The 576,716-nt window shown below is 43.0% G+C and overlaps 7 protein-coding genes across 14 annotated transcripts; 4 read left to right on the forward strand and 3 right to left on the reverse strand.

Moving 5' to 3' along the window:
* The first annotated feature begins 402 nt into the window (after positions 1-402).
* MAP2 (microtubule associated protein 2) lies at positions 403-71,347 on the forward strand. The gene is made up of 14 exons (XM_075710521.1): positions 403-664; positions 23,361-23,474; positions 25,854-25,931; positions 35,413-35,670; positions 38,034-40,462; positions 40,493-41,837; positions 42,085-42,291; positions 42,692-42,826; positions 47,087-47,148; positions 52,662-52,815; positions 55,091-55,434; positions 69,731-69,812; positions 70,325-70,437; positions 71,132-71,347. Exons 1-14 carry the CDS (start codon positions 403-405, stop codon positions 71,345-71,347), a joined length of 5,799 nt encoding a protein of 1,932 aa, XP_075566636.1.
* An 11,839-nt stretch (positions 71,348-83,186) lies between these two features.
* On the forward strand, positions 83,187-216,522 carry UNC80 (unc-80 subunit of NALCN channel complex). Of its 3 annotated transcripts, XM_075710649.1 has the most exons (65): positions 83,187-83,278; positions 84,572-84,620; positions 92,256-92,412; positions 93,273-93,571; positions 96,179-96,302; positions 98,127-98,200; positions 98,642-98,781; positions 102,725-102,986; positions 108,397-108,531; positions 109,156-109,378; positions 110,781-110,921; positions 113,894-114,162; positions 114,794-115,162; positions 115,945-116,091; positions 118,047-118,194; positions 119,565-119,713; positions 121,555-121,721; positions 122,430-122,531; positions 124,451-124,659; positions 125,198-125,304; positions 125,813-125,912; positions 130,730-130,902; positions 136,993-137,205; positions 141,538-141,673; positions 144,214-144,347; positions 148,511-148,676; positions 152,225-152,428; positions 153,940-154,040; positions 157,018-157,215; positions 159,317-159,424; positions 160,161-160,299; positions 163,736-163,917; positions 164,294-164,425; positions 164,940-165,126; positions 165,969-166,100; positions 166,628-166,771; positions 168,288-168,388; positions 169,825-169,911; positions 170,706-170,889; positions 171,577-171,671; positions 172,596-172,685; positions 173,087-173,188; positions 175,584-175,764; positions 176,700-176,968; positions 179,662-179,796; positions 180,570-180,708; positions 182,358-182,454; positions 183,162-183,332; positions 183,532-183,624; positions 186,136-186,171; positions 186,511-186,729; positions 190,908-191,108; positions 193,545-193,668; positions 195,993-196,118; positions 197,986-198,109; positions 198,845-199,051; positions 200,579-200,763; positions 201,660-201,825; positions 202,741-202,920; positions 204,928-205,066; positions 207,098-207,154; positions 213,303-213,384; positions 213,892-214,003; positions 215,202-215,413; positions 216,253-216,522. In XM_075710649.1, exons 1-65 carry the CDS (start codon positions 83,187-83,189, stop codon positions 216,520-216,522), a joined length of 9,996 nt encoding a protein of 3,331 aa, XP_075566764.1. The 3 variants fall into 3 exon arrangements, with proteins under 3 accessions (XP_075566764.1, XP_075566765.1, XP_075566766.1); XM_075710650.1 differs by lacking the exon at positions 152,225-152,428 and having other exon boundaries at positions 124,451-124,665; XM_075710651.1 differs by lacking the exons at positions 152,225-152,428; positions 207,098-207,154 and having other exon boundaries at positions 115,945-116,076; positions 124,451-124,665.
* Positions 216,523-220,397: 3,875 nt separating this feature from the next.
* On the forward strand, positions 220,398-223,469 carry RPE (ribulose-5-phosphate-3-epimerase). 2 transcript variants are annotated; one of them, XM_075711038.1, is made up of 6 exons: positions 220,398-220,519; positions 220,665-220,744; positions 220,986-221,125; positions 221,443-221,577; positions 221,733-221,819; positions 222,272-223,469. In XM_075711038.1, the coding sequence occupies exons 1-6, from the start codon at positions 220,398-220,400 to the stop codon at positions 222,392-222,394; spliced, it is 687 nt and encodes a 228-aa protein (XP_075567153.1). In that variant the 3' UTR covers positions 222,395-223,469. The 2 variants fall into 2 exon arrangements, with proteins under 2 accessions (XP_075567153.1, XP_075567154.1); XM_075711039.1 differs by lacking the exon at positions 221,733-221,819.
* Positions 223,470-226,758: 3,289 nt separating this feature from the next.
* LOC104034009 (long-chain specific acyl-CoA dehydrogenase, mitochondrial) lies at positions 226,759-317,082 on the reverse strand. 5 transcript variants are annotated; one of them, XM_075711033.1, is made up of 19 exons: positions 306,483-306,508; positions 305,880-306,044; positions 304,805-304,871; positions 303,352-303,516; positions 302,581-302,682; positions 285,207-286,324; positions 269,541-269,682; positions 265,554-265,751; positions 262,671-262,792; positions 257,809-258,010; positions 246,962-247,124; positions 242,751-242,861; positions 242,199-242,336; positions 239,693-239,817; positions 238,153-238,277; positions 237,176-237,230; positions 231,409-231,521; positions 229,701-229,881; positions 226,759-229,062 (listed from the first exon to the last, which is right to left on the reverse strand). In XM_075711033.1, the coding sequence occupies exons 2-19, from the start codon at positions 306,041-306,043 to the stop codon at positions 228,814-228,816; spliced, it is 3,540 nt and encodes a 1,179-aa protein (XP_075567148.1). In that variant the 5' UTR covers position 306,044; positions 306,483-306,508; the 3' UTR covers positions 226,759-228,813. The 5 variants fall into 5 exon arrangements, with proteins under 5 accessions (XP_075567148.1, XP_075567149.1, XP_075567150.1 ...); XM_075711034.1 differs by lacking the exon at positions 265,554-265,751; XM_075711035.1 differs by lacking the exons at positions 226,759-229,062; positions 229,701-229,881; positions 237,176-237,230 and having other exon boundaries at positions 231,507-231,521.
* A 15,423-nt stretch (positions 317,083-332,505) lies between these two features.
* On the reverse strand, positions 332,506-351,168 carry MYL1 (myosin light chain 1). Its single transcript, XM_009493493.2, has 6 exons — positions 351,043-351,168; positions 339,191-339,218; positions 335,820-335,963; positions 334,008-334,181; positions 333,068-333,145; positions 332,506-332,534 (listed from the first exon to the last, which is right to left on the reverse strand). Exons 1-6 carry the CDS (start codon positions 351,166-351,168, stop codon positions 332,506-332,508), a joined length of 579 nt encoding a protein of 192 aa, XP_009491768.2.
* A 23,685-nt stretch (positions 351,169-374,853) lies between these two features.
* On the reverse strand, positions 374,854-392,286 carry LANCL1 (LanC like glutathione S-transferase 1). The gene is made up of 9 exons (XM_075710917.1): positions 392,203-392,286; positions 391,771-391,888; positions 383,725-383,932; positions 379,440-379,575; positions 378,962-379,108; positions 376,789-376,971; positions 376,187-376,363; positions 375,829-375,901; positions 374,854-374,930 (listed from the first exon to the last, which is right to left on the reverse strand). Exons 1-9 carry the CDS (start codon positions 392,284-392,286, stop codon positions 374,854-374,856), a joined length of 1,203 nt encoding a protein of 400 aa, XP_075567032.1.
* Positions 392,287-417,359: 25,073 nt separating this feature from the next.
* On the forward strand, positions 417,360-510,679 carry CPS1 (carbamoyl-phosphate synthase 1). The gene is made up of 38 exons (XM_009481893.2): positions 417,360-417,485; positions 425,786-425,895; positions 429,962-430,106; positions 431,195-431,284; positions 431,992-432,048; positions 433,476-433,568; positions 437,769-437,858; positions 438,928-439,056; positions 439,642-439,748; positions 440,153-440,294; positions 442,907-442,984; positions 444,511-444,609; positions 445,313-445,408; positions 449,515-449,704; positions 450,838-450,995; positions 451,777-451,905; positions 454,492-454,636; positions 455,030-455,240; positions 456,336-456,534; positions 458,503-458,679; positions 463,364-463,482; positions 473,951-474,092; positions 475,922-475,987; positions 476,553-476,616; positions 480,098-480,279; positions 486,155-486,349; positions 486,923-486,990; positions 489,237-489,312; positions 492,824-492,901; positions 493,925-494,032; positions 495,263-495,352; positions 496,771-496,941; positions 499,603-499,677; positions 502,657-502,755; positions 507,489-507,548; positions 508,515-508,627; positions 509,176-509,305; positions 510,581-510,679. The coding sequence occupies exons 1-38, from the start codon at positions 417,360-417,362 to the stop codon at positions 510,677-510,679; spliced, it is 4,506 nt and encodes a 1,501-aa protein (XP_009480168.1).
* The last annotated feature ends 66,037 nt before the right edge of the window (positions 510,680-576,716 follow it).

A 576,716-nucleotide genomic window follows, 5' to 3' on the forward strand; every position in this document is an offset into this window, starting at 1 on the left:
GATGTTGCGTTACGACGACCAATTCACTTGTCGTTAAGTGGGTCGACATTTAACTGTAATTAATGAGTTAAAATCAGATTAACGAAAGGGCAGCCCTCAAGAAACTGGTGCTAATAATTGCAAAGCATATGGGAGTCAGGGAGGACTTGACGCATAGTTTTTACCACTTGTGGTTTGTTTTGGTTTTAAAGCAGTTCACTCACGCCCAGGACAGACAAGCAGAGATGCTTCTGCATTTAAACCCTCTCTCATCTGCCAGACGTGAGTTTCCCTGGCAGCATGGCTGATGACGTGCCTGTGCTGCACCCGGCCGCTGCCTGCTGGCCAGGGGCACGGTCACCTGCTTGGAGCTGATCTCTCCTGCTAATGTCGTTACAGGCCAAGTGGTGAAGGCAAGGAAACATGGCAGAGGATAGGAAAGACGAAGCCAAGACACCGCACTGGACTTCAGGTCAGCTAACAGAGGCTTCTTCACACCCACATTCACCTGAAATTAAGGAACAGGGTGGTGCAGGTGCTGGACTGGTCAGAAGTGCCAATGGATTTCCCTACCGAGAGGACGAGGAGCCGGGACTGGGCAGCCACGAGCAGCCGGGGACATATGCTCAGACCAAAGAGAACGGGATCAATGGAGAGCTGTCAGCAGGGGACAGAGAGACCGCAGGTAATGCACCTTGATGCCCCGCCACGAAACACAGGGGCTCTGCAGACCACTGGATGACGTTTCTCCGAGGGGAAACGTTAGCTGGAGCCAAGCATGCCCCAGAGCACAGGGGAGCTGACATGAGGGAGCATGTGCCTTGGAAGGGCACTAGCTCTTCACAGCAAGGGCTGCATCTTCATCTGGGTTTGCACGGCTTGCATCCTTACCCAGGATCCCGGGCAGTTCTCTGAGAAGACTTCAGGAAAGGCATGACGGTGCCTTAGCGCGTCTTGATAGATGGAACAGGGTCACCTCCCTGGGGATGAGAGAGCAGGCTGGTGTAGAACAGCCACTCAGCTCCTCTGGGCTGGAAGGGAGTAGGAAACTGCCCAGCTGTTGTGCACGGGTAGCTCATGTTGCTCTTGCGTGCATTTGTGTGTGCATGAAGGATGGGTTTTCCTGTTACTGCTAATAAGTAACACCACCTTCTTGGAACCAATAACTATTTGCAGAATAACGTGTTGCTCAATCTGACCAGGAATACCACAATTCAGCATCAGCATTTATTCATCCTTGTCCAGGCATATGTTATGGTTTAACCCCAGCCGGCAACTAAGCACTACACAGCCGCTCACTCGCTCCCTCCTGGTGGGATCGGGGAGAGAATCAGAAGGGTAAAAGTGAGAAAACTCATGGGTTGAGGTAAAGACAGTTTAATTGGTAAAGCAAAAGCCGCATACACAAGCAAAGCAAAACAAGGAATTCATTCACTGCTTCTCATCAGCAGGCAGGTGTTCGGCCATCTCCAGGAAAGCAGGGCTCCATCACATGTAATGGTTACTTGGGAAGACAAAATGCCATCGCTCCAAATGTCCCCCCCTTCCTCCGTCTTCCTCCAGCTTTATATGCTGAGCATGACGTCATATGGTATGGAATATCCCTTTGGTCAGCTGGGGTCAGCTGTCCCAGCTGTGTCCCCTCCCAACTTGTGCACCCCCAGCCTCCTCGCTGGTGGGGTGGTGCAGGGAGCAGAAAAGGCCTTGACTCTGTGTCAAGCAGTTAGTTACTGCTCAGCTGTAACTAAAACATCCTTGTATTATCAGCGCTGTTTTCAGCACAAATCCAAAACATAGCCCCATACTAACTACTATGAAGAAAATTAACTCTACCCCAGCCAAAACCAGCACAGCATATTTCACAGGATACTCACTGGGACTTTGTCTATTTGTAAACTATGTTAGAATTTTAGGATTCAGCTTGTTATTTGGGAGGCGGCGGGGGGGGGGGGGGTGGGGGTGGCGGGGAAGCATGACTGTCGAAATGAAACATGCAAAGCAAGCCTCCTGTTTTAGAAATAAATGTTAATTCTCTCTGTGCACAGTTCCCACTGTAAACCCCAAATGCACACTGCAAGAGGAATTTCTCTTGTACAGACACAACTGCCCTTGATGCATCCATCCATGCATGCTAAAGAGATCTTTCTAGCAATGTTTGTTGGCTGTTGACAGCACTTGGAGATGCCATCCATGATTTCTCAGCAGCTGGAGAATTTTAAGGCTCTTGGACCCTACAGTGATTTCATAAGCAATTGTGCTGGAAATGGATCTCTCTGCTAGAAGTAAATGGATTTAGATTTTAAGAGTCTCTTCTTGTGGATAGCCAAAACTTGAAAACCAAAGGTAAAAGAAATCCTGTGTGAGCATTCAGGTGAACACGCTGTTGATGATTGTTTTGGGGGGGATGATAACAAGGTCTTGTCTCTTTGTTGTAACCCAACTTTGTGCTATGCTTAGCCAGCAAATAAGCAGGAGCAGATGTACAGGAATCACAGAGGTAAGATGCTGCAGTTCTTAGGGGTTGGTGTGGGCCGTGGGAAGACTGAGCGCATTTCTCTTTGCCACAGATTTTTCATACAATCTTGGACAAGTCCCACCCATACACATGGAGAAGTGGGAATAATTTTAGAGCATGAAGAGGAATTTATTCTCCCTAGAAAGGGAGAAGTGCTCTTCTCAGGCTTTCTCAAGCTCAGGTTCTGAGCAGTTATCAGTGTCTGAGAGAGACCTGAATGTTTAATTGAGAAGTTTGCAGCTAATGGGTGAGAGGAGGTGGGAACCCACTGCTGTCCATCAGCAGGCATTGTAGTAGTGCATTTTCATGTTGCTTTTTAAGGCAAGGGTTAAACAGCAGAACAAGTAAAAATGAGGCAGTATAGTCTAGAGGAGGCAGTGAGACTGGGGACATACACTTGCCAAGGGAAGTGTATGACTTATGACTGCTCTCGATCACGGCGAAGTTCACTTCAGCCACCACTCTGTGGCCTCATTTCCTCCTCCCCTGCTTTTTTCTCACTGTCTGCTTAGAATGCAAGGTCTCTGGTGTGGGGACTTACTGTCAATACATACAGTTTTTGTTTGGGAGTCTTAATACAGCTTATCTTATGGCATCTTTATCATTGAACACTAGAAACCTCCCTAAAACTGCTTGCCTTCATGTATGAATTCCTAGCTCTCTGGAAACTTGTACACTGCACACTCATACACTGGCTAAGCTCGTATTTAATTAGTGCAGCGTAAACCATCTTAGGATACTTAAGATATATTTTTAATCATTTTTCTCTTTTTGAAAGAGAAACCTGTTGGCAACTTACTGTGGTGATAGAAAGGGACCAGGGCATGTGTTGCCATTTTACGCTAGTATGTACTAGCTGGATGTGCTTAATGCATTGTGAAGCAGGAATTTTAGAGGTGTATTTTTGGTGTTTGATTCAGAGTTTGATCTTGAAATCAGGATTGCCATTCACCACCAGATTCAGTCATCTTTATGTGCTTGTAAATTTTAACTGTTGTATCAGGTCGGGGTTTTAAATGCCACTCTGAAACACATAATTACCAATAATGTGAATCATTTAATCATTTGTAGTAGCTTACTGACTCCAAACAGCTGAGGAGAAAATGCACAGGAAGCCAAGGTCAACTGAGATAATTAAGCCAAACTGTGGGTTTGAGTGGATTTACAGGGATTTTCTTTTCCCTGGTGCAAGTCCAGCACCATAACCTAGGAAAATCTCTGGCTTCTCAGCCTTCGTGTCGGAATCCATAAATCCCCAGCAACTGCAATAACCAGCTCATCCGCAGTGGAGCACTAGTATAAACAGGGCATTTCCCAGGCAGCTGCCCATTGCTCCATCCCTGCTGATGAGAGCTCAGTTATATTTTGAGGTGTTTTGCCTAAGGAAGCTCTCCAGAACCTGACTGACCCAGGAGCTGGGATTTAGTTATGAAATGGCCCTCTCCGAGGAAGAGGTATTCTGCAGCAGTGCAATAGTCCCTTTGGGGCACAGCAAAGCAGCAGGGCACCCATTTGCAGGGCTCGTGCTGTAAAATCTGAGGCCTGTGTTAAGAGGAGGGTTAGACTCAGGCCACCAGGACAAAGGCACCTTATGCCAACACTGACGCAGAGGCGAGGGGTGGTAATGGGGGGAGGAAATAACGGTTCTTGCCAAAACGCATCCAATCCATCACTGCAAGTGACATTTTTAGGTTTGCACAGTTAAAATTTGCCTTCCTGTATATATGTGTGCCTCTCTCTTGGCATCTGTCTAAGAGTTAGTGAGTCTGACCTCAATTTTGGAATCCTCTGAATCTGGCTGTTGTGTTGCCTTTGATTGATCTGTCTCAGTATCGTGCTGGTAATGGCTGCATTATGGAGACACATCAATGCCCTCCTTTCAAATGGACCGATGGGAATGTGGGAGAGTGCACAGCGCTGTGGACAGGGCAGCCTCAGGGCCTGATCCGGTGTCCACTGAAGTCGAAGGCAAATACATGTGAGAGAGTAGGCCGGGATTTTTGGCATAGCCCATAGGAAGCTGTTATGGCTGTGATACAAGTAAGGGTGGTAAAGCAGCTATTCCTTTTTGTATGTATTTGTGTATATATATTTGTATATATACTTGGGCTGCCCCTGGCAGACCAGCTTAGCCCCCCTCCATCCTCAGCCCCATGCCTCTGCCAGCCACACCGCTCCCAAGGAGCTCCTGAAGACACCTTGCCCTTGGGAAGGTCTGCAGCACCCCACAGCCTGAGATCTCCTAAGTTTTAATGTGTTCTCCCTGATCCATGCCTGTCCATGTACTTTCTCACCTGCATACACACACAGCATCTTTGGTGAGGATTTTGGAAGTACTAAGAGGCAAGGATGATGTCTGTAGCTCTTGTCAAGCCAAACATTTTCACGTCACATGCTGCAAAGGAGGCATGATAGCATAATCTTCTTTGCCTCTGTCTTTAATAGCCAGACCAGTCATCCCCAGGGTACTCAGCCCCCTGAGCTGCAAGACAGGGACGGGGAGCAGAATGGAGTCCTCATAGTCCAGGAAGAAGCAGTTAATGACCTGCTATGCCGCCTGGATGCTCACAAGTCTATGGGGCCGGATGGGATCCACCCGAGAGTACTGAGGGACAAGCCACTTTCCATCATCTATCAGCAGTCCTGGTTAACAGGGGAGGTCCCTGATGACTGGAGGCTTGCCAATGTGACGCCCATCTACAAGAAGGGCTGGAAGGAGGACCCGGGAACTACAGGCCTGTCAGCCTGACCTCAGTGCCGGGAAAGGTTATGGAGCAGTTCATATTGAGTGAATTCAACAGGCAAGTGCAGGTCAACCAGGGGATCAGGCCTGGACAGCATGGGTTCATGAAAGGCAGGTCCTACTTGACCAACCTGATCTCTTTTTATGATCTGTTGACCCGCCTGGTGGATGAAGGAAAGGCTGTGGATGTCATCTACGTGGACTTTAGCAAAGCTTTTGACACCGTCTCCCATAGCATTCTCCTTAGGAAGCTGGCAGCTCATGGCTTGGACAGGCATACTCTTCACTGGGTAAAAAACTGGTTGGGTGGCCAAGCCCAGAGAGTAGTGGTGAATGGAGTTAAGTCCAGTTGGCAGCCAGTCACGAGCAGTGTTCCCCAGGGCTCTGTTTTGGGGCCAGCCTTGTTTAATATCTTCATCAATGATCTGGATGAGGGGATTGAGTGCACCCTCAGTAAGTTTGCAGATGACACCAAACTGGGTGGGAGTGTCGATCTGCTGGAGGATAGGATGGCCCTGCAGAGGGACCTGGACAGGCTGGAGCGAGGGGCCGAGGCCAACTGTATGAGGTTCAACAAGGGCAAGTGCCGGGTCCTGCACTTGGGTCACAACAACCCCATGCAACGCTACAGGCTTGGGGAAGAGTGGCTGGAAAGCTGCCTGGCGGAAAAGGACCTGGGGGTATTGGTAGACAGCCGGCTGAACATGAGCCAGCAGTGTGCCCAGGTGGCCAAGAAGGCCAACAGCATCCTGGCCTGTATCAGGAATAGTGTGGCCAGCAGGAGCAGGGAGGTGATTGTGCCACTGTACTCGGTGCTGGTGAGGCCGCACGTGGAATACTGTGTCCAGTTTTGGGCCTCTCAGTACAAGAAAGACATTGAGGTGCTGGAGCGTGTTCAGAAAAGGGCAACAAGGCTGGTGAAGGGTCTGGAGCACAGGCCTTATGAGGAGTGGCTGAGGGAACTGGGATTGTTTAGCCTAGAGAAGAGGAAGCCGAGGGGAGACCTTATTGCTCTCTACAACTACCTGAAAGGAGGTTGTAGTGAGGTGGGTGATGGTCTCTTCTCCCAAGTAGTTAGCGATAGGATGAGAGGAAATGGACTCAAGCTGCACGAGGGGAGGTTTAGATTAGATATTAGGAAAAATTTCTTCATGGAAAGGGTAGTCAAGCATTGGAAGAGGCTGCCCAGAGATGTGGTGGAGTCACCATCCCTGGAAGTGTTCAAAAAACGGGTAGACATTGCACTTTGGGACATGGTTTAGTGGGCATGGTGGTGTTGGGTTGATGATTGGAATGATGATCTTAGAGGTCCTTTCCAACCTTACTGATTCTTAGTTTTTACTTTCATTATAAATAATCCAGCCACCAAGCCAGGAAACATGAAATTACTACTTTACCCTTAATTGGTTTAGTGGTGGACTTGGTAATGTTAGGTTACTGGTTGGACTGGATGATCTTAGAGGTCTTTTCCAACCTAAATGATTCTATGATTCTATGATTCTGTAATCTTCAGAAACTCACTCTGAAGTGGGCTGATGTGGAAAGCTTTGGATTGGACCCCATGGTAGAGCACAGGATGTGTTTGACTTCTAATGAAATATGAGAGTGTCAGCCTTTTCTTGGCTTACTGAAAAGTCGTGGTCAGCTAGCTGGGAGGAAGCGCAGAGGAGCAGTACAAATGTGCTGCAGTGTTCCCTGGGAACCAGCAATTCAACACAATCTATCGTATTTGACTTGCAAGGAACATCAGGCTGCAAAGGTTTGGTTTTCTTACACTTAAAATGCATTTATTTTTCTTTCCAGTAATATAATGACTAACCTGTCAAATTTATATAATTGGGGTAAAAGTAGTTAGGTGTATTGTGAAGCATCTTCTACAATATGTCTTTATGTACAGTGACTCAGCTGATTGAGTGCTTTCTTCATTATATGCCAAACTCAGGTTTATAATCGGAGGGGGTTTGGATTACCCACACAGTTATTTGATGAATTATTTTTTTGACAGATGAAGGGAAAGCATTTCCTGAAATCCTATTACCAGAGCCTCAGGACAGTGGCTCTGTCCTGGTGTCAGTAAATGTTAAGGACAGTAATGCATCCTGCCAGAGTGATGAACAGAGCTCTTGATTAATTGGCAGGGTACCCAAACCATGTGGGATGCAAAGAGACTGCTGGAAAATTGTAGCAGACTTCCTGACACAGCACAGTGGATCGGCCACAGGTTGAGCGCTTCTGCCTTGTTTTTCAGAGCCCTTGAGTCATAGGAAAGGTTGGGTGAGAGGGAGCTTATGACAGATAAATGAGAGAGGACAGGATTTTTGGTGGCTGGGGGGACCCACAGACTGGTATGTGTTAGTCTATAAGTGGAACAGAAAGAGGGGGGAGCCCTAGACCTGTGAAGAGGAATGAAGAAGTGGCAGCATTGAGCTGAGGGTTGAGTGAGGGGCTGAGGAAGGGCAGGGGAGCAGACCCAGCGGTGGGAGGGCGAGGAGAGGCAAAGGGCTGAGAGCTGGTGAGATGAAAGCAAAGCAGGGGTGGGAAGTGGCAGGGAAAGAAGGAAAAACTGAAAATAAGGTAAGGACAATAAAAAGAGGTTCAGTTTTATCTGTTCATCCACAGCCAACACAGCTTTTGCCTGACGGCAGATACTACCCCAGAGAGGGGGGGATTTAGACAGCAGGAATAGCGCAGTCTGCAGGGAACAACTGAGGAGAAAAGTGGCAAGGGGCAATTCATGTTACAGCCCTGAATGTAATTTATCCTAATTCAGCCATTTGTCTGGCTTTGTTCAGCCAGACTAAATGGGCATCTGCAACAAATCTATTCCTGTGATCAGTTGCTCTTTAAATAAGCGTGTTTAAATAAGCTGCAGGGAATGTCAGCCTGAAAGACTGCCTGGTCATGGCCAGTAAATACTTCAGCAGAGGTGGGGAGTCCCTTTAGGTTGGCTATGCAAAAAAGCCACAGTGAAGATAGGGATAGTGGTTTCAGCCACCTGTCAGTGTGTCAAGGAAAGAGTCTGTATCCCGTCATCTTTCCTAGCCTTGCCTTATAGTAGCCACTCTCCAGGTAAAGAGGATCTTGTTCATGGCCCTCACCACCACTGTGCTGTTAGAAAATCACCATGATGCCTAGTTCTGCCAGCTCGGGCTGCTCAGCCCACGAGGGCCAGGACTGGAGCTGCAGTGGCAGGTTGTGCAGGGCAGGATTGCAGCTCTGTGCAAGGGATCACAACAGCCTCTCCAGGCTGAAACTGCACCAAGTCACTGCTTGGTCCCATGGTGTGTTAATGGTTTTTCCCCCTCTAGTGACTTCCCATTTAATCTTCTTTTCCTTTGTGTGTCTTTCTCTTTCTCTCTCTCTTGCCATACAAGTGATAATACTCAGATGGCACTGCCAGTAAACATACAAACAGGCCTTCTTTGTACGGAGGCCTTTTTAGTCTTTTTTATCCAACAGGACTGCTTTGTCAGAGCTTTCCTTTTCATTTGGCTGTTTGCACTGGCCATTCTGCTGCTGCCCAAGCCCTCCTAGAGTTACCAGAGCCCCCCCCCCAGGCTCTCTGAATGCCTGTTCCCCAAAGGTGCCTCTCAGCCTTTGTGTCAGATGTACATTTTCAGCAAGCATCATGTCTCGAGCAACACAGACAAAATGCACGGAAGGATGCAAAATCAATGATGCTCAAAGACTAATGTGATTGCTGTGTTTGTCCCGTTTCAGTTGTTTATTTTACAAACCTGTAAGAATGTATCTTGCCATGTCATTGATGGCTCCCATGGGAAAGAAGCTGTTAATTAGGCACTTTGATCTCCCTCCTTTTGTGCAGGAAATGTGACAGTAATTACTGTGCACCATCATCTTTGCCAATTTAGATACAGGCAAACATACCAGACTTCTGAACCTTTTCTTCTCTGTGTTAAGAGTAATATAAGTGTCATTTTCAGGGACACATTATTGGAATATTTTAGACATGTTCAAATTATGTTGCTGGAGGGAGCATAGACAGAGGCAGCAGAACATTTTTGGGTATTTGTAGAAAATGGGGGTTTTTTTACCATTCTCTGTTAAGCTTGCTGTAGAGGTCCTCTCAGCTGTTCCTCTGCAGAGGATGGGGAATGAGGCCAGAGAAACTTCATCTCTTCCCAAGCATCTCCCACCCCCAGCTATCCTCCCCCTGATTCTGAATATTCACTAACTGCTGCAGAGACCAGTCTCTGCAGGTTTTTCTGTGGCTGGCACTACCGGTCGCTAAATCCAGTTAAGACATAGCATTTTGTCTAACCCTAATCTCTCTGAGGGACTGGATCTGCCCTCCCACCTCCTCTTGGGACTTCAGAAATCAGTCAGTCAGTGACTGAAATTTACTGGTAGGAGCTGGAGGCTCTGGCACGGTTTTGGGCAGTGCAAGCATGCAAAAATTATTGCCTGAAAGGGAGTGGGGTGAGGTAACCCAGTGTGCAGGTGACGTTGACTCCCATGGCTGGGAGTCAGACACCTGGAGAAGTTCAGCCACAATTCTCTTTTATCCCTAAAGCTCTTCTGAAAATGTCAGCATGTGGTTCAGATTCACTTTTGAAAACCATACCTCAAACCAGGTGCAGTAACACCATTAGAGTCAACTGCTGCGTTGTGCCATGTCAGCGTTGAGTCTGGCCAGGAGAAGGCAGCAACCAGACATTTCCTTTGGGCTCCCTGTTGGTATTTTGATTCACTTTGGTGTTCTCTTGTTACGGTATGAGCATCGTAAGAGGGAATTGCATAAGCAGCTTCCTTAAGGAGTAAGAGCGAAACGCCTGTGAGTGTGTTGGCCTGGCAACCAGTACTCACTTGGTGCCATCAATGTTCCCAGAAAATGCAATCAATAACAACCTTGGAGATGCAACGCAGAGCAATGAGGCCAGGATATGGAGGAAATATCTTTCGTAACGTGTTGTTCCAATCACACCGGTAATTCAGGCTATATGCCACAAGCGCCGTTTGATGAAGGTGCCTTTTGAAAATGTCTGCAGCTGTTCTTTGGGGGCTGCTGTAGCCAGGATAGCTATTGCTGCTGCAGGATGAATATCCCATCAAATACAGAACACAACCCGGGAGTTAAATTTTTGCCCTTGTCTCCCGTTTTTGTGGACAAAAATTTGCCCTTTGTCTATTTGCCTCTGCCCTGCCTCCCCACCATCCATGTTTGACTGCCTGCTCTGATGGGGGCTGTAAATCCTGACTTTGCTGTTTCCGTGGGCCAGATCTTGACCCTCCAGCACTGGCTAATGTTAGCTGAGTGACTGGTGGGGCAGTTGTGTCCAGAGGCCACATTCCGAATCGTGGCCCATTGTGCTGGAGTCCTTTTCAGCGTATTGGAGGAGGCAGCTTGTGCATTTACGAATTACGTAAAGTAGACAAGGCTTGTAAAAGCCAGGAGAAAAGGCAGACAGGTGTGGAGAGCTACTCCAGGTCACACAGGAGGGCTGCGGCAGAGCCATGGGCAGGCAGCACGGCCCTGGCCAGGGCTGCCCGCTGCCTCTCTGCAGGCTCCTGCCCTCTGGGCTTGGCTCAGCTCTGCACCTTGCAGAGAGGTGAAGGTGGAGTGCTTCAATGGTTCCTCCCTGTCATGTCTGAAGGGAAGCCATCACGGTCTCCATCCCCAGGAAGGCAGCATGAAGGACATGCAGGAATACTGGGCAATATTTGGCAGCGGGCAGTGGTCTTTGCGATTGCAGCTGGAAGGTGGTATTGCTGGAGACTGTGCCAGCGTATAATTTTCCATTCCAGTTTTGATCTGAGGGCAGGAGGATTTGGAGGAAGGTTCATTACCAAACAACAGAGTCTTGTTTTGCAGACACACAGCTGCTCTTGTTTTCAGGCAGAGCTGAAATGGCATCTTCTTCTCTGAAGTCACCTTGAAAAAGCAGCAGGTTCTTAGCTGACAGCCCAGGACATGCTGGTGGGCATCGTCTGTCTCATCTCCTGGTCCCTCGCCCTGTGCGCAGGCAATTAGCAGCAGTCAGGGTCTCACACACTGTGGAGCAGAAGAGCCCGGAGCCACGGTCATTAACACGCTCACCCTCACGCTTTGCAAATCCCATCCTCCCCTTTCCCCGTTACAGACGCTCATGTGTGTGGCGTGGTGTGCTTTTCAGCCCCAGCTAACCAGAGCTAGCCCAGCGCAAGGCACAGCTCCCCGCCGTCCCCAGGTGCTTCTGATGGAGGCAGGTCCTCCTGGCGCACGGGCTGGACGTCTGCCCTTCCACATGCAGCCGGGCGCAGGTTTAACCTTGGGCGGCGAGGAGGTAGGTACCATCGGATCACTTACAAAAATGAGTCGCACAAACAGTCTGCTGCTCCTGCAAGGAGTGCCAGGCGTTGCTGATTTCTTTTTTCCCCGTTGCCATGCCAACACGTCCCTGTGCGGAGTGAGATCTCTTTTTAAGCTCCGCCGAGAGAAAGTATGTAGCCTGGGAGCTTATTTAGCATTCAGGAGTGCACAGCCTCTCTGTAACAGCTCTGAGCCACAGCCAGGCTGTCTGACAAAGGCAAGGAGGATTTCATTTTTTTTTTTCCTTTTCCTCTAGTGTTTGCTTCTCAAGGTTAAGGGAGATGGGGTAGATGGGGAGAGAGACTGAGAGCACTTTGCAGTGCGGACCTCACTCTGCTGTCCTCACAGGGGCACGACTTTCATGGAAATGAAAAGGCAGTATTACTTTGGGGTGTATTTACAGTGCAGAATACATGTGTGAAAGATTATACATATGCAAATTTCTTGTTTCGACTAGCCCTGATGAGCTACTCTGTATTAAAATTGGAAAGCAAAGGCAATCTGGGTTTTAATCAGTGAGGAACTCAAAGGAAACATTAGAAGGAAGCCAGAGACAAATGTCCTGTCTTTGTCTTCCCTGCTGCCTTAGTCTGTGAGGTTACAATATAGAGAAAGAAATCATCTTTTCTCATGCTATATTCATGTCCTGAGTAAGGACAGCAAAACCTAACGGGTACTGGTGTTTTGGTTTGGGTTTTCTCCATTTTGTGAGGTCGCTAGCAGTAGATTAACTGCTTACTTGAAATTAAATCCTTATAATGATCATTAATACAGATTTGCTTGCCTTTGCCAGCTGAAGGGATGGCAATCAACATAAAGCGGCTGGCATTATCTGGCAGATGAGCACTGATGATCCAGTGCCTGTCTGTACCAGCTGTGAAAATGTTGATGTGGAAATTCAAAGGCAAGACTCAAAGTGAGAGGGCTACGTGCTGGTTTTGACTCTGTCATTTGTTCCTTGGGAGACGCTGAGCAAAACATTTACATTTTCCTGTGCTGTTTCACAGACCGACTGCAGAGCAGAGTCAGTGGAGCTTGGACCCATTCTGAGGTGATGGTTTAGAAATGCAGTCTTGGTTGTTTCGGGGGGTTTTGTTATTACTGAGGCATTCCTCATGACATGCAAAAAGTGCAGGAAACTCAAGGCACCTCAGCTGTGTACATTAGATCATGTGAGTGAGCCCTTCTTCGTGTGGAAAATACCTGGTCAAAACTTTAATATTTCATTTTAGCTGCATGCAGTATATGGAAAATAAGTGTGAGATATCATTATCTCCAAGGCAGGAAAACCTGTTAGCTGCTTCTCAGAGAGTCATTTTCATTCAGGATTGAGTAGATTGCATATTTCATGGAAATCAGTTTCACTTGGAGGCACTATAGATTTAGGGAGGCAAAAATAAATCCCAGGTATTTCACTTTTTTGTTCCTATTTCTTTCCTTGAGACTAATTCATAGTGATATATGATGAGTTTGGTACAGCTTCCAGCAACCCATATAGCCTATGGTAGTTATGATAAAACTAATTTACAGTCTGATCCTCCATCCCTGCAGCCCATGCATCTGGCGAGACAGATACGTTAATAAAGAGGAGCAGAAGTATCAGCTGCCAGTGCTGCGTAGATGTGGCAGTCTTGCTGACGTACCCAAACTGTTTTCATCCGTAGCCTTGCACCACATATGAGAGAAGGAAATGGCTTCAGCTGCGACTATTGCTTTTTGGCCCAAATTCAGAGTATGTGCCAAATCCAGGGTAACGCAGCCTGCACAGGTTGTTGGTGAGCTGTAAAGGGAACTAATCCTTAGCTGTTCCTGTCCATGAGTTGCTTTCCTTTCGCTGTCATCCTTTCTATTTGAGAATATATTGTCCTTCTGAACAATTGCTCTGTCAGCTCTTCCTTCTTTTCCTCTTTTTTCACTTATGTTGCCTCTGGCTTTTTTTTTTTTTTTTCCTTTCTTGTTCTCTCTGTGTACTCCCAGCTTTGTCCCAGCCATCCAGTGTAGCTTCTCTGTGACCTTGAATTTCCACAGCCGCTTCTCATTTTCTGCACACTCGAGAGCCTTTGGATGCAGACCTCTCCCAGTGGCTGCAGTGACCCCAACCCTGGTCTCAGCTCTCCCCATAGCACCCAGATGGTTGCCATCACCGTGGCTGCAGAAGCTTGCAGGTGTTTAAATGCCCAGAGAAGACAGGTCTGTCAGAAGAAGTGCCAAGAGGTAGTTCAGAAGGTGCACTGAGGGCTTTTATGTGCGTGTCTCGCACCTTCTTTCTGCAAGAGTAGGTGCACATTTCTCTTTCCTAATCGCTTCGCACGCTTAGAGGTGTGGGCCAGTGGTCTCCAAGGGTGGGCAGGCAGTGGACGGGAGCAGTCAGGGATGAGTCCCAGTCAGAGGCGGTGGCCTGGCAGAGACGGGACTCCCTTCTGCTGGGCCAGTGCCAGAACAGAGGGGGAGAGATGGTAGAACTGCTGAGCCGGGCTGAGAGCTGCTCTGAAAATCCACCCACGTCATGACCTCTGCGGCACTTGGCTAATTTGTGTGTGGCACGGGACCTGTTCTGCTCCGCCTGTCTGTGGGAACGCTCACACGCTCATTTTTAAGTACGCAGCACCGTTCCTCACGGTCGGCAGGAGAAAGACATCTGGCTTGGTAGAGGCGTGGGGCGAGGCTGGGAAGCAGAGCTGGGAAGAGATCAGCCGTGCAGCTGTTGCTGCATTGCAGAGCTGGCTGGTTAAGCAGCGTTGGGCTGGCAGCGTGTGAGCCCTAGGGTGAACAGGGCACGGTATTGCTGCGTTTTATGTGTCACCGTATGCCCTGGCGGGATGAGCCAAAATTCTGTTGCACTGACAGAATGATTTTTAGTCCTTCTGACCAGGCATGACTAGAAATCCCACACAACGTGTGCACAGGTTAATGTTAATTTTAAACTTACGTTCAGCGGAGTTCATGTAGCATACTTTGAATTCTTTTGTAAAAATATCACAGGAAATACTGTAAAAAGTGTTTAAAATCAGTCCAAAAGGAGCTAAAAGTTAACTTTAAGGGACATGTCACCTACTGCTGTAGGTGGCTGAAGCTCCATTGACTTCTATGGGTGGTTCTCCCATTTATATTAAAAGACGGTTAGTTCTTAAAAGTCTGTTTATTTAAAATCTTAACATGTACTCAAGTTCAAAACAAATATTGATTTAAAAGCAAGTTACCTGTTACGTGTATTTACCCACACTCAAAGGATTAAGTACCTGGTTCTTTCTTTTGAAGCCAAAGTGGTTTCTTCTGCATGAGTCCTAAGGAGTCCATGTTTTAAAGAAAGATAGATATAGCTGCTTTGTTGTGCAAGTGGTGTTTTTAGCTGATACCAAGTCCTAGGAAAGGCAGTGGGACCTCGCTGCAATTGCCCTGGCTGAGAGTCTGCTGTTGTCTGCTTCAGTATTGCATGTTAGCTGTAAATTGTGTTGCCAATGCATCACACAAAACAGAACCGATTAGCTTTTCCCGCCTTTGACTTGGCTGAGAAATGCTGACAGCAGTAAATACTTTGTTCCAGGCAGCAGACTTAAGAAGATACAACTCAGGGGAATGCACAGGGAGCAAGTATTTGCAGTAATGAAGGCTCATTTTTAAAGCATTGCTTTATTGTACTGACATTTGTATGACTCCTTTTTAACAGACTTGTATTTCAAGGCGAGGTGGCGTGTGGGGACTGATCCCTTGGTGTTTTATTTTACAGCTGCTAGACAGCATGGCAGAGGCCACTGGACGTGCACCGGGGTGTGCTGGGGAGCCGGAGGAGAGGGCTCACTGGAACTTTCTGAATTGCTCCTGGCTCCTAGCATGAGTTGCTTTGCATTTTGCCACTTGTGTGCCTTGAGATTTGGACTATCTGTCCAACTCTCTTGCTGAAGAAGGTGATCAGGAAAATGCAATCGGGGCAGTGGAGGTGAAGTATGCGCAGAACATGTGGAAGCAGTCCAAGGACAGGCAGCCCACGGCCTGGGCCACTGCTTCCCCAAATGCTGCAGAGGCGCACAGGAAAGCCACCCTCCAGCCTCCTGTTTGTAGCAGAGCACAACCGGTCCGGCATAGCTCAGCTGCAGCCAGGACACCAGTTTTGCACCAGATTTACTCTGCTATGAAGCAGATATATTAAGGGGCTGGATAATGGTGATTCAGATTTACAATCTTGAGTTTAAGGAGAAGGTAGGAGGGGCTGTTGAATAGCTGAAGTACCCCAAAACACGGAGGCGTAAACCATTTGCTGTGGGGCTCAGCAGGGTGTGAAGCTGCTGTGTCAGGTATCCAGCTGTAGCTCCCCTGTACATGCTCTTCTCACATGGTCACTACAATACATCTTTTCCCCAAAGACAGTCTGAATGTTCATACCTTTGGGGTTCAATGCATTAAACAATCAAAGCTCTTTCCCAAAACACAAGCCTTTTCTGACCTGTTCAGTTGGTTAGCTGGTGAATTGTGGTGATTAAATGAATCTGTCACTATCCTCATTGATGCTACAGTAGCTTAAAGTCAACGAGTTTATTAGAGAAATGATACTTGTCAGTTGTGTTGTGGTTTCATTTAATTTAAAAGCTGATGTTCCCATTATTTGCCTTCATATCTCCTGCCAATTACTGTTAATATTGCCAACATCCAGATCAAGGACCTACTTACAGCAAAATATTTACACTCACGAAAGCCATTTGAGAGCAAATATTTGAATTCTGTAAAGCTATGTTACTGCTTTTTTCTTCAATCGCAAGCACTAATCTGTTGGCATTATTCGGGTTTTATATAACTTACTCATGCTGCTTTGATTGCTGCTGTGTATTTCTCTTTGAATCCGAGTGCAAAAGGCAGTACAGAGTTGTCACAATCCCAAGCCCAAGACGAGTCTTTGGGTTTTCCATCAGGAATATCACTGGGTGAAGCCCAGGTCTTTTTCCCTCAGCGTTTCAGCGGTCTTCACTGAAATGAGTCGTCCACCAGCTTCCAGGAGAGCTGAGCGTGAACTCAGGACCTGTCCTTAGGGGACTGGCTAATGCCTCTAAACAAATCGAATAGCTATTTGGTTTGTAGTCCTGCTGCACTTTGAATTGTAGTACCCCAGGCGGGGAAAAAAATCCATAGGTCCTGTTTGCTTTTCAAATTGTCAAAGATAGCAAATAGCCACTTTGTATCTTTCCTTTCTGCAGGAATATATTTGGGGTATTTTGCCTCACTAAGCAGCGCAGGTTGCTCTGTGCTTTTGTTGTTGACTCGTTTCCCTGTGCCAACAATTAGTGCTGGTTACCTTGGAAACTGCTCTGTACCCCGCTGGGGATTTTGACAGGCACATTTTGGCTGAAATTGCTTTGTTTTCCCAATTCTGAAAGCACACATGTAGCTAATCCTTTTGCTGTGCTCTGCCTGTGTTCCTTCCCTAAAATGTAGCAAAATTAAAGAAACATATTATTTTATCCTTTCCATCTGTTTGCATCTTTCTTTATCTCTGTTTTAGCCTCAGTGCTCCAGCAGTGTTAATTACCCTTTGCTTTAACTGAGCTCACTGTTAATTTTCTTGGTAGGTGTCTGAGGGGTGACATTGTGAATGCATGTGAAGTTTTGACACAATTTTCAGTCTCCTCCTCTCCGTCCCTCCTTCCTGTCATCCCTTTCCTTCGGTTTTCTCCTGGAGCATTTGTTGTGCTGTGCGGTTCCAGCATGTTAAACTTTGTTTATGCCTTAAACAAGTTCTGCTTTACAGAGACCAGATGGCATCTTCCATGGCTACAGCAAACTCAAGATCCGCTGCTACCATAGTGGTATCAGAGTTGCTGCTAGAAAGAGCCAGGGGTGATGCTGCTCCAGTCTGGGAAGAGTGTCCTGGTGAAATTGTGGGGACATAACATGCTTTTTCTTTTTAGGAGGAGCTCTCCCTATTGCTGTGAAATGGGTGCTCAGGTGGGAAGAAATGATAGATAGGTAGGCTGAGCGAACTGGCTGAATGGCACTAATGAAACCCAAGTGACTACAGTTGGGGAAGGAGAAGAAGAGCTGAGGAGACAAACTGTGGTCTGACGGGGGCAACCCTGGCCTGAGAAATCACTGACAGTGTTATGTGAGCTGACGAGCTGGCTGCTCCCCGGGGAGAGCTGTGCCAGCCCTGGTTCCTCTGCCGGCAGGATCCCTGCATCCGCGCCAGGGCACGTACCTGCCAGGCAGGAAGATGCCGTGAGCCCTGCCCATAGGAAGTTTCTCCTGTCAAAAACAATCCTCAGAATAACAATACAGCATTGCATAGAGTGGTAGGAGGGAGAGAGAAGATAAAAGGTACTGCTGGATGAGGGCTGTCAGAGGCAAATATGTGAGCCTGAGCAGTTTCACCTAGGAAGTGGTGTTTATAGCAAACTCAGCTCCTCAGTGGAGCCTGAGGTTATGGTAGCTCGGAAGAGGAAAAAGTGCCTGAGTCTGAAGGAAAGCCATTAAAAGAGGCACAAAGGGAGCAGACACCACACATCACTGTGGAGATGTGTCACAGATCTAATTTTTGCTCTTGCCACTATAGTTGCCAATTATTTTTAACAGTTTTCTGGAAATATTTGGTGAAAGCTCAGATACCTTTTTTTAAAGACTCTTGCCACCATCTGTACCTCTGTCTCTGGGGCTGCTAAACCTGTCTGTTAAAAAACTTAATGGACTGGAAAGGTTTCCTGGGAAATGAAAATAATGTAGGTAATGGATTCAGATGCCAGTGGAGACATCTGCAGTCCATTGGCAACTGCAGCAGCGTCAATAAGAAATGAAGGAGGGCTTTGAAATGACATCTTGGTCTTGTACAGTATCTGATCCCAGATCTTTGGCTCTGCTGTAGCCATGCTTTGGCATGTAATCTCGCTTAACAGCCCCTGGATGAGTCTCTGTCAGGGAAGGGGGGCTCTTGCAGGTGTCTGGAGGGAGTGTCTGGATGATGCCTACTGCAGTTTAAACATCGGTGCCAGAACAAGCTGGGGTGGCGATTGGTCAGCTGTTGTGCCCTTGGGTGTGCTTATGAGGGCAGCAGCAGTTTTCGGAGGCACCAGGCCTTCTAAACCCAGCAAAGAGAGAAGGTGCGGGCTCCCCATACCATCAGCAGCTGGTTCAGCATCCCCTGTGCATCCCAGTGCTCTGAAAGGGTTTGTGTCCCTGAGTTATCTGTGGGGCAGGGAGATTGCAGATGTCCTGATTTAGTGTGCTGGGGGCTGGGATTTGTAGAAGAATTGGGCTGACTTCCAAAACCAGGAACGGAGAGTGGTGACTCGTTTGAGTTTTAACTTTTTAAAATTAGCGTAGTGCCCAAGACAGGTGCCTGCCCTCTCAGCAGGGCAGAGTCCTCTGTTCCTGCCAGAGAGCAGACATGGCACTGGTAGAAACTGGGCAGATTTGGCCTGACAGCCCCGTCGGAGCTTGGTCAGAAGTGACAACCTTTAAGGGAGAGGTAGAATTACTGTCCCTGTGTGGTTACCTCCTGGCCTCTCGGCTCAGCCTGCTCATTGTCAGGGGGCTTTTGCAAGCTTGTGCTGACGATCTTTCACAATGTCTCCTCTCCATTATGGACATCACATTTGAGGACAACCTGTACTTTTGGGTACCACATTCCCTGAAATCAAACTGGGAGACAGTCTGTGTCTTATATCATGAGCAGCTGACATCTTGGATGTCTCTGCAAAATGCAAAGGAAAGCCATGTTGCCGTTCTTTCTTGTGCTGGAGTCTTATGTGAAGCCAAGGTCCTTGTTGCCTTTAAGAAACATACATTTGGTGTTACTTGTCATTTGTTAGTGCCGTTTTTGTGGCACAGAGTAGAGTCAGAGAATGTCTACCTGCTTAAAGAGAGGGAAAATCAATCTCTACAAGCAAAACTATCTCTAATGAATCCAGAGCTTTTAGGCTGTGAAGAATTTGCCTGGCATCCAGGCTGGCTAACTCTCCTTTTTCTTTTTTTGTTCTTTATCATTAGGCTTCCTTGAACTTTAACTGAACCATGAGGAAACTATGAAGAGTCTCAATAGCTGCCCTGTGAGGATTTGACTTACCCATTGGATCTGCTATTTATAGTGTCCATTAGTACAAAAATGTCTGTCCTTTTGCAGCAGTCATGTATAGCAAAAGTACTGCTCTTCTGGCGAACTGCCTGTGCCTCCTGTGTCACCCAAAATATCCATCAACAGAGTGTTCAGAAGTGAGCCTTTCTTGATTTAAAAAACCCAGCCAAACAAGCACACAACCCCCAACATAAAACCAAAACCCAGAGGCCATTTGTATTTTTACTTACTTACTTTGCATAGCCTGAAATTGAAATTTCCATTTTTCAGGAGGTGACCTTTCAACCCCAGTCATATCTCCCTGTAGAACATAATCTTTGTCCCAAGCAAATTAAATCAGGAAGAGAGCTGAGAGGATGGGAACTGTCTTCCAGCCTTGGAGAGCCCATTTGCACCCCAGAACCAGGCTGAATGTGAACAAGTATAAATTTTGTAACAAAGGAGACCACTTTTAATAGGGATTTGTCTTACCTTGCTGGGAGGAGGCTTGCAGTAGCTTGGGTGATGGAGAGCAGGTGACCAAGTGGGTTTCCTTTGGATATGCTCTGGGGTACTAAATCTGGTATACATTTGCATATTCTATATCTGAAAAATTAATTGGAATCTTTTCTTAAAATTTTCATGTGAAAATAAGCTTAAAAAATTGATTCTCCTAACAGTACAGACTTGATGACATTACTTTTGTCAGTAGTGTTGTGATTAGTAGATTCATGGAAATTTTGACAAAAGGGTCACGTGTCACATCGTCCAGGCGTAAAGTGGTGGTGGCAATCAGCACGGGTTCTTCTGGAGCTGTGGTAGCCTGCAAAGCTCTCTGCCATTCTCCATGCTCACCAAAGCTGTCGGGGTGATGCTCTTTCTGTTCTGAAAGAGCAGAAATCTGAACAGGGATATACCAAGTATCAAAGGACACTTCATGGAAGAGCGGTTTGTTTCCTTGAGCATGTCCCACCCACGCAAGGTGCTGCAGCATGCCGGCTGCATGGCGTGCCATGGGAGAGGGCACCACATGTCTGCAGGAAGAGGATGGCCCAAGCCACAGGTTCATTCTCCCAGTTTTCTCTGATGTCGCTTGTCCTTTGTAGTCTGCGTGCGCCTCACAACACGGAGAATTGACCTATAATGATTCCAAGGGACTGTTTGTGTCCAGTCCACTGCTCTGCAGCAGCGGCACCACGTGACAGTCTGGGAGGTTCTGTGAGGTATCTGTTCCATGTTTCTCACAAGAGGAAGAAACCAAGAGGTGCCAGGAAGCACCCCCAGCATCCAACAGGCATGGAAGCAGGAGAAATTAGAAAAGCCCCAAAATGAGGTGCAGGCCCCTGAAAGGCAGCTGGAAAGATTGATGGGCTTTAAATCAACATCCTTCTTCTTTGGTCCACATGCATGACGATTTATGGTGCTCGATTCGATCTACTTAACAACAAAGTGGAGTTTCATCTCGTACTAGGGGCACATTGTTGAATAGAGGGACAGAGAACTAGAGCTGCCATTCACAGTCTCCTGCTCATACAGGCATCTGTATCATATGTAGTCCCTTTCGTAAATATATCGAGCTTCATCTCAAAACCAGTTGAGTTGTTCCCTGCTGTGTGGAAGACTGCCAGAACTTCACACCCCTGACAGTAGGAAAGCAGTATCTTCAGATTCCTAGTCTGAATTTATCCTTGGCAAGTTTATACTCATGTATTCTTGGACTAACAGTTTTTTAAATCAGGGTTGTTTTTTTTTTGTTGCTTGGTAGTTGTTCTGATATACTCATCCATCTACTCTTGCTATTGGCTGCAGCCAATAAAACTATTGCAATCACTGCCCTCCTGGCGACCAGTCGGGGGGGAAGTGAATTGTAAGGTATAAATACCAACAATTATGAGTGTTCTTTGCCAGTGGGTGGGTTTTTTTAATATCTAATTACACAGTTGTGCAAAAGAGAGATTAACATAGCACTTTGTTTTTAGACAAACACGACTGTGAAAGTCATGTAATTCACATCTATGCTTTCTGCGAGAAAAAAAATTAGTTTTTCTAAAGGACAAAAGAAGAGGAATAACTTTACATTGAAAGTACAAAGGAATTCTGTAAGAGTACTAACTGTGAGACAAAATCATCATTATTAATCTAACAGACAGCGTCCCTTGTTAGGGTGGTTGTTGTAAAGTTACATGTAGGGCATTAATTAAATATACTTCCCTTCCTAGCCGGTCCTTGCCTGAAGGATGCAGTAATGGGTGAGCAGAGAGCTTTTATTTCTGCCCTCGGGATGGTGATTAATGGGGGCTCTGCAAGCATCTCGTGGCAGGAGCAGGGTGTATTGCCATCTGCCATTAGAAACCTCTGTCTCCACAGGGTTGGAGCAGCACTGAAATTCTTCCTGTTTTCAGATGTGTGCCCAGCTGTGCAGCTGGTGAACCCACATCTGTGCAGCTTGTTGCCTTCCCTAGGGCTCAGCTCCATGTTGGGTCCCGGCACCCTGCATTTGAAACAGCTCTCAGCCAGCACTCAGAAATAGCTGGAGAGTGAAGGGGTTTATTTCCACTGAGTTTGGCTATGAGAGGGAGGAATATGTTGATTAATGAGTAAGGGAGAGTGGGCTGATACACAGATAAGAAAATGAAACCATTTTTCTCTGAATTCTTTTGTAGATGGTTCTGCTGGACCAACCCTTAAGTCCTTGATTTGCTAGATCAAAGGTTCCTGAACTGCTCTTAGGGCCGGAAACGTCTCTGGTTACTTCCACATGCAGTTGTGTGCCCGCTGACATTTCACTGCACCTTTGAGTGGGTCTAGAGCAGAGATGAGATACAATTTCTCAGTTTGGAAGTATTTACTCCCTAAGTGGTACCACCGCCATCCTCCGCTCACCAGAGCACCTGGTTCCTCAGCCCCTCTCGGACATGCCACAAGTTGAGAGTGGTGGGGAAGAGCGAAGCAGGGGTCCTGGGGCACCTGGGTCTGTCAAGCGTGTGATGCCTCAGCCAGCTCCACGCGAGTCCCCCTTCCCTGCGCCGAGCACAGCGAGAGCGAGCAGCCGGGAGCCAAGCCTGTGTCCGAGACCAGGGCCTGAGAGCCTGTCCCACCCACCAAGCAAACGTTATCCTCTGCAATCCCTCTGCATGGTATTCGACCTACTGTTCAAATAAAGCTTTGTGTTGCAGTCTTAAAAGGCGTGAGGAGGACAAAGTGTACATTTTAATCATACGGAAATGTTATTTAGCCCTTCCTTTTCAAGTCCTTCATCAGCATAGAAGTCTGTCTGGGAAGTGCCTTTAATGCATACTAACTATGTGCTGATGAGGAGGAAATATCATCCAAAGTGCATGTTAAGAATGCAGCTAATTCCATATATTAAATGTCAAGAAATCCCATTATTCAGCTGGCCATTCTACCCCTGTTTGCAAAACAGTACCTGCAAAAAAAATTTCTAGACATAAAATAAATGATCATCCTGAAATTTTGCAGTTGCTGTATATTGTCCCTAACAGAAAGAGCATTTAATAATGATGCTTTGTGCATCTTCCTGTAAAGGTTGGGGTCCTGACTTTTATAAATACTTAGCATTTTCCACTGAGATCTTTGGAATATCTAGTCCTCCTATTTTATTTTTAATGACTTGCTTGTGTTTCAGGAAAAAATATTACCTTTTAAAAATGCATTAAGTCAGCCTGCGTTTTTTATTGTTTAAGCTAATCTTTATAATTTTAAAACATCGTTCTCATTAGCATACTTTTCTTCATTTTTTCTAACTTTGCTGCTGCCACAGAAGAAGTGTCTGCGAGGATAGTACAAGTAGTAACAGCTGAAGCTGTAGCAGTCCTGAAAGGCGAACAGGAAAAGGAAGCCCAGCACAAAGATCAGCCTGGACCACTACCTTTAGGTAAAACGAGACAAAGAATGTTCAAAGTATCCTCGTGTCTGCAAATGTTATATGTATGTATATTACAAAAAACAGTTACAGCTGTGTATTCACATCGGTTATGGTCACGGGTAGACTGCAGCACCACTGGGTAAACGCTGGAACCACATAATAATAGCAGCATCCGTGTTGCCCCAGTTCTTCACAGCCCTGTGACTGTCTCATTCACTGTTTGCTCTAACAGCAGTTCTCCACCTGGTTCCTGACTCCTGAGCGGCACAGCTGCAGACGTAGTTGGTGGTAGTGGTTTTGTCGTCATGTTTGGTGGGACCCTGCAGCGCTCGGAGCCTCTTTGTGTTCAGCCACGTACAACGTGAGAGGGAAAGATTAATGGCTGAAGAGGCAAAAATTAGAGGAGAGGCATATAAAAAGAAAGTGAGGCTTTGCTGGTTGGGTGGTAGCTACTCAAAAAGATGGAGGAAGAACACCTCATCAGGAAGCAGAGAGGAATGGGGCACACTGGGTGAGGGTGGGAGAGGTGTTAGCAGCCGGGCAGGGTGAGGGGCGGTCATGGGAGAGGGAGTTACATGTGGTGGAAGTAAATGCCAGTGGTCTAGACCAGGAATGGTACCACTGCCACTGGTCCATGCTGTGCTCCCATCCTCCTGCTGGCTCCTTTGTGAAATGTCTCTCTGAAATACAAGTGTGTGTGTGTATAGATATAGATACATATATATATATATATTAAAAAAAAAAATAAAAAAGTAAGTGTACAGCCATGTGTACCTACAGTGCTTCCTCCCTGCCAGAAAACTTCCACACTAGCTCAAAACATGTACACCAGAGGCCAGAGAAAGGCCATACTGTGTCCTGAGGTAGGGCAAGTCTTGCAAGCCTGCCCCAGGATAAGTTCTGCTGAGTGCATGTACGCTGTGATCAAATCAAATCAATGCCTTGTGGTATTTTTCCCACAGGCACTCTGCTTTGTTTGGTACAGTGGCTGGACCCTGCTTAGGAATGAATTAAAGTCAATGAGTAATTTAGAATATTAGTTGGAAGTTTGGTTCCCAAGGTCTTTTGCTTCCTTGAGCTAATTTTGAAATGCAGCAGAGAGATGTGTTGCTTGGTAATTCCCTTCTTTACAGAGACCCAATTTTACATGGAAGACCCCAATTCTGCAAAACACTTCATACATATTTAAGCACAGATTGCTTCAGTGGGGCCTGAGTGAGGCAAAACGGATGTTCAGTTCCATCTAGTCAGATAAGACATTTTAAAAATATTTTGAGAAGTATGTCTTCAGTTAGCAACTGTTGGTGTTACAGTTCCTGTGGTCAGTGACTGTTAAGTAAGTGCAGGTAGAATTGCATTGTAATGAAGATATAAATAGTCTGTCCCTGGACAGCACATCTTAAGGATGAGTCACATAAGGGTCTCTTCCAAACCACACGGAAATCAATAGGAGGAGGCCTTGCAACTTCTGCTAGGGCTTTGAAACTGGCCTTTCGATGCTTGGGAAGAAGCCCTGCATCAGAAACTGAGATCTCCCTGTTGACAGGTGCCACTTATGAGACAGATCTGTTAAACAGATTTGTTACTACTTTTTTTTTAAATATTAGTTAAACCCCAGTAGTGGATCTGTTTTTAAAGAAAAAAATTCTCAAAGTGATTGGTAGGAAAATATATGCAGAGGTTATACTGAATTCATTTAAGAAGCTGTTTAGGATTTCATCATAGTTGAAATAATTGAAAAAACAACATGTGGTTTCAGCATCTAGTCTCGTGACTGGGAATGAATCTAAAAACCTAGTCTAAGTGCATCTCATATTTCACTGTGCCTTGCTCAGCTGAATCACTATTATGTCATGGCTGACGTAAGTTCCTATGCTGATGTCTTTTGCATTTAGACAAGCAATACTTGCATGTATTCTGTGATTAAGCTTGAACTTAGCAGAAGGGAAAAAAAAACCCAAAACATGCAGAATGTTTTTTGTTCATGTACTCAAGGTAAATTGAAGAGATTGGATGCCAGTTTCTGATAGTCAGTGTGAATTTATAAAATCTCTCATGCTCATATGCTTTATTGTTGTTGCCTTGTGTGATTGAAGGTTTTCTAAGTGGCAATACTGGTTTAAAAGATAATTTCATACTTGATTTTTGTATTGTACTCTATGACCAGAATGTTGAAAATTATTCATACCATCTGAAAAGAAAAAAATCCTTTTATTATAACTTTAAAAATCCATGTATTCTGAAAGGGTCTATCTGAAAACCCACTAGGCACAAGTCCCTGTGGAATAATTCTCTCAGCTGGGCGGAACAAGTTGACTGAAGCTTGTAGCAAGCATTGGTCTCCTGGGAATTAATTGCTGTATCTCATTTTCTGTGTTCCATTTCCAGCAGTCGAAGAGTCAGCCAACTTGCCTCCTTCCCCACCTCCATCGCCAGCTTCCGAGCAGACTGGAGCTCTGGAGGAAGGTAAGGGTCTCCTGGACGTTGCAGTGCACAGCTGTCAGCAGAGGGATGAGACATGAATCTAAAGGATGGGGGAATCAGAAAATGGAGATACTTTCTGCAGCTTCATGTGAAAAGATAAGGCATTCCCCATCTGCAAACCAACTGCAATGCATGGATGAGGTAGACACATATGCACAGAGGTAACTGACAGGATATATTAAGTACATCCATATTAAACAAAAAAAGATGGTGATGCTCACCTTTTTATATGTTATGTGCAATATGAGCCAAGATGTCTGCTGTCCCAATGTGGTCACCAAAACTATGATTCAATATGGGCCATCTTTATTTTCTTTGGATTTGTTTGGCTGCTTTTTTTAATTACCATTAGCTTTGGTTTTGGAATCTTAAATGCATGAAAGCAAGGAGATTCAGAGTTGGATCGCTTTTTTGGTCTTTGACCTGTAATTCATGCTTCAATGCCTACGTGTATTGGGGTTTCTGTACACAGAGCGCAGGAGTCAAATTCTAGTCTCACAAAGCAAATTTCTACTCTGTTCCGCACCATGAATGTTCAATTTCAGTAGCCCATGATCACTACATTTTCCTCCTGCTAAAATCCCCTCCAGCAAAGAGCTTAAGCATTGGCTTAATTTTAAGCAGAGGTCTAAATCCCAGTGAAGTTGTCACAATGGTAAGCATGTGCGTCAGTGCTCTGTTCAACAGAAGACGACCGCTGCATCAAGGCTGTCAGTATAGGGAGACAGCAATACGTTAAAACCGAGCCATACCATGTGGATATGAGGGAAGGATTTAGGTTCAGAATCTCTAGGAGACCATCAGTTGAACTCTGCCATGTCAATAGTGGTTTTACGTGTCCATTTATTTCCTTCTTGGATTTTCTTTTAGCATTTTTTCTTTCTTTTTGTTAAATAAGTGCATGAAAATAATTTCTTGTCATCTGCTGAACAAAATTTGTTGGTATTTTAACACAGAGCCTCTGTTAATTTTGCAAGTGGATGGTTCCTATTTCATGTGCTAACATAATCTGACTCTCAGTTATCAGGACTCTGCAATTAGGCATGTTCCATCCTGCAGTCATTTTTAAGATAATGCAATTACAGGCTGTGTTAACAAAAACATTTGTCAGTCTACTGTGCTGGAAATACTTACTGCATGCGGTTAGTAACCAATATCAAAAAAATTGATTAACCATTTTTTTTTTTTTAAAAAAACATCTGCACATTGTTTGTTTAAAAAAATAGTACAACAGCTCCTAGACTCATCACCCAGAGGTAGTGGCAATCAAAACTACTAACTGAAAAGGAAGCTAGTAGGGCATTAGCAAAGGCTTTTAGAATTGTTACCAGGGTTTTACTACTATTTTTTTAATATATAGTTCACTTGACTAGTTCAGCATATGCTTTTTGATTTTTTTTATATCACAATAAAGAGCTTGTTCTTCTGCTTCAGGCCAATGTCAAGGTTCTTACATCATACATCCTTAGTTGAGGATTAGCTTTGCATACTGTTTCTATCAGCAGTATTATTTACATGCATTTTAGGATTTTGTAAAGTACTTATATTGATTAATTGACAGGAGGTTGTAGATTGCCCCCTAAGCAAATGGAAACCATTTTGCTAGTTGTATTAACACAAGAAGGTGGCAAAACACTATACAACTCGAGGTTATTATGGACTACCAGACTGTGCTGTTCCCAGCTGTGCATATGACTCACCAAGTCACTTAATGTTGTTTTTCTCTTTCCTTGCATGTAGAATTGAGTTAATATAATAGCACTTACTTACCTACCCCACAGGGGTGATTGCAGGGACTAAAAGGTCAGTGTCTGGGAGATGTTCTGATGATGATTTACACAGTGCCACAGGTTTTTAAAACATTCAAATAGTTTCCTTTAACATTAGTCAAAAGAGACTTTTCCATGACAAGATTTTGATTCAACTCTTCTTGTTTCAGAGCAGATGGCCTGTATAAATCCTGAAAGTGTAGGTTTGTAAGGGAAGTATGGACAGAAATGATGTGCTGAATCATTAGTGCACTGTGCTGGAATCTTCTTGTTTGTCTGGTTCTGAAACTGGAACTCACAGTAGAGTTGGTTGATGAACAGAAGGAACTCTTGAAAAACATTTCACCAGAAGTATATTATGTTGCTTTTTCCCAAGATATCAGTGTTGTCCATTCAATGTAGTTAAGGGTAGTAAAAATCTTGTGTTTTGCTCTGTGTTAGAAGATGTGGTCCTTATTTTCTGTGGGTAAGTTGAGCTTTTGCTGACTTGAGTGAGCCAGACCTGTCATTTTCATTCAGGCAAAGCTCCCATTCAGAAGAGGTTTGCCTCAGTAAGGTTTGACCCAATTTTACTGTACTTGTTTAAACCTTCGGTTCCTTATACCATCTGGCTATCCATCCTCATGCACCTTTACATTGTCTGTCTGTCTTTCTGCTCAGTAGAATACAATTTATGAATTTAACCCAATTCTACAGTTGTTGAGCAAAAACGATGAGCACTTGGTGTGTGTATCTACCTCAGACCTCCTTTTTTCCCCTTCTCTTAGAACATTTTCCTAATGCGCTTGTCAGTGTGCGTTGCATTGCTCTGAATCCAAGAGAGACTTCCTTCAGTCATAGTAGGAAGGAAATCACTGTTGTAGACATGACAAAGGTGGATGTGGCCAGCCATGCAGCAAACACAAATTTAAAAAAAAAAAAAAAAAAAAGGTAGAAAAGACAGAGAGGTTTGTGGGTCAAGTGTATTTCATGAGAGAAAGGAGTCAGTGGATGTAGGTTTCTTTCTTTCATTTGGCTGCAGAAAAACGTTCAAATGAGCCTGCCCCTTTTTACTGCTGCAGAAGGTAAGATAACTGATTTGCCTTACTGAAATGATTTCATTTATTTCAACTATAGTAACATAATTTTGCTCAGGAAATGAAATTTTCCCTAGCACCATCTAATCCTTTTATCAGTTGTATCTGGTCATGCAGGGCTGATGCGATATTCTCTTGCCAACTTGGCATTTCTTTTGTGCTCTGTATCTTTTGACAATCGTCAACAACGTCTTCATGTAAAAATTTTTCTAAATGTTAGAAGGATGACTTTGATGGACTGTCTTCCATTTTGAAATAGGCATTTTAGGTTAAGCTTTATATAACAAGAATATTTTGCAAACTGAAAGGAACCAAGTGTCCTATAAAAATGGATCTATTTACAGTGAAAATTACTTCTTGAAAGGCATTTTCAAGAGATACCTGGAAGCTAAAGCAGAATTAGCCTTTGTGAGAAGTTATTTTAATCTTGGACTTTAGAATACATTTGGGATATTTCCCATGCCTTGAGATGGAAAAGAACTATTAGAAGGGACTAAAATAACAAAGAAAGGATTTTTCTTGTTGCTGAAATAAAAGCATATCCTCCTTTAAAGACATCATTATCCTGTTAATGAAATTATCTGCAGTAATTTTGAAAATATCTTTATTAAAACTGATAAATAAACAATGTAAATCTGTAACAGCTACAGACATAACAGCCCCAAACAATACTAGACTTTGCACTCCTAATGATTTTGCACCATCACAATAATACATATTAAGCATTTTTAGTTAGTTCCTGTAGTTTTAAGGAGCAGAGGCACGGCCTGTATTTTCTTGCCTACAATCCATTCAGAGCCTATAAAGAAGAAATTTTCAGCCTTGTTTGCATCAGTATAGAGAAGTCGCAGGCTGTCATCATCTTCACTCTTGTTGATGTATTTTACTTCTGAAGTGTCCCTGGATAAATATGACCCACAGCTGGAAGGAGAACCTTTTGCACATCCTCCTTCTCCGTCTTCTGCTTCTGACCATATCAACCTTCTGTTTTTTCTCCACAATGTCCCAGTTGAAGCAGAAGAGATGGCAACTGCGTCAATCCTTTCCACACTTGTCCACAGTAATACATAGACTAGTGTGAGGGCACCCCGCAAAGAAGCGGAGTTGCAGTTTTGAATCTTGTCAGGTTTAGGAGGGAGTTGATTCCTGGTCTCTCACATCCTGACATGTGTCCTCACCCCCTGTAACTACCCTTTTGCAAATGGTGAGCTCCCTCAAATCTGTCAGTGAATTTTGTAGAAGCTTCTATGGAGAAGAAATCCACAGGTTCTGCATTGCAAGTGGATCAAGATGCTTCCCTGCAACCTTGCTGCTGGCTCTTAAGTACTAGGGAAAGTGGGAAGCTCAGGTTGATCCCTATGTTTGGCATTTCCTATTGCAGTGCTCTGCAGAGCTTCCTACTTGGCAGAGGCAGGTTGCCAGCTTATCTTTCCACACCTACCTCTTTTAAGCGTGCATAAACCCCTGAATCTGGGGTTTGGATTCAACTACAAGAGTGAAGCAACTAAACTATCAGTGGTTCAGGCACTCTTTGTGCCCTGGAAGAAATTGTGAGAACGGTTCTCTTAAACTAAGTTCTATGGGTGGCATTTGTTATATGTGCCTAGGTGCACATAGCATACCTTCAGTCCTGGCCAGCCTCAGGACTGTCACAGAATCTTAAACATGGATATCTTCTTTTTGCAGCACAATGATACATATTGGAGCTACTAATAGTGCCATCGATTAATAATTTTTCTTCCTTTTTGTGGGTGATTGAGGCTGAATGGGTTGATACTACAGCATTCTTTTCTCAGGTGGAAGAAATATGTGTCATTACATTACAGGACACTTGCTGTGATGTTGCTGCAGAAAGCAGAGGGTACTTTTTTTAAAGACACAGATGTTGTCTCATCATGGTGTGCTATAGAAAGAAACTTAAAACTTACTGTTATTTGCCAGGAAGAAGCTTAGAGCCCTTATAGATGGAATTGGTTTGGTCAAAATATGTCATCAGATGATATGGATGGGTAAAAATTGCATTCCAAGACTTGGGTAATGGTAGTTACAGCAGCATTCATGAGCTGTCTTGTTTTCAGGTCAAACACGGAGACCTGGTTATTATCTGTTATGCTGCCTGTTGTTACAGCCTTGCTTTCCGACTCTGTTTTGGATCTAAGAGGAAAGTTTTGGAAGCTCTGGGGAAACTCTTTAAGTTGTAATTGCCTAGAGAAAGGCCAAGAATGCTAGGATTGGACTTGTTCTTGAAGCTAATAGGAAATCCAACGGGATAGCTGCTGAAGGCAGCCTATGAATGTAGTGTTCATCAAACTGCCAGTTGTCATACACAGAGAATGGACTTAAACATATTTTCTCTAGTTCTAGATGTTTAGGTTTTCATAGCTTTATTCATGGTGAGAGGGCACCTTAGCCTACAGAAGTCTCAAGTATGGAGAAGTCTCAAGTTTGTATGGATCGGATGGTAGGCCGATCTTTTTTTTTTTCATTGGGCTGTATTATTTTTCTTTGTCTTGCAAAACCAAACCCAAGCTCCCCCTCCCTGTAGCTGTCAGTAGCTGGTGTAGTCCTGAGATGATTATGTGATTATCTGCAATGCTACAGTGATGGGTGAGTAAAGCTGTCATTCCAAAGCATTGGCAAACGGCAAGGTGGAAGCTAGTTCACCCACAGAAACATGACACAACAGTGTAAAATACAGGACTAACAGAGATTGCTGTGAGCAGCTTTATGTGGCCTTTATCAGGAAAAAAGGTAGCTAGCAATTTGGGGAAGCGTTTTTTCCTTCTTTGTTAAATGTTAGGTATTTCTAGGGAAGGGAAGAAAGTAGGGAAGTTTGAAATAGACACAAATGAGAAATAAAACCACCATTGACTGAAGTGTAAGCTGGTTTGCTTTTTAATTAAAGGACTTTTTAAAATTTACACCTTCAAGTATTTCACCTGATGACTCCAAAGGATACAACTGTGTCAGGATACCTCAGAGGTTTTTAATACAGTCAGTCAGCTGTGTAATACGTATGAGTATCAGTCAAGTTGTGAGATGTGGTTTGTGTACAATACGTATTCCTCTAAACAATGAGTGTATAGTTTTGAAATGCACTTACTCCAACGGTTGGTTTCCGGTGTTCGTAAACTCTGTAGGAAACGCCATATACATGGCCCATGTGTTAAAATGCACAGCTGCCTCATTCCTCCATCCTGCATTAACCTGTAGCCTGGCTGACTTCATCCACTCTGCAGTATGACATGGTGGCTGGTGTTGCTAGTGCATGAGTCCATCCTGTCTTGTCTTTTCTTTGTCTGTCTGTCTGTCCTGCAGTTTTTGTCTGTGTGTGTCTATTTGTAGATGAAGGGGCGGAGGATAAGGTGGGACCGCTACAGCACTGCCCAGGCTGTGGGCCTGCTGCCGGCAGGGAGTGGCGTAAACACCTGGCCCCCTCCATTTCAGTGTCTGTGCCTGATGATGAGCCCTACAATTCGGACGAGGAGTACTATGAACACCCTTTGTTCAGCTCAGAGTGGACTGGCTCTAGTACACGTCCCAGTGCCACAGTGAAGAGCACAGAGGTCTTGTTGGGCCATGATGAAGGTGAACTGAGCATGGTCCCATTTTGTTCCTCTTCCCCTGTACCCACCTGCCATCCATTCCATTATATATGTGCCTGGGATTGCAGCTTTCTGGGGAGGGAAACCTAGTTGTGTTTTCTCCCCACATGGAAGTGATGCCCCTGCAGAGTCTCTCCATCTCAAAATGAAGCTGCAGCATGAGCAATGAATGCAGCTTTGGGGGCAGTGAAACCATGGTCCCTGCTTAAATCAGGGCTCTTGTTCTACTGGCCTGGCTTATAGCAGAAGCAAAAGGAGCAGCCAGTTAAAAGACGCATAAGCTAGTTTGTTCTTTGTGCCAGAGAATCACTGCCAAGAACAGTGTGCAAAATAAGACAAAAGATTGTTACTGGAGGTAAGTCAGTTGTTAACACAATGGGGAAAAAACCCATTCCTATACCAAAGATGGCAGTGGAAGGTCTTTAATTCTCTAGTAGGCAAAGGAAATCAATTTTACCCCAGTATACACAGGTGACTTCAGGCAGTATTGGGTCATGTTTTGTTTTGTGGATATACCCAGTTAACATTGTGTCAGCTGACTGCAAACAAGGAGAAAAAAAAAAAGTTTAATGTTACTGTGTTTCTGTACCCCCTTTTTCTATGGCCTGAGCACATCAGTAAGTATTATGTTATCAGTGGGAGTTACATAAAAGTGGAATGGCTTTTGAGGAATCAAGGGAGAATCTATTTCAGTGACTAACAGGAATGCTGACTTCTTTTCCAAGGCAAAATAGATCACGCTTCATCTCACAGTATTTGACTTAATCAATATTGGGACACAGGAGCTGAAGTTAAAAACAGTACTGAATCATCTAAAGGTTTGTGTGTCAGGAAGATGGATGTGTATACCTGAAATTGCTCACTGGGTCATTTCAAGAAAACCAGAGTTGTTCAGAATTAACAGGATAATATAGCCTGATACTGCAACAGCACCAGAAGGAGATCAATGCTAATAACTGAAGATTGTTAATGTCAGCACGTCTGCCTGAAGCTAGGGGAGACGGAAAATCACAGGAGTATCCTTACTATAGCTGGGTGCCTATAGCTGTATTTACAGCACTCCTGGATTGGTTAATTTATGGGCAGCTTCCTTTTCGGTCATATGCATCTACCTCTGGTGAAAGTGTAAGATCTCAGGACATCTATGAGGAAAAACAAAGGGGAATAAGCTGGATCATCAGTGAAAAGATAGGCATTATGAAACAGCCCTCCTCACTTGCTGCCTGTAAGCAAGCAGCATAAAGGTGTTTGGCGTAAAAGAGTCTGCTGCACAAAGGGAGTCTGCAGGATTCCTTCGTTAAGTCAGGGATAACTTTCTACTTTGGTGAGTAGTTAGTTTTAATCATGTGGCATTGTGTGAAGTGTCTCAGGAAATGGAGATGTGTATCTGAAATTGCTCAGAGTAAAATGAGAGGCTTTCCTTAAAAATTTTTAATTGAAAGGGATGCACATACAGAACTACATAAAATTGGAAAAAGCAAAGTAAAGCAAGTTATTCAAGGCCCTGATGGCCTGTTGTAGCTGGACACCTGCTGTTCTGCCAGGCTGCTTTTACAGTCTGCCCATGTGTAAATACCCCTGTAACACTCAGGCATCGGTCCAGTTCTGATTCTGAATCTTCTGGCTTCTGTTCATTTAAGATATAGTATCTAACCTTAATTACATTTTTCTATGTTATTAATAATGTGTTGTACTTTACATGGTGATATTTTCTCAGCCTCAAATAGTGTTTGTGTTCCTTAAATCTTTTTAAAGGCTGTAACTGAAGTGGGTGGTTGATTATCTGGTTTTAACCAGGCCAATCTCAGGAGAAAAATCAAGCCCTTGTAAAGAGGTTTTACTTTAATACCAAGAGGCTGGATACAGCCATTTCCAGATTCGAAAACACCTTGTTCTAAGCCTGATTCAGCAAAGTCCTTAAATGTGAGACACACTTTAAACCCAGGGGGGCCATCAGGTTGACCGCAGCATGGCTGCTGGTCAGCTGCTTAAGTATGTTGCTGAATCAAAGGTTTCACACTTAATCCTGACTTCTTATCAGAAGGGATACTAATAGAGCACAGTAATATTCTGTCTGAGTAGCAATGGCAGGAGTACAGTCCAGAATGGAAACTTTGCTAATCATTCTTCTGCCATGGCATGAGTAAAGACTGCTCTTGATACTACTATACTGATCCTAACAGCCCATAGGCTGAGTGAAGTATTTTAGAAATACAGATGAACAAATAGTTATATTGCTCTTGTTGGTTTCTTTGACTTAACTGGTGACAAGGAGCCTGGGGGCTAGTGGGGAAACAGAAAAGAAAATGAAGAGTCCTTGTGTTAAATCTGTGATTTTCACATACAATGTTCAGATGTCAGGTAGCCTAAGGGAGAAACTGTTTATAAACATATTCAGTGTAGGAATCTTGGCTGAATTCTTGCAAAATCGTTAGTTATCAGCTACACACATGGCTTCTTGAGACTATGGAAGTGGCTCCAAATTTTGCCAAATCCAGGATCCATGTGATAGATTGACTGGCTGGCATTTAGCAGTCAGTATTGCCAAGGTCAGTGGAAAGAAATTAATGCCTCGTGCCTTCCTCCACCTCAATTGAATATCTTGTACTGGATTAAACAGCACATTTATCAGAAAAGTATCAGTGTACTTTGAGCTCATTGATGCATTGGTGTTGTCAGAGCCATCCATCATTCAATACCATCTCCATTTGCAATGAATATTTGATCCACAGTCATCTTTGGGAGAGGTATACCTGTGAAACACTTTCAGCTCTCATCTTACAGCATAAACATGCTTCTCTGGAGGAGACAGGTTTTTTGTTTTGATTTGGGTTTTTCCCTAAGGAAAATTCAGTTCCACAGTGACTAAAACAGGCTGGATGCTAGCAGTCCTTTGACACACTTAAATCTAAAATGTTCGGAGCTGAAAGTGTTATGCAAAAGGAGTCCTGTTGAGCTGTGTGCTTGGCGTTTACTGTTGGTGTTGATGTCGCCTCCTTTTTCCATCCCCAAGAAGAAGAACCAGTAGAGAGTCCAATGTCTGTGGAAGCGAAACCTGCTGCTCTTCCTGGGAAGCAACTGGGGAAAGAGCACGGGCCCACTGAGCCTTCGGACCAGGCAAAGAGCCTCTGTGAGGGTCAGTTGGATGCGGGTTTGGAGGCCAAAGTGTGTCGTGAAGACAAAGTGCCAAGCGTGGCATCCAGCAGGGAGAGTGTAACCGTTGTGGCGGAAACGCCTCTGAAAGACACATCCCCTTCCTCGGCTGAGGAAGGTGTGTCCTCCTTAGGTTTGCATGTTTGCTCCCAGTGAATCCTTCTCCAGCTTTCTCCAGTGCTTTCCAAGGCTGCTTCATTTCCTGTTCTTCCCATTTATTAGTATGACTGCTCTTGTTATTATGCTTGAAGAGTGTGTAGCAGATAATATGATTGCATAGGTGCTGTATGACAACATGGTTTCCCACCACTGCGGCTGATTCCTGATTTTTTACTTTGCCATGAAAAAATACGCTTTGCAGCTAAGCTGATTCCTCTGCGTAAGCCTTTTTCCCTCATCTCAGATGTGTTTGCCAGTCACATTGCTAATCTATGTATATTTTTTTCTTTTTGGTGCAGAGATTCATCTGCTTTTCTTTCAAAAAGTAGATTTATTGACTTTGACTATGACATAAAGAGGCTTAAACTGTAGAAATGTTTTTATTTGCAGTGTGCAGGTTTTTTGTTTGGTATTTTTTTGTGTGTGTGTGCTTCAGTGCATTCTGGTTTAGCTTCCCTAAAGCTATTGCTTCTTATGTCATAACCTTGCCATTCATTGCCGTGCACCCTTCCTCTCCTTGATCATTGCTAGAACTCTGATTTTTTGTGTGTCTTACGTTATTACAAATGTTTAACCCTGCTGGAGTGCCTTGGTCAGGCAAAACCTCCATCACTTCCACTGGCATGTTTGCCTTCATAGTGAAGTTTAGGACTGGGTGCATAGGGTCAAGTTCTGATCTGCTTACTGAACAAAGTAACTGATGTACTGCAATCAATTGTCTTTCAGTATCTAAGAACTAGGCTTCAGGATTTTTCTTTTAATGGTATTTCTCTTCAGCCAGTGCAACAAGGTGTAAAGACACATTGTATGGAACAGTGATGTACCCATTCACTATCTGGCTATGAAATGCTGCATTTGGGAGGCTGGTGTTCTCGCTGCCCCAGCTAAGGAATATTAAATTCCTTTGGCAGTCAGAATATGTTTTGATGCCATTGGTATCGTTCATTTGCACTACAGTAAGAGGCACACTAGGATACATAAAGAAAGTCAGTATCTAATTTATGTGAAATGAGGATGGCATCAGCTCAATGGCCATGTTTTCATACTTCATAGAGTTTGCAAGTAAGTCACCAAATGTAAAAACATAAAGAAGCAAAATTACTGTAGTAGTAGAACTCTCGTTTTTCTACCTGTAGAGTTTAGAATGGCAGTTGCTTTTTTGACTAAATGTTAACATATGCAAATATTTAAAGAATGACCAATACTTTGATACTAATTGTTCTAAAAAATTCAGATTCATCCGAGCAAAAAGATGGCCCCATGGACTTTAAATCAGAGATGAGGAGATACAGAGTTGGCCCAGTGCTTGTTGTAACAAGCTTTAGAAAAAACTCATAAAACTTTTTTTACAAATTACTGCAGAAAGTTCTGCCACATTCTGCAGTATCTCTCATCATATTTTCCATGATAGGAAGATTTCCATGTGATAGGAATCATTACTTTCCATAGGATATTAAACAAGAACAAGCTATTAATGATTAACAGAGCATGTATAAAAAAATCTTAACTAGGTATTACTCCCTAAAAATATAGTGGCAGACTGTAAGAGTAGCATTTTTAGTTTCAAATTAACTTAATTAGGGCCTGATCTAAAGTCATTGAAACATGCCAAGTATTCTTTGACTTCAGATACAGTTGAAGGTGGCTGGCCATTTTGAAGACCAGACCTTCAAGATCTGGGACTATTAATAGCTCTGTTACTGATCTACACATACTGGTTTCATGACAGCAGTGAGATTTTTGTCATTTGCCAAAGAGTAAATGTCAAAAGTTGGTACAATTAAAAAACCAGCCTCTTCTGACACTTGCAAAACCTTTTATACGCGTTATTTCTTTAGTTTAGGCTGCATGTAGAAGAAAAATGTAACATAGATATAAAAATGTATAACTATGTATGTTTTAAATGTCAGCAACACACAAAGATACTACTGATTGGACTTAACCTTGCAGACTTCACTAACTCAAAAATAACACAAGTTACAGAGTCCAGCAAAGCACACCAATGAAGTGAGAATTACTTGTGGTTTTACTGTTGTATACAAACCATGAAGATGAAGAATTCACATGAAACCATCTCATTTCAGTGGTCACATATTTATATGTGTACAACTCATATTTTCACTATAAAACCTCATATATTGAAAGGAAACTAGGGTTTAACACTTTAAAGCAGATTTCTAGGTGGATGGCCTTGCTGCATGTTTGCATCTTCCTCCCTCTCCTTTCCATCATTCATACCAAGATGTTGTTGTAAGCCACATGACTGCCTGCCTGTAAGTGCTTTAAATAATTTTGTTATAAAACCCAAACAAACTACTTCAGATTTACTTGCAGCCACGAAGATGGAATTCCGTGTCCAGGAGGGCGCACGCCCTTTCACAGCAGAACCATTAGACACAAAGCAACATGAATCTGGGAAAGACAGTAAGACTGGTGAGCAACCTAAACATGATGCCTTAGTTCCACAGCCAGCAAAAACAGAGGCTATAGATAAAAAAGATTCACAGAGCAAAGACAAAGAAAAAATGCCTTCACCTGTATCAGAACAGATCTTGGAAACTGATTCCCAAAAGAAAGAGGAAGTCAGTTTTGCAGAACCTGCTGCCAAGCCTCCTGCTTCTCAAGAACAAAAGGACTTGTCCTCTGAACTGCCTAAAGGGAGCAAAACAGAAGAAAGGACTGCAGATGTGCCCTCATCATCCAGCCAAGTTATATCTGTGAAATTTAAAGATGACCTTAAAGATTTTGCCATCAGCCACGGTGAAAGTTCTCTGTTGCTATCAGAACCCAAGGCAGAAGCAGCCAAAAGTGAACTTCCTCCAGGTCCATCTCCCGCTGCCCCCCAGGAGCTTCCACTCAAAGACAGTTCCAAAGCAAAACAGGAACCCACTGACCAACTGTTTGCCAAAGATCTTATGAAAGATGAACAGATCCACAGAGACAGGACACTAGCTCTGCAAGAAGTCTCAGCAGTAACTGTAGATGGCCTGAAAACGCCAAGCACCCAGAAAATCCCTGCATGGGGGGAGGAAAAGGATATGACCAAGGATGAGAGTGATGAGGAAGAAAGGTATGACTTCTATGATAAAGGGGAGGCTCGAATATTAGATGATGGTAAATTTACCACAAAACCTGAAGTTATGACACTTTCCCTAGACAAAGCAGACTTTCAAAAGGATGACGAAGCTAAAAAGTCACCTGATATTCTCAAAGCAGAAAAAGTAGTGGACCAAAGTGGGTTCCCAGCAACAGTAGATGTGAAAGAAGAGGTCCAGCCAAGCACACAGGTACCCCCAGCCAAGTTAAGCCATGAACTGACCCTTGAGAAAACAGCAGAGCACCCTGATACCACTCAGTTATCCAGAATAACAGAGAAAGCCCCTGAGGCACCAAGTTTAACCACTGACAAGACCCCTACTCTAGAACCTCCTCAAGAGAAAGATGTTAAAAAAGATACCGAGGAAGACAAGACAAGTGTTTCAGCTCCTCATCAAATGAAAGAAGAGGAGGATCGATCGGGAATGTCGAAGTATTTTGAAACCTCTGCTCTGAAAGAGGAAGCCTTCAAAGCAGACGCTCTGAAACAAGGCAGCGATTACTATGAGCTAAGTGACACTAAAGAGAGTGTGCATGAGCCTTATCAGACAGATCATTTAATACCTGAAGACAAAGAGGAAGAGGAGGAAGAATTACAGACAGAATTGGATCAGCAGCAGAGTGGGCCTGCTCATGAAATAGGGTACAGTACCCTGGCTCAGAGCTTTACACCAGACAAATCTGAAGAACCAAGTTCCCCAACAGAAAGAATGTTCACTATTGACCCCAAAGTCTATGGGGATAAGAGAGAACTCCACAGTAAAAATAAAGATGACCTAACTCTGAGCAGGAGCCTGGGACTTGGGGGAAGATCTGCAATTGAACAGAGAAGTATGTCTATTAACTTGCCCATGTCCTGCCTGGATTCAATAGCTCTAGGATTTAGCTTTGGTCGTGCACATGATCTTTCTCCCCTCGCTTCAGATATTCTAACTAACACTAGTGGAAGTATGGATGAAGGTGATGACTACTTGCCAGCAACCACACCAGCCTTGGAGAAGGCCCCCTGCTTCCCCATTGATAGTAGAGAGGAAGATGAGCACATTGAAGAAGAAAAAGCAATGGCAGAAGAAAAAGTCCAGCCTGAGACCTTGGTCGAATCACCTTTCCTGGCCAAAGAATATTACAAAAATGGAGCTGTCCTGGCTCCTGACCTGCCTGAAATGTTAGACTTAGCAGGAACAAGATCTAGATTAGCCTCCGTGAGTGCAGATGCCGAGATGGCACAAAAGAAGTCAGTTCCTTCTGACACTGTTGTGGAAGACAGCAGCACAGCCCTGCCACCTGTGACAGATGAAAACCATGTAACTCTAAAAGCTGAAAGTCAGCTAGAAGACTTGGGCTACTGTGTTTTCAACAAGTACACAGTCCCACTCCCTTCTCCAGTTCAGGACAGTGAAAATCTAACAAGCGAAACCTGTCCCTTTTATGAAGGCACAGATGAAAAACTAAGACGTGGCCTGGCTCCTGACCTGTCTTTAATAGAAGTGAAGCTGGCAGCAGCTGAAAAATCAAAAGAAGAATTCCTCAGTGAAAAAGACTTAGGTCAGCATGCCACTGGTGAATCCATTCTGGCAAGGGACTTTGAGCAGGAGAAAAAAGAGAAGCTGGATACTGTGCTAGAAAAAAGTGAAGACCAAGTTGACTCTAAAGAGGTCTATCCCATCAAAGGTGCAGAGCCAGAGAAGGCAAGACCTGAGGCAATCTTAGAAATGAAAGAGGAAAGTGTGGCTGATAAAGTTCATGTAACCGATGATACCAGGTATGACAGAATATCAGCTTCAGAGATAGCAATAGAAAAGGATGCTGTTTCTTTGTTGATGGAGAAGGAGGAGAAGACTCTTAGTGTTGTTCCTGAAATAGCTGAGATTGAAGCTCCAATAAAACCAGATTACAATGCTATAAAGCATGATTTGGAAGTGGCTGCAAGGAGAGCTGACCAAGAATATCAGAGTCAGTTAGATGGTAAGATCAGCGAGGTTGTTTCCCTCCCTTCAGGGAAGGACAAAGTCTCTGTTAAAAGAACAGAGCCTGAACCCAAAGACGCTCAACAGAAAGATCAGACCATCTTGTCCAGAGAAGCAAAAGATGCAGATGTACTTTCCAAGACCGAGCCTAGTTACGTGAAGGACAGCACCAAACTGTCTGAAACAGAAATTAAGGAAAAAGTAACTAAGCCCGATCTGGTACATCAAGAGGCAGTTGATAAAGAGGAATCTTATGAATCTAGTGGAGAGCATGATCAAGGCCAAGAAGGTTTGAATGGAGAATCCTTGAAACCAGAGGATATCAAAGCAGAACTTCCAAAACCTCCCGTGTCTGGAGAAGAGACGCCTGCACAGTTACCAGCAAAGGAGCCTTCTATGGAGCAGCTCCTTCCAAAAGCTGAGCCTCTCCAGGAAGAGCCTGCTGAGATTCAAATGGAGAGCATACCACAGCCTGCAGAAGGAACTGAAAAGATGCCTGATACACCTATGGAAACTGAAAAGTTGCTGCCATGTGAAGTGACAGCTGGTGCTACAAAAGGGGAAGAACATGAGGAAGAAGAGGTAGAAGTAGGGCAAGAAGAAAAAGAAGAGGATAAACAGCATCTTATATCAGAAATTTCCCCAGAAATAGACTTTGGGAAACCTACTGCTGAAGAAATGCTGGCCACAGGTAGCCCAGAAGCACTGCCTGAACTGAAAGGCATTATTGAATCAGTGGTGACAGTAGAGGATGACTTTATCACAGTGGTGCAAACAACAGTTGATGAGGGTGAATCTGCTTCTCATAGTGTGCGCTTTGCTGCTACTCAGCAGGAAGACATCGAAACAGGGGATTCCCAGGCTGAAGAGGAGCTGGAGATTGAGGAAGTGGCTGACATGCAAGTTGAGCCCAAGGAGGGCTCCCCAGAAGCTCCTGCTTCACCCCAGAGAGAAGAAATCCTGCTCACCGACTACAAGACAGAGACGTGTGATGATTACAAAGATGAAACAACAATCGATGACTCCATCATGGACACAGACAGTCTCTGGGCAGATACTCAAGGTGTGCATTATCCTTTCTGTTTTGTCTGTTAAATATTTTTGCTTCAAAATCATAATGATCAAAAAGCAAAATTATTATAGTTGTAATAGTAATCTTAGCATGTTTCAGAAAAATGGTAAAATAGTCTGCCTTTTTTAATTAATCCGTCTGCTCTGTCTTCAACTATTTTTTCCCTGCTCCACCGCAGTATTGTTAACATTTGTTACTAATCTTCTGTTTGTTGTTATAATTTGCTCTGATCCTACAGATGATGATAGGAGCATCATGACTGAACAGTTAGAGACTGTTCCTAAAGAGGAGAAGGCAGAGAGAGAATTGCGAAGATCATCTCTCGATAAGCATAAAAAAGAGAAACCTTTTAAAACTGGGAGAGGCAGGATTTCTACTCCTGAAAGGAAAATAGCTAAAAAGGAACCTAGCACACTCTCCAGAGATGAAGTGAGAAGGAAAAAAGGTTCATTTAACACTCCCTATTACAATATATACTTTTTTTTTTTTACTATTGTATAGTACTATCCAGTTACTCTGTTGTAGATGATGTGCACCTTAACAGTATTAACAGTAGTGCTTTTTAATGAGACATTGTACGACTATATGAAAAGCCATGTGCAAGGCTCACTGCTCCACCGGTCCCGTTTCATTGCAGGCATCCCAGCTGATCACTGGGTAACACATCTGAGGTTAATGCACCAGTGCTCCCCCTCTTCCGACTTAGGATTTGTTCACCCCAATAGAAGCGACGCATCGGGTTGGAGTTGTGGAGCAGTGGGCCTGCCACTTGATATATCATGTCATATGAAACTGTTTGCTGGTTTTTTTCCTGATTATATGTTTTTGTGTTTTCTTGTCCATAGCAGTGTATAAGAAAGCTGAACTTGCTAAAAAAACTGAAGTTCAGGCCCACTCTCCTTCCAGGAAAATCATTTTAAAACCTGCTATCAAATATACTAGACCAACTCATCTCTCCTGTGTTAAACGGAAGCAGACAGGTGACTGCGTTCTGTTCAGTTATGCAATGTGGCTGGCAAACATAGACATTTTTTTTTTTGTAAATCTCATGGCTGTAGCAGCTTCTCTATTTTTTTTATTTTTTCCTCCAAGAATATCAGTCTTCACAAATAGTATTGCTTTTTTTAGTGTTTTGTATCATTTTTCTTTTCTTCTTTCATTCCTGGTATTTGTTTGTTTATTTAATGGAGGCCATGATCATGTATGCTTGTCATTGCTTGGACCTCCAAGTGCTGTGGTTGTAACTTGGCATTGTGCTTATAGTGTGGTGTTGTAGGAATCTCTACTCATCGTTTTGTTCTTTTTTCTTTTTTTTTATTACACTTTTTTTGTGTTTTTTTCCTGGTGGGAAAATGTTGACAGCTTAAACCATGGTATGCATTTCCATTATTTTGCTTTTTTACTCTCATGCATAATAAGAAGTGTTTCAGACTTATATTTTGTTGATTGATGTTATCTGCATTGACACTTCCCAATCTGTCACTGATGTTTATGCTGTACAGTCAAAATCCACAGGGGGAATCCAGCCACATGCAGCATGAAGCTGAGAGAGAAGAAATCTGGGCTCATACTACGAATGCATTCCAAGCAAAAATCTTGATATTTGGTAGAGGACGATGAAAGGATGAAACACATGATTCCCATTACATCTTGATAGGTGTACCATTGTTTAAAGGACCAAAAATAACACTTCCAGCATTTTCATCATGTTACTTGTTACTGTGAGTTCAGGGTGGAAAGATGAACATCTTGACTTTTCTGGTGATCTTAAAAAAAAAAAAAAAAAAAAAAGAATTGCTAAAAGAGGCCAGGTTTTCTGTCATATAACATAGCCACATGCTGCAGTGCAGTTTTTCATGAGTGAAACTAGGGCTCTTAAGAGAAGAACAATGCACAACAATGCAGAACTACATAGGTGTCTTCTCATGGCTTAGAAATTAAGAACAGGATTTATTATCCATGCTATAGTTAAACAGTGCAATACCAAAAGTGTTCCTAATAAGTCGCTCCCATCCAGTTTTGCACCAATCAGTCACTCCTGTTCTAAATTTAGACCAGTTGCAGTATGGAGGCCTAACTAGTGAAAATACAGTAAAAGGATAGTTATGTGAGGGTAGCTTTAATATCATGCCTCAACTGTATGAAGTGTGTATTGTCTCCTGGTTGTATTCTATTAGGACAATGGAACTAAATAACTCTGTGCCATCGCCTTGCTCCTGTGAGGGAATCTGGTGCATTTACCACCCGCCCCCCCCCGCTTCCCCCTGAGAAATAAAGCCAGGGAAAGACAGGCTGGTCCAGGCCCCTCTGTGTTGCAGCGATGGCTGCTCCTCAGTTCGCAGTCTCTAGGCCATCCTAACTTGCACTCTGGGCCAGAACTACCCAAAAGTGAGGAATTTTAAAAAAGGATTAAAACAACTCTTCTTGCTACCTCTTGCTGTTTGCCGAAGCCCAGCTTGATCAGCTCAGAAGTTACGACCCATAATTTACGTATTCATTCAAAAGACCCAGGGGATTCAATAAGCAGTGGAAATGGGGGGGGGAAAGTGTTGGCTTTGTAGTGTTCTCAACTTTGTCTACACTTCTACAGCCGTGTGGTCAGTGCTGTCTTGCCCTCAGATAGTCTACCACTAACTCCTCCGAACTCTTCTGGCCCAGTAGTGTCCTGGAGAGGCCCGAGTCATACCAATAGACTCGCATGAGGAAATCTGCCCAGTGCCTTAAATGTGTGCTGTCTGGCAACAGACAGAGCTTTTTCTCTCTCACTCTAACACCTAGTGAAGCAGATATATCAGTCAAAGTGAAAAAATGTAATACAAAAATGACCTCCCAGTACATTTAAGTCCTGAGATGGAGAGCAACGAAAATAGTGGACCCAGACTGATCATAAAATTTTCAGTGGTGTGTGTTGAACTTCAGGGTTTGGGCTCTAAAGCAGAGTAGCTTGAACCATACCACAAAGTGAACAAAAATATCTCTTAGAATGCTTCACCGCACTCAGTGTTGCTGGAAAATTCAGTGTCCCTTATTTTCTTCTACCTCACCTTTTTATACTTACTGATGGGACTTGAGGCAAGGTCATGTGAAAGGATATCACATAGCACTGCGCTCTAAGAGTGTAGGGGGCCATATGTTAACCTACATATCCCTAAGCCTGAAACAGTCATCCAGCTCTTTCCAGGATCTGGAATTTAGAGGGACATTGTCTATCTCACCTTTTTCCTTTTACATAAAATATAGCACTGTTTTTTGAAGCCATTTTCAATTGTCAGCGTGTCCTATTTGGAATGGTCTTGTCAGCTTTAGTGATACCTGGCCAATGGAGCCCCACCAAAAGTCCCTCGGCAGCGTAGTCTATGAAACTTTCAGTGTATTGCAGTCAGTTAAAACCTCCATGTTGCATTTACTGTGACTTTAAACTGAAACATGCCGAGTCGTGTCTACCAAAAAAAGTTAGTATTTGCTTGTATTTTCTGCATAGTGGCCTGGGAAATGATGTCTTTCTCATATTTTAGCCTCAATACCAGAAAAAAAATTCCCATGTCACTGTGAGATAAGCCCTGGCAAATACTGGTAACTTACAGTGCCATATCCACAAGGGTGAGACTGCTTTTTAAGAGACTCATCCTTGCCATTTAAAAAAGAAACTGCACAGCCAATTCTGAAGAAAGAGTTGTGAAGTCTTTGCCTTGACTGATGTAGTTCGTGCGTGAAACCTCAGTCTGACTCGAATTGTTAGTGGCTGTGAGACGCCGCTGCCATTGTGCCATCAAAGGAGTGTTTACGGTGGCAAGGCCAGGACAATTACCTGGCTATGAGCGAGAGTCACTATGTGATACGCTTCTGTTCCTTGTCTTCAATTCTGGGGTCATCCCCGAGGTAAAACACATTTGTTGTGTATTTAAAATGGCAGCAGAGCCTGTAGAGATCTTTTGTTCAGATGAAGAAGATGTGGTGCTTTCAGGTAAGTGAGCACAAGCAGCACAGCTGTTCTTCCCACTTCTTAGTGGTGGCTGGTTAGGGTTCAATACCAAGGGAAGGACAAAGGAAGATATTTGTGATTATTTAGAAGAGATGCAAAACAGACCAAAACCAGCAGCAACAGATGTGGTAAAATGTGATTCAGGAGGGCTGTGCTGTACTTATCCCTGTTACAAATTCAGAAGAACTGAAGTACACGGTTACAGATTCTTTTCCTCCTCACAAGTTTTCTCTCCTACTCCTTCAATTTAAAAAAACAGTAATGAAAGTATATTAAGAGGGCAGAACTAGAGTGGGAAGTGTGGCAGAAAACCAGGGATCTCCTCACCATGCCTGGGAACTGCACAGGGAAAGGAGAAAATTAATTGGTTCTGTCCTGTACGATGTGTTAGCATTGGGTTTACAGTTGGAAGACAGTTGGGTTTACAGCAAAAGGTTGTCATCTGTGACCACTGTCCTGCTTCTGCATTTACTAAGGGCATCCTGGCACAGATGCCAAAAGGTTTCACATCTAGTTTTTGTGTGGCAAAACACTTCCTGAACAACAGTGTTAAGGTGAAACTAATAACCTGCTTTCCAAAAAGCTGCCCCATTCCAAAACTTTTCATAAGGATGGAATCTAAGTCAGAGAGAAAAATCTTGCCTCAAACCATGTTGTATCAGATAAATGAAATACTGAATTAACATACTTGATGTCCCAGATATAATTTGAATTGCTAAAGTCTGAGGGCTTAGTTGACCCACGGCACGCTGACCTTGTTGATGCAACTAGGATGATAATTCAGCAGTGAATCTCTCTCTCTTTCCATCAAGAACGTTTGCTAATATTTTGAAAAGTGGTGATTTCAGGGGCCTCTCTTAAAATTTTCATTGTAGATTACTTTAAAGGAGCCTGATTTCTAGAGGACAGTCCTGAAAATCAGGATGCTAAGGTGTCTGAGGATTGACATTCAGAACTAGAACCTCATAGTTGTCAACTATTTCTTGAACTTTTTACTGTAGTTTCTAGGCTTCTAGGAACATGAGTGCAAAATTTCCATTTGTTTGAAATGTGTAGAATGCCATATTACCTCAAGTATGATGAATATAGGACATTTTTAAGGCAGGTACATTTCTGCATGCAGTTCGCTGAGTGTAATTCACAAAGTAATTGCTTTGCACACCAGTTCCAAGGCATTTAATTGTTCTAATAAGTGTACTAAGTGGAAACGCTTATTATTTTTGTTTTTAACTATCAAGTCTTTCTTTGGGTCTCTCAGCAGCAGGTGGTGAAACAAACCAGGCTCCTGGTGTATTTAAACAAGCAAAGGAAAAACTCTCAGTGAGTAAAATCATCTTATTGTTCATCTTTATAATCTTATTTCAGATCTTTTTGTGTTAATTCAGTAAGTAATTGTGTGTTCCATTTAGAATTTGTTTGCCATATTCATTATTCAGTTAAAAAGGGTAATTAAAACCACCTTTCCTGAATAACCTGTGAATTACAGTCCCTGGTAGTAGATGATGACAGTTTGCAGATCCATGGGGGGCACACAGACTCCAAACTGCAGGAACTGGGGGGGTGTTCAGCATTGTTAGCCAGGTCAACCTCTGGGATAAACTGTGTACCTTGGCCCTTCCTGTAGCACCTGTCTTGTACTGCCACCTTGCTCGATTGCTATGCAGGCAGAAACCCTCCCCCAGGACTCACTGGATGTCTTCTGATGCACCATTACATAGCCATGCATTCTGCAGAGGTCATATCTGTATAAAAAATTATTGGCCAGTAGCATTTTATATGCAATTAAGTGCTTTTTGACTGGCCATTTCCTGGACCACTGATTTCTGTCTGTGTTTTAACCTGACAGTTACGTGCCCTGCCTTCAGCAGCGTTGCCTGCAGCCTGTTCTGCTCCTTGTGTCTGGCTCTCCTCTGCTGAGTTTCCCTTCAGCAAATACTGCAGTGCCTCTCTGCCCTGCTCTCATGCTGACCCTACGCTCTTCCTGTCCCACCACTCCAAAATCCCCAGGAAACCAACCTCCTTTCACTGCCCCCTCTGCAACTATTTTTTACATGACACTGACACATACTAATTTACATCTGCAGCACAACAATACTTTGTCATTGTTAGCCATGACTAACAATGAAGAAGTTTCTTAGGATTCCTCTAAATTTCCTAACGTATTCCATGGCTGATTTGTTTCATCTGTCTAACCAGATCGTCAGTTCTTTGGGGAACAAAAAACTCTGTTTTATAAAGTGCTGCACGTTATTTATGAATGGTAAGAAATTGTTAATGATGATAGCATCATAACTGATTGGAGGCTTTGGAGGAGCTGAATTCAGCCATGGATTCTGGGATTTCATGTGGATTTTCAGGTCTGACCCATTTCAGCTCGTAAGTGGGAAACTGACAGAGCTACTTTACTAGTACAGTAAGAAATATCTGGACAGGTTTCTAGTCTGAGTCAACAGTATAGGTTATTACTGTCTCTTCTTGGGGTGTCATCAACACTTATGCAAAAGAAGTCAATACTAGCCCATTTTCAGAGTCATCTGTGTTCATGGAATGCTCTAAGTACAAGCACTGCAAAATCATTCTCTGAAATTATCTGCTTTCTATACACCTTTCTTATTCCTGTCCCTTACATTATGGCAAAGATCAGAAGTCGGTCCCCTGCTTACTTTCTCTCCGTGTTGCCTCACTTCTCTGATTGCCACACTCATGCATCTCTTGGACATTTCTCCTCTGTGCCTTGGCTTCACCTCTGCTTTTATAAAGATCTCTCCTTTTTTGTTGTTGTGTTTCTTCTTGATTTTCAGCATTTATGTCCTTCAAGTGCAGCCTTTTCCTCTCTACTGGTAATGTTAGATCATCCAACCCGGTCAGTTTTGTTATCCATCTTCAAACTACAGTTTACATACTGCTTTGCAGAACACGCTCAGGAAAGGCTAAGCAGTTCCATCTGCTGGAAGGAGCTGTGTACCTGCGGTAGCAAGATGCTGAGAACATCGGTCATGTGTTAGGAACACCTCTGAAATAAAGTGAGGTTTCTGCATCCCAACTTCATCAATCCCTGAGTCTTAGTAAGGGTTACATAGATCTTTGTCCTGTGGACAGCTGGTACTTCCAGCAACACGAATTATAACAGAGGTCAAAAGTAATGTGTTGCTAACAGAGAATAAGAGCAGTTTTCTGGGTAAAGCACCGGCAGGAATTGAGGCATTTGGTTTCTTTGCTTGCTCTACCAGCCTTGAGCATGTCACTGAAATCTGTTTGGGCCAGATTCTGCTGCTGTTACTGATGCTAAAAAGTGCCTTGCTCCCTAAATAACACTGAGGGGATCTAGACTGTGATAATCTCAGAGCAGTGCATTGGCTCAACGTCATGCCTTTTCCCCAGCTCTTCCATGGAAAGTTCTCAGTCTCGTCCATCTTTAGCATCTCCAGTAGAGGCCATCTTCACAGAGGACACTATATGCGATATGAGTGAAAAGGATGAGTTCTCTACATTGTGCCTAGAATCTTAATCTGTAAGAGTTTTCCAGTCTCATTAGGGGAAACATTTTGCGTGACCCACAAGTTGAAAAAGGCAAAAACTACTGAATGAACATTTGGGCCTCAAACTGTGCATGCTTAGTTATATCTCAAGTTCAGAAAACCAGGTGAAAGGTGTTTGCAGAATGTCTGCTTCTTGGAGCCACCCAACATAGATACCCTGCTTCCACAGAGTTTCAGCATCAATAAATACCTTAGTGGATTTCTAAATAGGGCCCAAAGTTTCATAAGTGGATGAGACCTCTAAGCTGAACTATGACAAATCAGTCAAAATCTGGAAAAGCCTTTGATGTGACAGAAACACATATTGTTCAGTTTCTGTTTAAAATAATTATTCACTGATTTTGTTCTGTGTATTCTCAGACAGTGAAATAAGTATTAAAAGAAGAGACATAAATATGTTGCAAAAGTCATTCTAGGAATGAGTTACATAGCAATATATTCTTGCTAGTAAAGCATTTCCATCGTTTGAAATAATTTCTTGTCTTGCTCAGTAGAGCTACTTGATATGGATGATGATACCAAATAGAAGTCTTCTCAGCTGTGTTGTAGGACTGGAATTGTTTGTTACACAGTTCTGCAACTCTTAATCATGTTGATGATGTCATAGACAACATTCAGCACAACAGCCTCAGTTTTCTGTAGGCTGGGTATGTAGCCTAAGCCAGATGCCTGTCAGCAGAGAGTTGATAATCCATTCTTTTCTCATTTTCTAACAAAGACAACTTAAGGAGTAATTCAGACACCTTTTCTGAACATCGAGAGAGTCTAGGTCACTGACTTAGATCAAATGCCAAATTTTTCATGGCTAAAGTTCTGTACCAATCCCATGATTACAGGCCCATTGGGATTGGTCCTATGTGTAACTTCATGCTTGTGTGAATACAGAGAGAATCAGGACTACATTGCCAAGATAACAGCCTTGCAATTGCAATTGTTCTTTGTAGTACCAGTTATACCCATGGGAGGAAAAAAAAGTGTAGTTTAAGCAAGTAGCCCTGTTCTCTTTCAAGGAAATTCCTTTTTGCAAAGCAGTTAGGTGCTCCTAAGTGTCAACAAAGACTTTTCAGTCTGTCCTATTGATGTTTAATTGTTCTTTCAATGGGGTATTATCATTATTCAGAATCAGACAAGTATCTGATCACAGTGACATATCATGTTAGCCTTTCAACCATATACGGGTTTCTTCATCCCAGACTCCACACTGTCACTCTGTAGTGACACCAAATGCACAGAATGCAGTGTCTGGGGTGCATTAGGGATTTTGTGTGTACACAGTGGCACAAGAAGCAATACTGTCATGTTATTCTGCCATTGTGGGAATACTGGTGTAACTTTGCTTTTACAGTTCCTACTGTTTATTCTTGACTGTAGCCTGGAGCGATATATTTCAAATGTAAAACTTAGTTTTAAAGGACTAGGATCTCTTGGTGCTCCTGTAGTTTTGCACTTGCTTCTAATGCAGCCAACCAGCAATTGTACGAGTTAAATGCCATACCTGGCACCAGTTTTGTCCTATTAACACACAACAAAAATAGCAGCTGCAGAAAAAGGCACTTCCTAGAATCAGTAACTCTGTCCAGACCCAGCTGGTTTCAGTCAAACAACACAGAACTAAAATTTTCATGCATGTCAGAACTGCATAGACACCATTACCAGACATAGGAAAAGTATTAATTCATAGCTTGGCATTTTTTTTTTTTGGTCCATGTTGCATGTGTTTTCCTTTTGTCCAGCTTCATGTTGTGTTTTCTTTTGTTTGTTTTCTCATGACTAGACTGCCTCTTTGTCAAAGATTCCTGCCTCAAAGTCTAGAGCAAAGTCATTGCTTCCTGCAAGACCCAGCTCAGCTTGCTCATTAACTACTAAAAGGGCCACTTTTCTCGATACAGACAGTTATTATGTACGGCCCTCCTCAGCAGGCCCAAGAGACTGCTTGCCCTACTCAAAATCAGATGTTAAGGTAAGGTAGCAGAGTTGGTAGAGAGAGTTAGCTTGGAGATGTGTAGGTGAATTCCATGGATCACATTCTCTCCCCACTGAATTTGAGTAATTCTCTGTGAAGCTTACATGGGATTACTTACATCCAGTGGCCGGAAAACTGATTATCAGGCTACAAGATTTGTGCTACAAAATGGATAAAACCAAAGGAGATTCTCCAGCGGAAACATAAGTGAAATAAGTTATAACTAGAAGGACATACCTTCTTTCTATTGATGATATGGATGTTGCTTCACTGACTGCTCAGAAGTTGCACCCATTTGCACGTGGGTAAGTGGCAAAGAAAGCAGTACTAATTTGCCTTCCAAGTTTAAAAAATGTAATTTTCACACCAGTTAATATTCTCAGAAAACAAATTCAATCCCAGTGTAGGAGGGTGCAGTTCTAATCACCAGCAGTAAGGGAGGAAGCCAAATGCTCTGGGAACCTAATTTGGTCTGTGCATGTGAGATGTTTGAGATGTTTGGCAGTCCATCCTAGCTTCCTCATGTTTACATTTCAGTTGTGTTTCAAATCTACTTGATGCTGAGTTGATGACTATCCCCATTTAAAAACTGTTTTCGCTGTTAACTTCCATTTTCTGTGTAACGCTATGCTTGGTGTGTCTTTTACCGGTTGGGACCATCATCATATTTGCCTTTGGGAGGACTATCTGCTTATGCAAGACTGTCTTTGGCTGCCCATCCCATGAGTTCAAAAATATTGTAACGTACACGTCCATTGCTCTAACCCTGTTAAAAAGAAAGATGAGTATGGAAGGAAATAAGAGAAGAAACCAGGATTAATAGTCCTGCACTCAAAAAATAAGCTGTAGCTAAAAATTTTTCTCCATAAGAAAAATTACAAGTTAGTGTTTGAAAATGCAAAAATCATCACCTAACAATGTCGTGTAGGGTGTGTTCTGACCACCAGTACTGCAGTTACTTTACAGGTAAATTTACATAAGAATTTCACATCTGAGCTCTGGAGAATTTTTTTTACTTTCAACTTTCACTAAAAAAAAATTGTTCCTTATTAAGAAACAAATGTGGAATCCATCCATATTTAGATGCGAGAGTATCTGTATCTGTCTTAAGTAGCTCAAAAGATGACTATTGGGTGTTTTGATGCAGTAAAGAAGCACCAGGGAGCTAAGCAGAGCATGGGAGGTGGCTGGATCCCCACAGCTTCCTTTGTGAGTAGTAAACTGGGCCCAGAGGATGAAGTTTCCCTCTCTGTGTATAGGTTGAGAGAAATCACAGCCCAGAGAGTGAGTTTTGAAAACTAAACCTTTCTTTTTTATTTTGCTACTATTAGGATGGAGTAAGCAAGAGTCCCGAAAAGCGTTCCTCTCTACCAAGACCTTCCTCTATCCTTCCTCCTCGAAGAGGTGTATCAGGAGACCGAGACAGAGAGGAGAACTCTCTCTCCCTCACAGCTTCCCTTTCATCTTCAGTACGACGGACCACCCGTATGTTTTTTGCATATTAAGCCTCTCCTACTGCTGTGAATGTCTCCATCCTTGTTAGATTTGTCACATTGCCGTAGTATCGTGTGCCCTTATCTTTTACACAGAGGGGTAGGTCTGGGGTATGCTGTTGGAAGTCAGAGCCCCACAGACTGTTTTTGTTCAGATACCAAGTGCTGAGCACCAAGGGCTTGAAACCAGGGACAAGATGCACCCTTTCCATAGTCTGCAATGCCCAGAGCTAGGACTGCTGTTCCGACTAATCACTAATATTAGAAGATGCCTTTGCAGGGAACTCAGAGCTAGGTAAGATATTTAACAGAGGACATTTACAAACAGCAGCAAGAAAAATGAGACAAACCTGAAGGAGGCAATATAAAATATTCTGAAGGATCTTGGAAAAGTGAGCCTAATATTACAGTAATTAACTTGCTGTTTCACAGTAATGATCTCCCTGTGCTCTAATCCTAGGGTAAAAACTGCTGAGAATTGAGATGTTAGCTAGTGGAGTGACTCATTGGGGGAGGTTAGGATAGTAAACCAGCAAGGTGCTTTTATGAGGACCAATGTTATCAAATCACAAGCCAAAAAAAAAAAAAAAAATTACAAGACAAAGAGAATTTTACCAAATACCCACAGAACTTTTAGATAGATTTGCATTCAGCCCAGGCCTCAGAACCTGGATGTGGCTCCCTGCTTTCCAATAGGAATTCTTCTAGTTTCTCTCTTTAGAAACCAATCTCAGCCACTTTTAAGACAGCTTAAGGAAAGTAGATTATTAAATTCTACAAAAAAAGTCCTTTGAAATTCTTGGGTGATGCTCCAAGGGTAAAACAGAGACCCTTTGTAAGCAGAGTGACTCCCAGCTGGCACAGCAGCCCATTGTGCTGACTAGGAGTGAGAGACCATTGAGCATTTGCCAATGTGGTAAAGGGCTGAGGGAATAAAAAATAAATATACCAAAGCTGCAGGGAGCTGGAAAAAAAATATCATTCCCTTTCTGTCTCAGTTGGTATAGTGAGAAGGTTCTGATTTAGGGCTGGTTTGGAAAGAAAGAAACCATTCAGGGAAACTGGAGGTGAGAGTTTCAAGTATGTTGAGAGTATGTTCAATCTATCTAACAAGTCATGTAGAGCAAAGAGTTTCTCCTGGACCCCAGGGGCAGCAGTGCATCGGATTTGGTTAAATTAAATAAACAGAATGATTAACAAATAGTTTAAATAAGATTTTGATTAGTCCCACTGGAAGCTCTAGAGAGGCCCCTTGGATTTATAATTCCTGAATTTTTTAAAGGTGAAAACATGTATGCACCCATTCAGCACTGGGGTTCTCAGGCTTTGAGGGTTGGTTTGGTCTTTCTCTCCCTGAGTATTCCCAGCAAAGCTTTGCTTTAAGCAGCATATGGAGGTGCATCGGCTTCTGTTCATTTGTGTGTGAGTTACCAGTAGAGCTGGCTGCAGAAAGCACAATGCCACTACTAAACTGATTCTTGTGCTCACTGAAAAGAACTGGCAATGCCGTAAACACTGAATGGAGCCGCTACAAAATGTTACAGTATTTATTTATTTTTAACTTGCGTGCAGATGTAACTAGAATGTGACTTTTAATCAAGGTTGCCTTCTGTAATTGCTTTCTTTCACCACACTAATAAAAAATAGCAATTGAACGTGAGGGACATCTGCCCATCCACACAACAGAGCTATGACTTGTTCATCAGCTGAATACTCACCCAGGGTTCAGCTGCAGACACCAGATTACCAGCAGTGGTATGTGACCAGCAGCAGCCAGCCACTGAGTCTCTAGTTTCAGGATTACAATCAGAATTTTCCCCACTCTCTTAGTTTTAAACACCCAAATCCATTGAAATTGGTGACAACATTCTTACTGGCTAGTCAGGTTGTCAGATCAAGTCCCAAAAGTTAGATTCCAAGGGTGCTTCTAGTCCTTTCCCCAAGACAGAAATCAGTGTGATATTGTGCCTTGTTCAGCGAGCTTTGCAGGAAGCACAGGTGTTGTGGGAAGCACACCTGTGTTACCGAGCGGAGAGCTCAGTCACCACGTGGGAAATCTACCAGCTCAGCCACACGTGACAAGGTAACTCCTGGCAGGTTGATTAGCAAAATAAGACGCGAAGACAGACATCCAGCTGTTCCAGCACTAGCACAGCCATCTTAGAGCTGTATCTTGCTTGGCACACAGGGATGCAGTCTTGGGAGATACAGAGGGAAGAAGAGCTGTATTTTGGTGGGTCTAATGATGGTTATTTTCTTGCATGTAGGATCAGAGCCAATTCGTAGCAGAACAGGAAAAAGTGGAACTTCTACCCCGACTACTCCTGGCTCCACTGCCATCACTCCAGGGACACCACCAAGCTATGCCTCCCGTACCCCAGGCACTCCAGGGACACCCAGCTACTCGAGAACCCCACACACTCCTGGGACCCCCAAATCTGCCATACTGGTACCTACTGAGAAAAAAGTTGCCATAATTCGCACTCCTCCTAAATCTCCAGCCACTCCGAAGCAGCTACGAGTTATTAATCAGCCTCTACCTGACCTCAAGAATGTCAGGTCCAAAATTGGATCAACAGATAACATCAAATACCAGCCCAAAGGGGGGCAGGTAAGGATTCCACTCTTTATGTTAATCCATATGTGATTTAGTCTTACATGTGCACCTTTGGGATAGGTATGGGATGGGACCCATTTTGAGTTGCCTTGCAAATGCTGCTTCTATTGTCCATATACATTGGTTAAGTGATGTGAAATGGCGGGGGCCAGGACAATCTTCAGAAAAGTATTTTGTTACCTGAAAACTACCAGTGCCTCACTGACATCAGTTGAAAATTTGAAACAAGAGTTTGCTCTCCATGCCATAGATATGTTTCAGCCTGAGTCTCAGCAGTTGCTGCTTACTTAGTTTTCATCAACACCAGCAAATGAAAGAGATTTGTTTTAATTCAAGGAAGTTCAAATTCAACCTAGATAGATGTTAGCAGGATTACACAGCCCTATGACCTTTTCCTGTGTCATATTACATGACATGTGCATTGTGTTGGGTGATATTAATGAGGGTTGCAGCCTCCAACCTGGTAAGTCCACCCCAAGCTGAAGATGATGGGAGGGGATAGATATTAGACTTAAACGTTTTTCTTGCTGCAGGGTTTGAATAAGCAGGAATAGAGCTTAAATTGTATGAACTGAAGAATATATATAAAAAAAGAAAAAGTGAATGTGTAAGAAGGCAGATCAGGATTTTCTGTTTTCACTTTTTGAAAGAACAAAAATTCAGGGACATGTTGATGCAATTAAAATCTGAAAAAAAGATATTTTTTTTCATACCTTGCAGAGTTGTGCAATGAAGCACATTGTCATGAGGATTGCTTTTGTCTAAAGACTGAACATGCATGTAGGGTAGAAAAATCCCCTGTTACTACAGACAGAACTTACCAAAATTTGGAAAGGACAGTAAACATGTCAGCTTTTAAGCTAAGCAGAAGCTTTTGGAGACTGAGGAAAGATCAGGTAGGAATTACCATAAATCTTCCTGAGGTATGGTGTTCATACCTTCCTCTGAAGAGCCTCTGCTTGATGCCCTACCAAGCAGAGCTATGGCCAGAGCTGGAATAGTCTTCTCTCATTTTTGGGCAATGCAGAAATGGTAACATAGATGTCATTAAAAGCCAAAATTATGTCCACGCAATTTGTTTGTGTCTCTGTTTGAAAGAACTGTTGCTCTAGCTTACAGGATGAAGCAGTGCATTTTATTAATGTTTAAAGAGTTATAAAACCATTTATAACCTAAAAGAAATCCTATTTTGTTTAGAAACAAAGAGGCTAAATGAATGTAGCTTATCGACATTTATGCTAAAAATACGGGCAACTCAGTCTTGTGGGTGTAAACAATTATGTTGATTTATTCTTTGTAAAAAGCACCTGTGCATTTCATATTGATTCTGGACACAACCCCGTGATGAAAACACCCAGTGCCCCCAGCTCCCTTTTACTTCCCTGAGATCGCTGAGTTGCAGCAGTGGCAGTGTGAGTGCTTTATGAAAGGTTCACTTCTGAACTACCTCCAGGGACAGGACATCAGGGTGGATAACATGCTCCCCCATTCAGCTGTCCTGAAAACAAGACATTCCAGAAAGCTGGGTTGCATGGTGTTTCCAGATCAGATACTTATATATATATATCTGATTTTTGGAATACAGAGTGGAACATACAGAACAGTGAGGTTTGCCTAATGCTGTCTCAGAAAAAAAATAATAAAGTGGATCAAAACTTAACACTGCAACCCTATGCCTACTGCAAGTCTTCTGGAGAAAAAACAAACAGGCTCATGTATTAAACAGTAAGGTATCTCTTAGGCGTTGATCCTGTTTTCATGGTAAATTAACGCATTCAGTGCTTTCCAGGATTTGGACAGTAGCCAGTTACTCAGATGAACTCAAGAAGATAATGCCTCAGCAAAGGTTCTTCTGCCTTTATTTTGACAAGTGTCTGTGTAGTTATTTTGTATGGGAGTTCAACTCCCATTTGCCATATTGCATAGCAGATGGTCAGGGTGTGCAGGGGTTCCAGGAGGCTTGGAACACAAGTTCAGACTGTGCATCTGGATTAGCATTCCTCATAACAAGCCCAGCTGCTGGACACGGGGCTCAAAACCAGCAGCATGTTAACCTGTCCTCCTCCTCCCTGTTACTCTCTGTGGACTGTAACAACCGTACAAGACCAGGGGGCCTCAGCAAATTGTATTTCATTGTAAACACCATGCCTAGACAGCTGTATTTCCTTAGCAGTTCTACCGAGTTGCACAGGGTCTTTGCTGAGTAGTGAAGAATGGCACAGCAGTTGGCATTTCACTCTTTCAGGGATCACAGGGGAAATCTGCTGGATGGACATAATGTCACTGACGCTAAAGCATTTTTTAATTCCCAGTGGTATGTGGCTACTATGCTCTGGATTGGGCAAAGAGACACTGGCTGAGTTTTTCCTTTATGTCTCCTTTACGCCATAGTTGCTCAGTCTAGACAAGAGGTTTTAGGATTAATTCTTTTCCAGTTTTGGCAGTTGAATTTTATAGGGTCTGTGAGAGGAACACGTGAAAGCTAATTTCATTTCCTTGTGTCTGCTCACTTCTTTAATGTCTGGTGGCAGATATTGCACTGGCTCAAATGAGCTGTTATCTGCTATCTGCTTTTAGTGATGATTCATGAAACAAACAGAAAGCTGCTCAAGTTTTATAACCTGAATTGGAAGTGCTGATAGCAATAACCACAGGAAAAACAAGCAGACAAAAAGCCAGCATATATCTGGGCAAGTTAAGTACATAAACAGGACACGCAAATCGCTAAAGGAATACAGATATGCAGCCCAAAAGTGTCATTTGGAGACAGACTATCCTTTTACCCAGAGGCATATCTGAACCTAGCACAAGGTCTTTTCTTAGCTTACAGCTGTCCTAGAGAAAGCAGCCGCGCTCTGAAACTGCCAGAGGCTGAGGTGTAGAAATGAAGAAGCAGGGGATGTTTGAATGCTAAATAAATCAAGAAATGCAGTGCTTCAGCCTTGAATTTCATCAAAAACTCATCAGACAGCAGACTGATTTTACTTCAGCTCTGACTTGCCAGGTACAGAAACAAAGAAAAGGAAAGCAATTGCTCCACCTGACAGGGAAAAAAGGAAAAAAAAAAAAGCTTCTAGGGGAAGAAGCAAGCTAACTTTGCACCGCATTAAGCTCCTATTAGGAATAGATGGCTTGAGATGTGTTTAATTGGTATTCAGCAGTTGGAGAAATGAGGGCTTCTCTGCTCTGTGATGCGGCCAATAGGTGGTTGTCTGGTTTTCTCTTCATAGTAGAGTATGGTGAAATGTATCATTCTTGGCAAAGCTCAGAGGCGACTTGCTCATGGGTATGTCTGCTGGGCTTCAGATGGATTTTCGCACTGCATCAGCTGTGGAGGAAATGCTGTGCTTTCAGAAGTAACCCATTTGCATCTGTTATTTCTCAGACAGCCCAAGGGAAGCATGGGGGAACTGGGGGAAGGGGTTGGAAATCTGTTTCAGATGCCAAGAATGGGTTTTTTCTTTTCTGTTATGACTTTTTTTTCTTCTTGAAATTCTCTCTATGGGTGTGGTTTGTACCATGTCGGAATACAAAAGTGCACCAATTGAATCTTTTCATTACTGACCAGGCAGAGTATTTATAAAGCATCATAGGCCAGCAACCAAGGATAAAGCCAACCTAGATATCTTTTAATTTAATCTTAAAATGTATACGTCAAAACTCAGCCATAGGCAAGAACTTCAGTGGATGTGGATCAGCATAGCTTCATCAAAGTGAATGGAGCTGTACAGGCTAGAATGGCATGCATAAGGTTTAAAATATCACTAACTATAGTAACAGCCAGGCACCTTGTAAGAAGTAAGCTGACACATAGAAAAATGAAATACTTAAGCCATGTTGAAGAATGAAGTGTTCCTTGAAGGTTTTTAGGAAGATTAAGAGAGAACTTCACCATCTTCCCTAAACTGTAGAAAGTAAAGTGCATTTAGTCATGGGTCAGAATGTCTAAATAAACTGATGACACAGCTATTCGGTAGAACCTGTCCAGAAACCACAAAAATTCTGGCAAGGAGACTAGGCATCTGCATTAAATGATAAAAGAGACCAGCACAGGGGAGGATAAGACATCTCAGAGCGGGGTGGAGGAGGCAGCTTGGATCGATATCTGTTGTCGTCTTTGCACAGCTTTTTGTTAGCTTCAAAATAAGTTTGGATGTCAGCAGAGATTCCCCCACAGCACACCCCTACACCCCACCCCCTCCACCCCCAGCCTTCATCACAATTTACGACCCAGTCTGCAGAGAACAGTAGGCTCCTGAAGTGTTCCCTGCCTCAGCTACAGCTTTCCAGGATGCAAAGTCAGTGCAGAGACAGACAGGTCTGGTGGCCCACCAAGAGCTGATTACCTCCTGGGAGAACAGCAGGTCAGAAGGGTATTCAGCAAGTTCCCCTTGAGACGGCATCTTATAACTCCTCTTCCTCCTGTTTCACATGTCTTTGCACCATGTTACAGACAGTGATGACAGCCCAAAAATCAATCTGAAGATCTAGATTATATGCTGTTGTTGCACTGGTTGATGAGGAGTGTCCTGCAAGGTAGTGGAGAATATAGGCTTAACGAAAAGCGCGATCGGAATTGTTACTGGGTTCCATTCTGTCTCCCATCTCCTTCTGGAACATCATGCACTTTTTCTCCAATCCATTGTGATCTGCAACATAAGCAAGCCAACACTTTGAGAATGTCCCTGCTTAGGACAGCAATGACCATAAATGAGCTATAAGGTTCAAGCGCTGGTGCTTTCCCAAACCAGGGCCACAGGAGGCAGCTGTTTAGGGTGTATTGCTGTTGTAACATGGCTGTTGTTAAAGTGCTTAGCTAATGAGAGACTGCAAGCCAATTGTTTCCACACTGTTAGCTGCATTCATTGGAATAAGTTTGTGCATTTACCAAGTCAACAGTTCATAACTGTAAGATAAATTAATCTGTCAGCCTGCTTTTGTTTCCTTTATACATTCTCGGGTTTGTGGATTTACAAGATGTTTGAAGGGCTTTGTTCTGGACTGAAAACTAGAAACTATTTCATCCCTTGTTAATTGCAGATCTGCTAATGCAAAGAGAAATTAGAAGTTTCAGGCACAACTTCAAAACTCTGTCACCACTCAAAACCATAATTTTTAAATTTTTGAAACCTAGAATTTTGGCTGATCATTGCAGATTGTACAGAAATAACATCTTGCAGCTCCTGTGTTCAGACTGCACTCATTTAATGGACGGCTTGCCTGAGTACAGTCTGTACAGTTAAGCCTTGAATTATTCTGGATAAAAAGCAAGATCCTTCTTCCTGACTCATATTTTAGAAAAAATGAAGCAATTGTTGCCAGGTTTTAGCAAGTTTCAGAAAGTTTCTTTGAGGAAAGGTGTTTCATTGGTAGAATTGAGCAGGGAATTGGGAGTTTCTATCCAGATCTGACATTCCCTTTCTGTGTGGCTGGGACAGAGTAACATCACTGCTGTGCCTCAACCATCTGTAAAATATGCATCATCCTCATTGAGGACAAACTGTGAACCACAGTCAGGAGGGTCATAAGCTGTCTCAGGCTCTAGCCAGTAACAAAACTTCCACCGACTACAGTAGCCATGAGTCGATGCTTCTCCCTCTTTTGAAGGCAGTTAGCAGCAGTGCACTGATTTCTGCCAGTCGGATGGGGTGTGCTTGATCTGTCTAGCTAGAGTTGAAGGTATCACTTTCTGGAGGATTCAGTATCTTTCCACCGACTACAGTGGCAGCTTAAGCAACCAGTTCCAGCTCTTAGCTGGCTAATATTAGAGGAGACAAATCCAATCCGTGATGTACCATACGCTGTTGGTCTCTTGTTAAGGGCAAGGGGAGAAGCTGTATTTTTTCCAAGAGTAAATTGAAATTACCAGGACATAAATTCCTGTGAAAGTCTGAGTCATCCCAGCAGCAAGTTCAGCAGAGGAGGCATTTTCAGATGAGCTCTAACTAGTCTAGATTTTGGCAATAAAATGGGGAAGGTTGTTCTTTTGGGAAAAATGTTCAGGCAATACATAATCTAGGTCAGTGCTGTTTAGTCATATAATAGTGTTCTGTCTTGCATGGAAAGGTGAGAAAAAGAATTTATTTTGCTAGATGGGAAAGGGAAGGAAAGGAAAGGATAAAACCTTTTGTTTTTATCTTGGAAATTTGGATTTGAACAATGAAAAGAGATGCTAAGGGGCATAGCTGCTGAGCTTTGGGAAAGCCAGCTCACACAAAGAGGTAAACATAAGATTTTTCTTTTTTTGAGCTTGAAGTGAACAACTTAATTTTCTCTGTTATGCTGAAGTAAAGAAAAGCCAGGCATAGTGACTCAAAACTCATCCCTTCTTAAAGATAAGGAAACGTATTTGAAAATTGTGATGCTTGATGCTCAACACTTGATATTTGAAGCTATTAGTACTCTTTCCATGAGTAGGGACTGTTGCCTCTAAAATTTAAGTATCAAACTGTAGTTTGGTTGTTTTTTTGTTTGAGGGAGTACTAAAACAAGGAATCCTATGTTTTAGCTGAATTAATTGAGCTCCTAGGATCTTTTTTTATTTGGTGTGCGTGAATCTCCTTCAATTTCTTTCACTATTCTTTTGATCAGCTCCCCAGATTTAGTGAGGAGTATGATTACAGAACACATTACAGTTCATCTGATGTGGATCTTGCACTTCCTTGAGCTGCCTTTAAATTCAGATGTTGTCTCTTGACTGTAAACTCTTTGGCATGGGAAGTGGTCATTTTGTTTTGCATTTCCCAGCACAATTATTCAAACCTCTCAGTGTTTCTCTGTAGGCCTTTCTCCCTTTATTGATAGGGACATGCCTAGTTCGGTGTGGCCACCTTATTAATTAGATGAATACAGTGATTGCAAATAGGTAGAAAGAAGCTTGTAAATCAGCCATCGTTGTCCTGTATGCAAGTATTAAAGGAATGGCTGATTGCAAGACATCTCCTCTATTTTACTGATACTTCCCATTGAAAGTACCTATTTTCAGTTGTTTGTAATTGTTTCACAGTTTAACTGTTCAGGCTGAAATATTACATGCTCAGCGTCTGCCTCTGGGTACATTTTTAAAAGTCAGAAATAAACCTATCTTGCTCACCCTTTGCATTATTTTGCCTATGCTCTGTCCAGCACAGCCTTTTATTTTGAATCTCACTAGCTTGTAGGCCGGCAGCTTCACTAGCGTGTGTATCCAGTGATTTCAGGAGTGCGAAGGCTGAACATGATCACAAGCTCTATTTGTAGATATGGAAAGTCTGAGGCACAGTCTTTCTCTTCAAGGGCTTTGCTAGGCCAAATAAATACCTTCCCCCTCCCGTTCCTCTACCTGTAGTCTCTGCCAGGAGCATGAAAACTGTAGTATCATCTGTCCTTGGCAGCATATCGATTTGGAAGCAGTTAGAACCGCCTCTTGATTCTAATCAGGTTTTAACCTTAACCTTGCTTCCTATGCAAGACCAATTCTTGTCTCACTCAATCCCTGTGTTAACGAGGAGACCAAACACTGAAATAATGTCTAGTTCCTGGGAGGCAGCTGTGTCAAATCACTGTGATGCTGTGGTAAGTGCAAAGAACCTGCCCTCTTTAATAAGTTGTTAGGAGTCTGGGAGCTTTTCCCAGTATCTCAGCCCCACAGCATGTTCAAATGGCAAGTGGAGGCAAGCTAGAGTATTTTTAAATGCTTTAGGCACAGTGTTTGTGGTAGAGCCTCTTGGAGGCCATAATTGCAAAATTCTTGGAAAATATATTCAGAGCCTCTAATTTTATCAGCATCACAATTTTTGTTCTTTGAGAATCTTTTTTTTCTTTGAGTATCTTTGTTTTGCTGTGTATCAGGGTAGTAAGCTGTTTATGGATTCTCTGCCCAAATGCTGATAAATTAGGGGCTTTCCCTCTTGTTGTGAAAAGCAGCTGAACTGAATGATTCTGGGCAACAATGGAACATAATTCTTCCTCTTTCGTAAGCACTTTTCAGTCATTGATGTTGTCTTCAGCAGTGAGGCACAACTGAAGTAAATTCTCTCTTGTGTTTCTTTGCCTTCCACTCAATGTTTCTACAAGTGTTTGCTCATCTTGAACACAGTGGTGCAGTACTGACAGAGGACAGTCTGCTCCAGGTCCCTGGACTGGAGACTGTTGTATATGGAGACTTTGAAATCCAAATTCACTTTCTGTGAACAGCCATAGGGAGGCATATATCTAACTGGGAGATTCACAGGTATTGCCAGCTTCCCATGTCTCCTCACGTTAGGCAGCGTAACCCAAAACATCCCCTCTGATCTAGTGTAGATGTTGCCCTCGGACCACAGCCCCGTCGTGTTTAGATTGCCAGTCAGGCCACTACATATAGGAAGAGAGTTAGAGTTTACTCTGCTGGGTGCTGATCAATATATGCCTCATCTAAACGAACTCTGAGAAAAATACCTTCAACACTTGGTTTCCTAGCAGGCTACCCATAAATGCCCTCCATCTCTTGATGCTTTGACAGGCAGCATTCAACCAGCACAGAAGGTGTTGGAGCACAGTGTCTGATTCTTGCTGGGGACTACCTAGAAGTAGTGTGAGTCAGTGAGGCTGTACTGTGTGTACATCAGCAGTCTGCCCTGGACTTCATTTCTGGACTACTGCTGAGGAGTCATCAGAGGACAGAGTGGGGGTAAGGTTTGTAAGACTTCTAGGGCTTCAGACAGAAGCCATTTTTATCCTTAGGCAACATGGGTTTGTGGAATAAACTCGGCATTGTCTATAAGGCTTAATTTTTCCACTGTGGTTTAACTTCACATGGATATGACAAATGCCGAAGAATCTCAGCTTGGTGCTGATCAAAATACTAACTTCCAGGCCCTGTCCAGCATACCTGGGCAAACCAGCATCTGATCAGAAGAAAATGCACACATTTCAGACCGGCAGGTCAGCGCAAGGGTTATGAGGGAGCCTGTCAGGACTTTATCTTGTTGGGATGTTTAGTGAGTGTGAATAGAAAGCAGTCCTGTTTCTGCCACAGACTAAAATGTTCCCTTGCCTGAATGAGAGCATGAGCAGGCTTGATCTTTCATTTAATGTGGAACACAACTGAAGCGCATATATGTACATCCCTACCACACCTCCACCCCCACACAAGATGTACATATGCATTCAGGAACACAGAGACCTTCCTAGTGAGTCATGGTGTTCATGCTATCTCTATCACAGGCAGCTGCATCATCTAATTCCTTTCATCAATTGCCATCATAAAAGTTTACCATTTTCTTGTCATAGCTCTGTTCCCTTGGAAGGCAGTTCCAGAGCCTCACTGCTCCGATCGTTAGAAATTTCCCTCTAGATTCCAGCTTCAAATAATTCACAGTCAGTACACATTCTTTGTTTGCAAGCCAAGTTTCTCTTTAGCCTAAATAGTTCCTGTCCCTCTCTGGTACTCTCCCTGTGATGTTTATAGTCTGATTTCTCAAAGGAAACAAAGCTCGTGTAGTCATGCTGTCTGGCTGGCAGTCTCAGCCTTCCCCAACCCATTTGTAACTTGTTGGCCCATTTCAGCCAGTGCTGGCACGGGAGCAGTGGTTAGAAACACAGGCTTTCCCTCCAAGTTGGGTGATAGTTGTTGACTGGATACGAAACAGAGAGTCAGCAAAACACTGTCGCTGGGGGAAAGGCAGTGATAACTCAGCTGCTTCTCCACAATCAGAGACAACAAACAGCTGGCCAGTTGTGTATTGGACTCTATTTGCCCAGTCTAGCAGACCTGGGAGAAAGCTTGGGATATATTGCTGGCAAGAGGGGATAGGGCTTGCTGAAGAATATAGGATGGAGGAATTAAGCAGTTTAAAGCCTTAATCTATAGGAAACAAGGCTCCATTAGTTTGTGGAACACTTAGTTATAGAGGGAAGTCATGATTTAAATATGTGCAGGGGTATTGATATATTCCAGGAAAGGGAGAAACAGATCATCAAGGAAAACGTAGATCAGTACAGTTCCTCCCTGTGCCAGATGACCAGCAGAATACATCCACATCACTCAGCTCACTTCAGCCCTCAGCATAGGACATAAATGATACATAGGTCTCCTGCTGGCCCATCTACACAGGGGCACATTTCACCCAGTGAGACAGAGAGAATAATTGAGGTGATTGGTCCTTTACATATCTGCTAGCCAGGTCCATGGGCCATGAGACTCATAAACTGTCAGACTTCTGGGTGCAAATCAACCTTTAGGCACTTGATCAAAGGCACCCTCTCAACTTATCACCTTGCTTTGGCTCCATTTTTAAGCTACAGGCCCCCAGTGCACAGCACTGAGGTCTTGTCATGACCCCTAAGTCAGCATTTTCAGAGCAAATGCACCCCTGTGGCCATTGCTAAGAGGTGTTGCTGATCCATTGCTGAGATGTGTTCGGAAAGTGCTAGGAAGGCTTTCTGTTTTGCCCAGTTGTGTCTGGCCTGAAGCGCTCTGGGAGCCAGATCTGACTGCACATCTGACATGTGTTTCTGTAACTGATGTGACACCTGTCTTGTATAGTACTGGGGTACATTTTTAAGCAAATAGTATATTGAAAGAGAGCACAAGCGTAAAACTCTAAAGGCATTTGCCTTCATGTTTCAGTGTACATTGGTTTACTTGGACAGATTAAGCAGATAGGAGAGAGAAAGACAGAAGTCAGTTTGCCTGCTGAAGATGCCCTTCTGAAGGTGACCTACCAGTTGTGGAGTTTTCTGGTGCTGTTATCACCCTTATTGCTGAGCATGCCATCACCATGGATCTTTACCTATTAAAGCAAGAGAACACTTAACATCCTGATGGTATGACTGATGTAGTGGTTACATTATATGTAATGAGGGGGACCCATGAAACAGCTTGCTGTGAAGAAATTCTTCACATTAGCTGCAAAGTGTGGCCCTCTGAAAATTTCTTCTTGGAGTTTACTGGGCTTAAGTCAAGAGCGCACCCCAGGTGCTCAGTGCCAGAGGATTCCACTCATTATCTAAAATGTGACATTATCCCCCCTGCAGGAGCCAAGAGCTGCAAAATCTGATATCCCCGTAAGTGGGCAAATAGTCTTTTCCTAGTTTGGAGAGGTGAGGCACAGAGGGAGTGATTTGTCTCAGATTTATCAGGGAGCCTGGGGCAGTTTGAGGACCTGAAGCCATGAAGCAGAAACTGCACAGGGTTCTTCTTCCTTCCACTGACCACTTCAGCTAGTTTGCAGCTGCTTTGCGCTTCTGGAGTGGTAAAAAGCCGCAGTAAGGTACCCCAGTGTATCTGTCCCTCTCTCTTATGTCAATATTGGTTAGCTGCTGTAGGTTTACCTACGACAGCAGCCAACAGGACTGTTCTAAGTAATATGTCAGCAAAGGCTCTGCAAGTGCCATTTAGCAAAATGAATACATAATGCCCAAAATTCTGTGGCTTTCTGTAAATTCATATTGTATATTAATAACACAGAGATAATTAAAATCTAATGTAACATTTGAATAAAGACTTCATATTTAACCCAGAGAAAGAATATGTTGGTGCAAAGATGGTAGGTGCAGCCTTGGCCAGAAACACCTTCTCACACACCTGAAAAGCCTAACACTAGTGAGCACAATTGCCTGCCCTTGCTCAGAAAGAAGTCTGGAAGTGGTGTTACTCAGGTGTGTGCCCTGTGCCCAGTTGTCCCTGCCTACTGGTAACTGCCGTCCAGCAGCACATCATTCCCTGGGAGGACAATCATTGGTGGCACCTGAGTTCTGCCAGGTGGAGGAACTGCTTTGACGTGGGGGTCAAGCATGGGACAGCTTGGCCTTCCCTTCACAGAGTTCACCTCCAGGCACTGTCAGTACAGCTGTGGCTAAGGTAATACAGAAAAAAATGTGGGCTCCTGGCATCTGTAAGGGAGGCTGGCACCATCAAGGGTAAGTCGGGTACTTGTTCTGCCAGAAACAAAGAGCACAGGGAAGAAGCACAGTGCTGCTAGCACCAGAAGGCTGTTGTGACCAACTTTATGGCTGGCACCAGAAATCAAGAAGCAGTGATTGCAGCTGTAGGTTTCCAGATGCTGTTGTTATCTATGTTGCCCTTTAGTAAAGGACAGTAAAGAGAGAGAGCAGAGCTCTGACTTCAGTTTAATTAATTTTGTCAGTCCCCTTTCACAGGACACTCAGAGGTCTGTTACATGAATGTAGCTGCTGTTACGGCTGTATGGCAGACGGAGGGGCAAAATATCTCAGGATTTCAATGCGTGCCTGAGCTGGCTGGATCTGGGATTTCTGCATTAAAGGCTGGAGTGCTGAGCTGTGGGAAGGAGGGTTTCCGTCTTCTCCTTGTGGCCAGTTCAGCAGAAACACTGGCCATCACTCAAAGAGTGCCTAGGACAGTCTGTCTAAGGACTGTGTCCAGTCCATCCAGGCAAGGAGTTATTTGAGCTTTTCAGGGAAAAGCAGCCTCTCGTGTTTCCCAGTATAAAAACTTTCCCCTTCATATTTCACCACCACTTCGTGAGGCAGAAAATAGAGCAGCGTAGTACATTTACATATGCTGTGTTAACATACTAAGCATAGAGATTGGCGTGGTTTACTTTCTCACATTTCAATACAAGTGTCAGAAGAAGGAGTCACAGCAGGAGGAAAAATTACTCTGGCTCCCTTGTCCTGTGCCCCAGTGGAGTGTGTGTATGGTATATAGTAAGTTACTTCCGATTCCTTTTAGGTTAGGATTTTAAACAAGAAGATCGATTTTAGCGATATTCAGTCCCGGTGTGGTTCCAGAGATAACATCAAACATTCTGCAGGGGGAGGAAATGTAAGTAGTACAGACACCCTGTGCACAGGCATCTCCACTGTGGTGACCTACCTTGCACAGCCAGACCCATCTGTCTCCTTTCCTCTGAGCACTACTTTCCTTCTTGCTACTGTTTCACATGTGAGTCTGGTCTGGTAGTCCTGTGAGCCCTGTGTATGCACTGGTGGCCTCCTGATCTTTCTCCACAGAGCACATCACGTTTCCAGAACTTGGACAGGAAAAGGAAATGAGAAAAGAAGGGTTCTCTCTAAATGCCCAAGGGTGCTGACAGTAGAAGTCCAGTGCGAGCCAAAATGGTTCAGTGCCTTTCATGGGAGCGGCCCAAGAAAGTAATTTCCAGAAAGAGACTCCAGCTCACAGTTGGGCATCTTCCAGTGTGTCGATCCTTCCTTAGCTAATGTGAGAGGAAGAAAAATAAAACCTAAGGACAAAGAAAGCTCAGAGAGAGGGTGTGATCAGCCAGCGTGCTGAGTGCTAACACTAATGCCACAGCATTATTCCAGTATAACAAACTGAGGTTGCTCAGGGTTTGACCAGATACCTGTTAGTTCTAGCAGTCATGCTGGAATAGCTTAAGGCGGCTCTGACCCCTCTGATGGAAATGATCAGATGGAAGAGCTGACAGTCTGGGCATGTCTGATCCAAACAGTCTCAGTGCAGCCACCAGCGCTGGCTTAAGTCATTGGTGGTGATGTGAGCAAACCAGTGGCTTTGCAGTCATCCTGGAGCTCCTGTCTGGCCTGGAGGGGCTGCAACTTCTTAAGACCCACTAACACAGTCGCTGTGATTGTGGGCCGCATCTGGGAGCTAGTTGGGAGCGCAGCAAGGCAGGAGTGTCTCTCTGTGGCTGTTCCCAAGCTGGGATCAGCACAGTCATGGCAACGTGGCCGGTAGCAGGGCACGGAGCAGCAGGAAGAGGGAGGGCACCTGTGCTGCTGCCAGGCTGAGCAGAGCCATGCCACCGCTATCCGGTGAGCACCACCCAGCCGGCTGCCTGAACGCCAACCAGCTCAGGTACAGCTGCAGCAGTCACATTTGTAGACTCATCAGACTCTCCGTAGTGGATTGAGCTGAAATGCCTACCATATTTAGATGCAGAAAAATATGAACCAGATGGTAGAGAAACAAAATAGTCACCGAAATATTCGTAGTTGATAGGATGCACATTCAAGAGCAGAAGCAAACGGGGTGGGTCCTGCTGCATGCCAGCCTTCAGAGCATCCACCCTGAGAGGAGGCTCAGAAACATTTTAGAAAGAACCCACAAGCTGACTGCTTTGTCCTCCTCTTTGTTTTGCTAATAGTAAAGCTTAATCCAGCTCTGTCATTTCACTAGGTGGGAAGGAAGCTTACTGTATTAATCCAGGTGTTTCCTCCTTTGTGGCATGGTCTGTCTTCTACTAACCATCTCTTCTTTTCCAGTGGTTTGTAGAGGCTTGGGCTTTTCCTCTGCAGGGCTTGGCTTTTTATTTATTTTATTCTTTTCATTCCTGTAATTTGCATGTGTGTGTGCTTTTGACAGGTACAAATTGTAACCAAGAAGATCGACTTGAGTCATGTGACTTCCAAGTGTGGCTCACTCAAGAATATCCACCACAAGCCAGGTATCGTAGGAATTTCTGGGATGTGGGACAAAGCAAAGACCTAATCCTGTTATGTGAAGGAGAAATCATGGATGATACCATTCTCTTTTATAGTCCAAGAGAAAGTAAATATACTTTGGTAATAAAAATAATATTCTTAACTAAATATATGAAGACATAAAGATATGGGACCACCTAGTTTGGAGAGTCGATGGAAAAGCAATGCAGAAGGATGCTGCTGTGGCATAATGTCAGTTTGATAAGATACGGAAATGTAGACTGAAGTCAGCAAAATACTTAAGCCTGTGCTTAAATCCTATGGAAATCAGTAGGGCTGCAGCATGTGCTTACAGTTTGAATATGTGTTGAAGATTTCATATTTTACTGAACATGCAGCATGATATTCTGTGCTTCTCTAAAACCATTAGATCTCAACTAAAAAGGAAGTAACATGAGTGCAGCCGTGTGCATCAGGTCAGGCTTTCCCCTGAGCCATTTCAGCTTCTTAACCTGTATTTCCTTTTTCTGTGTAGGAGGTGGGCGTGTGAAAATTGAGAGTGTGAAACTGGATTTCAAAGAAAAAGCTCAGGCTAAAGTTGGTTCACTGGAAAATGCCCACCACGTACCTGGCGGTGGTAACGTCAAGGTAAGGGGACAGCCGTCAGAGAAAAGGCTACCGCTGGGCTCCTGGCCTAGTGAAATTACTAGAGCTGTGTGTGAATTCAGCGATGGCTCTGAATTGAGTAGGAAACATCTGTTTGTCCTCCTTCAAGCACGCTCATGTGCTATTTGCTCCCTTTGGAATTTGGAATGACCAATTTCACATCCACATTCAAGCTGAGAGTGAATCTTAAAGTGAAACATCCTGTAGTTTGCACACTGGCTTTCCCCTAAAGATAAACCTTGTCTGGGACTGTTGTACAGTATAGGTATGATCTAGTAAGTTTGTAGTATGGGTATCACAGAGGATCAGGACTGCTTTGTGAAACAGGAGGAAGACATCTTGAAAGTAAGATCACTCCACAAACATTTGAAAAAACAGATTTTAGAAACAAATTGCAATGCCCATAAAATGTGTTAAATTCATACAGCTAGGAACAATGGTACTGCTCATTAAGGCATCCATTAGAGACAGAAATAGTAAGACACTGTAACATAGTAAGCCAATGTATATTAAACAAGGTGAAAAAAATCTTCTTTTCAATTATTCTAAGGAGTGAAGAAGCTTTAATCCCTGTAAGAGTTCTTAAAAGTAGACAAAATGAGACCCAAATGATGATCTAGAATGAAATGATTTGGTGAATATATATTGTGTTAAATTCTTTGCTTTCCTGGAGCAGATTGACAGCCAGAAGCTAAACTTCAGAGAGCACGCTAAAGCCCGTGTCGATCACGGGGCTGAGATCATCACGCAGTCACCAGGCAGGTCCAGCGTGGCTTCGCCACGCAGACTCAGCAACGTCTCGTCCTCTGGAAGCATCAACCTGCTTGAATCGCCCCAGCTTGCTACCCTCGCTGAAGATGTCACGGCGGCCCTCGCTAAGCAGGGCTTATGAATTTGCTCATTTCGCATTGTATGAAGTAATAATATTTAGGCATGAGCTCTTGGCAGGAATGGGCTCAGAGCAGGTGTTACATTCATTCTTTACCATGTCTAAAACTAAGTCACATCCCAAGACTTGTAGTTACCATACAGTTAAAAAAACAGAAAAAAAAAATATTAAATAGATGCAGAAATTGGCCTGATCTCCATTTACAACAGGAAGACACTGGCTTTATATGGGTATACAACTGCAGTATGTTACATTGGACAATTATTGTTGCTCTGCTCTGTCTTGCATGGAGTACCGTACTATGATAAAATGCATTTTTACCTTTCACGTGCCTGAAGGCCATCCACCTCTTTCTGAAGAGCCTTGTTAATATCCCAAGTTGCTCATTTCACTGTTCTGTTGATAGATGGGGAAATGAAAAAAGAAAAGCTACCCATTGTAAGTTATTACAGGTTAAATTAACAGTCTGCTTACCAGAAGGAAGGGCATATAGAGAAATTCAAGTTTAATTAAAAAAGAAGTGTTATTTTGTATAAATGAGTAGAACAAGAGTTGAATTAAGTTATTAACATTTTTTTGGACCTGGTTAATTATGTCGGTGTATAGCTGAAAAGCCAATAAATTATTTAACTAATAACTAAAAATAGCAGTTGAAAACATTTGAACAGTGCTTGAGGAAGTGACGTAAAAAAGCTGTTGAAAGCAAGCACTTCCACCCCAATGGACTTGTGTCTGATTAGAAAGTTGGTTAAGCGGCTAGATTTGTGTACGCACCACCGGTTTCACATCCTTTCCATCTGTTTGATACAGTATTATAGATATATATATTTCTCTGTGGCCATTTGTGATACACCCTCCTCATATACTTGAATATTCTACTTCTTTATTCACAGTATCTGTGTCTCTTGCACCCTTTGGTGTTGCAATTTTAGGTATGTAAAAGTAGATGTTAGCAGGGTTTTTTTCCCCTATTCGTAAGAATACATTTAAAAAAGATGAAAATTTTAGCATGAAGTTGCTTTCTGTAACAACTAAAAGCCGTGACCCTGTTTTAGTGCCAGATGCAAGTCTCTTCTGTGATGCTAGAAAAAGGATTCCTTCCCTCTTCCCTTCCCTCCTTTTCTTCTCAAAGGTATGATTTTTGTGGGGTCCAGATGTTTGTAAAAGGGTCTCCAAAGATGGCTGAGTTTGGATTCTGGATTTTTAAAAAATCCACAATAGTTTGTTCTGGCTTTTTTTCTTTCTTTTTCTTTTTTTTTTTTTTTCTAAACACCTGTAGTAACAGTGAATGTTAGATTTATTTATTTTTTTCTTTTGCTAAAGTTGAAACACAGAAAAAAGTATTGAGACGTTGTTTCCACTCCTTCAGTGATGTCTTATGTGTACACTCAGGCACTCAGATAACAGTGGTAAACATAACAGAGATGCCTGTAAATTATAATATGTGAATAAATAAAATGAGCTCCCTAGACTGGGTTGCCATCGCGATTCATCAATAAATAGAGCGTCTTAAAATCTGGTCAAAGTGGGGTTATATCGACTATAAAAAGTGTAAGAAAAAGCGTGCATAAAAGCTAAAAGGCAGAGATATATAAACAACCGATCTAACGGAGTTACCTGTGTGAACTCCGACACTATCTTACGGACACTAAGAGAACACTGAAGGTCATATGGTAGTATTGCTCATCAGTGGATAATAATCTGCTGATACTATATGTACAGTAGACATTATGAAATGACCAGTTTACATTCTTGCAGATTCTTTGATCTTTTCCTTTTGAAATCTCTTAACTAAACTTTGCACTGTCAGTTGAGCTATACTTGATACATGTATTAGGTTAACATTGTGTGTTGGAAGCTTTTGATCTGTTCTTTTCTTAATTTGTATGTGTGCGTGTGTGTGCTGGGGTTTGATCTGAAAAGACTCATAAAGAAGATTTTTATGTCTGTGGAGAAGGATTCTAATAATAGCACAGGATTCCCCATCATTAAATTCAGGTAGTAATTGCACAGTTGCTAGACAGTAAATGTTCAGTGGACCAAAGGGGGATTTTGGCTAAGCTGTCACAGCAGTACAAAGACCAAACAAAATGGTTACATCTCTAAAAATTTTACGAAAGGTGAACTCCTAACAGCCCCACACACGACATTTCAGCTCTGCAAAAAAGCTTTTTCACACTATAAAGTACCTAATACTGTTTGTAAGTCGGTTGTTTTATACAAAGGACAGTGAGTTTAGAACCATGCTAAGTGCATCTGGAGGATTCTGGTTTCTGCCTTGTGTTTGTTATACTTTTGCTTAGAGTAATCCTAAGAATTCACATGGAAACAGTGTCAAGTGAGGTGCATTAAAAGCCTCTTCCCATTTTTCCAGAAAAACAACAGACAGAAAGAAAAAAACAACAAAACAGTGTTTAGATCACATTGCTCTGATCATACTATCAATTAATATGAATTAGCCTTGCAGTGGTTTGGGGTTTGTTTTTTTTTTTTTTAATGCCTTTTGCCAGTGTGGGAGAGAGTCTCTGGTACTACTGAACCTCAGCTTCTCTGAAGCTCAACACCAGCTAGTGAGGACAGTGTTAACCTGAGACTCAAGTTTTTTTATTCTGCTTTTAAAATTGACATACTCTAGAAAATGAAGCTTAGTTAATACACCTATGAATCCAAAGTTAGAGTGGTGTAACACACCAAGTCATTTATTTCATACATTAAAATGAGCTTTCTTGTCTTGATTCAAGCAAAGACCTTTGTAATTGTAATCATCCTTCCATTGAAAGAATCCTAGAATGCTGTGGAGTTAGATGAAAGGAAATCAAGAGTTTTGTGCTGTTACATTAAAAAAAAAAACCAAACAAGTTATGTTACATGACTCTAGATGTTCACTGAAAAAGCTCATATTAATCTTAATTTCTCAAGAAGAGTGTTGGTTTTAAAAACAACGGTTTTGTAAATATGTAATGCCCACTAAAGAAGATAGAGCCAGCTTCCTGGAAACTGCATCCGTTGTGTTTCTTTTCCACAGGCGTGTTGAGCCAGCAGGTATGTTGCATGCCTGAGACTCAACTCTGTAACAAAGCAGAGATAATCCAGACCAAATGAATGGTGAAACCTTGTTTGGATAGCTAGGGGAGAGCCCCAAACTAATAATCCATCAAGTTGTAGAGACAAAAGAAAAAGTGCTTCTGCCTCATCTGCAGGGTTCTGTTTCTATGTAACCACAAGCAGAAAGAAATCAAAGTTGAGCAAACATCTGTCCAGCAACAGTAAAGGAAAAACTAATACTGATGAGGGAAATTGTGTGCCCACAAGGGCTATGTATATTTTCACTGTACAGCAGTAAATGGTATTATCCATTCAATGCTCTGCTACGGTACAGTAGTGACCTCATCGTGACTGCTTGCAAATCTAAGTTTGCCTATATACATGACCCAAAGGGAGTCGAAAGGCAGCCTGTGTGGACTGCCACACTTGAGCAGAAGTTTTTCCCATGCTGGACCAAATACTGTTTGAAACCCAAGTACAAATGTCCCTTCGAAGGCCAACGCCTCGAAGAGTAGATCACGTTTGCTATGAAAATTGACGCAGGTAGATTTCTAGCCTAGGTGTGTGTCGAGTTCACTCACTAGTCAGATTGCTAAAGCAACTCCCTCTGCAACTCCAGCAATTCCCACTGCAGGAAGGTAAATTAGTTTCACAGTTGGAAAAGTCAAGCGCATAAAAGCCACTTCAACTTTAGCAAAGAGAAAAAGCCAACAAATAAAACATGCTGTATGCTGGGATGTCAAGGAATACAGTCTGCTGTTACAAACCTGTGTTTTTTCTGATAACTCTAGAGCCTGTTACCATAAAAGAGGCATTTCTTGAATGGCTGGTGGTAGGTAGTTCATGTTTTTCAATCCGATTTGCAATTGTATTTGTTGCTGTATAGTGATTGTTTTGCAAAATAAAATCGCTTGTCATCTAATTGCTTGTGTTGGTTTCCATTGTTTTTGATAGAGCTCCTCTGCATTCAACCACTGTGCATCGCTGCCCTGCATGGAAAAAAGTATCATACACCTGCTGGTATTGCATAGGCAGTCTTGCCAGGAGAAGTCAGAGCGGATTAAGTCTTATTTTGCAGCCAGTGTCTGTTACTTCTTGCCAAAAGAATCAGTTTTTACAGCTAGCGTTCTCTTCTGTGGGGTGCGTGCGCTCTGGCGGGCTATAAGGACCACCGAGCAGCTGTTGGTTTGGCATCGTGAGGGGTCTCCCTCCCCTCATAGCCGTAGGGAGCACCCTCACCCAGCCGGCAGTGATGGATGAGCGCCGTCGGGGCCGGCTCCCTGGAGCCTGTTGAGGACGGTGGGGTTGTGTGGACCAAAGGTGACGGGAGCTGTGGGTGATGAGCTATTGGGGTCATCCTGGAAACTAACAGGGAAACAGCGTGAAGTCTGAGGGCTGCTTGAAGTAGTTTGTTATTTTAGATCCGTTGGTGGGTGCTTAAACCCCCGCCTTAGCTCGGGTCAGGGAGGAAGTGCAGCTCTGTGTTGCAGGTGGAACAAAGAAATACTCCGGAAAATGTTTGTGTGCTGGCCCAAGCCGCCTGTGTGGACCAGGTGCCTTCTCAGCACGGGGCTGTGGTGTGGGGAAACAGGGAAGCTTCACCTCTTCAGCTTTCCTGCCCTTGCCCTGCCCACTCTGGACCTGCTCAAGCAAGGCTGGTTCTGATGCCTCCTCCTGCTCTGACGCCTGCCCTGGAGGGATTTCAAGCCTGTGCCATGCAGATGTAGATGCAATGGCACAGGTGAAATGAGAGCTTCAGTATGAGCTACAGTGTGAGCTCTGCAGATTCTGCCGAGTTGGGTAGCAGCAGTGGGACTTGCTAACAGAAGAATCCTCTCAACATGGCTGGGAGCCTGAGCAGCAGGAGGGAGACACAACTGTGTAGAACTGCCTTAAGTTTCCCAGCCCCTGAGCAAGCTGGACTTTTCACATAATGCTGCAATATTCATAAATAAATGCAGTCAAACTACCTGGAGGAATAATTAAGTGCTGTTAATTATCCATTAGAAGCATCCTCCTAAGGGTGCTTAGGCACAAGGCAGAACTAATGTATCATCTGCTAAAAGGAAAAGGATTAAGAGGTTGAGAACAAAAGGGTAAATCCTGATTTAAGCATTCACAGCTACAGCAATGGTTGAGGACAGCTGGTAAGAACCTGTTTCCTCCTTTCAAACCAAACGATGAAGAGGTGATATTTCTATGATTGTTGTGCTTATCAGCAGCACATGGTAGGTATGAGGTATTTTATAGTTTGCTAGCAAATGGTGATGTTGGAGCACTGAGGTGAGTACAACCTGTGAATAAAATCTTGATTAACTACAGTCTTATCGCAAGTGAGGGAAGCCCAGGAATCTTCTGCAATGCTTGCTAGATGTACGGAGGATCTGTCCATCCCATGCCTATCGCAGCTCATGGGGTCTTCCTTGCGTTGTACAGGAACATGGTAGAAAAAACAGGTGGGTGAGTCGGAGAAATGGATCAAGTAAGAGTGGCAGGCAGAAGGCCTTTCACCTAGAGGTGTGTGGCCATGCAGAACTCCCGGTTGCTTCTCTGAGGATAGAAGACAGTGTAGCCCTGATGGAGGGACTCCCAAACCTGGCCTGTGTGAGTGCTCTTGTTCTGGAAGGAGAACACGTGGTGGAGGCAGTTCTCAGCTCTCTTCTGAGCAATGGAGAGGAAGATGTGTTTGGTAGCTCAGTGGAACAAGAGATCCCCACTTCTCCAAGAAGAAGGTGAAAAAGGTGTTTGGGTGGGGTGGGGTTTGGGGGGAGGAGGTTTGTTGTATTTTTCCCAAAAGGAAGTAAAAGTTTTGCAGCTACTACCGAAGCAGTCACATCCCAGAGCTTGGAGAGTCCTGATCCAAGGGCTGGTATGATACCCTGACAGTGAAAGCTGGATTTTTTTTTTCCCTCAGTCTTTCCAGAGACCCCCTGATGTCATCTCTAGGATTTTTGTTTCGTCTCTCCCTGCCTTACCTAGCTGGAGCATAACCTGCACCTATTATGCATTTAATTGCAATGAAATGGCTCTGTGAATACGATTTGTTGCTTGAACATTATGCAAAGGCAATAACTCTCTTTCTGCGGTGGCTGTGGAGGATCTGTGTCTCTGCTCTGTTTCAAAATACGGTTCTCAGATGCATGAGTGCTATGCCACTCCTACTGATTCCAGCTAAATGTGGCCCAAGGATAAAACATCTGATTGTCTCTATGGAATCTGATCCAGCTTGACTACAGTCTTTTCCTGCCCAAATTCATATAGCAACAGCAGCAAACCTGGTAGTTTTAGGGGTTCATTTATCCTTGTTTCTGAATGCATAGTTGTGTTGTGTTTGAGCAGGGCTGGCAAGAATAGCTGTGAATAAGACTTCTGGAAAACCTTATTTGAAATGTTTTCATGCTGAGTTTAAAAGCCCTTAAAGAAAAACCAGCTTTCCTAGGTTTCTTTAATTTTTACAAAACACCTGTGAAGGAGAGAATCAGGCCTTTTTTTTTCAACTCCCCTATCCTTCTAGCTTGTTTAGTTCATGATAGTGCAAAGAGGATGCATACAGTTGCCATGCCAAAAGAGCAGCCTTTGACCCGCTCTTTACACTGATGTGACAGCATATACAATACTGCCAATGAAGTAGCCCTCTGTGCCTGCTCTCTGCTGATGCTCCTCCTGTGTTCTAGTGTAGTAACTTAACAAGGTCCAAAGACTCCCTAGGAAGAGAAATGGATAAATGAAGGACAGACCCATATGAGAAGGGGTAAAATGAGTGGCATCCATCAGTGCTGACTTTCTGTGACCAGTTGTCCCAAGAGAGAAAGGGTCTCCAGCATGGGTCCCTTTCAGCCAAGGACAGAAGCCTGCTGGCAGCTTATGGAAGACTAAGCTCTCAGGAGCGTGCCAAACAATTGTCTTTGTTCTCTGCTCTGGGGTGTACAATTAGGAGCTGTTTACAGCTTTGCTCTTGGAAAGGCTGCTGCGCAATAGAATGGCTCAAGAGACTGCTGAAAGTTTGGATTCTGGCTCTTTCTGCACAAAGAGAATAACAGATAAATCGAAGGTATGAATACTTAGGAGCATGTGTGGCACGGACTGAGGCTGGAGACTTGGAGAGCATCAGCATGAAAACAAGTGCAAGGCAGTGAGGTTTAGAGCGGTTCCCTGCTCTGGGCACTCCTGTATAGAGTGGGGGCTGCAGGCTCAGGCTCTCTGCTCAGTGTTCCTACTCTGTGGCATGCTGCCACCTTTGACTGCTTCTGGATCAAGACTGGATCCTGCTGTGATGGATGTGTAAACGCAAGCGTGAAATGAGTAAAGCAGTGATCAAGCAGAATCATGTGATTTGGGGGGATGTGAGACTGATGCTGCCTGTAGTAAGAGAAGAAGCGGAAAAATAGTGTCATGGGCATCTTTTGCGCCGAAGCACTTGGGTGGGCTGGGAATTGCTGGAGTACAGCAGAGCTAATGATGCCATCCCCGCTCTTCCCCACGCCTGAAAGCAGCGACTTCTCGCACTAGTCTTGATCTTTTTGCAGGCAGACAGACCTGCATTCTGTGCCAGCCCCAGATCTCAGTGTAGCCTAGTGAACAGAGCAGAGGTGAATTTTCAGGACACCTTGCTCTTGTCCTACTATAATGACCTCCCAGAAGAGTTTGTTTGCTTCCTCTCTATGCCCACTGTAAGGGAAAGCGGGGGACTGATTTGGAGGGTTTTCTCTTTGCAGCACCCACTGCAGTGTTAGTATTTAGGTACAGTCAAATGCTGACCGAAAATCTGAAAGTCTCTGCTGCAAGCAGAAGTTCAGTATAGAGATAAGTAAAATCTCTTACATGTGCGATTCCCAAGTTGCAGTTGTGGTGGGGTGGGTGCATGTTGTCTCCAAAATGAGGCAAGAACAAAATTGGTCTCTAGCCACTGTCAAACTGATATAAACCACCTTTGCCACCTGTCACACTAATATAAACCACCTTTGCCACCTCCTGAGTTTAGTGCTGGTCACAGCCTGGCTGGATTGGAGGATCTGCACCTTTGTGACTGCAGCTCTTTGACAGTGCCAGCTGTTGGTAATCTTTTCTTTGCTCTCTGGTTCATTTTGCATCAGAAGTTCTGTAACTTCAAACCTCTGTACAAACAGAGGGATTTAGGTGTCTTTTATGGCTGCATGTTGGTGGAGAGCAATATTCTGGACTCAAAATGACAAGTTTGCCTAGAACTGCAATTTGCAGTTACATTTTCAATTACTACAAAGTAGTAGCTATGAAGTTTCCTCTCGGTATCTGTTGGGCTACCTGAGCTCCAGTTGCTAATGGCTGTGTGTCAGAGCAAGGTGCTGGCTCTGCACAAAAAGAAAGTAAGGAGAACACTGCACTTCAACGCTATTTGTTTCTCCTAAGTCCTTCAAGGATGTAACAGAAAGCCAGGTAGAGGTACTAGCACATTGCCCTCCTGCTTTCTGAGCGATAGTTAACACTGACAGATGTGGTGCGAGCGTGCAGTTGCCTCATGTGTGCTCCACTCCTGCTCCTCCTCTGACTGAAGAGAGGACGTTTGGATTCCCCTTTGAAGGCTCAGTGAAGTGCTGCTGGTGAGCTTCCAAACTCGGCTCTCTAGGACTGCCTCTGTTCAGGGGCAGCAATGATGTTTACCTGGCGTAGGTTTGAAACCAATGAATGCCATTGTTTTCTTATGAAACTTCATTTGTTTGTGGAGCTCTGTGTTCATGTTTTTATCCCTGCCTGTTTACCCCGAAGCAGCTGCCCTCAGCTGACCACTCCAAGTGCCCCTGGTGTCCCTGTCGATCAGGAGAATTCATAGGAGATTTCGGCTGTGGTCTGCGAGCAAGCTGTAGAGTTCTTTATTGCTCTTGTGTTTCCTGTTGTGTAGCAGAGCATGGGAATAAAAAGCTTAGGCTTAGAGCAGCAAACTGGAAGCTATTGCAAATGACTGCTTCTTGAATGCAGGAATAAGGAGAGATACCCATTTAAAAAAAAAAACAAAACACAACCCCCCCAAAAAAAAACCCCAAAACCCCAAACACACCACATCTGAACTGTGCTTACCCATTACTGAGAGAATGCAAGTGTCTTAAACTCAAACCAGTTCAACATTATAACTGACTAAAACACCTGATGGCACTAATTTTGAGGGTGAGACTATATGATACTTAAAATAACATCCACATAAACCATCCTTAGCCTGCACCCCTCATCCCTGGCTGAGGTTTACCAATCCTCTCAACTGTGGTGAAACTACAAGTTCTAGTTATTCATATTGTGAATGTTCCTGAAGAAGACACTGACCTTGCGCTTTCTGAGGCCTTAACAGATCAATTCAGTTTGGTTTTTTTTTTTTTTCTTTAATTGCAAATAACATTAAAACCTTCTTTAGTCCTCATACTTTCCTTGGAAGAAGAGTGGTTCCCCTGCTTGATAATTACTAAAACTCCAAATAAAATTAGACTTCAGATTTGTTGCTAACTGAGGTTATGCTTTACTCAATAATTTCATAACACATTACAGGACTGGCAAAAACCAATTATTTAAAAAATAAGTTTATCACTCCTACTGCATTGTGTTTCACTTCCGACTGTCAAGAGGCATGCTGGCAGGAATTAAAACTCAAATTTGCTTTCCAAACAAAATTACTTTGTATAAAAAGTCCTGGATCCATTCAGGGGATCTGGAGTAGGGAAACTTCTTTAATACATACCTTGTGTTTAGAAGCAATTTGTTTTAACCATCTTCTTTCTGTAGTTAGTTCTCATAAGATTTTAGAAATCAGGATTTTTTTTTTTCCTGTCTGACCTCATTTGACTGAAGGAAAGAAAATAGCAACTAAAAATCTTCCCTGTGTGAGCAAGCTCATCCTCTGAATAAACAGGCCTTACTTCTATGCACCAGCAGAAAAAGTTACTGCTAGCCAAAAACCTGACCAAACAAGACAAACAAAACCAACTAGTTTAAAATTTCAGCACTCAGGTAGATTAGTGGTTCTAATTATTTAAAACATTTTGGTTGTAAACACATTGTTTAGGTTTTATTTAACAGATTACCTCCTAATTAACTGTCTTAATACTCCTTTTGTGCAAGAGGGGGATTTTTAGCAAAATGTAGACCACATAGGGTCCTGGTCTCCATGAATAGAGATCAAGACCAGCCTAAGTCACTGCAAGGAAGTATTGGGTTGGGCACCAGAAAAAACTGTATCCCAAGAGGGAGTAAATGAAGATTATCAAAGTAGTTGCACTGGGTTTTCAGAAAACCTGTTTCTCAAAGTGCCCATAAGGAAGGGAATGGGTGGTGTTGGTTAGTTCAGCTCCTGTTCCAGGAAGGAATGACCTTGGTGAGTCTTTAAGTGCCTAATACTAAGTAGGAGGATTGAAAGACAGGAAGAAATATGGCCTTGGCTTGTTGGAGCATCTCTCTTTAAACTTGCAATCTTTTTATATAAGCAGTGGAATATCACAATTTTTTATGTGAAAAATTAACCGATAAGGGTGGACTTCCATTGGTCTTTCATTTTCTTCTATTAATTATTTGTAGTAGTATACAATCTTCTGATATCCTTAGGTATGTAAGGAGAGCTAATCTAGCAGTGACCAAGAAACATTTCCAGCAAAGCTGACTCAAATATATCTTTCTATTAGTCAAATCATTCTGGTGCCTGGTTGGAAACCCAAGTAAGTCTGCTTTGGCACGCACCTTCCTCTCCACCTTTGCTTGTCTCAACTCTTTCTGCGTAAGAAAAACCCATGGAATAACTACCCCAAACTTCCCCTGCTCCTACCGCCTACCTTCACTCTCAGAGGGGGTTTATTAGTTGCTTCCCTTCTCTCCCCACTCTTGAGCTAAACAAGTATCTCCCCGTTCAACAGCCTTGCTCTGTGCTGTATCGGACGCTTCGGGGGCTCCTGCCTGTGTAGATCCCAGGGCAGGCACTTAGAATCATAGAATCATTTAGGTTGGAAAAGACCTTTAAGATCACTCAGTCCAACCATTATCCTACACTACCAAGTCCACTCTAAACCAATCAAGGGTAGACTAGACTAAACCATGTCCCCAAGTGCTACATCTACCCGTTTTTTGAACACTTGGCCTTGGAAACTCTGGATGAGCTCCCCAGCCCCTCCACAAGCCCTCTTTCGACTCTGCTCCTCTGCGGCTGTGGGGGAGCTGGGGCAGGCTCCACCCGGCTTGCCGGAGCAGCCTGTTTGAACCTCTCCCCGCTGCCGGCGGGAGGGAGGGAGGGAAGGAGGGAGGGAAGGAGACGCCGCCTGATGCCTCGGCTGCCCCGCATCTCCCACTCGCTGCGGGTTGGCGCGGCTCGGAAAGTTTCCCGCGGCGCGCAGAGAGGCAGCAGAGGCCCTGTTGCTGCGGGGCCGGCGGGAGGAGCAGCCCCGCGCCCCTTCCCGGGCGCTGGAAGTTCTGCGGGAGGCCCAGGGGGCGGCGGGGCGGGGCCCGGAGGGGCGGGGCCTGGAGGGGCGTGGCCGGCCCCGCCCCGCCCTCCCCTGTCCCCGCCCGCCGGCGCGGCCCTGGGTGCTGGGAGCTGTCCACAGAGGGAGGTGCTGAAGGCAGGGAGGGAGCAGAGGGACGCGGACATCTTCGCTCCCCTAATTTCCTCCCTGCCTTCTGCAGCCATTTTGCACCGGCAAAGCTGAAGGGAGGTGTGAGAGGGGAGGGAGGGGGTGGGCTGCAGGGGATGAAGGGAAGAGGGTAAAGAGTTAGGGAGAGCAAAGAGGCAGCCATGGGAGAACCCGGCTGGTATGCCTGCTAAGGCTGGCTCACGGCAGCAGCTGTCATCAGCATCATGGTGAAAAGGAAAAGCTCGGAGGGCCAGGAGCAGGAGAGCGGCCGTGGCATCCCTCTGCCCATCCAGACCTTCCTATGGAGGCAAACCAGGTGAGAGCAGCAAGCCCTGGGTACTTGGGATACAGCTGCAACAGGGCAGTGGAAGTGGGGGGCGGGGGGGGGGGGGGGGCAGGCCAGCTGCTGCCCAGTGGCGGGGAGGAAGCGGTTACTGCAGCTGCGACGTGAAGGCGTGAAACAAGCTGCTCTCTTTGCACTCAACAGAGAGCAATCTGTGTGTATCGGGGATGGCGGAAGGACCGGAGGCAGCTTAACCTAGTGGCAGTCCCAGGCAGCTTCTTGATTTGACTTTAAAACATCCATGTGTATGTGTGTCTATGCACCTCTCCCCTCCTCCTTCTTGTCCGTCCCCCCACCCCCACTTCAGCCCCCACTTTTAAGAGGACTCCTGGTGCTCTGGTACCAGAAGCAGCATCCCTCAGTGCTGCACCAGACTTGCAGCTTTGCTTGTAGCTGTATTTGCAGCCGTTCTGGAAATGTAATCTATGCTTTGGGACATCAGCATGCAAACAGATATGTCAAAGTCTCACCTTATTTCATTGGATCGGAGAGTAATGATGTGTGAGGGGCAGGCTGAATGTATGGCTCGGGCTTTATGTTCCTTGTGAATCCTGTCTTAAGAGAATTCTAAACTGAAAACATTGTGGGGCTGTTGGGGGGAGATTGCAAGGTTTGAAGGTTGTGGCTCTAATTTAAGGCCTCAGTCACAAAACCCCTTTATTCCACAGTTTCAGTGTCCTCAAAAAAAAAAAAAAAAAAAAGCTTTAATATGGCAACCTGATTAATTTTTTTAATATTTAACTCTGATCCCATTCTGGAAGGGAATGACAGTAGAGGGTGGGTGTTCTCTACCTGCAGGGTACAGGCCTGCATTTCATCATAAGCCTTCCACATCAGCAGTTGTGGAGGAAAATACTTAATACAAAACTGGCAAATGGATCTCTGGCTTAAAATAGAGGCAAGGCAAAGTACAGTAATATTTAACATATTTAGAACAGAACATATTGCAAATATGTCACTGAGGTAAAATGGCTGAAAACTGTCTGATGGAAGATTTTATCCATGGGGAACAGGACTCTTCTTGAGGGTGGATTAACTACCTCTTGGCATATCAGTGTGGGTACTTTTGTCTTCTAGAAACGGTAACAGCATTCTGTTAGATGTCATCAACAGGTATCTGAACATTGTTTTGGCCTTATGTCTTCCTTTACATTAAGTTTCTCAGCCTTTTGCCAGCCTTCTGACATGAAAAAAATCCTAAAAATAACCAAGCAAAATCCACACTTGAAGTACGGGGTCTCTAACGCTTTTTCTCCCTTCCTTCAGTGCATTTTTAAGACCTAAACTGGGGAAACAATATGAAGCTTCCTGTGTGGTATGTACATGTCTCTCTTTTTCAACTCTTACTAGTAACTAACTTTTCATGCAACTTGATCTGACCATGGTGGCTGATCAGCAAGCTTCTCAGCTTATGCCAGAAGTGGATTTAGTCCATTCAGCTTAATTTTGTACTTTTATCACAGGAAGGATTTGAAACATTTTCCCATCTACAGAATTTCGATATCATTTGCATTTCTAGACACAACAAAAACGTATTGATTTGGATATTAGTAACTGAACTAATTAGTAATTAAATAGAGTTAATAATGGTATGGGCGGACTGAGCTACAACAATCTGTGTCTAAACTTACAGTTCATCATGTGTGTATGTGCTTTCAGACGAGATTGATGTCATTTCAGTTTGCAATTACTGGAGTTTTTTCAGACTTAAAATATTGAAAACCTAAACATTACTAACAGGCTTTAAACAATACTTTTACCTTTGTGCAAGATGAAAATACCTCCTCTACTGGAAAATAGAGGGACCATGTCTTAGCAGCATCATTAAAGAGAGGTTATTATGCAGATACTAATAGTTCTTATTTCTAACTGTATTTCAAATGAAACGTCAATCTACTGCCTAAAGGGAGGAGAAAGGGAAGGCATGCAGCAAGTTCAAATAAGATGGGTGTCTAGGGAATTTCAGAATTCCTTGAGCTGTTGCTGATCTTTGGATGACTTAAAGTACATTAAGCAGTTGCAGCCAGACTTGACAGACTGGAAAAACTTGCTCTGGACATGTATCTTGGTAGTTTAAAGTACTTAGGTCTCTCTGCAGCAATTTTCTGACTTCCTTCTCACAAGACATTAAGCTCGAGAAGCCCTAGCCACTGCTGACTAATTTTCTTCTAAGAAATCCATAAATTTTTCAGGGTTATTGCTAGATACCAAATACTGATAGAGGACTGCTTGCTTAGTGTGTTGATGAGTAAAACAAGGGACAGAGCTTCCTTCTCTGTGCATTCTCCATGATGTCCCTATCTGTCTGTGACTTCCTTGTGCTTCATGCTGTGCTGTTGGCATCAGGTCTTCCCCTGTGTCCCCCAGGCTGATTCTAAAGCACCTTTCTTCTATGAGCACATATCAGAAAAACAAGACAAACCAAAAAAAAAAAACCCCAAACCAACTGCCAGACAAATGACATGTTGCAGCTAAGGGAAAGGGAGCTCTGGAAAAATGCATTTCATGAAGATCCAATCCATTTCCACCCCTTGGATGAAGGAGAACTTGATTCTTCTCTAATTCTTAACATAATCATTAAATTATGGTAGAAAGCTTTCGAAGGCAGGGCTTAGTTTTCAGCAATTGTTGGGATACCACCTGAGCTGCTGCGTCTGCCACCTTCTTTTGCTCATCAGTTTTCTAACCCTGCCAATGCACAGCAAAGTCACATCAACTCCTTCCATGTTATCCAGTGGGGTAGCAGAGTGCTGTGTGCATGGGTAAGACAGGGTTTCTGGAACATGACAGGTAGTTGGCTTGTCTTCTGAAACACCAAGCTGACTATCTAACAGCACTGTATTGACTAGTGTGCCTAAAAATACTGTGCACCTGTTATATGATCTGTCCTTTTAAAATTCTTTAGCCAGAATTGTTCTAGGCATGTCGATGGCTGTTAACTGCCTGCCAATGCATCCGACATGACATTGTGCAGTATTCTATTATTATTCTTGGCTCTGAACTTGCTGCAGTAGAATTTGCTGCATATTGTGCATTGAAGAAGCAGATGCTGGAGGCCTAGATTCAGTGAGTACAGCATCTGGTCGGCAAGAGCAGATTGCATTGCTTCTTTGAGCTTTGTTTTATACTTTAATACTTGAGGAAAAACCTGGCCCTTTCATAGCCTTGTTTTCCTTACCTGACCAATCACTGACTTCAATTGGTCTATGAATAATAGCCTTTAATCTGAAGATAGATACCCACCCCCACATAGTCTTACACTGCCTAAATGCTCTTGTGCTTCAGTACGGATTTAGTGTTCTTCCTTCTCCCCATTCTGCAGTTCTTCTGCCCTGACACAATGTCATTCCTGATGTGCATGAGTCAAAGCTGTAAATGATCTCACAGGAACATATGTGAGTGCTGTACAAAGCCAACACATTTTTAAATTCTTTTACCCTGGACGACATTGGGTGTGGAAAAACCCAAACGTTTTCTGGAGGGTCCTGCAAATTCATGGTTTACCTCTTCTCTGTTTTTTTGCTTATTTTTGCAAATGTAGTAATATGTGAAGGGCTGGTGAAGGGTCTGGAGAACAAGTCTTATGAGGAGCGGCTGAGGGAACTGGGGTTGTTTAGCCTGGAGAAGAGGAGGCTGAGGGGAGACCTTATCGCTCTCTACAACTACCTGAAAAGAGGTAGTAGTGAGGTGGGTGTTGGTCTCTTCTCCCAAGTAGCTAGCGATAGGACGAGAGGAAATGGGCTCAAGCTGTGCCAGGGGAGGTTTAGGCTGGAAATTAGGAAAAATTTCTTTACGGAAAGGGTGGTCAAGCATTGGAAGAGGCTGGCCAGAGAGGTGGTGGAGTCCCCATCCCTGGAAGTGTTCAAAAAACGGGTAGATGTGGCACTTCGGGATATGGTTTAGTCTAGTCTACCCTTGATTGGTTTAGGTGGGCTTGGTAATGTAGGTTAATGGTTGGACTGGATGATCTTAAAGGTCTTTTCCAACCTAGACGATTCTATGATTCTATGATTCTATGTTTTGTTGTTAGGAATGATTAAAGGATAGATATGGAACAAAGTTTAAAAAGATGCCATCTTTATTTTATCTAGCCAATGGACGTGGTTGCAGAAAATTGAGTTTTTGAACATGGGATTTTTCTGTAAAGAAAGTGCTTGGCATCTGTGTTTCGTTGCTTGTCAATGTTTGTGCTATAACTATGTTTAGTAAACAATGGAGCTTTACCATCCTTTGTGCTATGAAATCCTAGATTGTTTTAGATCTTTCTAGGAATTCTTCCTTACTCAGAGGACCTTCCCCAGACTGACAATACTGTCTGCCTGCATTTCAAGTTCTTTCCAGTCAGTCTGAAGTGACTTTAGCAATGGCCTCTGCTTTCCACCATGATGCAGCCTGTGCTTTGGAAGAACAGGGCAGTAAGGTTCTCTCCAAGGACAGAAGTCTGGTTCAAGAAACACTAATAGTTTCTCCATGTCTCTGCAAGGGTCTTGTTCATCCTGTTCATTCATTAGCTAAGCACTGGGCCCTGCTCTCCCAGCTTACTGCTTTTTTTCTTTTTTTTTTTTCTTTTTCCCAAATGAGATCCTCTAGGGCTACTTCCCTGGAGGAGACCTGCAGCTCATCTGGCACTCCTGAGAGGATGGAACGGGGGGGTGCTGAGCTTCCCAAGGTCCTCCTGGCTGTCTAGTGGGGGCTAGGGGCCTGGCTGAGCTGCAGGTACAGCTCTCCTGGGCTTAGAGCAGGGGAATTTCATGCAGCTCAAGCAAAGTTGTATAGGAAACCATGGCAAAGCCCAACCAGAATCTGGTCTGTCCTGTACTGCTTGTCTAGGCTTCTTCAGGCTGCCTGTTCCTGTTCCAGCAGCAAAGTGACACACAAGCTGACCCTTGTCACAAGGTATTTGACAGTCCCTTTGGTTCTTGGTGAAGAAGAAGGTAAAAGGAGAACAGGAGCAGTGGGAAGGCAGCCAGATGAGACTGACCGCCACTCCCTGTGAAAACAGATGGCATCACCAGGCTAAAAGGAAAAATGCTTGTGTAAGTGGCCCTGAGGGAGCTGAACACACACACCCAGAGCACCACTGAAAGGGGCTGCCCTTTCTCCAGCCAAGGCATGACACTGATTTCCCTCACTACTCCCTTGGTAGATGTTCTTTATCCTCCTTTGGCACGCAGGATATTGCAGGCATAGACAAGCGTGCTGTAAGCAGGTAACTGTTTTCTTAGCCAAGCAGCAGCCCTGAGGCTGCAGCTCCAGACATACCCATAGCATGACAATATATCTCCTCTGATTGACTTACAGGGAGCTTATTTCAGACATTCTCACTCAGCCTTCTTATTGAAGCATGTAGCTGTAGCAGCAGTTGCTTAGTTCATGTGGGGTAAAAATTAGGTCTTTCATCTTAACATCTGTATATTCTCTGTAACAGGTCCTGAAAGTCAGAGTAGAGCCATAGCAGACCGAACAGGAGGCTCTACAGGAGCAAATGTTAAGCCAGGGCCTTGTGTCTTAGTTAGCAATAGGACGAGAGGAAATGGGCTTAAGCTGCGCCAGGGGAGGTTTAGGTTGGAAATTAGGAAAAATTTCTTTACGGAAAGGGTGGTCAAGAATTGGAACAGGCTGCCCAGAGAGGTGGTGGAGTCACCAGCCCTGGAAGTGTTTAAAAAACTGGTAGACGTGGCACTTTGGGACATGGTTTAGTCTAGTCTACCCTTGATTGGCTTAGAGTAGACTTGGTAGTGTAGGTTAATGGTTGGACTGGATGATCTTAAAGGTCTTTTCCAACCTAAACGATTCTATGATTCTATGATTCTATGATTCTATGAATGTCTGGTGTAGACAGAAGCTGCTGTGAGTTAGACTTCTATGGAGAACTCAGGCAAATCCCATGGAAACATTTGTCCAAAGAACTGCATGTTCTTGTTGGGCTGCTTGTTACAGTTATCAGTGTGGGGACTGATGCCAACCAGGTCCCGTGCTGACAGTACATGCACAGTGGCAACTGGATACCAGCCAGTGCCTGCAGCACACAGGGACACTCAGTGGTTTCCATCCAGTAGCCTTTGTGTTAGCATTTTTCTGACAACATACAGTACTTCCATCTCAGATGCTTGTGATGACATATGCTGTTCTGGAAGCTTTCTGAAATATATTTAACTTTCTGCTCAGGCCAGGAAAGAACAGAGGAATCTGGTGGCTAACCATGTAGGAAAAGCTTCATGTGGCTCAGAAACCCAAAGTGTTGAGGTGAATACAAGCCTAATTTAAAGACATAATTGCATACTCCTTGACTTCCTCTTGAGTTTCTGAAGTATGCAGAATGTGGGCCAGAGCTTCCAGAAGGCAGTTGTTGGAAGACTTTCTCCCTGATGCCATGAATGAAACTGCAAATGGAAAGCCAGAGACCAACAATGTTGTTTTCCATCACACTTCATCACACTTCAGAATACTGTTGCTGCTCAGTGATTTTTTTGTTTTGTTTTGTTTTCCTCCCCTTGCTCTGTAACTGAATAGCTTTGTCACTCTGCTGAAGTGTGAGCTTATGGTTTGGCTTTTCTACTGGGGTGAGAAGGTAATTTCTTTTAATAAGCCTAGGTCACTAGTGGTGCTTGGCAGGCCTTTCAGTGAGCTAATTCAGCTCACTAAACAGGTAGAAACTACTTACCTCTATGCTGAGCTTCATTCTGGGTTGTGTAGAGGCTTGACTTGGCTGAATGAAGGCCTCAGTGAGCCCCAGAACTGATGCATGAGTAGAGATGGGGGTGTGTGGCTGGAGCTACAAATAGGGAGTGTCACCCTGTCTGTTTTTGACAAAAATAAATAAAATCTCATATTTTTCACTGGCTCTTTCAGACTTTGTGTTGTTTGTAACAATGCATTAACCCTGCACCTCTTGTCTTGCTTCTGGACGATACTTTACTACTTTGTTCCCCCATTTTGTTAGGTAACCTTCTCTGGGATAGTTGTTCTAGATTTTTCTTGTCTTTATACTAATGTGCTCTCAACTGCTACTGTGGTTCGACGACTTCATAGTTCCTGAATGGAACAAAATACTCAGACCTTGCAATGAGTACTTTGCTCCCATGCCTGCAAAGGCTTTCCAAGCATCTGCCATCCCTTCATGTTCTCCCCATTCCTGAACTGATAGGCATGAGTGGCAGGAGACCGTTTCCCTTTGTAGACAGTGTGGCCCCCAACCGATAGCTGTAAGAGTGATTTGAGGCATCCTTTCCCTGGTAGACATGTTATCACATTCTGGTGCTAAGAAATACACATTGCTGACAACCTAATTCATAGCACATTATTTTTGACTAATGCCCAGGAAGTCGGCATTTCTGTCCATGTATTACAACTAATGCCCTCCAATTTCAGCCATTGCTCCATAAAGAAAGTCTATTGAGTTTTCTGACTAGAACGTGGAGGTTCTAGTAGGTTGGCAGTGTGAATTTCTACACACTTATGTTTGTTGGATGCTCTGATGTTTATTGTCAGTATTTTCTCAGGTTCAACTTGTGTTGCTACAGGCTTAGTCCTCTATAAGCACACTCAGTTCTGAATAACCCCCCAAATACATCTGTGTAAATCATACAGTCCATCTCCCCTTCTCTTTGTCTATGCCTGGCGCTATTGGGGAGTTCCTGTCTTAGGTTGTAAGTACAAATAGATGTGTGTTTCTCGGCCTCTGTGCTGGCCAGAGCAGATCTGTTATGAGGATGCTGTAAACACATGATGGTGTGGCACTATGCTTGCACCAGGGCAACCTGCCTCTCGATGGAGCAGCTCATGCCTGCCCACACATGCGGATGCGGCCACCACCTGAGAGAACAAATGTGCACAGCTGCTGGAGTATGCAGAAGTGTGCACATTACCATGCCTGGGAGTGGCTTGTCATTTAGGAGAGCTAGGTTACGACTGCTGCCCTTTTTGCTTTTCTTCTTTGTGATTAAGTCTATTCTTATTACCACCACCACCACCCCACCCCCCCCCCCACCCCCCCATTTTACAGGAAAAATCAGTATGACTAGTGTTGAAGGAACGCTTACGAATCTGGAATGAGGGCATCTGAAGCATCCGTTAGGTCATAAATGCCAACAGTTACTTATTTGCCCAGAGCCTGATAAAATTCGTGAAACAGCTTGTGAACAAATAGGTAGCCAGGAGGCTAAGCGGGTATATGGCAAGGACATGCATTATCAGTAACGTATTTCTTCACTTTAGGAACTTCAGTGAAGGAATATAACTGCTTTTGTGACCTATAATGAGATCTTTGTATCTGGTCAGAGGAAGAACTTACTGAAATGGTTGGAGCAACTAGCAATAAGGAACTTCCTTACGGATTTCAAAGGCAGATAGTCTTATTTTGTGTTGCTTGAGGTGGAAATAATGAACTTGCTGCAGCCATCAGCTCTTTTAAATGTTCATCATGGCTCAACAAAAAATTTGTACATGGATTATTTTTTGTGGCAGGGTGTGAAAACATTTCCTAAGGCCCATATACATTTAAAGGGTTGCCCTTTATGTTACACTAAACTGAAAGAGTGTGTGTGTGTGTGCGAGAAGAATATCCAGCTCTCAGCTCCATAAATACAGGCTTCATTAGCTCCTGTGACTTCCAACAGGATTACTGGCGTTGCCAGATTAATACCCAGCACAACTGTAAGTCTGGCTTCATGTCGGCACTTGCTAATATAGACATGATACTTGCTTTAATTCTTTTTTATTACAGAAAATATATTGAGCGGCCCATTCATTTCTTAGCCAGGTATGTCCGTATGTCTGGTGAGCTTTAGCTACAGTCTGTGTCTTTCAGGAAAAATATTCTAAGGTGTGTTTTAGTTATAGAATGAAAACTTAAGAGATTACAGGTTCTTAAAAGAGAATGCTGTATGTACTAGAAGGTATGTGCAGAAATAGATATACAGTGTCTTTTTTTCTTTGTTCCTACTTCTAGTCTTTTGAAAGAGTTTTAGTAGAGAACAAGCTGCATGGCCTTTCTCCAGCTCTTTCTGAAGCCATCCAGAGCATTTCTCGCTGGGAACTTGTCCAAGCTGCGCTCCCGCATGTGCTGCACTGTACTGCAACATTGCTCTCCAACCGAAATAAGCTAGGTAAGTGCTCATGTGAGTTTGTGTTTTTGTTACTGGTGTTATCAGTCAAAATACAACAGATTGGTGCTCAGGGTGCTAACATATTCTAAATCCTAAAATCACAGTTAGTTCATTCTGTGGATTGCCTTTCTTGATCTGTTCTCATTTATAGCAGGGTAACCTGTGAGAGCTTCCCCAGTGAAGTTAATGGTCTGATGAGCTGAAGAGTCGAAGTAGTTCAATAATATTTTGCTAGTTACTTTCCAGAGATAATAGAACCAGCTGTAGCAAAAGTGTTACCACCCAGCAGACATGGGTTCCTTGAAAAAATACATATTTCTTTCAAGGCATGGTGCAGTGCCCAGTTGCACCGAGTACTTTTAATATCTTCAGGTCTTTTTTTTTTATTCCTTCTTCTTTTTGTTTTTATTCAGACTAATGCATTTGATTCTTAGCAAGTAAGTTAATCAGATAATAAGGATAGGACTAGGTCCAAATCTAACTTACTTTTACTAGTCTTTTACTGATTTCAGCAGTGATTTCAGCAGGAATTTGCTTCATGAGACATGCCATTCAATAGAGTCAAACAGACAAGGCTGTCAAGATGGCATCTTTTAAGAGCACTCTGTGTCCGTGCATTCAGTTGCGCTGCAACTGATATTTCAGGGGCTGAACTGCAAATGCTGTGAAGTAAATGGAGACGGGTGAATTAGGAGCTTTCAAACATAATGAAACAGAATGCTGATACTTCTAATGGTAGAATTTTAATTTTGAAATGCTTATCAGGACATTGGATGCCCAGTTTCCTGTGCGGCTCTGAAAGTCTCAACAGTACCGTTAATGGAAACCCTCTGAGATACTGTATGCATTTTTCCATCCAGGACATCAGGATAAGCTTGGAGTAGCTGAAACAAAGCTTCTTCACACTCTTCACTGGATGCTTCTGGAGGCCCCTCAGGACTGCAGCAATGACCGATTTGGAGGAGACAGAGGCTCTAGTTGGGGAGGGAGCAGTAGCGCCTTTATCCACCAGGCTGAAAACCAGGGATCACCAGGACATCCCCGGCCCAGCACCACGAATGATGAGGAGGAGACTAACAGAAGGAAGTTCTTCCAAAACTCCATGGCCACAGTGGAGCTTTTTGTGTTCCTTTTTGCTCCCCTTGTCCACAGGATTAAAGTAAGTGGAACACTGGTGGGGTACTTGTGTGGAGACACCTTTGAGCAGGAAAGGAATGGTTCTGCCTTTGTCATTGTTAATTAATTCAGCCTACAGTGCACACTGGGTGGCCACTGGAAACATTTTAACAAGCTGGCAGAATACCACTGCCATCAGGAAGAAATACTTCCAGTGATATGAACAATCGCCACAGCATCAGGCAGACACAAAGGGAAATAAATCTGAAGTGAGCCATTTTCAGCCCTTCAGAATGTCAAAGATCTGTGGCCCTTGTGAAGACTTTGGGACCCTGGAACCTGCAGAAAGGATTGCAAGCTTTAGCTTGCTCCAGTGATTCTCAAGCATTGTTCAGAAGGGCCTTGCTAGCTTTCCAGGAATTCCACCATGGGGCTGCCACTGGGATTTGTTGTTGTCATTACAATCACCTGGATGCTAATTACCAGGAATGCATGATAGTGGTATGAGCATGGCGGTGGCAAAGGCAATTGAGCATTCCTTTCTTCTGAAGCTGGGAGCAGGCTTCAGGCTTCCTGCCTGCCAAGGTCCCTCTGTTGGTTTTATGCTGAGTGCGTCAGCTTTGCAGAGCAGTGTGATGAGGAGACATTTTCTGCATGCTCTGAATCCTGCCTCTTGTCTTTAATCTCTCTGGAGGGCTGCTGTTTAGCCTTTATGTTTCCAGCTAGGCCTTGGAAGAGAAACTGGCTCTGCAGAGTAGGTGCTTGGAAAAGATCTATAAAGTCATGAAGTGATGGAGGCTGTTATCTCTTCCAAGCCAGCCTTGTATTCTGCAACAGTTGAAGATAAGACAGTACAGGAGATAAAGGATAATCTTTTGGTTAAGGCAGGTGAAAGCAGGTCTGGAGAGCTAGATTCTTTCCCTCCTTCTGCTACTGAGTTCCTGTACAGTATTGCTCAACTTATTTAGCCCAAATTTTTTGTACTTGATTACTAGTTCCACATTTTCTCTGTAAGCTATTGGGACACGACAGGAAGAAATGCTGAATTCTTCCCAGTGCTACACACACAAATGTGGGCTGCCCTTTGAATAAATGAAATGAAACTGGAGGTAGACCCTGGCTATTAGAGATTAGGTTTCCAATTTTTTTTATATTAACCTTTCTGGGATGTAGTTTCCCATTTACAAGATGGGGTTACTAACAATATCTCAGGTTTACCTTGAAGATCTCTGAGATACTGTAGTGATGAACATTGAAAAGCCCTTGAAAACATGCATGTTTCTGTCATCAAAGCAAAGCTCAAAAAAGGTGCGGTAAATGAAGCATGTAACTGGCTCACTATGTCAGCATTGTCCCTTCCGTGTTTCACAGAGGCAGAGGTCTCAGGGGAAGGATACTATCTGATCAGATAACCAAAGTAATGCATGTGCTCAAGGAAGATGATACATGCTTGCACAGGCAGACCTAAATGATGGAATTCCTAACTTCTGAGAGGATTTGTGTATTTAACAATGTGTTTTAAATGAGGCTTTTGGGGGGTGAGGGGGATGCAAGTAATCCTGTAACTTAACATCTGTAGGTGAAAGTGTTGGCATGTCACCAAAAGCTAGCAGCACAAAGTAAAAATGCAACACATTACTGCTGCCACTCCCAAAGGCCTTGCAAGGTCCTTTTACTTTTACAAGGTTGCAATTACTAAAAATAGTAATTAAAAACAAGCTTAGTTTATAACAAGCCTTGCGAGCTCATGATGACGAGACGGCACTAAGAGTAGGGAATAGAAGGGCTGAAGAGCTATAAGCAGTCAGCTCCTGCTGTTCCTTTGGCTCTGTCTGCAGCATCAATTTCAACCGCTGAGGCATGTGGCGCTATGTCAACAAGAGACAGTGGTGCAGCTATAATTATGCTTCCAAACCTGCTATTACCATGTTTTTTTGCCTTATGGGGATAGCCAGACTATACCAGCATCAGTGTCTCCTTATGTAGATCCAACCTTAGGTCAAGTAGGTGCATACCTGCACCTTCATCCTGCTAAGATTTACTTGTGTACTAATTTACCTGATTTCAGCTACTTGCATATGTAAAACAACACATTGACATAGCTCAGGTCCTAACAGTGCTAATAATAATAGCTACTGTATACTGCTATTTCATAGTAATTTGTTACATGTCATGTTTCCTCAATTTCTAAGTAATGTTTTAATATTTAGTATTCTTATTCTTTTGGGGGAAGAATTTGAAGTCTCAGAATGTAAATCCTAACGTCGAGATTGAATACTAAATATGATGTGGTTATATATGGTCAGAAGGGGTGCTTTCTGACACAGGAATGGCCTTTTCTTTTATAGCTTAACGTCCTGGAAAAAACAGAGTTCATTAACTAGTATAGAAATTTCATTTGGAAAAAGCTTCTTGTATATTTTGTATTGAGAATTCCCTATTATTTTTTAATAGCTATACTTGAAATGTATTAATGTCTGCTGAGGAGTGTCAGTGGCCTCTGAGTTAGCATATACTGACCACAAAACTGCACACGGTATCACTCATTTCTTGTAAGATCTGTGCATCAGAGAAACGACAATACTTCTAGACTAGAAACAACATTCTTTTCTGTGAGCTTGTGTGATACAACCTCTCTTTGTCTTTCTAGGAGTCTGACCTGACATTTCGGTTGGCCAGTGGCCTTGTTATTTGGCAGCCTATGTGGGAACACAGACAGCCTGAAGTTTCTGCCTTCAACGCCCTTGTAAAACCAATCAGGAACATCGTTACAGGTCTGTGACTTTCCTGGGGTAATGTCGCTCCTGAGAGCTGGGAAACTTTTCCTTTGTTTGCCTGATGCTGCCTTACGTTCTCTAGCCGTCGTATTTGAAGCAATATGTTAATCCTGCAGGAACTAGTCAAATCTTTGAGAGTAGTTTAAAGATGTTTCCCCTCAGAGTCAACCGACATTTGCATAATAATTAAATAGGAGATGAAAGAGAAATCACAAATAGGAAATGAGAAACTCTTCAGTAAAGTTATCATTTCCTGTCAGCCTCATATCTCTGTTTCACCATATCTTCCTTAGTTGCTAAGAAGGGCAAAGGCAGTATCTAGCAGCAGCCTGACACCTGTGGGGAAGGCTTTCCCAGACTGGCACCAGACAAAAATTAACACTGAAGAGCACAGAGTTGGCAGTGTAGGTTCTCCTCCTATCTAAAATTTGAATTTTTCCATGTTATGAAATTAAACAAAGTAGTTTCAAGAAGCTCTAAAGAAGACTTAGGTTGTGAATTTGCTTTTGCATGCTGGAAGGGGTTGTTCCTCCTTTGTACTTCAGCCATAATGAGACTGGAGTTGGGTGCTTGGGCTTCCAAGCCTTTGTGTCTGGCCTAGTTCTAAAAAACCTTTTTTACTTCTATGTATTTAGACAATAGTTTTGCATAATTCCTACAAGGTAGTGAGTTGACAGTGTGCTAGGTATATCGCTGTAGCATTGCTTGCTCATTCTCAAAAGCATGGAACTGTAATTTTCACAGTAGTGAAAATGTAGTTCACTAAGATTTTTCTGACGACAAGTAATTTTGGATGTCATATTTTGTTCTGAAGGCTTTGTAGACCTTTGGGACAGTCCAGAATTGAAAAGATTCAAGTCTTTCAAATTATTTAAAACCATCTTTGACATCTAGTTCTTCCTCCATCTTCTTCAACTTCTGGAATTAAAAAATAGGATTTCAGCCCTGGAACTAACAAAAGGAATTAGTCCTATGTTTTCTTTGACTGTTGGAATTGTTTCCACAGGTCTGGAGTGTGGTCAGAAAATCCCTAAAGAATAACTTCAGGAGTCTGAAATGAAAATACTCTTTTGTGTTTTGAAAATGTTTTCAGCAGAACGGAAATAGAAATTGGAATGAGGTTCTTTATATCAAGGAAGATTCTGCTATCTTAGCATTGTAGTATCAAATTGGGACAAAAAAGTGAAATTTACTTAAATTTTCCTTCAAATAACAAATTAAAAAAATCTACTGAAGAAGCTTTGCAATGTTTTGTTTGGAGTCAGTCTGATACTGTCACATCTGAATAGCTCGCGAGGTGACAATTCCAAGAATTGTCATCCTAGTCTTTGTGATGCCCTTGTTCTTCATACAGTATCGTCGATCAAACTTTCTGTATGACATCCGTGTGTTTCCTGTGATGAAGGCATTTGTCAAATTGGAAGTCACAATACATTGAGTGATGTAACCTAGAAAAGGAACTGAATACATGCAAGAAATATAGGAAGAGGAAGAGCTCTGAAATAAAAGGCACTAGTGTGCACAGGAAAACACAATTTGATGCCAAATGGATTTAGGATAAAATTTATATTCAAATTTAATTTTAAAGAAAAAGCAACTTCCAGTAGGCAATGTTGTTGACAATACAACTGAAAGAATTGTGCAAAAATGAAAACAGTCCTTTTTTCTTTTTCTTTTTATGGCTGTGGCTAATGCTTAGGAAGTCTGCAGCAGAGAGATGCTGCTTTGGGTTTGGTTTTGTTTTCTGGTTTTTCCTTTCAGTGGTACATTTTAATGTTAGAGGTGATTCCTGAAATGTCCTCCTTTGACTTCTTTTCTCAGCTAAGAGAAGTTCTCCTACCAACAATCAGAGCATGACTTGTGAATCCCCCAATCTGGACAGTGGACATACTGAGGTAAGCTCTATGCTAAGGTTAGACAAACTTAAATAAGGAGCTGAGGGAGGGGGGAAATTAATATTGAAACAGCGCTTGCAGTTACCACCCTAAAGTATGCTATCTCCAGAAATCACAGTTCTTCACAGTTCTTCCGAAGGCTCCCAACCTTGTCTGCAGTGGAACTAAAGGGTATTGAGTATAGTTGTCAGGATCTCCTTGGCCTTATAGGACAAAAGCCTGATCTTATGTATTTTCTTGGGCAAGAGCCCTGTCTTACCTTTTGCCTGTACAATGCCTAGTACTGAGAAGCCCCAGACTTGATCAGTTTCTCCATGGTATTACCATGGTATTATGGTATGAGTAATAGTCGTGTCTAAGCACAAATTGCAGTAAGAAAACTAATATGGGAGAGATAAATACGTTTATATACCTATTTCCTTTTATTAAAACTATTCAAAGGGACTACAGGTGGTCTGTGAGACAACCCAGCCAGATTCTGTACCTCCAAAGGCCACTGTTTCAGCATGTCACCGTGGAAATTCCTTGGATGGAAGCGTATCCTCCCAAACCTCTCAGGAGAGAGGTACTGCACATCCCAGGTACAAAACCCTTCAGCAGAAAGTTAGGCTAGTGTGACTCAATGGCAGAGGTCACAGAAGTCATTTACGTTGAACCTGCTGTTGTCTGTACACACCAAGGGTGCTGGATGTTTATCTCAAACTCTTAATTCAACAAATCTCAGTGCTGGGTGATGAACAGGTGGGGATACTTGATATTCAATGCCACTTTCATTGGACAAATCTCTAGCTGGCCTGTTGGGACAGTTTCTTTGGTCTTTCCTAATGTGTTGGTTTCTTATAATTAAAGACACTAACGAATAACCTGCAGGTTCAACCCTCCTTAGCTAGATTCAGCCTCAGGCAGCTGGTATCTTTTCTGGCTTCCTTTTGATCAAATTTTCATTGCCTTTAGCAAAGGATATTTGCAAGCCTCTCTCCATTGCCTTCATTATGCCTTCTCTGCATCCTGCTGCTTTGCTTGCTTTAGACTACTGGCCCAAAGGAACAGACTAACAAAGAAGCGCAGCCATGCAAACATCCTCCCAGCTTGCCCTGCTGGAGCTCAGGCCATGGTTTTCCAGCATGGTGCTGATGAATTAACTTCTTTCAATCTAGATTTGGGCATGTAAAGATAGAACTAGATTTTCAGTAGTGCTGGGCACTCAGTAGTGCCATAGAGTAAATAAAGCTGAGGAGTGTCTTCAGGGGGTGGAGAGGGAGGGAAGCCTAGCTATATTTTTAGGTCTCTATGGATCTAGGAGCATCACTTAAACTCCTCCTAAAAATTTTGGTCCTGTTGCTAATCTCTTTTGGGAAATGTCATATCCAAAACACTGTAGTGTTTTAAGAAATTGCTTCATTACAGAGACAGAAGAAATACGGGATGGAGTGGGTTTCTGGATATAATCTAGGAACGGCTCTGATTTCTCAAAATGGAGTTTGATGCACTCTTTCACTGGTGGAAAGGGCAAAAATCCAGGGTTCTGATCCTATCAGGAGGCTTCCCTTGGGATTTTGTATCGAGCCTGCTGACAGTTCTGGGTCTTTATTTAATTTGTATTAATGTGAGCCAGTAAAACTGAAGTTGGGGATAGAACTGCCTTTCTATGTGTGAACACTACTGCTCAGAGAGTGCACAGCCATAAAAAAATAAGCAGCCTTTTGAGAAGACAGCATCAGGTGATCAATTTGTCAAGCTGGGTCTGGTGGTTGCTATGGGGATAAAGCTTCAGACAGGCTTTGAAGAGAGCATCATTATGTCTCCTCATTTGCAGGACTCATTGATCAGTTAAAACTGTACAGGGAGCTTTGGTTGCCAAGCAACAGACAACTGGGGAACAAATGTTGTTTACTCTACTTACCAACAGCCGCAGTATTCCTTTGTCCTTGGGCCCGGGTTGAAGGAAGGCTGCCTTTCCACTCTCCCTGCAGTCTCAGGCAACCAAGAGCTGGTCATACAAACCCTAGGTTCCTTCTAAATGAAGCACAGAATTTCATTTCTGCTTCCTCAGACTCATCTTGAGCAAATGGCTTGTTCCTCAGATGCTGGCTCATTATCCCTGCTCCACTCAGTGAAATTCTCCGTTTACAGATGACACAGTTTAACACTGAAGCAAATAAAGCCACAGCCCTTCAGCCAGCTGCTGTCTTGAACAGACTGCCTGGGAAATAGACTTTGCAGGAAGGACTTCAGTGACAAATATTTCATAAGGAGAACATCCCTTGCTCCAAGCTGTGTTGTGCCTTGGGTTTGCCTATGCTGCATTCAGGGGAGCATGAAAGACTGGTTAGAGTCAGACACTGATCTGGGTCCTGCAAAGTGACCAGGGAGCAATGCATCATCCTTTACATTTGCTGTTGAGGTGATGGGCTTTATTTCCTTTGCTGGGATGCTTTGAGTATCCCAGCTATCCTTACGGTTTTTTACAGGTGGCATCTATGTGACACAATCTTGACTGTGACAGGCAGCCTTCACATCAGGTTTATGGGGAAAACTTTATAACTTACTGCCATTTATAATTATTTTGCCCTTCCTAATTCAGTTTTTCAGGTTTTCGTAACAGCTCATTTTAAAGTAGTCAAACTTGTAACATTTTTATCTTGAATACAGCACTAGGGGAGAAGCTATAGATTGCATATAGTGACATATGCTGACACAGATGGGCTGGTCTGCAGTCACCAAGTGCCTTCAACATTGGCCTGTGGGGCTGGCAGCAAACCAGCTCCTGCAGGTTTGAGTTCTAGATATGCGCATTGCTCCAAGCCCAGCCTTGCCACCTGCCCCCCATTTCCAAGTGTGTAATATGGAGCAGGGTTCACGTGATTCCAAGTGGTGTCAACATTCACTGCACACTTCTTTCTCCTTTGCCAGCCCCATAACTGCCTTGGATGCACAGGGCAGCTTTGTGGCACTGGGCAGCAATCCAGAAAAGCACTTTAAGCACGCACTTCACTTTAAGCACTTAGAGGTTCCACTGGGCAGTATTGCCGCTTGTTCCCTAATGCTTTGCTGGACTTTGGTGTTGGACGCCTCTGTTCAGAATGTGGTGGTACCCAGCTGGAGATGGGGGTGTCCTGCCAATGCTGTTTGCATGTTGTTTAGCAGAATTGATAATATAAATGGTTTGAAAAGATATATATATGTTTGATATTCTTGTGATGATTCTCAAATGCCTGAGAAATACAATTAATGGAAGTGCTGTTGATTTTTATAGAATCCAAAAATCACAGAAGTACTCAGTTCACGGAGCTGTGTTTCTAAGATACTGAGCAGAAACATTCAAATTGTGTACTTCTGCAGGCAACCCCCCCCCTCCCAAGATCTCCAGAGTTCCTGCCCCACCCCAGCATTTCACACCTTCTTTTGCCAGCCATGTGATTCTCATTCCTCTGACTCCCTTTCTCTGCTTCTTTTCTGACAGAATGTCTCGTAACAGCTAGTGACTGTACAGAGGGTAGATCAGGCCAGTTGTACTCTGCTGGGAGAGAATTGGTGTAAAAAACAAATAATAAAAAAGTTGGGGCATTTTATTGCAATAAGATCGGCTCTGAAAACAGATATCATCCCTTTGAGATCTGAAATCTCTTCAGTCTTATATCTGAGGCTTACTACAGACATCTTGGTTTTGCATGCAGTAAGTTCTACAATACTTAGGACATTCTGTACTAAAACCCATCAGGAAATGACACCACCTGAAAGGCAGGAAATCATAATGAAGGCTAAAAATGGTCCTTTTCTCTAGCACACCTTGGCAAAGAGTGTCTGTAACAGTAAGTTTTACTTGTATAAGAATCAATTAAATTGGCTTAAAGGGTTAACTAACTTAGCTGCCCTGCCTGCTTCTTCTTAAGTAAGGCCTGATGTGTACAAATGTAAACCATTCCTAAATATATATTACTAGTATCTGAAGAGCAGATCCTCAAGGGTTGTCTGTTTCCAGCTGAACAAATTATTCAGTTAGCACAGGTGCTGGAGGCTTATCTCCAAACCACAGTTTAAGAAAGCAACCCTATCCAAGAAAACACTTCACAAAGCATATACTTGAGTCCTCTAGGGAGCTGAAAGCTAAATATTGCTTGCGTGTCTTGGGTAATGCTTTCCTCAGTCAGGGCCTTAGTCCCGAAGGGTCAGTGTCAAATGACCCTGCAAGCTCAAGCAGGCACAGCTGTGTGCACATCCTGGCGACTTCTGCAGATGGCAGGAGAATGAGAATGGCTTACAGCTCTTGATGAGTGGCTAAATTCTAGGCCTCTTAGTAGAGCTTTTGGGTCTTTTGGGGTGGACCAGCACGTATGCTAGGACAGAACTGGTTTCCAGTTATCGAAGAAAACTTTGTGATATCAAGAGTGACCCCCTTAAGAACAGATGAACATAGAAACTTGACAGATCATCATTGAGTGGTTCTTTATTCAGAGAGCTGAGTATCTAAGAAAGGCTAAAGAGCCTGATGACTAACATTTCTACTCCTACTTTTTGGAGCAGGGTGTCCTTGGTGATCCCACCATGCCAGAAGTCTCGCTATGCCACTTACTTTGATGTGGCAGTGCTGCGCTGCCTGCTGCAGCCACATTGGTCTGAGGAGGGCACGCAGTGGTCACTAATGTACTACCTGCAGAGGCTGAGGCATATGCTACAGGAAAAGCCGGAGAAACCACCTGAGCCAGAGATCACCCCGTTACCAAGACCTCGCAGCAGCTCCATGGTGGCTGCTGCACCCTCTCTGGTGAATACCCACAAAACTCAGGTAAGAAGTTGCCATCAATAAGAAAATAGCAACTGTTGTGGTGATGCTGGGGAGTGATGGCTGGACAACTAGCGAAAAGCACAGCTTTGGTGTTGGTTAGGCTGCCCGGAGGCCAGATGTGTGCATCGATTCAGAAAGAGACCCCGAGAACGATGAGGGTTTTGGAGGCAGAATCTGATGCAGAGTCAGAGCTGGTGCCTGCTGAAAGCTTGAGGGTTGATTTGGGATAATTAATCTAGGGTGAACTGTGATAACATTATTTTTTAATGTGAGAATATACTAATGTAGTTGTCAGAAGAAATCAGACTGCCTTTGCATTACAGTGTAATGCTCAGGACTCACTGAGCTTCTTTGGTGTAACCCCTCAAAAGAGAGAAAAGGAATTGCACTTGGTACAGCACTGCATACTCCAGGCAAACACTTGGGTTAAAATATTGGAGTAGACGTTGCAAACAGTGGCAGTGAGCAGAAGCCCTCCATGTTGTTACCTCTTTTCCTCCTGTTACTCATATTGCCTAACTCTTACCTTTATATTTGCCAACAAAACCTCAGTAGACAAACTGTCCTAATAGGTGTCAAGACTTGCTCCCTGTTTTGCTGGAAAAGGAACCCCAGACTCCTGACCTTGGTGCAGTAAAGATCTTTGTGTTAGAGCTTCAATATTTTTTCTTTTGGGTAGCTCACTGTTGTTCCAGGGATAAAAAGGGGATGCTGCTGCAGTTGCAGTTAATCTCCTTGTTGATTTGTGCTACTTTTAGGTGGTGCACTCTTTTCCTGTCATGTGGGCTTTTAACAGCAAATGCTGATTTGATGAAACTGCCTCACAAAATTTAATACAGGTTCTACTTTTGCAATCCAATTTTATGACACACTTCAAGTAAAAGGCTCTATCTTCCATTAATCTTGCTGTCAAATGTCTGTTTTGAGTCAGAACTCTCAGAATTTTTTGGTGTTTTTTCTTAAAAATCCTTGCTTTCAGTATTGTAGAGCTCTGGCAGTTTTTTACCTGTTATTTTATAAGGGAGAAGGGTGAAATATCTTTTCTCCTGTACAGCCCAGATGCTCATAAGCCAGAAGACAAGCATAAACAACATAAACATTAGTACTATTCTTTTTAAATCTCAGGATTGTGTAGACATTCTTACGATTTTTATGAGGGCTGGTGGTTACTTGTGGTTTTAAGGGCTCAGGAGCAGCAATATTGTTTAACCTGTATTACACTTTAGTGTCATTTCTATAAAATGTTGCCTGTTTCATCCTTGTAAAAGCTTGACATATCTCCACAAAGGCCAGGTGATATGAATTACTATTCAGTCTTAATCTGCCTTTGCATGGGGATTTTATAAGATTGCTGTGCATGTACAGAAAATCCTCCTTAATATCATCTCCTGGAGGGAGAACTAGAAGATACTGCTATCGGTGTGGTTCACTGTTTCCATGCATGTACTGTCCCTTTGCCTTTGCTCATAACAACCCAGTTGTTTTGCACTTTAACAAGTTTAGCTACTAGTGCAACAGGGAGTGCAGTCAGTGGTTCTCAGCACAGTGGCAGCATGAATGGGGTTGTCCTCCATAGGCACCATTTGCACTAGTATTGTGCTGGTTCTTCTCTATACGGTGAAACACTCCTCTCCTTTCACACACTTGGCTATTCTTGCTTTTCCAGGCTGTTTCTCTTGCAGAAGATTCCTTTGCTCAGTTGCTCTTCACTAACATTTTTCTGTTAAATCCATTTGGCAATTCCACAGGGTACATTCTAGCTGTTAATGTGAGGACTCTGTCCAGGGCATTCTTCCCTCCAGGGCCAGGTTTGATTGCTTTTGGTAACCTCTGTGTCAGTCCTGTGTGTTTTTACCGTACTTCATCAAATTGGAATCCTGTTTAAAAAGGTTTCCAATTTGTTACGCGGAACAGCTGTGATGGAGGAGGTGAAACGGTCTTCCATGCAGGAGAAGTTTCAGCTCATGCCCCTCTTTATAACTCTGAGGGCTGAAATCTGTGCAACGCACACAGACAGGCTCCGTTTCATCCCAGCCAGCTGTAGGGACTTAACTGCTGTTCTTAAATTCAGAGTCTCATCACTTAAGGCTCTCTGCTTGTCAGAGGAGAGAATGCCACCTCCAGAGGGCTAAGATTTGTCATTTCTTTCTATCAATGCAAGGGGTTGTATGCTGAGACTTGAGCAGCTCATTGGACACAGGGATATGCTCAAAGCCTGCTTTTTCAGTCTAGATCTTAAATTCCTGACATAATGTCATCATTTCTGCTCACAGGTTGATCAATAAGTTCTCAAAAATATTGTCACTCTGTGTTTCAGCAGGATAGATTTAAAGTGACAGGCAGAAACTGATTAAAGACAAAAACAGCTGCCTGCAAATCACATCAGGGACCGGTAGATTTTTCTGGTAAATCCACATTCTTTCTATTGTTTCGCAGTATATCAGGGTAACTTCCTGCATCTCCCTAAGCCTCAGCAAAATTCTCACACTTCTCGTTGGTTTCTGTGTGCCGGAAATAACATTTCAAATATAAGCTTGGGCTAAAGCAGTTGGGATCGAGAGAACATGAGAAACATCTTCCATGGATTACCTAGTAAACTGAACAGTGAAGTAGAAAAAGATGCAACACAGCATGCCAGCACTCCTTGTTGCATAGGGAAAGGGGTACTGGATGGAGTGTGAATAAAATGAATACTAGCTTGCTCTAGAAAGTGACTTTAGTCTAAGCATATTTCAGACTTGGCAGCATGTGATAAAGGAAGCCTGCACTGCATCTGTATGCAGTGAATTCAGTATAAGGACAGGTCTAGGAAATGAAATCTTCAGAGGCTCACAAACCTCTACAGTCTTGCACTAACATTGCAGGGGCAAAGAGCCAAAGCTTAAATTAAGCACAAGACCAATGCAGCTGTAGTGCTCGCTGCGGTGCTAATATAAAGCCAAGAGTCTCAAGTGTAATATCTTGAGAGTTGAGAGAAGTACTAATGAGCTGGTAGCCATACAGTCATGCAGAAGGAAGGCAATAGAAAACAGAAACAACAAAATCTAGAGTAGCAGCCCCAAAACTATTTTGCTTTCTTATCCATCTTGTGCAATATCATAATTGCCACATAGCCTCCTGCGCAGAATAGCCACTTTTTTAATCCGTCTTCAACAGGAGTGCTCGCTTGATTCGTTAAAGTACATCATATACTACACTGTACATTTAAGGTGATTCTGTAATTTGGTGTTCTAGTGTTGTTTGCTTGACACCTACCCTAAGCGCATTTCAGAACTGGGACTGTGTCTTTCTATGTGTTTGTATGGCTTGTATCACGGCAGGCCCTGATCCTCATTCTCTCCTTTTGGTGACCATAAGCCACCTAATAAAACACTGATTTAGTAACTAATGGACAAAGATAATGAATCTGAAATAAATTCATACAATGTTTTCCAGCCAGAAGAGGCCAGAGAGCTGTAAAAGCTGAGAACTAAGCCATATGAAATACTTGCTAGCCTTGCTGTTGAGAATACCTAGGGTTGAATCCTGATTTGCTGTCTACTGGATTTTATGTATGGCTCCTCCCCTAAATCTTTAATCATGTATGCAAAATGGTTTAAAAACATACCTTGACTGAATGTGACTGAAAACAACTGTGAAGAGGAATCTTTCTGTTGTGTGTCTCCTACATTCTTGTGTTGATAAAATGCATAGAAAGGATTCAGGGGTAGTCTTTGATTAGTCTGAAAATTCTCTGAAGAATATGTGGTCCCTGGTAGCCCAGTACTACAAACACTGTAACTGGTGCTTAAGGCTTCAGCTGCAGAGACCGTCACCAGCTTCTGCTGGACTTTCATATGCATAAAACTGCATACTTGCGCAATCTGGCTAGCCAGAATCTAAACCTCCTATACCATAGGAGTCGCTTCATCTATCATTGGCATATGGCTATCTGGATTGAAAGTGAAAAGGTGCTTTGACATGACCCAGTTGTTTAGCAGAACCTTTCTGATGGGGAAACAAGGGAAAAGAGCATCTCCATTGGAAACAAGCTGATATTTAGGCAGAAGAAAATTATCCTGAGGGAATTTGGTCAGGTCAGCTGCACAAACATCTCATGAAAAGTGGCATCAGATCTTTAGTCAGAACAGATGGCCAGGAGCTGAGCTTATGCCACCTTTTGTAGCAAAGCCTTTCTTTACAGCAGGCAGTTGTATGTGTGTGGCTCAGTGCAGAAGGGAAGTCGAGTGCCCTCTACTGAACTGTCAATAAATGAGTCTCAACGTTTTCACTGTCGTGGGACGTTCTGTGTTATAGCTCTAGGGGCTTTCACAGGTAGGAACTACGATGAGAACTATGATGGACAGGTCTTGGAGCACTGCTATGACAAGTGAAGGATGCTTGCTGATGTAGAAGTCTTAGGTTTCTTTAACAAGTAAGTTTTGGGCCTCTCAATACAAGAAAGACATTGAGGTGTCCGAGTGTGTCCAGAGAAGGGCAATGAAGCTGGTGAAGGTTCTGGAGCACAGGCCTTATGAGGAGCGGCTGAGGGAACTGGGGTTGTTTAGCCTGGAGAAGAGGAGGCTGAGGGGTGACCTTAATGCTCTCTACAACTACCTGAAAGGAGATTGTAGTGAGGTGGGTGATGGTCTCTTCTCCCAAGTAGTTAGCGATAGAACGAGAGGAAATGGGCTCAAGCTGCACCGGGGGAGGTTTAGGTTGGATATTAGGAAAAATTTCTTCATGGAAAGGGTAGTCAAGCATTGGAACAGGCTGCCCAGAGAGGTGGTGGAGTCACCAGCCCTGGAAGCGTTCAAAAACCGGGTAGACATGGCACTCTGGGACATGGTTTAGTCTAGTCTACTCTTGATTGGTTTAGTGTGGACTTGGTGGTGTAGGTTAATGGTTGGACTGGATGATCTTAAAGGTCTTTTCCAACCTAAACGATTCTATGATTCTATGTTTAAGGGCATATGTTATTAAGGGCATATTCTCTTACATATTAAATAAAACACTTCAAAAAGGGTAGCCATTGTGATTGCTCATAAATGTAAGCCAAGGCCTCAAGAAGATTGTTGGCTACCCCAAGTCATACCTAGAATCAGAATCAGAGTATAACAGAACACAAGTCTTCCATGCCACCAGACCAAGCTGACAGCCACGCCTGAGGCTTTCTGTGGAAGCACAACGTGCTGTACTTTTTTTCTGTGGTGACAGAAATGATAGACAAGGTCAATAATTCTGGGAGTTTCTAAATTTTGTTTGTTTGTTCATTTGTTTTTCTTTAAATGTGTGAACAGTGTTTTGTGTAATGAATTGAAGGTCCTTTTGCTCTACAGTGGTCCTATGACAGCTCTTGGAAGTAGCTTTTTTTTAAGCTGATTACCCTCTATTTCTCCTTGTGCTTATTGTCTTCTTCTGGGAACTGCAGGATCTTACAATGAAATGTAATGAGGAAGAAAAATCACTAAGCACAGAGGCATTTTCCAAGGTTTCACTGACCAACCTGCGTAGACCAGCAGTTCCAGATCTCTCCACAGACCTGGGGATGAACATCTTCAAAAAGGTGAGTGGAAGAAAATTGTACTTTAAATTACCTATGTTCTGCTAAGTGGCAGCTGAAGGTCTGCTTGGACTATATATATTCATGCCATATGTGAGATTGACATCTCTTTTAATTGGAAGTGTTTCTGTGTGTTATTAAATAGGTTTTTTATATGCACATTGCAAACACAGTACTGAAATCTTTATACAAATAACTGTCCTGCTGAACCGGCATGAGGGGAGGGTACTCAAACAGTACTGATTTTTAAGCGCTGGCGCTCACTGTAGTTCCAGCTAATTCAGTGAGCTTTTCTGATGTTTTTATTTCATGAAGCTCTGGGTTTGCAACCATCCAAGACACTTAGCAGGGTTTTGTGGATTCTATGAATCTAGCTCATGGTCTGAGAATGTCACAAAATTATACAAGGGCATCCATCCAGGCCTAGGGCAAGACTGAGTTCCTTTACATACTCATACAGTCCCAGAGTGCAGACAGTTGCTATCAGGGTAAATGGCCAAAATAAAAAGCTCAGGGTGGAAGGTTACACTTGGGCCAATATCTGTGTTATCTTTTTCCCTCAAATGGTAGTTTGCCATTCTTCAAAGCCTCTATCTGCTCTCGTATTTGCTCCTCTTCTTCCTGCAGTTTAAGAGCCGCAAAGAGGACAGGGAGCGTGAGCGCAAAGGGTCAATTCCTTTCCACCATACTGGGAAGAAGCGGCAACGAAGGATGGGGGTGCCCTTCCTCCTCCATGAGGATCATTTGGATGTCTCGCCCACTCGCAGCACTTTCTCCTTTGGCAGTTTCTCTGGAATCGGAGAGGACCGGCGTGGCATTGAGAGAGGAGGATGGCAAACTGCCATATTAGGTGAGATATTATCTCTGCCCCAGGTTCTGTGTCATTCCTGTCCTGAACATTCAGAGAACAACAGAGGCTCTTTATTTCTTCATCCATCCTATTGCCACCTTATGTCCTTGGCTCTGTTTACAGCATTACACACCTGTTTGTAGAATTGGCAACTGTGCTGACAGCAGACCTTGAACGACTTATGCTTTAGTTCACTTTTTCTCTGAAAACTACCATCTTTACTGGAATAATAGCTACTGTAGCACTCTGTAGTCATGTCTGTACCACTCAGTATGCTTTCCTTGAGTGGTAGCAAGCATTGCACAACTGCAGCTTAAAATAGATTCAAGTAATGGTTGCATCCTCTTCTTTTAAGAGAAATCTGTGGAGAAGCAGCAATATGGTCATTGGGAGTGTGGCAAAAAATATTCACAGTCTTCCTCAAGTGGGTACAAAATAAATACGGTATTGTCTCAGATAGTGAGGCTTACACTGTCTTGATATTACAAAGATACAGTGTTTAAATCTAAATATTGGCTCCTTCAAGCTTCCAGGTTCACTGAACAGTGTCTAGGCATTGTTTCTGTTTCACAAACTTACTCCTAATGTCACAGATTTTCATCCTGGCACCCTTTTGTGGAGATGAAGGGCAGCAAAATGATTGCCTAAGGCCATGCCAGAGCCTTCTCTTTTTCACCGGCTTAGATGGCATCATTTGGTAAGCTCTCCATTGTAAGCTCTCCATTGTAAACATACCCCTCTTTGGGGCACACAACAATGAGGTTAGCCAAGTGTATTCTTAAAGATTCCCATGTGTTTTGTCAACTGTTAATACACAAACACTTACAGATTTGTACAAGAATAGCAAACTTGGTATCCAAATTCTCTTTCCCATATCTTCAGTAGCTCAAGAAGTTTGTTAAATTTTGATCTCAGGGGCTCCAGATTCTTGTCGTGGCTTAACCTACAGGTCTTTCATTCTGATGTCTCGGTGAAATTATGTATTTCAGATCCAATGGTCAACAGACCCTTTGCTTTAGCACTCCCCATCCTAAAATACCTATTTATTTTGGACAAGGAGAGAAGAAACCAAATTCCTGTAACTTGCTCCAAAGGGTGAAGTCTTTCAGTGCTGACCAATCTTATTTTCCTGAAGCTGCTGGAGGGTGACAGTGTGAGCGTCAGCTAAATCAGCATGTGCCGAAGGGAAGAGCCTTGCAGAGAGTTTGTAGATTCGATCTTTATGCCAATGAACCCCCAGGAGATATCCTACTATAATGTTTGGTTCTGCTTCACAGGGTCCTTGAAGGCCTTGACTTTTGCTGACTCCAATCCTTCAATTTCTAACCTTAGTTACTGTCGCTTGCCTCCAAGCACCTCTCAGATGAGTAGACTGAATAGCCTTTTCTTGTCTTCGCCCTAGGAAAGTTTACCAGACGGGGGAGCTCTGACACAGCAACGGAGATGGAGAGCCTGAGCGCTAGGCATTCGCACTCCCATCACACGCTGGTCTCTGATCTGCCGGACCACTCAAACAGCCATGGAGAGAACACAGTCAAAGAAGGTAAATTTAACACATCAGGAAAGAAACGTTTCACTGAAATATCAACTCCAAGAAGCTGAGGAAGCGTTACTGTTTCCATGTATGAGTATATGACTAATTGCTTCTCCCCTTCCCACCCACCCCCTCCCCCCCCCCCCCCCGCACCTCTTGAGGGTTTGTTTTGTTCTGTGTAGAAAAATGTTCAAACCTTTCATGTTTATCTGGTGCAGTTTGTCAAAAAAATTGGCAGCCGTCAGCGGGGAGAAGGGAGGGGTTGGGGTTTCTTTCATCTTACCACAACACAGCACAGAAGTTTGGGCAGAAACTTGGTATTGCTAATTTTAGTGGTTTCATGGGGAATCTTGTGGTATTTAATGTCCCTTTGCAGTCCCCAGCTGCTGGATTGTGCTCAGAGTCACAGTTTTTTCTTAATTCCCCTGGTTCCGAATAGAAGCCTGGCTTTTAAATTTACTTGAAATGTCCCTGGGGCCCATCTGTCTTGGAGCCCTCTGCAGAAATGGCAATGCCAGTGTGACCACGACGGGTGAGCCTCTGGTGGGATGAAGTCTGCTCCAGAAGGAAGACTCCTTCTACTGGCAGGGCAACACCACCTTTGTCAAACAATGTTAGCCAAGCAGAGGAAGGCTCTCTTCTGTCAGCAGGGCTGTCTGCACCAGAGCGCTTTGCTGGCACCGCTCCTACTGCCTAAACACAGTGAATTTGTTTTCTCCCTCGTGTGTAGTGCTACTGGCAAAACCTGGTCATAGAGATTGGGCATCAACTGTGGCAAGGGCAACCTTAAACCTTGATGAGGGAACAGGATAACACACACCCCATGGAGCAGGGCACAGTCTGTCTCTGCACAAGCTGTCAGGCAGCATACCTAGGAGGCTACAGATGCACCCACATGATATGTGCTGTAGTCTTGGAGCTCTCAAAGATCCATGCTCTTTTCGCACAGCAAATCTGAACAGTCTGAGAGAGGATGAATTTGCATCAGTGCTAATCCAGCGTGGGTACATCTCCTTCATCTCTGCTCTGTGCCTCCTGGGCAAAGCTCTTCTCCTGGACCAATTTTCTGCCTTCCCAACCTGCATTTGTTCTATAGGACAGTAATCCCACTCACTACACCAGCTTCCTAGCCAAATATTTTCTAAATGGTAGCCATATGCAATGCTTGTTTTTCTAGTTGTACCCCAGGTACAATTGTGTAGCAACTATATGAATAATAGTATGATTTTGTAACTAAATTTCATGCTATTTCTAGTGGTAGTCTATGACTTTGAATGAACCGTTCTGTAGTTAGACAATAAGTACAAATATTACATATTTCTTTTGTTTTGTGTGACCAACCAAATCCAAGCATACTGGTCATTCATAATTTCCCATCTGTTGTCTACTTTCCTTGGCCAGGAGACATTTCCTAATAAACTCACTTCTTCTGGCTTACACACTGAAAAGCAGAGATAAAAAATTAGTTATATCCTAGGTAGCTGCTCAAGCAGGCATGCATGGATGTACATGAAGAGTCCTCAGTCCTCCTTCCCTGCCTCTGTAATTCCCATCCAGCAGTCAGTACTATCAGTGACAATGAAATAAAGATACAACACAGGAGACGTTACTTTATGTAGGATTTGGATATGGATTGTTGTTACCCATTTCAAAACAAACTAAACAAAACCCTACTGAAACAGAGAATAGCTACCCTTGGATAATCATCAAACTTGGTAGCCCAGGAACAAAATTTCCTAATTCCATCTTTATATTGTTATCTTCACCATGCAAATTTCAGTGAATGCCATTAAGAAGTCACACTTGCCAGCAAGTAATCCTGTGATTACAGGCAGCTAATTCCTGATCTTTCACCAAATTGTAGCCTAGTTCAAGGTACTGCCATAGGCCTTAGAACATTTCTCGTAATAAATAGTGCTAGTTCGATGCTGGCAGGGTTGCACAGGCTATGAGGAAATGTAGTCACCACTCTGGCAAGTTGCTATTTGCACAATATAACCAGTCCATCACTGAGTCAGTGCTTGAACATTTTTATTAGATGTATGTTATTTTATTCATTAGAATACATTAAATAGCCTTAGGTAGAGGTTCTTTGTTATTCCATAGCCCTGTTACTGTACTGTCTGGCAGAAGGTGGTCCAATCGACACCATGGGACATATAGGGTCTTTCTACAGGGTGTGTAAACCTACTTACAAAGTACCAAGTGTGGGAAATCACTAACATCGCAGCCTGGAGTTCAGCATGAGTTGTAAAACTGTGGCGAATCCTTGATAAAAATTGGCCTGTGTAGCAAAATGTTGTCACTACCTGAGCTAACCAATTTAAAGTTAAGCTTGGCTGTGTCATGAGGTCCCTTCTCTGAGCACTGTGAAGTTAGACGCCACATTGCCTTTCTCAACAGTCAGCTTTGTATTTTGGAGATGGTTTAGACTGTCACAGGTACTATTAGAAACATGGTGCTCCATTTTTTTCAACTGGTGAGATGAAATATTTCAAAGGGGTGTGACTTAGAAAGCTGCTCCAAATTGGTGCTTCTGTTTCCCTACCTTGACTCCTGCATCCAACTGCAGAGTCCTTCCTCTTCCCCTTGTAGGGCCAGTGCTGCTTTTAAGACCAGGCACTGGACCAATACAGGGAGCAACGCTAGCCAAAATCTAATCCCCCTTTTGGATTAGATTTAGGCTGGCTGAGCTCCCTGATCTACTTAACTGCCCAGTTGACTAAGATCCACTTAAGCTGCCATGGAACTATACTGCTAGAGCAAGCTTGGCGTTGTTCTAATTTACACTGGCTTAAAGGAAGAAATTAATCTATGCTTTCATCCCTGTACCCATGATAGGAATTAGGAACCTGTCTTGTCTTCCAGCATTACAAGCTGCATTAAGAGTTGCTCCCTTCTTGTAAACAAGGACAGCCTCAATTTGCTATTTCATAACTCTAGAGATGGAAATTTACAGGTAGCCATTTTCCTCCCTGCAGTGCGGTCCCAGATCTCCACCATCACTGTGGCCACCTTCAACACTACCCTGGCCTCATTCAATGTGGGCTACGCCGATTTCTTCAGTGAGCACATGAGGAAGCTTTGCAACCAGGTGCCTATCCCTGAGATGCCCCATGAGCCGCTTGCCTGTGCCAACCTCCCACGGAGCCTGACAGACTCCTGCATCAATTACAGTTGTTTGGAGGATACAGATCACATTGATGGAACCAACAACTTTGTCCACAAGAACGGCATGCTGGATCTCTCGGTAATTGGCAAGGAATGAGGAAAGCCAGGTCCCTCTTCTCTCAATATAGCTGTACCATTGAGATCAGGGTTTTGATGGGCTTTTCCTCCACCTCTTTATATGACTTCTCTCAGCAGTACGTAAAGGTCAGTCAGATACATTTGTGCATAACCTAAAAGTCTCCTCTGAGATACTGCAACTCCTATTACTCCTTGCAAGGAACGCATGTGCATGTGGAATGCACACATCAAATCTTCAGTGATATTATTTAATGGCTGTGTTCCTGGGCATGCACCAAGTTCCCTATAAAATAGTATAAAACTGAATAGCACCTTTATTCTAATGGCACCTTAAAACTCACCTTTTCTGCATTCCCCTGAATGACTTGACAGATCATGGTGCACTGAAGCAGTGTTCTCAGGCTCACAGATGTCATCTCATGGTTTCCTTTTCTGCCTGACTGTGCCCAGCCTGTGGTTTCTTGTCTTACACCTAGACTGTAGGCTCTTGGGGTTGAAGGTTGTGTGTACTTCATTCTGAGTTTGTACTGTGCCTGCTATAATGAGTCTCTGGTCTGTGACTAGAATTTCCAGGCACTAAATAGTACTAGGAGAGAAAATAAGTCTGACTTTACAATGTTTGAATCTCCCAGGTGGTCCTGAAGGCTGTTTACTTGGTCCTGAACCATGACATCAGTTCCCGGATTTGTGATGTGGCACTGAACATTGTGGAGTGCTTACTTCAGCTTGGAGTGGTGCCCTGTGTAGAGAAGGTTCGGAGGAAGAGTGAGAACAAAGAAAATGAGGCCCCTGAAAAGAGACCAAGTGAAGGATCCTTCCAGCTCAAAGGTGCTGCTTCTGGTGGTTCAACTTGTGGATTTGGGCCTCCCCCAGTTAGTGGAGCTGGAGATGGAGGAGAAGAAGGAGGTGGTGGAAGTGGTGGAGGAGGTGGAGGTGGAAGTGATGGAGGTGGTGGAGGAGGAGGAGGGCCATATGAGAAGAATGACAAAAAACAAGAAAAGGTTTGTCCTGCTTCCCTTTACACAATTTCTGAATGTACTGTAATGTTTGTTAAGATTGAGTATGTATGTGTATGCAACTGCCCTGCTGTTTTCCCTCCTTTTTTTTTTGTACTACAATCACAAATTAATTTGTTTTGCTGTGGTACTCACTTTGGGTTCCACTGAAGAAACACGATTAGAAATTCAAGCACTGTAATTACTCCAGCAAAGCAGCTGCCAAAAGCAGAGTTTGTGAGCCTTGCATGGACATTTTCAATATCTTCTCAAAGTGCCTGAAACCCTCAACCACAATAATTTTTTTCAGGTTTATGATTCATAACTTATAAGGAAAAGCAGAACCCAGTGTGTGAGCACAGTTAGGTTTTTTTGATGGTAAGAAAGCATAAATTTTTCAGTATTGCTATGAGAATTGGCCAAGAGATGCTGTTGCTGACCTCCAAAGTTGCAATTCCTGCATAAAACCTAAGATGTTTTTAAAAGCTTGTTTTTCTGCTTCGACAAGCCAGCTCTCTGTTTTTCGGGCACAATTTTTTGAAGTGCTGAGTGGTATTCATAGCAGCATGTAGGGGGCTTTGCATTTATAGGATGACTTTTTGAGAGGAGCTGAAAGGGAGGGGGCTGGTCCCTACACTTGAAAAGTAATTGGAGTAAACATTTCAAGAATAACAACTCAGTAATGGAGTGTCTGAGAGGAGAAGTGGACAGCAATTTGTTAAAAGTGCTAACAAAATGCCAGTGGTTGTGCCAGAGTTTCACACCATCTTTCCCTCTGTGACTCTCAGGATGAAGGCCCATCTGTCAGCACCCATAGGCTGGCACTCACAATGCTGATCAAAATTGTGAAGTCCCTGGGTTGTGCCTATGGTTGTGGAGAAGGACACCGAGGGCTCTCCGGAGACCGCCTGAGACACCAGGTATTCCGGGAGAATGTAAGAGAATTAAAGCTCATTAAAGCGTCCCCCTTGTACTTTTGACATCAGCTGCTGAGATTGCTGTCTGCCCCCTCTGTAGCTTTCTCTGTATTGACAGTAAATGTGTTGCTCTTTGCCCCAGTTCACAGACTGTGTTGCAGCCCAGCCGTAGCAGATTTTCAGCTATCGTGTTACCTTCCAGCCCCTGGGGCTTGCTAAGAGCGCACTTGAGGCCCAGGGTTCTTTTTGAGTACCCCAATGGATGGGTTGTCTGGGAAGGGACAAATACATGGGAGCAAATCCCCTGTTTGAGCTGGCGTAAGTAATTTTTCATGCTGATGGTACCCCAACAGAGTACACTATTTACAAGAGGTGCAACTATCTTGGGTTGCTTATCTGAATCCAGAAGTCTAAGGTGTAGTTATGTCCACCTTTCCTAATGGTGATTATGACTGGTTGCTGCTGGGCTGCTCCATCAGCTCCCAACAATTGGAGTACACTGTGCTTGCAGGCATGTTAGTGTGCTGCAAGGAAGTAGAAAACTCATGCGCTGTTGAAGGGCAGGGTGGATGGTCATTGTTGATTCCTTATATTTTTGGTTCTGCCCAAGTTGAAGCAGTGGAAAGTGCCCAGGATATAGCCCAGACATCTGACTTCATCCAGAAGAGTTTGACTCTCTGAGATCAGTCCAATGCCCTGTCAAATATGAGCCTTTCAAAGGCTTTCTCTAGCACATGCCTCCTCCTTGCTTCCTGTGCTTACAGCAGAGAGTATTTTTGATGACTGTAATGAGAATTTACACTGTGCCCATCCACGGTGTGGGTGGGAGCCAGGTGTTCTCCATGGCTTTGGTTAGCCTGAGCTATGTCAACAGAGTTACAATTTGGTTCTGGGATCTGAGCGAGATGGCTCAGAGATGGATTGCCTGCCTCTGTATCACGCAGCGCTCTTCTGTTAGCTAGACTCCCGGGTACTAAGAAGACTGCAGCAGTAACATTAGTTCTGGACACAATGGGACAAATGGGGTAAGAGAGTCCCAGCGGTAACAATAAAAAGGTTCTGCACAGAGCACTGGTTGAACATACACCATATCCATCAAAATGTCAGTTAGGCTTTTATGTTGTGTTGGAGCTAAGCCAGCAAAACATTTAGGCCTATGCATAACATTAAGCATAAATGAATAGGTCTCTTGGAGCCAAGGTTCTTATCAGACTCATTGAATTGAGGTCTTTATGGGAAGAGATTTTCCTACACGTCTAAGTCTGCTGTGTTTTCTGTGCATTTGTCTGGCCAAACTGCTTTGCATGCACCATTTGTGTTGACTGCATGGACGATTACATGTCTGAGTTCACTGGAAAGTTAAGCACCCTATTGTAGGTAGCAGGAGAGTTCATGTTTCCCATAGAGCTGATATTTCAGATTCTCTAACTCCAGCCTGCATGGGGTTCTGGTAGGGTGGATACTTTCGTGATAAGAAGTTGACAATAGCTTTTAAGTAAAAAGCTAATGTTTTGCATGATATAAATTGGTCAATGGGTACAGGTGCATCAAATGGTTTGGGTCTGAGACAGAGGCTGAAAATCAGATGCCTGAGGCTAAGAACCTGTTTCACCAAGGCAATAAGCCTTGACTGAGGTGGTACATTCCTACTTCATTCATATTCAGTGAGATTTTACCTTCAGGCTGGGGAGAGGAAGAGAGGCCTTGAGACTTGGCTGGCAGTGACCACCACCACCTCCAAACAGTGGCACCCATACTGGTGCACTGTCTCCTTGTGCTGAACTTCTTGTTTGCTTCAGAGGTGAACCTCTCTTCTGTTACAGGACCTGAACCTTCTGGCTCCTAGGGAAGGTTACTTTAGACAGCACAGCAGAGCACTGGCTAAGCAAGAGCAAAAAATACCTGATCCTGTTAGCAAAATTCAAACACATACTTTGATGTAATGCGATGTGATTTGATGGATATCGTTGCAGGCTCAGAACTGCCTCACAAAGCTGTACAAACTGGATAAGATGCAGTTCCGGCAGACCATGAGAGATTATGTGAACAGGGATTCTCTCAATAATGTGGTGGATTTCCTGCATGCTTTACTGGGATTCTGCATGGAGCCAGTCACTGACAGTAAGTATAGCTGGCATCAGAAACTCTCACTTGAATATTCCTAAACTGTACCATCAGAAAGAACCCATGCTTTTTTCTTTTCCTTTAAAAAAGAAAAAAATGGTGAATTACTATCCTGAGAATATACAGACCAGACCGTATCCTCAGTCAGTGTGAGTCAGGGGAGTTGGATCTCTTCTGATTTGACCACCCAGTGACCTCACCTAGTGGTCTTGCATCACTCAGTACATCTGAAATTGAAGGCCTCTCTGTTCACAGCTCTTCAAAGAAAACATTTTCATTCAACTATGCCTCAGGCAGGAAGTTTTCTGCTTCATGACATGACCAGGCGCCAGCTGGAATGGCCTGTTTAATCCAGGGTTTATTCTGAATGGCGATATAATTGAGCATTAAAACCCTCTGTGGTGCCTCAGGTGAGGCAGTAAATAGCAAGAACAGATTCAATAAACAAGAACAGGAACACACAGATGCACATGCCTACAGTTACAAGCGTGTGTGCATGTGTGTCTATGTATATCTATATATGTTTTCTTTTTTTTTTTTGAAGTTAGGAAAATTATTGCAGGTACTATTAGAATGACCACACATTTATGCTTGGTCACTGAATGCAACAACAGTTAACAATGATTGTTTACAGAGCAGGAACGGCTGCTCTGAAGCACTCAGGGAGTCTGACTAGTCTGTTAGCCTACCTCTGATCCCAGGCATTTCAGAGAAAGCATCAAAAAATATTATATAGTAGGCTTTTGTGAAGAAGATGCCCATAGGAAGTTTCCCCAAGTATTCATCAATTATTGACTGGCTCATGCTTTGAAGCATGGCAGCTCGTGCAGCTTTTGAAAGTCTTTTCTCTCACCTAAAGCAACTGGGATGTTTCTTGTAATTCATATAAATGTGTAAATTTTTTTGACTCTTTCTGAGACCTTGGTCTTCTTGTGCACCTTGCAAGAACAGCATTCCTGTAGTTCAAAAGATTTTCTTTTCATGGGTGTTGTCACTTTTCAGTTTAATCAAACATCTCTTGTCCTTTAGAACAGTAAATAAAAAAGCTGGAGGTATCGTTCAAATTTTATGCCTTATCCTGTACATCTCTAAATGAGAGATGTGAATAAAAGGAAACCAGAGTCATCCCGATCTTTTCAATCCTTTTTCATACTACAACTATTTCTGGGAAGATTTCATCCTTCTCATTTATTTTACCCTTCCCTTCTGCTTTATTTTTCTGGGGTGGGATTGTGAGAAATGAGCATAGGATATTAGGTGGGGACTTGTCCTTGTCTCATGCGTCTGAATCCCTTTACGTGTGTCTTTAAGCCATCTTTTTTAAACCGTTCCTAACAAGGGGGCTTGCTTGTACTTGTACTTCACAGACAAGGCTGGATTTGGGAATAACTTCACCACAATGGACAACAAGTCTACAGCCCAGAGTGTAGAAGGTATTATTGTGAGTGCCATGTTCAAATCATTGATCACTCGTTGTGCTTCTACTACACATGAGCTGCACAGCCCGGAAAACCTGGTAAGCACTTGATTTCATGTTAACAAAGTTACTTTTTCACTTGGGTGTCACCAGTGAGGCTTTACAGTGAAGAATTAATTCAGTTTAGCCAAATCCTTTGAGCGTAGCAAGCTATGCAGTCACAGTTGAAACATGATATAAATGTGATGCCTTCCTTGCATGCCTGCCTTGGAATCTGGGGACTTAGCCAGGATAAAAGTTGTGCACTCTGAATTGTATTTTCCTCTCTGTTCAAGCAGCTTCTGTGTTTGGTCCCCCCACCCCCACCCCCAATGGATTAATAGCATAGTCTGGAACAAGGGAATAATGAACAGGACCACAGCCAGCAAAAATCAACTTTCAGCAAAGTTAAAGCCAGTTTACTTGGTTAAGGACGTAGCCCACCCATGGCAGAGTACGTGAATTACTGCACGGCAATTTGGTAGATCTTTCCAAGGTTTAGATAAACATTCAATTTACCAAACACCTGGAGGAAAGTAAGGTGCTGCTGGTTGCTGCTTACGTGCTATCTCCCCAGAGCAGCCAGTAGAATGGATGACATGAGCTCTCTTCTTCCAAACTGGTGCATAATCTAGCAGCTAATCTTAAACCACCTCCTTTATTATCAGAAATTAGAATTTTTCATGGAAGCAACCAAGAAGCACTCTTGTGCTCCATCTTTACGGCAGAGCTGTAGAGGCACTGAAGTCCAGCTAATGGGGCAGTAATCCTCTGTGAAGGGAGGGGACAGCGAGAAGGGAAACCACAGTAACATCTTAAACCAGCAGAGCGGTCTGCCTATGTCCAAGTCCTCTTGTTCTTATGGATATTCCTCCTTATGGAATGTTTCTCAGCAGAGATTAAGTGGTGGGATGCCGAAAAACATGCACCATTGTTGGACCTAGATTAGGATCACCAAGTGTAAATTTTCCTTATAAATTGTATGTTTTCTGGACAGTATTTCAGCTAGTATGTAAGGTGAAACTTATCTTTAAGTGTAGCACCATTAGCTGTGCCTGTATGGAGAATATAGTACGCAGAGTATATATGAGAATTTCCTGTTGCATCACTCTTTAAAGTCGATTCTGTGTTCAATATCTTATGAAAAGAGCCTTTATCAGTATACAAATCCAACTATTTGTTTGTTTGGGTTTTTTTTGTTGAAATCTGGTTGTGCAGTTCCTAGCTGGGAATTTTCAGAATAATCCAAGATCTTTCAGGACAGTTCACAGATCAAAAATCAGGTCTTGTAAAACTGTTCCCTCCATCCCCTTGCCGTCAGATATAGAGGTGATTTGTCACATCACAGATGTGTATGAATGTTCAGAACTAAAAAAAGCCTTGAGTGTAGGAGTAGCTTGGGGAATGAGTCATTCCTCTCTCTTCCCATGATGTAAAGCTCTAAAATAATTAAGAAAAATCCCAAGACACCCACTGGCTTTGAAACAAAACATGCAATTTTTTGCACTCTACTTCCCCCCTGCCGCCCCTTCATTTAGCTTTTTCATGCCTTTTAAGATTCTGGGCTAGATGAATGGGATAAAACAGGCTTTAAGTCATCTTTGCAGCTCCCCCATCTTGCAGCTGTTTTAGCCTCTGATACCTCTACATCTGCTTTAGCCCATTGCAGAGCATGTTCCATAATAATCCTCCTCATTTTCTGCTGCTTCTGAGTGCACTAAATGGAGTTTCCAGCTTTTGATCCCAGCCAGAAGACACAAACCCTATATGTGGAAATTATATCAGGCAACAGGCAGAGGAAGCAATGGCCTGCTGAAGTACCTTAGATACCATTGATTCTCACTGCTTCTTCACAAACTGCAGACTGAATTCTTTCATTTTCATGATGTCTTGCTACTCAGGGCTTGTACTGCGATATCCGACAGCTGGTGCAGTTTATCAAGGAGGCTCATGGCAATGTCTTTCGGAGAGTGGCACTCAGTGCCCTCTTAGACAGCGCTGAAAAGTTAATACCAGGAAAAAAACAAGAGGAAATGGAGCAAGAGCCAAAACCTTCTGGGAGCAAAAGGTGGGTGTCTAGGAGGCAGAAGGCAAATGACTGATTTGCATATGGCTGTATGACTACATGCACTGAACACAAATGTAGACAGTCCAAAGGCTTGTGTGTTTTATCTTGATAGTGTATGTCAGTTCCCAATGTACAGATTTGTACTGTGGTGGCAGTCTCCTTTAAAATTTAATGAACTGAGACAGTAATAGATTTGCAACACAAAGTGTTAACCCTCTCATACAAGAGGCCTAAGAGAACAGTGAAATGGAAACACTGGGAGGAGGAAAGGTTAAGAGACATAAGCAGCATAGTGTCAGTCCCAAGACAGTGTGTGGACATATCTTTTAATGTGCATCACATCCTTAGTGTTGTTTATCTGAGAAGTAAACCCTGGTATACAAAACACGTCCCAGAAGAAATTTAATCCTGACATGCTTCTTTATCAAAAAGAAATTTTCTCTAGTGCTTTGAGGCTTGTCATATTAAAATGTTGGTAGAAGGATTAAGAAAGTTGAAAAACTCCTAAAAACCTTGGCTTTGCTTCTAAGAGCTGATGCCTTTTTCATGAATTATATATATAGGGGCAGTAAGTTCCTAAAGAGAGGGTACATCTCTAAAGCTCCTTTGTTGCTCAGCAGTGCTGGTTTCTATTGTCATGTAGCTATGTGATGACCACGAGATGGGCCATTCATTCGCTTTAGCTGATTATTTATTTTGTCTGTACAGATCCGAGGTGGGAAGCGTCATCATTGACAAAGGCCAGGCATCAGCTGCCCCTGATGAATGCCGTAGTTACATCTCAAGCCGCCCAATGCAAACTCCAGAACAGTAAGCAAATATTGAATTGTTTCACACCTTGTTGCCAACAGCTTCCTTCTAGGATTAGTACAAATGGGCAGGACAGCAAGGACTTATATCTCACTTATCTCTTTGGATAGTACAACAAAGGTGTTGAGCGTTCAGGAGCTGCTGATAACACCCAGGTAATACCTATTTTCAATGCTGCCAACTGGACCCACTCTGATTTTGATGGGGAACTACCAGAAATTGTCAAATGACAGTGCAATAGATTTGTCAATATCGCATACTACCATATCCATGAATAGAGTGTTAATTCCTCAGAGATGTCATCACAGCTGTTCTTCATGCTTTCTTTGTACTTCTGGGGGATGATTCTATTAATTTTCAACTTCCAAGTTGTTGCTAAGGGTCATTAATCCTTTAATGCCTCCCAAGAGCCAGCCCATTCCTGACCTATCTTGGGGATGGAGTCTCCGAAGATTGTTGCATTTCCCTTATCAGCACAGGTGCTCTACCAGTTTTCTTAATGAGCAAATCAACCCACTGTTAGGGACTGCATGTTTGAAGTCTCTATTGTCCACACAATTCTGCCATTTAATATTGAAGTAAATTTAATCAATACTCTTAAGAATTTTAGCAAGTTTTATAAATGGCCACTGGTCCCTAAGTAACTTTGGACAAGTCATTTAACTTTGCTGTGCCTCTGAATACCCATCTGTCTTGTTGAAGTGCTTTGAGATGCACTGTACAAAGACATTGCTTGCACAAGGGCCCAGAGCTCTGTATTATGCATTCTTCCACATTAACTGGGCCTGCAAAATCTCACTGTTGCTGAGACTGCAAGGATAACACAAAGCCTTTTACTGCTTTGCAGAATTGCAGCAAGCTGTTCTGCTCTGAGCCCTGCCACAGCCATGGGAGTTCTTGACAGCATAGCAAAATATGCTGTCCCCATTCCAATACGTTAATGAGAACTGTGACTCCAGAAGGTTCACAAATGGCTATCATGATGTCCAAAAGCTCTCCAGCACATATGCTTGTAGAAAGCACCAGTGTAGTCTTCTCAGTATGGGTCATTTTGACCTAAAGAAGATGATTTATTTTTCACGTGTAGGAACTAAAAATTGGAATGACCTGTTCAGTGGACAAGCTCCTCAGGTAGTGTTGTGGTTTAGCCCCAGCCAGCAACTCAGCACCACGCAGCTGCTCGCTCACTCCCCCTACCCCGATGGGATGGGGGAGAGAATCGGAGGAGTAAGAGTGAGAAACACTCCTGGGTTGAGATAAGAACAGTTTAATAATTGAAATAAAGTAAAATAGTAATGATAATAATAACAATATAATAATGATGATAATAATAATAACATACAAAGCAAGTGATGCACAATGCAATTGCTCACCACCCGCCGACCGATACCCAGACAGCTCCCGAGCAGCGATCACTGCTCCCCGGCCAACCCCCCCCAGTTTATATGCTGAGCATGACGTCATATGGTATGGAATAGCCCTTTGGTCAGTTTGGATCAACTATTCTGGCTGTGCCCCCTCCCAGTTTCTTGTGCCCCTGGCAGAGCATGGGAAGCTGAAAAAGTCCTTGACTAGCATAAGCAGTACTTAGCAACAACTAAAACATCAGTGTGTTATCAGCATTCTTCTCCTACTAAATCCAAAACACAGCACTATGCCTGCTATTAGGAAGAAAATTAACTCTATCCCAGCCGAAACCAGGACAGGTAGAAAAGATGGTTATTCTGTGCCTTGAACAATATTGAGCATGTTTTCAAACTTGAGTATGTCCCACTGAGAAGGGTATGTTTGGAATTCAAAATGGAACAATCTCAAAGAACAGAGAGGTCAGGAGGGGGTTGTGGGAGGGAGGCCTCATTCCCCTGAGCATTCAAACCTCACTGAAATGCAGTTCATGCTCTGTATCCCTTTTCTTCCAGTGATGAGCAAATCCAAGGGGCTGTTCTGGGACGCAAGGACTTCTGGCGAAAGATGTTCAAGTCACAGAGTGCAGCAAGTGATACCAGTAGTCAGTCTGAGCAGGACACATCTGAGTGCACCACTGCTCACTCCGGGACCACCACAGACAGGCGCTCCCGCTCCCGTTCCCGACGAATCTCCCTTCGAAAGAAACTCAAACTCCCCATAGGTAAATGTATGTCTCTTCCTGTTCTGTATACATATTGCATGTGCAGAGAAACACAGATAGATATATCTGTCTTAAGAAATATTGCAACACAGTTCCTTATTGTCCAAGTATATTGTATATTCTCCCAAGGGAAGCGGGGAAATGCTGCTCTCTCCATTTTACAGATGGGAACTGAGGCAAAGGGAAACGTAAGCAATTTGCCAAAGGTAACAGAGGATATATGTGGCAAAATAGAGTATTGAATCCGTGTCTCCAAAGTAGTAGGCTAGTATCTTAATCTCACAGGCAGTGTTCCTCTCTGTAGAAGAGCAATATTCCAAATAGCATTTGATAGACAAATATATATCCTTTACAAGTCCCAACACCCAGCCTTGCATGGTAGTTAATGCATGTAACATGAAAAGGTTGCCTTCCCCTTCCCCCCCATTTTCCCATACCCTGGCATGGCCACTTTGGAGAAATATGCTGCAATTGCTAATAAATAGATTCTGCTTGGAAGTGTTTTCAGAATTGTCCTGAGTGGCTTATTCTGCAACAGGGAACTGGCTGAAGCGCTCCTCCCTCTCTGGCCTGGCTGATGGGGTGGAAGATCTCCTAGATATCAGCTCTGTCGACCGTCTGTCTTTCATCAGGCAGAGTTCCAAGGTAAATGTGTCAGGCGGGATTGCAGAGAGCTTGGAAGGACAGGATCTGGCTGGTTTTAGCTGTTCAGGGAAACATTCTACTCAATATGGGCATGGCAGCCAATGAGACTCGATCACAGAAGTCTTCAGAGTAGAGTACTGTGGGAATTTGATACTGGACTTTTGCGGCTCACAGTGAGGGTTAGGTTAAACCTACACTGTACTTGTCAGTCTGCCATGGTTCACTGAGAGAGAAATGCAGGCTCTGTCAACACACTTAAGGTTTAATTGTTGGTCACACTTCTACTTCCTTCTTTGTGCCTTTACAGCCTCTTGCAAAAGACCAATCCCTTAAGCAGAAAGCTTAAAAGATGAAGTGCTTCAGCGTACACAAATCTGTGCAGACCCACTTGTATTGCTATGGTGATCCACTGTGTTACAGCCTTTCTGTAGATGCTTTATGTCTAAGCAAGGAAGACCAAGAGATAGGGGTACGGCGCAGCCTGACCTGGCCCTCTGTCTTTGCGCAGGTGAAGTTTACCAGCGCGGTGAAGCTGTCAGAAGGAGGGGGGCCAGGAGGTGGCCTGGACAATGGGCGAGATGAAGAGGAGAATTTCTTCAAGCGTCTTGGTAAATGGCGCACCTGCCGAAGACACCCATCCAAGCTTCATCACACAGAAGAAAAAGATGGTTAGAAATCAGGGTTCTCGTCTCCTTTTTTCTTTCTTTTTATCTTTTTTTCTTTTAACTCTTTCTTTCTGTATTTTAGCCCTTTCCCTTTTTTTCCTGCTTTCTCTGTAGTTTTTGTATCCATTCTAGCCTTCTCCAACTTTTTAGTCTTTGTAACTGTTTTCTTTCCCTTCCTTCTTTCTTTTGTTTTGATTTAGAAAAAAACTCTTGTAAAGTCGATTTTTTAAAAAAATCAAGACTACCCAAATAAATTATGCAAATACAACATTTGGGCTTTTTAAATCAAATTGAATTTGATCAACACACTTGAAAAAATTAATGCTTGCTTCAAAGCACTTAGTTCAAAATTAGGTGTGTAAATCTTTTGTTGCCTAATATATCAATGGGTGTTCCATCAGTTTTTTTGTTTGTTTGTTTGTTTGTTTTTTTCCAATTTGTGACCATTTGACAGTTTTAGCAAAGATCAGCACTGATGAAATGGAAAACCCTGCACAAACCTTGTTATAATTATCTCTTTTCTTCTGTGTTTGCATGTCTAGTGTCTGCATACCATTCGTTAGGGATGCTGTCCCTTTTTCTTAGCACACAACATAATAACAACAACACTACTTTTCCTTTCCACGAAAGTATATTTAATTGCAATGCATTTTCAAAATCAGCAATGTTTGAGAAGTGCCTTTATGAATAATACAAGGTCATGATATATTCTGTTTTAAAATGTCATGCAGTCATTCACATGCTCATGTCCTCAGCTCAGAGCTCATCCTTGTTGTCAGGGAGACAACCTTGTATCTTGAAGTTCTGTTACTGTTTTTTTTCAAGAAAACCCAACCCGACTCCCAAAAACACACAAAAAGGAGTAGATTTTCTTTCTCACCATGATTTCTGTGGCTTTATAGTATGTTACATTCTCTGGCGTTATGTTTTTGTTTTCTGACATTACACTTTGACACTGCATTGCATGTATTTCACCATCATCTGTCCCAGACCTGCAGTGTAATGCATGTAAAGCATTGTTCAGGCAAGTGATACTAGCAAAGTATGAGCATATCTCACCAGTGTAAACCGGTCCTCATTCTACCACTGCAGAAACACTGGTGGTGGTTTTCAACTAGCTCCTAGATGAAAAGTATCGCTCTTTTAGAAAGAGAATGCATCGGCCCAGCAGCTTGTTGTAGCTTGGTAGCTGAAGGTGAATACCCCCACAATGGAAGGAACTGCATTGTTTTCTTCATCCGCTACTTTGTGCTGAAGTAGGTGTGAAATACTTCCACCACGTTTTCTCCCAGCTCTTACTGGGAACAAACAACTGAGGGGCAGTGAGATCTTTACAGACTGCCACAGCTGTTTCTACAGTGCTCGTGTGAGATGTCCTTCAATATTTTCTTGTAGGAAAATTTGTTTTCATCTTTCTTGCTAATGTTGATTTTATGCTGCTGCGAGTTTGCTTCTGCCTAGAGTGCCCATATTATTGATTTAATAGCACAGATTTAGTCTTGGCCCTGTGAGCATCAAAAGCCTTGTTCAGCGTGTGTGGCACATCTTATGTCTATACAAAACTCAGATGACGCATTAGTATTGGCTTTTTGAACTTTGGCAGTGTTGTCCATACTTCAGCCTTCTGTGAGTAACATCAGAATTTATGTAATTAATGAAGAGAACTTGAAAGTCTTTCACATGCCTGTGAGAGATGTACATGACACATGCTTGGTTTTGACATATGTATGCACTAGAAATACCAAAAGTGATGCAATGGGTTAAAGACAGAGACCCTTGCATGTTAGTATGAGAAACAGGCAAATTGTCCAGTGATGTTGATGGGGAGGGTTGGGCTGTTGCCTGATCTCTAACTGAAGAAAGGCAGGGTATTTAAAGTTTATAAGGCAAAGCGTGACAGTTAAGGAACTTCTATCACCATGTTCACAAGGTTCTCTGGTATGCAATGAAAGGCACATACCATTAGCAAAAATATTAGCGTAGCTGTACATGCCTGCGTGTGTATGGACTTGTATGTGGGTAGTGAAATCAACATGAGGCCTTTTCAGGGTGGGATGGTTTATTACACAGTAGAACAGCAACGTTACAGAGGGCCTTCAAATTCCAGTGCTTCTGTATCTTTCATAAGGTCGGCTAGTTTTATGTGCTTATGCAGAAGAGAATAAAAGCCTGTTGAAGGCGGATGGGCGTGCTATTAATTCCCTCAAGATGTGACCCTAAAGCATCATTTTGGAACCTATTTCTGCCTACCCATTCTTGTCATTCATGATGCTATACCATTACTTTGCTCATGCTTTTTCCATGTGGTGTTTCCTCTTGTGTTTTTGGGTTTTTTAACATAGTAGACCAAATTTAAAAGAAAACAGACATAAGAGAAATACATTACAGTAAAAAAATAATAACAAAATGTAGAATAATTTGTCATATCATTTATGAATTGTAATCTTCATTGTGATATATCATCTAGACCACTGGCAATTCTGTGTTGGATATGTATGTAAGCATACATATGTGTGTGTGTGTATATCTGTATGTGTGCATATGTATCCACATATATACACAGAAATATACGCACACTCATGCATAACAGAATGTTTATTTTAATGATCTTTCTACCTATACTAAGAACACAGCATATATACTGAAGTGAGTTACAGTATGTTTACATGCATGAGACCTTTAACATTCCTTCAGGCACTTACTGGAGACATTGTAAGTGACCATAGAAGTTGCCAGGGTGTTTAAAGCATACAGCACAGGTGAACCACAGCACATCCTTGCTCTGAGGGGTGATCTCGCATTTGCACAGGAAGCAACTGTGGGGGCGGGAGCTTGGGCATCTGGTGTTCTCCTATGTTAGGAAATGGTCTCGGCTCACTGGGTGAGATTTTCAGCAGGCTTGAGTCACATTAACATTAAGCCAGTGAGGGCTCCCCTGCTTACAGTAAGGCTGCTCCAGGATGGGCATAGTGGAGGACAGTCATCAGCTGCCTCTGAAGGATTCTTTTGCAAAACTTCAACAAAGTGCAAGGCTGGGACTGCAAAGGGCTGTAGTGACAGACTGTAGGTAGTACCACTGAGCCCAGGTGGACAAAGCCTCTGCTAGATCTTTACAGTGGGGGTTAGGCAGATGCCTTAGGCATGCCTTTCTGTACCAGAAACTCAAGTTTCTGTTCTTTATCTCATACAGGCACAGCCCTAACAGGGCCCTGAATAGGAAACATTTGTTTGTACCTCAAATGAGTTAGTGTTACAACAGCCATAGCAGGAAGGCTCAGATAGCATGCTACAGGCTATAAGGAAACAGGAGGAGTTGGAAGAAAAGGGTATTTGTGCCTGCTCATTTCTGTAAGTGTTCTGCCTGTTCTTTCTACTTTCTTTGTTTGTTTGTTCCATTTTGATGAAATATTTCCCAACATAGGAATATTTTGTTTACTGGAAAACTATGTGCAGCTTCACTGGAGAGAGAAAAGCCACAGATGTCGTAAAGTCTCTTGAAATTCGATATACCACTGTCTTCAGGGGAAAAGTTAAGATCTACATTGTCATTTTCTGTTGTGACTATTGTTTGTGGTATATAAGTGCTTTCCAAGTAATTGTGGGGAGTGTGATCTCAAAGGGACTTTGAGTTTCAGCCATTCTTCCTTCCTGAGGGAGGAGAAGTCACAAAGTCCTGTAGAGCTGACGTTTTGCCTCTTGTCTTTCAAATCCATGTTTAAAGCCAGTCTTGAATTCTCCACTCAGTGTTCTCTTCTTCAGTGCTTTATCCTTCAGTATTCTGTAAACTTTTGTACATTCGCATGTAAACAGGAAGAGTATTATGGATAAAGAAAAAAAGCCCAGAAGCTGACTATTCTTGTTTTGACCAGCCACCTTGGCCTTGAAACTACTTTCCTGATTTCTCATCTGTGTCTTTCTGCCACTCTCTCAACTGTGGGTACTGACTGCATAATGATCTTCTGCATTCAGAAGTGTTCATTCCAATCAGCAATGGGATTAGTTGATTTATCATGTGAAGCCTATACATGGAGTTTAAAATCGTGCTTGAAAGAAGCCCTGGAGGGGGGTGCTAGCTTCATTTTCAAAAGGAAGTCTTATTAGGGAGCTTTCCGTCCCAAAGAGTGCAAGACACTTCAAGGGAGAGAGTCTGGCATGATGATGGTACCTAGCAATTTAGTCCAGTCTTACTTTGGGTGTTCTGCTAATTTTAGAAGATGTATGCCTAAAAAAAGGACAGTACTTGATTTCCACATAGAACATTTCCAATATTTGCTATTGATTTTTCTGTCCTAGTAGAATATATATATTACTGGACTGATACATAAGGAATAAGATTTATGCATGCTCCACTTTAAGGTAAACTTAGAGGCAATAGAGAATTAAGATAAGAGATTATTCAGGAAAAACAGACAGTAAGCATGATCTTCTGTGTTAAAGAGGTGGGGAGGAAGGGCCATATTCTGGTTCACCTATGCTGGAGTAGATCCTGGGCTTCCACACTGAGTATGGTGAAATTGTTTTGGGCAGACATCAGTATGTCCAAGACCAGAATCTGGCTTGCTGTACACCTATTTCACAGAAGTCATGAATATTGTAAAAATGCTCCTGTTATCTTCAAGATAGTGCATCAAGGTGAGGAAGGGATTTAGACCATGACTGTACTCATCAGGGGTTTTGTATCACTTTTTTTATTGGTGAGAGACTGTATTCCCTTCTCCCTACCCCTCCCTGCATCCCTTCTGTACTCTCTACCTCTTTAGGTTGCCATAGCTTTGATGATCACTTGACCTCCAACCAAGAAGGAGGAAAATCCAAGAACGTTGTGAACCTGGGAGCAATCCGCCAAGGCATGAAGCGCTTTCAGTTTCTCCTGAACTGCTGTGAACCAGGCACTATCCCCGATGCCTCCATTTTGGCAGCAGCCCTAGATCTTGTAAGTCGTTCACTGGTGTATTTTTACCTGCTGAGTGAGAGCATGTGCATACGTGGTGGTCCGTTGTCATTCACTAATGCTGTTCATGCCCGCACAGAAAGCAGGTAAAGCATCACAGCAATGCCAGCTGGTGTTGCTGTTATTAGGTGGAGTTCTAGCATCTGTGACTGAATGACCCTGCAGACAAAATGGATCTTTTTTTATTACATGGCTCCCCATAACTAGATTATTGCCAGTGCAAGCTTTTATTGTCAGACTTCAAAATTTGCTCACAGCCGTTCTGCTTCTGCTCCTAGCATCAATAATAACCTACAGACTAAGGATTGAAGACTGGATAACTACCTGGAGAGGCATAGTAATTCCACTCAGGAGTTCTGACAGAGTTATAAATACATTAGGCAACACTGAACTATTAGTCACCAGAGCCAGTCAGTGGAAAAAACTTCAAATGTCAGAGCGTGCATGCTTTTAAATGCAGATATTGCTTATTTGCAGATCCAAATCACAGAAATGATACAACTCAATCCCTCCTTCCTGACACTGAGTGCCTCTTCTGTACCTCCCTCCTTCCTTTCCTTGCAGTTGCTGGTTTTTTAACAGTGTCTTCCATTTCTAAAGCGGTGGCCTTCAGCCTGTGGTTCATGGGCCAGTGGGGCTCTGTGAGATGCTTAGGTGACAAGCACAAGAGTGCGACAAAGACAGCTATGAAAAGCCAGCCAATTATTAATAACTCCTCAGCACAGTGCTCTTCTATTTCCTTCCGTAAGTGTTTAGATGTCCGCAACCTTAAAAAGATTGAAAGCCACTGCTCTCAAAGCATCCACATCCCCTCTATCCCTTTGTCTTCCCACCCCTCGCCACTCGCCTCTTTGACTGTCATGCCATTTGTGCTTATATTCAGCTTTTTTACTTGCTGCTGGAGCTGTCAGGCTCATGGACTCTCCCATTCTGCTAGTGCTGTGCCCTGAGCTGTGCTGCTTTGTCTGCTCCATAGTTGTAGGGATGACACACTCTGTGCACCAGGCCTTTATATGCTCTTCTTAATCTTGCATCCTTAGGCTGCAGATTCAAGCAAGTCTGAATTAACATTGGCCAAAAGTTGCTGTTGCTATCAGTTCACATCTAGCTCTACTGTTTGGACTGGTCCCTGTCCATCTTCCAGTAGACAGGTGTTTTCTTCACTAGTTCCCACTCTTCCCGTTGGAGATTGTTGGCCCTCTGGCCTGAAGCTATGGAAGCAGTGGCTGATGGGGAAGCCTGTCTCATGCTCTCACAGTCAGAAGGGGTTCCTGCCAGTCAGGGTTGCAGTGAACTCAGAAGGTGGCTTGGGGAGATAGTCACTCCTGCCATGTCTGCTGCACAAAGACAACTTCATTCTTCAAGGCTGCCACCCTACTGCGAATTCTAAATTAACACAGGGAATGTAAGGTGCGTGGGCAGGGAGGAGCTCATTGCTGTCAAGTATGTCATTACGATCCTTCTGGGGATGCGCTACTCTGTGTGCTAATAAATCAGATGATAAAACAGGGGTTTGGCAATTATGTCCCTATTGCCTGTAAGTGTCTTATTTTGTGAATTTGCCAGATGCTTAAGCCACAGACCAGCTTACTGTGTGCCCGTGTATGAAGTCAACTGAAAACTACTGGTCAGAGCGAACTGTTTGGAGATGCCTGTTCTGACTCCCAGAGCTAGCTTTTACAAAATAGAGTTTGACTCTCTTTCTTTTCCGCTGAATGATGCAGAAGGCTTTGGTATCAGAATTCCCAGAGGATCTGCAGCTAAAGATGAAAGAATCCTTGTTCTAATTACAGACTAGGGAGACTTCTTACAAGTACCTGCCTGGCTGGCATTTTGTCTATGAAGTATTGGAGATAAATGGAAGTTAAGAAGTCACAGGCACTGCAGGTTTCAAAAGATGACAGCTTGTCATCTCACTACATCGCTTAATGGCAATGTATGCTGTTATGGAAAATTCCCACATTTTATGTCAATGGAGAACACCCAACAGAAAACATTCTGGGTTTTTAACTTCTGTTTTCAGGCTTTTGAAGTAATAGTTTGAATCAGGTTTGATGCAAATTAAAAGCTTCTTAAGTCATTTTATCCAGCCTAGTTGCTATGGCAACCTTTAAAAAATTAAAGGCAAACCGCTCTGGTTTCAGTTCTTGCATAAACTTTTTCAGCATGCTTTTTCATGCAGATTTTTGAAATTCCATTCTTATACTGACTTCAAGATATTTGATCAGCCTGGATGTTTATACAGGTTTGCCACAGTGATTTAAAGAAATTAGAACAATGAAACAAAGGCTGCATCCTTATGGAGGTAACGATTTATTTATATATTAAATTGAGTGTTGCCTTAGTTTTAGAAACTACATAGTTAACACATTTTCCCAGAGGCAGCATCCATCCTTGACTGAATTTTATAAAACTACAGTCAATCTGTGGCTTTGCAAACATTCAATGACAATTGATAATATGTGGCAGGCAAGTTCATCCTTATGTCACCAGCTTAAATCCAGACTTGGCAATAATAAAATTGATTTTCTTTCCCTTTTTAAGAAACTTTGGAAGTTGAAAGGCAAGTGATATGATATTTCAGTCTGTGGTCAAGTTTCTGCATAGGGTTCCAATAAATGACTGTCTAGAATTTCATAAAGATGTTACCTAAAGTATCCTAATTAGACTAGTGTAAATGACTCAGGTGGAGAAATACAAGTTTTCCTTTGACCAGTTTAGCAATGTGTGACACCTATCACTTCTCCAATAAGATGTGTGAGCTGATCAGTTCTAACATGTCAATCTCTTATCCTTGTTGAAATGCCATAATGGCACTGCTTTATGGCAGGGTTGTGTTAGAGAGGACCTGCCGAGTATTGAGTGGGCAGAAGCAAGGTCTAAACTGCAAGAATACTTGCCAGTATCCTGACTCCATGTCACCAAGGGTTTTAGGTAGGCTCTGTTGTTCCCATGTCCCTGTTTCCATCGGAGAAATTTGTCCATAGGAGGGCATATGACCTGGAAGGAAATCAGAGATTGCTCCAGACAGGTCCCCAGAATAGATGACTGGGAACAGAAACAAAGAACTGTTTCATGGATTGTGCTTGACAATTTTTAGATATAATCAGAGATTTGAACTAACATTTTTGAGGCAATTCTCCTAGACATTGGTTAATAATTTACTCACCTGTCTTCATATACCTGCCAAGCTACTTCTCATGCCAGACTTATCCTGTGGCTAGACAAAGCAGAGCTATCCAGTCAGCATCTTTTGCCAGTACTTGAATTTACTTTATTTACTCTAAAAGTAGATTGTTGCTGTTTTGCCACTTTTTTTTTTTTTTTCCCCTTGAAGAGACCAGTGGAAATGAATTTTTGCTCAAAGTGCCTTGCAGAGTATAAGAAAGGGCACAAGAAAATTACCACTGGTTGATTAGTCTTGTAAAATTCATTGTCCTTGAAAACAAAACTGAACCTAAACACCCTGCAGACATAAAAGTCTGCAGAATCAGCTGTACTTGAACAGTAATGTGATGCTGTAAATTCCAAATCCACTCTGTATTTGCTTCCCTCCCACCCAGGTCATTGCTTTTGCTGTTATTAGTACAAATCAGGGTATCTGTTGAAAAGCTCCAATAGGAGTACTTGAAATTTTGTTAAGAAAATGGTGGATTCTTATTCATGTCAATTTGTACAGTACAAGAACAATTTTCAAAAGGCAAAGTGATATAGTAGGTCTAATGTTAAAAGTGGACTTGTGAACAATTTCACAGGCATGGGCAGGCTTGTGAGAGTATTGCTGCTGTGTTAAGTTTTGACAGTGACCATGGTAACTTGTGTTCTTTTCAGCTATGCATCGCCTGCCTGATTCATTTCTCTCCATTTGTGATGTGTTTCTCTGTGGTGTGAATCCATCCTTGTCCATTCTGTCACATCTTCATCTTTCTCTTGCTGCTGCTTCAGGTTTCTCTGAGCCTCAGGTAAGCAATCACAGGGAGCTTGCGCCCCGTGATGTTCAGAAAGCCCTCCTTCATGCAGGAGGTCTTTTCAGTGATTTTTAATTTGGAACTCCTGCTCCAGGACATGGTCCTCCTCCTCCTCAGCCCCCCATCCTATATGTCCTCCTTTAGTTATAGTAGTTGAGTGCTTCTATAACGTTTACAACATGTATCTTTACAAGATTCCTATATGCTAAGAAAATGTGACTTTACCGGTGGTGAATTAAAACAGGAGGAGACTAAGGCTGGGGCTTCATCTTTTCATGTATGTCTCCATGGTTAAGGTGTTACTCTGCAAGAATAAAAGAATAAAATCCTCACCTATTCTGTGTTCCATATTGCATGTGGGCAACAAGTAATTTGTAACGTTTTTTCCAGGTGCTAGATATTAGTTTTGTTTCTGGTTGTCAATGACTGTCTGGCTTCAGATTTCTGCCTTCCTCATCAGAACACTAGGCCAGCTTTAATGTTATCATTCAAGAGAATTGCTAAAAGGTTGCTATTTTCTTACAACTTTTGAATAAAATATGAGCAAAAAGCTGCAACAGGATGTTGTGTCAGGAAGCAATTAACATGTGTTTTCTTGTTAATGTAGACAAAACATAATCGTTTTGTTTTGGTTTTTGGTTGGGGTTTTTTTTTTTTTTTTTTTGCCAGTCACCTAAAAGGCATGACTTTTTTCATTCCTGTTGGTAGTAATTTCTGGCTGTAAGTTTAGCTGCAGTACAGAATTTCTTAAATCAATTCCCAAACTTTTGGAGCGGTCGTCCAAAATTTCTTGCTTTCAACTTTTGATTAAAGCACTATTGGAGGCACTATTTAATGATGTTCCACAGACCGTCTTCCATGGTCTCAGGGCCCGTCTGTTATATATGGACCACAGATGAGGAACCTCCCGTTATAAGTAGATGCTGATCTGTTTAATTTATCTCCTTAAAGCTGTCAGCATCTGAATGTGTGGAATACACATGTTTGTGCTCTGCAAAATCCCTGTTAGGGAACCTTTCAAAGCCAGCTTGTAAACTGTGGGCTTTGTTGTATTCTTAGTTTTACAACCTGCTGGCCACAGGAGTTTTTGCTTGTGAAAATTGCAGGAAGAGAGGGGGGAAATTAAATGGAAATGAGGACAACCATTTGCTTTTAGTCACTTTCCAGGTTTGTAAAGATGTTATTTTTGCAGAGTTGTAGACTGCTGGGAAGAAATCTCCTTCCTGAGTCTAAGCTACCCTTTAGGAAACAAATTACAGTGTCCATTTTTGAACATATTTGAGAGTTTCATAAGTATTTTTTATTGGTCTAACATGGATCCTGCTGGGCAATTTAATACAAACTAAGATAAACTCAATATAATTTCTTCCATTAAAGAAAAGTGCTCTTCCAAGCTGGGTGCAGGAGGATTTTCCTCTGGAAAATAGTCAATCACTTCAAAACTCAGCCGCCTGATGTTAAGTTTCAGTACTAAATTGTCTGATGCTTGCTAAGGCCATTGAAGTTAGGCCAGCGAAATTTTGTTGACTTACGCCAGTAATGGATTTTGCTCCCCATATCTGCTTGTTTTAAGTGCAAAATAGCACTCTTCCTAGTTTCAGCAAGTCTCCATTCATGCTTACACCCCCAAGATGCGCAAGCAGAACTTCACATGACAAATGCTAGGATTCACGTGGCCATGCTGCCATTTGCGCTTGCAATATTTGCAGCCTTACTAGCGAAGGTGAAAAGAAAACTTGACTCATTCCTCCAGTAAAAGTGTCAGGTGCATGCTTCTGCTTTTTGGCAGTTACATGGTTTCTGAAAGGATTACAGAGGGGGACTGAAACAAGGTGGTTTCTACGTTTATAACGCGGCTCTTTCTGCCCCTCTAGTGGTTGGACTAAGCAAAACTGTTCAGTGTTGATAAGCCTTGGTTTTATTAGCTCAAGAGGTGTGACTCAAGGCAGAGATCTGGGTTTCAGATTCTGATGGAGAGATTGCTCAATCTGCGTGACTCCATGGCAAACTTGCGAAGCAATTGATTAAAGCACAAAATCCTCTAATGTTCAGAGAGTTTTTCCAATGTATTTGTATTTAAGGTGATTTTTTGCAAACATTTCAGGAAGCTCCTGTAGTGGCGAGAGCAGCCCTGTTCCTCGAGTGCGCACGCTTCGTTCACCGCTGTAATCGTGGCAACTGGCCCGAGTGGATGAAGGGCCACCATGTGAACATTACTAAGAAAGGCCTGTCGCGGGGGCGTTCTCCTGTCGTGGGCAACAAAAGGAACCAGAAGCTGCAGTGGAATGCAGCTAAGCTCTTCTACCAATGGGGAGATGTAAGTGTTTGCTTCTCTTCTACTTACATTAAAAAATATACCAAAGCGTAAAGGTAACTGGATACTATGCAGAATTTCAGTTCCAGTAAAATGGGTGCTCTTAAGCCTCGCTTCCAACTTGCACTTCACAGCCTGCCAGGATCAGCTCTTCTCCTAATGGAAACGGACTTTGTTAGGACATAACGGTGTCCCCTTCCTTCTCCTCCCCCTGCCGTGTCCACTCTCCTGTTTCCAGCACTTGTCGTATGTGAATGCCTAAGGAAGAGTAAGAGCAGGGTGTGTGATACTACTTGCTTTTTTCTAGCTTCCAAATATTTTTATCCCAGGGCTGCTTGAGCTACATGTGGTGCTGTATGTTTAGTAATGGATTTCTTTTTGATGTACTTGTTCAGTCTCTCTTTCTACCCATACAAACTGTTAGCGCTCATCATTCTTTGGCAAGGAATTCTACAGGGCTACTACATGTCATGTAAAGAACTGTCTCTGTTTGTTTTGAACTTGGCTCCTTCAAGTTTTATTTGATCGTGATTTCTTACCATACATGAACTAGGCAATTGCCCTGGCTGGCCCTGTCAGTGCAATTTCTTTGGAAGCTCACCAGGGTATACCTGCTGAAGATCTGACACTTATTGCAAGTCATTTCACACAACTCAAAACAGTGGGAGAAGTTCCTTTGACCTCTAAGATGCCTGTTACATGTATCTATCTGGAAGTGAGCTTTGTGCTTCTCACGTCTTTTCACAAAACCAGACATTTTTACAGTGAGCATCATGATCAAAGAAAAAAAAAAAGACATAAAATCCAAAGCTCAGGGGAATTTTGAAAACCATGTATTCTGCAAACTTATATAAGCCATGCCAGAAAAGCCTTGCTGACCCACATTCTCCTAGGTTAAACCAACGCATGCTTCTCAGCGGAGCACATTGTAGAGAATCTTGAGCTAGTGCTGACTATGTCAGTACATTCCCACCGCAAAACACAGCCCAGGGTGAGAACCTAGCTTGGGTCTGAGTGCCCAAGCTGATAAGCTTTGTCTCTTCACAGCTCTCCTCCTTCTATTTCTGAAGGTAATTCAGGGAATGCTACCTGGGCACCCTACTCTCTGTTATGTCTCAAACACAGGTGACTATCTTAATAACAGCACAGATACATACCAAAGTTCCTTGAAAAAGTACATAGTGTGAATGTATTTCCTTCTATAGTCCATGAGGTCACCACCTTAGCCTAACCCCTTTGAGGAATCCTTCCAAGTGGAGAACATACGATTACATAGTCTTTGTATTTTTGAATGCATTGCTGACAGTCAGGACTATCCATCTGTTAGTGGAGTCTTTGCCTCTAGACATTCCTTTTCTTCAGATTCTGACAAAACGGGAGCAAGCAGGTCAGGAAGCATTAGAAGTCAGTTAGATTCCCCATCAGCTGCCGTTTTTAGAAACTGTAATAGCCTGACCTGGAAAAAGTCCAGGAAGGTTTTCTTTTAGAAATGTTGAAGTACTACCATATGATGCAACGTCACAAGAAAGGAACCAGAGAAATCTGATGGTAAGGGACTTAGCATCCTTCTCTTCCCCTTAACTTAAATGGCATCATAAGGTGTACCTGGATGCATTCTCCATGCTAGGGATAGCATGTGTTTGCTAGCTGCTTAGGAACATCCCAGGAGGGAAAAGCATTACTTTTACTTTACTGTAAGGCAGGAGAAGATTTGCAGAATAGTCTTTACCATGCAAATTTCTTCTCTTTTTACTGCAAGGTGTCCTGCCATCCATGAATATTTCTATTTCTTCTCACTGGAGGCTAGGACAGTACAGTTACCCACAGCATCACTGGCCCCCAAATAGACTCATGCTTTAGGATTGGTCTGCACCTAGCACTGCTGAGGTGCAGTTCCTTTATGTCCTTTATGTTTAATGCTGGGCAAGGCTGGTCCTCTGGCACTGCTTTTACCTGCCAGAAGCTTGTTCAGATGAAGGTGGCTGCAAGCATAAGCAGCAGCCACCAGCCAAGCCTGTAGGGCTTGGGACCCTGCAAGCTGTGCTCCTCAGATGGCTGCTTTTGTTGGATCTGACCAGATTCCAACCAGATAGGCTGAACTGTAAGGAGAAACAGCTTTCTGTCGCTGTAGTACAGGCTCCTGCTGCAGAACATGCTGTCATTTCTGTGTGTTAACCTGCCCATTTCACCGCAGGCAATATCAGCATGAAGGGCGGAATGACTGTGCACTCACATAGCTCCTAAGCAGCTCCAGTACCACGAAGATGGGATACCTCCCCCAGCCCATCTCTGCCTCCGTGCTACCAGATCCCTGTCAACACTAGAGCACACCATCCTTACTACTTGGTGGCAGCAGGGCTGCTGCTCTGGAAGGAAGATCCTTGGACTAAGAGAAAAGAATGTAGTAGTCTCTGAATGCACTGGGGCCTTTTTCTGTTTTGTTTTGTTTTGTTTGTTTTTTTCTTGCAGTAAGTAAGGCTGGAAATTTGTGCTAATTATGGATCCTTGCTTGTCTGTCGTTGCTCACTAAATGCGATATACAGTGTTATTGTCAAAGTTTAGTGAGACCAAGGATGAATGTAAAACTTTTTTTCTCCACCCAACTCCTTTAATTCAGCCTCCCTAACAGCCATCAGAGGATAACAGTGGTAAACCCTTTCCACATGAGGTGGGATTTGGACTGCCTGTAACAGTGATGAACCTACTGAATCATGCAACATCACTTGTTATGCTGTATTTTTGAATAATATGATGTTAAATCTATTCTGATCAGGTTAGTCTGTCATTTCCTTTGGCTTCTTCTGTTAAGAGGCATTTTCTTTTAAAGTGTGGCATGCTCTCTGCTTGCTAGGAAAACCAAGGATAATTCATGCAGACAATACATGTTAGGAATTCTGTGTTCATCAGTTAGGATGCTGTAGGATTATGTATGATTACTTTAATATTAGGGTAGACAACACAATACAAATAATATGGGATAAGTTACTGCTTTGTGGAGAGGCAAGCAGAACATTTCTTCCTTTAAATGCCTGAAACGTGAAAGGGGAAAAAAAATTGTGAGAGATGTGGAGTTTATTTAGCAGCCTGCAGGCTCACAGATAGCTGAGATTGGCAACTATTCACATCAGCTTGCAAACCACACCACCACCACCTTATTCTCTTCATGTAGCAGAATCTATGCTCTTCATTGTTGCTGGATTTCACAGGCACTGCTTAGTAGCAAGGAAGAAGAGCTGTACTAATACCTGTTTGTGAATGTTTATCTATTTCTGCTTTGCTTCAGACGAGACAGGAAAATTATGTAGTGCTGGCATGACCATCAGTGCTGACTTGTAGAAGACTCAGAGATCCTCTATAGTATCTGTCTCTGAAACTGTCCCAAAACCACGGAGGCCAAATGGCAAGTGCTGATGAAAACCCAGTAACTAAACACATTTCCTCCCTCGCAAATTGATGATATCACAGCATAAAGTTTTACATACTTGTCTGTGGTTTCTTCACCTATCTACAGCAAAGAAAATTAAGAAAATCCTTAAGAGCTCTGAAGTGTCTTAGCAGGAAAGCATTCTTCTTGCTAAGTTACCCTCATCTGTAGCTTTGCTGACAGCACTATGAGGGCTGTTTACATGCTGATAATGATGCTGGCAAACAGCCACGAATAAACGGTCAATGCCTTTCTGGAGAATGCAACATTATTCAGTGGAAATCTGTCTGTCTGTGTTCTCTACATGAATCCCCTCTACACCACTACCCATGCACCTTCCCAGCTTTTATATGCATATTGTCAGCTCATTTTTGGGAAGTGCATCAGGCAGTCTTTCCTTTAAAGATGGAAGCAGGCTTTCCCATAGGCATTCCACACTTTTGTGGAGGAAACAGGGACTATAACTGGGTTCCCAAGTCACGGGATAGTTTCTTAAACAGAGTTTAAGTTCTGAAACAATTTCTTAAATATTCTTGGTACTCTCAGACTTAGCAAAAATCTGGCATACAAGGGGAGAAAGAAAAGTGGAAGAAATTCATACAAAATAATGACCTATTCTCCTCCTGCCTATCATGTGCCAGTTTGGGCTTTTTTTTTTTTTTTGTTATTTAACCAAATCAGCAAAACTTTTTGATCCTGAAAAAAGGGGGGTAATAAATTATGGGTTTGGTAGCAATTAATATTCTATCACCCCTTTCTTTACTGAATTTCGCAGACAATAAAAATAAAGCCAGGACATTCTGTTCGGGCTGGAACTTCTCCACAGCCTGCATGGGGCACAGCCCTTGACCACCAGTGGGTTGGGCTGAAATTCTCACCTCCTTGTGCTCTCTCTTTCTCCCTGGCTGCAGGCAATCGGTGTCCGCCTCAACGAGCTGTGCCATGCTGAGAGTGAGAGCCCTGCCAACCTGCTGGGCCTCATTTATGATGAGGAGACCAAGAGGCACCTGAGAAAGGAGGATGAGGAAGAAGACTTTTTAGATGACAGTAAGGAGACTCCCTTTACTACAAGAACCCCCGCTTGTAAGAACCTCTGCTTTAGGAGCACTTAATTTTTCTTCTCTTTTCATCCTTTTGCCACCCAGCTGTATTTCCCAGTCCCTCACCTTCACCCCAGCTTTCTCCCCTGTTCTTTCTGTGCCTGGATGTACAACATGACAGATGGGTAGCAGCACTGAGAGTCTTTGAAGGAAAAGCAGGTGAAACCAGGCAGTGAGTTGCAATTCCTGTATCCTGGCTACGCAATTATAAGCAGGGTACTAGCTTCTTGAGTCTTGCTGTCACCTGAATGCCAAAAGTGGTTCAGACTCCCATTCTTCCCAGTTATTTCTGCCAAATTATTTGCATAAGATCAGCTGCTTTCCTGTTTCTTAACATTGAAGAGTCATCTCCTCACCTGATGTGAATTGGCACAGCTCTACCAAAGGCTTTTAAATATTGAGTTCAGTATATTGGCTTGATTCTCAGGCAGAAACATAGCACAGTGGTATAAAAAGTATCATTAAAAACCTGTATAACAAGATGACTAGAACACGTGCTTTGTGCGTGTGTGTACATAAGGGGGCGGGGTGTCACAGATCACTGATTCTGAAAGCCTAGATAGCTATGCAAATTATAACACACCCTGTGAACCAAAATAAATTAAATCAAAACACATACTGTTGTGTAGGTGAAGGTGGTAACAAACATTATGTCCTCTCCAGACACCATTTGTATATACATGTGTGCTGTAATGTACTGGTTCCTGTGTACATGTACTGTTGTTCACCATTGGATGTAGTGTGCTAGCACTGTTTATGTATCTTCTGGTTTCTTTTTCTGTGGTTCTGGGTTTGTTCTTATCACTGCATAAAGGCCAGCTCTGGAGTAGAAAGGAGTAGGTGGGAGCAGTGAAATGGCATTTGTGGAAAATTATCTCAAGAGAAGGTATTGGCCCTAAGCTAGACCTTCAAATGTGTCACTATGTGGTATGCCAGAGCCAGGAGCTACATGAATGTGGGTGGCTGTTCTGGATATTTCATTGGCCCTTTAAGAGGTATATCCAAAGCAGGAGAGTGCACCCAAATTTTTCCCTCTCCTGCACCATGAATGACTTTTGAAAGGTGAACAATAACTGCATTCCCATGACCAAGTGACAGAATAGTCTTTCTTGTCCCTGTTCAGCCACTGATAAGGCACTCATAAGGGGATGCAGAGCTGCTTTAAAACGGTGGTCTAAGACAAGCAAACAGAGAGAACAGGTTGTGGTCTAGAAAGCCATGTAAAAGCTCAAGAACTCTCCTGATAGCCAGGGTCTGAAAATAACAGATCTGCATTCTTGCTGAAGGCAGAGATTTTTCAAAAACCACCCTGTATGCTGTAAGGAGTAGACGGAGGAGCATGAAATATGCAGTTGGATATTCCATTACACTGTACGTCTCATCTGTATTTGATAGTTTAGGTTATTTTAGTCCCTACAAAGTCCATAATACGTTACTGGTAATGTGTACAGAGGAATTAGCAAGCATCACAGAATTAATGTGGTTTTATCTGATCCCTGCAGCATCCTCTCACTTGTTTGGTTTGGACTGTTTCTTTGCAAAAAGTGATTAGATCATACATGGGGGAAAGCAAGTGAAAACATAAATCTCTCTGAAATGTATGTAGAAGGCAATATCGGGCATTATTAAAAAATGGGTGTGGTTAGTTGTTGTCACAACTAATTTTTTAATTTACTTTTTTTGCTGTCTGTTATCCTAAATAGTGTTTTTCAAATTGATCAAGTACTGAAGAATCCTTCATAATTTTCAAGCTTTGAATGGCATTAGATGGGTTACAAAGTGTAGGGCTTTTGAAGCTGATTGCTAGACTCAGTTGAGACAAAACTTCAAGTATTTCAATAATCCACCTTCCCTTTCCCCCTTTGTTTTAGGTTAAGCATTTGAATGTATAACTTGATTAAGCAGTTTGATTTTTTTTTCTTGATTATCTCTAAATAGCACTTGGATTCTGTGCACAAATAAAGATGCCTGACTTCAAAGGAGGCTGTCTTTTCCAGTTATCAGGGTAGTAATTAACAATAGGCATAGTACCTTTCTGCTGACTAGTCGTAACTCCATGTATTTTGAGAAATTTTCCTATATTTTACAATGGTTCTTTTCTAGGACTACAGAAGATTTGGCTGAATGCAAAACTGTAAAGGGGAAGAAGGGTGTCTACTTCTTAACCTGTATTTACTTTAAATGAGGTGTATGCAAAATGCTCTAAGATCATGTTAGTTTAGTAGATACTTCACCATAATATACTATACTATATACTGTAGTACACTATAGTGTGTTAGTACTATCGCATGTGCGGGTACACACATGGATTGATATTTGTTTGACTATGTTCCTGTTAGTGTAGGAAAAGTCGCATAGGTAGAAGTCTGGGTTTTCCTCTTTTTTTAGTGTAGCTTGCATTGTGCACCATACGTGAAAATGTCCATCACCTCTTGGTTCCAGATTTTGTATCATATCCTTGCTCACCATAGAAATATTTTTTCCTAGGCACTGTGAATCCTACCAAATGTTGTTGTCCTTTTGCACTGAAAATGGCAGCCTGTCAGCTTCTCCTGGAGATAACCACCTTCCTTCGAGAGACCTTTCCCTACATGCCCAGGCCACGTACTGAGCCTCTTGTGGTAAGTGGACAATACACGTTGGAGAGGGAGCCATGTCCACAGAAGTCACTGGGCTCTGTGCCTGTCTGAGGAGAGGTAGGGTGGGGTAATAATTCAAGTGGATCTCTGATGCAGGGAGAAAGGAGATGTTGTCTGCTGAATAGAAGATGGACAGGGCACATCAAATGGGTTGATTAAGAAGATAAGACTGAGGAAGCACAACATCTGCTGGAAGTTTCAAAACAGAGAAGAGGGCAGCAGATGACCTAAGAAACTGACTGTGGGGGAGCTGAGAGGTGTGGTACATGGACTGCAGGAGGTGACAGCTCGCATGCTACCTAGCTGATTAGGAGGGCCAGTTGACAGAGAACTGAACAGGGCAGTTCGGAGAAAGGGGAGAGGATGGTTTATAGAGAATTTTCTGGAGCTTAAAAGTTGCAGATTTTTGGCTTGGGTTAGATAATGGAATTGAAGGGACTGGGGGAAGAAAGGAAAGAAACAGAGACAAAGAAGCAAGGAAAGAAATAAACCTCCATGAGACTGAGAGGGGCACAGGCAAATCCTGGCATGAATAGTAAGCTAAATGACCGATTAAGTGACAACTGATTTTGGGAATAACAGAACCCAGGAAACCTGATTTACAGTGGTTCAGTCTTGTGTGAATTCTCTTATGTCTAATAATGCAGTTTAACATTGCCTTCAGTCTGTTTCACAAAATACACAAGCACTCAGTTATCTGTTGTCAAATTGGGTTGAAGGTGACCATCAGCTTCAGAGGTGGTTGACATGTAATGAGATGAGAATTGAATGGCAGACACAGAGTTTCATCTTTCAACCCCAATTTCTTTAGGAAATCAGGATGAAAATTATAAAGAAAGAATGAGAAGTTTCCAAGTGAACACGAAGGATTTAGCCCTACTATTCTGTTTTTTGTTAATGACAGGCTGAGATCAAATTTTGCTGATGACAATTGTGTTTGACAGGCTGATTTGGCTGAGCATTATTGTAACTAGATTCTGAAATTGGTTTCAAAGGCTGCAGATGACCTATTGTCGTGGTTTAGCCCCAGCCAGCAACTAAGCACCACGCAGCCGCTCGCTCACTCCCCCTACCCCGATGGGATGGGGGAGAGAATCGGAGGAGTAAGAGTGAGAAACACTCCTGGGTTGAGATAAGAACAGTTTAATAATTGAAATAAAGTAAAATAGTAATGATAATAGTAACAGTATAATAATGATAATACTAATAATGATACACGAAGCAAGTGATGCACAATGCAATTGCTCACCACCCACCGACCGATACCCATCCAGTTCCCGAGCAGCGATCGCTGCTCCCTGGCCACCCCCCCCCAGTTTATATACTGAGCATGACGTCATATGGTATGGAATAGCCCTTTGGCCAGTTTGGATCAACTCTTCTGGCTGTGCCCCCTCCCAGTTTCTTGTGTGCCTGGCAGAGCATGGGAAGCTGAAAAAGTCCTTGACTAGCATAAGCAGTACTCAGCAACAACTAAAAACATCAGCATGTTATCAACATTCTTCTCCTACTAAATCCAAAACACAGCACTATGCCTGCTGCTAGGAAGAAAATTAACTCTATCCCAGCCAAAACCAGGACACCTATGATGAAGTGATTCAGCCCCCAGGTTATGCAAGAAGGGCAATTTTAAAAAACAGGGATAAATTCAGCAGGAGTCTTCCTAAACACTTTGTTGATATTTTTACCATGTAATAAATGACTGCATCCAAAGGCAGGATAATACCAGGGTTTAGAATTCATCTCAGTAAAGTAGTTAGGCTTGGAACTAAGAATATGTTGGGTAATGAAGGTCAACAGAAATCTGTGCTTTTGTGCCAGATAGAAATGCAACTGATTAATAGCTTTTCAGACTTGTATGTGGGAGAGAAGGAGGAGGAATTATTCTGTGATGTGTAGGCAGAAGAAACCTTAAGGTCACGTTATGCAAGAGGCTATTAGAGAAAATGGTCATAGAGTGCTACTTTTAAAATTGAATGGGGGACAGGGGGAAAGACAACAACAGTCCAGATTAAAATAGTAAGTCTCTGTATTTATGGAGTGATCCTTCCTTTCCAAGAGAATCAGATATATAATGTTATAGTCCGTAAAGCTGAAATTCCAGTAGAGTAAATCTCACTTCCTTTGGTGCTTGCAGGCATACCTGTTCCATAGATATGAGCACAGACTTAGCAGCCTTGAAGAACTGAAGCATTTGCAGCTGAACTAGTTGTAGTGAACCAGTTTAACTACCTGCAGTCCATCCAGACTTACCAGGCTGAGGGCATAAGCACCTATGTTTGAGTGAGGTAGGCAGTCCTGACTGAAGTTCCAATCGAAGCCTTTTACCGAAGCTGGTGGTGTAGATACAAGCTCACTTTGCAAATGGCTGGGAGTGGTGAAGACATTCTCTTGAAGCCTACTGCTGCCACAGGAGAGCCAGAGAACTGGAACTTGTCATTTGCTGTGGTGGAAAGTCATTCATTTTAGCTTAGCTGTTGCGGAAGATAGAGTCAGACTAACTGTGTGCTAAGAGGATGAGTTTCATTCTGTCAGTTAATTTGTGGGGGCAGCAATCTGCAATGTAAGCATGTTGACAAACAGCTGGGAGGAGTCATGTGTTTAAACACTCTAAAGAGGCAAACTCTGTCCATGCCCTAGGAATATACCTGGACTACAATCATGGCTCAGCTTATGCATGCTAATTTATGAAGCTGCTGTAATTCAGATTTGATCACAGATTTTTATCCTGAAATGCTTCAGCCTTTGTTTCATATCTGAAACTGTGTTAGATACATTTTAAACTATTTACATGGAAGTTTTCAATGCTAGAGATTCTACAAATCATTACCTTAGGCACCCACCTTTTTATATCCCAGGCTTTGTTACTGAGCAAAGTAAAAATATTTCCCTTATGGCAACCAACTGTTATCTTTTCTGACAGTCACTTATGATAATTTTCCCTGGAGATGCAAAGCTGACTGCAAATGGTTTGGGACCTTTGGCTGGTGTTAGATAGGCTAGTTAACCCATTTCAGCACAGCTCAGTCTAGAACATATGTTTGAGAAAACCTTTTATCTTTCACCCCAACTCTTAGAGTAGTAGACTTTGTCACTATCCAAGTAGCTCCCAGTAACTTCTATAGGAATTTTACAGGCAAACTCCTGTATGAGGTCTCTTAGGTCTACAGAATTTTATCCAGAATAACTATCTTGGATAATTTCAGTGATGTTATCATTCACATTCATCAGCTGTTCACTCACAGCAAGGAGCATTGTGTCATCTTGGATTTCAGCTACTTACGTTTTGGGTGAGGAGATCTCAAAGCTGATGACATCCCCAGTCAAAAGGCACAAATGATGTTCTTAAAGAGCCCACCATTTCAACTGTGTCTGCCAGTGTGGGAGTTCACAGTCTCTCTTTCACTTTTTCTAGCTGTGGTTAGAGAAAGCGGATGATAATCTATAGCTTATGAAATCTCAGGACTTTTGCTTTTTTGGCCCAAATCGGTAGCCAGTAGATGGCACAAATGTTGCCGTTTCTGTTAATAGGAGAAAACGATGGTGCAAACTCACTTTTCTCTGGTGCAGTGCTGTTTATTTTCCAGAATCTAAGTGCAGCCAACATTTTTATTACTCCCTGTTTTCCACTGTGTCCTTTCAGCCTGATCTGCACGCAGAAAGCTTGCTCTGGGCCATGCCATCATGGCTGTCACACTGTCAGCTGGCTTTCTCTCAGCTTTTCTGCCTCTGATGAGTACAGCAGCAATGTTTTCCCTAATCAACCACAAGGAGTCTTTTGGAGTAGAGACCTAACTATCCACCCAACATCGTGGCCACCAGCCACTTTTTATTGCCACCTATCCATTAGGGACCACTTATGTGTTTTCCCCCTCATGAGCCTGCAGACAGGGTGCCAATTCACTCAGCAGCGTTAACCAGAAATGTGTGTTAACACCTGTTAACTCTTCCATTCTGACAGCGTGGCTCAGCATGCTGCAAGCCCAAAGAGTAGCTGGATTAGAAAGTGTCAGGGTAGATGGAGAACTGCGTGACAGAGATAAATTCCCATCTGAATTAGTCCTTCCTGAAGCTTCTATGGCTGCAGTGAAAAGCATGGGGGCTCATACTGCTTACACATCTGTGTGGTCTACATTCTGCTACAGGATCTGGAGAGCTGCAGGCTGCGTCTGGACCCTGAGATGGACCGGCACAGGTATGAAAGAAAGATCAGCTTTGCTGGGGTTCTGGATGAAAATGAAGATTCAAAGGATTCCCTGCACAGCAGCAGCCACACCCTCAAATCTGAGGCTGGCTTCGAGGAGAAAAAAGGTTTGTCAGCACAATAAGGCTTTTGTATACTCGGGGCTTGTGAAGTGGCGCTTGATTTTATGTTTTCATTTGCATAGACTGTGTCAAAAAGCAGGCAGCCATGGAGTCACGTGGCTTTGAATCATTTCTGAGACGCTTCTGGCCTTCAGGGTTCAATATAACAAATGTGAGAAGCAAAGATGTTAAATTTTATAAAACACTGCTATGACTGAAACCAATTGAGAGTATTGCAAGATTTCTAAAAAGGAGGATGCCTTGTTTGAAACTGTCTCTCAGTGGGATGCTGAGATAAGCATCACTATTTGATTCACTTTAAAAATAAAGATCAAAAGTGTTCTTGTTTGGTTTTTATTCTGATTACAATCTCTCATTTTGGGAAAACCACAGATAGGAGGGAAGATTGGGATCTTTCTGTGAAAATCTGTACTGGTTTGGAAGTCATGGCATCTCACAGAATTAGTGGTTGATCTCTTGATTGCTTGAATTCTTTGCTACCACATGAAAAACACACACCTATGTGGCTTTTGATGGCCAGCAAATTAATGTTACCAACATACTGTATACTGTACAAGCAAACCTCAAGCTCACTGTGTTTGCTGAGAACAGCAGATTGTTTCCATTTTTGAGCCATCTCATGCAAAACTCACATACTATCTGATGGTACAAGTGTTGCAATACAATATACAGTCATCGTGCGTATTTGCAATTAGAGGCTAAACTGCCAGACAGTTACCTGTAAATGATTCTCCCTCTAACAAGTTTTCTCAAACTGTTTAAATTCTGTCTCATAATAGCTATATAAAGGTGCAGATGTTTGAATGATAATTCCGATGATTGTTTGAAAAGGATGAATGTTTGATGATTGTTTGAAAAGGATGGAGTCTGTGGCTGGTTATCCTCTAGGAACTGTAATGCGTATTAATGATTCAGAGGAGCTTTTACTGACTTCAGGGGGCTTTGGATAAATTTTGCGTTGTCTTCAGCTGTGACCCTGCCACAATTGCTGGAGAAAATATCAGAACTGCTTCCAAGACTTACATGGTGTAATACTGCCTCCACAATTGTGTCAGGTGGGACAGTTACTCCTGTGAAGACAGCTAGGTATCCACCTAAGAAATGTGAGCTGGATAAATTCATGCTCAACCTCATTTTTTGTACCCTTGGCATACTGGCAGCCCAGAGAAGCACACAGCCTTATGGTCTGTCTGATAGTCTAAGATCAGTGGGATAAGATGTCTCTAACGAATTTGATGAAGAAAAGCTTGGGTTTGGGCTTTTTTGAAGATAGTTATGCTAATTACTTGAAGCCACTTTTCAGCCTCTCAGGCAGCAGTCCCGTCCACTGGGATGTTACCTGAGTGGGAGAATGTCTACAAGCATGCAGTCCTGCTGGCAAATGCTGGTGGCCAGTCTCTAACTACGCTAGCTTTCTTGGAGACAATGCTGACTTAGGTTTTCCTTCATGTGTTACTGTGCTAGCTACAGGCATGACACAGAATTGAGTTATTTTTGCAAAGATAGTACTAACTTTCTGCATCCTTGACTCTGTTAAACTACATTTTCCCTGCAGTTTCAGTTGGTTTGTTTTTTTTTTCCCATTCTCCCTTTTCCCTTAGCTGTCATGTAGTAACCCTGTACTAAAGCTGCCTCTTCACTACATTTTAGAGATGGGAAAAGTGGCTATGGTAGGGAGGCTGAATCCTAATATACCAATATACTCTAGAAAAAATGTATTTGCAGTATTTTGCAAGCTAAATAAATGCAAGATAATGTTATATTTTAAAATTATGATAATTATGTTCTTTTCTCTGGCCACAGCACATTCTTCTGGGGATCCACCTGAGCCAAACATAACAGATGCAGAGGCATCTTTTGTAATCTACACTTTTCTAGATAAGAAAATGTTGTTGTGTGAATGTAACTAAATTTTTCTCACCTGCAGTGACAGGTTTCTTTATCTCAACCTCTTTGATGAGTACTAATCTGTTTCCTTTCATTTTTTCCGGAGTGTTAAAAACTTTGCTCTCATTGCTCACCCCAGACGTGGCTTAACATCTATCCAAAAGCTACGAGTTTACTGTATAGAATCTGCTCCAGGTAGGTCTGAAATACAGACACATAAAGCTAGGTAGGTGCAGGCTCTCAGAGGATCAAATGGGTGCTAAAATGGGATTCTGCAGATTTCGTGAAAGCAGTTACAAGTGCTTAAATGGTTTGGTGTTCAGGGGAACAGAGGCGCTGTATTGAGGCTGATCTGAACAGAATTCAAGCAGTAGTGATTGCTAAGGAACTCAGCATGGTCACTTGGAGGGAGATTCTCTGGTCACTCAACAGTGATTTGCCCAGCTGATTCATGAGGACTGAAGAGTAGCTCTCAAAACCCATCCAGCTGTCTTCGTCCAGGACATTAGCCACTGGAAATGGGAGTGGGAATTGGGTTCTGGAGGAATTAGGGGCATTCTCAGGAGTAAAGGTGTGTTTGGTTTTTCCTGAAGCCAAAATACAATTCTATTAAAATATTTTGCCTCCCTGTGGTATCCAAAAAGCTGTATCCTGTTCATTCTCAACAACACACCAAAAGGTAATCGATCACACATGGCCTTGCCTGATTAGATCTGCAGTAAAATGACTGAGTGTTGCAACATTTGGACTGACATACTGCCATGTACTGCCTTTGAACTAAGAGGAGAATGAAAGCGCAAACGGTTGGTGCTTTGAACATTGAACCATTTCATGTCTGTGCTCATCAAAAATGCAGAGTGTCAATGGATGTTGTTAATGCCTGAAAGCTGCTGATTTGTCTGAAGGAGAGGATCTACGTGCTCCCGTTTCCTCTAAAGCATTCTAATGATGAAGAGTAACATGCAGAGACACGGATTTATGCAAATCTTACTTCAAAGAAGTCTTGCGTGCTAACCTCATGAAGCAGACTACCCTTCTGCAGTCACACGTGCTGTATGAATAAATAATTGATCCTACTGCAGAGCTCAGTGAGGTTTACAGAACCCTGGCCCACAGGAAAATAGGTTTGTCCATGGTGCCTTGTTCATGCTTGGGATTCAGCCATCTATCCCTAGCAAGAGGCGATTCTGCACTAATGTAAACCCCAAGGGCTGGCAAAGAAAACTGCAATTTACATCCATTGGGCCCATCCTGTTTCCTGGCAGGAATTGATTCAAATTGGTGTGAATCGTAGGTTTTCCTTGTCCATGTTTTGGGTTTCTGTTAGAGCAGCTGACTCTACTTGCTGGTGGTTGAACAAGGGCTAATTCCAAATACAGACAAGGCCTGAGGTGACGTACCAGGTCTCCAGGAAATGAGGTGCTGAACACATTTCCGTAAAGCATCTTTACTGCCTGATTGACAGAGCTGCATTGGCGGTGGCTTTGGAGGGAGCCTCTGGCCCCACATTCCTTGGTAGAAGAAAAGACGCTGCAGTACAGGCTGGCAGCAAAGGGTCGGGAGGGAGGGGAGGGCCAGGATATCTTTCTTTTTTAAATGGGGAAAAATTAAGGGGAAAAAAGTCCTCTCTTATTCTTTCAATACAGTTCCCAGCAGGAAGATCAGGATAGGAGGCTCCCGCTTGCTCCAGATTAAAGGAACCCGCAGTTTCCGGGTGAAGAAGGGGGGTTCCCTTTCCAGCATTCGCCGGGCCGGCAGCCTAAAGAGCACCAAGTTATCACGGCAGGACTCAGAGTCTGAGAATGAGGAGCTGCAGCTGTCCCACAGCAGGGACACTGTCACTGATATAGGTAACTTAGACGAGTGGGTGGAAAGGGAGGGGACAACAGGCAGGACCTAAACTCTTGACGTGATTGCAGCAGAGGTAGAAATGACAAGAGACCCCCCACCCCAGCAGGCTAGGCAAAACCTAGAGTCCTCTTCAGGGACTGCCTGAACTAGAGCCTGGGAGGAACACGGTTCAAATCCTAGGTGCAGCGTTGGCTCCATGCACAGGTTGTCGATTCAGAGCTCCGTGTTAGAGCATGAACTCTTGGAATGCTGGTGCCTGCCAGCTAAACGCTTGCTGTCTTTAGGGGAGCACATGCACGTGTGTATATGCACATACACACATCCCTAAATCATATGATATAATGAATACGTGAGGTCATATGCATATATGATATTTTATTGTCCATATTAACAGAGAGGATATATATGTACAGACATGCACTTCATATTCTATGTAACATATGATGTCATAGGCATGTCATATGACATGTAATATATGTACTCCTATATGTAGAACATAGCATGTACATGCTACATACTCTATTTCTACATATTGGCATATACATATATTTTTACAGTTTACAGATGCCTGCCTCAGTCTTCAAAAGATGGGTCCCCATATGTTTATCTTGTGGAAACCAAATGTGCATCCTGCCATGAGAAATATCCATCACAGTTGAACTAAAGGGGCTCCCTCTGCTAGGGGTGTTAACCAAAAACTACTGCTTGGGTATATTTGGAGCGGAAATAACCTCCCAAGCTTAATGGTCATTCTTATGTTGCCCAAAAGATGCTTCGGTAGGTGAACGCGGAGAGTGGGATTTCCTGTTCCGTAGACTTTGGCAAGTCACAGTTCACTTAAAGAGGAGAAAGAAAGGATTAACCAGAGTTCATCCCCAGCCATCTCTTAACAGCACTAATGTTAGTATTATAGGAGGCCCATAGGTTATAAAATGGCTAGAGGAAACATAGGGATCAGTGAAGTTCCCAGAGAAATCTCTCCCTTGCCTGAGTTCTTTAGAACTAGTGTGCTAGAATCAGGATTTTTTTCCCCTTTCATCCCCATGACATTAGCAGTTTCCATGGGCAATTAGCAGTGACTTTGCCCATTGGCATTTCCAGTTGGATGCCACTTCTGGTTGGATTTTTGTTGACATTTTTAACCACAGAGCCCAGTCAATGCAGATCACTAAACCAACCATTTGCAGCATCTGAATGGTGGAAAGAATTTGTTTCTGATATTTTTTGTTTAGCTTCTCCCCTTCCATTAAAGAAAAAAGTGGTGAGGGAGCAGTGTTTGCTACTGACAAGATGGCCTGTGAGCCAAGTCTAAATGGTTCTTGTAATTGTCAAGCCAGCATGATACAAGGATTGGGGAGGGGTGTCCAAATGCAGTCTTTCCAGTGTGGCATATTCTGTGTACTCTGGTCTGTTCCCAAAAGGCTGGCCTGGCTTACAAGTGCTGTCCCTAGTCTTTAAGCACATAGGGAGCAATAAAAACAACCACCTTTTGGGTATTTTTCTTTTGAAGAAGGGAGCCCTTGGAGTGCGAGTGAACCTAGCATTGAGCCCGAGGTGCTGAGCAACACAGGCACGGAGGAGAACTATCATCGGAACATGTCGTGGCTGCATGTAAGTATGAGTTGCTGGCAGTGCTCTCAAGGATGGCATTTTCAGTAGGAAAACCTTTGTGCTGGCAATAACCAGGTCACAATCTGTGCTTTCTCCATGTAGCATCAAGGATCTCAAGTGTAAGTAAGCTGCAACCTTCGGAAATCATCTGTTTGCCATTTCTAAAATGGACTAAAACCAGAAAGTTTTTGTCTTGCTCCGTCCGTCCATTTCATATATTTAGTTTGTAAGGGAAAAGGGACTATTTCTCTCTAGGTGTGCAGGGACAGCCATGCTACCTTATCTGAAAAATCCATTAGCTCAGTATCTTATCTCCAGCATGGCTAGTAGTGGGTAGTTCAGGAAGAGTAACAGAATGGGCTACAGCATGAGCTGTGTCCCACCTTCTGGGAAATGGCATTTTAGAAGCTACTTGAGCTGGAGGTTCTGTTGTGACCACTATGTTTACTAACTACCAGCAGATTTTTCCTCAGGGATTTTTTCCAACCCCTTTTTTAGCCAATTTATATATTTTTGTCTCCATTAACTCGATGGCAATAAGCTTAATTATGCACCTTGTGGGGAAAAAATACTTTTGGAACATTTTCTTTGATTCCATTAGATGCATTCTATCACAATGTCTAACCCAACAGGGCCTTGTGTAGTTTTGACTCCATCCAGCAGTCGGGGAGTACAACAGTGCAAATGTGTTTTGGTCATGGAGGGCCTAAGACATCCATTTTGGTGATCTCTGTACCCATGATTTAGACATGCCAAAAGTCAGTTGGGCAAGTCTACACCGTTCAATCCATTGACATCCAAGGGCTGTACACATCTACCTCTGTTGCCTCATGACACTGTGTGATGATGCAGTATGGTCAGTGTGCCCATGTGCACATTTCAGAAAAGTTGGATTGACTCCCTGTGCACAAATGGATTGTATCCTGCACGAGTGTATGAGGACAGATGCCTTTTGACTTCTGAGTTGCCTCTGGGAAAGACAGCTGCCAATAATGAGTTGATATCCCCCTCTTTCCCCCAAGTCTTTCACACAGTCTGCTCTCAACTTCCCCATTCCTATGGGGTGTGGTCAAGAACAAGGTTAATCTAATACTATGATGTCAGAAGCAGTTCCTGGTTTGAAAAGCAGTCTTTTTTGGAAGAGGGTGGCAGGGCAGGGAACTTGAATGTCATGTCTTCCAAGCTAGTATCTCAATCCTTGGACTACCCTGCTTCTCTGCCAGATTTAGAAATTCCATTGTACTAAACTGAGTATGTTAGACATGAGAGTGTGTACTAGGCGATGAACTGCTAGAGGATAAAGGCATCTCCCTAGCTAGTGGCTTAGCGGTGCCTTTGCTCAATGTGGGAGGATGCATGGACTCATAAATACTAGGCATAAACTGCAGGGAACTTGGAATGTTTGTCTCCTTTTACATGTGATTAGCTTGCATAGGAGAAAGGAAGATTTGAAAAATCACCTGTTCCAGTTAATGCCACGCAAGTACCAATATGGTGTGAGAACTTTCTCTTTTTGTTTGTTGGAAGGAAGGTGTGGGCAGACGGTGACTAAAACTACAGGCAAAACAAAATCCTGCTTTACTTAATGGTCATGAGAAAACCACTCAAAAGGCGGTTCCAGTTACTTCTATGCATGCACCAGCATTTCCTTTACCTGTCCTTTATGGCAGCCCGGAGCATGATGTCCTCACTGTACGTCAGTGTACCGTAACTACAAGCTATAACAGTAGACGAGAGGCTGGGTAGAGGCTATACATTGCTGATCAGATTTATACCATTTGCATATTGATACGCCACTAGTGGCTTGAGTTATTCCCGATTGACTCCAAAATAACGTGAGGCCAGAACAGGCAGGCAAAGACAAGAATCCCACACATGCAGCACAGATTTGTTTTATATTAAGGTCCTGACTTTTTGGAAGCCTAAATATTTGAGGGTTGAGAGTGACGTGGCTGCCTTACATGAGAGAGCTGGCAGATTGCAACTACACAGACAATAAATGCATGGAAAAGGTGCAATAGGCTCTTTCTGGTAGTTCTGGGTATTTCTGTACTAAGTTGGGGGATGAAGAGGAGGATTCACAAAGGCCAGTTCTGACCTACAGTGTGAATGGCTTGGGGATGCCTGTGTGTTTTCCTCAGCGTGCTACTAAGTGGCTGGGTTTGTGTGTGACATGAAGACCAATGTACAAAGAGCTGCTGGACTGAGCTCTGCTCCTCCAGGAAGAAACCCTCTGAGTTACACTTCCACAATGAAGTGTAGACTTACCCAAGGCTGTCTTTAATTAATTAGTTTAGGGACTAATAGCAGTGTTGCTGCAGCAAAGCAGGGCTCAGAATAGCTAAATGCCCAAATATTTACTCTGTTTCTTAGACAGGCTTTACAGCTCCTTGTTGCCATATGGCAACACCGTAGAAATAGTAACTGAGCCAGCTAACATAAAGCTAGGCTGGATGGGCTTACCCAAGCACAGTGAGGGAAGCATATGCGTAACAACTGGCACAGTTCATTCCTACTTGAGAACATACTGAGACATTTCCTTTCCCATTCCTTGAAGGAAACTAACCCCTGACCCTGGTGGGTATGCAGCTTTAATGATGATTGAGTAGTTGACAATTTCCAGTCTAAGCCCTCTCAGACTGCCAGTACAACAGCTTTACTGCAAACTGAGAGAGTGCTGTTTTCCTCAGACTTAATCTTGCCACCAGCCAGACGTACACACCTACAGCAGCTCTGTCTCTTTGCTTTGTTAACACTGATGTTTCTTCAGCCATGCCTAGCTAGTTTTTAAATCACTTGCAAGTATGGAGCTCTGCACAGACACACGTACCTTTTCAAAAAGCTGTGTTGAGCTTCACGCCTCACCAGCTAGGCTGTGGAAAAGTTAGTTTGACTGTCCCCATCACTGGCTGCCCTGTGCCGTTCTCTGTGTAACTCCCTCTTCTATAAGTAACTATTCTCTTTTTTTCTTTTCAAGGTTATGATCCTATTATGCAACCAGCAAAGTTTCATATGTACCCACATTGACTACTGTCACCCACACTGTTACCTCCATCACAGCCGGTCCTGTGCTCGCCTTGTCCGGGCCATCAAACTCCTGTATGGAGACACAGTGGACTCTCTGCGTGAAAACAGCACATTAAACAGTGTGGCAAGAGGCAAAAAGCAAAAGGAAGTGAGTAGATGGAAAAAGTAGAATGTTTTGAGGTTTGTCCGGGCAGGTCATAATTACCTTCAAGGACTGCATAATGTATTCAAATAGTTCTTCCATAACAAAATGAACACAGCCCTTCCCAAACACAGCTCTGCTGTAAAAAAACCCTATTAAGTAATTTATCATTATAGAAAGAACATAATCTGTATTAATTGGGAAGAATCTTAGTTGCTGATAACGTTATTTAAAAGCTTACAACCTGACTTTAATTTTAACGTTCTTTTATGGCCTCTACTTATCAGCCCCTGGAGTCCAGTCTCTTTTTTCATGTTTCTTCTCATCTGTTAATAAGAACCACCCTTGAAGTTCTTGTAAATTCTCGCATAATTTCTTTCTTTTAGCTCTGAGCTCTCAGACCTGTTCCAAGAATTGTATACATTAGTCTCTAATGTTACAGTCTCTTTAGTGACACGCTTTCAATGACCAGTTCAGCAGGATAGTCAAACAAGATTGTGCCTTTTTATCCATATAAGTGGTGCCTTTAACTTCAGTGGAAATACATTTCTGCTTTCAATAAAGTGCCCACGCAACTACCAACTGAATCATGTCAACAGTTGGTTAATACTTTCATATTCCCGATCACAACAGACAGACTAGTTATTCTGAATACTTGTAATGGCGGACTCATTCAACTACTTTGCAGTAACATTGAAAACAAAAGTGTTCATGAAACTCTCACATCAAGATTTTGGTTGGGTAAAGAGCCTATCATCCCTATAAGTGGAAAACGAAAGAGTAAGAGACAAGTCCAAAATGTTTCTTCATCAGCTAGTAGATTGTTTCCTGCCAAGTTAGAAAATTGAAGAGTATTTGCATGGAACAAAGCACAGAGCAGATGAAACAACAGATAATGATTCTCTTTTCCTGGATACTATAACCCCCATATGTTTTCTCTGACACAGAAAAGTAGTGTATCAGTTATTTCGGAAGAGAGGCAGTCATTTCCTCTGCAGAAGGCAGGCTTGAGATGAGCAGCTGGCAGTGTTCATGAAAGGTAGCAAAAGAACACCGTGCATTACTATGTGTTGTTTCATCTCCAGCTTTAAATTGCAAGGCAAAGTGATACACATTTCATCATCCATCAAACCATCAAAGCCTTTAAGCAACAGCAAGGAAAAAAGAGGTTGGGGGACAATAAGGTTTCCTACAAACACATGCACTGTGTTTGTACAGACCTCACTGCAGGAGAGCAACTGATAACTTTTGAATTTTATGTGACAGCAGACTTTTCATCCCGGTTCCTCATGCTCTGGTATTCTTCAAGTGGTGTTCTCTGACTGCATGGGCACCATTTCCACATTTATCTGGGTTCCAGAGGAACCTCTCTTTTACTCTTACAGCTTGCAGAATGCAAGGCTGGAGGTAGCTGCAACGTGCAGACCTGGCTATGTGCTCCACAGGGCTTGTGAGCTCTCTGATAAACAAGGACCTCTGTGTTAATCAGCAGGCTACTAGCTAGAGGAGAAGAGTCTGTGGCAACCTGGCATTCTGGGAAAAGTCCCTGGTATTGTGAATAATGAACATAAAAAGGACTTGTCATTATCACTGTCATTGGCAATCTGCTAGGGACAACCCTCAGGTAGGCATGAGCTCAAGCCCTGATGTGTTGTCACTTACGCTTTCTGAGGAAGAAGAGAAGATAAATGTAGCTGAGAGGCGTCAGTGTTGTACACAGTAAACACCTCCATTGGTAATTTTTTAGAGGGAAGCTATAGACTTTTTACCTCTAACCTGCTAAAAGTACTTTTCTCCTGAAATACATGGGTGTACCACCTGTGAAGATTACACAGAGCACATTCACATTCCTCATTTGGTTTACTGGCTTCTGCCTTAAGCTTTTATTGGGAAAAGTATTGATAAAAAGAGAAGAAAATTGGATGAGATATGTCAGCTCACTGATACTAGGCCTGTTGTCAGCACAGGAGAAGGCTTTGTGCTACAGCTCTGGTACTAGACAGCTTCTAGTGTACGGAAACTCCTCTTGTACATGATCTCCTCCCTTTCCACTTTTTGAGAAATCTAAATGTGCACTCCACTTTTTTTTTTTTTTTTCCCCTTTCAGTGCTCAGACAAGTCATGCTTGAGAACTCCTTCTCTAAAAAAGAGAGTGATCGATATCAACTTGGAAGGGAAGAAGGACTCTGGAATGTTAAAATACATCAGGCACCAGGTACTGACTAGGCCATACACTAGTGAGGGGGGCTGATACATAGATGTCAGGTTAGACTGCAACAAGAAGGAAAATGTATACAGATCTCTAAGCCCCTGTGAAGAACTGTTGTTCCTGAATATCAATCAAGTCAGCCCTGCATGTTTTCCCCAGCTGAGTAATGCTAAATGTAAGCCTCTTAAGATAACCCCATCAAAGAATCCTTTAAACACATAGCTCCATTAAATCACAGTCTGTATCTCTGGTTTCCCATAGTGACACATGCATCAAAACTGGGGATAAAAAAAAAAAAAAAAAAATTTAAACTTCCACAAATGTGTTTCAATACAGCCTGTCAGTTTACAGCAATAGTTTTCTTTGTTTTCTTGTTCAGTGTTCCTGAAAAAGCAACAGGCTCTTCACAGACCTGTTCTTGGCAGTCTGTGAGATTTTCATGAGTCTGTATTGCTGTTTGTGCACCACCTTGGGAGAGTCTGGCTTTCCTTTTGTCCTCTTTATTAGTGTTTTGGTGACATGAGTGACTAGCAACAGACTCAAGGAACTAGCTTGCAAACACTGCTCTTTCAGTGTAGGCTGAAAGCAATGTTCTTCTGTAGAGCATTACCTGAAGTAGCTGAAACTAGTGGTTATCAGTGGGTAATCTGCAGACCAAAACTAGGGTAAAATTGCCGAGTGTGTTGTTCACTGTGGATAGTTTGCACAGCTCAACTGTAAGGCATGGCTTGGTTTTTTGCAGGTAATGAGCCTCTCCCCTGCACCTTTGTCACTGCTAATCAAGGCAGCTCCTATCCTCACGGAAGAGATGTACGGGGACATCCAGCCAGCAGCGTGGGAGCTCCTGCTCAGTGTGGATGAGCACATGGCTGGAGCAGCAGGTAAGAGAACAAAAATACTTAGTATGGCTACCCTGGCTGCACAACTCACAGTAGATCACAGGGCCTTGCAAGACGGCTTTGTAGTGGAGGAGTCTTAAAGACACCAAGGGTTTCTTGGGGACTGTTTGGTTTTCATAGACCTTCATGCGTTTTTGTGCTCTGTACAAAAGAGGTGGTCAGAGGATCAGGAAGGCAATCTCTCAGACCCTGGTTGTGGTGGATGATTAGAGAGCATCAAAACTAGTTTCTGTTTTTAGCTGGGTTTCAAAGCAGAGGAAACACAGTGCTTTAAACTGTCCGAAGTTTACTGAAGCATTTTGTATGTTGCCTCATGGAAATTGTTAGTGCAAGGTGAGGGCTGCTGCAAAAACTGAGAAAAGGGGTGAGAGTGGAACTGTCATAGATCCTCCATTGTGCTGAAAGGAAAATTTTCATGTTGCATGGACACAGCAGCATTGGTCAATAAGTAGTCTTATGGTATGTTATTTATCTAAATTTTCCATTTCCACTTGGTATTAAATTGTGCAGATGACATTTGCTGATGACACATAGTTGAGAGGCATCTTTAAGAAAGGAAAAGATTAGAACATCATACACCTGTGAGAGTATTACCTTGAAAAAGGAATTCCAGGTATGGGATGAAATTTATTACTACAAAGTGTAACATTATGTCCCTGCAAACTAATAAGAACTGTTCTGTTATGAGCTTGGATCTTCTCCCATGGAATTGATACAGGTATGGAGGAATTCAGAGTATATCAGCTGGCCAGAAGATGACTGACTGACCGAGTAGAATTCAGTTATGGAAACAATAAATACAGTCAGGATGTGTCAGAAGAGGTATTTTATTAGAAACTCAAAGTATTAATGCTGTTGTAAAGCACATTGTACAATTATCTTGAAGACAGCACACCCATGCACAATTCCAGTCACTGAAAAAAGAGACATTTACATGGGACAGGTACAATGAAAGACTGTTAGGACAGGAGAAAGAATGAAGAGCCTCTATGATAAGGACATTTATTTAATGGATTCAGGTGAAGACTGAGAGGGGATACTGTTGCTGTCCATAAATACAGCAGACCAGACAAAGAGGAAAAATTATTTAAGCCATGGTAGCATAAAGATGAGCATGAATTTTTTATGACTTTTATCTGGAAAACAGAATATCTCTAACCACCAGAAAAGAGAGCAAATGCTCTTAGGTTTAAGAGTTTGTGAAAGGGATTAGATGATGTGACTCAGGAGGTCCTTTCTAGTCCTATTGTCCTGTCCAAACACTCATAGCCAGTGTGTGCTAGTGGCAGATGTTCAGAAATCATGAGCCACAACCCTAGGAACTGTAAACATCCCTCACACACAACACACAGATAGCTTAAATAAAGCATAAATAAAGCAATCAAATTTGTTTGTAAGCCAATATCCCACAACTTTCAAATTCTACCTTTCTCCTCACCCAGCACCCAAAGAAATGGCTTAAAGATCGCCATCTTCTCCAGATTTGCGCACCTAAGGGAGCCATCACGGGTGTTCTTACACTGAAGATTAAATTACAGGCATTTTTATCAAAAGCTGCTAACAACGCAAGTGTTTTGAAGTGCCCCTCAGACATCACTCCCCTTTTCATCACACTTCATTCTTGCTTACCAGTCCTTCATTTTCCAGAGCTGGCAATGAATTTTGCCCTGAAGTCCATTGTTTGACTCCACATCTCATATTCTTCATGCTTCTCTCAGTTTCCATCTGCTCCACCAGTGCACTGTGCACTTCTTCAGCCCACAGGTCTTCTCTGTGCTCTCCCCTTCACCTTTACGTTTCCCGGGTCAGATGTGCAGACAGGAAGAGAAAGGAGCAAAATAAAGAAGAGAAACCAGCTGTCTGAAACTGCACTCCTTCCTCCCCTTGAAGTCCCTTTCTGGGGGAATAATTTTGGATACTCTTTCTCCCTTATCAAAAACTTGCCATGGCTCACAGGGAAGGGAACAAAGCTTTGCTGCGCTTCATGAGGAGTGCTAGCTGGCTGCTCCTCCAAAGCAGCCTCTGAGATACATCTTCCTCCTTCTCCCCTTCCTGAAGGGAGGATAAAAATCCATTTCAGGGTCTGTAGTAGCTTGTTTAGTAGCGAATGATTTTAGTAGCCTCAGCATAAATTACATTCATCAAGGTAAAAACCTGAAAACTCAAAACGTTGCTGTTCTCAGGCTGGATAAAAAGAACTCCTGTGTCAGTGTACAACAGCACCATCTACTGACCTCTTCCAAAGGTTTGTTCCTTTTTTTAGTTAGTTCAGTATGAGCTCACACTTTGAAATCAGTCCTACTAAGACTTGACATAGTTACATTGAAAACATCAACAAGTAGAAAGTTCTCTGAGCTGGTGAAACTGGAAGGTCCTTACAGATTTGGAGCAGGGCTTTGGAGCAGGAACGGGCGCCTTCGCAGTGCAAGGCAGGACCTAGGCAGTCGAAGAGCAGCCTTGTTTTTCTGCAGATGTTCAGACTGCCTCCCGTCAGCACAGCTCTCATGCCCGGCACCTTCTGAATAAGTGCTGAGGGAAACACGATGGCAAGTGTCCTCTTTCTACTGTGGAGGAACAGCCACCAAATCTAAAGAAATTTCCTCCAGTGATCTGTGGTGAGCTACTGGTCAAAGAAGCTATGGACTCTGTGACACCCACTGAACTCCCACAGCAACACTTCCCCCTGCTTTTGTTTCCTGCTCAGCACCCCTCAGATACCCATCCAAATTAATTGGCCTCCATCGGTCTGGAGTTGGACTATGTCTGTCTATATTCAAATATGCTCCAGTGAAACAACTATAGGCCAGCTCAGCTTCTATTGTGCTGTTTCCCATTGGGATATGGTCCTTTGTCTCCCAATTTATAGCAAATCCATTTTCTCTTGGAAGCAGACTGTGATCATTGCATGGTGCCCATTTAACTAAGAACATTTCTTTCTGGTTTTATCCATGAAAATAGACAGGTGAGACCTCTACTGGGGCACTGCCTCCTACTCTGAGGGGAAGGCTGAGCTTCTATTAAACCAGCCTTCATTAATCATCACAGAAATCATTTGGAAGTGGAATCTTTGAAAGCCAAACTGAATTAGCCCTGTTACTTCAAGAGATGTTTCTTATTTTAAACCAGTTATGGCTGATATTTTAGTGAGAAGAGCAAAACTGTGTTTTAGTTTAAAAGCAGGTTTTCCAGAACCTTTTACAAGCATCACACAGAATGCTGTGTGGCTCCAAAAGGTGGAATCACACATACTTGGTTTCATGAAGCAGTACAATTTTCGCTAGGTCTCGTAGACTGCTGATCTTATTTCTGGAGCCAAGATTAGTTTTCTTTTGGTGGGGGTTTGTACGGCCGCAGTTTTTCTCTGCCAGATAAACACATTATTAAGGAAAACAGATGATCAGATGTTCTCTCCCTGCAGCTGCCATGTTCCTGCTGTGTGCTGTGAAAGTGCCAGATGCTGTTTCTGACATGCTGATGTCCGAATTTCATCACCCAGAGACAGTGCAAAGACTGAATGCCATTCTCAAATTTCACACGCTCTGGAGGTTTAGGTATCAAGTCTGGCCAAGGATGGAAGAGGGAGCACAGCAGATCTTTAAGGTAGATAGGACACATGAAACACAATGTTACCATTTACCGCTTGCCTTGTGGGATAGATGTGTAATGACACGCTGCCATGAAATTGCCTGAAAATCTGTTTAGAGAAAAAAATGGTCGTGTAAGTCACGCTAGTGGGGGTGGTGATGTGTAGAACTCCTGTATAAAATGAGGAGTGTAACAGGGACACAGGTCAGGAAAAACATTGGAGAAAGAAAGGAATCTGTGTCACATACGGTATTACAGTGTAGTGAGATATGGAGCTGGGAAAAATTTGCAGAGGTAATTAATATCTTGGGGACTTGTGCTCACATTTAATTAGCAGTACCAACATTAATAATGGTCTACTGTAACACAATGTCTTTTGTGTCTTTGTTAGATCCCTCCTCCAAGTATAAACTTCACTCTGCCTTCTCCTGTCCTGGGGATGCCATCCGTGCCAATGTTTGACCCCCCCTGGGTCCCTCAGTGCAGCGGGAGTGTCCAGGATCCTATAAATGAAGATCAGTCGGTAAGCAGAGACATTGTGAGGGTAAGCACGGTTTTTATTCCACAGTGGCATAGGGAAAGCTAAAGCCAAAAGATGTGGGCTGAACTCTGAGTTTTCTTGTCTTCCTCAGCTGGGAAAAATCTAGTACACTGTCCATGTAGGGCACACGGAATTTCCTACATGGGCATAAGGCTTTTCTGATTGTTCACTGAGGTACTATACTGCATATCATATCCCTGTGAAGGACAGTAACTCAGATCTTAGGAGCCCACAGCTGTTCTCTCTCCAAGAGAAGATTAGTTCACTTGAACTGTCTGACAGACCATTTTCTCTACACTGGTTCATGTGGCATCTTTTGAGAGAAGTCTGCACCAAGGCTTATTGTAGACATAGCTCCAAGAGTCTCCTGGTGAATCTCTGTTCAGCGAGCACTAGTCTGATTTGTATGTCACTGAGGTCTCTGGCAGAAAACACAGGATGTGTGCATCTTAACTAACAGCTTCAGGCTGTGTTTCTTCTCTTTTCTTTCTGACAGAAGTCATTTTCAGCCAGAGCTGTGTCGCGTTCTCATCAGCGAGCGGAGCACATCCTGAAGAACCTACAGCAGGAGGAAGAGAAGAAGCGACTGGGCCGGGAAGCCAGTCTCATTACTGCCATCCCCATCACTCAGGAGGCCTGCTATGAGCCAACCTGCACACCAAGCTCAGAGCAGGAAGAAGAAGGTGTGCTGCAGGGCCAGGAACTGCATTCCAGGAACCCGAGAGCACCTGCCACCAATATAGAGCACTGCTTAGGGGTGTGATGTCCAAGAACATTGATTACTAGTGTTAGGAAAGTCCCTGCTTTGGTGTGCTCAGGAATGAAATTTGTCTTTCCTAACTTTAACCCTTTAGTAATTGAAGGGTGGGAGGAATCACCCTTTGACAGTATCTGTCTTAGGAGTCTTAAGACACATAGCTTAGGATAGGCTGAATTCCCTGAACTCCAGGGACACCTGGAGTTTTCTACCTTTATGGGAACTAGTGGGGGAGCCTAGATGACCAGCTCAACGTCAGTACCAAACTTTCAGATGGCCAAAGTTACATGACATGACTCATGAAACGCTTAGTCTTTGAGTAAGGATTTTCATTGGTCCAGGCCAACAGAGCACAAAGATTTCATTAAAGGCATTCCAAGGTATGTGCCATTAGGTGAGGACAGTGATTTTCAGATCTAAACATACATTGGGAAATCTGTGAGCAGAAATCCCATTTCTTAGGAAAAACTAAGCACCAGCGACCATGATGGTTAACAGGATGTAGGTGAAAAGAAGTATAGAGCTGATTCAGTTACAACATGACTCACCAAAGCACTGAACACTCTTATAGAACAATGCTCTGCTGGTTCCTAAAGCATGAGCAAATTACTTATTTGACTGATCTTTATAGATTTTAAATTGTGCCTTTTGAGTGTTACCTCACTTGAATTTTCAATGTTCCCATTTGGTTGTAAGTGCTGTCCTTCAGAAAGTTCCCTAAAGTCTCTCAGTTGGATCTGGATTGACATTTCCCATTCTCTTTGTCAGTAGAAGAAGTTGCCAACCTGGCCTCCCGCCGTCTCTCTGTGAGTCCTTCCTGCACCTCCAGTACATCTCATAGGAACTATTCTTTCCGTCGTGGCTCTGTCTGGTCAGTGCGGTCAGCAGTCAGTGCAGAAGGTGGGTTGACTTCACTCTGCAGTATCCTTTCCTAGGATTTCATCCACTGGCCTTTCCTGTTGACCCATAAAGCTGGTAGCATTTTTCTTTCACTGAATGTATTCCCAAGCTTGAGCCACTTTATAATATATTACTGCCCTGCATTACTTTATTCATTCCTGCTGTCACATCGTCTTCCCTTACCTCTCATGTTTCATTCACAGAGTAGTGCCATGGAGAGCACTCTGGCTGCAAAATGGTAATGAAATGGGATTTCATCAAAAAGAAAATGGGTTCTGTACATGAAGAGAAACGTGAATTGAATAAAAACATATATTTACAATGAAAATTCTTGATCAGGAAGTTGGCTGGAAGCTCAGTTTCTTCTTGGAGATAGCAGTAAACCTACCATGCTTGCACAGTGATCAGACAGCCTATCATTTTGTTGTGTTTGTACAGCACCTAACATAAATGTGTACCTTAACCTGCCTGGATAATACCATGGCTTATTCACTAACACTCACCTTCTACTCTTCTTACTGTTGCAGATGAAGAACACACTACAGAGCATACTCCAAACCATCATGTGCCACAACCACCTCAAGCTGTGTTTCCAGCATGCATTTGTGCAGCAGTGCTCCCCATTGTTCATTTGATGGAAGATGGAGAAGTCCGGGAGGATGGAGTAGCTGGTACTGACCTAGATTAAATTTCATGTGATTCTTGCCACCCTTGGGTGGCAGAACCTGCCAGCAATTTGAACAATGGCTTACATTTGTTAGGTGCCATAACTGAAGTGGAAAGGAGGTGTAACACAACCTTGTATTCACAGTTCATGTTTCCTAGAAGTAGCATGTGCTATATACTGCTATGGGTATATATGTTTCTTAAAAAAGCTTATGAATAATATATTAAATCTTCACAAGCTACTTGAAAGTAGATTCACAACAGAAATGTGACTTCGTAGGGTTTTTCCTTTTTTCCTCCATTATTTGTGTTTGGTTTTGAGGGTTTTTTGCTCTTTTGGGGCCCTAAAAAAGCTCCCAATTCAAAAAAGATGTTGAGAAGCTGGAAAGGGTCTAGTGGGGGGATACCAGAGTGGTAAGAGTCCTAAAATAGGTGTTCTGTGAGAAGTGATTGCAGAAGCTGGGCTTGTTTGGTGTGATATAAAGGGAACAAAGAGTTAGAGGAACTCTAACTTAGAGGTTGCAGCGGGGAGGTTCAAGTTAGAAATTTGGAAGGAAATTCATAACCAGGAGCATAGTCCAATCTCTGTGGATACCCTGTCCACAGCAGTTATTAAGCCTTGGCTAGTCAAAGCCATGGTTGACATAATCTGATGTTGGTGACAGTCCTGCTCCAAGCAGGGCATGGACTAGAGACCTCCAAGAGGTCTATTCCCACCCACATTTCTTTGATCCTATGACAAATGGAAAGCCACCTATACACAGCTTGAACATTTTGTTTCTGGTCTGTGATCTATTTGTAAAGTCATAATGCATTTTTTTCTGTATTTGTTTCTCTAAAATATTTCTAGGTGGTGGACTGTTGCTGTTCCTTCCTTTCTCATCACTCATCATGTTACCTGACTGCATATTTAACTTTCTGTTACATTTTGTATTCAGTTTTGGGTGGGTGTAGTCAGCCACCTAGACAATGTATTTGTCATTTTGTGATCAGGGACTGAGTACTGAAGAAAAAAATGAACATTTCTCTGTCGTTGTTAATCTTCACAGGATTGCAATTAATTACACTGAGGAGTTTATCATCAACACAATTCCCTGCTGACTATCTAATACTGTTCAGCAGTACCAGATAAAATCACCCAATGAATCACCATGAAATTTAATTTCTATGCATGTACAAAAAAGTATATGAATTTATGTTTTTTAATGGCCAGATTTGTCCATCTGGAGTTGTGAATCCAAACAGTTATTTCTTTATTATTCCTCTGAATACAGTGGTGAAGTGCTTCTTGCCATATCCCCAGTAGCTAGGGAAGGTTCAACCATTAGACCTATCATTATTGCTTGAGATGACTGCACTGGTGACTAGGAATCCTACTGCCTCATAGAGGCTCCTGTGTGTTTCAGTACAAAATGCCAATTGTGGTAGAAGGAACTTTTCGGAACTTTTGCGTCTAAATGTACCAGTTCAAGGCTTTTCCAAGGGAGACGGTTTTGACTTTGTTTTCTTTCTCTTTTATAGTAAGCGCTGTTGCTCAGCAAGTCCTGTGGAACTGCTTAATTGAAGACCCTTCTACAGTTCTGCGCCATTTCCTTGAGAAGCTCACAATCAGCAACCGACAGGTAAACTCTTCTTCTCCACAGTGGGTGTATGTATTGCTTAGAGCAGGGGAGCACAGCTGCAAGCAGAATCACTCTGTAGGCATCACTGGAGAAGAACATTTGCTATTATAACATAGCTCAAAGTCTTTTAGGCCATATCATCAGTTGGCTTCAATCTCTGTCCGCTAATGTAAATGGGACATAGCTGATTTACCACAACTAAGGATCTGACTTGCTCTAAGCCAAGCTTTGAACAGCTGCTTAACGAAGCACAACCCTTTCCATCTAACACAGGCAATATTGCCTCACTCGTGCCACTCTGTTCAGCTGTCTCTGAAAGATGGGGGTGGCCTTGTCTCTCCCTGGCTTATTAGGCTGTTTTCTAGTGCCATGGCTAAGCTTTATGGAAGAAAGGCATACCAGTTCTGACTGGATGAAAGGCAGCGAGACTCTCCATACCACTTTCTCAAGTGCCACTCAGTGTACAATATCAATAATATCACTGTCCTCATCTTCCAAGCTACCCCTAAGAGCTGACTACAAAATGAATATCAAACCTCAAGAAAGGCCAGGAAAGGCTGCTTTTTGTTTTCTTGAGTAATCAGGTCTCAGTGGCCTCACTATTCCTGAGACTTCTCAGCCATAGTCCCCAAAGCTTCCATTTAAGTTCAGAGGGTTGCTTTGTTTGTTAAGTATCTTTGAAAAGGAAGCTATATGCTGTCCAGCCTCAGCGGCCTCTGAGCTAGCACAGGCTGCTGGTTTACCACCTCTTCATAAGCCTACTACAACCATGAGTACAGAACACAGAGAACAGGTGTATTTCCTTGGAAGCTTTCAGTAGATGTATCATTGGCATGGGTTGTCCTACGCATATTCATGCCCCTAACAACAGCTCAAATCTGCTGTGGGTTAAGATGATGAGGGCCATGGAAGAAATTTATGATACGGTCTGTCTGTCCTTAGCTGACAGTGAGATTCCTTCCCCACTACACCCCCTTCCCACCATAAGAAATGTATTCGTCTACATTTAAAGCAGGCAGCCTCTAAAGGAAGAAAAGTTAGATTCTGTCCCCACCTCCTACTCAGCAGCCACAGCTATTGAGTTGAGCTGAACTAGATTTCACAGATCATCTAGGTAGTCATTTGTTGTGATAAGAAACACAGGGATTATCACAGGGAGAGGGGTGCAGAATCAGGATGCTACAGTCAGTACAAATTGCAATAGGATGCATTGGCCTCTCTCAGATAAGAAAGACTGCCCTGAGTGCTGTGCCTGGGGCCTTATTTTGGGAAATGTGGGAGCAGTCACAAGCATATAGTTCTAATTTATGCACCAAGAGACAGAGCTGAACAAGGGACTATGGAAAAATGGGAAGAAACTAAACCAGGGAGGACAAAAGGGAGAAATCCATTCTCCATTTTGTGAGGGAAAGAAAAACCATTTGATCTTCTTCCAGGATGAGCTGATGTATATGTTAAGGAAGCTTCTGTTGAACATTGGAGACTTCCCTGCCCAGACATCTCATATCCTCTTTAACTACTTGGTGAGTAGCTTGTGGATCCACTGTACAGCCCAGAATCTCACCTCTTGCCTGTATGTGTCCTAAGAAGTTAATGTCACAATCTGCAAGGAAATAAATGCTCTTAACTTTTCTTTTATAGCTCATACCTGCTTCTGGCTGTGAGTGCAAGTCACCAGGCATACAGCAGCCTTTCATTCCTTCTAGGAAGAGGAAAAGGAACCTTTAACTTTTTATTAAGCAACCTGTCAAGGATTTCTGAATTGAACCATGGACAACGAGTTGTAGACCAACAGAAGGATCCCAGTGCCAGAAACCTTTAATTATTTTACTTAATTTTGATTCAGAAAGTTCTTTGGTCTTGGACAGTCAATAGGAGCAAATCTAGTAACTTCTTTCTAGACTGTGGAAAATGCATTTGCTGCAGTTCTTTCAGTTAGGAGATGAAAAAATAGGCAAGATGTATGCTACTCCAGGAGCCCTCTGTTGTTTGTGAGTTGTCTAAGTGGTGGCACATCAGAGCAGAAGGCATAGGAATTCTCTTACTACAGAGGTTCTCCCTTTTCCTCATCTTCAATGGCTTTTAAGGCTGGGCTGCAACAGTACTTTTTGCCCCCACCCCTCATCCTCTCTAGAAAAAGGAAGAATAGTACAGGCAGATTGTTCTGTAGTATGTATAAACTTTCAGGATGCAAGTTTAATGAATTTATCCCTCTGAGTGAAGAAAGGCAGAAGAACAATGTTCTTGTTCTGTGTTTTTGCTATGCTCTGCACAGTTAAAAGTGTGTATAACCTGATATTCCTCTTACTACCTGCAGGTGGGACTGATCATGTATTTTGTACGCACCCCGTGTGAATGGGGAATGGATGCCATTTCTGCCACACTTACCTTCCTTTGGGAAGTGGTGGGTTATGTAGAAGGACTGTTCTTCAAGGATCTCAAACAGACTATGAAGAAGGAACAATGTGAAGTGAAGCTGCTGGTGACTGCCTCAATGCCAGGTATAAGAAATGAGTCTTTAAATCTCCTTCACTTCCAAGTTCACAACCCCTTCTACCAAAAAGGAGATCCATCAGAACTGGATCAGAAAAAGACCTGCTACAAATGGCTGCATATTCTAAATCAGTTTTCCTTGAGTTGAGGATTCAGTCAGTAAAATCCACCTCTAATTCCCTAAGATTTAGAAACCCACTTTAAGAGCTCTAAAAGAAGCAAACAGAAAGTGAATTAGAACAATCTTTTCAACCCAGAGCTTTGTGCCAGTTGGGCTGTGAAAGGCTGTCAGGATGATCATTGTAAGACTGTACCATTCAGACTCAGTTTGATTTGATGCAACCTCTCATTTAAGTCTTGAGAGGGCCCAAGAAGAGCATGCTGTGAGCCTAGGATGTCACAAGTCAGGCAAGAGATACCTTGCTGAAAAACAGATGTGACCTTTTAGGTTTGTTCCTTCCTCAGAGTGGCAGTTGCTCCTAAAGCCAGCTCAGTCCTTCAGGAACAGATCGATTTCTCATTAACTGTAGAAGTGTGAGACTATGCTAACACTACCTAATGGATTCCAGACAGGACCAGCATTGTCTATCTGCTCAGGAATGAATTTTAACTATCACTTTTCCTCCGTGAGCAATCTTTAGAAATTGAGTTAGTTAAAGAGGCTAGGGAGAATGTAACTCCTTTTCTTCCTTTAGGCACAAAGACCCTTGTCGTGCATGGACAGAATGAGTGCGACATCCCAACTCAGTTACCAGTCCATGAGGACACACAGTTTGAGGCTCTCCTGAAGGTAGGAGTGAGGTTTTGAACCAGAAAAACTGCTTAATAGTACCTTTACCTGCCACACCTGTATGCCAGCAATACATTCTGCCTGATCGTCCTGTTTCAGTGTGGGAGAGATAAGTTTTGCTGTAACAGCCATTTCTGTCTCCATATGAGGAGAGCTTGGCTGCAAGAAACAGGATCCCATATTAAACATAATAGAAATGACCTGACCTTACAGACAGCCAAACCGCACAACTGCAACTACATTTGAAGACACTGCAGTTTGTTGGGCATTTGCTGTATACTATCCTTTGGATAAATACATAAATAATTTAAATGTTTGGTTTTATCAACATTAAAGACTAAACAGAATGATCAAGATCAGAGCAGAAATGATGGCTTAGTAGCCACGATGATATCTTGGGATCTGGGAGATGTGAGGTCTGTTCCCCCTTCTGCCAAAGATTTCCTGGATGGCTTTAACTGAGCCACATAGGAAACAGATTTGTGAAAGCCTTCAGTTTGTCCAACTGTGTTACATTTTAATGGGAATCACACATCTCAGTGCTTCGAAGCATCTGAACTTTAGTGTCTCTGTATATCACCTACCACTAAAGCTTGATAAATATGTAGTATGGAAATGGAAGGTACAATACTCATGTGGCTCATATAACCAGACAAATATGTGCGATATGAAGACATCGAAATAACTAGTATCAGTCTTCAGGACTGTGATATCAGCATGTCCTGTTTATCACAAACATATCCATGTACTTCATGATTTAAAAAAGAAATTAAAAATTAATGCCAGAAGAGTGTACCAGCCTGACTGAAGCATGCATGTTTGTGCCTTTATACATTATTAGCTGGATATTCTTCTTTTGGATGTTGTGGTCTTTGTACAAGACAGCTAATAAGTAACAGGATGTTTTTCTTTCTTCCTTTTCAGGAGTGTTTGGAGTTTTTTAACATACCTGAAACACAGTCTTCTCATTACTTTTTAATGGATAAGAGATGGAATCTTATTCATTACAACAAGGTAAGGCAAAGGTCAGGTCCAGATGACTTTGTTCTTTCCATCTCATCCCTTTTTAAACATCGGGGTTACCTAAAGGAGAACAAGCAGCCCATAAACAGACAGAATTCTGTTGTGCGGGCACTGCATCTTGGGTGTTTAGTTATGTGTGGTGAAAGATTGGAGTCCGACAGAAGAGGGAAGAAGCAGAAGTGGAATCCCTTGCTCTTAAGTCATTAATGTCTAGCTTTCTTAGAAAAGAGCAAATTTATCTTCTGTTTATGCTCTTCCATGATGCCTGACACTATCTGAAAGCCCTTATTCAAAAGCTTCAGAAAGGGCTAAAGGGCATTTTATTGAGTTCTGTTGAGTGATGATGTTACAATTGCATTTGTTTAAAATACACTTGTTCCCTTTCCTGGCAGACCTACGTCCGTGACATTTATCCTTTCCGGAGGTCAGTTTCTCCCCAGCTCAACCTGGTGCAGATGCATCCAGAAAAAGGTCAAGAGCTCATCCAGAAGCAGGTATCTTACTGTTACCAAACACCTCTGCCCAGAAACAAACCCTGTAAATAAACCTTTCTTTTTCCTTTAAAGGCCTTTACTCATGCTGCATGCAGATAGAGAGCTTTGCTGGAGAAGTAGCAATTGGCTTGAAATCTGCCCTGGTCCTATTGGACAGGTGTACGGTATTTTAAGAAGAGTCAAAGAATGCAATGTGAATTGCTTCCCACTCCCTCCAGCCACCTTCTTTTAGGCAGATCATCTTGCATTCTCCTACACTTGGCCAGAAGAGCTTCAGATGCCTCAGCTTCAAAAGTTGCTTATTCCTTTCTTTAACATGACCTCTGGCTCTTTAGAAACCCATTTAAGACCTTTTCCTCTCAAGTCTGTCTGACTGTGGAGCAGGAATTACCTGTTCTACCTTCCTCTCTGTCCTCTCACTGTAAAGAATGCTACCTGCCTCTCTTCCTTGTCCTGCTTTCAGATGCTAGTCTTACCACAGCTACTCCCAGAGGCACAGCAGGAGCGATTGTTTTGTCAGGGGAATATCTGCCCTCAGAAGAGCACTGTCCTCCCTATCTTCCAGCCTTGTGACCTGATAATCTGTCCAATCCTGCTAATGTTCTGCAGCTCCCAGGAGCTCTCCCTTTGGAACTAAACCCTAACTAAAGTGGCAGGGCAGTGTCTTTAATCTGCTGCAAACCCCTTCAAGTATAATTTCTTAAGACAGTAAGATAATGGCATTGAGCTCACTCTACCTGTAGAAACCACTTTTTGTTTTCCACAAAAGCAAATTTGTCTCAGGGGCACAGCGTTGAGTGTTTAGGGAAGAGTTGCTCTAGCTGTATCTGCAAAGGATGACAATAAGTAGGAAATAAAAAGGAGGGAGAATGTGGTTAAACTGTATGCGTTTGGTATTAACAGTTGTATTATTCTAGCCAAAAAGCAGCTACTGTAGTTGTGTCCCTGGTAATGTGAGTGCAGGGACAGAAAAACATCATCAGGAATGGTTATAAAAAGCAGCTATAAAGCTGCTTAAGAGGAACCAGCAGCTAAAATAATGGAGAATATAGTTAATGCTCTCTCATATGTGTACCGTACAGAACAGGGAAATATTTCATGTGCTGCATCTGTCAGTAGAACATCTAAAAAAATCTGAAATCACTTGGGATCATTTTGGTTGCTCCTCTGGCAGAAATTATTCTCATTGTGGTTCTAGGAGATGTCCCCCACATATCAAATAAATAAGTCTCATATGCCCTACATGACCCCAAAAGATTAAAATGGCCTGTCCAGGTTTGTCAGGGTGTTATTTTACACTCCACATTTTGATATTTAGAATACTTACAGGCCAAAATATTTCTAAGGTAAAACTTAAATCAAGCATCTACCAGCCTCTCTGTAGTCATGCTAGAAGTTGCTGGACAGCATCCAGCTTCAGCAAAGAAAACAGCACTGTGGAGTCTACCCACAGAGCAGCAAGCCGTGGAAAAGTACTTTCTTTAGTGTTGATTGACTGAGCACCCAATTCTAAGCTGAGTGCACTTCAGAGCAAGGTCATAGCAACTGCAGGACGTGGGAAGCTGAGCTTTGTCACATGTTAAGCCACATGCTCCAAGTTTTGGCTTCCTCCCAGTAGCTACGAGCTGTCTTGAAACTGCTTCCAAAGACAGTCGCTTCTACTACTGAGCATCACTCTGCCTTATGGTTACTTTTAGTATCAAAATAAAATAGCTAGACTGACTAGTCCTACCAGTCAGAAGTTCAAAGGAGGCTGGTAGAATGCAACTCGGTTTCCTAGTTGGTATAAACCAGAAGCGATAATCTCAAATCAGCAGGACTTTGCTTGTTTACAGTAACTCAGAATCTGGTCTGCTTTGTTTTATTGACTGCTTTTCTTTTGCAACTATACATACACTTTCTATGTCCAGCCATGAGCCAGCGTCAACCCAGAAGGTGGATAACCATTCCAACCTCACGTTGACTATAGTCTAAGACCTTGCAAAGAGCAACTGCAACTGTACGGCTTTCAGTTTGGAGGTGGTTTTCCTCTGACCGCCTTGGGGCTCACACTGGCAAAGCTTACATTAATCTACAAAAGACCACATGGCACAATTGCAAAGTGCTTGACAACCACTCCGGGTCCTCCACAAGACTGAAATAGGAGGTGTTGTTAAAAACCTCTTTTACAAACGCGATCCATCTTTGCTGAGTTGGGCTGAAGAACAGTGGTCACACAAATTCTAGCAAAAGGGTGCAGGACTGGCCCTGTGAATTTCAGCAGGCTCCTCTGGGCCATGAGTGCAGCACTCCTCCCATCAGAAAAAGCCATGGAAGCTAATCTAGAAAAGTGCATATATGTTGTAAAGAACTTCTTGATCACACTGATTCTGATCCTTGTCTCTTTTTCTCTCAGGTGTTCACCCGCAAGCTAGAAGAGGTGGGGCGGGTGTTGTTCCTCATATCGCTGACACAGAAAATCCCTACTGCACACAAGCAGTCCCATGTATCTATGCTCCAGGAAGACCTCCTCCGCTTGCCTTCATTTCCCCGAAGCGCCATTGATGCCGAGTTCTCACTCTTCAGCGATCCCCAAGGTATGGCCTTTTGATAGCTTTCTCTGGTGGTTGTACAGGGCCCAGAAGGTTTCTGTGAAGCGCTTCATTTGCCTCAGAAACATGCAGGCTTGTAGTGTTACTGAAAGCTGATCTTTCCTAGGGAAAATGATACATAGCTGTTGGTTTGTAAGCATAACAGCAGAAAGGGCTTTGCTGTTAGACGTCTCCAGACTCCAGACAAAGCTACTTTCTTTGTACCCAGATGAGAATAAGTTATAACTATGTATTAAAATTATGCATGAAACTACAGCTGGAATACTGTGTCCAGTAGCATAACTGCACCTAAAAAGGATTGCTCAGAGTCCTTTGCCATCCACTTTGAGGAAGCAATGGGCTTTCAATGAAGATTGGGCAAATTCTGCAGCAGGGATATAGAAACAGCCCTCTTTTTAGCAACTTTGCTCTGAAAGCCAAGTAGGGTTTCCAGCCTGACTTGGGGATTAAACAGGCTGCTGTTGCAGGATGGTAAGCATTGGCAAGTTCTGTAATAGGCCCTAACGGCACTTGATTTCAGAAGCATGATTGTAACTCTGCATCAATGTCTTGTAATGCGTGGGACACCTGAAGGATAAAAATTCAGCATAAATCCACACAGCCATTCAGGTTGTGCGGGGCAGATCATGCACATACAAGCTCAGATCTGCTTTCACTTTTTAAGAGGAGAATTTCCAACCAGTGGTGAGCAGAGTGAATGAGCTGTGTGATATTCATCATTCTTCGTCTTCATGTGTATTGGTTTCAGTAAAGATTTGCTCAAACCCTGTGGGCACTTCCGGAAGTACAGGATTTTAAAAAGGCAGAACGATGGTCAGTGTTGTGGAATGGTCCTTTGGAGAGGCCTTTGGCCTCTGGGAATGTTGTGAGGCTGGCTGCGGTGGACAGAGTTGATTGCTGTTGCCTCTTCTCCCCCGCAGCTGGGAAAGAGCTCTTTGGTCTGGACACTCTTCAGAAAAGCTTGTGGATTAAGCTGCTGGAGGAGATGTTCCTTGGCATGCCCAGCGAGTTCCCCTGGGGGGATGAGATCATGCTGTTCTTGAACGTCTTCAACGGTGCCCTGATCCTGCACCCTGAGGACAGTGCCCTGTTGAGGCAGTACGCTGCCACAGTCATCAACACAGCTGTGCACTTTAACCACCTCTTCTCCCTCAGCGGGTACCAGTGGGTCCTCCCCAGCATGTTGCAGGTGAGCCATTTCCATGAACAATACGAGGGAAGACTTCAGAGCAAGCACTTTGTTACAGAACTGACTATTAATGAGGAAACTTTACACTGCAGAGTCCTGGTGAGGTCACAGATTTGGGGGGCCCCAAGAGGACAAACAACAGATCAGGGTGGGATGGGCCAAATTAGCACTCCTGAGACTACATTCCCTTTTCTTCTTGAGTAAATGACTACATTTTCTTTTCTTCTTTATGTTAAATAAATTAATGTCTGTTTCCCTTACTTTGCACTTCCACACAGAAATGTGAAATTTCTGGAAAATTTTTGGACCTTGGGTCTCCCTTGGTGTTTTTTCCTCCAGGGATGGCTGAAATTTGAGGAATAGTCAAAATATCTGGATTTGCTACTTGCTGCTTGAAACTAAATTATATTCACTTCTTTAAGTATGATAATTGCATTATCTGCAATTTAAATAGCAACAGAAAATAACACTGTTTATGAAAAGCTCTTGTCTTTTCACGTGAGTGATGACAACCATTGCAAGTATTAGAGGTGGAGTTTCTCTCTACTTTGAGGTGTACAAGTATGCCTTTTTTCCTGTTGACATTTGGGAAAAATCAGATACTGAAAATAAAAAAAACCCAATATAGTTCTTTTACAGACAGAAAGATTATTTCTGCAGGGCTCAAAGACAGTATCTAAATAGAGATTTAGAATTACAATGCAAATATAGAAAAAACTATTGTTTCTGTAATAGAAGCAATGACCACAACATCCCTATGTATGTTCATTTTAACATAGTTAACAGAGCACAATAATTAGGAACAGTGATGAATGTAGCTAGCTAAACAAACTCTCTAGTAACTAGAAACTATAATATAATGCCTTACACTGTTAGGTAAGTATGTATTGGATCCAGGTGTGCAGTGCATGGGTTTATTCATTAGAAACAAGACATTTTGAAATAAAATAACGTAGTAACTTAATTTGAAGTACTTGGCAGTAACCATTCAGTTCCGTGAAGGCCTCTCCCTTCATCTTCACTTTTCATACTGAGACAAATTAGTTTTGTAATTCTTTCCTCTTTCCCCCCTTACCAATTATCGCCAACTACTGAATTAATAAAATTCCACTCATGGGAGTCAAAAAAGCAATTCCAAAAGAAAAACCAAGTGTCGCTAAGTGTTATTTGTTTTTGCAGACCCTCACATCTCCGTTCCAGGCACCCAAGGTCAGCTGGTCTGTTTGTGGTCATCTACCACTTCTGGGCTTGAACCAGCCATTAATAGCTTAATGCCTGATGCATACATGCACATACCCCCTCCAGGGCTCTTTTTGTTGCAAGTTTTTCCACTTTCCTGGGTGAAATGCATATACAGTTAATTATTTCCCTTTTCTCAAGTAAATGAGACATTGCAAGTGTAACAGGCCGTGGTGATTGACTGTCCTCATAAGCACGCTAGAGGCTTCTGATTGTTCTAAAGACATCCTCATCTCTTCAGCCTACTAGGCTACCAAGGAATGAATACATCTCTGCAGAGATCTTGCACACTAATAATTTTTTAGAAACCTTCAAGTGCCCTGTGCTGTAATGTGAATTTTGCACTACCGTAAAATCTCAGTATTACCTGTTGCCAGCAAATAGCAAGAAAATCCTTCCCATCCCAACCCCAAACCTCCCACAGGCTTGTACTAGTAGAGAAGTGTAGACAGACAATTGAAATGGACAGAAGAAGGAAGCACAGTGAAGTTGTTCCTAGCAGCTTATACTATTTACATAACTGAGAAACAAATCCCACATCTTTGGCAACACATTGGCTGCATGGTTCAGTGGCCAGCCCTGAAGGAAATGCCACTCTAAAAACCCTAAAATATCTTAAAAGTGGGTGGAACTGTCAGTGTGTTGGAGGACAGGCTAAGAGTTCAAATTATCTTGACAAACTGGAGATGCAGTCTGAAAAAAAGAAAAAAAACCAGATTATGTTGATCAGGTTGGACAAGCATAGGGCCTTACTTATGTAAAATTAGCCATATAAATATGGAAGGGAAAGTAGCTGATTCAGTACTTTTGCAGAACAGAATATTGGAGTTGTTATAGATCTGAACCTAAACATGAATCAACAGTGTCCTTCTGTTGAAGGATAAAAAAGAAAAACATCTCAAATGCCATTCTGGGGTGACTATACAGATTCCTATCTTGTGAAAGAAACATGGAATAATTCAGCTGCTCCCTTCAGCAGCACTGCTGACTTGAAGTGCTGGCTCTGTCCAGCTGTGGGCACTGCACAAAAAAATATCAGTTAACTGAAAAGACTGCAGACTGGAACAGGGATGTATGTCTAGAAAACATGTAATATGAGAAAGGACTAAAAGAGCCAGGATTTGATTAACTGAAGAAGATGAAGATTGAGGAAGAAAGCACTAACTGGCTTCACACAAGTGCTCCTAGGAAGGAGAGGGGAGGAGTTATATAGGACAAAAAATAATGGACTAAAGCTGCGACAAAGAAGGTTCAAGAGTGACAAGCAAACCTTATTTCTAAGGATATTTTGTCCCAGAAATGCCTTGCCAAGGAGAGCAGACAAGTCTCCATCTTTAAAAATGTTAGGTAAACATATCAGGAATGACAAGGCTGTAGATGATTCAATCTGGGGTTAGGAGATGAAGAGCCCTTTAAGTGGAATAATACTTCCACGTCCTTTTTAATTTGCTCAGGTATATGCTGACTATGAAAGCAACCCACAGTTACGCCAAGCGATTGAGTTCGCGTGCCGCCAGTTCTACGTTCTGCATCGCAAGCCCTTTATTCTGCAGCTGTTTGCAAGTGTGGCCCCTCTCCTGGAGTTCCCTGTGAGTAAAAGCCATTCCCTAGTCTCAGCGTGGGGAAGCCTGTGTATGCAGCCAGCCCCCATCAGAGATCACGAAGAGAAAACAGCTGGAGCAGCAGCACGGTTCTTACTGAACATGTGCTTCCTGCAGTTGGTGCTGCATGGAACCAGTTCCTCAACTTATTTCTGCATGCTTCTGTTCATCAGGTGATTGAGCAGGATGCTGAGGGAATGGGCCACCGGTATCCAAGCCAGTAAATGTGGTCTCACTTTAAATTTCTGCATATAAATAGGTTGTAAAAGGAAAATAATGATTTGTAACTCTTTAAATGCAAATCCTTTCTTAGAATCCAGCAATAGGAACTAAGAGCTTAATGCCAAGTTTTAGTACATGTGACCTATAAGACTGGATTAGCAATGTTTTGAAATATTCACTGATTACTCTTTAACAATTTACTGAGTTAAAACAAGTTAATGGAATTTTAATTTGAAGTGGGACCGCCAAATCTAATTGCACATACACTGTAAGCACCCACATCTTCCTCCTTCACAGGGCAGCAAAGATCTGCTGTTTCTGGGAAGTAAAGCTGAGTGCAGTTTTCAAATCATGGTTCCACTGTAGCATCAATCTGTTGAATCAGGCAAGGCTTATTGTTTCCTAGCAGTAAGGTCTTGAACTCCATGTGGGCCCTTTGTCAAAAAAAAAAAAAAGGTTGCCCACACCTGCAGATAAAGATTCCTGGAATGCACACAGGCCCTCAGATAATCAACCACAAATGTCTGTTGTCGAAACAGGATGCTACAAACAATGGAACCAGCAAAGGAGTGTCAGCTCAGTGCCTGTTTGACCTGCTGCAGTCTTTAGAGGGAGATACTCCAGACATTTTGGACATCTTAGAGCTGGTGAAAGCCGAAAAGCCTCTCAAGTCATTAGGTAACAGCAAGCACCCTTTATTCAGTAATTCTGGTTTGTTGTTTATTGATTCAACATGCATTTGGTGCAGGATGATTTGTTCAGGGCCCTTTTCTTCTCCCAGAATGCAGTCATATCTGTTTCTTATGCCTCATGAGGCTTTCAAGGTTGGCTTTATCACCACCATCCTTTTGATATTTTCTGCAGGAGGGGAACTATTAATTTATTTTATTCCAAAGCCACTTTTTCTGCACTGAGTTTGCTAGTCTGAGACCAGCCCCTGGCATTTTGAATTCTATCATGTGTGGGCGAAGCATAAAAATGCCTAATACACTGTATCATGCTGACAAGATCAGTGTCATCCTCTCCTCTGCTGCATGTGGGCAGGAAACAAAAGCATCCTCTCCTGTGGGCAGACTGTGACTAGCAAATGATGGATGCCATTCAGACATTCAGCAGTGCTGAGTTCTGGGGGGGTTGTTGATTTATCACAAAGCAGAATATATACGGCTGTATGATGTATCCAGGACACTGTGTCTCTTGATAATTATCCATGCAATGCAGCATTTAAGAATTTGGCTCCTTTGTGATTTGCAGGGAAGTAATTTTTGCTGATTTTTATAAGGCTCTTCAACTTACTTTCCAAATTTGCACTTCCCTTAAATACTACTGATTTTGATGGACTGTGAAACCCGTCTAGCCTTAGACTTAAAGCGTCATTACGTGTTGGGATTTTATGATGTCATGTTGCACAATTATACCACAAGTTATAATATAAAATCGTACAGAAATGGAAGATATTTTTTCCTCTTTGTGGATTGTAGTAAACATTTATTTAAAAGATTTGGGTTTTCTGTGGGGGGGTTATGCAAAGGCATCTCTGAAAATTCCAAGTGTGTGTCGATGATGATACTACTGTAGATTAGTATGTTGTGTACCTGGTATTTTCCATATGAAGATCAGAATTATGTAAAACATCTGACTTCCAAGTTCCATTGTTCAAAGTGAATTACACACTTTGGGACCTTAACTTTGACTTGGGCTCCTGTATACCGATGTCCCTTCTGAAAATGGGACTATAGTTGTATTACAAATATTATTTTTGGATACTTCAGTTTCTTGGTGCCTGGCACTAATTATCCCCAAAGTAATATTTTTAGTATGGGTCTTAAATGCTTTCAAAAACTTTTTCTCAAATCATTAGCAAACCAGACTCACTTTTGTGCTGGCGCCCACGTGGCTACCAGTAAGAGGCTTGATTTTTTAGAAGTAAAACTACCTTCTGCCATCAGCGGTGTATCAGCACCATTTTTAGTGCAGTGGAAACATCTAGGAAAAAGCAGAGGGAGCATAAAAATTGTCATTAAGTTGACACATGTCATTGAAATGTAGGAGCTTAAGATTTTGCTTGTGATGGGTGATGTTTGAAACGGGACTCCAGTAGCAGCTGTAGGCCTTAAGCTCAGCAGTGATTTGACCTACTGAGAACTGTTTCTCACTTACAGAGCTCTTGGATGGCAGGATTTTTTTGTCAGAGATCAAGAGCCTATTGGGGATTGTTAAAATGAGAAGCAAGCAATTGAAGAGGGGAAAAAGGAAGGAGTGTGCTAGCTCTTTTCGTATTCAGTATGTTTGTGTGATAGTCTTCTCATATTGCTTTACTCCCTTAGACTTCTGCTATGGGAATGAAGACTTGACCTTTTCGATCAGTGAAGCCATCAAGCTGTGTGTGACAGTGGTGGCCTATGCTCCTGAATCATTCAGAAGGTGCTAATCTGTTTTCTTGGTTTGTGCAGACTCAGAAAAGGCATAAAAGCTGCATATAGCATGCGAAAGCAAGGCTGACAAATGGAGGCAGAGGATATAGAAATGCATCCCAAGCACAGGGCTTCTCTGTGAGGCCAAGCCTCTGCCTGTTGACACCTTTCCTCGGGCACCGGCTCCAAATCCTGCCAGCCGCCAGCTGCAGCACTAAGCTGGATGGCATCCTGAGCAGCAACACGTAAGCTGTATTTCCAAGTGGGGATCACACTGTGTTCTGCAGGTTTCTGTTGTCAGAGAAGCAATGGAGAGGGAACTGGAGGGGAGAAACAGGCAGCTGGAAAGAACAGGAAGATACAGAGAGAGGGGAGGTAAACTGGTAAAGCAAAAAGGTTAGTTTCCAAGACGGAACCAGAGAAGAAAGGAGTCTTTGGAAGGGAAAATGAATGACTGCAAATGGATGACATATTCAGAAGATACCCAGAAGTTCAGGTTGGTTTTATTATTATTGATTCATGCATCAGCTAATTTTCCCCCTGAAGTCCCTGATCCAAGAGTTTCTTTGGCCCAGGACTGCTTATCTAGTGAGAAGCAATGAAATCACAAGGCTAGTGAGAGATCATGGGGTCTTCAGATAGAAACTTAAGCCTCTGCCTGACGCGAGTTTCAGGATTGACAAAATAAAACAGACCAAGTATTGGTTATTTTTCCAGCCTCCAGATGCTGATGGTCTTGGAAGCGCTGGTTCCCTGTTACTTGCAGAAACTGAAGCGACAAACCTCTCAAGTGGAGACGGTGACAGCAGCTCGCGAGGAGATTGCTGCCATGGCTGCCCTTGCCACCTCGTTGCAGGCCCTCTTGTACAGTGTAGAAGTTCTCACCAGGTAACCCACACGGTTCAAAGGTCTGAGCCTGCGTTTGGTTGTCAGGGTGGGGAGACAGAATGCACAGGAGGTCACGGTATGCAGCTTAGCTTGAATAATGGTGGAGTTTTCGACACGGTAAAATTACTGCCAGATTTCACAAGCTTCAGTGCGCTTGTTAGATTTAGTCTTTAGTGTGATTTTGCCTTCCCTTTGCCAGGCCTATGACAGCCCCACAGATGAGTCGATGTGACCAAGGCCATAAAGGGACCACAACAGCAAACCACACCATGTCAGCAGGTGTGAACACCAGGTAAGTCAGTGGGCTTTTCTTTCTTTTTCATTTTTCTGAACAGGTTTTTTTTTCTTTTTTTCTTTTTTTTTTGAGTAATGTAACATCTCATTGCTCAGAGTGCTTGCAGTATTTCCTTAGCTGTCTGAGGAAGTACTCTAGGTACTGTGAGAGAAAACAGTCAGCTAAAAAGAGCACATAGCCCAGGACTGCATTTCTGACAGTAACCAAAATCCCCAAGACTAGAACTTCTAGTTTAAAACCATGTGACTAAATAGAAGAGCAGGATATCAAAATGGAGGACACCCATCCTAAATGTTGTTTTCTTTGTTTCCCTTTTCACACTGTAGAAGTATACTGACAAAGCAACCACATCCCTCAGTTCTCTGCTTTGATTCCTTCTGAGTCCACTGTCAAAGTGACCACTGGGCAGAGCATACTTGGATAGCAGAAGGGTCAGATCCTTCTGGCCTTGTTTTGAGAGACTGAACAGCAGTATGAGCTCAAACTGCATGTCATAGAATCATAGAATCATAGAACGCTTTGGGTTGGAAGGGACCTTTAGAGGTCATCTAGCCCAACCCCCCTGCAGTGAGCAGGGACAGCTTTAACCAGATCAGGTTGCTCAGAGCCCCGTCCAACCTGACCTTGAATGTTTCTAGGGATGGGGCCTCCACTACCTCTCTGGGCAACCTGTTCCAGTGCTTCGCCACCCTCACTGTAAAAAATTTCTTCCTTATATCCAGTCTAAATCTACCCTCCTTTAGTTTAAAACCATTACTCCTTGAGTTTAAAACCATTACTCCTTGGTAATGTCAGCTGAGACTCACAGAGACAGGAACCTCCTCTAGTGTTCTTTTCTTCCCTTTCCCGTTTCCTTTTAGTTTTCCTATGGTCTCTTTCTATCGCCTTTACCTCCACATTGGTCTGGGGTTTTTTTTGCAGTTACAGACAGCAAAGGAGTGGGTGGCAGAGAATTTGAGAGAAAGGGAAGAATGGCTGGGAATATTTTTGTCCTTCTTAAAAAAAACACACACAAAAAAACTTTACATGAAAGAAGGAAATAAGGAAGGAGATGGTGCCAGCAGACTGTAATACTGCTCCTTGGCCATATTGGCCATTCCAATTAGGCAGCTGCAAATTAGACAAGGCCACTGGACAATTTACTCAGTCATAGGGCAAGGGCTTCAGAAATCTTATTACACAATCCACCCACAAGCATTTGGGATTATGAAGGTTTTCTTTGCAGTACTGATTACTCTTCTGGGCAGCCCTGCTTTCTCCTGGCCAGGCTATGCCTTACTATGCTTAAAATCTGAATGTTTGTGCTGACCTGGAAAGGGAATTGTACCCTAGCAAAAGCTGGAGTAGCTGTTCTTCCAGAGCAGAGTATTTCCTCTGGATTTCTCTTCTGTCTGTAACAACTGATAGTAAGTCTGTGCACAGCCAATAGTCTAATACAGTATAGGCTGTATAGGACTGTACATCAGGAACACCCTTCTGGCAGGACATGCTTTCCTACTTACTCCCTGTCTTTTTTTTGTATTGAAGGGAGATAGAAATCACTCTGTGCATGGATCATCAAGGGCTATTATGTCAATCTATAGATGTGTAGTGTACACATCTTGGTTGGTAACTCCTGGAATCAGTCTGTTATTCTTTAAGACCAATTCAGGCATGGATGAAACACAGCTTTGACTTTCAGTCCTGGATCTGAGCAGCAGATAAACCCCTTCATGCCCAAGTCTGAAGTGGATATATGCCATTTACTTCCATTGCAAGATTGCCCAGTCTAAGGAAAATAAGGTGTAATAGAAAGTAGTGCTTTATTATTTGTCTGCTGATTTTGGCGAGTAGTTAATATGTATCTGCTGACAGGCAATGTAGAGACTCCTGATGCAGTGTGACTCAGACATCTTGGTTTACATTTCTAGATCTTTCTGATTATCAAACGTTCGGTCTCTGATCCAAAATATTTTTGCACTGCTCCAGGTTTTCTGCCTTTATTTCTTCTGTTGTGTTATCATTGCAACAGACATCTGCTAGCAACAGCAGGAGTCTTGTGATGGTAGAATGATCACTGTTCCAGCCTTGGACGTGTTAGCCAAGTGGTGCAGGGTATGTTAATGCTTTCTCAACAAGAAGTGGCAAGACAAAATTACAATAAAACAAAAAAACACACTGAGGTATTCTTTCCACTAGGTGAGCTCTGGCTTCATGAAACAGACCGAGCGCTGGGGTGAAAATCAGTAAAAGAAATTGCTTGAAAGAGGGCTATGGTTTATAAGCCTGAATTTTTCCTTTCATAACAAGGGCAATAACTATAGGAATCTCTTGTTTGCTGCCAGTTGGGAGGTAAAGGCTATTCAATGTTGTCACTAACTATGTGTAGCCATTGTTCCAGTGACACAAGATCCCATCCTACCCATGGTGAGTATACCTCTGGGCTAGAACAGTGTCGCCTTCTTTCAGAAAGACAGTTTAGGCATTACTAAGTTGCTGTTTACAGCCGCACTGTTTCTGTTTTCCCAGGTACCCAGAACAGGGAGCCAAACTACACTTTATCAGGTACAGTAAAATCTTTGCCCAATCTTCCCTGACACATGACGAACTGTTCCCAGCAGTTTCCAGGTTCACTGGGTCCCACCCAATGTTGCTGTGTCAGGCAGCCTTTTTTCAGGGCAGGGTACCAAAGGATAGTTCATACAGAAAATATTTACATTTTTAACAAGAGTTTGCAGGTTATAATTTCCCCTTTTTTTTTTTATTGCAGATGCAACTATTTTTCTTTTCAATTGCAGTGGAAAGCATCTGTTGCAAAAACAAGTTGGAGAGGTGGTTATAATCTATCTGTGCTGTTCCACTGCATATAACACTTCCTACTTCTTCTCATTTTATATCCTCCAGGGAGAACCTTCACTTACTGGAGGAGGGCCAGGGTCTTCCCCGAGAGGAGCTGGATGAACGAATCGCCAGAGAGGAGTTCAGGAGACCACGAGAGTCATTGCTGAATATCTGCACAGAGTTTTACAAGCACTGTGGTCCAAGGCTGAAGATTTTGCAGAATCTGGCTGGTGAGCCCCGAGTGACTTCTCTGGAGCTGCTGGATGTAAAGTCCCACATGAGGTATTCCACAGGCATTCTGCTTTTACTTGTTCATTTTAGGGGGATTCCTTTCTTTTAGCTCTTAATTTTTCATAATAGCAGATGGAATCACTATTTGGTAGTGTAGTTGCATGTTGCTGTCTGAAACATGCAGAGCTTGTTTTGGATGTTCCTTAGATTGTATCTGATGCTGCTTGTGTACAGGCAAGGTTTCATATGCTCTCCTCTGGTCTTATTCAGACCCTCATCTCCAGTAGATGAAATAGCTCCGTGGAAGCCCATCTTATACATCAGACTAAGATGCAGTGAGGAGCAGAGCAGATAAGGCTGCCTCTGCAGGGCAAGGGGTGGGGAAGCTGCCTAGCTGGCTGAATATGACCTTTATCCTCTCCTGTGACACTGTGCATCAGAACCACCTGCTAACAAGCAAGAAGGGTGGAGCAACCATTGCACTGTGTTGCATAAATGCGTGAGATCACAGAATCATAGAATGCTTTAGGTTGGACCTTGAGAGATCATCAAGCCCAACCCCCCCTGCAGTGAGCAGGGATTGAACCTGTGAACTTGGTGTTATTAGCACCATGCTCTAACCAACTATGGGGGATGATGGGGCAGGAGGCATTTGCAGGACGACCGCCTCAGCGTGCTACGCAGCAGGTGCACAAGTCTTTTATTAAGGTGCAGCACTGAGCCCAGCTTGCTAGTTGGATGCTCACTGCAAACCATTTCTCATGGCGCTGACCTAGAAGAAGTTGGGGGTAGGGCCTTCTAAGCACTTTAGACCTGATTCTCTTCTCTGTGTTTGCTGTTCATGGTAAACACAAAACAGCAGAAATTTCTACTGAGAAGTTTGTCCACATATAAAAGACAATAAAAACTGGGAAAAAAGGGAATAGACCTGATTCTGTTGTCAGTTTTTCATTCATTTTCAGGGGAAACCCCTTGCTCACATTGTATTTCCTCAGGAAACATAAACTATTTAGAGTTGTTTCATGGTAAGATGTGTCGCCATAAAAACAGCACAGATATTCTCTGAGTGAGCCACAGTTAGCACTGTTCTGACTGGCACTCGTCTGAAGGACACTGGGATTAATATGAAACGGTCACCCCTCCCCCTTGGCAGGGGGGGTCACGGGGAGACAGCTATCTGAATTCTTTTATGAGACAGAGAAATACTTCAAGATCATTCTTTGAATACAGAAGAGGTAAATACCAAGAGCGTTTTTTTATGGCCTAAGCCAAACGGTGCCCAGTAAAGTATTAAAGTAAATAGGAAAGATAGCAAAGATATCTTAAACTGTTTGGGACTGGCCTCAGACATGAATCAGAGCCACCTTAACAGTAATTTATGTTGCTCCCTGAACCCCAAGAGGCCATTCTGGCTGTGAATTATTCCTCTCTTCAAGTGCTATACTTTTTTCCTCAGGAATACCCTGTAAAGGAAGTTGAAGAGTGACAGATCCTAGCAATGCACTGAGCTAGCTCTCTTCCTGCCCCTGGACCAAGGAAAACCTTCTAAAAGTTCTTCTACCTTTTACATGCATGCTCTGAAAAAAATGGCAAAGCCCCTTAGCTGGCAGATTCTCTCACAATTAGAGATCTTTGGATTCAGGCTGTCTCTATAGAACACAAAATTGTGTTTGACGTTAATTTAGGTTGTTTAACAAATGCCCTGAATTCCTTTGGGAATTGGGAAGTGGTTTTTGTTTGGTTTGTGTGTTTGCATATGAATTGAATGTTGCTATTCCCCGCCTCTGTCAACTGTTTAATAATTTAGAGGATAATTTTAAACAAGAGATGCCTGTTTCCACAGATGCATGTCATTCTTGTGTAGTGCTTGGCTGGAAACTGAAAACCTGATGGACGTGGCTGCTTTTGCAGTGCCACCTTTACATTTTTTCCAAGGGACACAAGCCTCAGAAATCAATACATCTGTTTAGCTGCATTACAAACTCCATGACTTTTAGCAACAGAAGCCTGAGATAAGAACTTTAATCTTGTTAGAAACAAAGGTGAGATTCTCAGGACAGATTATATCCTTGGTTAGACATGTTGGGCTTTTATTTATTACTTCAGTGGGAGTGAGGAACATACGTCTGACGAATGAACTTTATTTAGTGCAATAAAGTAAGGGGCTTGCTTCTTTTTACTATCCTAGTCTTACATTTGTATGTAACGCAAGAATGCTCTAGTGTACTACCCAGAAGTATTTGCAGTTTAGCACTAATGTGGGAACTTTATTTCTACATGTTTTTATATTCCAGAGTAATTGAGTTTAAATTGTTCTTAAACTATTTTATGTCCCTCTCTTAAAAGACGAGTTTAACAAACTTAAATCCGTATGTACAGAAGGTGTTACTGCTATACTGTCTGGAAAGACACTTTATTGTGAGAAGATTTCCATGAAGCAGAGTCACAGTACACAGTAGTAGCTGGCAAATACTGCATTCTTCTCAAGAGAGAAGGTCTTTCATGGTCAAAGGTTACAGCAGTAAAACTAAGGGATTGATGTGCAGAAGATAATGAGTTGTGCTCTGATTCTCTTATCTCTCCTCGAAAGTGCTAGAAGTAACTGCTTTATTGGGGTTGGCACCTGAATTGCTTTATCATAGTTAGTCCTAAATAAAAGCGAACATCATCTTGATTCTCACATAAATTCATTTCATAAGTATCAGTGAAATGACTGACAGGATTTAATTTTTGTAGGGAAAAAAAACTTTTCTAAGTAGACAGCAGATTTACCAGAATGTGATGTGACAGCCATGGTCTTGGGAGGCTGACAGATGCCATTTCAGAGACTTCAGAAAACCAGATAATATGCTAGCCACTTCAGACAGGATTAATCTCACCCAATATTTGCTATTAGAAAGTTAAATGTTTAGTCTGCAAAAGTCATAAAGATCTTTTTGAACCCAATGAAAAGGGAGATGCACATCCAATGAGCTGTTTATCCCAGTATTTCAGGAAGGTAAGAATTTCCCAGGTTGTTTACTTCTGCATGAACAGAGCTAGAAGACTAATTGAGATTGATGTCTCAAGTTGGATGAGATGAATCTCTCACTTCATAATGCATAAGGAGGTTTTAATATACCATTATGTGCCACTGATATTGTATTGCCAGAAAGAATCATAATGATAATTTTGATAATTTAAATTATTAATTATGATAATTTAAATTTCACAGTGTTTAAGAAAACAGACCTACTCCATAGTAGGACAATGTAGTTGCAAAAAGTAATGATAAAGAAATACTGGATAAAGAAACACTTTTATAGCACTTTTGGTTAATCTGAGGAACTCGTTGCCCTTGATATTGCTAGGCAAATTTTAAAGAGAATAGAAATATGTTCCATTGGTTGAAGGCATTTCAGAAGAAGCCCCCACAATACAAATAGGATTGTACTGTAATAGTCCACTACAAAGTCTATTGATGTTTCAGGGAGCATACATGTTTTTATCCCTTTTATTAGTAGATGCAGCTTTATTACTTGTCTTTATCTACTGCAAATATTCAAGTATTTCAGTAGGTCTTTGTCAAACTGCAAGTGCAAGTTAAATGTTGCCATGGTATTTCACAGTCAATGCAGAAAATGCCATCAGTGAGGCCATCTGGGAGGGTTAGAAGAAGCAACAGCAACACAATCTGTAGAGGTGTTAGGAGAAACAAATCAAAGCTGCAGGGAGAAATAGTACAAAGTACATGTTGTGTAAAGCTATGGGATGGCACATTATTTTTAAAATTCAACACCTGAAAATTGCACAGTGAGACCTCTTAAAGTGGTGACACTGAAAAACAAGCACAAAACTAAACCAAATCACTTATTAATTGACATACAGGTGATGTCATGTCTGTGTTTCACAGGCATTTGCAATGTTGTAATTTTACTAACAGCTCAGGTACTTTGTTTTTAGCTACACAGATCCATGATTCCTGATGTTCCTTTGATGCATTTAATATCAATGTAAAAATATTCTTTAGACCATTCACGTGTACATAAATATAAACAGCAATTCCAGCAAAAGAATCTTAACAGACCAGGAACTGTGGTATCGGGTCTAAGAGTTTAAATAGCAGCACATTTGACTTTTGCATCTTTTTCTTTTTACTAGGCTACTGAAGATTTGTCTGTTAGTTCATTGGCATGTGTGGAGAAATGCAAGTTGTATTTGATGTTCCTCTTAACAAACCCTGCTTTTAGATTGGCAGAAATCGCACATTCCCTGCTGAAACTGGCACCTTATGACACGCAGACGATGGAAAGCCGAGGTCTCCGGCGCTACATCATGGAGATGCTGCCCATCACTGACTGGACAGCTGAGGCGGTGAGACCTGCCCTTATCCTCATCTTAAAGAGATTGGATCGTATGTTCAATAAAATTCACAAGATGCCTACTCTGAGGTGAGCAGGTATAATGGAAACCCTCTGGGGTCCGTTTCTGATGTTGCAAGCCTTGAAGTGTGGGTATGTCATCTACCTAAAACTGTCATGTTGCAGTGAACCTTTACAACATATCACAAAATGAACAGATGTTTTTATCTCTGTAAGTGTGCATTTATGTTGACATTTTTGTTGTGTCTTCTGGTAGCAAGAGAAGAAATGCACGGTTATTAAGAACTAAAGACAGAACTTCCAGAAATCTCATTTTTCTTTCTCCAAAATGTCTTCAGATTTGTACTATCTCACTACCCCCTTTATTTGAGCTGTAAGTTGAGATTAATTTTATTTTGTAATGGATAGTTAAACTGTAGTAAGAGTATTTCTAGCATGACTTCACATGAAGATACTGTTATGTTCTCTGTAAAGATAAAAATAGTCTTGAGCTATGCAGTAGCTTCTGAATGCTCCTTAGTAAAGGGAACAGAACTGCATCAATTGCATTTAGTCAGTGGCTAGTGAAAGCCTGGTGCATCACATAGTAGCATTATGGTGCAGGCTTTGGCAACTTCAAGAAGTATTCAATACTGAGCATTCCCAAGAAGTATTCAATACTGAGCATTCCCACCTTGGAGGCAGTGATACAAATCCAGTCTGGGTAGTGTAATATCTCTCAGCCCTGTGGATTTTCCAGTGATCTGAGTAAAAAGACTCATTGGTCTCAGTCACCCTCATGGGCATATGTCCTCAACCACTTGAATCAGTCACTTTGTTGGCAGTCTCAGCTGAGAAGCCAAATTATGTCTGAGAACATCAGAATTTAGGATTCAGACACAAAACTTTAGGTCCCAGTGGGAAATCATATGTACCCAACTAAGATCGGTACATAATAGGGAGGTGATCTCTTCTTTCTGGTATCACTACCTATCACTTTCCTTTGGCTAACAATCTGCTTTAAGAAGCTCCTGCCCTTGTAGGAATTTAGAAGCAGAAATTTTGATGCTTCTCCTTCCTGTTGGTTTGATTCTTTGCCATGTCTTGCCTGCTTCTCACTTATTCTTTCTTTTCTCGCTCATACTTTCTTCTGCCTCAAAGGCAGCTTAGGGGTCTTCCTCCTTGTGTAAGCTGAATGAATGCTCATAAATTAAAATTCCCTTCGTATTATCTCTGTCTGTGCCTGTACCTATGCCTGGCTGAAACTGCTCTTCTGTACTCAAAAGGACAGAGACAGCAAAGCCACTGGACCAAATGCAACAACTACATTTAAGAGTCATCGGGCCAAGAAGCCTCTCGGAGACGGGGCTGGGTGTCCAGCCCTAGGAGCCATCCATTGGGGTACTCACATCACAATCTTACACGTTGCCTCCTGTGAGCACCCTGCTCCAAAACCAGTGTCTGATGGGAGTAGTATATGTGCAAGAACAAATACAAGAACAAACTACTGTTCTGGAGATTTAGGAACAGCATATGCTGAAAGATGAGATGTATGTCGGTCTATATAAGAGCTTACATAGTGAACACTCGATCCCCCGTGTGTCTCTAAGAAGTCTACGGAGGAGCTTGACTAGGATATTGTTTAGTCTTGAGCTAAGAAGTTATCCAAGCCTTGTCTTTCTGTCCCAATAAGTGCACAGTCAGATGTTGGCTTGAGAACTATACTAACTCCAAAGAGTCAGGCCCTGAGATGAAGGATGTGAACCACTTTGATGTTACCTAATCTGTGTCTGCTTACAGTTAGGAAGGACTCAATTCAGGATCTGTCATAAGCCCTGAAAGCTGTGTTGGAGAAAAAAGCAAAGTGTCAGGGAAGAAAGGATCCTGGAATGAAGGACTTTGGTGCTGGTCGGGAATGAATCAGCCCTCCTGTACAGTGTGAGGAAGGTAAAGATGGTACTGCTGGGCCAGTTTAAGTTTAGGGCAGACTCTGTCTGGGAGTCACTCTGGCAGAGCAGACTGGACCACAAAGTAGCTTACAGAGGGCACTCACAGCGGGTGTGGTTTGCTCCCTTCCGTGAGAACACCCACAAGCCACAAGAGATGGAGGAGTCGCTCTCGGTTGGGAGCATGGCACAGCAGACCGCTTTCCCCACAGAGGCACACCTGAAAGGGCTGTCTGGTGGCTCCCTCTCATTCACCATCTGCTGGAGGGAAGCGTCAGGGAGTGAAACACAGCTCATCCACCACTGCTGTTGTGAGGGGGTTTGTGTCGCCAGCGCAGACAGACCCCTCCGCTACGTTTCTCGTCTTTCTCAAACGCCCAGTGTGCTCTGTGGCTCCGTGCTTTCCTGAGCTGCGTGGGTAAAACCTTTTCTCTGTTGCGCACTTTGTGCTCATCTTGGACGTCGTTGCTGTCTGAAACGTTTCCTCTGTGGGCGTCACTGTGTGTCGGTCGCCGTGTTTGCGAGCATCTGGTGGGGGGCAGGAGGCCCGCGGCTAACGGCACCTACTGTTGTATTGCAGGCGCCAGGTTGAGTGGGAGCCTGCCAGCAATTTGATTGAAGGGGTTTGTTTGACACTTCAGAGGCAGCCAATCATATCCTTCCTGCCTCACCTTAGGTCTCTGATCAATGTGTGTGTCAATCTGGTGAGTAGCCGAGCGGCAACCCCGTGAACCTTTGCTAAACCTCCCCCCGCTGTTCACTTCTCTGGACTGAAGATGACAGTTCATTCCCATTCCTGTCATTTTACCTGTTCCCCTTACCCCTCGCAAGGGGACTTCGCAAGTGACACTAGAGATAGCAAGGTTCATTTTTGAAGTGGTGCATGGGGAGATACAGTGACCAGTAGCGGTGGTCAAGCGATTTATTTCCGTTGCTTCCCACGCACCACTTTGAAGATCCACCTTTGCCAGATTGAGCTGAGAGTTGAGGGCTGCAAGTTGGAGAGTGGGGTGGTGGAGACTGCACACACCTGGTAGAGACGGGGAGAGGGTGGCACTGGGGATACCTACCATCTCCAGTGGGGAAGGACCCTGATGGCTCTGTCAGAGGCCATCAGGTGTTGGCTAGTTAGAAGGGTTTACATGGGTGGATTCACTCCAATGTTTGCAATGTCCCTGGCTTGATCTAGTACAGGTTTGCGCTGTACAATGTTCAGATCCCACTCTTAGTAGAATTCATGCTCCTGAGTGTGTTACAACAGAGAGATGATACAGAAAGAGCCTGTCTTGGTCACTCAGTGATAGACTATAGTGTTTCTGCAGCTGTGACACTGGGGGCATACCCTCAATTTGATATCAGTGTAACTCCAGCCATTTGGACAAACATGCATGCTTACATTCCATGTGGAAAAAATACAAATAAAGGGGGAAAGGCTGTACGAGCTTTGTTATTGTTATTGGGTTTTATAACATTTTCTTCTTAGAATGTAAATGTTGTAACTTTTTCTAGCAGTAACAGAAAACCTCCAAGGGTTGACCAGTGCTCTGAGGAGCTTTAAAAACAATGATCATCAGTTAAAATGCAACATAAATTTTTGCCAGGCTCCTGTCCTTCAAGTCCATATGCCACTCATCACTGCAAGGGCAGGGAAGCTCCAACCTGTCAGAGTCTGTAAGACTTCTCCCTTGTCCAAGCAGCAGTAGCTACTCGGAGGCACTACAAATCTGGACCCTCAGACAACTTAGGGTTGCTACATGGGGAGGTTGCTACAGAGTTAGCTCAAATACAAGTTTAGAATGGCCTTGCAGTTTGGCAAACAGGCATGGCAGAGCGAATCACACCAGCAAGCTCTCCAAAGGGCCTACACTAAGAATTAGCTGGTGCTCTAAAAATAGCGGAAAGCTCCGCAGTGCTGAAGTGCAGTCATCATGCTTACATTCAGCTGACTGGGAACATCAGGGAGAGCTACCAGGAAAAGATGTGCTCTTACTGTTAAGAGTATTTTACCTTTAGCTGTCAGAACTACGGCCACTGTGAGCTGTGGGAGCACCCCTGACTGCATGCTGTACCATGTGTAGACCAGTTGCATCACAAAGCTCAAAAAGAGATCAGCCAGGAAGGCAGGGAAATGTCTAAATGATAATCCATGGTGATATAAAGAAAGGGCTCTGCTTCTTCCCCTTCTAAATTTTCCTTTGTTTTTCTGACAGAAAACTGGTTACTGCCTTTCTCCCCAGGCTGAATTTGGAAAAACAGAGTGCATTCATCTCCCCTAAGCTGAGGCGCCTGCCAGGTAGCTTCTCCCTGTTCCCGTAATCTAGGTGTGTCTAGCCATGGAGGGAAACAGGCATATGCAGGCCTGTGATTTACTTCCTCCTGAGGGACACATCCAAAATGGTTCAAATAACTCTCCCCGAGAAGTGCTATTTGCTTGTACTGATATTTCAAGGAGTTCCAGACACCCAGGTCACATGCGTGTGACTCTGCTTCAGACAACTGGGGTCAGGTGAGATGAATCATACTTAGAGTTCCTAAAAACAGACTGTGTTTGAGAGGAATCTGAACATTGTACAAAACCCGGCTTGGGTCAGACTTAGGACATTATTTTTTCGAGTAGATCAGCAAGAGAAGGGAAAAGATGTCCAGTTTCAATGCAGACTTTTTGCTGTGATGACATATTTTTATTTGTTACAGTCGTTACATGACATATCCTCCAACTCTAATTGTTCCACCAGTCCAGTGCTGGTCATTCAGGGCTGGCACTGGGTACATTTATAAATGTACCAGGTTACCTGTGCACTCCTCCCATCCTTGCTGGTTCCCTCTTTTCCCCTCCCTTTCCCTGCTAGAACTCCTTCTCCTCACTGGCCCCAGCTCCTGCAAGGACCACTGAGGGGGCTGGTTCTCCTAGAACCACCCCAACTCAGTGCTCAATGGAAGGTCCCTCCATTTCACTGACGTTGGAGGATATGGCATGGATCAAACTGCAAGTAGTCAGTTGTGGTGATGTGCTCTGTTTGTATTGCAGGTGATGGGAGTGGTAGGACCCTCCAGTGTGGCTGACGGATTACCCCTTCTTCATCTCAGCCCTTATCTCTCGCCACCTCTGCCCTTCAGCACAGCTGTTGTCCGGCTTGTAGCATTGCAGATACAGGTGTGTCTGCCCTGGCCTGTGGCCGGGCCTGTTATAACTTCTGGTTGAGACACCAACTCATCGGTGCTCTGTTTTCTTTCTGCAAAAGCTGGGCAAAACCTGTGGAACACACACCAAAAATGAAAGAGAAGCAACACGTAAATTATCCCTTCTTTCTGAAGGCTTGAGCTGAGCTCAGAATTCACCTGTTGGGGCCAAGTCCACAGCAAGCATCCATCAGCTTAACATTGCCATTGAAGTCCAGGGAGTTCGGCTGATTGATGCTGTTTAAGGCTCTGACAAGCATGTTAGGATTCTCTGCAGGATCTAAGGAGTTATCATAAGTCTCCTGCCACAGGGAGATGGGCCCTGGCCTGGGTCACATCCATGCCATCACCTCTTTTCCTGTGGGACCATGTGTGTAACTGGGAGTGGAGTTTGTGCTCTTCTGCTCTTCCCTGAGCTGGTCACACACTGTGCCAGCTCAAAAAAGCAGGGCAACTTTGCTTTTCAGCTGCTGACTCAATAGCATCCTTGTTGTCCAGAATAAAAAAAAAACATCCTGGACTTTTTGGAGAATTCATCATTATTCCTCTCTCATAGCAGTGCCATAACTAGTACAGAGTCTTCTGCCTCTGTATCCCATTCCGCCCCCATTGGCACGAAATCAGACAGAATTGGGACCAAGGAAGGGACAAATTTCCTAATCTAGCTCCAACTTGCATTTTTAAATATGCATTGGCACATCCAGTTGAATACTTCAGCAGGTATCTCTGAGCAGTGGGGTGGCTTGGGAAGGAGGGCTTATAGGGACCAAAACACAGTGCTGCCCGTCAGAGCATGAGGCATAAAAGGACTTTTTGGTACCAACTGACACAGAAAGAGGAGAGATTTCTTCCAGCTCTGAGATAATGGTTTTTCAATCAAAGCAAAAAAAGGGCCACCTTCACCTTCTCTGAAATCTATTCTCTTTTTTAAAACCAGATACCAAATTAATAATTTTTTTAAAGTATTGGGAGTTTTTACTTTTATTATCCTCTGCTCCCTGTTCACTCATTCTTTTCATGGGCTTTAAATGTAATGAAAACCAAGCTTGTCAGAAAAACACAGGTAGTCATATTCCTAATACTTCCAGCAGGATATGAAACAGAAGTACTTCACACCCCATCAGAAAACATCTTCTCCTGGAATTTCTCAGCCCAGATCTGCAAGCTTGAGGGGTTGCAAGGTTCAGTTGCATTTCACAGCTAAGTCTGTAGCAACTGGGAAGCTGCAAATGAGCAGAGTTCTACTGACAGTCATTTGTATTACCTCCTCTAAAGATGAAAGACCTTTCAATTTAGGCTTGACTATGCGTCAAGAAGTAAATGTGCATTTTGTTTATTTTTCAGGAGTTCATTCTTTGCGTTAGGGAGGATGATAGGGCAGCACAAAGTGAGGCAGAACAAAAAAATGAGTTCAGGAATAACCTCCATGTTTGGACAGAAGAATATTTAGATCATGTCATTTGTGCAATTTCCTCTGTTCGGTTTTTTTATTCCTCGTAGTATGGGTCAGATCCTGATGCCGTTCACAGTAGTGCAGAGTTTACGACTAACACTCAGCTGACCCCTGTGGGATACATCTGATTTTGGTAATGATATCTATGGGTTAGGAATCTGGGCTTCTTACCTCTTGGCTATGACAGGAGCAGGTGACACCTATGTTACTCTGTGAATTCCTTTTACTCCTGACTAAGTGGTCTCAGGGCTTCTAATTCAATCAGGACATCAATGACAGTGTCGTACTGTGTAAACAGGATGCCCAGGGGATCGTCATTCCCTGCAGTAACTTGTGTGCGTGATCTGCTGACGAAATCATTTAATCCTTTCTTATTATTACTGCACAGGCTTTGAAAGAAGATTTCCCCCTAAGCCATGTCGTCTCCCCATTCACCAATCAGGAAAGAAGGGAAGGAATGCTTTTAAACCTACTGATTCCATTTGTGCTCACAGTAGGATCTGGAAGCAAAGGTCTGATTAATTTAACAAAAAGAATTTTTCTCCCCCTTTTCTGACAAGCGATGTTTGCACTTTCCCTGCTTTCTGTTGATTTTTTATTTTTATTTTTTAATTTGGTTTTCTGTCACTGGCAGTGTGTCAGCTAAGTGCCCTTTGGGTCCAAGACTGAAAAGAGCCCCACTGGGAGAAGTTGTTGTTTCTTCTCTTTGTTTCAGCTGTGCCATGGTTCTTGAGTCAGGTGTTACACAGATGTGCTCCTTCTTTTGAAACTGGAGTGCAGGGCAAGACAAACCTGTTGTAGCAGAAGCCACAGAGGGGAGCAGAGGTCACAGAAATTGTGTGCCCCTGTGGATCAGTCTGCCCAATCCATGCCACTTGTCTGGCACAAGTGCTGCTCCTTGCTTTCTTCTATACAGGGCGATCACTGGTAAATCCCTAAACGAAAGCAAAGAGTAAAGGGAGAGGGGAATGTCAAAAGGAAATGAGATTATGAGACCACTGAATGGGACATTTCTTTGTGCTGTGTAGCTCTGTGTTTGTGTGTGTTTGTGTTGGTGCTAAAATAAACTTTGCCTTTGCTTGCAGGAGGAGAAGCAGCATAACAAGGTGTGGGGGACAGAGTTTTGGCTTAGGGGACATTTGAGGTTGCACCCCATTTTGGAACTGAACAGGGTCTGGATCTTTTGGGTGTCTTGGATGGGATGTAGCCTGATATGTCTCTCTCTCTCCCCTCCCAATGCATCTCAGACAGTCCCTGGCTGGAGCAGCCTGAGGTCCTGCTGCTGCTCCAGACTGTTATCAATATCCTCCTGCCACCTCGCATCATCAGCACTTCCCGCAGCAAGAATTTTATGCTGGAGAGCTCCCCTGCCCATTGCTCCACCCCAGGGGATGCGGGGAAGGACCTGCGGCGGGAAGGGCTCGCAGAGTCCACCAGCCAGGCTGCCTACCTGGGTGAGTGATGGCTTCTGCTCACCAGTGGGAAGAGACAGAGATAAAATGGAGCGTTCAAGACTGTAGATAGCACCAAAGAAAACCACCTCAGGCAGGTTTGAGCTCTTTAGAGCTGCTTTAGGTCTTGTCCTGAACAGGGGACCAGGCCACAGCGTGAAGCCAGGAGTATCTCTGCAATGTATTGCAATGTGAGCAGTGTCTGCACTGCAGCTGGAGGAGATTGCAGCACAGCTAGAAGTTGCTCAGTTTTCATACTGCCAGGATATAGCAGTGAAGCCACAAAAGGCAAGCCAGCCTGCCTACTGGCCCCTAGTATCACAGCTGCACCAGCCCTTGGCTAGCTAGAGTGAAACATGACGCAGTCTATCTGCCTGCTGGCCGTGCGCACATACGTTCCTTACTGACTGATATTCCCTCTGCTCACTGTATGCTGCTGCAAGGTAGTACTATATTTTCTCACGTATGACCCACAGCTGAAAGGAAAGAAAAAATAATCAAACTGGAGATGCAGCAGCAGTGCAGATTATCAGGGCTATATGGGGAGAGTTTTGTCTCAAAGCTCTCACTCCTTCAAACAGCTCCTCTGTTTCTGATTTTGTAAGGGCAAAGAAGACTTATATTCAGGTCTTTCTTAACCCATATCTAAGGAATGGGGTAACACTGATGAAAAAATGGTAATTCACCACTGATTTCGCCCCCCACCCCAACAAACCTGGATACAGATGTGTGATGGCTGAGACATCTTGGCCATCCTCTCAAGAAAGACGGAGTAGTCAGCCTTCCCCCAACAATTCTCAGGCCACCCTGTTTGTTCCAGACCAGGGGAGCATGGGAAGGGGGAGATTCCTTGTCTCTCCTGTAAGCTAACTGCTGGTCACTGCCCACTTTAATATAGAGAATTGTTTTGGACTTCATGACTGTTCATCCCCATTTGTAATGCAGTGCCCTTGTGAATTACGGCCCTTGGCTTACTGGACTGTATTTTTAGTTAGATTACAGTTTGGCTGTGACTTATGCAGCTGCACTGCTAGAAAGGTTCTTTTCATTACCCCGTAAATAACCTGGAGGTTATTGTGCTCACAGAGTGACTCTTTGTGTGGATATGCTTGATCAAGATTTTTGAGGTTGTCTGATCAGCCAGAGCTATAATCCCCCCCTGAGCTGCTTTCAAAATATCTGAATTCCAGGAAGACAAAAGAACTCTACAGGGAGGGAGAGGGGAAGCTAGAGCAAGAAAATACAGAGGAACTTAGGTGTGAAGTAGGAAAATTTCTCTGGAAATGGGACTCTCAGTCCAGATCCTGAGGCCTTTATTATAAGAAGGTTGCCCTCCTTCCCAGCAGCATTTGGAGACTGAGAGAAAAGACACTTGTGACTCTGAGGTGTGTGGGTGTGCATGTGCACGTGCATGCATGCATGCCTGTGTAGGTTTGTGCCCACTGTGGCCCCCCGATTCCTCCCTCAATGTTTGCAAGGGACACTGATAACACCTCTGACTGCCATTTGCTGGTGTGTGTTCCCCTGTAGCCCTGAAGGTGATCCTTGTTTGCTTTGAACGCCAACTGGACAGCCAGTGGTACTGGCTGAGCCTGCAAGTCAAAGAGATGGCACTGCGGAAGGTGGGAGGGCTGGCCCTGTGGGATTTCCTCGACTTTATCGTACGAACACGGATCCCTATCTTTGTGCTCCTTCGGCCCTTCATCCAGTGCAAGGTAACAGTTGCTTTGGCTCCTGCTAGAACACTCCCTGAAGGCAAGATATCCTTTATTCCCCTGCTGAGAACAGAGGAACGGCATTCCTGGAAGAACTGTGTGTTTACATAGGGAGTGACTTTTCAGAAGTTAGTAGGCCTGTGAACCCTATGAAACTAAATCAATCACAGGGCTTTTTCCTAGACAACACTAAAGTGCATGCCAGTCATACAGGAGCTCTGATCCACAGAGTACAGCTAGTCTTAGTTCCCCTGGGTGGGAGAGTGCTATCAGGCTCAACCAAGAGGGTTTGCATGTGGACTTAGTTTTGCAAGACAGACACTCAAAGCACTTGGAAGTAGTGTGGATGCTCTGAACCTAGGAGGGGGTTGGTAGAAATCTTCCAGAAATCTCTCTTCTGTACAGAGCTAGGCAATACAGCTAACAGCCAGGAATGACCACTCCACCTTCCATCTCTTGGGTGAAGGTTCTGACAGCACTCTTGTGGACGCACAGACAGCTGCTAGGCTGGGGCGGCCAGGGCTTAAGTTAATCACGGCTCTTCCCTGCTTACCAGGTAGACTAGCGCATGGTACTCCATCTTATTTAGCCTGCCACGTCTCACCACTTGGACAGACTAAATCCTCTTGGAGGAAGGAGCTGTCTCATGTCTGAGGGTAGAGCTTAGCATAAGGAAGGCCTCATCCCCATGTACCAATGTTAGTGAGGTTTTGATATCTGTTAGGTCAAATATAACATTGTCCCTGAAAGACAGGTGGACACCTCATAGCTGGAGTCAAAACCTCATGCCTACAAAGAGGACAGTCTGCTGGCTGCAGGCTCATGCTGGTCTGGAGACTAGTCCCAGTTCCCTGGGCATCATTTGCCTGCAATGCTAACGTGTCCCAATTTTGCAGCTGCTGGCCCAGCCAGCTGAGAACCACGAGGAGCTGACTGCCCGACAGCACATTGCCGACCAGCTGGAGAGACGGTTCATACCGCGCCCGCTCTGCAAGAGCTCCCTCATCGCCGAATTCAATAACGAGCTGAAGATCCTGAAGGAGGCAGTGCACAGCGGGTCTGGTAAGGAGGAGAGGGGAGAGCGAAGGGCCATCAGCCCAATCTGGCCAGCTGGCTCATCCGTAAATTAACTTGTGAGGCAGACCTGCCCGCTGCCTAGGAAGGGGATGGGGTAATCCACCCACACCCCGACAGCCTGCCCCTGCATCAGGCCCTATGCCCAGCCCAGCCTTGCCACTGGACAGCCAACAGAAGTCCAGGTTAGTTGTGAAACGCACCTTGTCCTGCCCTTTTTTTTCCACCAAGTCTGTGTCCCATTTCCCAGCAGCCGCCTGTCACTGTCACAGCTGGCTTGTGCAGCCCCAAGCCACAACGCAGCGAAGTGCTGCCTACATCTCTGTAAATCCAAAGCTGCTCGTGTAGAAACGTCTGTCTGTCAGCAGCAGATCTGTCTCCTCATTTCTCCTCTTGGTCTCTTCTTGATTTTTCTCCGCTCCTACCAACGCGGTGCAGATCAGCATCCCCAAGCTGAGGGTGCACTGAATTCTCTCTTGCACGAGGGGACACTTTTCTCCTGTAACAGTCACCATTGTTGCCACGAGATGGCAGCCACTGCTTACACACAGCAAGAGATTTTATGTGCTTTGTTCTTGAGACAGGAGAACAAATTCAAAATAAAATGCCTCAGCCTTTTTTTTTTCCTTGGTAATAATTTGACTTGTTCTTAAATGTTGAAGCTGATCTGGAAAATACGGCACTAAGACTGAGGGAGAAAACCAGACTGTATAAGAAAAACAGACAGAGATTTTGGAGAGATGAGGTGAGCCAGGGCAGCTGTGTCTGTTTTATCACCCCTGCCAAGCCCTGCCCCACTAGTCCAGGCAGAATCAGGTGCCCGACGCGACAGGAATGCTTGGCTGGTTATTGATTTCCCATGCCATCACTGACTTGGCTTCGGTTTTTCCGACTCTCGCGCAGCTTACCAAGGCAAGACGTCCGTCAGCACCGTGGGCACCTCCACCTCCGCTTACCGCCTGAGCCTGGCCACCATGTCCCGCTCCAACACCGGCACTGGCACGGTCTGGGAGCAGGACAGCGAGCCTTCCCAGCAGGCCTCACAGGACACACTGAGCCGCACAGATGAGGAGGATGAAGAAAGTACGTGGCTACTGATTCGAGCTAAGCCCGCAGTACTGAAGGTGTTTTCTTGATGCCCCGGAGGATGGCTGGGAGGGGAAGACAGTTGTCCCTGTCCCAGTGTGAACAAAAGGCCCACAGGGGCACGAGGCTGAGTTGTTGGTGTGGTTGCTGCACAGATCATGGTGTGAAAGCTTGGGTGGTTACATACCTCCTCACTCCCTCCTGAGCTCTGGGCAGGGAAAAGGGAAGGGCATAGGCAGATTTGTAGTGTATGAGACCTCAGCTGACACGCCACCCTCAGAGCGCTGACAAGGCATTTGGCAATCAGTCCTCCCTTTGGCCTTCATCATGACAGTAGGCAGGGCTGTGGCTGGCTCTGCAGTTAGGATCCTGTTCCTGCAGGATCTCAGTACTTCCTGCTCATCACTTCTGTCCAGGCGCTCCACCGTGGAATATGTTGTCCTTGTGCTGCATGGGATCCAGCTGTGGCTCTCTGCAGGGTGGAATGTCTGTGTGCTTGTGTCACCCGATTAACAAAGAGGAAATTAAGCTTTAAACCTACTGACGACAAAAGCTTGATCTCCCTTTTGGGCAGCTGGCAGGTTCTGGGGTTGCCAGGCTTTCTGGTGCCAGTTTAGAAGGAATGGGATGGTGAATCTTTTGGGGACTAACTTGCAATGACCTGAATGTTGCTTTGTCATTTCAGCTGAGTTTCATGTTATTCTTGGAATTTTGCCTTCTGTCTGCTTCTGAGCTGTCCATCTGCTTCTGAGTTGTCCATCACTGAAAGCCAGGGTAGAAAACTCTGCTCATATGTCATCAGGCTTGGGCTTTCCCCACTTTAGCAGGGATACTGTCTTCTGGTGCTGCAATGGTTGGTTGCCTCAACGCCTCAGTGCCTGAAACTCAGGCGCTTTCCTTCTGTATTTGAGGACTGCTGGCTATTCCCCAAAGATGTTAAACAAAAGGAGTGAAAATGGGTGGCTCAAAGAAAGGCCTGTGTAGTTAGGGCAGAATTGCCTTTTGGGAAAGAACAGTTAGCCTTAAACTTTCCAGGCTCAGCCCAACTTTATTTTAGCTGGGTTCATCACTAAACATTGTATAATCCACCCAGTATTGTACTGCTGATACATACGTTGCTCAGATACTCACTGTGGCAAACTCTGGTTTCAGCCTCAGATTAATTATGAGCCGCTATGTGAAACAATGAGTTCTATCTTCCTATTTGCTTGCGGCAGTGCTACCTCAGCCCTGCCTTGGCTTAATGCAGCCATAAAAGATTTCAGTTTATCAAAATTGGAAAAGGTCAAAAAGAAAAGAGAAAATTACACAAAACTTCCCCTTTGTTTTATTTGTTTATTTGTAATTAGAAGTTGTTGTGGTAAAAACCACAACAGAGCCATTTCTTTCCAGGTACTTTACATAATTTGAAACAGCACTGAAAATTTCAAGCAGTCCTGATCACAATCCAACTGTCTGCATAATTCAGTTGCAGTAGGATGTATCTGAGTCAATTTATCAGATTTTTTGGTGACATTTTAAAATGCACATCCCAAAGGGTGTTAAAAGGTGTCAGTTCTGCATTTTGCTGTTACGCGTTTTATCTGTTGTAACAGCGCTTTGCTATATCATAGCAGCAGTTTATTTCACATCAGCAAAATGTCTAGTTACAACTTTTATGCTGGAAAACACTGTATATTAACAAACAATCTATTAATCACAGGAATTAAGCCCTAGTGGAATTCCCCAAACACGTTCTCCTGAGAGCCACATAAGCTGAAAGCATACATAAATCCCTGCCCCATGTGTGCTGGGCTCCTCATCCTGCAGGGTTTTATGCATATGTCTTTCTGAACTGTGACTGTAAAATCTAATGGCAGTATTCAAATTTGCAGGCTTGGGGTCTTGGTAAGTAAATGCTGGGTACACCTTTGGCATCCTGTTACTTCTTGACAACTGTAAATATGTAGGTGGGGTTTGGGGTGGTTGTTTCCTCTCCTTTCCTGTTTTTTTCTTTCTTTCTAGATGACTCCTTGAGCATGCCCAGTGTGGTAAGTGAACAAGAAGCATACCTTATGGGTGCCATTGGGAGGAGGCGGTTCTCCAGCCATCTCTCCAGCGTGTCTGCACCTCAGGCTGAGGTGGGCATGTTACCCAGCCAAAGGTAACAACATGGGCTTTTCACCTTTCCCATTATATTCATGACAGCAGAATTGGCGCAGGTATATTATGTGTACATCAGAGATGTAGGACAGTAGAATCAGTGCCAGCATAGTGATGCTAAACTTACTCACCCTGAAATAGTGTTGGACCAAGGGTGCAGGGTTGGAAATAAAGATTTTCCAGGATGATCTGTGTTGTATAAGGTCCATAAGAACAAGCTGTCATCCATAGAAACCTTCCTCTTAAACAGTTTCAGAAACCCTCAGCACTATTATTTTGCTCTGCTACTATCATGGATAGCAAAAAGAAAACAGATGATTTGGGGGTTGTGCATTGAAGCAGGGGACCATGCACAATCTGTGTAGGGAGTGGGGAGGAATCCTGAGAAGCTGGGAAGGGCATCCTGTTTGATTTACTTTGTTTTCTTCCATGTAGTCTTTGTCCTTCCTAGAACAGTAACTAGCTCACCACAGAAACTGAATGTCAAGTTCAAAGATGGGATTTAATACTGTTTAAAACCAGAAATATACTTGTTTATAGAAATAACTTTGAATGCCTTATTCCTGGGTAACATGGAGTGGTGAGAAAGAGATTGGAATTTGGGAAAAGTACCTCTTTAGAAATTGTAGAGAGAAGTTTTGCATTTAAATGTGATTTTTTTTTTCCTAAGTAAGCAATGTTTATTGTTTTATTTGTCTGTGACATAGTTATCCAAGGATATCTGACAATGGACAGATTAATTTATGTTACTTCCTTTGAACCTTTAAAGAATAAATTCTACATTATCTCTTGACCAGCCTTGTAAAATCAAACAACACTGTTCCCTCCCCAGTCTTGTTTGGAATTAAAGAAATAACCTTGATACATGAAGGAAAAGTAACAGCTGTGGTACATACCAGCAGAGATAGAAGTGATTTACAAGAGAGAAGTTACACAGATTTTATCTGGGAGTTTTCACAAAAGGCCTTACAGGAACTCATTCGACTTTTGAACTCCATTGATTCCGTCCCTTTGTTTCTTTAAAAATTAATATGCAAGAGTGCATTTTCCTCAATCTTTCACTACCATCTTCAATGCATAAACTTCAGAAGAGTCACAGCTGACTGATAGCAATGTTTGGTTTGTGCAATCCCAAGTCATGGTGATGCTGAGAAAAAAAGACTTTCATTACAACAGAGCTTTGCTCTCTGCTTTTTAAGTACATGGTATATGAGGAGAATCGCTTTTCATCTGTGTAGGGGAAGTACAAGCTCAGCAAGCATAATCGTAGTCCACACCATCATGCCCTTTTTAGTTATGGATGGTCTCTGGGCTTTCAGACTGCCTCACAAATGTAAACTAATTAATGTTAAGTAATATTATTATTGCTTTCCTGCTGGTAATCCAGCAGACTGCTTTCTTTCTTTCATGTTTTTCCTATGGGCTGAGAAGGCTGCTCCTGCCCCAATGGCTGAAGTGTAGAAAAGCAATGTGATTGTGTACTCGTTTGTCAGGATCCAAGCCAGCTGTTTACTTACAGTTTCACTGCACTACGAGACCTTGTTTTCCAGACGTTTGTCCTTAGAGTTGTACCAGAAGGAGAGTGGTCTATAGCTCATGGGAGATAGATTAGCCCTCCCTCAGGAAGAAGTGGCTCATGGGTAAGGGGGAAGAAAAAGCTTCCTATGAAGCTGGAAGTAAATAGAACCAAAATAAATTAAAATGCTGCAGGAAAATGGCTTTGAAAACAGTTCCCTGCCCTTATTTCCTGTGGAAACACATCCTACAGAACTTCTCAGCTCCCCAATTCTCAGCAGAGATGTAGAAGTCTCCATGTAGTGTAAACTCCCTCTAAGACTGCTCCTGTTATCAGATGTTCTTTCAGCTCCGAGTCATATATGTGCTGTTGAGCGTGCGAGGCCAATTAAAATGTTACCGTCTTTTTTTTCCTTTTTTATTCCATTGATATTTTTTCCCTTGAAAACAGAGACAATCGCATGCTTTTTTTGCATTTTCTTTCCCTAAATTCTTAATCTCCCTGCCCCTCCTGCAGTGAACCTAATGTCCTCGATGACTCCCCGAGCCTGGCCACTGAGGGCAGCCTCTCTAGGTACAGTGTTAACACTACCTGTCTGTCAGTGTGTGTGCTGGGAAACGAGCCGTTTCCAATCTCCTCTGTCTCTTCCCCTCACCTTTTGTCGCTCTTTCCATCTCTGTCTCTTGTGGCTCATTGATATTCAGGCCTGCGAGTCAAAGGTGTAGCAACCCACCTTCAGTTTTCAGCTTTGATTGCCAGTAACTTTGAGGAGGCTAAGGGGAAGGGGAAAGAAAAAGCTGTAGCAAGTGAAATAGTGGTCTGGCTGGCTAGCCTCGGGGTTCTCCCCTTGTTTAGCAATTGCTTGAAAGGCATGAGAAAGATTATCCATGAGGCATTAGCTGTAGCCTGTTATAAGCATTAGTCTGGAGGCTTATATAAACCAGAGACATCTGTTTTTCCATTCATCTCACAGTGCTGTCACCACAAAAGACTTAATAGCAATATCAAGCTGTGTTCTTTAACAATCACTAATAAAACTAATTATGATAACTCCTGTGGAATATAGTTCTCTGTAGATGCTTTACAGTAATTCTCATTATTTTTACAAAGTGTTTCCAATTCTCACATGACAGCTTTAGAAAGCTTGCAGGTGAGCATCATTAATACATATTTAAAATTGCTCTGTCAGTGCCAGAGTTCAGGTCTAGCTGTTCCCCATTACCCGTGGACAGGGGAGTTTGTGTGCAAACACTGTTACGGCCGTGCCTGTCAAATGGGTCACGAGTGAGCTTAGAAGGGAGGTCTGCACCTTTAATGGCCAGCTCAGTCCTGTTAATCATCCTTACTGTCCTGCTGCTGTGCTCACACCTCTCAACCCATCCTCGCGAGGTTGGAGAGCTGTCGTTAGTCCCAAGAGCATCTCTGTTTCCTTCCAGAAGAACACGGCCCCTTATGTTGGCAACATGGAGGGTAGCATGCTATTTCATTACTTCATCACGCCAGTTGAAGATGTGGATATGTTGAGAGGCGTTTGTGTGAATGGTTTTTATTTTGTTAGCTTGGTTTTAGACATCAGTAGTGGCTTTTTGGGGTGGGGACAGGCTGCTTCATTCATTTGCTCATTCTTCTCAGCTGACAAAAATGAGAGTTTATCATTGGTGGTGTCACTGAGATCATCCCATGATTCATGGTGTCCTTTGTGTGCGTGAATCCTGATTTGGCAGATTGGTTTCTAATTGGTGCTACCACAAGACTGGCATTAGGAAAGGACATTGGCTTGTTGGCAGAGGCAGGAATATTGTTATCTCTTTTTGTGATAAAGCAAAATGGATGGCATGGACATCTGAGCATGTTTTGGGGCCTAAAGAGAGCAGAAGTCATTCAACCAAAGAAGTTAAAAGTGCTATCCCTTAAGCAGAGCTAAAAACTCACCACAGTTAAGGAGGATGAGGAAGGAGAAGGTCTGTATCTGAGTTAAAGCCATAATGACCTGATTACATCAGTGTTGAATTCAAAATGTTTTGATCTTGTTAAGTGGGGGGAGTCACTCCTAATAATGATGGTGAGGCTGAGGAATATGAGACAGCTAAGTCAACAGATGAGCTCAAATGTAATAATTTATTTTGAACCCTGAAATGTAATCAGCTGTACAGGGGGTTCCTACTAATTTCTGTCACACCAACTTTCGCAAGGGACCAGGACACTGTATCCTCCACTCTGCTCTATGGTACAGAGATTTCCTTAGGCAAAGAGGTTAACAGAGGTACTTGGGAGTCAGTTCTGTTGAGGTTTATTATTCTGTTCAAGGAGCAGGCACTAGCATCTGAAGGAGAGGCATCAGGGCTGCAAAACCTTAGAAAGAATGAAGACAGGGAAATACTGCAAATTCTTATAAAAAAGGCTAGGTTACAGTTCTGTAAGGAAGAAAAGATGTTTCAACTGCATTGTTAAATGTGCAAATTGGATTCCTCCTCTAAAGGACAGAAGTAATAAAGCAGACGTTGTAGGAGCTTATCATGCTGTGGGGATCATAGGACAGAATAAATGTGGTTTTATATTCAGGAACATTAGTTTTGAATAAAGCAGGCTTGAGTTTTTCTTACATAACTTAGATTTCCGCTGGAGCACAATGATAACAACTGTTTAGGATTGCCTTCTGAATTCAAAAGCTGATGTTTAGTCATAATTGACACAAAGAAATAAATCATATGTAGACTAGACCCTTATGGAAGGTAGGAGTTTTAAATAAATTAAATAAATAGTGACAAACACAAAAAAGAATAAAGTCTGTTTCCCTTTGTTCTATAGCAATTACAGCCAGCCATGTAGAAAAGCAGGGAAGACAGGAAGGGGATAGCGTTTAAGTGCTCAGAAATAAACAGATAGCATGGGGTACAGGGCTGAGGAGCATATGTGTCCAGCATCGTGATTTGTTGTGGTTATAATCTGAGAGGAGAGGATGTTTTCCCAAATCAGAAAGGAAGAAGAATGAAAAGCTGCTGTAATGGAAATCTGTTGCACAAACACATTTCTCTTTAATGTTTGTCATTATGCCCATCTTAGCTTAATGGTGCCTAATAGGGAAAATCAGAGTGAATTCACATTGCCAGGGCAAGTGTAGCAGATCTAACACTAACAGGGCTAGGATGTGTCTGGGAATACAAGAGCTGGAGTTCATCTACATTTTAACCCATTCTCCACTGGCCTTTGTCCACTGACCCTCTCATTCAGATGTCTTGGGACACAAAGTGTGTATGTTCTACCATAATGGCGTGGCAAGTATGTACACCTTTTTAATAGACATTTAAACTCCTTGCTTCCTTTGTCTCTGTTTGTTTTCTTCTTTTTTCTTTCTTTTGTTCTTTTTTTGGCTGCATGGTTTCTTGTAATTCATGAACATCACTTATTACAATTGCCAACCTGATACAAGTTTCTTTTAGCCCCTACTGTGTGACTGCACTGGCTGTCGTTTCTTGTACTGCTGGCAACATGCTTCCACAAAGCTGGGTTTGTTTGATCTTTTGCTCACCTGTCTCTGCCCTAACTATATAATGGGAGTAACATTATTGTGAAGAAAAAACCCCTGACAGAGATACTCAGAGAGTGACAGAGCATCTTTGTGATGGGCAGGAAAAAATTCTGTTTTGTTATTCCCAAATAAATCTGGTTTATGTACTGCAGAAAAACCCTTCTTATTGATCACATTGACACAGGAGGCAAACGTACTGTCAGCTGAAATGGCATTTGATTCATTGTTCCTTGATTGGGTCCCACGGGCTGCCAGAAAAACAGTATACTCCTGGTCAGGTCTGGTAAACAAGGGGAGACAGAAAAGGAGGGAGGGAGGGAGGGCTACACAGAGCCAACAGCTACACAGAGCCTGCCACACTAATTTTCACGGAAACAAGATCAGTAGTGCTGTTCTTTGATGTGAAAAGAAACCCTCACAAACCAAGTGAAAGGTTATATCTGAACATTCAGTCACTCATCTGAAATTTGCAGTCATTATGATTCTCTCTCTCTTTCCTTTCCTTCTTCAAAATTTGGGGATAGAAGGCAAAAAGACAGCCACAGCAGGACTGTGCTGTGCGCAGGCAGCTCTGCAAGACTTGGCTTCTCTCTGGTCCACCATTTTCCTGCAATAGATACCTGCAATTTCAGCTCATAAGATGATCCCAAATTATACCAATTTGTGTAATGATTCAGTGCTGGAAATAAATGTCCACCAGCTCACTAAACTCATTTCATATATGATATAAGCCAGGCTGAAAATCCCAGACTCCAGCAGGAAGACACAAAATCCAGCCTTTCCTTTGCTCACCTATTGTTTGTCTGTAGTGCACAGATTACTCCATGGGAATAGTTTTTTTCCTCATGTATAGCCTCTGTGCCCTCATGCAGTCCATGTACTCCCTTTATCGAATGACTTTTTCAAAGTGTTTTCATGATGCATGTGAAATGAGTTTGTTTCACCACTATAAACAGTGTTTTGTACTGAATATAACTGTAGTCTTTCTGCTACAGACATTTATGTCTCCTCACTCATAGAACTAAGAGTTACCATTCCTTCATCAGAAATTGTAACAGTATTCTCAAAAGCTAGTCCAATAGAAAATTATTTTCTCAAGACCTAATTCCTACTTAATTCACATACTGGTAATTACTCTAAAAACTTCTTAAAATTCAGAGGAATAAGTTTTTATGTAATCCTAGAAACAGAAGATAAAGGAAATTCTTCAAGCTGTAATTTTGGGTAGTCTGGATCACAAATCTAAAGACTAATTAAAGTGCAGTCTCTTTGCTTTAAGAAGGAATGATGCGTTGCTTCTGGACCTACCAGTCTTATGTGCTGCAGTCATTGTCTGGGTCAAGAACACAGTCTTAATAACAGGAAGTCACTGGGGACTCTGCTTATTCATAGGCGGGTGTTTGCATGATGTTTAGGATGCTTTGTATGTAAATCATGTCAATACCCTACGTAAAAGCTGGAAAATACGTTCCAGAGACTGGTGATCTCATTTGGAAGAGCTGTCGGAGGGAGAAAAGGACTCAAATATATCTTGTTTGTTCTGGCTTTGAGCTTGCAGAAGCTTTTCCTTTTTTTCCAAACCACTGCAGCTGTGGTGAGATTGCCAAGGGCATGCCTAGGATTATTAGGCTGTGGTCAGACAATCAGGAGAGAAACAGCTTCAGGGGTCTTAAGATGTCTGTCTCCTTGAAGTTGCCCATTGTCTCCCCAGTAGAGCTGGTAGAAACGCACGCATATGGTTTAGTGCAAAGTCTGGCTTTAGTTAAAACTGGTAAGGAATAGGACTTTCAGGTCAGGTAATCAGACTTTGACCTGAAGCAGACCAGGAAGCTCTCATGTTCTGTTCCACCAAACCTTCTAAGAGCAGTACCTTCTGTTAAAACGAAGAATGAGCTGTTCAGGAGACAGAACTTTTTAAGCCTCTCCACAGACATCCTCCATGTCTTGTCTGACCACGTCCTCAGGTTTGTCTTCTTCCTCCACTCCTGTAAGGTCAGGCGATAAACCTTCACTCTGTTGGTGGTACTGAGCTCCTCCAGGGAGATCCAAGGAAAACATCTAGAGAAAAGAATGTTGTTTTCCTTTAGATTAATGCAGGCCAAAGGCAAAACGGATTGTAATACTGAATCTTCAACAATGCATACCAGATATAGCTGGAAGTTGCTTAAATAGGACATGTGGATTCCAGTCTGTCCCAAATAAGCAGCTGCCTGATTTAAAAGAAGTCAATCTTAAATTTTAGTTGCTATTGTAACCATATGTCTCTCAGACATAGTTCATTCAGCTAAAATGTTTTGTGACCGCTGTCTGCTAAATGACCAATTTTTAACTGTTTGGAGGAATACAGTTCTTTGACAAAAATGAGGGGAGGCTGGTATTTTTATATTGAGTAGATTAAATGGTCAGCTGAATGGTAGAATGAGATGGTATGTAGCTGAGTACATTTTATTGCTAAAGATTCTTTTACTGCAGATTTTTCAGATATTTTGTGCCAAGACATAAAAAAACTAAAAAGCTGTGTTTATATATATATATACATATAAAATTTATGTTTACTTGTCTTTTTTGTTTGTTAGCCACAAAAAGACTTAAGGCTGCAAGTGTTGAGTGTGGGGCCTTGTTCACATAACTCATGCATCCATTATGTGAATGGATCCTTTGTCACTTTGTGTTTGTTTTTTGTTTGTTGACTTAAATTGAAATTAAAACCAGATGACAAAATTGTGATGAGGCTGTGGAGTCTACTTGGGAGGAAAAAAAATAGCTTTTACAACATTGTCCTTGAAAAAGGAAAAGCAAACAAGAAGGCTTTTGAGCTAGGAAGCTGATATTCTTGCCTTTATTGATGTGGCAAAGGATGCAGAGAAGTGAGTGTTGCTCAGTGGGATGCATCAATCAATGACTGAAAACTGAAATCTGCAGTTATTTATATTTGGATGCTACCTGTGCGTGGCCAAGTCCTGAATGCCATGACTCCACCTCCCACCCTCTCCTAAGCCCCGGAAGCCACAACCCAACAGACACGTCCCCCCATCCTTCAAAGACAGTATTGCTCTTTGAAGTGATTGTGCCATTAGTGGTCGATTTATTTATTTATTTATTTATTTATTTATTTTAGTCACAATTGCCAGGACACCCACTAGTTATACAGGGTGCTTCTGTGCTTGGCCTAATGCTGTCAACATCTAACAGGGTGGCAAGCGTGCAGAGCGAGCCAGGACAGCAGAACCTTCTTCTGCAGCAGCCCCTGGGGCGGAAGAGAGGCCTACGGCAGGTGAGAACACGGCGAGTGAACAAACCTTCTCTCCAAGCTGGTTTGGGTTTTCTCATCTGTGTCTGTTTTGAAATGATTCGTGGATGTGGCATCTCCCTTTTACCTGATTTGTGATATACTAGCACAGTCCATTGAGTTAGCAGGAACCACAGCACAAGTCGTAGCTGTGAAGCCTGACAAATCCCTAAGAGAGGAGGTGCACTTTGTTTTGAATTCCCCAATCTTTTCCTCTGCAGGGTGTTGTTTTATTTTTTTTTTTTTATCAAACAATAATGGTCACACAATCTGCATTGCCTTACATTTAGTATTGAAACTGAAAAGGCACAAAACCTAGAAGTTCATATGAAGGAGATGTCTGAGCCATGGAAACCTTAAAACATGTATCTGCTAGAAGCAGAGTGAATGGACATCTAAAGGAATAGACAATGATGATCTGTTCTCCTTACGGAGGAGAAGTTGTGTAATATGTGAACATACATCAGCCTAACACTTTCTTCCAACGTTTAGCTTCGACGACCACTGCTGTCACGTCAGAAAACTCAAACCGAACCTCGTAGCCGTCATGGAGCTCGACTTTCAACCACGCGGCGGAGCATCCAGCCCAAACCGAAACCTAGCGGTAGGGCAGTGATGCATTTCCAGAACTAGCACTTCATATTTGAAAGTAGAAAATACTATGTTGTTGTTTTAGCTTAAAGGAAAAGTTAGTATGTTGTTAATAGCCTATATTAAAGTGAAGTCCCAGCAGTTTTATCCTTTTTCCTAGTAAGTGGATATCCTATCAGGAAAATCACCTCCTCAAAACACTTTGACGGTTTCTCCAAAGGCTTTCAAGGTGACACTGGATGTGGACAGTGAATTATCATGTCTCCTATAGGTGTGGAGAACTTACGGGACAGGTGTCCTCTATTCAGGATGCCTTGTCCAAAACCTCCAGATGTGCACATTTTGAAGCTGCTATTGAGAGTAGTAGAAAGAGGGAAATTTCCCATCATTTGCAAGCTTAGCAGTGCAGAGCTTTAAGGGCTGTATATGGACATGAACATAGGACTGTTCTAGTCCATGCCGTATGTTTCCAGGAGTCAGCACTGCCAAGCAGAGCAGGTGGCTGTATTCTGTACCATCTGAAGTGAGCAGTTAACTTTGGAGGAAACACCTGGAAGAGCAAAGGTTGCTTGCGAACTTCCTGGGTTTCTAACCACTCAGCCAGGACTGTGCTGGGGCAACAGCACTGCTGGAAATGTTTGAAACTTAAAAGTTGGCCCAAAATAATTAGAAGCAGGAGCAGGGATATCAGTTTTACTGTTAAGTTTTAGTCTAGCTGTCTTCACTCTGTGCTGTTCTGTTGTTCCCAGATAGTGGACTTGGTCTGCAGGAATGCGGGGCAATCATCTGCCCTCTTTCTTTTCTCACATTTCCTGCAAAACCTTGGGCAATTCCCTTAAAAATTTGTGTGTCAGTTTTCTTTCTTTAGTTGAGGGCAGAAATGCCTAACTCACATGGGAATTCAATTCAGTATATTCTTCTGGGATGGAAAGGTGTTATGGATGGCATTTATCTCACCAAACCATGACAGAGATAGGTAGGGTGACTAGTCTTCAGGAGATGCCTGACTCTTGCTGTGGTTTTAGAGGAAGCCTAGGGTAAAAGGCTTTTAGATTAGACTCCAATTAGATGGCTTATAAAGATGGAATGAATCACGAATCCTGTCTTAGTTGTAAAAACTCTAAGGATTCTCTCTCTCCTTTTCTTGTTGTGTTTTCCTTCCCAAATCATAGCATTTTAATACTCAATTTTCTGGGCTTTGTACCTTTCAGCGGAGCAGAAGCGGTCGGTGACTTTCACTGAAGCCCAGCCTGAGACAACAACAGCCTCCCCAGGCGACCCGTCGGCTCCAGCAGCCCAGCAGCAGGGCTGCAGCCGCAGCAGCCCCCAGGCCAGCAGCAAGCAGGAACCGCTAAGTAAACCTGTGCTGACTTCCTCACCTGCCATCGTCGTAGCTGATCTCCATAGCCAAACCACTGGCCAGGTAACATGACTGACGGTTTTATCACGCGCGTCTGTCTGCTGCTTCATCAAAGTTGCAGGGCAAACGTATAGGGAAATGCCTGACGCATTGCAGCGCTGTAACGAAAGCTGGCGGGTGAGTGAAGACAGCAGGATCTTCTGTGTCTGTTCCTTAGGCTGAGTTTGCTGTCCAACCCCCTACTTTTGTAAACCATTCACTTCTAGATCTATGCAATGATTCTTAAGTTGCAAATGTATTTCCTGCATCTTCCCTTTCCATCTTCCTGTCACATATAGTAGTCCCTCTGGACCTGCTCACGAGTGCAAGTTTTCATCAACAGGTTTTTACAGCTTGCTGTCTGAGAAATGCGTCCTTAAGGAAGGACTCCTTCAAAACCTCAGGACTGTTTTAGCAAAAGCATCACATTTCAAAAGAAATTTCTGTGTTGGACACCGCTGAGGACAGTGCAGGGACAATCACAGTCATCCCTCCAACACATCAGTGACACTGAGATCACTTTATACACTCAGACATCTAGTGTCTTTTGCGGGTTATGTCCTTTGCCGTGAACAAATGAAAGACACCTGACTTGAGAATACATTAAAAAAAAAATGAAATGACGAAGTGTTAGTGACTGAAATCAGATAACTTTTCTGATCATTGCTACAAAATTGATTCACCAGCAAAAATGTATCACTGTTAGGGCAAAATTTTAGGAATTTATAATCTGCAAGGGCCCAGCCCTTTATGGTAAAAAGTATTTCCAAATAAGAAAATATTTTATAGATGTTCCCTTGCTTTTTACCCCCCTCTCCCTCCCACTTTCTCTAAGCCTGACCACTGTCTCTCCTCAACTGCAGAGCGAGGCACTTTCTGCTGAGAAGGAGAAGGAAAAAGAGGAGGGCTTGGAGTCCCGGCCAACAGCAGCACAAAGCACCCCACCCACACAGCTCTCCGACACCGAGGACTACGCTGGCCTCGAGACCACCAGCCTGCTGCAGCACGGGGACACTGTCCTTCACATCAGCGAGGACAACGGGATGGAGAACCCCTTGCTGGCCACTCACTTCAGCTTCACGCATGTGGAGCTGGGGGAGACCGACGTCGATCTAGATGAATCTCATGTTTAACTCTTGGGGAAGTGCAGTAGCGGGAGGAGGAAGAGAAACTGTACCTTCTCCTTTGAGTTCCCTGGTAACTAGTAACTAATGAAAACAAGAGCACTTTATTATCCGAAAGGAGAAAATAGTTAACAGCCAGTTGCTATAGACTGGCAAATTTCTGTTTGAGAAATCTATTTCAGTTTCAGGGCAAGACCGCAGGAACAGAGAATTTTTACAAAATTCTCAGGGTAGGGGTGTGTGGGCAAATATGTGGTCCATAAAACCTTGATCTGGCAGCCATGTACTGTGATCAGCGGCCTCGTTGGGTAAGCGGGCTGTTGTACTGTATGAGGCAGAGTAGGAGAAGCCTCTTTTGAGATTGTGCCCAAGATTTATTTTTGTAGCTTTTTTGAGAGGAGGGCTATATATAGTAGCTGAATCCAAGGCTCTTACACCTTGGTACTGACAGCGAAAACACTGACAAAAAGTACCAATCTAACGCTTGATTTTCACAAGCCTGGGACCATTGTTTCTAACTTGCAGAGCAATGATAAGCACCGTGGAGCAATTAGACTTTTTTTGGGTTTTTTTGGCACTGCAGACTTTAGTTGAGTTTACTTTTGTCTGTTGGTTTCATTCCACTCTGTAAGATATTGCCCTTGTGCTACAAAAATATTTGCTCTGTAAAACTAAATACAGTACATACCGTAAGAAGGAATGCACGTGCTGTGCACAGATGTAGATGGGCAGGGGGTGAGTGGTCTGCAGATGGTATAAATAGCCCACGCTGTCTTGCTTAAATGTACCGAGTAATTCATCTCCACAGCTTAAAAAAACCCCAAGAAACCGCATCTGGAATGCGTGGACCTTCCGGTACCTAGCAACTGCTCCACTGATGCTGTCGTATGTACTTAGATATAGGGATTTAAAGCAAATATTTATATATGGTATTTTCATGTTCCTATATATATGAGTATAAATATGTATGTACATTGTAAACAAAAGATGGATATTGCAGGGCAGAGACTTGATGAAAGAATCTATTTTTGGCATGTTGAGATTGTATTTAAAAAGGTTCCATTTTATGTATGTAATGTTCATGGCCGCAAGTATTAGAGTTATATCTATGTAACATTTATACGTAGGTGGAGATCCCTGTGGGGGATCAGCTGAAGTCACAGCTGAGTTATGGGCTGTGCTGCAGCATCATGGAATTACACTGAAATGTGAATTTAGCCATTAGCTGCTTACAGGCAAACTGCAAACCAGCTGTGAAACAAACCATGAAATCATAAGCAACGCCCAAAGTTACCCTGTGCTTTGGGAATCATATACTGCCTTTTTTCAGCTTACGTTAGAAGAAGTAGAGTTTATAATCATGGCATTATTGTGCAGAGGAAAATGTTTTAGATCATCCTGAGAGTCTCTAAAATGTGCTAATTACCAGTTTGGCTCCTGAGTGCTTGTAATTTGGACGCACACATGGTTAAAACAGCCTTACTGGGGAGACAGAACGATATCCTCCTATCCATCTCCAAAGAAAGGACTCGCATCTCTCTTCAGCAGCTCTGAAATAGCTGTTTAAAATACTGCCATACAAACGACGGCCTCACTGCTGTAGTGCAGCATGCAGTTTTTACTGTTGCATGGAAAATTAACCATATACCTGACAGCAGGTTTCAGCCTGCTGAAACCCATGGAGCCTTCAGGCTGTCTTGCCTGGTATCTGCCAAATGCTCAAATTTGACGGGAGCTGTGCACACTAGTCTGAAGAGGGAACTCACGCACGTTAAACCTCTGAAGACAGCAAAAGCCATCCCTCTCCCAGGCTCATGGGTGTTGAGCATGCTCTGCTCCCACTGCTTTGGTGAGAGAGAGAGACTCTCAGCACCTCTTGGGAAAAGCAGGGCTAAAAAGGCAAATATTTTTGTAGTGTACCAGCTATATCACCACATACATAGATATAGGTGATATAGGTGGTGCACTAACGCAGCTTTAAAGTGTACACAGTTCTGTAAGAGAGATGGTTGGGTGAAGATGGCAGTGTCTCAATCTGCTGCTCAGCGGGCGTCCTGAACGACAAACTGCTTACTCTGCTGACCAAAACATGCTGTACCGCTTCTTATCTCCTCAGCGGACAGGAGCCAGCACCAGCTACCTATAGGAGACTGCTTTGGATTAGCTCCTAGCTTGGAGGTCACTCAAAGAATTGCTAAATTCCAGATGCCAAGTTTTATTATTAACAGTGACGCACAAATGAGAAAAAACACAGCTTCACTTTCAAATCCCAAGGTAGGCTGGGTTACTGGCAGTCGGGTGTGGGAGGAGAGTTTTAGATGCGAGCTGAGTAAACGTCCAGGACACAACGCATACAGAATTCATGGTGCATTTTACAGAGTGACCTTTTCTGCTGAAAATGAGAAGGAAGCATCTTCCTTACTGAAAAGTACATGCCTCACCATGGCACTCTAATGACGAGAAAACAACTGTGATTTACTTCATTTAATTCAGTATATGTAATAAATGTTTCCATTCAGGTTTCACACTGTCACCGATGAATCCACAGTAGTAAGCCATAGCAAGGACTAAAATGCCTCTTTTTTAATGTCTACCCTGCTAGAAATCAATGCAGCTTATAAATGACATAATCCGTAATTTAGTTTTATTCAGGTGGCCGGGCAGATGGCTTCGATTTTGTTGGCTGGTTGTTGAGAGATGAACGGACAGGCAGACCAGTCAGTCTGTTTCCTCACGTGTTTTACTTTCATATTGGTTGCACTTAATACTGTACTAATGAGGTGCATACAACGTACTTTAGCTGATTTTGTGCTTTCCTCCAGTATCTCTGTAACAGACCTGGTATACTTCTGCTGTGAAGACAAACAATGCTGCTTGGTGTTAGAGGCCTTAAGTGCATGTCATGTTCAACAGGCGTCTGGGCTGTGCGAGTCTTGTCAGTGTGTCGGTCCCGTTGCCTCAGCATTTTATGCAAACGTTGTCCCGAGGACCAAATACAGAGGAGTCTGACGGCAAAAGGACAGAGTTGTGTGTTTAAGCCTCTTGCGTAACACCGTGCGGGTCTTCCTTTCCAGAAGGCTTTGATACGCTGCCATTTGAGACTGTTTTGCTCCAGGATACAGACAGCATTTGTTAAAATTGACCCATCTGCTTTCAGTGGGTGCCTCGCCCTCGCTCGCCCGACGCCTGCCGCCCCTGCCTCGCGCAGAGGGTGCGGCTGGCGAGGCGTGGGCTGCGGGCCCCGACCCCGGCCCTGCGCGCACCCCCGGCGGGAGGACGCAGCAGGGCAGCCGGTAGCGCTGCTGCCTCAACTGTGCTTCAGGGCCAGCAAAATAGTCTTTGTTGGGAACTTAAAAAAAAGAATAAGTCTGTCAAAACCAGCTTTTTTTTCCAGCCTCCCCTCCCAGTTTAGGCCCTTGGCCCGAGGGTGGCTGTTCAGAGGGGCCTGTGCCCCCCCCAAGCGCCGAAGGGGCCTTGCTCGGGCACCTGGGGAACAAGCCTGAAGGTCTGTCCGTACCGGGGGGGGGAGGGCAGGCGGGGCCCCTGTACCGGCCCTTGAGCCTGTTCCCCCGGCAGACGGCTGTCAGAAGCCCCGGCGCCGGGAGGGCTGCTCCCCGCGCCCGGACGCGCAGCTCGCGGGGCGCCGGTAACAGCCTCAAGCTGCGCCCCTTCCTCCGCCTCAGCACCGCGCGGCTCACGGGGCAGGCGGGAGCCGCCGGACCCCCTCGGCCTCCCCTGGAGCCGCCGCCGCCGCCGCGCCCCGGCCCCGCACCCAAAATGGCGGAGGGCGCCGCGGGGCGGGGCGGGGCGGGGCGGTGGCGCGCGCCCGTCCCGGCAGGCAGCGCGGCGGCGCAGGCGCGGGGCGGCGGGCGGCAGCGGCAGCCATGGCGTCGGGGTGCCGGATCGGGCCGTCCGTCCTCAACAGCGACCTGGCGGCGCTGGGCGCCGAGTGCAGCCGCATGCTGGACTGCGGCGCCGACTATCTCCACCTGGATGTAATGGACGGGTAACGGCCGGGGGCGGGCGGGGCCGGGGGCGCGGGGGGGCGGCCGCCCCGAGGGTGCGGGCGGGCGGGCGGCCGGCCGGCCTGCCCCGCCGCGCCCGGCCGGGTGTAACCTGCGGGCGGGCGGGTCTCTCTCTTCGGTCCCAAGACACTTCGTCCCGAACATCACCTTCGGCCACCCCGTCGTGGAGAGCCTGCGCAAGCAGCTGGGCCAGGAGCCCTTCTTCGGTAAGGGGGCGGCGGGCGCGGGGCTGCGGCCGGGCGGGAGGCGGGTCGCGCTTTCGGGGCGCTGCGGGAGCGGCTCCGGCCGGCCCCCGCGCTCGCCGCCCGGCTGGCAGCGGGCCCGCGGCGGGGGCCGGCCTGCGCTGCGGCCCCCGGCGCTGCGGCCCCCGGCGCTGCGGCCCCCGGCGCTGCGGCCCCCGGCGCTGCCCGCTCGCTTACGGCTCTTCGCTCTGCTCCCCTCTTCCAGACATGCACATGATGGTTGCCAGACCAGAGCAGTGGGTGAAACCGATGGCTGTCGCGGGCGCAAACCAATACACCTTTCATCTAGAAGCTACGGACAATCCAGGGGCGTTGATAAAAGACATTCGGGAGAATGGGATGAAGGTGAGGGGAGCGTAAGCTTGGAGTCGCACGCTGCGCTCCGCTTAACTAACCGCCGCGGTTCTGGCAACAGAGCACCCATCGTTGTGGTTTTGGGCGGTCAGCGATTGGCGCATGCAGCCCTAACGCGCCTAGTGCACAAAGTCAGTCTTCAGTTTTAGTTTAAGAAAATCAGGAATCTTTATTTAAAGCAGCCTGCTCTTACTGCACTTACACAGACACATAATTGTTTTCCTAGGAGTTGGTACCCAGCCCCAGCCAATCTTGCTGCATTTGTGTCATCCTAAGGCACACTTGGATTTGTCTTGCCTCTCCTGCAGGTTGGCTTGGCGATCAAGCCTGGCACTACAGTTGAACACTTGGCACCTTGGGCCAATCAGATAGACATGGCTTTGGTGATGACGGTAGAACCTGGATTCGGAGGGCAGAAATTTATGGAAGACATGATGCCAAAGGTAAACCAAGTTTCTCTTTCCTTATTCATTGAGCTTAAAGCTAATTAACAGTATGGAGTATAGTGGTGAAGCGAATAAACCTTGTCTGGGTGCGTAAGAAGCTGTACGTAGCTGAGTGTGGATCCCTGTGCCGACCTTTTTATACCGTTTCTCAGGTTCAGTGGCTGAGGACACAGTTTCCCTCGTTGGATATTGAAGTGGATGGAGGAGTGGGGCCTGACACCATCCATAAGTGCGCAGAGGTAAGAGGCTGAAGTGGAGCAGCATTCTCAGTCACTGTGCTAAGAGACTTAATCGTCCCTCAGAAAATTAAACTTAGGAGGAATTGCGTTTTAGTTTTCAGAAGGAACAGTAAAGCACACTTAATACCAAAAGCTACTTGAGGTCTAATCTTGTGCCGTTCTTAGTAGTGGCTACTGAAGCCTCCCCTAAGCTAGAGAAGCTGTTTGTTTCTTGTATGTTTGGGTAAACAGGAGCAATGATGAAGAAATTACCTCTTTGGGAAAGAGCTGTCTTTTCTGAACTTGATTTGAGGTTATAGTTAGAGGTATGTTATCCGTGTCCCACAAATAGCGCTTGTTTGCCCACCAGCCTAGAATTCACTACCTCCTTACGTGTTTTACAGCAAGAAAACTCTTCAAGTTAAAAAGTGGATCTGTTCCGTGTTATTGAGTGGGTGTTTAATATCTTTCAGGCAGGCGCAAATATGATTGTATCTGGCAGTGCTATTATGAAGAGCGCAGATCCAAGATCTGTGATCAATCTTCTAAGGAATGTGTGTTCAGAAGCAGCTCAAAAGCGCTGTCTGGATCGATGAGACCTCCCCGAGCAGTGTTCAAGAAGGCTCTGTGCGTGCAGGAGAACCCTTGTTTCTCGTGCGTATGGGAGGGCTGGATGAACATTAATTACAGAAACTTGTTGCTGCTGAACAGAGGAATCATTCCTTCGCTGCAATGAAGCAAGCAGCAGTGAAAAACATTCTGGCTGTCTTTCAGGGTTGGAAATGCAATGGTGTGAACCCGTCTCTTGATTCTGTGGAGGCTAATTTTACGGCACAACCTATAACGCTGACTGGATTGAACTAAACTTCAGTCAGTTTTTTGCTTGCTAGAAGAGTGTAGCATCACCACAAACAATCTTTCTTGTGGAAGACTCTAATCAAACTGCCTTCTGCTGTCTGTGTTTTGTCATTTGATCTGTGCATTCCTACCAAACTTTTCCAGTATCTGCATTAAACACCCCTCCCTTGGTGTGGTAAGTCTCCTTTAAGCTGACTGTCAAAAATGAGTGGTTTGGGGAGTAAGTCTGGGAAAAAATGCAATTTAAGAGGGCTAAAAAAAAAACCTCATGGATGCTAGATGTTTTGCTTTTACTGCATAGAAGTACTTGACCGACGTAAGTCAAGCATCAGACAAGTCAGTGCAACATCTTTACCAGGTCACAAACTGGGAAATATCTTCTCATTTACCTTTCAAATAGCCAGTTAAGACAGCTGTGTCTGAAATTCCTGGAAATGACAGAATTCTACAGAAGAATGTTGCTTTAAAACCCTACAGATAGTGAAAAAACTTTATCTTGACCCACAGCCTCCTTGGTTTGTAGATATGCCTGAGTAAACAATTAAGATAGCGACCTACAGGGATGTTATCTACTGAAGTGATTTCAGTGTATGTAGGCTGAAATGCACTGCATGGAGATGGCTCTGTAAAACGACTTAACGCTCCTCTTGGTAATGAAGTCAAATAGTTCTCATACCTTCAGTTTGCTTGTGCCGACTTCCCAGCCTGGCCTGTTTGGGCATGTGAGAGGTGAGAGTTATAACCCACTAGAGGAAGACCCGAGCAGGTCATTTTAGATAGGCCTGCCTCCCCTGGCTCTATTTAGTATTGGTGACTGCTTTAATATTTCATGGTATTCTGCATGTTTTGTTTTTTTTTTTTCCCCCTTTAAGTTGTAATTACAGAAGGGTTGCAAACGTTCTGCTGCCCCAGGGGAACAGGCCGGAAGGCTCAACAGCTGCAGCCAGTCCATTTCTACAAGGCCAAAGTCAAATCTGTTGTCCTTGCAGCAAAGCTGGGCACATGTCACCTACCAAATGCAGAGGCAGTGCTAGAGCTGACGCACCCTATTCTTCTAAGCCTGGGACCTGCGAGGTGTCCCTGGTGGGCCTCTGCTCGCTGGCTGTGGAATGTGACAGCTGCGGTTACAGCGTGGGTCACTGCTATTGTTAAGTGGGAGGAGCTAGGGCTAGTTCAAACAATCCAGAGAAGTGTCTGAAATGCCTAAACTACTACTTTCTCCCATGTGGTTAATTGTGGTTTAGGTGAACAAATGTCTTTGCTTCCTGGTTCTACTTGCAACCCCATTTGAGACCTAGCAAAAGAAAAATGGAGTCATCTGGACCTACTGCACTGAAGACATCTTTCAGAAGAGGTTTGCCAAAAGAAAGCTTGGCTAGGAAAGGTAATAGTCCAAATGGCTGTTAGATTTGTTAAAGCAGCTTGTTTGTGCTTCTGGAAAGAACCTGCGTAGAGTCCAATATCATGTGCATAGAGAAACAGTCACGGCTCTGGTATGTAAAATGCAGGCCAAGCATCCACAAACGGGCTATGAAAATGTTAGCTTAGGATTTGGAAGTGTGGCTTTTCATGCTATTGAAAGCAGTAGGACAACAGTTGTAGTATCCTTGCCTCCTGCAGTTGACCTTAAGCTGGTTTGAAAGGGTAATCAAACTATTTCTGCTTTTTTTTCTAATTAATTTGGGGAGGATGAACATCCCAAAGTCATGCTAGTTAATTGACTAGCTGTGCTTTGTTCTGAGCGTGGAACCATATGGTATGTTTTTTTTCACAGGCTGCAGTCACTGTCATTGTTTTAAATCTGGTAGTTTGCACTTCTGTTGACTCTCAGGTTAGGAGTGGTGTGGGAGAGAGAAAATTACACACAGAGTAAAATTACTCAATTGCTTCTTTCTGTATAAATCCCACCCAGCTGGGTTTATGCAGCTGGCTACTACTGCAGCAGCTAAGGTTAAAGCTATTAGTGACTACAGAGCATCCATGGAACTAATAGCTATGATACCTGTTCTTTTAATGCTGAAGACTGTTCCAGTTTCTTGCCTCTATTCATTAACAGCAGTAATGTTAGGCTCTATTTAGGCCTGTCCTCCTGTACTCGGTAACGTAACCCCACAGCAGAAGTGCCACAGCCACAGGACTTGAACCGAACACTGACATGGAAACCAAAAGAGCTGCTTGCATGATATCCATGGGGCCAAATAAACCCCAGGACCGTTAAGTGTTGCAATACTCTGATAAAGCAAAGTTTCAGCAACAAGGGAGAGTACAGTCTGGTGACACTTAAGTCACATGGTCTCGAGCAGTCCAGGGTGATCTGACAGAGCAAAGGCTCTGCACTGGAAAACAGGATAAAAGAAACTCTGACATAGCCGAGTAAGGCTGGGCTTGGACATGTGCTCTGCAGGGATGGTACAGCACATATCCCTGAGCAAGATTAAAAAACTGCAGTAGACACACACAGAGCTTAATTTTAATAGGGCTTAGAAGTTTGTATTTGTACTTGCAGTCCATTAAGGTCCTGGATGCAGAGATGAAGTGTTTAAACCCTCTTAGCAGCAGGGAGCAGAACATAAGTGGCCTTAAAAAAAGTCTCAACTGAAAATAGTAAAGTGTAAGGGAAATGGCTTGCTTTGTGAAGCTGCAACACACCAGTTTCATGCGTGGGGGACCTTGCTGTATTATGTTTAAGTTGGTATTTCACAGTCAGCCTTTGTAATACCTTCAGCCACAACATTAGGAGCAGTGCTGACAGCTGTTTTCATAGCTTAACAGCCAAAAGACAAACAGGTTGGGTTTTTTTTTTTTTTTTTCCTTTCCTGTTGTTTAAAACTTTGAAAAGGAAAGAAAACAAGCAGGGGTTTCTTACACATTTATGGCTTCAAGCATGAGCCTGGCTCTGAGCTCTCAGCCTGTTCCTACCACCAGCAGCTTCCTCATGACCCCAACATTCATGCAAAAACTGAACTGTCTGGAGGTGGGGGTCCAGCTCTGCAGGGAAAAGGGCTGCAGGCAATAAATGAGAGTACTAGTGGTGATCTCAGCTGCATGCAGCACAGGGAAAGAAAATGAAAGGAGGGGGCTGGTCCTGTGACCAAGTTCAGTCAAGCAAGTTTTCTGACCTTGTCCTAGCAATGAAATGGGGCTACAGAAAAATCGGGTGCCTCACTAGCTGGAGCAAAGATGCACAGTGTAGAGACAGAGACAGCGGGGCACAGCACCTGGTCTGCTGCCAGAAGGTGGTAAATAATTAGAGGTGCTGTGGGTGAAGAGCAGCCTGGGGCTTTCCAAAAAGCATCTTGCTTGACACACAGCATTCCCCATCTGCCCCCTGCCAGATGAAGGGCTGCTGGAGGTATGCAGGTGATGCGAGAGGAGCAAATGCAGCCAGTTCTTGGTCACCCCTCCCCACTGGTCTTTGCCTGCCACACTCGCATGTGCTGCTCACCTGATGGCAGAAACCTGCGCACCACTAACACTTGGGAAGCAGCCTCATGGCAGGGACATACGGAGGAAGAAATGCTGTGGCACTGTTCTCCGGCCATTCAGTTGCTCAGGCAGCTCTTTGTATGAAGGCAGTTGCAGTTTGCTGTCACAGGTCTAGCCAGCTGAGAGGCAGATGTTGGAGAGAAAACTTCTGATGGTGCTGGGGTGGGGTTATGACCAAACAGACATTTTTTTAGTTTCTCCAGGGATTTCTTTTCAGTCTCCTGGCTGCCCAGCCTTTCTTTGGCTAGCCTTTTTATTGCTGCCTTGTGAGGCACTAGCTGGTTCCCACAATGACTGACGAGTATCTAAAGAGGGGACAAAGAAAATGTGCTTACCCTTGCTTGTATCAATAACCACTTGTGCAGCCCCTGCAGCTGGCAAGGTAACAAGCAGCTGCTTTAGGCCAGCACACTGGAGACTGACCCAAAAGCAACACAATGGTTCAACAGGATACCACAGCTGGGAACTGAACAGCAGTGCAGGAACAGCTTTACAGTCTGCCAGGCTGACCAAACTTGGTTAATCCAGCTCCTTTCGCCCAGGTTTTTTGGGGCTTATTTTAACACCCTTCCCTTCCCACCCCCCAATCTAGAAAAACACTCTCCTTGTGCTCCTTCCTGTAAAATGCTGGATTGCAATTTCCAGTTCCTGACGGCACCTTCAGGACATGTGAGGTGGCTAGCTGGCTGGATTACTTGGTCTGTCCCATCTCTTAAATTGCAGAAACTCCTCTCACTGCGCCAGGGATCAGACAGAGCAGGAAGCCCTGACCTTACACCAAAGCTGGGTGAGACCGGTCAGATCAGATGTCTTAATGAACGGATATGGGTATGGAAAAGACCTGCAAAGCATTTGAGACATATGACTTTCAGAAACATTTCCCCAGCAGCAGATACACATGCAGGGGAAGAGAGATGGAAAAATCCACCTCTCTATTCAGACGCTGGGGGGACCTTAGCCTCACAGCACCAGCGTAGCTTCAGTACAACAGCAAAGCTTAGCGCCGCTGCCGCTTCAGTGCGTTTGCAAAGCCATTCTTGGGCCAAGCAGGTCTCTGCAAAGAGGAAGCATTACTGCTATTTCTTCAATTCCAAAAGGCCATGAAATTCAGACTATATACAACACATATAGAAATAACTTTTAATTAAAAAAACAACCTTGCATCAAAGATTATTGTATCAGACATTGAGGCAAGATTCAAGTTTAAGACAAACCAGTGTTAAAAAAGTGTTTGAAAAAATAATCAGAATGTGCAATAAACTACAATGTAGCAATAGGTTGTAGTGTGAAACTTTACTGAACTGTTTTCAGATGCCCAGTGCATAATTCCTGTCATTTTGACCAAAAAAAAAAAAAAAAAAAAATTTGAAGCTAAAACTGGGTCATCTGTCCAGTGCCATTCCAGATATTACACATGGAAGAAAATTTTGCACAAAACCAGACTCCTATAAAATTGCCTTCAACTGTCCTACACAGAAAAACTTCCTGTTGATGGATTATACCTACATTCAATGTTTAATCTTTGTTAATACCTCTTGAGATTTTAGATACATTCCAAACTATGCTATTTAGATGCAAGTTTAAACAACTTGCTTTTGTTTCCTCCCTCACTGTGAACTTGCTGGGAAATTAAAAAAATCTATCTGGGAATCACAATGGAAAGCTTTGGGGCTTTCTTCTTTATTGGTCTTCTAGACATCAATCATCTTTTCCTTTTCAGCTAGTCACCAAATGTTGGCATACTTACGAGACTCTTACAAGGCACTGTACAGAAATTTGAACAAGACTTTGTCTTTTAACGTACTAAAGCAAAATATTATGAGCCTCATTAGCTACTGAAGGACTAAGGAATTAAGATGACCCAAAACCACAATATTCAAAGAGCTGCATCACTGATTGGACTCGACTCCTGTTTCCTTCCTTTTCTTTATACCCACACAACTGAAGCAGAAACCCTACTTTCTGAGTAGCAGATATATCGACTATTGAAATGCAGTGGTCTATTTCTATCTTATTGCTTGAGGACATCTATATGAAACATGCCCTGGCACTAATGAGAGCTGAGTACAGATTTTAAGCTAGATGCAAGGCTTCCAGAATGCCTGCTCTGAAACTGCAGGTTCTCACCTACCCTTATCTTATGCATGTGTTACACAAATGCATTTAGAGAGGCAGATTTTTGCCCCATGGTCATGCCACACAGGAAAATAATCTGAGGCTATTGCTTCTTCCCACTATTTTTTCAAGTAGTTTTTCTGTGTTCAGTTGAAGTTGTTGGTTAAGGTAGACAGCATATCCTGCTGCACCAGAATCCACTAGAACCAGAAACGCATTTGAAAACAAACAAAACAGAAAAGGATGATTATTAACAATTGTGGCAATACGACAACAGAAAGTGAATGGTGCCAGCAATTTATGTGCGCCCACTCCCGACACTGGGAATATTAGACTTCCAGCTTGAAATAATTACTTTCTCTTGGGGTTCAGGAAGAAGAAAGTGTTGTCTTTGGGATTTATCCTGCCTGTTACAAAGCAAGAAAGAAAATATATTATATGCAGCTAAGGTACAGGTTTTGAATTGTGCTGTCATATGCTGTGTGAACAAGAGAGATTTTACCTTACACTTTTCTCCACCTTAATTGGCTTTCTTAATGAACCACATTATTCCCTGTCACCTTTGCTTTCTTGTATTGTTGATTCCCAGGCAAACATTTTCGCAGTCTTCTGACTCTTCGGTAGATTGTTTTCTTGGTGGATGGCCATTGTCTGGCAAACCAATGGGTGTGCATGAAGTACAGAGAGAGTCGCTGGGAAAAGCTGCACTTGACATTTCAGTCTGATTTGTTATTTGATCTTGGCACAGTAAAGCTTCCACCTCTTCATCTTTTAGTGGAAAAACTCGAAGTTCCCACAGCCCAGACTGAAAGGAATCAGAAGGGTAGGAGTGAGGGTGGAAAAAGAGAAAAGAGGGGAAAAAGGGATTTCAGTTGAGTCTGAACTGATTAGCTATGTGCAGAATGATCTGCTATCAAGTAACAAATGAGTGTCTTTCTTTACAATGTTTGCAGGGCTCTTCAGATAAAGAATACGACACTGCTAGGCACCAGCTGTCAATGTAAGCTGGCTTCATAAGGTTTTGAACTAGTAACAGAGCTACAATTGAACGCACAGTACAGGAAGGGGGAAGCTCTTTTCCATGGTGCCAGACCGTCAGGATACCTGACCCCATAATGATCAGCCCCATCTGGAATGCTGGCCAGCACCCCTGAGAAAAGATCCATCGTCCATCCCTGAACCCAGGCCTGCCATACTTGCCTTTAAAACATGTGCCATGTGTGCTGAGCAATGAAATTTTTACCTGTTGACAAATCTTGGGCTTAATTCATAAAGCATAGCAATCTAGCTCTAAACAGGAGCGCTACATTCAGTCTACACAAACTAGGGCAACAGCCTGAGAGACTGATCAGGGAGACAGGAGAGTTCAGGTTCTTTGTTTTAGGTTAGAGATAGTGGTCACTGAAGACCTGACCAGACCCGGAAGCTATTGGAAGCACCCACCTTTGCTTCCTGGCTCTCCCTGCAGCGTTGTGCAATCCCTGAACAAACAGAGCTGTGGGCTTCCGAAGTCAAGTCGGGAACAGGTTCAGTGGTGCAATGCAGCGAAGCACAGGAGCTGCCGTGGTGGTCTTTCTGCACCACATCTTGGCTGTGTCGTCCATCAGCATTTTTGCTGTAAGATCTAGTGCAGGATAAGAGATGAGAGTCTTAGGAACTAGCCCCTGCCCTTTCACATCACCAGGAACAGTTCAGATTTTCTTTTCAAAGTGGTCACTTTCTCCATACATGCTACCTATATTCTACTTAAATCAAAAAAGCAGATGAAAACACACATGGTTCTTGACAACCTCGCTGTCACAAGCCAAAGCAAAGAGTGCTATGTGGAGGAGCTAACTGGATAAACCAGGGCTGGAACAGGCACGCTCTGGCTGCAGAACAGCTAGTGGCTGGTCCCACTCCTGCACCTTGCTTCACACACTCACCAGAACTGCAATTTTGGATGGAAGTCAGTGAGCTGTGGGCTGTTCCCACTCAGGGGAACATGGCATCATTCACAGGAGCCTGTGGAGTCCAAACTGCACTGTCAGCAGACTGTGCCAATGTAACTCGAGAAAAAACAGCAGGTCCTTGGGCTCCCCCCTTCCCACCTCTGCTCTGGACTCATCTCCAAAGTAGTCAAAATAATTTAGTAAGATTAAAAATTTTGACCTCGCCTTTAACGCAAATTTGAACTAGATATGAAATACTGGCACGCGTCTTAAATGCCAGGTGGAAGTCTGACCTTGCTCATGTCAACAGCAGTTTTACTTCTGAATTCAGATAGCACTAAGATTTCACCAAGGAGTTCGTGGAGTTTCAAAATTAAGGGTACATACAGAACTTCTATTTTTCAGTACACTTTCTAAAGCGTTTTTATGTTGAAAATGGCTTAAAATATATTTCCTTAATATGGTTTAGCTCTAATTTTATTCTGCATTTAAAAAAAGGTATCTTTGCATATATATTCAGTGTCATGGTTCACTTTCAGCCAAGAGCAGACACAAGCATATGATAAATAGCAGAAAAAGTTATCCACCGTTTATAGGATGCTTTTTGTCGTGGCAGATTCTGAAGCAATTTATGGGAATCATTTTCCCAGAGCCAAAATGCAGATACAGCTTTATGATGTTTGCTCTTATGTTCACTACTTTTTGCAAGACTTTTAGGGGTTATATTTAATTCTGATGAGTTTTGCATCAGACAGCAAGCCTATGATAATTTAACTTTTTCACACAATGACTTTTTAAAACACAAGGTCCCTGGCACAGCCCAGGACCCTGCACTAACACGTCTCTGAAGGCAGTGGACTTTCATCTAAGTCAGGTGAGTGAAGAAGGGCTCATGTTATGCACTTGGTGGCTAAAGTCGTAATAATGGGGAGTGGCACAAACTAGCAGAGCTGTGTGTTCAGTATGGGGGTAAGATTTTTATTCACTAATGCCAGGTCACTAACATGCCGAATTTCTGTAAGTATGCATGCTTCAGAACTGCACGGCCTTCCCTTTTCAGCCACAAAACCAAACATACCTGGTACTGTCCCTGATGAGTTAATTAATGAGGAATGCCCTCATTTTCAGAGTTCTCTGTGACAGCATTTCTGAAACTGCTGCACCAACAGCAGACACCAGTGGTTCAATAGGAACGCTCTTATCAAAGTCAATACACCTGCCTGCTATTCCTTCTGGGCCAGCGGCTCTGCTCCCACAGCGACCACCTTGCTCGCTCTCTTTTTTCATACTTTGTATGACGTACGGAAAAAACTTCATCTGACAGATCTTCTATCTGTAACGAAATACAGGGATAGCTGCTGCCATAATTATGAACATCACTAGAAACAAAGGCAGCCAGTATTATATATAATTCTCTGAAGGTCTGTTCACCAAACAAGAGGAGGCAACACAATGCATGCTTGCAGTATAAAGGCGCATCAAAATACATGCATTCAGCTTACACTCACTAGAGCTCTAGTATATGGAATGCTGTCACTTTTACTTCATTTCTTTACATGTCTGTGGTTGATCTGAATGGATATAGAAATTATACCCCCCATGCAACTAACACGTTTTTCTCTGTGGTGAGAGGCAGAAAATCAAGACGACAAGTATTCATTTGCAAATCAAGGCAGTATTAAAAGCAAATAATAAAGACAAGCAAAAATTCCAGGAGTTTCCAGAGACTGCTTTAGGAGGAGGCTGGGAAGCAGCAGATTTACCAGGTGCTCTTTAAGCACGGAGAAATAGGTCTGAGATCACCAAGGACTTTGATAGCTCCACACTGAGAGGAACTCAGCAAACCTGAGGTGCCGCATTCCTGCTACAAAACCAAGCAGAAAATGGTTTCTGCTTTGAAGAGACTATTTCTTAGCAAATTATTTGCATGACCCCAGTACAGCTTAAAACGGTCCTAATATGAGTACTTTAACTGCTCATAGTCAAACAAGAGCCAGCTTTTTAGGCAAAACTCCTCAGATGTACCTACTGCATCCGACCTTCACCTCAAAAGAGCCATCTTCATTTTTCTGTTGGCAGCACACCATGAAATTTGCTCCTTAGACATGGCTGGGCGAGGAGCACTTTGCTGCCCTTCCCCCTCATTCCCCAGATGGCGGGGCGAGCTCCCCTCCAGCACAGCTCAGAGTTATTTCAAAGTGCTCCAAACCATTCAGCCTCTTCAAAGTTCACCTAAAAAGCTAAAGTTGGTGAGAGGATACGAGTGCTGCAGCCATGGATTTTATGCCAGCCACTCCCAACTCAAAACCAGAGAAATTCTAGGAAAGAACAATTCCTGGTCATAGAAGCTGTGAAGCTGCACTGCCAGATCAGTCCTGGACAAGAATTATACCAATAATCAGGGGGTCATGGAAAATAAATTGAATTTTTTCTGTAAATCAGAATCCTCAGTGGTGTTATACAAATAACACCATTTATCTTCCACCCGAGTCTGATAAAATACAGACCTAAATGCAGAGTCCTCACTACAGTGCCAGATAGAGCCATACAATATAGGTTACATTGTCAGCTGGAAGTACTCCACTCCAGACTACTAACGGCCCTGAGGCTTCTGTAGAAGCCATTCTTTGTATCAAGTCTTGCAGCTCTGAGGTAGTTCATGACCATTACGGGTACAAATGCAAAGTATTACAATGCATTCATGCTGCTGTAAGCATACCTGATAGTGGCACTCCGTTTGCCAGAGAGCACATTTCCAACCTAGGCAGCTGGTCATGAATTACAGCTCCACAATGAAATTTAACTGGGCCAATGAAAACGATCCCAAAGACTTCAGTGCAATCTGAAATGGCCACATGCCCTGCTTGCTAAAACTAGCTGCTCAGTTCCTCCTCAACCCAGCACTCAACAGGAACCTTCAGACAAACAGGCCTGCTTTGTTTGCCCATCTCATGACTGCTTTTTGAAGACTCCTCATTGCCTTTATTTATTTATGTTAAACACAAACCACTTTGTTAGCTGCTGGTTTCCTTTCATGCAAGCCAACTTAATACGTTTCCTCCTCTCTCTGGAATTCACCAGCTCTGTCACTTGGATGGCATCAGTACGGGGCCGCATCTCAGTTCAGATTCTGTCTTTCCAAGGTCAGTGATGTATAGCGTGAAAGTGAGAATTTTATGAACTACAAAAGTGCTATTCCCTCAGGGAAAATTCAGAATTTTCCTGTGTGCTCAGATTTCCTTTGAAGTGGAAACAAAAGATAATTTTGAAAGAAAAACTTAAGACTTTGAAAATACTTTTCTTAGCAAATTGCCAAAACTTTTCATGCTGGGAAGAAACTTCATTTTTAACAAGCTTCCTTTCAAAAATCAAAGTCCACATTCCTCTCCAAGTGAAGAGTTTTGAAAAATACAGAAATAAGCCTTACTGTTCCTTTTCCGTAGCTGATGACAGCAGATTTAACTACTTGTTTACTTAAAATGAGTTTTACCCTATTCCACTGAAGACTAACAAGTAATACGTTTTCTCATTTAAAAATTATTCTTTGTTCTATGGATAAAATCACATTACCTCAGAGTAAAAGGTCTCTACTTGGTTCAGTACAGCCCCTGCCCCTCTCCAGCTCTGTAACACTTTATATTCCACCACAAACTTTAGCTTAATTTAAAGTTGCTATAACTGGAGAAATTTGGTATTTCCGCCCCCTCCCCCCCCCGGTTAGTTTGAAAAAGGGCAAAAGAACTGTCATTCCTCAGTGGACAGATCTGGCAGTGATGTTGAGAGAAAAGACTATTAGGAAGGCCTGTTTGCAAGGCACATCTAATTGTTCACTCAAAGAAAAAGACTTAAAACGAACTAAGATTTGAATCCCCCCCATCGCATCTAGTTAAGCTACAAGACACCATGCACTAAATGTTGAATAGCACCAGAAATATTTCTGAAAGGTTCTCAAAACAACAAAGTCTGCGTTTCAGTCTTTGGCTTCACGGGAAACACTGAGTCATAAGCCATGAAAACACTTATACAAAACTAATTACACACAGAATTATTCCAAAGTGTTTGTCATTACTAAAACAACTACAAAATAAACTTGAACATTACTTTACAACCATGCCCTGCCAGCAACTTTAACCTGGACAAAACAAATTAAACCCAAAATAAAACAGGAAAAGCCGTGCCACACCCTCCCATGCCTTAAAGCAGCAACAGACTGCAAATTCATACATGCAAACCAGGAAAATCAAATGCTCTATTTCCAAAAACTAAGTATTTTTAGAGCAAGTAATAGAGCAGACCTAGATAGCAGATTAACTTTTGCATTGCCCAACTGTTAATGTTTGTCCTTGTAAGGCAAAATTTCCAGAAACAAAAATCAGGCACCCAAAAAAGGTAAGCTTTTTGTACTCAAATAAAGGCACGGTGAATAGGCCTAATTTTCAGAAAGTGCTGAGTCCCCATCCTTGGAAGTGTGGCTCCTGTAGAACATGACAAATTTCGGACCCCACATTTTTTTGTAATTTGTGGAAACTTTGGGTCCAAGTCTATTGCATGGACACCAGCTGTTGCATTGAAGGTCTTTAGATGAAGAAGAGAAGGAAAAAAAAAAAAAAAGACAAGTGGAAGAAATCCCTAACTGCTGGTTGACACAAAGCCAACTCCAGAAATTTTAAATTTAGCCATGCAGAAGATAGGCAGGAAAAAAACTATTATACGGTACCACCACAGGCTGCTATGCAGTGGAAAGCAAAGAAAAAGCTTACTTTATATAAAAGCAGAAAGTACATTTTGCCCTCTCTCTTGTCCTTCACAAATGATCTACTGAAGCTTGCCTTGATTTCAGTATAAGGAACAATATCAAGAGTGTCAGAGTGTGAGTGCAGAAAATGTGAAACGGTAATGCTGCTGTTTTCTCATGTCTTTTTTCAAGCTTACTCAGTAACAAATCTTACTCGGCCTAAAACCTAAAGCAAGGAAGTGGAAGAATTATGATCAGACAACCACCTTTACTCAGTACCCTGAAAAACATCCAAACCAATTAACATGATCCTAAAAGAAAGGGGGAGAATTGGCAAAGGATGATTTAGACAAACAAGATCTTTAGCATTTTTCTCTTGTCTGACATCTCTCTCTCTCATTCTACCCAGCAGCTGACAGACAATACAGAAGCACTGGACCACAGCAGGAGGCAAAGCTGCTTTATTGTTAACTCCAGTTATTTCCTGGCCAAAGGATGAATCATACAGGATCATCTAGTCATGCCAAATACAAATGTACTGGGAGGGCTACTAAAGGAGTGATTAGCCCATGAACTTCACAGAGAGATACCTTGAAGTCCATTCAGCAAAATACATTAAAAGTACGTAAGACGAGTCATCTGTATGGGATCTGAAATCTAAACAAGAAATCCCCTGAGCCCTCCAAGCAAGTCCCTTGAAGCCCTGGAGGCAAATCACTGTTGAAATTCTTTTCCCCCCCCCCCCCCCAGATACCAGGACAAAAGAGAGAGAGCAATGAACAGTAGGTTCTCAAGGGACTGTGTGCCCTTACTGCCTTATTAGTTATTCTCCAAATGGTTTAATTAAATATCCTTGCAGGAGAGTTCTGTCTATGTAATTTGACCTTCACACTATAAAAGATCAGGCATCTTTCCTGCTAGCAGAAACGGTACCAAACCAAAAGGCAGGAGTGGAGGTGACATAAATCTGACCACCAGATTTCACAAGAATTTCTCAAGTCCGTAAGAAAAGGCAGGGACAGAGTAAGGTATTTTTTTCTCTTCCTTCCGACCCAAGAGTATGGTGCCAAATGAGTGCAACTACACCAGGCAGGGAGCTGAGACCATGACGTCTCCAAAAGGAAAGGTTCATTTCCATGGAGCAGACAGCTACAAACCTGGTAAAAACCCTGAAAAAGCTAGCGCCTTTGTGGAGAGTGTATTTTCTATCCCAAGCGAGTGGCATAATGATTTGTTTACTGTGTTCAGCATAACCTTCTGTACTGCTACCCAAATGCAATCTTTTTCTACTACTAAAGCACTTAAACCCCGATTGTAGACATTCTCTGAAAAAGGACCTCAAGAACAGATATTGTGGATGCAGGTACAAATACAATTCCTACATCACAACAGTGGATAGTGACCTACACCAGAGACTAGAGATGCCAAACAGAGAGCAAAACTGGCAGGTTTCTGGAAAAGGAGCCACAAAGATTGGAAGGACAGAAAACCAGCCTAGAGACCAGACCTGCTGGTATGTTCAACACTGGGGTTAGGAAATGCCTTGAACCTCTGATTAGGGGAGAAGGGAACCCCCTGCTGCAAAGTCCACGGCCATTCCCTGGAAAAAAATGGTAGATTCTTACGGCTGGAGGAAGCAACAGTAGCACATGAAGTGCAAACTCAGCTCAACAGGCAAGCAGGAAATGCTGAAGGTTACGTTGTTCCTGACAAAGCAGAAGAAAAGTTTGCTCCCAACAGGAGGGCTGCAGGAAAATGAACACTGAGAAAAAAACTGAGGAAACCTGCTGGGCCCACAGGCAAAATGCCATATTACCTCCTGAAGAGCAACAGGCCATGGGAACTGGCCATGAAAGAAGAGGATGAGAGAGGACAGACAGTATAGCACAGGTAGCCCCGAAGAGACAAGTCACACTGGGAGACCCAGCACCACAGTGCCCAGGAGCAGGGGAAGTGGAGGCCTGACCAAAGGGACCCTTTGGGAGCGCTGACTGTGCCAACAGCAAGGGACAGAAGAGCCAAATGAACAACTCAACAATAGTTATTAATGGAGATACTTACATTTCTGTCATCCACCATAGGGTTGAGTAGGGTGGGATAAGACACGTTTTCGCAGTCTGATACTTAATACTTTATTTTTGAAACTTGAAACTTACCAGGATTTGCATGAAGTCAGTGACTTTTGGAAATCTATACTGATTATCCCAATTATATCTAATTAAAAACTGGTAGTTAATTAAAATACAGCCTACCTCTTCTTCATCTGTATGAGATCTTTCTAAAGGTTGAAATTCAACAACTCTCCAGCTAGAAATGAGACAAGGAAAGTCAAATTAATTTACCTAAATGCTGTTTCATTATATTGTTAGTTACTCCTTCTTCAACACTGTTTGTGCCTCGAAATTTCTTTCAAATAAAATAAGTTCAAATTTGAGGTGCTGATTACAGATGCCCGAAATTCAGATTTTCCTTTCCAAACCCAATACCTAACCTTTCCTTTTCCCAACACAGTCTTTAAGCTATTCAATAGAGTCTTAATAATATTTTTAGCTTTAAAGACAATATAAAAGCAAATACAAATTAAAGATTTAAAATACGGAACAACTGCATTTAGCTATTTCAGGCAATTTGCTAGTAAGCCACTGAATTACAGCACAGGAGATCAATTACCCTGTTTTAGCAATCCAAATATGTTATTTTTCTTAAAAAAAAAGAAGTCTAGAATCATGGATTTTAGGTTTAGACTGTGCAGAAAAAATTAAGCTTATTCTACTGTATCAAATGGATAAATTTTAAAAATATATGCTAAAACCACTTCTGTTTAATTCACTGAAAATAGTTAACTATTGTGTTATGAACCATAACACACAAAAACCACAGCAACCTCCAAATAACCATTCAGAGCACGTCAGCCTAATGGCACATTTAAGGCCACGAATATCACTACAATTAAGACAATATAAACCCACTTCTATTTTTAGCCAGTCTGTGCATCTGTCATCTCCCTGTGTGTATCAGACTATTTCCCCTCTGGTATCAGCTGTCCAGTCTTCCCACCACTCCAGTGACACGACACAAATTCAAGTGCACAAAAAAAAAACCCCACCCCCTGAGCACATGAAAAGATCATCTTAATATTATAAAATTATCTAACTATATGTTAATATTCTTAGTTAACATTCGCATGTTCATTTTGGTATCTTTGCAACTAAGGAGGTCATGAACAAACCTTGGGGTAAGGATTTCTTTGTACTGTAGTTTCTCCAACTTTGATGGTGCCACCAGCGACATTGGAATAACAATGTTGTCTATATCATAGGAGCTCTCACTTCTCAACCTCCTCCTGGAGTTATGCTGTATAATATAATCAATACAAGAGGAGATTCATCAGCTCAAATCACAGGAACTACATGTTAGCTGAGAAACATAAGAACTGCACGAGGAGAGAGCCTGTAACTTGAACACATTTTCTAGTGGCTTAATGACTTCCGACTTCAACCCCCCTTCGATGGAATCTCAACAAATCTTAAAACTATCTCATCTCTGAGATTTACTTCTTGCTGGCCTAACTCTTACTGAAATCAGTGGGAGTTTCCCTTCCTTGACTTCAGTAACAGTTAATTCTGAATACTTATGGGAACTCTGAAGGTAATGTTGCCTTCTTCATAATGTTCAGTCGACAAAAGACGAACTTCTATAATCTACTAACCCGTAACCCAAGTGGTTCTTCAGTGTGATACAATTAAGAATTCCAAAGAATGAAGCTACATTTAGCAGTGAAGAACAGCCTATATGGAAAGTGGTTTTCTGAAAGAAGTGCAAAAGACAGAAACTGAATTTCTTTGCTGTGATCACAGTAGGATTCCTGATGGTGTCCTCTGCATGGAACCTACCTGGGTCAAAAACTGAAGTTCCTAGATTACAGGAGAAAGTTTAGTTTTAAATCATAATACATTCCATATTTCACGATCTCAATTTCAAGCTGAACATTAATGGAAGAAGACTATTCTAAAATGCTCACTTAGGTGTCTTACAATGGTCTGCTCAAGCAAGGGAAAAAAAGAGGAGCATGCACTGTCAACACTGCATTGGGGACGCAGATTTAAACTCTGCTCTCCAGGAATCATCACCAGATTGAAACATGATGACTTACAGAGCACCAGTATACCACTAGGCTTAGCAGAACTTTGGGACTGAAATCTGAATATTATTATGAAATTCTCAATGAATTCCAATAAAACAAAGTATGTTTCTGCAGGGACTTCACTGAACCAGAGCTGTGCTGCTCCTCAGCAGATTTATGTACCAGAGACTTTGCCTGTAGTTCTGCACAAAAGGTTTTAAATAGTGAAGCTGAGAGTTAACAAATTCTGTGACTATATTTGCACTGTGAGACCATTTTACGTAGCTGCACCAAGAAAAAAGGGTCATAAGAGCCCTTGTGTAAAATTGGGAACATAAGTCACAGTATATTTAATGAAATTTGGGAAAAAAAGAAAAAAAATGAAAGGCCCAATGCCAATAAACTAAACTTACACTCCAGTTACACGATCTGCAAAATTCTTTTAAAAGTAAGTATCTGTTTTAGGAACACCACATACTCAATCTGGAATAAATTACTTAATGTAATCCACTTAATTCACTGTAAAAATGCTCTGTACTGTAATTTAACACTAAATGAGATGTAAAAGGCATGTGTTTTTGGATTATTAATTTGCACAATTCTCTGTTGATATTTCAGTTAAGACAGCGATACATTTTTGGTTTACCTGTGATGAAGTGCTGTGAGTGGGCCTAGACATCGCATTGACATTGGTCACAGCAGCAAAACTGCTATGGGATTCTGGTTCTGCATGTTGAAAGGAGTATGTCTCAAACCTAGTGTTACGTTCGCCTGTTACAAAAAATAATAATAAAAAATGCATACCAGCTGTTGTCTATTAGACTAAAGATATTTTTCCATACAGTAATAGTAAAGCCATTTCTAGAAGCCCACAGCTAACCACTCACGATATAACGAATACTAAAAAAAACCATCTAAATAAACACTTGTTACTCATCCTGTCATTGTTGTTCCACAAAACTCATCCCTCTCCTCCTACGAAGGATTTCTTCTCGTGGAACCAGCTTCATATGGGCAAATCCCGCTCCTTTTTTCAGAAGCTGCCATAGACTACACAAACAGCAAATGCAATCAGACTTGGAGGAACGCTCCTCAGCGTTCCTTAACAGTGCTTCCCTAAGTGGGCTGCTTCTCACTAACCTACCTGTTCACTAAGCCCTCACTGATGGTTTCTTCCCTTGATAAAACAAAACTGCCAGCAAGGGTAACAAATAAAATTAGTTTCTAGATCTCCATGTGGTCCACTGCTCCAGACAAATCAGAATTCTTGTTTACTCTTATCCAGTCCCAGTGTAAGCAGCATTTAGGGGGATTCAGAATTTAACCAACTGTGTTCTGCTTTCCTTCTACCTTAATTTCCAGTAAGGAAAGAGAACTCAGATTTAATATACCAACTAATAAAAAGAATCAGTGTATTCCAACATGGAAAAAGAGGTAAGACTGATCCTAAAGACTGTTGCGCAGGCTGGGTCAAGGACATGAACTCTCATCTCCCAGGCAGCTCTGCAACTCCCTGGCACACAGCTTTTATTTTTGGCCTTGTTCATCAGGCTGACCTTCCCCATGGATAATTTCTCCTAGACAGAGCCCAAATTAGGAATAAATATGTAGTACTACACCCGTAGCACTAATAAGCTAGAACTTCTGCTGCTGCTCACAAATATACCACATAGCAGTTTTCTGGCATTGGGAAACTATGGTCCTCATGATAAAAGATTGCTTTTTTTCCTTCCATTAACTCAGAGAACTAAATACTATTGGCAGAAGCCTAATTGTAACTTCAAAAGGTTTATAGCGAGAAGTTTTCTCTCTTACTAGTGCTCCCAAGTAACTCCAATTGTTGATCTCAGTGTGCCTGACTGGACACTTAGGGAAACAACGTGGATGCAAGAAGCACTGTGTCAGTAACTGCCCTCTAGGGACCAGGGACTGGTTAGGGGAGCAGGTGGCATGGAGAAAAGGATCACTGATGGTGAGAGGGAACAGTGCATAGCACCCCCCCGCCGCTGCAGAGACAGGCATGGAGCATAAGAGAACACTGTACAGCAAAGGGGAGGACTGTAATGCACAAGGGGAACGGTACAGAGAACAACTTCATCTAAATCAGAGACAGTTTTCAGTCTGTCCAAAAACACCTTTTACTCTCTCCTGTAACTTTCTAAGCAATAGGGTTTTTTGGTTTGGGATTGTGGTTTGGTTGTGGGGTTTTTTTGTTTTTAAATTATAACTTTTTGTTAAATCATCTCCATCTCTACTGCAAGATTACACCAGCAGTTTTACCTGGATATGCAACAGAAGTGTATTTTTCCACAATGTTAACTGATCATTTATATCTTTTAATTCTTTCTTAGGGGAAATTTTAAACTAACATAGTTTGTCCTCCTACTCAGTGATTTTCTTCAACTGTCTTGTGAGGAATTTTGCCAAAGGTTTTCCAAAAGTTCACACAAATGAATCTGTAACAGAATCTGTTAGGTTTTATATTCTAGTATCTGGAGAAGTAAGATGCTATTTATCCTTACAATGGTACAGTGAATTTTTTGTCCCTAAATTATCATATTATTCTACAGAACTTTCAGGGCACTTTCTATTAACTTATCAAGTGCTGAGGTAGGCTTAAAATATTATAAAGATAAAAGGATGAAAACACTAATTATAAGCACTGGCTACCCACAAGTCCTCTTAACAGTCTGGAAGGAAACCAGAACCACAAATGACAGTATACAACAAATGAAACATAGCTGACCAAAGATGCCGGGAATAGTAAATGTTTGGTTGGGCACATGATTTGACAAATAACTTTGCAATTCAGTCTGTTTCACTGACTACTATAAAAAAACCCCTTCATATTAAAAATAATGACACCCAGTATTAGAAAAACACAGCTGGACTGCTGAGCAGTCTCCTTTAAGAGTATTCCAAAAATAAAATACAGAAGCTTGTCTCACTCAAGAAGAAAGAGAAAGATTACTATGCTTTAAAATAGCACATTATTTTCATGGTGTCATAAGTCCATTTCTTCACTCCTGTAAAGCTTCATACAGTATCATTTTTGGAGACAACTTAAAATTAATTCTCAAAGCCCAGTAATTTATACAGTACATATTTTTAAAGAAGTAGTGCCATCTTAAATAATACCATTTTCCTCTTACCTACTGCTGTCTCACTTAGATGTCTTTTCTTCCTTCCTTCCGACAGCTGGTCAGATGTTCCTGACACTGACTGAGATTTGGAATTAGCTAAACAGCCACTGCTCCATTGTTTGACAGAAACATTATGTTGATTATAGTCTACAACAGAAAAAGAATGTATCAAGTTGAAAACTTATTTTCCATTGGTGCAATTTACAGGCAATCTCAACTGCTGAACTATTTACAATGGAAGAAAACAGACTTCTGTCAGGAAGCCAAATAGTAAACAGTACTGCAGTCAGGCACCTGTGTCTGCAGAGAACCCATGGTCCAAACTCCCCTGACTTGTATTACTGCCCTCCTATGGCTCTGACAGGATCATTTCAGTGCAACAGAGAACCTGACGCTGTGGTCTGGGAAGAGATTCCTCTTCCACCTAAAGCCTTAGCTAGTTACCTTCTCTGATAACCTGCTTTATGGTAAGTTTATAAATTGAACCTCTTCAGGGCAGGAAGTTCTGGCAAATGAATGAAAAATGGTCTTGCAAATACTAAAATATTTTGCTTTACATACCATTGTCTGGAGATACTTTAAACTCTGCTCCCAAAGATGAGGCATCAACAGGTTCTGCTTTGATGTCATCCTTCCTTAATAAGGTTTCAAAGTATATGTTAAGAGGAATATCTAATAAAAAAAAGAAATCCAAAGGGAATACAGTCTGTATCAGAAAGATAGCAACCTATGAGCCAATGAATTATGGATCATTACTAAAGGTCTAGCAATCGATAATACAACACTGTGTAATATAATCTATGAACAATATTGCTGCCTTGGGTCTTTAACTCATGAAGAACGGCAGTGCTGAGTGACTCCTGTGATGATCAGTTGCTTGTCTATGTAGCTGAAGACAACGTAGGAAAACACGCCCCGAAACTAGTGAGAGCCAAAGGAAAACTCAATGACAATATCCCAAAAAAGTCCAGCCAGACATTTCAAAGAAGTGATTTTTGTGTGAGTAAATAAGAAAATTTGAGGCAAGGTAATTCTCAGCAAGATAGTTATTGTAAATGAGTGCTATCCTCCACTACAGGCAAAGACCTGTAGTCTTTTCTATCAGTTATCTAATTAGTATACAAGATAATCTCCAGTAATTGCCTGGAGGTAAGATCTCAAGGTACCTATCTTTCTATTAACGGGAAGTGAGAGTTATGCTACGGTAAAAACAAACCCATTTTTAGCTGTGAAGCTACGCTGCCGTATGTGCCGACCAAGGCGGTATGCTTAAGTGGTTCCAAGCTCTCCAGCACCAAGAGCTTCCAAGGGCTGACAAGACAATTCAGATCAAGGTAGGACTCAAACCTAAGGAATGCTCCTGAACAAATCCCAGTGCAGGCACACACACTTAGTGGATTAACACCACTTTTTTTCGGTGTTCAAAGTCAAAGTAAGAAAGAGCAAGGTTGTCTTACTCTGGAATAAACTATGTCCATACCTGCAATTACCCCAGAATTGTTCTTCACAAAAACAAGGAAGGTATCAAGTGAGAGTAAGACTGGGGTCTTCCCCTCTTTACTAACTCCTGCACAAACCCCTGCACAGTGGGAGCACACAGTGCACTTATCCTGTAATCTGAAAAGCCTTCAGTTCAGCCTTTTGGGTACAGGTAATTAATGCTTTTGGAAATTGTTACTGCTGGGAGCCTAGAGGTAATTTCAAGGTACATGCCTTCTTTCTCTCTCTGGCAAAGGCTACAGCAGGGCAATGTAATTCATTTCCCAAGGGAGTTCTCACCAAGAATTAGTCTGCAAAACATCTCAAGTGGTAAGGAATTTACCGACTGTTGTAAGGCAGGAAGGCTTTAGAAAAATAGGTCTCTGTCTGAAAAGCCTTTCCGGAAACAACATTACCAGAAAGAAGATAAATTAAGTAGAAAGAAATATGTCAACATCAGAAGCAGGCTTGACAGCTATTACGTTCAGAATGAGAAGAGGCCTGAGGGCAGGGCCAAAGGGTGGGCATTAAACTTTTTATTTACATACAACCTTAGCCTCGTGCCATCAGGACTTGCCTGGACAGAAACTTTCAACGTATTTTGCTAACAAAAAAGAATAATTTATTTCAGTTTGATACGGATCTAACTAGATATTTGTCAAAGACTAAAGATGACCCGTAAAAGGTTGTTTCCCCCGCAAGGTTTTTGCTTTGTTTCCTATTTGAGTAAAACATAAAGTAGGTCTGAAAGGTTTATTAGTCACAACATTTAAGTAAAGAAATAAACAAAACATTTCTCCTGTTTTTTTTCCTGGGGAACCACCTGGATGTCTCAGAGATTTTTTTATTATGTGCTCCTGTATCTTAACTAAAGGGCAGGGGTGTTTGTTCCAGTTTATCCGTAGGCTAGGTGGAGAAATACCAGAAACCCGAAGTTCTTAGATGCAAACTACAATTTTGCAGTTATCGGGGTGCAGGTTTAAAGAGGCGCTTTTATGCTCAAGGGATGCTGCAACCACTGACACACTTCTGGTCAAGAGCCTTGGTAATACGGAAACTCTGCTGAAGGCAAGACTTAAAACCGTAAGGACAATTATACTTCCGGAAGCTTGTACACTAGTGAGCCAAGTCCCACTGAACTATTACTACGTTGCTTGCAAACTATGATTCTTCTCTGAAAGTAAAAAATAGGTACAAGAGAGAACAAGATCTTAATCTTGAATTTGAATCCCTCCTTACACACTGAAAATCCCAGAGTTTCAAAATGGAACACATACCAATAATATTAAACCAAGAACCTTCTCTTCTACACTGCTGAAAAACTTTTTTTATTCAGAAAAAAGTGGCAAAAGATGTGGGCACACCACAAGTAGTATTTTAAGAAAAGTTTTCCCTCTGGAAAGGGATAACTAAAGCAGCTGCAAAGAAAACATGAAACTGAATCAGGCTACCTGACCAAGTTGGAAAATTTCTAGCATGCATTTATTCACGATAATTCTTTTGTATGAAAGAAAATGACATAGACTAGTGGTATGCATGAGGAGGCAGAGACACAAAGCACAGACTAGACCATGAATCTAACCTCCCTCAAAAGCAAGGACTGCATCTGAGCAGGAGATAGTAGGTCTAGCACTTCCTTCCCTGTCTCAACTGTTATTAGTAAGGCTAAGACTGCTTGAAAAGAGAATAAATATTCCTCAAAAGAAAGATGATCTTGGTATTGGAATAAAGCTAAAATAACATTTTTCTTCCTCCATCCTGGCAAAGTGACCAACAGTAGCCATGATGCAATCCAGAGCCTTTTAGTTTTTTTCCTTCCATGATGATTAGAGTAGTCTTTTTTCAAGGAAAGAATATTTCAATATTCTTGTTAAACTTCCTATGGGGTTTCCCTCAAAAGTAAGGTAGGAATAAATGCAAGGGGTGTGCCCTTATATGACTATCCTTGAACAGACTTATAAAGAAACACTTAACCACCCGCAAACATGTAACCTGTGGTACAGTGAACCTTGCATAGTAGCAGAAGCAAGGAAACAATCCGATTAGCGAGACAAGCTGGCAGTCACCCAGGAAGTGTGTGGGGACAGCTCTCTGCAGGTATTTGGGATCTACCGTCTAATCCTCCGACTCCTGCCCAGCGGGGCTGTCAGAGTCACAGGGTAAGTGATGGAGAGCATGTGTAAAGAAGAAAGATTTAAGAAGTGTTTTTCTCTCCTCTCCGCAAGAGTCCTGCTGACTGGGATGTTTGCTTTGCACTCCTGGAGTGAGTGTTTTCTTCCCCCTATCTGCTCCTCAAAATAAACTCCTCTTTATCCCATACATGGGATGTAAACCCTCGTAAACCTGCAAGAGCTGAGACTTTCTCAAGATTCCATGTCCACACTTGGGTCTTCTCTACTGGCCAGTGATGAGTTCTCCAAACCCACGACTTTAATCTTTGACTTCCTAATACTAGGCTGGAGCGTATACACTGTCATTCTGGGAAGACAGCGGGTTTTATTAAAGACTCAAGCAGTTCCATGGAAGTCCCAGCCTCGTGTTCAGGATTATTTTGTGGCAAAGCAGCCCCCCAGAACAGCAGAATTCCTGTGCTGGTCAGCAACTACCTGGCAATAGGTTTTTCCTAAAATAATACCACCAAAACCTAATAGTATCTGCTGGTATCCAATCCTGTCTGCTAACAGCAGCACTTAGCATGCTATTTTGAAGCACAAAGTGCTGTCAAGTTGCACCTGCACTAGTTTCAGAGCTAATAAGAGTCAGAAAAAACAACATCCGCATTATTGTTCAAAAAGATTAAAGAATCGGATGACAGAAACCATAAACTTCAAAGATCACCAAAAAGGCTGACTATCACAAAAACAATTAGAAAAACTAAATAAAGCTTTTTGGGCCTAGTCCAAAGGGCCTGAACTGAAGGTTGCTCATGAAAACAACACAACCAAGATATGGTAGTGTGTTGGCAAAAGCACCATCTAAAGAACTAACGCTGACTCAATTAGATACACCATGAAACACACAAAAAACACCTTAAGCAAAAATGTTCCCCTCACCAGTTTTTCTTCGTTGTAATCATGTTACTGGTATGGGAAATCTAGAAGTTGTATTTTTCAAATGTCAGGATGAAGTTAAGATTTTTATTTAGTCTAAACTCATATATTTTGCCAGTGCGAGGTTTTCTTTAAGAGAACTAAGTTCTAAAAAGCGCTCAAAAGAAAAGTTAGTCCATAAACTCTACAGCTCTCACAAGCACAACCACCCTCCGTTACAGGCATTGCATTTGAGTTGCTTACCTGAAGGGAATGATAACACCGGATGGAAGGAAGAGTCCAGCTCTTGCACATAATCGAGTATTTTAGATTCTGCACTGTACTCGCTACTGCTGAAAGCGGAGGCTGGCACCATACACGGTAACTGAGTTTTATATGGAAAGGAGGTATCTCTAGATGGCAAAGTCTGCAAGGATACACAGAAACAAAGGTTAACTTCTCCTTTACTTACTTCTTCAAATTAGACCAGAAGGAAAAAAAGCCATAATCTGAGTGACACTCTTCAATATAAGAAGGGGAAAAAAATTCCTACAAACTTCAGATAGTTAAGTTATGACTTACCTCCACTTATCATGTACTATGGTGCACAATACAAAGAATACAAAAATATCCTTCAATTAGGGCCAGGAAACAGTTGTAGAAGTTTCCAGAGAAAATGTAACTGTTTCCAATAATTATTCTGATATATACTATGACAAACAAACACCCCTTAAAATTCCATTCCAGCACAATAGGCATGATATAGATACACAAAGAAAACTAACACCAGACTAAATACAGGGGTCTCCTCAATTCATCCCCTTAGTCTTAGTAAGAATCTTAGTATCGATATCGCTAGGCAGTTTGAACTTACACATTTTAATGCAAGACACAATATTAAATATTTTGAGCACACCATGTACTTACACAAAGCAAGACAGCAAAGTCCTTACCAGCAACACAAACAAAAGAAGATACAAAGCAATAAATACAGAGAGGGATGCATTGAGGACTGATTAATAGGTAGTAAAAGCAATTACTAGAAAGATTAATTTAGCTGCTTATTTGCAAAGCTTGTTAAAGTATGGAAGGTAAAATGATGGATTGCACAGAACTGGTAGGCATGAGGTAACAGGACACTAAGGCAAAAGGCCTGGTGATAATGGGCAGGAATAAACAGCAGAGTGCAGGCAATATACTGAGCTCTGAAAGACAGAAGGAGAGAACTGAATGTGATACTACAGGGCAGCAGTCAACAGTATTCTGTGCTTCAGAATAAGCTACAAAAACACTGCAGGGAAATAGTCTGTTTATGCCACTTTCAGCCTTACTAGTTGACTAGGTACTGACATTTTTAAGAGCTTCCATTGGTTTTTGATAACTCTGCCAAATGCTGCAGAATCCTTCAAAGTGGAAGGGTGGGAAGGGGGGCACTGGGGTAATTTGAGGTTCTCAGCCTAATGCTGTGCAAACTGCCACATTTATCATCTCCTGGAAAAGGATTTCAACATTGAAAAAAACCTGTAAGAATGAATATAACAGTGGTCGTCTTCATTTTCTTATGACTTGTCATGGAATGAAAGGAAAACATCTAGCAGTTGCATCAGAGGCAAGATGATCAAACAAACATTACTTGTATTTTTAGTACTTTTACTTTCTGAATCCAAGAAATCTCTTTCTGCTGTTTCCTCCTGTCTAAAACATTCCAGGCTGTATTCTAGCAGTGTCACTCATCTGTTAGTGATGCAGTGATTATGTCCACCACATAAAATCCCCCTCCACAGAAATCAGTCCTTCTGTCAGGTGGCATCAGCATTCACAACCCACACTAAGGCAGAAAATATCCCATTAAAAAGTTTGCCTTTCCATCTCTTCCCTTCTTCTCAACTGACAAATCCCCTATGCTGGTATTATATTGCAGTAACTATTAAAATCAAGTAAGTATGTTATGATGCTGAAACAGAGGAGACACTGTGGTAGGAGTGGTGGGGTTGCTGTATTTCACATTTTTTTTTTCCCCAGGAAAACATTAACAGTCCTAAATCCACCTTGATCTCCATACACAGGTGTATGCAGAAGTACTTTCAACTTAATCTGGAAAAAATTCTGTTCTAGCCCAGGACTCCTTCAAATCAATGTTCTTTCCTCTGACAGACATATGGGACTCTTCATCTGTTAAACATCCATGAAGTGTTGGCAGAACTGGGACCTGCGTTTGGAAACACTAGAGGGATAAATGTTAAAGAAAATTTAATGTTTCCCATTATATGGACCATTAAACTAAAGCCTAAAGAGGTAGCTGCTCTACCTTTGATGCAATTAAAGGGCTTGCTTTTCAAAGATGTACGAAAGCACATTTCCTCTTGATACTTGGGTTTTAGAAATGAACTAGTTTCCTGAATCTCCACTATTTAAGCTGCCACTGCACACCCTCTGCTTGCATTTTTTTCCTACACAAATGAATCCACATTACAGTAAATGATAAATACCTATTTCTTTAAAAAGAAATCCCCAAACACTGACCAGTAAAATTACGTAGAAAATATATAGGTAAGACCAACACATACAGACATCCGGTCCTTTAGTCCTGACTCGCTTTTTCTTGCTTTAATTCACTTTAGTCCCAAACATATTTAGAATATAGCTTAAAGCTAAACCTGCTCAAAAACATGCATACATGGTCAAATAACCTCCACAACCTCAATCATTTTGAAACAGTATTAAAATCCAGTTGCCAACACTGGTAAATGCCAAATTCTTTTCCTCATCTTGTCTGTGGTGGGAGTTACAAAACCTTATGCCTGTATTTGTCCATTATTTCCTTGAATGCTCTGGCATCAACACCTAAATAATTAAATCTTTTATTAAGTCAGTTCATAACTCAAAAGAAAATAAGGACTAATATAGAAGCAACAGTAAATTTATTTAAATGCTTGTGAAGCTACTAGAAAAAAAGCTAAAAAATCTGGCAGTGTCTGTGTTCCTAGCTACTAGATCTGGTTTAAATTTCTGATGGAATAGTTTTCCACTGGAAAATGCTGAATTACTGAAATCATGATGTTTGTCAGGAATGTTGACTGAAGCAACTCTTGATGAAAAAATTTCTGAAGCCCTTCATTCTGGAATGAAAGCATGTTGCTCAGTCAAAGAAAGTGCTTCAACCTTATTAAAACAAAACTGAAGAACTGTTTATTGAAAAACTAAACTCTCCCTCCTTCCAATTCAGTACTGAACAGAATCTACAACCTCACTGGCTTTTCCAGCAGTTAATTATTGATGTTGTAACACAACAACAACAACAAAAAAAATCCACCAAAACTCATCTGAACACAACCCCACAAATACGACCATTCAGCCACAGCAATGACAAGTGGTTTCATGAAAACCAAGGCGTACAGCTTTTAGAAGAGAGGCCTCTATAGCAAGCCTGACTACAATGCCAACCCCTTCAGAAAGTGAGAGATTACTAAATTCTTATCAATTTTCCCCCTGCTCTACTATTCCTCACACATCTCCTGAAACATTTTTCTTCATTACTGAAATACAAAACCTCATGCTTCCTGAGCTTAAGTAGATATGAAGAATAACATTACATTAAATTGATTCTATTAAGGAAAAGAAAATACACTGTATTTAAGAGGAAATAAAAAATGTGCGAGCTTTAAATCTTCAACTAAAATAGCAGCTCTGTTTTAAACTTCATAAGAAATGGTGTCACCAACAGAATCTAATTTTCTAGAGTATTATTAATATTAATCTTCTTGGAGGTTTTTTTTTTTTTTTTTCCTTAGTTCTGTTTTACTGGGTCACATAAAATCTAGTGAGCAATTTGCTTTGATATCCAAAACAATTCTTGCACTTGGCTTGTGATAAATTGATGCATTAGATAAAGCATGACTGGCTCATGCTTCTGTTCTGGAAGGGTCAGAAGGCTGAACAGTACCGGCCAACCATCCTTCTGCAGAGAAAAAGGTTTGAGTTTATGAAGCGTGCCATAATTGAGAAGAAAAACGTTTTGTGCTCCCAGTTAAAAATTCTGAAGTCAATACTCGCTTCATGGTTTCAGCTTCTGATCACTAAACTCCTACCATTTTTGGAAACATGCCTCAGTGTAACAGCACAGAGCGCCACAGTTCAGTTACACCAATGTGTACAAATCCAGTAAGTTAATTAAGTTAGCTCAAATACACTCTGCTGAATACCTGTCACGTCTGCTTCTGATTGCTCTTGCAAGCCCGAAAAAGGCAAGGAAAAAGCATTTATTCTCCCTACACACGCACTCAGAACTTTTCAACAGTATCAAAGAAGAGATATCCCCCTCAATATTAAAAGCTGCCCTTCAGTAAATGAGTAGCCAGGTAAATTGCAGAGACTTAAGTGTGGGATCCAAGAGAAGAACCACCATGTGGGTGGCTGATGCCTCCTCTTTGAACACCAAACACACTGCTAACTTTTAATCCTCCAGAAGCGCTATGTACAGCTCAAACCAACAGAGCAACGTGTTACCTGCTTGCTTCTGTGCTTTGGTATCTGCCTTAAAGGCCAGCCCAATACTCCATGGCCTCCCGCTTCTGCACACGATGATCTGCTCTGAGCAGAGCTATGCCCCTCTGGCAGAACATACAGTTCAATCAAATGTCTTATTTCACAAGCTAAACATCAGGAGTTCCCTAAGCAAGGCTTCACTGCAGAGTGCTTTTACGAAACGTACAATACACAGATAGTGAAAGGTTAATCTGAAAGCCCCAAAGACCTTCTCTCTTAGTGGAGGAGAAGGTGGGTAAAGCATCTAAGACATCCCTACACAGGAAGGTGTATAATAGATGGTGCTGATGATACATACTACATGACAGACCCTCCCTTCCAGATGAGGTTCCTATAGATGTCAAATGGACAGACCTTTCCCATACACTAGCCTACAATCCATACGCAGGTCAGATAAAGCAAAGCAAACTGCCCTGGGATGTAAATGAATTTGTCCGCCTCTGGCCCCTCTGAAGCTGTCGATAAGGATAAAGTGGCAGATCCTGTGACAGAGACCAGTTTTTCCAGGAACAGAACTGAGGCTTTCATAAAACACTAACAACAACTTACTCAGCATCTGGCTTGTCTCAAATTCAGATTTTTGGTCAGTGTCATAAAAGGAGTGGTAGCTTCTACTGTTCTCAGAGACCACCCACCTCTCGTAAGTATACATGGAGTTTAGTTTCTTTAATCCTGTTATAAGCCAATGGGAGATGGACTTTCACCTGTTCTGTGGGAAATGTATGCTGTTCTCAACATCCTGAAACAAAGAGCTTTTGTTCATCTAGCAAATCAATTGAAAAATCAAGGTTAGTGCTTAATCTTTGACCAGTTAAACCAAAAGAAGGAAAGACATGTTAACCCACAGGGATATCTTTTCAAAAATGCCATGTAGAAATTAAGAGTAGATGTGATCAGTAAAACACTACAGAAATGTCGTAATAAGCTAAAGGTGCAGGACTGTGAAAAGTTAAAAAATAAGGTCTTTTATTAGTTAAAAATTGGCAAAACCTGAATGGGAAAAAAAGAGAAGTATTCCTATGCATTCAGCTATTCTGAGTGTGTGACAAGACTGCTGTCTACAGGGGAGGAGGGAGGGGACGATATCTTTAGCTTTGCAATACGGTGATACTGCCAGGGGAACTAAATCTAAATGCATCCCGTGTGAGGTTTATGGCAAGCCAGTTAGCCCGTGAATTCTTCTTTTCCAGAATAAAAAACCTGAAGTTTTTCTAGGAAGCAGGTGTTCAAATATTCGTCCCTATGCAAACATATCACCTGGCAGAAAAACAGGGTACAACTTCCACACTATATGCAATATTCTGATTAAGCAGCTTGTCTGTACACACCCCCTTCTCCCTGTCCCTTATTCTCCTTTCCTCCTAGCTACAGACCACTTGCAGACAGCAGACATTTAGCAAGTAAGACAAAGGCTCTGCACGCTGGGTATAATACAAACTATAGAAGTGTGTACATATATACTCTTCCCTAAAAACTGAAAATTAACAAGAGTTACTAAAAGACCCATATGTATTTATCAAGTGGATCTACAAAAAGTATCACAGGCCCTAAGCATGCACTGGGAAAACAGCAGGACACAAAAATCACAGCACTGGTATGAGAACTAGAGTAAAATAAGAAACCCAAACCCTAGAATTTAAATACTTTGTTCCTGTCTGTTTTGGAGCCTTCTGGAGCAGCACTCGTGCTCCCCCCGCCCCCTTTTTTTTCTTTTAAAACCACTAAACGAAAGCAGATATTCTTCTGCTCTCACTTAACTCCCATTCGAGACTTAAGAGAAAAAATGTGGCAATATGCAACTACAAGAGCTAGCAACATTATACCAATTGTTTGCTTGTGATATCTAAAATGTAAGCTTTTGCACCTCATTTCTCAACTTTCAGGGTGTTGGCACATTTGCAAATTTGAATTCTAGTTTTCCCCATGTGCCTCAGTCCACACAACCACCTCTTCCTCCAGCAGGCAGAAATACAAATACAGTAAGAATTTTCAGGTTAAAACAACCCCACTGTGCTCTACAACCCTGCCAAGAAATGGACAGGACCAAAATTTATAATACTCAGATCTCACTCCTCTATGGTCTCTTACCCTTATTAATAGCTGTATAAAGTTTTAATAGATTAATACACTACGTAGGCTCGATATCTCTTGTCAAAGCATGAATTGACAAAAAGAAGTGAAACTAATGTCATTAGTTAGGATGTTAAATGAGAAACTAACAAAATGTACTGGCAAAACAAATTCCTTGTTACTAAAAAACCCCTGCAATAATCCACACGGATAAAATACTAGAAAAGAAAACATCAGGACATGTCAAGCTAAGCAAAGACCTCTCTGAAAGTACCTGACTAGTAACACCACTTGTCTGCTTTTCAACAAACTTAACAGAACTTTTGGTATCTCACCCATAATTAAGTTCATTCAAGTTTAGGCAAAAAATAGCCAGAGAATGAAATACTATAGCTCCTCACTGTAGGAAAAGCATTTGCAGGAGCACCTAGGCATTAGACTTTGGAGAATCTGGGGGTGGGCGAGGGAAGCAGTTATAAATGCGACAACCACTGGGAAAAGATTCAATTGGAGCTCATGTCTTAAAAGTCCTGACACGATCTGGTTCTTACAGGCTTTCTTGGGTTTGATGTTTTGATACTCTTTGCCTTCTTTCTTAATGTTAAAACTACATTATGTGCATTTCACAGGAGGAGACAATGACCTAGAGGCTGTTTGACTTGCCAGCCATAACAACTCAAATGAATGGCAGATCCAGCGTTTTGGACGAAGCACTCTTAGACTTCCAACCCCTGCCCTCAAGCATGTGTCCTCCTGCTAGACCACGCCTGCAGTTTACTCCTTTGTGCTACCCTGCATACAAGTTTTAATATTCATTCAAAAATCATGCTGAAGAAATGCACCACTACAATCACATCCTCTAGCACAGACTGCAATCCAAGGGTTTATTGCGCATGTGGATTATTCCAAGTGGCTTGCGCACTGACTCACAATCAAGAAACGGCCTAAGCTCTTACCAAGCTATTTAGATAATGAAAGAAGAAAGATACAAAACAGATTCCATGGCCAAAAGATGACTCACAGATCATCTGTGGTACTTAGCCATTCTGAATTAGGGGACAAGCGGATTTGGCCCCAAAGGATGTTTCAAGTTCCTGAGGATACTGGATGGTGACAGATAAACCAAACACCCGGCATCCTGTTTTATTTATCCCCACTGCAGTCTTAACTATCTTGCAGATCTGGCAGGTCTTCTAGAGTTTCACAGAGTTCTGTGTTTTCTTTTACACACTACTCTGTGTAAGCATTACTTAAATACCAGAGAAGGGGAAGATGTAGTCCTCTTCAGAAAAGAAATACAGCAAAGCAGAGGACAATACAGGGCATCTCTCAACAGGCACTGGAAGGCTACTAGGTCACTAAATACTCAAACTTTTGACAGCATTGTGAATGTATGTGGCATGGCAGCAGATAAGAGAAAAAATGTGGCTGTCTTCCCAGTGACCTTATGGACTGACAGATGGGACAGCAGTTCACAGTTTCATACTTTGCTTTCCCTAACATGGATGTTGGGAGAAGGCAGAGGGGATGAGCTTCCCAAAAGAATCTTAAGAGATGTGAAGGACAACACTCTGAATGCCATTCCATGCACAAAGGGTCCAACCAGTCATTCCAAAAAAGCCAAATTCCTCAAAATTATCCCAGCATTTCTTAACCTCCTACACATGGGAAGTCTGCATTTTGCTGGGATTCTCTGGTCAGAATTCTTTAGTCATCGTCTGCTCAGATTACTCTGCAGAGTGGCATCGCCCATCAGGCACTGCGATGTTCGGAAGATTCAATCTTCTCACGCTTTGGCAAGCTGGTCTCTGTTAACTCCACATCTGCTGCAGGGAGGTGGCAGCAAGCCGTCCCTAGCTCCAGCTTGCTCTCAGGTCAGTGACCTTAAGGAAATGGGGGTCCTCACAGACCATAGTACCAGGGGCTATATAAGTATGTAAAACTTGAAGAAATATGGGAGAAGCACTTGCTAGAGATACCACAGTAACATTACATTAAAAATCCAACTATTTTCTATGCTGCTAAATAGTAACTCCTTTTTCTATGAAAGGCCAAAGGAAATTTGCTGGATTACTATTGGGAATATAAATGCATTTTCAAAGAAAACTAGGTATCAATCCCAGAGGCCATTCCCCATTTTGCATCCTTACCCTTAGACATCTGCCTAATCTAATCAGTCAGCCTGGGCTGATAGCCAGTGTTCTTCCATTACAAGTTGAGCAATCTTATCAACAGCTGGGTAACCAAGTGTAGCAAATGCAGGACTAAGAAAGTGACAGGGCCTGTTTCTTGAATGAAAAGATACACTGATGACGGCTCTTAATTCAGAGACTGGATACCCATTTAGGCTTGATTGTCAGAATATGCTGGAAATGTCCAGTCCAATTTTATCACTTACTTCCCCAGCAGGATCCCTGACACACTGTTTTTAACCAACACTGTGTAAGAGGCTTTGTTCACTGCTTTATCTTAATTTTGAAAACTTTAATTGAGTTTGGCACGTACATGAAGTCTGAAGCTGACAGCTTGATTGCTGCCACCACCTTGTATTTTCTCCAGGAACATGAGCAGAATCTATCTGTAGCACATAATGCAGTTCTCCACATGGCCTCTCGGCTAACTTCCCCATGGAGAGGACATTAGAAAGCAGAGTCTAGACACAGGTTTTTGAGCTGAGAGCTGCAGTAAGCATAAACAGCATTCCCCACAGGGCTTTTTACCACACTGTCTTTGGGACATCTCTGCACTTTCGGTACAGAGACATTGGAGCTGGGTTAGTATACGGTAACCCAGCACTAGAAATGTCAAGAGCGTGAAGCAGACACACAGTTGCACCAGCTCCAATATTTGAAGCCTTAACTAGTAACTTAAAAATGCACTTTTTGATTGCAGTCTACAATCAAAGGTAAACTACAAATTTATCTTTTTGGTCTACAAGTCAAGGTAAACTATTGAGCATGCAAAGCACCTCAGCTCTACGGCTGGTTGAAGATAAAAATGTAGACTCTGCTTTGAACTCCTGCTGCCCGGCTGCAGAAACAAAGTTTCTGTTCACAAGCTTCTACTGTTACTCTCTGAACTGCACTAACTCCGGCCCAGTTTTCAAAGGACAGAGACATAGGCAGTACTCGTAGATATTAAAGATATTTGAGTCTGCAAGGTGCAGGAGCATAGAAGAGCCTTATTTAGAAATTGCATCTGGAGGGGGGGAAGCTCCTCATGTTTAACTAGAGGGAAGGGAAAGCCTGGGAGTCTCTTGCTGAGGAGCAATCTCCACAGCTGCAAGAAGCACTTGTGGCATTGGAGGCATCAGTTGGAGAATGAGGCCTCCAACCTCTTTATCAGGACACAGACTGGACTGAATGGGAAACAAGGAAATCCAAGTCAGCAACAGTCTCCTTGGTTAATGCAAGGAAGATGAAAAGTCTAATTGTCTAGGAGGTAGAATTCCCAAACTGTAACCCTCCGCCCCCATCCCCCACCATCAACCCTCCATGCAGGCTGCCAAGTCTTTAAGCCCCACTGCCAGGAAGCTGAGAAGTCAAGCTAATAAGAAACTGAACAGTTTTTCAATAAAATATCTTGCTAAAACTAGGACACTTCTGCAATTTTGTAGAGGATGCTGAATCAGCACACTAACACAGAACATCCTTGCAGGGGAAATTTCTCCCCAGACCACTGGTACACTTAGTAAATCCTAGACAGTTAGCCGACAAGACAGGGAGATTTCTCTCAATATAACACAGTTTTAAAAGGCAAAGTAAAATCAAGAAATTAAAACCGCTTGGGATTAACACTGCTCTAAAGAATGAGTTCATACCATCTCTGCTCCCAAATTAGACTGTTACTTTAAGCACTACAGCTAAACTCATTATATATTCTTACCAGCAATATGCTATTAATATCAGACATGAACATCAGCCTTGCCTTGCACAACAGACAATGGGGTTTTTTTCCATTTTAGAATATTAATTCCTTTGTAATGCAGAAAATTTTAAGACTTTTAAAGCATTCATAAAGTGTCATGAAAAAAGCAATATAACTAATCAGGAACAGCAAAAACGGAAACAAGATTAAGATACTGCAATTTAATTTCCTAGAAAATAATGTGCCACCAGCTGTGTAAACTTTCTTGTAGCTAAAACAAATATTCTGAAAACAAGCAGGCAGCTGATTTACACTGCACCATGTTTCCTCACCAGTCAAGCCTCCCAAGGAAGCTCTCGAGTTGTCTCTTAGACTGTACAAAGGCTTTAAAGACAGCCATACAACAAACTGATTTGATAAGCAGGATTCTGAGCAATCTTTATGTTCAGCTCATTAACTCTGAGCTCCTGCTGACACATCTAGTACTCCCGCCACATATACTGTATGCTCCCTGAACATAACAAATAACCAGCACAGCATGCACTATTCTTCTGACATACCAGACACATGCAGACTCTAGCAGCTGGACTCTTTGGTTTTCTCTCCTGAAGAGAGAGGCAACGGCCTACCTGCTGATTCCAGTAACAGGCACCATGCATTCTGTAGAGTTTCCTCTTCTGGAAAGTATGAAGTGGCCTTGTTCGGGCAGATGTGCTCACATTAGCCATGGAGAGAGATCTTAGTCTTGTCCTGTCTCTCCTCCTTTTCTTGATGTGCTGATGATCAAGCAACCAGCTGCTCGAAGAGGATACCTCTCTGTTGTCTGAAGCTCTGCAATTTCATGATTAATGGGGGGAGGAAATAGAAAAAGTTACATATGCTCCACATGCACAAGCCAAGATTTCATACATCGGTGAGCATTCTAAGAGAATTTTATAAACACTAAAATGTTTCAGCAGGCTGTTTCAGGAAACCATGTATGTGCTTTGTTTGCTCTTTGATTAATTCTATGTTAGGTCATGAAAGGAAGTTTATCGTTCTTGTTCACTTTTCTGCTCACGGAAGCAAGTGTCAAAATGAAGTTAAGCCATCAGGCATATAATGATTTTTGGTTTTTCCAAATTCAAGAACTCTAACACTTCTAACACCTATGTGTTTTAAGTTACAATTAATATTTCCCTACAAACTTACATTCCATTCATGACAGCAGTCACGCTAACACAAAGGAGACCTAGAATCCTGCCCTAATACTTTTGAGATTTTCTAGTTTTGTTCAAGGACTGAAACTTAAGTAAAGCTTTACAAACAATGTCCATTCAGCGCAGGGGTTGCAACTCACTGTGAAGAATTGTATTGAAATTAGGAACTCTGCACACTTAACTTAAACCAACACAAAGCCACTGAACTTCACTTCCAGGGACGTGCCAGTAGAGCTCTCCAATAAAGCCCAGGCCCAGCCTGGGAGAAGCTCTCGGGGAGGAGGGAAAGCCTAGCCTGTTTGTCTGTCTTTAAGACCTGGAAGCTGGTTAGACACAGACGAGTTGGCAGAATGCAAGCTCAGCTCCAGTCACAGTGTGACAGGGTCTACATGGACTCATGGAAAGCTTTGTTTTAACATTAAATCTCAATCTTATCTGCATTTCCCCAAGTCTATCCCTTTCAAATCCCCCTCAATGTTATACCATCATCCCTCCACAACCTTACCTACACACACGCTTGCTGTACTCATGTCCTTGGTAATACATTATGCAATCACAAAAGTTATGTGACAACACAGGGCCAAGAGCAGTAGAAAACCCTATACGTATAACAACCTTGGATCACTGTCACCAATCTACAGCCTGTCTGCTCACCAGAACAGGGAACACTACATGGTTAAGAATTCAAAACACCCTCCATTCGGGTGGGAATGACTCAATGGGAAGAATGCACTTCATTTTTATAGGTATCCTGATCTTATTTTGTTGCCTGCAAAGCTGAAGGCTTGTTGCAAAAAGCACTCAAGCATGGATTTATTTTTACAATACTGAAGACCTTGACTACAATACTGAAGACCCTCTAAACTGCCTGAGAAGTGCAAGTCTACGGGATATTTTGGCCTTGGTTCATAACAGGTCATCTATCTGCACAAATCATTATTTGCTCTCATGAACTTTATCTGGCAAGTCACAGCCTTATTAGTAAAGTTACAACACCCAAGAAAACATGAAAATGAATTTATTACAAGGCCATTTATCAATCTTTTTTGACATGTAGTATTCTCCTAACAGTACATTTTATTAAATAGAAGTGCTTGTTATGAGAGTATGATTAAACACCATCCCATGCTGTGCTGGTGTGGTAATAAGGCATAATGGGCACGAATTAGATGGCACAACGTATTTAAAGGAACGTTAGTAAGTGCCAAGAAAAAGCCCCAAAGTACTGAAGTGTTACATTCTTAATGCTAACACCAAATTTTTAAGACTTGAGAAAGAAATAAAATGTTTAAAGTCTATACAAAAGTTTTCTTAAAATACTTTCTCTGAATTCTCAAAAACAGTTTCTCTGTAATTATGTGCCTCAAAGTCAGATGGGGCCAAGCTCAACTTCTGGAATTCCACATACCTCCCTCTTACATGAAAGACAACTTGGACAGGTAAATTAGAACAAAGAGCCCTTCAGTCTGGCTCTTCAACTTCTGTGATTCCTGCCTTTGTTCTGGTGGTCTGCCCTGGTCCTTGATAACCTCTCTTCAGTCTCTGCCAGCTGCTCTGTTTACCCTCCTGTGCCTCACAGTTACGCACAGCTCCATTTTCAGATGAAGCAGAGATCTAGCTCTGTGGTTGGACCTCCCGTACACAGCAGCATGGTTTTCCTGCCACTTGTGTAAATAGGCTTCCCAGTCAAGGTTTGAGTTATTTGTTTATTTTGATGTTAGTTTGGGTGTTTTTCAAAATGTGGTTCTACAGAAGAGCAGAGATGAACCATCACCAGATGTAAAATTCACAAATTTGCTGAAACACTCCTTTCAAAGCTCATAGGTTGGCCTTTCTTGCACTGTAGCCTAGCTAAAGAGCAGAGACCTTACTCACAGATACACACATGCACAGCAAGCCATCAGACAGGCACTATCTGTACTGAAATAATGAACTTTTTCATTCTTCTCTCCTGATAAGAAAGTGGTTATCACTAGCTTAAGGAACTGCTTCTATGAGCATTTACCTTCAATGCATCTGGCTAATCTTGGCATCTAGATTAAATTGAACAAAGTAAAGCTACATAGAAAAAGGAAGCCACTAATTAAATGAGACCTTGACAAATGGCAATTCAAGGTTACCCACATTTCATCAGCCAGGAACCGTACATGCACCACCACTTCCACTGGGTATAGCCCAAGTAACCAACTGTACTGCAACCCCATGATTACCAACCTCAAAGCATCTCACGCTTAGACCTACTTTAAACATGGACTATTAGATCTTTCACATCAAGAGCTTACAACCAATTTCAAGAATTTACTTAAGTAAAAGGTGCTATCATCCGTTTTTTTCCCTCTTCAAAAACAAAAAATCACCTTACTTTCCATTTGATTTTGATTTCTACCTTCTCAAGTACTTAATAGTCAGAGTGAGCTCTAGAAGGAGTGAGGGGAGAAGCAGCCAAGAAACAAAGTTAACTGTATTACGTAACTGTCTCAATTAATTGCACACAAAACTACAACAACAACAAAATACAACAAAAAAACTGAAACACACTCAAAAAAACAAGAAGTAGGAGGCAGTGAATTTCCCTCCGGGATTCTCATGATAACCACTCTATATAGTGCTTAATTACCATCTTTAATCAACAGTACTTTTTTGCAGATTTCAAAACACTTCACAAGAAGCAAAAAATTAACTATTTAACTGATTTTTAAAATGACATAGTCTAGAAAGGTCTCAAGTCTCTCAGATTCCCTTCCAACACCTAACTCACCAACTCCAGTTTAGAGCTACACCACTGAGAAAATCTTCCAAGTCTTCCCATTCTTCTTTGGGCTTTTATAGGTCATGAGTCAAAACCAACCAGCCTTAGAGTACTCCATGAGCAAACAACTGTGTTGCTCATAAAATGGAAACAGGACTGATTTTGGACAGTGTCTGATAAATCAGAAGAGAAGTGGCTCAGAGTTACATCATTAGAGTCCCTCATCATGAAGTCAACTTCATACACTCCTAAAAACATTAAAAGCAGGAGCCCTTCCTCAACTGTTCTGTGAAGAAGTCACAGATTCAAGACACAGCCTTCTAACAAACTAAATTTCTCTCTTCTTCCACATACCCATCTCTATTAGCAACTCCTATTTCAGGGCTATTTTTATTCCAAAACTCAGAGGAATCTTCTGATTTTCCCCCACATTATTTGTAAACAACTGATACATCAGGAGCATGAATGCTACATGACAGGACCCCTTCATCCTTAAATTTAGGCCACAGTCACACAATCGCTTTGGAACAGAGGGCAGTTAAAGAAGCTGCCCATCCAAGCTGCTCATTATAATCTCTTTGTGGGAGGCACAGCCTCTGCAGCAAAGCTGCTGAAACAGACAGCGTGGCCAGCTCTTCTTGGAGCCGAGAGACAGGGAATTACGTTCTGCTGCAGACACTGCCATAAACCCCACAACTCTAGTAGGGAACACTTTCTTCATCCACCTGGTCTTAATTAAGACCTATGAATAACAGCAACCCCTCCATCCTCAAAAATCACATTACCAGTATCTCAGGAGATATATATTACATACCTAGGTCTTTTGTAAGCAGGACTGTAGTCAATTACCTTAACGCTGTTTTGAGATTAATACTGATTGCAGCCTGTGCTATATTTTAAAATCTTTGAGTAAAAGATGCAATTACTAAGAAGTATGGAGTAGTACTAAGAAACATTTTTCTACAATACTAATTCGAGCTGCTGTAGTAATCCTGGAAGGTATACCCATCCAGAACAAAAGACCACAAATGGAAAAATATTATCTTCAAATTCATGAAGAAGTAGCTGGCAAATATAAATTTGGCCTTTTATTGAAGACTGATGTGCTTAAAATTAATGAAGCTGCCACAAAAGTCTAACACTGACCCATGCTGAGGCACAGGTGGCATTGCTTATGTATTCTACTAATCTAGTAAAGTCTAGTTCGTCACTTTTCCAGAAATAAAGCTGCACTCATGATGATGGAATGTCAGTCTGAAATAATCAGTAGTGTGTTATTTACTGTACCCTTCCACTACTTTGTAGATATATAGATTTTCCCAGTACTTAAATGTACTTACAGTGACTGCATAATTTTATGATGTCTTCAAGAACAATACAAAACCCTACTCCTTTCAGCCTTACAAGCGAGACCTGACTTTTCCTGAAGCTTGCAGAAAGCAGCTCTCTTTTCCGCATTTACTACTGTAATGATTATCAGTTCCACCTACATAACTTTATCAAAAGCTATTTAAAAAAAAAAAGCTATCGTACTTTCACCTACCTGAAAGAGATGCCATTGACCAGCTGTCTGTGCCTACAGGTCTTGGATGAAAGTGATGAAGAAGCTGGAGACAGATTGAGTGGAGCAATTAGGCTGCTGATGATTTCACTCAGTTGTGCACTCTGGAAAAAAAAAAATATAAAAGGTAGTCAGACTTTGTTATACAGACTCAACAGCTCACAGGTCCTGGGTTTTTGTTGTTTTCCTACTTAGGATTCCAGTCACACACATCATGGAATAATCATATTTAGTTTTTTCTTGTGAATAATCAAGAGTGGCATGTTTTTTCTTTCACAATTATTATGTTGAACTATACAGGAAAAAAAAAACCCAAACAAAAAAACAACACAACCCTGAACAATCAGCCAAGGACATTGTTTATACATTTGAATAAGTAGCACACAAAACACATTAGTGATTTTAGTATTTTAAACAAAGGTTTTTAAAAAGGCAAAAGAAGCCAGAACACTTTACAGCTGATGTTATAACAGCTGCAGCCCAGAGTTGCTAACTGGACATTCAACAAGCATTTCAACAGGGGGGTGGAAAAAAGTCTACTGTCTAGTCATTGTACATTTTGTTCACTCAAAGTATTTTTCTTGTTAAAAGAATCATCTGCATTGCTCACTGTAGTTTGACAAAAGTGTTCTTACAAAAGGAAGCGTAACTACAGGAGGGCTATTTTAACTACAGACAGAATGGCTAAAATCTTCCGGTATCCTCAAAAATAGCAACAAGAAGCCCCCACCCCACCAAAATGCAGACTTTCAGAACTGCCCCAAAACAAATGCAGCTAATTTATTAAGACTAAGAACTTATAAAGCAATGAATTGTGGACTGACTCCAGATAACATTTCACAACGATTTTTTTGTTTTAAATGTCAAACCTTAAAGGCTATTCTGACAATAAACGTAGCTTTCTTAGAGGAAACTGTGTGCTGCACACTAAACAGAAATGAAATGTATCTGAAATGGCATACAATTTTTTTTAAATTATTTTGTAGGATTTTCATTCAGAACTAAGAATGCTTAAAACAAGAATCGCTAAAGATTACCCAGTAAGTTTTGTTTACATTTTGAGGCACTACCATTTATGCAGAAAGAGGCAGGAAAAAAAATTTTCCATTTTATTACAACTCATGTCTTTCCTGTTAATGTTTAAGTGATGCAGTCGGGTAAAAATTTCATGCCAGAATAAAATATTCAGGGATGGATATCAAAGCACATAGCAAGTTAATTATAAAAGGTCTATACAAAGCAAACAAAATGCCAGTAAAGTATTTAGCAGATTGAATTCTGTTGAGATTTTAAAATCAATCTGTAAGGAGCAAAGTCTCTACTGAATATAAAAGCACCAAAATAGTGGCAGACTTCCAAAACACAAGGAAAAACATACATGTTTTTAAAACATTGCACAGCTATGAAAAGGACTTGAGAACAGTATTAATAAAACCTGCGAGGCTCAGTCACTTTGTATTCTTTATGGTTGTTTTTTGGTTGTTCACAAGTAAAATTATTTATTTTTAACAAAGAAATAATTTAACACAGGACTGAAGAATTCTGTGGGAATATCTGTGGATGTACTTCAGCCTACAGCATTGCTACTCCTGACACTGAACATGAAGAAACTCAGACCTTCAGAGTTAAGGTTGATTTACAGAGCTGATAGCCAAAAAGCAAATCAAACCCCAAAACTTTTTGTGGTGTAAAGGGAAGAAATCTGATGTAATCTGTGAGATGCATTAAATGAAGAACACCTTTACTTCCAAGTGATCTTCAGACCGTCAAAGTTCTTGGACCTCTGTTTGTAGCTACTCAGGGACCAGGAAACACGGTACTATTACTTTAATTGTCAAATGTCTTACTGAAAAGTGCGTTTAATTCTCCAAGTAATCACTTAAAGAGGGGACATTCACCACATTCTAAAAATGCTCTTTGGTTTACCTTGTGTAATTGCCAGCACTGAGCATATAAATTTCCTGTTTCATTGCTTCCTCACTCCTGTCTGTTGTGGATAAGATCTATCAAACAGGGGAAGCATTTTAAGAACAGGAAAGTATGACTATCAAATAAGAAAAATTGGCACAGAGATTCAGACACAGGCATTAGTACCTAAAGCTACTTTTACCCCATTTAAAAAACATGTGTATGACCAAGAATTTATGTACAGCAGCAGAGCAACATATTAATGCACCATACTGCCTTTGTCAGGTTTGCTTTATGCTAACTGCATAAATTTATCTTGAAAACAAATTTCCTGTATCTCCTTCAGCACATTCTTTATGTACTTCCTAGCAAAAGAAAACCCTGCTGGAGCCTGTATCGTATTTCCTGGAATTAACCTTGGAAATGACTGTTTTGAACACCATGAACTGAAACTCTGCTCACAGCTACGCCTACGCCATGCTTGTTAAGTACCTGGAATTCCTCAGCTCCTAACTGGAGTCCTATGATGCTTGAAAAGGCAGACCAACAATTATATTGTGTCGGGGCGTTTCCTTTTTTTTTGTTGTTGTTTCAAGTGCAACATACCTCCATCTTCAGCTGTACTCTTTCATCTCACATAAGTATTTCCTGAAACAGTCTGTGGCAACTCTACATTGAACCTAACTATAAAGGAGAAGCAGGTTTGTGGATAGCTATTAGAAGTGATTATGTGGCCGCTTTGATGGAAACAAAGCGGTAACACAGACACGTCAGAAATAAAAGCTTAATTTGTAAAGCTGGTGTACAATGTAGTTATTGAAGCTCTCCAATTCATCAGCACCCACTCTTGGGACTGTGAAATATCTTCCTTTTTGGAAGCCATCACCATGGAACCTGCCCTATTTCTGAAGTAAATCATTTGGCTCCATTGACCGTTCAGTTCTTATTTTACTTTACCTGTTTTTCTATGTTTCGTAAAAGCAGGGTAGGACTGCTGGGTGACATTTCAAAGTCATGCTCCGGCAAAGAATCCTGTCTCTCAACGGCAGCTTGCGAATTCCCTGTGGCGTTTAATAAAGCTTCTTGGTCTGTCAATTGTATTTGCTTCTTCAAAATGTCTTTTGGAAATGGGAATTCTTCTAAGATCACCATCCCCTAGACAACAGCAATTGAACAGAGTTGGTTGACAACAGATTAACCCTCCTAAATAATTTTTAAGGGGCAGTTGAACCTGGTACATCCCTCTTAAATCCTCCCAGCAATTCCTTGAGGCACTTAAACTACATTGTAAACACTTAACAGCTAAAATATAGAAATAGTAGGTATTTTCATTAATGAAAAACTGCACCATTTATGCTACTCCTTATAACAGCAATCGTTCTAGTGTTACACCACTGCTTAAACATCTGTGCCAAAATTCAAATCAGAAATTCATACTTATTAGAACAACTATATGATCATTTGCCTGCTGATTTGAGAAGAGGTTTTTCTGTAAAAAACAACCACCCTTTGATTTGAAGTTGGTTATAGTCTTTGCAGAGGCATTTTAAAGCGCTCTGTTTTTGTTATTCCTATCCATGTTCTAAGCAAAACATCAAGGTTGTTATTTTTTATGTAACAGAGATGGATACAATTCAAAACAAAAGCCTTTTACAATTTAATAATTTTTTTTTTTTTAAGGTGAGCATTTTTAGAGTTTCATAATTACAGAGGTAACTATCCTAAATATTCTAGCAATCACATTGCTTTTCAGTACAATCTGCACAAATGTGGTATCAGACATAGTCTATCATCTAGAATGTCACCTAACAAGATAAATATTACTTTATATGGTAGGGAAATAACAGTTTCATAAATGGAACTAGGAAAAGAATACCCCCATTGTGTTTTCCACATAACAGATTAGAAAAATAAAAGTGTCAAATACAATCCTAGGTAACATCTCAGTTGGTTTAACAACTTAAAATGTTAAACAAAATAATAAGCAAAATAACTTTGTAACAGTCAAAACAGTTCCTCAGATAGTCCCTTAATTTGTCATTATCTTGAGCAAGTAAGTTTAATACTTAGAAAAGGCTATCAAACCTCTGCAGGCTCTTTCCGAAAAGCAAAGGCAATAACTTACTTGCTTTTAATCAAGTTACTCAAATATCAAGCAGATATTGAAAGAACAGGACCATTCAATTACACTGCTTCAAATTTTTCTTTTTAGTGAGAATATCCCACTAAAAAGCAAGGGAAGATTGTCATCATATGAACACAAGGAACCCCTGTATTATTTCTTTTAGCAAGACAAACTTCACCTAGGTTGTGGCTGTGGAAAATTAAGGATCCTAGTTTTACTCACACCTTGACTCCTGCCTCAGCAGCAACTTGCCCTAAAACACAAAAGCAAGTCTCAAAGAGACTTCAAAGAGGAGACTAGGAGAAAACGTAAAATTGTCCTGTTCTCATTGTGTCTCTTATTCCCATTTGAGTTATAAATTCAAAGCTGAGAACAAAGATATTCCCTAAAACCAAACGTAGGTGCTTGAAAACTTGCTTTAGTGCCCCAAAGGGTCACAGAGAATCTGAATTTCCACACAGTCAACACTAAATTTTACACATTCGTTATCAGGTAGTAGCCCAGAATCCGTGCTTTTCCATTTACAGCAGATGGAAACGAATCCAGACAGTATCATACTATAATCTATAGACCAACAGCAGTTACAAAGTAGGCAGTATGTTCAAGGAAATTCGAGTATAGATCTAATTTTTATGTGCCACAACAGGAGGACAAGCTAGCTCAATACCTTTAGACTCTTTAGATCTTTTTAGTAAAAGAATCATAGGTCATGACCACAGCAAGAGCAAAAAAAAAACCAACCCACAAATTCTGAAGTCAGAGGAATAGGAAGACATACAGGAAGAGTGGTGAAAAGAGGGGGGGACACTCCCCCCCCGGAATTTTATGTTTTTTAAGTTGCAGAATCCTGTTGACAAGCACGGAAGAGGAAAGCAGAAAAGCAAGGAGAAAATTGACAGACTGTATGAAAAGGTAGAGATGGAATAGGCACAGAAGAAAAGAGGAAAAGTAAAGAATTAGAAGACTTAATACTGACATGTAGAAATTATAAGTTAAATGGGTTATAACCAGTAGGTTTTGGCAATAAACTCCCTCCTCCCCCCTCTTTAAATGGAATTGTTTTGTTTTGCAGATACCCATTTTTTTAAATGGAAGGACTCTCAAAGACCCAGAGCTGCTCCTTCTGTGCACATACAGATGGAGAAGACACATTGCAGTAGGGCAGGAAACGGCCCACAGGTTAATCATCTCCCTTCCTATTGCATTATGGTGTTAGAGGAGTGGCATTTTGCTTGAAATCGTTGCTCACTGGCTATAAATCACATTTTTTTTCCACTCAAGACACATGAAAAACACTCTCAAACCATTAAACACAGCACACAAATCCTAATGATACTGTGTAACTACTTTGCAGCCACTAAATGAAAACGAAGAGCTCTTCTATCAGCCCACGTGTCCTTCCGTAGCTGCTGCACTGGTGTACTACAAACATGTATACCAAAAAATCACAGCTGAAGAAAATACGTGTCTGCCTTCACTATGGGACACAATGCAAAATACTGAATACCACAGCTGGTAAAATGGGCATGAAGTTTGCAAAAAGGAATGTCACTAAAGATCTCCAGCAGGAAGATGACTAGGCTCCAAGCCAACATACCACCTAATGTGAAGAAAATGCATGACTAAAAGAATGTTTTTTCTCTCATTTCTCTGTTATTTCTTTCTCAGTATTCTGCAGCTCATGAGACCTATGCCACCCTACAGGCTGATAGCTTTCGGGTGTAACAGTGTGCATGTACATGGTATTTAGGACAACACTAAAATACGGGCATTCTCACCCTTCACCAAAATACAAAATCTCCTTCCACTTTCAGGGGCACAGAGGCAGGGCAGACCCTCAAACAAAGGCTCTTCAATTATTTTTTAAAGAAAAACCTGACTGGGGAAAATTTGTGAGCAGGAGACAAAAAGTTGGATATGAAAAGAAGGGCTCTGAGGGCAAAAGGAGAAGCAGGAATAATTTTTCTGTATGTGATCAGAGGGAAATGCTCTCTGGGGTGATTTCCCCCTCCTTTTTCACTCCCTCTGAGTCTCATGTTCAGCCACATAAAGTCTAAAGCATCTTCTGGCTCCTCTCCATCTGTGCTTGTCGGACCCCAGCACAGATCAGACAACCCACATGAGGCTCATCAACCCAGAGTCAAAGAGCCCTCTCCTAAAACACCTTACTATCATATCACCAGAATTATCACAGGTTTTGGCATCTTGCACATGAGAATGACCTGGGGAACCCATTAAATTGATAGATAGATTACTAATGTTTTAGGAATGTGAGTTTCCCACTGTCTAGCCAGTTTGATTTACAAAAACTAGTACATGAGTTACACACATCGGAATTTTAGTAATAATTAATCCTTGACCTGTTCAAAGTGCCGTACAAACATTAACTAGCTAATCCTCAGAATAAACATGCACTGTAAATAACAAAAAAACCCACCCTGAAACCCCACAACACAAAAATGAATAAACAACCACCCCACCTGAAAAGGAAATCTTGCCTCTTCTGCAAAGGGAAAAACTAGTGTGGTAAATGCAGTACCTTCTGCTGGGCCTCTGAAAGTCACTAACAAAGTCACTATCTATCACAGATAGGAAGGCAAGAGTTCCCAACTCCCAGTCCTGTACTGATGCCTCTAGGGTACAATCCTTTTTAGCTCCTGATGTCTTTCTCATTAACCTTTGCATGTGATAGCCTGCATGGATACAAGAACTCTAGGGCAAAACAAACAACAACAACGACAACCCAAATAAATAAATAATACAAGAAACACCGTCAAAAGATTATTTGAAAAGCCCATTTATGAGCTTACAGACAATACCTTGGTGGCACGTATCTGCCTGTGAAGGTCAGTTAGTTGTTGGATTTTGTATTCTAGTTCTGAAATCTGGGCTTGAAGCCATGTCCAACGGCTGCCAATTCTAGCTCTGTCTGCAAGCCACTTCCATTCAGAAGTATAGCTGCTGTGAAGACAAAATGCTGGTTAGTCCAAAAATAAAGATAACCACATTTGCACAAGAACATTTTTGACAGCTGCTCTGCCTCATGTTGCAAGCATCTCAGTTGCTTTCAGAAGATATCTGATTATACCCATCCAGTTTCACATCAGCTTATTTGTGTAACTACAGAACTTGCCCAAACCAGTACAATCAGTGTTCACTGGCTATTCCCAGGCTAAGCTAGTTTTCTGTTCTGTATTATAAAACCCAGAGCTGGAGAAACTACCAAACTATATCAGTTAATGCAGATTACAGATTTGTAAAGAATTCCAGTAACTCCACCAGCAAGAATCCAAATTCTTACACCACACTTCCTCCCACAAGCTTCCACGAATATCGTTTGCTAACAACTGGAATCTAATAAAACACCATCCAGCAATTACCAGCTAGATATCAAGTCACTGCCCAAAAAAACAGCTAGGTAGTTTAGATTTCTTTTATTCAAGCTATTTTATAAATATAGCTGTGTCAGCATAGTAGTTAGGTCACTCTTGCTGTTTACCAATAGGTGTATTTTGTAAGACAAACGATATGCCGCCCGGTACTTGACATTGTGATTAGCTTAACTTTATTATGCTAAATTCATCACTGGTATTAGCAAACTTTACTCAACCTACATATTAAATAAATGTATGACGTAACAGTACTGCTCAACAAATAATCTTAATATCCAGTAAGTTTAAGGAACAGAGACAACACAATGCAGTATTTTAGTATGCAACTTTCACTAGTATCCTACCATTAACTGAATTTATTTATTGAAATAAATTGACCAGTGTTTTTTTCCTACTGAAGTTGTCAAGCAGTTTGCCATGGCTAACTTAACTGTAAAACCAAAATCAAACTTCTTCTGGAAAAGAAATGTTTTTACGCAAGTTATTGGGATAACTACTGGATCTAAATCCTGGATGACAGCGTATGGTAAGTTTTGCACAGCCAGAGTATGTGATCCCCTGGTTCCCCAGGCAATGAAGAGTACTGAAGTATCACAAAAGATACAAGAAAAAGCAGATGCCAGTGAATCGGCATAGGAACATCACAAGTGCCATTGTTTCATGCAGAATTGTGTGTCAACTATCTCAACCACAAAAGAAAGGTAATACATCATGCTGCAGAAGATGCTAGACGTTTCCTGGCACGAGTAGAGAATCACCAAATTTGAGAATCCTAGTATTTTCAGGGCAAAGGTTATAAAACATTATAACTCAAGATTCTCAGAACTTTCCGTCTACTTCAGCTATCATAAATAGTAAGAACAGACACAGTCTCTGGTAGGTTACCTCTAAAATACATAATTTCCCCCCTTTTAACATAAATTATCTGCCCACATAATTTACAACCAGCTTAAATTCTCTCCTACACAGACGACACGAACAGATGAAATTAGACAGGAGATTGAAATGTCCTGTTGAAATCCAAATTCTATGTGCAAGCAAATAAAGTGGATTGTCATCAGAAAGAAACTCAAAGAAACTCTATAAATATATAGTGTTACAAATTGTTTACATCTTATATATTCTATTAGTAATTTTGTCCTAGGAAAAAAGGCATATTAAGTCATCTTGTGAATATCCATTTTCCTGACAACCCCTTATTTCTCTTTGTTTTCCCATTATCACCAGCACATAGTAAACAGCCCTGGTTACTTATGCTTTAACCAGGTCTTCTTGCTGAGAACGTCTCTGGGATTGACAGTGTTTGCACATTTGTGCTTCTAGAAGTCATGAAATGCAGTTTGCGGGGAAAGGGGGATCCGAATTCCTAGTTGGCCCAAGTCAGAGTTCAATTAAATAATGTGTTCACACAAGCACGGTGGCTGAAAGAGCTGCTTAATGAGGCTGTAACAAATCCCATAGTTAATCATTTTAACAAAAGAAGTTAAATAGGAATAAAAAGGATAACTGGGAAAAACCCAACAGGAGTGTTGAGGTGCTTATTTCTATTCCTTTCTCAAAAGACAAATGAACAAACAAAAAACAAAACCCCACAAACCAGGACATCATAACAAGAAAGCCCAGGTGAAAGAAAATAAATCACACTGACAGAATTACCTCCCAAGCTAGATGCAACAGTTTGGGGAGAAAGGTGAGCTATCCTCAAACAGACCAAGGAGGAAGGGGGAGCAAATGAGAAAAATAAAAACTGCCCATACAGCTGGGAAACAAGAAGCAGAATGGAAAGGGACAGAGCTGGTCTTATGTCACATACACTGTATGAAATCAGCATGTCAGTAAGGGAATCCATAATCAATACCAAACCACAGCAGATAACAGAAGAACAGTTAAATACTGTAACCTTAAGACAATCAAATCGTATCCTCTGTACATTGCTGTCTTACATATTAAAAAAAAAAAAAATCCTCTGCAAAGTTACATCAAGTTATTTTTCAAAAACGTGTATGCAGGTTTTTTTCCTTAAACACAGTATTAAATTCTGAATTAATTGCATTCACTGTTAAATATATTATGTATATTTTTGCTTCATTCTAAAATACTATGCAAGTATTTCTCAAGGCTTTAAAGTGTACTATATAATTAAACTAACAGGATTTAATTACACTGTAATAATGATGTCCTTAGGCTGCTCTGTAAGGAAGAGTTTCCACCGAACTAAGCACAAACATTTTAAGCTCACGCCAGAGGAAGCAATTTTAGCTTCTCTCGTCTGCCAGCCCAGGCTGCCCCATGCCCAGCTCCTGCACAAGCACTTGAGCAGCTACACGGTAACATGGATTAAAGAGTTGCTCATGGTTAATTTTAACTTCAGAGGCAGGGTGAATGAAGCAAGTTTAAGTCTAGATCCCTTCCCCAGTTTTGATGGCTTGCAGACAGACAGACACACGCTGTTGCACTGCCACAAGGGAAGGGGCAGGAAGCTCAGGGCAAGGCTGTGAGTGCAAACTCACATTTATGGGATAGGTGAGAGCACTGCTAAATTCTGTTCCTGTCTCTGTCACTCGCATTTGTTTGATCTTGCATTATTTATTTACCATTTTTGCCTCTAAGTCTACTTCTCTACAAACTATTTAGTAAAGCTCGTAATTTCTCAGAGGAAGATAAAATCACTATAAGCTATCCTCACACTCCTAAAGCGAGCTGTTTCCATGCAAAGTAGTATGGTCACTCAAGTGACAAATGATAACATACTATTGCAACTAAAAAATAAAAAAATCTGTAAATCTGTTCCTGGGATGCTAGAGAGTAGAGCATAACATTCACTCAATAAGGAAAGCTGTTTCAAGGTGACACCAGCAAATTCATTAATTCTGCAAATCCACAGAAGGAAAAAAACCCCACCCAAACCCACAACCATAAAGGGTTACAAAAATAACCAGGCCTGTTACTGAAGGAGGAAGTTGGAGCAGGTGCTGAAGTAGAAGCTCCTGCTTTGGTTCTCTGTTGGGAATGAGAAAAGAAAAAAAAAAGTTTCTGTCTGTCCCGCTTCCTGTGTGCTCCTTTTGCAAAGCATCTTTACTTGGTTTCCGTGCTTTTGACTCTAACATCATACATCCTCCACAGGAATTTCAAATTCGTTCTTCTGCTGGCAACTCAATATAAACCACGTTACATTTGCAAAAGTTTCTAATGTTCAGTACTGTACTACAGTGAAATATTAAACTTACATATAAATTTAGTGCTCTTGCAATGACTTTAAATCTGCAGATGACCTCCTGCACTCATCCAGGACTATTAGAAGAGAACAGAGAAATACTGACTTTGTATGAATAAAACATCTCATTTAAATTTCCCTAGGAAAACATGCTGGAATTGCATCAGAGGCAAAATTTGTTTCCATGTGAGATACTGGCTTGCATTTCCCCTGGTTTGATTGAACTGCAGGAGGTCAGTCCTGCAAAACTTGCAAGAGAAGAAAGAAAGAAATGCAGAAGAACAAACAAGCCACAAGGAGCACAGACACAAATGCAGACAGTCAAAGTATGATCAAAAATATAACTAGGAAGCAGACGTACAGGCTGTGCTGTGTCACCCCAAAGTATGGGAAGGAATTCAGCTGGGGATCATCAGCACCAGCAGAGGCAGTATAAGCATTTCATCAAAGCTACTTGCTTTTGCTGAGACTGAAGACGCAAATGAAGAGTGCTAAATAATACATTGCTATTACAGTCAGTACTATTGCTTGAACTGAAAGAAGGTTTTAGCTGTGATCTATGGACAGAATATATGGATGAACCTCTCAGCACTCTCACCTTCCCCAAAAGAGAAAAGACAACTGGGAACAAACCATGGTTTTACGTAACCAAGCCAACATCAGAAAATGCAACAGGACTATGAGAAGATTTCCAGTGCTTCCATTATGTTGTGGGTTAGATTTATGTTTTCCCAATAGTTAAGATCAGTCTGTCCCAAAAACCAAAACCAGGCAACCTAACTGAGTGCAAAGGGGAACTGCTAACCAAAATAGTATTGCTGTGCTAGACACGTGCTGTTGTTTGGGTTTTGTGCGTGGGTTTGGGGTTTTTTTTTGTTTACAGGGGAGGAGAAGGGGTGGAATTTAAACCTTTTTATAAGCAAAGAAAACAAGAAGACTGAAAAACAGTTCATAAATAATGAAGGAGAAACACAGTGGTCTTTAAAATTAATAAAAAATACAGAACCTGGGATTGATAGCAAGTACCCAGGAAGGTTGGCTCAGGTAGGTAAGGTGAGCACAGGAGAAAGTATTTTAGAGCATGCAGCCCTATGCCCAAGGCAAGATTCTCTACAAGTATCTTATATCCTGAAAATTAAAAGGGAAGTGAGGCCTTCCAGCCTTGTAACGCCCAGTGAGAGCAAGTAACATGCCCCTACCATCACACGTCTACAGGGACAATGACAGGATGCTTCCTACTGAACAGGAAAGAAGGATGCTTGCAACAGACCCACATCAAAACTCCAAAACGCAGGTTTGCCAACTCAATACAGCCTCCTTCCAAAAGGTTTGTTTCAAAGAACACCAATGTTTTCAAGTTACAACATTCTTAAACACGAACAAGCCAGAGAGCAAAGCACCCATGTAGTGCGGGTGGGAAAAACTTCTCCAATTCCAAAATTCTGCATTAAACATAAGAACTGCAGTTGTTCCTGGCATCCCCTCGCACTTACATTTCCGCTGTTTCCTAACATGGTGTATTCTGCTCTTTCTGCCAGGCCATGTCCCCTTCAGTTTAATCCACATTGTTCTGGCATCCAGTTTTCAGATGATTTAGTCCTAAAGTGACTCCGTGATCCTGACCTCAGCCATTCCTGATGGTTCATCTCCTCCTCTCGCTGGGAGCTCCTGGGCTATCAGAGGTCTACTGCCAATCATGCAACAGTGAAGTATTTGGGAGCAAGAAGCAGCTCATAAACTAGACTGATTAACCTCAGGATGAAGAGTTAATCACCCTCCTTGGTGGGAGTCACTGAAAACAACGGCAGAAGTTTATAATTTTGATGAAGCACTCGACTCCAGAAACTGAAAAGCAAAAAATCAGAAAGTTCTCGAGATCTTTAAATCCCATCCAGGTATCATATGACTCACGACGAAATTCATGAGACTTAACACACACGGGGTGGGGGGGGAGGAAATCACACAACCACCAATTCTCTTGGGAAGCTTACTCAGTTGTACAAAAACACACAACAGTTCACATTCACCACATGGCACTCTATCACAAATGCTTAACAGCACACTAACATGGTGGGGGTGCCCCAGGACCGGAGCTGCAAGCCTGTGAACTTCCTGAACTGGCCCTAATTTTACACGAGCATTACAGCCAGTTTTCCTGTAACTACCCATGACAATGCTCAAAAAGCAGCTGGCCCGAATACAAGCATTTTCTTGCAAGCCATTAAAGTAAGCACAGGGCTTCTGCTACGTTCTGACAACACACTGGTGAGATGTCCATTTTTCTTCTCTCTGCTGACACTGACAGTTAATAAAAGATTACCTATGAAAACTAGGAGATGGTATCATACAAAACATTTAAATTAGGTGAATACAGATATGTAGTGCATGTATTTTAGATAATCTTATCTAGATTTTACTCATGAGGTAAAAATGCCCACTCCCAACAAAAACGTCCAACACTTGTAATGGCTGAACAAACATGTCTAACTATGAAATGACCCGTAAATGCTTTCTCAAGGACTAATGCTTCCAGCACACCTACTTAATGTTTGTTTTCAGGATGAACTAACTGCAGTTGCTGTTGAAGTATTAATTTCCCTGGACCAGTTAACTGTTAAATCCATAATAACCATATAATTAAAAAAACAGCAAGTGCTGTTTTATGAACTCAATCTCTTCTATGCATTCCAGAGTGCAAACAAGATTGAAACAAACTGCAACACATATCGTCCTCTGGTATCATATCCAATCAACACTGCACAACAAAACACTATTTACTCTGACAGTTCACTATCAGCCTTTGCTCAGATCATCCAGATGCAATCATTGCAGAGAGCAATATGCTGCTGTTTTGTGACAACCAGCACCAAACCAAGCTACGCACCAAGGAGAGAGGGAAAAATAAATAATAATAATAATAAAAAAAAAAAATCAATCAAGGGAAGCTCTCTGCTACTCAAAATTATACTGCAGTCTGCAAAGATCTGCAATCAGGTCATTCTTCTGGAGCCTCTGGGGTTGCTATCTTCTCTGGTGTTTAACAGAAATTTTTACCTGGCAGAGATTTCCCTCTGAAACACTCCATGGCTTCAGAACAGATGGGTTACAGTTCTCCCCGTCATCTACAGACATCGGCAACTGCTTATCACAACAATTTCTGGCACCCACGCCTGGTCCCTGACACACCGTTGCCATTTAATACTTTCAGAATTGCATCCAATAATATATGTTGATACTAACACATAATACATATCTTATCTTCCCAAACAAAAAAACTTTATCCAGCCGAGCATTTCTGCTAAGCCACAAGGCCTGAGGAATTCATGCAGTAACACCTGAATCTATCAGCCATAGCTGTGCTTTTCCCTTGAAGAGAAAATTCATGGTACAGACCTAGAGTAGGGGAAAAAAAATTACCTAACAGAGTAAGATTTTTACATCTTCCACAAATAAGTTTCAAAGGGACAGTGGGAAGGGGAGAAGAGGAAAATCAATATTCAGGAAAAAAAGGCTATAGAAGAAAGCTGAAAATATAAAAAGGAAACATCTCTAAGCTTGGATACCCTAGCAAAGGAGAAATTTCATAAGAATTTCACACTGGAGCTCTATATGCTCCCTCATCTGAGAAATCACATCTTCCAAACTGATGAGATGCCACAGCCAGTACTTGCCTGCCACATGGTTCCTGAAAAGCATCACACTATTACTCCAGGTTTTTTATCAGAAACTGAACTGTTACACTTGCACTGAATTGTTAACTCAATTTAGGGATCAACAAAAAAAAAATTAAAAATTCAGCTTCTTAAAGTAGTGTCGTCTGTTATAGTGCCAAACTTTTCCAATGCTGGCTTCACAACCTGGTAGGTACTTTTCATCTTTAATTCTGTTTACATTATTCTTTAGAGCTGTTAATGCTAAAAGGCTAAATTGGTTGGTGGACGTGTGGTCAGTTAGAATATTAACTGCCCAAGAAGTAAAAACCTGCAAAAGGTAAACAAACAGCACCATTTCCTCTTTAAAAAAAAAAAAACCAAAAAACAGTGCAAAATGTGTATCTGCTAATGCCTTTTGTTAAAAATATTTTTAAATGGATTTTTAAGATTCCATTGGCTTCCCCAGCACACCAGCTTCTTCCACTAAACCTCAGCATACTATAGATCAGAGCAACATGGAACAGAGAAGCAAGTAGTACTAACATGCAAAGAAACTTCAGGAACACCAGGGCTGCCTGGAAACAAGCTTCTTTTCTTGCCTTTGAAATAGCACAACATCAATAGACTAACAACAAAACACCAGGAACAGAGGCCTAGAAATTCTCTGTAAGTATTACACAACTGCCCTTGAAAAAGAAATCAAGAAAGTAGAGCTATGTCTGGATCCCATGCTCAACATAAGATAAAGCTTACAATATATTCCTTTAAAGATACGTGCAAATAGAACATTATTACAGCATACAAGCAGCATAGCAATGCTGTCCAGCCACTGAAGTCAGTCCCAAAATTTGTACATACTTTCTTACAAGGAATAGGTGGGTATGGTACATCTAACTCCAGTTTATAACTAATTTCATTCTAGCTGTATATAGTATCAGATGTCAATGTAAAAACAGATACAAAGCATGTTCTTTTTTGGGACTTTTTGGATAGACAACTAACAGGTGATCCAGAACTTGCATGCTAGATGCACTGGAAATCATCAGCAGGTTTGTGGTAGTGGAGGGGCTGCAGCCCTGCACAACAGGGAAAAACTGCCCAGGCAGGAACTGAGAGAAGACTCAGAAGGGGCTGTGGCTGGTGGGGAAGCCCACAGCAGAGCGATCAGGTGAGAAACGAGGAGCAGCAGCAGCAAAGGTGCCACCAACCACTGCCCTCCACCTCCGCCACCCCTTGCCTCACCGAAGGCCACATGCCTTGCTGTAAAGCGGCCTGAGCAGCGCGCCCACCAGGTATGGGGGATGCTGTGGGGAATGGGCTAAGAGGAGAGCTGGAAGGACCCCACAGCACTCCCCCAGGTGGGACAGGTCCCACTTACAAGCCCCGAGGCCTGACCCCAGCCCACTTGTGGAACGCAAAGGAAGCTGCAGGGGGGCTGTGCTGAGCATGAAACCCCGGGGGGATGAGCCCCTAGCAGCGCTGTCACAGGGTGGCCCGAGAGCTGCCCCAGCGCAGACCCCAGCACCTGCCCTAGGGACACAGGACACCCCGGCACATCAGAAACCGAGTCCTTTGGGCCCCCCGCAGTTGCTTTAAGCATGCTGTGATTAAGTAATAGCAGAGTAACCGAACAGTACTTCGCTGGCTGCTTTGGAGGGCAGGGACAGAGTTTATTACAAGGTTAAACCTTACAGTTAAACCTGCAGGGACAAGGGGTGGAGAATGTAATGAACGTAGGTTTGAACAGTTGCAACCTTCTTGGTTTACGTGTTTTGTAGGAGCTTGGGGTAAAGTTTCACTGAGTTTTATTGCTGCCCGGTCCACCCCCATGGGCTGGGAGGTAGGGGAGTTTATAATGCACATATATTCAGACATGCGTGTTCAGGTTTATTTGTTTTCGGTATCAGAAGCAGTAATTAAAAGTTTGCTAACTGGAAATTAAATTTATTTAAATTCCCCAACAGACAACTTTTTCTCACTCATAACAGCTAGGTAAAATGTTTGGATGAAAACAAAAAAACATTTACAGCTATTTCAGTTCCAATAAAAAAGAGCACAGGTCAATAAATTTAAATCCATCTAAAGTTACATTCCTAACCCATATTTAACAGTATGAATGAAACCCTGTTACAGGAGACCATTCCTATTTGGGGAAATCTTTATGCACACTTTTTATTTCATGTGAAAAGGAAAGCATTTAAATGATTTCCTGTATCAGGGGCCCAAGTATGCTGATTTTCAAAGGCACTGGATGTATCCCTTTGAAGTAGATTCCTATGAAATCAATGTTATCTATAAAATGAAATAATGCTGCCCTCACTTCACAAGATGTTAATAAAGACAGTTCGTTGTTGTTTGTAAACTATTTTAATTAAACACACTTCACAGCTTAGCAAAAGAAAAAAAGCTAGCCATAAAACACTGATTAATCAGCAGCTGACATGAAGCACCAAAGTCTTCTTGATCTACCATTTAATTAAGCATGCGAGGTTATCATGTATACACATGTGTCTGATTATTAGCTTTTCTATTCTACCATACTATGTTCAGTGCGTATTAAACTGTCATTCAGAAGATTAATGCCAAGTTTATTTAATATGCATTCAACGCCTATCTAACTCAAAAGCTTTGACATTCCCGGCTCTGAGATTCCCTTGCAGGTTACAACTCGTCAAACTTTCTGCCTTTCATTAAAACCTTTCAGTCTGCTTTCAGCAGCTCCAAAAATATTAATGTAATTACAGGTTAGAAATCAGGATCCTCACTCACAAGAACATTACTCTGGTATTGTGAGAAGGAAGTCTTGCTCAAAGCAAGTTGTTATTGCTGTACATCAGATTTCTAAAGAAAAACAGTAGATGCATGTGGGACCCTAAAGAAGTTGTAAAGCCATCTTATAGAATATATTCAACCTCACTTGGTTGGATTTCTGAAATAATACACGTATCCCCTAGAGTGAAAACAGAAGGTAATACAAAGCTAGCTGTTCTTTCATTCCCTGGTAACAATTCTCCTCCCACATCCTAGTGACAGGGGCCAAGAACTGAGAATGGAATTCATGGAAAAAGCAATTTATAAATCATTTTGAAAACAGCGTATTATTAGCACCTATGAATTTATACTTATTCAGAACCCCTCACATTAATCGTCTATGCAAATAAGACATTTCCCAGACTTGTAAACTAAAAAGGTCTGAGAAACTGGAAACAATTGGGGTTTGTGCTTAAGAAAAATGGAGAGCAGTATTTAGTCCTGGCAGACTCTCTTCCACCCCTTCCCAAAACCAGAATTCAGTTCTGATACCAGGTGTGAAGCAAAACTACAGCTCAGAGCAGAAAATCAGGACCTGATCTTGCAAAAACAAACAGCTTCCCCTTACAACGTGTCCCAAAGACATGCAATAAACCCCAGCCCTTAGCAGTGCCTTCTATAGTGAGGCCTGCAGAACTGCATTGATGTTGCTCAATTAGCCATGAGAAAAAATGCTAGGAAAAATGGAAAATAATCTAGAACAAACAGATTAGATCTGGAGATACTAGTCATAATATTTGCTTCCTTCCTGTCTTCTCTCCGCCTTAGTGCTCCCCTCCCCACCAAGTATTTGTTGTAAAAGCAGATTTCCCATCTTCTCTTTCCAACTAGCAATCTAAGGGGAAAAAGACAGGGGGGTGGACGGGGGGAAGAGAAAGATTTCCTATCTCTGCACATTCATTGTAAAAGTTTCCAGGCACAATAAACCCTGTGGGCATGGAAAAATACATCAGTGCTTCTTCGTCAGGCTTGAGGTTGCTGGAGGATAATCAGTAAAACATGTCTTTCAAAAATCAGAGGAAAAGCATGAAAACATTTCAGAAGGAAAAAATCCCACCAAATGATGCAAAAGGACTGTATTCAGAAGGAGGGAAGGAGGACCGGGGAAACAAGGTGCAGGACTTTTCATGAGTAGACAGAGCTACTTATTTTGCAGAAAAATCTATTGTAAGCAGCTTTTCTCTCTAATCAATTAGGTACATGCATTACTATCAGATGGAGTGAGCAGCTGTGCCTTCAAAGAACCCCAGTGATGTATCTTTCGATTCTGGAAGATAATTCATATAGTGCATGGAGAAGAAAAACTCTGTACCCTGCAACTTTAATCTTTTCCCAAATAACCACCTCAGCATCAGGCTTCTTTGACGTACACTGTAAACCGCCAGAACTTCTAACCACATCAGGTACACACACAAAATACATACGTAAGGATGTAGAGTTGGCCTAGAAGGATATAATAATGCATAGCTCCTAGAGCAGAGCTGTGTTATTGAACTTCAAGCTCACATCCTCCCCCAAATCACCTTGTTTGAAATCTGTGACCATTTCTGCGGATAATCTTCCATCTTTGTGAACTGCAAAGAAGATCAGCAAGTTCCAAGTAAACTCAGCCAGTGAAATATCGTCTATGTTGCATTTCAAGTGGTTGATGTTAGTTGTGAATTCCTGAAGGAATTACTTAGGCTCAGCTTTGTGATGTCCTCCTTGGGCCCTTCATCCACTTTGGCTGCTAATGCCTAACGGAGCTAGCGAAGAGCACCTAACGTCTGCCTTTCAGAGACCAGAGAGAAGTACTACCATATCCCCTGTGCTGCGTCTCAGGAACTTCCTACACCCAAAGGCTGGAAGGGTACTAGAATACACTACAAATTACTGATGGAAATTTGGTGCTTTGCCTAAGAAACCTTTCCTGAAAACTGACAGGTTAAAGACACTCATGAGCTGACACTAGCAGCAAAATGACAAAGTTCCTGAAGAGAGCCAACTGTTTTTTCATATTTTTTTTTTTTTTAGAAAATACTCAAAGGACCAAATGTTTTTTGATTAAGCTCTTGAAATAGGATGAGGCTTTCCAATTACTCTAGGAACTACAGAAGTTCAATAAGCACTGTGAATTGTCAACTAGAAGAACTGCCTTCACCAGCACACCAAGGATCTTGTCTTGAGGAGAGCACCTATGTAATGCACAAGGGATGAACAATGGTCTAAATATCTTATAACAGTTATTTACACCTAAACAACAAAGGTATTGAAATAGATAAAGACAATCTTACTCAAGACACAAAGCATTGAGATGCAGCTCAGAAGAGCTTATGTCAACACTCATTGGACACAACTCTTTTCAGGATAACAAGAATCAACAGGTTCAAAATGCTAAAAATAGCTCGTTTTTTTCCTACTGTGAAGAACTGGAGCCGGACTCAACCTCTCCCCCCTCCTGATGGGAAACAGACTGTTCTCAGGTAAACACAGTTAACTGCAGGTTCCTCCCACCTTGCACAATGGATTGACACCTCCTCCCCCCCAAAAAAAGGATAAGAAGCACTGCAGTCCTGACAATGACCAGCCACCAGTGTCATTATACCCCCAAGTTAAATGCAATCAATCTACTGTGACATAGGCAAAACCAAAACTTTTTTCCCCATTCATCACTGCATTAATAGAATCTTATGACATCTACAGTTAAGTATTATGAAGAATATCACAGAGGAAGAGTCTTTCCAGGTCAGTAAAAGTCTTCACTATGAAAAATAAGTCACAGGCAAGGAAATGAGTATTCTCTCACCCACATGATCACGTTATTTCTGGAAAGCACTAAGAGTCAATTCCCTAGGAGAAAGGCATTTCAAAGAATGTAAATCCACTTAGCAGAAATAAAAATGGATGTTAACTTTGTTTGTTTCTTTTGTCCAGGTGAAAGGCAATCCAGAGAGCCTTAAAGTGGTAAAGCTCAGGAAACATCAAATCTCAGCAGCTGCACTGGTGAATAACTGATTTACTTTTGTCACCTAGAAGAGAAAGTGCAGCCCTTTAGCCACAAAGACAAATCTTAGGAAAGTTGGAGAAATGAAGAAAACCATTCCAAGCTGAAAATAATGATAAATTCAAATAAGAGACAGCCTGTCCTCACTGCAATGTTAATTCAAGCACTGCCTCAGCTGTGACAGAGACAAGAATCTTCTGCTTAAATTAGGTAGTACCTTAACTCTAAGCTTGCTGGCCCAGCAGCACAGTTCAACCACCAGTGATTCTTGCACTGCCAATAACAGCAAGGCCTTAGCTAATGCACATCGCTAACCTCGTCACAGCTGCTGCTTGACTGCTGTTCAGCAGTAAGAACACAAAAAAGGGAGGAAAAAACCTCAACCCTCAAATAAAGGGTTGCACTGAGTCAGACTATAGATGATCTACCCAGTCTCCTGCCTCTTAGCAGTGGCCAAGATAACAGTCTTACAACAGGGCAGGCATGGTGGGAGCAGTGCTTCTCCTGAGTACTCCCTTCAGCTGCCAGCAACAGCAGCTTGGGGATTTCCTGAGCCAAAGGTGGTGTCTTTGTACTTAATAATCTTCTGTGGATTTTTCTGTCAGTGCAACAAAACAAACTGAGTAAGTCTTAAGTGGAAAGATAACTTAAGGAATTCAAATGCCACAAGAAAAAATAAAGGTAAAGGACTGGCAAGCAGAGTTAGAAACTCGACTGTCCCTGGCAAGAAGAAAAAAGAAAACCCTTGCACAGAACTTCAGTCCAAGTTTTATGTTATCCACTACCCTTTGAGAATCAAGAGTTTCCCATCAGTTTTTCTTTTTGAGTTCATGTAATCACAAGATAAGAATCCTAGAGGCAGAGCTATTACTCAGAAGTTCAAACATATCAGCTAGGAGAAGAATGCAGATTCTCCTACGCTGGCAAGAGACAAAAATGCTGTTTTTTTCATTAAAATATTTCAAAAGGAGAGTAATTCTTTTGCAAACTGAAATATTTAAGGTGATCCTAACTTAGTTGGCAAGTCATTATGCTTGGGTTGGACTTTAGTACAGTATTTACCATTCTGACAATACGTAAAAGAAAATGAAAACTAGTTTTTACTTTGCACTTTTTTCCCCTGTTTTCCAGGCCTACAGAGTTTAACGAAAGACAGCAGCGATTTGATACAACTGTGCTATATAGAAGCTTCCCTAACTGAAGCTATAAACATGTAACAGGGGACAGCTCTTTTCCAATTTAAGACGAAGCTTCCTTGATTTCTTCCAAACGTTATACTTTTCAAGAAACAGACCAAGAAGTGTATGTTTTAAAATATTTATTTTTCCTCAGACATCATTGTCACTCTTAATGCTTTCTAGACACTCCTTAACAGCAGAGACTAGAAGAAGAGATCAGGAAGCACAAAACCAGCACTGACTTCAAGTGCTAGAAATCTAGGTGCCATGAAGCTCCTACCAAGCTGCTGTGTTTGTGTGAAGCGCTATTCCACGTGTCACTCTCCTGACTATCACATCCTAACAGACTTTAAGACATACTCTGTTCTCTCCAGCTGTAGGAAGGGGAAAGCAGCCGTCCTTTCATCGCTTTCTCAAATTTCTTGACCAAAGAGATTGTGCTAATAGTGTGTGTGTGTGTCGGGGGGGGGGGGGGGGGGGCAGGGAGGCAGAACAAGGAAAAAAAAAAGAGGCTGTACCACCAATCAGGGAACAATTTTCCTATCTACTTCTCTTACCCACCACTGATTTCCAAAGCTACAATAATTTGTATTGACAGTATCCTTGTCAATTCAAGACAGTACTAGTTAATGATATTAATTTCCCTCTGGTTCTTCTTGAAAAAGATACCAGCAACAATGAAAACAGCTCTGCTAGCTTCATTCACAGTAGCAGAACAACTTCAGTAAGTAAATTAACACTTTTTAAATTATAATTCAAAGAACCAAGCTTTTTCAATATACAACCCCCAAATACTGGATGGCTTGACAGCTGCATCAGATGATCATTTTTACTCTTTATCACATCACAGTGAATTTCAAGATCCTAACATTGGCTAATTCTTAATAATTGCAGAATAAAATTATTTTCACACCGGCCAGAAATATTATTTACAGCACTGCTACCACTATTTGACTTACAACACCATCTGAATATTGAATAATTAGCAGTACTGATGTAACTGCAAACTGATAGAGTGCAGTACAAGACCTAGCTCTCTACAGTCTAGTAAAGTAACTGTTCCTTAAATACTGTCATTAGTTCTTACTTTCAGTCAGGCCCCTGCCAAACCTAGCTCACACAGGCAGTCCTGCTGATTTCAGGACTATCTACTGAGTGAGGTTACTCCCACAAGAAGGAATCTGCAGGTCTAGACCCTTCCATCTTGATTTATAAGCATGTAGCACATGAGTCTAGCAGGAATTTAACACTTACGCTTCCACAGTTGTTCTTACAGTCTGTTCCTCACCATCTTCATCTGAGCTGCTACATGTTGCATCAGAGTCCAGATCCTTCTCCACACGAGACAGCAGCCCTCCAGTAGAAAGTGCAAACCCCCGGATTTCACCTGGTGCAACGCTAACTCCATTCTGTACATCCGTACTCAAACTACTCTCCAAAGTAGTTGCGCTGTTTTCTGGCCAACCTTCAGTGCACCTGAGGGAGCTACTGCTCAAAAACCTGGTTGGCTCATGGAAAACCTTCATTCTTTGTAGCTGATGTTTCACGAAGCATTTCAGCTGCTGATCACAGTGTTTGATAACGTGCTTTGCCAGGAGCATTTGTAAACGTTTCTGAGTTCTTTTGGCGCGACTGATTTCCATTTGTTGCTTAGTGACACACTGGAGTAAGCGAGCATACACCTCCTCCGGGGTGCAGCTCAAAATCCCTTCTGAAGGCCCGTGAAGAATTTGGTGTAATAAATCCCCTTTTATTGTTTCAGCGCAGACTTCCAAAGCCCTACCCAAAAAACCATTCTTCTTGTACCATTTACCATTTAAAAGCTGCATTTCTTCTGCATTACTGGATTCAGTTACATTTGAATCCAAAAGTCTCTGCGTTTCTGCCAAATTCGGAGATGCGGTCTCTGAAAATGTTTCCCTTTTGACCTGTTCCTCAGGTTCTGAATGACTAATCTGACCAAATGATGTGTCAGCACCATTATGTAATGAATTTCTCATCTTGGAGCAGTCGGGCTCTCCTGCTTTCGTTTGCTTACCGGTCTTGTTGCTAAACGCAGAATTTGTACTCATTAACAAGACAGACTGATAGCGCTTGGAGGATGGTGGAGAACCAAAATGCTGCACACTGAAGATATCATTCCTGAGGTTGGGCTCAGCAGTGGGGAACCCCAGGACTGAGCAAGTAATCTGTGCGATGGAGTCCTCTTTTATCTTCTCTTCCACTGCTCTGGAATTTTCCATGCACAAAGCTGTATCAGACTCCATAGCTCTAGAGGACAAAGAAGGTGACAAGTGGATACCATGACCTTTTGTTGCTGCCTCTCTGAGGGCTGGTGTCATTATAGCTACGGTAGGTAGTTTACAGCAAACCTGAAAATAACATGGGCCACGTAAATTTTCTCATTTTCATGACACGGTACAAAAACAACAACTCTGTCAGATATTTCAGTCTTTCAACATTTCAACATTATTCAAAGATTCCATAAAAAAAAGAACATTATCTAAAGAACACAGACAGACTACACTCCCCCCTGCCCCCCAAGTCAAACAAGAACACTCTTCCTGGTTTTTCTTTATTTCATTCAGAGGTTGTTCCATGTGCAATGAAAGCCTTTACCTCTCAGGGGAGTAAGTGTTCATACCTCATTGCATTTCTGATCTTATCAGTCTGAGAAATAAGACTCACAAAGTTCAAGACTGTCACCTAGCCTTGCCCAAACTGAAAAACATGACCACAGGCCACGTGACTGGAAGGATGCATTTTAAAATACGTGTGCGAGTGTATGTATATGCACACAGAGACACAGATCTACACATTCCCACCCCAGAACTCTGGCTGGATTTTATTTTAATCTGCTCTAGAGATAAGTTACTTTTTGAGTTGCATTTGGTTTTTGTTCAGGTATTTTTTTTTTTTTATACTCAAATGAGTCAACATCAACAGTATCACAGAAATGGGAGCTATGCAGCTACCTATTACAAGTTCAGCAAAGCAGAACACCTATCACATGATTAAACACTCTGAAATAAATTCAGAGCCACTATTGGGAGAAATATATTTAATGTAAATCATATAAAACAAGCATTTGATTATATATTCTCACAAATACACTGTAGAAACCAATCATCAAGGCTAATGCTTTAAAAACAGAGAACTAAGTTCTAAATGTTTCCTTAAAATCTTTCCTGTGTCTTTGTATCCAGTTCTTCCTTATTCATCAGGCACTGCCTGCATAATACAAACAAATATTCTTTGATAACAATTTGAGTAAAGACAGGTTTTCCTTCGCAAACCCTTTTGCCTGTGGCTTGCCATAGCTTGGACGAAGGGTTGCCAAACTTTGGGATCAAAAGACCGCTGTCAACCTTCACCACTTCTTGTCAGCAGCTGTGCTGCCATGTCATACTGTATCTATTCCACAGCCTACAGAGCAGGAATCACTGCCTTACACTGTACTTTCAGCTTTGTTTAGGAGATGGTTAAATAAACCCAATGAAAGATTTAATTGAACATGGCCTGCAGAAGCCTGAAAGATAAGCTACTGTCAGTTCTTCATTAAGAAGCTAGAGACAAAACCAGAAACAGTAAGAATAGCAACAGAAGTGAGTGTAGCACAGTACTTCCACAGCAAATTCTCTGTTTAACCAGTGTACTAGTTGAGCAGCATTTCCATTGCCCTCCTTTTAATGTCTTCAGTGTCTTTGATCTCCACAGCAACTGCCTAGCTCAGCAATTTTCAACGCACAGATCCCATAAGGGGTCAATGATTCTGAGCCTGCCACATATGGATTTTAAGAAAAGCAAACTCCCTGTCTGAAGCCTTAGCTTGTTTATAACTACAGGTTTTACGCTGAAGCTGCAAACATTAAAGGGAGATATGGAAACCTAAAGAGCTGAGAAGTACCAGTCTAGATACTTTCTCCTTAACCCTCAAAACACGAAGAAAAACATAAAGAGCCACAGGCTCCAGTACTGCCTTAACACTCTCCATATGCCTTATTCACCTTTCATTGCTCCATGTATACTTCAACCATGAGGTTTTCATCTCTGTACATCACCTACCCAGCATCACAGGGACCAGGTTTGGTGGTCCGAATGCTAATACTAAACAATACTATTGAAATCCCCAGGATTTTAGATTTTATCAACGAGCTAATAACTTCAGACTATACAGGAATTCAGCACAAAGTCCTCCCCAGTATACAGCCATTCAGTAAGAGCCCCATTACTAGGATCAGACAGGGAAATGCACTGATGAGAGCTGGACCCCCACATTGCAAAGGCTCTGGTGACTCGACAATGCTCTCAGCATCTGGCTGACTCATGGCTTTGTGTCTTTCCACTCTTGTTAAGAGCTAGCAGGCACAAGAATTTTTAAATGCAAAGAAGTGTGGATTCAGACACCTATGCTCCCCCCCCCCCCCCCCAGCATTTGGCAAATAACTATAGTAAGTCAAAGTGATTTAGCATGGCTAAAACATAAGGGGGAGAGAACTGAAGCCCACACTTTCTCTGTGTGGTTACTATGATCTCAAGGGAGTCCCCATGTTAGAGCTGTCCTTGGAACTCCACGAAGCACTCTCAGAAGAGCGCTGTCAGCCCGATATCTACGTACACTGAGCAATGAGTTTATAACTGTTCCAACTTTACTATCTCCCTTCCTTAGCCCAAGTGGTTTAACAGTCATAGATTGCTACTCCTGAGAGCCAGGAAACATCCACACACAGTAGAGCTGCTGCTCAAGCAAACAAAACGTTTGGAGATGCGTATCTCATACCTATATGAAGATGGAGGCTATTAAAAAAACTGGTAGCACAAAATTTTCAGAGTGCTGATTTTTAACTTGACCATATTCCCTCAAATACTACATACCCTTCTGGTACAGTTTCAAATTTCCTAAATTGCAATGAATACCATTAGCAAATTACTTTAAGGGTTTTTTTGAGTTTGGGGGACTTTTTTTCCCCCTCTTTTAGGGGAAAGAGGGAAGAAATCAAAGTACCCTCAAACATTAAACTAAAGAGCAAGAACAGACCACTAATTAGGAATTTCTGACAGAAGATGCTTAAACTACAATATAGCTAAAAAAAATTAAAATGCTTTTGAAGAGAGAAATCACTCAATTAACCCCTTATCCAGCAACTTGCAAACTTCACACTACGTTTCTGCCCTGAAGACAGTCATGTGAGACACTTCAGGTGTGTTCCTCTCATTTCAGTGACATCAAAAAGACTTTATAAAAGCTGGTACTGTCCCAGTCTCCACTCCTTGGCATTTCTCCAGGAAGTTCACACACACACACAAAGTCATTGGTATATTAGCAAAACAAAGTATCAGCTGCAAAAAGATTAAAACCAAATTTTACTACAAGTACTTGGCTCGACAAGAATTGTGCAATTTTCATTTTGACACACTTTATTTCATTTTGGCAGAAAGCAGCAAAAATAATTTCACTCCACCCTTATTGGAAGCAAGCTTCCAGAGCCAAATGTATTATCTGCTTGGGGGGGGGAAAAGTGCAGAGGGAGGGAAGAGAAGTACTGCAACATGGTATTCCGGAAGAGCCTGTATTTTCATTCTGGGAAAAGCTTTTTTGTCATAGGTAAACCATTTCAAGGATTTTTTTTTTTTTTTTCCATTGTGTACTACTTGAGGTTTCAAAACCAGAAGAGCTGAAATGCTACTAAACTGGCAAACAGTTTGCTTTTCATGTGCTGAATACGGACTCCACTTGAAAGACTAAAAAGTATTGTAAAAGGAAAAGCTGACGTAAAATAAGTACCGGGGAAGGGAAGAAATAAGCACCAGACACGCAGAGTACAGCAGCTGATGTTTAGAGTGACTTTATGCTTATCCTCCCCTAATGCCTTAATTACCCAGGAGGACACAGCCAGGAATTGCAGTTTACCACAGCCCAAGCACTCCCCCGACCAGCACCCTGTTCCCTTCTCTTACCACAGCTAGGCGTCCCTAATCCCCCAATGACCCCTGCTCCTCTAAGGCTCCTCTCCCCCCCGCTACCTCTGCTTATTTCTTAGTCCTTACTCGACATTCCCATGTTATACCCTTCTTTACCAGGCTCACCTCAACGGAATTTGTCTAAATCCTGAAACTAGTGTCCTCACGTTGGTAATTAGCAGCACCCTATTAAAATAAACCCAACAAAACCCAACCACAAACCTGCCTGCACACAGGGTGGCATTCTCTTCCCAGCTTTTGTTTATAGTCCTTTCACTTTTTGACTCTTTCCCTGCCTTACATAACACTATCACTTTTGTTACACAACACTGCAGACAATGTTTTGGGGGATTTTTGCTTGGGGGGAGGATTGCTTTGTCTTTTAGTGGGTTTTTTGTTTGTGATCTTTTTGTTCGCAATGACAATAAAACTCCATTTGCATGAGGGTTTGTAAGGCTCCCCTGTACCAGCCTTCTCTCCTTGTAAACTCATCCCAAACACCTGAAACCTTCTTGCTAATAATGAGATTCCTGGAGACCAGGAGAAGATTTTTACATTTACTATTTCTTTTTTGCTTTCAAATTCAGAGGCCTACAAGTAACATTTCAAATTAATACAGCTGTTTCCAGTTTATTCACAGATTAACAGTGTTTCAGATAAGTGAACTTCCCATGTTTATTCCCTGTCTAAAAGGTGTTTCAAAAGCAAAGCAAAGTCAATGGCAGCAGACAGCATCTGGTGAAACACCCAAAATTAAGCTCAGCAAGAATGTTCAAAAATACTGTATTTCAAACTGACAAGAGCTGCTTTAAAGCCTCTCAGAGAAAACCTGCAGAAGAGATGGCAGCTACATGAGCAAGCTTGATCTGCCTACAACACAACTGACAAAACCTGGTTTCCTACAGCTTTGTGTTGTTTGCCCTGTAATCCCTAGCTCCTCTTGGACAGCCTTCCTTATAATCGCTGGACAAAAATAAAGCAGTGCTCTGGCAGACAGGCACTACTGCGGCACTGCCTTAGCCGTGCTGCCAGGACTGAGAGCCACCACCGAGCTGAGCGAGCAGGAGCTGACTTTGGCCAGCTCCTCCAAGCCTTGCCTGGTGGGAGGCATCCACTTGGGTACGCTTTACCTACCTCTGCCAATTCTCACAATTTTCACTTACAGGACCGTAGTAATTTCTAAGAATAGAGAGAACAGCTCAATAGCATAATCTGCGTTTTCTCACAGAATAGTTTGCAGCAATGACCGCAAAAGAGATATTGGTCCCACTGGGTATGTCCTGGTTGGGAGTATGAAAGAAAAAGGAACAAAGCCCACATTTAACACACCTGGGACTAGGCTTTAAGAAAAAAAAAAAAAAAAATCATCTCAGTAGGCAGCTTTTGTTTTCAGTTCAAAAGCAGCCCAGTTACTCATGACGAGTATTTAAGCATTTTAGTATTTTGTTCTATTAATAGATTGGGGGGGGAGGGGGGAACCAACCCAAACAGGATTATGTGGGGAGTCTCAGCTTTCAGCAGCACTCACTGTGCAGGCAGTACTATATAGATAAAACTGCAAACTCCAGTGTTTTGCACTCCCCAGAAGACATAAGCACAAATTCCTCTTTTGAAAAAAACAAAAAAAACCCAACAAAACACATGCACACCTAAAAAGGATCTCTCCTTGAACAGTAAGAGAATTCAATTTAAGACAGACCACCCAAACAGTTTTAATCATAAAAAAAAAAAGACATACTTCAAGTGGCACTCATTAGTATTCATTTATGATAAAATCCATGACTCATTAAAATCTCTGAACAGGGTTGTTTTTCTCCTTGTTCATAACTGCCTCTGAACAGAGAATCATATATTATTTCCAAGTTTATTACCATGCCATCAACTAATTCCTGTTCAGTCTATAGTATCATATATTTGTAACATAACATCTGAAGTAGTTTTTAACATATGCTAAACACTTTTTGTTGTACATGACAGGTGCCCCTCTAAGTAGGTTATACATATGTCTGTAGTATCTGCAATGCTTTTAGATCTATTGTAAGGTCCATATCAACATCTCAGTTATCCTTTTGAATTTCAGCCTTTGAAGAGAGGGCCATAAAACCTGGTCTTAAACAAGACCCATTCAGCTCTTAGACACTGATTAAGATGACTGGAATTTAAACTCCCCAAAACATTTACAGGATTTCACAATGTGGGCCAAAAAGGAAGGAGAGTCCTAAGGCACACAAACTAGCTCTCTGAGTTGGTGCACCTACTAGCACTATAATCATGCTTTATCCAGTTTAATTTTTAATATTTCCTTCTTGTTAAATTAAGCACAAAAAGGAAATATCTACCCTCTGACAAACAGCAGACTTTAGTTACTTGGATTTTCTTTTTTTTTTTAAATTGGTTACTTTGCTTCCCATTGCTGAGGAGTATCAAGTACCTCAGTCACCACTACATTTTATTTTGGGAAACGCTTCAGCACTTTGCAACCAGGGAGCTGATGCGCAAAGTGGATTGAAAGACTTGCTCGAGACCCTACAGGAAATCTCAGCAAAGGCTGAGGGACGCACCTGGAGCCGAGCTGCTGTCCAGAGCTTTGCTATCTACTTTATCTAAAGTATTCAGTTTCACCAATGAGTAAGTGGTCTGTAGTCTGGAAGCCAACTTGGTCAGGGTCACTTGAAGGCAAAGGAACCTGCAGCAATCTGTTCAGCTTGATTATCAGAGGGAAGTTTTAACCCAGGAATTGAAAAAAAAAAAAAAAAAAACCCCACACATGAAAATGCAGGCTAAAGCTTTCCACCCATCTACTGACCCAAACATTAAAAATAAAAGAACAAGGCAGCACAACGCTATGCAGCGACTGGGCAGCGCTGCTGCGAAGCCAGCGATACCACGCACCCCGCCGGCGCTGCACAAGCAGCCCGCGCCCGCAGGCCGCCCGCCACCCCGGGGCAAGGCGGGGCGGGGCGGGGCCGGCCGGGCAGCACCGCGGCCAGAGGCCGAGGCCGAGGCCGAGGCCGGGCAGGCAGAACGCGGCGCTCACACACGGCGCGGGGGGAGGACGCGAGAACCCCCGTGGAGCCACACGGGGAGCCGGCGGAGGGAGGCGGCGCGGCCCTGCCCGCCAGCTCCCGCCCCAGGCGCCCGGCTCCGGCTCCCGCCCCCGCCTCAGCCACCCCGGCCCCGGCCCCGCCCCGCGCCCAGACCGTTAGCCCCCCCGCCCCGCCCCCACCCCAGTCTCCTCCTCGCGCATGCGCGCCAGCGCTCGGCGGCGCCACCGCCGCTCCCGCCGCGGGAACCAACCGCCGCCCGGCCCCGCTTCCCCCCCCCCCCCCCCCCCGCCCCTCACCGCGCCTCAGCGCGGCGCTCCCCGCTGGCGCGCAGCGGCGGCCTCGCCGCCCGCCCCCGGCTGCCCCGCTTAGCCCCGCGCTTGCCTCTGCCCGCCGGCTTCTCCACAGCGGCGCTGCCGCCTCCAGCCCGCGCGGCGCGGCGCCCGGCGCGGCTCCCACTGCCGCTGTTGAACAGTCCGCGCCCAGCTAAAGCGCAGCCCGGCGGGCGGGGCGGGGCCTCCCCGCAGAGGGGGAGGAGGCCGCGCCGCTCAGGGGAGGAGCGCGGCCAATCCGCCGCGCCCGGGGGCGGGGCTCGGCGCGGGAGCGGCCGCCCGCCATTGGCGGGGCGCCTGACGCGGGGAATGGCCCTCCTGGCGCGCGCGCGCGCCCGCGCGCCTCCGCGGGGCGCGGCGGGAGGGGGAGGGCGGCGCGCGGGGGCGCGTCCCCTGCCCCGGGCGGGGCGGTGAGGGGGTCGGCGCGAGCGCCCCGGGCAGCGCAGCGCCCTGCCTCAGGGCACGGGAGGCTGTAAGCCCCGGTATGCATAAATAATAATTTAAAAAAAAATATATATTTTTTTTAGCATTTTTATTGGGGATAAGCACTCGAAAGTATTGGAAAATACTGCCCAGCATTGCCTTCCCTTTCTCGAAACTCTCCATCAAAGCCCTGAGGTGAATCCTGGCGCCGGGGTTACTGTCCCGGTTCTCCCTGGGGCTTTTAAGCAATGCAGACAACCACCGGAGTGCATAGAAATGCTTTATTGGTCAAATAAATATAAAGTAATTAAAATAAGGCATTCTGGGTTACATGTAAACGCAGAGGTCAGTCATACCTTCACTCTTGCTGCAGCGGGTGGCTGTGGCGCAGTAAGCAGGTGTATGGTAACGGTAGCAAAAGTTTCGAGTTCTACTTTGACACAGTGGTATTTGTCAAGTGGCAATACAAATTCAAAGTTGTATTAACATTTAACTTTTGTTTATTTGTTAAGAACGTGGCTTCTCTGGAGAAGAGAGCCAACTCTGAAAAGCAAATATAATGGCATCAAATCTGAAAGACTGAGCTACATGTAAAGTTCCAGACACAAATTGCCTTTCACTACCAGAATTTCTGGAACTCAGAGAATTACTCTGTGTTGTCCAAATATATTTAAACTGAGAGTTCATTAAATATTAGATATCCTGCATGCGAGCATACTGTTATTACTAATACTTTTCAAAATAGTGTCACTTCCTTGAAAGAATATGATATACCACATTTATTTTACTTACATTCTGATGTCTGATTTTATGCCATATATTAATATAAAACAATTCTGGAAGACTCTCCGAAGTAGTAAGCATCTGCCCTACCTGTCACTGACAATGTCTCTAGCAATAAGCTCTTTCATTATTTCATTGGTACCACCATAGATTGGCTGAACACGGGCATCCACGAAAGCTCTGAGGGAGAGAGGGGGAGGAGGGGAGGAAAAAAGAAAGAAAGATTAAAAACAACTCCTCAGAGTGGACATACAATCGAAAGAAAAAGATACCAAGTTTTATCTTCAAAGATCCCTCTTTTCAAACTATGCTATTCCCACTTTTAAAGAGGTTTCAACTACCTAAAATACTTCACCTTTCCAAGGTACTGTGCCAAACTAGGAACTTGGTCAGTGTCCCCTCCCTGTTTTTTTGTTTACATTGTAAAGCCCCCACTCTCTCCCCTTAATTAAACAAAAATAAAATACAGCTCTATAAAACTAGACTCTTATCACTTCCCCCTGCAGTTCTTGTTCCCTCCTTTCCTCACATCACCTGAGCGTCAACTCAGCTCGGGACACCAAAGCCCCCAATTCACCCACCACACATCCTGCAGAACAGCCCGCCTGCGTGAACTGCAAGACCCAGGTGCCTCATTGTTGTGAAAAAAAAAACCCAACTCCTGCAGAGCCAAACTGCTAGTTATCACGGTAATTTGCTCTAATGCCCTGGCTTGTCTGATCCTGTCAAGAGGCCTGCTAACAGTGCTGTCAGTTCTTTCTCTGAGGTGGGACTCAAACACTTTGGGAGGAAAAGAAAGTGCCAAGTGGTTTCACATCAGCTGGCTACAGCCTCCTACTGACACGGGCTCCAGCTCCATTTGGGCCAGCAGCCGGAAAGCTGCGCGCAGCCAAACCATCTCCACCCCCATGCTGGAACTGGCCCCAGCACATGCACAGCTGGTGACAGCACACGGGACGACGACAGCGTGCTTTTCCATCTTAATTCTGCTTCATTATACAGAGAACAGCCCAGGAGCAATGCGGCATTCTCTGGAAACATGCATGTTGCTGAACCACGGGGATAATAAAACCCTGTATGGACAACTACTGCACACACAGATAAGCAGGGGTTCGAGGACACCCTGAACAGGGCTTGCTGGCCTTCCTCTTTAGTAAGATAGGGTGCAGAAGACTCAAAAGTTGCACTCATTAAAAACATGCAGGAAAAAGTTATTTTAAAGCAACATTTCATACTCTTAACCTATTTAGAATAAAAAAAAAATCTAAACCTAGTCCGTTAAAAAAAAAAGTTTCAGTTATCTGCTTACAACAACTGCACAGCAGTCCTGTTTTTGCTATTTCTACTATCAGATTACCCCCTTTTTTAAAACAAACACCAAAAGCTCTACTTATATTAGTGTGGCAAATGGCATGTACACAAAAGGAAACAAATCTTCACAGATAATATACAAGGAAATATAAAAAAACCACTCCATAAATATCCCTAAATTCATAAAGTAAACAAAAAATTTGGAATGGCAAATTCCGCTCTACGTATAAATCTCCTAGCTTTTTCATTTAAAAAGGTGTAAAAAGCTGAATGTAGCCAGTCATGCTCTTGATTAGGCAATTTGCTATTTTGGGGTATTATAAAAGATTTAGGCAGACCAACATGTTTTCTTTCCTTCATATGCATGCATTTAATTTCAGATAAAACGCACAAACTAGCTCCCCTCATTTTTATTTTTACATTGCCTCTCTGGTTTTTCAATTAACATTCTTCTAGAAAAGCAACTTCTATTTTGTGGAAAATAAGTAATAATTGCTCAACAGCTTATGAATTATTTGGAGAATCAAAACAAAGCCTTCCTGCAGATATCTGTACAGTGGATTGCCTTTCAATAAACATGATGGGAAAAGGAACAGTAAATCAGTACTAACACAAAACAACTGACAGACATAAAGGAAGTGCCTCATTTGACTTCGCTGGTAATCCTTCACCATTCAAGTCTGCAATGCTACACTTACTTTGCAATTGGATACTCCCACAAGTACCCCCATCCTCCGTGCAGTTGCACACACTGAGTAGCTATGCTGTTTTGGAGATCAGAAGACCTTAAATGGTCAAAAAGAAAATTGTTTTTTAGAAGGATGTTATGCTGTGAAACATTACTAGAGATACAGATAAGTTAGTAAGACAAAAATATAACGAAACTTTTTAGCATACCTAGCTGATCTTAAATGATGGTCATTAAAATACTTCATCTTATAAGGGACTTTTGTTCTTCCTGCATGATTGGTAAGAAATTGATACAATAAATTGAACAGTATTTAAGATTTGTTCTCCTTATGGAAGAGCTTTCAGAGAAGGAAAGCTTTCAAAACAGACAAGCTTGTTTACCTTTCTCACAGGCCAAGAGATTTCTTTTGTAAAGCACGTTGATATAGCCTCTTTTCTTATCAAATCCTCCAGCCGCGTCATAAAAATTAACAGCATCACAGGCTTTCCCCCACACACTAGCAACACACCAGGATGCTCTTTGAATAAAACCATCACCTGGGGATAATTTATTTTCCTCAATGGATTTTATAGTTTTCAATTCTAAGAATTACAGTAATTCTTAAGCAGGATTGCCCCCTGCAAAATATTCAATTATTTCATGATCTTAAAAAAAAAAATCTTTAAAAGCATTTTGTTTTCTGAACCTTCCCTCTAGAACGTGACAGATAACATGCCATTTACAGTTGATGTCCTGTATCTCAGCTTTTGGAAACCTACATACTTGATGTTATTTCAAACACTCGATGAAAATTAGATGAAGAAACCCATAGGATTTTAACTGCACTGGAAGTTCAGGCTAAAGTTGAAAAACATGAAAACCGCCTTGTAAGCATACAACTTTCAGAGTGGCAACAGAAGTAAAGAAAATGATGATTCAAGTCAATTGCTTCTCATGGAATAGTGTAAGAGTCCTTTTCTCCAAACCACCCCCCGTCCCTGTCCAGTTAAATCCTTACTGTTTATTAAGCCAACTTTAAATCTGCAATGGTGAGTTACTAGAACTGGCTTTTGTAAATATATTTTCAGATTAATTTAGCTACATAATACCACCTGTCACTACAAAAATAAAACCTACAGACCTTTCATCAGATAGCAGAAAAAAGATGCATAAACTAAGTTTTAAAATTCTTCAAAGTTCAACTCAAGTCATTGACTGTACAAAAGGTTTGAAGCAAAATTAACCAGAGATCATCTCCTGAAACAGTAGGGAATAAACCAATTCTACGTTTAAGCTTTTTCTATACGATGTCAGAGAGTTTTATGGAAGGGAGCCACAAGGACACCATTAGGGAAAGGGGAAGTCCACAGCAAAGTGTGGCACTAACATTTGAGAGGGTGGGTGAGTTTCAGATGCTTTGGAAAATTGTTGAGGAAGTAAGTCTACATCTGAGCTGGCACTAGTTGTTTCCTCCTCCTCAAAACAGAACGCCTCTGATTATGTACCTGGTACTTCTAGGTAATCAGTGCCAGGAATAGCACTCAATCAAAATCCTTCCTTTCACTGTAAATATTCTCTCTGGATTCCCTTAGTATGCTCTGCTCTTCCTCTATACTTATTTTTAAAAGTCTACAATCTGTAAACCTGTGCATCTTCCATAAAAGTATTTATTCATGTCTGATGTGCTTTTGCTCTCCCATCTTTGCAAGCAAAATAAACCTATACAAATTCACGTGCCACTGTCTTAGATGCTTCTACTCATCCAGCTTTCTCTAGTTAAACTTAACAGATAACACCACCAAGTACCAGGAGAGGGAGGAGGAGTTCTGGCCAATAAAGGAAAGCACTGTTTAGTCTCAGTTACAGCAACAGCTGCAGCCAACTATTTCTTCCCAAAACCAGATACCTTCAAAAACTGGCTGGGCCAAACAGCTATTGCTAAGTAACATTAACTAAAAAGTATCATATGAGCTTCAAATAAACCTATGCTTTAAAAAAACAACCAACCAACCAAACCCCACCCACCATTTCAAAAACCAAACCAACCAAAACAAACCCAAACCTACACCCAACAACAATTTGCTCCAGTAAAGTGCAAATGTTTGTCTAAATACCAATGAAGTACTCACTCTTACTTAAGCTAAAGCTGAGTCCTGATCTTCTTACTAATGGAAGCCTATTTTAAAAGCATGCTATTATTTTGAAATTGATCTGTTTAACCAACACTGATTTTCAATGTAACTAAGATTTTTGCTGACTACATGATTAAAGCTAGTGGTCTCTATTAGAAGCTGACAATGTTATTATTCATCAGACAGTAATTTTATCTTTTCATTAGATCTGAACAGTTCAGTTTTTTTTATCATTAGACTCCTGTCAAGATCATGCAAGTAACACTTTCAAATTACTTTAACCACATACCAATACTTTGCCATAGAAGCTGTGGCGGTGTCCAGACGTTTATCTGCATGCAGCTGCAAACAGTTGTCCACAAAAGCTCGGCCCACACAAATCTGTGTTTTCATCTCTGCCAACTTGTGCTGTACCGTCTTATTTTGCAAGTGGATAGAGGAGGCAGAGGAAAGAAAGAGCAGAAGTAGTAGTTTTTAAGTGATATTTGAAGTTGAAAATGGAGCGTTTTCTAAAAGGATTTCTGTTAGAAATCACCATTTCAAACAACTTTGGCTCTGTACATCAGATGACAACTTACTTTCCATACAATTATATCTTTACCAATCTTATTACAGTAAATTACTGCCCTTTACTTCTCAAACCAACTCAAAACATGACCTTAGGAGAAAAACGCAAGAGCCTGAAAACATAAATTCCTAGAGAGCACCACGTAGGAGGCCCTGGGTACTCTGTAGCTCTCGGCTCCCCCTTGTGGGGGAATGTCCTTTCACTCTGTGGAGCCACTAATTTTCCCAGTTATTAATAACATTTCATCATCTATTGGATGCATTTTTCTATGCATTCAGTTCTTCAAAGTTTAAGTGATATGCGAAGAGACACAAGCGAAACCAAAGGAAATTTTAGACTAACTATCAGAAAGTTTTCCAGCACTGAGTTCTGTCACATTGGAAAAGTTTCTAGACAGAAGAGGTAAAATCCATTGCTAAGGTTATATAAAACAAGACCAGGCAAGCATTCAACTGTCGTCTTGTATTTCTGGTAAGGAGGGGATAAAAAAAAACACCCAGAAACAAAAGTTTTTTCTGATCTCACAGTTCTAAAATTTTATATACAAAGTCTTCTTGCCTCTCTTGACAATAAATATAAATGACTGGTCTACTATTATTACAAAGAAAAGATTTGATTTCAAACACTGTACTGTGGCATGACTAAATGAATTAGGCAAGGCAGAGCTCTAATTAGAAAGGATTTTTGATTATATGCACATTCTAGTTAGACATCAGCAACAAAAAGGAAACTGAAAAGGTATGCAAGAATGGATTACTTTGGCAAAAATAACATACTTTACGAAGTTTACTGGCCACCTGGTGGTTGGCAGTGGGTTAGCCTAAAAAGAGATTATTTTGGCAGTCTCTGCACAGTGAACTACTACAATTAGGAAGCATCCCTTACCTACATGAAAAAAAGCAAAATGTATTTCTTTTGTTAAAGCTGCACACTACACACACTAAATTCCCTCTGGAATTACAGATTTCTGAATGTTAACTTTAAAAAACAGATGAAGATCATAATTTCCTGAAAGATACCTAGCATACCAGCCTCTAAAGGGCCCAATTCTGCTGCTACTCACAGCTAAAGATTTGATTTTGACAAACGACATCTCAAGACTTTGAAATGGATTTGGGTTTTTTTAATTATTTCAAAAGTATATATTTTAAAAAAAAAAAAAAAAAGAGGCAGCCAACATCCTCTAACCCATATGAGTCACTTTATCCTACAAACCAAACATGCAGGAGCTTGGTCTGCTTCAGCCCTAACAGCTAATGTGGTTTTCAGGAGAACTGTAACATTGCAATACTGCGGAAAGCAACAGTTGTTTTATGACTGCAACTAAAGAGTGTAGGCATAAACGTCTCAAAACACAATTAACTACCACTGTCAGGAGTGAGGTATGCTCACAGAAAATGACCAAACAGTTTTATATGCAGTCACTTAAATACTCAACTAGCTGGTAGCTGAGGAAGCTCATTCCAATACCCATAAAGCTGAATACAAACACCTCTGCAAGCATTCAGGCAGCAAGGTCACCACCCAGGAGCCCCCACTAGCATCAACCTCAGAGTTCATTTTTCTGCAATGCATTATGTGCAGAGGAACACAGTACCTACACATGCACCAAGCTCTTCTGCAGTCTGCAGGATTCCAGGCAGATACAGAAATACACGCAGGTGTAATAGACCCTGTGATTAGGACCTCTGACAGTATAATGCAAGTCTGAGAGCAACAAGATACTTTTTCTTCATCAGCAGCAAAACACCAGTATAGTTTCTGCCTGTGTATTTCACTTCCAAAAGCAGCACTGCTGGGAGGTATCTAACGGAATTGTACAATACATACATTAAGGCCTTTGTGGTGTGTTTTTTATTATTGTTTTTCAAAAATGAACGATGGGCATGGCGGCAAACAACAGCCACGGTCCAACAGTGAAACCTGTGCAAATAGTCCTCTGAAAACAGCCCAGTGACTTTCGTTTGCTCACTATTTCACATACACAGATGTAAAGCAAATGCACACTGGAATCTGTGTACAAGTCTCTCAGTTCAAACTCACCTGCAAGTGTGCAACTGTCTTCCCAAAAGCTTTTCTTTGCTTCACATAATTCCTCGTTTCTTCAAACATGAATTCACAACTGGCAAGAGCTATATCAGCAATTAACAGTCTTTCCTTTTGAAACACAAATTACAGAATCCAGTTGAATTAGTCCTACATTTCTCCGTATCAGATGCACAATTAGGACACAGATGTTCAGTGTTATTCATTAAGGGAGGGGGGCAGAAGTCACACTAAGTATCAAACCAGACACACTGCATTACTGAAATTAATGAGTGGGATAAATGCCTTGCTGCCTGAAGATCACTTTTAAGTCTTTCCCAGGGTAATGCTCTATTCACAACAGTGACTCAAAAATAGCTACAAATCAACCACAGGACTCTTACTGACTGAAAAATTCACATTGACTTCTGTTTCAATTATTGGTTTTCAGTGCTTGGTTTAAACAACAACTGTATTTAGCAATTTCAGTAGGACACCTCTAGAAGACCAAAACCTACAAAAAAACCTGGCTGTTTTTTCCTTCCTCATAACATGTTGAAAAAAAAGAAACTAGGTATAGAACAATTACTTCTAGCACCATCGAAATCATCTGATGAATCACACTGAACCTGTTCATGAGCGCATCTATTTCTTTAAAGCAGTAAAAGATTTCCTTTGATCAGGTTTCGTATTTACTCACAGTATAAAACTAAATAAACATGATCCCTCCCAGATGAGGCAAACACATAGTTTTGACAAAGCACAGTCATGCTTTGAAAAACCACATTGCCTTTTTGTCATCCCAAATAATTCTAAAACTTCGTAAACTAAGTCATAAACTGTTATTTCCACTAGCAAGGTATTTTGGCAACTAAACAACTTCTTTACTTTGCTGTATGGACAGAGTTCCTTAACTCTCTAATACGCTTCTACTGGTAGAAGAGCTAGGAACAGCAGTGCTTGCTTGTTTCTTTAAAGAGAATGCCAAATGCACCACAGACCTCCAGCCTATATTTAATTTACTAAGCAAAGTGGTTCCATGGTAGTATACAAGAAAACTGAGGTACGTTCTTTTAAATACACTACCCTAAGTTCAGGTTCTTCAGTAGCTGGGTTGTTGATTAAGAGGTCTGACTTTGAGCTGGTGGGGTAACAACATTTTTACCAATGCCCAAAGAATTGCACTTTTAGCACTGGAAACTGTGTACTGCAGTTAAAAAGCAGCAGTATCAACACAACGTTGTGTACAGACATCCCAATTCTGAGCCCAAGGTGGCTCCCCACAACACATAATCTTCAAGACTAAGGCATATTCTTACAATGACAAGAATTGTCTCTGTGTTCTTCCTACAGACGGCAAACACTCACATTCCTCTTACCTGAGGGAGCTCTGCCATCAAATAATAGAAGCCTTTGTTCTCTTTTCCAAGCAAGGCACTGGCTGGCAACCGCACATCTTCGAAAAACAGCTCTGCTGTGTCCTAAGAGGATTTTAAATGCAACAGTTCATAGCCTGACACTCTAATCTCTTCATTCCATTTCTTTTGCCCCATTTTTTTCTTGCTATTGTACACTTTAACTTGAAATCGTAGAATCATTTAGGTTGGAAGGGTCCTCCAGAGGTCATCGAGTTTATCTCCTACTCAAAGCAGCTCCAGCAAAGCAAGTAGCTGAGGGCCTTGTCCAGTTATGCATTCCAAAGTTCCACAACCTCTCTGGGCCCCTGTTCCAGTATCTGATCACTTTTATGGTGAATTTTTTCTTCTTAATATCTACTTAGAATTTTCCTTAATGTAACTTGTGTCCCTTGCCACTCTCTCTTTCCCTGTGCTCCTCTAAGAAGAATCTGGCTCCGCCATCCCTACAGCCAACCATTAGGTAGGTAAAGACACCAATAAGATCCTATCCTTCTAGGCTTCTTCAGAGTGAACAAATCCAGCTTCCTCAGCCTTTCCTTGCACATCACATGCTTCAGACTTCCACAGGCAAATTCAGCATACATAGTTTGCATGTACATCATTTGTGCTCTAAAGCCTAAGAATCAGAATAGCACCACAGTTCCGTTTTATATTTATTTAGCTAATGCCAGGCATTAAGTGGTTTTAGACTTCCTCCAAGTCTATTACGTGTTAGGGGTTGTATGAACTCACTTGAGCTTTCAGGCCAATTTTGTTCAGCTTGTGTCCTTTGATGAAACCTTTTGTTCCATCTTCCACCAGAAAAAGGCTGATCCCATGAGCAGCAGATCGAGCCTCCCGGTTTGTAACTGCAACCACAACCACGACATCGCTCATCCAACCATTAGAGATGAATACCTGTAAAAAAATGCAACTTGGAATAAAGCAACGAGCTAGCTGGATCAAAGTTAGAGATCACCAAGCAGCAGAAAAAAAAATTGCACCGACACTTTCACAGGTGAACTAAAAGGCAAGGTTTAAGTGTCCAGAAGAATTTTAAGCTTTAAGCTTTCTGAATTAGGTGTTTTGGAACAAGGTCTATTAAAGTAGGAATTAGTTTGAGTAGTACAGGGGTCAGAAGTGTGAAGTTAAAGAATACACAGATCTGTTTCGTTTGTCCCATGATAAAGAAGGAATATGGTATCAAATGTAGATATTAAATGAACAAAGAGGTTCTCTGTTCTTGAAATTAAATTAGCAAGGTATAACATGCAAAACTATCAACGGCTTCTTGTCACAACTGCTTACTATCACCTGTAAAATGATGCATGAACCTGTCAAAATGATCCACTTTAACTCCAGCAAAAGAAATGAGCTATCTGTCCTGCTTGGCTTCAACTGTGCAGCATGAGCAAGTATCCCTTTAGACACCTCTACATACATATTTCCTTGCACTCTTTCTCACCACTTGAAATTCTAAGGCCAGAAGTCTCTATCAGTACCATGTTATCAGCAGGAGTACAAAAGAAGAGGGGGAGAAAGGAGATTGAGACATTTCGTAAGTTTAAAAAAAAAAAACCCTGTTGAACCCACACTTCCATTTGAACACTTTATTTCTGCCTTCTTGCTTTTTCATTATGGCAACAAAAGAAGAAGTTAATGCTGCCAGCATTGCAACAGCTTGACAACACACACAGAGCATGTGATGCAGTTGGTTTTTTTTCCTCCTAACATGACCAGCAGGCTCCTGAATAAAGATTCCACAGCTTGCATTGTGGCAACACAAGTTTTTATTCAGGCCACAGAAGACTTCACAGTGGTAGTATATATATTTTGTTGTTCAACCTCAGTACTAAAGAACAGCCCTGGTCCTGCTTATGCTATGCAGGACTTCTGTTTTTTCCCCTTTTCTTCCCAGTTTAACCGAAAAGAGGCCTTTTGATAGAGTTATTTAAAAGCTACAGAAAGAACCTACTCAAGCCGTTTCATAAATTGGTCTGTAAATTGTCAGCAACAGAAATATCTTAAGTCCTATTAAAACAAAAAGCAACTGGGACACCCCCCCCCCACCCCCCCCAAAGTTAACCCACAAAAAAACAAAAGTGAAAGGACTGGGGGAAGATACTAACAGTGGTGTACATCCTTCACTGTCTAAATGCATTCAGTTCCCAAAGCCTATGAGTGGCATATATGTCTATTCACTTACCTTACTCCCATTAAGAATCCAGTCACTTCCATCCTTTTTTGCATATGTTCGTATTCCCTGCAAGTCACTAAAACAAAATTCAAAAGGTCCTTCAAGAAACCATTCCAGAAGCTGCAATTTTTCTCTTGAATTCTACCCAGTACAAAAAAAGGTAGATTTTACACAGGCCAGGCATGGGCTGAGTGAAAATGCATACAAGGATAATGAAACATGGTGAAAAGGCTGAGAGCGTAACAGAAACCATAAGCATCCTGTAGCAATGAATGATAAATACATGCAATTGTACAAGAGCATGAGGTCCCATTTTAACGTATCTGCTTGTGGAAGGCGGTGTAATACAAACACTGACACCAACAGCTCAGCATCCCCTTATGTCAGCATGTCTTAGATGACAAATGCCAGACAAAAACACATCCTCTAAGCAGGCTCAACCCTCATGAGGGGGCTCTGTAAAAAGCAACTGGCAACATCTACTATCTGTAGAATCACAGAATGGTCTGGGTTGGAAGGACCTTAAAGATGATCTAGAAGCATGACACCAACAAGTTTTGCTCTTCACCTGTCCCTCTCTGCTTTGGAAACTGGCCAGATCAGCTCTGTCTACTCCAAACATGTGCTGTCTGCCCTTCAATAATGATGGGCAAGGAGGGACATTTCTCTGTTTGAAAGGATTCAGAGGAAAGAAAATAAGGTGTTCTGTTCCACAACAAATGCTAATAGTGAAGTCAAGCCTCTTTACTGAGGTATGCAATTGTCTCCTGACTACGTTTCATATTAAAGGTATGTTCACATGACAAGCAAGTTAGTAACTATAAACTCGGACCATAAAAGCAAATACAAAGCATATTTGCCCACAGTGGGATGATATTGAAATGAATTCTGAGCAAGTATCTTGAAATTACAAAGCTGTAATAAAGTAATCTAAAAGTAACAGTTGTTTTTGAGGTACTACCTAATGCAGGATACTGTCTAGTCAGTAAGGCAACCATACAACCAGGCGGGTCAGGAATTTTTTCACTGAGAACATTATGTGCTGTCTACTGATTTAAAACCATTGTTCTAGTATTTAGCTTACCTGCCAGCCCCGGGTTCTGTCATGGCGATAGCTCCAATACACTTGCCTGCAACCATTTCAGGGATAAAGCGTTTAATCTGTTCTTCAGAGCCATAGTTTGCAATGTAGGGCATGACTATATCTGAATGAAGGCTGAATCCTGGGCCAGTACAGTTAACATACATCCTTGGCGAGAGGGCGGAAAAAGAAGAAAGTTCAAACAGAAGTACTACAAAGATTTAAACACTGAACTTACACAGTTACAACAGATCCAACAATGAAGAAAGCCCCACCACACAGATGTCTCGGGCATAATCTGAGTTTGTGGCACTTTTACTGTTATTTATAGAATGCACTTTCACAGCCAAATGAGTGTATAAGCTACCAGACTAACTAAAATGCCTCCCCGAGTCACAAAGTCCTAACAGGGGAGCACAATGCCATTTGTTACTTAAACAATCATCCGGAACGCTTAAAACAGGAGGGATTTACATATATCTAAACTATCATTTCCATGAGAAAGATAACACCATTTTCTGTAAGCAAATGAGGACATCTTATAGAAAAAACATACAGTCTCTCGATAATATCACTGAAATTCTTCCTGAAGTACCTAGTACTTACTGTTCTTCGCAGACCACAGCTGAAGAGAGAATATCCGCTCCGATGCCTCCATGTTTTTCAGCAATAGCAACACCCAGCAAACCCTGCTGTCCAGCCTTTTCCCAGACCTCCCTGCTCACCTGGCCGTCCTTCTCCCATCTGCAAAATGAACACAAGAACAGAGTCACACATCAAATCCCCCATGTGCTACTGTTTATTTATGGCTGCTGCTTCTCACTAGAGCACCTGCAGCCAGATTTCACTGCGTAGGAAAAGATTTTTCAGTCTCCCCAACATACAATGTGTAGGGTACATAGACAACTATATTTCCCAGCTAAGACGTGGCAGCTTAATACTAGGTTTATTGTTCAAGTCTACAGATGCTACTGATATGTGGTGGTTTGACCCTGGCTGGATGTCAAGTGCCCACCAAAGCCGCTCTATCACTCCCCTTCTCAACTGGACAGGGGAGAGAAAATATAATGAAAAAGCTCATGGGTCGAGATAAGCACAGGGAGATCACTCAGCAGTTACCGTCATTGGCAAAACAGACTCGACTTGGGGAAAATCGGTTTAATTTATTGCCAATCAAAACTTGAGTAGGGTAATCAGAAATAAAACCCATTCTTAAAACACCTTCCCCCTACCCCTCCCTTCTTCCCAGGCTCAACTTCCCTCCCAATTTTTCTCTACCTTCCTCCCCCCGAGCTGCGCAGGGGCACAGGGAATGTGGGTTGCAGTCAGTTCATCACACATCATCTCTGCTGCTCCTTCCTCCTCAGGGGAGGACTCCTCACACTCTTCCCCTGCTCCAGCGTGGGGTCCCTCCCACAGGAGACAGTCCTCCACAAACTTCTCCAACGTGGGTCCTTCCCATGGGCTACAGTTCTTCATGAACTGCCCCAGCATGGGTCCCCCACATGGTCACAAGTCCTGCCAGCAAACCTGCTCCAGCATGGGCTCCTCTCTCTCCACAGGGCAACAGGTCCTGCCAGGAGCCTGCTCCAGCATGGGTTTCCCACAGGGTCACAGCCTCCTTCAGGCACATCCACCTGCTCCGGGTGCAGGGTCCTCCCAGGGCTGCAGGTGGATATCTGCTCCACCATGGACCTCCATGGGCTGCAGGGGCACAGCCTGCCTCACCATGGTCTTCACCACGGGCTGCAGGGGAATCTCCGCTCCGGTGCCTGGAGCACCTCCTCCCCCTCCTTCACTGACCTTGGTGTCTGCAGTCGTTCCTCTCACAAATTCTCACTTCTCACTCCAGCTGCAGTTTGTCTCCCCATGTTTTGGATTTTTTTTTCCCTCTTCTTAAACATGTTAACCCAGAGGCGCTACCACTGCCACTGATTGGCTTGGCCTTGGCCCGCAGCGGGTCCGTCTTGGAGCTGGCTGGCATTGGCTCTATGGGACACAGGGGAAGTTTCTAGCAGCTTCTCACAGAAGCCACCCCTGTAGCCCCCCTCTACTGAAACCTTCCCACACAAACCCAATACATGGTATTACAGGGGCACCAACTGTGTAACAAGTTTGAACTCCTGCTTCCAACATATAACCTGACATCTTGTGACCAAAGGGTTCCAGTATCCTCCCCCCACTAGGATGTAGGCAGGGTCTTAAAGGGAAGCAGCAAGTGGAAACACGTCCACAATCAGGGCAGCAAGCGATCGCTTTCCTTGCCCACCATGAATCCCCAGGTGCCTCTGCACAATAAGTATGAGGCTCTAGATGTGGAGGACCAGTTAGTGGATGATGTGGGTGGCAATCCATCTACACCAGGGGAATTACCAAGACCAGAAAGACCTACCCCCCATATTACTACCACCTCCACAAAGAAAAAAAGATAGGTCATAGCTGTAGGAGACTCCCTTCTCAGGGGAACGGAGTGTCCAATATGCTGGACAGACTCTCCTCAGAGGAGTGTGCTGCCTCCCAGGAGCCTGGGTCAGAGATATCACCAGGAGAGTTCCCAGCCTGGTACGGCCCTCAGACTACTACCCATTACTGCTCTTCCACGTGGGCGGTGACGAAGTTGCAGTGTGTAGCCCAAGGGTGATTAAAAGAGACTTCAGGGCCTTGGGATGGTTAGTGAGGGAATCGGGGGCACAGGTTATTTTTTTCCTCCCTCCTTCCAGTTGTGGGCAGTGACACTGGAAGGAACAGGTGGACCCAATCTATTAATACATGGCTCCGTGGCTGGTGCCACCATGACAACTTTGGGTTTTTTGACAATGGGATGGCCTACACAGCACCAGGCTTGCTGGCGTCAAATGGGAGCCACCTTTCTCAAAGGGGAAAGAGGGTCTTTGCACAGGAGCTTGTGGGGCTCATTGACAGGGCTTTAAACTAGATGTGAAGGGGGAGGGGGAACACATCAGGCTTGCCTGTGACAAGCTGTGGGATGGTACACAATGGTTAGAGGGACGGGGTGCTACTATGAGCCCTCAACCTGTTACCCAGAGGCATGCTGGGGACACTGCAGCACAGTCGAAGTCTTATGGAGATGAGCTGGGGGCTCCTGAGGTAGTTAGAGCTCACAAGGAAACCTCCGTGAAACACCTCAAGGGAAACAAGGGATGTTCCACTAAGAAGGTGACACGGCCAACAGCCAGATGAAATGCCTCTACATGAACGCACACAGCATGGGGAACAAACAGGAGGAGCTGGAAGCTACTGTGCTGCTAGAAAGCTATGACCTGATTGCCATTACTGAAACTTGGTAGGACGAATCCCATGACTGGAATGTGGCTATCGATGGCTACAGGCTGTTCAGAAGGGACAGGCGAGGAAGGAGGGGCAGAGTCATTGCCCTCTACGTAAAAAAATCGATACAGTGTGAAGAGCTGTCCTTGAAGAATAGCCATGAGCAGGTCAAAAGCTTATGGGTAAGAATCAGAGACAGAGGCAACAAAGGGAACCTTGTGGTTTGTGTCTACTACAGGCCGCCTGATCAAGGGGAGCCTACTGACAAAGCCTTCTTCCTCCAGCTCCAGAAGGCTTTGCGCTCGCAGACTCTCATCTTACTGGGGTACTTCAACCACCCTGACATTTGCTTGAAAAGCAACACGGTGAGCTGTAGGCAATCCAGGAGATTCCTAGAATGCATTGAGGATAACTTCCTAAGCGAGGTAATAGACACCCTTATCCAAGGAGATGCAGTACTGGACCTGATGGTCACCAATGCAAGCGAGCTCATCGGTGACATCAAGACTGGAGGCAGACTGGGCTGCAGTGATCACACATTCAGTTCACCCTCCTGAGGGATATGGGAAAAGCAAGGAATATAGTCAGGACCTTAAATTTTAGGAAAGCAAAACTCCAGGTCTTCAAGGAGTTAGTCAGAAAGACCCCCTGGGAAATGGCCTTCAGGGACAGGGAACAGAGCTAGCAGATCTTTAAGGATACCTTCCACAGAGCACAAGAGCTCTCAGTCCCCAGGTGAAAGAAATCAGACAAGAAGGGAAGAGACCAGCACAGCTGAGTTGAAACATGCTGGTCAAACTAAAAAGCAAGAGGGAACTGCACAGGCAGTGGAAGCAGGGACAGGTAGCCTGGGAAGAGTACAGGGAAGCTGCCTGGTTGTGTAGGGATGGGGTCAGGAGGCCAAGGAACAGCTGGAGCTGAATTTGGCAAGGGATGTAAAGAATAACAGGAAGAGCTTCTACAGGTATGTCAACCAGAAAAGGAAGGTTAAAGAAAGCGTACCCCCCCCGATGAACAAGAATGTCAACCCATCTAGCATCAACAGATGAGGAGAAGGCTGAGGTACTCAACAACCTTTTTAGAATCATAGAATTGTTTAGGTTGGAAGAAACCTTTAAGATCATCCAGTCCAACCATTAACCTAACATTACCAAGTCCATCACTAAACTAATTAAGGGTAGAGTAGCAATTTCATGTTTTGCCTTAGTCTTCACTGGCAACCTCTCTCCTCACCCCTCCCGAGTCAATGGACTGCAAGATGGGGACCAGAGGGGTAAAACCCCTCCACTGTAAGGGAACATCAGGTTTGAGACCACCTGAAGAACCTGAATGTACACAAGTCTATGGGACCTGATGAGATGCATCCCAGAGTCCTGAGGGAACTGACTGATGCAGTTGCCAAGCCACTCTCCATATTTGAAGTCATGGCAGTCAGGTGAAGTCCCTGGGGACTGTGTCCTGGTTTCGGCTGGGATAGAGTTAATTTTCTTCCTAGCAGCAGGCATAGTGCTGTGTTTTGGATTTAGTAGGAGAAGAATGTTGATAACATGCTGATGTTTTTAGTTGTTGCTGAGTACTGCTTATGCTAGTCAAGGACTTTTTCAGCTTCCCATGCTCTGCCAGGCGCACAAGAAACTGGGAGGGGGCACAGCCAGAATAGTTGATCCAAACTGGCCAAAGGGCTATTCCATACCATATGACGTCATGCTCAGTAGATAAACTGGGGGGGGGTGGCCAGGGAGCAGCGATTGCTGCTCGGGAACTGTCTGGGTATCGGTCGGCGGGTGGTGAGCAATTGCATTGTGCATCACTTGCTTCGTGTATCATCATTATTATTATTATTATACTGTTACTATTAGCATTACTATTTTACTTTATTTCAATTATTAAACTGTTGTTATCTCAACCCAGGAGTATTTCTCACTCTTACTCCTCCGATTCTCTCCCCCATCCCATCAGGGTAGGGGGAGTGAGCGAGCGGCTGCGTGGTGCTTAGTTGCTGGCTGGGGCTAAACCACGACAGGCTGGAAGAAGGGAAACACTGTGCCCATTTTTAAGAAGGGAAGAAGGGAGGACCCTGGGAACTACTGATCTGTCAGCCTTACCTCTGTGCCTGGGAAGATCATGGAACAGATCCTCCTAGAAGCTACGCTAAAGCACATGGAAGACAGGGAGGTGATTCGAGACAGCCAGCACGGATTCACCAAGCGCAAGTCCTGCCTGACCAACCTAGTGGCTTTCTATGAGGGAGTGACTGCATCAGTGGACAAGGGAAAAGCAACAGATGTCATCTGTTTGGACCTCTGTAAATCCTTCGACACGGTCCCCCACAACATCATTCTTTCTAAATTGGGGAGCTATGGATTTGATGGGTGGACTGTTTGATGGATAAAGAATTGGTTGGATGGTCGCATCCAGAGGGTAGCGGTCAACGGCTCAATGTCCAAATGGAGACTGGTGACAAGTGGTGTCCCTCAGGGGTCCGTACTGCAACCAGTGCTGTTTAATATCTTCACCAATGACACAGACAGAGGGATTGAGTGCACCTTCAGCAAGTTTGCAGATGACACCAAGCTGAGTGGTGCAGTTGACATGCTAGAAGGATGAGATGTCATCCAAAGGGACCTGGACAAGCTGGAGAGGTGAGCCCATGTGAACCTCATGAGGTTCAACAAGGCCAAGGGCAAGGTCCTGCACCTGGGTCGCGGCAACCCCCAATATCAATACAGGCTGGGGGATGAAGGGATTGAGAGCAGCCTTGGAGAGAAGGACTTGGGGGTACTGGTGGATGAAAAGCTGGACATGAGCCAACAATGGGTGCTTGCACCCTGGAAAGCCAACCAAATCCTGGGCTGCATCACAAGAAGCGTGGCCAGCAGGTCGAGGGAGGTGATTCTGCCCCTCTACTCTGCTCTGGTGAGACCTCATCTGGAGTAGTGCATCCAGCTCTGGAGCCCTCAGCACAAGAAAGACATCGACCTGTTGGAGCGGGTCCCGAGGAGGGCCACAAAAATGATCCGAGGGCTGGAGCACCTCTCCTACGAGGACAGGCTGAGGGAGCTGGGGTTGTTCAGCCTGGAGAAGAGAAGGCTGCAAGGAGACCTTACTGCGGCCTTTCAGGACTTAAAGGGGGCCTATAGGAAAGATGGGGACAATCTTTTTACCAAGGCCATTTGTGACAGGACAAGGAGTAATGGTTTTAAACTAAAGGAGGATAGATTTAGACTGGATATAGGGAAGAAACTTTTTACAGTGAGGGTGGTGAAGCACTGGAACAGGTTGCCCAGAGAGGTAGTGGAAGCCCCATCCCTGGAAACATTCAAGGTCAGGTTGGATGGGGCTCTGAGCAACCTGATCTAGTTAAAGCTGTCCCTGCTCACTGCAGGGGGGTTGGGCTAGATGATCTCTAAAGGTCCCTTCCAACCCAAAGCATTCTATGATTCTATGATCTCTTTAAGCCTTGTTTTGAAAGGCAGTGCTGCCTATTGGTCTGAGTACCAGACCAGGATTTAGGAGATTTAGCCACAACCATCTGTATAATTACAAGTAGGTGTTTATCTTCCTGACATTCCATTTTCCCCACATACAAAATGGGTGTAACACATCAGTATCTCATGTGAAAGATTTCAACTCTAACAATAACTGCTTTATAAGAACCAAGCATGAACACATTAGTAGCTTTTACATAAAAATCAGTCCCTGTGCACTTATTACAGGTTAGTACTATATCTTGGTAAATTACTGCTGTAAGGTGTTTTCAAGTTTGTAAATAGATAGTTGAGGCTTATCTGCTGACAGTTTGCAGGCTTTAAGACCACAGGAATCACTTATTCTTGGAAAAATAGTACCTCTTTATGGAGTTTGCCAACTCAACAGAAAGTTGGATGGCCATTAATGGCACAGCATAGCTTTTTTTTAAATTTCTCTTAAAATTGTGGTTTAAAACAGTTACATGGTAGACAGATTAGATCAGACACACTCCTCTGACACCTGTGTGCAGAGCTATACCATAGCACTTTATCCACAGAATCTTATCCTTATCCTACACATTTAAGCTCACTCCCAGAGCTTTCACTCCTACACTGGAAGTCTTAAACAAATCTCTCTCATGACTGTCGTTGCCTCCTTCCCCCCGCTTTCAGCACCATTCCTGTCTACTTCACCCATCACAAAAGCTTCTCCTCACAATAACTCACAACTGCATTCACTGATGCCACACTTGTCTCTTCACATCAGCCCAACCAATTAATACACTATGCCTGAAGCCTGTTTACTTGAAAGGTTTGAGAACAGAATGGTTCATAGGTCACTGAAGTGATGCAAGAACACAAGTCCAAATTGTTCCAGACTCTGTTGAAAATAGTTTTGTCAGCAAGCTAGCAAACAGGATCTTCAGTAACCTTGAGCAGACCCAGTACCTGTTCACAAACCTGCACTAGAAATCATTCTAAAAGATGAGGGAAAACATCTGGTTTTGCAGACAGAATATGATTGTACAGTGGAAAAGCATACTACTTTGAGGTCACGGTTTAAGGATCAAAAAAATAGTTGGCAACAACCCTGATGTAAGGTGTTGCCTTTGCCTCCTGCTATTCATTCCTGCCCCAGAGCCACAACACCCCACCCACTCAATTATGCCATCTCAACTCTTCGTGGATACTCACTGTGAACTGCATCAGGAAACTTACCTAGCAGCGTGATTTAAGAATAAGCTCTTCACTACCCCCCGATGTTTTTGCAGGAATGTTTTTCAAGTAAAATAAAAATTGTTGAAGACACTACTGCAACTTAACACTTTCTGTTCAAACACATGTTCCGAGTTCATTTATTTTCTTTCTCCAACTGTAATGTGATTGGATATAGCTAAAATAAGAGTGAAAAACACCCACCAGCTCTGATTCAATGGAAGCATGACACTTCTACTTTGTGCAGAAGACCACATGTATTTCCACAGAAGCAAAAAAAGACATAAATTTAAACAAAGATATTTTGTGCAAGCTTCTTGGTAATACATAATCCAGCTTACCATCCTGTGTGTACTGTACTTACAAAATCTACTGCAACGTAACCTAGGCACAGTGTTACATGTTTTTTGGATGACAGCAGTACAATAGTGTGGCAACTGAATTGTCTCCCTAACTCTGCCCCCAAGACATTGGTGTCAGAGTTAATACCTACAAGCAGGGACACTTTCGCTGCAACTCTGTAAACTGCATTTGTCTGCTTATAGGCCTAAGACGATGATGCTAGATTGCCTACACTGGAGCTCAAAGAATGCAATGATTATGTGTGATTTTTTTCACATACAATTTTCATAGGCAGGCTTGTTTTAATTGAGTAAATTTGAAATATAAAGGTTGTAAATGACAACAAAAAGGTATCCTACTCTGTGTGAAAAGGCAGCACTTCTTCCTGAAAGAACTTCCTGACACTCTCCCTGAAGATATCATGATCTGACGAGAAGATCCTTCGAGTTCCTATATCAATCAAACTTTTAGCAGAAGACGGCTCTGGGCGCTTTGTGCCATTCTGTTCAGTTTGCAGAGGACTAAAAAAAGACAAGCAAAAGCATCTGTTAGGACAGAGGCACCCCCATTTACATAACCCTTTTAAAAGAAAAGAAAGACCTGTGTTGTTAAACATAGCTCACATCCCAAGTGTAGCACATTGTTAGGTCCGAAGGATACCCACGATAAATATATAAGACCTAAGATACACTGTACTTCACTGGGCTGTGAAAGGAGGTAAACCAAGACTTGTTTGTCCTTAATGCTTCAAATAAATTAAAAACAGTAATAATACATACATAGGTAAGAGGATAAAGTTTCTGTTCATTAGAGATGCTAAAAATCATAACTGCGTTCTCCCTCCCACCACACAACCTCCAAAATGCAATTCAGCTCAATTGAAACTGAGGAGGTAACTTTTTCAACAAGTAAACTTTTTTGTGGGTTTTGTTCATTCTGTACTGCCCCCAAAAGCCCCAATTTTGCAAATCCATGACACTGAAAATTCACACACTCAAAATAAAAGCAAGTACAACATGGATTTGCATGCTCTGAGGGCTATATTATACTCTGCATTATCACATATATCTGCATAGTTCTAACCTTGAAAATAATACTTTCTAATTCCTTCTAACTTTCAGTATTTTTGTTGTGCAGGAAGGCTAATCCTTCTAAAACTCCAATAAAAACATATGCAAAAATAAAATGCTTCTTTAACAAAAAATAAAAACTGAAACAGTGGTAAATATCATTAGTTGAAACCACACAAGGGAAGTATAATTATGAAATAACAAGGAAGGGTTTAAAGCTTTTGTAGGGGTTTAGAATGTCAAGGACAACATACTACTTTAGGGCTGAAATGAAAATTTACTTGTTACATTTGTGCATTGGTTTCTTTGACTTGCTTTTATTTTATTGCCACAAAACATCAGAAATTATAAATACAGAGCTGAGCTTTATTGAGAAAGGAACAGCGAATGCCTTTTCCATTTAAACTATTTTGTTCATCTCTCCTCGGTTCCTCAGCACCAGTTTCCCAGCACAGCACAGTAATTGCGTGTACTCCCACAGAACTAAGCTGAGCTGAGCGTACACTTATTTACCCCATTACCAAGACAAAGGTCTTTATTTACTGCTGCATAAAGTTACTCATGCTCTTCCTGGTGCAAAGGATTAAATGCCCCTGAAACACAGACTCTGTTTACTTCTCATGATATCTGGAAGAAATGAGCTACTGCAACTTGCTTGTTCAGTATTTTTTTTTTGTATATATATATATTTTGTACTCTCAAACACAGGCTTCCTGTGTTAGGCACACAGTGACTCTCCCAAAACCTCCACCTTATTTTTAAAGCTGTTTAAGATGACATTGAGCTTTATTTAAGACCACCCTTTTGTTTAATTGCCAGCTCACAGCCCACATAGTGCACAGGGAAGGGGCCGGGCTGCTCCTTCACACCAACCACAGCCCTAGGTGGACGCAACTCGAAGGTCAGAGGAGGTGTGAGCACACTCCTGCATTTCTGCTCCCCAAAAACCCCCTTCCCTGAGCCCAAGCACCCTGCTGCCACAGGCCTACGGGTGACCAAGGTGCCGGGGCAAGGCCGTGTCGGGCCCATCACCTGCTGCCACCATGGCACTCGGCGTCCCCCAAGCGCAGACAGGAAGCGGAGCAAAGGTCGGCCCCGTCACGGGGACACACGGGGGCTCCCAAACCTGCTGGGCACATGGTGTTCAGCAGGCTCCCAGACCTGTTAGGCCTAGGCCGCACCCCAGGGTGCTCGGAGGGGCTCCCAAACCTGCCGGGCACAGGGGACTCAGCAGGCTCGCAGACCTGCGGAGCCCAGGTCACCGCTCAGGGCCCTTGGGGGCTCCCAAACCTGCCGGGGACCAGCTGCTCACCCAGATGCCAGCTGCCCCCTGCAATGGGGGCACAGGTGCACACATATACACACACCCCTCTATATACATGTATGCCTGCGCCTCTAACCTTCCTGCCACACATGTACAAGGCACACATCCATACCCCTCCCAATATATACATAGGTGCGTACACCCACCGCATATATATTCATACATATATGCATGTGTGTGTACACACAGCACGCGCAACCCCACCAACACGTACACGCCCAGCCCCACGCAGACGGGCAAGTACAGACATCCCGCTCACGCCCCCGCCGCCCTCACGGTGCGCTCCAGCGGGGCCCGCAGACACAGGCCCCCGGGTACCCCCCGCCCTGCCCTGCCCTGCCCTGCCCTGCCCGGTCCGGCGCACACCCGCCTCCCCAGCCGCGCCGGCCATGCCCACCAACGCCGACCCCGCGCCCCGCTCACCTGGCCTGGGAAGAGAAGGGCCGGGGGCCGGCTGCCCGCCACAAGCCGCGCAGGCGGAGCAGCCGCGACGCCATTTTGTGGCGGGGCGGAGCGGGGCGGCGCGGCCGTTCAAACCCGCGGCGGCGGCAGGCGGCGAGCTCCTCGCTCCGTTGCAACGCTTGCGGGTTGCTTATATTTATTTATTATTGTTGTTTTCTTTTCGTGTCGTTTGGCGGCAGCTTCTCGGTTCCGTCAGCATTGCTTCTCCCCTCGCCCTTTATGGCGAGTGGCAGGATTTCTGCTGCCCGAAGCCTCTCGCAACACGCACCCCTGTAGGCATCCCCGTTCCCACCTTCCTACAGTTATAAATCCCTTCTAATACATCTGGGCTTACAACAGGCTTATGATGAAACATCTGTATTGTTGTCCAAAATAGGGCTCGCTTACCCGGTGTGCAATAAGCCACTCTTCACATACTGAGACGAGATACTGTTTATTCACAAAGTTGCGCAAGTTTGGGTGCTAGGTGGCTTTCTGCACAGCTAGTGCACTGAATTGTCAAGTCAATATCTGTTTATGCACGTTCATTACTTATTTATACCAGTATATTTAATTCCCTAATACATATGCAGTGCTACGATTGGTTCCAATCTCTTTGCCTAGTACGTGAGTGAGTGAGCGTGCTCAGCTGCCCTTCAGTTTGAGTCTGGGGCGTCATTGTGGCAGGGGGCTCGTGAGTTGGTGGTAGCCACCGTGTGTGTGTGTGTGTGTGTGTGTGTCCCCAACATTACTTTTCCCCTCATATCCTTCTTGGCAGATCTCAAGCAACCTCTCACGGTGCACTGATCAAGTCAGTAATACATCACCTAGGCCGCTCCCGCACAACCTGTTCACTAAACAAAAGCACAGTTAGGGTAGGGCCTTGCAATGGGCATCTATAGCAGCAACAGTTTTGGACAACAGCATAACTACTATTTTTCTAATGCAGTTTTGAACTCACGTTACAGAGGGGAGTGGGAGCAAAGGCGGCTCCAGCATACCCAGGAAGGGTGAGATGGCCTCCGGGGCGAAGGGGATTGTGTGTGGGATTGCGCTGGGTGTGAGGCGCTCCCAGCTTTTCCACGGCTCCATCCTCCTGCCTTAGGGGCAGCAGCAGCGGGGGCGTCCCCTCAGGGATGGGGCTGTCACCCCTCCCCAGGCTGGTGGGCTGGCAGGCCGGCTTTTGGGGGCCCTGATGCCCCCAGCCCTGGCGAGGAACCGAGGGGGGGAACCTGAGCCCCTCAGGGCAGCTCCAGGAGGTGAGGAAGGGGAAGGCAGCGGCCCTGAGGGTCCATTTTGGCAGCAGGGTGGGTGCTCGCTGCCTCTATGGTGGCCACTCCCCCGGAGAAAACTACCCCACGGCCTCCTGATGTTGGCGGGTTTTAATTTGCGGAACCTGCACACCAAAATCTTTTAGCACTCTTTTTTGTTTTTCCTCCCAAAAAATTGTAAGCAAAAAGTGACTTTTGAGCCTTGATGTTTGTTGAGAAATAAAACAAAAGCTGAAAAGCAAGATTGTAATGGCTCAAAACACAAAGCAGCTTGGCCCAGAAGATATTTTTCAAAATCTTGTCATTTTAAAACTAATAATTTACTGGGCGGTGAATTGTGCATGATCTGTTGAGATAATTCCTGTGGTTCGGGTATTTCTGTATATTGATCCATAGTCTAAACATGTTGTAATGTTTTTTAACAAATTAAAAATTATCTTTCTTTTGATTAATTCCACTTTCAGCTGTAGTGTTCCTACACCCTAAGCCAGAAGATGGCACTACAGGAATAGCTATTCCTGTAGATGGGCCTGCCTGAAAGGAGTCTTGCCTCTTGAAGGGTGTATGTGTTTTCAGTGTGACATACTGGTAATGCAGGGAGCTGTCTGTCTGTCTGTTTGTACTTACAGCCAGAAGGACCCATGTTACAAAACCCATTGCAGCCTGAAAACTTGTAGTATTTTTTTCATTTGGGAGTCTGATCTCATATCAGAGTAGGCAGGAGGGAACCATGCAGGGGCAGTTGACAGGACAGAAGTAAACCAGAGCTTGGTGGAAATTACTGAATCTGGGTGCCCAGAGGTAAGGTTTGGGCATATCTATGAGGTCCCATCGGGTAGAGCCTCCTAGGGAGTGCCCTCCTTGGGCTGGTGTAGGCTCCAGGGTGAGACCAGCACCTTGGTCTCGGGTCTGTTAGCAGGCAGGAGGCTGACAGGGAGATTCGCATTCCCCGGGATGCCCTGGTTACCCAGTTTACAGTCTTGGCAGTTTTGTTGCAGCAAGAAGATCTGGCAGGACATACCCCATCACCCACGCACAAGGTAAAATGATAAGGGAGCTGAGAGATCCTGCCCTAAGCCACAGAAAAGCAAACTTTGTCCGGGTTTCAAGTATCAGTTCCTGGGATCAGGAAATGCCTCAAACAGACAGCGGCAAACAGATTGACAGTTTTCATACCAGTTTTCTGGGGAAGAAGGATGGTTGTAAAAAAATTGGACATTAAGAACAATGATTTTTTTTTTTTTTGCATGTGCTTGCAGAAAACAGAGTACTGCAGCAGGGCAGAGAGTGCAAATGCAGTGTTGGCCTCCTTCTAGATGCTGTTTCCAGTTTGGGATTGTGCTTTTCTTACAGCAGCCTAATGGGACTTTACAGAGACACAGCATAGCCAGGGTTGACAGTGGCGTATGCCTTCCTAGTGCAGTCTGGTCCCTGCACCTCCATTCCTCATGTGGGCATAGTCCCAGCGTGAGTCTCTAATTCTGATTTTCCCCCTCCTCATGGTGATGCTTTCTCTTTGTTATGGTCATCTCCCATACCAGTAAATGGCTTGTTCATCCTTCCTGACCTCTGGTGTGGATGGCTTAGGAGAGGGATACAGTTTGCCTTATGTTATTGGGTGTAAATTCTCTTGAATTAGTAGCTCTCCGGCTCTCATATTGTGTGGTTAGTGGTAGACTTTTTCCTTTGAGACTCCAAACTGCTAGAGATCTCTGTGTTATACTAGTAAACACTGTATCCCCCAGTCATCCCAGCACTAGCAATATCCACCCCTCTCATATTAGAAGTGTTGCCAGGGTCAAGTAAAGACACCAAGTCAGTGGGCTCCTGTACGGTGTGTTACTGCCCTGTCCTGACTCTGTGACATTTGGGCTTTGTTACAAATTCGTTTGGTTGAACAGTCTCTTTTGAGTCACCCATTTATGTTCTTTTTTTTATGATTTCCAGTGTTAAGAGGTCATTGCTACAGCTGGAAAGGACCTGTATTCTCTTCAGTGCCTGCTTTGTTCGGAACAATGTCTAATGTGTTTACTACAGTGAATGTAATTTAAAACATTATGTTGCTGAAAAAAAATGCACATGGCCTTGCAAGACATAAAGTTAGCAAATAAGGGAGTTGTAGGTTACCTGGAGAAAAAGTGTTCAAGTGAAGCTCTGTGGGTAAGACAGGTTGAAATTAAATTTGGTTTGGTTTTGGTCAAGCTCAATGTTCCTGTTGTTCATCTGAGGAGTACCTGTTCTCCAGACATGAAGACTGTACAAATATATTCAGGTCAGAACAGTCATATAAAAGGAATTATCTTTTTTTTAGAAGAGATATTCTTTGCTGTCTTTCATTCCCACTGCAAGTAAAAGAAGTTTTAAAGGAATTTAGCAAACAAATCTCATTGCATGCATTTTTTCTGTCAAATAAGTCATCTACAACTTTCCACTGTATTCCTGAGCTGGGACATCGTTAGTTCTATTATGTCTGCAGCAGTGTTTGTTGCTGTGGAAGAGTGTTCTCCTCCAGGGCTAGGTGTGTTGGATTTGGTTTTGGTAACAGACAAGTTAATGCAGAGAACTACCAGTTAATGCAGCCCTTGGATGCAAAAGTCCTAATTTTTGTGAGAGCTTTTCCTGTGCCATTGGCATGTACTTGGCTTTTAAATTATCTGTGATATCCAAGGTACAAATCTGAAGTGGAAGAACTGCTTATAGGTATGTTCTTCTTGGCTGATCAGTCATTCAAGAGAGATCTTCTGACAGCTGGTAAACACCATGTACAAGCCCTGAAGGTGATTTCTGCCTGATGGCTGCCTATGTATTTGAATAATAGAGACTCCTGTTAAAAGAGCTATGGTTATGTGTATTCCTCTGTCTTTTGCTACATGTGATGGTGATACTGTCTAAAAGCCAAGCTGCAGGATCTGACCAGAAGTTTTGAAAACACAGCAAGGGACAGCACTGACCCCTCTCACAAAGCACTTTATCCCCTTTTTAGAGTTTCAGTCTGTGTTGCAAAGAGTATGTCCAGCTATTCATGTCTGATATGAATAGCTTAGAGGATTGGTTTCTGAGTAGGTTATTTAAAGCTTATGTGCTGTCTTCTTTCAAGAAGAACGCAGGTGCCAGTTTAGCACGTCTGCCCATCAGGGGACCTGCATGTTCTTCATCCAATTTTTTTATGTTGGCATTATAGTGCAGGGCAAGCTGGAATAAGATGCAGAGCTCTCAGCTTACTTCTCCCTTGATATGTGACTCTCCTTAGTGTGCCTTTGCATGGGGTCACACAGTGTTAGTCATGCGAGTGCGAGACGATGTGACAGAGAGAGACGGGCTGCAGCTGATGCCCATGCCTTCAAGTGGGCCTCGTCAGGGCATGGGCCCCTGGTAACCAGCTCTCATTCCTTCATCCTGGTGGAGCACCACAATTGCACTCTTGCTTTCTGACCACGTGGCATATAGGCACACCGCTGCCAGGAGAGCCAGCTCCTTCAGTGTGTGCCTTGCAGCACCAAAGAGATGCCATGGCCCTCCAAGACCTGCGTGTGAGGTCCAGTGATAGCTGGGTATTGGCAGGGAAAGGGACATGGGAGTCAAGTGTGTGAGTCTCATGACCTGAGAAAGTGACTTGTCAGGCCTGAAAATGATGGTGGCAGATGATCTCTCACCATGGGACAAGGTTTTGTTTTCCCCATGTCTTTTAACATTAAACTTCAAACTACCATGTTTAAAAAGGGTTGCCAATCTAGGATGCTGGCCTGAAGTCTGTGCTGGCACGTCTTTGTTAGTTCGATAGCTGTCAGCAGTTTTCAGCATGTGGCAGTACTGATTTGGAGCAGGACTGTATGAGTTGCTCAGTAAATTATTCCAAAATGACTTCTACCAAAGCTCAAGAAAAGCAGCCATTTCACAGTGCACTCCCAGTGAAGATGGAAGTTACAGACTGAAGTCCTGGTTTCCTCTGTATGGAGAATTTAAGTCTGTTACCAAAAAAGGAAACTTCAGGAACTCAGGTGTTCATCAATCTGTGTTCACTTTAGCACGCAGCACAGGATAAAAGTTCTCAAAGATGGCTATGAAGAATTCAAAACTTCAGCAAAGTTTGTCTCTTGATTAGAGCTGTTGTCATATGTAAATCAACTGCAGACCATTAAAATGCACTTAATTTTCAAGGAAAATAGATCAGAGCAGCAGGTTGTGAATATAAAAGGCACATAAAGGCATTTGCTGAACACAGCAGACATTAATATACTTAAGGTATTGCTGAAGGTTGAAAGTATTGTGTGAAACAGGGCATCATCTCCCAGAACAGGGCTACTCCCGGCATGTGTACTCAGTATTGTGTTTGTATAAGGATGAAAAAATACTTCTTTACTTTTTATTGTATCAGAATCAAAATGAGTGACATCCTGTGTGGTGGCAATAAGCACTTCCAATAGTGTTTTAAAGCGTCTCTGTTCAAGCAATATCAATGCTTAGTTTCAGACTTCATGTTCGTTATTTGTTTGGCATTTGGGAGAAAGCTGCTCCATTTGGCTGGTTTAATAGAACTCAAATGATAAAGATAACACTGACATCCATCCTCATGAATGACTCTTTCTTTATAAATGCCAAGTAACTTTGATGCTAGGGTTTCCTAATCCTAAATTCTGTACCTTTTCTGCTCTTTCAACATAGTTTTTATGTGCAGAATACATATGTATCATTTCAACATTTTTTTCCTGTTAAGTCACTGGGTGTTTGGATGCAGTAGCTCTAATGAGCTGCTCACCATTTTCTCCACAGGTCTTCAGCTGAAATCCAGCCTAACTCGGCCATTAACCACAAACATTCTCATCAATTTAGTGTTGGTGTTGTGAAAGGGGCTTGAGAGGTCTCGGTTTCAGCTTGTGGTATGAACTCATTCCCAATGCTTTATGCTAACAGTGTTAGACACAGAGACCAGGAGCTGTTGATCAGCCATGGCTGTACCTATTAGTCCAGGCAAATAGAAAAGTAGATTTTCTTATCCCCAGTTTAGCAAGGGGCTGGGAGAGAATTGGTCTGTAGTGATTAGCAAGGCTGCCTTGTGATTGTAGGGCTGTACTCTGAGCTTGTGTACATAGTGGCCTGTCCTCCTTGCATGGCTTGTTTCATAACATTAGCAAGCTTGCCAAGAAGGTAGATAAGTCCTGCTCTTCTGAAAATGTGTTCTTGCTATGCGTGTATGGCCTGTATGGGTTCAACTAATTGCTGGGTTTTATTCCGTCAGGGATGTGCAAGAGATACAGTAATAACATCAACCCTTGCTCAGAAGATTAGATACATGCCTGAATGACTAAGGAACAGACCAGAGGAAACCTTGTAAGTTACACAAAAGCAGAGGTGTTTAATTTGTTGTCTTCTAAAAACAAACTTCACTTTTCAGATATACAGAAATGTTACAGACGAGAAACTCTGAATTGAAACCACTTTTTAAATTAATGAGGCAGTTAATAAGCACTGTCATTTGCATGTAGGAGAACAACTTGAAAAATGGTAGTGTTCAGTATAGCATGGAGTAAAAAATGGATCCGTTTTTTGTCTCACAAAGAGCCAAAGAAAATGCCTTCCTGAGTGTCGTGGTTTAATCCCAGGCAGCAACTAAGCACCACACAGCAACTCGCTCACTCCCCCTGCCCTGGTGGGATGGGGGAGAGAATCAGAGGAGTAAGAGTGAGAAACACTCCTGGGTTGAGATAAGAACACTTTAATAATTGAAATAAAGTGAAATAATAGTAGTAATAATAACAATATAATAATAACAGTAATAATAATATACAAAGCAAGTGATGCACAATGCAATTGCTCACCACCCGCTGGCTGATACCCAGCCAGTTCCTGAGCAGCAATCCTGCTCTCCAGCCAACTCCCCGCGGCTTATATACTGAGCATGATGTCATATGGTATGGAATAGCCCTTTGGTCAGTATGGATCAACTATTCTGGCTGTGCCCCCTCCCAGTTTCTTGTGCACCTGGCAGAGCATGGGAAGCTGAAATGTCCTTGACTAGCATAAGCAGTATTTAGCAACAACTAAATCATCAGTGTGTTATCAACATTCTTCTCCTACTAAATCCAAAACACAGCACTATGCCCCCTACTAGGAAGAAAATTTAACTCTATCCCAGCTGAAACCAGGACACTGAGCAAACAGTCTGGAGAGCTGATATTTGGAAAGATAAAAGAGAAAACTTATTTTGGTTTTGTGTCTCTGAATTGATAGAGCTGAGGTGTGTAATAGCCTAAGGAGTGAGCAGAAAATGCCCATCCCCAATTTCCCCTGGGGTACCAGGTGTATATGGCGTGTTAATATACACAATGTTCATGTTGTTCCTTGAATGATACCCAGTTTCAGATATGGACATCTTCTGTAACAAGAGTGTAGGAAGCTATTAATCCCTTTTACCCAGAAGGAGGTGTAGCTTTCTCTTATTTTTGCCGGGGCTTTTGGGGTTCAGCAGAGCATGTGTTTGAGCCCTGAAAAAGAGTATAGTTAATGGGGGCTGAGAGCCTGGAAAGAGGAGCTTCCCCTCAGAGAAAAGAGACCTTTTATGAGCCCTGAGCACCAGGAACACTGGAAAACAGTCTAGAAACTTTGTTTGCTTACTTTGGGAAATAGATCTTTATACTATTCTGCACTTTAATGGTGGGGTGGATGGCAATTTCTTTTTTAGTAGCTATTTTAAGGCCTTATTCTGTCATAATTTCTTGTAAGGCTTTAAAACTGACCCACAGGCACTCTGTAGCCTCTCTCTAAGCATTTAACAGTATGTGGTGTCCCCAGACACGCTAAACCTACTGCAGGGTGGATGAGGGTTATGTTGTTATGACTAGCTAATTAGCTAGGTTGTAGGAAACTAAATACCACCGTCCTGACTGTAGCTGTGGGCAGAGACGATCGCTGTCATGCTTCTTTGAAGCGTACGCAGGAGATATGAAATGAAGGACACATCTGATAGGGGGTTTTGTGATAATAAATTTTAACTTTTGAGGTTGTGAACGCTGTGCTATACTGACCTTCCTACAAGCTATACCTGACTGCAGGGTTTCTTCAGTATTTTGTCTTTCTTTACATCTTGCTGTGGAAAGTTAAGTGTGGCTATGCTGTAGAGATTTTTAAATGAAACTCATGCAACTGTGGCAGTTCCAGAAAGGGCTTTGAATTAAATAATACTTTTATTCTGAAAAGGAACTTTTTTTTTAATTGTTCTTATCACAAGGCTCCTTCCCTGCAGTACAAGCATTCTGTGGCTCCCAACTGCAAGTCTACACAAAGTGTGAATTGAGTTTCAAGTCCAAAACCCCCAAATGTGATTGGCTTAAAGACACGAGACTTGTTTTTTCCCCAAATGTAATGAATTATGGGTGCTTTGTTTCTTCACCTTCTCACTTCTAAGCCTGCTTCACAAGTTTCATGGCAACCATGAGAGAGAGAGATTTACTCTTCTTATTCCATGTGATGCCTGGGGTTCACTGGTGATCTCTTGGTCCTTGTAGACCCCTGGGAAAATAACTTCAAGTGTGGCCAGACTTGGTGAGGTGTTATGTACTCCTCCTTGCTTCTGATTCTCTTAAGGATCTGCCTTCATGGAAAATGGGTGTGACCTCTACTACATAGCACTGTCCTGCTAGGTATGCTCAAAAGAGGTTGGAAATTGTTCAAACCTGCGTGCTCTGATGTAGACCAGAGGCACAGCGGTCTGTCCCTTTTCCTGCCTGGCATACAACAGGGAGGTGAGAAAGGAAAAGGTCAGCACAGAGAACAGTGCACCAAGGAGAAATGCTCCAGATGGCTGTAGGGAACATAATTGAGGAGCCACCATGAGGTGCTGCTTTTGTCATTGGCTTTCTCAAGACTTTGTGCTGTCCACCTGTCCTGGTCCCTCTCTTAACATGCTCCTCATTGCCCAGTTTCACTCCTGAGACTATGGAGAGGCCAAGTGAGCTTCAGTGGATGTTTGTGAGGTTGGGCAGGAGCTGAATTCCCTCGGAGCCGTGCCGCTGGCTGAAATTCGCCCTGTGACATTTGTCTGTGCTGAAATGCCCTTCATCCAGCAGAAGACTGTGCACCCTTAAGGGAATAAACAATGTATGTAAACTACGGAGACACAGTAAAAATGAATGTGTCTGTTTAAAAGTATAATGGCAAATACAAATTATCATCACTGTTTCTTTTCACCAGCATGCACAATCCCTCTTGAAATACTTCTCATGCTGCTGAGGAAATACACATGTGCATTTTTATTGCTTTTTTCAACACATGTGCATTTTTATTCCTTTTATCAATCTCTTTCATTCATTTCTTAGGGCAAGACCTTTCCAGAGGATTGTCAATAGCCTTTCTTTTACAACAAACAGTTTGATTTAGAAGTGTTGCTACCCATCATTGCTACGTTGGTGGAGAAATGAAATGTTTATGAACTAATCCATACTGTCTTCCCAAACCATAGATTTTGGTAATGGAAAGTTCAGTTTAATGCTCTAATAAACTGTGGTCTGGTATGTATTGTGCCAATTAATCTAGAAGGTAGACGTGAGAGTGAAATTTTATATTTTCAGCAACATTTCAGATTTCATTTTGAAGTAAATGTAAGTGTCTGGGTAAATGAGAAAGTATTGCATTTTTCATTATAAAATAAATGAGAAATAGGTTACTAAGGAAGCATCTTTTCTTCATTACACATTTGAGCACTTCCTTGTAAAAGTCAGCCTCGCCAGCATAAGAAGGGTGTAGATTTAAAGCTGCAGCAGGACTGCAGGGACAATGAGATAGTACTTGGAAGAAGACTGTTTGAATGTGTCATGTTTGAAGTTCAAGATTTGGTTGAAAACCTGCTGAAGTAGAACAATTCTTCTTGTAATAATGATATAAATACCATAAGAGGGGAGCTATGTGAAAAAGGAAAATATTTCATTGTGGAAGCAAGTTTATATTACTGGAGGGGTTACCTTTGTGGAGTTTGTTCAGACAGGAGTGTTGTACATACTGTGGCTTTTTAATACTCAGTACTAATGTAGAGAAGATGGATCTGAAGGCCGAGAGGGCTTAGTGATGTGAGTAGCCAAGTTTGCCTGCCAGAAAGAGGACTTCTGCCAAACTTTTGCTCCTCGGGTTTGCCATCATGGCATGAGGATTGGGGCTAGCAGATCTGTGTGAAGGACCCAGGTCATGTTACATAGTGATATCAGGCACCTCAGTAATAGGAAATAATCACATATATTGCTGTTGTGTAAAAGTGTTGGAGATGTCTCCAAACAGATGGCAAATCTTCAGAGCCTTGGGCTGATGCTATGAGGTGGCAGTGAGTATATACGCTGGCTCCTGCAGTGTTAGGGTCAATTAGCACACTTTCTGTTCCTTATTGCTCTAGAGAAGAGTGACACAGCTGTTGTTGTGCTTCCTTGGTTTCTTCGTAGGTGGGAGGGAGAAATGACCAGTGTCTAGCAGCTCCTGGGAGTGAGAAAAGAAAGCTACACAGAGAGGGTTGTGAGGAGACATGTCTGAACAACCTTTGCCCAAATGAGTTTGGGGCAGTGGGTGGAGCATGCTGTGTACAACACTCAGGTGCTGTAAGACCAGTAAATAAATAACTCCTGACACATCAGGCATGCCTGACTGCTGTGCTTGGCTGCCCTGAATAAATGCCCCTTTCTGTCCATCTGGTCTCTGTCTCCACACAGAACAGCACCAACCACTGTCTGGAGACTATTCTTCTAAAACAAATTAAAATCTAGTCCAAGACTAGGGAGAACATTGATGGAGTGCAGAAACAATTGTTCCTTTTAAGAGCCCAGTGTCCATATTTTTGACACTCAACTCCTGCGTGCAAGAGGAAAGCACTTGTAATGTGAGTGGGGCGATGGGGACAGGAGGCTGTGCCTGACAGTCTGTTTGGTGGGTGTTGATACTGTGGATGTCTGTGCAAGCCCATTTGGGTCTGGGTTATCCAAAGCAAAGCACCATGAGTAGTACAGAGCAGTCTCTGCCTTTTCCTAGCCGAGATCTGGACCCTCGAGCAGTGCTAGACAGAAGGGTGCTGCTGCTCTTGCAGTTCCCTGCTCTCTGAAATCCATCCTGCCCAGTGCATACGAATCTCCCTCTTGCAGGGGCTTCTTGGCTATCCCTGGCCTGGCACAGACAGCTGTGGAGGTGTCTTTGCTCATACGTGTGGTGGTAGCCCACTCTCAATGAATGCAGCCTGTGTCAAGAGCAGAATTACATTCTTGGGCTCGGTGACCACCTCTCCTCAATCGTTCTGACCTTTCTGCCTTGGTTTTGTAGGATGCCTGTTCCACAGTGCTGGTCACCCTGTCTCGTGCTGTGTTTTGCAGCTTGACCTTTCTCTGGGGATTTAGTCCTGCTCCCAAGGAGTTAAACTGTCAATTGCATTGAGTAATGGAAAGTATGTTCATTAACAATGTTCTATTTAAAATACAAAGCAAATGTAATGATGGCAAGAGGTGTCGGATGACAGGGACTGAGAATTACTTTTTCCATTCAGAGCCTGAGCAGATGCAGGGCAGCCTTCCCCAGCTGCCAGGGTCTTCAGTCTCTCTCTGCGGGTAAAGGAGGAGCTTGGTCGTGGTGCATCATGTGCTGTACGGGAGTGCAGTGGTACTTCTTGTGTGGAGTATTTCTTTCCTTAGGTGTACAAAAAATATAAGAGGAAGCAGCTTTTTTTGAGGAGCATTCCCCAGGATCAGAGCTCTGAGTGATGCTTGTGTTACTAGTATGGAGGCAGTAGGTTGAAACATGTTCAACCTTTAAATGGTTTGAGGCAAAGTAGGCTGTTTCCCTGCTCTACCAAAGATGAGGCACCAGAGCTGTTTAGGCATTTGCAAACTGTGGTTTCGGGTTGGGTATCTTTTGGATGGGATTTATTGATGAAATTAAAGCTGACTGTAAGAGAGGGTTTGGTGTGTTTCTCTATTAAAAAAAACCCAACGTATAATTAAATTTCCAAACCATCTTGTTTCTATATTTTCAAAGTAAATAACAAAAAAATTTGGTTTATGTTGAAGTTATCACTAACTGAAAGAGCCTAGTATGTAAGGAGTTTCCCATTCTTTATGAATGACTGAATTATTTAAGATTACCCCAAAATATTTTTCTCTTATAAGAACATGAACATTTTTTTCAGATACTTGTCTGTCTAAATTTGGGGTGGGGAATTTTTGAAATTACTAAAACATTTGGATAGCATAAAAAACCACTCCCTATGCAGCTCTATGAAATACTTTGAGACTCAGTCTCAGTTTAATGGAAGAGCAGTATTCTCTTTGTTTTCATCTGTTTTGTCTGTAAAAATTATTTCTGCTTTAATTTTTGAGGACTGAGAGTAGTGTAGGAAATGTTACCTTGATTCCTTGCAATTAAAATTCAGAGAAATACTGTCAGGCTGGTTATGTCTCATAATCTGGCATTTTGTTTTAAATGAAAATATGTATGTGAGTTTTTAAAAATGGGTTGCTTAAAAATCTGTCTACTTCTGCACTGATGAGGAGTCATCCCATTTTGTTAGTCATCCAGGCTTGGGCCTCAAATATTTTAGAAATTAATAAAACTTGCAATTTCAGAAAGGAAAATATGATGGAAATTTCAGCTTTTCCTTTAGGGTTGCATCCAACCTTGGACTAGGCTGGTTCTGTGCCTACATGTCAATGCAGTGTGACAGGGCAATGTAAAAAGGATTCTGACAGCATATATGGTGAAGTGTTGTTTTGTTTTTTGTTTGTTTGCTTTCCCAGCAACTGAGATCCGCAGTTTCTTGGAAAAAGGAACTGCATGGAGCAAGTGTGTATGGGCAGTACGTTGAGGAACAGTAGGGTATCTAGCAGTCCCTTGAGAAACGCCCTCCAGGCTGAGTCCCTATAAATAACTTGCTTTAATGTATCTCACACTCTTTTCGTTGCCTTTTTAGGATAAGATTAAATAATAACTTAACAACTTCCTTCCTCCCCCACCCCTTCCTTTAATCAAGGGTTTTTCCCGTTGTGCATATAGCAACAGCAAACCCCTGTAAACTACCTACTGGCATAAGTCTCTGGGCAGAATATAATTCAGAGATTCATTTGGCCCTGTCTATAAGCATGGCAAGGGTTTAAGTGGGAGATTTTTTTTGGGAAGGCTCAGAAAAGAGGCAGCTGCTATTTCAATGGCTGTAGTTTATTCTGGTGCCAGTCGCCCCCGCTGTGCCCTGCTGCACCTGTTGGCACTTGAATTATGGTCATTTGGTGCATAGTAACTTAATAAGGCGAAGTTGGATTTTAATAGAACAAGCTGACACTCAGATGGGGATTAAGGCAGTTTCATGAACGCTTAAGGAAAAGAGAGAGGGGCTACATTTAAGGGCAGGGATGTACAGGTAACAATACTTCCCTGAGCAATGGCTATTCCCACTGTCATTGCAGAAGAGGTAATTGGACTCCTCTTGCCATGGCCCAGGGAATGACTGCCCCAGGGCTGGTTCCCAGATACAGAACCTTTTGGGGTGGCTGATATTTCTGATGGCTTTTTCTAGTTGTCCATAAAGCTATAAATACAGGCAGTAGCTAGGATCCCTTCCTAACAGTGTTGTGGACCTGCTGTTGCAGCATTACGGAGGAGATTTTGCTGGGAAGAGTGGTTCTGCGTGCCTCCCACAGCAGGGCCACCCTGGCTGGTTTTGGGTCTTGCCTGGTGTGCCAGGGCAGTTGCCACCTTGGGAGCTGTTCTGACACCAGCTACTAGGCCTCCTTCTCCCAAAAATGTTTAAGTGCTAATATAGGTGGTAGTTCCCTAATTACTCCTTCTCCCAGTCCCCAAAGAAAACACTTTTCATTCAGATTAAGGAGAGTGACCTCCCGGAGATGTCTTTTTTTTTTTTTTTTTCATAAAACTTTATTTTGTGAAATACAATATACAGAGAAAATAAATTAAGTGCTGAGTGCTGCTTTGAGTGGGATTGAACAGCTTTAGAGGAAAAAAAGACTTTATAGCCACAAAGTGACCAGAGGGATTTATTGTTGCTTTGTTTTCCAAGAGATTACAATGTTTCAATACAACATGGAAAGAGATGCTTGTGATGGATGGATCCTGGATGGTAACAGTTTATTCCATCTAGCTTGCCTTGGTAAAAGTTCAGGTTTTTTAAATGAAAATGTAGTGACCCAGAGGTGATACCTATGGACGCACTGGTAAAAAGTGGTGGGATTGGAGGCACATCATCCAGTTCTATGCAGTTTCCATGTTGATGGTGACAGTCAGAGCAAGAATCTCAGGCAAATCTCGAGTGCCATCTGGTCTTTCTGAATTTGACTTGTTCTGGGAAGGAATGGGAGAGTTGGACTTGAAGTCAACGTTGGCTGAAGAAACACTTGCAAAATGAAAACCTGAGCCCTTTATTTCTATTTTGAGGTGTTTGTTGTTTCATACAGGAGTTGGGAATGTGTCTTTCCTGGGCCAGAGTAACTAGCAGTTCAAATAAGTCCATAGACCTATGATATTCTATGTTTGCATTTTAAAGACAGCTGCTGGGTTTTTCTTTGGACAAAATAGCAGCATATCAAGGTTGTGGGTTTTTTTCTTGGTTTTTTCTGCTACTTGTAGAAGAACTGCTAAATGATTGGGTACTTTTGAAGCCCTCATTGGCTATTGATCACAACTGTTAGAATACTGTTTTTCAGATGATTATTTTGTTTGAAGAGCTGTTCTCAGTAATTCACACAAGTATTCAGGCTACTCTGTCTTTACAGAAATCTACAAATTATCAGAAAGTGTTGCTTTGATTTCCTTTTTTTTAAAAAAGAAAAGCTCAACATGCTTATAGGATAAATGTCTCAGGCTGTTAGTTTGCACAGCTTAAACTCTAATTTTCTATGACAACAGAGGTCTAGGGTGATAGTTAATCCTGAGCATTTCCATGCTCATAAATAAACTGAGCATTTCTTTTCACAGATTGAGTATGTTTTAAAAATCTAATAAACACAGTTTTCAACCAGTTATAGAGCTGTGAACAAGACCCAGGAATCTGCACTCCCGTTTTCTTTGCTCTTGGACAACAGTCTCATTTTGTTCTATTTGTACCATTGGGGAGATAGTGGCACGTTGGTTTTGTAGCCTATGTCTGGCCATGGGCATGTAGAAGCCTTTAAGCATAGCAAACAGACAAGGTTAAGTGTGCAAATGAGAAGAACATACCGTTTGGTATCTGGGGAAGTCCACTTAGACAGACAAGATGTGCTTTACAAATGCTGTGGAAAAATACAGATATGCTAGTTAGAAGGAGCAGCAAAAGTTAGTTTGGGAAATACCTTTAAAAATAACAGCTGTTCATGAGCTGATAGCATTAAAAACACACATTCCTGATCAGATTTGACCCAACATTGTGATAGAAATTTCTAAGTGTTTAATGTTGTACAAACCAAATTCTCTTCCTGCTTAAGTGTGGTAAGACTAAATATATGATGAGTAGAGCACTTTGTCTAAGCATTAGCTGCAGGATTGGTTCCAATCACTGCAACTGCTCTACAGAAAGTCAGAGAGTCTAGAGAACTGGCATTGACTGAAGTAGCCTTCTCTGTTGTGGCTGAATCTAGTCTTTTGAGTAGTATGACTGCAGGCTAAGCATACTGCAACTGTCCTTTTCATGCATAAGCCTTTCAGCCTAAATCAGCTGTAGCTTTGTCTAACTGATTTGCTAGAGAAGCTAAAAGCCAACCGCAATGAAACTCTGCAAGAGAGAGAAGAAATGTAGGATGAGAGGATGTTGAACCCTTGCACCTACCCTCATAGTTGATGCAGCCGTTGGAGTCTTCCTGACCTTTCATGAGTTCGTCTACTTCCTCTTCTGTCATCTTCTCACCTGGAGAGTGGAAAGAGCTCGCTTAATTCTTCCACACATGCAACTGAGGCTGAACCCTACAAGCTTTTTCAAAGGCTTTCCTTATTTTCTGAGTTAGTAACAAAAAGACCTATAACTGAACTGAGTTTTATTACTTTTAACTTTCTTTAGAAGTTTCACACATGCATATAGACACAGGGATTCTAGTTATCCCTACAGAGTGAAGAAACTATGCAACAAGTCCTCTATCTTTGTCCCTATGCTTTACGTCACTGAGGCATACAGCCTTTTCTATAAAAATTCTTTACAACTTCCTCAAGAAAGGCAGAGGACAGGGAGGTGCTGGTCTTTCTCTGGTGACCAGTGATAAGACATGAGGAAATGGTATGAAGCTGCATCAGGGGAAGTTCAGGCTGGACATTAGGAAAATGTTCTTCACTGGGAGGGTGGTTGGTCACTGGAACAGGCTCCCTGGCAAAGTGGTCGCAGCACCAACCCTGACAGAGTTCAAGGTGTGTCTGGATGATATTCTTAGTTTTATGGTTTAGTTTCAGGTAGTCCTGTGAGGAGCAGGGAGTTGGACTCGATCCTTATGGGTCCCTTCCAACTCAGAGATATTCCATGATTCTCTCTATTCCTCAAACAACAGGCACTCTTAATACCTAGTCCAAATTTAGAAGTAATAAACCAAACATTTTCCTTTGGGATTTCTACTGTGTTTTGTGTCCACTTTCCTCGTGGATTCCCAGTTAGGAAACCCAGCATCTTGTCTAGCTTTGTAGCCTCCTACCTTTCCAAACTGATTAGAATATCTTTCCTCCCTCTGTCATGCCTTCAAACAGCAGCAATTTTTAAAGTGCTTACAGAGATGATAATCCCTTACCCAAAGTAGCCAGTACATGACGGAGTTCAGCCCCCATAACTGTGCCGTTGCCTTCCTTGTCAAAGACACGCAGACCTTCAACAAAGTCTTCATAGGTACCCTGTTCCTTGTTGTTAGCAGCTGCTTGCAGCATGGGCAGGAACTCTTCAAAAGTAATTTTCTTGGCATTCATCTCTGGAAAGAAAGCACTAGTTGCTACATGCTAGACACTTCTATGTGTGTTCTTTTGGGATACTTGCCCTCAAATGTGGGAGAGCCTCCCACCTCACTTACACACCTCTTTCTATCCTTCACTCTGGTCTTTGCCTCAGGATTTGGCAGTTTCTTTGCAGAATCTTATTCTCCCTTATCATGGGAGTTAGTTTTCACATCCTTACTCCACCCCTCTTCTCACATAACTTTATACGCTTATGTGCATGTTGTATTTTTCTTTCCGAAATGAAACTTGCTGTATGAGTTGATCTTTGAAAGGATTTTGGGAGTGGGGGAACTACAGAATACAGTAAAACAGAAATCTTGAGCCCCAAGCAGTGGGAAAAGGTAACCAGAGTGGGATGCTGCAACTTAGACAAGCCCCTCAGGTTGCTGACATCATGTTACTGACCTCTTCAGGGTCTCTTGGATGTGGTAGCAGAGACTATTAGCAAAACAATAAACTAATTAAAACCAGGAATGTCCAGTGGGGGTGGTGTCCAAATTTACTATTTAACACATTCAGTGTAGAGGCTTAAGGACTCACAAGCTTAGTGCATCTAACCCCTTTGGTCTCATAAGCCAGAAGTTGTAGTCCTCAGCGAGGCCTTCCCCAAATGGTTTTTGTTGGAGCAAGGCTGCCAAATAAAAGGATTCCTACGCACCTCCAGCCCACACCCTCCCGGATCTTTGCAAAGAGCATCTTTCATCTGGACAGCAATGACATACAATAGATGGAAACATGGGAGAGGCTTTTGAATATACAGTTATCTACAGAAACTATTTTACTACCCAGCTATATAAAAATCACTGTCAATTATTGCTGTAGTCACTTAAAGTACTGTCATGGTCTCACTTCTGTGTTAGTCCTCTGGTCAGTGCTTCCTGCTGGTGCTAATGCTTAACTCAGGTCTTCTGAATTGGTCCTCAGAGCTGCCTTTACCAGGCCTGAGGGTTTGGATATAATTTAGCCCATCTTAATATGGTTCTGCATGACTGAAATCAGGGATCACCTGCAGTTAGGTCCTTGTTAAAATGAGGTGACTACAATATTTACCATTTCTTTTATCTGTAAAAGGGGAGAAAGGAAATAGAAAATGGCCACCTATAATAAATGGCCAACATATGCCTCAGCATGCCCAGGTTTGTAGGAGCTTTGAGCAGACCACCCCAGTCAGCAGAAATATACAGGTGGGTTTCCAGTCCCAGGGCATGTCTTGGCTCATGCAGAATATTCTGCACTGGAAGGACCTGAAGAGCTGAGTATCAGCTCTTAAAAATGGACTTACAGCTCCTCAGCAAGGGCTGAGTCACAGACGGACTGTGAGCAGCAATGAGTGTGTGTTACACCTACGCCAAGTTAACACAAAAATGATCCCTACAGAGAATTCTCCATTGCCTAAGGAGCAGGCTTTCCTCTTTCTGAGCAACGTATTCCCCATCATCATCCTCTTCAAAAGGAACTGGAGAAATTCCATCTATTGTTGCTGCAGACACCCCCACTCCTTGCTCCCCAATCAGAGCAAGAGCTCCTCTCCCTCCTGCTGTGACTATTGATTTCTGCGTAATTACAGTTCCCCAGCCTGAAGAAAGGCTCACGAGAGACTATAGGGCACTTACCCTCTTTGCTGGGGTTGCCCAGAATCTTGTTGATCTCGGCATTTGTAGGATTCTGCCCCAGCGCCCGGATGATATCACCAACCTGGCTCAGGGTGATCTTGGCATCACCAGTCCTGTCAAAGAGGAGGAAGGCCTCCTTGAATTCTGCAAGGGAAGAGCAACAGTTAAATTGAGCCAGGCAGCTCCCTATTGACAAGTTGTATTGACAAAGATGTGAGCCTGTTGTTTCCTGGCATTGTTCCACCAGTGCCGGGGGAGTTAGCCAGGGGAACCTTTGGCCCATGATCCCAAGAAAAACTCCTCCCCTCTGACATTTTGGTTTCACTATTTTTAATCTTTGTATCTACTTTTCATAGCTTTCCTGGCTCTAATAGACATCAATAGCTTTGTGATTGACCCCGTAGTCATTTCAAGCACGGGAAAAGATAAGCTTTCTGCAAACATTGCCATTCAAGACAGGTTTCTTTACATGACATAGCAGCAGAAGGTAAAAATGTTATTATCCACTCCACCTTATCTCCCCAGAGGACTGGAACTCTTCTGTCAAAGTACCTAGCAGTGCAAAACATCTGCCTGCTTCAATGGGTCCTGCCTGCAATCCCCGCATTTCAACTACACAGTGCTAATGGGAAACTTGAAGGTGGATTTCAATTGCTTCTACTTCTGTTTTCCCTTGAAGTTCCCTTACAATGACATTTCTACTCCTGTTTGTTCCCTCCTTTGTCTGCCCTTTGTGGTCTGTCCCTGCTTCTTACAGATCCATGAATATCTGGCTTTTCCAGTGGTAATACTTGTGTGGTGCTTTATTCCAGTGCATGCGCTTTGAGACTTTGCTTCTTTCAGTGCTGCCAAGTGATCAATGTTCACTTATTTCCCCCTTGCTGCTGACCAAGGACTTGGGGTACAGACATTTATCCTACAAAAATCAGCGCAGACAGTTGCCTTCATTGCATTGCCAGTCTTCACCTTCTGTTGCAAAGTTCCATGTTAATTATCTTACTATATTTTTCAGGCTTTTTAGAGTATTTGTTGCAACGAATAAAGTGTTTTTTAAAAAAGGGGGGGGGGGGGGGGGCAAAAGTCCAGGGTCTAGCTAAAAAGCTATCTTCAAACTTCATACACCGAGAGTGTCTTGGACCATGCTGTTGATCTTTTCTGCACTGCAGTGTCTGACAATGCTGTGTTTTAGTTCCAGCTCCAAATAAACTAGGTGAAATGTCTTTCCCTTGGCTGTGATGCACTTCCAGCAGCTAGACAAGCTTTGTGTTTCATAGCGTGTGTAGGTGGAATGCTCTTTGTGCCTTGGGGTGGATTTAGGAGTAATAAACCACATTTCAAATAATGTCTTCATCTTGTGCTGGGGACGTTTGATGCAGAGGTATTTAGGGTCTTGCTTTAGCCATCCATATACTGCCTTAGTGGAGGAGTTGCTGGCACCCAGTAAAACTGCTGATACAGGATGTCAGCCTGCTAGGCTGTAATCTAATACATCTGAAACTAATCGTCTTACTATCTGATGTGAGAGACCTATAACCCTTTACTGCTAACCCTCTCCCCTTACAGCTTTTATTGCAGGGTACGAAATCAAGGCCTTCTGGACCTGTGCAGAGCTCCCCCTTACAATATACCAACTTGATATCGGCTCCTGCTCTAGCAGCTGAGGTCGATGGAGCTATAGTGATTTTATACCATACGATCTGATTTTTCATCTGGTGCATTAATGACATTTAGCCAGAGTGAGGTATAAAACAATGTCAGTTTGCTATTAGCAAAGCCATCAGGAGAGTTCTCCGTTTTGTAAATCTCATGAATTTTTATGTTCACTGGGTTCTGAATGCTGCTCCCCAGCTCAGAGAAAAGGCCTGATTTTATTTTTGTCTCTCAGGCATGCACTTCACTGCGATATATCTTCGCTGTGGGGTTTTCTTTTTAGTTTTGTTTTTTATATAGTTAGTCCTAGGTTATACCTCTGCTGGAATAAGCACGTCTAAAATCCCTCTGCGAGGAGTGTCCTACCCAGCTGCTAGTGCATCAGCCTGCGTGGATGGAAATAGTTACTGAGGGTAGGACATCTCTGTTCCTGGGAAATTCTCCCTCTCTCAAGTAGCTTTTAATTGCTCCACTGCTTGGTTCAGGCATCGCAGCATTACAGCAGCTGGATGATCTGAAATATGTAGGGAAGCTGAAAAATATTTTGCTTTGTTATGCATGCCAGCAGCTTTGAATTGATGGCATTTTTCCATAAACCCTCCCAACCCTTTTGTAGAATTTTTAGAATTCAAAAGTGAGGAAGAGTCCAAATGATTTTCTTTGTGACCAGGAATGTTTGGACTGCAGGAAGAAAAATGTTTCCAGTCTCACTTACTGCACTATACCTCTCCCTATTGCTTTGATGGTGTACCCCAGCGCTTGCTGGTGTTCAGAAAGTTTAGGACTCTCTCTTAAGACTTGCTTCTAGCTATTCCTCTCCCTCTGAATTTCTAGTAAATCCTTGTATTTTCCATTCTAAATACTTTGTTCACAGTGAGAAGTCTACTATATTTGCTACTGATTTTTTAACATTTTTTTAAACCTACATTATTTAATATAACTCAAATGCATCTCTTGGGATATTTAAAACACTCCAGCTTAGATTTCCAGAGCTTCAATGGGGATATTTGTTCATGTCAGAATTTTTAATTGGATCTTTCTAGCAGATTGAAAAAAAAAATTTGGAACTTGCTGGAGGCTTGTGAAGCAGAGGATACAGCAAGATGTTCAAGTATTGTAGCATATCCAGACTATTGTGTTTATATGCAACAGTTTACACAAGTCACTTATTTGATGACTATTTCCATGCTTCATTAATGTATTTACAGTAAAACAGCCTTTCTTCCTCCCTTTCCACAACACCTCCTGGCAAAAGTGACATGTAGGCCTCTTGCATCTTCTGTTCACGTAAAAGTGCAATGCCACTGCAGCTAAGTTAAATTTTCATCTCACTCTCTCCTTCTGTTGTCCTTCATCTGCCCATTTCCCCCATGACTTTCAAACGCAAGACCCATTTTCAGCATCCTTGTGAACGGCCAGTACAGGAGCACAACTGAAAAATGTTCAGCAGGTAGAGCTGCTAACACCAGCGTATTTCCTCTTCATACCATGGCATAAACTTCTCAGCTTGGGCAGCACATAAGGACCCAGATAAATTACATGTAAATGTATGGTCAGATTCTTGTTCAGCGTAAGTCAACACTGCTGCTCTGAAGTCAAGAGTGTGGTGATTTATACCAGCTGAAGTCCTAGCTCATCTTTTTGTAAAGGTTAGACTTCTGAGTCTGTAGCTCCTCTCTGAACCCACACACATGTAAAACACATCGGCTCTCGTAACTTACCATCCTTTTGCTCCTGGGAGAACTCGATCTGTTGGAAGGAAATCAATCACAAAAAATAGCTTAAGAAGGAGTGGCTGGCGGAAAACCTGTTTGTTTTCTAAAGCATCCAGCTCAATCCATGAGTCATCTTCCAAAACAGCAAAAATGTGGCCTGTCAGATGCGCAGAAGTAATGCAGATAGCAAAAGAGCTGTTAAGACTAGTGAATATTTAGCATTCGGTAGCTGTTATGTTCCCCCTCCTGCCCCCTGTTAAACTTTAACTTTTATTTCACTTACCACTAATTTGGTCAGGAGTGAAGGACTGCAGTTGGGAAGAAAAAGAGAGAGAAAAAAGAGAACTAGTACTGCTGAAAATGCACTGAGAGAAAGCAAATAGCACAAAGTAGCTGAGTACTCTCACATCTGTCTTGCCTAATGTAATTAGGCCGTAACAACCTAAACTAGCAACTTCCCTTGTAAAAATGCATCACCAGTTCTATTCGTAAAGATTCTATTAAAATCTGCATCCCAGGGAAAGCCAGGGTTGTGGCTAGAAGCAACAAAATCTAAAGTCTCTTAACTAACGAATAAGTCATTAATGTACCATCAGGTCATTTACTGGTTTAGTACAGACCCATTTTATTAAGACCATTTGAAGTAATATTGCTTAACAAGTAGCTTTTTTTACATTAACATAGAAATTAAACCAATCCCTTAAAGTTTGTTTCAAATTAGTTTTTGACAGTACAATGTTTCATAAAGTACTAAACTATGATATTTTCTTATATAAAAATACTACTATTTTCCATTGCCACTTTAACCGGTTGCATCCAATTTAAAAAAAAAAAAAAAAAAATGCTTAGCAGACAGCACTAGCAAATTGTAACCCTTCTGTCAGAAGCTACAGGAGCTGCACGTCTACCATTGCCTGGTGCGGATCTTGAGGCTAACTGGAAAACATCGCATAGTACTTTAGGTTTAAGGAGGAAAGCCAAGCAAACCTAAACTGTCTTCTGGACTGTCTTTCCCCACCATAGAACTAACTTGAGCAAGAAGCCCAATTTACTTATGTAAAATACACTGACTTGCTGCTAACTATTAGCTCTCCAGTGGACCCACCATGGTTGAGAGTTGGAAAAGCAGAGCAGCAGACGGGCAGGAGGGATTAGCTGAGAGGTCTCGAGGGTGGTCCTGCTTTCCTGGCCTTTCTTCCCCTTATTTATCTGGCGGTGCTGACGGCATTGCCTGGATTAGGTGTCAGAAGGAAGCGGTCCCTCCCCTTGGCGAGTTCTTTAACTTTCTTAGGGCAAAGTGACAGGAGGCTCCATGTCTTGATCGACATCTTATGATGGCTATTTTTAGGAGTCTGGAGAGGGGCAGGGAGTGGCAAGCAGAAAGTTTGATTCATGTCAGCACTTTCTGGGTCCGTATCATCAAGAGGAGATATTCCTTGTCCAGACCTATCAGGACTTCCTTATAGGGAAGGATTCTATTTCTCCAATAAGCTATAAAGTCAGTGAGCAATGAGCACTGAGGGTGAGAGGTGCCATGTGTTTGCCTAGCTGGCTGGTTTTACATGTGGCTTGCAGGTTGTGTTAGATGCAGCTGGATGGTCCCCGTACCTTCACTGGGCTTTGCTCAGCCCCTTATATGGATAATACAGTGCTCAACGTTAGATGAGTGGTGCTGCTGCTTGCCTGCTCAATGTGATCCAGTTGGCACTGAGCAGAAGATTAACCTGTTGATGGAGGTGATGTCTGACTGTGAAGCTCTTCCTCTGCACTGGTCACGTTTTCCACATTTTGAACATTAAGGGAAAAATTATCCATGTGTTTTGGACATTGGATGGACTGTATTGGTAGGTTAGCGGCTGATGTGTACATGTACCCTGCAGGGCAGTGGGAATTTAGTATTCACAGCCTGTGCTCTCTAGGACACTCTTCCTCTAGGGCTGGGGTTAGGCAGGGCACCAGTATGCCAGCTTCAGAGCTCACTGGTGTGGTGAGAGGAGGTGCAGCTGAGGTTTTTGTGATGTGGGGGAAAGAGAGAAGCCGTGCTAGAAGCTAAGACCCCCAAAAGGGTTTGTGAACTGGAAGGATGACTGTTCATGGTGGGGAAAGGGGTACTTGCTCTTTGGGTTGCAGACTGGAGGGGTCATGGTGGGACTACAAGTGGGGAGTTTCTAGGTAGGTTGCAGGAGGTAGAGGCTGCAGCTTCTTCAGTAGCAAAGATCTAGTACCACCATGTAGCATCCTCCAAGCCCAGGTCAAATCTCTGAATTGCTGCTGTGAGACATTGCAAAAGGATTAGAAAACTTTGCTCTAATACTTTTTACTTCCCCCATCACCTCAACTGGGTCAAGAGTGTCATGGAGCCAGGGTGGGAATGGTTGTGTGACACCAACAGACTCCCTGTTGAAAACTCAAATCCCCTCTCTAATTTCTGTTGACTTCCTTTGTTGAGCATTCACTGCGCCTGGTTTTCTAATAACAAAATGTGATTAGTGAGGGAAATTTTCTCCTGTAGCTCGCTTAGTTACCCTGAAGATAAGCATAACCTTTGTGAATGTCTCTTTTCAGTATATTGAGGGCTCTGAAAGAAAGAATCAAATCCAAGCAGACTTAACTTTACTGTGGTGGTTTTTTTTCAAACTGAACAATCAAAATAGGTCAAAATATTTGGTTTGATTTGAGACATTAACCTCCTATTTTAAAAACTAAAGATACAGCTGCAAAGAGTTTTCTAAGCTCTCTATTTTATCTGGAAAACATTCTGTCCAAACAGATTATTTGCATTTTTGGAGAAATATCTGTAAAATATACTGAGTATGAAAAATGCTCCACTGCCAATCCTTCACTTTTGTTTTTTCTGCTATTTGTAATCTGCTAGCCTGTGGGAAGAGGGATGTATTCATGACAAAATGTAGCTGTGATCAGGTGTGGTTGCATAGAAAAGGGGGTCCATGCTTTTGTCTGAATTGGCTAACAGATTTAGCACAGTGCAGACCCCCTGGCTGGAGCTGAAACTTGGGCAGTGAGAAAGCTAATATAGATCTTGGCCATCAGTCCCAATGCATTAATAGAGGAGCTTTCTAAAGACTTGGACAGAGCTGAAATGTTGCCTGGGTCAATGCAGTGTGTTGTCTTTTGTGGAATTTTCCTTCTGCCCTCAACCTCTTGCTCCCCAGAGCTGGCAACTTGGAAATGTTCCCCTGAAAACAGTTTTTTTTAAAAAAAAGAAAAAAAATTAAAGGAAAACTTTGATTCATTTTCTTGAACATTTTTGCTTACTTCCAGATAAGCTTTATAGTTGGCTACAACAAAACTCATCCTGAAACACTTTAGATGCCAAGCAGAAAATAACTGGGGCACATTTGTCTTGGGCATAGAAACCTGATACCTGGATTAGCCATCTGGCTTGAATAGGCTATCAAATATGTATAAATTGAGAGGGTTCTACATATAAACTGATTCATCTTTTGACCATATGAGACTTTGGTCAGATTTTAATTGAGGAAATACTAGTATACCACATCAGCCCTTCATTTTATTACTGGTTCTTGAATAAAAGTGCACTAGAGAAGAGTTTTGCTGGGGAGAAATATTCTAGCATGGGAATGTTGCATTCACTTGAATTAGGAATCACCATGCTTTAAGCCAGTAGGGTCTGTTGAGGGCTTAAAATGTTACTTGCTTTGAGTAAGGGCATCTACAAATGGCCTCGTTATAGAAAGTATTTCAAACACTGCTTAAAAGAAATTAAAGGTTAGATTCCTGATTCTGTAAGGAGCTTTCATAAACTTCAAAAAGTAGAAAGAAATATTTTGCAGGGATCTGATCTTTGTTCTGATCCGGTCATTGTTCTCTGCATTGTCAGAGGACATGATGAGTCTCAGGGCCTTAAGGAAGATGTTGAAATTTTAGGGAGTTTGGTTTAAAAAAATAAGTACACACACACACACACACACACACACACCCCCAAGCAAAAATAATGAAAGATTGAAGGAACTGCAACACATGGGGAGACCAGAAGGACTTGGATTTCTCTAACTTGTCTTAGCCCTTATTTATGGACAAAGTTGTTATCCAGGAGGTTATCTTTGCCAAAGAAAAAGGTGGTGTGTTTTTTGGGGGGGTTATTTGGGTTTTTGTTTGTTTGTTTGTTTGTGTGTTTTTAAGATTAAGGCTTTTCCATGTATAGTTTGTGACCACCTTCTATTCTTCTTGTTGCTAGATAGAGGCATTTTGACCAGGTCCCAGTTAAATAGGGTGGGGTGGAGAGGGTTGTATGCAACTCTGTATCACCAGCTAAGCAGAAGACCCAGTCCACACAAATCTTTTGTTTCCAAATTCTCACTGACGTTCCTAACTTCCCAACAAATCACCAGTTCCTGGGCCTTAGGACCCTGACCTTTTCAGTGTGGTGCTGTGCTCACCTATTTAGCCTGGTGGGCACTGGGACTGAGTACAGCCATGCTGAGTGACAGTCGCTTTGTGCTCACTGTAGATGTGTAAATGTCTGGACAGGGTGAAAAGCCCTGAGAAAAGATGCTGCTGGGAGTTAAAGCATTCATGCTCCATTTGCTTGCTACCCTTTGGGTGAATTACAGAGAAGGGAATCATCTTAGGATGTTATTGGAGAGTCACCAGATATTTCAAGGTACTGTCTCTGCAGAAGAGACTGAGAACATATCAGATGTCTTGGAAAAACAGAGAGGAGAAAATTGGACAGTCCTCTAGGATACTCATTGTATATTTAGCCTTTTATTCAGGACTAGAGGGATTTTTTTATTTTTGGGTGGAGAAAAGCTAGGTTTGTGCCTACAGCAGTTCATATGATATCTGCTCACCATTAATGCATGCTCCTTGATTAATACAGCTGTACATATTTTCTGGTAGATATCACTGGGCACAGGATTACACAGCTCTCAAACCCCACTGAAAAGCGGGCTGTCATTCCCCTGTCCCTCACCCCCGTTCAATAGCTTGTGTGATTGATGCCACAGATTTTAGAGAGGCTACTTCTCATTTAAGTAAGAATCAACAGTGTGATGGATTTAGCCTCATGTCTTTTATGAGGCAGAGAAACATTAGGAGCAGATGAGCTCTTGAGAAAGAGAGCTCTGTTTTGAAAACAGAGCTGCCTGGAAATACAATTGAAGAAAGAATAAAAACGACCACCACTATAGGAGCGAAAATTGCGTGTGTGAGATACCATGAGGCTTGGAAGAATAGCTCAAAATCTCTTTGAGTTTAATGGACTTAACTGCAGACAGATGAATTTGAATTTTTTCTAAGCGTTCTGGTAACTTTCCAGTTTGTTTACTTTTAAAGCTTGTAACTTCACAGTCGCTTTACAGTTGTGCAAAAACTTTTGGAGGAGGCTTGCTGATTAATTAATGTGCCCTTCTGAAATCTCTGGGAGTGAAATGTGCTCTAGCTGCACTGTTGTTCATACCATTTTGAATAGATCTCATTAGCTTCATGGGGGCAAATGCGTTCAGTTGTGCCTATTGAGGTGCTGAACTCTTCTCCCTGGTATACAGCACTAGGACATTTGGGAATGGTTCAAAGCTGCACCAGGGAGGTTTAGACTGGACATTAGGAGGCATTTCTTTACTGAGAAGGTGGTCAAGCCCTGGAACAGGCTTCCTAGAGGCGTGGTCAATGCCCCAAGCCTGTCAGGGTTAAAAAGGCATTTGGACAATGCCCTTAACATCCGTCAACTTTCGGTCAGCCCTGAACTTGTCAGGCAGTTGGACTAGGTGATCATTGTATGTCCCTTCCAACTGAAATAGTCTATTTAATTCATTTGTAAAAGTGTCCCCTTTCCAAGTGCGTTTAGTTTTGCATGAATGTGTATAATCGAGAGGATGTGCAAGGAAATGTGAGGCTCTGGAGCCCTGCTCTCAGAGAGATTTGTTGTTTTAACATGCCTCCCAGTGGCAGTGCTAGAGTATTAACATTATTTAAACTATTGCTACTTGACATTTGAGTGATATGCAGTAAACCAGCCAGCTGAAAATGCTTTTTGGCAATGGGTATAAGATGTCATAAAGCCTCAGTGAAGTGGGGGCAAACTTCCAGCTTGGTTGTTTCCTATCTCCTTACAGACAACTTCTTTCTGTACTTGTCATTGGCTAAATTAGTCACCTTCTTGCCTTATGTAAGGTAAACTCAAATATCTTGTTACTATCAGTTACACTCTCTCTGTGCTCTAAATTTTAGAAATATTTGGGGGTTGTTCTGATTTATTAGTTGATAGGAGAAAAGCTCTGCCACACAACCACTGTTAACACTCTAAATTACTCTGTGAGCTCTTGAAATCTTACTCTCTGTGTAATTTGCTTTAAATTCTACTGTTTCTACCAAAGTTTTTCACTCCCCAGACCCTCCAAAGGCTATAGGTATCTTTTTTTAAATGCTGCCAAAGCTGTGAATTACTAAGAATGGATCTTGTAAAAACTAATTGTTTTCCAAATAATTTTTCAGGTTAGCAGACATAAGAAAAAAGTGTCTATTAATATATATGGACAGTTCCTACTTTTGAGGGGCTCCTTGCTTAGCAGCACTTTAGGAAGAAAAGGAGGCAAAGTTCTTCTGAAAACTCTGTAAAGAAAACTAAAAGTGCTGGCTTTTCTGTTTGCTTTTCCTTCTGGTTTTCAACAGTGTCCCAAAGGGATGTCTTCATGCGTAGCTGCATCTGATGTCCAAGTTACCTGTCCTGGGACATCTTTATGCTGTGCCTCACCTGTGCAGTGATTTAGCAACTGCCAGCAACGTGGGTCTGGCATCCCTGGCAGGGTTCACAGGGGCAAGGGATTTGGCTGGGGCTGCTCTGCTCCAAGGCGGATCGCAAATGCTGCCGTATCTCAGTGTTTGAAGTGGTAGCAGGCAGCTGGTCTGGAAGGCATCAGATAGGCACCTTTACATCTCTTAAGGCTAAGTCCTGTTTGCGCTTGTCCCCTTCCTGCCTGAAAGGGCACTTGGGACTGGTGACCTGGGCCAATGGGCAGTCCTCGGGAATCTTTCTGCAGTCATCACTGGAGCTGGATCAGCCATCATCTGAAGGCCTTCACCAAAAATTTCAGGCAAAAACCTGCCAGCTCCTAAGAAAACCCTTAGCACTATGAGCGAAGCTACTGTTAACATTCCTGTTCTCACTCCACAGCTTCACATGGATTTTGTCTGCTGTATAATTGCTCTCCGAGTGCTTCAGCTGACATTTGCAGTCCTGCTTGCCCTCCAGCCCAGAAGCTTTCTGTCAGTGCATTTTAGTGAGTTTATCTCTCTCTGGTTATATCCAATGCAATGTCTGTTCAGAGATGACCTACTTGAGTAGTGAATGTAATAGGAATTAAGGACACTTGAAGAAATGTTTTTTACTGCCTTAAGAGCTCTGTGTTTAAAAACAAATGATCACACAGGTTTGCTTCCATGCAGCAGGCTTCGTCATGCATCACACAGTTACAGAAGGCCTTAGCAAGTCTTTACTAGTTGATAGCTTTTAATCACTTTTCCCCTAAAGATGTAGGTGCCTTATCTGCAGTTGGGCATGGCATAATTGGTGTCCTGGGATTTCAGTCTTGGAAACAACCAGCATGGGAAGCCTTGTGTACCAAATGATCATCACTTCCACCATGGATACTTGCAAGAACCCAATTTCTGTCTCTGCTCAAGAGAGGATACTCAGGTATATCCTTGAAGTAAAGGGCCTCATGTGACACCAGATCAGAGTGCTACACGTTCAGATCAGATCACCGTCTGCAGAGCAGAAGCCTATGAAACACTGCACTCAGCATCTCCAGCACCCAGATCCCAAAACATCACAGTTAACGCTATGAGCTTGGGCTCAGTCCAAGGACTGTTTGCATGTGCTGGGAAGGGCCCTTAGATTTCCAGTAAAAAACCCACACACTTTTCCTGTTGGGGTAGGGACTGAGTTAAACCAATTTGGGCGATATGAAGTTTATCCATTTCCCACTGCCTCAGTTGCAAAACCAAGCATGAGACATCCTCATCATTAATGTCTCATCCCAGTTATTGCAAACATAGACCCATAGTAGTGCTGTTTGTCAACTCAACATTTCTTCTCACTCAGGCTTGTGTGGGATAAGGAAGTTGACAAAACAGATAAGCTATCTTTTTGGGAGTGTCCTTGGCCACAGTTTTAACTACAGAATTCTTGGGGGTCTCTTAACAAAATGACCCGTATGGTCATTTTGCTTTTAATCTTGGTTGGTTCCTGGTGGTAACTCTCAGATGCATCCATCACCCTGTTCTTCTCTTGTCGGTTATGATTTAGTCTTTAACATTTGTACCTATCATTCAAATCCAGCACATGCAGTGATAAGGAAAACTGTATATATAAATTTTGTCTGGAAAGGCTTGTGCAAAGTAGATTTGAGTTTCCTGAGTAGGGGGAAAAGGGTCTTTAAATTTCCTCTTCAAAAAAAATTCTTCCTCCCTGCCTTGACTCTCTTCCTGTAAGCTAAGGTGAGCTGAGAAGGGGCTGAATGTAGAGATTTGAGTCTTTAGCAGTTAGGTATCCCTGTTACTCAGTTTTATAGTCAATAGATGGTGCTCAAAAATAGAAAATCCCATACCATCTTCTATTAGTACTAGCGAATCACCAAATATTTGCTTTAATTGGGTTAATTTAAAGTAGAGAAAAAAAGAACAGAAAGGCCTGTCACAACTTCTGATGGTGACAGACAATTTTGGGGTGCCTGCATTTGCAGGAACCCAGCTTCAGACCTCTTAAAAAAATAATAAAAAAAAAAAAAAAGCCTGACTTTCAAAATGTGCACCCAAAAAGGCTCAGAAAAACAGATTCCCTGAAGATGGGCCAAGCAGGGCATCTGAGAGGAGGGGTACCCCCAAAAGAATCACTAGCCATGTTTGTAAACCACCTTCCTGTTTGTTTTGGAGAATATCATGGTCTCTGATGCCAATTTAAAATGAAGTACACTGCCAAATGTGGCTTATTTGGCTGCTGTAAACCCTTATTAGGCAGCTCTACCCTTACCCAATCCAGAAGGGGTTTGATGTCTCTTTATAAAATCTAACAAAGCCTTTCTGTGTGTTTGCCTGCTGTGTGGCTCCCCAAATCATCGCCAGCACTGCAACCTAGCATTCCAAGTCACCCCTCATTAGTAGCAAGCTCTGGCACGGCCACTAATTTCCCTGAGGAGTGGAGGGGAGCCCACTTGATGCCCTTGTTCAAAGTGCTGTGTCTTTGACTCCAGGCATGGTAAATCATTGCAAAGAGCCCCAGGACAGGATTGTTCAGGGAGTCCCAGTCAAAAACCTGGTTTTAAGTACTCCCTGGCTGCAACGTTTTGCTGGAAATGGTGCTATGCCTTTTCCCACGCTGAGACTTTGGTGGCTGAATGGAAGGATTCAGGATTAATTAATACTAATTAAGGGACTAGGCTAAGACTCAGAAAATTTTGATTCCTGACTCTGATACATCTCCCAGGCAAATCACTTATAAGAAGACATTGTTTCCCTTTGCTGCCTGAGCTCTGAAAGGGTGAAAAAGGAATAATCCAGGGTGGCTGTTTGGGACCTTGAGGAGTTTTCCAGTCCCTGCCCCTGCTGCAATACAGGGTGAAAGGCACCATGGTTGTTCCTGGTGCCTTCTTGAAGAGCCCAGCACTGGAGGTGCCAGTCTGCCTGGACAGACCTTGACTGATATGGGGTCTCAGGTGAGAGGGGAGGGTCAGGGTTAGAGGGGACGTGCATCACCCTCGTGGGCAGTGTGGGTTTCTGCATCACCTTGCAGCCATGTCTGTGTGGTTGGGCAGACTCCCCCCGCTGCGGAGGAGGCTCTGTCCACCCTTGCAGCGCCTCTGAGGCACCCTGCTCCTTGCATGGAAAGGGCATGACGAAGAGTGGAGGAGATACTTGTAGAAAAATATATGCTAGTGATGAACACGCAGGGCAGGGGGCTGTGCCACCCACTACCTTGCAGGGTATTCCTGTAACCTCCATCATGCTGCTTATATCTTCACTTATTTGCAAATAGGAATAATAATGGTTACGTGGTACCGCTAGCCTAAGAGTTTTATCATCTAGCCCAGGTTTCCCCCCGCCTTCAAAGAGGAAGATATTTTGTCTGATATTATCTTTCAGATAAGAAAAAGAATTTAGGGAGACTCTCTTCTTTTATCAGTCTGAACATGACAAAACCTGGAGTGTTCTCTCTGTGCTACCAGTATATATTTCCTGCTATAATGGAGAGCTGTCTGGGTAAAGGAGTGAACTGCAGAGATGCATCAGATGCAGCCTGCCATTTTTTAAGTGGTAATACACTAGTAAGACTATTTATGTAAAGATAGATTAGCTAGGATCACTGGAGTTGAAAATTCTATTTTCTCCTAATGAACTGGACATAGAAAGCTATCAAATCATATTAAATTATTTAGTAGGAAATGTAGCTTGCATTCCCCTTCATCTCTGGAGACGAGTGAAATGTGAGGTCTAATCTAATTTTCAGACAGTATTCTCAAAAACAGTGGGCTTTTCATGTAGGCTTTACTATGATCTCTCAAAGTATTTCAAAATGTCTTTTTTTTTTTCTCTTGCTCTTGTTTTGCTTTGCCAGTGGGTTCAGCTTCAGTCTTATGAGAAGTTACATACTGTTTCAGAAAAATACTGACTACTGACTGTGAAAATTAAAGTAAATTTCAAGAAATTTCACTAAATGGGTCATGATCTTGGGACTATATGTATTAAGATACCTGGAACAGAATTCATCATGAGATGAAAATGAGTAGGTCCTATTCGGACTCTTTGTACTCCTTCTTTTCTCCATAAGAGGCATGATTCCTTATGTAGAATTTAGCAAATTGTTCCTGGGACCAATCGGCTTGTCAGGTAGGTGGAGAATAACTATTTATAGTCCTACCCAGAGAAACTGGTCTGTCTTTTCATCTCTTTAGCTGCTTAACCTCCCTCTCCTATTTCCTAAGTAAAGAATTTCCCAACATGGAGGAATTTTCTTTGGAGGGTCAACACAACAATCAGTGATGTTGGTTGGCATGCAAAGTCTAAAGACAGTATGAGATTGAATGGAAGTGCAGTCAGAGGGAAACCTCCAAAAGACTCTTCCTCTGTTGCTTTCAATTTGCAGCAAACTACAAATTCTGAGCAAATATGTAAAGGTGAGAGGAAATCACTTGAAACGCTTCCATCCATGGCTTTGCAGCTCATGGTCTCTATCAATGTTTGTTGTACAATGCAAATGAAAAGAAAATAGATGGAACGGCCAAATCCCTCTCTCTCTTTTTTTTTTTAATCTGTTTTGTTGTGTTTCTGCTTTTAAAGATAAGCCATGCTGATCTCAAAACACATGACCAAAGGGTCATCAGGTGTTGCAAAAATTTGGAAAGGAATTTGAATTGGAACTGCAAAATAAGGTTTGGGTTTAGTACAGTGCTGTGGGAAAACATTGCCTTTCAAGTTTCAGTAACCCTTTGCTGTCCTCATGCACCTACTTAGGGGGTTTTGGGGTTTTTTTTTTTGTTTTTTTTTTTTCTTTTAAATTTAGCTTTACCAAACAGGTCTGACTGATAGTGATTTGGTAAAAAGTTCTGAGCGCCACACTCCAAAATAACTTTGAAATCACCAGGCTTCACTCTTGTGTTAAATCATGCGCCATGCATTACACCCCTCCAGCTACTAAAACAATCAAAAGCTCAGGCAAGTCAATGAATCCATCGACCGAGGTTACTCATTCATTTCACTGCAGTCCCCAAACCAGAACCAAACACATGCAATATTTCACTGCAGGTCTCATCTGGGACTCTGCGAACTTTCTCCTTTAGGAGCGCTTTGGGTCTGCAATCAGCACACATTCATCCATTTACCTTGATGCTCTTGAGATCAATTGCAGGTTCTTTGGGTTTAGCTGGTGCGGGTGCTGGCGCTGGTGCTGGCGCGGGTGCTGGTGCTGCCGCTGCCGCTGGTTTCTTTACGTCCTTCTTTGGTGCCATTTTGTGTTGCTTAAACTTGAAAGTAAAGGTGCCCCCCCAAAAAAAACTTAAAAAAAAAAAAACAAATCCAAAAAAACCCCCGAACCTTAAAAGTGATTCCCAGGAGAGGAGCAGTGGTCAGAATGAGCTACAGCCTGTGCCCTGGAGGTGGACCTGATGTGCTAAACTCTATAAGGGCATATATATATATTTCACTTAGTGCCTCATACAGTCCTGACACATGCAGCTGGATTGGACAGCTTGCTAATCAAGGGGGATGTCATTCCAGCTCGAGCTATAAATGGAATATAAGAGTTCAGGGCTTCATAAGATCAAGGGACTTCAGTGGCGTTTTCCCCCACCTCTTTAAAAACCCCAACCACCTCCCCTGTATTTGTTTTTTAATGTGTGCAAAGGAGAGGGAAATATGACAAACCTAGTTTCAGATCTGCTGTTGACATTCGGTCATGGATTGGACAGTCCTTTTTCTCATCAGAATTTCAGTTCTGCTTAAGTAATTAATCTTTCTTTCCTTCCCACCCCTTTTTCCCCTGCCTGTGTAGCGCTCCAGGAGGATTTGGTTTCAAGCAGGAATTTTGACTTTCATGGCTGGGAAGATCATCAATTTCCAACCTCATTTGCCTCTCTCCCCACAGCCCCTCACTCCTCCTCTGCTTCCTTCTTTTACAAGGAAGTGTTGATCAAGCAAAGGCTCTGGCTGTTTAAAAATAAAGCAGACAAATATGGAAAACACTGCAGTACCTTCAGCCAAGACATCTCTCCCAGACCCTGAGTGTCTTTCAGCTGTTCTTACTATTCATTCCTATCATGTTAAGACTGTGTTTAAAATTGAAAATTGCTTCCTTTAATCTTTTCCTTTGATTTTCTTTTTCCTCTCCTAGGGATAAGCTGAGCCCTGATAGAATAGAGATCAGCTGGATGTTATGTTTTCCCACACAAAAGGTTTCCTTTTGTAACGTATTTATGATTGGAAATTAGCCATCAGGCAAGGGAGGCACGTCTATTTTCACCTTGTTTGCCTGCCCATCCTGTGACTCTTGTTTATCTTTCCATCCCTCAGTCTCCTGATGGACCTCCCTGCCTCCCCATGCTCTCTGGGAGATGCAACTTACAGGAGAAGATGGCTTTTCTGTTTTCAGTAGACTTTTTCTATCACAGCAAAACAGCTCCTAACTCTTTCAAACCTCATGGTTCTCCCGGGTCCACATGACTGAGATTTTCTGCAGAAAAATGCAGGACTGCTGGTTGTTCCTCACTTTTCCAGCAATCTTGCTCCCATTTACTCTCCAGACTCCTGAAGTTCTGTGCTAGTAAGAGCAAGGCTTTTGATGGGGCCCTTATTTCTGTCTCATGAACTATACTGTGCAGTGTTTTGTAATTAGAAATTTAGTCTGAAGGCCTGGACAGACACTTTGCATCCAAAGTCTGGCAGGGTATCCAAGCACTTGCATTTTAGATTAATGTGTTTTAAGGACGGTAAAATTCCAAAAATGCACACCAAAAAAAGGGATAGAGAGTGGCTAAAGGTATATTTTCATATAAGAAAACCTGTGCTCAGAGCTCTTTGCTACAGCCCATGACCTTGAGCAAGAGACGTTTTGGAAGTTGAGTCATCTCTTTTGAATCAATAGACCTATACTGATACACACAATTTGAAGCCTTGGTTCAATCTCTGCTTTAGAGAACACAGACCAGGAGAGATTTTATTTCCTTTTTTTCTGCCTTTAGTTTTGTGAATGCTTTGGGACAAAGAGCCTGTGATTTATGAGCTCTGCTGGCTGTCTTCAAGGCACTTGATGGAAGGATCCCTGCTCTGCTGGTCTGCCTGGGAAGGCAATGGCATGGACTCTCCTGCACCACTGCAGGTTAGCAGGAGCCTGCAGGCTGTCATCCCTGAGGGGCCTGATGAGGGCATCTCCAGTGATGCTGATGTTTTATGTTGTGCAAACCAAACCTTAGCAAAATCCACCAGTGGAAGTGGATCCTGGAGGTATAACTTGGTATGGAAATAGTCTAAAATAATTTTTATGCATCTCTACATCTATGAGAACTTTAAGTAATTGCAAGAAAGAACCGGTGAGGATCTAATAATTTGTACAGTCACCTGAGGTTTGCAATGAAATAAGCCTGAAAGCCACCATCAAATATATTTTAAAAGGAAGGCAGGCTTTCAGAAATGAAGCATGAACTTAGTGCTGGCTCTGCACAGTGTAGCCTGAATGCAGATGTGCCTGGACATGCTTCATGCTGCCAGAAAAGGAGGTTTTGTGAGGAGCTGTCACAAAATAATTGTATATTGATCAGGTGAGAAGATAAAGAGGTGCAAAGGAGGAGGAGGATGGCAGGTCCTTATTTCAATTGCTGGCTTAAGGATTTGGATCTAGTCAGTTTTCTGGGCTTGGGACACCATGGGATTATCTGCCTGGCAAGTTTGGATGTGTCCCAAGACATCTCTGGGAGTGCGTCGGGTCTGCCCCTAGGGAGCAAAGTCATCCTGGGTGAAGCAGAGGAGATGTGTCCCTGTGCTCTTGCATGGGAGCTGCCGTTCGCAGGTCTCTGGCGGTGTTGTACCATCTCGCCCTGGGCTGCAGAGCTGGTTCCAGGGGCTGCACCAGGAAGGCTCCTCTTCCACTTTTAGCAGCAGCTTCATGTGAGCAGGAATGCTAGAGCAAACCCCCAGCCTCTCCCTCGTGCTTGCTGGGACTTGCTGAGTCCCGCTTCTAACAGAAAGACGCAGCAGCTGGGGATGCGAATTATTGCTGGCATCTGCCTCGTTGGGTGCACAGCTCCTGGGGGGTGCATGGATGCCTCTCTCCTGCAGGAGGATCCATGTTGAGGGGAGGCATAATAAGAGTGACAGAGCTTCAGATTTCACAAGGCCCCAGAAAATCCAGCAGTGAGAAAGCTGTTGGTTGGAAACCATGCCCTGTTAGTTCTGCTACTCACTGAAACAGGGGCCAGCTTGCTTGGGGCTTGCCTGGTTTTTACAGATGGTTTAATTGATGAGGATGCGGTTCCGACCAACACAAAACTTTTATGGGTTTGGGCTGCATTTATTTGAAATTAATATAAGAGAAGTGTGTTTTCCATCCAAAGCGTTGACATGATTTCTTCTGACACTTCCAAAGTAGAATATGTTCCTTTTTTCAGGCTAAAGTCACACAGAGGTGGCATTGATTGCAGCACCAGAATGGAAGTGGGAGTTCCTGCGCTGGGCTGCACTGCCTGTGCAATTACTCCTGGACTCTCTGCCTTTCTGGTCCGGTTTTAACAGGATGTCTCTGTCTTGGGGTTTCCTATAACCAGGGAGTCAGGCCCTCCTCCAGGAGGAAGGAGGTGATGGTTTAAATCCATGCAGTGAAGTAGAAGACTAGATCTTCCATATTTCAGGGGAGCATGCAAGCCATGGAACTGTTGGTTGAAAGTATGAGCACTGCTGCTTCTGCTGTTTCACAATGAACTCCCTTTGAAACTTGCCTTTTGCTGTCTAAAATGCCTGAAAATGCAATTAACTTCCCATTTTGCCAGTAACTTGAAAACAAGGTAGTTGTTTTTTCATTATCTGCATAGGAACTTTATTTTCCTTTTACACTTTTGATATGTCCACCAAGCCACAAATGCTATAATGACCACCCAAGAGACATTTCTACTAGTTGCAGTTTATCTGCAGTGTTGCACAGGGGCCAGAAGGTAAAGCATGCTTCTTCCAGAGTAAGTTTGCTCTGAAGACCTTAGGCCAGCGGTTTCCATCTGGATGCTTTACTCTGCTCAAGATAGCCAGGGCAGCCAGAGGGCTGGTTTAGGAGGCAACAGAGGAAGAGATCCTTTTTGTGCAAGATCATGCTAATTTATATGCTACTACTCTATGGCCAGAAGGGATAACTACAAGTTTAGCGCATCTCTGAGTGCCTGCTTCAAATGTGGTTTCCTTGCTTTGTTTTGTGAAATTGTTGTCGAGTTCATCACAGGATGCCAGTTCAAGGACTAGGGGAATTGTTGTTGGTCACTCAGAAGGCTCTGATGGGAGTTTGCTCTCAGGCAAGGTGTGTAACACTGAGAATATAGACAGTGTTTACAATACCTAAGGACAGTCAACCTATTCCAATCTCTTCTTGGAGCATTTCTCCTGTCCCATCCAACTTACCTTCTATCATTTCAGCTGTCTGACATGTCCTCTTGTTCCTATGATCAACTCCTGTCTGACACCTGTTGCTGTTAAATATTTGCCGTGTTCCTCTTCTGAAGGTTGGGTGGCTGCAATGTCAGCAGGAAAAATTGCAAGTGTATGTGTACCATTTGGCAAACAACAAGCTTTGAGAAAGATTGCAACGGTTTGGAGCTGTGCCCTGGTACAACCACCTACTTTATTCAGGCCATAAGTGCGAATTGATCCCATTATCCAAAGTTACAAGAAGTACAGGTAAGTTCCTGGAGAAGCCTTTTTGAACACAAACAAGGGAGGTTCAGTGAAATTCAAAACTAATACGTGGGAATGATGTTTTTTCCAACACCAGTTAGATTGTGAAACTTGTTGCTGGGGGACTGGTTGAGGCCAAGAACTTTAAGATGCAAAAAGGAACTGGGCGTTTAGGCAGTTATCAAGAGTATCAGTTACTATAATTCATAACAAATTTGGAAGGAATATACAATCCATTTCACTGTCCTTAAGCAGTTCTGGAACTGATAGAGACTAGCTGCATTTTTCCACATCAGGATGCTGCAGAGATCCTTGTGCTCTCTCTTGAACTTCTGATTTTGGCCATAAAAGAGATTACTGACTTGGCTGGACTGCTTGTCTGGTTTGATTCTTGCACGTTTCACCACAGGCTTAAAGTAACAAGCCAGGGATCTGCTGCCAGCAAACTCTCTCAAGATCTCAGCTTCAGGCTGTAATGCTGACTGTGTGCAACAGGGTGCCTAATTAGCCTGGTAATGATTTGGCTTTGTCAGTACTCACAAAGTGCAAGGCACAGAAAAGCAAAGCCATTTTCTATCCAAGATGCTCACAGCTGCAGGACACCCTGATAAGCTGTGGAAGCTTGTGCAGAAGAGAGTCAAGCCTGACAAATGGCCAGGTCAGCATGTTTCAGGGGTCTTGGTCCAACGAGGGTGCCTTGTCCTCGGGAAGGCAGTCTGGGAGCAGGGCACAGCACAGGAGGAGACCTGGAGGTGACTGTGCAAGAACATGACCAGCAGACAGTCAGGGCTGGCACCATGGGATTTGCAGATGGTGGGAAATAGGACAATCATGGATGAACGCAGGAGACAGTATTATATAGTGGCACAAATGTTGGATTCCATGCACAAATAAGGGCTCTGTCAGCTTGAAGGAGACAATGGGTGTGTTTTGGATGGAGGATTCACTCCTTGATAGCCTGAATGCAGCCAGAGGCACACAGTAGTCACAGGGTAGTGTAGGCTGAAGTCAAGCTATGCTGAAGGTGCAGGCAAAGGAATGAGTACCTGAAGTATGGGAAAGAAGGCACCAACTGGCGCGCCGCATATAGCCTACGGCTGACTTAGCACTTGTGCCGCATTACCCTCCTGCTCAAGGTTTTCTAATTCTGTCCCAGACGATGTCAGTGTCCCCCAGCAACTGGCAGCAAGACATACAAGGCATTCCTCGGAGAGCCTGTGAGCATCTCCGCCTCACCCCAGGAGGGCCAGTGAGGCGGGGAGTGGCTCCTGAAGGTGTGCCTGCTTCTCAGCTCTTACTGGGTGACTTGGGGGCTGCCTTCAGCTCGCGTTTAGGCTGCTCACCTTCCCAATGCCCACATTCCCTGAGGAGGAAATAGTGTCACCCAAGTGCTCTTTGCAGTTTGCTTTCCACTCTCCTGTAAAGCTTTCAATCCTTTTCTCGGCGCCTGTTTCCTCTGCACAAGCATCAGTTTACAGATCACTGAGCAACCAGGTTCTGAAATGCAAGTGCCTGGCTAAATGTAACCAAAATATGCATGAGCATGGCTGCACCTGGCTCCTATTGCCCAGTTCCTTTGGCAAGGGCTGTGGTTGAGGCACAATGTGCGTATGAAATCGCACCAGGCAGGACTCTTTACCAAGGAAAGCACTAGCTGATGGTCCCGGAGGGGCACTGTGTAGTTTTAAATGTAAAGGTTAAGCACTGCCTAAGATGCTAATCTCTGCACACTCTCTCACACTACCTCATACTACATAGGATAAAATCCCTTTGGTGCTGCTTTGGGCAATTGGGATTCTTGTGCGTTCAAGGCCCCACAGCCTGGGCGTGAGCTGGAGAGAATCCGTGCCTTTCCCTTCTCTTTTCCCTGGAGCGTGCAGCAGAGGAGTTAAATTACTGCCCATTTAAAATGAACAGTGTCTTTCTCAGGTACAATTTTAATCTACTAGGAGATGGAGTGACTTCAGACTTGGAAAGGGCATTAAAGGATAGCTAAGTATATGGCATAGAGTCCCCACATACCTGCATTGCTTGGAGAGTTTCAGTGTGACATATGGGACATCAACCTCTTTTCTTTCACTTTTTCCTCCCTCTCATTTTTGACATAAAGTGCTCCAGAAGGTCTTGAGTCAGCCCAGGATCTAAAGGCCAAACTGGCTGGTAGGACAAATCACCAGGCTTAACATGATGTGGGTTAACTTTTGCTGATTTCTGTTAGGGATGGTCTGGGCTTGAAATATCTCAAAACTCAAAGATCATATCTGCTTTTAAGAAATCTGGCACTGTCACAATCTAGACCTCTTTTTCTCTTTGGCCATCAGTAAGACTTCTTCTTGATGATGGGAGCTATGTGTAGCCTTCAAGATTCAAAGCTTGGAGATGTGAGCATCACTCTCTGTGATCATACATTTTTCTGTCCTTGTCATTGAAATCCTGGCTCTGCCAAGCATGCAGTCTGCATTTGCCTAAATATTGTTAAATGCCTAGACAGGCCAAAACATGTCGGATACACCAGGACACCCTGTTTTCTAACTGCATGCGTGAGTCTTGCTGTTGTGTTAGAATTTAAGTGTAGCTCAGTTGTATGCAAACCTTGAGACAGCCCAGCAAGAATGAAGCTGTAAGAACTGATATTTTTCAGCTATTTCCACGTCTAGCAATAAATACCTTGGATTTGTGGAACCTATGTAAGTTTCTGATTATACTTGCGCATTTTGAATCATGTCCATGAAGATGATACTCTTTGGGGAGAGGGCTATAACTACACTATCATGTGATCAATTGCATTGTACATATCTCAGGAGACTGTGTAGAGTCTAAGTAGCATTGTCAAGGCTTATTAAGCCCTGACAGACCCACATGAATATCTTGACTATGATCTGTGCCATGGTTATCTGAGTGGACACAAAGGAGTGTAAAGCATTTGATGAGCTCTTCCTTCCTCATGAATCACTATGAGAGTGTTTCTGAGCAGCCTGTGTACCTTCTTAATGGGTTTATTGCCACCTGTAAAAGTGGCTGTATGTAAAGAATTGGCATGGAAAGGTAGAGCTCACATTTTGCTTTGGAGTTTTGAGGCTATCGTATCTGGTGGCAGGGTGTTCCTCATGGCACCCCAAGCTGTAGCACCCCTCTGTATTCAACACTACACCTTTGTTCCAGCTTCCCAGTCATCATGGTGCTCAGCTTGATGTTGTCTATGGACTTGCATTCTTCTATAGCATTAACAGGTGATTTCTGATGGCACTGTGTCCTCTTACCCCAGCAGGATTTTCATTCCCAGTGCCCGGCCCATGGCTGGAGAGGTGTCCTCCAACCAGCAGGCAAAGGAGGCTGCAGGCAGGGCCAGGCAGAGTTTCCTCACACTCCTCTAGCCAGTCAGGGGTAGAAGAGCCTCCTTTTAGAAGTGTCACAAGAAGATGATGTGGGATTAATACTTTTAGTTTTAGATTAATGCTTTTAGTGGGAGAGGAGAGGCTCAGCAACTGGTTGTGCTGCAGTCTAATGGGCCAGAGGACACAGTGAGCTGCCAGGAGCTTCTTACAGGAGGTAGGAATGTCTCACCACTGCCAGCGATGCACTGGATAAACCTGGCCAAGCTGTTTAAAACTAGTTGTGATGGAGCTTGGCCTTTTGTGTTGTGCCTGTAATGCCTCTGTGTTCCCTCTGCGTGTGAAAACAAATCTCGGTAAAGCACTGCAAAATCCTACCCTTGAAGCTGCTCATGGGTGCAAGCCTGTTTTTGGGGAGCAATGATGCATATGCATGTAATGTCTCTCCTCCAGGATCTGTCAAGTAGCTATGCTGCCTTTCTTTAAATAGCCCACTGCTTCTGTGCCCCTTATTTAGCTGTAGGGAGGCAAGTGACACGGTGATGCTCAAGAATGTCATTTTGCCTCTCATGTGACCTATGAGATCAGAGGTGGTTAGGAGGAGATATACGGTGACTCTCGCAGAAACTGCTGCTGGATCCAGGACCTGGAAATCCTGCAGGGTCGGGTGGGATGTCAGGCTGAAGGGGACCCTGAGGAGGACTCTGGCTGTAGGGAGTGACTGAGCACCTTGAACACCTTATGAAAGCTTTGTGTGCCTGGTGTTTGGCAGTCAGTGCAAGCTGCCTCTGCCTCCACCTGCAGCTCTTTTAACTACTACATTTAAAGCTGCTATTTCATATAAGATGCATGTAATCAGGGCTTTGGAGGTCCACCTACAGAGTATGATACTACTGAGGTTTCAACTTCAGCCACTTCTGCTTGAATAGCCAGCCCTGAGGGTTTTTCTCCTGCTTGTTAAACTTCTGTCACAGTCAGTTGCTTTGCAATATGAGATGACTTCAGAGCTGCCAGCAAGAGGCTGATGACATACTTTATGAAGACTGTTACCCTCAAAGGTAGTTCAGTTATTTTTATTAAATATTTTTGTCCCAAACTCATCTCTCCTGAGCAACTCTGTTAAGCCAATAGAACTGTAACAGTTGGCTGTGGGCTGCTGCATGTGTACGTGCAGGTGTGACTTTTAACCCTTTTCGCTTATGAGGTTATTTCTGCTTTTCTCCTCGAGAAACACTGGATTGTAGAAGTGGGAATAGCAAGTGCCGCTGGACCCTAAGTGCCAAAGCTGATTTGGATGTTTGTTTGTAGCAAGGATAGTTTAAATGACAGTGGTAAGGCCAGTGGAAGAAGTCTTCACTTCTGTAGTTTTGAAGCCTCTGAAATAGGTGGGAGATCAGATCCTGAAAGATGATGCTGCCACACAAGAGTCGCCCGACACAAAGTCCAACCTCATGACTTCTTTAAATTAGTTGTGCCACCCTTTCTGTTTGGCAATGGTCACATTTAAGTTTTTTACCCATTCATTTTGGCAAATGAATTTTAGTTTCTGGATTTGTCAAAGATGGGTAAACATAACTATTCACAACTTAAAATCTGGACAGTCTTGACTAACAAGTAGACCATGTAGTATTTTCATTTCGTGCCTGGTTTGTCTAAGTCTCAGAATGGGAAGCTGGCAGAAAACTTTTGCAATAACAAGTTCATCATTAGTTTTAAGCAAATCTTTTGAAAAACTTTTGCAAAGTAAATAGATTTGGTGAAGACTTTTGCTGAAGAATATAAGACATTTCCACAAAATTGAAGTATTTAGAAATTCAAGTGTGTATTTTGTAGGGTTTTTTTTTTTTTCCCCATACTCACGCAACAGCATTATCCATGAAGGTATTTAGTGGTTTTTACAAAATTCAGACATGCTTTTCATCTGTCATGTAGAAATGAAACACTAGTTTCTGGTATCTACCTGCTATTTCAGCAACAGTTTGTGGCACCCGTACTGTCCAAAGAGAGCAGAACTCCAGTAGTGTTTTGCAACTGCTGTGATAAAATGAAATAAAGTTGGCTTCATCACAAAGGAGCTTCCTCTGCCTTTGCAATCTCAGATGCCTTGTTGTAGCATTAGCCTCCTTGGGAGTATAATAGGACGATCCCTGGCAGGCGTTGTGTTATGGACATGGGATCCACGTAGCTGCGTTGTCTCCAGGTGTCTGCTGCTGTGGAGCATTTTTGCCTGGCGGGTACTGGTGAATGTTTCATTTTGCCTCCTCTTTATCCATGATGTGTTTTGTGGCTGATCCCCTGTGGAGCACATGGAGTTGGTTTTGTTTCCTGGTAGATGTCTAAAGTAAACAACTTAGCTGAATGCGTATTTTTAACTAGCAATAACATGAAACTGTATGTGCTGCAGTGAACACAAGCCAGTCCTTTTCCTTCAGAAACTGTTGTGAAACCATTTCATGTGTGTGTTTTGATTTGTCCTTGTGAATGTTACATACAGATAATGATTGATGAAGATGTTTTATTAATTCTTCCCTTATTGTGCTTAAGTGAGTTGGCAGGGGCAAAGGAGATTGCTTAGAATTAAATAAGCTTTGGGGGACGTAGCATTTGTATAGCAGCTGTACAAAAAGATATGATCTCCTGGTTTCAACGCTGTTCCCTGCAATGAGTGTACAGGTTTCTTACTGTGATAAAATCATATTGAGATAATTGAGGGATCTGAGAATCAAGACATTTGGAAATCTCTCTGTGGCTATGGGTGGCACCTTCACCTTGTTGGATGTGTCCCTCAAGGGGTGGGAAGTGGTGTAATGTTAGCAACCTCCTGCCAACACCTCCCTTTTCCCTCTTCCTGAGTTGAATGTCAGTTTAGCACAGCTTTGATAGGATAACTTGGGGGTGGGGGGCGGGGGGGTGCTGTACATTTAATAATGCCATAGTTACCAGCCTGGGAGGTTTGAGGCTGGAATGTCATTTTTGTGCCCGCTGCTTTTGGAGTTGGGAGTATCTCTATCCCATTGTGCTTTGTATGATCTGAAATCAATTGAGACTCTCAGTTTCTTTTAAAATTAGATAGGGCTTACTATCCTTTAGAGCATCACTGTAGAGATGTCCCCAAGGAAGCTTCCAGTGTGGATGCTGTCCCTGCCATCTTCTCTTTGCATCACTTTTTTTTTTTTCTTTTTTTTTACTTCTTACAGTTCCCTTTTGTTGCCATTATGGAGGCAAAGTTTTTATCTCCTTTTCTGAAACGCTCAATTTCCACAAGGATTTTGTGTAGCGTTTTAATCATTTTCACAGTATTTAAAGAAGAACTGTAATCAAGTCTCTCAGTCTGCTCTGGGCTTTAACATTTAATACAAGCATGCTGCTAATCCTGGGTAGCACACTTGTTTCTCTACCTGAGGGTGGTGAATGCTGAAAAGCCCCTTGCCCCCACTCCCAGCACATCTAATTTAGCAGATCTACTTTCTTCACAATAGAGTTCAAAACTGACATTCCTGAATTCCTAATTAACTTGACAAGTCTGTTTTGTCCTACAGTCCTATTCCTCCAAAGGGAAGGAGAAACCCAAAGCCGCAGCACAGTTGTGAACACTCGCTCTTGTGGTCTGTCTGCTCGCTGGAAGGAGAGGAGCTGTGTGTTTGCTGCAGCTCAGGATTAGACAGCTGAAGAAAACAGTCCAGCAGAAAGTGGCAGTGGCAGCTCTTGGGATAAGACGACATCTGCCAGGAGGAATGTGTTGTTGGCAGCTTCAGTGGCTGAGGGTTGCTCTTCCCCTCTGTGTGCTCTGATGCAGACCCACTTTCCCTGTCATCCTTTGCTCAGTAATGAGGATGGTAATTGTTATTTATTGGCCAAGGATTTCAGTAGTCACAAGTGATTTTCAGAGACCAATTTGGGATTTTCAGAAAGTGATGAACACTCTCCCCTTTAAAAAAAAACAAAACAAAAAACCCCCAACCCCAAACAGAAAAGCAAGATAAAAAAACCCCACCTGCGGCATCCTTTCATGGATTTTTAAGCTGAACATCCTCCAAATCAAGGTGTCTCAACTCACTTCACTTCGAAAACCTGTCACTACAGATGGGATTTTAAAGAGCAAGCGATAGCTAAGTCTGCTTCTAATGATGTCTCTGGGGCCACAAGAATGTGTAGTCCACTGTATGTTGTATGTTGCATGATTAGGGTTCAAATTAAGGAGAAAAAGAACCTAATGGGAAACAGTGGTATGAGGAGGATAAAAGCAAAGACATAAATACAACCAGGCAGTCTGGTAAGTGGGTTCAAGACATCGGGAGAGCTAGGAAAATATGTACAAACAGGATTTTGGTACCCAGCACATTGAAGTGGTATCACCTGCAAATGCTTGGATGCTGAATTAGTGGGAATAGTTTAACACCTTTCCTTTCTGAGCTCTGGGGGCAGGAGAATTCTGTGCAGTGGCCACATCATGGGTCCTGAATTTCCATCCCAATGCTGTCATGAGACAAACAGAAAGTGCTCAGCCCCTCTGGAAAGCAAAGATATGGGGAATTTTGTTACTTCCAGTTCACTTAAAGAAGATCACAATTCAGCCTGGTTTCCAGCTCCCTGTTTCAGGGTCAGAAGAGACTCCTAGTATGCTTTTTTCTTTTTTAAATGCATTTCTTCCCACCTTCTGTATGTTCCTGAAAGATGGAGCTTCTTACCTTCCCACGGCCATTACAAACTGCCAGTTGAATTTTTCTCTCTGTGTTGTCTTTTCTCCCAGCCCTAAATTTGTGCCCATGCAAGGCTCCCAGCCCTGTGTCGTATCTAAAGGTTATGTCCAGTGATTTAGCTGGAGCTGAAGAAAATGTGCCCAACAGCTAGCAGGGCTCTTGGGGTGCCTGGCCTGCTGTAGAATAGATGGCCAGGAGATCCCTGCTCTTTTTAATAGCTCTCTGACAGTCTTGGTCAGAAAACGTGGTACACTTCATTATAACTCAGTTTCCATGCAGGCAAATGACCTTTGCAGTGGTTAAGTAAAGCACCTCACACGTTCATGGTCCTTTTAAAGAGCTAGTGACAGCTTCTTTGCTGGTGGGCTGCATACTTCTCAGGGTTCATACAGGGTGGGCTTGCATGTGGGCAAAGGACAGGGTTGTGATCCACATCATAACAAATAATACTCCACCCCAGTCTAGTTCCCTGTGACCTACCTTCACAGAACACGTCTCCTGCAAGCTTCTAGGACTGGGCAGTGCTGGCTGGGAGCAGCGGGGTTGTCTGCCCAGCTTTCCCCCCTCTAACTGAGCTGGCAGGCCGGGCCAGAGGCAGGAAGAGGGGAGTTTTGCAATAGCAAAAGGGCTGGCAGCTGTCTGTGAGATGTGGGATGCTGCCTTCTTCCTGAGGGCTATGAATCCAGCCAAGACTCATCTCAATGCCATGGTAGTACCTCCTGACTGTGAAGTACAGGCAATAATCAGTGGCAGAGCATGATGATAACAGGTTAATCAAAGGAGAAATTATTCAGATGTTGCTTCGTCTGGGAAATGAAGCACTTCTGTAAAGACTTTTTTTTTCCCAGATATTCTCTCACAAGACTTGGAAGGCATAATGTTGGAGACATAGTATTAATTTCACATTGCTTTCAGTTTTATATTTGTACATTTGGGTTTTTAGGTAATGATTTCTTCCTCAGCAGCTTTTGAGCATTTTGAAAGTGCTGTAAATATGTTACTATTTGCAGTATGGCAAATGCAAAAGAAGCATGTTCAGATTCAAGCTCTAACTGGGGTCCCTATGTGATGTGCCACACCAAGAAATAATGAGAAACCCTGCCTCAGAGATGCTGGAAAAAGAGCAAAAGAAATGGGAGAAAACCAAAGCAGAGAGCAGCCAAATGACTTGTTGGAGGAGCCCCAGCTTGGCAGCTGCAGACAGAAGAAGGAGATTTGTCTGCTAAGTCCCAGTCCAAGGCAAGGCGCATCCACTGGAACGAGCCATCTTGCCAGAGCAGCTTTCAAACATCGCCTCCAGTTCCTATTCTCAAAGTTTCTTTCCTTTTGATGGAATTATGTTTAGAGAATTGTTGGGGCATCATGTAGAGATTTTATAGGCTTGAGTCCAACCCTCTGATGGTCCCAAGTGGATGGAGGCTTTTTCCCAGTTCCTAGGGGAGCTCCCAAAGCTGCCTTCAAAAGCGGATTGGAGGCACTGTGCTGAGCTGATCAGACAGAGGAGACAGTTGTTGGAGCACACCTGAAAACCTGTCTGTCCAGTGTAGGTGCTGTGTCTCCCAGTCAGATCAGAAGTGGTGGCAGGATGGCATGTGAAACTTCCATCATCTGAAATTATTAACGGGCTCAGCTCTGTCTGCATGGGCACGGCATGAATCTTTTACAGTAGAACATGTGTTGAAGCTAGTCGTGCAGTGGGGTTTTCTTTTTCCAAATGGTGGAATGCATTGGGGAATTTATACCTCATTTTATCTAAGGAAGATCCAAGCTGCACGTGGATCATTAAAGAGTTTTGTTCGGGTATAGCTAATCCACTTGCTAACCGAATAGTTTGGGTGCAACTGCTGTACTCAGAGTAATATGATTCACTCTTCTTGGCCTGGTTTCCTAAGAAGGCAAGGCTTAAGGATTTGCCCTGCTTGTCTGTATTTCTGTATTCTCCCAGTGATATTTCTGACTCTTTTGGACTATTTCAGCAAATTAGAAAGAAGGACGGAAGTGTAGGAAGGTGATCACTTTCCTATAGGTTTTTGTGAAAATTGCAGCTGGGAAGAGTCCCAAATCAGGCCCTCTTATTGTAAAGCACATATATTTAGATCTTAAAGTCAAAAAAGCAAGGAAAGGATGATGGGCCATTTTTCTCTTGTTAGGGAGAATGTCTTTTTATTTTCCCCCTCGCTGATATCGCCTGTCACAAATCAGGGGCATGGGAAGTAAGTGCTAATATCATTGCTCCTCAGTTTTACAAGGCAGTAATTCAACACTTGAATGCATAGACTATTCAGTGGAAGGCTAAGTGGTTATTGGAGTGAATGAATGAGATTATTACTGATGAAAACCAGGGAATTGGAACTATTGGTATTGTGAAGATAACAAAAGAGAGGGGGAAAGATAATGGAAGATGATTGTCCTGTTTTAAAAAGGGTCTGTATGCTCCCAAAACCCAGACACATTTGTACTCATTTGGGATCCCTGCATCAGGCTCTGTCTTCTCCGTATGCTTGTAAAGCACAGGGTCAGCCCTGCTGGAAGGGGATATTTCCCAGCTGTGGGTGGTATAAACACCTTGGAGTTTATCCTCCGTGGTGATGAACCACCAGGAGTTTCCAAACACTTCCACTGGCAGCTTCCCATTTCTGGTCCAGAGCCCAGCTTCTTGCAGATGAATTTGTCAGGCTTGTAAATACTAAACACTGCAGTCTGGTGGGGTGGCAAGCCCTCTTCTGGGAACTGCTGTGCTGTATCTTGGTGTGGCTTTCACCTAACTGTGACCTGCCGTAGCTGCCACCTAGGTGGGGGTTTGTCCTCTTTCCCACAGTGATAAATGAGCTACAAATTCCTAACAAGGGTATCCTTTGGATATAGGATATGCTCTCATCCAAAGTTCGTGCTTTATAGTGACCCTCTTGCAGTTTCTTCAACTTTGTCCTCTGAGGTCTCTCTCTTATTTTTTCAGCCAGTTGTAAAAAACTGATCAATCCCTTCCTATCCACTACTGGGAGCATGAGAATGGAGGAGCAGCACCTCAGTGACAGAGCAAAGTGCTGCAAAACAGCTCCAAAAAGCTTCTTGGAATAGGGGAAACCCCTGCAACTAAGGGGTGCTATGGGTCTCCCCTGCAAGGAAGCTGTTTGGCACTACTGTGGTCTCCCCTTCACCAGTGAGAGGTATCCTTAAGGAGGGGTAGCTATAATAAAACTCAGCCAAATGGTGGAAATATGATCAGCTCCTCAATTAATCTGATTAGAGCCAACAGCCGTTATGTGGAACATTTGCTCCTGCCCTGCGTGCAGCTGCATACTACAGTGTAACTATTTATGGGCCCAGCTCCAATAGGATTTATGGATGGCGAAGTACTACCAGTAGATTCGATTACTGCCTGAGATCACTGCAAATGCTGCAGCAAACTGCAACGGCCGCCAAATGAGCTTTTTGCAAGGGCTGCCTGACGCGTGTCCTGCCAGCGAGAAATTCCCCAGCCATGAGGAGATGGAGTTAAATGGCTCCCCACAGCCACACTCTTTTTTCCCTTCTTAAGGCTTTCAAGTTGTTTTTAGCGCTGCCTCCGTGCCTTCTCCATTGCTGGCTGTCTTCCTTGCTGTAGAGGAAGCAGAACAGTGTACCGTCCTCCGCAGGCTTCAGGAGTGGCCATTTATTACAGGATCTATTGTACTTTTTGGCCAAATTTGCCATCTTTCACCCTCTGGGGGAAGCAGAGGGGATGCACAGTATCTGAGGGTGAAAGGTGGCTGCAAGGTGTCCCGTCCCGCACAGAGGGTGGCAAAAACAAATGGCTCTTTGTGCCTCTGAAGTTGAGGGCTACATGAAAAATAACTTAATCCTCTTCTCCCCTTTCTGCTGGCAACTCTTAGTATCTAGATTGCCCAGATATAGGGTATGATGTTGTTCTTGGGTGGTCCTGGGCTCTGCTCAAATGCTTCCTCCCCATGAGTAGCAGGGAGGGCACAGGTTTCCTTGTGCTAAGCTGGTTTTGCCTTCCTCCAACATTGCATTTTGCCTTCCCCTTACTGTGATGCTGTAAACTGGATTCATGAAATGATCCAGAGTAAAAGCAACCACCCTTCTTCCCAAAAAGGGGCAACACAGAGATAGAAACAAGTGGGTGAGAAGGAGGTGGGGAGAGAGGTAAACCAGAAGTGTCTTCAGGCAGCTCTGCTGCAGGAGGAAACATCAGGGACCACCATGCTGAGGGTGAAAGCTGGCTTGAGCAACACTTGGGAATACAAGGCTTTGTGAGTGAGGCGATAGCAGGCTCTGTCTCAAATCAGCAGCTGTATTGAGAGCTGTTTTGTTCTGCTTTTCCCCAACAGCTTTTGAGGGAGTGGTTTTGATTCTGAAACAGAAAAAATCCTTCAGGATGCAAAGATGTGATGGTCTCAGAGCAGCTGTGCATTGCACCCGCCCAGGCAGGCAGAGATCTTCATGCTCATCCTCTGTTTTCAAAGGTCAGTTGTGCCAATGGAGTGGTACCAGGATGGTGGGCAGTGCTCATCCCCAGACACCAAACGCCACCTTCAGAGTAGTGCCAGCACAGCCATTAGCACAGCAAGCCCCTCGTCTCCTCTCTGGGTTTGCCAAGCAACGTCACTTTGGCAGTAGCAGCTCCCCTGATCCTCACTCTAGAACTGAGAAAAAGCTCTCTGAAGTCCAATTTGTATGAAGTGATGCTCTGTAATCTTTGGCAGAGACAGGGGGTACAGGAGGGATGTAAGTATGTTTGTATTAAAAGGGGAGTGTTGTTTCCAGCTCATGGTAAGGGGATGTTCGATGAAGGACATCCTGAATGATGGAAAAGTTTGCTTGTTCTTTCCAAAAGAAAAAAAAAAACCACAACCCCCCCAAAACCTACCTGTCAGATCTTGCTGGGATCCTTTAATTAATATAGCAAGACTTGCTGTTAAGGTCAGGCACAAACAGGTTTATTAGCTAGGTCTGAAATTTGATCAGGTCTTCAAAGTTAATTAAACTCCTCCTGACTCCTACGTTCAGCTGTTGCAGAAGGTCTGGGTCCTAAACTGCTCTAAATCAGCTTACTCCATGGGCTTTACGCAGCTCCAGATCTGACCCACTTAAACAAATGATTTTTCCAGAAAATTACTGCCATTGAGAAAAGCAAAGGTAAGGAGGAAAAACAAAACCAAAAAGGCAAGCAGAAGGTATAAGCTGTGTTGATTGATTCAGGGAGAACAGACAATGAAGCAACCCTCTCAGTTTCAGCTATAATCTGGAAATCCACGCTTACCCCTTTTGCCAAGGTTAATGAGCTGTGCTTGCTAAGTTGAAAGGTCCAGCTATAAAGATGCTGCCGTATCCATCCACACCAGCTATGGTACTGAATTTGGGGGTTTGAGTCTATGTTGGCCTGAGCTTAGCTATCTGCTTCCTGCTGTGTTGAGAGTGAGTTTGGATGCAAACGTTGCGCACCCACTGTGCACAGGGATCCCCCTGAAAACCTGAAAAAAACCACTGGCCTGAAACGACCCACTCCAGGGGCCCAGTTCACTGCCTTGTGCTCCTCTGTCCCCACATGTAGCCAAAACAAGGGGTTGCCTGAAGACTTCCAAGACTGCCCGTCAGCAGGGTCAGGGAGACCCAAGGCTGCTCTGGCCCTGTTGGCTTCAGGCCACGTCACAACAGAGACGGCTCTGCAAGCCCATCTGCAGGAGCCATTTCAGCCCTACCTAGGCTTGGTTTTTCCCTTGACATCAAAATATGTTAGTGGTGAGCCTCGGCACCCTTACACATGAGCCCACCTGGGTTTTCTTGATACTCTTGCCCTTTTGGGATATCCACAAACCCTATGGGGTTCTAGGGCAGGCATGTTCAGTGCAGGAGACTTCACAGAGCCAAGGGCAGCCTGTGGGGATGGGGGTTATTGGCTCTCTAGTTCCTGGGAGTTGGGAGCAGTTGGTGGCAGAACTTGTGCAACATCTGTAAAACTGATGTGGGGAGGCATTAGAGTGTTTTCACCCAACATGTGGAGCATTTCCTTGAAAACCTGCCTGTGTGGCTGAAGAGCATGAGGAGTTGTCCTCCCCTGCGGGGGCTTGTGGAGGAGCTTGGGTGGCTTCAGGCAGGATTGGGAAATACATGCTTTTTTATTTTAGTTTTTTTGAGGGTTTATATGACTCACTTAGAGGCCATGCATTTCTGAAGGGCTTCCACATTTCTTACATCTCTGTCATCCCACACAGTATACAGATACAACCTCAACCATGTGGGCTTTTTGGTTGGGGTGATGTCCTGGTTTCGGCTGGGATAGAGTTAATTTTCTTCCTAGTAGCAGGCATAGTGCTGTGTTTTGGATTTAGTAGGAGAAGAATGTTGATAACACGCTGATGTTTTTAGTTGTTGCTAAGTACTGCTTATGCTAATCAAGGACTTTTCAGCTTCCCATGCTCTGCCAGGTGCACGAGAAACTGGGAGGGGGAACAGCCAGGACAGTTGATCCATACTGACCAAAGGGCTATTCCATACCATATGACGTCATGCTCAGTATATAAACTGGGGGGGGGTTGGCTGGGGAGCAGCGATCGCTGCTCGGGAACTGTCTGGGTATCGGTTGGCAGGTGGTGAGCAATTGCATTGTGCATCACTTGCTTTGTATGTTATTATTATTATCATCATTACTATTTTACTTTATTTCAATTATTAAACTGTTCTTATCTCAACCCAGGAGTGTTTCTCACTCTTACTCCTCTGATTCTCTCCCCAATCCCATCGGGGTAGGGGGAGTGAGCGAGCAAGCAGCTGCGTGGCGCTTAGTTGCTGGCTGGGGCTAAACCACGACAGGTGACTTTCCTAGGGCTACCCAAGAGCTGAATCGAGCTCTCTCGAGGTACGATGTAGCAGCTGAAGGTGCGGGCACGTGCTTGGCGGCGGCAGGGTGGCTACTGAGGTCAGGCTGCATTGCCACCTGCTGGGGCCACGCAGCCCCTTTCTGAGGCTACCTCCACCCATGCTTCAGCAAGGGGTGTCCCCACACCAGCTCCCCTGCCAGGGGCAAGCCTAGCTGGGCTCCAGCATGCTTCCTCAGGTGCTTATTTTGGGCAGATCTTCTGCCTCCTGCTCTGCTGGATTTTGTCTTGAGATACTTCATAATGTTGTGAGTTGTAACTCTTGGGGTTTAGATTTCCTGGTCTGGGTACTGGTCTTCAGTTCAGGTTTCATTCCCGGGTGCAGCTAAAGGAGTGCGGGGGACACTTTGGCCAAAGGGCTCAGCCATTCTGGGCAGGAAGATGTGAGGAACCTGTGCTGTTCTTCCCAATGTAAAAAAAAAAACAAAACCAAAAAAAAACCAAACCAAAAAAAACATCTCTTGCAACAAATCAACTGTATGTGCTGGGACCTTGCTGGGCTGGAGCAGGACTTGTGGTCTCATTGGGACCAGCCACATTCCCTTGGGTGTTACCATCAGAAAACTGCACTCAAATTTGGCCAAGGTATTACACAGTGGTGGAAAAACATGCACAAAATAGAAGAGAGGAAGGGGGAAAGCCGGGATAGTGGTGCAGAGGGATTGAAGTCAGATGAGATGCTGGAGAGAAGCGAGGTCTGGCTGGATAACTTGCGTAAATGAAGCCTTTCACCAGCACCTTTGTGCCCCGCATGGCTGCTTCTCCCACAGCCGCTTTTGTGGTTTCGCACGTGGGACACGCAACCTTAATTCTCCACGTCGCCCAGCTCTGTGCCTGTCAGGTGGGAACAACGTCCTTGTTGGGGGCAGGAGGCAGAGCTGGGGCTTGTGTAGGCTGAGTTGCTCCTCTGCTGTGCTTCTTCCCTGTCAGCACAAGGAGCGTGTCTGCCACACTGCAGCCAGCAGCCTACTTTGAAGTGGTTTGAAAGTGAAACCAGTGTGCATTAAATGACTGCAGTGGTAGTTCGTAAACTGATTTATCAGATGAGCTGTGTGTCTGCTAATGCTGTATGGGCTGAGGACTGCTCCTGTGGGGGCATTGGTTTGGTAACATAGTATTAGCCATGGATTTAGCTTCAGCGCTGATCACAAGTTAGTGGGCATTTGAAAAGCTAATATGCAGGAATGGGAAATGAAATTAGTTGGGCAGAGGGATCAGTAACGTATCCATCCCCTTGCGCTGTCCCTATGTCACCTTTCATAGCTGAGGCTGCTGAGCTGAAACCACAGCAGGCTCTTGGGGGAGATGCCCACCTACAGATGATTTTTCATTAACAGTATTTGGGACATTTTTCATCTTACTGACCACACTGGTATACACAGGAGGTGAACACAAACGGAGCCAGATGGCAATACATTCAAAATGTGTTTTTTACTTATTTCTCAGGAGTTTTCACTTGATTTTTTTTAAAAAACAGAACACCACCATGGACAAACATAACCATCACCAAGAACTAAGCATTAAACGTCTACGCTTCTGATGACGTCCCTCTCAGGAGGCTTGTTGAAGCAGGAGCAGTTGTGTGTTTTCAGGCTTCGTCTTACTCCTGCTCCCTCCGCGTGGCATGAAGATGGGTGGAAGTGGGCAGCACCACACCCCCGTATGAGAAAGGAAGGGCAACCAGAGAAACTCTGTGCTATGCTTCTTTCCCATCCCAATTGCTGGACCCCCTCCCTGAAGAGCTTTACCACAAACCATAACAGAAATGAAAATTGTAGGAAATCAGGCTGTATAGGACCTCAAGCAACCTAATTTTGCTGGGGGGCACATCACCTTTACCCATACCATTCCTGACAGCCTGATCTTAAAGCCTCTGGTGCTGGACAGTCACAGCCTCCCTGAGGCACCCTGTTCCTCCTGCTGGGCAGGAGGGTGCTTTTTGGGGAGGATCCACATCCTCTTTCTGGTGGCCAGCACTGCACACAGGTGTTATTTTGGTGCAATTAAGACTAACCTGCAGGACTGTGGTCTCCAATGGAAGCCACAGCAGGGAGGATGTGGCCTTGGATGGAGACAGCGCTGCAAAAGGATGTCCTGGGAGAAAAGTACAGCCTGTGAGGGAAAGCACAGGACTGACCTTGATGGATTGGAGACAGGGAGAAACGTGAAATACTCTTAACTCAGTGGTGGGAGGCCCACAAGCATCCAGAAGCCACCAGAGCAGCTGTTGTGGCGTATCTTGATCTCTTCAGACATGAACCCTGGCCACAAAGCGGGGGGTAAAAATAACCCAAAGCTCATTCGTTTCAGCATTTTTATTAAACAGTGCTCCACTCAGCAGTTGTACACCAGGCGCTGACGATTCCCTGATCAGTGTACAAACCCTGGGACGTGATACTGCCACACCACCAGGCTGCCTGAACCATCTCCTTTACAGAAGCAGTGCCCAGGAGAAAGCCAGGCTCAGAGCAGTGTCCCTACACTGCCATCACACCAGCCAGGCTGGGAGGTAACTTACAGCAGGCCTCAGGTACTACAGGATCCCACCCCCAAACTGTTTGATTAGCTAAGTCCTGCTCTCGAGGCTGCACTTCCTCCTTTCCACTCACCTCCCTGTGTTGTTTAGGCCCTGTGAATGATAGGGGATGACCGCTGCTGAGTCTGTGTGAGCTTGAGACCTTTGATGAGGATGCCCAGCCCAAAGCAGATGAGCTTTTCTGTGCTTCAGGCTGTCTTTTGATGAACTTCCAGAAAACAAGTGATGGCAGCAGGAGGCTGGGCTTCAAGGAAACAGGCAGCCTTCCAGGAATGGTTTCTACCCTTTGCTGGAGCAGCCCACCCAGGAGATTCTTCAGGGTCTGCCTATGCTGTTGTGGCTAGGCTGCCTTGCCTTCAGGCACAAGTGAGCTAGCGGTGTTAAGTGTGCCAGGTGTGGTCGTCCTGCTGGTGCAGGAGTGTGCTGGCTTGGAGGTTGCTCGTGCTGCCCTGCAGCTGCTCACCTGCTGTTAGGTGGCCTGAGGCACTCAGCAACTGGGCCCTTAAAAGATCAAAACCCATGTCCACTCTTGTGCAGGCTGAGGAGCTGCCCTCAAACAGCACGAAGTGGTACGGTTGCATCAGTAACTTTCACTGCACTCTGTGTTTAGCTCATGCTCAGCGCTAAGAAAGCAGTTTACAGGATCAGGTCCCTAATTGTTGCAAATTGGTGAGGCATCAGCTAAGGACGGAAAAGCAGATTTACATCTTCCCTTGCAAGTATCTGGTCTGCTTCACAGGTCAAAGCTATTTAGCCTAGGGCAGATTTTCCAGTTGGGTAGATGTGTGGTTGCATATCAAAGTACAAGGCAAATAAGTGACTCAAATTATCCAGGTTCAGGAAAGCTTATAAAACAAAGCACGTAAATAACATCTATACAGGTAATTGGTTAAACACTGACAGAACTCAGTGGAATACATTTCTTTTCCCATGCTGCTGCTGGTGGGCCCGGCACCACCTAACACCTATAATATTCATATACAATTTTAAATAAAGACTGCAAAATAAACTTTTAAAGCTAAACAGAAGAGACCACACCAGCAAGCATGCTTAGCTCACTTTTAGATTGGAGTTTTCCATTAGATGATCAATGGTCTTTTGCAAGGTTTAGTATAAGATGGCAAATAGACAAATAATCCACTAGCTTTTGTGCTTGTCACTGGAAAAAATGCACAAAAGAGCTACACATAGCCTTTGCCTTTAAAGCAGACAGGTGGAAATTCAGGACAAGCCTTTGGCATGTCAGTTCCAGCTGTGCCACTTGCAATCTGAAATTAAAAAAAAATACATAAAGACTTGAAAGTCCATCACATTTGCGTCACATGGAGCAGCCCAGCTACTGAACTGCCTACTCCCTGGGTGCTCAGAAAGAAAACACTTAAAAGCAACTTGCAGGGCAATAGTCTCAGTTTTCAATCTTTTTGTTTTCCAAAGACACTAAATTCCTGCAACTATCTATCAGCACAAAAAAAAAAAGAAAAAAATTCAATGGCCAAGGTACATTCAATAGAAAACTTTCTCCCAGGAAATGAGATGCAGAAAATAGCAAAACTCTATAGCAACAAAATACTGTACATTTTCTCCCTGCTCCCACCTGCAGCCCTGTGTTTTTAAGACACACCAGCAAAACGTGCATTCTGTCTTTTAAATTGAAACAATGCAATGAGATGACTAGAAATGTTAGAGAACTCAGCATGCCCTCAGGAGGATGGATTTACGTTCAGTTAGGTGAGCAACGATGAGTTTGGAAGAAGGAGAAAGCAGTTTCAAACCACTTTTCCAAGGGCGGAAGGATTCAGGCAGGACACTGACAAGCTCAGATTTAGAGTTCAAATGCAGGGAACTTGGCCTTGGTTGGCACCAGCAGGTCAGCAAGAAAGTAAATCGTTCCAGCCATTCCTGAGGATAAGAAAACACAATGTGCTTCAGAGAGATTCCCTTCGGGCACCCATTTTATCAATTATCCAGGGGATGAATGAGTCACAAAGACAGAATAAAGGAAAACATTTTCAGAAGGACCTAAATGATTTCCAAGGTCTGAACCCAGGTTTCCCAAGCAAGTTGGGTACTTCATTGGGGAAAGAATTTTGAAGTTAATCAAATGTTGAAAAGCACCTGGGAAAACGTGATAGGTCTCCCCCGCTCCAGCTCCTTCCCTTCTGCTTTACCTATCCACGGGTTTAACAATCTGAGTATCTGCAAAACTTGGGACCCTGTGACATTGCTGTCTCGGGTCCTCACTGATGTAATGGCCCTTGTTCCCTGGCCTACAGCAAAGCTAGGGAGATTTACGTTAGCTGAGGAACCGGCTCTTTAAGCCATACCTGCTGATGGCAGATTTTGGGGGAGCCATTAGCAGGAGCCACAAAGTGCCACAGAAGCCAACAAGACCTACAAAAGCAGCCCCATTTGTTCCTCACTCACCTTTGGAATGGAACTGGAAAGCCCATGAAGGGCTTCAATTCTTAAAAATGCACAGAAAAGAGACTGTCTGAGAAGCCAGGCTACAAATTACCATAAGGTAGACTGTGGCCTGTACCCATTAAAGAATTCCTCTTGAGACCTGTGTGCAGAATCTGTGCGGGAGGCCCAAGAGGACAAGATGCTTCAGCTGAGATATTGGCTTGTGCTACAAGAAGACTGCTTCTAGGAAAGGGTAAAAACAGTAAATACAACTTCCTTCCCATCCTCTACATTGAGTTTTGCAAAGACTTCAGTGGAGCGTGTATTTGGTCTTCCTTGGTGCTGGACTGGCTCAGATCCAGGAGCAAAACACAAGTATAGAGGTGGAGGTTACCTTCAAAGAGAGAGAATGGCGTGTCTGGAGTCCGGCACCCGTGTTGACCATAGCTTAAACACCACTCTGCAAACTGACAAAACAGGAACAAAAAGCGTTCAAATTTTTTTAAAGACGATCTTAAAAAAAAATACCACCCTCATCCTCACATTATCCCTTGCAGAGCGAGGCTTCTGCAGGATATTCCTTCTGTACAGGCTGTCAGACAGTGACTGTGCTGCTGAAGGACTACTCTGGTGGAGCTGGTCAGATCTAGCTGCATCTCTGCCACACCAGAAATTAGGTTTCAAAGGCAAAGGTGGTGACGTAAAAGGCAGAAGTGAATAATCCCCTCTCCCTTCCTTACACAGGCTCTCACCTTGCAGGCCCTGTACAGGTATTTCATGTTCTGAGTGAGGTTGTACAGTGCTAGGAAGCTGTAAGCATTGCCAGCTGTCCCATGGCACAGCCCGTAGCCTTTCTTCAGTAACCCATGCTGCCAGATCACTTCTGCACACTGCAGGGCATCATTTAGGTACTGCTGTTCCCCAAAGACCTGCAGAGACAAGAAATATTCCCTCTTGCCGAGGCAATTTCCTCCACACAGAGCATCCCGTTGTGAGTGGGGAGACTTGGGTTAATTAGTTTCTCTCCTACTGAAGTCTTAATGCTGTGACTTTGCTGTCTACTTTAAAGGAGTATGTTTTTGATATGACGAATGGGGCTGTATGACCATTACTTTGCACAGAACTAGTTCTCACCATCAGTCACCTGCAACAGGACACCCCACACAGCTGATGGGTATTTTCAGAAATAATTTTTTAAAAGACTAATTTCCATTTCAGTCAGTGGTCCCCGGGGGGTGATTTCATTATAACCAACCATCCTACTCTCAGGCAAGGCGGGTCTCAACAGAGACTTCTCCATGATGAAGTTCCACATTTAGGGGTCCCCAAAGGGTCTTTGCAAGATTTCTGGTACCTTGTAGGCCTGGACAAGCATGTAGATAACACCTGGTGCCCCATGGCACCAGTGGACAAGTAGGTCTCTGGTGTCATTGATGCATGGAGGGTAATTGCCAGATGGGAACTTGAGCTGGCAGACGTAGTCCACGCTGGGTTTGACTGTGTTGTGCAGTTTTACTTGGCTCACTCCAAGGCCAGGCTAAGAAAGAGAAAGCATTAAATTGGGAGAATTACCTTTCTGTCTCTCCCTAAGAGGCCCAAGATCTGCCTGAAAGGCAGAAACAAAGCCAACTATGGCCATGTTCCCTCTTGCTCCTTGTAAATCATTTCATTTCTTTGGTCCAGGCTTTCACACATCACAACTACCCACTTGGCCCCAGGCTGCTCTGCCCTTTGGAGGGGACTTCTTTCCAGTCATACCCTTGCATCCCCAGAAACAAAGTCTGCCCCTAGCGTGTCACCCGGCCCTCTGAGCAAGAGGGCTTGCTGCTTCCTTTCCTGAAGATGAGTAGGAATAGTTTCAGGTACCCAGAGCTGGAGTATCGAGATAAATTGTACAAAACCAGTATTAAGGATGAACACCAGGAATGATTCCTAGCACCTAGAGCATCTCGGCTCTCAGTTGCTGAGCCAGCCCAGCTGGTGGGCTGTGATGCTGCATTTTCACAGATGTTTCTGGGTAATTGCAAGGGGACGACTTCACCGCTGACCTCAGACAGAAGCAAGGGAGTGGCTTCAGCCTCCTCTTCCAATGACACTGCCCCACATGAAATCTGTGCCATTCTGACTTCCCACGGCAGGCTGCAATGAGCACTCTCATCTAAGGATCACACTGTTCCCAGGTTGATAATTTGAAAATTAAAAATCAATACTTGTGCTGTAAAACCATTAGAGATAAAAGTCCAATGTTCTCCTCTCTGTATTTCCCTTGTTTGCTTCCCCCAAGGCTTTTTGTGCATCATGCTTGGCTGATCCAGGCTCCTTGTACTTCATAAGGCAGAGAAGCATGAAGCCCGTGCAGTATTTTATGGGAGACTTACACTTAAAATTCTTTAAAACATCAGCCTGGGAACAAGTTCAGGGACTTGGTGCAAATTTGGGCTCACAGCGCACTGCTGTCACCCCTGCTCCCAACTAGCTGTTCTGTACTCCTGGTCAATAATCACTTTGCATCCTCTTCTTGCCAAATCTCCTTCTGCTTAAAAAACACCAACCACCCCTTCCCCTCTGAGTCACATAAGCAGGTTATATTCACAGGAACTCTGCTTATCCTGTATATGGGCTTGAACTTTGAGGCTGCTGAAGGAAAGCTCAAATACTTGAAACCTGGTGGCTTTTTTCCCACCTGCTGTGGTCTAATGAAAGATACCACCTATTTCTATGAACCTTGCTATGTTAAAATTATTTGTGTTGCTCAGTAGGTGCCCTTAATGCTTTGAAAATGCAATGTTATTTATTGCTGTTATTTTTCTAAGAGCTTAAGTACTGTAAATTTATGCACAAAGTGACCCACATAGGGGAATTACCACCCTCATTTCAGAGCCAGGGAAGCAAAGATCCCCAGAGCTCCAGTGAGTTGTGCAAAATTATAAGAACCACGGCATCAAAGCAAAGGGCCACTGCAGCTCCCAACCTCTTGTCTTGCTCTGCCTACTTCAGGCACTACAGAATTCAGCTGCTTTATCAAAGTAAAAAGTCCCACTTCTTTAACATTTAGATATAGGCCCTGATTTAGAAAACAAAGGCATTTCCCACTTTCCTACTAGGAACGCAATCTCTTTCACCATGCTTTTCTTACAGAGATTCTCCTTCTGTAATGATATGAGATTGCTCCAAGTAACCACCTCAAAAAATCCAGGAAGCCCACAGATACCAACAAATACTTTACAAGCATTAACACAAGAGGGGGAAGCTCAGACCCAGCTGACCTACAGAGCTTCATTATGTGAAACTGCTGGTATAATGCAGGCTATGTTTCCCTACAGATCACCATAAAGGTGGGAAATTTAATCTCACAGATTTAGAGAAAACCTTTAGAAGTAAGAATGTGTGATCAAACCCAGCAGTAAAGCCATCAGACAAGGGATCTTGCCCAGTTTGACATCACCAAGAGCCAATTCAAATGCTCCTCCTTGTTCAAAGAAACATGACACAGCTGCTAAAGGCCCCTCCCCTCCAGTGCCTCTTACCTGCATGAGATAGTAGTAAATCCCAGCCAAACCGTGGGCTGCCCCTACATAGTACTCCTGGTACCACTCATACATCAGTGGACTCTTTGCTGTGAAGTTCCTCCTTTTGGCCAAGCTTTCTCCTGAGGCTACAACGCCTTCACAGACCTGTGGATGGGAACAGATGCAGGTGAGGGAAATGCTGCTGTCTTGGACACACTACAGTGAGTATCCTGGCACAGAACAGAAGAGTTGTTTTTCTGCCCAAGCAGATGGAAGAATGTGGGTGAGGGAGTAAAATGCACGCCAGTTCAGTACTGCCTATGGATTTACATGGATGGTGCGGTGCTTTGTCCCTTTGCAAGAAGAGCAGCAGGGATACCATGACACGGTTTCTCCCTCATTGCCAGAGTTCTCTACATCTAGCATTGATTTTTACCTGCCCAAAGATGAGCTGCATGGGAAGAGACAGCTAACAAATCAGCAGAAGCCACAGTACCTGCTGAATGTGACTTTGAGGGATCTTTTCCTCTCCAAAGTGCTTGTTCACAAATATCAGTGCAGAGAGATAGCCCATGCGCCCGTACAGCAGTTCATCTGGCACTCGTGGGTCAAACTTGTGTAGATGGAGCAAACTACAAAGAAAAATTCACATGGGGGGAGATTAGAGGACACTCAAAGCCATGTAACCAAGCGGCGAGACTGGAGCTCAAAAACGTGGTTTGCTCCTTCACACTGCCCACGCCCTGGGAAATGTCAGGCCAGTCTCTGGGTCTCAGCTTTCCAGCTATGCAAGGTGCAGAATCCCCCTTTCCCCTCTGCTTTTTGTTTGTGTTATTGCTCTAGTCTGCTCAGCTCTTTACAGTGCAGTTGTACTATGTGCTGGTTTTCCAGAACACCAGCTCTGGGAAAGCTCTTTGTGGGGAAATCTGGGCTATAGGAAATGGTCAGCACAAAGTTGCTGACTGCTCAAACAACGCTGCCCCAATTCAGCAAGGAATGCCTGCCCACCATTACCTCCCTGTGATGCTGTTGGCAAGGCACACTCTCTGCCAAAACCAACTATTTTCAAACTAAACTGGTATCGGTTTAATTTGGCTGCTCAAGGAATGCTACAGAGTTAAACTAGTGCTGATGGTATGTGGAAAAGTCTCACCCCTTACGCTCGGAAGTCCTGACAGAAAAGCCCCTCTCCGTGTCTCCAAGTGGCCAGGGCTACACTGTCAGTGGAGAAAGAGATGCCTCCATGAGCTAAAAATCTAGGTAAGAGGTGGGGAGAAGCAGCTGGAAATGTTGTTTAACATCAAGCCTCTGGCACCCGTAAGTAATCTTCTGTAGGGAGAGTTGAGCAGTAGTGAGAACAGCTTAGCAGAGCGTGAAGGCTGTGGGCTGTCTGTGGTGCAACCCCACACTGAGTGCCCCACTGGCACCAGGCTTTAGCCCACAAGTGCAGAGCAAGAGGTCTGCTGGAGTCAGATATTTTCTTTGCCATTTTTCTACTATCATGTTGCAAAGTCAGTGATATTCCTGTAGTGCTAACAGAGACTGATAGCTTTTCACGCTGGTGCTTTGTAGCCCAATCCACCCTCGATGCAGTCTTTCCTTTGTTTTGCCTCTCATCACACTTCCAATAAGGCTGGATGTCCTTCCCTGTCAGAGGAGCAGACAGGGATGTGACTGGTTTTGGCTTTATTCACCCCTGAGAGACAGCAATCTGAAAAATGCCATCACTTTTAAAATACTAGCATAAGTGGTTTCACGTCTGTTCCCTCAGCTGCTTCCTGCTGTGGCTGCAACAAGGAGAGGGATAAGAAACCAGGCAGGAGAGCTCTGTGTGTGTGCACAGGGCTTCCCTGCCACAGCAGCATGAGGAGCAGAAAAGGTGCCTTGGCAGCCTTTGCTCCTGGGCAGAACAATGTGTTGCAAAGGAAAGCAGCAACTGAGTGTCCAGAGTACCCTCGGAGCAGAGAGAGGATGCTGGGTTGTGGCTCCCCACAGCAGGAAACTTTCCCTTGACACTGGACTCAAAGTGAGCAGGGATATTGAAGGAGAAAGGGGAGAGCAGTGTCTCAGGGTGCATTGGCCCTGTCTCCTCATGTACCACTCGAGATGTGCATTGCTCCATGGGGGAGATTTCTCGCAGATCAAACCCAAGAGACAGACTTAATATCCAAGACTAGGATTAAGAAGCTCTCAGCTGCATGGGCTGAAAGGAAAGCCCTGCTGCCTCCTCATGTCCCCGGTCCCCAAGGCCAAGGAAGGCAGATGAAGAGGAAGGTTTCCAAGGAGGAATGCAGTGTTTCAAGAGACAGAAGAGATGCTGGCTGGTTATGTTGTTCGGCTCCGAGACGTCAAGGAAATGTCAGGTGCAATAGGAGGAATGGATGGGTGGATAAACAGTAATACCCACAGTAGTGATTTTCTGAGGTCTGGATGTGAAATCTTCTTTTTGTGGGGAAATCTGGAGCAGCTGGAGCTATTATTCTTGCTCCTTATCCATTATTGCTTCTACCTCTAGCTGCTTTCCCAGCCAGGATAATCAGGGGAGGAAGCCTGCCAGAGGTTTCTGTTGGTTTTGAGATGCGGAGCAAGGCTGCATGGCATGCGCGCAGCAGGAGATGCCTGGGATGCTGCTGGGCTGATTGCATGCAGAATGCATTTCTCAGGTGCGAGGGGGTAAATCGAGATGACCAAAAGGAAGAGCCACTCCTGCCTACCTATCAGCCTGTTACCTCAACTGTCAAAAATCAGTAGTTTCTGGACAGAGGGAAAGCGAGGCAGCTGTAGAGCAAGATGGGATTTTTGTATGCCACTGGCTCTAAAAGCAAACCTTTGACCTTCTGAATTGGTGGGAGATGGCAGGCAAAAGAGTACTCCTGGAACACAGCTCAGATTTTCACAGGCTCTTGGAAAATGGGCTGCCCTGAAATGTTCATCTCTCCAGAGCATAAAAGCACATTTGTTGGTCATGAACTCATTCAGGCAAGAGCAAGGAGCTAAGAAAAAGCAAGCTTCTGTCTCTTCCACTGCAGGTAAAACTTGGCTGATGGAGTCTCTCCTCGGGCTCTGTAAAGATGAGGTGCTTTAAAAGACAGAGAACAAAACAGAGAGACCCTCTCTCTCCACAGCTGTAATAGAAGGGCACTTTCTATGCACTTGCACTGCATAACTTAGCAACTGTTCTGTAACTAAACAGCATACTCAAAACGCACTTAAGAGTTTTCATTAAGGGAGCTATTTCTCAAAGAAATACTCTCTTTTTAAAGGTAGCATGGTGAGGCTAACTGCTCTGGGAACTGGTGGCAGAGCAAGGACAGTAGAATTGTTCCTTCACGAAAGCCACGTTTTTTCTTTTTCCCTCCTCTCGGATGTATGAAGAAACCAATTTCCAAAGCCCTGCCTTTATTATGCCATTAGATGGCAGTGCAGAATTAATCACGAGTTTCCATTCTGCCACAAAACTGTAGGCAGAACAGGAGGGATATGGGGAGGGGAGAGCTACAGCAAGAAAACATGAATTAGGGATATTTCACAATGCTTATGCATTAACCACAACTGGCCAGTACTGTTTGACAGATTAGTTCACTTTTTGTTAGAAAATATATAGAATCATAGAATCATAGAATGCTTTAGGTTGGAAGGGACCTTGAGAGATCATCGAGCCCAACCCCCCCTGCAGTAAGCAGGGATTGAACCTGTGAACTTGGCGTTATTAGCACCATGCTCTAACCAACTGAGCTAACCCGGCTGGTCATATATATTATATAATATATATACTGACATTCATCCCTCTGACACAGTATTAAGCAAAACCTAAACCATAGATTATTTCAAGAATAAAAAGTTCTGTCCTCAGACTGACTGTAGCCACATAAACCAGAAGCTATTCTTAGTTAAGGGAGTGGGAACTTGGTGTCCAAACCATACAGGCACTTCCAATTCCCACCCATGGCTTTTTTTAATTGATATTATGCATCACTTGCTCATGGCTGTTCAAGGGCACTCAGTGTTGTTCTGAAGTGTCAGGGGTTTTGTCTTGTTTTTGTGCTGACCACACATAAATGAAAACTCTTTACAGGGCTGTTTCTCACCTTCTCAAAGCTGATCTCCCTTAAGCAAGAAAAGCTTGCAACTGCATCTCCTTAACTTTTTTCCCTTCCTCTGCCACATGCTGATCTGACTGTAGGACTGCTTGTTTGTCCTTTTCTTGTCTTAAGTACCCAACAGAAATACATTTGAAAACAGTTGAGGAAAGGCAGGAAATAGAAATAAATGAATTGTAACCAGCTGCACTCAGCAGTTGAAAGGGATGCTGTCAATCTTAGGTTTAAGTCAAAGTCAACTAGCAAATAGCAAGTGGAAGCAAGTGACAAAATTAATCCAATAATCCTGCCACATTTCTCACAATTTTCATCACAATGGCTGTAAAGCTAAATTTAAGCGTTCTGAAAAAATACCTCACCTCACCTTCTTGGTTTTTTTTTTTAATTTTGGCATTTTTTTCCTTCCTGTGTTTATCAGAATTATTTTTAAGATGGCAATACCAGCTGAACAATATCCTTGTTCCCCAGCCCACAGGCTGCCAGGCAAGCATGTTTGTCCTTAAGCTAGCTCTTTCCCCAGGGCAAAACAAGTTTGCGCTCTCTTGCTACGTTACTGGATCACCTCTCACATAAGACTGCAACAAAACTTATTCAGGCTTGGCAGAGAGTGCCCAGTACAAGCCCAGACCAGCTCTATGAGCAAGAACAACATTATGTCAAAGACGTAACCAGGTGTTTTACCGAGTGATGCAGTCTTCTGATTGCTTCTGGTTCTGAAGTTTGTGGTACACAACAGCAGCCACTGCCAGGGGCCCGGCATCTCCACACAAGAAAGTGATGGATCGTCTTGTCAGGCAGCTCAGGCTCTTCTTCACGTACTCGTGGGCCACCTGAAGGTAGGCTGGGTCTCCATACACATCATACAGGTGCAAATACAGCAAAGCAATGCCTGCAAAAGGAACATAAAGGTTGCACTTACTAGAAAAGTCTACCCTTCCCGCTATGCACCCTGGCTGTTTTAATGAACCTAAAAGCCTGGCTCTCTGCTTCATCTAGGGCATGAACCTTCTAGACAGGCTTCTCAGGCATGTCCAGTGGGCATAGCCCATAGCTGCAGCATCCACAGCTTCTTTTACCGCTTTGTGACCTCTTTGTACCTGATGCTGCTCACGAGTGGACTGCAGGTCACGACAAACAGCAGCATCTGATCCAGGAGGTCCTGGAGGACAGCAGAGCTTCTGATACACAGGTTACATACAATTTTAGTAGAGAAGAGCAAAAGATGAGACCTAGACAAACCCAACTAAATCTATCAACTGTACCTGGGACTGTTGCTAAACAGTGGAGGAAAAAGAAATCATCTTTGGGCAAGATGGTACTTGTGGCAGAGCAGTGCTGAGTTGTTACCCTATCTCAATTATTTTTTTTTCCCATGCCAGGAGGTAAAGGGCTGGGTCACTTAGCTTGGATTGGATTTTAAAAAAAGTGACACATCATCAGCACTGAGAGGCAGCACCCTTAAGACATCCTACTTGGCTCCAGCGAAGTTGTTACAGCTCCCTGGACATCATCTCCTCCTGCTGAGCAGGTCCCAAGCCCTACACCAAGGACTGATGCATCCTAGAAAAGAAGGGGGCTGCCCAACTCTCCTCTGCAGCACATCATTCATGAGATCAGCCCTTGTCTGAAACACAAACAGCTACCTGGAATGCTGGAAAAGGCTGCATGGTCCTCCCTGGAGGTTTTCAATGGGCTGGCCAGCTACAGAAACAACTCCGCTACTGAGAAGTTGTATTAGTTGCTGTCCTTTGCCTCCGTCTGCCCTGTCTTCAGCCAGCTCTTGAAGCTTTTAGTAGGTAGCTGAGGAGTCCTCAGTAAGTCTGTGTCTGAAAGGTCTGCGACATTTGAACCATCCTTCTGATCTGGAAGGATGCATGCACTGAAGCAAGCTACTTGCCTACATCACTTTGAGAAAAGCCTATTTCTCCCCTTACCAGTAACCATTTCTAAGAAGACTCAGGTCCTGCATTTAAGCCTAAACTAATAAAGCCAGTCTCTGCAGATTTTGATGTGGTAAGGTGAGGTGGGCAAGCATACTGCAAAATTACTTTCCATGGTACTGAGGACAATTTTAAATTTAGATCACTTTCTCATTTTGCACTGGGTAATCTCCAAAGCTTCATGCTACAGACAATTCAATTCCACATGTATATTAAGGGCAAATTTCCATTTCCTGCTGAAGCTAATAACCTTGTCCTCTCTCTAAGCAGTTCAGTGTTAGTATTTCCAGAGAGAGCTCAGATGTACAGTGCCATCGCTGAAGCCTATAAGGATGTGGATATGAAGCCCTTCTTTAAAGGGGAACCCTCCTCTTCCAGCTATCAAATGTCAAGTGACTCTCCTTGATTTATTTAGCACCTAGCACAGCTTCTAGACTTTAATAGGCCTGATCGCTGTCTGAGCACAACTTGCACTCTTGACTTATCTGCTTTAATATACAACTTCTTGCTTTGTAAGTAGCTTCTATTCCCACTGCCATCATACCACCCTAATTATGTACATAACTACCATGCTAAGACAACTGTTAGGATTGAATCCTTAGAAAGTAAATGTCTCAGCATTTTTTTTTCCTGACTTCTTTGCCTCTCCTCTTTTAAAACAGTTCCTGCCCCCTTTCCTCCCAGGCCCAAGCATCTTTGGAAAAGACTGCAAAAAACCATTGACCTATACTAAAGGATGGAAGGGATGAGTTGCTTCCCCGAATCATTCATTTTTACTTTTTCTTTAAAACCCAAAGGCCTTACAAACTGAATCTAAAGCCAGTTTTCTCAGCTCATTCCTCAAGGAATTCATACTCCCAAGCTGATCAGAAGGGCACGATGCAGTGTTGCCTTCAGCCTGCTGCTTGCTCTATTGTTATCTGTGAGCCCAAAAGTAGGGAAGGTCAGCAGAGGAGGGCAGGCATAAAGAGGCAATGTTTACAGATGTATGTAGAGGGATACAAAGTGCAGTCACCTGGGTGGGGAATATCCTATATGGACCTGTGGGCCAAGATGTAGGCAGCATATTTCAGAGGCAGTGCAGTTTGGAGATGAGAGTCTCCACCTGATGAACCTGGCTCAGCTAGGCAGTGTTGCTCTGCAGACTATTCCATAGCTCTGCCTCACTCGCTCTCCAATAATACCTTCCTCACCCCCTCTGACCAGGTAGGGCTTACCGACTGACTGGGTGTTTGTCTGGCATGCTTTAAGTGCTATACAAATATGGCATCATCAGTCAAATGGGGCTAGGTAAGCAGTGGATCTGCTCCATTTCTGTGTGCCCTGGAGGTCTGTGTTCGGTGTCCCAGTTCGAAATGTGACCTATTTTTGTGACCTCTCAGTCTCCTGATTGTTTCCAGCAGAACTGCCGTGCAGTGGCTGCCTGTGGCCTGCTACTGCCAAAGATGTATGGGCTTTGTCCTGTTTATTGGTTACTATTGGACCTTCTTCTCTGTAGTTCTTCCAGATTTCAAAGTTATTTGCTCCTTGCAGTGTCAGACCTGCTGCATAGCCATGTGTGATGGAGAATGCATCAGACATCACTTGATGGTGCAGGGCTGCAGTGAACACATGTGCTACTGACAACATATCCTTTAGCAGGGCTCTGATGACTGAAACTGCCATCTCTAGTGTGAAGGAAGCCAACACTTGAATATTAATGCCTGAGATGCTTGCTCACTGCAGGGAATCAGGAGGCAAAAATCTATTCTGCATGTCTCTCACAAAGCCTGTTTATTTAACATCTTCAGTAGGACAGTAGACAACATCTCTCTCCTCTTGCCATCCTGTATGAGCAGTATTGTGGATGCAGAGGGGTGCTTTGCATTAGAGATTTCTTTTGAGCAGGGCAGAGGAGGAGACTTAAATGTACATAATAGAAATGGAATTGTTTGCACCAGCTGCACCAGTTGGCTAGTGCTGATGGCCCTGAGTTTAGCAACCATTGCTTTCAACAGAGCAGACATCGATAGAGATACCAGAAAAGTTCTTGCTTGAGAGCTGAAGCACTGCAGCAGGCTGAAACAATATTTCATCTGTTGATGAAAGAGAAGTTGTGCCTCAACTTCCCTGCAAGTTTAGACTTGGTCTTTATGCTGGATTGCACTATCACTGCAAACAGTTCTGCTGGTGGGAGAACAGCAGTAATGAGACAAAGCTTCCCCTTCACGCTGAAGAGAGTGGATAAAAGTGAGGGGAAGTACTGCTTGGGGTCAGGTCCACTGCAGTCCCCTTGCTGATAGCACCAGTAGGGATGCCCCTCAGACTGTTCTGAACATGCCTCCTTGTCCACCAGGAGCTGAGCTGCAATGTGGCCCTTTCACAAAGGACACTAGGTTGCCACAAGAGATTGCTTGACCCAATTTGGACCAGTTCCAAACCTGCCATCTACAGTAATAAAGAGCTCAGAGATCTTGTGTTGACCCAGGGAAGTCAGCCAGCAGCCTGAAAGCAAGATGTCAAACACAGAGGGAAGAAGCAGAAACCTATCTCTGCCCATAGTGATGAAGCCTGATGGTTTCTAGTGAGAAACTTGATATAATTTTAATGAGTCGGGCATGGGGTGAAAGTTACAGAGGGGGTGGTGTAGCTTTACCGCCCAGCTCAAAGGATAATCAGTATCTTTTCTGGTGCAGATGCATGGGATGTTATCTTGCGCTCATAAATGCATGCCAAAGCCATGCTGAATGGGACAGTGAGACATTTTCTCTGGGATGATACAGCCCCCCATGTTCATAACTGTCTGGGGAGCCACAGGTGCGTTTTACTATAGCTTGCCTTCCTAGTGCATTGTGGTACACGGGGCATTTCTCAGGATGCCTCAGCTTCTTCAGCCTTAAAACCTGGGTAACAAAGCTTCTTTTGTAAAACTTTTAACGAAAGAAGCTTCCCCCCTAAGAAAAACCAAACAAAATAAACCAGCCCAGCCCAAACCAAAATTACCCATTACCCCATCACAGAATCCTACAACAGGTTAGGTTAGAAGGGATCCATGGAAGTGATCTGATCCAACCCTCTGAATGTAAGGCCAGCTTCGCATTTACATCCCATTGCTCTGAGCCTCTGGTCAAATACTGACTATCTCCAAGAACAGAGATTTCACAAAAACTACGCACCAAGCACTTGGCAGGAATGTGGTTTATATGGGTAACACAAGGCACTCTATTCTCTCTCATCAAATGCAGCCTCACTGCCTCTTATTCTGTAGGGATTATCTGAGGATTTCTGTTTTTCTGAACATAACTCTCTTAAGGAGATGCAAGTTCTCTGGGTTCTGAGGTTACAACTAAGAAATTGCACTAAAGTGAATGAGAGGTGTTTTTCCAGAAGCTTTCCTGAACTGGTACGGTCAGAATTTCTATCCATTCTTAAATCGCTTTTCTTTCATCTGGTGTGTCTTTTGAAGAGTCCTTTCAAAAGGCAACTCAGCCCTGCTCCTCGTCTCCACTCACCAAGAGGCCAGCCAAAAGCTGTGGGTGGGGCAGGCCAGCTGGACTCACTGGTCTGTTTCAGAGGCCCTCAAGCTAGAGAAGCAAATGCTTTGGAAGCAAATTCCAAATGCACTGCCATAATGTCGAGGAAGGGGAATCTCTCCCTTATATACCATTTTAGGTGGCAGATCACCTCATCATCTTGGAAGGACACAACAGTCCAGGAGACACTGGACTTGGGAGCTTCCTAGCTTCTGCAGTCAGCTACAAGGTGACAGGAGTGAAGTCAGTCTCCTTCCATTCCCTTTCCATTGTCTACGCTCCCAGCTGAGGCAGTCTTTAGAGCAAGGCCTCCTGCACTATGAGAAGTACCAACACACATATACGTACTCTTAGGCATCCTCATGCTCATCTATTTGAAAACGGATGAGGCAGTTGTACTTCTGCCAGGATCTGAACTGCTTCCGATTCAGAATTAGCTTACGGCAGTTTACCTTCCCCTCAGTCAACACTTTGATACCAGTGAAACAGATTAAGACCACAAAAGCTCTTATAGCAGTCTAGCTAAACTGATTAAAAGACGAAAGAGAACACAACAGCTGAGTCTGGTCTACACACAGGCACATACCAGGTGTTACCTACAGGGCCCTGATCTCTATGGGGAACTGAATGAAACTGTAACAAGCCGATTTAAATGTGTTTTGAGGGCATTAAGCCGTAAACTGGATAATCTTGATCCAAAGTGTGTTTTCACTGCTTCTGCGCTGAAAATGTAAGTCCTTCCGTCCCTCTGCTCCAACTTCACGTGCCAAGAAGCCATGGCTTCCCCAGCACAAATGCAGGCCAGGGGAACAGGGCTCTGTCAAGTGTGTTGGGAAAGAAACAGGCACCAAAGTAAAATGCCAGCATATGCTGTGTATTACTGGGTGTAATGTAGTACACTCAAGTATGTTACATTTCACGCAGAGTTTGAGCCAAGAGAGCCACGTTTCAAACCTCTCTTATTAGTGGCCACAAGAGTGCCGGTTGAGTGCTGGGCAATGATTTACATGAGAAGATACTCAACAAGCCTTTTCTACATAAGCAATTACAGGAAAAAGCTGCTGTCTTGGCCCAATTAATTTTGTCTCTGGAAACCAGCACTGAATAAATTAATATAGCTAGGATTAGAAAAGAAGGGAGGGTGACAAAGATGCAGTGTAGTATCTGCAAACTTCACTTCGCTGGCTGTGACCTGTCGGAAATACATGGGCTTTTTCTAATCCTATTAGCCAAGGCAAGAAGGTTGTGTGTCCAACAGGAGCGATCCCTGGGAGGAAAAGAGAAGATTCGCTCTTGAGAAACTCCCTTCCAAATAAAAATGAGCTGAAGTCCTACCAGAGCTCTCAACCACTGTTTTACAACTGCAGTCACTTGCCAACATGAAGCTCCTTAAGTCCATCCTAAGGAAGGGAACATGGTCTCTGGGGAAAGGCGTTTACCTTCTCCCTGCAGACTTTCAGAGTACTCCTAACTTCAGCTAATTGGCCTCCTGCTGTATCTCCTGAATTACTCTGGCCAGAGGCAGACTCTACCATAATGCCAAGGATCACACTCATGACTGAAGACCATCTTTACATATGGGGTGCTTTTCATCTGAGTGGACCTCAGAGCAGGGTCACACAGACTGGAAGACTGAACCTGTCTCCCAAGGTGAAATCAGCCAGCACTGAACAAAAATGCATAAATTCACAGGGAGCAGCAGTGGAGTGCTGCCAGGCAGGCAGCAACTGATGAAATCAATGTTCTCCCACACTGGAATTTAATACTGGCATCCTAGCATTTCTTGTGAACTGCTCTAGGGTGCTCTCAGTGCCCATCTACCTTACTAAAATTTTTAAGCAGGCATTTCTGGCACTGCTCTCATCAAGCTGCAATGTTAGTTTAGCACCAACACAATGAACACCATTCTCCTAAGCAAACTGTTAGCATCAGGTTCCACAGCATCCAAGCACAAGCCAGCCACACCCAGATTACAAAGCAGAAAGCTGCCATTTACAATTGCAGTGTATTGCAAAAAAAAAAACAAAAAAAACCCCCAAACCAGAAGCAGCAGCAAAAAGTCTTGCAGCAAGCATGAGATTAATTGCAACTACCCAAGGGTCCCTCCCTGGAGCCTGGCAGAGTGCAGAAGGCAGGAAAGCTGACAAAGCACACAGCAGTAGCCAAGGATGAGGCAGCAGAAAAAGGTGTGTCCTCCCTGGCTCCAGTGGGTAGGAATAGGGAGGGGAAGGCAGGGCACGCTCCCAAGGAAAGAAAACCAGGTGCAAAATGCAGAACAGGAGAAAAACAAGCTCCTGGAAGCTTTGCACACAAGAGTTAGTGTGAGGAAGGCCTCCCTCCTTTATCATACTCACATTTGCATTTCTGCTCCTTCCAGCAGGTACTGGAGCAGAACTAGCCCTGGCTAAGTGGAGGGGCACTACCTGGGGAACAGGAATGGAGCAACCTGCCAATCAGACAATGTCATAAGATAAAATTCAGCCCAAACAGAAAAGACGGACATTATCTCAGGCCATAAACTCACCGCTGCCATATGGAAGGACTCCTTGCAGGTAAATGACCTACCATGTGCATCCGCCTACTTCACGGAGCACTGGTTTACTTGTCACCATCCCCACCATCGCCAGATTTGGAGCCAGTCCCTTCGAAGGCTCCCACAGAATCATAGAATCGTTTAGGTTGGAAAAGACCTTTAAGATCATCCAATCCAACCATTAACCCACACTACCAAGTCTACTCTAAGCCAATCAAGGGTAGACTAGACTAAACCATGTCCCGAAGTGCCACATCTACCCGTTTTTTAAACACTTCCAGGGATGGGGACTCCACCACCTCTCTGGGCAGCCTGTTCCAATGTTTGACCACCCTTTCCGTAAAGAAATTTTTCCTAATTTCCAACCTAAACCTCCCCTGGCGCAGCTTAAGCCCATTTCCTCTCGTCCTATCGCTAACTACGTGGGAGAATGTTTGCTCTCAAGCAGGTGCTGACTTCCTCTGTTGCATGTGGCACTATTAACCAAGAGAAGACCCAATCCTGCCCTGCAATGCTACGGTCTTCCCTTTGCAGCTTGAAACCTGCTCTAAAAACGGGGCGTCCCAAGAAAGACAGCCCCTTGTTTTAATGGATTAACACACGCAGGAGAAGCACTCTTCTTGACACGGATCTACTGTGATCATTCAAACAGCCAAAAAAAACCCCATGGTCTGCCTTGGCCTGCCCTCAAAGTCCCATTTTGGAGAGCTCCCGCTCCATCCGCCCCGAGTGGCCACCCTACCTGCCCAGCCAGTGTACGCGGTGCAGTCATGCGGGTCGGCAGACTTGAGGCCCCTCTCCATCTGCTGCAGCAGCTCCCTGATTTTGTTATTCAGCCGCTGCGTGAATTCGGGGGTAAGCTGTGGAGAAAAAAAAGGAAAAAAAAAAAAACAAAACAAACAAACCCAAAAAACACCAAATGTGACGGAAACACTGGCAGGCGGATGGGGTCTTGGTAAGCTGGAGGTATGTAGAGGGAGCGCAAGCTGGGAATTGGGGGTTTTTTAACCAGACAGGTCTCTGCTAGAAATCCTTGGGTACCTCAGGGCTAGGCTGGGCTCCTGCCTGCCTAGCTGGACTTGGCGGCCGGGGTGGGAGCGGGCCCTTCCCGGGGACGTCCGTCCCCGGGAAGGGCCCGCTCCCACCCCGGCCGCCTCACCACGACCCCACTCACCCTCCCAGCAGCATCGAAGTAGCCGGTGGCCAAGGACTTGTCGTAGTCCCCGTAGGGGTTAGGAAGCGCCCGCTGCGCCATCATGGTGCCGCCGTCCCTGCTTCCCTCAGCCGCGATCCGCCCCCGCTCCGCCCCGGAAGGGAGCGGGTGTCGGTGCGAGTCCCTCCGCGGCTCCCGCTCCCCTCATCCCGCCTCGCTGAGGCGCCGGTTCGGGCGGCAGCGTGCGGCTTCAGGGGCTCTCTGGGGTTTAGGGGGGGCTCTGTGGGGGTTAAAGGCCCCTTGCAGCTGGCTCCGTGGCGGTTAGAGCCGCTTTTCGGCTGGCCCCGTAGGGTTTAGGGAGCGCTTTAGGATTTAAGGGCCCCTTGCAGCTGGCTTTGTGGGGTTTAAGGGCCCTTTTTTCGGCTGACCCTGTGGGGTTTTGGGAGCCTTGTAGGGTTTGGGGTCCCCTGGCAGCTGTCCCTGTGGGGCTTAGCCCTGTCAGGTTTAGGTGCCCATTGCTGCTGACCTTGTGGGGCTTAGGGACTCATTGCAGCTGGCTCTGTGGGGTCTAGGGGCACTGTGGAGTTTAGGGGTCCCATGTGGCTGTCCCTGTGGGGTATAGGGGGGCCCTGTGGGGGTTAAAGACCCCTTGCAGCTGGCTCTGTGGTGTTTAGAGCCGCTTTTTCGGCTGGCCCCATAGGGTTTAGGGAGCGCTTTAGGATTTAAGGGCCCTTGCAGCTGGCCCTGTGGGATTTAAGGGCCCATTGCAGCTGGCTCTATGGGGTTTAGGGTGCCTTGTGGCATTTGGGGTCCCCTGGCAGCTGACCCTGTGGGGCTTAGAGAGCCCTGTCAGGTTTAGGTGCCCATTGCTGCTGACCTTGTGGGGTTTAGAGGCCCATTGTGGCTGGTCCTGTGGGATTTAGGGAACCATTGCAGCTGGCTCTGTGTGGTTTAGGGAGCCCTGTGGGGTTTAGGGCCCCTTGCAGCTGGCTCTGTGGGGTTTAGGGGTCCCATGTGGCTGTCTCTGTGGCATTTAGGGAGCCCTGTGGGGTTTAGGGGCCCTGTGCAGTTTGGTTCAGCTGGCCCTATGGCGCTTGCAGGCCCTATGGGTTTGGGGTCCTTTGCAGCTGGCCCTGGGGATTTTGGGGTCTTGTGAGGATGGGCACCGTGTGGTCAGCCCTGCAGGGCTGGTCGCCCCATGGGTGCGGTGCCCAGCTGGTGCAGGTGGTGGCAGAGGGTCAGTCCAAGGAACACGTGTCGAGTCCTGTTCCCCTCCAGCAGCAGTAGTTCCTCACCCAGGTTAGGGCTGGGCCCAGACAAGTGACAGGGGCTTTCCCTTGATGTCCCCTGCCAAGCCGCTGTGTCCCACCGGTGCCAGCTGAGCCACATCTTCCTCCTGACTGGAGGGTAGGTCCTTGTTACTCATAGCCCCGAGCAGTGTAACTTGTCCTCCTGCTTTTCATCCCAAATGCCACGTAGCGGTGATGCCCTGGTGACGGGGGTCTCCCTGCAGTCCTCCTGTGCTGGTATGCCCCTCTGCAGCCAGCCATGTACAATGTACCTTTGGCTACGGGGTAGCATTCATTGGGCTGAGTTGTCCTTGTGTGCTGTATATCTGAATCCAGGCCTTGCTGCCTTTCTGCCTGGTGTAACACTCTGCCCAGCTCCCCTTTTCTGACCCTGCAGGCCTGAGAAAGGTTGTGACATCCCTTCTTGAGGTCTGGCTTGCTGAGGTGCATGAAAGGTGCAGCTTTGGGTGTCCCCAGCACTTCTAGCTCTGCAGGCTTGCCTGCGTGTCTCTTGGGGAAGCACAAATAAGTGTAGCCAAGCTTGAAGCTCTTGGTGGCTTGTAGAGGTCTAAGTGCAGTGGCACTGCCCCTTGTAGGAGCTGAATCCATCTGGGTGGGTTTAGGGGAAACAGCTGCTCTAAGAATTTACCTTTTGGTGGTGATTAAGAACGTGAATGGGAATACATTAGTCCGCTGCATTCATGCTTGGGACAATTGTATTATATAAAGGATTCTGGTTTTCTGTTCACGTGTCCATTCTTTGTTACAGTCTGTACAAACAGAGCTCAAAGAAAAGAAAAAAATTATTGCAGGAGATAGTGAGAAACAAGCAGAAAAGAGGGAATCCGAATTATGTTTTCTTTCTGTTTCTTTTTCACTCAGCTGTTCCTTGTTTAGTGAATTTCAATCATGTCAACATTGCCTTGCATTCAGGGCAGGGAGATGGACTGTGCAGCTTTAGTATTCAGAGAGGCGGCTCTAGCATCAGCAAAAATAACATGGGGTCTTCTGTTTACAGCCAAATTCACAGCCCTGTATTATGGGCTTCCCTTCCATCTGCAGGTCAAAATGATATTTGCTGCCCTCCTTCCTTCAGGCACAGTTCAGTATTAACAATAAGGCACACCGTTTCAGCTTTTCAGAGACTTTCTTTTGTCTTTGATTCCTCTCATATTCTTTTTTTCTTTTTTTCTCCCAGATCACTCAAAGGCAAAGATGCTTCTCCCAAATTATCCTGCCTGTTCTCCTCACCCACCCTGCCAAGGAGTTATATTTCAGTAAGTTATTTTGTAAATGGTCACAGTCATTTAGGATTCGATGGACCTGTTGCTGCCCAGGATAAATCTGGATTATCTCACTGTAGGTGTCACCTGGAGCCCAGGTAAGTGACTCATGATTCGTCCTTAGTTAGGATTTGGAATAGGGAATGAAAGAAGGAAATGTGCCTGAGAGGGAAGCTGCTCCCATGTTCTCATTGCAATCCCAGTCACTCTGAGGTGTTTGGGGGTGGGGGGCTTGTTTGTTTGCTTTGTCCAAAAAGGGTCATGCTGGATTCACTGAAAAAAATGATGAAAGCAATTCTACTCAGAACACATTTAGAGGCTAATTTTGTGTGGAAGCAGCTATCACAGTAGATGGAGAAAATGGTGAGAAAACAGGCTGCAGTAGCCTTCCTGGCAGTCCTATCACAAAGTTAGCCCTAGAAAAATCTGTTTCTGAAGTGACTCACAATCAATGGTTGAAAAGACATCCCAAAATCTTTCTACTGGTGAGAAAAGAACAGTATGTAATATTTTCTGCTTCACGGCATTGTCTAAAAGACAAATCCTTACTGAATTTTAGCAGCATAAGGATCCTGGCTGTTGGTGGTCCCTACTGGACTGGTAGCATGTCTGTGGGTCCTGTAGTTACATGGCTAAAACTGATGCTTCACAGTCCTCCCTGAGGAAAACCGTAGGATGCCTGGGTGGCTGCTCCTTCCTCATTCCGGTGAGGATGTGAATCTCAAATCTCTGCCAGATGTTACAACTGCCTACAGACTACTTGGCATCCTGCCTGAGGACTTACTGAAACACCTCCTGAGAGGAGATGCTTCCTCCTGGGGTCACTGCCCTTCACTGGGTGTAGGCATCCGTCACTTCTGTAATCTCACCTACCGCTAATCTCCAGTCAGTAGATGCCAAAATTGGGCAGTGTAGATGTGGACTTGCAAGTGGCTTTTCCAAAATGGTGGTTTAGCATCTACCCCTCTGCATAGCCTCCTCTCAGGGTCGGTTCGACCTCAGGCAGTGGCTTCCATGCTGTGGACCAGATGGGCTTGGCATGGGTATTCCAGAATAATAAATGTGAGGGTTGCTTGTCCCGCCTTTGCGCCTGCGTGCTGTATGTGAGGGAGTGCAGTGAGCAAGGATAAGGTGTCCTTCATGGCCTCATCGGATAGAAAAGGGGATTTGGGAGGCTTTGTGTGGAAGTGCTCCACAGAGCATGGTCATCCTCGCTGTGTGGGAATGTCCTGGAAAACTGTACAGACAAAGCACTTGGGCGGCGGAAGAGGTTTCACCTGCTGAAAAATTGCCCCAGGGATATCTCAGTGTGTTCACAGAACTACTGCAATACAAAATTTTGTGGACAGTTAAGGCACGTAATGCAAGTTGTGGCATTTATCTCCCCATCTCTGTTTTGTTTCTTTTTTGTGTTGGCTTCTTTGTGTACAAGCTACAGACAGTACAGAGTAAAAGCGAGAAGCTTCCCAGCTGTATTTATTAGCCTCTCTTACACATTATTTATTCAGCAGCAGCAGGGCTAATGATACTACATATTTAGGATTGATGTCCAAAGTGTCCAAAGATATATGAGAGATCAAAGATATGCTTTTCCTCTTTTAAAATAGCAATTTTGAATATCAGATGTTGTTTCAGTTGTAATGCTATGTATAAAACAGTGATAATTCTAGAAACTTTGCTATTCTTTAATAACCATGGCTCACTGTATTTGATCTCAGTAAAAACTCAAACCTATATTAAGAGATTGAAAATCTCAGTGCCATTCTGAAGCTAAGTAGATTTGTTTTTAGAAAGTAACGCAAGAGTTGTATCTTGGCGTTATGATGGTAAAATTTTTATTTTTAGAAGGATATCCAGAAGGGGGAAAAAGCGTCTTATTTTATTGGATTCTTTTTTCCAATTTGCAGTAAGCATGATTGCAGATGGCACTTGATTGTTTTTCTTTTAGCAGCTTCTATGAAGAGATCAAAGCTTCAGTATTGGTCACAGAAGCTGAACTAAGCTAGTTAGTTATATTGATAGTATATCTGGGGTGCAGCTCACCTATATCCTGCCTGCATTTATTGTGGCCAGATGTTAAGCTAAGTATTCAGTAAAACCCAATCCTGACTCTATATACACACACAGTGGCGGGCTTTGAGCTAGCCATTCCTATTCAGATCTCAGAGACGTAGTAGGTGGTTCTGTGAAAACACCAGCTCACTGCTCACTAGCAGGCAAAAGAAAGTCAGTTGTTACTAGGAAGGGAAAAGAGCACAGAACTAAGAATGCTGTTATGTCTGTCCATGGCTCACCTGCATCTCAGATACTGTGTTTAGTTCTGATCTCATCTCAAACAGGATAGCAGAACTAGAAGGGGTACAAGTTACAGAACTAATCAGGCCAAAAAAATGTTCATCAACTGTGTGGAATGGCTTATGTGCAAGGACTAAGTAGCTAGGCTAGGACTATTCAGGCTGGAAGAGAGACATCTAAAGAGGGCTGCATAAATGTCTGTAAAGTCTTGAACAGTGTCACAAATGTGAACAGGGGAAGGTGACACACTGGCTTTCAAAGCTAGCAGACATCAACTGAAATGGTTGGAGCAGCGTTCAAAGGTGAAGGAGATTATTCATATAGTTAAGCTCTGACAGGTTGTCAAGTGAAAAGACACCACTGTGCTTGTGCACGGGAGGTGCCCGAGCCGCCGACTTCTGGGAGTTACGACACTCTGTTAGGGGATGTTGCTGCATGTGTTTGCTAGCATACTGCCTGAGCATCAGACATGAAAGGTGGTATTGGAGGATTTTGTCTGAGCTGGTGTGCCTGATACTATGTATTTTTATTTTGCTTTATAACATGTTAGCCTGGGAGAGCAGTTAATAGCCTAACAGTTTTGTAATGATCTCTCTCCATGTCGGCAGCAGCTGCATCCCACTGAAGCTACCAACGTACCCATAATTGCAGTGTAGCTGCAACTTGTGTTGCTGTGGCTTTACCCTGCTCTTTCGGGCTCAGCCACTAGATGCCCCTGTCCCGCAAGCAAGAGGCTGGAGGAGACCTGCTCTGCCTGGCACACCGGGGGAGCAGCGATGCGCTGCTCAGTGCGGGGTGCGGGGCTGTTTTCTGTCGTGAGTAATGAGCAGAGATCAGTGGTTCTGTGCGTCGGACCGGAACTCTTTGGAGAAACGCATGTAGCAATCTTCTGTGACATTTTGCCATTTTCTTCTCTTCGTCGACCATGAGATATCGACCCCCAATGCAATGGGAATCCATCCTTTCTTAGCAAATGAAAGAGAGGTTGGAGAGCAGAGCTGATTGAGAGGAGGAGATCTGTAAGGGCTACGTGGGGGCAGGAGCAAAGAAAACCAGACAGGAAGCTGCTGAGAGCTGGATGAAGCACTCTGTTTTTGTGGTGAGGTCAATATAAAATACATCTGGAAGACAGTAGGGTTTGCTGAGACTTTGATACACTTTGATCCCTGGACAGGGCTGACATCGAGTCATATTTCTTTTGCTTTGCTGTAATGACTAAAGCAGTTCTGTGTAGGGCACTTGCATCCTTAATGCTGTCTTTAAAGTTCCGTGTGAAGACTGGACGTGATCGCCAATGAAAACATGATGTCAGTATGGCTGATTGCTCACCCTGACTCTGTATTTGACGTCTGTCTGCCCCTGCATTCACCTTTGCACGTCTACAGGATGAGCAGTGCATAAGCATGACTGTTGACTTGTTTGCTTAGCTATGTGAAAAGTTTGGGGTGGCAGTGACCAGGGTCTTTGTGACACTGAACAATAAAATTAGGCTTTACAGGTGATCTAAGGACTCTGAGGGGCACTGAAAGGACCCTGCTGTTTCATTTGGTACCCTATGAAGGTACCTTTTACCCCTGCCTTGTAATGGAATCTGCTGTTGCTCGGAGTGTGCAAATGTTGGGTTTTTTGTGTCATGTTTTTAAAGGACCTTCAACCTTGAGTGTCTATACTATTGGCAGTTGGGACACCCAGGCAGCATTTCAAGGTCTGTTCTGACCCAGCAATGCTTTGGCACCTGTGGCAGTGTCTTGATATTCATTCTCCACATCCACCTTTATAGTATTAGATTTTTCCTGGTCAGTAAATATGTGCCATCAGGTCTGGGGTTTGCCGTTCTGGTAGGTTTCAGGTATCTGCTGTTTCTCAGAGCACCTGTCACTCTCTGCAGCTCTCTGAAGATCCCTGCTCCTGGATTCCCATCAAGATCAGTCATCTTGATTCCTGTCCCCTACCCCAATAGGCTTGCTGCTGACTGTTGCGTTTCTGCGGCTCTTCTCGTCGCTGGAAAGGGAGGTTGGTGGCTGGCTCTGAGGAGGGACTTCTTCAGAGCTTCTCATCGCCTTCAGGGAAACTGGGTAGAGATCAGTCCATTTCATGAATGCTGTGGCCAGCATTTTCAGACTCTAGATCCAAAAGGGAAGGCAGCTGGTGAGGAAGGAGAGATTCCCATTCTGATGCAAAGCAAGTCAGAGCAGGTAGTGCACAGTCAGTCTCCTACTGCTCGGAGATTGGCTGTGATAAAATCTGTGGCTCAGTTTCAGTCCAAAATGTTTCCTCGCAATCTGTATCCTAGAAGTCTTCCTGTAGCTTACAGATCCTTTTACAGCCACTCTTCCCTCCTGCAGGTAGAGACAGCGAGTCACACGCCTACAAGAGGCAAGTATTCATTAGCATCACCTAACACAGCCCCTGTGCTAGTAATAGCTGTAATTAACAGTGTCAGTACATGGAAGCCCTGAGACAGCTTCTAAATAAACTGCTTTAAATCCTGCCCCCTATAAATGTGTAATGCCACCAAATCAACCTAATTTCCTATAGATTTCTGTCTCTTGTTGAGTACTCCACAGGCTAATAAGCTCTGAACTTCTGTTGAACTCTCTTTCTCATGGTTCAGATGTTCGGAATGGCTCTTTGCAAAGACTATCCAGTGTCTGGTATGCCCCAAATGTAGCTGGGTGCTTCTTGGAGTGAAGCTGGACTTGGAGTTACCTTGAATGTGGAGGGTGGAGGTGGTCAGATTGTCCTTTCTGACACATTTTTAATTGCATTGACAGTTTTATAACTGAAAGGGACTGGACCGTTAATCAGTCATTAGCATAAGCATGCTAGAAATGGTGGTAACGAATCTTTGTAGATGGTGGGTATCTCAGCAGGAAGGTGTGGTGAAGGTCCTCTTCCTCAGCTGTAGTGCTGGGTTTGGTGCTGCTGTGTCCACCCTTAAGGTTTATACATAGCACAAAAAGAAAATAAATCAGCAGGGCCTTTCTCAAGTGACCCTCATACAGCTCTGCTGAGGCTGGACCTCACTGTCCCCAGGGAAAGAGCTGCCCCTGACTAAAACACTGCAGAAATGCAGGCTTGGATGTACACCTGACCTTAGAGAATGCTATTTCATACCTTGGATGTGTCCATAACTCTGCATGCTTTTTTTTTTTTTCCCCTTTAAAAAAAGCAAGCTGCTGTGCTGAGGCTTTCAGAGGGAGGACTCATCCTGGCTGGCACAAGGCCAGCACAGCTGCCTGTCACTCAGCCACAAGCCATGCTAGCAGTGCCAGGAGACAGCACCAGGCTTTCTTCTCCAGAGAGTGACATCTCTTGATGGGTCACTGCCTGGAACACAGACACAGAGCTTGTTGTGTGCTGGAGAGTTTCTTGCTCTCCTTGTCTTTTATATATTTTGCCATGTTTTTGTTTTCAGAAGGGCTTTTTAAAGCTTAGCTGTTAAGGTTTGAAAATATTTTGTCAACTCATAATGTTGCTCAAAGCAAAGGGGCAGTTTCCTCACTACATTCTCAACCTCGTGGCTTCCCACCTTGCGAGAATAATGTTTCATCTCAGTTTGCTTTCTTGTGACTTCTCTTATGATGCAGATGAAAGGAAGAGGAAGGAATTACTCAGAGTACAGGTGTACATGTTGTACTAAAGATACTCCTCCTCTAGCATTCTGTTCTGCAATTAACTAATTTCTAATTTCTCATTTTCTGATTTTCTCTTTCAAGGAGTTTTCAAAACAGTATACAGTGCAAGCAAGAAGAAACCTGGTGCACAAGGAGGGAGCCTTTCCAAAGAAGGCTCTTGGATTTATTGGGGTGCAGGTGTTTGGCATTTAAAATGTCTGCCACTCTGCAGATTATCATGTGCTCACTTGCCGAGATTAGTTGATGTTGTTTCCAGTTTGAATGACTAAAGATACATTGATACGGCCCTTTGCAGGCAGGCCTATCCAAGAGGCAGGAGAAAAAACAAGTGTGAAGCCAGGAATTCCTTCACTTGGTCAGCAGCAGTGCTGTGCTCAAGCCATGAAGTTCATGAGCTTCTATTTTGGGCTTGTCTTGTGCTGAATGGATTATGAATGCAAGCAAAGCAACCACAGGTTTGCCTGTGAGAGACTGTGTAGGTTTACACTAAATGACTCAGATGTGGCTATAGTGCCTATATATTCTTCAGCCTAGGAGCAATATGATGGACGTGTCCCATATGTGTTATTTTAGGCACGTGGAGGGTAGGAAAAGGGTGTGCATAACACCACAGCATTTCCAGTGTGGTGAGCTTGAAAGCTGATGACTGTCAAAACTTAAAGAATTTCTCATGCCTTATTTTGCTTGGATGATTTTTAGTTATTCTTTATTTGCCCTTTGGAGAAGCCTAAAAAGGGTTGCATCATGACTTTTCCAGGGGGATGCAAGCAATGAAAGGATGAAAGTCATCTCAGTTCCTCTCATGATCATTTGCAAAGTTGGAGAGAGTATATGTTAGCTGACTGGCAGGATGGATGGAAATGCTGTTAGGGACCTTTACTAGAGAGTGCTGTGGTTAATGTTATCAAAATGGGTGCCATCCCAACAGAAGGAACATAGTAGCTTGAAACAGATTTCCTACGTCTTTAGCTGCATCTTGTGGCACCCATTTCCCTGGAAAAAAGGCAGAATTGGCAACAGAAGGCAGTCTGAATTGCCCTAGCTGCAGCTACATTCATAGCTGATACTAGCCTGATGCTTAAACACAGGTCTCCATATTTCTTCCAAAATCTTCTGGATTTTTTCTTCCTCTGGGTTCTTGCTACTGAAGTAGCAGGCCCTCCTGCCTCTCCCACACAGTTATTGAATCGTCTTGTGCCTATGAAATTACAGTTCATCTGTTGTAGGAAGCTGATAATGAGAGCATGGTGGTAAACAGAAAACTGGAAGCGTTCACAGCATACCAGCACTGCTGTTCTACCTGCTGGTTTACACAGGAAAATGTATTAGGGTCAGAACTCTGATGAAGAGAGTGTATTTTGCCAGGATGAGGTGTTGTGGTAAGGCTCAGGAGAGGAGGAGGGCTGGGATAAAGCCAGAAATTTGTATGGGTAAAGATTTTAAGCTTCATGTGAATCAGCAGAATAAAAAGTTTTGAGTCTTTTCCAAAGTCATGGCTTGAGACCAATTTCTTTCGCTGTTGATGCTGGAAATCAGACCCATGCTGCCCAAAATGAGCTTTCAAATTCTTCAAAGCATACTGCTGACTGTGCCACATCTGCAGGGGGACTGCTAGGGGCAGAAGGGAAGGAGAGAGAGAATTAGGTTGTCTGGAAAGGTTAAATGCAATTGCAGGAGTGCATGACTAGCTGACTCCCTGACTGGAACAGGAAAGAGGTAACACTTGCGTAAAGCACTCTTTTGTGGATGATGTCCCTAAGAGCATTTTCACCCACCCTGCCTACCAGCTGATATATTCTTTCCACTATATAATTTCCAAATACTGTGTGCTTAGTTCAAACGATGCTTTCTGTTTCTGTGACTTCTTGCTGCTCGGAGGCGGACTGTGTGAGGCTCAGACAGCAGCAAGTTGTATCCCGGTTACCTGTGGCCCTTCTGCATTGCTTGGAAGAATTCAGCAGTGCTCCTTTACCAAGTTGTCTCTTGAGAAGCTTTCTCACCCCTAGGAGTCTGGTTTAGAGAACTCTTCCTCTCCGCCCCCCGGCTCTGCACCAGACATGCTATGATATTTCAGATGCTAATGCTTCAAGTAGGCACCTCCTCTCTTGCTTCAGCTTTCATATATCAGTTTTGGTGGTCCTGCTCTGTAGTCTGAGACTCCTGTACAGTAAAGGATGCATCTGATTTCTGGACAGCTGTCTGAGATGGAGATTATGCTTTTAAGAAGCCTGTGTTACAGGGAGTGGATGTAGTAATATGCAGTTGTTCAGACATTTTTTTGTTCCATATTTGAACAACCCTGGGCTAGGCTTGAACCAGAGTTTCACAGACAACATGTTAGCTTACCATGGATGATAACAGCCGTTATCCAAGTCCAAGTAGATGACATCTGTTGCTCTTCCCTTGTCCACTGATGCAGTCACTCCTTCACAGAAAGCCACTAGGTTGGTCAGGCAGGACTGGCCCTTGGTGAATCCATGCTGGCTGTCTCGAATCACCTCCCTGTCCTCCATGTGCTTTAGCGTAGCTTCTAGGAGGATCTGTTCCATGATCTTCCCAGGCACAGAGGTAAGGCTGACAGATCAGTAATTCCCAGAGTCCTCCCTTCTTCCCTTCTTAAAAATGGGCACAACATCTCCCTTCTTCCAGTCAGCAGGGACTTCACCTGACTGCCATGACTCTTCAAATATCATGGAGAGTGGCTTGGCAACTACATCAGCCAATTCCCTCAGGACTCTGGGATGCATCTCATCAGATCCCATAGACTTGTGTACATTCAGGTTCCTCAGGTGGTCTCGAACCTGATGTTCCCTTACAGTGGAGGGGCTTTACCCCCCTGGTCCCCATCTTGCGGTCCATTGACTCGGGAGGGGAGAGGAGAGAAGTTGCCAGTGAGGACTGAGGCAAAAAAGTTGTTGAGTACTTCAGCCTTCTCCTCATCTGTTGGTACTAGGTCAGCATTCTTGTTCATCGGGGGGGGGGGGGGGCACACTTTATTTAACCTTCCTTTTCTGGTTGACATACCTGTAGAAGCCCTTCTTGTTATTCTTTACATCCCTTGCCAAATTCAGCTCCAGCTGTGCCTTGGCCTCCTGACCCCATCCCTACACAACCAGGCAGCTTCCCTGTATTCTTCCCAGGCTACCTGTCCCTGCTTCCACTGCCTGTGCAGTTCCCTCTTGCTTTTTAGTTTGACCAGCATGTTTCAACTCAGCTGTGCTGGTCTCTTCCCTTCTTGTCTGATTTCTTTCACCTGGGGACTGAGAGCTCTTGCGCTCTGTGGAAGGTGTCCTTAAAGATCTGCCAGCTCTGTTCCATTCCTCTGATTTGCTTGGCTTAGCCCCACAAGAGTAAAAGGTGGGGCCTGAATATACCAAATATACAGGGGTTTTATGCCTACTTCCACTACGAGCTCTAAACACAGGCTTTAGTGTTCAGATAGTTAACTTCATGAACAGATGTGGTTACAATATTATCAGATTTTAGTAAAATGAGCAATCAAATTGTAAAGGAGAGTAGTACAAAGGTAGCGTATTCACTTTCCTGTGCTGATTAAAGCAATTTAAATACTCAGTTTTCCATCTTTATCCACTGCCATAAGTAAAACAAAATCAATTCTATTCATTCATTTCCGCTTCCTATGGATTCCATTATGCTACAATCCATTATAACCAAAGCAATCATAAACTACCACATCTAGCACAATGCAATGAAATTGCACTAACCTGATAAAATTCCACAAGAGCTAAGTACAAGTTGAAAGTTTTAATTTCATTACTCTGATCACAGAGGTCTCAAAAACAGTGTGTGCTTTGGAGATCACAGCAAAGATGAGGAGTTGGCTTATTGTCCTGGTTCGGCTGGGATAGAGTTAATTTTCTTCCTAGCAGCAGGCATAGTGCTGTGTTTTGGATTTAGTAGGAGAAGAATGTTGATAACACACTGATGTTTTTAGTTGTTGCTAAATAATGCTTATGCTAGTCAAGGACTTTTCAGCTTCCCATGCTCTGCCAGGTGCACAAGAAACTGGGAGGGGGCACAGCCAGAATAGTTGATCCAAACTGACCAAAGGGCTATTCCATACCATATGACGTCATGCTCAGTATAGAAACTGGGGGGGGTGGGTGGCCAGGGAGCAGCGATCGCTGCTCAGGAACTGTCTGGGTATCAGTCGGCGGGTGGTGAGCAATTGCATTGTACATCACTTGCTTTGTATATCATTATTATTATTATCATTATTATACTGTTACTATTATCATTACTATTTTACTTTATTTCAATTATTAAACTGTTCTTATCTCAACCCAGGAGTGTTTCTCACTCTTACTCCTCCAATTCTCTCCCCCATCCCATCGGGGTAGGGGGAGTGAGCGAGCGGCTGTGTGGTGCTTAGTTGCTGGCTGGGGCTAAACCACGACAGGCCCTCAGCACAAGAAGGACATGGACCTGCTGGAGCGGGTCCAGAGGAGGGCCACAAAAATGATCCGAGGGCTGGAGCACCTCTCCTACGAGGACAGGCTGAGGGAGCTGGGGTTGTTCAGCCTGGAGAAGAGAAGGCTGCAAGGAGACCTTACTGCGGCCTTTCAGGACTTAAAGGGGGCCTATAGGAAAGATGGGGACAATCTTTTCAGCAAGGCCATTTGTGACAGGACAAGGAGTAATGGTTTTAAACTAAAGGAGGATAGATTTAGACAGGACATAGGGAAGAAATTTTTTACAGTGAGGGTAGTCAAGCACTGGAACAGGCTGCCCGGAAAGGTAGTGGAGGCCCCATCCCTGGCAACATTCAAGGTCAGGTTGGATGGGGCTCTGAGCAACCTGATCTAGTTAAAGCTGTCCCTGCTCACTGCAGGGGGGTTGGGCTAGATGATCTCTAAAGGTCCCTTGCAACCCAAAGCAACCTATGATTCCATGATTCATTCTCTGAAATCCACACGTGGGTGTTTTTGTTTTTTCTAATAGTACTGTATCATGTTGACACTGTCCTGACTGTGGCTGTGCAAGGAACTTGATATCAGCCAGTTCAGAGGGCTTTTGGAGGAACATTAGCAGACAGGCCTTTTTGGTGTCTCCAGCTGTGTGGTTGGGTACTCTGCTTTCATGGTGGGGAGGTCTATATGCTTAGAGGAAGAAGGAAAAGCATCTTATGTTAGCTTGGCCTTATCAGTGTGAACTGGGGCTCCCTAGTTTTCCTCAGTGATCATCTGCTTTGTCTTTCCTGAAGCTGAATGAGACAAAATGGTTCATTATTTGAGATCCTGCCTTCTTCAAATGAACGGAGAACTAGGACCCTGCTGCGTTTGGTTATATAGTGATTTCTTCCCATGTGGTGGTTAATTTAAACCCTGCTGAATGCTGAACATTGGTAGGTGTCAGAGTGAAATGAGTGACGGGGACATTACAATGCAGAATGTCTTCAGGGAAAGGGCAGCCTAACCGCACCCGAAGCCTATGGCACTGGTCCCACTCACATGTCTGCCAGGGTTGTGTGCCCTCTTTTAAGGTGTGCAGTAAAAGCCCCTGTGCAAAAGCATAAACTCTCTTTAGCCAACTGGTCTTTGTCGGGAGGAGCCTGTTTCTGGGGGTTTTGCTAAGGAAAATGCTAGTGTAAAGGGCTGCATTTGTTGAAGTACAGCAGTATGTATTGCTGGGTATAAAACTTTATCAAGTGTCTCTCATCCCAATGGAGCATGATATAGTCTTATAATTAACTCACTCATAAAGTTTCCTCGCTATTATAAAAATACTAGCTGAATAGACAGTGTTGGTGTTCTGGAGTTGAAGTCCTGAACGCTTACCTGATAGCATCAATTACTTCTTCAAACCTCTTTGCTCTCCTGCCCTAAAAATGTTTTTCAGTCAGTCAAAATCATGTCCCTTCTCCCCCTTCCCAGCTAAATGACATTACAGATCCATATAGGAAGAATTTTCTGTGCCATTTAAAGAGAGATCTGTATCCTCAGGCATGTATCTGCCTAATGCGTATCTACCTGTAAGTTAAAGCAAATGCTTCAGTGCATAGCCCAGTGTACAACAGCCAAAACTTTTTATCTTTTTTTTTTTTCCCCAGAATAACTACAGGAAGGGAAAAAAAAAAAAAAGCAGGAGTGAGGACAAGAAAAAAGACAAACAAATTCTGCAAATCCTTCCAATCTGGAGCCCCAGGCATGAAGCAATAAGGAAAATGCTGATTGATCCGGGATGCTGTATATATGGTGAGAGGCCAAGGCCATGTTAAATAACTCCCATGAAACGTTAACCCCCCCTCCCACCAAAACCAGGAACATCTAGCACTGCATAGACTGGTGCTAAAGGATAAGAAACTAGGCTGGAGAAAAATGTTGTGTATTTCCTTTTCAAAAAGTAAATATATTTATACCAAAGGGAAGATTAATTCACTTTTATTCTCTTGAATTTAGGGAAGAAGCTTGCTGTAGAAAACTTTCTGTGTCTTCTCATCTAGAATACTTCAGTTGGAAGGGATCTACAGTGATCATCCAGTCCAACTACCTGACCACTTCAGGGCTGACCAAAAAGTTAAAGCATGTTATTAAGGGCATTGTCCAAATGCCTTTTAAACCCTGACAGGCTTGGGGCATTGACCACCTCTCTAGGAAGCCTGTTCCAGTACTTGAGCACCCTCTTGGTAAAGAAACGCTTCCTAATGTCAAGCCTGAACCTCCCCTGATGCAGCTTTGAGCCATTCCCACACATCCTGTCACTGGATATGACATCTGTTGTAGTAAAAGAAATGTTAGAGCATATTATTAGTAGAGTATTTCCTGCTCAGGACAAGCTTGGTTGAATAAAGCTGGGAGATGATACTTTACCTAAATATTCTAGGTACTAGCCCATAACCTAATCATCGTGACTTGTCATGTGTTCCTCCATTTCACTGGAGCTGCTTTTTTTCTCGAAATGAGCATAGCTTTAGGCCTGACCCAGTAACATGCTGGCAACAATAAGCCTGTTTTATTTGCGTGGGGTTTTTTGGTGGGTTGTTTTTTTTTTTTTTTTTGTAGTCCAGGGAACAGGTAGCTGTCCTATCAGTGGCAGTTACTGTGAATCGTATTTCAGAGTGCCTGGCTGTGAGGACCTGTTGTTCTAGGAAATATATATGTCTATAACATGGTCTTCTGATCTGGTGCTTGTCTCTTCTGATGGATGCTTTCTCTCTCTACTCAATTCCTTACTTCCCTTCTGGGTCTCCCTAGTCATAGATCTGAGATCACAGACCACAGGGTGGTGTGTGATGGGCCTGGCCAAGGTCCTCTGTAGATGTCCACCAAGAAGGTTGGACCGAATAGTTGGTCCCAGGTCAAAATGTCCGTGAAAACAATTTGGTAGTAGAAGTTTTGATTTCAGTGAAGTTATATTTAACTGGGAAAAAAGGACTATCAAGTCAAAGAAAAATGACAAAATTGTCCAGTGAACACAGTATGTGCCTGTGCGAATGCACATACATGGTTTCATATGCATAAATTAGCAGCTTGGGGACGGTCCATGTTGTAGCCTTCATTCTAGATAAAAGCCTATTTATTTATAGTCTAATCAAGGGCAAGTCAATTTTGTTTTCCTTTGCTACAACAAACACACTGGGGTATGATAACCTATCGAGTATTCACCCATGATAGAACTGCCACAGAAGGAAGCAAGCGTAACATGAATCTTGAGTAAATTTAGCTAATCTTGCATTGTAAGGTCATGTTATTTTTAAAGAGTGTGTAGCATGGGGGAAGCAGTGTTTGTGTAGCCCTTTTGATTTGTTTTTATTTCGTAAAGCCAGTTTGGCCTTTTTAGTGATCCACGGGAACAAGCCAGTGGAATGTATGAGCCTCTGGAATCACAAGGGAAAAGAGATGACTCCTAATCCTGGCCCCCATTTGTAAAAATGTCTTTTTAGAAAATGTCAGGGAATGAGAAATCTTGCTGCCTCCAAACATCTTCCAGTAAATAGAGTTCAGCTCTGGACTGAAGTCAGACACTGCAGACTCCTATTGGGTAGCAATAAGACTCCTGGGGCCAGTCTCCCTTGGTTGCATCAACATCAAAATAAGAGTTGTGTCTGAGGTGTGGTGCTCAGTCGTGGCACTGGGAGCAAACTGCACTTTGTATAGTCATTATTACCCTTCGGGCAATGCTCTTCTGGCGGCACGCAGTTTTAGCTAACTAAGGGTTTTCTGAAATTGGCCTTTTGGAATAATGTCAGTCTTTTTCAGATACTGCAAGGGTTTTCTCTATTTCTTCCAAGTCAGCTGATCTAAGAGGAGCTGCTAATCCCAGTGGCAATGGAGTTTGACCCATTTCCAAGACGTTGATTCTTTTTCTCTTGCTGAAGATAAGAGCCTTATCTTTGTCAAGTTTGGGTGAAGCATGGGCTCCATATCCCAGACAGCAGATGAGTGTACCCTGGGCTGTTCAAGCCTTAAAGAAAAGTTTAATCTCCTTGAAAATGGATTTTCTCTAGCCTGGGAATAGATATGTAACAGTCTTGTTGTCAAGCATTATATAAACTTTACTGGTCAAAAGGCTGTCTTGATTACTGCTTATACACAAAATTTGGAAAAGAAGGGAGGTGCCAAGGTAGGCAATTCAGAACTAACAAGAAACTTGCCTTTTTTTTTTTTTAAAAAAAAAAAAAAAGCTGTCTTTCACATGGCCTTGGTTGGTTTGAGATTTTCAATTATTTTGTTACAGTATTTTTTCTTTTTACAAAATGAAAAGTCTTTATTAGCTTTTAAAACTGTCATATAAGATGTTAACTGAAACTGTCACAGGGCCTGTTGATTGATCATTAACACTTTTGTATCTTGAATCCCTTTGGTATTTGCTACTGCCCCTGGATACTTTGGTTGTTTTGAGGCATGTTTCCTTCATTTTATAAAACTGTGCATTGGGCATGAGGGTCTGTTCCCACAGCTAAGTACCTTGCAGAACAAAATTACTATTAGCTGTCAGCTATACTGAACTAATATTTTTGAAGAAAAGTGAAACTGCATCTCACTTTGATTCTGATGCTTTTTGACATTTCAATTAAAATACCAGAATGAAAGTCTTAATTTATTTTTTAACTGGAATTTGCTTTTTGGTTTGTGTTTTGAAAACAAAAAAACAGAAGGAAAATTTTAATTTAAAGGAGGAAAAATGTTTCTCTTAAAAAAAAGTTCTGCAGTAGTTTAAATAACTACTTGCAGTATTTCACAAAATCAGATTTTGAGCAACTCTGTTTAAAACATCTCTTTATACTTTTTTTTTTTGTTTGGACTCCTAAACAAAAAGTGACATTCAATCAGAATTAGGAAGACGTTTCAAGATATAGTTACTGTGTTTTCCGTGCAGAAGTATGAATGTAGCCATGTTTTCTTCAGACTGGGCTTTTATCAGCCAAAGACTCATAAGGAGAACAGGCTGAATTTTGCACTGTATCTCAAGCCCTCACCAACCTTATTCAAAGAACACTTGCATGTTGTGTTTTCCATTGATTCACATTGGCTCAGGGCTCAGATCTGTGAGTTCTCCTTCACCCAGACATGCATGTTTTCTGTGAGTGAGGACTGCAGGGCTGGGACTTAGGAATAAGATTTTGTTGTGCTGTTAAAAGCAGATTTCATACTGTTTTTCATATTGATTATTCCCTTCTGTAGGAAATAGTTAAGGTTTGGTAGGATTCTTGCCATTTCTTGTGCAAGGTGCTAGTTAGCAGAGATGGCAGTCAGAATCTGTCCTTGCAGGAAAAAGAATCAAGTAAAAAGTATATGAAAACAAAGGGAAAAGGTGTAAAGACAGGAATTAATTCTGCTTTTCAGGCTGACTTCTACAATCCAATTACAGCTATCAATAAAATCTTTACAGCTTTGTCTTTGGAAGCAGATAAAACTGCCCTTGTATTCTCTCCATATTTAGCTGAGTCTTTGGCTAGTAGATACGGAGGATGAAAAAAATAAATGAGCATGCAGATACAAAAAGGCCCAAAAAAATTAAACATCTGATCATGTAACTGATCAGATATGAACTTGCCATCATTATGATGGCTGTGAGTTAAATTTTTCCAGATGTTCTCCCTAATAATCCTGACTCAACCATGTTATTCAATAGCTGTTTTTCTTCAATAGGAAGGCCTTTCTCAGTGACACTTGGAACTGAAAAGAGCAGATTTTCTGAAACTCTCCACAAAGTAAAATGGTCAGCATAAGGAAACAATGGAGTGGAGTTGTGGATGAGTGCAGAGTATGCTGCCCTGATACATATTAATCTGGTGGGTAAAACTCTGCATTTACTATCTTACAGTTGAATGCTGCCATGCTTACAAAATCATGCATGACTTCAGAGAATAGTTCCTGGTGAAGGCAGCAGGTCTATTTGTAAAGTAAGACATCAGCTGCCCTATCAGGCTGGTGTGTTACTGGTTGACAAATCAGAGGGATCACAGAGATTTTGAAGGAATTACAAGAGAAGTGCCTGCCACTACCACACAGGCAAATAAAATAAATTAAAAAAAAAAAAAGCAACAGTTGATTTGTTCATTCTTACTTTTTGTTGTGTTCCTGTAAGCAAGTAGTAATGGGGGAAACTGAACTTCTGTAGACAGGGAGGGTGACTTCTTTCCTCTGAAGCGTGCTCAAGGGAAAGCAGCTTTCAGGACCCATGGAGTGTGGTGGCCATGAGAGTCACATCAAGCAGCTGGGAGAATGTTACTCATGCAGAGAAACTGTGGAAGGAAGCAGAGAGCAAAAAGCCAGGTCTCGGGCATAGAAAGGACTAGGGACTGGAGAGGGCTGGGCAGTTTGCATCTCAGGAAGGCACTGAATTGGATGAAAAACAAGCTGCAAGCAAAAGCACACCTATAAGGACACAGTGAACAGCTAGGAGCAGTCCATTTTTGGTTTCTGTTCTTCTTGCCTTGTCACTTGGAATTGTTTCCATAAAAAAAAAATCATCTGAGTTTATATTCAATCATCCTTGTCTTTTATTAGCTTGAAAGCAATTTGGTATTCTTCGGAAAGCTCAGGGCAGAAAAAAAGGTTAGGGTGAAGTCTGGTTTACTTGGGCTATTGTCATGTCCATTCTGTGCTTTACTGAAACTGGAATAGGAGGATGAAAGCTCACAGTTTTACCCAAATGTATTCAGGTCTATGATAGAATAATAAGTAAAAGAAAAGTCAACAATCAGCAATGCTTGGCTTTTTGGATAACAACCAGTCTTTCTATCTCTGAGGAATCAAGCAGGTGGATTTTTAATAAGGTTTATTTGGCTTGTCAGTAAGTTAGGCAAGCAAAGAAAGTGGTTATCAATGTTTACAGCACATGAAGGCACTCTGAAACAATAAGAGAGCATACAGGCTCAAATATCTGCTGTTTACTCAAAATATGACAGACTGAAAGGGAAGAGGAATTGCTACGGTCAAACTTTGATCTTTCTTCCATCTATCTATATATAAATATCTGTAGTATACTTCTGTCAAGATACCAGTTGGCAGGAGCTGTCAGATCCCAGTTGTTGCAGAATAGATTAGCCATTCCCCCAAATCATGCTTCATACTAACCTGCATGTATTATTCTGCCATGTTTCATGAACTTTGCCTGTCATATGTCTATGGATATGCAGTATGGTTTGTGTGATGTGAATTCCCAACTGCAGGGCAGTGCCAGACTTGCCTTCCAAGCAGGTGAACTATTGAGCTGCACACACGCAGGAGATCTGACGCTTCTATGAAACTTGGATCTCCATATGTGAGTTCTAGAGAGTCAATCTGTGCAGGCAGAGTGGACACAGCCAGTATTTCTAGCTGTCCAGAAATCCAAAATGAATATATGAAACCATCAATTTCTGCTAATACAGAATTTCTGTCTGGAAAGATAGAATCTGGCAAGACTTGAATTTGCTATAATTTGAAATGTAACTTTTTAAAATTTATCTTCTGTGCTGAGGTCAGAACCATGTCTTAAAATTTTTTATCACATCTACAAATGTTTTTTGTTTCATATATGAAGGCTGAAGTTCTCTAATAATGAACTGCTACTGTTTGGCTGGACTTCAGAAAGAAGGAAGAATGTCAGGATGTGAGTTGGTAAGGGTGAATCAAAATGCAGCACCCGAATCTGAAGATTGTATTTTGATCTGCTATGAACCTCTCCCATCAAAATTTAAAATACCGTTTTCCCCAGACCTCCTCTAAAATAGAACAAACTATGTAGAAAAAAACCCCATGTTCTGGCTGTAACTTAAATAACAGAATTCAGGAGAGCTGAAGGGTAAGGCTTGTACTTGTTTCTTATTCCTTTCAGTTTCTTTCCATGTACTCAGGTGAAGAGCAGCCTTAGTTTTTAAATTCTTGGCTTGTCGCGCTTTGCATCACAATTACCGTGTTTTTTAAACATTGTGGGTTTTGCTTGAAATGCTTCATTTGATCTGAGATTGGCTCAAAGCAGCAGATCTGAAAGAGTAACTGAGCTTGCTTTCTCTCCTGCAGCAATCCAAGAGGATCAGATGGTAGGGGCTGCCTGGATGCTGTTAGTTCATTTGCATGTGAACAAGAGAACTTCAGTTTATTCTCCCCTACGTACTGCAAAAAAAGTAAGGTATCGTCTCTGAAGTAATGGGGTTTGATAGAGTTAGCAGTATGCTGTGAACAAAAATTACTATCTAGCTCAAACTTATTCTTGTATCCACTGCAGTGATGTTGCTTAATAAACTAAGACTTCATTAGAAAATGTATGGCAAATCTTAATATTTTTCAGGCGCTTTCAAAACTCTTCCTGTAAGTTCCTTGGGAAGCAAGTGGAACTTGACTTGAAATGGAAGACAGGATTTCCAAATCACTTTGAGGGCTTTTCTGCTAGCTGTAGGGATGGAGCAGAGTATTTGTCTTGTTTCCTGTGGCAGCAGAGAATTTCAGTTTTGCTGGCACCTTCAACTGTTCTGCTTTTCCACTCAGTATTTTTGAAATGTGTTTTAGTCGGGGGAAGACAGGGTGGTCAGAAATCAGACGCAACCTGACAGATGGCAGGAGAGATTTCCAAAAGCATCTGAAGGACACCTCAGCTACAAGAAGGAGAGTCCAAGCAATTCATGTGGGCTGCTTGTTACTCCATTGAGCTGGAGGCAGTTACTTGGGACTTGCACTGACGTGAATCTGGGCCAATGTGCCCACAAATTGGCCGTGATCTCTTGTATTTCAAGTAAGAACAGAATATCTTGTGCTTTTTATAGAGAACTTGAAAAGTCCTGCATAGCTTGATTGCTTATAGCAGAGCTTCCCAGCAGTGACAAGCGGCCTTGGGAGCTTCCATTTTGGGGTGCCAGTCCTGAGGCACCTAAGCAGAGCCTCAAGTGCTCTGACCACTTCTCTTCTGAAAATCAAGCAGTTTGGTTTAAGCCCTGAAAATGTAGGCACTTATCTTTCTTTGAACATCTTGGCCCTGGGGATTTACAAAGCCACAGATCACTGATTTTGTTTGAGTTTTACGGTACGGTGGGACTGTGTGATGAATTCCATTTCTAGTGTTTTTCACTTGTAAACAGTAAGAAAAAGTTCCTCATTTTAATGAGCACTTTGCTGTCCTTGTCCTACTCCCTATCTGTGTACGATATAGCATAAATGAATGTGAAACAAGGCAGTCTGCCTTTCTCTAAACAGCTATGCCAAGTCTAAGACCATGTTAAGAAAGCCCTAGTTGTGAGTACGTCCCCCCTTCCTTCCCCCAGTATTTGAACTATTCTTGTCTGAGTGAATTTTCTGCCTTCATGGCTTTACTTTCCTGATTTCTCTGATAGGCATCCTTCCTCCAGAGCCCCTGTTCAAACTTTCTTTCCTGAAGGGATGATAGGATTGCAAGTCATGTACTGGCAGGCAAGTTTTAAGCTCAGGCAATGTAGTTGCATCTCCATAAAACCATTGGTCTCTGCTCTCCTTTTTCCACTCTTCTATGGTTGGTTTCTTTTTCCTTATTGATTCCCTGCTTCTTAGTGATTCTGCCTCTTCTGGTCTTTATGTTAAACGAAGCACATACTTACGACCTGTCCAAACCACAGAAGGCTTGTTTGTATGTTGACAGGTTTTTCTGAACTGAGGCTACTCTCAGGAATACCTGATATATTTTCTGGCCTTAAAGAGTCAACAGTTCATCACCTCTTTTTAGCACATTGGCAGTGAGACAAATAGCTTGGATGTTTTTTCCTATTTTTGGCAGAGGGAAGTTCCTCCATCATGGTGGAGGCTTTGAAAAGGAAGGTGGTTCTTACACTGGAGAGATAACCTTCCTAATCTCAGGTCTGTGGTGGGATTAATCAATTTTGATAATAAACCATGGATGAAAAAAAGGGAAGACAGCAGGGTCAAATTTACAGCGGTAGTCAATGGGGCATCCTTGCTGTGGAGGTGATGAAGGAAAGTAGATTTTTGCCTGTTGTTCCCCCATATAGCATTTCATCCTTAATATACAGCTGCCACATTAGGTCTGTGTATGTACTGCAGATCCCTGACAAACTGAATCCAGTTCTTGTGGTTATGCATCTGGTTTCACCTGGCAAAAGATGCTGCTCTGCCAAAAGGCATGGTCCTCTTTCTGCTCACTCCTGACCCCCTGTGTTCATGAATGGCCTCATGATGAAAGGGAAGGGTTAGTTTTTAGCTGGATCCATCTGCCTCATTGTGCAGCCACGTTGCATCTCAGGTGGTGGAAGGGTGTAGTTAGGAGTTAGCAGTTAGGGTGCTGAAACTGCCAGTGTGGATTGGTTCTGGTTCATACGTGTATACCCAGGGCCTGAAGTACCTTTCTGATGCTGGTAGAGAGTAAAATGGAGTGCAGAATAGCCATAACAAAGGGTAGTGCTTGTAACCTGCCAAATGCTATGTATGACATTCATGGCAGTGTAAAGCTAACATAATGTGAAATGTGACTTTGGAAGAAAGCTGGCTTCTGAATTGCATGTGTGAGCGCTTGTGTGTTTCTATATTAAGATGACCTTTCTAGTACAAGGTATAGGTCTTTCAAATCCCTTCACTTATAAGCGTGCCTTTGCTTTCTGTACATCTCCTCTCTGTGTGTATCTCCAACCTGGACCACTACAGGCTAGAGCCAAGCAAATAGAGGAATAGCTAACAAAAACATTTCCAAGTTCCCTGTAGGTTTTTTTGTTGTTTGTAAAAAGTGAAATCCATGTCTCTCAAGCTCCTTCTATGAATCAGAATGATTGTCAGGTATCTTCTTGTAGGAGAAATGGTTATCCTAAACCACGCTCAATTTACCAGGGAACATTGTTGGCTCGCTTCTCTCAGCTCTACACACTTGTAAAGCTCATGTTAAAGCAGTGAGCTCCTCTACACCCAGTCTGTCTTCCACCCTATCTCTGTCGGTCTTTTTCAGTTATCTGGATTCAGGCCTTTCCCATGTGTTTCTCATCCAAGTCTCCAATAAGGTCTCCACATCACAGATGGTACCCAAACCCATTGCCCTCTCTTCTCTGTCTTTTATTATGTGCATGATGGTTCAACCTGGTCCTATAATCAGCTGCACAAGAAATATTTTCATGATACTGGTGTCAATTTAGACTAATCTCACTGCCATCAGTGATTAGATAAGGTTGCCTAAATTCTTTGCAGCAGTATGAGTCCAGCTGCCAAAAATAAAATTTTATATATATATCCCCCCACCCCCCCTTGCTCTGAGCAAATTGAACCTCTGATCACCTGGGTTTCAAAAGATGCCGCACCATTTTAGTTCTTGAAGAATAATAATGTGCATGCTTCTCCCCCACCTTTTGTCTTCATTAGGCATTTTCATGTCTGGCTAATGAGCAACACAATTCTCTTTGAAGACTATAGTGTAGCGTTATAGGAAATATGTGATAGTCACAAAGGTCTGTAGTTAGGAGATAACATATAGAATATTTCACCTTATTTCAGCTGTTGTCCATTGAAATTTTAACAAAAGATGTTTTTCTCTTGTAGCCATTTATTTTTCCTGGTTGTTGTCCTTTTCATTTATTTAGGGAGGGGCAACACTTTGGGACCTGTGCTAGGGCTTCTGGTGACTGTGTACTCTCCAAACACAGAATAAAAAGACTACGGCTTTCCACAGAATTTGGTCTTCCCACTTTACTTCTTTTAGCACAAGTATGCTTGTAGCTTGTAGCGGGCTGTCCCGCTAGCTAATGTGTGGACCCCAGATCACACACATTGGAGAGCACTCAAAAGCACACTATGAAGCGACTCTCTTAATTTGCCTAGATGACGTGCTGTCTCTTACTGAAATGTAAAGTGTTTATTTCAGAGCATGAGGACTGTCTTCATTGCTGTGGGTGTGATTTCTGTAGCAGGTTTTGCCATCTTCCAGCAGGCAGAGCTAGTGTCTGGCCTGTGATGCAACCCCTACAACAGTGCTCGGAGACCAACCTGAAGAAAAGTGTTGCAAGGGTGTCTAAGCAAGCACCCCTCCAAGGAGGGGCGGGAGGAGGTGGGGCTGCACCAGAGACTTTTAATGGCAGAATAAATGGGAAGGTGTAGCAGCTGTGCTGTACAGTCAGTCCAGCACACTTGCTGTGTCTCTGTTCTCTTCCCCTGTGATCTGCAAGGATATATTGTCTGCACCAAATCTTGAAGAAATACATACAACCAGATTTTTGTTTTGTCTTGTTTTCTTTAAACTTTAGCTACCCATCGGCAGCTTTCAAGATGACAAGAATTTTGACAGCTTGCAAAGTGGTGAAGACTTTGAAAGGCAGACTGGAGTTTTGCAATGTGTCTGCACAACATCACTGGAGTTTCTCAAGGACTGGTACCAGGTTGTTGAGCATCAAGGTAACAGTAACTGAGCTACTGTGGCTTAATAGATGTGTTTGGCATGCTGAGAGATAGCTTGCTGCAGATAACAGGGCTTACCTAGACACGTAAAACTGAACCAAAGGAGATTTGTCTGAACCCTAAGCAAGGGGGTTGCTTGGCTAAATGGTTTTATTAGCTAAGCAAACATACTTCTTGTGTAGTCTGGAATGGAAATTATAGGGTAAATTGCACCAAAAGGTGGAAGTTCAGGGTTTTAGTTAATTATTAGATGGTATTTTCTTTAGAAACACCCCACCCTTCTGTAGACTGATAGCTAACAGAGCAGATCTTTCAGTCCATATGGGCATGAATCAGCTAGGTATTTAAAAATATGCATCTCTTAAAGCATGTGATTAATCCTATTGGATCCACAAAGGATCCATTTTCAATGTATTGGAAACCATAATGGCTCTGAGATTAATTGGAGAGGTAGACAACTCTTTATGAAGGCATCAGTGTATCAGCTTTTGATTTACTGGGGCTGGAACCTCAACTTTCTTCTGCTCTTTGTTACAAGAGCTGCATTTGACCAGCTTTGCTAGTGTAACTCAGGCAGTTGTGGCAAAGTACAGTGGTGAAATGGAATTTTCTGTGCGAATTCTGTAGCACTGGCAGTGTTTTGTCATCATGCACTTTGCATTGAAAAGGGCAGTCTTGCATGTGTATCCTGTTGAATCAACAGCGTAATAGAATTAGCAACCAGAGGAGTGATGTTTCAGCGAGTGGTGAGGAAGAGCTCTTCAGAGACTTGTGCTGTGACTACGCAGTGCCTGCCACCTTACCTGACAGGGTGCAGTAGAGGGCTGACCAGTATCATTTCTGTCCACTGAGGACTAGGGTTTCTCTTATCTGTCCCACAGTCACTGATTTTTCAGGAGTTCTCTGAGCTCCTGGCACAGACCCATTGCTTTTAAAACACTAATTGGCTGCAGAGAAAGACTGGGTGAGGAAAGAGGCATCCCTGTTTTCATCCCTTCTTTCATCATGCGAGTTCTCAGTTTAGCTTTGTCTCACCTGCACTTAAAAACAGAACCTGTGTTGTGACTAGTGTTCTTGCGAATGGACCTGTCTTCCCCCTTCCTGAGAATGCACAATAGGCATGAACTGTTACCTTGTTCACTGTCTTAAATCACAGCACAGTAATCTTTCTCCCAGCAGACTGATCCTGACTCTGCAGTCAGATCTGGCTTAAGAGGAAGTTATTCCTCCTTGTGATGACAACAGGAGTCCTACTTGTGAATTAGAAAGCCATCATGGTTACCAGTTTCCGCAGCTGCACCATCTGAAGAGGAAGTAGGGCTCTGACATGAGGAGCAAGTTCATTGTTTGTTCCTCAGGCTGGTGAAGCTATGTTGGTTTGACACCGACCACACATTAAAACTATGTCAGAGCCCTCAGGTGGGGCAGTGCTGTCACTCACATCTTCCAGGGGAAGGTGCCAGCCATTTTGAAATCTCAGCACTGGGCTAGAAAGTGTTTCTTGGTGTGACAAAGCAAACTGAGACACAGTTTGAACAATCTCTTCTCTTTGGGCTTTGTGCTTCAAATTGAAACTGGGTAGGAGAAAATGGAGACAATTTTACTCTCAGTATTGCTGAATGAGTGGAACCTGTGAATGCACTGAGAGGTGCTGTTGGCAAATGTCACAGTGTCTAGAGCGTAGGAGCCCAGGTTTCATACTTGGCCACTTGGTTTATGACTGGTAGTGACCTGTAGCATCGGTATGCTGATGCTATGTGTTGTATAACAGGAGTCCATGCAGGTACACTCAAGTTCGCTAGGGTTTTATAAACTGTCAAGCCAACTAAGCAGGACTGAAGAGTTCTGCTGGAACGCCATCCTTGCTTGTCTCCATTGCCTCTGATACTTCTCTCGCTTTTTGGAGCTGGTTCAGTTATTTCTGCCATGCTCTGTAAAGTACAGCAGTTGAAGGCTTGTGATGCACAGAGAAGTGAGCTCAAAGACACATTAATCTGTGGTTACAAGTGTGTTGCAGTAAAAGGCATCTTCTGCTGGTAAAGCTTTGTAGCCCATGGTTAGGATTGCTGGTTCAGCTTTTGATGAGACACCATCTTTCTTTACACATTCCAGAGTAATTCTGGTAGGCACCTGTAGCAGACTGGATCTGATGCATTCTTATACTGATGGATTAGCATTCTGAAGTTTGGATTTGTGATCTTAAATGACAGATTGATGGTGTCACTCATTCAAGGACTGCACAGCAACAGACCTACAAGGTCATATCTCATAATGCTGAGGCATCCAATTAAGAAGTTTCATGTTCATGGAAAACTGCTGCCCTACTCTGATGGACTTTCAGTACCAGCTGTTCTAGCATCTACCTAATGCTGTGCTTGTAAAGCTAAAGAGTGACTGCTTAAAGCCAACACCACCAATGCTGAAGGCAAGGAGAATGAATACGTGTTAAGAAAGCAATGCCAAGTGAAACCCTTGGGAGCTCTTCTAACCTCAGTCCCAGCAATCGCAAATACACCCCAGATGGGTCAGAGTGAATTGGGTTGTCTTTCTTTTTCAAGGTGCATGACAGGATCTATTGCAGGGTGACCAAGACGTACTGTGCATCTGAAGTGCTGAGTCCAGTGGAGCATTTGTACCTGTGTTGTGACTAGCTGGCTCACCACGAAGTGTGGTGCTAGCCAGCCAGCCCCAGAAGTCTCTTTCTGACATACATTATGTGACATCTTCTGCCTTGGCGTTGACACTGGGGAAAGTCGTTTCCTTATTAGACTTGATTATTTGTGTTCAATACCTACAGGAGTTTGTGCTGTCAGAGTGGATGCTTGAAATCATGGAGAGTAAGAAAGCTGATATCTAGGGTAGTTTAGGAGCCTGTGGCTCTGAGATCTCAGCTCATATTTTTAACGCCACCTTTGCCAGGGGCCTTGTGATTCTGTTTCAATTCAGAATCTGGAATACAAAAACTGGAACCTTTGCTGGCCTGGGGCTTTTTCTTTACAACAGTGTCGGGCTTATACACCTTTTTCCATGGGACACACAGAAGCAGAAGTGGAAGAAAGTCTCTAATATACATATGCAAGCAGTAAAGCAGCAGGTCTGAGGGGAAATTTAAGGATAAGTGGTCCTAAAAAGCCAACCTATTGCATAGCTTTGCATCAGAGTGTGGAAGTTAACTGTAGTTGTGAGACAAGTGACCAAATAGTGACTTATGGCTGGGTTTAGTATTCCAACCGTCATTAGAGGTAATGGATATTTGTAAGAAGTTTGGAGAAAAAGTGAAATGCGAAATAATTAAGGTGCGTGGGCTAATGGCAGTATAGGTAATGATCCCATTCCGCCATTATTGCAGGCTTAAATGAGCGTTTAGTTGCCTTTTATTGCTTTTTCTCAGTGGGCTATTTTAGGGACCATAAAAAAAATACAGTGAAAACATGTTTCTAACCTATGTATAAGCTAAGTAAAGTATTAGAGAGCATGAGGGAGAGGTGGTAGTTTTAGTGGAGCGCTTAATAATTCTTCTCCCAAGACTGTTTTCTGTCCAGTTAAACTCAGTATATGTGGGGAAACACCATTGTAGATGAGCAGTCTGAGATGTGGGGACTCATAGGTCTGTATTTCCCTATTGCATCCCATCCTTCAGTTCTAAAGGAGAGACGGAGCATCCGTGGGTGAAAGAGGGGCACAGAGAGCAGATTGGAGACCCCTGTGGGCTTTCTGTAGGGGTGTTTAGCATCACTGGTTTCAGGGTAATCAAGCTTCTTTATAATTCAGGAATGGGCAGAGAGACTGCAGCTCAAAGCTCGTATCGTTTAATGCTCATCTGAGGCCAGTGTAGCTAAATGGGGATGTAAAGAGTAGTATGAGCAATAAATTGGTGGCTTGTAACAGTATAGCTGGCTCAATAAGGAGAGGATTGGGAGAGCTATAAAAACCACCAGGAGCAAGCTAAAAATATAGTTAGAAATGAGAGGGAGAGGAGGAAAATTTTTGAGCACTGCCTTTAGAAACTATTTCAGATTGCTGTATAAGGGCCCTTCAAATATATTTTGAGGCAGGTGGAAAGTACCTGAGGAAATGACTGGGAAGCAGAGAGATGGGTGAGGAGGTGAAAGTCACAAGCTACTCCACTACTCTCCCTTTGAAGGTGAAAGTGAAGGGGAGGCAAAACGGGGCTTGTTGCCTTAGAGATGGGGGGAATTTAGTGAGCTGCCACTGTGGGGAAGAGAAGGGGTGCTCATTTCCTTGGGTGCTCAGTGACTTCTGCAAGATGCCTCACCTGCCTTGGTTCCCCCTCCTCCTTTTTGTCATGAACAAATATTTGTGGCATTGTTGTGAATTGCCTTAAGAAGAGTTCAAGTTGTAGGAGCTGTGACTTTTCTACCATGGTACCTGTGTTGCGTTTCTGGCTTTGCTTTCTCTTTGGCCTGGATGGTAAAGGAACTAATCCAAAGCTTTTCCCTAAAGTTAGCCTAAGTGTGAATCTTCTTTGATGTATCTCAGTACACTGACCTGGCTTTTGATTCATTCTTTATTCTTGCCCTTTTTTCTTCTCTTAATTCTAGCCAGAAGCAAATGTGCTAAAATAAAATTATATATATTTAAAAAAAAGCATTGGCAAAGGAAGTCTTGACTGTTAGCAATGTCCAGATAGATTTTCAGCCTGTGATGGCATAGTACGCACAAGAAGAGACATTTTTCTATCAAAGAGAAAACTCCTCCTTTGTTGCTGGGTATTTGGTCTTGAGAGATTGGATGTAGCACAGTCCTGGCACCAGCTTTCTACTGTAGAAGAAATCTGGTGGCTTTTGTCTTCTTCTGTGCTTCTGATATGTTGGCTGTTACATAGCCAGCCAGATTTGTGTGCCAAGAAATGCAGCAGGGGCTGTTGTGCTGTGTGGAATCATGGCCTGCCTTCAAAAGGAGGCGTTTTATCATCTTCTTACTGGAGGGAAATAAACTGGCCTGCACTGAAATTGAGTCCCAGCTGTGTGTCTGCCATACATCAGTGCCCATCCTGGCTTTGGTACTCTGCACACTTGTAGTCCTCCAGCAGTCCACCGTTCGGGGTTCAGCTTGGCCTTGCCAAGATAAATTCAGGGATTTCTTTGGAGGGGAAAAACTTGACTTCCTTGACTGGTCACACTGTGAGGCAAATAGAAAAGAGGAAAAATTACCTGTTCACTTTCCAGTAGTGGTATAACAGACATGCTTTAAAAAGCAAATTGTACTGCAGATCTTTTGAGATTTTGTAGATCTTTATCATCCGTCCTGTAGATGGGAAGGGCTGCTAGAGCAGGGAACTAAGTGGGACTAAATTCGTCTGTGGGGTGGTTTTTTTTTTACTTTCTTATTGTTTGGGTTTTGGTTTTTTTTTAACTGCTACAGTGCTTTGTTTACCTCATGTGTGAAGTGGGACCTGAACTAGTTAACTCTTCAAGTTGCTTTGACAAAATGCACAAAATCTAGCAATACTGCAGCAACAGCATGACCCTTTCTGTTAGCCATCTCCATCCTCAAAGCTCTTCAAGAGCCCTGCAGCCTCTCTGGAGCACAGGGAATTCTGCTAAAGGTAAAGCTACTGGCGTGTAGGAAGGAGAAATCAGATTGCAAACAGGGTGTCTCACATTGGGGGTGTGTGTGTAAGAAACGTATTAGTTGAGACTACAACAGAGATTTATCTGAGACTACATGGGGATGCTTCTGAGAAGGATGGAGACAAAAGAACTTCACAGAAGCTCTGGGGGTTTTGGTTTTTTCTTGCTTGTTGTTTTTTTTGAAAGTGAAAATCTCTCCCAACTAATCCCTGATTGAGCCAACTGGCCTTCTCTGTAGCCTGTAAATCACTTTTCACATTAAAAACAAAATTGAAAAGACAAGGTAGGCTGGCAGCTTAGGGATGTGGTAGCACCGCTGCTGGAAATGTAAGCAAGAATAATTGCTTCTGGAACACTCAACAAACAAACCAACCACTTAATTAAGAATAATAAATCAAGGAAGGGAGGGAAACAGTTGAATATCTGTCCCTTGCTATAGCTGAACTTGCAGGCAGGTTATGGTTGTTCAGGGGCATTCTTTGGCATTACTTGAACACTGTGTAGGGGGTCTAATAGTACAGCGGGGGCTCCTGTTCAACAGAAATTATTTCTGTGCTGGTCTGGTGTGTAGAAGGGCAGGTGGTCTGTGGTGGGAGGAAAGACATGCAGATTCCTGTCAAGTGCTATATTGAGGGTGAGGCTTTAAAGGTCACAGCGATTGCTCTGGATTTTGGCCCTTGAGGAGTTAGATGGATCTTAACTTTTCTGGTCATTCCACTGTTGTGGACTTTGCTTCCTGAAGGATTCTCCCAGACTATGTTTGCAGTTGGGACTGTGATTCAGGTGATCACCCCAACTTGTACCGATGAGCGGTAGGACTTGCTTGAACTGGAATTGATAATTGGGTGGACTCAAATATGTGGCCTGCTGGGGGAAGGGATCCATCTCTTGAAACCAAGGCTAAGAGAAACCGGTTCCTACAGTCAGTCTCCCATGTCGGCAGTGTAGGCTGGGTTTTCAGCAGGCTTCAGAAAGGGCAGAGGTCCTGTCCAAAGCCCAATCTGAGGCACCCAGGCAACCTCTGTGCTTTGTGTTGCTGACTATCCCATCCAATGGTGTGGGAAGGTTCAGAAAATGATGGCTAAACCTTTTGAGAATGACTGGATGCTTGACATTAATGAGGAAAAAATGCAAGGCTAAAAGCATCCCAGATGCACAGAATTCAATTATTTGGCAGTGCAGTTTGATTTTTAGTGTATTTTGCAGTACATTAGTAATTGATCTGTGAAGTATTTGTAACCGCAGAGGAGGTCTAGATGAATGTTTTCCATGATTGTTACAAAATGTTCAATGCTGGAAATGAAATTTCTCGTTGCTGTGATTGTTCATCTGATTTATGGTTAATGGAAAGTAGCTCTCCTGCTCCTTTCTACAGCAAATTGATCTTGATTCTTCTTTAAAAAAATCCCAGTAAGAGGAATTGTTCCGTAAAAAAAACCAATACGAATTTAAAACATGGTGAGAACTGCTGCCTGGTGGACACACCTGGCACATCTCCTGTGGCACAGACCATTGGGGTTTTTGCACTGGTGGTCACTGACTGCAGCTCTGTGCCCAGGACACAGCTGCAGTTGCATTCCAGAAGTGGAAGTTTCTCAGGGCCCAGAAGGTTCATCGGCCAAATTCTTTTAAGCCCAGAAATTTATTGGCCAATCTATTTCCAGCTTTGCTTACTCTCTCTCTTCCCCTGCATGTCATCAGTGATCCTGCTGCCTGAAGGAATCTCCCAACTCATTCTGTCATTTCTGTTGTGCATATACTCTTTTTTTTTTTGTAGAAGCTGGACTTCCCAGGTGATTTCCCATCCAATTCCTGGACAGGCTAACAAAGGTTGAGTTTCCCAATGAGGCAAAAGAGTGTGTGTTTAGTCTGGTACATCCAAAGACCCAGCTGTGCCACTGAATCTTTTAATGACTTTTGTAAAAGTCACTCTTTGTATTCTGTTTTCCTCAGCTGTAATATAGTGATTAAGCCTGTAAGGGATCCCACAGTTAGTGTGGGACTCAGTTCAGCTAAACACTCTCTGAAAGAGGTGTGGTTTTATGGGACGTTTTCATCTAGGCTGCCTGTTCCATATCTACCTCTTCTAGGAAAATTTATGCCTATCCCTGAGGTAATTGAGACCAGGAGTGTCTGTCTGATCCATGAGTTCCTCTCTTCTTGTGTCCTGCAGCGTAATGGACTGGTATTTTTAATTTTGCCATCTGACATCAGTCCAACTATGCATACACTTATTTTTAGTGGCTTAGCTGTACAGTTGCAACAGAAGTTAAGTACCTATCAAAGGTCACAGCTGGATGAGAGCCAGAGTACTCAGCAGCAAGCTTTGAGCGAACATTGAAGAGAGGGGTGATCCTTTCCCTACAGAGTTATGATATTGGTTAATTGCAAGATATAATGGGTGGAAGAAATGAACAAAGTCATATGGAAGGGTGATCCCACAGTAATAGCAGCACATGCTCTGCTTGTGGTGAGGTTTGCCAGCTGCTTTGCCCTCATTAGGAGCACAATGTTTCCTAAGTGTTAGAAAGAAAAAGATCTCCAGAGACTAGTAAAAGAGACAGTATCCTGGCAGCTGGGAATGGGAGAGGGGCAGGGATGCTTACAATGTGAGGCGTGAAAGGCAGGTGTCCTAGGTGTTACCTGTATAAATATCAAGCCTTTTCCTCCTGTATTTGAGTCTTTTCATGTGCCTTTCTCTAGGCGCAGACAGCGAACTTGGTGCTGGAAGATGGGACGAAGATGAAGGGCTATTCTTTTGGTTATCCATCCTCCACAGCAGGGGAAGTCGTATTCAACACTGGTCTTTCTGGGTAAGGCAAAAGCAAACGAGATATAAGCACTAAAACTTCTCTGGGAGCTTGTTAAAGTGTGAAAGCTGCTTTTTCCAAGCTTGTAGGGTCCTGATGCAAGCATGTTGTGTTCTGTATAAGAAAACACTGTAGTCCAGGCATACGGAGAGAGAGAGTTAATGCAGAGACTTCAGGCAGTCCTCTTGTGTCATAGCATTTGTGATGATGAACACCTTTGAAGACTGATACAACTAACCATGACAGTGAGATATGTAGGGATCTGATCACTTCCCATTGAAATGCAGCCATTGCTGAGTCAGAGCAGAGGACCTGTCTTTGCTCTCCTTCCAGTGTCCTGATCAAATATAGAGGTTTGAAGCATCTGCAGCCTTCTGGATAATGGAACTTGGCTTCCAAGTGCAAAATTTTAAAATCTCAAGATTCCCAAGTTGGTCACCTATATGACCCATCCCTTATGGTACTTGTTGGCTCATACCAGATAAGGATGCATTTAAGCTTTGTGCCCTTTCCAGCTAAAGGATAGGATCAGATTCATGCCTAACCTAGCATGACTCTCTGTCATCTTGAGTGGTAGAAAGCAGTGGCTGACTTAGGATGGCAGCTGCCAGTGCTTTTGTTGAACTGCTTGAGCAGAGGAAATCTGCCCAAAGGAATGAGGCTTTTGTTTAGGAGAGGGACATCTCCCTGGGGAGGTGAGACAGCTCTGAGGTCGTTGGTGCTTGAGCTTTTTCTGCAGTCATTCATAGCTGTCTTTGCCCAGCTGCCTTGCATTCCCCAAATTCTGCTCTCCTTTGGAGAAACCAGTACTCACAGGATGAGTTTTTAAATGATCTGATTGGTGAGAATGTTAAATTGCTGCGGAGGGGAATCTGTTTGCAAAGTTTTGCATTAGAAGGCAATTATTTAAGTATTTTGACAGCACTAATTACTGGCTGTGTTAATATACCTGCCAACAAGCAACTGTTTAATATAGATCAGAATGATGGAGGGCACCGGAGTTCTCTTCTCGGTGATAGATTATGGGCAATAAATCTTGTCACATCACAAAAGTCAAGGAGGACCTGATGGATTAATTTCCTCTCCACATGTTACTGTGGCAGCAGAAGCTCTGTTTGCTCATTTTCTAGTGATTTGGAGAGGACGCCTGTGAAAGAGAGATCTCTTCTGTGCTGGAGAGCATATGGGCATGGAGGGAACATTCAAAATGTAAGGTTGTCTCTTCAGAGCACTCTCCAGGAGCATGACCTTGATTGATTTGGAGAAGAAGAAGATAAGAGTTTGCAGCATTGTTGCAGATCATAAAAGTGACAGATTTGCTACCAGTCCAGGGGTTGCTGTCCAGTGAAAGAAACCCTGTAGCTCTGCTTAGTGCCCCTGAGCACAGAGTTCAAGACCTTATGTATCCAGAGGAACCCAGCTACCTCTTTTCATTGACGCAGTAAGAGGCCAAGTGCCTATGTGAAGGAGGTGCCGGGGGCTGGGGCCTTGTACAGACTGTCTGGGCACATAGCATTTTGTCAGTAACAGGGAGCAAGAGGCTAGTAGGCATGATTTTTCCATGGCTGCTGTTAAGCCTCAAACCACTGCTTTCTGTGAAGTGGGTGTTTCTAGATGCTGAGTGGGGTCAGCATAGGCTCTGTACTGGGATGATTAATATGCTGCTCTGCACCTTGTCTCCTCATCTGGACTCCCACATTCTGATTTATGTCATAGAACTGGGAGGCAAAACACTTTATGTGCATATAGCTTTCAGGCTTCAAGTAGCTAAAGCTGGCTGAAATGTTGTCATATTACTCTGGAATAGAGGACAGAGAGCACTGTTTTGGGGGTGGAATGTTGCATTTTCATTAGAAAAGCATGAGGGCAAACTTTTCAGAAACATTTGCTCAAAAAAAAAAAAATCCTAGTGTTGCAGCCATCTGTTTGGTACAGGAACAAAAAAGGAAGAGAGGAGATTTCCAATTAAGAAAGAAGAAGAATTACAACCCATAAAATGTTCCCATGTTTGAAACAGCTCAGTAAATGCATTTTCCTCCAAGAAGTCTGCGTGTGTTTCCCATGATATCCTAGTGAGAAAATTGATTGATGGGAATTTACTGAAATCAGGCAGGCCTTTGGGGCAGGCACAGCAAGGATTAGACCTTGCAGCATCTTTGGAGCTCGTGTTCCCATCTGCTCTTCTGTGCTCCACAAGGCATTGTGCCTGCTTAAAGGGCATTGCATCTCAATGCAGAGCTGTGCCTTCATACCCCAGCCAAACCCAATGGCTCTCTGTCCTTGTTTGCTGATTACAAATAACATGCAAAGGTTAATTACATTAGCTTTGTCATTAACAAAGAGTCTTTTGGAAGCATAACGAATTGACTTGGAAGGAGAGAGCAATGCCAAATGTGCATATGCCATGCACTTACTGCAGTTCTGTGATCACACTGCACTTTGTGTTATTGTTTACTTGCAGCAGGAAGTATAGATTTGAACAGCAGGAGAGGCTTACCTGAAAATATTTCCTGGCCATTGTTCATTTGACATGTCATTTCTCAGAGCTGGCTGGTGTCTGGGTTGCCTATATCTGCCTGCAACCATTCCAGGTTTTGTGAAGAGTTTCCCAATGTTTGACAATTAATCTTCTGGCAGTAAGTCTGATGTTCCATAAAAATGTCTCTTGTGACTTGCTGATATCTGGTAGATGGCTGGAGTTGCCAATTGTGTATTGTTTAAACAATAACGACAATAATAAATTGTATTTTGTATAGGGCAGATTCATCCTGAAGTGTCTTTATGCATTTGGCTAAATATTTGTGTGGATAACTTCATCTGTTGCTAAATTACGGCTGCTTTTGGGTTGAAAGACAGCAATTGTTTAATGGATTGCTGCAACAGTATGCTACAGTATAAGGGAGAAAGTGAAGGACTGCATGTTAATTTGAAGCTGAAGAATAGGAACATGGGCATGTGGACTATGTTTACCCTGTCCCCCTCTTTGGGGTTGAAAGTGAGGCTGGGTCTACTGGATCTAGAGCTGATACTTTGCAAAATCCTAGGTTTGATCCTCCACTGCAGAAGAATGTTCCACCACACTTTTAGATCTGTCCTTACTGAGAAGGGTATTCGGGCAGATGCTGTTCCTGGGGCTTCTGCCTTATGGACATAAGGACATGCTTTGGGGGCTTGAGACTAGGGTGGACTGCTGAATCCCAAAGAATTGCCTTCAACTTGCCTTCTTCAGAGATACACAAACCAACTTCCAAGCACTTAAGAGCCTTGTCAGGTGAAATCCTGTGGGTGGGAACCTGGAGATTGCCTAGAAGAGAGGCCAAGCCTCTGCTGGGAGAAGCTGCAGAAGTGGTACTGTGGCAGGGTTTGCTGACAGAGCAGGTAGGAGAGAAGAACCCAGAGTAGTAGTGAGGCATCACAAGGATGATTCCCAGCTGCTTCCCTGATCCCCAGATAAAAGATAGGGATAGATTTGTCTACTGGCTCCCCCACAGAAAGAGCAGTTACAGCCCTGAATATCTCAAGACCTGCAAGCTCCAGACTGGGGAAGGGACCAAGTCTGGGCAAAAAGCTCTGTTGTTAGTTGGCTTTTCAGTGTGAACTTTCTGTTGCCACTGAGAGGGGCAAGTTCTTACACTACGTGGAAGGAAGGACACGGCAATGACAAAGCACTGCCCACATGGTGTGCCCAGGGAATGACCAAGCCCAAGCCATTATCTGTGGGTCAAGTGATACACCATGCACTTCTGTGATCGCTCTGCAGTTTGTGTGGTTGTTTACCTTATGTTAAATCACAAGGAGTCTGAGTTTGTTGATAGCTCCTGTGCTTTCCTTAAATGAAACATGAGAAGCCAAAGCCTTTCCCTGTTCTCAGCGTCAAATGTTTAATCACAGATGGCAAAGTCAGGGCAGATTCACAGATGTGTTTGCTTTTATACTGAGAATGCTTTCACATGAATACTATTTCTGTCTTTTTGTCATATGGGAATTCAGATCTGTCTTGTTTTCACTGTCTCTTTTGTTTTCCTTTCAATTCTAAACCAACGTACTTTTCTATTGCTTCTTCATCTAGATACACTGAAGCCTTGACAGATCCCAGCTACAAAGGACAGATTCTTACGCTGGCTAACCCCGTAGTTGGGAATGGTGGAGTGCCTGACACGGCTGCTTTGGATGAAATGGGCCTCAGGAGGTTTCTGGAGTCTGACGGGATCAAGGTAACAGTGGGAGATGCAGAGCTGATCAAAAGGTGGTGCTTGCAGCCTGAGTGAGTGTGTGCATGTGTGTGCACAAGAGTTTACTGGCACCCTCACGAAAGTAAGAAGGAATCAGTCATGCTCAGCCTTTCTTTTTCTTCTTCTGGATATTGTCCTTTGGAGGAATGGTGGCAAAAGATAATCCATCTTGCTTTCTGTACCAGGCCATGTGCTGTCTGAAAGCGGTGTATTTCCCATCAGTGATTGACATACTACAGTTTTTGTGAACTGCTGTCCTGGATGGCTTTTTTTTCCACATTCCCTTCTGCCTCATATTTATCTGTGTTTGCCCAGGACTGGTTGCCACAAGAGATCAAATGCCAGTGAGAATGAGAAGTGTCTGTGTGCTGAGACTTTTCTCTATATGCCTGTACTACCACAAACAGGGGAGGTGACAGTTGTGTGGAGAAGGCTGTATGTACTAGTGCAGGAACCAGTATTTACACTGTGGTGACAGGGGATATTGGCTAGGAGCACGGCTGCATCCATGCAGTGGTGGCAGCATACTGAAAAATGAAACAAAACCATGTAATTGCAGAGCCAGTGAAATGCTTTATCTGTCCTAAGGTGAAATGACTGCTTTATAAGCTATCTAACTCCACTGGAAAATGGAGCTGACTTTTGAAATGAAATGTCACTTAAAAGTGAAAAGCTTTCTTAAACAAAAAATGAATCAAAATAAAACATTTTGTCTTGTCTTAAATTTCTATTTTCTTTCTGACAAGAAGTGTTTCCTCAGTTCAATGCAATTTGCAGCTTTGGTTACCTGGAAGGCACATTATTCTATGAATTTCCTAAGTAAACTGTCCCAGGTACAATTATGACAGAGCATGAAGTTTTTGCCCCTTTGCCAGGTATCTGTTCTGTGCAATCCCCGGGAAGACTCAGACTTGCTATCTTTTTGTTATGTAAGAGCAGCCATACCATGTCTGCCTAGCCTTGTGTCCTGTCCATGATATGGTTTGCAGTGGATGAATACTGAAAACTCAGAAAGTACAGAGCAAGTACAGTGATCCTTCAGTGCAAAATTATGTTTCTTCTCTCTGCAGGTTTCAGGTTTGCTGGTGCTGGATTACAGCAGTGAGTGCAGCCACTGGCAGGCTGCTAGGAGCCTGGGAGAGTGGTTGCAGGAAGAACAGGTGAGCAATCTAGGGGTAACTACATTATGAGAACGGACCTATATGTATGGGAACAGGGGAAAGAACTGCTGGCTTTGAGCTGGTAACCACTCTTCTCCTCAGATGGCTTCCTCAGTCTGTACTGGGATCATTCTGTGTTCCTTAGTTCTCTGATTCTTCATCCATTTCTCTTTTTCAGGGTGCAGTGGTATTTCCAAGATCTGTCCAGAAGGAATGTTAATTAAATGGGAATGTTTGGTTCTTCAAAAACGATACACATTAGATTATATTCTATTCTCTTATCAAATATTTCTGTAGTGCTGCTCCTAGTGGTTGCTACAGTCATATCCTCAAGAGATGTTAGCTGCCAGAACCCCACTGACTTGAAGCCGTGGGAGTCAGTGGACTGCCACTGACTTGTGACAGCTGGGAGTGTTAGGTGCTCATAAGTAAGGCAAAATGGGGCTCAGAAATGAGACAGGTATTTGCCACATGAGCTTTTTATCTTGTACTTTTTAGTGCAGAAACTAGATTTGAAGAACTAAGCTATTTATGAGTGGGAATAGGGAGAAGTGAAGAACTGGAAGTGAGGCAGCCTTGGTAATAGTGCTGCTAAGAACCAGAGCTCCTTAAACAAGGACATTGTTCTTCTCAGCAAAGTGATCTGGCTGCTGTCTTCCTCTTAGCTGCTTGTTCTCTAACTTATCCTTCTCTTGTGTTTTCTTCAGGTGCCTGCACTGTATGGGATTGATACCAGAATGCTGTCCAAATTAATTCGGGATAAGGTATGATCTGCTTCCTTTGATCCAGTTGCATTAACCTTGCTATTGCTGGGCCCTTTTTCTAACAGTGCAGCAAACCTGGGGTAGCAATGCTACTGCTGGGCTGCCTTGACCTCAGGTGCTGCTCAGGTCCCCCAGCTCTTCCAAAGGCTCTGTGTCTTCTGTACAGCTGAGGCAATGCTCTGGTCCCAGGGAGCTCCCTCTCCTTGGCTCTGCTCTGGGTTTCCTGTTCTACATAAATGAACCAGCACAAGCTGATGTAAGTGAAAGGCCTCAGGTAGCTGTGTCTGACTAGTGTGTCAGACACAACAGGTAGTAGTGTCAACTACATGTTGCCTCAGATAGTAACAGTCAGAGAGAACAACAGCTCTGTGAGATATTGTGGATATTAGTTCACAGACAGCACCACCTTTGGTCACTGGAAATTCTCCTGCTCCTCAGAGACAAAGGAATGCCTACAATAACCTAAGCTGGATTCCTAACTGAGGCTGTTTTTCTTTGGCTGAAGTCTGTTATTATTTTTAATAGTCATGACTTTTCTCAGGTTTCCAAGAGCTGACAATTGGAGGACATGAGCAGGATTATGTTACTGAACGGGTTAATGTTAAGGAACATTTCACACTGGCTAAAAAAGTGATCAAAGCCAGTCTGAATGTAAATGTGCCTTGGAGGGTCTTCTTTTGTAATGGATTATTTGAAGCAGCTCTTTTCTTTAGGTGATCAATTTGCAGTCTGCAGTCCAAGCCCACATCCCCTTTCATTGCACAAAGCAAAATATGAGTGACCCAGCTTGAATAGAGGAATATTTGTAGAAATTAATTCTTATGGGAAGATAGGGCATTGTCCTGCTGTTATAGACAGCAGACAAGTGCAGTTTAATACAATAGAAAATGGCAATACATTTTCCACTTTCCTGAGACATACTGTTTAATGGAGGTGACTTTTTTGTAACAGCTTATTCAGAAAACAGCTGTGCTGACCGGCCTCCTACATAGCTTTGCCTTACCCCAGCTCTGCTGCCTTGTAGCTGTCCACAGGAGGTGGCTGAAGACCTCACAGTGGGTTTCCAAAACCAAAAAGATTCAAACTGCTTTGTGGATTACTCCCAGATCTACACAACAGTTACTTGGGGATCTGAATTCTGATCATCTTGGAAGGCAACCCATTTTACTGTCACTAGACAGCTTGCCAAACTGCCTGTTAACAGATTTTACTGCTGACAATGCCTTTCCCCTGAATGAAGGATTTTAAACAGATTTTTGATACTGAAGTAGGCTCATAAACTTCTGAAGATGCTAGAAATGGTTATAAGCCACCAAGAAACCATCTCTAAACAGCTGTTCCAGTTGCTGTGCCTGTCAGCACCTTGTCCCAATGTTCACAGCTTCTCCTTTGCTCATGCTTTGTTGTTTACTGGTATATTTCCGCAGGGCACAGTACTTGGGAAGATTGAATTTGAAGGTCAACCCATGGAGTTTGCAGACCCAAATAAGCAAAACTTAATTGCAGAAGTTTCAACAAAGGTGAGAAGTTCTTCTGTAGTCCCAGGGCTGTACACTCCAGGTAGTAACTGCTCCCCATTTGCTCTGGGAATCATCCAGTCTTTGTAAACAAACAATTTGAGGACCTTTTCTAAACCATACACCTTTCCAGACCTTTGAAGGACTGTCATCTCAACATCATCCTCGTAGAATCCCCATGGCTCCTTAGGTGCAGTGTTGAAGATGTAAAATGAGCTGTGTTGAGCTGGATGTAGTCTGAGCAGTACTCTGATCAGAGGATTGTGAGTTACAAAGACAGGATTGAGAAATATTGGGGATACAGTTGTACCTAGTATATGGTGGACATTTTCAAACATAAGAAGAATTAATAAAAAGAATGGTTGCTTTCCTTAAATAAATTTCAGGAAAGCTCACAATAACAATTGATAATCTGTGTTCAGACATGATTTTGTTGAGGTGATTCCAGAAGATATTTCTAGATTTCAAAAAGAGGCCAAGTTAGGAATCCCCTGGATCTAATATTACTGGCATTAGCTGCTTTGTCTATGGATATGTACAGAACAGCAGTTAAGTTTGTACTGTTAGCTGGGCATGCAAACTATGTTCAACCACAAGCTGAGAAGAACATTACAAATCACAAGGATGTAGCATACCAGACCCATACTAAAAATAGTAACTATTCTTGTTCCAGTGCAAGGGCTAACATCTTAAATTGTGGACCTTTTGGGGATTTAACTGTGGGATAAAGAGTGCCTTGGATGCTTAATCCTATTGTCTGAAGTGAGAACTGTGTGTATGAGTCCCTTTTACAAATTCCATGCTTACTATGGTGTTTACAGCTCCTTCAAGATCAGCGAGGCTCTGGAAGGGGTCTGCAAATACTTGCTTGTGTACTGTTCTGCACACGAGCTGGTGTGTTAGTGGCATGAGTGCGACTGGTAGGTGAGCAAGCGGGAATTTGAAGTGCAGTCTCTATCCAGGCTTGGATTTACAGTAGTAACTGGTTACCTGGGATGCCACTGGAATACTTAGGCTGCCTTGCAAATCTCACCTTTGGTGATCTCACCAAGTCATGCCAATGCCTCCACTGTATTTTGAGTCAGGGCCTTGTTGCTACACAGAAGGGTGGCAATTGCTTATTGAGGTTGGGATCTATGATTGCAAGACGCAGGTGGAGCCATTTTGAGCAGTAACTCAGAAATAGGTGAGGTTGATGATGCTAAACTTTGCAATTACTAAGACAGAATTACTGTAAAGATTCTGCAAGTAGCTTCTAAAAGGGAGATATAATAAGATTAACGGAGCTTTGGTGGTCTCATTATGTTTATAACTTCATTTCATAGGCTTAAAAAGCAACATCACATATAAATCTGAAAATGAAGTAAGCTGTTCAATGTTGGTAATTACTGGACATGATAATCTATCTGTTGCCAAACAGCTATTTTCATTTATTCATTTTACATATTTATTATTCATTTAGATGCTAGTGGTATAGACTGTATTTGCTAATATTGCCTATACAGGGCAAGGAACGTAGAAAACTGCCAGTATTTTCCAGGAACTTTTGTCAGAGATGTATTTTGGTGCATGTGATGGTCAGGGTCCCAAAGCAGATGAGAAGTATCTAACCACTTGAAGCTAAAAGGTCACTTCTATCCACACATACAGCCCCACATACTCTTTTTGTTCTCAGCACTATTGCCAGCAGGAGTTTCTACTCTCCCTGACTGCTGGCTCGCAGCCTTCCCACGTCATCCTTTCAGATGGGGACAGTTTTTTATAGTCTGTGCAGTGGACAGATGAGGGAAATCCTGTGGCTTTAGAAGGAATATATTTTAACAGTTCCCTGATCCAGTTCCTAGTCTGGTTTCTGTCCAGACATACTCTCAGCCAGATGCAGGGGTCAGTGGTCTGCAGTACAGAGGAATAATAAGTGTGAGAAGTGTGGGGAGGGTTGTGAAGACAGCAACACCTAAAATCAGTCTTGCTGCTGAAGGAAATGTTATAACAAATCATAGCCTAATTAATTGGACAGGGAAGAATTTTGAGAGTGAGGTAATTAAAGTGCCTCAAAGCAGTTTTGTCCCACAACTCCCTCTGGCTGTTAGAACAGCCAAGGAGAACCTTTGAGGGAGTTTGTTGCTTCATAATGTTTTGCAGATTTTTAAGTATGGATGTTGTGAGGAATTGAGGGGTCTTCAAAAGCTCTTTTAAAAAGGCGGGTGAGTTTTTCTTAAGGGACTCTAGCACATGGCACCAAGTTAATTTCTGTGAGAACTGGGCACCTTAATCTTCTTGAGATTTTTGAAACCCACCTCCCAGAAGCCTGAAGGACAGCAGGTAGAAGACCTGTACAATTCCTGTGCAGTGATATAGTTCCACTATGGACCGCAGAAGTAGAATCCACTTCTGTATTGGTGACTGTGAAGATACTGTCGTATTTGATGTCAAGCGGAGCTTCATATCAGAAGCCTTGAGTGATCTAACAAGACCCAGTTTCAATATGACTTCCATTCTACTCATTCTCAAAAAGGGATTGTGGGGTACTTTGCCATCTGATCATGTAGTGTGAACTACAAGATATGTTCCAATACAAAAATCTCCTTTCAGCATTATACAGCAGAAGTTGCAACAGCGGTGGTGACACTGCTGGGTCTGTGCTGAGTCATGTCCTCAAAGGTGGATTAAGGACCATTGGCGGTTCTTGTGTTGCAGCTTGAAACCTTGTAGTGAAGGGAGGTGGCTCCTTGCACCCCATCTCTTCCACCCTTGCTCCTGTCATGGCAGTCCTGATGATGATCAGAGCTGTCCTCACATAGGACATGCTCTTGCATCCTAAAAATCTCGTCATCTTAACCTTTGAGAAGATAGAAGTTAAAACAAGAACTGAGTTAGGATAACACAGAGGGAGGAGTTGTAATATTCTGCTAATAAACTTCATCTTGGGTTCCCTGTAGAGGGGATATTTTTCCTTCTGGCTGGTCGTAATCCTCCTATGAAAAGATTCAGTTCATCACCCAACACCACACATATTGGCCATGGATTTTAGCACCTTTTCATAAAGGGGCCCAGCTATGAAATATGAATGCCAGGGAAGCTGATTAAAAGGGAGTTACTTAGGTTAAAAACCAAACCAAAACAAAAAAACCCAAGCAAACAAAAAAAAACCCAACTTTTTTTCAGTGGTGTATTGCACAAGAGAAAAGCCACTTTGGATAAAGTACACTTACCAATATCAGCTTTCAGAAGCTGACCATAACTGAAGGAAAGCACAGAGTTTGTTTTTAGAAGGAAGAAGGCTGCCTTATGTGCTTATTGATGAATAACATCCCAGCCTGGTGCTAACTGCAGTCATGTAACAATTAAAATTCAGCAAGCTTCAGAAAGGAGCTGTCCATAAATAACCTTACATCAGTGCTACAGCTGTCTGTCAGTATGGCTGCACGTTGCAGTGTCAAGGCCATGTAACATATGGTGCTTTGACTTCACTGTCTTTCATGCTGGTTGCGACCTATAGATAAGTGGGTGTACAAAGCATAATGGTCCAGATTTGGGAGTGGTGACAATTTTCTTTGTGGAATGGGTTAAGGAACAGCCTCTGGAAGAGAAGTGGTGTTTTCTGGTATGTAAAACTGTCAGGTCCATATGAACATAGGTCATGCTCAGTGGCATGTTTGGCCTGGTCTGTACTGCTGTGATGCACTAGAGGTCACTCATAGGATCTCTCCAGCTGTGCTATGCTTTGGTCTTATGGTGACTGGAGGGTCAGGGTGGTGTTTAATGTGATGCATCTGTAGCTGGTGTGAAGTAGCCTTGCTCCACTGGCATCAGCAGGATAACTTCATGGCAGCTGAAAATCTCTCGCCGTGTATCTGGCATTTCTCTTGGGCTGCAATAATCTGTGAGAACTGGCTTGCTGCTTCACTGCTAATGAGGTGAAACACGGGAAAAAAGCTTGTCATTAGCTATGGAAACAAGTGATTTCTTAGGGATTGCTGTTACTGCTGTAATCAACAGTATATAAAAGAACGTTATAACTTCTGCTTTCATGGAAAAAATTAAGGAAGCGCTAATGTCTGCAGTGCTTCTGGAGATTTCCATGTAAATTGATTGTTAAGTACCAGTTGCTGCACGTTGGTGAAAAGTTATTCTACTCCTCTTCCCTGTGTTTTGGGGATGGGAGGTGATCTGTCATTTACAGCATGGTCTGTCTTTTTATAGGAAGTCAAGGTTTATGGCAGAGGGAATCCAATTAAAGTTGTAGCTGTCGACTGTGGGTTGAAGCACAACGTTATCCGTCTGCTGGTAAAGGTAGGTCAGTGCTTTATGTCATTCATCTCTTGTTTTGCTTTGGTAAAAAGCCTCGCCTGTGTTCACTAGTCTGCCTTCCACCTGGACACATACATTCTAGTAGCAGTTTCCCTCTAAAATGAGGTACAATTTTTAGGACGATTATTTTGGACTGGGAGCTGTTTTCTGAATGTGGTACACTGTATTGAGGGGGTAAGGAAGAGGACATGTGCAGCAACCTCTCAGCCATGAGAAGAATTCCTGGAAGGTGAGCTTTAACAAGACAAGGCACAGTCTCTCTAAAGAACAACAATGAAGGTCAAACCAACATTGTCAAAAAATAAATGGGGGAAAAAATTTCACAGTGAGGGTGGTGAATGGTGACATGGGCCCAGAGAAGTTGTGGAATGCCTGTCCTTGAAGATAGTGAAAACTCAACTGACCAATACCCTCAACAACCTGCCCTAAAGTTCAAGTTACCCCTGCTTTGAGAAGGGATTGGACCAGAAGACCTCCTGAGGTCCCTCCAGCCCAAGTTATTCTTTAATTCTATTATTCTGTGAAAATCTTTTCCTATTATTAGCACAGTGGTGTAGCAGTCCTTGCTTCTCTAGGCACACAGGAGGAATGAATGCGGTGTCCTCATTCTCTAGATGTACAGGATTTCCCTGTTTCTGGTTTTTAGTTAATGTGGATGTTCATCCCATTTTTCACATGCAGAACTATTTCTGGCATGTTGTAGAACGAGGCTGTGAAGCCCTATTTTAGCAGTTAGGATGAATGCACCATGTAAAAGTGAACATTTTTTTTTTCCCCCACACTTACTTTGCATCCCATTAGTAAGTTTTGATCTCAGTGGTGAATTTCAGACAAACTTGACAAACACTGAGATGGCTCAAAGAGACTAAGTCTATCAGTTTTGTGAAAATAATCTGGGCAGATAATGGAGAAAAGCCTCATTATTGTCCCTGGCAACAGAATGACTGAAATACAAACTCACCCTCTGGGACATGAGAGCATGGGACCAACATCCTGACACAAATTCATTTGTTCCCCTCCTCCCCTCATGTTCTCTTGGTTTTTTTCCCAGCGAGGTGCAGAAGTGCATTTGGTTCCATGGGACCATGATTTCACCAGCATGCAGTATGATGGACTCATAATTTCTGGAGGTCCAGGGGATCCCATGAAGGCCCAGGAGGTGATTCAGAATGTCAGAAAGGTACAGTGTAGTAGCCATAGGCCAATTATTCTTGTTTATTTGCCTTTTTTTTAAGTGCCTGAAATCTAAACAGTTGATTGTACTAACATGTTACTGACCAAATGCCATTCAGTCGTTTCAGCTGCCTGGGTATTCCTCATCTTGGCCCACTGGGAGTTGCCTCTAGACCAGTATTTACAATAAGGCTATACAGACCTCAGTGAACTATACATAGTAAACATGATTACCGTGATTACCTTACCGGTGCCTTAAAGTACCCTGTGCTCTTTCAGGACCTCTGCGAACTTACGAAAGAACAGCCCTGATTTCACAGTGCTCCCATTTGAAATAATGTTGCACACTAAATGGCTGTAATGCAGAGTGTCATTGCTTGTTCCCCTCAAGTAGACCGAGACATCAAGCTGTGTTCTGAAGCTTCCCTCTGAATCAGAGGAGAGAAGGAAACTTTCCCTTACAGGCTGTTGCCACCCTTGCAGTCAGCTTTTTCCCAAGTCTGCGTGGCTGCTGTGAGGGAACTAGCATGGTTTATGTTGGAACTGCTGAACAGAGACACTCTAATATCTCTTGAAAACCTTTTCATTTCAGGTCCTGGAGAGCAATCGCCCAGAGCCCTTGTTTGGAATTAGCATGGGGAATCTAATCACTGGAATAGCAGCTGGAGCTACTTCCTACAAGATGCAGATGGCCAACAGGTGCAGCAGCTCTTCTGCTTCCCAGGGCCCAGACAGACCAGCTCAGCATTGCAAAAAGCCACAGAGCAGCAGTGCTTTGCTTCTGAACTGCTTTAATGGGAGCTAGCATGGCAGTAACATTACTTCTTCATTCCAACCATTCTCCTTGCCTTTAATTTAAACTGCCATGTCATGCATTGCTTTTTTTGAGGGTGTTTTGAAAGTATGTGATGTAATTGATCCCCATCAAACTGAAGGATAGCAAAGTTTCTCCTAGGATTTATCATTTTGAGATTGGCTGCCAGTATTGAACAGCTACTATTGAACTGCTATGTATATCCCTACAGTTATCGGCTCTTCCTAATTGTGGCATTTGGGCACATCTAGCACTTCTGTCCCCTGTTCTCTGATTCTTTCTCTTTCAGAGGACAGAACCAGCCTGTCCTGAATGCAGTGAATGGACAGGCTGTCATCACTGCTCAGAACCATGGTTATGCTATCGACACCTCTACCCTCCCACCTGGCTGGAAACCTCTCTTTGTGAATGCCAATGATCAAACGAATGAGGTGAGCTCATGCTTTCCAGATACCTGCACACAGCAGCCTCTAGTGAATGAAGGCTCCATTTCACTTTATTTCACTTCCTGGAAGCTTGCTATCAGATTACAATTAGTTATCAGGACTAAACTTGGTGATCTGACCATCTACTTTACTTGGGGCCCTGCCTTACAGCCCAAAAGGGAGTGAACCATTACCACTGTTCTCCATATTAGCCCAAAGTGTAGGATTGCAACAGTGACCTTATGATTTCATTTGAACAGCTGCCTTATTAGCTTCTGTGATTTCCCTACCATTAGTGGTGCTCACTCAGTAACTGTTCTGTTAAGGCTTGTGCCGCTGGTGTGCTAGCCTGTGTCACTGTTTTATTGTGTTGGTTCTGTGTTGCCCAGCACAGAAAAGGAATAGTATTGCAGTCTAATTTGGTCTGTTATTGTAAATAGAATTCCAAGAACTGAAGTCATGAGAGAGAGAGAGGCAGTTAACTCTAGAGAACAACTTACAGGATCTAAGGTAGACATCTCATGTCAAGCGACGTCCATGTAGGGAAAAAAAAATTTAAAATGCCTGGCCTCTGGAGGTTCACTGCTGAACAGGAAAAAGCATAGGAAGGAAAACAATATCCCATAGCTCAGTTTTGACAGGGTCAGGCAAACATTGAAACAGATCTCAGGCTTTGTAATTGCCCGTTTTAAGCCTTGTCCATTAGGCCCGGTGTTGTACAAGTCAGTGACATCTTGTAATTTATCAAAAAATCACTGAAAAAGAAGGTATTTTCAAAAACAATTTCCCCCACAGGAATATGCCTCTCCATTGTTTTGTATAAATGCCCCACATCAAGTCTGGCAGATTGAACAGTGCTGTTCTGGCATATCCTGGCTATGCTTTGCAGGATTGAGGAGCAGTAATTTCCAGCTGATGGTTTTAGAATAAGTTTGTTGTTTGTCACTTGCTGTTTTCTTTATCCTTACAGAGTTATCTAAACAGAGACAAATGTTACCAAACAAGATATTAATACAAAAGACTTGCAGCTGTTTGGTTAAATTTTTGAAATTAGTTTGTTTTAGCTGTGTTGACAAACTAACCCTTTCATCCCCAGGCCTTTCATGTTTGCTTTAGCTGAAGATTGGAGACAAGTGTGATGGTGCTTTTGCATAAAGCAGGTTGGATGGGGCTCTGAGCAACCTGATCTAGTTAGCTGATCTAGCTGTCCCTGCTCACTGCAGGGAGGTTGGGCTAGATGACCTCTAAAGGTCCCTTCCAACCCAAAGCATTCTGTGATTCTATGATAAAGGTTGGACATGAGTCTTCTGGATCTAGAAGCATGGCATTCTTTTATGTGAGCTAAAGGACCATTTTCTGTGAGCCCCAAAGCAGCGTCAGTCTCCTAAACCTTCATAGATGGAGAGGGGCAAGGAACAATGTTGTTTTAGCATGGGATGCAAAACAGGAACAGGGTTGGATGGGCTCTCATGTGCAGTCTGTTGCATTCTTCTGTTTGAAAGAGAAAAAAACATTTCTTGTGACTGACCTGACCCACTGCAGCTCAACAGAGCCAGCACAGTTTTCCAAATAGTGACAAGCCACGGAATGAATATTTTTAAAAGATATTTGTATGTAACTAGAAGTAACATGAGCTTTCAGGGAAAATGTGACAGACTGATGACATTCTTTGAGGGTAGAAACTCATACCATAATGGATCAGCTGTGATCAGTAGCTCATCTCTCATCCCTGTCCTATGCCAGCATCCCACCCTGCAGCTCTGGATGGCACTGTTGCTCTGTAGGACCTGTTGTGACTCCTTTGTCCATTCCTAAGGGAAGCAGGTTGTATCAGAGCTATTTTTTCCTGGGTTCCCTCTTGAGGGACTTCTCTACTTCCATCTGGAAGGGCTGTAAACAATGACAGCTACAGGGTAGTCTTGCAGCAGACCACACTGCCTGGTGCTATCAGGCCACGCAAATGAGAAGTCTGTTTTTCCTGGCTCCAACTGAAACTACAAACACTGTCTCCAGACTCAGATTAGGTCCTTCATAGCTGTTGTTTGTCCAGAGCAGTGGTCCCACTCCATCACAGGCCTGAAAATGACCCAAGGCAGGGATCATGTGCAAGGCCCTGTGTCAATATTTAAAGTCAATTCAGGAAGTAAAGAGCGTGACCCAAATCCATCTCTCCTGTGACAAAACCAACCAGATCAGGATGGTAAAATTTTTCATTCCGTAACAGCTTTGTCCAAGGTGATCTTTTCTTGCCATGCATGTTTTTCTTCTCTGCCTGGTGCAGGGTTACCTCTGGAGGGATACTAGCCTATCTGCTCTGTTAAGTGCTTACAACTTAGTAGTGTTTGTTGTGGTGGAAGTGATGTCTCCACTATGCTTCTTGTCCATGCACAGCTCAGTGGGTTATACAGGCATTGGAGTGTTAGTGGAAGAGCAAGAGGCTCAATGACTCCTCAGATAAGACGTTGTTTGAAGACTGGGAATGAAATGGATGTAAACTTGGCAGCCTCTAGAAATACCCCAGTCCTTTGGCCTTCAGTGCTTACAGGGAAAGATGTAGCTTTCTATTCTCTTGCCTGCTTGCAAGGAGGTGTCTAAGATGATTGTTTTTATTCCTGCAGGGAATTATGCATGAGACCAGACCGATTTTCACAGCACAGTTCTACCCAGATGCAAATCCTGGTCCAAGAGACACAGAGGTATTGTATGAGAACTGGTCTGGGCTTGCTTTCAGATGGGCTAAGGGGTGCAGATATGTATCGGCTACAGTGACAAGTCTTTATGTTGGTGATGGTCTTAAATCTTGGTTTTGGAAATGTCGGGATTCTAACAGAGGGCCCAGTCATGCATAGGCTTGTGTCTGCTTAGCTTGAACCGCAGCTAATTACAATCAGCAGCAAGGCATCTATTGACTTCTGTGTGCTTTGGATCCATGATTCCATTCATACGGTGTGTATGCTTTGAGTCCTGGTGGGATTATTTGTGTGTTAGAAGTTACTGAAGTGCTTAAGCCTTTGCAGGATCAGGCTCAAATCTCTTGTACCTAGGGTGATTGCAAAAGGAAAAGTGTTTTATCTTAACAGAAAAAAATACTAGCCAGATGCTTTGTAATAAAATCATTAATTTTCTAATACATTTTAGTTCCACTTTCAAATTTTATAATTACTGTAGAGTTATGTAAATAGATTCACACTTCTTCACTCTGATTCTCCAAAGTGAAATGCAATTTTAATCCCCCATCTGTGACTTCGCACAAATTCTACAACAACTGGTTGCGTACTCACGGAGTATGACTAAGCAGCAACAGTGGATGTGGAAGGCAGAGGAGGCATGTCTGAACATAAATAAAATATTTAACATTTCTTGAGAGAGGAAGATGGAAGAATACATAGAAGTGCTTATTTTAATCTTAATTTGATGATGTTGATTAAACCTGTAAGTAAATCTCTTGATATCAAGAAGTTTCCTAGCACTCTGATTGACTAGTGAATCTCAGAGAACTGAAAACAACCCTTAGCTGTGTCTTTTCCAAGTCTGTGTGCTCCCAGTGCTGGGATGGGTTTGATAACATAGCGCTTATCCTGCTAGGCTTGCAGGACACATTCATACTCCTTCCATAGACGATTCCTGGCAGCCAGCCTCAGGGGCCATGTGGACAGAATCTCTGCAAGTGTGGGGTCAGGTGGGGAGCCTGTCCCACTGCATGCAGCTGCCTGCATGCCGGCAGTGGTCATTCTGTCTCCCCTGCCTGGCCTGGCTGGACGACACTTTTCTCACAGCTGCTCTGGGATCTCCTCTGGAAGGACGATACTGATTTAGCGCAACTGATGTTTCGATATACCTGTTCAGATCCCAGCTTTGTAGCAGGCTCCATTCCAGATGGTTCCCTTGAGCTAGTTAAGTGTATGGTCTTCTGTATTTTAGCTTTTAACGCATGCTCATTCATTGCCCTGCCAGCCATAAACAAGCAGAGCATACAGATGTGATTGATATGTGTTTTCTTCCTGATAAGACCTCACTTTCTTGAATGCAGCTTTGTCAGACGTATCAAAGTTGTTAAATAAATTTCAAATAATGATCGTCTCTGATGGTGTAAATCCACTTTCTGAAGGCAGCAGAACAGCGTTGATAGCTTGAGCTCACAAATGGCCTATTTTCCCTTTCTTTGCTTGGTATTTATTTAGTTCCACTCTGGCGATTAAATACGTGTACTTATTTTTCCTAGTTCCTGTTTGATTCATTTATTTCACTGGTTAAGAGAGGGAAAGGCACTACCATTTCTTCAGTCCTGCCCAAGACTGGAGCGACAGCTTCCAGAGTGGAGGTCAGTGTACATAGATACTCATTATTCATGCCTGTCAGTGGGGCTAGGAGCTTGTTAATTCCTACTGAACCCATGGTACAAAATGGCACCAAAAGCTGACCGTGGAAGTCAAAGGAGGCTTCCCTTATGAAAGGCCTGTCAGCTGCCTGTCTCTCAGTCATCAGGCGTCTCTTGTGTTATTAACTCCCTTTTCTTTGAGAAAGTTTTAAGATCTGTTGTTTCATGTATTTTTCTTTGTAGTTCTCCCAAGAAAGGTACTCTCATAGCAGTGTATGAGGTGCCCTGGGATAATCTGGCTGTGAGATTTTGTGCCAGCAGCATAATGTTGATGCTCTGTTGCTTAGCAAATAAGTCTGAAATTCCTAGTGTGAGCTGAATTTCATACAGTTTTGCTATCTGAGAAGGCAGCTCGACTTCATGGGCAGCCAAAGTGAGGCATGGTTTTCTATAAGCACATGATACAATTAACATGTTTATTGTATGCCGTATGCATAAGTCATGTGTTTCTCTAACCAGAGATATATGGGAGAAGTCCAGTAAAATATTCTTAGAAGTAAAACTGCAGGGGCTTCGGAGGTGACTTTTCTTCTCTTTTCATAACTTACATTTTGTACTTTGAGGCTGTTCAGTGCTGCACCATCTCTGTTCATTTCAACATCCACTACCATGGAACTGATTTTTTCATGCTGTTTGACACTTCTAGGTCTCCAAAGTTCTCATTCTTGGATCCGGGGGTCTGTCAATTGGTCAGGCAGGAGAATTTGATTACTCTGGATCCCAGGCTGTGAAAGCCATGAAGGTGAGAGGATATTCTGAAAATACTAACCTCATGTAATTTACTTTCCCTTCTCACAGCTAACTGTGATCATCCAACTGTAGTATCACTGGGGCAGAGAAGCTGGTGAGAATAAATGACTGTAGGGAAACTTAGACATTTTTTGTTTGTCAATTTGTTGTTCGGGTGATGTGAGTTAACCACTCAATTACTTTGTGAAGAGAGACATTTTTGAGGTTTCCATTGCAGTCTTCAAGCAGTTTGTTATTTGTGATGTGTGACTGGTCACTCCAGGCTTGTCATATTGAATGGAAATGAAGAGGAGGAATATGGTCAGCTACACCTGAGCTGAAACTTTTGGGATATGCCAACACACTGCAAGGTACACAGATAGTAACAACAGCTGAATGGTTGGCTGCTGTCAAGATTGTTATGCAAAAGATTTTGAACCCCTTATCAAGGCAGTTTTTCTGAATGGTATTTATTTTAAGTGGGACAAACTTTTTAAAGTTCATATATACCAAGTCTTGTTTCCAGAATAGATTCATAATCTTGAAAGGAATGAATGAAAAGTCATTCCTTTGGATGAATTTTGTCCAGTATACTTACTACCTGGTTTCTGAAGTTCCCTTTCTGAAGCTTGGAGAGCTGTATTATTCTGAAGCAAAGAAAAATGCATGTGTACTTCTGTACGTGCCTGATAAATGCATGCATTTAAAATGGTGCTTGTGCTGAAGCATCCTGTGTAGTGCGCTCATATGGTGGGTTTTGGAGTCTAATTCACTCCGACTGTTTTATACTGCAGAAGGGCAAAGAACCTAGAAAGGGTGTTAGGGGAAAAGCTCATGCTAGAAGGTGGCGTAGAAGCATAGAAGTATTCCTGTGTTGGGGTTATTACTGGTAATGTAACAGTTATGTGGGCCCCCTAGTTCATGTCTAACCTCATATGAAGAAGGAGGAGAGCTTGTAGAGGTCTGCCTGACAGGTTCAGAGCAGATGTATCAGCTGTCTTCAGATGAGATGATGATTGTGAGCGGCTCTGAGGCTGTTCTGTCGTCAGGGCCGTTCTATTCCTGTGCTGACCCTGGAGTCACGGAAGGAAAAAATCAATTACAGTAATCTTAAATATAATCTGGGATTGCTCTGGGTTGGTCCCAGTGTTACAACACGTATTGTATATGCTTTGTTTGTGTCCTGTATTGCTATTGCTGCCTACTAGTTCAGAGTGGCCATGTCATCAAGAAAACAAGAACAAGTTAGCAGTGGAGGATCCCAGAGTTCGTGAGTGCAGATAATGACCTGAGTTGGAAAGGAGGCATCTCTCTCCCTTCTTTTTCTCTTTTGTCCATCAAACAGCTCTGGTTTGTGGAAGAAGGTGGTGGTGGTGTTTATTATAAATCTCCCTGGCTTGACCTCCCACAGTGCCCTTTCCATGGCCACCAGCCAGCTGCTCAGATCTGCAGGATAATCAGCCATTCCAGTGGCAGTGCTTGCACTTCCTGACCTTGCCTCTGGCAGAGTGATTTACAGTTGCATGTGGGAGAGAAGGCGGTTGGTCAGTGGCTGCTAGGGGAAAGCTGCAGAGCATGGATGGGAGAGAACAGGGACAATTAACAGGAGACAAGAGAGATTTCTTTCCCCTTAGACTTTTTTTTTTTTTTAATAAATAATCAATATGGATTCTCACTGCTGGATGTTCTGATTCATTCTGCTATGTACTGCTGTTCTTCCTAGCCTGTTGTATGCCGATTCATTATAAGAAGATGCTGTTGTTAATATTCAGTCCTATACAGTTAAATGGGTGCCTCTTTTAAAAAGTAAAACCCTGTGGAGCTCGGACTTCCCCAGTCAGTGAATCTGTATTTGCAAGACTGTTCATCAAAGGCAGGAAGATCCTCTGTAGAACAAGACCAGGAAGCATCTGTGAACAACAGAGACTGGATTGTGGTCATCTGAAAAACCTGGATTACTTGGTGTGGGGATTCTCCCAACTGGTCTGAATACAGGTGGATATTACACAAAAAGAGGAATGGAGCCCTCCTGGAGTATTATTAACTCACTGTTTTAATTAAGTTGTAACAAAGACATCCAATCAGGATGGGTGGCCATTGTGCAGAGTGTATGTGTGCAATAACAAATTAAAAAGGCAGAAGTTGAAGGAAAGAGTTGCAAGGGCAAACAGCAAGTGGATTAAAATCCAACATCCCGAACAGTTGGGCCAGAGGATGTGATATCAGTACAATGTGTCTCTCTTAGCACAGTGAGCATTAATTCTCTCATTATCTTCCTCATCACTGCTAGCTGGTCCTTAAGAGACCTTGCCCCAGATAAGTAGGAAAGAAAGGGCTGAGATGTACAGATACTCCAGCTTGCTGGAAAGTGATATATCTGTCCCTCCCCAGTTCATTACAACAGAATTATAGCTATGAATTTCTGAATATGTTTTAGAGAAGAATGCTTTGGTTAGAGATCTACCCTTTTTCCTCAGCACCACCACGAAAACTACCCAATTTGGGGTCATTTGTCTAAATCAGAAATATTTTCCATAAGGATTTTGTTTCTTCTTTCCCTTCCCTGTTCCACATATTTCCAAGGAAAGTGTGCTTCAGTGAAAAAATCCAACTTTTCTTGGGGAAAAAAGGTCAGCAGAAATTTACAGCCAGCCTTTAAGGCAGTATTTTAAGTTATCAAAGGAAGACAACCTGAACTGAGCAGTCAGACCTTTGAGTGAGAATCCCTCTGCTGCAGGTAAGCTATATATTAGTTCCCCCAAACTAATGGGTCAAACAATCACAAATGTAAAAAAACCACAGAAAAACCCTATGGCATTTTCGTGCTTATTGTGGACTGGGGAAATACCAATTTCTATACCAGTTCCAGCAACACTTCTGTAGCATTTGCTTGAGGAATGGCTGACTTAGTCTGCCAGCCTTCTTCCTGTTTCTTTTAACTCTTTTTTTAATCTCTGATCACAGTTCCTGTTTTTAATGAGAGCCTTCATTGTTGTTTCTTAACCTCCACAACTTCCCTATAGCAAATCTTTCTCTTAAAATTTATTTTGCATCTATAATTAGCACTGTTTGCAAATGGTTTGTTTGTTTGTAGAAGTTCATTGCTTTACAAGCAGTTGACAGAGATTAGAATGAGTTCCCATAAAAAACGAGGCTACAGCCTTTGCACTTCCCAGTCCACCTTTTCAGCAAAGCAGTAATACATTGTTCTTTATCTGCTTGTGGTTGATGTGTTTTCTAAGTTTGGCCATATTCTGGTCTCATTGTTATTAGCAAAACTTGGTTGGCTTCCTCATTATGCGCTAATATTTTAAGAGTGAGGAGAGTTGATCTGCCCAGCTCTGACTCAGACTTTTCTATTATTGAGCAAATTGTAGTGGATTTCTGTCTGTAGCTAAGAGTGGCAAAACTTCCTTTCATATAGTAGGAAACAGATAAACTTTATTATCACTCTATCTTAATTTCTCATCTGTGACAGAGAAAAAGCAGCGTGAAGTTTTGGCTAACCTTTGTCTTGCATTATAGAGGCAGAGTTTGTCTTTTGGAATGTGCAATAGCAAATAAAAAGGTTATAAGACAAGATATTTAAAGTGGTAACACCAGGAAAATTAAAGTATCTTTATGGAAAGTCAAAGAAAAAAATGTATGTTTGTACTGTTCCTAGTCAGTACAAAAATCTGAGAACTACTTGAATACCCATGATCAAAGACCTACTGCTTGGCAAGAAAAGATTGGGTTTGGATTAAATTTTTCTTGCTTTGTCCCTTTTAGTCTGACTTCCAACAGAAGACAGACATGATTATGCTGGAGCTTGTTCCTGTCTCCCCTATGTTACTCCTAAATATGTTAAACAATTTCAACCAAATGTCTGAATCAGGTGGTACTCTCCATTCCCTCAAGATTCACAGGCAGGCAGAAGCACAAAAGTAAAGAACTGGTGTTAGCTCAGCCTGGTACAAGATACCAGAAATCTCTTATGGGAGAGTACATAAGGAACCAGGCTTTCCAAATCCTGCTGTTGGTGAATTGCTTGTTGAACCCCATCTCTTCTTGCAGCTGCTGCTGTGTTAACTCTTTTTCCGAATATGCCTCGTTTTAATGCAGATTTTTGTTTTCCAGGAAGAAAATGTGAAAATTGTCCTCATGAATCCCAATATTGCTTCAGTGCAGACCAATGAGACTGGCTTAAAGCAGGCTGATGCTGTCTACTTCCTCCCCATCACTCCACAGTTTGTCACAGAGGTCATCAAGGCAGAGCGTCCTGATGGATTAATTCTGGGCATGGGTGGCCAGACTGCTCTCAACTGTGGTAAGTATGATTGTCCTGGTTTCGGCTGGGATAGAGTTAATTTTCTTCCTAGCAGCAGGCATAGTGCTGTGTTTTGGATTTAGTAGAAGAATGTTGATAACATGCTGATGTTTTTAGTTGTTGCTGAGTACTGCTTATGCTAGTCAAGGACTTTTTCAGCTTCCCATGCTCTGCCAGGCGCACAAGAAGCTGGGAGGGGGCACAGCCAGAATAGTTGATCCAAACTGGCCAAAGGGCTATTCCATACCATATGACGTCATGCTCAGTATATAAACTGGGGGGGGTGGCCAGGGAGCCGCGATCGCTGCTCGGGAACTGTCTGGGTATCGGTCGGCGGGTGGTGAGCAATTGCATTGTGCATCACTTGCTTCGTGTATCATTATTATTATCATCATTATTATATTGTTATTATTATCATTACTATTTTACTTTACTTCAATTATTAAACTGTTCTTATCTCAACCCAGGAGTGTTTCTCACTCTTACTCCTCCGATTCTCTCCCCCATCCCATCGGGGTAGGGGGAGTGAGCGAGCGGCTGTGTGGTGCTTAGTTGCTGGCGGGGGCTAAACCACGACAATGATACAGGCACCTTGGCAGGCAAACTCATGGTTTTCACCATCTGTTCAGCATACTCTATTTGTGCAGACATGCAAGACCCATGTACCTCATACATTGCCCAGGTTACTAAGTGATACAAGGCAGAGATACTGGCCATGAGGGAGTGAGTAATTGCTAAGCTGTGAACATAGCATCTAATTGCTGGGTTTGATGCTTAGAAGTAATTCATATATCCTGCTTTGCAGCTTCTGTCTTAGTTACCACAGTTGAATTGAGAATATTCAGGCCACCTTGATGCAGAGATCAAAAGGAAAACTTAGCTCCATTTAGCTTCTTGCAACAGTATCCAACCATGTTGCAGATGATGGTCAAGCAGTAACTTTACTAATAGTCCCAGGTTTTCTAGATTTTTAGGACAGAAACTTTCATGTTATGGTTCTGAGTTCTAATACTGGTAAAGAATAATAAAATTAGCTGTTGATGAGACCAGACAATTTGTCAGATAGTCAGATATCTTCTGAATACTTTCATCTACCATCAGTCCTCAAAATTGTGGCTTTGTTTGCTCTGCAGGAGTGGAACTCTTCAAGCAAGGAGTCCTGCAGGAGTATGGTGTGAAGGTCCTAGGTACATCAGTTGAATCCATCATGGCTACAGAGGATAGAAAGCTTTTTTCCAATAAACTGACTGAGCTAAATGAAAAGATTGCTCCTAGCTTTGCAGTGGAATCGGTAAATCAGACAATTTTGAAGATGTGATTGCTGTTACTGTTGCCCATTTGAGTTACTAAAAAAAAAAATTCTAGTTTTGTTGAGTGAAAGCTGAATACAGTTGTGGGTACTGTAGCTTGTATGCCTTCATCAGCACTTCACAATGGTTGATGCTGGTACACCATTATTTAAAATGAGTGAAAATGCAATTAAGCACTTGGAAAGCCTAAGCTAATTTAGCCATTGGCAAGAAAAGTAAATTGGGTTGGGGTGAATTCTGTGCTGCAACACAAAAATATATAACATTTTAGTGGCTATTTTTTTTTTTTTTTAAATCTTACACAAGCCATTTAGACCTAGGTTTTCAGGTCCTCAAAATCAGCAGTACTGAAATCCTTCTTGAGGATGGGAGTCTGAAAACAAAAGATTGGTTCAGTGGGAAGGCCTGTTTGAGTTTGGTGGAAACCAAACAAGTCTTAAACCAGGATGTCTGTTGGAGGGGTTATTTCACGCTAAAGTCTGTGAAGACAGACCAGGTAAGGACATTGTCCATGTAAAGTCAGAAAGGAAGTCCATGCATAACTAAGGACAGAAGTCACCTCCTTGAGTCCATGTTCCAGTTTTCTGCTGTTTGGCAAAACAAAGCAATGTTACAAAGCCAACTTTTATTCTTTTCATTTTATCTTCAGACAGCTTAGTGTCTTACTGATGGGATTTCCAGTTAACTGTGTAACCAGAGTTGAAGACTTTATTAATCTTAATTGTTATCATATCTCTGAAATGTGTCCCCCTCTCCATTAAGATTGAAGATGCTCTCAAGGCAGCTGAAAAGATCAGCTACCCAGTTATGATACGTTCTGCTTATGCACTTGGTGGTCTGGGGTCAGGCATATGTCCTGATAAGGAAAGTTTGCTGGACCTTGGTACGAAGGTACGTCTGCAATTACAAGCTTTGGGAATAGAGTCTGGACATCTGATTTTCTTAGATATTCTTCTAATAGTCACAGACACTGGAATTGTACATACCCTACCCTTCATCTTATCTGTAAAATGCTATCCTGATTCCTTCTAATGCCCTCTTTATCCAAGTCAGCAGGAATTATGAAATGAAAATGGTTAAATGACAGATCTGTTAAATTAATGAGAAAGAAGTCATAATTTGAGCAAATGTTTCAGCAATTTTAGTCTGAAAAGAAACAGTGGGCTATATTCACCTACTTTCAGGAGTAAATGGCACATAGAAGATGAGAAGGAAGTTGAAACATTCAAAATGCTGAGTGATAATGTAGTATCAGGAACAGAAGAGCTGGGAGGCTTGGGTCTCTGCTGTGTTTCTGTCTAAAGGCAGTATTTTTGCTAGGTGAAAAGCTCATGTAGAGATTTAATGGGATGACACTTCATAATTGGACATCCACCAGTTGTCTCTGACTATGAAGAGAGAGCTCTTTTTCTGTAGGAAATCTGGGCTTGTTTTTTATAAATTTGCTGTGAAAAGTAAACAGATAATTGAGCAAAACAAAACAAAAGCTTTTTTTCCTTGGCAAAAATGCAGAATTTTAGGAAATAAATATCTGCCAATTGATCTCTAAAATTCTTGGTTTTGTCTTTTCCTGATTTGCTGAATCTCTTAGTCTTTCATGTATCTCTAGAAAGAAATACTGCTGATGCCAGTAAGAGCTGTATGTGAAAATGACATTTTTGTATTCCTCCACATTGTTGTCAGGCAAACAGGCTTTGGGTCCAGTGTGCTTTGTGCTGAACAAACACCTGCTCAGGCAGTGCCTGTCACAGGGAGGCTCAGTGGACAGGACTGACAGATGCAGGAGGCGGCAGTGGGTACAGTAACCCCATCTTACAGATTGATGGCTGAGGTTGGAAACGCTTCGCTTGCCCAAGCTCACACGTGGTCTGTGTTTACGGAATGCAGAAATTCACCCAGAAACCCTGGGAGTGCAGCTGTCTGAAGGGTTTATATCAAAACATTTTTCAGTAGAAAAAAACGGGTTTTGACCAGCATTTCTTGGTGTTCTTTTAAAAAAGTGGTTTTGGATATCTCTGGGTTTCCCTGAAATCTGTAAAATAGCTGCTCTTTATAAACATCTTATTATCTGTAAAATTTTAGGGGTGGGGCAGTTCGTATTTTTAGTAAATTTTTCATGTTTCTGAAACTTTCCTTGTTTTCTACCAAAAGTCTGATTCTGTTTTACTTTCTAAGTAAATGTTCTCATTTTCTCAAAAATTATACTAGAAGAGCTTCAGCATTTTGAATGGAGAACAATATTTCAAAATTTACAGTGAAAAACAATTTGGGTCTTGTTGAATTAGCTCAACTTCGGGCACTCATTTCCACAGCCCAGCAGAAGCTCTGTTCTTTTCAGTTATGAAGATCATCTGTAGTAATTCTGTGAACTGGATTTTCAGACAGTGGACTTTGAATTGTATATAATTCAAATCACTGAACATCTATGGGTGTTTCCTAGCACAGCTAGTTCAGGTGATCTGGCCTTGAGTTCATGTCTGCTGAGTCTGCTCATTTTGAGTGAGAGAAGGCAATAGACAGTAACACAGGAGCAGTGTAGATTGTTTTACAAGTGTGGTTAGGTGTTCCCACGACATCACTGCAAATTCAGTGCCTGCTTAGGCTGGGTGTGAAGTGCCACTCCTCAAACTACTTTGTTTTTTTTTTTTCGTTGGTTTGGTTTGTTTTTCCCCCCCCTCTCCTGCAAGTTTGGCAACCGAGCTAAAGGCAGCATTTGAATAACGGCTTGAGCTAACTACAGAGGGGACCAGACTGAAGACTGATTCATGGGCAGCATTAAAACAAGAAGCTTTGCTAAAGGATGGATTGATAATGTGCCCGTTACTTTCTAGGATTTTAAGCGAGAGTTGATTAATGTTTTCTATCTGCTAATATTAAGGCCATTTATTCACTTAGATTATGCTCATTTACCAACAAACTATATTTTTCATTTTTGTCTCTTGTGCTGAGGAGTGCTTTCAAGATTAGTTTAAGAATAAATCACGAATCTTGCTTCTGGTTAGTATGCCAATGATAAGCAGCATTATTAGTGCTATTAATTACATAGTGTTTGCTGCCACCCACGCTCCCCATCACTTAGTCATTTAGCTTTCTGCAGAGTTCTGTTGAAGTCTGTGGGGCTGCCCACATACATAAACAAAAGCATGTGTCTGTTGCATGATTGAAGCCTTAGATATTTTTATATTCCTATTTGTTATTTATATGCCATTGCGAGCTCACATGCCCTGGCTTTTTGTCCCATCAGATCACATAAATATTTTCTGTGCCTTTCAAATGAATCTAATGCAAGGGTTTTTTTTTTAAAAAAAAGAGAAATATAAAGTGCTTGTCATCAGTGCTATGAACTTCACTTATCTTCATCTTTGAATTTTCGTGTTGGTCTGGGATGTCTGGAGATAAGCCACAGAAGTCTTAAATACGGAACATGCTGTAATAAGTTTTCTTTTTTACTGTTCATTTTCCCTAACACATTCCCAGGCATTTGCAATGACTAACCAAATTCTGGTGGAAAAGTCAGTTGTTGGCTGGAAGGAGATAGAGTATGAAGTTGTAAGAGATGCTGCTGATAACTGTATTGCTGTCTGCAATATGGAAAACATTGATGCTATGGGAGTCCACACAGGTAAGCTTGGGCACAGGGTGGCTGACTGGAAATGGCTCTAACTTTTTTATGTGGTGCTCTTCTGCCTGCTGTTATTGACATAGTTTTATGGTTGATGAAGTGGGCTCTAGAAATGCTCTTCAGGTCTTTGGATACAGCCAGTTAGGGTGCGAAATGGATATTGTTAGGCTAAACCGACCCCTGTGATCCTATTTTCCATAGGATTACCTGGCCTCTCCAACTCTGGGCCTATTACTGTCTGTGCTTTTCATCAACTGTGCATCCACAGGTTTGAATGTCTGTGGTAACTTCATTACTAGTGATGGGTTAGCAAAGTAAGTGACATATGTGGCTAGAATTTACTGCTACTGAACTGCTTCTCATTTTCCTTCTCTGCTACCTTGTGACAAACAGGGGATTCTGTTGTAGTGGCTCCAAGCCAGACACTCACTAATGAAGAATTTCAGATGCTGAGGGATCGTGCCATCAAAGTTGTCCGACATTTGGGCATCGTGGGAGAGTGTAATATCCAGTTTGCTCTGCATCCGACTTCTCTGGAGTACTACATCATTGAAGTTAATGCCAGACTCTCAAGAAGTTCAGCTTTGGCCTCCAAGGCGACAGGGTAAGATTATTTAAAAAAACTCTGAAATACTACAGAACAAACAAATGAATAAACAAAAACTGAGGGGAGTAGAACAGAAAGTAAGAATTACGATAAGGGACTTGGATCAGTGTATTGTTTAAATACATAAGTGACAGCTGCAAGGAAGAAGGAAGGGTTCCTGCATCTGCTCTCCATGCAGTTAAGACAGGGAGGCACAGGCTTAATTTGTAGCAAGGAAGGCTCTGAAGTTGGCTGTTAGGGAGAACTCTGGAGCCATTAGGTCAGTAAGGTGCAGATTTCTGCATGGGAAGCTTCTAAGAACAGTTCTTGTCAGCATCTGCTAGGATTGACTCTTGGAGAGTCGGTCCTGCTGGGAGATGGAAGAAGGGGTTAGTGAGCCCTCCAGGTGCATTCCAGCCTGCTGATGTTGTTACTACAAATGGAAAAACTCCCAGGAGGTGTGGGGGGGAGCCTAACAGCTGTCCTTACAAAGCATATCCACTGTATCTATATGTTGCCTGCAAATCACCTCTGGGACCCAGAGGACACAGTTATTAATGAGCTGTCTGTCAGATTGATGCAAATGGTATTGCTTGCAGCCTTTGTTTTGTTGGCTAATCTTAAACTAATCAAGATAAGGATGGTCAGAGCAGGCTGTTTAAAAATTGGCTGCTTAATTGCACTTTGCAGATGTTGTTGAGAGGCACAAATTTATCTCTAATTTGCAGTTCTCAACAGTTCTTGTGGCTGTTGAAGTGCCATAGCAGACTGGAGATAAGCCATGATGTTGGACAGTGGGAGTTTGATTGTTTTCTTTTTGGATGACAGACTTGCAGCAAAACATATCTGTTTATATGCTCCCACTGTGGGTGTGACAGATATTTAAAATGGTGGCTTTGCAGGTAATAAAGCAAGCCCCAGATCTAGGTAGGTACCTCTACAATGCGTTAGGGTAGGAAGCTGGATCGACCCTGCTGTGCTTGAGCACAGTAACCTTCCGTTGTGTTGAGGAGGGGAAAATCACCTCACATCTGTTTAACTTGATCCATTTCTGGGATCTGTAAAAGCAAAGTGCTTCCCACTCTACCATTCTCTACCTCTTCTCTATGACAGGTATCCATTAGCATTCATTGCTGCCAAAATTGCCTTGGGGATCCCCTTGCCAGAAATCAAGAACGTGGTGACAGGAAAAACCTCTGCCTGCTTTGAGCCGAGCCTGGATTACGTTGTTACGAAGATACCCCGCTGGGATTTGGACCGTTTTCAGCATATGTCCAACCAGATTGGAAGCTCCATGAAGAGCGTGGGAGAGGTGAGTGCAAGACTCTCTCCTTCCCTTCCATTTCGCCACTTGGAAAAGTCATTTCTCTTTCTTGGAAACCCTCCGAATATCTATCTTCAGGGACCTCATGGCTTTTGAAGGTATTTATTCAGCTCAAATGATTTTTATCCAGTACTATACTTAATTGAAATGAGTTAGGACTGTGTAGTCTTAGATATCACAGCGTGGATTCATAAATGGTTTGACTCCTAAGGTAAGAGACCACTTTGGATCACCTGAGGCTGACTTCATTCTTAACACTCACTACAAGGACTCTCAGAGTTATTTTTTGTTTGGGGTTCTGTAGTGGTGGTTAATTAGAGTACAATTTTAAGAGTTGTAGTCTGTTAAGATTTTCAGTGATGCCGATGAGCCACAGTTCCCATAGTTATTTGTCCTCTCTGTTAAAACCATATGCCAAATCTCAGCCTACTTCTGCTCTGGAAATCCAAACACAACCCGTAACCTTGGTCTGAAGTTTTGACTTCTCTTAGTGATTAAGTCTCTTATATCTGAAACATGACAATGTTCCTTTTAAACCCCGATTTTAAGGTGTCTGGGACAATAACAGCATTTTCAGACCATGTTTTAAGAGGAGAGAAATGAAGCAAAATGGGTAAATTACCCAGTTAATTAGTTAATTACATATCAGCTACCAAAGCAAAATAATTAATTGAGTATTTTTTCATCTGCCTTTTTTTCCTAATGCTTTTCAAGTAGCTATTTTATTAAATTGACACGCAAGACCTTCCTAACATCAAAACAACCTTGTGCACCATTAGCTGTAAACAGTTCCTGGCCATGCACGTTTTCAGGAGGAAGTATCAAGTCCTTCCAGTGGTCATATATCACAAAAGCAGAACTGCAGGAACCCCCTGTCCTTCTCAAGGCAGGAGACAGGGGGATACAGGAAGAGTCAGTGCTCCAGCTGTGCAGGTCTATGACTGCTTGGGGGTGAACTGAAACAGGGATGGAGAAGCTTAAGAGATGCAGTTTGCAGCTGGTGGAGGTACTCAGCAAAAAGGTTAGTCTCCAGGCCCTGTGAGTAGGAGAGGGTGTCTCTGAAGCAAAGAGCTTCTTGCCACTGTTTCTATTAGTATGGCACAGTTGTCTCCCTAGGCCTGAACTTGAAGCCAGATCGCAGCACCTACTCTATTTTTATTAATTGAACATTCTGGCCTGGCTTGGTTTTTCCTGAGCTCTGTTGTGCTGGGCAGTGGGCCTGGAGCTGTGAGAGAAGAGAAAACAATGTTATTTTTTTTCTTTTGACATTTTTCAACATTGTGTTTGAGAAGATTTTTACGCTGTTAGGGTTTCACTGTACTGGGAAATAAAAATGTAGAAATTTGAGAAAGAGCTCTGTTACCTCACAGATTTCCACAGAGAAAGGCTTGTTTTCTTATTAGATGTGATGTCAGGATTGAAGGAGGGAAACCCCAGTGCTGCTATGCCAAGGAGGAGTAATCCTTTAAAAGGGCCCTCACAAGGGAGAGTCACTGTTAAATGTAACTTAAAGGAAGAGGAGCAGATTTCTTCTGAACCTTAAATTCCCACTGTGAGTTTCTATCTCTAACAGGTTGTTAAACAGAAATATCCTTCTATATTACTACACCCATGCTGCTGCATAATGCTTCCCTCTACTAAAGTGCTTCAAAGCAGTTTAGAGGAGAGCAGCAGCTTCCTGTATTTTACAGATAGGGAGACGAAAGCAGAAAGGAGTCACTTGTCTAAAACTCCCTGTTGCTAATATTGGCAGAGTCAGGCCTAGAAGTGGAACTCCCAAGGCTCCCTCAGCTGCACCTGTCTTAAAGCCAGCAGAACTATCTTAGGGAGGGGGTCCAAAGGCTGTAATCTTTCTGTATGTCTATCTTCATGGTTTAAATTTGCACTCCTCTGTTATTCACGGGATATCTGGGCAGCAGCTCACCATAGCTAATGTGGAAGTGCCCTCCGTTGCAGGTCATGGCTGTTGGACGCACGTTTGAAGAGAGCTTCCAAAAGGCTCTGAGAATGTGCCACCCCTCTGTAGATGGCTTCACTTCACATCTGCCTATGAATAAAGCCTGGCCAGCCATCGTAGATCTCCAGAAGGAACTCTCTGAGCCCTCCAGCACTCGGATATATGCAATAGCCAAGGTAACGAAAGATAGAAAGCCCTTGACCTCTGTCCCTTGAATTATAGCTACCAGACTGAGTCAACTGAGGTGACAGAAGTTGAGTATTCTTCACCCCCTTGCCTCCTTCTGTCAAGCACACTGGGACCACCTTGTGTAGGATCCTTGCTGTTGAAGTACGGATATTCTCCATTGCATGTAATTTCCTCTGCAGAACAAAATAGCTGGGTGGGTATATGACTTTGTTTTCCTGCTGACATTTTCCTGCATCTTCTATATTCAGGTAATGTGTTTGCCTTTTGGTACAATCTTAGCCAGTGCTCATTGCATTCAGCAGCAGGTGCATTCCTGTGCCCTGGCACTTCAGTTTGTAGCTGATTGTTGGTGGAGACCTGGATCACTTTCCTTTGCTTCTTCCTATAATATAATTATTTGCTAAATATTGGCCTAAATATCAGGTTCAGCCCTGATTTACACTAGTGTAAGTGTCAGTCAAAGTTAGCCAGTTTTGCAGGTTACCATTAATTTATAAGAAGGGAGGAAGGAAAAAATGAAGATCCCTTTGAAAACTGAAACAGAGGATGATAAAGAATGGCAAGCTGCTGTCTGTGAGAGAACTGTCTTCGGAATTGTTGCATTGGTATGGGCTTGAAAGAAAAAAGAAAAAAATTAAAACTCTATGTTTAATTTAGCCTACAGGAAATCCTCTTGTTCTTTGAAATAGGCTCAACTTCCCTTAGCATTCTTTTAACCCTTCTCCTGTCACACTGGGCAAATCACTTAATCTTTCAAGGTGTCTGGGTAACGGGGTGTTATTGTAAGGGGAGCTAGGGTGTGAAATTATTTCTTCCTTCAGCTCCATGGTGTTTGCCTGTGTATATCACATGGTACATGTGGGGTTAGTAACTTTACAAGGTAGGTGCAATTTCACACTTTGGTTTTGCTGCAGCTAACTTGTCCATCTGTCCATACCCTCTATGAAGAGGAGGGGACAGCTGTCTCTTATAGCTCATACTTACCTGTTGTGGGTTGTTTTTTTTTTTTTTTTAAGATTGCAAACCTTCTTGGCGGGGAATGCCCAGTTACTATTTTTTGTGCCCCTGACTTTGTGTGGTGGAGTCTTTAAGCCCTTTGTGCTCATGTGTAGATACATCTCATTACACCCTCCACACGAATGTGGGGAGCTGAGGTTGTATTTATAAACAGGTTTTCACATAGTTGTTCCTCTTATAAATAGCCTGAATGAAAAGCACAGGATGTTCTATAAATGTGTGGCTTGTCCTGCTGTTGACTCTCACTTTTCAAGCTGGGGAAATGTGTGTCTTCATAAGTGTAGAACGTCCTTCAGCAGCTGTGGTTGGTCTTTATTGTAGCTTTTTCTTGTGACTGAGAGAAAAATCTTGCTTCTTGTCTTTGAGTGGCTCAGAGAGCTTTTATGAAAGGTTAATCTTAGTCCCATGTTAACACAGGGGATCTGAGGAGATGAAGGTGAGTTTGGGTCCCACTGAACACTCTGGGTGTTCCCAGCTGGTGGCATTTTCACTGGGAGGTGTCGGAAAAAGCAAGATCAAAGTCTTAATCCCTCCCTATAAAGAGCTGCCTTTGCCTGACAATGCACTAATTCATCCCCGTTAATAACTGAAGCAAGTAATATTAGTAAGAGGTACTTCTGGCAGCTGGGGCTGCCTGCCTGGAAATCCCTTTCCAGCTTGCTGACATTTAAAAGCCAACAGTTAGTCCCCATTAGCTGTCAGTTTGTTTGGAACAGGATGGAGCTGCGTAGTATGTCTTCTCCTCCCCCCCAAGCCCCACTAGTCAGCTCTCCAAGGCTTTTTTACTTTTTCACTCTCCTTTGTTGGATGATGAAAACAGTAACTGTTCAGGTGAAAGGGAAGTGAGTTCAACTGCCATTCAGAGCTATTGCTGTTGTAATGGGAGCTCCCTGTTGTAATGTAAAAGAAGGCACTAGGAGAGAGGCTGAAATAGATGAGACTTGTTCCTTGGCCAGAGTGGCCTAGTGCTGCAAGGATGTAACTGCCTGATGAGCAGGGCTGCTCAGGTTGTATCAGATCTTTTCTGGGCTCTCTTAGTGATCGTATACGACTGGCCTCAGAAGACTTACGCTGTGGATTCAATCCATTCTCTGTTTCACACCAGGGCCCTGGTCTCCTAGTTGTCCACGCTACAGACATGTTAGTTTACACTTGTGCTCCTGTCCACAGGCAGCTAAATACTTCCTTTGGTGAGGAGCAGGGATAGGACAGAAGGAACAAGGGTGCCAGCCCTAGAGACAGCACGGGCAGCTGAGCTGCCCTCTGTTGCTTGGCCTGGAGACCAGGCTTGCTCCCTGACTCATGGTGTGAAGGCAGTCCTATAAACCCCTTGGCTTCCCAGTGTGGGGCCAGTGTCTACTGGATGGAACAGTCTTGAAGGTGAGCAGCACTCTAAAGTCACGCTGTCCTGCTGTGGCTCCCTCCCCCTTCTTCCACCATGTGTTTAGTCTGTACTCCTTCATGTAGGTTTGAACAGAGTAAAGCCATCAGATTGCTGTCCGGGACCCCTGATCAAATCCTACAGGGATTTTGTGCCTGGAAATCCGATTTACCTCTGTAGTGTGGTGATTTGGGAGCAAGAACTGTCTACAAACTCATTCTTCTCTGCCAGTCTCCAGATTTATGCCACAGGGGTGAAGACAGTTTATTTTCTCTGCCCCTCCTGTGGTTAAGGAGGGGAAGGCATTTGTGTTTTTCAGTTTCCCTTGAAGATCCCTAGGACTTTTAAATGAAGCGTCCTAAGCAGGTTAAGTGTATGTGGTCATGCTACCTGTGTGTGTATGTATAGCTCTGGGACCATTGACTGAAGGTTAGAGATCCTCAAGACATGCAGGTCTGCACGTGTTTTGTGAAAATAGATGAGCAGAAGAAAGACCTGCTCACGTCCCACTAACGTGGCAGTGTGACTTTACCTTCCAACCACTAAGGAATCAGGATGGGAGGGACCCTTTACCAGTTGCCTCATACCGCTATTATACCCAGAAATGTGTGAGAAGCCCAGTCTTATTATTGCCAGTGCTCAGGGACCACTGTGACCGTCCCAGGCTTCTCTTTGCAGGCATTTGGAAGAGCAGTGGCTGTTGGGTGCCAAGCGCTAGCTGAAGGTTCAGTGTGTAAGTGACTGGTTACTCTAAAGGAGCAAAATGTGCATTAGATGTTTTCACCGCTGCTTGTGAGCAAGCAGGCTATTCAAGTCAGCAGCTTATTACCTCTCAGGACAAGAGAATAATTGTGAGAGGGACACCCGGGCAAGCTGCCTAGAAACCCTTTAGAAAAGGTAGAAGGTGGTGTCAGTATTTTGCAGTGCCCAATGAGAGCTGTTACCCATCCGTTCCTTGTCTGTGCGGGTGGTGCCTTCTTGGACCACAGCAAAGTGACCTGTGCATTTCTCTCAGCTGGCATAAAGTCTCTGCATCACAGTGCTGAAGCATGCGGTGATGGTACAATGTTGTGTCCGCAGCTTGATAACTCAGAGGAATAATGCCGGTGTGCAGTGGGCCAAGCTCATTCGTGGATTAATGCTGGAGTTTTCTTCAGTGGCATTGCTCTGGCTTTGTTCCAGAGATGCTGCCCTGCAAGAAAACAATTAAGTGTGATAACAAATTAATGAGCCTGATTACTTCAGCTCAGCAAAGATACCGTGCTGGTTTTATCATTATGGTTGATTATAGTTGTTTTATCAGGAGAGTTGTAACTGTACACCATCGGTGAGACCCAAGAAATATCAGTGATAGAAGATACAACTGCAATGTATCAAGGTACAACTGCCCCCCAATACAATCATATTGGGGAGCTCTCTAGCATATTCCTCTGAGATTTTTTTTTTTTTTTTTTTAATTCTGCAGTGTCCTGTAAAACATTGTCATTTGAATAATAACTCTGGGGTTCCTTTTTACCCCATGGTTGAAAATAGTTTGATAAAAATAAAATAAAAAAAAAAATAGCTCCAGCAAGGAGCTATGGAATTCCAGGGGAATTTGAATGATCTTGAGATTAACTTAAGATACAGAGAGAGAAGCCTGAGTTATGCTATAGCTGCAGTGTGTCACCCAGGACTGGACTTCCCCTTGCTTCAGGGGTGTTTCAAGGCCATATGTCTTGATTCAGCCTTGTATTTCAAGGGTAAATCAAGATTTATGCTCCAGAGCAAAAAGTTCCCCCATAGCTGAGAAGCTGGACCTTGCTTTTTAACATTTGCAGCTAGGAGGTTGGCAGTGGGTCTGAGGTTTAGGCAGCCTCAGTGGTAAGGGGGTGCAGGTGGAGGAGTCGGCAGCTGCAGGCTGAATACGCCTTGCTGTAGGTAGTTAAGGCACATATTCAGTGGGCACCAAGCCTTGTTGCCATCAGTTTAAGTTTGGCTGCTGGCTCTGTGAAAAGCAAATTATCTCTCTCTTGCTCAAACAGAAGTCAGCTTTTGGTACCAAAGCATATGCAGAAGTGGCTGGTGCCTCCCTACACTGCTTGAGGGGCACTTTTTCTGTTGCTGTGGGAGGCAGGATCCTGGGGTAGATGAACCTTTTATTTGTTCAGCTTAGTCTGCAGTACTTTTTATGTCTTTATGCTATATAGTTGCTGCTACCTATTTGCAGACTAAATCTGTATTTGCAAAGCATGTATTAAACGGGCTGTTTGGTACTGTCCTATTTTTGGCAGGCCTTGGATAACAAAGTCCCCGTGGATGTCATTCACAAACTCACAGCCATTGACAAATGGTTCCTGTTTAAGATGCGCAGCATTGTGAACATGGAGAAGATCCTGAAGGAAGTGAATAGGTAAGAAAAACCAACAGCCTTGTCCTAGGACACAGCAGTCCTTCTGGGGATCCTTCTGCTGGGAAAACTGTGGTAAGCCCTGAGCACAGATGCAGTCAATGCTGAGAAGTCTATTTCGGTGCTTGGAGTAAGCACTGTTGTCTTAAAACCCAGTTCACTGCTCACCGGACAGAGGAAATTTCTGAGAACACTCTTTTTGGTAAAATAACTTCTTTGAGTGCTTAGGCATCTTGGCTGTTCTCAGGGATTATGGAAGTTCCAGTTTATTTTGGAAAATCCTCACTATATCTCTGAGGGCAAGGCTGGGAATGTGGATGGCCTGCAATGAGTAACAGCAGGCTGCACTCATGTACGTACCTAGGACAGAGTTAGCCTTCAAACACAGGCCTTGTCCTGACTTACTACACCTGAGGGTCAAATACACTGCATTTTTTTCCGGCCTGGCCAATTGATTTTTAAGCTTTCTGCCTTGCTGTGATCATGCAGTATGTGTTGCTTTCATACTGCACTCTCGAACGTCTATAATTCCAGACATATTTAAATATAAAGCATCCTCTTTCTTCAAGAAAAATGACCATATAAAACTAAGCAGGAGAGATAGCAGTAAATTAAAGGCCTGGGCTGTATTTCAGTTCCAGCCTCTTGCTGACCTGAGCTTTCTCTTCATGGTTTACGAGGTTGGAAGAAACTCCTTGCTGACTTATTGGCTGTATGTTGGCCGGCTTTTCTGCTTCGGGTACCCGTTGTGTTAACCACGTTTCACCACATGATGGCACTGGGAGCGCACCGTAGCCAGTACATCATCACTAAGGTGCTAGTTTGTTCATCTGCTGTGATTTCTGCTTCTTTGACCAGCTGCACGGTTTTAATTGAGCAGCTCTTGCTCTCCCTTGCCCCCCGGAACAAGCTGGATCTGCAGCTAAACAAAAGTAAATGTGGAGGGAGATGCTGAAGAGAATGAGTAGCTTGATTATTTAAAGAAATCTGTTGTCTGGCTGCACAAGTTTCTGCCCTGTAATATCCGTGTCATATTGCAATTGCCTCAAGTGCCTTAAGTATATATGTAAAGCTCCTGAGGAAGAAAAACAATATATCCAGAATTTCCTCACTGTTGGAGTGGCATGCTCTGGACTGATGCACTTGGGACCCCAGAGGTTGGCCTCATCCTCAGCTGATATAAATCCAGCATCACTCCACAGAGGCTAATTGTGCCAACTGTCCTGTATCACTGAGCTTGCTTTCCGTTTCTCTGTGGTGGGTGGCAAACACATTACTACTAGTAATATGATCAGTAGCTGGTACCATCCCACACAGTTTTTCATCCTTCTGGTGACTAGGCAGCAGACTGTATAACCAGCCCGCTACAGAAAGCCCTTTTGCAGCATCCAACCTTGCATTTGTATCATGTGCAACCAATGCTGTGTCCCTTGTAAATGGATTCATGCAATTCAACTCAGATTGCACATAGTATAAATTAACTTAGTGTCATTCACTTACCAGTGCAGATTTTCACTCTGATATCCTTGCTCAAACCTTCCCAAGGAAACTCTCTTACCTCACAGCCTGCATTAGAGGGAGGGGATGGACTGTCCAGCTGCATTAAGCTGAAGGCATGTTGGCACAAAGGCTAAGAGCCAGGGAAAAACACTTCTGACCTGAACTAAGAGACTAGTCCGGTGAGCCACATCAGGAAACACATCTCTGCAATAGCCAAGGGAAAGCTAATTGAGTGATGCAAATGAGACTTGGCACACATGTGGTCTTCCCACAGCCAGCTGTTTCCAGTCCCTGGCATGCCTGGCATGAGTTTTACCTGTGCTACAGGATTATTTTCAATTGAAAAGAATGGGCTGTGATACCATCATTGCTTTAAATCTTTCTCTTGTTGATTGCTTTAAATCTTTCTGTTGTTGAAATACAGTTACCAGAACCAGAAGTAGTTGCCCTGTTCCCAGACACTGTTGCTGGTTACAAGCTTGCTCTCTGTTCAGTCAAATCCATCCCTTCCTTTTTCTCTGGATTGGTTTGGGGGTTCTTTGCAGCAAGGTTTTGGATGCAGTTGGAGTAACATCTCTGCCAAGAGTCTTGATTTGGCCCTGCAGAGCTGTTGCAGAGACTGATAACAAGGAGATGGTCTCTGCTAAGAGGTAAAGAAGAAATTCAGAGCTAGAACAAATGGATATGACAGACAGATGGTCAAGAGGGATCAGAGGCAGGTGGAGGCCTTTGTGAGCAGTTCAGCAAGCAGCATTCACACACCGCATGCTGCCTTGCATCCTCGCCACATGGAGCGATTCAGAGGTGAGCAGAAGGCCTCACTGATTTATGCAGGGAATCTGTTTCTTTGCATGAAAGGTTGTATAGGATAATGTTATGGGGGGAAAAACCTTTCTGACCTATAAATGTTTGTCCATTCTCAGTGGTGTACAGGCAAGGCCAGCCATTTGCAGAGACAGTAGAGACTGGGAAGGGCACCCTCTGCTCCATTTACATTTGTCCCAGCAAACTTCTTTCCAAAGAAGATTGGACCTGGTGCTGATGAGACTGTATAGCTTTTGTCACACTGCAGCAATGTTCCCATTTGACTCTGCCTCTGTGCCCTCTAAGATAGAGAAAGAGTTGTTTCGGGGTATGTGATTTGGCTGCAGGAAAGCAAATGGCCTGAGCTGAATTGGGAAAAGAAAGCCATTTTGAGACTACTTGCAAGAATATCCAGTAATATGACACACATGTCAAATGTGTGCCCCTGCTGTTTCTCCTGTGACCTACATATTTTTCATTTTAAGTGGAAACTTACATTGTGGGGTTTTTGTTGGTTTTTGACCTATTACCTTCATACCTTCAGTAATGTAATCTTAACTATAACCTTCCCCACCACACACACACACGTGACACAGACAAAACCACATATACATACACACATGGAAAGAGCAAGCACCATCCCATGCTGTCAGTCCATGAATACGCAATGGTGTATGGAGCAGTGGCAGTGCAATAGGATATGCTGTTATTGGGAAATTCTTTCCCTAGATTTGGCCTTGCCTATCCCATGAGAGAAAATGGAGGGGAAGGGCCCTGGAGTGACCCCACTGGCTGTTCATCACACTGACAGCTCAGGAAGGAGATGGAAAGTTGAACAGGCTATGTCTAGCTGTCTGAAGCAGTGAGAAGTGAGATGTGATTTTAAGGCCAGGGTTATGGACCCAGTCCAGAGCAAGTCAGATTTGCAGTAGGGTCCAGTAACAACATCATCCCCAAGAGCACAGCTGAAGCCCAGACTTGGAAGTAACGTCTGGGGCATGTTCAACTCAAGACACTGGTGGCCTGGGTGTAGGGAAAAGCCTCTTTTGGAATTTGCATTTGCTCTTTGACCGTCTGCAGTAAGGATTTGTTTGCATGTGGCCATGGTTATTTTTATCCATTCCTGATTTTGTGATCCCTGAGAACTGTGGCTGTATGCAAGGAGAACACATGACAAATACCATTAAATATAGGTAAAGAGGTAGGCAGCTGCGGTGAAATCATTACTTATGCCCAAGTGATGTGGGGACAAAAGCCTTGTTGAAAATCAGTAGGACTTGTGCTCCTAGGTCACTTAGGCATCTCTGTAGCAATTGAACCTGCAATTGATTGTACTTGCCATTACTTGGGAGCTCACAGGGATGGGGGAAAAGGAGAGGTAATGGGGTCAAGTTCACTGGGGAAAATCTGAGTAAGACCCAGGGAAGTTTGGGCCATCTTGCAACAGGCAGAAGTGTGAGTATATTGCCCAACAAGGGACACTTCAACATTGATAAAAGGCTGCGAAGTAGAATTCAAGTGACAAAAGAGGAGCATGATAAACCCCCGTTTTGCAGTTGAGGAGCAAAGCATAAAGATGGTAAGCTTGCCCAAAGTCTCAAAGACAGTCTGGCAGAGCAGTGAACTGAACTCTACCTTCTTGAATCTCAACTCTTCAACTTAACCTTAATGAAAATAGCAGATCTTCCTTTTGGTGGGTACCAAACTAGCCAGCCTACTAGCAGTGGGAAGTGATGGCACCAATCATGTTTTGATAACTTTATACTCTGCAGCTTTGTTTTGGAGGAGAATGTGTTCTTGCTCTGTGGGCATTGAGTGAAAACACCCCCTGACATGTGGTTTGCTTGAAAGGGGTAAATGCAGTCCTGAGTATTGCTCTTGTTGTTACTAAAGAGACACAGGTCAACACGGGAAAGCAGAAAAAAGTGGGAGGGTGCAGACCCACTTCAGCCCGGCATTTGTAGCTAGGTGCTCTGCTCAGTGGCCCATGGAAGAAGTTTTTTATTCTAAATTCCTTTTCAAAGCTCATGTCCTTGGGTCTGTGAAAGGTGTGCTTTGAAAGCTGCTTGCTGGAAGCATGACTTGATTTCAAAACGTGACTGTGACAGAGTAGCCACAGAAATACAGGTGCTGGAATTAAAACCTGGCTCCAGCAGGTGACCTGGGAAACAATGCAGGGATGAAAGATCAGACAGGCCATCAATAACCTGTGCTCTTCCACAGTGGTTGTTGCACACCCGCTCTTCTCAACAGCAGTGTTTCTGCTGACTTGTGTGCTTTTGCGACAGGTCAGAGAGCGTAAGTCAGATCTTGTGTGAGTATAAAGCAGAGCAGGTCCAGTGATGCTAAATGAGGCCGCACTGATTTATACTGTTGGAGGAGCTGTCACTGACATATTTGTAGTACTCGCTTTTAACTAACTGGGAAGATTACTTTTGTCTTCTTTGTGAACTGTGGGGCAGGGAAGACTCAGGAACAAATTAGGAATTGAGTACATGAGGAGAATATAATATAAGCAGCTATTCAGCAGTTGTTTGTGCTTTGTGTGGATCTGGCATAAGATACTTTCTGTTTGTCTTATAGAGCCATTGGTAATAATTTCACAGCTATAGTCTCTTTCAAAGCATCTGTACATTTGTAAAAACGCAATATGCATTTTTTTCTTTGATACAGAGGATATACAGGCATCACCCTATAAAGTCATTGGGGAATCTCTGTAACTGGTATGTATGTACAATACCAAAAGCAGGGGAGTCTGCACCATGGCATCCCAGCAAAGACCTCAAAGCTCTCTTTTACCAGCGGTAGAAAATAGGCTTTGAAGAAGCACCTATGACCCATTTCTTGACTGTGTTTTGGTGTAGGCTGCTGCTTCAGTGCATCACTTAATCCTAGGTGTGAGTCATCTAGGTCTTAGGGCACAGTGTGAGGTTCATGTTACTTAAATCAAGATGTCCACAGTTAGATTTATTAGCCCAGGGACCTGAATATTAAAGATGCAGAGTGCTGGAGTGATAGTTGTTCAGTGAGTAAGATTTGTTGGTTTACAGCTCCTGCTTCCCTAAGCGCTCCTTTGACAGCTTTTGTCAGTCATCTCATGAGTTTCTCGGGAGGGGAAAAACGGTAACAATCTGTCTCCTTGAGAAGAGAAGCAGGGAGAGAATTTATACACTGATCTCATTATTTTAATTGTAGCATGTTCAAAATCTTGTAAAACATCAGGAGCAATCAAGGAAGCCACTAGGAGCCTTGAAGCAGAGCAGGACAACGAGGAAAAGAGGAAGAATCTGTCTTTGTACATAATCCAGCCTGAAATCAAGTAGGCTTTTGAAACCCTCCAAGTCTATGACTACCGAGAAAGGAAGAGCTCTCTCAGGACTGGTCATTAGGCATTTTGGTTCAAGCGCTTCTTGCTTTCGGTCCACTTTGCTTGCCATAGCAAACTGTAGTCTGGGCTTAAATCCACCTCCTCCAGATTTAAGAGGAGCTGAGTTCAAGACTGGTGGGCTGAGCCGGAGTGTACTCATCTTTGCAGCTCGTATGTGCATGTCCAAGCCACATGAATAGCTGTTGAGATAAACCAGAGGTGATCTGCAGGGGTGAGCCTGTGGGCTTACAGGGCAGATGTTAACTGATGCAATAGCTGTGTCCCAAATGCTCCCAGCTCAGGCTTTGACCCTCAGTTTGCAAAATATTCCTGATCCTTTTGTTCAGGACCCATTAACGTGCACCTAAGTAGTATGCAGATGGGCATAAACTTGACAGCATACCTAAAATGAAGCAGAGCCTGATTTGGGAGACAAGAAAAAGAGTGCTTCTTCCCATATCAAGCTGGGCTTTCTGCCGGCACATTTATTCAGCATTACTCCTGAACTGGTGGATCAGATGAAAGCCAGTCAAGTGGAAGAAAGGGCCATGCTGAAGCGAGTAAGCTCTCCTGATAATTGCAATGCTGCCAGTGTTCCTCCAGTCAGTTAATAGATTTCCCCAGGTCCTCTGTGCCAGGTGAAAATTTCCTCATTAAGGGGAATTTATTCCATTTCCTTTTATCGTTTATTATTGAAGAAGTGAGTGGATGGAGTTCCAAAGATGACAGGGTGGAATTTTAAACAAAAAGCAACAACAAATCAACACTGGAAGCTGAAACGGAGGCACAAGCAAGGTTTGGGAAAGGCTTGTATGGTTTATAAACTGCAAAATGTGCAGGGCACTTTAGCTTTCTGAGGAAGTGAACACCCACTAAATGATTATGGCAGCGTGCAAAAGTCTAATGGTCTGGTTTTGAAGCTCTAAAACTTCTGACTGTCATTTTGCAAAGGTAAATATTAGGAAAAAGGAGCATTATAGGAGTCTGGAATCATAGCCACTTAATCTTCCCTTGTTTCAGAATTGATTATAAACCAGTGAGGGAGTTTAATCTTTGGAAGACTTTTTGCTCTGTGTTTGAAGAGTAAGTGATGCTCCAGGGGAAAGTGGGAGGCAGTGATGTAGGACTGGGTCATGTGCTTGGGAATAGCCAGAACTGAGATTTTTTTTTTTTTTTCTTCTCTTTTTAGTGCTGGATTTCTGGTGAGCTCTTGGAAGGATTATTTGTACTCAAGCATTCAAAGAGATCAGCCCGATTCTGCTCTTGCTGGCTTTAGTGTCTCCAGCAAGTCTAAAGGGCTGTCTTTGAGTAAACACAGTGGGAACAGAATTAGGTCAATGCTGGATCTTAAAAATCATCATCCCTTAACCTCTGCGTGTCTCAGTTTTGCTTTCTGTAAGATAAGCATCACCCTACCTACTGTTTGCATGTTTCTTCATATTCTTTCCATGACTCTTGAGATATAAATGCTAGAAATTACCCTTATTAGTAAATGGAAATTATCCAGGTACAAAGATGTGTGTCCAGTACGTGCAGAGAGGCAGCCTGATTTACCAGTGCTGAGGGTTTGCAGCTCTTTGATCCAGTTCCCTTTAAATGTGGTGGAGCTTACTCTGCCTGCTTCTTCTGGTTGTGCCTCCAAATCCCTGGGAGCGGCCTCAGAGGCTTTTGGCAATTTCTCACCTTGTGGCAGATTCTGGTTTCAAATGCTTGGAAAGCAGCACCGCTCGGTGTTTGACTCTTGCTGGTTTTCTGTGACTATTAAATGGCAAAACTGTTACATCCCCAAGGCTGGGTTGTCAGTTCTAACCTTTCCTGCCTCGTAGTGAGCTGGGTGTGTTTCCTCCATATTAAGCTGCCTCCATGGCAGTGAGAAATGAGAAAACCCTTCCTGTCTAGGTGCTGCTTGAATAGAGGTTCCCACTCCATCTTTCTTATTAGCCACACTGAAAGCTACATTTCTTATCTTTTCTTTATCATGCATTGGGAGTAGCAGAGGAAAAAATGCACGGTTTCATTTCCCCTTTAGGTGCTCAGCTTTTCTCTTGCACACTGGTTGTCCTGTACAAAACTGGTTACCTTTTTGCATGGATTAGTAAGTGTCCTAATGTAATTTAAGCTGCTAGCTCAAGGCAAATGAATCATGTCGCCAAATAATCACTGCTTCTCTTCTACCCACCCTACTGGGGGGATGACAATGAATGATATTGTTATAATGAGATACAAAAAACTGAATTGAAAAAAGCTGAAAATGAAGGCAATTTTCTTTCTCTGTCAGTAATCAAATGACAGCCAGCTATGTGTATTCCTAAGGCAGAAGGGAGGGAGAGCAAGGAAGTAAACTGCACTAAAACAGGCTCATTTTCTTGGGGTCATCAGGTCTGCTCACTTGTACTTAGGGAATGCTGAATCTAGGAGAGAAATCTAACGCGGTTGCGTTCTTCCTAATAGCTGGTGACGGCTAGCATCTGTTTTGCCGGAGAATTGGCAGATTTTTGTTTGCTGTGTTTCCTCCTGTAGAACACCCATCCATGCCTTCAGTTCTGGCATTCACAGTTCATGCAAGAAGTCCTGCCTCTGAGCTGAGATCAGAAAGTAGAAAGGGCTGAGGAGAAGCAGAGGAGTTTTGCAGTGGAGGAGTTAGTGCATGGAAACTGCAGGCTTTAATGTAACTACTGCGGTGCTGCAAAATGGGTCTCATTTTGGGAAATCTTTCTGCACCTAGAACTAAATCAAAAGCCTGGGAAGCTCAACCTGCTGGATTAGGCAGGACTGTTTCCTTCTGACACTAGCAAAGAGCAGGATCTGCTGGAGTAAGAAGGGTGATGTGGTGGAGGGTTGTGGAGAAGATCAAGGGTGTAGGTGGTACTCCTGCCTGGAGTACCCTGAGGGCAGAGCAAGCTGGTGGTTAGTGCCAGGCTGGAACACAGGGCAGAAGATAACAGCTACAGTGAGCATTTCCTTTCTGCAAATACTCACTAGCTGTCTGCTATGGTCTTCTAGGAAGATGGAGCACTCTGTGCTCATATTGCAAGGGAAGGAGAGGTGGCACTGGGGAATTCATAGAGGGAAAACCCCCTACCCAGGGGTGTGAACCCAAAAGTTTCTGGTCCCCAGTTCTGCTCTCAGAACAGCTGGTTTGACACTTCTGTGACTCTCACCTGTTTTACGCTAGCCTGACTTCACCGAGAGCAACAGAGCTCTGTGCCTAAGCCAGAGTGGAAAATCCAATCCAATGACTCTCTTTCATGCTTCAGCTTCCTGACACATTCCAATAAAGTGGCCTTACCCCTCTCCTCCCACTCAAATAACATAATGCTATTTATTTAAAAATACCATCAAGCAAAGGACATAATTCAAAAGCTCTGATTTAGGAAAATTGCTTGTTTGTTAATCATTTCCTTTTTCCTGATTCAGAGCTTGCTTGCTCATAAAATATTGATTTATTGGGCAGGCAAGGATGCTCTTGGCAATAAAGATGAAAAGCAGAAATGCTGATAAAAATACATAGGCTTTTTTATGTTTTTGCAAAAGCTAAGCTTAGAAAAGGTAGCTTAGAAACAGACACAGGCAGAGGCTATCAGGGTTATAGGTGGAGTCAAAACAAAGTAGAACAAAGATAGTGTGGGAGAGAAAAAAGTGGCAGGAATAAAGGGGGAATGGAGAAGATGAAAAAATCAAAAGCAAAATGGGCAAGAAACTGTTGAGCTGCAGAGATGGCCGGGGAAAGCAACATATTTGAAATCAACAAAAACTAGGACTCCTAAAAAGCAAAACCAGGAGAATGAGAACGTATGGAAGTATTGAGAGACCCTGATTGCAAATATGAAATAAAAAAAGGTGTCCCTGCTTTACCCTGTCTATCCCCTTCTCCCCTTTTTCATAATGCAAGAAGCAGCACCACTTATATGGAAAATGTATACTTGAGACTGTCAGAAGGATAAACCTACCTTGCGTGTGAGCCTCTGAAGGTCATTTCTACTATGCATCTCTGAAGTCAGATGCTTTTTCAAAAGATTGGCCATTTCTGAGGTAGACAGAGCATCCTCAACAACAGAAAGAAGGGCTTGTTTGGGACAAATTGTAGTGTTTTGAGGCAAGTTGTCCCCCAGCTCAGCAGGGTCAGGGCACAGTTATGCCTCTGAATGGCTCATCCCAGAGCTTCAGGAATTTCATGCCTTTATGTGGAGTGGGTGGCTGCAAGGAGAGGCAGGAGATGCATGTACATGCATAATTATTGATCCACCCTAGTCTGGTGAGGCCTGTATTTTAAAATTTAGACTGGGAGGAGGAATGTAAGGGAGAGATTGAGTTGAAGTGTGGGCATGGACATGTGGGGATACTGAATCCAAGAAAGGCATGGAGATGTGGGGATACTGAATCCAAGAAAGGAATCACTGCAGGTCCTCTGTGGAGGCTGTAATGGTAAATGACCATACAGTTGTGGATATGGTGACCTTGTACTAGCCTGGAGGAGAATGCTGCCTGGGAGATGATGGACCTCATCATGAGTCACTCATTCCCATCTCAAAAATGCAAGGGAAGAAAGTGTTTCCCTTCCTAGCATCAGTAGCCTGCCTGTAGACTTTACCTTATAGGTGTTTGTGGGGGGCATCAAGTGTGAAAAAGATCTTTTATATGTGAGGATTGCATGGCTTAGCTGGGTCTTCTTCCTTTTCTTGCTTTTACGTGCATGATCCTATAGGAACTCTATGCAGTATGGAAGACGCAAGCACTCATATATCTTCTAAGTACGCCTGTAAAGCCTCATGCAGAGGTGTTTTTCTTATTTAATCCCAGTGAAACAATTCCGGAAGAGACATTGAGGAGAGCCAAACAGATTGGGTTCTCAGACAAACAGATTGGGAAATGCCTGAGGCTGACTGCAGTCCAGTGTCGACAGCTGAGACTGAGGAAGAATATAGTGCCCTGGGTGAAACAGGTACGTGAGAAACATCACTGTTCATGGTGGGGGCTTCCAAGAGTGCAAGGAGCAGGAGACCTCCATGTCCTTAGAAACAGCTGAGGGAAACAAAGGGTTTCCCTGGCTCTGTTACCATCTATGGGAGCTTTGACATTGACGGTACAGAACAAGTTTCAACCACGTAGCTGTTACTTCTGCACTGCATGCATCAATGTAATGACATGAACATCCCCAAAGAGAGACTCAGAATGTTCTTGTTAATATCCTGTGTGGCTGAGGGGGAAATGCAGCTATCTGGCTTCAGGAAAAGGCTGAGAACGCTGGCCCACCATGATGTGACCATGAGAAATGTAGTATGTCTTTTCTCTTGGTAGTAACATTTTACAGGGTAATACTTTATTTGAAGTGTCCTATTGTTATGGGTTCATTTGCTATTCACTGTGATAGCACGAGCCTAATGAGCTCATCTAGTATTCATGGCAGTGTCATGAGTACTTTGCTAGGTGTTCTGCTGCTGCATTTAAGGTATGTTGGTATTAAACTTCCACCAGCAGTTTCTTTTGTCCTTAAAGGGGAAAAAAAACCCAACCCAAACTACTGTATGTTTCTGAAAGAGCCCATCTGTATCCTCAGGCCCAGTTCCAGGTGCCAAATCTCCTTCTGTTCCTCAACTGCTGTTTTCCTTCTATGTCCTCACCTGGACCACAGAAACATGCCTGGTCTTGCACTGTGTTCTTTCAGCTGCATATGGCACTGCAGTGCTGGATTGATTTGTGTGCCAAGGAACCCTTAATAAGGTCATTCTACTTATGCCTGCATTTGTGGCTTCAAAGCATATGAAGTAGAAGTTGCAGTATTGGCAAGAGTAATCAGCAGCAGACGCTTACATAGTGCTAATGACGTACGGTCACATTCTTCATTATTCACAAGGATTTGGAAAGCCAGTGGGGATCCCTCAAAATACTTGAAGATTGGACAGATTTTTTAAAATGGTATAGCATGTAAAAACTCATGTCAGGATTGCATTAATATTGTTCCCTGTTCGGTATTCTGTGTAGAAATGTTTCAGTTGTTCATTCAGGGAACTTCAACAATCGCTGGTGACCTAGGTGGACTAGTTACCATGTATAACATGCAATAAGTAGTTGACACAAATAGTTTGTGAACAGCCTATTAGGCAAATTTTTCTGCTGGGCTCTCTGGTGACTAATTACATAAGAAATTGTTGAAAAGTACATATAAGGGGTGGTTGAAAATCACTCTTGCTTTGTGTACCACTGAATTATCAAAGCACAAGTTATATGGTAACATAAATTACGTAGCACTTGCACTGCTGGCTGCTACTCGGGATGATCTCAAAGTGATATTGTGTGCATGTTTGTATTCAGTGTGGGAGTAAGATGGGGTCAAGAATATAGTGTGAAGCTCCCAGATGGCGCAACTAAAGAGGACAGCAGACCTGGAGGAATGGAGATCTGTGTAATTAATGCTGCCAAACTAACTAGAGAATGAGGGCCTTGGCAAGAAGGGATGGATGGGGAAAGTTCCTGGGCTGTGAAGGTGTTTTATCAAAGAGGTGCAGAGCTAAAAATACAGCTTAGAAAGAGGTGGTAGACTCTCCTGTTGACTGAACTGTAAGGTCCAGGGGGGAAGGCCAGGCATATGCTGCGTTGCCAGCATATGACAGTTCGGATCACCTCCTTTTGAGGAAAGATGTGATGGGAAAATAATAGGACAGAAATAGGAGTAGAAAAGGGAAAAGGGAAAAGAAAAACCCCAAAACACCTGCATGTAGGGAAGATCTTGCTCTGGCCAAGTCACAATCCCTCCTCTTCGTCCCCGTACAGATTGACACACTGGCAGCAGAATACCCAGCAGTAACTAATTACCTCTACATCACGTACAACGGGCAGGTAGGCACATTTGGAAACAACAGTCTCATTGCTGTCTAGTTTGATCTCTTTCCCCTGTGCTACGTTATTTCTGGAGATCTTGCAGATGTCTGTCTCTGTAGCAATAATTTTGGATGGTGTTACATATAATCCCCTTACAGCAGGCCTGTAACTTTTGCTCAAATACTGATCCAGTGCATTTAGTGTTAATGCCCCTATGTTGTTATGATCCTGTCCTATATCACCTGTACTTTCATCCTCTGTGCACAGATCAGGTGCTGGGAATGCAGAACTCATGTTTCACTCATGTCATCCTAGCAATCATTTTTATGTGAAACTTAACAGCTGCTTGGGCTGCTTGAATAGCCAAATCAGAGGTGCTGTGTCTCCTTTGGTTTGGGTGCAGCACCCCTAATTCCAGTAGAGTTGCACTTGATTTACACTGCAGTAGACGAGATCAGACTTGAGCCCTGAAGGATCAGACTGTTGGATATGGGCTGATCACCAGAAACTGTTTATTCTGAAAAGCCTGGAGTTAGGTGCTGTGGAGTATAGATCCTAATGACTTTTCTCCCTCCCTTCTCAGGAACACGATGTAAAATTTGACGACTGTGGAGTGATGGTGTTGGGCTGTGGACCATATCACATAGGTAAATCTTTCTTACAATTCCTCTGTTCTCCTTGCACCCGCAAGCCTTCTTTGGATAGTCTTGTGGTTCATTTGTTCCTCTTCTCGTATGGTGACAAAACCCTCCAGAGCACAGTGCACAGGACATCAATTCCTAACACAAGGTTTGCCTTTTACACTTGCTTGGAGACTTCATTTCACACCCTGGAAAAAAACAGGAGAATTTTAATACTTTTCACTTGAAACTGAAGAGCATGTCACTCAGTTGTGATTTCTGCAAAGTTTTTTTTAACCTTACTTTTTCACATATCAAGGCCTTGAGAACCTGATACCTTGTTTAGAAGTTTGTTGCTGCGACACCTATCTTATATGTTTACTGCCAGTTCATGACTATGTTGTTATATACTATGCATTTTACTACTGTAAGTATAAGTGACTATGAAAATATTTTGATATCTTCAGCTACTTTTGTATAAGCAGTTCTCTGTATGCTGTTTTTTCAGCCCACTCTGATGATTATGCGGCATGAGTTTCCTCGTGGCTATGAGTATTGGGCAGACAGACTGCTTAATTCTGCATATGATGACTTTCACTTTTTCTTTTAATGGATCCTTCCAAATAGCTTGCAATTATTGACAAGAAAAAAATTGCTTGTTGTTCAGAAATATTTTTGCTCTGCATCTCACAAGTAGCAGTGATGGTTTTTGAAAGCTGAAATTCAAAACTGCATCCATTTGTTTTGCTTGGATGCACAGATCACATGCTACACTCCTGTTGCTGTTTGTAGGATGTGTCTTTTTGAACTCAGTTTCCAGTGTGAATGTTGACATGAGTGAAATCTGAAGGAACTCTCCATGATTATGCTTATTTTTTGTGAACACTTCTGCCAGTCAACATGCTGTGTAGGATGGTTACAAAAAATGAACATAAAAAGGATGGCAGTGTTGTTTAATAATTTGATCAAATGTATGTGAATACATCTTGCATTGTTCACCTGAAACTCCTAATTGTTTAGATTAGCCATACAGTCTGAGTTTGGTGTTACCTGTTCTGTAGCTTTGATTAGATCAGGACAATCTTTGGAAGGGGCTGCAACTAAATAAAGGCTGCTAAAAGAAACCATTACTTGCACCTCAAAAAGATTTTTTTTCTAGGTGCAATAGCCAAGTTGATTTATTTTTATTTTCTTTTGTTATCCTTTGAAGGCAAGTAAGCAGTGTGCTTTTCCCCTATGCCTTCAGAATTGTAATCATAATTCAGTGGGATCAACTTAGTGTTCCCTGTGGATGTACACTTACAAAACAGGAACAGGTCAGAAACAGCTAAATGATTTGGATGGAAGTTAAACAGGCGAAGTTACCTTTTTTCTTTTTCTCTTTTTTTTTTTAACCAAAGATTATTCTTTCCTTTGTGAAAACTGAGTTTTAGCTTAAACCCGCCCTCCCCACTTTTGTTTGAAAATATTTTTAATTACAGTCAAATCTTGACAATGTTGACAATTTTGCAAAGAAATAAAATGATTTGGGGGAAGTGTATGGTCATTAAATAAGTCATGCTATATTCTGGATTTAAAAAGAAAATTACCCAAATTGAATTTTCTTGTTCTTTCTTCTTAACTAATATGCTGAATAGAACCATGATGTGAATTGGTACAGTTGCACACTCTTGAACTTCAGAGCATGCTTTGACGCACCTTTCATGCACACATAAAGGTCTCTGGCTCACTGAGAGGCTGAGATGCAGTGTGTGACCTGTGCTCCGTGGGGCTGTTGCTCAGATATTCAAGACGATACTTGCTCTTTACTTGCTGCCAGGCGGGTATCTCCTATCCTGGGAGAGGGTTTTGTTTGTGTGAAAGTCAGCCCTGAAAGCAGTATTAATAAGCTATTCCACTGAGTGTGTGGACCAGCAGAGTGCTCTGTAAATTTTATGGTGTGCATGTAGATATAACATGATTGAAACCTGAAAGTGAGTTCAAAAATGTGCCTGTATTGATGTAGTAATTATCTTCTGAGGAGCAGTGGCTGGTTATGTTACAACAGTCATTACTAATATTACTAATTACTTGCTGTCTTCCCTTTTCTCAGTGTTTGGACGTGACTGTTACTGGATGTGGCTGTAGTATACTTACAAGTGTTCAGCTGTTTTCCCAGGTAGTGTCTAAAGCAGTCAGATGGGGACTCCAGATGACCATTGTGTCCCAGATTTGAGGTTTCTTATGTGTATAAGAATATCTGACTAATGGAAGTGGAATACAAAAAGTGAACGAGCATCTGGTGACCCTTCTGGGAAACATCCAGTTTCAGATTTTATTTCTCTCTCTTTTCTGTGGGGTTTTAGCTGAGACTTAAGCATGTTTTGAGGTTCCTGTTTGACAGAATTAGGGAAATAAATTGTGTGCCTGTCAGTGAGTGACCTGTGACAGCCATCTGTTTGTGACTAGGTGGTGGAAACAGCAATTAAGCACAGCCTGAATTTCCAATGTATCTTGTCACACAATTGTATATAAAAATAATGGTATCAGTGCGTAATGATCATGTAATGACTGTGAACACAACATGATGAGGCCAAGGTTTTCTTGTAGACTGTAAGCATAACCATTTAATGATGTTTTTTAATATGCATCATTCTGTTTATGGTACCCCTCTTAGATGCTTGAGTGTAGAAATTTATGGGACAGTAGCTATTAGCATAAGTCTGGACTCCAGCATTGCCTGAAGCCTGCAGCATTGCCCAAGTCCTCCAGCTTGCCCCAGACCAAATACCAAGTCCTGGTGCTCACCTGAGCACCAGGTGACTCCCTCTTTGCCTCTTTCCTTTAGAGGTGGCCACAGTGCTTGCTCAGGGTTCAGCACAGTAGGACGTGCTTGCCCCACAGCATTGCCATAGTTACTGTGGCCTTCAAACCAAGATAAAAGGATCAGAGTGGCTCTAAAAGTGTGGTTCTACCAATTTGCCTTATCTAGAGTCAGCACACAGGAAGGTCAAACCCACTGAGTTGTAATTTTTCTGTTGTTAGGTTAGCCACACTCTGCTCTTCTGGAAGGTGAAAAGTGCTTCGGTCTTCTGTTTTTTAAGCCACATCTCTACAAATGCTTCATGTTTCCTTGAGTAAACAGAGATGTCTAATAATAATGGACACTCAGTTTGGTCACCTCTAAGATTCTGCCTCTTAAGTTCATCTCAAAGCATGTTGGTTGGCAGGCAGTAGTAGCTGACTGGGGAGCAAGAGCAGGCATGAGTATTTATGCGTGCAGCATGACAGGCATGTTAGAGGCCTGTCACTCCTGAGCAGCTGAGCCAACTTACCTGTTGTGCTTGGAGGCTCATGTTTGTGGATGATTAGTTTCCATGGGAGGACAGTTAGATTTCTTGCTCTGAGCTGACAGGAGGCAATGCTGGGGTTTTTTTCCTTTCTTTTTTAAGCTTGAGTGCTGAGAACGTCTGTTTGTTTTCTTCTCTGCGTCCTTCCTTTCCTTGCCCACTTTTCTGTCTGCTGGCAGGCAGCAGCGTGGAGTTTGATTGGTGTGCTGTCTCCAGTATCCGCACGCTGCGTCAGCTTGGCAACAAGACCGTCGTAGTGAATTGCAACCCAGAGACGGTGAGCACAGATTTTGATGAGTGTGACAGACTGTACTTTGAGGAGCTGTCACTGGAAAGGATCCTGGACATCTACCAATATGAGGTAAAGAAAAGCAGAAGCAGCGATAAAAAGCCATGAAGCAGACCAAACTTTTCAAGATTCATGTCACTAGCTTGCTTTGGCGGAGCAGCTGGGGGCAAAGGGGGAGAGCTTGCTAGCAAAAGCTGTTTGGTTTGGATCCTGATGTTGCATTTTACACATCGTTGATGTTCCTAGCAGACTGCTCAATAATGAATGCCAAATAAATATTAAATTATTTTGCAAGATGCCATATTGTGCAATATTTACAAGCAGATTTAATTTGCTGCACAGTCATTTATTGCACAAATTGTTCTGCCCTGGTGGTGCTGAGCTTTAGCACTTAAGCATATCCTTGACTTCAAGCACAAGTACTCCTCCTGAAGCAGTAGAACAAGTTATGTGCATAATGCTAACATGTGCTCAAGAACTTGCAGTCTTGGCATTGCAATACAGTGGCAATGTGGTGGATGTGGTCCAGCATGCAGGCAGGTCAGGAAGGGGCATTGGAATTGTCATCAAAGCAAAACATGTTCCAGCTCCTGATCCAGACATTGCATTTGTCTGTCAGGAGTTCTCAAGTGCTCAGAAGTGCTGATACTAAGAGACGGAGAGCAGCCCCAGACAGATTTTGTAATGGAAGGATATATAATGTAAACAGTTGGTCCCAATGTGGAAAATGTTGATTTCTAACTGGTAACACAGTCATCTTGGATTTGTGTCTGAGGCTTTCAAAGATGCTTACAGGAACTTGATCTCCCTTGAAATTCAGTGTCGGTTTGCCCTGTAACTTGCTGAAGCAACTTTGCAGAACCCAGATCATGTTAAACTCAAGATTTTTCTTGGCTCTTTTTTCCCAGTATGTGACAATTTGAGCTCATCTCCTTTGTGAATGGGTGCAAGTTTCTAAAATGTTATTTTTAACCTGGCTATATTTTGATCATTCCCAAATTTGGAAGCAAGCAAGAGCACATCAGAACTCCAGTCCCAGTCTCTAGTCTCTGTTCCTAAACTATTTGCAAAATACTGTTTAGGACCATTTTTCAGTTGCATCTTCGTACTTTCCTATTTTTACATGTTGTTTTATCTCCTCTTTAAATTTTCATGAAAACAGAGACTGTTACTGGAAAGCATAGTTTTAGGACAGGCCAAAAGACTCTGGTGGCTCTCTGGAGTCTTAAAGGCTGATTTGTTAATGCTTTGGGATTATCCATGAGGCTCAGCTCTATAAACACTGAACTCTTGTTTACTTGAGCAAAACTGAACTTCTGAACTTGGGGTGTGGAGGAAACCAGTGTGACAGTTTGTCAGACAAATAACACTGATGAAACACGGCATCTAATTACTGAAGGATCAAAGAGAAGGTAGAGATAGGTGATGAGGGAGCAACTACTCATTTAAATATGTAGTGCTAGTAATTAGCAAGTTGGGTAAGAAAAATATGTGAAAAGAATTATGCATTCATATTGAAACTTACAGTATCTTGCTTGTCACAGCAGGGCTTGGTGAATTTGATGGGAGGCATTGCAGATTTCAAGGTCTAATAACAGCATCCTGTGGTACCCAGAGCTGCAGGGGAAGGACACTGGCAGTTTCCCCAGCTCAGCCAGCCATGCTCATCAGCTGGACTGCGCTCATGCTTATGGGCATGTTTGTAGCCTGTTCTGTTTGTGAAGTAAACCAAAAAGTGATCGTGAGAGGAGAGAGGGCAGGGAGGAGGCAGCAGGAGCTGAGGTGGTGGGAATAAAAGGGGGGAGAAGAGAGATGCTGGGAGTTTGCAGAGGATTCTGCTACTCTGACTTGGGTATGAAAACAACCAATTTGAGGTTTGCTCTGGAGGTGTTAAAGCCTTCAGAGTCTGAGCCTAAAGATCCAAAGTTAGGGTTGTGCTGTCTAATAAATCTTGAGATTAATCATAAATACTCAGATGTTTTGGAACACTTTTCTTAAGTAGTGACAAAAGGAAATGGTATCATTATGCTTAAGTCGTGCAAAAGGACATAGGCAGACCTGGGGACAGACTCCAGACCTCCAGCAGAGTGTAGTCTAAAATATATTATTTGCTATATGTAATTTTTTTTTAAATGAGTGAGCCAAATACTAATGTCCTGTTAACAGAATACTTCCTCAGACAAATGCAGTTGCAAGACAGTCCCAAAGGAAATGATCAAGTTAAAAATTCAGAATCTGAATCTGAGGTCCTTCATCAATCCTGCAGATAACCATCTCTCCCAGCTTCATATACAAAGCATGAATAGTGGCATGATTTCGGACTGATCTTTTAAACTTACCTGCTCATTAGCCTCCCCTCTGGTGTTCCAATGTACAATGAACAGTGGCAAATACTCTGAAAAGTCCTGGATAATTGGCAAACCATAGGTAGAACCATCAGCAAACAATGGAGACAACCCTTTGCCCTCAGTAGAGATGATACATGAACTCCCTAAACGTTGTTTGGATTAGCAGCAAACCTTGGGCAACTATTAAGCTCAAATAAATAGGTGCACTGACTTTTTCCAGTTTTTCTGATTAGACAAATTAGGCCACATTGAGGAGCAAGGTTACCAACAAGACTGAGGGGGCTGGAACCTGCCTACCAAGAGCTGCTCACAGCTTCACATGATCCTGTCCCAGGGATGTACTCAGCTGTCCCTTCTCTTTCTCTCCCTTGTGTCCCCTTTTACCTCTCCCTCACCAGTTGACATTCATAGCTGCTCTGACTCACCAGAGACTGAGCTCTGCACAATAGAGCCGTGCTTTGGAGGGAAGTTTAATTTACTGTGAATGTGCAAAGTTAGGTGGTAGTCTATGAGGACAATAATTTAAAAAAAAAAAAAAAATTCCTTCCCTCAGATTTATTGGCTTTTTGTTTCCAGAGAAGATGTTCCCTTTTTATTTTAATTTCTATCTGCTTGAGGGTCTCTTCTGATTCTTTTTCAGTTACTAGGATCATTCTGAAACAATTCATAAAACTAAAGGAGGCTCTTAGGTACAATTTTAATGGTCTAATTTGTTTTCAAACTCAGGGAAAAAGAAAACCCAACTCTATTACTAATGACATAAAAGCAAGGTAGTAATGAAAAGAGTGATTTTAGTTATAAAGGGAAAAATAATTCTCTCTAGGCTTCTTTCACTAGATTATATATAGCTTATATTTTAAAGATATCTAATGTCAAGGATGTTATTCATTTTCTTTATAATTAAAATATGGCTGATGGCAAAGGATTATGCAGTGGAGTCCATTTCTGTCTGCCCACATTTCTCAGTGGAGCAGTCCTGTTCTCTAGCAGGGCGGTGGGCTGCTCTTTGGGCAAGAGCATGCTTTGGGAAATAACAGCAGAATTTTAAAGGAAGAAGTAAGCAGCAGCTGGGTCTTAATTTATGGTTCTTTTTGAGTAAAAATGAGTATATGATTCTTTGCTATCTGCTTGAATAAGCCATCTCCTCTGTCTCCATGGGGCTGGACTCCCTAACGCCATCCCAACTTTGATGTAGGCAGTATTTGGATTTTAGAGGCTCAGTGACTAGAATTGTTTTAAAGGAAGAAATAAGCAGCAGACGAAGAAAAGCTGTTAGCTGGGACATTCGCATTTCAAATATGTTGAGGATTAAGATGTTGGTTGACCTTGGCAGCAAAGCTAGGTTGACTTGTTATCAAACAGGAACCATTCTGACTTGCAAGAAGGGGTTTGCTTTATTCACTGCCTGGTTCTTGTCCATGTGGGATGATAAGGGGCCTGGGGACTAGAGATAAGTACTGTATTTTGGATGGGTCTGGAAGCAGTAAGGAACAGACTTTTCTTCTCAGTTGGAGATGGCGAGCTCTGATGCCATGAGACAACCCCATGTGGGCACAAAACAGTCTCTGTCCTTGCTCCACCGTCTACTAATGAGGCATTTTTCACTCCCTGTCCTAAGCTCTTTCGGATAGTTGCTGTTGGCCAGCAGCACCATGTCATCCCATAAGTGACTGCATGGTGAAAAGGAAAAAAAAATTATCTCCAGTGCTGTATATTAGCAGCAAATAATAATCTTGTAGACCTTGGGATGATCAGTGATGCTTAAATGCCAGACTTTTTTAGTGGCTTTTTGTTATGGTAGGAAATTAACCACATTAAAGTTGAGCATGGTTTGTACTGGCATTTAATATCTGCTTTTTCTCAGTCACTTCTAGTCCATCCTGCTCTCAGCTTACAGATCTGCCACTCTAAATCCCTTTAAATCCCTCATTAAGAAGTTCCTCTTCCAGGAAGGCCAGTGGGGCTAACCTTCTTCAGGAAAAACACACTTGTTAATTAAAAGAACATTGATACTTTAAAAGATAGAGCCAAACCATGGATCACTTGATTTATGTTTCTCACTTGTTAGAGGTGAGTAAAACTGTGTAAAACATATTTGTTTCAAAAGAGCCCTTCACTACAGCTGTACTGTGGGTCTGATTCTCCTTTGGGCAAAGTTTCACCAGCTTTAGCTTGGAATTAAAGTGCCCATAATTTAATTACCCGCAATTAATACACAATCTAAATGTAATTCATATCCTCATAATTGTTCCATGTACTCTAAGGGTTTTTTTTACTATTGAAAATTTTCATACCAGACTAGAGTGTACTTGAAAGCATTAGGAGTTCTATGTAAAAAAAAAAAAAAAAAAAGCCCATATTTGCACCTGAAGAAGGATGTGTGTTTGCAAGTGAGCTCACCTGTCTCTTGTTATTTGTCATTTATTATTTCCTCACTTAAAATGTTGTGGTCGCCCAGTGACGAACATGATGTGCTGTTGTGGCTGGAGGATGCTGTGCCACCTGTCCTGCCTCATCCACTTCTGGAACTGAAGCACTTGGAAATAACCTGTGTAGAAATGAGCATATATGACAGTTTGGCTGAAATACTTGTTACTATTGAATGCATTACCAGAAATGAGGAGCTAGTCAGGAATAATGAGGATGAATTAAAATAAAGGGCTAAGTGTAACCAGAGTAATTCACCACCACAGGCTGTCTGATGGATTGGGCTCTAAACTAGATTGTGCTCTGCTTTGTACAGGCCAGCAAGGGATCAGCAGTGAAGTGCCCCTTAAAGGCTGGCATCTGGGACTAGGAAAGAATGTTTGCTTAGCAGATAAAAACCAAACAAGCAAACACAAATTCCAGGTTTCTCCCATTGTCTCTCTGCTGGGGGTTACTGCCTTGCAACTCTGTAGTAAAAAAGAGTTTGCCTGAATGTCTGTTACTCTGGAAGACTCTGACCACATTTTCTTGGAAGAGCTGGACTGAGAAAGAAAGGGAACCTAAAACATCTTGTTTGTTCATGCTACTGTGTCCAAAGTTGCAGCAGGGCAGTTGGAGTGGGCTCAGTTGAAATGATGGTCCCCATGTTCACATGTGTAGGAGAACACAGGAGGGAGACCTGACCCCACCGAGTGGAGTTTTGAGTTTTGTTGGGGGGGGGCGCGGTGTGAGGTTTTCATAGCACTGTGCCCTTCCTCTGTAAGGCAAGGGAGCATGTGTCAGCTCAGTGCTTATCCTCACTGGGAAAGCAGAAGCACCTAAACATGACATGAAAACAAGGTAACAATCTGTGGTTCTAGCAGAAGTTAAAATCTTGGCTTGATGTTGAAAGGCATGTGAACACTGCACATTTCTTTAGTTTCCTGGGGAATTTGACCTCGAGTTAGTGCTGTCTGTTGAGTGATATCAAGGAGGATATTGCTGTTTTAGAGAGGCTACACACTCTGAGTCACACTTTGCAGCCTGGGTGTCTGGATCAGCACAATTATGATCTGCCTTTGCTCAGAGCAACCTGAAAAGTGATTTAATCTAAATATTGGATTCCTCATTATAACAGCTCTTAATGTTAAGCTAACTTGGACATGACTGTGCTCCTTTCTCTCTGCCAACAGGGATGCAGTGGTTGCATTATTTCTGTAGGTGGGCAGATTCCCAATAACTTGGCAGTGCCACTGCACCAGAGTGGAGTGAAGATCCTTGGCACAAATCCTTTGCAGATTGACCGGGCAGAGGATCGTTCCATATTCTCAGCTGTCTTGGATGAGCTGCATGTGGCCCAGGCTCCCTGGAAGGCAGTCAGCACACTGGTAAGTTGGGATGTGCATCTGGGAAACAATGAAGCGGCTGGGGGTTGTTACAAACATCTGCTCAGGGGAGACCGACTTACTGATACATTTCAAGGATTCCAAAGACATTTGACAGCTTTTTACTGCCAATGTTGAAGAACTTTTTGATCCCTGTAAAGTGATACTATAGCATCACTGGGAGTGGGATGGAAACTGGAAGGGAAGTGTCATTAAATTACCTTTACACAACACGGGGTATATACCCAGCAAAAGTTAGCACCACTGTCAGGCTACTCTAGTTTACCCTGCTGGCCTTGAAAACTGTTCTAGCAGGTGGAGATTGCAAAGGAATAGAGATGTGTTGGCACTGCTCTTTTTTCCTGGTGAAGCTCTATGGATAGGGTAGGTCTGAAGATGACAACTCTGGAACCAAGAAGTCATATATTACATTCAGCCCAGGCTGTAGTCCCCTACTTCTCCCCAGCCCTGCCAATCTTAATGGCTTGTAAAGTGAAAATGTGGTTAGAGTTGAAATTTTGGTATGACTTTAAAATATTTTCTTGTTTGCAGTATGTTTTTCCTCCCTTTCTTTAGAGAGATGCAGTTGAATTTGCAAGCTCTGTGAGTTACCCATGTTTGCTGAGGCCTTCCTATGTTCTGAGGTAAGGCTCAATCATCAGAGCTCATCAACTTGGGGACATGAACTACAAAAGCCTCTTTGAGACAAGGCAGAGTAATTTCAGGGGATGTGTGGAAAACACTATGCTAGGTGCATGTGGCGTAAAGCTGCCTGTCTTAACAGGTGCGACAACTGCTCAAACCAATAAAGGAAGCCAATGGATAGCTTATGTCCATCAGGTATAGATCAAAGGTAGAACATAATCATAAGAATGTCTGTTTAGCTGCATTACCTTTTTCATATCTCAAGGCCAAAACCATGAACCATCTGCGATATTTCTTAAGGTTCCTGAGACTACTACCTGTACAATTAAGCCAGAAGATTGTTTGCCACCAGGAAAAACAGAAAGGAACATGCTGAGGCCATTTATTGGGGTTAGCATCTGTTTTCAGAAAATGACACTGCGTCTTTTGAGTTCAGCTTCTTATTTGCTAAGCTTCTCTGCTTACAGCCATGTTTTATGTCCCTATGCTGTGGCAGCTGCTTCTCTTTGAATAGACTTTGTAGAGAGCCACACATTTCCAATAGCTAAACTTTTTGAAGAAGTTAAACCAGCGCATACACACAGCAAACTCGCATGTTCTGAATGATCACTCTACTCTGCAAGGCTTTTCTTCATAGCTGGGTGACTAGGCACGGAGAGCCAGTTTGCTGGGCACAGTTTACAAGTGAAAATAAATTGGAGACAGGATCGTTTTGATACAAAAGAGACACATATCAAAATTAAGAGGCACGGTATTAATTTTCAGGGGAAAAAAAAGAAATCTTTTTATTTAAAAAGAAGAAAAGGAGAATGATTTCTTATATTTTCAACCCTCGAGGAAATATCCTTTAGAACAGACTGCTGAATGTGACTTCTCTATCCAGTTTTTGAAGCTTGCAGTGGGTTTGCAAAGCAAAGTTAAAAGCCAGCACTCGGATAAGGAGGATAAGTGAGAAACTGCTCCTGATGTAATTTTCCACATTTTTGGGGAATGCTTCTTTTAGCCTCTTGTTTCCATCCATATTAAATTTGGTATAGGCCCTTTCCATTTTAAGTATTTGCTAAAAGGTGTTTGGACAGGTTAGGGGGACTTCAGGGAGAAAGATGAAACTGGAGGATGTAGAACTTGAGGAAATAGAAAGTGAAAAGCCCTAGCACAGCACACTGTCTGGCCTCTATTTACAGAACAGCAGCAGGTCCACAGCTAGACTTCTTCATCCTTTGAACAGATATGGCTTTTAATATTTGCCAGTGGCCTTGGAAAACTAAATGCATTTCCCCACTAGTTATGTACTGTGTGCACCAGCTCACATCCTCAGTGGTACAACTGACATAGATTCATGGATGTAATTGAACTCTGTTGATTTACATCAGCTGAAGAGGCAGTCCGGTAAGTATAATCACCTAGGTACTTGTGCCTATTTATCTTAGGCTAAAGTGACTGATTTTGTGGGTTAGATCCTTCCTCCACTTTTCCCCACAGCCTCTGTGGGCTTGCCCACCAAAGCAAAGGGGAAACTGAGTGTCAGTGGTGGAAGTTACAAATGTAACATCTTTTTTAAAAGATTCTTGTCTTTAAAATGGCCCTGAATCACTGACTCTGGACCCATGTTCTCCCAGATCCTCATCTCTTATATTACTGACAGCTACATTTCAAAGTATCTGCTGTGCCCCTCCCTTAGTGTCTAAGACGTTAGGGGAGGGGCACAGCAAAATGGCCAGCAAAGAACAGCCCATTTGCATCTGCATTTACACTGTCGCACCATCACCAGTGGCCTGTGCATTCCTCACTTCCTCACAGCAATTAGGCTAACATGAGCAAAGCACCTGTTTTGTCCTGAGCTCGCAGCTAACCTGCACATATGGTGAAAGTCTGGGTGCTTAGTGGGGCTACATGGCTGAATAGCCATCTCCTCTAGCTTAGGGGGAGCTGTAAAGGCTTGGGTCAGATTGGGGATTTGGCAGCAGTGGTAAGGCTACACAACCACAGTTCTTTACTTGATTCTTCATTATCGTTCTGGAGGTCACCTATCTTCTCTGGGAAGTATAACGGAGGTTCATTAGGTACCAGTTCTGCCTTTCTTTCAGTCAAGAGTGGAGCAAGTGACTTGAGTCAGGAGCTTGCTTGGCTAGTCTGTCATGTAAAGGTAGTTGGCAACCTTGTGCTGTGGTGTCCAATGCTCTGATATATCCCTTGAATTCACAAGGGAAGCTGACCTGTTTTCTTTTCTTTGCCATTCTCACAGTGGGTCTGCAATGAATGTAGTTTTCACTGAAGAGGAAATGAAGAAGTTCTTAGCAGAAGCCACCAGAGTCTCTCAGGTACCAGTCTTTGCCCTACCACTGCTTTTTCTTTTTGTGTTTGCTGTATTTCTTTCACCTCTACTGTGTTTTCCATCTGTTTGTTTCTGTATTGTGTCTTCCTCACTCTCTCCCTTCCTTGTCTGAGGAGAAGCCAGTGAAATTAGAGTTTGACTCCTCAGTTTGTTCCATAATGGGCAGATCATGGGAGCCTGTGCAAGCATCCTTACTGATACCACTGGGATACCCAGATGGAGCGGGAACAGCAGTTAGCTGTTAAACCACGACACTGTTGTACCCAGGCATCCATTTCTGACCAGTTGATTATAGAAACAGATGCAGGGTACTGGGCTGGGACCCTTCCTACCCCATCCAAGCTTGCTAGTAGCAGGTTATGCCAACTAGCATAGAACTGATAACATTTTTCATTCAATTTCTGAACTGTTTTGCCTGGCTTCTTTGAGCAACTTAAAACTTCATCCTGGCATCTTCTCTCTCACCAATGACCTCTTTTCTTTTTTTTTCCTTCCCCCTTTTAAATGCAGAAACATTAGCAAGATTTTGCTATGACATTTAACTCTCCAAATCATGTACTGAATTCCATTTTCCTCTGATACAGAAGCAGGACTGCTGCCTGCTTACTGTTAATCCAGTGGGATTATTGATCTGTGGAGTACGTAATGCAGAAGATGAAAGCTCTGGTTTCCATTTTAAATGTTTTTCAAAAGCTAATTTGGGATTTTTTTAAAGTGTCTTGTTTTCTAGCCAAGGGAAAGATTTGGTCTAGTACGTTGAAATTTAGAAATTAATAACCTGAGCAATTTCCCAAAGACAGGAATGCTTCAGAACATAGTAAACAACTCAAAGCCTGTATTTCTTCTATACCCTCTATCAGTGTTATTGTACAAGGGATGTTTGGAGAGATGAGAATATGGGAGGAGGAGAAAATTAAACGATCGAGGTTGAATGAAGAACATGCAGAATTCAAAGTCTGACCTTTCAACAGTCTCTGAGTTGGGTCTCACCTTTTAGCCTGTCTTCTTCTGAGTTTCTTTTTCCCCCCTTTTTTTGAATGATCACTGTTCAGAAAAGTACTGTAGCACCATAAACACTACTGTCACAGGAATCTTGAAGTTAAAAATAAGTAAGTCAAAAAGGAACTCTGAAAATGCAGCTGCTTACTCAGGGGATTTCTTAGGTGGTTAAAGCTTGAACAAGAACAAAACCATGTGGTTTTTAAGGGTATGAGGCAAATGATGCAGGTTTAGCTTTTCAGCAAGAAAAGATGGGATGGAATGAAATGGAGATACCTTGCAAAGTAATAATATCCTGAAGGATAAGTTAATGTGGAGGCAAGCAGACCACTTATTATCATCTTTGAACAACTTTATAGGGATATTTGAAAGCAGGAGAGTACCACTGTTACTTCCAGCAGAAGGAATTATATAACTAATTCTCAAAAGACTTACAGGGTCAACCTGTGGTAGAAAGCAGATCCTCAGTAATGCTCATCCTCCCAAAACACGTAGCTTCTCTCTGTAGTTCATCTTAAGTACCCTGCTTTGTGTTTCCCCACACACTCACAGAAGCAGACCAGGCAGCAGCCCTAAGCCATGTTCAGTGGGACAGATCACTTGAGCTGCTGGATGGTTTTATGATGGCAATGGATGCCCTAAAGGAGGCCGAAGCCCAGGAAAGTAACCTTTGGTAGCTTAACTTATCACAGTTTGATTGACTTGAATTGAGCAATGTTCTTCTTCATTGCTGAGAGGGGTCATCCCTGGTACAGGATGCCCTGCTGGAAGTTGACATTGTAGAGTCTTGGCAATATGTGATATATTCCTAGAGGGAAGAGTGGATGTTCCCATGGGATCCTTACGATATGGCTTTGTTCTGCCATACAAACAAGACACTGACGCTTGCTGCAAACATGACCAGTTGCACACCATGAGTCTTTGGGTGCTCTGGCCCTGATCCTGCAGAAACTTACACTAGATTTACATGCTAATTTTTTGCTACTGTAGTCAGACTGCTAAGGGAAGAATTCTTTCTTTATCCAGTATTTTTATATTGATGAAAGCCATAGTATAGTTGAAGCTAAGCTAGCAAAAAGCAAACTAGAACAAAAGTACTGTATTCTGCTTCTAAATTAGGGAGTTTGCTTATATGCTTTTTTTAGCTTCATCAAGGCTTTATAGCCTGTGAGTGGTTCCACAAAATCTAGCATTATTAGTTGTGAGCATGCATTGAATATGAGCATCTTTGTGGGACACATACTTCATTTTTTCTGGTTACAAAGCCTTACCTAATTCTGCTCCACCTAACAGAGCATCTCCAGATAAAGTGCCTGACCAGTGTTGTTCTGTTGGTTTAGCTACTTTGCTGTTATGGTGTTGTGTCATTATGGCATTTAAGTTGTCAGTAATGTTCAAAACTTCTTGTGTGAGTTGAGACAGATTGGAGTAAACAAGGTTGTATGCACATATAAAATCTTCTGGTGAAAAACTGCAGCAAGACAGAAAGTTACAGGACACAAGCCACTAAATTTATAAAACAGTGTAGGCTGTGACATTGTCCTTGCCTGTGAATTTACCTTTGCCTTGATAAATGTAAGGAATTGTGTCTTGTAACTTTTGGAGTTGCTTTATATTTTTTCAAGAGGAGCCTTTTGAGCATGCACAGACTGTCATTTATTCCATTTTATTCTCTAATAAATAACAGGCAGTTAATAGTGGATGGGACAGGTAAAATGTTGAGGCATAAAGCTGGTCTGGAAGAATGTAGATTAGATTTTTAATCGTCTGTTGGAGCAGATGGCTGGAAGGAGAAAGCATTAGGGAAGAGTGGAAAGTGTGTGCTAGCATCCCAGAGATAAGCAGGAATAGGAGGAAGGAAAACCATGTGTACCAGTGAATGTATTGAGAGTCAAGGACAGGTTGTTCCTGGCCAGCTGTAATTAGTGGCAACTTCTTCCTTGGGAGACTTAGGAAACCAGGCAGAGAAATGAGAAAGGAATGGATCTGTTGTCTAAAATATATGACTTTTTAAAAGAGCAAACAGCCACTATACAAAGTCATCAAGTATGCCAAAAATCAATTACTCTGTGAAGCAGGATGCCTGGTGAGGTGACTGGGAGGCTCAGACTAAGGAAGAATTTAAGATCTTGGAGGTAAGGATCATCTTTGGGAGACAGGATTAGAGGTCACTGGATCCGTGCGCGTGTCCCACTATCTTCTTTCTACCATGGTCTCACCTGAAAGCTCTTTGTGGTTTTTTTCCCCCAATTTTCACTGTCATGGTGACATTATGGAGGACTCAAACTAATGCATCAGTGGCTTTGGGGAAATCACGCCAAGTTTCCCCCATTATTTCTTTGCAAAGTTCACTCATCTGTGGAAATAAGGATATTAATAGATTGGTCTTGTGGGATTCTGCTTCCAAAGCTTTTCTGGTGATGAATAGTGGAGCGCTTGGATGGTGCCCAAATACTCTCAAATAAAAACTTTCTACTTTTGTCTTGTTTTGGTGACAGGATCACCCTGTGGTACTCACTAAATTTATTGAAGATGCCCGTGAGGTGGAAATGGATGCTGTAGCCAAGGCAGGAAGAGTAAGAACTTTGCTTTTCTTTAATATTAAAGGGGTTTTTTTCAGTATTGGAGATTTGCAGAAATGTGGTTTGAATGATTTACTATACAGCCATGGATTCATGCTGAGGAGAGTAGAGAAACAAGAAAAGATGAATCCATCTTAGGTTGAAAAATACCGTGTTTGAAAACCTCAGCCTACCTTATTGTATACATCTAAATAGTTATTTTTTTAAGCATTGTTTAACCATGTGAATGGATCCTTTAGAATGTAATTTTTCCTGGATTCACAAATCACTGACTTCACAAATTACTTTCATCAGAATTGTATCAGCATGTGTTACAATATTACCGCAGCTGTTTTATTATTATAACTTCACCTTGCATTTCATTACTAATCAAAGACATTCTCACAAAAAAAAAAAAATCACAAACTTCTCATTTAACAGAAGTATTCTGTTTTCAATCTTCATTTTTAACCAGCAGATAAGATCACTTTTTTGGTATCAAGGCAGTGCACCTTGATGCAATTCATTCAGTTTAAATCCTAGGCCTGAATTTCCTCTGCTTGCTTTTCTCTGTGATTAAAGCACCACAGAAGAGTGAAAAAAACATATATACAAATGAAGTTAGTCCATACTTGTTGCTATTGGGGAATGACAACTTTTTTGTGTTTGTGGCAAGCAGAACTTGGAGAGCTGGTTTAAAGCCTAATTAGATTTTACCTTCTGAGTCAATGTGTGTTAGAGAGGAAGGAAGCCTTAGGATCTCCAGGCTATGGTAGGTTTTTTCATGTTTGCAGTTTACTTAACCATGGTATGAAAGCCACTAACATGATCCCCTTGTTCATATGCCTTGTGTCTGCTTCAAGCCTATTCTCCCCCAAATTTGGGGAGATTTCCTTTTTTCCCCCCTCTGTCTGCATCCTCTTTTGGATACAGCTCTGTTCAGGAGACTCTGCTGGGCTGTATTTAGCAGAGGGCATGGAGACGACATAGTTAATGAGAGAGGGTGAGGTGACTAACTGCTCTCATTACTGTATGCAGGTTATCTCACATGCTATTTCAGAGCATGTGGAGGATGCAGGCGTTCACTCTGGAGATGCCACCCTCATGTTACCTACACAGACTATTAGCCAGGGAGCTTTGGAAAAGGTAGGTGTTGCACTAGGACTGAAAAGAGAAAAGAAAGAAAGAGTTTGAATCTTCTTTCCCCCTTTTCTTGGGAGAAGTTAGAAGAGGAATTCAGGAGAAATCAAATCACCAATGTTTTTTAAAGGCCAGTGTGATGTGCGCAAATGTAGGATGTTATGGTGCCCCCTGTGATTGGCTATACTACGCATAGGATTATCTGAACTGTATCCCATTAATTTAAGCAGTGGATGTACACACTTTCAGACCCATTGGATTTTTTTGTTTCATTGGTTTAGGACCAGCAATCACGGCAGTTAGAGGAGTGCCTAAACCATATATATGCCATGGTTCACTTTCCACTTCCTCTTCTCCAACAGTCCTTAAATTATTAGATCAGGTGTATGACTTCTAGCTGCCTGCCTTTTCTGGAGAGGATATCAGGATGAATGAATCTCACCTAAACTTGACTTACCCCTTTTAAGAATAAACCTAGTGATACAGAGTTAGTTCTCAAAATGCATTTTCTAAATGAAATGTGCCACCCCGCGTAATATCATCCTGGGAAGGATTTGCTTGGAAGCTAACAAGAGTTGGAACGCAGTGGTCTGTGCTCCAACTCTACAAGAATGTCCAAGGCCTTGTTTCTGAAAATAGTAATCTCCTGGAGCAAAGCTATTCAAATGTTTGTACTGAAACGGCATGTGATTTCTTGACAAACCTAGAAAATAAGACCATAATGTTTTCTCCCAATTTCTTCCAGAGTATTTCTGCTGACATGCCTCCTGATGATTTGTGATGGGACAGGCATGTTAGTGAAAGACTCTTGGGACACTTGTAAAACCAAGTAGATAATCTCAAATGGCAAAATATCATTATCCATTATTTCGCCAAGAAAGGTATAAAGGCTCCAGCATGCAGTGTAGGAATTGCTATAGAGCAAGCAGGCTTTTATTCTCTCTTTGTCCCTCTTTTCCTTGCTTTCTTATACACACGGACAAAGCTGTGTTTTTATTTCTGCCCTCACATGGCACTTTGGGCTCTAGATTACCAGGCAAATTAAATGTTTCCTTCTGAAAGATAATGCTATTGCCAAAATGAGGATATAGAGAAAAATGTGCTAGGACAGAGACATGTGACATTTAAAGGAATCCACATGCGAGGTGATTTATTTACATGATGCTGTCTATGTTGTGGGATTTATTTATTTATTTTTAAAATATAGATGCATTTTAACTTTATTTATTTTTGTAGGTTAAAGCTGCCACAAAAAAGATTGCAAATGCCTTTGCCATCTCTGGTCCATTCAACATTCAGTTTTTGGTGCGAGGCAACAATGTGCTGGTAAGAACTCTTGTGACTGTAGGAGGAAGTCAGGCTCTGCTTTGGATAGTTAGGCACATGGTTCCTGTGGTCCCAGGCATGGAAAGTCTGTGGCAGTAGCAGCTGTGCCTTTCTAACCTGCCTTGTCTGATGATGTGTGTCTCACCTGTGCTATCCCTACTCATGCAGCTCTCCCTGTCTGTGTGGGAGAAAGCATTCTCCCCTACCTTGCAGTGCAGCCATTGAGGGTGAAGTGGGTCTGGTTGCATTGTCTGTCAGCACTAGCTTTGTTTTGTTGTGGACTGTTGTCCTTCCCAAAATTGTCAGTTTTGAATATTACGGACAGCACCAGGACCTGCGCCTCATACTATGAACTGAGTATCATTGCTTTTAGATCTCCGATATCCTCTCTCATCTTTAGCTATTTCAATCATTAAAATAAGCCTTCCAAGTCATTGGAAAGAAAGCAAGACAATTTAAATGTTTAAGTCTTTAATATAAGCCATTAAGATGGTTATCTAAATAGTGTGGTCTTAGTAGCTATCAGTAACAGAAGTACAGCAGATGTCTGACCCTTTATGGGTAACAGTTGGCTTTCTGTTGCTAATGGAAGAAGGTCAGAGGAATGTGAGCAGAGTATGACTGAGGAAATGGTAAATGGAAAGAAAACCTGACATGGTATAGAAGAGATGCATTATTGGTGAAAGATCCTGTTTAGGCTATTAGTTGAGAAAAATGCGCTTACCATTCTTCACCTTTCTTTGTTTCATATATAGTTATTCAGAAACTCCACAGAGGGACAGAATGGCATTTTTCCTTCCCTGCTTTCCCTCAGCTGTGCTTGTCTTTTCTCTGGATAACCCCTCTTTTCCATTCTGTCTTAACCTACCTATTCTTGTCCCCCTTCACTTCCCCTTCATTCTCACTTACAGCAATTCTTCTTTTGCTATTGATCTCCACCAGTGCACTTCTCAGCAGGATGCAGAACTTCTTTGTTTCTTGCTTGGGTCACTGAATGACTTTCACATGTAGATGAGGAAAGTTGATAAGGATAGCCCAGTCATTTACGAAGTGCCATTACCATGGAAAAAGAACAAGGTGGGCTTCTAAAGGTTGTACCTAATGCCTGTGCACAAGTTTCCAAGCCTCTTGCACATTAACTTCAGAAAATGTGTTGTACTATACCCTAAGTTCTAATTTTCAGATAATAGAGATGAAACTCAGTTGCAGAACACCAGACTCCTTGTATCTCAAGCTGGCCACTACGCATCCCTCATTGCTGTTTGTAATATTGAACACAGTTTCTGTGCCTCTTACTTGGCAGTCTGAAGAGCATCTCTGCCAAGAGGAGTAAGGACTGATTTCCAGAAACATGGATCAATCTATTTCTTCACTGCACAGTGCCTGACCCTGGCAGTTCTCCTTTTTAATCCCATCAGGTGATAGAGTGCAACTTGCGGGCTTCACGCTCCTTCCCTTTTGTGTCGAAGACTCTGGGTGTGGACTTCATCGATGTGGCCACAAAAGTGATGATTGGAAAAGATGTTAATGAGTCATCCCTCCCTACACTGGAGCATCCCATTATTCCCTCCAAATATGTTGGGATTAAGGTATGATTTCCAAAAGAACACCAAAAAAACCCCACAACAGAACCAGCACCTAGCACATTAATAGGCAATTAGTAATTTAATGCCCAGAGAGAACAATTTACTCATTGGCGAAAGGCCAAATTGACCTTTTGCAGTTTCTGTTAAGATAATGTACGCTGGGAATTTTAGAGAAAAATCAAAAGAAAATTATCCAGTGATAATTAACAAAATCAATCTCCCTTTGTTTCTTACTTCTAACCTACTCTGAATCATGTTTATGAACTGCATAATAAATATGCACTTGCAGAACTGAACACTGAGGTTCAGGCTATTTCATAATATTATCTAATATATCCGTGGACATGTACAAATTTGTGTTTTGAGTGCCCCCCAGATTTTATCTTCAGGATTTGGGACTTGGGCTGTTGAAGGCATGGAATCCCTTTATATGCACCACCAATTAAAATGGGGGTGAAAGTCTTGGATCCTTTGATTTCAGCAGGGCCAAGGTTTTACTTTTCATAATTACTAAGCTTGTATAGCACCCAAGAGACCAAAGTGTACTGTAGATATTTTTGAATGCTTAGTGGAAGAAAAAAAGTTAATTGAGGTTCCTAATCATAAAAATCTAGAACAGCAGTGCAGAAAATACAATGGATAATGAGAATTGTTTATACAGAAACTTTCAAGCTTTAATAGCTTCCATATCAAGTGAAAAACTGAGGAAATGGAAAACACCTAACATCCTTCTACTAATAAAATGTTCAGACCTATTAAAATGCAAGCCAAATCTGTGGCCCAAGCCAGCTCAGGTTATTGGCAAGCCAGTCAGTCTAGAAATAGCTTTACATTTAATTTTGATGCCACAGATAGGCATTATCTGAAATTTTAATCTGAGACTTTTTTATTTTTGTGAGTCTTATTTATTTTTATAAATTTCTGTTATTTAGACCTGGGGCTTTTGCACTGTTGTTAGCTAAACTGTCAAGAGTTTTGTCTCTCCTGGGAATGCTGACTACAGAGCGGAAAACCCAACTGTATTCTTGAAAACTTCACTACAAAGCCTTTTATACTGCTTGTGTTCTGTGTGGATTTGTCAAATATAAAAACCTGCTAATACCTTTGGAAATGCTAAACTTTGAAAAATATTCCAGTTAAACCTGGTTCTCATTATTCATGCATCATATTTTCTGTCCTTTTACGTTTTTTATTGCTAGGAATATTTGCATGGAAATGGGATTTTTTTCTCCAGCAGTTCTTAAATGCTCTGAGAAGAGAATACGAAACTCTTTTCTTCTTTCTCAACATAGCTGCTCCTTTGTGGATTCGGAGTCCCATCGTTTTAGCTTTTGTGACTAAAATATTGTCTTGCCATGTTTGCTTGCAGACTGACGCAAGTATCATGGCCTGACTAAGCTTGAATCCTGGGTAGAGCATGACTGACTAAATTTTCCATAGGATTTATTTGCAGTACTGGAGACTGCTCATGCTGACGCATTTTCATGTTCATGGCAGACAAAAGTTAGGGAGCTGGTGGATGGCTTTTGCTGCTTGTTACCTTTCAAGACAATATGTGCATTAAAAATAATCCACCTTGACTGCCATATCTCAGCTTGAGACTGTAGAGTTGGCCACTGTGAAAATTTTCTCTTTACTTATAGAAGCAAAACTGATCTAAAAGTCACCAAGACACACGGCATTTATTGAGAAACCTTTTGCAATTAATTTCTGCTATCACATTTTAGTTGGTCATTGTTAGGTGTCATGGAACAGCAGCTGTCTTGTCTGCAGTGTTACCATCAGAGACTTTCAAGAACAGAATTATGTCTTTGGATTTAAAAATAGATTCTTTTTTAAGCAGCAAGGATGCTGTCTTTATGCAAATGCCACTAGTAGTTTAAGATGGAGAGAAGCCCTGTAGAAAATAATTCCTTAGCAGAAAATTCTTGATTTGTTGCATGTTCACCACATGTGGTCATTGACTCTCCAACAGAGAGTTTCTTTCTCTCCCCCCCACTTTGTTTTTTTTAAAAAAAGGTCAAATTAGACAAACTCAGAGACTGCAGTATCCTAAGTTCTCAGATGGTGATGATGATGATCAGGGGTTTTCATACAAAAGATCAAAAAAAAATGAGGGGTGTGTATTTTGGAGGGGAGAGGGAAAATCTGAAAATCACTTGCAGAGTTTTGTCTGGTTTACACCAAAAGAGTGCATTCTTGTGGAATGTTTGATTCCTGTGAATGAAAAATTTCTGTGGAGAACAGTTTTCTCAGAAAAACTGACTGGCTCTAGATAGTGTCTCCTTTTTTCAAGAATTAGATGCTTCACAGCCTTTCTGTTTTAAAATATGTCCTAAAAATGATAGTGATAGTGGGCTACCACAGATTAGAAATCTGCCATCAGGATGTTAGCCGACTGCAAGAGTTAGAAGGATAATTTGTTGGTGAAATACATGTTTATTTGTTCCAGTCCATCATCAAGATGCTGGGGGAACTCATTTGCCAAGTACTCCTTTGCTTATTAGCTTTGACCAGTGGTTTTTTTTTTTTTTATTAATTCATGTCTGTCTCTTTTTGTCACTTCCAAGTGCAGCTGGATTTTTCTTTTCCTTTTTTTTATTTTTTTTAATGATCCATTACATTTTCATTCTCTTTCTCCCTCCCACCTCTTTCTTTCACCAGGCCCCAATGTTCTCCTGGTCCCGGCTGAGAGATGCTGACCCTGTTCTTCGATGTGAAATGGCCTCTACTGGGGAGGTATCTTTTAGATTTGCTTTTTTTTTTTTTTTAAAAAAAAAAAAGTCACCTTTAAACATCATGAATCTTTTGAAAGTGATCTTATTACTGCCTGAATCATGATGGCATGTGTAGCTTCTTCAGAAAATTGAAAACATCTTTCTTATCTGTAAAACACACTGTCCTAGAAAACCCAGTTTATTCAGCCACTGGATGTCCCTCTTTACCTGCATGTCAGATCCCTGAGTTGGACTTGGCTGGTGTGACAGCCTGAAATGAGTTTATCTGAGAGCTGTCGGGTTCTGGGAGGTTCTCGGCGCATCAGTCCGTTTTATGAATCACCTACTTCTAGACAGACAAGTGCTTACAGCTTTCAAAACCCCCAGTCAACGCATGCCAGAATAACAATATCGAGACTCCAGGTCATGAGCGTTTGGTCTTGGAACGCGCTAGTTATTTAAAGGCAACAAATACGTGTGGTGATATTTTTGTTGTTGCCTGGTAACCATCAAGGCATGTCCCAAGGTGCAAAAGGCAAGAAAGAGTGAATAAAATGTGATGGCTGCAGTACTGACTGTTGGTAGGGTGAGGGAGAGACTGGGCTACCTTACCCACTCTTTCTATAGCAGGGCTGTGAAGTGCTTCCAGAATGTGTCTCTGGTGTACCCATTGCACACTGTAAAGACACAAAGCTGTTCCTCTTCCTGCATAGGCTCAGCACTGACAGGAGCCCTCACCCCCCTCAGGGGGTGCAGGTTTCCATCTACATCATTTGAAGAGATATTAACTCGTCTAGAACAAAGAGGTTTGTTTATGAGTTATTGCTGAGCTGTCAATAGCTTCTGTGGATATACCCAAGTATCTTTAAACTTGCTTGCTCTGTTACTTCTAGAAAAGAATTGCAGTGGCAAGAGATTTATTCTGGGCTAGAAAGCCCACTTGGGAAGCAATTAAATACTGAGGCAATTACATTAGGTTTAACTCTGCTCTACCATAGCTAGGCATGTGGCAGAGCCTAGGCTGCTTCATTTGATATGTGCTTGGGTATGCCTACCTGAGCTGTTTTTGTTAGGAAAGACTTATCATTTTAGTATGAAAAAGTACTATACGCAGATACATGGTAAGAACAGCCTTAGGTCTCCTACATGTCTCCAGAATTACTTTATTTTGCTCTTTATAATGTGTGGGAAACAATATTGTAGAAGATTTCCTTTTGATGTAGTTAATGGGCAGAAAAAAGCCAAGTGACTTCCGTGACTTCCTTATTTTCAGAACAAAATTGACTACACAGACACCCTCCCACCCTGCCAAAGAAAAAGGAATAAAAATGTAACTAAGGGCAAGAATTATTTTTCTGAGCTTTATATGGAGTTAGCGATTACCTTGGTCATAAGGGAGGGATTATTAACTTTTATGAGTTGGAAAGATCCGTATTCACAAATGCCATAAAATGTGACAGTTATGAAGGTCTTTCTTATGAGTGAAGTAAGGATTATAACTTGCTTCGGGAAAAAGGCTCAATTATCCCTCAAAGACATTTTTCACACACTCGGCTTGATTTGGGCTTGAATTTGTCACATCTATCTGGCAGAGATGTATTTTGCTGGGAGTAATGGTTCCCACAACAGTCGAAGACACAGTGCTGGGGTCCCTTTGAGTATTGTGGCTGTTTTGACCATGCCATAATGATAAACCTCTCCCAGCAGGCTGGAAAACCCTGGTCCAAGCCTACAAGGCAGAGGGCTGTCCACCACCCTAGAAAGTCCAGGACATATGTAACTCCTCAGCCAGATACACTGTAGAACAGACTGAACACTCAAGGATGAGTTTTTAGAGAAAAGCTGAGATACAAGTTGTCATGATTTTTTTTTATCCCTTTCCTTGTGGGATTTTTGTTTGGTTGGTTGTTCTTTTTTTACTTCAGAAGATCTGGCAAATCATCACTTGTTCTTCTTACATGAAATACTGGTTTCTGCTCACCATGGTAACAGTGAGACCATGAATGTGAAGGCTCACTCTGTGATGGGAAGGACCATAAGAGGAAAATGGGAGAGCAATTCTCAATCAGCCCCTTTCTCTCATCTGTATGTGTGTGTAGATTTGTTATTTCAAAGAGAAAAATCTGTGACACTTTCTGCTCCTGACTGTTTTTCAACAAGTGTGGAGTTGTCCAGAAAAAGTGAGGGTTGTTTTTTTCTTTTTTAGCTTTCACAAAAGCTCATGCATTCTTCTTTTTGTCGTCAGAATTCCAAATTTTGGTAAGGAACACAGTTTAGTTCTACAGAAGGTCATTACTGTACGACAGTCTGTAAGCTACTGAGCTCCACAGGCAGTTCTGAATGATGGATACTGCTAAATTATTTTTATCAATTTCTTTATCAAGTTTTTGTTTATAGAAAATAAATTATTATGAATTAGCATGATTAATTTGCTGTTTTCCTAAGTACATACTAACTTTTTACTTGAATTTTATACATCTGTGGACTTTTAATGGAAAAGCATCTTTATACACCATGGTTTATCTTCACAAGAAATGCCAGAAGTACATGACAGCACAAGTGCTGTCTTACCCCAGTTTGCAGTGTACACACAGAGAAACATGCCTGCATGCAGAACACCCACTGGTATTTAAGCATTATATAATGTAGAACAATTTGCAGTGCACTCACAAACACTGGAGCAGAGGCTGTGTACAGCATTCCCATAACTCAGCAGAATCAATTGTTGTTAGTCCTTGGTGTGCTGTTTGAAACTAAAACGTTGCTTATTCCTTTGTTATTGCTTCATTTAAAACTATGAGATTTGTCTGCAATGATTTTCTGATTTATTCCCACCCCCCCTCCCCCCCAGCTGCAGACTCCATGCAAAAGCAGTCTGATTCTGCGTGAAGAAGTCAAAAGAGCCTATTTAAAACTTTCATTCCTGTTTCTTTTTAAAGGAATGTTTTTGGGTTGTTTTTTGGTTTTCCCCTCATGCCACCACCTTTGTGCTTTTTCCCAGGTTGCATGCTTTGGGGAGGATGTGTACTCTGCCTTCCAGAAGGCTATGCTTGCCACAGGGTTTACATTTCCTAAGGAAGGAATTTTGATTGGAATCCAGGTGAGTCCACAAAAATCAAAGCTGAGAAATGACTGACACAGAGTAACTCGGTAAATGTTGCCTTGTTACCATTCATGTTTCTTTATGGCTTAAATGTGTTTCTCTGCAATCCAGCTTGAAGTGCAGTAAGATGGTGAAGAACAAACACCATGGAGAGATCTTTACTGGATTCCCTGTGGTTGGCCTGGTTTTTTTCCCTCTGGCTCCTGGTAGTTTCTACTGGGAGCTACAGAAGTTTGCTGGGGGCAAACCCCTGGGACTGCTGCAAGCAGGGGCCTGGGATCGGAGAGTTAGAAGCCACCTTCCTGCAAGGAACAAAGGCCGTAGATGATCAGTTCAGAGAAACGTCCCAGCTAGAACTCAGAGCCTGCTCCTTGCTCCCACCCAAATGGGAGCCCTGGGGATGCTACTTTCCAGTCCTGACATATAAACTCCCTTCATCTGTACAGCAAGTTTAAATGATGTCATTATGGGAATGTCCTCCAGTGCAATGGCTTCTGCAAACAGCCTTTACTTGAGGGAGTTCTTGATGGGTTTGCCTTAGAAATAGCCCTGCACCATTCACAGTTCTGTATCAATAAGGATGTGCATTTCAGGATGAAAAGTTAGGGAGGCAGAAAAGCAAAAAGTGTTGGTTCTTCATCACAGGATAGTTACCAACTACAGGAGGTGCTGAAGTCAGATACACTTGTAAACTTTGAGAAGTGTGTATGTTCCTCAAAAAAATTCAGATGTTTTTACTGCAGCTAGAAAATTCTTGGGCCCCATAATGACAACTGATTGCCTCCTGCCATTTCCCCATTGTGCCTGTAATAAGCTTATGCCCTACATGATTGCATAAAGCCAATAAAACAAAAAAATAGAATAGATTAATTTTCCTGTCAGAGAACTGGGGTGTGAAAAATGTGTTGGGCTGTCTGTGCCAGCAGAGGATGTGAAGAAAGTGTGTGAAAAGTGGCCAGAAAGGAACATGACTTCTGCTAGCAGCACAGATTACTGCTTAGTCCTTAAATATCACATATATACACACATTTGTGGATTGAAGCTGTTGCTCTAAGTTACCTCAAATTAGCAGAAAAGTCTTTGGTTGCTACCTAGATAACGTTTAAAAGTTCAGTATGGAACTCTGGGCAATTGGTACTGTATGTCTACTGCATATCTAATCACTGAAGATTTTAAAACAGCATTTAAAAAAAGGAAGAAGAAAAGCCAGGAGAAGAAAAAAAGGAGAGAGCCCAGTGTTTAAAATTTAAGCCTGTTTTCCTGGGAGCAACTAAAAGGGAACAGGCAGCAAAGAGTAATTTTAGCTATAGAAAGCATTTATGTAGGTTCTGTGTCAGTATCTGTTAAACTGAGCCAAATGTTCTTTGTACAAAGGTCTTAAGAAAAAAAAGAAGGGAAAAAAAAAAAAGATAAAACAGCCCCAAAAGCTCAACCCCCCAACCTTTCAAAAGTAACAAGATTCTGTCCTTTTTAAGGGGTTTACAGTTAATTTTCTTGCAAAAGAAACTTGAACAGATCAACTGCTTAAAGGTCTCTTTTCATCCCAGCATATTTCTTACATAATTAAACTCCAAAACAAGAAGTGTAAAGTTAATGCTGAGAACCATGTATTGCTGCCTCCCCACTCTTGGAGTTTGTCACCTGCCTACTTTTCAATGGTCTGTTTCAAAATCTGCCAGGTCTGCAGGCAGAGAGGGGAAATAAAGCTTTGTAAGAAGGGAAGGTTGAAATCCTGACCTAGACCTGACATGCAGACTGAGTGGTCTTCCCTGAGTATTACAGGCTGGAGGAAAGGGGAGCCCTTCACTGCAGAAACAAGAGGGGCAGAGATCGAGGCACAAGGCAGGCTGTGAACATGAGCAGCATCGTTCTCATTTTAATCACAAACATGAGGTCATGTACCTCAAACTGGCAAAGTTGTCAGTGTATCCTCAGAGGGGAAGTACAGGCTCAGAAGGGCAGATACCAGGACACCCCTCTCCATGATCACTAATGTTTAAATGTCATTGCTGCGAGGGGGTGATGGGGTGGAAGTCCCTCCCCGGGCAGCGGCCTCTGGCTTTCAAGCTGCGGGATGGTTTCTGCAAGCTGTTCTGGTGCACTCGGGGCTGATTCTTGTCAAGAGCCCATACACCAGCCCACTTGGCTGTCTCTGAGGAAGGTGCTATGTTTCATCTGAAGTGGATGGCGAACTCAAAACATACCCAGCTTTTGGAGAATTCATTGCTTCATGATTAGCTGCTTGCTCTGATTTTTAGACTGGACTTTTAGATCTTGCAAAGAGAGAAATAAGAAGCTAAATGGTGGTGGATTCTGCTTCCCTCAAAAGTGCCTAGGCTCAACAGATTTAGGTTATTCGTTATCCTACAACTTTATGTCATTGCTATTAATTATGGTGAGGTGAGAGCAGGCTGCCTTTTTCAGGGTGAAAGTTGTAGTTAACAATAGTAGAGAGGGAGATCTTCGTTTCCTTGCAAATGTTTCATTCAGGGGTATTTTGCAAATCAAGAGTCAAATGGCTGTGCTGCAGTCTGCAGTCCAAACAGGTCCCAATATGCCCAGGTAATGAACCCAGCCTTGCAGAGGGGCTTCTGTGTTGGAGTACCTACAGGTTGCAGCTCCAGCAGTAATCCTACTCAGGCCACACAGAAATGTTGCTAACAAAGCAATCATCCTCAAGGTCAAACAGGGGAGCACTCCTTGACATCTGCGGGACAGCACAAGGCAGGTTGGGCAGCTAGCGGGGATTGCAAGCCCACTGGCTTGTCCTTCAGTTATGAGTACTCTCTGACACTGCGCAGGTTGAGGTTCCCCAGGATTTTAAAGGCCTGATGCTCTCCCAGGGTAAATGGAGTATGGCTTGCTTGTTAGACAAATGAATCTCTGCCAGTTTAAGCAAGCTGATTATCTGACCTCTTTTCTTTTCACAATTCGGAGAAATCTATGATGCTGAAACCCCGAGTCTGCCATTAAATAATTTATATTTTATGCAAGAGGAGTTGAAAAGCTCATTTTATTTTCTTTCCTGATTGGGCTATTCAGTGATATCTCTGGGATGGTGCATCTGTCTTACATCTGTGCTGGTGACCACGAGATGCGGAAAGCATTGATGGAGTATTTTATTTTTAAATCCTAGCACTCCAAGTCTGTTGTTTCAAGGTAACCTTCTGCCTTCGTTCCTTATGTACAAGAATTTTTGCATGCTCTACAGTGGATTTGAATATAGAATTCAATATTATCACAGGAGATGAGCTGGCTTCGTTTTGAGCTGGATCGTAGTGAGAACTGGTGTAGCTGTATTGAATTAACTGAGGATTGTAGCCTTTTACAAATAGCAAGGCATGCTAACATGAGAGAGAGGTTATAAGAAATAGAAGTTTTCCGATAAAGGAAAAAGAATACAATTCTCCTACAATAAATATCTTCCACTAAATAAATCTGCTTGTACTTTTCACCTTTAGTAACTAATGGTTTCTTACACAGGGTCTTTCAGCCAGCTTGTAAATCTGAGGCTGCTCCGATGCAAGCTGACAGCTGTAATTTCTTTTCATGGAGAGGCTGTTTTATGTGTCACAAGTGTTCGGTACATGTTTGATAGAAGTTTATAATACTGTTGTGAAAGCCAACCCCCCTGACCAGAAGGCAGAACCGTTCTCTCTGACTGGGAAGCTGCCAACCCTGTCACATTGTATATTTATATTCTCCAGTTAGTGTACAGAACGAGATGGCTTTCAGAATGAGGTTCTTTCCAGAGTACTCGAAAAAAACCTGTTGACTCCTTTTCTTCATAGGAAATTGTTCACCCTTCAGAATATTGCTCCCTCACCCATAAAGGTTAAGCCATCAGTAGCTCCAGCAGGGAGAGGGGAGCTTGCAATGATCTTACTTGCAAATGGCCAGAACAGGCTGAGGTTAAAAGCGAGGTTTGGCCTGCCTTAGCAGTGAGAAGGGCATGTGTTGCATCTGATCTTTGCATTGCTGCACCATCCAGAACAAAGCTATGCTGGGATCAAATTTTCACTTACCTGTTGCGCTAAAATGGCTTGTTCAAGTGCAGATGTCTACAGGAGGTTGTCTTATATTTATTTCTTCTAAATTATGTTGGGTCCATGTGTGCTTTATGAGAGAGTCTTTCAAAGGTGCCCTAAGTACCTGGGCATTCAGGTCCTCATGGGAATAGGGTGTCCCAGTCTCCTGAGGGGTTTTGTGTTTTCCATTTCCATATGCTCATGGGAGTTAGAAATTAACTCACGCATGTGCAGGCTCTTCTTCGTGTGAATTTGCAAACAGAGCATCCAAAGGCAGCCAAAGCCTGTCCATATTTGTTATTTGCCAGAAGAGAAGGCCAAATGTTTGAGCAATGATTGAAAAGATGTTTGTTTAAGAGCAGAGGGGACTCTAGCTGGTGTATATGAGAAGGCAACTGCGCAGATATTTAATATGCAGTAGTAAATCTTCTGTAGGTGCAGTTGAACTCAGTATGGGAACACTTACCCTGGTGTTGTAACAAACTGTCTTAGCTGGGAGTGACCTGGGCTTCAGGATCCAGAAAGTTTTTTTGGAATGGCACTGTACATGCACATTCAGACATGTCTGCCCACACATACAAACACACTTCAGCACAGTGTATTTGCCTCTTAGCACAGTCTGGAGGAGCTCTGTGTTGCCCAAAAAACCACTGTTTCTAAATCCTGGCATTGATGTTATATCTAATAAATTTCCTTTTTCAGAAGTCCTTCCGCCCCAGATTCCTCAGCATAGCAGAACTACTACATGAGGAGGGTTTCAAGGTATGTGGTTTCTGTTAAAGCTACAGAGTTTTCAAAATCTGAAATGTACTCAGCCTACTGCAGGAATGAAGAACTTTGGAGTTTATTTGGAGACAGACGAAAAAAGGAAACTTTCAGAGTACAAGAGGGATTTTTAGCTGAGTGATCTGTAAAGTTAGCAGGTATCACCCAACTAAAAGTTTTCATGATTGTTTAATTGAACACAAGACTGAGTCATGAGGGCAAGAACAACCCTGTCTCTGCTGTCAGCTTGAAGCCAGGATGTTACATTATAGACTCCCCTAAGTTCTCCAAGAAACAAAAATGCCAGCAGGATACCATGTATGACAGGAGGGGAGGAAGGGGAAACCTTTCATATGGAGAAGGTCTCTACAGTGCTTCCTCTTTAGTGATATTCACAAGCTGTGGACATATAAAATTTGTGGTGTTTACATCCCTCTTGTAACCCTTCTGCATCATTTAGCATCCATATCCCTACTGAAAGGTAACTAACAACACAGCTACGGAAGATTGGCAAGAGCTTTTTAGTATTAAGTATTTAAGTACTATTTTCCTCCGTGGCATTAGTGTAACTACTGGATTTACAGTTCTGCCTTTCAAAACTGAGTGCTAGGCAAAAAAAAAAAAAAAAAAAAAAGGAAAAAAAAATTTGTAAGTGATTGAACTTAGGCTCTATTGCAAGTCAGAGGGATTAGTTTTCCTAAGCCACTTAACTGCTTCTGGATATGTTACTACAATTCATTGACTATCATCCATCAGCAAATCATAGATAACAGAAAGTTGAGAAAGTCGTGCTGTTCTCTGTGTGTGTCTCTGTTTGGAGAGACATCCTTGTGATGAAAAATGCCCTCCAAAATCAGCTCTGATAACCAGGCTGTGTGTTGGGTCAGACCCACATGAGTTAAATGAAAAGTTTCATCATTACGAAGCACATAGTAAGTAACCTTTTTTTTTTCCCTTTAACAGCTTTATGCCACAGAAGCAACCTCAGACTGGCTCAATGCTAATGGTATCCTGGCAAATCCTGTGGCATGGCCCTTGCAGGAAAGCCAGAGTCCAAGCCTCCCTTCAGTCAGGAGGTAAGAGCAATACTCACCTTGTCAAATTTGTGTTAACATCCAGGACAGCAAATACAAGAGGCAAATTGCTGGCCCTGTTGAGATCAATGATAGTGATTTAATGGGACTTCAGATTCAATCCAAAAGTTTTGTTTTATCTGATTCTATCTGGAATTGACGTAGCAAGGAGGTTTCAGCTTAATTAACGAACATCTCATTGAACAGTCCTATTTAATATGGCTTGGATGTATTGCTCCATGTTACATTATCACGCATTGTATGTGGGATCTGAATATTTAGCCTTTGATGACAGTCAGTCATGCCTTTAACAGAGTTGTGCTGAGCTGTATGAAGGCTGAATACCGCTTTGCATCACTGAATAGAACAGAAATAAAGCTCCAATTCCTGAGGCATGGCTTACTGCCTTAATCCCTCAACCCTCTTTTCTTGGGATGTAAGACTAAACTCAAATGAAAACTTCCAATGTTGTTTACCTGAATGCCTATGCTATTCATCATAGATTTTCATTAAGCCACACTGTGATACTGTCTTGTGCATTGTCTCTTCAGGCTGGTAAGGGATGGGAAAATAGATCTGGTGATTAACCTGCCTAACAGCAACACCAAGTTTGTCCGTGATAATTATGTGATCCGGAGGATGGCTATTGACAGCGGGATTGCTCTGCTCACTAATTTCCAGGTACTTCCCGTGTTGTTCTTGCTCCTCTTAGTCATAAGAGCCTTCAGAGCTTTCAAGCACTTGTGACCTTAGATTTCAGTGTGTTTGGACCCTCATTATCTCTGACAAATAATAATGTGCCTGAAAATCATGGCAACACAATTGTTTGAATGTATTTTTTTTGCCGCTATACAAAATAACATTGCTCAAAACAAAAAAAAAGAAGAAAACAAAACAAAGAATAAAATCTTGAGTCCTGTACTGCAGCTGAAGTTGTTGCTGTATCCTTTTCACTTCAGAGCAAACTTCTTGCACAGGATTGCCTGTAATGTGTTTGAATTATGCATGGGAACAGTTTTTTAGTGGGATGTTTTTCCAGTACAGTCCTTAAACCTTACAGCAGGATGTAGCTGGACTTCCTTGAATGATCCTTGGGGCAATCTAGGTCCAAAGTGCCATACAAGTGGAATTGCTGCCTGTCCTGTTGTAGTCCCCAGTTGCCAGTCATTATGTGTTTGTAGCTCCTGACAAACCCCTTTCTCATACTGATAGGGGAAGAGATATTTGGTAATGCAAAGTGGGACTCCTGCTGCCAGCATTACCTTGACTTCCTTTGCAAGTGGCTTCAACTGTCACAAAAGAGCCTCATCTGGCTCTCATTAAGCACACCAGCCAAATTCCCATTGATTTCAGTGGGTGCTGACATGGAACCCAGTGACTTGAACTGGTGTCCAGCTGTGCAAAATCTGCTGTGATTAGAGTGAGTGGAGAGCAGAGAGAATGCCAAGCTGTAAGTTCATAGACAGGATGATGCCAAACATGATTAGCAGGAATGGGAAATTGAAGACCCATCCTTTGCCTACTAGTGAAACACACACTGACAACCAGGACAGCGGTCCCCATTCAAAATTTATTACTACACCTGTTTGATAGATTTCATTGAACCCTTTTGACTGCAGAGTTTTAATCTCTGAGTTTGAGAGAGGAAAAAGCCCTGTGTTCTCTCCAAGGCTTGAGCTGTAGGGGGAAACAACAGCTCTCATGGGACAGAGCTGTCTTGCCAAAGAAGCCCAGCACCTCTATGTCTCTTGAGCTGAACAGGCAGGCTCCAGAGACCTGGAGCCAACACCCATGCACAGTCACCTTGAAACTGGTATTGACTGGGATAGACTCAAGGACTGGACCTGCATAGGGTAATTTCAGGGTGACAGTGTAGAAGTGTGGAGTCTGCTCTATTACTCAGCCTTCTGCAGAAGGCTTTGCAATGCTCAGTCCTCCTCTGCTTTATATTGACAGGTGACAAAGCTTTTTGCTGAAGCTGTCAAATACTCTGGGAAATTGGACTCCAGGAGTCTCTTCCACTACAGACAGTTTGACAATGGAAACACTGCATAGAAGAACTATCTCCAACGTGCAATCTGACTGCTTCTGGTACCACAAAAGAGAGGGGATCTCAGATCATCCACCTACCCATCTTTCCATGTATTTTATAGCATCTGCATTGATTGTTTTTCCAACTCACACAAACTAATTCCTAGCCAATACTTTTGATGGCTCATTGGAATGGTGTCTCCACCATCTTCTCCCCATTTCCACATAGGATCAAATATTAGTTGGTTACTAGATGGGTAGATCCAGACACGACCATAGCAGAGGAGATGAAAGGAGACACAAGTGATCCTACATGGGGGTTGTTCCTTCTCTTCATAACCAAGCCTGCTCCTCCTTAGAAATGCCTTCCTTGGGTCCATACTCCCAGCTATTCTCATGCTGGACTACTAAGCCTGGTCCCAACCTCCCATAGAAAGACATGTAGCTTTCTCTTTTCATTGCTGATTATAGAGGATTTTACAACTTTATGTAACAATTAAACATCCTCCTGCTTGATCCATCCAATGATACCATGGATGCCTGCCATGGTGATGAGTATGATAGGAGCTCTTTAAAGACAGATGAACGTGAATTCCCCATGATTCCCTGCAACAGCTGACAGGCATGATGCAGCTACTTTTTGTTCGGTTTTTGACCCTCGCCAAGAATCATCTTCTTCAGCCTGTAGATTTGATGGGAGAAGGCGGCTGTATGTGTGTGTCCTGGAATTGCTTCCAAGTTCTGCTCAGTCCTTCTGGCTATGGGGTTTTTTTTAAATTCTGATTCAACATTCTGAATTCAGGCAGCTGTCCCTGTATCATAAAGGCTCCCTCTCAGCTTTGTGTCTGGCTTCAAAAGTGGAGAACTCCCCAAAGACTTCTGTGTGTTGCTGTCCAACTTTATGTGTCGTGATTGTGGGCATTAAAATTGAACCCTTTCAAAAGAAAAACAAGGTGAAAGTGTTGCAGTGCTTTACCCCTCCCAATTAAGTGACCCTTTCACTTTTGCTCCAGCCTTTGCTGCTGCTTTTTCAGCTCTGGCAATGCCTGCAAGTGCTGTCCATGGAGCAGACACCCACTGTGCCACATGGTGTGTTTTATCACTTGCTGTCTGCATGGCAAAATACTTCAGCAGCTCTATGGCCAATGGCACTCTGTCCTGCAGCATATACAGTGCCTGCCTCTAAATGTTTACCAGCTAAAGAACGTATGGGTCTGTCTTTTTTTCCCCTCATGTTGCAGTATGTACACAGTGCACCCTGGAGTCGGGAAGATTCAAAGTTGGACAACTTCTCTGATACTTGCTAGAATAAGCTAAAGTGGACCATTTTCCTCCAGCCACACTCTGTCTGCCTGAGATGCTGGGCCCAGGGCACTGCTAGCTTGTAGTTACCTACCTCTTGTGTATCCCCCAATATCTGCAGGCCCTGCCAAGAAATACCATTGCCAGCTAGTGCTAGTTATATGGTGGTGGAGCTGGGTACCACCTAGCAGTGCTTACTCTGAAGCTATCCAGCACTGAAAGTAGTGCACTTAGGGCTGTGTTGAAGAGATGAGCAAACCTAGGCTGCTTCTTGCATGTGCTCTCAAGTGCCCTTGGGTCCCAAGAAGTTTTGATTGTAAAGAGAGAATAAGGATGGATAGATAGTCTGGGGTTTTTAGAATTAATGCTAAAACATTTCAGGAAGGATATAAAATCTGATGAGAGCTGTTATTGAAAAGTGCAAAGGAGTGAGCAGGGGCTGTGATGCCTTTGGGTACTGTCGGACTCTGTGAACAATTGGTGCTAAGTGCTGAGACCAAATTTTGAACCAGGTGTGGACTTTATTTGTGATCTGGTGGACATCCTAAGTGCTCTTGTCATGGGCATTTCTTCAGTCTCCTGTGCATAGGGAGAGCTTTGCACTTTTAGAGTAGACATGTTATTTTTAAAAAAACAAAACAACAACACCCCCCCCCCAAAAGGCAACAACAACAACAAAAAACCCCAAAAACTCCAGAAGAGCCTGAAGCCATCAAGTGTTCACCTATTCAGTTGTGAAATGGATGACTAATGGTGGTTAATGAAGCAGCACTCTAAATGCATCTTGCACAGTTGTTTTTTTTCTTTTTCAGTGGCAAAAATCCCATTAACAACTGGTGTCATCTCACATCCTCCCACCCTGCTTTTACCTCTAGTAGTGAAGAAAGCGACATCTTAAAACTTCTGTATTCTCTTGTTCTTCCTCTTCCATTTTGTCCCTTCTCTCATGAGCTGAAAATGACATAAATGCCCCAGATTGTGACAGCAACTCATTCTTAAAATCTGCATAGCCTGGATTCTGCCCTTCTTTTGGTTTATGTCTATTTTTTTTTTTAAACATTGATGAACACTAGTGTGTTAGGAACCCATCATTCTTACGTTTGACAGTGAATGCATCATTTAATGCGGCACTACTGTATGCCTCAGAGGTGAGGAGGTAGTGCAAAAAGAGCAGCAGGACAAAGCAAATGCTCTTTCTCTTCAGCTGCACATAGACAAGAGAAAGGAGAAGCCCTGGTCCCCCAGGAGAGACATGTGAAATGTAAGTGAGGAGCCAGATGATAGAGCAGTGGCCTAAGAAATGTCAAAGAGATGGGAACTGCAAAGAAGGGGCTGCCAGTTTTGGAAAATGGGAAAACCTTTACTGCTTTTAACTCAACTTTCTTAAACTGTGCTCCTGCCAATTAGCCTACAGTGTGGGTGTATGTATATCTATGTATACATGTATCTATACATTCCTGTTGTTGCTTATTGCAGCAGCTGCAGGTACTTAAAGCACAGCTTCTTTGGTGTCCACAGGCTCTCATATAATTAGAGTTGAATTTAGTAGAAAAACACACCAGGGCTGAATATATGCTGAGTACTCTGTAATTATGCAGTACTGTTAATGTTTTGCTGCTGGTGCTAAACACCGGTCCCTTCCCCACTCCTCTGAGCAGGTGACACTAATGTCCTTCCACACTTAATCAGATCCATCTATATATATACTGTCCCCTGAGCTGTTTTTCCCTCTGACTCCTTTTGGTGTCTCCTCCCCTTCTCCTATTGAAGAAAAAAAGTTCTTTTTGCTCTGACTGATGCAAGATGAAACTCTAACTCCTGTCATGGTCAGAAGGAGACAGGAGATCATCCCCCGGCTTACCTGATGCAAACACTGAATGCTGGCTGAATTTGTTCCTTGATATGCTTTTCTTTGTGTAATGAAGGTGCGGACACTATAGGAAAAGATTTTTAAGTATCTACAGCTGTTGGGATCAACACAGATCTTAAAAAAAAAAAAATTACAATTAATATCCTTTGTTACATGCTCATCTCTGCTTTCAACAGATTCTGCTTTATAAGTGTCTTTGTCACCCTTCCCATGATTAAGAAAATGACAGATGAAAGAGGTTGCTGTTCAGAGCAAGAAATTTGCTAATCTACACACAGTCAAATAATTTTATTCTTTTTTACTGTCTTAAAAGAGGGCTGATAAAGAGACACATGAAGGTATAAGAGACAGTACAAAGCAAAACTTCTGAGATAAGCACACGAAAAGGTGGCAAGAGCCGTGATGAAATATGAAGGGACCTAATTTTTAGTAACAGAGATGGTTTTTCCCTCAGTAGTCAGTCTGCCGAGCCACTCTCTGGACCTATAGCTGTCCAGGTGTGCCAAGTGCTTGGAAGCTCTGGAGGCTCGATTTCCCAGAAGGCACTGCTGAATATTGAGGTCAGGCTCTTTATCCAGTTGATCACCTTCCTGGATTTACTCTTCTGCAGTTAGCACCATTTAAATCAGTTGGAGATTGCTCAGGCAGCCCCTGAAGAGGTTAGTAGCAAAGCAGTGATAGTTTGGCATGTTGAAAGCAAGAAGAAAAGAATATAAGGGAGTGGAGACAACTTACTGCTACCACTTTCTGCTTTCCTGGTAGAGGTCTTAAAACACAGCGAGATGAACGCATATGCTTTATGTAAGTGGAGGGAAAAACAAGTGAAAAGCTTTAAGAAACCTCTTTGCTCTGAGACCATTTGAAACAGTCAAAATCAGCATTCTGGAAGTCCTAGGAAGTAGCCAAGTAGGAAAAACTCCATGATCTGAAAGAACTCTTAGCAGTGAGCAGAGAAATAAGTCTTGCTTGGCTTGCAGGTCGCTGGGTTTTCCTGGACTAGATGTTGTCAGCAGCCTGTAAGGCATCTTTTTTTCCTTCCCCCACATACCAAGTATATTTTGCACTCTCAAGGTTTAAAAGCCTATTTGTGCTTTGGTTCTCTGTGCTTGCATCAGAGGCATCTAGGAGTCTGGCTGGGAGCTTAGCACCTCTATATCTTTATAATAAAGTGATACATAAAAGTAGGGGAGGGATTGGAAGTTAGCACTATACTAAAACCCACAACTGCAGTATGTGTGCAATACCAGTGGCTCAATGCACGCCTGCTGCCTGTATTCCAGTTAGATGCGAACAACCACTAGCAGGAGGGTGGGCTCATGCAACAACCAAGATGAGGTGGTAAAAGGGGAGAGCACCTCTGACTCCTGTTTGTAGTGTTTATGATGCTAAATCATAGTCAGAGCAGCCCTGGACCTTGGGAAGCTTTCAGCAGACATAATTAGTGCTGTTGTCATCTCTGCAAGCACAGGAGGCGCTGCCATGCCATTTGAAGCATATGAATGCTGCTGCTGTAGCCATCTGCAGGACATTGAAATCCACTACGCTACAACAGTCAGCTGCCAAATAGTACCCAAAGCATCTGTTTTTTTTCCTTCTGCACCTCAGTGTCTAATGCTGCATAATGTAATTTATGGGGAATAATGTAGTTACTCTGTAACATTTGTTTCACCCTTACATTGAAGAGAATTTAAATATGAACCTTTTAATGTGTCCTAATTAAATGGAGAACATGATATTTTGTCATTAACTAGGTAGGCTAAACTCTCACTCATCCTCATAATTGAAATATATTGAATTCTGCAGACTGATAATACCAGTTGAGATAAACTCTTTTAATTCAGGGAAGTTTGTAAAGATGAAACTGAGAGACAAAAGCATTTGTTGCAAATTATGTTCAAGCTTTATGATAATGTGCTTTGGGGGAAAGATGAATAATTGCTAGGGAGTAATGCTAGTGCCTTGGGATTACCATAATCTTGGATGAATGCTCTGGATCATCTAACCAGTATCCAAGAGTGCAGCTGTTTTGCAGGGAGCTGCAAGGAGTGCCAAGAGTTTGTAGTTCTGGCACAATTCATTCTCCCAGGGAAAGTTTCTTCTTATTAAAGGCCCATTTTTTACTCCTATAACATGAAGTTTCTTAAACTCTATGGATATGGTTTTTGTCAGTCTCTACAGAGTTGCTTACACTAGCACAAAGCCAGCATAATGTTGCTGTGCTGATTTTACACTGGTTTTAGCCTCTGGTGTAAATGATTGCCCAAGATATTCATCATAGAGAATCAGGCACCTTTTTAGGAAAAACATTTGCTCTTCCAGCTCTAGACAATCTTGTTCTTTTTTCTGACTTCCTGAGCATTACTAAATACTGCCAAGCTCTTGTCCTTCAAGATCTCTTGTAGTAATGAGACCTCATTATAGCTTAAAATGGCCCTCTGCTATTCACTGTCTTTGAGAGGCGTTACAATCCATCCCCTTACAACAGATGCACTTGAAACAACTCGTAGAAAAGTGGGTTATGTTCTGACTAAGCATCATGGGGAATGGGTTGAAGTGTTTGCTGCCTTTCGTGATTCATAGGAGACAGAATGGTGGAGGAGAAGCAGTCAAAATGTGACCTTTGCTGAGGGCCAAACCTGAGCCTTTAGTCAAATTTCGAATGTATTGATGTGGCCAGCTGAAAGCAAATAAATAGTGTGTTCTTACTGCCAGTGGGTCTGAGTTCTTACTATATCCTGAAATGAGCATTGAAATCTTTTGTAGTGCTCTTCCAACAGCTATAAAGGTACCACTATCTATCTATTTTGCAGCTTAGCCTGAGCTGTTGATCCTGAAATGAAGGTCTCAGCAATGCTGTATCAATTATATCTCATTTGGATACCCAAGCACATGGTGCCTCAGCAATAGTATCTTGTGGGGAGTCTCTCCTATGCAGTTTTCATATGGACAGCAAAACATGACTGTTAGAGCTTGGCACAGGTAAGCAAAGAAGTCCTGTAATGGTGGTGAGGAGAAGGTATATGCCCATGTTAACATGGACAACAGTAATATATAGTATAGTAATGCCATTCACCATCTGAACACTACAAACCAGACGGAGGAAATACAGACTCCTAAGGGCACTTAGGCACAGGCCCCAAAGGGCACAGATAGAGAGTACAAGGGAAGAAGGGTTGACATTTAAGTCACTGGGCAGATTCCAGATTTGTTAGCTTACATTTGTTAGTAAATGCTTTTAAGTCATTTCTGGTAGATATGATAGCCTCAGAGGCTGCTAACACTTTGAAAGGGCTGGAAGCTGTTTCAAGTGCAAGAGAAGTCATGCTCTGTATCTAGCTGGGAGAAAAACAGATGAGTAGAGGATCAAAATGAGAAATACCAGAATTTAACTGATGGTCCTTCTCCATCCTCATGCTCTCCTCATACAGGCTGGGTGAGATACACTGCTAGACTGGAGGAGTAGTTCATTTTCTGTTTGAAATTGCAGCAGTATCTAGTGCAGAAAGAGAGTGAATGTGGGCCACAGCTACATCAACACAGAGCAGGAGTCACCTGGTTGTGCTGTGGTCTGGGTTACCACCACCGTTACTCCCCAACTAGAGCTTTTGTACAGCACATAATGAGTGCATGACAAACCAACCACTTGTAATTTCTGTTCTTACTAGCATCAATGTACGTGAAACGAAGCTGGAGACATCCAGCTGTTCTGAGATGAAAGTACTTCTGAACAGATAATAAAGAGAGACCTCAGCAGAGAAGAGAATGCCAATTATATGAAAGCATATCTAAGAGTTCCTCAAAGACTGCATTTCTGTCCTGTGGGATCTAAACTTAGTGCAATAGCACTGTTTCACATGTTAGTGTAAGCCTAGGCATCCTTAACTAAAAGCTGATTTTTTTAAAAAATTAACTGCAGGAAAAACAGCCTCAACAAATTCTGTTCACTATCTGCCATCAAGAAAAGCTTATTAACAATAATTGTTGGGTTTTTAGTTTTCAAAGAACCCATAATTAAATTTTATTGTCTCATAAGTGATTAGAATTAATTGCTTCCACACTAGCTCTGGTGCTCATTATCTGCTTTAAATTGGGAGTGGCTTTTCTGCAGAATTCCTTCCTTTAGCACAATCCCTTTCTGTTACATTCCTTGCTGAGAAAAATCCATTGCAAAGGCTGTTGACTCTAAGAAATTACTAAAAAGTGACAGGTGTTGATTTAATATATCTTCTTCAACTGATCAGGATTAACTAAACAGAATGGCTTCTCCCAGTGTTTAAACAGAAATGTTATGTTTGTCAAAGAAAAGGATAGAGAAAGCCACTTCCACATTGGTTAGATTTTCAAACTCATGTGTTAAGACTGAGTGCTGTACATGAATTCTTTTTAAAATGGTTTTCTGGTGCTAATCTGAGAATTAATCCTGCATAGAGGGGATGATGTATTACAGATTTACTCATGTGTTACAATAAATGACAGTAGTTGTCTTTAGTTGCTCTTATGCTGATTTAAGACTATCTTCTCACCAATTTGTTGGGCTTGAGTCTAACCGTCCAATCATTACAGCTGTGACTTTTATTAAGCTTGATTTGGACACTGGGTGGTACTTGCAAGTCCTACAGACTTCCTAAAAAACTGGAGTATGCCTCATTGGAGACCAGTCACATCTCATTCTCTGTCCATAGACATCCCTTGCCAGTTGGGATTTGCCCAAGCAAAACCCCCTGGCCATTGGACTTGCAGTATACCCACTTTAACAATAGTCTTCTCCAAGCGCCTTGCTAGCCAGCAGGAAGGGGTCAAGGTGTAACGCCTGGTCTTCAGCTGTTACATGACCTTCCTTTCACTGCTCAGGCTTTGAGTTTGTTTTCCCTTCCCACATAGTAACTATTTGCATCAAAAGACATTTGGAAAAGCAACTTGCTTTTATCCTACATCAGTTCTCTCAGGTACTATCTGGCTGGGCCAAGGTCTCAAGCCTCATGTCCAAATGTCTCTAAGCCATCATAACAGCTTCCAAAAGCTGCAGGCTAAGGGCTGTGCTCAACAGCAGTGCTCCTGGAGCTCAGCTGAAGAGCAGGGCTCATCTCATGGTTTTTTTTGTGGATCCCTCTCTGAAACACAAATCCTGCAGCCTCTCCCTGCCATGCACAGTGGACGTGTTTCACCTTCCATCTCTGATATTAACCCATAGCAATGGGCAGCTGTATAAAATCCACTTATGCAGACAACCTAATCCAAATACACCCCCAATTCCACTTGCTTGTGGTTCTCCACTGGTGAGAGGATGACTTAAAGGATGACTGAATCCTTAGGGGGCACTTTGTAAGGCATCTGGTAAATGGGGTTGCATAAGAACTGTATAAAATAGAATGCTACAGTGCTTAATACAGTGTGACTTCACTCTTAGGCTGTATTTTTAGAGGGTTAGAGTGCTTCAGAGGATGCATTTATAACAAGGAGATGTTTTCTCTCAATGCAGGATGCTGCTCTTATGGAAAAATCCTATACAATGTTCATATACTTGTCATTATACAAATTATACAGAGTATTAGGCCCTTTGTTATGAAGCTTGAGAGTTTAGCAGACAAAGATTTGCTCCCTCTGAATTGTGATAACTCTGGAATTGAATGGATTTAATTTAATTATCTGTCCCATGGAAAGTTATCACTGTCTATTCAGCTCCAGGACATAGCAGAAGGTAGGAGTGATTTGCTCTGTAGAAATGGAAGAATTAGAGTGCAAGTAGTGTAGTCACAGAGAATTTATGTGGACAGTTTCCAGTCCATCTGAATTACTTTACATATGTGAAAATATTAATAAAATGGGTTTCATTAAAATGTGTTAGTGGCAGCAAGGAATGCCCTCAGTTGAACAGCTAATCTATCTGTAGGCACTTGGGCAAGGAAGAGTCTCAGGAAGACCAGGAGGTTATGCTCTATAGTGAACCTTGAAAGGTTGTATGGTAAAATATGATTTACAGCATTTTGTAATTAGCAGCACCACATACCATTTTGATCCCAGCTGGAGGGGATTACTACCTTGAGCTCCTCCTCTAGGATACCATGATCCATGTTACCCTCCTCTGAAGGGAAACACTTGGGGGAAGCTGATAACCAGCTCATCTGGTCTGTCTGATCAGAGCTGCTGCTCAGTGGTTTTCTTACATGTCCCCTAAGCACATGGGTTGCTTTATAACATAAGGATGGATTTTTTTTTTTCCCTAGGTATGTAAATTGTGCCACTAACAGCCATTCACCTTCCCTGCAAAGCCTTGCTCTGGGCAAATGACTGCTAGCATTATCTGAAGGAGTGATCTGCTGTTCCCGGGGATGTACACCCGGTAGTAAGTGTAACCTAGCAGCTTGGGTGCTAATGAGGGGTAAGCCCTTTGATGACTTTGCTGCCTTAAGCAGGTCAATACTCTATATTCATACGTGGGGTCACAGGGTTTGTTGTTACTCTGGATAAGGATCCCAGACTGAAGTTGCTGAGGTTTTTTGCTGGCTGGTTCCCAGGTGCCCTGGATACATAGAATCATAGAATGCTTTGGGTTGGAAGGGACCTTTAGAGGTCATCTAGCCCAACCCCCCTGCAGTGAGCAGGGACAGCTTTAACCAGATCAGGTTGCTCAGAGCCCCATCCAACCTGGCCTTGAATGTTGCCAGGGATGGGGCCTCTACCACCTCTCTGGGCAACCTGATCCAGTGCTTCACCACCCTCATTGTAAAAAATTTCTTCCTTATATCCAGTCTAAATCTATCCTCCTTTAGTTTAAATCCGTTATTCCTTGTCCTGTCAAGGACAGGACCACAGTGCTACATCCAGATGCAACGGGGAAAAGTATTCACACAATGAAATCCTATTCCTTTCCATGGGTTTATTTCAGTGTTTCTTTTTTTTAACACCCCCCCCCCCCCCCAAAAAAAAAAGCCCCAAACCCCCCCAAAAAACAAGAAAAGAGGGGAAATATTTAAGTCTTTTCAGGATCATTTTTATTTATGCTTGTGTTAAAAAAACATAAAGAAAGAAGCTCCTAAAACCAGACTCTCTTCACAGTAAAATGGGTAGCAAATAGTGCCAGTTCGGTAAATGTTACCATTCATTTTTCAATAAATTACCAATTTATACTTCTGAATGTGGTAATAAAAAGAGATAAAAGGACAGAAGAAGGAGGGAAACTTGGGAGGTTTATGTTTACTGCCAAACATTTGGTTTTATGTTTATCTCATGGAAAGTAACTCCATATATCATGATAATTGACTTCACTAAGTACCTTTGAAAAAAAAGGCTTTGCTACAAAACAGCATCTTGTGCTAGAGAAGACTTTGCATGGTTTTTCCACTAAGTAAAACATTCTGTTTTGAATCAGTGGTTTAAGCTTTTTACAGTGTTCCTATTTTGTGGTTCATTTGCCCAGTTGGTGGCTGAGAACAAGCAAGGTCATGGTATAAATAAAATCAAAATTATTATAGTTCTCTTCAACCCCAAACAAATCATCACTTATCTACCATCACTCCAGACTAACTGATTCCTGAGAACTTTATGAAGTGAAGGCTTCCCCCCACCCCACTTAGTTCCAGCTATTTGCTTGTTACCATTTTAACTGCAATGAGTCACAGACAGCTCTTCCACACTCCTGACCCGGGATTTTGATCCACCAGACTTCTGAGGGGCCACCAGATTTTTCCTTGGCATGCTGGGACAGGAAATGAGGACTGTTAAGCAGCTGAGATTCTGAATTTTTCCATTATTTAACACCACAAAAGCAAGTTTCGTTGCTGATCTATTTTAGAAACAACATTTGTGGCAGTTCCTCTCTGAGTCAGTCAGAAGAGCAGAGGATGGGATTGTGGCAGGCAATAAAAAACCCTGCTGCTCCTATAAGGACTTTAATTACTCACCTCGTTACAGGTGAGACCAAGGGAGGCTGGCAGCAATGCCAGCTCCAGCACAGCTGCGAAGGATTTATTTTTCTCAATGATGAGTGGAAAGGGCTGTAAAAATACTGTACAAGGTTGGCTAATAAACTGTATTTTATTAGCCGTACTTATTACGAGTGTTTACAAGCTAGTGTGCTGATAGGCATTTTGATGAGATAGTATTCCTTAATTGCAATCATTCTGGGATTACAAAACAAAGGATAGAAAGCCAGAAAGCTGGAAAACATAGCATATGCATATGTCAGTCAAGATTTATAACCAGATAGTGAGTATCTAGCTTGGCAGCAGGTACTCTAAATTGTTACAGTGTTGGCCTCGTCAAGTCATTTGTGGCTTGTTCAAAGCAGATTGATAGTGCTGATTTGCGGATGTTTGTGAGGAAAATGCATGTGCTTTATCCGTGGATCTCCTTGGAGCACCTCGGGCCCTTGAGGTGTGATAGCAGACCAGCGAGCTGACGGCATCCCCTTCTTCTACCCCTGGTTTCCTTTGGTGTCTGTGGTGGACATAGGGAAAGGACAAAAAGGCCTGGGCAGCCTCCCCATCCCGTCTCATGCAACAAGACCTTTGCAAAGTTGAGACTTAAACTTGTGGTTTTTTAATCATAGAATCATAGAATTGTTTAGGTGGGAAAAAACCTTTAAGATCATCAAGTCCAACCATTAACCTAACACTACCAAGTCCACCACTAAACCAATTAAGGTTAGAGAAATAATTAATTTAATGTTTCCTGGCTTGGAGGCTGGATTATTTTTTAATGAAAGTAAAATTAGAATAGAATCATTAAGGTTGGAAGGGACCTCTAAGATCATCAGTCCAACCATCAACCCAACACCACCCTGCCTACTAAACCATGTCCCGAAGTGCCACGTCTACACAGGTTTTTTTGAGTCCCATTCTAACACCACCAAACTGTACCATGTTTTTCCTTGTGTGGAGTTATGGTACAATTTCCCTTCCCTAATGCCTGCTAGCAAACAGGCATCTTGCAGGTTGGAGCCATTTTCTAGAATGCTTCCAGCCAGTAATACTGGTGCACTTCCTAGAAATGCTGCTCGGTTAGGGGTTGTGATGTACTCGCGTGTTGGCAGCATTACATCTCAGGCTATGATACCCCAATAGTAACAGTCCTATAATCAAAGTAATGACAAGCTAGTAGGAAATTAAGTTTAATCTGAGAAAAGTCTCTGTGAAGACGCCTTTGTGCTTATTGTCTTTGGCTCTCTGTTTATTGCCTTTCAGTCACACAACCAAAAATGTGCTCTCCTTACAAGCAAAAAGGTTTTACTGGGTTTTTTTTTGTTTTCATTGTGCTTCCTTCTTGCCCTCCCCCTTTGCTGGCAATCCTGCAAATCCAATCTGAGTTGCCAGGGTCATGCTGGGTTTTTTTATTTTTTATGCCTAATCTCCAGTAGTAAATGTTCTGCAGGCAAGCCAGATCCTCAGTGGTAACTCTGGAAGCCTGTTGTGGGCTGCTGATTTGCCCCAGTGCATCCATGTGGTGCTTAGGTACAAGCCGTGAGCAATGCATGCAAAGGAGCAGCTCCATGCTGCTGTCTTAGCCTTGGCGGTCCTGCAGTTCTGACAGCTAAAAAGGGAAAAGGGCTGTGGAAAGCAGATCAGGGGAAGTTTCATAGCTGCATGCTTTTGTAAATCATACTTTGTATCAATGGCCATTTTAGGAGTCTTAATCCCATTCAAACCTTGCCTTTTATCTCAGTCCCTCCCTGATAAAGAGGAAAAAGCAGGCATGCCCTGTTCTGTTAGAGTGCTGTAAGAATACTCCTGTGAATATCCATGATGGGGATGGAGTTTCTATTAATTTCTTTGGGGTTATGGAGATCCCAGAGGATTATTTCCTCAGATATGAAAGGGTCAAATAGATTTGCAGCTTCTCTTCTCTCCCTGAGCTGATTCTCTTTTCATTGCTTGCATCTGGGAAAAGAAGCAAGAACACATATGTCCTAATATTTTAGGATGCAAGCAATGGCTATCAGCCATCATGGGAATGTAATGCATTCATGAATGGCATAGTAGATGTTCTGTGTATTTTGCTATGAAACAAGTAGCATCAATGAAATAGTCATCCAGCTGAAGATGTGGTCTATGCTACCAGACATCTCTTTGCTAAGACAGGATAAACAGCATCCAATTTCTGGTTGAGCTGGTGGGAAAGTTTGCATAGAGTGCAATTATGCTAAGCAGACTTTTACCAGAACACTTCTGCAGCATTCAAATGGCTGATTGATATGTTCTATGTTGTGAGGGCTTTTTTTGGTCTAGGTTTGACAACATCTTAGAAATTGCATGTGACTACTCTTTTATTTTGAAAAGAAATTGCTGTTCTCATTAAACTTCAAAAAGTGGCCCTGAAAATGGTTTTGGTTTTACAAATGCAGCAGAAAAGCCCTCAAACCTCTTAGTATGAGTGCTGCAAGAGTGTTTGTAAAAAGAGGGACTATTTTGAAAGCTGTTAAATTAAAGACAATTTCCAACAGCTTTATAAAAATTATTTCTATTGTGCCCAGTGGTTTAGCATCAGATCTTCAAACAATACAAATAGGCAGAACAGCTGGACCGTCTTACTGTCACCTTAGCAAAACCAACCTCCAGCCAACTGCAGAACTGGGTATTGCTCACCATTAACTCTGAAAGGAAAGGTGACACTTTACTGAATCATTGATACCCCATCTTTTCCTTAAAGGTCACCTATCTACATATTGAGTAACTACAACCTTATGTAATTGTAGGGCAGCTGGAAGATTTTTTTTTTGAGAGAGAACAATGCATAAGAAAAAGAAATCCAGCAAAACCGCATTTTTCTCAAATCAGATGAGTACTCATTTCCTAATGAACAATCTTTGTGCTTCTCTCTTCAGTTCAGGGAGTGCAGTGTTCATTTGTCTAGCTGAGCAGAGAAGGAAAATAACAAGCAGGGAAATTAGGGTTAGGTCTGTCAGTCTGTAAGTACTCTAAAGCTTGAAGTTAGGAACAAGTTGGTCTTGCTTGTTTGATGAGCACAATGAGGATAGTGGCCATATGTGTTAACATCTGCACTGGAAGATCTAGGACTAATCATGCTGAATGAATGAGATTCACACAAATACAACTGTATCTCCCTCCATATGCTGTGTGCAAAATTGCAGGTGGCCATTATGATATGGGAAGGGGACATATGGCTAGTGATCTACAGAGAAGAGGTTTGTCAGACCTTAAACTTAAGCTTAAATTTAAGAGCAGGAAAAGATTGAGACTAAACCCCCAGAAGATATACACAGTTGGTGCGAAAGTGCAAGTTCCATTGGTTACATACCAAAGGGCAGGGGATGTACATCTGTAAACACTGTGGATTTGTAGAAAGTATAAATCAGATCTGAACCTGGCCCGTGGGCTGCAGCAGCCTTCTCTCTGGCTGTTACTCCAAATTTCAGACAAGGTTTGGGACTACTGAGAAATTTTGAAACTGATGGTCTGATTAGATTTGAAATCCCTCCCCCAGCACTATCCCTGCTTAAAATTCCTAGCTATCAAACAGCTACTTCCTCTCAGATTATTGGCTTTTCATGTTGCTCAAGTGCAGCCTTTTCATCAGATCGCATATGTTCTGATCACTTTCTGGCAGTTTTTCTTATTGTAAATAGAGCCCATTCAGCAACAGTTTATATAACCACTATCCAGATAATACCCTCCTAATGACCACTTTCCCTGGAGAAACACAATTATATCTCTTTCCCCATTTCTGCCAATTGCATTTGAGTTTGCCACAGAGCCAAACATGGCCCTGCTATTGTACTAGTGCAGATGGGTGGCAGCCACAAAAGCCTGAATTGGAAAATTCCCAATCTCTGGGCAAGAGCTTTGGTTTACTTCTTTCTGCTGTAGGTGTTCCCACTGAATGAGTTGGATAGAAGAACTTTTCTGTACTTTCAGACTTTTTCACAAGCTTGAAGGGACATGATTTCAAAGGGTTTGTGGAAAATTAGGTTTGTCTTTAGATAGGATCGCAAACAGGAAATGTACCCAAAATCTTGCCTGATGGAGTGTTGTCTGCAAATAATTGCATGGGCCATAGGTATGCATTGTTCACTTTTAAGATGATTGGGGTCCGTTTAAGCTGCTAGAGTTGCATACAACCATGGCAGGTGAGCACTGGAGGACAAGCGAGAGGTTATCACAAGGAACAGCCAATAGCTTTGCCACCAGCTGGTGGGCAGTAGCAAGTTGCGTAGGCAGACATACTGACAGCAGGTTACATTGGTTGGTTGCATTGACCAATTTTGCTAAATTCTGCTTCCTATGATATTTGAAAGCACTGGGTTCCCAAAACATACCTCTGACACCAGGGCAGCTGAAGTGAGAAGTGGTACTCAGCATGGGGCAGCTAGCAGCTACCTTCTGCAAGCATTGACCCACAAAGCTAATTTGTGTGCTGTGGCAAAGCCTACCTCCCTTTCTTGAGGTCTTTGTGTGAGTAATTTGGGTGACTGTGTGTGTCTGACCTCTTGTCCTTGAGCCTGGCAGGGAAAGAGGCAAGAATGTTCTTGTTACTGCTTTTCTGCAGGCTTTCCTGAGCTCTTCAACATGGGGAGATCTCAGGGAAATGGGAATAAGACCACAGATGCCGAATAAGCTGCACTTCTCCTAGCCAGGAGGTCAATATTACCTCTCTCCACCTCCCCATCCTTTGCCAGGTGGGCCAGTGAAGAGTAGATCTTTGACAAGATGACCTCTTGTGGGTAGATGACAAACTGTACAGTTTGGGAAAACAGAGACAGATTTTAAAAGGCTTTCACCAAGCTTTTCAGGTGCCTGCATGTTTAGGCATCTGCCAGAAGGCTCAATACAGGGGCCATATTTTCATAGTGTTTTCTAAAAAATGTTGCTCCTTTTAATACATTTGAAGTGGAGAGTCTGAAATTGTTATTTAGGCAGAATTACTAGGCTGCAGATTTGACTGCTTCAAAAGGGAGGTGAAATACTCCCAGGAATGCTGCTGCTGCAACCCAATTGATCTCAAGTCACCCAGAAGACAGCAATAATTAGCCAAATATCAACACAGGTACAGCTATTTAATTCTGTAACTTTTAGACTTAGCTAGAGAAATTGAAGGAGGAGGGCCAGAAAAGTCTGAGCTAGGATGGTGCCTTTCCACGGGCAGTGATGGGTATGATAATACAGGTTTAGTGTTATTCCTGCCCAGGTAAATGGTATTTAGCTGGTTCTAGGATAGGCATGGTGGCCTTGTATCTGCTTGCAAAAGGTGATGTAGATGTATTCTAAGAATAGCTGTAGGAATATGCACACATACACATGTAGATGCATGCAATTATAGACATCCAGAAAGTGAAGCATCTCTCAGAGGAATACTAATGTGTTTAGAATTTATTTTGGTTTTAGGGAAGCAAGACAAATTGTGCATTTTTTTCCCTTCACAAATAACTAAGTATCACAGCTTAGAAATACCTGCGTAAGGAAACCTGCTGGCAAAGTGCAAAGGCATGCTCTCAGATCAAGCAGAACAGAAAGAAAGTGGGGGATGGGGGGGGAAACCCAAAATGTCTTTGAAATGCCTTCATGTGAATCAGACAGGCAGAAAGCTAATTATCCTTCTGTCCTTGTCTGGTGGGAATAACATCATTTGTTGCCCTTTGTGGGGAAAACTGCAGACCCCTTACAGACAATGCATGTTGTCCATGCTAGGAGAGCACAGCTTTCTCGTTTTAGCTGGAATCACATTGACAAGGTGGAGCTCCTTGACTCAGACTGGATGCATGGCCCAAGACTCCCTGTTTTGCCAGGGGACCATGTGCACAACATGGACTGACAGCCTGGCTGAAAGTAACACATGGCAGAGGTTTCCTGTTAGGCAATGAGAGAGAGACAAAGCGAATCAGTTCTTGATGTCTTCAGTAGCCTTTGTTCATCATGAGAGCCCACCCTTCCATTGCTCTTCCTCATGTTTCTTTCCCAGCAGTTCATTATCTGTAATAATCTCAAGGACTGAGCCTAATGGGTAGGTTGTGGGCCAGGAATGTATTGTGCTATGTGCCATGCATGGACCCCAAAGAAGACCATTACTGCCCACAACACATGGGCAATTTGGAAATTATGCAACTAGATAAATGTACCTCAAAACTGTGGAAAATGAATCACCCATTGACTGCATTGGGCTACAGCAGGAAGTTTGCAAACTGGTAGCAGTGAATTTTAATGTGAAATATTTACAAATTCTTTTATATTTTTAATATTCTTTGGAGATTTGGCTTATACTACAATTCTTAAAATTGCACAGAAACGTGATATTTGGCATACTCAGTAGTCCAGAATATAGTGGCACACCTCTCCAAATCACTGCCAGCATACCAGGGATGTTTTCAAGGTAAGTCTGTATGGGAAAATGACTGCTGGCTCAGTGGTGTGTCAATGCCAAGTCCTGTGACATTGGATCACAGCTTTCATTGCTTCCAAACAGCGTGATTCTGCTTTGTTACATTGCCAGTGATGCCCCTGTGAACAGAAATCAAGCCTGTGGCTCCTTCTTGGGCCAGATGGCCTCTCAAACCTGGAGGTCAGGCTCCGATCTTGCTGACATGAGGCTGGATCCACCAGTGTCACATCATCCTTCATCTTGCTTGAGTCACTCTGGGCTGATGTGGGTAGGTGACAGAGAGCCTTGGGTTTGGCTAAATGATCAACAAGGACTTTGTGGCTTGCTGCAAAGCTTTAAATCCCTCTGTAGGTCTTGCAGTGAATAAAACCCTGGCAGGAATTAGCCCCAGATGACTAATAGCGGCTGGCTCAGACAAAGGAGTCAGCAGTACTCAGACTCTCAGAGAAAACAGTAGCAGGCTTTCAGTCCAGAAAAAAAAAGGGAAAGTGAACCACAGGCCTCAAAGTAACAGTCTGGCAGAGAAAATATATCCTGAACAGCAAATGATTTAAACAGGCATGCTGATTTTGCTGCTCTCTTGTGTCAGCACCATCTATCTATTGCTTTATTTCTTTGTAAGGAAGGGATTTGCAGAATAACAGCCAAGCTGTAGAAGCTTCCAAAGTCCAGGAGGCTGATTTTTCTACTGCAAAGGGGGATCACAGCAGTGGGTCCCACCAGTTGAATCAGACCTCAGCTCGGGAGCATTTGAATAGTATGAGCAGGATCCGATCTCATGTTAGCTGGCTGCAGCATTTCACTGTGCGGTTCACGTTACACTGGGTAGAAGCTCGCTCCTGTTTAGCAGATTACTTAGTGCATGCCTTGTGAAACCTTCACACGGCATTGTTCACAGGATCTGTCCCAAGTTTGTTTATAAAAAGATGTAATGAGAAATTCTGAGTCCAAATATTGGCGGACAGACTCCCACTGGTCAGGGCTGGCCCTACCCAGGTGATTTGAGTATAGCCACAGGTCAGTGCGGTGACCCTCCAAGGTCAGGCAGAAGATGCCGTGGAGCATTTCCTGATCATCTCAAGAGGTGTCAGAACCTCTTCTGTACACACACATCTCCATGGCAGAAGAAGTGTGTCTGGACTTCCTCCAGGCATCCCCAAGCAGGCTGTAAATTACCAACTTCAAGTGTTGCTACCAGTTAATACTGCAGCCCTGGAACTGCCTGAATGAGGTTTAACCTTGATTTACCCTTTATTTTATAAAGTTTACCCCTTATTCAGAGTGCAGTACCCTGAGTACAATACCTCCAATCAATCCTGTTTAAGATAGGCACCTCTTCCCAGCCCAGCTCTGGCTGTAAGAGAAATGGGTGATGATGAAGCCTTGTGTTTGTTCAACCCTGTTTGGAATTTACAGTGCTTTGTAAATGATTTATTGCAATCGTAAATAATTGATGCTTCTGGAAATGGATTCCTGTCAACAATACATTCAGACCCAGGCCTTCATTTCAGCCTCATGGTGGCAATATGCATTTAATGGGGAAATTGGTCTGGTTGCTTTAGGTTCTTATTTATATCTTGAAATGTAGTGCTTATATACCTGGTGGTGGTTCTTGCTTCTGTAAAAGGAAAACTGTGTGTAGGGTGCAGGCCCTTCAGGTGCAGGAGCTGTGGTACATGTCCTACCTGTGAATGGGCAATGCCCTGCTTTGTGGAGGAGTGATGCAAGGAATTGCAGTGTGGGCTTTCTGTTACACTATTAGTCTGAAAAGTGGAGTCTTCCCGGGAAAACAGCATTCCCAGAAGGTCTTGACTGATGGGCATAGACATAAACAGACGAAAACATCAAGGCAGATCTTTGTCTCTCACTCTTCACTTCCCCTCATCTTGAAGTGGAGACTCCTTCACTTGACTGTTCTCATCAAGACTTCTCCTAGAGCCCATGTAGTTTCTTACTTGTATTCCTTTCTGGTCATATCTCATGGTAAGGAGACAGGAGAAATATCTTCTACCATGGAGACCAGTTTTAGGCTTTTCATTAGATTTTCCTTCTTTCTTTCTCACTGATATGCCATGAAAGCTTCTGGATCAGAGTCCTTGTCTTGCAGGACCGGGGCCATTGCCCTGTTGTTAGATTCAGTTCCCATCTTCTTCCACCAGTGCCAACAGCTCTTCTACTGATGAGCACAAAGTGCTCTCTGCCTACCTGAAACCAGGACATTTCGGGATTGTGGAGAAACTGGCTGTTCCTCTGCAGCTGTGTCACAGTTGCTCCTGTCAGGGAAAACATCAGTGTGGAAAACATCAGCATGGAAAATATGGGGATATTGCACTCGTTCAGTAACGGGCATTTGTCTGTGAACTCCCCACCACCATGTGAACTGACTGTAAAGGAGGAATTCAAGGAAGGAAAAGTCCCTTACCAGGAGGCACAGATCTGCCAGGTAAGTTGGCCGTATCTGCGTTCACAAGTCCATCCACTGTCTTCTTCAGAGTTTTGATATGTACAGCTTCAGCCACATTGACCTGTTGTCTCAGCTGTGACAGTAAGTGTAGTTCTGTGAAATGAAGCACATTACTTACGTATTTTTGAAGTAAGGATAAAAAGCTTGTATGGATTTGTGAATAAATGCAATAGAAAAATAATTCAACTTGTCCTTTAGAGTCAGTAATCCCAAATAGCCAGAGGTTAGGCATTTCACCTAGTGCCTGATTACTATTTCCAATCATCTCATTAAGTGCCTGGTTTCACAGTGACTGCAACACATCATCTCCGAGGGGATTAGCACACCAAATACAGAGTAATTGAGACCTTGTGATCATTCTGTCACAAGTATCAACCGAAGGGAGGAAAAACTGTTATTTTTTTAAACAAGACACTTTAAGGGAAGGAATTGCCTTCTAAAAATAGAAGCCAATGCTTTCAGAAGTCACTTGTGATTTTAAGGTGTCACTGTTGTTTGATACATGACTTGGTACATCTAAAGGGCTGCAGATTTTAGAGAAGTGATGTCTGTCTTCACCGTGCTATTTACTGAGTCATGTATAGGGACTGATGAACAGGGCAGAGGGAACATACTTCAACTTCTTATTATAAAGGCTGAGCTGAGAAGGGATGAAGCCTTTTCTAGGTATGACCTTCTAACATGCCCATGGGTGAGCTGGCCTGACCCTGTAAGATAGCCCTATGTCTGGAGTTGCCTGAAACAAGGTGGGACAGACTTCATGCTCCAGATGGCTTTTTTGCTTTCCTCTTAAATACTGATCAAGTGAGGTATTTTTTCGAGTTCTTTTTGCTTGTGGCTCAGAACAAAGCCACCTTTGAGCCCACAGCAAGTATAGATCTGCTGAGATTTGTCTGCTGGGGTCTCTTATCCAAAGCTTTACCTCTCGCTTTCCTTCAGGTAATTTCCTGGCTGATCAAGATCCAGTTTTCATTATTTTCTGTCACACGTGTTGTGCTCATGGGTTTTGTCTTTATTGCGAGGCTGTCTTCGTTCCCGCTAGGAAGACTGAGACATGGTGATGTGCTGCTAAAGTCTCGGCATGCATTTGTGCGACTGGCAGATGGAAACAGCCAGCGTTTTAGGGGCTAATAAAGATGACATGGCTGCAGGGCCAGCTGGAAACTCTTCAAAAGGCCCGAGGAGTCAAAGGGAATTCAACTTGTTTCCCAAAACCTAGCTGCCAAACAAGTGGGGTAAAAGTGCTTCGCTAATTCAAGCAGAATGAAAGCAGGACATTTGATGGCATTGCCACACATGCAGCCTGCTGCTGACAGCTCTCAACCTCACCTTTGTGTTTCACTGTTTGCTGTGGTGGGTTTTTTTCTTCCACAGATAAGTACGTAATCGCAAGCCCACGGAGCCTCCACAGGTGTTTGCGCGTGTGTGCTTTGCTCCCATCTGCAGCAAGAAAACAACCGTGCCCATCCCTGCAGACGGCTCTGTGCAAGTAAGGAGTGAACATTAAGCAAACCCGTGACGGAGGTTTCCCCGAACAGTGCCAGTGGCTCAGCGACAGCAGCTCAGAGCCACCATGCCGATGATAGCTTGATGACAGTTTCACAGGCTGTCAGTGACCGTTGTGCCTGAGTGAGCCAGCTGAAGGGTAATTGGATTTAATTGCTCTTTGGAGCAGGGGAGAGATGGGGGGATGTTCGGCACCATGGGATGCATTTAAAAAACACTTTATGAGGTGAGGTTGGAGGGGTGAGGGAGTGGAAATGGATATGTGCCTTTATGGTGTGGGATGAAACAGCTTTAGAAAGCAAAGGGGATTCTTTGATGCATTTCTAAGTGATTCTGTGGATTACAAGACAGGTGGTCAGCCAACACAAATGGCCTTGGAGAGAGTGGAACAAGGCAAGTTTCCCCTGCTGAGAGTCTGTCCCTTTTTGCGTTCCCCAACCTTCCCACTCCCCCGTGGCTCCCAGGCTCAGGCTCTCACCACAAGCACCGGATCACAGCTGCTGGGTCCGTGCTGCTGTGGGACTCCCAACCAGTTTGAGGTCTGGGGGACTCCACGGAACAGTGTCACTCCCGTCCTCCAGACGGGACAAGCCGTGCGTGGAAGCCACAGAAATCACATGGTAACTTAATTTGACTCCATCTCACGTGGTTTGGCTCTGTCTCTGCAGGAAGGAAACGTCATCAGCATTGGCAAGGCAGTGCAGAAGTGAATCCTAGCCAGCGGTAGCAAGGAACCCTGTCCACACGGTGCCTGGCACCAGCGCTGGCTCTGTCTCCCCCTTAACTCCCTCCTTCCTGAGGAAATAAAAAGAGATATCTTGGCTCCTTTCTCCCCCAGCAAGTGCCCTGGTAATGGAGGAAGCTCAGTAATGGTTTTCCCTTCCCTTCTTCTTTCCTGTTCCTTTTGTCTGGCACGAGAAGCACTGGAAAATCCAATTTATTTTTTCATTTTTCATTCTTGGCGGTGCATTTGAAGCGCTAACTAGTGCCATGGGAAATGAGCTGTGGTAGAAGCCCGCAGGGACCTGTGGCTGCACAGGCACTGATGGATTGTGCAAGGCAGGAGAGTAAAGGAGCTGCTCTCTTCACATTTAAAGGTACCACAAAACACACTGCCCAGGATGAACACACCCACAGAGGTTTCTTGTTGGAGACTATATTACAAATATTCATGACTCCTTGTTTGTCAAAACTCTTGCAATTTCCCTTATTTAAGAGTGGGGTAAAGGAAATTCACTATCTGTGTTTAAACATTTGTTCTGAAAACACCTTTTCCACCACAAGACTACATTTGGCTTTACCCGCTTGCTTCTAGGTCATGGTTGTATTATGTTTTGTTTTCTGCTTTGTTTATTAATTTCTACCAAATTAACCTCTTCTTTTTCCATGTAGCCAGAAGATAATGAGCTTGTATGATAGTCTTTTATGGTGTCTGTTAAACACTACTTTTGAAGCAAGCTAAGCTAATGACACGGGTAATTAAACCTCACACTTCAGGATATAAGATGATTGGCAGCAGACTCAGGATGGCTTTATTCCCTCCACTCTCCCAGGCTAATGTGACTACACACAGATGCCTAGGGACAGTGTCGGGGGGATGTCACCTTTTTCTGGAGCAGTGAGCTTTATGAGAAAGACTAGGGTTAACAGGGCATAATACATACCCATGGTCTGTCCCGGTATGCCAGACTTCATGAATGAAGGTCTGGGTGTCTCAGCAGACCTTGGTTCCCTGAAATCTCAGTCTGAGTCCTGGCAAGGGGATGCTCCTACCTGGACTGGGTCCCACACGCGTTACTGCCAAGAAGCATCTTGGACAGGCCCTTGAAATTAAAGGGTGACTCTTCTCGTGTGAACATTAAAAGTCATTATGGAATCTCTATTAGCTGAAACAGTCTTCTTAGCCAAAATTAATGTTCCTTTCAGATAGCTCTTCACCTTGCTATGCAGTTGGATATGCTCCTTCCTTTCCTCATCCTGCACTTGCTGGGCTGCACAGACATATAGTCACTGACATGCACCAGAAGTAGCCGTGCATAGATCAGGGATTGGTTGGCACTTTGCTACCAAGAGCAGAGAGATGACGGTGATGAGAACTTGTGGAAAAATGTCACCCTGGAGCATCTATTTTCTATCTGCTTTGGCTCTGAAATAAGAAAGAGGAGCTCACATTTTTAAAATATTGCTTAGTAATTCGGTAGAGATTAATTCCTATCCCACTAAAGATGGAACTTCAGCATAAGAAAGCGGAGAGCAGATTGTTAGCGATTACAGATGTGATAAGTTACTTGTAGGGAAAGTGATATATTTGTTTTCTTGCACATTTGCACACCTTCCTCTTACCTCCTGCCCTCCTTCCCCAGATAGTTAAGAGTGTTTAAGGGCAATTCCTGTGACCCAGCTATGTCACTGACCCTTGCTGGCATGAGCTCACGAGCACTCTGCAGCATATAATGTAATGTCTTTTGCAGAGCTCAGAGTAACACCACTCTGGTTGTGGGGTACCTGTATCAAGCGGGCACTATCTATAGCATCATTTAATTGTTCGAAGCAAAGAGAAAAGCAATGAAAAAAAAAAACCAAACGGGGGAAAAGATAAACTGTAGATAAGTTTATATTTTCTGTTCTGAACAATAGATCAGAGACCTGCAGTAACAACTACATCAGCATTTATTGCATCTCTGATCCAAAAGCTGTCTGATAAATTCTAGCTAATTTCCAGACTTGGTTTAGAATGAAGCAGCAATCTCTTCTGAAACTCTTTTATATGCCCATTTTTATTATAGAGCTATAAAGTAATTTTTTTTTTTATGATTTGCCTTTTAATGTGCTCCAGCATTATGCCTTTGCTCATCCATTAACTACCAGCCTGGTCTGACACACTGCAGCCTAGCTCTGTTAATACTGAAAGGCAGTACCAGTCGATGCTTCAGGAGTCACGAGCTTAGTTTCAGAGCTGATGTAAACGGTCACACTTGCATGACAGAAAGTGCACAGCCCTGGTCAGCGGGTCCTCTGCAGGACCGAACAACAGGCTTCCCTTGGCAAAGCCATTCAGGCCCTGTCTTCAGAGATATTGACTGGAGTGGGAATTTATATACCCTGAGGTGTAATGTGCATTCCTTTGTAACCGAGTCCTGCCCTAGCTGAAGCTGCTAGTCACTGTCCTTGTAAGAACTCAATAATATTTTCTAATAAAAATAGCTTCAGTTTTATCTTGTCATTATTTCATTACAAGTACGTGCAGCAAGTATTTTTAGACCATATTCTGCTTTATTTTCAAGAGTTTGTTATTAATTTGTGTATTAACTCTTGTAATGTATTTTCTTAAATTATTTTCCTTTTCACAATTATATGCCTTACACCTTTGAATTATTATTGTCATTTCTGTCAACAATTCTTACCAAACCCTGTGTTTTTACTGTGAGTCTTGTGCATCGGTCCCCAGATTCAGGAGCCAAGTGACTTTCAGTGTTGCAGCATAAGTGATAAAAACCCAAAGCCCCAGAGGCTTCCAGTTTGGAAGCCCAGCTCCCTTTTTTCTGATTTCGTAAGGGAAACCCCACCAGGAGCCGCAGTCTGAGCAGAGACCACAGGGGGCACTGCCTTGGGAGCAGGAGCGCCAGCTCCCCAGGAACGCTGACTTGCTCCTGGGCAAGGACAGTGATTTGGCTGCCTAGCAGTGCCCTCAAGAGTGGGAAATCCAGGGACAAACATTAGCTTCCATTGAAATGAATCAGTGGGTTATGGTCTTTCGAAGCCCCAAGCCTGCAAGCTGTTGTTTGCAACATTGTGTTAACCATCTCCAAAGGCCTGATGTCTCAAAACAAGTAAAACAAGACGTTCTCCTTCCCCTGACTCCCACACAATCACCAAATACTTTCACAGGGGATTCTTCAGCACTGGGAAAAAATAGACTAAAAAGAACGAGCCCTTTCAAGGACTCTGTTAATGGCCCAGGGACTGAGCTATATCCCAGGAGATGGAGCTGTCTGTCTTATACAAGAGCTGCAAAGCCTGCTGGAAAAGCACATGTACCCAAGAACATGTTCATTATGACTCCATTAAGCTCTGCATTGATATGCTGAAAGATAAGGACAGAGTCAGGCTAGTCATAATTTCTCTCCCTTTCTCCCTTTACTCCTACATTTCTACACTGAAACCTGGAGTTCCTGGTCTCCACCAGCCCAGTGAACTTTTTTAAGGCAGGAAATGTGGTAGAGCAAGAGATCCTGTGTCCAAGAGAAAAATAACCTTCGCCCCCTCAGTGGGAACTGCTGAGGATCTGATGTAAATGAGTGTGCTTTCACTGATACCAAATTACTTCAGTGAAGAAGATTTTGATGATATTGAGATTTTGACAATATTTTTGGAGGAGATGGAGAAACACCATTGATGACATCTCTAAGGACAGGTAACCTAATTAACACTACCTCTCTCTCATACAATCTGCTGGGCTGCAAATGCAATGAAGCATTTTTAATTCCCCCCTCATATTGCTTTGCAGAGTTCATGTAGCCTTTTTGGATTGGGTGCTCTGTGGTGCTGGGGGTTGGCAGTATGTTAGCACAAGCCTCCACCTTTTTGTTACCAGCCCTGGGAGAGGTATGTGATAGTTTTCTTCAGCTGTATATGAAAGAGATAAGTTATATATTAGAAAATCAGAGCACTGGATGTCATGAAGATGGTGTCACTTTGCATGTGATGGAGGTTGTGGGAGCCCTGGGCAACCAGCTCTCAGAAAGCAAGGGCAGGATTTTTGAAGTGCTGAGCCAGAACGTACGTAACATTTTATACTGATGGCCATTCAAAGAGCCGTGTTTGTGCTCCCGGCACCCTCTGCATGCAGGCCCCCATAGAAACTCCTGAAGAAAATTGGATGTCTGTGGATTGAGAGTTGGAGAATAAAACCAACACAGGGTGCAGAGGCTGGAAAACAATAACCTTTCATAACCCGATGTTAATTTTGTATGTGGCATTCTTCACATGGAGCTCAGTGTCAAGTTGATGATCTAGAAGTGGCACCATCTCAAGTTTAGCTTAGACAGAAGACCTGGACTCAGTGAAATCAAGTATAAGCATCCCCGACCCTCACCAATAAAGAGCAGACGCTCTTTTCAATCTAGTTATCAACCATCTCTGATTAGATCAGTGGGTTCTTGTGAAAGACCTAATATAGCCTTGTGGCCAGGTCTCTCAGAGAGAGAGTATATGCCTAGAAAACACTTTTCTTCCTCTCATTGTGCTGCTAGTAAATAATCATAGAAAATGGAGAATTAACTTGAAATTATTTAGGCTGTTATGCTGTCATCAGTGGTGGCTTTTTATATCTACTAGAAAAAAAATGTTGATTATAAGGACAGTAAAATGGCACATGGTAGAGGACAGGAGAGTCTCTCTCTTTTGTAGCACAGTAGTTTGGTCCCAGTGCTGTGTCCCTAAGCTCAGGAGGATAAGGCCAACTGTTGAGACTCACTACTTACCTCTGTTTTTCTGGTGAACATTTATAAGTGGAATTACTGGTGTGGTATTTCTGATGGAAGTGTTTGGCCGTGTATCACTAAGGGTGGGACAGGATGGGAGCTCCAGTTGTGGGGATGCAATTTTACTTCCAGCTGAAGTTTAGAAAGCAGAGTGCGTTTTCTGAAGCAGTTACTTTTATAGATAATGACCAGGTCTCACCCAACTGAAACCTCCCTGTGCCTTAGCAACTGCCTTCCCCTCCCGGGAAATGATGGATTAAGTAATCTGTGTTGTGGTGCTGCTGGCTGTAAGGTTGTAAATTGCATGCATGTGCTTCCAGAAATATGAGATCCCACATTGGTTTTTAAAGAACTGCCACGACAGTAATGCTGATAAAATCTTCCTCTCGCAGGGGGTACGCGGTGAACCAAAGTCTGCTCTCAGACAGGCCCATGCATCAACGGGTGATGAGCACACGCCTCTGATAGCAGACCCTTCCCTTTAAGGGCTGCTGAGCTGAGTAAAATATCTCTTCCTGAGACGTTTTGCAGTAGGTTGGCATGTTACTGTACGTGAACTATTGCTGAGGCAATTGCAGGCAAACAAGACTCATTTAGAAATAAAATGAGAATGAAACAAATCATAGAAACAAAGCCTTTCCATTTCAAAAGGATGCCTCTGTCCTGCAGCCCTGGGCATTGCTGTGGATCGGGTCAGTAGCTGGTGCAGTTGTCCATCTTTTTGTTGGCTTCAAGCAGGTGATGCCAGTTTGTACCAGTCAAGACCCAGGGTCAGATATTCACGTCAGCAGAGCAACAGAAGTATCAATGCAGGAGCAGCAAGCTCATTTTTATCATCCTCAGCAATGACTTAGTGGGACCTCGGCAACATCTGCCCGCCAAGGAATAGGCTGTGGCTCTGAATCTGTGCCTCGTGCTGACTGCTGTCTCTCTCTGGCAGTAAAGGTGATGTTTTCTACCTCCCACTTGTTGTCATCCAAGTAATTGTGGGGCCACACGCTCCAGTCATAACAGAGCAGTGATAAGGGTTTCAGTGACTTTCAAAGGCTTGTTGGTTTTGGTTTTTTGTTTTGTTTCAGTGTTCTGGTTAGAGCAAAGCCTTGCAAGCTGTTGTACTGGTATAACTGGGGTGTGCCATGACATTCATGGGCCTCATGCCAGGAGGAGAACAAAATATTAACTCGAGCCCAAAGGGAAAGCATGAAGCTTGTCCTGCCCTGTAAGCCTGGCTCCTCGGTTCAGCAGCTGGCTGCAGGCTGTCTTGCAATAACCCATTCATCTCATGGAAATGCTCTCTCTTTGAAATGAGCTCCTCTTCCAGAGTCTCCCATTTGGGTTGCCTATTCATGGCTACATCCTGTTTTGCCCCTGTGCTTGGTCTCCTGTGTGCTAAACACTGCGTATTTCCTCCCTGCTCAGAGATCACGGTCTAACTGGGGCCAAACTCATGTTTCAGAGGGAAGTGGAAGGCAGCAGAAATCCAAAAGTGCATTTACAAGGTGAGATGTGATTTCACTCCTCTTGGGTTGATGGGACTGCTCATCTCAAGCAGAGCCAATCTCCATTTTGGAGCCTGGCAGGAGCCCCAACACTGGCTCTAATTTTGCTAGAGATGGTGTTTCGAGCTGGCAGCTGTAACACTGCACAGCTGTCTGACAGCAAGGGGAAAAGTCCCCTCCTGGCATTTGTTTCTGAAGAAAGTGCTGCAGGGCTCTTCAGAAATGCAAAATAAAGTGGTAGCAAAGAGAATTGGCTCCACTCTAGCTCAGCCACCCCAAAGCTGTTTGTAGCCAAGCTGCAGCTTAGGGAAGGTGGTAGGACCTGGACTATTGGGAAAAGGGAAATAATGCCATACTCTGGGGACTGGGGACATCATTGCTTTTTGCTCAGGGCTTGAGGTTTGACTTCACCTCACCACTCTGGGAACGGCTCTACTGGGAAGCAACAGCTCCCGGTGTGAGTTTGAGTGAGATCTCCTGCAGGCTGGCCATCAGCTGGAGGGACTCGCTCTCCCCTACCACCCAAGCATGGCCGCAGTCCTCCTGCCATGTCAGTCCCCTGAGGAAAAGCCAAGCAGCCTGTTAAATGATGATTTTGCAATACAGCCCAGAGGAGGATTGAAGGAGTCCAAAAAACTCCCCATTTGCATTAGCGATGCAAGGTGGAACGTGGCAGCAGCGGGCAGCAAACACACTGTCCAGCTATCGCTGTTTCCCAAGAGCCAGAGCAGGCAGCAACCTGTGCTGGCTTTGCTCCAAAATCACTGCCCGCTCCATCCGACCAATAGAGAAGTTGCCTTAGCACTGCTAGAGGGTGAAGTGACAGAACTGCAGTTTAAATGTGGCTCTTTCAAGCTCTCTGAATGACAGAAAACACCTGACACACTATGTTGGGGAAGGCTGGCTCTTTCTTTCCGTACATTGACAGGGGCATTAACATGTATTTATAACAGCTGGGGATGGCTTGCCCTGAGGAATGAACTTAATTCTTAGTCTGCCAGGCACTCCTTTGTGAGTGACAGTGATTTGTCCCCTGTGTGTTCATTCTCCTTCTTGCCCTCTTGCATTCCCCTTGCATTTTATAGAGCTGTATTTGACAGTCTAATTTCATATAACTAATAACATTACGTAGTGAGATGAACTCAAATGTCCATTTATCTCTCCAATGCTGCACTACTTGGTAAACACTACTTTTCCCACCTCTCCTGTTGAGCCTCTGCTGTGGTTCAGTTTTCTGATTGCCCTTTAAAACAAATATTTTGATGACAGAAGTGCTCTGACTTCTATGTTCAACGTGATTAAGCCAGGGAAGTGCTTTATACAGCAGAAAGAGGCCCTTTGGTGACAAGTTGCAACAAGTAACTAAACAAAAAGCTAACCCGAAATTGGTTATTTTTATTTTTCAGGTAGAAAGCTTGACAGCACATCTCAATCCTCCTCCTCATCTTGACACTGAAACAAAATGAATGCAGAAATCCCATCTCTGCCAAAATCAGGAAGACCGCCAGTGACGACTTTGACAGGCATCAGACTTTGCCTCTGCAGCTTCTGGTCTTTCCTATTCAGCCTTGATTCAGCCACAGAGATCTGGACTGTTTTGCCCAGTTAAGAGGGACCTTTCAGGTAGAGGACTTGGATGCATGTATTACAGCCCCCTCTCAGTGGGGGTGGTGGTGGGGGGAACTGTGGAAATGCAGAGCTTCAGGTCGGTGCAGGACACCTGAGACAACTGTCAACTCTGGTTGCCTAATTAGAGGGATTTTCTTAATAAGACTCACCAGGAGGTTTGTAGCTGAGGATATATATTGCACATAGGCTATGACTGCATACAGGTTCCATTCACCCAGAGAAATGACTAATGGGTTTTGTAACAGCTTCTTAAAAAACTTTTGCTGTTGGCCAACAAAACACCTTGGGGCAATCAGTTCCACTGGGTAAGTCTATGGGGAGAAATTTTCTTTTGGTAGCTCATCTTAATATAGCAGGCAGACACATCTCCTTGGTACTGTGTGAAAAAGGTACAAACAAGAGCATATGTGTCATCATCAACTTCTTTATCCTCCTCTTGATCTTCTAAATTTCTATTATCCCCTTATTGACTTCTTTGGCAATCCCATCTGCATCCTCTGTTCTTGCAAGGAAGAGTCAAATGCAAGTCACTTCTGAGGAATCAAACTTTCCAGACCTGTTTTGAAGCTAATGCTTTTAAATGAATTTTTTTTTTTTTCTGATTCTTTGCTTTTTCCATCACATTATACCTATGAATAATTTGTTTTGGTCAAATCTTCCATCGAATTCTTTTTAGCCAGGTGCAACAAAGCCCTTTGATTGAAAACTGCATCTTTTACAATGTAACCCTGGCCCCTGGCCTCATCTTTTCCCAGCCATGGCTCAGCCTTGGTTTCTGACTTTAGCATGGATTTTCCTGACAAAATAAATTCTCAATAAAGGGAAGGTGAGGGGGGAGGCACAGCTCAAAGCTGGCAGCTTCACAGACCTCATCCATTCAACAGAGCAGTGCAAATGACTCTGTTTACTACCTGTTTTGCAGGATATCATAGTACATCCTCCAGAAATGGGAGAAAAAGATGTTTTTCTACTCATTACCTGTACTTCCACTTCCCAAGCGGGAACAGAATGTGAAGCGAAGAGGCTGGTAACAGTGCAACATACCTTGCCCACCTGTCCTATCTCAGCGTATATAAATACATATGTGTATAGATAACTTGTATATATGAGGTGGGTTAGCCCGACGATTGTGTATGGCATGTGATAAAGCAAGTTAAAAGCATGGAGACAGGACCCCTAGGTAGTGGGGACCACCTCAGCAGCAAAACTGTTTGCTCTCTGCCTTGGCCTTTGCTTGTTTTCCACATGGTCTGAGAGTGCCGGTCTCTCCAGAGGGAAGCAGTGGTCCTGCCTGCTGTTCCCAACCACCACTGCTCTATGGCTTGCTTATAGCCACAAAAAGTGTGAAGTGAATTTGGGATATAGCCGCAGTTGACAGCACTGGTTTCTCCTGCTGTAGGAAGCTGACCCACAAGACACTGGATGTTTCCTGCCCATCGAGGGATCGGTGGGGATAGGAATAATAGCTACTTGGGTAAGATCTGCATGTCTGTTGTCCATCCTCTGTAGTGCAGAGTGCATAAAATGGCTTTAGGTGAGAATGAGGATCTCACTTGCTAGGCATGCGCTAAACATGTACTGAAAGACTGGTCCCGCACCTGGTGATTTGCAACTAGCCCAGAGACAGAAAGGAGGAGAAATTACCCGAGTTTATGGTGAGGAAGCAGAATGCTGGAGAGAACAAATGAGTACGGACAAAATAGTGGGTCAGTGATATATTTCAACTCAGACTTTGGAGCACTGGCTCTAGCCCTAAGATCCTTCTGCTCGTGTTTTGCCTTTTCTGTTCCTCACCATGCCATGAAAACCAAAACCAACCAAGGAATGTCGACTTCCCTCTGGGATGGAGGAGAGAGAACATCACATGAATAGCAAGTGTGCACTCCTCATTCTCTCATCCCATATGGAGTGTAAACTCAGTTCTGAAAAATAAGCCAGAAAAGTATTTAATATTTTATTTTTAATAATAAACATGGCCATGTGGCCATGTGTAATTAGAAAGATGGCAAGTGCTAGACCGTGAAGGGGTTACTTTCTGATGTTTCCACTGACATCAGTTCTTTTGGCTGGCCTCAAAATCACAGTTGATATGGCCTAAATTAGCAGAATTGAGCTGCAAAACTGACAAAAGCTGCAAAAATCTGTTTTTTCCATCCTAGCATTCTCTATAAAGTTGGCTCACTGAGGTTTTTCCTCTCATATTAATTAATATACATTTTAATTGCTTAATTTAGAAATGACCGCAGTCCTTGATCACCTTCCTGTTTACATTTTGACGTTGCACTTGGAGCAAAGGGACCCCCCCCTTGTACTTTTCTCCACTCTCCGAGTTTTGTCACTCTCCTTCGGGATCTCTTTTCAAAAGATCAAGAGTAGAGAAAAGGCTTCAGATGGCATAAATATTGCAGGAACCAGTGTTCATCAGAGAATGGCCTCCTTTAAGATCAATATGTCTTCCTGAGGGGGCATTCAGTCCTTCAAAGTAAACAAGCTGGGAACATTAATTCAAATGCTTTTATACTAAATACATATACATGAATTAGCCTGTGTGGCTGTGATAAATAAGTGTTATATAAGTGAGGTTTAAAGCAAACCACACATGCAAAAAAAAGCAGACTCTGCAAATTTGCTACGCACAAGCCAATTCCTACTGCCCCTCTTCCGATGACCGAGATAATTTTGTTAAAGGGCTAAAAGGAAATTCTCTCCACCTTTGTGAATAGATTGATCTGGGCTATCGAAATATTTTCCTGAGAGGAGGAATGCCTTTATGCTGATGTGTAAGTCAAGATATTTTGCAAAATGTGCTGAATCTACATTTTGCAGTCTGTCATTGCCTGGGTTTGGAAATGTGGTCGTTTCTTGGGGCAGGGTGAGAAATGCAGACAGGGTTACCTCCATCTCAACAAGGGAAGGTGGAAGCAATATGTCTTTATTTCTTTCTGTGTCAGACATTGAAAACTGGCTCAGACTGATGTCAGATATTTTGAGCAGGTTTGTAACCTCCCAGTCCTCCCCAAGATGGGCAAATTGCAGAGTTGTAACTGCCCTGCAAAGGGCAAAAGTGTAACTTTGCCTGGCAAAGTTTTGGCTTGGACTGGAGGTGAGTAATACAGTTTGATTCTTTCATGATTCTGATACCAGCTTCCCTCCTCCCAGTGCCACAGAGTACTAGCAGAAGTTAAACTTGTTGAAGGGGTCCATGGAAATTCAGGAAAATCAGGATGATCCTGAATGGACTATTTGGATCTGTTCATGTTCAGGATAGCCCCTGTCCCTCAGTGAGATCAGTCTCCTGCAACCCTGGAAGAGGTAAGTGTTCTTAAGAACATTTGAGTCTCTAGGTTATTAACTCTGGATAATGGCTTCAAGAAAATCCAGCAAAAAAAATTTGGTAGGCACATAGGAGAGGTCAATCATAGACAAAAAGTTATTAATTATGACACATTTGAAAAACATGTTAGAATAACCAAGTGGAAGAAAGTGGAAGGGGAAAGAGTCTAAATTTGTATGGGAATTAGCAGAAAAATAGCCTTGTGGTCATTAATTCATATCTGGCACAGCTGGTAATTCAAAAGAATCACTTCTTATGCTAGAAAACAGGCTGGCTGGTAGCTAAAGCATGGGACAAGGAGGGTGTTTGTTGTTTCGTTTTTTTACACGGCTGTGGTCTGTGCCTTTTTTGTGTTTGGACAACTGGAGGATTTCCTCTTAACCCATGAGCTCTCTAATTCAGCAGGATGGAAAAAATCAAAGCCTTCAGCAAGACTTGGCCAAACCTCCTGATTGTGCCAGGCATCAGTGCAGCATAAATGTATCTCTGGGCCAGTGCAGATGCAGGCTCAGAGTGTTGCAGGCATGATACAGTACCAGTATCTTGATGTCAATGAAAGTACATACGTTTTTTATCCCTTAAAAGAGTTTAAGCCTTCTAAATAGTTGATAAATTAGCTTTTATGCACTACTCAATTCCTTTTCTGCCAGGTGCTCATGTCCAGGGTCTCTGATCTTGGGTGGTGGTGAGCAAGCAGATTTATATCACAGAATGGTGTGTTGAGCTACTCAGACACAAGGATGTGCCTTCCATGCCCTCAGGCAGGGGTGAGTCCACCTATTTTTCTGAGCACAGTTTCCTTCTGAATCATATAATCTTCATCCAGCAGCCTAGAGTGTTGTGACTAAGACTTTTGAGGAGACCAGCACTAGGACTATGCAGTGTGCAAGGGTGGGCTTTGCTGGGTCATTAGTAGAACAGAGCTTTGTAAGGTGAGAAGCAGGGCAGGCAGCTAAAAGCTTGTAGCTGAGAGGTAGTCATGCTATTCTCTGTGCTCTTGGTGTTGAAGGGTGAAGTCCACCTTTTGATTGCAGAAGGATAGAGTTGCAAATAATTGTGGCAAATTATGTTGCCTGCTCACAAATCCTAAGGCACCCCTAGGTTTCCCCAGCTAGCCACTGAAATGGAGTTCCCATTCATCTTACTCTCTACCTTCATACTAATGGACTGAAATCTCCAAGTAGCTTTCTTCTGGTCTTTCCAGTTTGGGGCCGTAATTCTCTGAAAGAAAACTAAGTGAATGCGAAACTAGCAGCCAGGAGGGTCAGTTTTCCTGTGGGCATTCTGGTCCTGACATGCAACAGATACAATTTAAAGGAATTTCATACAGGAGGGATGGAGAAACAAATGGTAAATCCAGCAAGCCTGGTAAGGCTGTTGTAAGTTGTTCCTTGACCTTGGGCAGCTCCACAATATTTATGTGCTTTTTTGTTCATGGCCTGCCATCTCACTGATCCATCTGTGCTGCCTACTGTAATGGGGATAATAAATACTCTTGAGACATTTCCCAGGGTCTCTGATACAAAAGCCACAAAATCCTCTCCATCAGCCTCATTCGACACTGTTGGAATTGGTCTGTTTGTTTAGCACTGTGCTCACTCTGTTCCTCTGAAAGTGTTTGACATTGGTGTTCCTCTGAAGAGTGTAAAAACAGCCATGTGTTCAGAATATGTGGAGTATCAATTCTGACTAAAATCAGTATAATTATATGTATTCTAATCAATATTTGCAGCATTGTACATAACTGGGAGATAATGTTTGACTAGCTTTTGGACTTACTGGATGGACATATTTTCCACATGTATAGCTGGGAGGTCACTTTCTGAATATATATTATTATCCTGCAAATAAACTTGGACAGGAATCACAATAAAGCAAAAGCATCCAAACAACCCGGAAGGGAGGTACCTCCTGCACAACACATTTTGCAGGATAAGTGTACATGTCTCCCTGAGCAGTGCATCATAATTTGTCCTTTTGTTAACTCTAGCTCTTGTGTTGGAGTCATTGTTTCACTTGAATGAAAGCTCTTGATAGCTGCAATTCTGCCCCTTCTTCCCAAACCAAATTCAGATCCAAAGCCTCCTGTAGGCAATGAAAAGACTCTTGTTGGCGTCAAGTGTTTTGACTCAGACCATAGCGGGTTTTTTTAGACAGAGAGAAATGCAGTTACAGCCTCTCCATCCCACTCTTCCCCTGCTCTTTCTCTTGACGTTTGTGGTTATGAGTCTGCAGGTTCTTTTCTGATGTGAATTTTTCTTTTTAAAGGAGGGATTCCCTGTGCTCCAGACCATATAGACCACATGTCCGTGTGGTCAGTATTGACATGGAAAGCCAACTCTACCTGAGCAATGGGCTAATATAATATAAGCTACCTGTCTGGAAGCTGTGAAACAGGTTAGGTTGGGCTTGTGCCCAAGTGATTTAATTTGCTGCTAAAAATCTGTCCCTCAGGCTTAGCAGAGCAGTGGGGTACTGGTACCAGTCCAGCAGAGAGCACATCAAGCTGCTGAAGTTGTGCAAAATGAGGCTTTGGTGTACTTGAGAGCTTGATGAGAACAGGGCAAATACCCACCTGGATTAGCTCTGTGCAATGCTTCCCTCAAAACATAGATTTGTCTTTCACAGTTCAGGATTTTCAAACTACAGGGAGCTGGGCTTGCCCAGCCCTTCAAGGCCATGTGAGGCGGGCTGTTGCGCAGCAAATGGGACCTGGGAAATAAAAATGCAGCAAAGTGTTTCCTGCAGCTTCTCATTCTGTTGTAGTTCTGGTTTATTTAATTTGACTCCTGCTATGTCTAAAGGTGGGGAAGACACGACATAAGCAGGCAGGCAGCAATATAAAAGGTTAGCTTCAGAAAGAGATGTGGGTGTATGAACAAGCAGAAGCTGACACTAAAAAAGGTCAGCTATTTAAATAGCCTGATTTAAATAAGGCACGCATCAGGCTGTACAGCCCCCAGAGGAGATTCCTTGTGTGGGTTTATGAACTCTGGGAAAGGGGCCAAGTTAGCCCTAATTATATTTTGTTTAATCAGCTATTTAAATAGCGAACTGTTTTCTTGGCTCTCTTCCCCGTTGATATCACATCTTTATACTCTTGACCTTTTTATTTTATGCAAGAGGCTCTCTTAATGGTTTGGACCATACTTCTGAACCCAGGTAAGTCAGCTGCACTTAGCTTGCTCTTCCATCACCTCTCTTCTTGGAGGAGAGAAAGCCCAAGGTTATTTATTTCCCATGTTCTCAATATTAAAGAAATACAGAATTTCATTTTTTTCCATTTTCACTATGCAAACTCAAGAAGGCCCTCTGGAATAAAGGGAAGTATGTTTAAGGATATAACATAGGTCGATTTCCAGACAATACTGGGAACATGTTGTAGTTTTGCTTTGAACAATGTTTGGAGAAAAACACAGCTCAGCTATCTTCAACATATGTCTTACTCCTCTCTTCTAAAGCTTCATTTAGCTGTAAAGAAATGACAGGAGGGCAGAGGAATTAACTCTCTGAGACATCCATGCAGGGTGTTTCAGAGGACCATTCTCCACCATTAATACTGAGTTCCTTTGAAATTCAACAAGGTCTGGATGTGTATTGGTTGACGAACAGAAGACTGAAATGACGCTCATGCCTTTCCCACCTCTTGGTTTGGGAAGAAGTGAGATCTGGGCCACATACAGCTTCCTTTCTAAAGAGCTAATATCATAGGTTTTAGCCTGGAACCCACCTGCTGGTGGATAGAGACCTGCATGTTATCTTTGAAAGATGGAGACAGCCATGTCACAGTTACTGTTGTCATTTCCTTCAGAGCATTTCTAAGCATTTCAGTCACTTCTCAAGAGCTTGGAAAACAATTTAATTACAGTTGTGGATTTAACAAGAACAAGACACTATCGAACAGCAGCCAGGTGGATTTTAATGAGGAACATACTGGCCCTCCAGTTTATCTTGTAGCTAGACTCTTGCTTCCCAAGTGGACATGGAAGTTTTTTTAGCAGCAGCCTTTTAGCTCTTTTGCCCTTGTCTGGGAGCAGCCTCTTTGGCTTTCCCTTTTTAAAAGGACAATCCTCATACTTTAGTCCCTGAACTAGCCCTCTCCAAGAGAGAGCTCTGCCCTCTCACCTCATTATGGTGTGTTTGTGGTTACAGAAATTTTGAAAATAGGGTTGTCAAAAAAAGTACCATTGATGCTGCAGAAACCTGTCTGACTGAACCCTGGTCCCTCTCTCCCTGCTGCCCTCTCTGCACAGTTCAGGGAGGTCAGGTTCATCTCTGTGAAGGCCACAGTTCAGATTGCCGTGCTCCAGTTATGAGCTCCTCTCGGGACTCAGCAAGTCGCGTGTGTTTAATCATCCCCTCTGCAGCACTGGCAGGATGCTGAGGGGATGATTTTGTCTTTGCTCTGGCAGCAGGGTGGGATTCTGCTTGCTCAGGAGCAGGAGACCACAGGTCGCTTGTGCACCAAGGTGATGTATGTCCTGAGAAATACCCAGGCTTTCAAAGAGGTAGGAGCATCACCATTTTACTGTTGGGACACTGATGTGCTTCTGCTGCAAATTCTGCTTTCTACTGTCATTTCCTTTCTCCCTGCTCCTCCTCTTGTGCTGATGTGCACCCAGGGGTGGCAACTCAAGAAAAGTTAATATTGTTTCTGCAGTGCTGGTAAATGCAGTTTTTCTAAGGGGGAGGCCTGTAATTCTTTGGCATCAAGTGCATCTGTCCCCTTGCCCCTACCCAGCTCATTCGCACTCTGGTCCTGAGGGGAAAGACAGACTGAATTTTAAATGGCCAATCGGCACCAGTCTTTCCTTGGCACATCTTGGCCTTAGGAGGAATATCTGAAAACAAAGGCAACTTGCATCGAAAGGGTCCCTGGGCAGGGGAGGGAAGTATCAGTAAAAATCATCTGCTTTTGAAAACAACAGAGTTCCCCCTTCGCCGCATATTCCCCTTCAACGCCTCTGTCTCCCAGAGGGAAACCGCTCCATGCATCCGAGATTGCTAGAGCCTAAATGAGTCAGACCTCCTTTTCCCTCTTCGGTAAGGTAGGGCAGACTCCAGGATTAGTTATGCATCTGATTGTGCCTCTAATAAACTAAATGTAATTAAAAAATAGAGCAGGGCCATTGCATTTTAACAGCTTGGAGCTTTCCCTGTGGAAGGATCAGGAAACAGTGAAAGAATATGAAGATTCAGCTCTCCAGCACCTGCTGGGCAGCCTCTGTCAAGATTAACAGCATCTCACCAGGTTATTACAGTGAACATGAATACTTTGGAGGCTCTGTGGGTAGTTATGGTATCACGTTTTATTATCTTCCACTGAAATGAAATTACTTATTGTAATTGCTTGTCAGTCACAGGCCAACAAATCTGACAAAGGAAAGCTTTTGTGCTGTGAATGGGGAGCAGAAGACAGAAGGGAGAAGGTGGACTGAGCAAAATTCTGCTCTGATTTTTTGGGGGAAGGCGGCAGAGGTTGAGAAAATATAACCGGAGAGGGAGGGAGAGGAAGGGCTTCTGCCTTGCATAGTGAGCTGAGACAAACAATTCCGGACAAATGACCTAAATTGAGCAAGCGTCTTTAAGAGCCGTGAAGGGAGTGAGTGAGGTAAGCCAGGGTGTTGCGTTAGGCTGGATGGAAGTGACTGCTTTGTGGGTACTATATCAGCCACAGCAGCTCAGCAGTTTCTTGATAACATCAAATATTATATCTCTCACATATTATATCTCTCACAAAGTTTGATGCCTGGGGACCACCAGTCAGCAGGAGGTGTAAGCTTTGCACATTGCAGAGATCCAAGTCAGATAAGAAAATGATCCGTTTGGTTTGTTTGCTTTTGGACAGATCAGTCTTTTCTGTTAGGCTTGGACTTAAAGGAGGGAGAACGGTGTCTGGGAACAAAGATGCTGGGAGCAAAGGGGAGAGCAAGGGAGCACTGCAGATACTTGGAAGTGAAGATAGCTGTACCAGCAGATAGACGTGCTCTTTTAAGAAGAGCTCAGGGAGCCAAGATTGCAGGAGCCCAGTAATCATGTATAACCTGTTATGGTGCAAGGGAGAGATGTGATCATTTTAGCTGCAGGCAGTCAGCAGTTCCAGCCCTACCAGGAGAGCGGAGCTCGCTGCAGCTGCCGAGGCAAGGGTCCCCTTTTCCATCTGAAAAGCATCTCTCAGTTTTACACCAGCAGAAGGCAAAGGGCTCAAGGTGTAATTAAGATGGAAGCGTGCCACTGATGAGGCAAATGGCCCCAGTGTTTGCCATTTGCCATGAAATTACAGAAATCTGCCATGTTACTCAGCTGTTTGAAAGCATTACAATGAACCCTAACGGGGTGTGACAAAAAAACCCCAAAAACAGAGGAAAAAAAAGAAAAAGACAGGCCCAATCTCAAAATCTCTAAGTAAAAGGATGGCCTTGAAAGGACTGTGTCTTGTATGCAGCCATAGCCAGGCAACAGGAATGGGTAAGACCTCAGGAACAAGGCAAGCGTTTCCTACTTCCTCAGTCTTCATGCTGTTTTCTGGCATTTGCGCTCCAACTTCCAACTCAGAAGTATCATATTTCCTTTTGCATCCATGATGTTGATATTTCATCACTTTTGGAATCTCTGTATATTGTAGTATCTGTAGCCTTCTGCGATGTTTGAAGTACGTATCTCCCTTCACGTATTCTGAACTTGTTACTTCCTGACTTCATTTGATGCCACCTCATTGCTGCTTCAGAAGAGACTGTGAGCAGCTGCTCCTTACACTATGGCTCATGCTACTCACAAAATGCTGACTCAGTGACCAGTTAAGTCAAACCAGTGACAAGAAAAGCAGGGGAAATAGCAGCTTCTAGCTTCATCACAGGCACAGAAGCAAACCATAGCACTGACCATCACAGATCATGTTGGAAGTCCAACATCACATGGTTCACCAGCCCCGATGGTTCGTCTGTGCCACAGCTGAAGGATACAATCCTGCATTTACACAAGCGTTAATGTACTAGATGCTGTTCCAGAAGCAAATATGTTCGGCTCTTTAATTATTGTTTTGTCTACTGTATCTAATTTCCTAGTGCATGAATCCCTATCTTGAGATAGTTTTCGTTATGTAATTGCTGTTAACGATTAGAGCTCAGCATTAATTAAACAGATCAGTTTTCATTCTCAGACATTTTAGTTAAGATGCCTTCAGGCTATTAGACTGGGAGGGGGTTCTTTTTTTTTAAGCATGTCTTCATTAGAGCTTATGTGTCTTTTATCTGCAGATGAGGATTCTCTACTTCCTTTGTACTGCAACATCAACAAGAGTAGTATAAGCTTTTCCTCCTCTCAGCAGAAACTAAACTCCATTGCTTTATTAGAGACATAAAAGATGCCTAGTGATACAATTACAGCTCATACCTTTTGTTATTTTTGTTCCTGTCCTACTGGCTGCTTTTTAAATCATGAATGATAGTACGATATTTACATACCGATTTTACAACGTAATCTTGAACCTAGTTGTATGCCATGCCCTGGTGTTTTCAGCTGAGCTCTAGAGTTTAACAATATCACTTCCTCCTTTAAAGTTTATTCTGTGATGAAGCATCTAAACATGGACTGCTTCTGAAAACAATTGCAAATTTTGTTAACAGTAAAGGCAGGAGGAGTCATTGCAATTATTCAGACATCATGTATAACACAAAGTGAAAAATGTCTTTTAATAACTCCTCTTTTGCTCCTGTCTTATGTGTGAGCTACAACAGACCCTTGGAAAAGTCATCCAATCTTCACTTACAGCAGAGCTGAATCCATCACATCAGAGCTGAATCCATCACATTCCTGTGTTCCTGTAGTTAATTGTCTTCATTACTGGAATTGTGAACCTTATTTTGAATCAGAGTCTGTACATTTTCAGGTTTTGGTCCCTGAATCTTGTCATTTCTCTGCCTGATATATGTAAAGTGCCCTAACATAATGAAAATCTTCACTTCCGTAAAGATAATTATAGGTGCTCAAGTGTTATGTCCAATTTGAATTTCAAAATGGAAGTGATTAAAACTCCTGTAATCATTAGTGAGGAGGTTTGAACTGTTCTAGATTTTCATGATTTTAGAAGGTGGGATGCTTCTGTAACGAGTTAATCAATATCCTTCTCTAAGAGGTAGGAGTTGGTTCTGTAGGTCTCTGATCAGAAGACCTGATCAAATGAGCAGGGCCAGGTAGATTTCATGCGCTGTATGCTGGTTAGTGTGAAACAAGTGCCATACTTTTCCAGGAAGGTAGGTTTTTGTTATTGCAGCTTGTTATCTTCATTTTCTACTGGTCTTTGGGCTACAGATGATAAGGTTTGATGAGTCATGTTGCACTGGGTAAAGTATATAGCAATGTGGACATCTTGTGAACTATGGGTATTATCCTTTGTAAGGTGGAATGCTTATGGGTAAGGATGAGGGGGCAGGCCGGAAAGGCGGATGTCCTGTTGGGAGTCCGCTATAGACCACCCAACCAGGAGGTAGAGGTAGATGAGGCATTCTATAAACGGCTGGCAGAAGTCCCACAATCGCTAGCCCTTGTTCTTGTGGGGGACTTCAACTTGCTGGACACCTGCTGGAAATACCACACAGCAGAGAGGCAGCAGTCTTGGAAGTTCCTAGAGTATGTGGGGGATAACTTTCTAATGCAGCTGGTAAGCGAGCCTACCAGGGGAGGTGCCCCACTTGACCTGCTGTTTACCAACACAGAAGGGCTTGTGGGAAATGTCGAGGTCAGAGGCCATCTCGGGCTTAGCGACCACGACATGATAAAGTTCTCAATTTTGGGTGATGCTAAGCGGAGGGGCAGCAAAACTATTACCATGGACTTCCGGAGGGCAGACTTTGGCCTCTTCAGGACCCTGGTTGGGAAAGTCCCTTGGGAGGCGGTCCTGAAGGGCAAAGGGGTCCAGGAAGGCTGGGCCCTCTTCAAGAAGGAAGTCTTAAGGGCGCAGGAGTGGGCTGTCCCCATGTGTCGTAAGACCAACCGGCGGGGAAATCGACCGGCCTGGCTGAATAGGGAGCTTTTGCAGGGACTCAGGGAAAAAAAGGAGAGTCTACCACCGAAAAGGATCTGGGGGTGTTGGCTGACAGCCGGCTGAACATGAGCCAGCAGTGTGCCCAGGTGGCCAAGAAGGCCGACAGCATCCTGGCTTGTATCAGGAATGCTGTGGCCAGCAGGAGCAGGGAGGTGATTGTCCCCCTGTACTCGGCGCTGGTGAGGCTGCACCTCAAATACTGTGTCCAGTTTTGGGCCCCTCAATACAAGAAAGACATTGAGGTGCTGGAGCGTGTTCAGAGAAGGGCAACAAGGCTGGTGAAGGGTATGGAGAACAAGTCTTATGAGGAGCGGCTGAGGGAACTGGGGTTGTTTAGCCTGCAGAAGAGGAGGCTGAGGGGAGACCTTATCACTCTCTACAACTACCTGAAAGGAGGTAGTAGTGAGGTGGGTGTTGGTCTCTTCTCCCAAGTAGCTAGCGATAGGACGAGAGGAAATGGGCTCAAGCTGCGCCAGGGGAGGTTTAGACTGGAAATTAGGAAAAATTTCTTTACGGAAAGGGTGGTCAAGCATTGGAAGAGGCTGGCCAGAGAGGTGGTGGAGTCACCATCCCTGGAAGTGTTCAAAAAACAGGTAGATGTGGCACTTCGGGATATGGTTTAGTCTAGTCTACCCTTGATTGGTTTAGGTGGGCTTGGTAGTGTAGGTTAATGGTTGGACTGGATGATCTTAAAGGTCTTTTCCAACCTAGACGATTCTATGATTCTATGATTCTATGATCTGATAGCCTCCATCATTTTAACCTGTCAACTGTGCTGTGTGTAGCTGTTTAGAGTTGTGGCCTAAGTTCACTTTGAAGAAATTAGTAAGAGCTTGGGTGGGACTGAGAATATAGAAAAGGCCCAGATTTTCTGCACTTTGCAGTAACAGTTATCTTAAGAGTTCCCCAGCTGACACCAGATACCCCAAAGTGCCTTAGGTCTTGTGGCTCAGAAGCTAACAGGAAAGAATAAAACACAAAAGCAGCAAGAAAATATAACCTTGCCTTGATTTTCTCAATATCAGGTGACAGAAGCCACCAACAAGAAACAAATAATAGAGCTGGCTAAATACTCCTGAATGCCACTGTCTGGCCATCTGCAAAAATGAAGGATTCTCCTCCTCAGCATGACAGACTTGTAAGTGCTTCATCTTCTCTTGGATGCCTGTAAATCCTTTGGCAAATTATTGCAGTTCCTTACTGATCACTTAGTCATGTCACCTAACACAAATTACAATTCACCTCTTTTTAGTTTCAGTCTGTTGTGTCCTGCTATGACACATACCACTTGGCCACATAGTGGGATTCTTCTCCTAAACACTCATGGTTACTTATAGCTTTATCTCAGTTTTAACCTTCTCTTCACCATCCCCTCATGCTTCCGGTCTTGACCTCTTTGAGGAGAGTGTGTCAGAGTCATTAGTTAAAAGTTAGGTTTGGTTTTGTTTACATGGGACAAATATCCAAACTACAAGGCTGGGTTACAATTTAATCTCTCTCATTAATGGCAGTCTTTATGTTCACACCTTCTTCCATTAGCAAACAAACATGTAATATAGTAAATTGGAAAAAGAGTGAGACGGGGGTTCTGATCCGTGCTTTGCCTAAACACTGTAACCAGGGCAGCCTTCACTGTCACAGTCTAGCCCTAGGGGCCTTTTTCAAGGCTCAGTTAAGTCAGCTGGGACCATTGATTTAAAGTGATGAATTGGCTTTTCATTGCTCATGTGGGTAAGGTTATTCATCTGCTTTGCAAAATAAAGTCCTCTGGATAGAAGTAACGGCCAGGAGACATAATCCCATCCTGACTCCCCAGTATATCTTTCCTTATTTGAAAAGATTTATGTGATTTTTTTTTTTTTAAATATAATTTCCCTCAGAAATTAAATTGTAACCAAATACATTATGATACAGGTTTCAAGGCTCATTTCCTTGGTGGAGAATCTTAAATCTCTATACTCTAATTCTTTAACACTTTCAGAGTCAGTAAATTACAATTTGGTGACAGCAGTTTTTGCTCAGAAATTTTTTCCTCTGTAAGGTGTCTTCATAACAAGCGGGCCGCAATAATATAAGAATTGTGTGGTATTTTAAAAAGGCTGTTTAAATGTGCTTTACCTCATATTAAAGTGTGTTGATATAAACAGTGTTCTGTTTAAACACTGTTTAAAAGGACATATTTAAAGCCCCTAGAAGCACAGCTGGCCTTTTTTCCCCCTCCCTAATCAGATTAAGTGTAATATACAATGCCTTTCTCTACAGGAAAGTAGAATGCACTTCTCATCAATTTAAGAGGAGCCTGTGGCAGTATTTGAAAAAATTAATTAAAAGTTGTTCTGTTTAGAGGAGCCAGCCTGAAGCATAGATCCTCCTGCACACGTTTACATTTCTAAAGCCTGCTTGTGAGAGAAGCATGTACTTCTCCAAAATCCTCCAATCCAGCTCGTTCACACCAACAGTTTATATGGTTGGCAGAGCAACCCAGAAGAGCAGTAGGGGACTGGCCTTAATTGGGAACACTCCAGAGTTATTGGTTTGGTATTTACTGTAAGGCTCCACCCTATTTTCCATCTTGGATCAGGAAATTTCACCTGGTAAAACATGAGCATTTGTAAATAAGACTCTTTAATGCCATCTATCACATGGGGTTTCAGATGTTTGCTGTATCACTGAAGCAAAATACATAGCGGACTAGGCAGAAGTAGAGAGGAAAAGGCCAGACCGCAGAACAAGGTGAGTTACACATATCTGAAAATCAAGTGGGACTTTGAAGAGCTGCATTTCTAATCCTAGTGCTTTTGGACACGGGCAAAGCATGTGCTCCCACTGTTTTGAGCAATGCCTGTCTCCCTGAAGATAATGAGAAACTGTTGCTATCCCATCAGCTGAGCATTTGTTGGCCAGGAAAAAAAGTAAATAAAATAAGTTGTTCCTAAGAGTACAAAAGGAGCTACTGCTCTTGCAGGTAGCAGTTGTTGATTAAGAAACACATCCCGCTTTTTATAGGGCTTGATGTTCTTTACTTGCCTAAAGACTTCTTTTTCTCTCTTTTTTTTTTTCTTCTTTTTTTACTTTTTCTTTTTGCAAGGAGAGATTGTACACTCGAAAGTGTGCGGCATCTTGTTGCTGAGGGATGAAAGCTGTGACTGGGCTACGTTTTCAAGCAGGCAGTGCAAAGAATGCATGAAATGAGAGAAATCAAATAGGTGCTCTATCTAAATTCTGTAGGTCTAGTGGGGGATCCTCCTTGACGAGCAGTGTGAAAGGGAACAAAGTAAGAGCCAAAGAAATCGAGCAGCCTTGAAATTGCTCCATACTCTTCTTCCTGTTCCTGGGGCTGGGGACACTACATTTACACTGAGTGGTGTTCTCTCTAAAAGGAAACTAAATGGGGCATGAACAGCATTTCAAGTCCCTGGGGAAATATAAGGAAACTAAATCAGATTGAGCATGTAGGAAAGAATTGTCAAAACCATCCCAGGTGATAGAGTTATAGGAGAACAAGGAAGGACGTAGACAAATGTGGGAAGGAGAAATAGATGCTGAGTGCTGTGAAGCCTCCTGTGTCAATCCAATCGGGACCAAGGGCATCCTGGCCTTCCCACGAAGGAAGGAAGGAAGCTGCTTGAGAGACTGATGGTTACTTGTCCTCAGTGTCTTCAAAAAACAAAGCTGAAAAAGACCTAGCTAGTAAAAAATGAGGGCTGTGTAATTCTGACTGTTTACTAAATGAAGGTCCTAGCCCAGGATTTGCTTGTGCCAGGTAAAGAAGCAGATCCACATATTTTCTGGTTATGGAGGGAATGAGATGTTACATGATGTTACACTGTCCATGATCATGGCCACTGTGGGAGTGAGCACCATCAGGTCAAGCAAACCAAGCCAAAAAAATGTTCACCCCTCCTCCTCTGCAATCATTTCTGGTTTATAAAAAAGACTGTTTTATGATGCAGCCAGGAACCTGAGTTAAGGACTTCCTACTCATTAGCTGTCCACAGATCCAGAACCGAGATCAGTGCATTTGTAGCTATGACTGGGAGCAAAGGGAATTGAACAACTGTAAGAAATGAATTCATTGTAGTGAAATGTGTCCCTTTTTACTGGAGTATCTCAAGATCTAAATATCTTTATATTATAGAGTGCCACCTCTTTTGTGGCCTTTACCTCTGGTGCAAATTTCACAACAAATGCAGCTTTATGTTAGTATTATAATTCAGAAAAAAATATTTTCTGGGGAATAAGAAATCCAGAAAATGGATGACAACAGATAGTCTGTAATGGGGGAAGAGCATCCTAAGGTAATCCTAAGGTATCCTAAGGGATACCATTAATGATATCTTTGGAAGAGAGGAATTCAGGGGAAAAAAAGCAGCTAGCCTCTCCTTGGGAAGCTACTTAGAGATGACAATTTGAAGAAAACTGCCTATAATTGAAAGAGACATCAAAGTATGAGCATGAAAAAGGAGCACTCTGTAGGTGAAAGCAAGCAGGTGCAAAAATAAGAGTGGCAAATCCCTCCACCCCTCCTCAGCTTCCTCCATCTGCAAATAAGTTACAAGATAAATTGTTTAGAAGGGAATAATGGACACAGTGAATTAAAATTGAAGTAACAAAGACTAGAAAAGCAATGCACGGAAACGAGAATAAATGAAAAATACCCCTGACTCCTGTTGTGTGAAGATCAAGATCTGTCATCTAATTACGCACTCCGTGATATGTATAAGGGATGGTATTGGAAATGGCTCTCCAAGTTTTTAGCCTTGTGTCTATGTTCAGAGTTGGCTCCAAGGTAGCAATCCTCTCTTGCAACCAAGTCCATCTATAATGAGTATGTGTGGCATTGATAATTTTTTCTTTTCCATCTGAACTTGAATAAATTATCTGAACTATTATTGGAATTGAAAGGGATTTCCAGAAAGAAAAAAAAAAAAGGCATCTTGAATGAACTGCAGTGACAGTCTACAGCTTTATGGCTCTCTTTCTCTTACATGGCTCTAGACAGTATATGAGCAAGCCTTCTCCAGATGGAGATTGTCCAGAAGGACTGATTTTTGTTCCCCACAAGAAAGTGAAAAAAATGTCATTAAATGGTTACGTCTGGAAAAAAGAAAAAAAAAAAAAAAAAAAAAAAGAAAGGCAGGGGGAGCTCTTCAGGTCCCAAGCAGCACTGGCTATGGTGTGAAAGCAGGTACCTATTCAAACTCAGGGCAAGAGAAGCTCCAAATCCAGGAAAGAAATGCTTATTTTTCTCTGCTGAGGACACAGCATGGAAAAGTTACAAGAAAGGCAGAGAATATATATGATCCCTGCAGGATAAAGGTCTTGTCTCAGTCAACATTGACTCTCTGGATGAAGGGGATGAAATCATCCCAAATGCACACAGTGCTCTGTCTCTTCTTTATACCCTTTCCCAGAGGTGCAGTCTGAGGTGCTTCAACCTGCAATGGTGGTATTAAATTACAGAGTACAAGGATTTTCCTGCGCTTCCTTCCCCAGCAGAGAACAGTAGGGCATCAAGTAGGTTGTAGCAGCATGGATAAGCTCACTAGTACCCACACACAGCGCTGCTGAAAAGGGGCTTAGAAGACTGTGAATCCCTTTGATTATGTTCCTTGTCCCAGATGGCTGATTGATTTATGAACATGGAAAATCACAAGTCCACCAATGCCAGCCGAACAAGCAGTTTGTTTGGATAAATGTAGAAGAGGCTCAAAATTACCAGTCTTCATGTTTCCTGGGATGTTTTTTGTTAAATATTTACGTCAAACTTGCTGTCCTCCCCCAGAAAAAAATTCAGCTGTCAGTGTGATTGAAAATAGCAGGGGACTCTTGCCTTTAACTGTCAATTTTGTTAAGCAAATTTAGCAGAACAGATTTTATAATATTTCAGCTTTTCATTAAAAAGTGGCAAGTAAAGGGTGACAAATCCTGCAGAACTTCTCCCTGGCTTTGCTGCTGCATTGCTTGGTTCTGGGAATTGCAGCAAAATAGTCATGTGGAACCCTCCAGCCACAGGTCTCGTGTAGCTCACGTTCACCTGTTGCTTTTGTCTAGGAGAACTGCTGGACTCAAAGTCATGAGAGTATGGTTAGATGAAAATAAGTTTGATATGTTTGCCATAAATTTGTGAACCAAATATCCTTTCACATATGTATTATCTAGGTATTTTAATGTTCTTTCATTGTATTTGGACATGCAAAGCAGTATGTTGCTGCTCCTGTATTACTGTAGCTGTCCTGAAGGCAGAGTTGAATCCAGCACGATTTCTTGGTGGTATGTTAGCGTGTTGTTCATGTTCAAGAGGAGAGAGCAAAGGTTGTTTTCAGAGAGGTTTCTGAGGTGCATGTTATTGCAAGCAGATGTTTGCAGCTAGTTTCCCACTTGCTTATCCTAAATACCCAAATAATAAGATGTCTGTAAAGCAGCATGGGTTTTGTCCATCTTCTAGACTGTGACTCTAACTGTGTGATGTCTGCTGCCCTTGTGCTTAAATAAAAAGTAGGTTGTATCATTGTACTACAGAGGTAAAAAAGATTTCAGCAAAGGCCATGGTTTTCTTAAGAGCCTTGGAACTGTGTGTTTAGTCCCTGTCAAATCTCAGTGAGATTTTGGACACTTACAGATGCCTTCCAAAAAAACCCCAAAAAAACTCTGTCTGAATATTTCCCACATTTGCTGCTCCCCCCATCCAGCAACACACGACTGCACCTGCCTGCACATCACTGTTTATTCCAAGAGGTCTCCAGGCTTTGTCCAGAGGGAACTGGACTGAAATATTTTGGAATATGCATGGGGACATTTGAATTAGGACAAACCAGACCAGGCAATAGGAACGACTTACAAAAGATGGCTGAATGCTGTCTATGCTGAGATAACTCAAACTGTGAATTTGGAAGTAATGGGGTAATAGGGAAATATATTCAGAATTAATGTACTCATATAAATATTGTACAGTAAATTATTTTCCAAATAGCATTCATTACTTTGCAGCAGAGGTCAAACAATGGAGAAAATGTATTTGTGAATAAATTATTCAACAATTAATGCAAAACGTAGCAGCTAAATTATTCACAGAGACTAATTCAACCAGTTCTAATTCATTTCCACTTTGAAAGTGTTTATGGGTACACCTACATGAGCATTTCAGCTGGGGTCATGAGTGCACCTTTGAAGTGAATCTCCTGGCTGCCAGCACTCACACAGCTTCAGCTCCCGTCACTGTGCCGCCTCGCAGTACAGGAGCGGGATTTGGGGGAAGCCGGACTGGGAGGTGCACTCTGGAAGAGCCACTAATGCGCTCCCTCTGCAGCCCACGAGGGTCAGTCCTCCTCCACGCCTGCAAAACACCTGTGATGGGGCTGCCATGTCCTCAGTGCTGGCTGCTTCCCTCTGCACATCTGTTTCTGCGGTGCCACGCTGCTGGCTAACCGGGGTGTAGCCTCTGGGGAGCCCACACACCGCAGCCAAGTCCCGTAGGAAAGCTGAGGTCCTGGTGCTCCTTTGTGGTGTGGGACAGGAGGAGGAGGAGTAAAATGTGAAATGACAGCACATGGGATTTGTGCAAGAAAGCCGCCCTGTTTCACCCACCCCAGCACGGAGACCCCAGCTGATGGGAAGGTGTTTAATCTGATCAGGAGCCACTTTCTAGAGGGGTGCTGGAGAGCAAACTTACTGTGGTATCAGTGCATGGCTCTCACAGCCAGCAGAGACCATTACTCTTACCCTCTGCATGCTGCAGTTACTGAATTTCATCCACTAAGGCCTGTGCGGAGCCTGATAACTTGTGCTTACCTACATAAATCCATAGAAGTGTTTATTTTTGACTTGAAGACACAAATAACCTATTGCTTTCCTCAACCATTTCTCCCAGTGTTGACTACCCTGGTATAAAAAAAAAAAAACCAAACACAAAAAACCTGCCAATTATTCTTAAATTGAATTTCATTTTGAGAACAACTTCACTGGAAGTTGTTATGCCCCTTCCCACCAGCCCAAAGATGTTTTAGTAACCAAAACTCTTTCTGTTTACAGACCTGAATATTCTTTTTCAGTTAGATAAGTGGTTTGACCTCTGTCAGCTTCAACCTGTGAGATTGTTTCTTGATCGCTCAAATCATGAGAAGAGACTCAAAATCCTGTTTGTTGGGTGTGTTCAAAGAGAAGGTAAGCAGACCTCCATGAGGTATTTAATTACTGGTTTGACTAATAACATACACCTGGAATAATGGCACCGCTTCTGCTCATTAGCATTTACTTTTCTTTTTTCTAAGGCAGGGAATGAGCAGCACCATTTTGCGATGACATAGTAGTCAGTGCCTTTGCAAAGGGCCCCCCACGTCGGGGTGGTTTTGAGGGGCTGTCGGACCTGCTTTGCAGCATGGCAGCTCTGATTGTGTCAGAGCCCCAGATGTGTTTTCACAGGACCGGGGAAAGGCTGGGGATTCCCCGTGGCTGGTGTAATCCCAGTCAAGTTAATGGAAGTGCAAGAGGGAGATAAGAATTACGTATGTATTAAGGAGGTTAAGACATGTCAGCAAAGATGACTAAAAAAATTTCATTTTTCATAGTTGATTGCAGTTCAGAGTAACAAAAAGTACAGCATGCTTCTTGAGGTAAAATCTGAATGCAGAGAAACACAAAAGAGAAACATAGTAAATTCACATATTTCAAGACCCCATGTTTCCTTTGTATGAGCAAGCAAGCTGCTTTGCCAGTGGTATTCCCCAGCTGCTGTGAGAAAGCCACCGAGTGGACTTGTCCAGGGGACAGCCAGCTGGTGAGCGGGTTTCCCCGTGGGCAGAGGCACCTCACGGGCCCATGGCACACACGGGTCACCAGTGGTCTCTACCTGTCTAGCCTGAGGGTGGCTTTTGTTTGAATTTTGTTGTATGGAGTCAGGATTTGTGGGCGCACATGCAGGAGTGTGAGCAGGAGCAGCAGCAGAAGGTGGTGTAGAGCAAGAGGGGCAGGTGCAGGAGCAGCAGGAGCGATGCAAGAGCGGGAGGTAGTGAGGGGCAGCAGCAGAAGGTGGTGCAAGCGCACGAGATGGAGCATGAGCTCCAGGAGGTAGTGCGGGTGCAGGAGCAGCAGGTGGTGGAGGGGCAGAAGGTGGTGTGGGTGCAGCAGCAGCACGAGGAGGTCCAGGAGCAGGGAGGGGTTAGGAGCAGGGGTTGGTTTGGATGCAGGAGCTGGTGCGGGAGTAGGGGCGGTGCAGAAGAAGGCGCAGTGCAGCAGCAGGTGGAGGTGTGGGGCCTGACCCAGCTTGCTTCATTGCCTGATTGCCCAAGTGGGCTCAGGTGGGCACCTCTCCTCACCCAGAAAGAAGTTTCTCTGTTTCTGGTGATTTCCCTCCTCAAGCAGTGAAGTGTGATGTTGGGTGGTTGCTATCAGCAAACTTCTGAGCCCTATTTGTATCAGCCTGCTAACGCCGCTTGCAAGCGGAGGGGTAATGTAGTCCTTCCAAAAAATCAACATTTTAACCTAGCCATTTTGCCAGAGAGACAGGTTTGCAAGTTCAGAAATGTTTGGAAACCAGAATCTCAGTGAATCTATGGCCTGTGACAAGGTGTTACGGGCATTTGTTGATAGCTGCTTCCAGCACAGATGGGGCATGGTGACGTACATCAAAAATACCCAGGCTTTCAGGAGCTGAATCTGTGGTGTTTATTTGGATTTACTTTTGGGAGATGGGGTTTAACATAGTCTTTGTTTGATAGAGTGGAAGTCTTACCTGAATTGAATGAACATTTTTCTCTTATTCTCTATTTCAAGGACATACTATTTTAAGATAGCTGTTGTCTTTTAATATTCCCCCCGCCCTGCTACATTTTCTACCATATAGCATAACCAGAAATTTGGAACAGGTCACTTCTTCCATTGACACAATTTCATATTCCCACTGAACTAGAATCCCCAAATTTGCAGTATTCATTTATGCCTTCATTACATGCCACTGAAGTGTAATGAATACATGGATGCCTCAGTAGCAGACCCAGATGCCTTGCAAAATAATCTTGAAAATTAACCAGCCCAGGCATAAAATGTACTCTTGCCCTTACCACGATTGTATTGGTATTAATCAAGGGGAAAAGAAGCTATTAACTGACTCACAAGGAGTATGAAAGAAATTATTCATTTCCAGTGAGTGAGATGCTGGAGTTTTCACTAGAAATCTGTGTTTTATGGTCTCCAAAGAGCTGCAGTGGATGCTGCTGCCCAGCCCCTGCCTGCCCGTGGCCACGGATGCCTGGGCACGGGGTCTCGGCACTCGGTGGCACTGGGGCACCAGCACCATCTCAGGACACGCTGCTTTTGCTCTATGTTTTATGGGAGGCTTAGCAACAACTTCTACACGAAGAAAACGTGTTAGGCTTTGTAGCATTTCACACTGCATCTTTCTGTGGTCTCCCAGGAGTAAATCTGCTTTTGTGTTGTCGGTATCAGGAGTAACTGCTGACGTCTCTGGTGTTACAGCAATGAAATACCAAAATCGTGCGCCTGAAAGACAAGAGATCGGGTTCAACAGAGCTCAGACTCAAAAGCAGGTTACTGTGGCTTCATGAATTATCTTGCGTTAGCTGAAAAATGTGTGCCTTTACCCAAAACGTGAGATAAAGCTACGTTGGAGAACGTCTCTGTCATTGAGGATTCTATGATTAAAACAGGGAACCTGGTGTTTGCTACGTTTTGAGTGTATGCCTGGCAGCTGTCTGCCTGGTGATCAACAAGAGGTGGCAGTGTTTCTGCGCAGCGGCAGTGTTTCTATTGCTGGCTCTTCATTTACTGCGGAGTCTGACAGAAGGGCGTTGTGACTGCACAGAAATACACTTTTTATAATCACCTCTAAGAATATTATGACAGACGATTAATAATCTGACAGCAAAGTAACTATTTTTAATGGTTTTAAATGAACACTTTATTTCATCTTTGAACCAATCCTCACTGTAATCCCATTACTGCAATAAAAATTTGGGTGGCTGAATACGTGCTGGCCTCGCTCTGCCTTGGTGAGATCTGTGCTGGCAGGAGCGATGTGTCCGGCACCAACTCAAAAGCCTCAGGGCAGAATTGACCTAAGCAACTTAGTTATAAAACATCTTAATTAGCCTCGAAGCAATATCTGTTTGGTTTTGGGTGGTGATTTTTGTTTGGAGAGAGAATTTCATGGGCCTGAGGATACACACCTGGTTTTTAAAGGGGGAACGCTGATGTGTGCATGGCGTACTCCAGAGTGCTGGTTTTCCTGTCAGACAACGTAAAACTTCATCCAGATTCTGCTGAAATGAGTTTAAATAGTTTACAAGGTGAACTCGGAGCATTCCCAGCAACTTTTGCAAGCTTTAGATGAGATTTTGCACAGCTGACAACTGCCCGTTGGTACATAAGCATCCTTGGTAAGGCTTACTCTGCTAGCCTGATCATAGGTACAGGCTTCCTTACTCCTGGTTTCCACCTATTGCAGTTTTCATTTGAGAATCTAAAACCTGCTGTTACTAAAGTCCAGGGGAAAATGCTGTCTTATCCTTACATACAGGTTTTGAAAAATAATAAACAAAGTCACTCCTTGCCTGTAGAGAAGGCTGTATAGCTTTCAGCTAAAACTATGGCACTTTAGCAAGATGCTGAACTGTACAATAAATTGTTTTTCCTGTACTGTGTGCCAACACACAATGTGTGTATTTGAAGGGGGTTTAATAGAATATTTTGAATGATCATTGGTAAATGTTACATCGTACATGGCTTAAATCCAGAATGTGACAGATACTGCAGCTGGCTGTGATTCAGGTAAGGAACATGAATGATTCACGAGGTTGGTAGAAGTGGAGTAAGTAATTCTTTCATCTTGATCATTTTCTCCCTGAAGCCAAATATCTCGCATATGGTGACAGCTTTGTAAAATAGTGTGATGGCCAGTAAGGATAGGGGGAGCTTAGAAAAGACCTGCTAAAACAGATTTTATTTGCATATAAGAGATGGAGCGTGCATCTCTGTCTTTTTTTTTTTTTTTCCTTTCCTTTTTCTTTCCCTTTCCCTTTCCCTGGCTTTCTCTCTGGGTACGCAGGGAATTGTTAGGAATGAAAGGTAGCTGGCCCAGAATGCTAATATCTCTGCTTTGATAAGTGTGAGAGATGTTTTAATTAGGAAGAGGATGCAAAGACTGCAAAGAATGTAGTTACTCATATAATGTGAAAACCCTGGAAACAATCCTGAGGGGCGATAGCCTGAGGAACAAATGCAGTTTATTTCTCTGGGAAAATATAGCCAGATGTAGCTTATATGTGGGTTTCTGATGTGGCTTTATTGGAAAATACCCATGTGATTCAGTTTCAGTTGGCTGTTCTCCAGACAGAAGAGCCCTAAAATGCACTTTGCATGTTTTCAACTGCAACTACCCTGGACCTTCTCACCTGCTTTAACAATGAAGACAAAGAGCATTTTTACCTGAGCCAAACCCATAATCTAGCAGACATGGGATGTAACCCATGGAGGAATCCCTGCAGTCAGCTGGAGGAGAGGGGATCACTTAATACGCTGCCGGACATCAGTACAATCCGTTGCCAGAAGCTGAATCTTGCCAAAGAGGCTTTGCAGTGCCAAACCTCGTCATACGTGAGCCCACCAGGGACTGGCCAGTCACATAAAAAAGGAAGGACAGTCTCTGTGCCAGCCCTAGCATAAATGGTCAGAAGCTCCTTGTTCCTATAATCATGATCACCTCAAAATTTCTGCCAGACTTAGTACTCTTGAAGGGATGATTTAACATAACTTAGAATTTACTTTAGTATCTGCTTCTACCTTCTTTTTTCTCTCCTTTTCTTTGTCATTTTCTTCTTACGACAGCCATCCTTCTTTTTCTTTATTTTTTCTTTTCTTTTTTTTTTAATTTTTTTTTTTTTTTTATATTTCTTTCTTCTCCTGTCCCCTACTTTCCTGAGGCCTAATTGCAGGTCATCAGCACAAGGTTTCCTCCAGCTCACCTTCTCTGCATCAGAAAGAGAAGTTTCATGAGCCAGTGCAAGGCATTGTTGCCTTCTCCCTTGCCTGCAGTGAACTCCTCAATACAATGATAAACTACTTGTATTAAACAACAGAAGAAGAATTTCGAGGCAATAAATAAATCATCTCCCTGCAGAGCAAATCGGTAAACGTGAACAGGGTAAGCTTTAAGCACTTCCAACCTCAGGAGCCACAGCATGCATAAGGATTTGGTCCAACCCTGCCAAAGTCAGTGAAAAGAATCCTGCAGGCTTCTAGGAGCTCTGGATCAGGATTTGTGATTTCTGGGGAAACGTGACCTGTTGGTATTCTTACTCCCCCATCTGCCTCTATCAAAAAACTAAACAAATCTCACATGTTCTAGATTCACACTGATCGCCAAACAGCAGTGATCCAGCAGTGGCAGTAGGGCAAGCAGGAAGCTGGACATTAGCAAACACCATTAACACCACTTCTCTCTATTCCAAAATGTTCAGTGTTAATATTTCTTTTTTTGTTGTTTAGAAAAGTAGATTTAAAATAAGTTATTCACAATAATTTGCTTTCTGCTGCTTGTTAGGTTTTAGGTTTTGGCAATTTGCATTTTGACAATTACTTTCAGTGATAACACTTCAATAAATTTTAATGTTTACTGTAATTATAAGCTTTGTGAGCCTGTAATCCACAGTTTTGCATTTATTCTGCAAAATGGTGGTCATGTGATTTATAAAGATGATCAGAAACTTGGGTTTTGTTTTGTATGGGGAAAGAAATAGCAGAGGCACTGGCCTTTAAGGTTACCTTATTCTATCTCCCTTGTCTTTGGTCACAGAACGTCGTGTATGAAATGTGTATGTATGAAAGCCGACCTTACTGGGGAGAAAGCAATGTTTCTCAGCAAATCCACTTGCAAGAAAGCTCAAAAGCAATTACACTAGGTAAACAAGAAAGGATGTTGTAGATCTTGTCCCTTTTTCTAGCTGGGTACTAAATGCAAAGCTGATGGGATTATTTGATTTCACCCTTCCAAATCCTACTGTGTGTTATCTCTGCCGAATGACTTTTATGTAATCTTTAGTGTGCATAAATACATGTTAACGAAAAATGATGCAACAAAAGCAAAATGGCAAGCATCAAAAGCAAAGCATTATGACGCAAACATCGTGATACTAGACTTGTGATCTGGGGTTTTTTTTATTTCCCTCTGTGAAAGGTAAGCCCATTTGCTTGGATACTGCAGGAATTCATTACGCTCTTCCTCCAGAGTGCAGATTCATAAAAAATCTAATGTGATATGGAAGCTGAACACATATTATTAGTTTAAAGTAAGGAAGAAAGCTTTGTGTGGTTGTGATCATGATTTTCACCTGATATAGTTGCATTTGTTCTCCCGGTTTCTATCAGATACTAATCAAACTGAAGCAAGCTGGAGGGATTCTCGCTTTTGGAGCTCCACCTCTGTTTTCTTGTATGTATTTGTCCCCATGAGTCTTGTATTCAATGTATACCATAAAGATCCCCACCCCATAATGAAATGCATGCCTCATTTTAGAGGGCATGATGAAAACTTTCATCAGAGCTTCTCACGTTGTCTTCGGGGGGGTTCTTAGCAATCAGCAGTAGAGAAGGAAATGTGAAGAGCTGTGTAGACCCCATGACAATTCTTCATTTCATTGCAGCTGCCTTCCGGAGGGGCTGCTGCCCCTCATTTCACATACCAGATGGTGCTGTGGCTTCTGTCCTTAAGTTTTGAGCCTCTTCAACACTCTTCATAGCCATTTTAGAAGGAAGTAAATTACATCCTTTGGAATCAAATGTACAAGAGGAAATCAACTAGATCGTTTCTCATTTCTACATTTCAGGGAAAGCAAAGTACTCCAAGAACTTAAAAAACAGTTTAGAAACACTGATTCCATACTGGCTAAGTCAGGTGCATTAACCATTGAAGCAGCATGCCACTTTCTGCTGTGTCCAGCTTCAGCCTGTGACCTGCACTGTAACACAGTGCGCAGGCAACCGCTTCTTCAGCATCTGTTGTTCAGATATCAGCCTGGCCTCATCTTCCTTAGCTGAGGCCCCAAAGTGTATCTAGGGAATGAGAGCATCTACTTTCACGTAAAAGTCGAGAAAACAGTGCCTTAGATTACGTCTTGCATTTCTGATTGTGAATTTGCTTCTATGTTTGTGGAATATATTGAGGTTTAAAGGCTTGCAAAACACCCTCTCTCCCAGATTTGATTGCACATTCATTACTCATTACCTAGTGGTATGCAGTTTGCTGTACAGAGTAGCAATAGTGCTATCAGTAATATCTAGTGTAATTAGCATTTGAAGATAGGAACTCTGGAATCGGGCCAACCAAGTCCAATTTTGCATCTTAGAAATGATAAATAGGAAAATTGTGCATACATGAAATAATGTCACCTTAGGCTTGGGCAGTTTTCTAATTATGGCACGATGGACCTTCTGCTGCAGGAATGGATGTGGGTGCAGGTCCATCTTCTACCTTCACAGACAGGAAAAAACACCATGAGTATCTCACTGCAGTAATGGTATCTCCATGCTTGTGCAGCATTCGTACCATTCATAACCGTGCTGTCCAACTGCATTCCAATTCAGCCCCGTCTGATATTTAGACATCTTGCAATAGGAAATTCCATCAGGTGCCCACGTGCTGTGTAAAGTGGAATCTTTCATTTGTTTGACACTGGCATGCTGGTAATTTCATTGCTTGAACTCCTGTTCTCATATTATGAATCAGTAGAAAAAGGAGAGATGGATAATTTTCATCTTATGCCCTTCATAATCATAAATACTTTAATAAAATTGCTTCTAACTGTACTATAAAGTAAGAATGCAAATTTAATAGTGGTTTACAAAAGGATTGAACAAAAATGTCTGTGTCTTTTTTTTTTAATTTCTTTATGATGGTTACAGAACAGGAGAAAGGATTGGAGATATAATGTTTTTTAACTTAATTGTAGCTGGAACGGAGGTAGCGAGAACACTGTGGGTAAAATAACAATTCAGTCAAAATGTTATTTTATCAAAGCTGGAGGGGTTTGCAGAGGCATATTTATTTCTACGATTCTCTTGCAGGGGACTCTTGGGTCTGCGGCAGAAAGCAAGGTTTTACGCACTGACCTCAGTTGCAAAGAACTCATGTTCAAATCCCTTTTTTTTTTAGGATGAAGGGAAAAAGAGAAGAAAAAAGTGCTTTATAATTTGCAGTCCTGGGACTTCGCATATGGGATTTTTGCATTGCAGATCTTCATACATGTTCTTTAGAAAAACGTACAAGTGTATCTCTTCCTCATTTGGCAGGAAGGCAAATTTTGGCATCTTAGCTTTTACCTTGAAACAACAATTGTTGCATTCTGCTCTGAGTGCTTCATCTTCCATGAGTTTGCTGGGGAAGTCTGGGGAGCTCTGGGGGGTGGCTGCAGCACATTCCCGCTACCTGGGTGGGGTCAGTCAATTGTTTATGAAAGATTTCTGTCGGTATTTGTTTTAAAGTATCACCTAGGGGACCAGTCACAATTTGGATTCAGTGGTGCTACAGATGCTGCAGAAAGGGGTGCCCTTTTCCTGAGGAATGGGAGTCATAAAGTAGGTGAGGCAGAAAATGCATGGGAGGAGGGAAATGCTCTCATGGTTTTATAGAGGGGAGACAGAGACACGGAGATATATAATGATCACCTCAAGCTTGACGGGACCCTGTAGTAGAGTCAGATCTGCAGGTCTAAGACCACCCAAAGCTCAGAGGAGTCCCTGAGCCTCTCCTCGAGCCTGGGGAGCTCGTCTGCCTCCCCCGTTCCCAGAGACAGCCAGGAGGTACCTTGCAGTGAGCCAAGCAGGTGCTGAGTGCAGTAGATGTTCCTTTTATGTTTAGTGCTTTATTTCCTCATGCCCAATGAGGTAAGTGATGCTGACTTTCATAAAGCTCCTAATGAAATACACCCACTGGATAGTAACTGTGGCACTTCGTGCTCTACAAACCTTCCCAAGCATCAGGCCCTCGTTTCGTTGAGCACTGTGCAAATGAAGAGCTGAGTCTTACCATTGCCCCAGCTGAGGATGTGGTTTCAGAGCACAAGTGGAGGACAATACAGAGTCTGTAGTGATCCAAAACTATGAAATGAAGAAGTCTTAGCTTACCACTTCTCTCACCACTTCCTGGGAGTCCTTTGCAGGCAATTGCCAGACAATGGAGCTGAATGCAATAGTATTAGCATGATAGTAAACTCTGAATATAATACAAATATTTCATATAATGAAATGACTGAGTAATGCAATACAAGGTGAAGGCTCAGTCATGAATCCCCATTCTTTTTTCACCTCCAGGAGTGGTATACTTAGATTCTTCCACCAAGACATATCTGGCTATTAGCCCCTTCTTTCTGTGCGCTACCAACGGCTTGGCAGTCTGCACCAGGAAGACTTCTTATTTCCCCACTCAGCTCTGCAAGAGTTTGTCATTGACTTCACGAAGACCAAGACTGCAGCCTTAGGCATCGGCACTGGTGGTTAGTGTCACTTAACAGATTGCAGAAATCCTTAAGCTGGGTCCAGAAGCACTATGTCAATGCAGCAGCGCTTCTAGACCAGAGACTAGTCTTTCTGTGACGCAGGATTATGCCAAGTAAAGAGGCTCCTTGTGCTTTCACAAGAGCTGGGAGAGTGGCAGCTGTTTGTTACTGATGCTTTATCCCAAGATCTGAGTGTTGATGGAGGGAGGACTTCACTGCCCCTTCATTAGATTTGTACTCTGCTGAGGTTGCTTGGTGCAAAATTCTGTTCCACTGCAGTTAGTGGGGCTGTTAGTACTGATACTGAGATTTCACCCCTGGTACTTTCAGGGTGACCAAGATTTGCATTCTGTTTCCAGGCAGAGAGTTGAAGGAACTGAGAGCTGGAGGGAAGGCCTGCAACCTGCTTCTCTCGTGCCTTTCTGTGGGGCTTAAGAAAAACAGCTCCTTCTCAAAATACCAACTCTTCAGATTCATTGGCTCTTTGCTTAACGTGAAATAGTCTTGATTTAAGGGACATTGAAGCAGCTGGAGTCAGGCTGATTTTAGACCTTTCTGAATTGTTTCCTAAATGTAATGTAAGTTGCAGTGAGAAATTTACAGCAGTATGAGAACAGGCATTTCAAAATGTCAGATTGTGTCTGTAAATTGCCATGTCTGGTAATAAACCCAACTGTCAAGTAACTGGCAATCGCAGCCTACCGGTGAATCTGATTTTGCTGTGTGCTGTTTCTTGAGTGAATCACAAACAGACCAAAACTAGTGATTCTTTCTCATACTCTCAACAAATTTTTGGAAATTCAGGTGAAAGCGAACCTGGAGCTGTTAAGTCAAATACCCCAGCTAGTTAAAAGCAACTCTAGGGAGATAAAATTTTAAAGCTATATAGTTAAGCACTTAAATCAGGAATTCTTTAAACTAAGTTTTGTTCTTCAAACCCGCTCCTTAGTGTGGTTATATGCATAAGAAACAGCAGCCTACAAAATCTTCCTTTAAATATTTGGTTCACCATATATTGTGTATTATCCTTGCTGAGCATTTTGAGCACACACGTGCAGTGTGATGTCTGATGGGCTTTAATTCTTTCAGCTCAGCCATCTGATCTGAAGAGGGAAGCCAAATTATAGCCGTAAAACTGTACCCTCTGATTCACCTTCCTGTTCTATTTATGATTTTTGCAACCGGGATGAATAAACTCCGTAGTCAGCATTCAGATGGGCGGGTATATAGTTAGCTCATTTCTCTGCACGTGTCCTCAGAACAGAATAGTAAATCTGGCTATTTTTGAAAACACTTTACTGCAATATTGTAATTATAATTATTTTGGCATGTTTGTGTTTCAATGTAGTATATGAGGTAAAAGAGACTGAAAGGCGTTTTTGGAGTGGTACCCGTGAAGGTCACGCGTAAGTTCATTAGATGTCAATTGCATTAAAACAGTGAAAAGATACCAGGGGGCAAGTCCTCTGCATTGATAATTATCCAAGATGCCTTGCCCATTGTCTGTTACTGTCTTATCTTCTTCTCATCAGCACACCCAAAAAGTGGTAACAAGTAGAATTTGCAATGGGGTGTGTTTTTAATAAACAATGGTATCCACCAAAATGGTTGAATTTCAGAAAGTGCATGCCCATATCTCTGCTTTAACGGTTGCTGAAACACATGCCAACTGAATTGCAAAACCGTATACTTTGGCCTTGAAATTCTTCCAGTGTCCTAAAGATGTATTTGATCTACAACTTGCCCTGTTAGGTGGGCATTAGTTTGGTAGTTTTATTCTGATTCCCCCCGCACCTGCCCTGTAATTTCTTTTTGCAAGTGTTCAAGCTCAGGCATTGGCATCTGTTCCTTGCAAGGAAAACCACAGCAAAACCCCTGTCCCAAGCTGTGAGTGCTAATAGCTGTACTTTAGATACCAGCTAACAGGGGTCAGCAACATGGTTTGAAGCTTTGTCCTCTCAGACTTTAACTGACTGGTGAATCTTACAGTGTATATTCTCTGGTGGGGAATGTTATAGTGTGTATCAGTAAATGGCAGAGTCGCTGATACGCAAGGCTCTATATTATTCTAAATAATTTGGTTTAGCACATCTCGATCCTGGAGATTTTTTGAAAAATTGTGTGACTTCTAGAGCATAATTTTTTTTAGTCTCCAACTATCCCTTGCTACGGGTAGTGATACTTTCTAGAACTCTTCAAATTTCCATTAGTATTTCCATGGTAAAATCTTTCTCCATGGTAAAATCTTTGCAGGATCAGGGAGAAAATACTTGTTTTCTTTTTCCCTTTGCATCCAGTTTGGCAAGGAAACTCAATGTTTAACTGTACTTCCATTGGTCTTCCCCACCAAAGTCGAGGCTGGTGCTGCAGTGCTGTTAACTCCTCTTGTGCAGCGGAGGCAACTGAGCGAGGGGAGTCTGAGCACATGCAGACGACCAGGGATGGTGCAGAGCCTTGATCCCAGGTCTCTGAGCCATCAGCTGGTTGTCAGCCCTATTCTGGTGCCCCCGGAAAGGATGTGCATTTGGGCAGAAGAAACATCAAGATGTAGCAAACACACAAAACGGTAGCGGAGGGATTTAACCAGATAGTATCTTGTATAATCACTAATTACAATATATCCACAGCCTAATAAAGAACCAGACTGAACAGAATTGGGAGACATGCCAGCTCAGTGCTGTGCCAGAAATCAGCCTGGCATTTTCAACCCCATTTCGGTCATTCTTTTCCACTCAACAAAGCACTTCTACATGTCTTTATGAAATGCTTTCTTGTTGTGGGATGTCACATGTCCTTGCCTTTGGTACATTCCTATCTGCTCTCCTGTAGGCAGTGCTTCACCTGGTACGGTATAAAGCAGGATAGTTTTAGTGCAGGTGTATTGCTGCAGAAAATGATAAATCAGGGTTCTTTAGGAGTGTTATAAAAGCACTTACACAGATGACATTCCTGAAGCTCAGTAATAGCACAAATGTATTGGGGATGTTTCTCAAGTATTTAATATTCTCATATATACCCTTCCCCCATCTCCTCTCACCCCCTACTTGTAACTTCTAACAACAGCGATGGCTGTGACAAAAGAAAATAGACTTTTCCCTATTCATGATAAAGCATGAAAATCCAAGTCACCCGAGGGAAGCCTATGAAATCACATAAGCTCCAGACATCTGAAGATGCTGCAGATTTTACTGAGAATGGAAATGCTCTGGTGAAGCTGTTTTAGATGTTCGTAACAGGAGATTAATTCAATTAGCAGAGCTGGGAAATGCTGCCACAGCTGAAGTATGCTTGTAACAGGCCATACTGCTCTTTCTTATGGGAAACCTCATGGGCCAGGGATAAAGGAGAGTGATTATTTTAGGAAATTCCTCTAGTAAAGCTGCTAGCCTATCAACTAATTATGTCCCTTGTTTGCTAGCCCAACCTGACAGAAAATAGTAAGTGTCCATGGAAGACTATTACTTAGGAAGTCACTGGGCTAGCGGGAAAATAAAGCTTAGGCAATGGTCGTTGTACCAGAAATGAGCATGGAGAGTCTCCTAACTCTAACAGGGTGCGTTAGCCAGTGCCATTCTTCAGAGCCACAAAGCCATGCCTGGCAGACACACCACTACCTGGGGTGCACAGCGTAATACTGAGTGCACGTTGACAGGTATGTTTGCTAGAGATTCAAGCTGGTGTGGATGCACAGCAAAACAGATAATTTCCTTAATTATTAAGCTGGTTTTTAGCAGTAACATCATAAAGAATGAAATCGCTTCTCCTCTTTTAGGTGACTCCACTTTAATCCAGCTGAGAAACAATACCAGGCTTTATTTGTGTAAAGGGACTTTCCTTGCTCTTTGCCTGTATAGTTCCTATTCTACAAATCAATAAGAGCCTGCAATATTTATGTGACATCTTGAAGTCCTCTATACAAAAGCTCACTCCAATAACAAATATATGAAAATTCCCTCCACTTTCTGTCCATTAGAGCCTTCAGCTGGGAAATGTCAGCGAAGGAGTGCTCAGCTGAAACATGACCTGCAGTTTTTCTTGAATGAGAGACATATTGATGTTGCAAAGTATTGATGCCTTCAGAAAGATGCAGTTAAAGAGCATTTTTATTTACTTTACAACATCAACCCCTGTGCTAACTCAGTGCCCACAAATGAAGTCATCATCTACAAATAACTCTAACGCAGAAATAACCAGCTCCTGCAGCAATTTTCACCTCTAAGAGTTGGGATAGATCTGTGTTATCTTGACTGGAGTAGCACTGGGAAGGAAAATGGGACGTTAGTTTATTTGGGTTTCATTGGTAAAGACTTAGATTTACTAAAGCTTTGCCATACACTCTTGTTAAGGTTCATGTTTTGGTCATCTTCTGTGCCTGTTACCTGATTCCCTCTTTAATTGTGTAAATTAATATTAGCTGACGCTGATTCCGTTTTTTACTGAGACATTCCCAGAAAAGAGGGGGAGGGCAGAAACGCCTTCATTGTCCTCACATTCTGTGCTTAACTTAGCCCATTAGTTCTAATATTGCAAAGTGGTTTTAGACCTAGATCGGATTCAGCAATTAGCAAGTGAAATACAGCTATTGCAGAAGAGAGATGTAATATTCCTGTTTGTTCTTTTGCTTATACTGTGGCATCTCAATTAAACATGATGGTGTTTTTTCAAAAGCTGCTGAACAGACTATTTTTAGATAAAGAATCTGGCACTGCCCACTAATGAGAAGTTTGTTCCTTGCTGCTGCTAGCCACGGCCTCTTTTTTTTTTTTTTTTTTTTTTTAAACTTTGCTTAAAAGCCAAATAAGTAAATATTGCTGGGCTCTTGCCTTTTTAATCTGAAGATCAAATCATTCCCACAGGAGCTTCTGCCTCTTCTCATATAGCTGTACTACTTCATAATCAAGGGCCAGCATTTTAAAGTGGCTGTTACATTAAGTGCTTTAAATTCTGGGTGCTCAGTTTGAGGTGTTCAAAGGGCTGATTTTTGGAAAGTCCCGACCCACCCACTATTAAAATATCAGGTTCTGCTCGCTGGCTGCACAAAATTCCCAGCCAAACACTGCTACTTTATAGTGATATTTTAAAGCAAGATCCTTTAACAAGAAAGATCGTATCTTCTGGAAACGATGCCATCGGTTTGAATTTACCTTGTGGGCTGTAAATATGAGAGCTCAAATGCATATCCTCTGGTTCTGCCTCCTCGTTACCAGATGCAGGTGAGGAGAGGGTGACCTAGGGACTGGGATGAAGTCCTGTGGCTGTCAGTGGCACCACGTGGGGGCCAGGTACTGGGACAAGCAAGCTGAAGGGAGCCTGCAGAAACTGAGGGCTGCTCCCTTCAGCAAAGTCACTGGGGACAAACTTGGGTAAACGCAGTTTTCGTCTTCTCATTTCAGTACATTTGCTCTCTTCTCAAACATACCAATCAGATAAGCTTGCATATGTGTTTATTTACTACTCTGTTACTGTTCTTCTACCATCCCCAGAAGCTTGGTGGAGGAAGTAAATTACAAACTGCCTCTCGGCAATAGGTGGTCACAAACAAAACTCATTTCCAAAAGCAGAGCATGCTGGGGTCAGAGCACGCCCATGCCAGTCACTCTCAGTTTTGCCATCAACTTCTGGGGCACCTGGCAGTGACTTCAGTGGAGCAAAATTGCTTTTAGCCAGCTGACGGTCTGCTTCCTGGGCACCTTTCTCTGCAATGCATAAAAACATAAAAACATCTCTTCCAGCAGGATTTTCACCTGGGGTGTGCACCTCCATGAAAGTCAGCAGAGCTGTGCTGATTTATGCCAGCTGAGCACCTGACCTTTGCAGTCCAACCGGCTGAATTCCTTCCTCAGCAGCACCTTAATTCTGAGGGCACACTCTGCAGCTGCAGAAGATGAGGGCCATTGCTTATGGTCTGTCATAAAGAGTCCAAAGCTTTCCAGGAAAAGTCCTTAATTTCACTCACTCTCATGTCAAATACTTCATAACGGAGACAGTCTATCACTGGTGAGGCTTTTTCCTAGTCTCCTGCTATTTCAGCGCTAAAGAAAGTGTGGTTCTTAGAAAGAGGCTTCTGCTGTTATGATGATTTTTCAGCCTGGATGTGTT

Source organism: Pelecanus crispus, chromosome 5, assembly GCF_030463565.1.
Source record: "Pelecanus crispus isolate bPelCri1 chromosome 5, bPelCri1.pri, whole genome shotgun sequence".
Lineage (NCBI taxonomy): Eukaryota > Metazoa > Chordata > Aves > Pelecaniformes > Pelecanidae > Pelecanus > Pelecanus crispus.

Excerpts from the sequence above, each read along its gene's own strand:
- CPS1 (XM_009481893.2), top strand. The coding sequence starts at position 417,360 with ATGACAAGAATTTTGACAGCTTGCAAAGTGGTGAAGACTTTGAAAGGC. Across the intron at positions 437,859-438,927 it reads TTATCCGTCTGCTGGTAAAG|CGAGGTGCAGAAGTGCATTT; the intron begins GTAGGTCAGTGC and ends TTTTTTTCCCAG. Across the intron at positions 440,295-442,906 it reads CCAATGATCAAACGAATGAG|GGAATTATGCATGAGACCAG; the intron begins GTGAGCTCATGC and ends TTATTCCTGCAG.
- MYL1 (XM_009493493.2), bottom strand. The coding sequence starts at position 351,168 with ATGGCACCAAAGAAGGACGTAAAGAAACCAGCGGCAGCGGCAGCACCA. Across the intron at positions 339,219-351,042 it reads TTGATCTCAAGAGCATCAAG|ATCGAGTTCTCCCAGGAGCA; the intron begins GTAAATGGATGA and ends TCCTTCCAACAG. Across the intron at positions 332,535-333,067 it reads CGGCTGCATCAACTATGAGG|CATTTGTAAAGCACATCTTG; the intron begins GTAGGTGCAAGG and ends ATTTTTCCACAG.
- LANCL1 (XM_075710917.1), bottom strand. The coding sequence starts at position 392,286 with ATGATGGCGCAGCGGGCGCTTCCTAACCCCTACGGGGACTACGACAAG. Across the intron at positions 383,933-391,770 it reads CGCGTACACTGGCTGGGCAG|GCATTGCTTTGCTGTATTTG; the intron begins GTAGGGTGGCCA and ends TTCCTTTTGCAG. Across the intron at positions 379,576-383,724 it reads TCAGAAGACTGCATCACTCG|TTTGCTCCATCTACACAAGT; the intron begins GTAAAACACCTG and ends TTTTCTTTGTAG.
- MAP2 (XM_075710521.1), top strand. The coding sequence starts at position 403 with ATGGCAGAGGATAGGAAAGACGAAGCCAAGACACCGCACTGGACTTCA. Across the intron at positions 42,292-42,691 it reads TGAAGTGAGAAGGAAAAAAG|CAGTGTATAAGAAAGCTGAA; the intron begins GTTCATTTAACA and ends TCTTGTCCATAG. Across the intron at positions 55,435-69,730 it reads ACCAGCCCAAAGGGGGGCAG|GTACAAATTGTAACCAAGAA; the intron begins GTAAGGATTCCA and ends TGCTTTTGACAG.
- RPE (XM_075711038.1), top strand. The coding sequence starts at position 220,398 with ATGGCGTCGGGGTGCCGGATCGGGCCGTCCGTCCTCAACAGCGACCTG. Across the intron at positions 220,520-220,664 it reads CACCTGGATGTAATGGACGG|ACACTTCGTCCCGAACATCA; the intron begins GTAACGGCCGGG and ends TTCGGTCCCAAG. Across the intron at positions 221,820-222,271 it reads CCATCCATAAGTGCGCAGAG|GCAGGCGCAAATATGATTGT; the intron begins GTAAGAGGCTGA and ends AATATCTTTCAG.
- LOC104034009 (XM_075711033.1), bottom strand. The coding sequence starts at position 306,043 with ATGTATGTTAACTGTACTGGCCCAGGATTCAGCCTTCATTCAGATATA. Across the intron at positions 302,683-303,351 it reads AAATTGGCCTGAAAGCTCAA|GACACAGCAGAGCTGTTTTT; the intron begins GTGAGTTCATAC and ends AAATCCTCTTAG. Across the intron at positions 231,522-237,175 it reads CTCATACAGATGAAGAAGAG|ATAGAAGATCTGTCAGATGA; the intron begins GTAGGCTGTATT and ends ATTTCGTTACAG.
- UNC80 (XM_075710649.1), top strand. The coding sequence starts at position 83,187 with ATGGTGAAAAGGAAAAGCTCGGAGGGCCAGGAGCAGGAGAGCGGCCGT. Across the intron at positions 92,413-93,272 it reads CTCCAACCGAAATAAGCTAG|GACATCAGGATAAGCTTGGA; the intron begins GTAAGTGCTCAT and ends TTTTCCATCCAG. Across the intron at positions 186,172-186,510 it reads GCCAAACTACACTTTATCAG|GGAGAACCTTCACTTACTGG; the intron begins GTACAGTAAAAT and ends TATATCCTCCAG.